Raw genomic sequence first — 576,716 nt, 5'->3', positions numbered from 1 at the left:
AATGAGGGCCATTCTGAAGTACGTGGGAACTAAACACAGAATGTAGGTGCATTTCTGTAGACCTCTGGTGGCATGTCTTACGTTGCTCTCCATAGCTAATTGCTTTCATCTATCTTCACTTGTTGTATTCATCTGTTTAAAACACATGGTGACTGCGCTTTGCACCATTCTTTGGCAGGGTTAAACAGAAAATTTTGAAGGCCAACCTATTTGATGCGCTTATTAGATGTTAAGAAAAGCAGTTGGAGATGATTCTTTGGAGAAGTCTGCTATATGCAAGTAGAAATGTCTTATAAGTTTTTGCTTTTCTGTTGAAAGTAAAGCTGTTGCCCCTTTATATCTCATGTGAAAGTGTCCTTTTATTTGCCCTGAGATTATTCTACAGCAAAGAGGCATCAGCAGGTAGTAATAAAAGCTCTTCAAGTACTGGCAGTGAGAGAGAAAATACTGCAAGCTGGAAAAGGGCAGCACTGGATGTTCCATTAATGCAGTATGCCTGTCCACATGTAAGAGAGCTTTTGAACAAGGCGTAGATGCCACTTGTTAGCAAAATTTCATGCTTTGTAGAATTGCCTCTAGATTTTGGTCAATACTGAAAATGAAATCTGCTCTCAGTCACCTTTCAGTTTGAAATTTCATAGAATTTCAAATTGAGAATATTGAGGAACCTTTCTTTTATTGCACAGCCACTAGATTCAGTGCATGGGCTCAAAAAGGAACTACCTGAAAAGTGACATTTTCCTATTTTCTACATAGCTGCAAAGAGTTTATGCAGTTAAAAACCTTACGGGCAGTCTTTGTACAGGTAGTTTAAATAATTGTGATAACTTCGTTTGCACTTTTACATCAGTGCTCCGTTAACCTTCACATTATAAAGGATAACTTTGGTACGCTTGTCACATCACTGTTACCATGTACCTGAGACCCTACAGCTTGTCCATGCCATCTTTCGGGCCTGTACACTACCAGTGACAAGCAAGTGCATCCACTTTACCATTGTATAGCTCTTCACTGACCACAGAGTGCGGTGCTTGTTTTGTGTATATTATGTACTAAAATGATCCGAGACGCCTTGCAAAAGCATAACATTAAAGTCAGATTATGCTTTTATTAACTTTTCTCATAATGACAGTTTGAAAGAAATCATTCTTAATGTGCGTTTACCTTTTTTGTTTATCACACACGATTTATTTTGGTATAAAAATGATATTCTTGCAATAATGTTTGGAGAAACATTTTGGGAAAAAAAAAGGTTACAGGAAGAGAGAACAACATTTCTTGGATTCTGGCCCCCTGTGCAGCAGAGGCTACAGGAGACAAGAATGAAGGGTTGATGATGATGGTAACAGTACGGTGAGCCCAAGGGATGGTAGGGTTTGTATTGTATGTCGTTGTTGTACATAACCTCCTGTGTACTGACAGTGCTGTTTCACTCTCTGCCTGCTGTTTATTTCCTTAATAAGTGTGCATCATGAACACTGTCTAAAGAAAGCGTTGCCGATTTGCCCAAGCTTCAGCACTTCTGTGCTCATTTTCAGAAGCCACATCCGAGTGTGATGATTGGAAACGGAAGGCCGAGAATGCAATGCAGGCACTGAATAGACTTCGTGACACGTTGCACCGTTTGGGGGACACAGCAGAAGGTCTGGAGAACAACCTCGGTGACCTCGGAACCCGACTTCGCTGCGCCGAAGCTATGGCGGCCTCGTGGCTGCACGGTCGCCAGTCAACAGCAGCAGCACGGACGAGCCGGGTCACGCATGATGACATTGTCAGCAGCAGCACCACCAGCCTGCACCTGGGAGTCTTGTACGGCACCCATACAGTGCAGCTTCCAGAAGAGGTCGAGAGCGACTCGGACCATAGCTGGAGCCTGCGCTCTGATGGTTCACACGAGTCTCTACGAGACGTGGAAGAGCTCTTCCTTGATTTGAACTGCTGAACAGCTTCATTCTAGCTGCTTAGCTTGAAGCTGAAACTAGGCCTTGTCAATTTTTCTAGTTAACCTGCAGTAACCACTTTCGTTTCCCTTATACCATTTTGTGCCTGTTACCAGGTATTGCATCTGTGTTCTTACAGGGTACAGAAAATCAAAGAAACCTTACAAGCTGCTTCTTACATTGCACAAGTGTGCTGTTTAGTTTCTGTGAGAATATTCTAATCTGGGTTCATTGAAGTATATTCTGCAGCATGTTTCTTAGCTGGTGGTTAAACATGGTGGTGCAAGTGACCTGGAAATGCCAACGGCAGCTCCTTGAGTCTAGGGCTATTGTTAGGCTTCTGGACCATGCAGCTTCTACAATATAATTTCAGAGTAACTCATATCTCAGGCAGAATCTGCACTTAGCTTGCATCAGTTTCTCAAAAGCGAGAGAGCTCTGTTTCATCATTGCTTTTCTCTGCTTAAGAGTCACTGCCCCCCCCCCTCCTTTTTTCTTTATTTTTGCAGTGCAAACAAGCAAACAAATTGCACAACTACACTAGAGAGAGCATTAGCATGGGACGAGCTCGGATTTCTTTAATCACACAAGGGGAAACCCAGAAAGGCACTTATTAGATGATGGTCAAACCGATTTGAATGAAAGTTGCTGCATTTAAGAAATAAAGCTAAAGTTCACCAATTGCAGGCAGCAGAATATCGGTTTAAATTTTATAAATAAATATTACAGAAAATCGCAAGACTGAAGCATGAAATTTGCAAATCTGTTACTGCTCGCAAATAAAAAATATCATATTCTGCGAGCTGTATCTGTTAGATATTCTAAAGCAGACAAATGTATCAAATTGCAGCCTACATGAAATTGTTGTCTGCGGTATGTCTTGCAAATGTTGTATTTGCAGATTATTTATGTACATTAAAATTACGCGTAATATATAAATTTTGTCTGTTTTTTAGAAGACCCAGCAAATGCTGTTTCAGAAATGTGAGATTTCTTTTTATTGCCAAGTTTGAACTGTAGACTTGACAGATAAATGAAATATCTGCCTACGATTGGTAGGCTTTAACTTGTTCTTTTCAGTGCAACAAATCTTATCGAATGCAATGGAGCTGTTGTCAAGCAAAATTGATTTGCCCATTTCTGTGTATATGAAAAGGTGCTCTTGAGGTGAAGCTTTTTCTTGATTAAAAACTTATTTTCTTTCATAAGTCATGTCAGTGTGACATCTATATGGTTCTGAAATTCTAATGAAGCTCAAACCATGTCAGACTGCTTAGTATTGAAAATTCAAGGTGTGAAATACCACGTCATGATGTTGTACCTCTCAACTATTTTTAACCACAAAAATTTATACTGGTGAAATGTGGTCGTAAGGCCCAAAAGGATTTTGCCGCTGAACAGTGTGCAACACAGGTCAACATGACCTGTCCCACATAATTTCGTTGTGCTAAGTCTCACAAACAAGGTGCCAGAACAACAACAACAACAAAAAAAGATATAGGGCATACTTACTCTTTAAAATAATCGTCGTCTTTCTGTGGGATATTTTAAGCAGAAAGAACTGCTCCAAAAGTGGTTTTATGATGGCTTGCACCAGTCTCAACGACACCACTGAAGTTAATGTGAGAGCACCTCTAGAGCAGCTTCGAGCACTCTTGTTTGCAGAAATGTAAAAAAATATATGTGTTGGGTACATGATGAGAATACTTGGGAACAGCGTGGAGAGACCGGACAAGAACAGACATCTGCACAGTCTGTGCTCGTGTTTTCTATTGTCCAGTCATTTCCTGTTGTTCCAAAGTATACTCCTGTTTGCTCACTAGAAGTATTATGATAAGGCAATGGGTTGTACCACAAGGTATGGAGGAAGTTTTATAAAAGAAAAAAGTTGTGTTCTGCCACAAAGAAGCAGGTCAGTTTGGGCTAACTTAGGTGGGTACCACCTTTTCCCTTTATTTCCTTTATTTTCCTTTTCTTGGTCTCCACCTGCCTGGAGACCAGGCAACCAGAGAATCGCTTCAGTGAGAGTAAGGCCTTCAGTAGATCTAGATGTGTCCCATCTGAGAAACTTCTAGCCTGCAGAAAAGCTGTATCACTTGTGTGGTGTGTAGGGAGCATTGCTTTTGTGTGTGAATGGCAGCCTATAAACAGAGCAACTTTTCTGTTGGGTTCACTGTTGCCCTAAATGTTTGTGATCATGAAAATACTCATGCGACTAGCTTGTCATGATTTGTTGGTGCTATTGCAGTCTGCACAATGAACTTTTCAACAATGTCGGTAGTGCAGTAATATATAGGGAGTGGCTGGACATCCTCAGATTTAAAAAGATTGAGCAAAGTGTAACTGGACAGATTTTGCAAACAATGGTGGTGTGGTAGTTGTTTTCTCTGCATATCATTTGAAATGTGCCTATGGAACTCTCCCGACTTTTTCATAAATTGCAGCCCATGTTCCAAGGAATTTTTCCATGAAAATTTAAATATTGTTGAAACACTAGTGGTATTTAGATGCTGGAAAATTATTGGTAGCAAGGGTATGGGTTGGCCTCAGATGTGTACATACTGTATGTAATAGCGTTGATTCACATTTTTTCTGACACTATATGTGTCGTACTTACTTGCAGTGTGCTTGCGCACAGCACAAAGGAATACCTCTATAAAAATGTGTGGGGAGCAGGACAGGAGTGTTTATAGGTACAAGGCTGGCAGACTCGAAAATTTGAGCTGCAGTAATCTGCTAATGTGTGAAATTAAACATTTTAACAGTACCTTTCTTATTTATAGTTGTTTTCCCATTCAAATATCCAGCAGAACTAGAGCTAGGCTTTTCTGATTGAATCTGTTGTTCTTGTGTTGTACTCATTTGTGTGTAGCAATACGTGCATTGGCTGTTGTGTTGCGCGAGCTGGCAACGACATTTCTGTGCAAATTTCTGCAGTGCGTTGCTGCTTGTGATAGTGGTTTCCCACCTGTTTTGAGCATTTCTAAGCCTTTGTGATATTTTTTTCTATACATTCTTTCGTGTTGCCTTTTCATTTATGAGTGCCTTCTTTGTTATTACCTTTTTTCCTCATTTTGTGGCATTAGCTGTTGTGACAACAGTAAACATGAGTTTCAGCAGGCAGTATTCATTGTGCTATACTTGATTTGACTGAAGAAGAGAACAGTGGTGACTGTGCCATCCAATTGCTGTGCCTTCATGAAGTCTGTGCACTAGTATTAATAAGTGCACATGGTCAGAGTGAAACTTCATTGAATTGTTGTGTATTGCTTTTTCTTGGCAAAGCATTAGACAGCCTAAGTATGATTTGGCCATGGTATTGGTTGCATTTTAACTACACAAAATGTACAACCTGCGAGTTGGTAGATGTGCAAAACGGTACTTGGCATCAACTGCTATATGCTCATTATTATTTGTTGTGCCCATGTAGAAATCATAGTGTGGAGAGTTGTGCGCTGCTGTTTCTTGCATTGATTTCTGGTTTGGCATTCTTTTATTTCCATAAGCTGCTTTGTGGCAAATAAATTTTTTCCGATAATTTTTGTGCGCTTGACACATTCGTTGCAAGGAAAAGCTGCATATACGGGACGGGCTCCGCCACCTTGTGTGGGATAATGGACAATTTACGAGAAGGTGCTTCCAAGTTCAAAGGCAGCAATTCATGTGAGATAAATCTTTGGATATAATGCAGGCTCTAAATGTAATCTTTGAACACTTTCTCACATAGTCGCCACAGGGATTTAGGCATTTATGACACTGGTGGCAAACTTTTGCACATTGTCTCAAGAACTTCGAGACCTTGCAGCCAAAGACATGTACTATTGTAATAACAGCCATGTAATATGTAAAGCAGATGACCGGTGGTCTATTGGGGTTGCTGAACGGTTTCCAAGGGAAGTGCAATGGAGGACGGTAGAGAGCTAGGTGGTGGGATGAAATTTGCAAGCATGGGAAGGTGTCAGCTGGCACAAGACAGGAGTAATTCGAGGTCTTTGGGAAGGGCCTTCTTGCTGTAATATACATAAAATATGCTGGTGGTGGTGACAGGCCAAGTGCATCACACCAGTCTAGACCTAGTCACTTTAAGGATACTGTGCTGATAATGCACAAGAGTCATTTGCCAAAACGGACATATGTAAAGGCATGGAAACTGTATTGGCATTTCATTAAGGTTGTGACATGCATGTGTAACGAAGTGCAAACAAGATGCCATTCATTGGTTGTAAAGTTGTGTGCCAGTGCTGTCAAACAGTTTCCCATGGCGCACATGTCAAGACTGCCTTTTATGCAAGTGACAAAAGTAAGTTGTGGATAAATGGAAGCATACTGTATTAACCCTGAGGAAACGGAAAGGCAGAACTGAGACACTTGTTGATGCACAGGTTCCTTCTCTGCTGGTTACATGGCGTTCGGAAGGAAGAGTGAAGAAGGCAGTTGCGAAGGGTTTGCACGCGCACCACGCAGTGATATCACGGGCATATCTGTACTGCACAGAAGGTTCAACAAAGATAGTCAGGCGAGAGTTCGTAATAAGGTTAGATTCAATATGCAAGATCACTGGTTGCGTCTTGGAATGAAAATGACTTTGCTTGAACCTATATGGGTTGAGCCCTTGTTCATGCACCACAGAAAAATGGAGGGGGTAGGGGTCCTGTCCGCCTAAAGGAAACAAGCCATCGGTAGCAATTTTTGAATGCAATTCGCATTCCAAGTAGTGGTCAGTGACTGCTATAGTTAAGCTTGTGGGAGGTGTATTTTGGGCTAACAGCCAGAAGTTCAAACTGCCAGAACTGCTCCAACAATTGCTATGACATGCAAGGAAATGGACCTTGGCCCTAAAATTCAAAATCTGGGTCAGCTGTCTCTATCGCCCAGCAAAACTTTTCTCGCTGCGTCTTGTTGTAAACTTTCTCGATGAGGACATCCCATGTCTTGCACCTGGAATAAAGGTTGCGTGAGTGCTTGTCTGAGTGATAACTGTGTCTTACAAATTAGCAATACAATCTTTTGATTTATTCACAGCTGCCACAATGTTGTACAGCTAGCATGATGAAAAGCTGCGCATTATCTCGGTTGATTATAGCTGCGAAAGCTGTGAATGTAAAAACAAAACGGAGACTAACATCACATGAGTACCCTAAGGCCGTTGTACCTTGAGAGTGAACTGTGTCCACTTTTGCCGATACATGTACTCTGCAGTCACAATTAATAATGAAATCTCCTATATAAACAATCAATAATGACTGCAAAAGACAGTGTTGTCTACATTGAAATCCACCAAGATTTTGTTGAGAATGAAGCAAGTGCAAGATGACCGCCATGTGACCTCATACAGTAAAAGCTCGTTAATTCGAACCGCAAGGGGAAGCCGCTTCAGTTCGAATTAACGAAAGTTCGAACTAATGAAAGTGAAGGAGAGCAACAGTACACTGCGATTTGGAAGCAGTAGGGCATGTCAGAAATTTGGCGAGTCATAAAGTGATGGCCTGTGCCGCGGGCACACGCCATCTTCAAGTCGAAGCTCTGGGTCCGACTGTGCCACACCACCGATGTCCACCGAAATGAACGTTAGTCGAGGCTTAACACCATCACAATGAATCGCGACGGCCGATACCTCCTAAGCTGAAAACAAAGGTGCACAACCGATGAAAACTGCCGAGACAAAGGCGCTGAACATGTGAAGGTGGCGAAGGTCCTGATTTGTTGGTTCTTGATTGCAAGCGCAGCTGCGACGTATTTGATTCGCTGTGTTTTGGCGCTTGGTGTGCCATCTCCGCACATTAGCAGCTGTACAAGATTTGTAAAGCCTCCGAGATTCGCAACGGGCAAGAAGTCTCGGAGGTTACGTAGAACGGAGAGGCGGCAGTCGCCGCTGCCTTCTGGCTGACCCCTCGTCGGTAAGATTATTTTCTGATTTTGCCCTCTCTCGCCGTTCTCTCCGTTTCGGAGGCAATACAGCGTTGTGTGTAGGCAGTAGGCGCGTTTCTCTGGCCGTGTGCCAGGCAAGCGTAGTTCTAATTATCCGTGAGGGAACCTTCTCGCGTTCGAATTAACAGACTTTTTTTATACATAGACTTCTGTGGAGCTTGGCCGGACCAAATCGTACAGTTCGAATTATCCATAAATTCGAATTATTGAAGTTCGAATTAACGAGCTTTCACTGTATACTGTCTCTGGGATTGGCTCACTTTACTTTGTTAAAACTCTGCCAAAGGCCAGGAGGTCAAGGCAGAGCAAAGTTTGCTTTAATGAATTATGCCCTTAAAATGTGTATTGGTTGTATTGTAGCTATTTAGGTACTGTTCGCTTTTTTTGTTTTTGTTTTGCAAAATTCCTAGAACAGAGTCGGTCACTGGCACATATTGTGCAGATGGCTATATAAGCTAATTTGTTATATGTTTATCACATCCTGTCCCTTGTAGAGACAAACAAACCGTTTCTGGATTGAAAGATTGGATCAACACAGGGAAGCTACTGTTTAAAACTACGCAGTATGTTATTCTAATTTCAATTATAAGCATTTTATTGAGAGGACAGTGAGCAGATATTGTTGACTTTTGAGGGAGGTATGTGAGAACGGTGCCATTTTTATTTCAGCATAAATGCATTTCCGCAAGCTCATCTATAATCCCAAATTCCACCATTCAAGACGTCACACTGTGATAGGAAAAGGGTGGAAGTAGCAGCTGTGAAAGCTACGTTCACTGATTTATTGCTCAACAATGAGGTGAGATATCATCATTAAATTTTAAGGCACATACAACGTGCAAAATTGACATCTTTAGGGTCCTATGATTTCGAGTTTTATATTTCTTGAAATTTGGAGGGTAAAAATCGAGCAATGTTTTAGAAGAGCAAAACCCAGAAGAAATTGGAGATTTTCTCGCCTGGTGGCCAAAAGTACGGGATTTTTTTGGTAACCTTTACAAATAAGCAACATCAGTCACAGAAACATGTAATGGCAAAAAGAGCTTCTTACAAATCAAGTGAACTCATTTCTACAGATCCTCATTATAGCATATTGGAAAAGGAGACTTGTTTGGCAATCCATTCTTTACTTTATTCTCTTAACTTTAACTCGGGAAAATGTAGTGCACAGGCTTCGCATGAGGTGTGATAGCTTTTCATCATGTAAGCCCCCTGTTGATGTAGTACATTATCACACGCATGGAAAGCATTTCTGTATCCATTTTAGACCTGTTGGGGCCTTTCGGCCTTGTCTTTTGTTGTCCTGTTTTACTGGTTTCCAATACGCCATTTTGCAACAAAGTTAATGTAATCCCAAACAGACGAATCGGCCACACTTTGAACGTAACACAGAGTTGGGTAAAGATCCCCTCAACGTTGCAGCTATGGTTACACTGTTGCCAATGCAGAACAACATCAGCGCTGCGTTAATTCGCTTTCTAGTGCATTACCCCCATTTATATGTGCGCTATGGGCGGCAAATGCGATGCAATGCACAATCGTCATGTTCATGTAAATGTGGCAAAAAAAAAATATTATTCACTCAGGGCCAGCAGATGCTGAATATATTCTACTTTCATGTATGCCAGTTTTTGCCTGTGTGTTAAGCAAAAACGAGGCATGTACCACTATCATATATAAGTAATGTTAATTGTGTGATATATCCTTACTGTGTGCTTTTTTTGACAACGATATGCAGCATTCATTAGTTTTGTAACACCTGCATTTATTTTTATATTCTACAAAAGGGCATTCTTGCATGAGAAATGGGGTTTAGTTCGATTTTCGTAAATTTTGTTCGGGGTGCAAAATTCCGGAATTATAGGGTTTTACCAAAAAACAGAAGACCCATTGCACACGCGATGTTGCCACTCTTACATTTGTTCTGTAAAGAGTTTCATTACTAATGAACTAGTAGTTCCAACTCATTATACCTCTAATGAAACGGTTGCATGTTGTTTATAAAACAATAGTATGTTTGCAAGGTAAGCATAAAATGCCATTTCTCCAAGATACCTTCTTTTAAAAAAGTGAAACATTTGAGCGCATTATAGGTTTGTAACCGTGAACAGAGCCTTCTTATATTTCATGTTCTGTTACTTTTCGCAATGCTTTATACAAAGTTGAAGGCCTGACTTGACTTTTCATTTAGTTTACTTATAAACATTATGCATTAACTATTTTCAAATCATACCCTTTTGTATAATGAAAGTTACTGAGTCCTTGTACAGTTGGTAAAGGCAGAGCTTGGGCGTTTTTAAGTCGCAGTTTCACTCGAAAGGCGAAGCATTGATAGTGATGGCAAAGTATTAGACAAATACACAACATGAGGCTCGTAGTTTTATCGGCCGCGTAAACTTCAGTAAACATTTGCTTACTAATTAAATTAGCCACCACTGTCACGCATGCACGGGTAAACATAAAGAGATCAATGACCGCAAATGCTCGCTGACTACGCTGGTGCGACGAAGGCCAATCGGGCTTTGAGGAGTAAACGTTGCATCTCGCTTTGACGCATGTGCGACACTTCAGGTTGTGCTACTTCGAGGCGTGCTCATAGTGTGGCGTCGCAGCCGATGCGAATTTAGGTGCCGTTTTGCGGCTACAGGCTCGAGACACCGGCTTTTTGGCTCAATGAGCCATTTGACGCTTTCGCATAAACACTTGAAAATGTTCTTATCCAAACAAAAGGTAGCTTTTATACATTGCAGTCTTTGGGGCTTATTTTGTCCCACAAGGATATTCACAATTGCGTGCCTTTCCGTTCGCTGCGCGCTTGGCGTACGATTCCGGGTCACGAACGGCATGCGCGTCACCAGCATCGCATGGCACACTCTTGTCGGGAAAGTAGGGAGCGCAGCGCAAGAAAGTAAACGCAAGCAAGGCAGATGACGATCATTGTTGTGTGACAAGCCCCAAAGGGTGCAATTTTTTTTTCACAGTGTATATGTGAAATGGTTACCGAAAATGTTCATAGCTGTGTATGTCAAGTGTAAAAACAGCGCAACCGCACGCATCCCAAACTTTCCGCGCATAGAAATTCGATACACGGTTCCAGAGGTGTACCCCTGTTGAAAGATAGTGACACGCATAGTTATTCTCAAGTTTCTCGAATGTTATTCGTGGTTGTACCTGTTGTCTGTGTTGTCGCCGAGCTTTGTGTAATCAAATTTTGTGCTCGACGGGAATACTGGTATACATTAATTTAGAACTTACATTAGCATCGGCGATTACAGTGGAAGATTCGATGAGTGATGTATAAAAATTCTGACGTGCTTGACTCGCAGATCATATTTTGACCATCGCCCACTGTGCTCGCCTATACCATAATGATATGAGTGCCACTTGTTTTGATGGGCACAGGCTTGTATAATAAATATTTAACGTTTTCACGTAATGCTTTTGACTGTGTTTTTCCGTCACAACTAAAGTGTCACGACAACGTGCCAATATCAGTAATCTTGGCACGTAGTACAGTGAGTAGGGCAAGTGCCCACTACAATGTACTACATGTAGGCCTATCAGGGAAAAATTTTTACCATGCAACGCTGATTCTGGGGTCGATGTAATTGAGCTTCGAGGTAACAAGGACAACATCCTTGTTCTCCTCTTTGTCCATGGCTTGAAACTCTAATTTGTCCAGCTGCACTTGGAGCTTCTGCAACTGGTTCCTTTTGCTGTTCAACCGCCTGGGTGAGACATGACGTACTTTGTGGCGATCTCATTTTGGTTCGGTTGTTTCACTTTTTTATGACGTAGCATCCTCATATTGCAGAAGATAATCAAATTATGGAGCATATGCAGTACAAGACAGGCAAGCTTGCTTGTTCAGAACACGCATGTCGTGTTCTGAGCACTATGCTATATATACTGACCGCGCACTAACATGCAAGTGCATTCTCATTGTCATCTCTACGTTTTTAATAATCATTGGGTTTAACTTGCCAAAGGCGCACCTTAACTTTGAGACACATAGATTAGAAGAGTAAAAAGCCCGTGATTTTTAAAAATATTTGACAGTCCACAAAAAGCAATCAGTACGCCATATAGAACGTAAAGTTATAGCTATGTTATAGCTGCCGTATAGTTGAGTATCTTTACAACGAAATGACTTCTGTAATGAAGGAATAATTCCGTCCTGGTTCTGTTGTAACCTTTACAACGAAGTGACGTGTATAACTAATGGTTTCGGAGGGCCCAATAAGCACTTCGTTATAAAGGTGTTCGACTGATGAAACGCTGTGGAGGACGTCCTCGGATCAGTTGTGACCAGCTGATGCTCCTTAACATCCACCAAAATTTCGCAGGTGTATTTACATCCATGCTCCTTTAGAAGGTTGTGGCAACGGCCAGATGTGCACCTCTGGTTCAACAGGAAAGTCTGCTCTGATCATCGCCTTTATCGCGACTTGTTGAGCGACGTGCTTGAATGAGGAACGAACTTATCACACTGTCATGTCAAAGCATTCGACCCATCCGACGGCTATGTGGCGCCATGTCCACAGCGGGCGCGCACGCGCTAATTTCGCCACCTCTGCTTCTGATGGCTATTCATAGTCAATGGGCAACCCATAAAGGCGATGTTGCTAGAGAATAAATACCCCACTTCCTGCATGGAGGTATGAGAAATACGGCTGGATCACTCACAGTTTTTCTTTTTTCGACTTGGATTTGCTGCAACCAGTTTCCAGCTGTTCGATTTCCAGTTCGCACTTTCGGATCTGCTCTTCTTTCTTCTCTATCTGTGTATCGGAGGACACGGACAATGCTTAGTAAGCGATACGAATGTGGATTGATCCAAGCAGTGATTACTCCATCCTTAACGTAACTAGCGAAAATACTGCATGCTATATTGAGCAGAAGAGTGCTTTCATCGACAAAAGCGGAACTACTGCTAATAACTTATTGAATTTTCTTCTTCAACAGTTAAACGTTGCAAACACGTGGTGGACTTACTAAAATTTCGGTGTTTAAAATTTTAAACTACCACCCGCCTGTACACGCTGTCGGTGGCAGATTTGTTTCTATGCATGTCTCATGCACAGAGCTTTAGATGTTAAGTGCTTTGTCCAAAGACATCTGCGCACGTTCACTTTTTAGGCTGGCTAACTGCAGCGATAGTAAGAAAAAAAGAAAAAAGAAACACTGCTTGTTGTGATTCAATTTTGTTTTCCAGCTTCAAGTAACATTTTCTATGGTACAGACTGACTATTTCTATTGCTTAGCGTATCACTGATAATTTGTCGATCTTTTTTTTCTTATTTCTTTCTTTCTTTTTTTTTTACCGTGTGCAAGTGTTCTTGTAAGTCTACTCCCTCATTACTTTGATGTTGCGAAGAACCCGCTGCACCTTTCGTATCAAGTGTTTTTCTGTTAGTGTGTGTATGTGTTCAGATGACACCCTTGCTTGTAGCACTTCATGTATCATAATTTAGTTTCACGGTATATATTTTCCAACTGTATTTTCCTATGTGTTATTAATTTATGTGTCCTTAATTGAATATAAGATGCCGCACTTATAGTATTTATATAACTTAGGTTTTGTGTTTTTATTCATTACTGTATAGGTATGTATACATTTCATGATCACCCTCTGTTCTATGCCCCAAGGGTGCTCCTTTAAGGTATTTTCGAACAAGCAAATAAGTAAATAAGTAGGTGGACATCATGTTCACCATTGTTTGGATGCTCTCCATTTGCTTGTCGAAATTTTTAGGAACTGCTCGTCGGTGGTTGCACAGAATGGCGACTGCTCTGTTGGCTCGGTTGTAGGCCAGCAGCTTCTCAGGTAGCGACATACCGCCTGACAGTATAGAGTCGGGGAGAAGTATTTAGCAGTGAGCCTTCGCGCTCAATTACGCAACAGCTTATACGGGTCTACCCACAGCAGGAAACCAGTACAACATACACAGGATGCCCGAAAAGTAAATGCCTATGTTAAGTTTTTACTAATTAACAAAATTTAAAGTCGATATTAGTAGTTTTGTTTTGTACAGTGAAGGTGGAGAATTTTTATGTCGTCTCATGGCCGCGCATGCACTAAGCATGAAGAGCAGCAAACGTTGCAATTTGCTGCTGCTGACAGAAGAATCTGCAGTTCTTGCCCCTTGCAGAAGTCTCGCTTTAGCGCAACTCAGTTTGAGTATGAAGGAACAGGGACAGGTGACAGGATCATCCTGTCACCCGCCCCTTTTCGCTAGAGCGAGACAAGAAAATGATGCACCAACTCGCTCATTGAGCAATAGTTAGCTTGCGAAAGATCGACGCTGGCCACGCGCTGTTGTGGTGAACGTGCCACAAACCGCGCGGTGCCTACAATGGCTTGCACAGCTGAATTTGGCGTGTGCCTTCTTGTCTTCATATAGTGGGTGTCTGCTGTAGATCCACAACAGTTCTGAGACTTAAGAGGAAGCTTTAGCTCGGGTGCTCTTATCTGAATTCGTTTTTCTTGGCAACCACTGCACCAAACTGGGAGAAGTTTGTTGCATTTAAAAGAAAAACTTAAAATGTAGTGACTGTTTGTTTCGAATTTCTTATTTAGGTCCTCAATTTTTATTAAAAATCGGCAAAAATCGAAAATTTTCAGAAAACGAAACTATCAGGTTTGCAACTCTGTAACTCAGCAATGAAAAATGACATCACAATTCTGTGAATTGCATCTAATAGTACATCTAAAGCGGACAAATTGATGTCATACATGAATCCCCAAAAAATTTTGTAATATGAAAATACATCTTTTGAAGAACCCTTGTACGAATTGACATAAAATATAAATTGACATATTGAATTTGTCCGCTTTAAATCATATAATGGATGCCGTTTACAGAATCGCGATATCTGTTCGTGATGCAGAGCTATTAGTTTGGAAACACCGTGCTTCTATATTTTTCAAACTTCTGAATTTTTGAAGATTCTTTTAACAAAATTCAGGCCCTAAATCGAAATTATGCTTCCAACAGTCACTAGACTTTAACTTTCTCTCTCAAATGCAACAAATGTCATTAAATCAATCCGGGGGTTATATCACAAAAACCGTTATTGCGTTTTAAATGTATTTGAATAGGCCGTATCAAAGTTGGATCCGAGCTAAAGCTTCCTCTTAACTAGCTATGATAGGGCTGAAAATCTGGCCTTTGAGAACATGTGCATGTGCGACGAAAAAACAAAAACGAAAAAAAAACAAGGCAACCGAACCAGCCTATTTAATTTTTTTTGTCGCTTAGCGATAAACGGCCTTGTGCAAGCACTTGTTCAGAAGTTATAGTCTTGCCTAGTCGACAGTCTACGTTTGTCATTGACAGTTCCCATAAAGTAGGGGTATATTTGTGACTGTTTTGTTTTTCATTCTTTTTCGCATCTCACTGTTGCCAAGACTTGGTTGTGTTTCTTCGACGCCCTTGTGCCAGGGCTTTCCTTCATATGTGCCAGATGTCGCTGCTCATTACCTTCAGTCAGGATATCCAGTTGTTTTTGGAAGGTCATAGAAGCGTTGTAAGTACGAAAGACCTTTGCAGTTAGCCCTTCCATGAGTTTGTTGAGATGTTTGTTCAGGGTAGCAGTCTGCAATGAACATTACAAATCACATTCAACGCAAGAAACCACCGACTCTGCAGAGTATATGGCGTCTATAATTATGGCTGTTCATTGTCAACGGGTATTCTGCCTCAGTGAAGGACTAATTTGCACTTAAATGTCTCACTGCATTGACTCAATGCAGTGTGGACGCTGTGTACTTGAAATAAGGTTGTGAATGAAATTTTCGTAGCCACTGGTTTGATTTCGCGGGCACCGTGGTTCACTCACAGTGAGCAAATCGAAGAGGTCGTCCTTGGGCTCTTTGTTTTCCATGAAAAGCTCCAAGTTCCTGAAGACGCGCTCGTCCACCCGAACTGTGTTCGCGTATCGGACGGAGTCCTTTCCGGGAAAGTCGAACTCCACCAGGAACTGGCCATCCTTGCTGTCTGTCTCGAGTTCACGTAGTGCGATGTGTTCCACTCGCAGGGAGCAGCAGCCGACAGTGTTGGCAGTGGTGCCCTCTTCCTGCTCGTTCCCGGCTCTCAACGCAAGCTGCATAAATGAAGAGAAAGAGCGAAAGATAAAGAGAGAGAAAAGAGAGCTATATTTAGAAAGGGTGAGAGTGAGAAATGTGAAAGAATTAAGTAGAGAAAGAAAGAAGAAAGATAAATAGAGGAAGAGTAGAGAGGAAGGAAATGAGAAAGAACAAGTGGAAAGAGAAATAAGTTTCGTATATTTTTTGTTATTTTGCGGGCGTCCAAAATACCATAAACGCAACTTCTACTTGTTGGTGATTTCATGCTGATGTCGTCCTCAAGAAATCCGCACCGAATGGAATATACTTGAACAAATTGTGGTAACAGCGCAATTACAGATAGGACAAAGCAAGCGGGAGTGCGCATGCGCCGACTATCAATTGGCACTTATTCGAATGGAATGAAATATATAAAACAGTCAATGACTTTCCCGTGGCTACCCCGACCTATCTAGAGTATTATCTAGTTACAAAATCGCTTTATTCGAAGTTTGTCGCGGTCGTGACCGTAGACCGGTGGCATACGCCGTTGGGACCCAGGGTACTCGCGGTAGCGGGCCGGTGCTGCGGCTCCTTCCTTGGGCAGCCGAAGGCCTCGATGATGATCGGCAGAGACAAAGTGAGGTATAGTCAGCAAACTGTTTAGTGAAACTTGAGAAAAACCATGAACATTTGGGAATTAATAACTATAGAGAAAATACATTGAGCGAGCTCTGACAGTCCAGAGCTTAGGTAATTGTTTACTACATGTTGTCTTTACATGTCCGATTACACTCTTCAACACTGCAGCTCCCCTTTTTGAGCAATTAGTTTCTCCCTTTCGCAGCAATTAGTTTCCCCCTTTCGCTCGTCAAGGGAATTCAGTATCCTTCTTCTCGGCCTATAGGAACTGTCTCAAAGTTTGCAAAATCCTACCCATGGTGTCGCACCACTCTGCCGGACTCCGCTTCTGGTGTACAACCTTCGACGCGCCCACGATGCAATAAAAATGGGACTTTGTGTGAAACTGGGGTCGACGCTGTTCCGACGAAGTCGTCAGCGTATAGCTCTTAGCAGGAATTAGCAGGTTGCACAAAGACGATGACCCCTTCATCATTTGGGGACCCAAAGCTCGCCTCGTTCGTCAGCCGTGGGCCATTGAACAGACGCATACGCGATACATAATCGCTTGTCAATTATCTTGATGTGACGTAGGTTTCGTCGCCAGCTCTTTGGCATTGAAAAGACGAAGCAACATGAACGGCATTCCATAGCTGCACGCTCTACGGTTTGCATCTTTTGTCAAGAAGGACCACCAGGCACAACAGGGCTAAATGCCAGTCGTAACAATGCGTGTTTAACCGCATTATTCAGCGCAGTGGCGCTGGACTTCGCTTAGTAGGAAATGCGAAGCGGCAAATTTGCAAGAGACTGCACGGTGCAGCATGCATAAAAACCGTTTGCGTATCGTCATACAAAGGAGCGCTACGAAGTTTACTCCATCATGTGACCGTAGTTGCTTGAGGCTAACAGCAACTTGTCGTGATAACTGAAACACGAAGCAAGCATCAGCTCATGGGCGTGAGCCCTCGCGCGGTTGGATTGCGCGCCGCGCATTTACAGTTTGTCCTTTTAGAGCCTTTCTGCTTTTAACGCATTTCCGCTTATAACGAAGTTAATTTTATGCCGCGACGACGACTTCGTTATTACGAGTGTTTACTGCATTTCGGCTTCAGCGTTCGAGTGAACGCCCATTTATAACGCTTGTGTCTACGGTTTGCATCTTTTGTCAAGAAGGACCACCAGGCACAACAGGGCTAAATGCCAGTCGTAACAATGCGTGTTTAACCGCATTATTCAGCGCAGTGGCGCTGGACTTCGCTTAGTAGGAAATGCGAAGCGGCAAATTTGCAAGAGACTGCACGGTGCAGCATGCATAAAAACCGTTTGCGTATCGTCATACAAAGGAGCGCTACGAAGTTTACTCCATCATGTGACCGTAGTTGCTTGAGGCTAACAGCAACTTGTCGTGATAACTGAAACACGAAGCAAGCATCAGCTCATGGGCGTGAGCCCTCGCGCGGTTGGATTGCGCGCCGCGCATTTACAGTTTGTCCTTTTAGAGCCTTTCTGCTTTTAACGCATTTCCGCTTATAACGAAGTTAATTTTATGCCGCGACGACGACTTCGTTATTACGAGTGTTTACTGCATTTCGGCTTCAGCGTTCGAGTGAACGCCCATTTATAACGCTTGTGGTGCCCTCATTGTGTTGTTAATCAGTCAGTCAGTCAATCAATCAGACTTCAAAGCTCGCTCCCACACCTACCCTGTCAATGAAGTAGAGCGCCACGGACCGCTGACGGACGCTAACGTCTCGTGACTCCCAGCCGTTTCTGTAGCTGCGCCGTATGCGGTTCACGCGGGACTTGAGCTTGCGGGCGAGTTCGAACTTGCGCACGTCCATCTCCGCCCGCAGCTTGGCGCTGGCGTTGAGCGTGACGTACTTGGTGCGGCCCAGGACATTCCACGAGGCCAACCAGGAGACGCCCTGGTCGTGGCGCACTTCTTTCCAGCTGTGTCCCCGCGGTGGCTTCGGCACCGGCGCTTCCCTGCGACATGCATGTGCAGCATTTCGCTTTCCAGCGAGCGAACCTACGGAACCACTGTATAGTTTGAAAACTGCACTTCTTTGTTTGTACGTCCACATTGCAATCTGCCGTTCGACAACGCTATTGCAGAAGTGATTCGGCTGTATTCGAAGAGCATTCGCTCCCGGTGCGGTCTGCCAAGCAGCGGCTGTGCGGCGGTCGCCACTCGAACCCCCTTTTTTTTTGTCTGCGGCTCGTAGCCGAATGCGGTGAACATCTGCGCCCGAGACAGCTGAATGGCCCCATCAAGAGAATGGGCCCAAGCAGAGAAATTCTCACGGATACAGCGTGCCCCTGCATGGTGCGAGCTTTCAAGCGCCAGGCGTAATAACGCCAGCAGCGTCGCATGAGAAGCGACGCGCAAGCCTGGGTCGCTGTTCTTTATGTGATCGTTTTGAGAACACTGAGACGGGCTGCCTATGGTAAACAAAATTATAGAGGGCGTGGGGGGGGGGGGGGGTTACAAATCAAACATTCGCGCATCTCCCACTTTCGCATGGAAGCGAGGTTGACCGTCAAATAATGTATCGTCTCCTTCAACAGGGTGTCCCAGCTAACCTTAGCCAGACATAAAAATATGCCGATGCACTTTAAGACTACGCGACCAACTGCACATTGCTGACTATTGTATGGAGTAAGCCGCACTACTTATTGTATTTCCTTAATTGCATAATTAGCCAAGATTAATTAACAATCTTCGAAAGCAACGAATTTAGTCAGAAAATTCCAATTAAATATTTGTAGAGTACTTCGTAAAACGTTCGATTCAGCAGTTTCGTAATTTCTATTTATTACGCATTAATGTTTTGCCGCTTACCGCAGACGCCCGCGAAAATAAAACAATACCACCTGACATGTCAGATTGCGCGCCGTGATTTCAAAGTTGATTTCGAGTTGATTCAAACGAACACAGCACCTAGCGGGGCCTGCTGCAAGGGAAGCACGTCGGTGGCGTAAATCGCATAGCCAACGCCTGCGTCACTGCCCTGTAAGCGGCAGCACGCCCTGCTGGATATGCTTTGCTCGTTTGTACGAGAAATGTTTGGGAGCGCGGCAATCACGACGCGCAGGTGGGTATGTCACTTGGCATTCTTTTTTTTTATTTTATTTCGCAGGCCTCAGCAGTAAGCGAGAAAACAGATACTTAATATATATATATATATATATATATATATATATATATATATATATATATATATATATATATATATATATATATATATATATAGAAACTGTTTAAGCGGACGTTTTGCAAAGCGCTCAACAATTCTAATTGGAATTTTTTTGCCTAACTTCGTTGCTTCCGAAGTTGGTTAAGTAATATTGACTAATTGTGCAATTAAGCAGAATGCAAAAATAGTGCGACTTACTCCATACAATAGTCAGCAACATGCATTTGGTCGCGTCGTCTTAGAGTGCATAGGCATATATTTAAACTCTGGCTAAAGTTAGCTGGGACACCGCGTATAGTTGTGTTTCAGCTACTCCGAAGGTGTGTTACTTCGGAAGCGCCATTTGTAGGGCTCACTTTCCAATGTTGATTATGACGTCTTCGGGCAGAACACGGCGTTTCACCATGCCCATCTTGGGATGTTGTCCGCGACCGCAAAACAATCCGGGTGGTTCTATCTTGAAGTTGGCGATCTTCTGCCTGTGGCCGTCAACGATGCAGTAGCCGTACTCTTGTGCCAATTTGTCTCTCTGAAGTTTCATCGCCTGCCGACAAAAAGGACTAGCATAATTGAAAATACGTAAACAAATAAATACTATTTATAATCATTCGTCGTAGTGGACCAGTAAAGCTTCATACAAATATTACCAAACGGTAAAATGGCGCTGCAGTTTTTGCACCATGACAAGTATCAAAAACGTTTTTTTGTTTTATTTGGTGGTCGGCTTCATCGATTACGTGCTTCTTCAATTTTTGTGTTGACTTGTGTTGCAGGCAAAGTCTGCGGTATAACTTACGGGTTACTTGTGATGCGCCTCGAAAGCTGTCCCTTCGTGCCGCAAACGACGTTCCGCAAACGTCGGCCGCAAGCGACATTTCTCGCCTGCTTTCTCCGATATCGAAGCCGAAAACCTCGTCATGTTTACCTCGCTAGACACGCGCCTCCTCTTTTCTTTTTTTCTCCTGTGGCAGTTTTGCGCGCTCTGCATTTCAGAGGAAGCTGCAATGGACGGGCTCTGTTCGCTTACGCTGCAGGTAGTGGACCTGTGGCTTCGCTTACACGAACCCAACGCGAACGGGGTTGAGTCAGAAATCGGACTGACCGGGCCCCGACACGACCACGTTTACGTGAGCTCGCTTCTGACGGGTGTGGACAGTGGCGGCAAGCGGCGTCGAGACGAAACATCAACGCGTATTTCGTGGCTCTTACCGTCACGTGGAGGAAGTTGCATTGAACAGTGCTGGTCCCTGCCTCGTCCTTTTACAATTGCCGCTGCCGGCACATAAGAGCGCTGGCGTCTCATTGGTACCGCGCAGGTTTCAGCGCTGGTTGGTCCGACCCGTACGCGCGCTGCAGATGGGTCGGGCTGCGCCAACCCACCACGTGCAGTCTGGAAGGCTCAGTCCGACTCGATGCTCGCTCAACGCGACCCGACGGTGTTTACGTGAACTCGACAGGCCGATTCCATCCCGACAAACCGACTCGACCCGCTTCTGTCGGGTTCATGTATGACGCGGTAGATGAGACTCAAAACTTGGTCGCTGCTGGCGAGGTGGTTGAGCGCTCGAAAAATAAGGGCGCGCAGGCTTTCGCTTGAATCAAGTTGTTTGCGTGGTACGCGCGTGTGCCATTATCAAGGCTGCCTTTGACTCCTCCCCCACACTCGGGCTGCAGCTGTCTTGCGGAGGAGACAGCATGCTGGGCAACAGACACGTGCGTCGTGTGTAATAAATTGAATGCACATTCGTGTAGCGTTCATACAGACATAGAGACATTTGCGTCATTGTGCTATAACTGTTGCGTGATCGCGCTACATTTGCATCGTTAGCATCGTAATTGCACGAAATTGTACTGCGTTTGCGTTATTAGAGTTCCGTTCGCGCAAACCGCCGTGGTTGCTCAGTGGCTATGGTGTTGGGCTGCTGAGCACGAGGTCGCGGGCTCGAATCCGGGACACGGCGACCGCATTTCGATGGGCGCGAAAACATTCGTGTACTTAGATTTAGGTGCACGTTAAAGAACCCCAGGTGGTCGAAATTTCCGGAGACCTCCACTACGGCGTGCCTCATAATCAGAAAGTGGTTTTGGCACGTAAAAACCCCATAATTTTAATTCCGTTCGCGCAACACTTCCCTTAACATTTTTATGAATGAAAGCTTGAGGATTTCCGAAATTCGGGAAAGGACCGTTCAAGTGGAAAAACTCATTGCGGTCTTCGGTATTCAACGGGCGACGAACTGTGATTGCGCGTCACACGACGTGCCTCTTCAGCGTGGCACACATTCGAAGGCATACGCCGATCGCGCGCGCGTATACAGCGTGCGCACACTGGCCTGTTTTTGCTGCTTCGTCATTTCCGCCTTTCTCCCGTAGTGTGCGCTGAGCTCCCCAAAGTCGCACTTCCTCAGGTCGGTGATGAGCGCCGCTTCCTTGCGATTCATGCACTTCCGCCAGTCGCGGAAGAAATTCTCGTTGAACCTCTTGTGGGACGTGTAGTCACGTTCGAGCATGCGCGCGTAGAAGCCGGCCACTTCCTCAGCCTTGGCGCTGAGTCTCACCGTGACACCTGCACGTGCACGGAATACATTTTTTTTTGTGTGTGCATATTACAGCAAACATCGTTATAACGGAGTTATCGGGACAGGAAAATTACATAGTTGTAAGCAGTATTTCGATAAAAGCGGAGCTGCTATAAAATAGTCGTAGTTCCGAGGATATGCGTGCGGCAGCAGCAGCACGGTAGCTCGTAAAAAAGTATATTGTAACAAAGTCACACTCGAGGCGGTGGCGAAATTCTGGTGATGCCCGTGGACAGCTGTCCCTTCTGCCGGTTATCACGTGATGCGGTCAGTACCCCGATACCTAAGTGCATTCGAGGCAAGTTCGAAGGGGCCCCCGTGTCCCGAAACGTCCATCCCGTCCACAACGAGGGCAGACGCAAAGCCAGAGCAGCAGCGATCCTCAATCAGATCACGCAACAAGACATCACAGCAAGCTTCGTCGACGCCGTACAGTACAGCAATGGGAAGACCTTTGCCGTCGTCGTAGTCGGCTCCAGCGGCAAGATTTCCAATAGCGCCTCAATTCGCACTTCAGACCCCGAAGTCGCCGGGCAAGCCGCCATCGCCCTCCCCTGCTATAGACGATCGTGGGTTCGAGATCTATAGCGATTCCAAAACGGCAGTTAGGGCTTTTCAGAAGGGTTACATCGCCGAGCAAGCTGGTCGTCATCTTAGCGTATTGAGTATACGTATGCTCTCACGCATCAGTCGATTCACTGGTTTCCCGCTCACGTAGGGTCGGTTGAGGGTGCTCCCCCGAACTTCAATGAGTCTGCTTACGAGGCTGAGCGCGAGCTCGCCGATCGACTGCCCTCCATCCGACCACAGGGACGCTCTCGCTACTCACAACGAAGTTATGGAATTCTTCATGTCTAGAAGGGTCTTTCCACTCCCTCACCTCAAGTTGAATAGGGTGCAAGTCGTTTCTCTTGGACTATTACAGACCGGCACATATCCGTGTCTGGCTGTTCTACATTACCCGACGTATATCGCGACGACGCCTGCCCGTCCTGCGGGTAGACCTCCACTCTAGCACATATGCTCTGGAAGTGCGGGTCGAGATTCCCCAAGTTCAGGAAGGAGGAGTGGGACTCGCTTCTGCGTAGAGCCGCTTTGCCCCTCTGTAGACAAGCAAATCCTGGCTGTCCGGCGTGCCCGCGACCGGGCCAGTTGGCTAGACCTGCCGGTCCCGACGTGGGACGGGTGCGCGACGAGTTCGCGTTCTCGCTGGACGTTCAATAAAGTTCACTCACTCACTCACTCACTCACGTGATGCAGCTAGCGCGAAGAAGCTGCCGCCACGTACCTGCAGTATTGTTAATGAACCCCAGGGGTCGAAATTAATTGGAGTCCTCGACTATACGGCGTGCCACTTGGTCGTGCTTTTGGCACGTGAAACTCCATGATTTATAATGACACACACACACACACACACACACACACACACACACACACACACACACACACACACACACATAATATATATATATATATATATATATATATATATATATATATATATATATATATATATATATATATATATATATTAGTCACATAATGAGAACCCAACAAACACTGACACCAAGTACAACATAGGGGAAATTGCATGTGCTTAATAAATGAAATAAAGTAATGATTAATTAATGGAAATTAAAGTGGATGAAAAAACAACTTGCCGCAGGTGGGAACCGAACCCACAACCTTCGCATGTCGCGTGCGATGCTCTACCAATTGAGCTACCGCGGCGGCGTTTCCCCATCCACTTTCTTGGGTATTTATGTGTACTAGTAGAACCCTGGGAGTGTTAGCCAGCGCCCCCACTCACAGACCTTGGCGGCGGACGTGGAACGTCTTTTTTGCCGCAGGCGTCACGAGAACGTGATCTTTTTGGGTGAAGGCAACTGGTCAATAAACCCTTTCTTCTCGTCTATATATATATATATATATATATATATATATATATATATATATATATATATATATATATATATATATATATATATATATATATATATATATATATAATTGCAGCAGCAAGCCGAGTGCGATGTCACTACACTTGAAGTAATTTTGCCTAAAATACATGTACTGTGGTCAGGACCATAAAGTTAGAATAAAGTGGCTTCGTTATAACGAGAGTTTACCGCATAACGAAAAAGAAATACAGAGGTCAGTCATAGAAAAGCCTTGGCGGCCGCCTATAGCAATGGTGGCTGCGCGAAAGACGACGGCGAGGACAACGAGGACCACAAGACGACAACGACGGCACGATGATAATCCATAAAGGGAAACCTGGGGGGTGAATGCTGAATATACGACAGAAATAGCAACGCGGGCACACGAAGGCGCAACGCGAAGGAATATTTCTGTGACGTGATTTGCAGCGCGAAGTACCGAAGCGGGGGAAAAAAATAACGAAAGGTTGTCGAAAGCACGACGAACACGAACATACACAGACTTGTTATTCCTCCGCTTCGGTGTTTCGCGCTGCTAATCACGCCATGAACATAAACCAACTAGCGCAGACGGCACGAAGGCGTACTGTGGCTGAATCTTGCAAGACGAATAGGTGACGAGATGATGAAGACGTCATTGCAATAAGCCATGAAATTTGGATGAAGCGCCCCTAACAGCTGGCGTACGGGAATGCCACGAGAACTTAACGCCAAAGTGCGCTCACCTTCGTAGTAGAAATGCACGTGGCGCGGTAATCGCTCGTACGGGGGCGCGAACAGCGGTCCCCTGTGCTCCAGCGTGTGCCACTTCTTGCGCCTCTTGGCATCGTTGCCGCCAGGTTCTTCGTCTTCCCACCTGGGATAGTGAGCACCAAATAACTGTACTGGCAAAACGTGTGCGAGTCAGAACTGTGCACTAAGAACTTCTCAAGGGGTCCTTTGGCCACAAAGTATCCGTTTTACAATGGCGCGTAGCACTTGCTGCCCGTTTTGTCGCTGACCGCATAACCAGTTATGTAAACACGCAGGTGCTATAGTAAGACTAGAAGACGCAGTATTAGTTCTCAAATGAATTTGACCGAGCGTTTCAGGTCGTCATGCAGGATGGAGTGATTATCAGTAGCACGTCTGCTACGCTATTTCTAGTCCCCCAGTAAAGGGCGGCTGTGGATGTACCACATGACATTTGGGCGAGGAACATCCCGGACGCCTTTCCAGGCATGCAATAGGGCATGTGTTCTCGGAAATCACTTGAATCACAATGATGTGTTTAATTTGCATGCGGTGATTCTAGCTTCACGCCACCCTGTCCCTTAACAGTTCAACCTGGTAACAAAGTGGTAACAAATGTGTGTTCAATCAATCAATCAATCAATCAATCAATCAATCAATCAATCAATCAATCAATCAATCAATCAATCAATCAATCAATCAATCAATCAATCAATCACGATTTCGCTTACGGTGTCTTCCGCTGAATTAGCCGCATTTTTCTCTAAGGGCCCGAATGAACCACTATCGTTTCCGAATTTTTCTACTGCATAGGCAATTAAAGTCGTAATTTCTCCAGATGCGAAAATGCGCCTCCCGAAGACCGTACCATCTCCACAGTGCCGCGTCGTCTTCCACCTTCTCCGTTGCTAGCTCTCTTGACGCAGCCTTTTGCAGCCCTCGGGCCGACTTTGACTTCAGCCTAGAGCATGATTCGCTTGACGGCTGTTGATGTCTTCAGTGCTGAAATATGCGGCACTTTATTAAAAACTGCGAAGCGGGGACACCCGCAGCTACAGCGTATAATCTAATGCGCATGCGAAATACTTGAAGAGTGTCGTGAACAGTCGCCGGCTGCGACGGTAATTCTCGGGATGCGCAATCTCGCAAACGAGAAGCGAGCACTCGCCGCGCCGCCGCCGTATACGCGCAGCCCACACAGCACGCCGGCGTCGGCGCGATCGCGCTGGAATAACACGAGCCCGCAGTGAGTGAGTCAACAGGCGGAGGTAATGAACCCACGACACAAAACGAAATCTACATTCAACTAAATGTTGATCTTTTAAAGGGACACTACGTGAAGAACAACACTGAGTTTGTTAACCTGCCGCTGTTCCTAAGACTTAACGTGCTTTTATGAAGCAATAAAATGGGTGGTTGTAAAAGAAAAAAAAAATAAATCAAGGGCTGAATTTCCCTTTCGAATCGTGCGCTTCACTGGTGCGGTAGTGTAACATCACGAGTTTTAATATAAGGTGTGTTCGCGCCTGCTTAGGAAGTTATCAAGACTAAGCCATTAAAAGCAATGTGATCGCTGTTTATCAATAAACTATATACAGTCACTAGCAGACGCTGCCCGACTTCTATGACGTCAGGAGGAACTTCAAGGCCTTGTTACGTTCTTGCCTCTTGCTTCCTAAGGCATGCGTTGACTATAAGACTGGCGCTTCTATAGCATTCCAGAAGAACTGCTGGCATCCGCCGCGTTTGCTTGGTGGCTGTGGTGGTGGGCTGCCAAGCACGGGGTCGCGGGATCGAATCCCGGCCATGGCGGCTGCATTTCGATGGGGGTGAAAACACCCGAGTACTTAGATTTGGATGCACGTTGAAGAACCCCGTGTGGTCAAAATTAACCCGGAGTCCCCTACTACGGCGTGCCTCATAATCAATTCGTGGTTTTGGCACGTAAAACCACATAATATAATTTTTAAGGGTAGTTTACAAATTCAGCTTATTTCTTCTTATCCATAATGGCAAAGCCTTTAGTGCAATTCAGAAAAGACAGGGACGGGACAGAGACACAGGACAGCGCTGTCCTGTATTTTTTGAATTGCGCTAAAGGCTTTTCCATTATGAGTGAACCGTACCGACTAGCCCAGGAATCAGCTTTGTTGTTCTTCTTACCGTCGCTAAACACAACAGATATCATTCATCAATACAGTACAGTAATTCATCAATACAGCGTCAATACAGTACTATATAGCTCCTGACCATATATTCATTTTTTAGCCCTCTTATGCAATTGTGTTTGTACATGTTTGGTTTCTGGCTACCGAGGGCGACTATTTATCCACGCCCATGCGTTTAGGTGACAGAAGTAACGAAAAACAGGAGGTAAAAGAAAAGAAATATAAACCCTGTAAACACGCATGCATTGATGAAAAAATAAAACAGACACTCACTACCAACTGAGATAGACGAACAAAATCTTTGTTGCCTTGTTTATTTAATATTTAATCTTCGGTTTCCGCGGTGTTCGCGCATTGCACGATATGCTTTGTTAGCCAAAAAAGTGTTGTGTGTCTGAAACCTTGAGCGGTGCTACGCAGACTGGTCTCTCGACGCTCTTATATAGCAAAGCATTAATTTGGTGCCACTGAGCCCTGCCACATAGAGCGCAGAGTAAATCAAAAGAGACGTTAACGGTGAACTATTAAATCATAATCTAGATTAGTAGATTACGTTTCTGTAACCTTGAATACTTCAGCTTTAATGTGAGCGGATGCTTGGGCAGTCCAATAAATACGCTGTGGCGAGCCCTTACAGAAATAATAGATGCTATTCAATTGCATAACAACGAAGAAAAAAGGATATTGTCCCGACATCAAGCTTCACATGAGCCATGTTTTGGGGTAACAACAGCATACGGCAACTCTCACCGAGCTCTGTCCGGCTGTGCACTGGCAGTTGATCGGCCAATATGCGTGCGGGTGTTGCTGTTCGGAATGATTGAGGCGAATACCCACAATTGGCCACTAATATGGCGCAGAAGAAGAGGTGAATTAACAAAATGGAAATTGTCAATTGCAGATAAAAATTCTGGAGCACGGGAAGGAGTAGAGTATATATGTATATATATAACGAGAAGAAAGGGGGTTAACCGAGGAGACCGATTTTTATTAATCATAAGAAGCCAACAAACAAAGATGTCAAGGACAACACAGGGGAAATTACTTGTACTTACGAATTGAAATAAAGAAATTATAAATTAATGGAGTTGAAAGCGGATGAAAAAACAACTTGCCGCCGGTGGGGGACGATCCCACGTCTTCGCATTACGCGTGCGATGCTCTTACCAATTGGGCAACCGCGGCGCCGTTTCCCCATCCATTTTCTGGGGTAATGTTTCACTGCCAGAACTAACCCTGGGTTAGTTCTGGTAGCGCCACCACTGACAAACCGTGTGAGTGGATGTGGAACAAATCTTTCCTCCGCAGGCGTCACGAGTACGCGATCTTTATTTTAGTTCTGGTATTTCAAAAAAAAAAGAAGAAAAAAACCTTATATTCCCCAGAAAGTGAATTTGAAAACGGCGCCGCGGCAGCTCTATTAGTAAGAGCATCGCACGCGTAATGCGAAGACGTGGGATCGTTCCTTACCTGCGGACAGTTGTTTTTTCATCCGTTTTCATTTCCATTAATGTATCATTTCTTTAAACCAGTTAGTTAGTGCCACTCGGTTCCCTTTCTTCTCGTGCATATATATATATATATATATATATATATATATATATATATATATATATATATGTCTTCTGATATATCTACATCTTCTGATGATACATCTTCTGATGCGACACAAGAAGGAAGTGAGGCGGGAGATTAGAGAGAGCGAGATAACACATGCTGTGGGAATGCGGGTCGAGAGACCCCAAGTTCAGCAGGGAGGGGTGCGACTCGCTTCTGCGCAGATCCACTGTGGACAAGCAAATTCTGGCTGTTAATTACACCGTCCAGCGGGCCCGCGACCGGGGCCGGTGGGCAAGACATGCCGGTCCAGACGTGGGACTAGCCGGGTGCGCGACGAGTTCGCGTCCTCGCCAGACCTCCAATAAAGTTCACTCACTCACTCACTCACTCACTCACTCACTCACTCACTCACTCACTCACTCACTCACTCACTCACTCACTCACTCACTCACTCACTCACTCACTCACTCACTCACTCACTCACTCACTCACTCACTCACTCACTCACTCCTGTGTACGATGGGTGATCGTTCTATATAAAGACAGTAAATGTATGCATGCCTTCGTGTGTGTATAGTGTAATTTTCTTCTTGCTCTTCCTTTTTTATTACCCGCCGTGGTTGCTCAGTGGATATATGGTGTTGGGCTGCTGAGCACGAGGAGGAGGAGGAATAAACATTTATTGATGAGGAAAAAAAAATGGCGGAAGGGAGCGGTGCAAGGTCGGTCCCTATTCCAAGACTCCAGTGGCCATCGCGACCCGCCCAGCTTGGTCCAGGAGGCCCTTCTGGGCCTCGAGGTCAGCAAGAGCGAGGATGGCCTCCCAGGGCTCCCTTAGTAAGGTGAGTACCAAAGGGGAATTAATGGCATGAGGTCTTTTGACGCACTCCCATGTTACGTGAGGTAATGAAGGCCGTGACCCGTACCACGGGCAAGAGTTAGTGTACAAGGTTGGGTTTATTTAATGGTACCTACCCAAATGTGGGTAGGTATGCGTCTGTATTTTTCTATATTTCTGCGCCTCCTCTACATTGAGTAGTTTGTGTGGTGGGGCGTACTGTTGCCGGGTTCTTCGCTGGTGCTCCAGTATATCGCGGACCAGTAGGCGATCGTCTTTTTCATCGTTGTACGTATCTCCAGCTCGGTTAGTAAAGCCTCGAGCTTGAGTGTGTGCCTGTTCGTTTCCCGAGATACCCTCGTGGCCAGGACACCATAAAATTGCATGATCTTCTTTCAATGTGTCGCCTATGATCTTAAGGGCGACTTGTGGTATGCTGCCTTGTAGATACATTCTGCATGCCATTTGTGAGTCGGACATTATTAAAGCTGAGCTGTTTTGCTTTTCCTTGTATGCGATAGCGAGAGCAATCGCCGCTGCTTCCGCTAGCAGTGCACCTAGTACGTATCGAGGCTGATGTGTGAAGCGTTCCGTGGCGTGTGGGTTGAGCTGCCACTATCACATGTCCTTCGCTAAATCTAGCTGCATCAGTACGTCTTGATTACTGCCGAAGGTTTTCTGAAGACATTTAGCCCTCGCTTGTCTTCTCGCTGTGTGATAAGTTTTGTTCAGGTTGCGTGGGGGGGGGGGGGGGGAGACCACTATGCGCTCGCGTATTGGATCCGGCATTGGGGTCGTTTGTTCCCTGCGGTCGCAATGGGTAGCCTAAACGCGACAGAACGTTTCTACCTGTGCTTGTAAGGCATAGTCGTTCTCTTTGTTTCATAAGAACGGCTGCTCTTAACTCTTCAAATGTGTTGTATATGCCTAGAGCTTGCACCCTCTCGTTTGCCGCATTCTTAGGAAGCCCAAGCGCTACCTTATACGCGCCACGTATTAGCAGGTCGATTTCATTGATTTCCGACGGGGTTAGCTCTTGATATGGTAGTCCGTATGTTATTTTGCTAAGAACAAAAGCCTGGACTAGTGTTATGGTTTCGTTTTCGTGGAGCCCTTTACCTTTCTTTGTAATCCTGCTTATTAGTCTAGCGATGCTCCTTGTGCTTGACTTTAGAGTCGCAATGGTGTGAGTGGCTCTTTTGTTGCTTTGTAACCATAGTCCTAGTATACTGATCATATTTCTTTCTGGTAACGTCTGGTCACCCATCGTTAGGTGGATGCTCGGTTTGTTTCTGTAGTTACGCCCGTGGATCCGGATAAACTCAGATTTTTCCAGAGCGCATTGCATACCGTTTTGTTCTGCAAAGTTCTTCGCCGAGTTGATAGCCTCCTGGGTAGTTTGTTCTTTTTTCCCTAACGAACCTTTGCACGAGGTCGCGGGATCGAATCCCGGCCACGGCGGCCGCATGTCGATGGGGGCGAAATGCGAAAACACTGGTGTACTTAGATTTAGGTGCACGTTAAAGAACCCCAGGTGGTCGAAATTTCCGGAGTCCTCCACTACGGCGTGCCTCATAATCAGAAAGTGGTTTTGTCAGGTAAAACCCCATAATTAATTTTTTATTGTTGCTTGAGTAACGAGTTTGCTATTTCGATATAGGCAGCTCTGACATTGTCTACCTTCCTGCGTTTCTACATCTAAATAAAAAGAAGGAAAATACCTTACAAATAGAATAAAGACGAGATCGACGGGCAAGATTTAATTGCCATAATTGTATTCCCAATCGTCAAATAATTTCACGTCTCTTTTTGCTTGTAATAGTTCTTGGCCAACCCCCTTTTTGGTTTGTGCGCCATGGAATCCCATACCACTACCATCACCACTAACAATATCACCAACAAGAAGAAGAACAAGAAGAAAAGAAGACATACAAAAAAAAGATGAACATCTAGTCTGTCTGCGCAAACTCTTACTGAACATTCATGATATTTTCAGGGCCGACAGAAAAAGTAAACACTTCAGGTGCTTCAGGAGAGAAGAACTGCAGGATATAAGAAGGAATTTCCCTCCCGTAGTTTCCTTTTTTCGGCAAGCGCTGTAAATGCCACGAACGTCTCCATCAAGCCCAGCTTTCAACACGCGGGCGAGTGAGTGAGTGAGTGAGTGAGTGAGTGAGTGAGTGAGTGAGTGAGTGAGTGAGTGAGTGAGTGAGTGAGTGAGTGAGTGAGTGAGTGAGTGAGTGAGTGAGTGAATAAACTTTTATTGGGTTCAGCAAAACGCGATAAAACGCGCATCCGGCTAATCCCACGACGGGACTGACAGATCTAGCCTGCCGGCCCGATCGCGGGCGCGCTGGACGGTGTAATTGTTGGGGTCGGGCATGAATAGATGGCTGGCCCATGCCGTCGTCCAACTTATCCACGCTGAGGACGTTGTTCAATGGAGAGACTTGTTCTCATCGAGAACGAGGAATATGGATTTATTTACAGTATTTACATGAGAACGTTACGGTTCATCAGTCTTACATTACTGCAAGAGGAATGCACCCTCAGCAGCCGCACAACAGCTGCTTATAAACACACTGTCCTCCCTAGATCCCTAGGTGAGGGAAAATGGCAGTTCACCGCCCACCAATTCGGGGCCTCCAGTCATCGTAGTCGATCCGCCTTTGAGGGGGAGGGTTTACGCCCTCACTTCTGCACATGTTTCACCGACCACACCAAGGTGGGAGGGTTCTCGCTGACACGGTGCTTGACCCGAGTAGGCGCCTCTTCATCCCAGTGTTGACTCCGCAGACAATGGCCACCGCATCTGTCCGTGATTTCTAAGCCCTGTGAGACTGCCGCAAGACATCTCCCAGGATTTCCACCGCTTCAAACAAGCCGTGACGGCGACGGCGAATCCACTAACAATACTTGGTCCGCCGAACGCGTTTAGTTATAGCGGCGCCGAGGGGTGCTGATGCTGCACATCGTCGCCCCTACAAAGCGAGTCGCCGCAGCAGGTAGGGAAGGGTTCCCAGGTCGCTTCTAGGAAGCTCGCCACCCCCATAGCAGCAACTGGCTGGGAGAATTTTGTAGGTCGGTACCCTTGCAGGCCGTTCGTAACAACGGCCAGGATTTGGTCCTGACGAGACTTCGCATGAGCGCGTTGGAGCAGCGCCAGCTGAGAGTGATAGTCGTTTCAGCTTTCTAGTTGAATCACGTACGAAGCTCTCTGTGCTTAAATGTAATTAGGTGAATTTTGTTGAAAGCTACAGAGAGCATATTTAAATTAGCGCACGTGCCTTTCGCCAACGAATTAATCCTGATCCTGTATAGAAAGATTTACTGCGTGTCCAGTTCCAAACGCCGCACAGAGGGCATTCAAAGATTCCTCCGAGAAAAGAAAGAAGCGTCTGACAGATGGCAGCACCTATTTTTTGAAGAGGCATCTCTCTCTCTCTCTCTCTCTTTGTAATTAGACTGTACGGTTGAGTGGAGTGGGCGGCTTGGGCGGCGCATGCTTGTCTTCTCTTCTGTCCCAGACAGTGGCGCATAACCACTATGGGGGATTGGCCAAGAAGCAGGCGGTTTTTCGTATGCTTAGAAGTAAAGCCGCAAAGCGGGGCATGCTTTGCGGTGAGGCGCGTGACGACGAAAAATACTGCGGCGGCGCTGCGATCGAAGTGGATTGGGCCGCATCAAGGTAGCGCCGTTGCAAACTGCCGGCGATACTTCTCGGAAGGGTAATTCGTGTTGTTTGCGGGCTGGTATATGCGTCCAGAGCGCTCAAACGGTGTTTATAATTGCGTATGACATACATTAATGGCTTAGGAATAGATGCATTTCTTTCTATATTTAATTTAATTTAATTTTTTTTCAGTGCCACTCGGTGATTGCGCGTGCATTGCGGCCGCAGAGTCGACTTTCATTCTACGATGTTATTGCACTGTTCCCTTTGGAGAATCAATATTTTTTCTAGTTCTTCAAGCAGCACGTATCTCTCGTGTGTATATTTGCGCGTATAGTTTTTCATCAGTAGGCCTTGCGAAACGCAGACGGAAACACATATGTAAGCTTTCTGCTTGCCGCTTCAAACAAATAAAGCGTAATAACATAAAGCAAATAAAATTGGTTGAATAAAGACACAAACACATAACCTCGTTGTTTGCTTCGTCTTTTTTTATTTTTCTACTGTTTTCTAATTCTTTTAAAACGTTTACTTTCTTTCTTCTTTTTAATTATTTGTCTTTATACATAGACGGCTATACATATTTTTTCATTCAATACGGCTCTTGCCCACGGACATATTTTCAATCAGAACCGAGCCATATACAGCCTCGCTGTAAAAATAAATAAATAAATAAATAAATAAATAAATAAATAAATAAATAAATAAATAAATAAATAAAAACTTGCCTGAATCAAGTTTGCAGATTTCCAGGCTGCCCCAAAACGGGGCGTTTATATTGAATGACAGCTATAGGAACTTGTTCAACAGAACCGATTAGCACCCGTGCTTCTCAGGAACTGGTGCGCTTCTGCGTAGCAATCACGATTCTCCAGCAGCGCACTCATTCGAAATTAGAGTCCTCACTTGCCTCACCTTGGAGTCTTCAAAAGTGCTGTTATGGGTCGCATTCGAACGCGAACGGCTATTCGATAATTTTTAATAGTGAATTCCGAAGTCGAATACGATCTGAATAGCAAATACCATTAGATCGTTAAGGCTGCATACGACGCGCACACGGAACCTATCTTTAAGGCTCTAAATCTATGCACAGTGAATGAACTTTACCCTGTAATATTAAATAAACGCTATAAATTGGAATTGAAAAATAGCAACTCATTTCTTACTGAATTATCCGGATTATGCCAGCTTGAACATGTCCGTACATTGAGAATGCGTGAACTTCGGAAGGTGCCTAGAACACGTACAAAGTACGGCACTCAGATGACAAAATATCAGACACCTGCGGTGCTTAATAATCCAGAGCTCCAACTATAACACAATGCCACACCTATTCGTCTTATTTGCTTGGCTGTGATGCTCCTATTTTCGCAGAATTTTCCTTTCGCAACACGATGTGTAATCTCATGCGGTATTCATCTACCCATGTGTACCTGTTCGTGTCTACAAGCGTTTTAGAGCGCAGCTCTTTGGCGTCCGTTCCTGGGTTTCGCGTCGTCGTCGGCGTCGGCCTCGTAACCAGCTCCGCCCCTCTTCGCTGGAGTGGGAGACGAAGGACGCGAGCCGCGAATGGCGGAGACCAATGAGAGCGGCCCCTTCATTGACGTGCGCGCGCGATGCTGGTGTCATGCGGACCCTCCTTACGGCTCGATGCGCACTCGTGTCTGGTCTCAGCCGATCCGCTCGTTTCGTACTATCGTCTGCTCGCGCCACAGCTCTCGCCCGCGCCTGTTTGGTTCTGTTGGGTCGGTCTCGTTCGCGCTTGTTTTGGTTGTTATTTCGACAACAAACGGTTACAAATATCCCTCGAGGCCAGCGCACCTTCCACAACTTAATGCGGTGAGTGTAAGACTCGTATCTCCGCGAATCCCATTCATGAAAGTGCGACGACTGATGCACGGCGGAGGCCAACATGGCATTAAGGGCCCAGTTGTGAACGTCTTTGTGAACGTCTTTGAGAATCAAACATTGGTGTACCAAGTCGAACATATATCAGTCTATTTCTCCGACCACAAAGCTTCCTTCATGACTGTCAAGAACTGTTAGTGGAGTCTTTGTTAAAGGAATACGTGTGAAAAATAAAAAAAAAATTCTGTGATAGCGCATACATGTGTTGCTCGATTTCTTTGCCTCAATCTATCGAAAAGGTGAAACAGCTTATTTGCTGCGCTCAAATTTCGCATTAGGAAGTAACGTAATCGTCGGTAATTTTTTTTACACAATGATTTGTTATCATGTTTTTTTACTAATATTTATAACAGTATCAACTGATTTAAGACCGTACAATTAATACACCTGACTTCTGTACACTGTTCGGTTTATTTCTGTTGACGTACTGTATTTTTCATGCTCCTTGTTTGCCAGTACTCGAGGTGCAGACCTTGTCAAGCCTCATAGATGGCTTTTTGTCTGTACGCACCAAGTGTCTTTGATACTGAAATGATTGCTTGATTGATTGATTGATTGACTGATTGATTGATATTGAGATTAGACTATATGTTTTTGCTTCATTTCGCCTGCTGGCACGTTGAAGGAGATCGCCAGACAAGCCACAGAGGTTACATTGGTAAAGGCTTCCGTCCCCGGCCGATTCAGTCTGAGTACTTATGCAATGTTCTTTCCCTAACACTGTTGTTCGCATTACCGTCCAATAATCGCCTTAATTCCTTTTCTCGGCCTGTCGATTGGTTGCCTGATTGGTGCCTGATTGGTCAATTGCCTGATTGGTGATGTCTGGTCTACTGGATATCCCGCGCTTCACGCAGCTTGTGATATCCCCTTTCGACCGCCCACAAAAGAAGGGAAAGAAGCCACTGCACTCAAAATTCTGTTTTGACAGGAACAGCAAGATTTAGATAATGGTGGCATTGTTCGGATTCGAAGGACTTCAGAAAGGGTCACTTTATAGTAAGGGGGGGGGGGGGGACAGAAAGACAAACGAGAGAATGTGACCAGTAAGCGAGAAGGAGGTTGGTCTCTTAGTTTTTCCTGCAGATTTTCTTACATGTTTTCTCGACAAATTCGAAGCACTGTTAACGAAGAACTCACCAGCCATCTGGGGAGAAGGAACTGGCGATGAAGTGAATCACGCATGTGCTTGGTTTAGAGTGCGAACTCTAATCCAAGCACATGGGTTTATTTGTTTAAGATACGTTTTATTTGTTTAAAGTGGCAAACAGGAAGTTTACATAAGTTTTTCCGCCTGCGTTTCGCAAGACCTACTGATGGAAAACTGTATGCGCAAAAATACACACGAGAGATACATGCTGCTTGAAGAACAAGAAAAATATTTATTCTCCAAAGGCAACCGTACAATAACATAGAATGAAAGCCGACATTGCGGCCGCTATGCACGCGCAATCACCGAGCGTCATTAAAGAAAATGAAATAAAGAAGAGGAAGAAAGCCATTTATGCCTAAGGCATAAATACATTTCACATGCAATTATAAACACCGTTTGAGCGATCTGAACGCATACAGCAACGCGCGAACTAGTACGAATTACCCTTCCGAGAAGTATCGCCAGCAGTTTCCATAGGCGCGACCTTGATGCTGCCCCACCCATTTCGATCGCAGCGCCGCCACAGTATTTTTCGTTGTCGCGCGCCTCACCGCTACTAGATGCAAGCGAGCAGTCAGGTGGAGAGAAGCAAAGATTTGCGTGTTCGCTTACTGCGTGCGGCTTGCTGAGGTGCTGCCTTCTACCATCGCGTCAGTTTGCCCGGGTACGTTCACGGCTACAGGTGAGTTACGCGCCGTTTTACAGTTCTTACATCGCGATGGCACCACGCCATTTTCTGAAATTAATTTGTTACGGGACGCTGTTGTACAAGCTGAAAATGCCATAAACTGCTTCACAGCGGTTGTGGTTTCGTCGTGTCAGCTGTGTAATTTTGCGTGGTGGCGTCTCTTGCACTCGCCCGCACCTAATTGGTCTTTGCCCTCTATGTTCGTCGAACTTTCGCTTCCAACCCAGGCGCCTTCGTTAGGCGGGCTTTTCCGTGCCTCCCGACTTCGAAGAATGGCTCGCCGCAGGTCGTCGTCCTCTGCGTCATGTAAGTGACTCTCGTCTGTCTAGCTGTATACAACAAAGATTGCCTAAAATCGACAACTGTGCGAGTTCGCAAACGTTCATGATGGATCGCGTAACGCTGAAACGACAGCGAAAAAAAGCGGAGAATACATTATAGCATCGTACTCGCGGTCAAGAAAACTTCGTGAGCGACATATTTCACTCTGGTGACGCTCGATTGTGGGGACCGTGCGCGTTTGCGATGACGCGCATAATGCAAATTTATTTAAACTGTTTTGGGCTGAAGCTTCCGTCACGCTTTTACAAGACTAAAGGTACCCGCAAATGTGCATCGTTTCGCTGGCCTTACGTCTTGGCGCGCAGCCCCTAGTAACCTCTCACCTTTCACTAAAACACGCGAGTAATGATTCGCGCTAAATTTGTTGTGTGACTAGTCGCCGGCCACCCGTGCTTTCGGTTGGCATGGCTTGCCCTTTAATAAACCTTTGTGAGCAAATTTAACCGTGCTTATCTCGCGGCTTCCACGGGATGCCCAGAATGCATGTTTCTAGCGTTAACCATTGCATACTCAACCGAATTGTTAAGTAGTTCGCACGAATTAAGCGCAGTCACCGCACATGTGGACGTTCGTCATAAATGGAGACTTCCAGCCAATATTTGATGGATAAAAGTGCAATTGTGTGAACATATGAAAAACCTCAGTCCACTGCAGTACTGACGATATATTTCGGTAATTCGCGCGAACATTTAAAAAGAAAAATTGGCTGAGTTAACGCTTGAAAATTGCATTTACACATCCCTTGGAAACCGTGACGTAAGCACTTTTAAGTTAGCTCGCAACTGTTTACAGCTTCTGCATCAAAGGGAATGTTTCATGCGCCTTGAATACATCATTCGTAAGCCGTTTTGTCTCATATTCAGCTGTATAAGAACTTTATCATAGCGTTTATGGAGTAACTGTCACGGAGAACTAAATACAGATCAAGCCAGTAAGCCTTTCCTAGCAGATGAACTTGCTTATTGTGAGCAATGTATTCTGCACATTTGTTGTTTGACTTGAATGACTGAATCTGGGGAGCAGTGGCAAGGGCGCTTCTTTGACAAGAGGAGTATTCCTGTTAGGAAATATGTCAGAGGTGTGTTTGTTATTCGACTCGCCACTCTTGTTTATTCTTCCCTGTTTTGCAGTCATGTTGCAGCATGTTAGCGTGTGTTCTATTCTGTTGGGTGGCTTAATGTAACTTTCCAAATGCTTAATTTTTTTGTCACATATTTGTTGGTTGCATTTATTGTGAGTCACTCTGATTACATTTAGTACCGTTTAAATAAAAGCAAACTTGTCTTTAGGTCCATCTTTAAAGGGACACTAAAGGCAAATACTAAATCGACTTGGAATGTTTAAATACCTATCCAGAAACCTAGGAACACTTGTGTTGTGCTAAGAAAAGACTTAGTTTATGAGAAAATTGTATCTGAATGGTCTTAATACCTTCTTTGAAATTGAAATCTCCCGCCACCCAACCGGGGGAGTGGTGACATTGCGTATGCCATCATTGCCCTTTGCTGCTGTCAGTACCGTCGGTGAGTAAAATGGCACCACCGAGCCAAGACAGAGTGGTGGATTCACTGCTGTAGCTGCTTTTTGGTCAAGTGACGTATATCGTTCAGGCAGCACGCGACATCACATGGAAGTTGAATTCTCTGCTACTTGCAGTTTGTGCAAGTTTCGTGAACTAGCAAAACCAGCACAGCACTACCCTATCAGGAAAGTACTGAAACGTGAAAGCATGGGCAGCGCAGAGTCAAGTGAAAACGAACCCTTTCGACCGCCCGCCTCATTGTTAACGGTAATTTCAGTGAGCTCTTTTTTCTAAACATGAAATGGAACTGGACAAGTAGCATTTTATTTAATCTTATAATACAATATGAGTATGTTTTTCAGAATCAGAATCGCTGTGACTAGTAGTTGAGTACTAGTGACAGAATTTGACTGAGGAGTGCTTTCGTCATCGGGCAAGTGCTTGAATGTCCCAGGGGAGTCTCTAATCATGTCCTGCATTTACCTCGATTTCTCAATTATTAAGGCTGTGTTCGCTATAATATTGACGCCTTAGAGATTCTCGAGCACTAATCTATCTCTTTAGCTTGACTTAGTATTTGCCTTTAGTGTCCCTTTAAGGGTAACGCTATAGTTGACACGGAATGAAAGAAAGATGGAATACGACAAAGTGCTGACTTTCAACTCGCTGATTTTATTAGGTAAACATTTGTATATGTCACATGCTAACTGCACGACTGACTATAACAGGGGAAAAAGGTGAAAAAGGGAAAAAAGAACAAAAATTTGTGGTATAACATAGCATTCACTGTGCTAGCTGTGGAGTGAAAACAACTACCTCTTTCGTTATGCTCAAACATATAAAAGACCTAATTCACTGTCTAAAAGGTTAACAAACAGCTGACTTGCACATTTAGGCTGAATTATATTTGTACAGAAAGCTTCCACAATTGCTCTCGCTACTATCTGTTTTCGACGCTGAAACAGCGCCTGCACTTTTTCAAATTGGGGATGGGATACCACTTGTGGTCCCAACAGTGCTGCCCTTAAGCATGAACCAGTACCAGCCTGCACACTTTACTATTCTTTTTGTCTTTAGGGCAGTGTCAATGCCTGATTCAATTTATTCTTTAGAAATTGGCTCATATTTTGTATGGTGTTTTGTGCATTCACATGTTTTTATCCTGTGCTAATGGAGATGCAGCATGTTTGTGAGTTTTCTCTTTTTCATGGGACAAGTAAATGAGAAAAGGTAGATGTGTAGAATTGGCTTTATGCAGCAACTCTTGATAAGTCTTGGTCTGTTTTCTCATTCATAGGTGTATGTGTTAGTGGTAACATTTGCTTACAAAGTGGACAATGCCAGAAATGATAGTGCTCTTCTCTCTTTTTATATTTGGTCAAATGTATGTGGAAGCTGTCAATACAGCTTCCTCAGTCTTTAGTTGCAAGGGAGCCAGAAGTAACAAAAGCCAATTTGCCTTGATGCTGTAGCAGGTGCTTCCAAGTTTGACATAACCAACCTCCTGTTCAATGAGACCACTAGGCTTTCAATAGTAATATTAGTAGAGTTCACTACTCAATTCAGTTCTGGTAGTTCAGCATTGTATGTGTCAATCATCATATAAAATGCAAAACTATAGTTTTTAGAGATGCCAATTGCAAGACTCTGTTAACAACTTGCTAACTTCGTCTCCTTTGTTTTTATGTGTACTGTGTTGCGAGTGCATATTTTCTTTGACTTCATCACGCATTAGGCACTTTGTACTATCCACTAGTCTCTATGCTCTTGCGATGCACCAAATACACAGCAAGGATATGCGGCTGAGTGAGGCTTTTTATGTACAAAGGGAGCTAATGTGTCCGTTTTTTGCTTCTGGCTAATGTCTACTAGCCATGCACTGCACAGAGCTGACGTTGGAAGACTATGACCCCAGGCCGGATGAGGAGCTGATCTGTGTCATCTGCCACTCTGTGCTGAGTGAGCCTGTTGAGTGCCACTGCCGCCACGTCTTCTGCCGCCGTTGCATCTCTGAGTGGGTCCGCAAAAACAACAGCTGCCCCGTGTGCCGCAAACGAGCCATCTCGGCCTTTATGCCTGCTTTGCCTCTGATACAGAACATGGTCAACCGTCTCAAGGTGAGCTAAACCTTGTTCCGAAAGACTGTCTGCATGCAGGATTTTCCTGTTGGATTTCTTGTGTGAGCTGCTGCCATTTAAGAAATGCCTTGAATGATGACTGCATGTTCACTCTGTGACAGTATGCATTGTATTCTGGTGTGCAATTACAGCTACTTTAGGTTGTGGGATCAAATCCCACAACCTTTACTATGCTGTCTTTATGCATATATGCAACCTGATTTTGAGTACCGGAATATTTCCAGATAAATTAAAAATTGCAAAAATCTCTGTCATACACAAGGGAGGTGATAGAAATGACATAAATAATTATAGGCCAATTTCAATCCTACCAATCCTCTCGAAAGTAGTTGAAAAAGTTACAAACACCAGGCTATTAAACTTCTGCAAGCGAAACGATATCATCGCCGAGCAGCAATACGGATTCCAGAAAGAGAAATCTACTGAAATGGCGCTAATAAACATTAAGGATAACATAATAGACAACTTTGAGCAGAAAATATATACAATAGGTGTTTTCCTAGACTTTAAAAAGGCATTCGACTCCATTAAGCACCCTGTTTTACTGTACAAGTTATATAAATATGGCATTAGACGAACGGCTCTCACATTAATAAAGAATTACCTCCTAAATAGTCACCAGTACACGAATATTACGAATGCAAAATCCAGCTTAGGTCAGATACATTATGGAGTTCCACAAGGATCAATCCTTGGACCGCTGTTATTTCTGCTCTATATAAATGATATAATTAACGTGCCCTCTACACCAGAAATAATAATGTACTCTGATGATACCAATGTATTCTTCTGCGGACAAGACCTAAAAGTCCTCCAAGTTGAAACCAATGTATGGCTGGAAAATTTGTCCACGTGGCTCTACGGTAATGAATGAGAGTTAAACACTAAAAAAAACTAAGTACATTATATTCCGCGCTTGTAACAAGTGTATAAAACAAGAAATATTTATTCAATTTCGCGATGAATTTATCGAATGTGTACCAACACATAAATTTCTTGGTGTCATCTTTCATGAGCATCTTGACTGGTCACCTCACATTGAAAAAGTTCGCACTGGTATATCTAGGTCCATTGGTATCGTGTATAAAATAAAGAGCCTTTTGCCCATCTGGCTAAAGAAACAACTATACTACACACTGGTACATTCGCGTTTCCACTATTGTCTTCTTGTCTGGGGCACAGCACCTAAAACAAGCATAGAATACATATATCTATTACAAAAGAAATTTTTGCGCCTAATAGACAATGCACCATACCTTAGCCACACTGCCCCACTGTTTAGAAAACATCAACTGCTCACACTGTGGAATGTTATAAACAAAAAGATAGCGTTAGCTAGTTACCTACAAATGCATTCCGATCCTACGGCTTTTTTTCAACAATATCTAACGAAAACACACACCTACAACACCCGGCACATATGTTACAATAAGGAAAAAATACGTACAAACTACGGCACCCAGAAACTTAGCTACAGAATTTCCAGTTTTTTAAACGATCGCCATCCTGCTGTAAACATTATCCAAGAAAGTAAATCATTCAAAGCTTTTAAAAATAACATCACTATGTATCTATTGTCACTGCAGGCATAACCACTCCTTTTTTTTTTCTGTTATCTCTTACATCAATTTTTCCCAATTGTACATAAATATTCAATATGAAATAACTCTCGTCTCAATGTTACCAACCACTCTGTATTTCCATCTTGTTTAGTGTTGATTTTATGTGCTGAATGTCTTGTGCTCTCGAATGGGAGCAAGGGCACAGACTCCTTGTCAGGCAATCACTTGCCTTTTAGTCTGCGCCCTAGGCAACTGTACCACGTTGTCTGAATAAACTCTTTGACTCTTTGAAATACCAGCTGCATTTCTAACAATCTAACAAACAATCTACACCCGTAACTATATGCATTGTGCAAAGTAGCACCAGACTTTGTTTTCCGTGAACGGCTGAAATAACAACAGTGAGGAAAGGCATTAGCAGCATTTTGCATGACACCAATGTCGCCATCTTATGTTGATCAAGTTTACTATGCTGTCTTTGTCCATTGCCTCCAAGATATGCACCTGCCGGCTTTGTCCACAGCTGGCGCGTGCATGTATCCGAGGCCATGTTTCGTCACTGAGCTGGTGGCGATGAGGTCGAAGTCAATATGCGTGGCACTATCGCTGCTTCTGCTACTCAGTGATTCGTCGCTTGCTTCATCACGTGAAGTTGGTGTTGTATGACATATGACACACGATATCTGGAGCAAATAAAGCAACAAACGGCAGTTATGCTCCGACCTCACAAGGTGCGGTGGCTGATTTTGTAGCAGACGATGGCTTGGTTGAATGCAGCTCGTGACGTCATGCATGGCTTAACAATATGGCGGTGGGTGCTGGAAGGTGAGGCTTAGAGCCGGCAAGTTCTAGCTCATATTTTGGGCAGAAATTTGCTTTTACCGCTCAGTTTTTAGACTTGTATAACCATAATAGACCTTCTACTATAATTTCTGGCGGAAAACCGCAAAATGATGGGTGACCGTGTCATGCCACCCTTAAATAAAATTTTGAGTATACATTCTCTTTTCTACTCTGATTATGCGTGCCAAAAGATATGAATGCAACTCATTTGGTTTTCCTGAAAATCAATTTTAAAGATTGTTTGCATGTTCCCGACTCGCGCCCACGAATGTATGACATATTACTGGCCACCCTGTGTTTGTGACGTCGGAGACTACACCGCCACTTCACCCAAAAACGACAAAGCTGACTCCTTTCTCTACAAAACAACGGCAGACAATCATTGTTTTGACAGACGGGATAACCTGTGCTTCTCTTCATTTTTTCGCAGCACAATGCATTGAGCTTAGGCACATCAGCTTTCTTGCACTGTGGTGGCAGGTGAAAAGCAAACAGCGGTCCATCAGTGCTCATATCATCACTGAAATCGGCACTGTTTAGTTTGAAAGAGCTGAAAAAGCTCCACGTGTCATCAGAAGACATAGTCAGCTTCAGTTTTATGGTGTTAGCACAGGTATTGCGTATTCAGCATGCATTCTGCATGTTTACATTACGGCTGTGTAGGGTCTGATGTCATGGACTCAATGTGGCATCACATGAAGCAGCTACCCGTTTCGGTTTCATTTTCTCATTTATTAAAGTTTTTGATGAGTTTCCAAGTAAATCGAACCACACTAGCGGTGACGACAGTCGATGACATTTGAAGATGACAATATCCTAATATGGTTAAAAAAATGCCGGAGTGGCCCTTTAAAGAACCCCACTTGGTTGAAATTAATTTGGAATTCCCCACTACAGCGGGCTTAATAATCAGATCCTAAATGCAGCATGTAAAACTCCAGAATTTATGGGTTGTATGTCGCAGAGGGAACGACTGCAAAAAGGACAACACAATACATGATGCGCAATTTGCCAACATAGGCTTACCTTCCAAGAGTACAGTTTTATACACTCACACAAAGCCACACATGCAAAATGATTACCCTCTAAGAAAAACAAGTTTTTTTGGAAAGGTTAACAGATGGAGTCTGATGTCAACATATTTTCAGCCTCACTGATTTCTCTTGTAAGCTTGTCATGCATGAAGCTTAAAGTGTAGCCACCTGAATTTTCAATTTTTCAATTTACTTAATTGCATCCACTGATTTGTTATATGCGTGTTCATCATGTAAACTAAATTTAGTTTCAATTTGTTGCTACTGGCCAGAGCTCATTCAGAAATGTTATCACAGCATGTAATAGCCGACAACTACCTATAAATTGATTGTAATGAGGGTTCATGTTATTGCTGCATTCTCTCTCTTCACCCCCACCCTTCCCCCCTCCTTTTTTTTGTTTTTGGGCATCACAGGTGAAATGCCGAAATTCTGGCTGTGATGCCCGTGTGCCTGCCGAAAATTTTGCGAACCATGTGAGTACCTGCGAGTTTCACGAAGTGAGCTGTCCACATGAGGCGTGCGAGCACCGGTGCCCGCGTCGTGCACTGGAGTCTCATGCGAAGCAGTGCCCACTTCGTGAAGTCACGTGCGAACAAGGCTGTGGACTTGTGCTCACGCGAGACCGTCTTAAGACCCACAGCTGCGTGGATGAACTCAAGCGTAAGCTAGATGGTAAGTAATCTTTAAGCTGTCTGTGCTTGCCCTTCTTGTGTGCCGGTGAACCAGACTAATCTGAAACTGTTGCCATGGCTGCTCTGACTTTCCTCTTTTAGTGGAATAGTAATCTTGATAGATCAGAAGTGCCACAGTCTCCTCCTGTTTGTAGCACTCGCTATGTCAATTAAATGCCACTGTAGCTAACATATTAGCATAGCTGGGCTGTCGCCTATAAGGAAACAGCACTGGCCAGGAGGCGCTATGGGAGTTGACTGTGCGACTAAAATATTGGAGCGCTGCCCAGCAGGGATGCCACGAAACTAACAATGTTTTGAATGATAACAGATGCATGCCTGTATTAACACTTGCTAACGCCTGACGTGGCCAGGTGCTTTCCGAGAAGCATGTGCACTCTTATGTTCTAGCACCCCAGTGCCCACTCAGGTCAGATGTTGGACACATGTGCCGTAAGATGAGTTGTGAACTTGTTGGCACAAAATATAGCGTATACCACTGAAATATGTTTCTTCTGCCTGCTGGCCACTGTTTCTCTGCCGATGCTGTTGGCAGGGAAAGTGCACTGGTTAGTTGTTGCTGCCCAACTTCACAGTGATTTGGTAGACTATATTAGCATTCTCCGTACAATGGATTAACTATGCTCATCACACAGCACCGTGAAATGCAATATGGCACACATTGCGAAAACATGCACACACAAGTGCTGTACTGTGCCAGTTGTAGCACTAGCAGCAAGAGTCTTTATCAATTTTCCCAATGTTTTCCCCAAGCTTATTGGAACAACCACTACTGTCCTAGCACAGCATCGGTCAAGCTTGTCCACAATTGTTTCCCTGCTGACAACTGCACCCATGATAGCTTCTGTGTCTACTAGGCATAAAGAAGCATAGAGTGGCATTTGTTCTAATTGTTGTCATCACTTGAGACAGCCTACAAACAATTTGTCAACTTAAAGAGAGTTTTAGCTTGTACACTTTTTATGGAAATACCAAGTTACGTGGACAGCATTAGCGACATTGGTAGCGAAATCTTATGACACTGTCCAACATGTGAAAAGTCTTTATGCTACATGGGTGCTTTTGGCGAAGTAATAGAAAAGGTGCTGCATGTTGTCCATTGCATTGCTCCCAATGCTTCTCATAAGCAGATGAATGAGCAGATTCATAATCAGATAACCTAGCATATGGTCAGTCACTACAATAAGTGTATGTATCCTTTGGTTAAACTCTGCCCCGCAAGATGGCACCACCAACTCAGCTGCTCGTGCTTATGCCCTTGGTAACCCAGCATTCCATGAATAGTAATCACATATACAGACAAGCTAAAACACTTAATGTTTTTGTCGACTATATTGAAAAAGAAATTTAAGAATTGAAACTATTTAACAACTTTATTTCATGGGCATTCTGTATGGTAGTTATAAGGGTTGAAAGGGATGCACTGTGGTCATTCTGCACATAGAGCTCATGGTATGTGCCTGCACATTTTCAGATGCAACATCTGAGCGTGATGATTGGAAACGGAGGGCTGAGGACACGACACAAGCCCTGAACAGGCTTCGGGACACATTGCGCCGATTGGGGGACAGTGTGGAGGGTCTGCAGAACAGTCTCGGGGACCTTGGAACGCGGCTTCGCTGTGCTGAGACTATGGCGGCATCGGGCCAGCGCGGGCACCGGTCAACAGCAGCACTGAGGACAGGCAGAACCGTACACGATGGCTTTGTTAGGAGCAGCAGCTTATATCCTGGCGTTCTCTTTGGTACACGGACAGCTCAACTCTTGGAAGAGATTGAAAGCGATTCAGACCGCAGCTGGAGTCCGCACTCAGATGGTTCGCACGAGTCTCTTGAGATTTTCGTTGATTTTAACAGTTGAGCAAGTGCAGTCTTATCAGCTTAGCTTAGAAGCTGCTTAAACTTTGTGCTTATGAGTTATAAAAATTTTGGCTTTGTTAAGCTTCCACAATTGTCCATGTCAGTTTTTCTTGCTGATTTGAAGTCACCACATTGTTCCTCTTCTTTTTTTGCCATGTTGTTTTCCTGTTAATAACTACCATAACTGCATTCTTACAGCATACTCAGAATCAACAAGTCATATAAGCAGTTGCTTGCAATGTAGAACCAGGCTTCAATTTAGTTGGAGATGTAGTCTCATGTAGGTTCGTTAAAAGGCCGTGTGTATATTTTATATTCATAATTAGTCAAGGGCAGGACAGTAGCGCCAATCGCCTTTTTCAAAGTTTGCATAAACAGTTATTTCGTGTTCAGGGTTCCGGTTCCTGTTTGACACCCTGACAATACAGCTGCCAAAAGAGATTGAAAGAAATTGCTACATCTGGGGCTTGGATTTTAGCAGTTTTATCAAATGACAAAAATGTATATGTAACTCTTTGTTTGTTTTAGTGGAAGAAGCAGGAAGCACGTAGGTGCAATTGTATTCTTCTTAATGCCTATAAAGAAAGTTGTTGGAGTGGTGCTGCAGTTTTATGATTGTTACTGAAAAAGCTGCACACAAACATCTGATAGCCTAGCATCAAAATTTTATTGGCATGAGACAGCACTGCACTTACACATCTCATCTTTTATTTTAGTGCATACATGGTTTCTTTGCCATGAAATTTGTGACTGACGGATTTTGTTACCATAGTTTCCTGTGTGGAGCTCAACATTGGTGGCCTTCAGCCACAAATGCTATGAGACTCGTCATGTATACTGGAACATGTGGTGGCAGGCAATGGGAGAGTATTGCAATCAGGTTCTCAGAACAAAATTTTTTTCCTTCTGGTCTTAATTTCGTTCCACTGAAAAACAATCTGTTCTGTTTCTGCTCCAGAACAAAAAAGCAATATTACAAAATGATCTGTAACGGTTCATAACTGTTTTGGTTTGCAAGTAAAATTTTTTGAATCAAAGTAACAATAAAAACATTATTTTTCTGAATAAGTGAATTATGAAGTCTGAGCCCAGAAGCAGCAGTTCATCAAGTGTACCGATAAAACCAACTTAAACGAACATAAATGAATGATATAAAACTTTGGTAACAGAACGTACTACCCATAGAAAATGAAACGGCAAGCTCTTGAGCACTCATGCCATGGGTACTGCTGTTTTGCCGATCTGCTGGTGCACCGAGGCTCGGAGCGACAGGCTTAGATTAGTGGAGCTGTCGCTCAGATTTCTGACTTTTCCCTTGAACCGAAAACCTATAAAAGATATTTCGGTTTCGCTGCAAAACAAAATAATAAGTAATGTTTTGTTTACGTCCTTGTTCCAAGCAAAAGTTCATTTTGTTTTTTGTTTTCGTTATTCTTCCGTTCCGACACACTGGTTGCAATTGAGGGGACAGTTGGTGCAACTCAATGTGTACATAATATGTGGGCTTGCTTTATTGGACATGCTCAAATCGTCATTCAAAGAGTTTCATGACATTCAGCTATGAACAGCACAGAGCTTTTTGTGAGAAAAACCTTTGTGAAATCTGGATATGTGTCCTTGTGCACACAATTTGAGAAGTATTGCTTTCGCCTATAAAAGGGCTGCTATGATTAAGTGAAGCGTTTCTGTGAAAGCGTAGACATTTCAATTGAGAGCAAAAATCCCTTTTGTTTTTGTTAAATCTCAGTATTGTTCAGTCTCAGTGCATCAGGAAAATACTCTTCACTTGACTGTTGTGACACTCCTTCCATGCCATGTTAGAGTTGTTAATATCGGAAAGCCGGATTGTTGTTTACTCTGGGTACTATTTAGTCAACAATAACTTTAACTTCAAGAACATTGACACTGGTATAAACTAATGCAACGCTGGATGTCACTACCTTCAGGGCTGGGGTGTGGAGGACATTTCAACTGGCTGAGTGTTGCATGTGGTAGTTGCTTTCCTTGCATAACGCTCAAGATGTTCCCAAGGTAGATTTTCTTATTGTAGTCAGTGTCAAATACTGCGACTTCTTGGCATTTATGCATCCAGTACAAAATTTATTGAGGAGTCGTGGATGACAATAACTGAGAGAACACTTGTTCAGCCTACACTTCTCAAATGTGGAGCTTACTATGCATATTTGACGAGATTATGCACGGACCACAAAGGAAAGGAGGAAAGAGAGAGAGAAATGCAAAGGAAAGAAGGGAGGAGCATTACAGCATGTGTTTATTGTAAGATGAGGATTGTGTTGCTGTATGTTAGCGGTGCCATCATAGTACGGTTGCAAGGCTGGCGTGCTTGAGGTCTTGAGCTCTGTAAATTTTGCTATAACATGAAATAATGACCAGATGCTGGAACATGTTTTTCTACCATACACCTACATATGAAGCTGGAATATATATCTCTAAGCTTTCCTGATTAAACTTTTGTTGTTTTGTGTGTTGCGGTATGCTCTGGGTGGCATTCTAGCTGTAGCTTTAAGCGGACTGGAAGCTGCTTCTTTTGTGCAGGCTTGAGTAATGCAGGTTGTTTTCAGGCTTGTCATAATGGATAGTGGTTTCTCACCTGTTTTGAGCATTTCAGTGTATTTGTGATATATTTCTTATAATAAATTATTTTACATTCATTTTTTTTTACATGTGCTTCGTTTTTCTTCTGTTTGTGGTGGTGATGTAGCTGAAAGAATGAAAGAAAAAAAAAAGAAAGTTGGCGTGTTAATCAAGTCTTTTACCTTGTTGTGGATCAAATCTGAGTATCAGAATGCACATAGTGCAGAATTGTACTGAGTGAATTGTTGTATAGCACTTCAAATTGTTTCTTGTACCTTGTTGTAGAATAAAGCCAAATATCAAGATGTGTGCAGCACAGTGTTATACTCTGAATTGTCATATAGCACTTCAAATCGTTTCTTGTCAAGGTAGTGCGCAACTGAACTGCGACATGTTGATGTGTACTAATGCATTTGACTAGTGTTAGTAGTTTATTTTAGTACTGGTTGTATTTTAAGCACTGATGAGCTGTAGTTGGTGTACAACCTCTTGTTTTACAAGATTGTTCACGAAAGCCAAACCTGGGCCGTCCAGCAGGTCTCGGCGGCTCTTGAAAGACAAAGGCCGAGCGAAACCGACGGAACGTTGCCCCCCAGGGCGACCAACCGCGGGAGTAACACGCGCTGGAGTTGAGTAGAGACCACCCATTGAGAAGACGTCAGGGCCCGCGTCACGGCGCCATTTAGTCGTGGTGTCGTTCTGCAGGCGACTACATGAAGTTGTCTCTCTCTCTCTCTCTCTCATGTCTAACCTCTTTCATGCCAACTTTGGACACTGGGTTGCCCATGGTCTAATGGGTAAAGCATCTTACTGCTGTGCTGAAGGAAATTGAGTTGAAACCAACTCTAAGGTGCCAGGACTGCTCCAGCCTCGTTAATTCCTAATGATGATAGTCAAGAGGGGAGGAGAACGTCGTTTGATACATGCATTTCAACAATGACTAATCGTCAGGCCAACTTAGGTCATTTTGTATGTGCTGCTCATCAACGAACCCTTTCAACGCCAACTTAGGTCACTGGTACTTGCTGCTCTTCAATGAACCTGTTTGATGCCAACTTGCGTCACTTGGTACTGGGTATGTGTCACTCTTCAATGGACGACGTGCATGCCATCTTGGCTCACTGGGTGTGTGAGATTGAATATGTGACATTCTTCAATTAATCACATTCATGCCAACTTGGGTCGCTAGGAATGTGATGTTGGGTAGGTAGGTGCCGTTCTTCAGTGAGGCACTTTCATGCCAATTTGGGTCACCGGGTGTGTGCCACTGGGTTCTGCCACTGTGTGCCACTGAGTTCTCGTGACGCCTGCAGCAAAAAGGACGTTCCACGTCCGCCGCCAAGGTCTGTGAGTGGTGGCGTTGGCTAACACTCCCAGGGTTCTACTAGGACACATAAATACCCAAGAAAGTAAATGGGGAAACAGCGCCGCGGTAGCTCAATTGGTAGACCATCGCACGCGAAATGCAAGTATGTGGGTTCGGTTCCCACCGGCAGCAAGTTTTTTCATCCACTTTAATTTCCATTAATTTATCGTTTCATTATTTCATTTATTAAGCACAAGTAATTTCCCCTATGTTGTCCTTGGTGTCAGTGTTTGTTGGCTTCCTATGATATGACTAATAAAAATTGGGCCCCTCGGTTAACCCCCTTTCTTTCGTTTGGGTGAGTAGTAGTGGCTTGTAAACATAGATCTGTCTAGACTTAAGGATGCAATGTTCGATATATATTGGGTTCATAGGCAATTCCCTTGGATGGCCATAAAAGTTTTAAAAATGGTATAGTATTTATTTCTAAAGAATTTCTACTCTTTTTGAAGCTGTTGCTAGTAGTTCCCCACATGAGCATCACACTGGACAAGTGGGAGTAGAACAGCACATAGCAGCACAGTTTTTTTTTCAGCCATATTGAAATGAGAGGACAATTGGAAGGATAGATAGATAGATAGATAGATAGATAGATAGATAGATAGATAGATAGATAGATAGATAGATAGATAGATAGATAGATAGATAGATAGATAGATAGATAGATAAACTTTTTATAAAGAATAATCGGAAAACCGCTAATGGTCGGGGCCCTTAGTCCAGGGCTCCGCTGGCTCTTGCCATCTCAGCTCTCTTTATCAGCTTGAGCTGGTCGTCGAGGGCCGAGCAGGACAGCAGTGCCTCCCATTGCTTCCTCGTGGTGTTCGTGTCTAGGTGGTCTATGTTTTGTAGTGTGCACTCCCACGTAATGTGGTATAGGGTTGGCGTGGCCCCACACCATGGGCATTCGTCCCTGTAGGCTGTGGGGTGTATCCGATGTAATAATGTGTAGGTTCGTGTAAGTGCCTGCCTGGAGCCTACGCCAGGCAGCGGCATCTTCTGTCTTTAGATTTCGATGGGGTGGTGGATATCGCAAGCGACGCCCTCTGTGGTAGTTAACGATGGCTGAATACTCGAGGTCGACAGGGTCCGGGTCTTCTGCAGCCGGCGTGATGAGTGCTCGGTTATGTACGAATCCTCGAGCTGCTCTGTCGGCCTGCAGGTTGCCCGTGATGCCAGTGTGGCCCGGTATCCAGATGATGGTTTGGGGTGGTGAAGTCCTCAGGGTCCTCCTTAAGTATTCGGGCTAGGATTTGTGCAGCAGGTCTTCCAATTCTTCCCTGTAGGAAGTTGCGGCAGGCCTGCTGGGAATCCGTGAGGGTCGTCAGTGGTTGGTTTGCGTGTAGGCCCTCACGGATGGCTAACGCGATGGCCATCTCTTCGGCTTCCGTGATCGTGCAGGGGCGCGTCGATGCAGCGGAGGTAACGTGGCCTCGGTGGTCGCATGCCACTGCCACTGCGCCCTTGTAGGAGTAGTGAACAACCTTAATTTCGTGAGCATTTCTATGTGTTCCATGACGTGGAATCTGACACCAAGGAACATTTGTGTGTCAGTGTATAAGTCTCCGATTGTTAAATGCAGCGTAATGTCTACATTACATTGCTTATTGATTGGCCTCAATATATTATGCACTTGCTTTTAGCAAATTTAAGTGCAAGTTTATGTCAAGGTTGCATAGATAATTGTTTACCCCAGACTCAAGTTGGACAAGCGATTTACCTGCAAAAATTATTGCTATGTGCATGAATAATTCATTTAGTGGACTTTGGTGTGTAGCAACGTGGTATGTAGCAACAATTTTAAGCCTTCTCGGACTATTCAATATTCAAATTGAAAAACGATATCAGTGGTTAAACCTGAAAGTGATGCAATTTGACTGGCACGGACCTTTATGGGCAGTGTAGTGGCCCTGCACAACGTGACAGTTTTTAAGGGCGAAAGAAATTTTGGCGCACCGCATACGTCTCATCCACATTAGTCGGACATGCGTATAGTTAGAACAGCGTGAGAGAAGTTCAAGCGGAAATCTAGATCCTTGCTATTGCAGTCAGTGGTTCACTATTCCTGGCAAAACGGGTTGACAGGGAGGCTAGTTTCGGCTAGTACACTTAGTTTCGGCGTCGAGAATACCCGCCAGAGCACGTAGCCAAAGAAAAATTCAGTAACCTGCAAATGTGGCTCTATATATTCAACCTAGATTGATGCAACTATGTGTGGAGATAAAACGTGTTTTCGGCAATTTTTTTTTCCTATATATATATATATATATATATATATATATATATATATATATATATATATATATATGTGTGTTTTCTAGTGTTTTAGTCGCTTCATTTGATGCGCCAACGAGCGGCGCTTTCACTCTTATCGTTTCGGGTGCCATTCTGCTCGTCTGCTGCTGCCGTTTACTATGCACGTGCACATTTTTTCGTATGCTCTGCAGTTAGGAAAAAAAAAAACTTTTTTCTGTGCCTGCGAACGTTCTGGCAATGCCGAGGGTAAGAACTGAAAGGCGCAAGGCGTGCTGTGCGGCTGCGTGGTGTGGCAACTCGGGGTGCAACAGCAGGGCAAAATTTTCCATTTACGAGGGGTCAAGAGGTAAACACACATTTTCTGCTGTCATTGTGAAAAAAACAAGCATTATCCTTGTAAAAACAGCTACAGGACGAAATGAAAGATCTTCCGCGGCTGTTTTCTAGTGAATATTGTTTTTGAGTTGGCGCGCCGCATTTTCTTCATTTTCTTGCGGCGTTGGAAGAACCTGAAGCTACGGAAATTTCGCTTTGGTTTGTGTTAGCAGTTGCTCTTCATTTTTTCCACTAGAAGAAAACTTGCAATTTTTATTAGCCGGAAGTATTTGCTTGCTTCACAAATTGGTTACTCTAGAGAGCATTCCACGGACCAGTTTTTTGTTGTGACATTACCGCGCGTGAATGTTCATGAACACGGCAGAAAAAAAATGAATACATACCATTTGCGTTTTTAATTACAAGAAATTTGAGTTAGCTGTGCGACGACCGCGCGCACTTAACTTTTCAAACTGTGGATAGAAGGACGGAATTTTTTCATGGCTTCTTCGCACTCTCAACTTTGGTGTTGCTTTTCATAATCATCATCGTCAGCCTGTTTTATCTCCACTGCAGGACGAAGGCAGCTCCCTGTGATCTCCAACTACACCAGTCCTGCGCCAACTTGTGCCTGCGAATTTCCTAATTTCATCAGCCCACCTAGTTTTCTGCCCTCCTCGACTGCGCTTCCCCTCTCTTGGCAACCATTCTGTAACACTAATGGTCCACCGGTTATCTACCCTACGCATTACATGGCCTGCCCAGCTCCATTATTTCCTCTTCAATTAGAATATCAGCTATCCCCGTTTGCTCTCTGATCCACACTGCTAACTTCCTGTCTCAACGTTATGTCTAACATTCTTCGCTTTTAGGTGTTCTTTAATCGTGACCATGTGGTTATGCCTATATATAATATTTGACATGTGGAGAAATTACGCTCAAGGGGGAGTTCTGATGGGGCTGAGATGGGAGCACATGTACAACGGCTACCGCTTCTGCTCGCACCCTGATCAGTGAAAGTAAGGGAAAAATAGTTATTGGTGGGTGAGAATCTGTGCTTCTGTTGTAAATTATTTTCCTACAGAAACCAATTGACACAGCGTATGTGGCGCAAGTGCCATGATCACGGCGAGCGCTGTCTTTACCTCCTCGTTTTCTGCTGCGCCGTGAGACGACGACGCTGCGCAGCGAAATTTGCTCCGCGTGCGCCAAGACGCCGCGTCGCTTGCTCATCTGCGGTGCGCCGACGCTCGCCGCGGGCGCCACAGAGATGCGCGGTGCTGTGACTGGACGTCCGAAGGTGTGGACCGTACTTTGCTCGTGGAGGAGTAAGGGAACGTGGGGATGGGCCCGATATGCAGGACGTTTTACAAGTTTATACTACATATCTACAAGGAAATTCAAAACAGTGCAGAAAAAGTTGAAGTTGTAGCAGCCGATGACTCCAGCCGTCCGTCGCTCTTTTTTATCCCCTGCGTGGTCATTGTTCAGTCGCCTTCCCCAATCCCGTGTCAGGAGACCGATGACCTCAGTTCCCACCAATCCGGAGGTTTGTTGCCCTTTGCATCCGAAGGGAGTTTTGTCGGAAACACGCACATCACTGGGCACAAACAAGGGATATGGGGACCGTACACTGACCGCGTCTCCCGCGTGGACGTGCCAATTAGGGCGGCTGACAGGTGAAGGACCGTATCCTTGCTAATTGCCGAAACCTCCCCTGACTGAGATACTCCAGTGGTGGCCATACAACATCCCATTTGAGAACGACTTTGACGAGGCAGTCGGCCCGTTTCCCATGATCACGTTATGCGTGACGGGAGGTTGTTGCGGGGTGAGTGAGTGAAATAACTTTATTAGGTCCAGAGAAGACGCAGGGGAGACCCCGCGCCACCCGGATAGTCCCACGTAGGGAGCGCCAAGCCGAGCTTGACGGCCCGATCGCGGGCACTCTGGACGGCCAGGGTTTGGTCGTGGAATTCGGGGCTGCTCAAGAGCGCAGCCCACCTATTGTCGCTGAAGGATGAGCCAATGGCTTCACAATCCCACAACACATGATCCAATGTTGCCGTTAGTCCACAGGCAGAGCAGTCCGCACTGGGATACCTTTCAGGTTATATTGCATGAAGAACCGCAAGGTTAGGATACGCACGGGCTTATAAAAGTCGAAGGGTAACCGCCCGCGCCCTGCATAAGGCGGGGTGCGGGAGGGGGAATGCACGTCTTCACGGATAGTAGTGTGTGGTAACCTCGTAGAACGTGAGGAAGGGTTCCCCGCGGGGCAGGGGCACTGCGGAGGCGGCGCGGTCAGGGAGTCCTCCGAGAGGGAGAGCCGTCAGTCGAGAGAGAACTTTTGGCGCTTTGGAGGTTGCGGAGGGCCTGAGTGGAGACCATCCCGGTTTGGTAGGCCTTAATGACTGCCTTGGAATCGCTATATATTGCCTGTCTGCCACCATCGAGCACAGCCAGCGTGATTGCAACCTGTTCGGCTACCACGGGCCTCGAAATGCGTACCGTAGCGCAGCAAGTGAGTCTGGAATTGGAGACGGCGAATGCCTGTTGTTGGACATATGCTGCGGCATCCACGAAACTACTCGAGCATGTCCGGAACAACCACATTGAGGCAAGCTTCGTGGATGTCGCGGGGTGAACGGCTGATCACAACAACGGGGACACTCGGCGAAAACCGGCAGCAGGAAACACGTCACGCCTGGTATTCACCCCATCTGTTACCTGACGCGAGTTCAAGTTAAAGTTTATTCACGTTTTCTTTTGCGTTTTCGTCTTGCGTCTTTTTCTTGCATCTGAAGAAAAAAAGTGAAATGAACCTACAATGTTTTATTATTTTTATTCTTTTCCCCTAAAACTAAAGAAGTTGTATGTATAAATGAACTTAAACTTTGCGACTTACTTTTCTTGCGTCACCTAGCAACAAGCTAACGGCACGCCAGACGCGCCAGCTGCATGCGTCATGCGCCAGACACGGCACCGAAGAGAGCGAGTCCGGCTGAGCATGCGAATAACTTGAGTTAGGCCCAGTTGGTCACTGCATGTCGTATTGGCCGCTAATAAATTCAGCAGAGACAAAGGGCAACTCCGGCGATTTTTTGATGTCCACTAAGATTAATAAAACTTTGAATATATGTTCTCTTTCGCACTCTATCTGATTATCCCACGTCTTCGCATTACGCGTGCGATGTTCCACCTTACGCGTGGGATCGTTCCCCATCTGCGGCAAGTTGTTTTTTCATCCATTTTCAATTCCATTAATTTATAACTTCTTGAATTCAATTAGTAAGTACAAGTAATTTCCCCTGTGTTTTCCTTGGTGTCTATGTTTGTTGGCTTCAATCAATACGGCCGCTGGGCTCTATGAGAGTGTCTTCTCTTGTCTTTCTCTGTGGCTGCCCTCTAAGAGTCGCGCCACGCTTGGCGCTACAGCATACGATACAGCGAAGCCAGTTCCTGGCGCGCGTTTTCGGGTTCACCCTCAGTTTGGTTGACGCTTTATCGCAGAAATCCTTCCGGAGAAAAATTCCAATGCTCAGTTGCCCAGCAGCTTTAAACCATTGGAAGTTAGTATTTCCCTTAAAGGAATGTTGCAGAGAAATGAAGCCAAAGTAATTAAAACGCCCAATTACCTAATCTCTAACATGATGAATAAAAAACTTTCATCGATCGAGAAAACTAGTTCTGAAAAACTTATGCCTAGTATTCCCAGCCAGCTATTCAGAAATAAGCAATGTTCAACATGTTACATGAATGTATAGCAGCACTAAAATTTGGAACTTTGCGTATTACATTGTGCAGGGTTATCTTTAGTTGAAATCCTGCAACCAAATATAGTAAAAACGGACCTGAATCGCTTGAAAATACTATTTTACAAAAGCAGTTCTGAGATTTGTTCGAGCAATTGTGCGATATGCAAGCATAAGTGTTACTCATTTTTTTTTCCGTATTTACCAGAAAGCGGCCTCAGCGTAGCCTGAATCATTGTCTCGTCTCTGTCATGGTAAGTGTTTGTTGTGTGATATATAGCATAACATGCAGGTTTTTTACTTATGTACATGTAAACGACGAACATTTTCTTACTGATATTTTATTGTTTTTTTTGTAATTTGGATAGTTCTTAGGGTGGTCTTCTGATTAGCCTATCATTACAAAATATTTCGGCACATTTCGATATTTGCATAAACATCGTGCAACGTATTGTCTTTCTGCAGACCATCATTGCTCCCACACTTGCACCCTCGTCTTTCAATATTATTACATACCTACCATACACAGGTATTGGGAGGCTAGAATCTTAATTCTTGAGCTTACTTCGATAAAGTTGTGCAAGTACTTATGTTTCTCGGCACTCTTCACTTCAGTGATTTCATTATGGCAAAAGTAGGGGGAGCTGTTTTTGGCAAAGCCACGAATAATGTTAATTAGCAAAAAAGTCATGCTGTGCCAGAAACGAGTGTTCTAGGACAGTTCAAATATTTTTGCCTCCTTATTATGTCGACATCGAAATTCTCATGACGGATGACCTCCAGTCAATGACTAAATTAGTAACATAGCTCTGATACCTGTCCAGTGCACAAACAGGTCGCACAAAAGTGACCCTATGGGCTCTGTTGGAAAAAAAAAGTGCATAATGTGCGTTCAGTGCATTAGAGGAAGGTACTCAAAACCATTCAAAAGATAATTGTTCTGAGCAGGTTGCTCTGATGCATTGAATGCAGCCGATTTAAGTTACATTTAAAAATACCTCTCCATGGCGCCCGCTTACTGGCCGCTGTTGGCTCGGCCCTACTTTGCTCCACGTTCTTGCACATACTCTTTCCCGCGCGCCCGCTCCCTTACCACTACTCTCTTGGCGCCTCCTCTCCTTGAACCACTCGCCGGTACCGGCGGGCTGCACTACTTTGCGCGTGGACCTCTACGTGCAGATACAACAATGGGCCCTCGAAAGTATCAGGCGGACGAGGAACGTCCGAATACAAAGGCTTCGCAGAGACTACAAATATGTGCGATGCGTAGCGGAGTGGCAAAGTAGCAGGCGAAGCGACGGGTCCACCAGTTGCGCGCGGCAGTGGAGCGCGAGCAGCAAGAGAAATGATGCGCGGTCGAAGAACAGCGGCGTGCCAAGAGAACGGTCGCTAAACAGGCCGCCTAGACCGAGCGGCGCCGATGAGGGGACGCCTCTTGCGGGATGCAGACGCGTAATTTCAAAAGCATGCAAGGATTGACTGACGGGCTAGATGATTCATTATCGGAAAAAACAGCGCTCCAAGACGGGACACAAGAAAATAACCACACATACACTGCGCTGACTAACAACTGCGTGTTTCTTATCTTGCTGAGCCTTTTATGCAGAACACTAAGGCAGTAACAACAAGACTATGAAAGGAAAACACACCAGGGTCGAAAGGAAAAGAAGCAAGAGTTGGTGTGCAAGAGTTAGCGTGTTCGGTGACGTTGACATGTGCAAAACGATGCATCGGCCAGTCAGGCCGATGTATCAACGATAGGCTTAGAGAGCATAACAGCGATGTAAAAAAAAGGCCATTTTTAGAAACCTTGCCTCGCATTGTTGGCAGTTTAGATGTGCGTCCATGTTTTCGCAAAGTAAAGGAATGCATAGACACCCTGATAAATCCATTAGAGAAATTTTAGAGTCTTTTGAGGTTAACCGTTCACTAATGTTCATTGCGTCAGAATCCCGTCTCTAAAGCTGTCCAAGAATGAGATAAATTTTCTTGATACTGCATTCTACAAGAATGCGCTGACGCAAGGTCTTTTTTCCTTCTTTTCCTTTCGACCCTTGTGTGTTCTCATGCTGTTGCGTACTCCAGGGTCGTACTGCTGCCGAGTTGTAGCGACGCCTACCTATCGAAGCTCGACCGACGTTACTATTGGGTAGCGTGGCGTTGTTGGTGGGCTGCAGGCATCCGGTAGACCATGGTGACCGGGCAAGGACGAGACGATTTCTAGTGCGAAACTTGCACTGTTTATTCAAAGGTTGGTGAAAGAAGAAAAGAGCGTGAAGTGTTCTTAAAAAAGGTACATTTCGGAGCCCCTTAAATAGGCTCTCTACAATCGTGGGAGGGATCTTGCTTCCGTCGACGTCACGTGACCGGCACAGAGTCTGATTCACGGAGGGAGGGCCCCTCATCCGGTTATACCAAGCCTCCGGTTATACCGAGCCTCTGGGTATACCGAGCCTCCGGCAATTGTAGACGATTGTCCTCTTTTGTGCGTTGCCGGTTCTTGGAAGTTCTCCTGTAGAGTTTGACAGTTCGAGGAAAGGGTCCCTCTAAAGTCGCCCGCGCGCACACAAACAAACACACACACACACACACGCACACACAAAAGAGGCCTGTAAACACTGCGGGGCTTCCGTCAGACCGGCAGACACTCGAGATGACCATGGCGAATTAGGAAGTCGCGCTTTGTTTCTACGAGGCATGGTGGGTAAAAGTCCTTTCTGCACGAGGTGCTAGACGCCAACCGTAACAATGGTTTTGTTGGTACTGCCTTTGCGCCCTGTATAAAAGGCTCAGCAAGCTAATAAGCACGCTGTAGTTAGTCAGCACAGTGTGTGTGTGTGTGTGTGTGTGTGTGTGTGTGTGTTTGTGTGTGTGTGTGTGTGTGTGTGTGTGGTTTTCCTTTTGTGCCCCGTGTTGAAGCGCTGTTTCTGACCTAAAAGTACTTTGTCAAGAGTAGGAATTTGATTCGTCGTGTAGCGTCTGCGACCGCCTCTGGCTCCGATCGCACGGCGTCAGGATGTCTCGGCCCGCGCATGTGGCGGTCCACGAGCGAGTGTTTCACCCCGAGGACACGAGTTCCTTCGGACTTTACGCCACGTGCAGGCGGAAAATGCTTCGCGCTGACTTAAATAATCATTAAGGATGGTTCCTGCCGTAATTTTTTAGTGCTCAGCTCTTTGGCGCCCGTTCCTGCGTTTCGCGTCGCCGTCGTGCCTCGCCGTAACCAGCTCCATAGCCGGGGCCAGCGCGCTGCTCTAGCTGCGCGTGCTCCTGGCGCCATCTCTCGCCCACGGCGCGAGCCTTGCTCTCTTCGCTCCTCCTTCCTTTCACCCGATCCCTTACCCCTACTTAGGCCACGGGCCATCCCTTCTAAGAAATGTTTCAATCAATCAATCAATCAATCAATCAATCAATCAATCAATCAATCAATCAATCAATCAATCAATCAATCAATCAATCAATCAATGCCACCCCTGTGCGGCGGCAATCAGAGCGCTGGCTTGGTGGCGGCTGATCTCGATGACGTGCTGCTGCCCAAGCCGAAACGCAGAGCCACCTTCAGTTGACTCGCTAGCAGCGTCAGCGGCGTCAGTCAGTCGCTGCCATCTATTCGCCTCGCAACGTTCCTATGTGCCGACGTGCTGAATTTCTCGACCTCCCAATAAGTGAGGCAGTTGCGCCAAGCTGTGCTCTGTTTGCGGCGGCTGGTGCGAAATGTTCCGCACGAGACGGATTGTCCGAGGCTCACAGACGGTTTATATTATAATATAATCCGTCTGCGTATATAAATAGCTTATTCTCAGCCAGTTCTTTCTGAGCCATGAGCGAGGCAACCGGTCAAAAGTACTTCGTCGGCCGCTTCTGCTAAACGAGCTGCCCGAGCAGAGGCCCACGCCGTCGCCGTCCGAATTCCAGAGTTGCGCTACGCCGAACCGGGCATTGGTGCAGCAGGTCGAGCGTATATCCATTTATTTCTCCGACCAAAAAGCTTCCTTCTTGACAATCAAGAACTGGGATAGGAGTGTTTCTTGAAAAAGAAATATCTGTCAAGAATAAAAAGTTGTCTGTAACTGTACAGACATGACTCGCTCGAATTCTTTGTCCCAATATATCGAAAAGCGGAAACAGCTGAAGAGCAGCGCTCAAATTTCGAATTAGGAAGTAACCTAATCGTCGGCAGTTTTTTTTTCCTTATAGAACCTTTGGTAACGTTAGATGGGACATACCGTGAAGGAAGCTTCCGTTTCCTTTGATTTTTCTTTTCTCTCTTTCAAATAACAGAGAATCGAAACAGAAACCAACACATCGTAGTATAGGAGGAGCATCATCGCTCTAGTCCGGCCAAACCCGTTCTGCGCGCCTTTCAGTGTTGAGCATTGGACGGCGCGCACTGCACCTTTAGTTATGCTTCGGCCTCGCGCCCCGCTGTTCGCGCTTCATTTGACGCCGGTATTACGTGGTGGTTCAAATAATTCAATGATTTAATGTTGATTACATCTTTATATTTTGTTTCTTTCTGTTGCTTCTTCATGTTAATTATTCACTAATTTTAAAACCTTATCCTATCGTACTTCACGCGCAATTAGATGACTTTGTATTCGTTACCGTCGGCATCAGGAGCGCCGATCCCGCAGATAGCGCAGTCTAGGGTACAGTGTGGTTAATTCTTTACTACATTGGCGCTAATTACGCCTATACTGTTAATTTTATCTACTCTGCTACTAGCTCTCGCTTCTTGTGGGTGCCGCCGCAGCCACACTTCCAGACACCATTGCCTTGCGCGAGCCTTATTTAGTCCAAGTGAGCTCGCCCAAGTCCCCAGTAGCGTGTCGTACGATGGCTTTACATTAACATGCCTATATCTACGGTGGTGCACCCTTTACAGTGGTATAGTGCAGCGTGATTATATTGACTATATTGGCCCTAATTACGCCGGTACCGTTAATTTTACCTAATGTGATACTAGCTCTCGCTTCTTGTGGGCGCCGCTGCAGCCGCACTTCCAGACACCATTGCCTTGCGCGAGCCTTATTTAGTCCAAGTGAGCTCGCCCCCATCCCCAGTAGCGTGTCGTACGATGGCTTTACCTTAACATGCCTATATCTACGGTGGTGCACCCTTTACAGTGGTATAGTGCAGCGTGATTATATTGACTATATTGGCCCTAATTACGCCCGTACCGTTAACTTTACCTAATGTGCTACTAACTCTCCCTTCTTGTTGGCGCTGCCGAAGCCACACTTCCAGATACTACTGCCTTGCGCGAGCCTTATTTAGTCCAAGCGAGCTCGCCCCAGTCCCCAGTAGCGTGTCGTACGATGGCTTTACATTAACATGCCTATATCTACGGTGGTGCACCCTTTACAGTGGTATAGTGCAGCGTGATTATATTGACTATATTGGCCCTAATTACGCCCGTAGCGTTAACTTTACCTAATGTGCTACTAACTCTCCCTTCTTGTTGGCGCTGCCGAAGCCACACTTCCAGATACTACTGCCTTGCGCGAGCCTTATTTAGTCCAAGCGAGCTCGCCCCAGTCCCCAATAGCGTGTCGTACGATGGCTTTACCTTAACATGCCTATATCTACGGTGGTGCACCCTTTACAGTGGTATAGTGCAGCGTGATTATATTGACTATATTGGCCCTAATTACGCCCGTACCGTTAATTTTACCTAATGTGCTACTAGCTCTCGCTTCTTGTGGGTGCCGCCGCAGCCACACTTCCAGACACCATTGCCTTGCGCGAGCCTTATTTAGTCCAAGTGAGCTCGCCCCAGTCCCCAGTAGCGTGTCGTACGATGGCTTTACATTAACATGCCTATATCTACGGTGGTGCACGCTTTACAGTGGTATAGTGCAGCGTGATTATATTGACTATATTGGCCCTAATTACGCCGGTACCGTTAATTTTACCTAATGTGCTACTAGCTCTCGCTTCTTGTGGGTGCCGCCGCAGCCACACTTCCAGACACCATTGCCTTGCGCGAGCCTTATTTAGTCCAAGCGAGCTCGCCCCCATCCCCAGTAGCGTGTCGTACGATGGCTTTACCTTAACATGCCTATATCTACGGTGGTGCACCCTTTACAGTGGTATAGTGCAGCGTGATTATATTGACTATATTGGCCCTAATTACGCCGGTACCGTTAATTTTACCTAATGTGATACTAACTCTCGCTTCTTGTTGGCGCTGCCGAAGCCACACTTCCAGACACCATTGCCTTGCGCGAGCCTTATTTAGTCCAAGCGAGCTCGCCCCCATCCCCAGTAGCGTGTCGTACGATGGCTTTACCTTAACATGCCTATATCTACGGTGGTGCACCCTTTACAGTGGTATAGTGCAGCGTGATTATATTGACTATATTGGCCCTAATTACGCCGGTACCGTTAATTTTACCTAATGTGCTACTAGCTCTCGCTTCTTGTGGGCGCCGCTGCAGCCGCACTTCCAGACACCATTGCCTTGCGCGAGCCTTATTTAGTCCAAGCGAGCTCGCCCCAGTCCCCAATAGCGTGTCGTACGATGGCTTTACCTTAACATGCCTATATCTACGGTGGTGCACCCTTTACAGTGGTATAGTGCAGCGTGATTATATTGACTATATTGGCCCTAATTACGCCGGTACCGTTAATTTTACCTAATGTGATACTAGCTCTCGCTTCTTGTGGGCGCCGCTGCAGCCGCACTTCCAGACACCATTGCCTTGCGCGAGCCTTATTTAGTCCAAGCGAGCTCGCCCCAGTCCCCAATAGCGTGTCGTACGATGGCTTTACCTTAACATGCCTATATCTACGGTGGTGCACCCTTTACAGTGGTATAGTGCAGCGTGATTATATTGACTATATTGGCCCTAATTACGCCGGTACCGTTAATTTTACCTAATGTGCTACTAGCTCTCGCTTCTTGTGGGCGCCGCTGCAGCCGCACTTCCAGACACCATTGCCTTGCGCGAGCCTTATTTAGTCCAAGCGAGCTCGCCCCAGTCCCCAATAGCGTGTCGTACGATGGCTTTACCTTAACATGCCTATATCTACGGTGGTGCACCCTTTACAGTGGTATAGTGCAGCGTGATTATATTGACTATATTGGCCCTAATTACGCCGGTACCGTTAATTTTACCTAATGTGATACTAACTCTCGCTTCTTGTTGGCGCTGCCGAAGCCACACTTCCAGACACCATTGCCTTGCGGGAGCCTTATTTAGTCCAAACGAGCTCGCCCCCATCCCCAGTAGCGTGTCGTACGATGGCTTTACCTTAACATGCCTATATCTACGGTGGTGCACCCTTTACAGTGGTATAGTGCAGCGTGATTATATTGACTATATTGGCCCTAATTACGCCCGTACCGTTAACTTTACCTAATGTGCTACTAACTCTCCCTTCTTGTTGGCGCTGCCGAAGCCACACTTCCAGATACTACTGCCTTGCGCGAGCCTTATTTAGTCCAAGCGAGCTCGCCCCAGTCCCCAGTAGCGTGTCGTACGATGGCTTTACATTAACATGCCTATATCTACGGTGGTGCACCCTTTACAGTGGTATAGTGCAGCGTGATTATATTGACTATATTGGCCCTAATTACGCCCGTAGCGTTAACTTTACCTAATGTGCTACTAACTCTCCCTTCTTGTTGGCGCTGCCGAAGCCACACTTCCAGATACTACTGCCTTGCGCGAGCCTTATTTAGTCCAAGCGAGCTCGCCCCAGTCCCCAATAGCGTGTCGTACGATGGCTTTACCTTAACATGCCTATATCTACGGTGGTGCACCCTTTACAGTGGTATAGTGCAGCGTGATTATATTGACTATATTGGCCCTAATTACGCCCGTACCGTTAATTTTACCTAATGTGCTACTAGCTCTCGCTTCTTGTGGGTGCCGCCGCAGCCACACTTCCAGACACCATTGCCTTGCGCGAGCCTTATTTAGTCCAAGTGAGCTCGCCCCAGTCCCCAGTAGCGTGTCGTACGATGGCTTTACATTAACATGCCTATATCTACGGTGGTGCACCCTTTACAGTGGTATAGTGCAGCGTGATTATATTGACTATATTGGCCCTAATTACGCCGGTACCGTTAATTTTACCTAATGTGCTACTAGCTCTCGCTTCTTGTGGGTGCCGCCGCAGCCACACTTCCAGACACCATTGCCTTGCGCGAGCCTTATTTAGTCCAAGCGAGCTCGCCCCCATCCCCAGTAGCGTGTCGTACGATGGCTTTACCTTAACATGCCTATATCTACGGTGGTGCACCCTTTACAGTGGTATAGTGCAGCGTGATTATATTGACTATATTGGCCCTAATTACGCCGGTACCGTTAATTTTACCTAATGTGATACTAACTCTCGCTTCTTGTTGGCGCTGCCGAAGCCACACTTCCAGACACCATTGCCTTGCGCGAGCCTTATTTAGTCCAAGCGAGCTCGCCCCCATCCCCAGTAGCGTGTCGTACGATGGCTTTACCTTAACATGCCTATATCTACGGTGGTGCACCCTTTACAGTGGTATAGTGCAGCGTGATTATATTGACTATATTGGCCCTAATTACGCCGGTACCGTTAATTTTACCTAATGTGCTACTAGCTCTCGCTTCTTGTGGGCGCCGCTGCAGCCGCACTTCCAGACACCATTGCCTTGCGCGAGCCTTATTTAGTCCAAGCGAGCTCGCCCCAGTCCCCAATAGCGTGTCGTACGATGGCTTTACCTTAACATGCCTATATCTACGGTGGTGCACCCTTTACAGTGGTATAGTGCAGCGTGATTATATTGACTATATTGGCCCTAATTACGCCGGTACCGTTAATTTTACCTAATGTGATACTAACTCTCGCTTCTTGTTGGCGCTGCCGAAGCCACACTTCCAGACACCATTGCCTTGCGCGAGCCTTATTTAGTCCAAGTGAGCTCGCCCCAGTCCCCAGTAGCGTGTCGTACGATGGCTTTACCTTAACATGCCTATATCTACGGTGGTGCACCCTTTACAGTGGTATAGTGCAGCGTGATTATATTGACTATATTGGCCCTAATTACGCCCGTACCGTTAACTTTACCTAATGTGCTACTAACTCTCCCTTCTTGTTGGCGCTGCCGAAGCCACACTTCCAGATACTACTGCCTTGCGCGAGCCTTATTTAGTCCAAGCGAGCTCGCCCCAGTCCCCAATAGCGTGTCGTACGATGGCTTTACCTTAACATGCCTATATCTACGGTGGTGCACCCTTTACAGTGGTATAGTGCAGCGTGATTATATTGACTATATTGGCCCTAATTACGCCCGTACCGTTAATCTTACTTAATGTGCTACTAACTCTCGCTTCTCGTAGGCGCCGCCGTAGCCGCACATCCAGACACCATTGCTTTGCGCTCGTCGACATACGCCTTGCGTATGTCAACCGTAACCAAAAGCTTCACTTCCAAGCGATGGCGTGTGTGTATAAGGTCCTCCGCGAGTAGTGCCAAACTGTCTTGCATTGGTGTGCCAATGGCGGAAGCCAGTTTGGCAGGCATGGAGGGCGCTGTTGCTTTCGACGTGCCAGTCAAGGCGACGCAGTGCCATTTTTTACATAAGCTTTCTGGCCTGGGAAGTCAATGATATAGGCCGAAGGTTGCTCAGAACACAGGGCGATCTTTCGGGCTTGGGAATGGGGATGACAGTTGATAGCTGCAACGAATTGGGCAGCTTCTCATTGTCCCTAACCTGATTAAAAAGAGCAAGAAGTTCCTTAGTGTATTATCGCGAAGGTTGCGGAAAGTTGCGGAGCATAGCGAATGTAATGCCGTCCGAACCTGGTGCGCTGGACGTCTTAGTGGATAGCAGTGCAGCACGAAGTTCCGCCTTTGTGAAAGTTAAGTTGATAGCATCGTCCATCTTAGGTGGGCTTGGGTTCTTAGTAATATTTGAAGGATAGTATGAGGGTGGGGGGTTCACTGGGGAGAAAGCGGTTCCGGCGATGTCTGCCACTTCTTGTGCAGTGTTCTGGAGGGAAAGAGCTAGGTCTTCTGCTGTGGGAATGTGGGTGCGTTGGTACAGTCCTCTGAAGGTGCGCCAAATACAACCGGCTCCTGTGTGGCTGTCAAACGATTCGCCATGCCGCTGCCAATTTTCGCGAGCCAGTTGCTTGGCGCATTCGGTTAAGTCGGCAGTTGCGCGATTAAGGCGAATTCTGTCGGGCACGGTTTTGCCGCGGGCAAGATAGATATCTTGGGCTTCTTGCCTGGCCGCCCAAAGGTTGAGGAGATGTTGGTCGGGGACTGGCGTGGAGTCGGTAAGCTGCAGAGTACGTGTTGCGGTTTGTCTAGCTTCTTGCAAGCGGTGAAACAATGGCCGTTCTGGGGAGAGATCTCTGAGCGCAGCTCTGAATCCGTCCCGCTTAATAATGGGAACAGGTGAGCAGGCCTTTGCGCGGCTCATGGACGTGAGTTGTATTCGGATATGGAAATGGTCGCTGCTGCTGGCGTCTGCAAGGGCATTACAGGTACCGGAAAGTTTCTGAGAGCCACGTAAGGAACGGTATGGTAGCTGATTGAGCTGCACGTAGAAGATAACGGGTGGGCCTGTCTGGCGAATTGAGCAATGACAGGTGAACTCGCTCTGCAGCTTGTAAAGTCGATGAACCGCGGGCACTATCGTGTCCATAGCTCCACGCGTGATGTGGGGCATTGAAGTCACCTCCAATTACACAGAGATGGTGAGTGAGATTTGGAATTTGGGCAAGCCATGACGCGTCCGTGTCACCGGGAGCAGCTTTCCAGTACACCGATCACACAGACAGTGGCTGGGAGCCAAGCTGCACAACCACTGTTGTGATTTTGCGAGTCATTGTGTTTTGTTGATACGTTGATACTTGCGTTGCTGGTATTGGGCCTTTCACCAGAATGTGAGAAAGACCGGGGGGAGGCAAAGTTTTTTGGCGAGCGTAGCGGGGTGGCATAGAAGGCTGGTTGAAGACGCGGGAACCCCTCAGGGTGAGGGGCGAGAAGTTAGCTTCTTGCAGGAATATAATATTCGGGACTGGGTCTTGTGTGATACAAACAGAGAATTCCGATTTTTTGTTGCGGATACCATGACAGTTCCATTGATAGTATAAGGGATTCTCTTAGGTTTTAAAGTCATGTTGTGCCGCGACGTTTAGGAGGGGAGAAATCGTGCTCATCATCCTGGCGAAGTCATTTTCCGCTGTTTGAGTGAACTGGGTGGTTAGACGAATGAGGTCGTCTTGTAGGCGACGGTTTATCCTTTCCCCAAGCGATGCCAGGGCCGCTCGGTAGGGCTCGACCATAGGGGCCATCTGTTTGGTTGCGGGACAAATGGCGTTGATGCACCGGGCGCAGAGACTGCAGGCGTCTGTGCACGCAAGTTTGGTGAGTTTCTTTATTAGCCACTTTATGGTGAGAATGAGCTGGCTGAGATTTATTGGTGCCTGTTGAAGTCGAGGCTGCTGCCTCGTCAAGGTTTGGGTGATGAGGGAGTCTTGGCCACTCCGCCGAGTCGGTGGTATGGCGGCTCAATGGAGGTGGAGACTGGGAGCTGTAGTCTCCTGGTTGAGATGTGTTAATTATTTCATTGTTATTATTAGTGGGAGCTTTGAGAACAGTGGGGCGGGTTGGTGGGGACGTCTGGCGGTATCGGGCGATGCGTACCTTGAGCTGGGAGCGACGCTATTTCGTGAGCTGTTTCTTTAAAGGGCAAGAGTTATCGGTGGCAATGTTCGGGCCTTGACAATATCTGCATATAGGAGGCTCATGGCAACCTTCTATCTCAACACGGCGAGGGGACGGCCTCATGTGGAGCAGCACTGTGTCTCCGACGGACACGCGTTGTGGGTGTGTCCGAGCAGGTGGCAACGGGTGCAGACCATCGCCTTAGGGCGAAAAGGGGTAATATGCTTAATTGTGATGTAAGCAGTAAGTGACGAAACGCGGGAGCACGCTCCGGCCTTGGTTGTCGAGCGGACGTGCGGCGACCGGCTTGTGAGTCCGACAAGCAACTTGTGCGAGGAGCATGTGGCCATTGTCTTTAACGTTGAAATCATGAAATATGCCCCTCACATGGTTTGGTGTCGTTGCTTCGTACGGACGGGATGCGAAAGTTCGAACTCCGTCTTGAATGGTTGTTAGCCCGAGAAAACGGGGTATGAGGCAGGGGTTCCGTGTGTCAATGGATATGAAATTCGCCTCGGTCTGAATGCGGATGCAATAATCTTGGGTTTGAGTGCCTCCGATGGCCATGACACCATCCTGTAGCGCTCCGTGAGGAATTTCCGACACGGCGAAACGCTCGGCAGGTAGGAGCAGGACTGTTTGGCGTGTGCGAGTCACAGGTGGCGGGGGAGTATTCAAACTCGATGCTTGAATTTTGGCGAGTTTTCGCTGCTGCTGCCATGTACGCTTGTCAGCTTCTGCTGCTCGGGAGCTCCACACTACTTGGAAGTGTGGCGTGATTGTCGGGGCAGAATTGCTGCCGCTTGTGTGGTTGTTGCCGGGGTTGAGTACATAGAATGGGTTTGGAGAACGAAATCGACTGACCACTGTGCCGTGCGTGTCCGTTGATTCGAAGGCTGCTGGTTGTAGCGATGATTGGGCGCTTGTTAGGGGTGAGGCCGTGATGTCCATCACCACCTGTGCCGCCGTGAGTTCGGGAGCATTAGATGTGGGCACCGACCGGTTGTTCGTCTGCATAGTATCCACTCTCACTTGAGTTGGCTGGATTGCCGAGTTGGGAGACTGGTCTAGGATGCGCGGAATGGTTGGTTCCATGGCGTCACAGCTAATGTTTCGGTTGAGAAGAAATTGCTGATGGCGACATGCATGCGGCTCAGCAGGTGGTGGTAGGGTGGAAGAAAATGGCTCGGGAGCAGATGACAGCGAGAGGGGCACCGGAACAGGAAGGCGCGGGGAGCCGGCGGGACTCTGTTCGCCGTTCGTCTCCGCGATCGCCACCGTCGCCGAAACGGCGGCTACGATTGCCTTTCGGCGCCTGTCAGTGTGGAGCTGGAGGTCAAACATTGTTGAAAAGTTGTCCAAGAACGCTTCAGGCAGGGTGAAGTATTTTGGCCATTCGAAGAGCCGAGTTCCGAAAGCGTTTTTGGGGAATTAGGAAAAAAAATGACGGAGCATTGCGAGCATGTAACTGTACACATATAGAGTTTCATACAAATATTGTATGAAACTCTATGCATACGACTACTCGCTTTGCGCGCTCGCAGCGCCCTCTCAAAAAAAAAAAAAAAGCGTAGCATCGCGCAAGACGGGCTATGCGGTGACGAAGGCTACGAGATGGCTCCAGAGTAGCACGCGTCGTCTGTTCACCGATGACACCACCGATACCGTATATGGAAACAAGCGCTGAATGAGCGTAGGTCTGCCCGCGGCGGCTGCTGTGAATCGCCCCTATACGCGTCACCCAAGCGCTGCCTCTCGCGATCTCCCGATTACCGAGGCAGTTGCGCCGCACTTCGTTTCGTTTGCAATGTTCCGCACGAGACAGATTGTCCGCGCCAGTCATTATATATATCGCGAAATGAAAACACGTATATAAAGCGCCGCTCTAATTTCGCATTAGTGAGCATCGTAATCGTGGGTGGATTTTTTTTGTGAGTGTGTTGCCGCCCTGCTGTCTCTGACAGCCGGTGACGCAAGCACATTTCTCACCAATCACATAAGGCCAAGTAAACCGTTCGCTTTCCGGTCCGTATATAAGACTCCACCCCGGATAATTGTTTAGTACAAACGAATTCTGGGGTTTTACGTGCCCAAACTACAATTTCATTATGAGGCACGCCATAGTGGGGGAGGGGGACACTCCGGATTAATTTTGACCACCAGTGGATCTTTAACCTGCCCACAATGCTCAGGACACACGTGTTTTTGCATTTCGCGCCCACCGAAATTCGGCCACCGCGGCCGGTAATCTATACCGCGACCTTGTTCTTAGCAGGCAACACCATAGCCGCTAAGCCACAGGGGCGGATATTGTTTACTTTAGTTGCCTTCGTGTGGCTGCGCTGACCGACAGGCTGGGCGTCTGACGATGCGACCGGCATTAAACAGCCATAGGTTTCTGCGGCCTGCGAAGCAACGATGTTTTGTACATGAGTGTGATTTCGACACCCGCGCGACACTTTGCTGCAACGGTGTGCGCGCTGAAAGCTCGAAACGGCTATCGAGTCGAGTTCCGGGGAATTGGAAAAAATACAGGTCAACTGGTAGGCCACGAAAACAATTTTACGCAAGGTAGCAATGCCGGTGGCAGTGCCTTTTCTCGGAAGTGCCACTAGATGGCTGAGCGAGTCCAGAAACGCGAGATAGGAGCACGGTGGCCACAAGACGCGTTCTTCAACGTTCGCACGAACCAGCGCGCCATGCATTTCGGAGGCCATGCGCATGCTCAGTTTGGCGGCGCCGAGTGTTGTTAGGAAAGCATAGATTAGGAGTCCCCGCTGAAGTACACGCCTCATACATAACTCGTCCAAACGGTGACGTTACGTTCTCTCGCTATATCATCTATTCCAATAACGAGTGATTCGAATAACGAATATTGATTCAATGCTAACGGAATACCGTCGATAGTCATCATAGGTGGGTTCTGCCGCAATTTTTTGGAAAGCTACTCTCATAGCAGCCATTCATTCTTGAAAAGCTTGTTTGCAAACTATAGAGTAAGCATGTTGAGCTCATCGTGCAGTTCTCTTAGTGGCAATCAGTGGTCTATAAGACGTACTGATCACAATTGCTTGTGATTTGTTTTTCACTGTCCAGTACAAGCATGATACCTAATTACACCGAAATAAATATTCCTGCTGTAAATATATGCGCATGCGTTTTAGTGTTCGAAATTTCATTCGATACTTACTGTTCGTATTCGATTGAATGATGAAACATTAACATTGTATGAGGTTACACGTTGCATAGAATGACAGTAAAGTCAACTGCACGCATCGCATTTAGTTTTGTAGAATATCCGTTTCATGAAAGTTTTGCTTCACATAGATTCCAGCATGTGTGCGTTCGATCCGCACAATTTTTCTCTGCCATTAGTGTTCTCTCGGCATGAAGCACATGTTGCGAGGTTTTCAGGCGGGAGTCAAATTGTAGACTGTGGTAGTCGGTGCACAGGTAAGATGGATGTGATCACGCATTAACGTTACCATTCAGTCATGTAGCGCATGCACGTATCGTTGAAACCTAGCAGTTTTCTTTTATTGTCTTTGCTCCACAAAACATTCAGGGTTCAGCTGTCGACACACTTGGGCCCGAGCAGCCAGCGAGCCCGGACGGACGCGAAAATGATTGCTTTGCACGACGGCGTGTTTTGCTTTTGGGAAAAATTTATTGCATCTTACCGTACTGGTACAGAAAAAAATGCAAAAAAGAACAATCAACGACGTTTTACGTCCGCAACCTTGCGAACAGAAACCAGGAGAGAATTGCACCTGGGAAAACCTGAAACAAAGGGACATCACACCCGTTGAATACCACGTAACCTTAATTGCGACCATACGTGATTCGACTGCCTCAATTTATTCCACTGAACAGCGAATCATTGCGATATCTTGATTACGTTAATTAAAGGTTGGCTAATAAAACTTAAACCTACGTACACAATGAAAAAATAAATGCCTATCACTAACATGAGCGCTAATCAGCATGAAGTGGGCGCCGTTCGCGTAAATTCCTTCGTTGTTTTTAAGAAATGTGCGCTAAAGTAGACAGAATTGCTCGTGCTCGTGGCATACGCAACCGGTATTCTGCCCTTTCGAAGAGCACGATGATGTGGCAAAATTGTCTGCGTTGTTCTCTGTCTAGAATTACCACAGTTGAGAGAACTTGAATGAGTACGTTGTATAAGCAACGGTTGTACTACTAATTATTCAAGAAAACATTGTTTGCGTCCCACAGACCAACTCACATATTACAGGGCGGCAGCTCAGACAAAGTACATCGAGGTCTGGAGCGCGCCCAGCACCCGGACGGCCTCGACGTACTGGCTGGTGGCAACGTTGTCCCCGCTGCCGCCGGAGGAGCCGCTACTGGAGCCGGGCACGCCCACCTCGCTCAGGGCGTGGTTCTTGGCCCGTAACGCGGCCAGGTGCGCGCAGCACTCGGGTGCAGGGATGCTGACACTGCGAGCGCACCGGGCGTACGTGTGGCAGAGGTAGTAGCTCAGCTTCTGCAGCTCGTCCGCCGTGAAGTTCGAGTCGTCCCAGACGATGTAGTAGTTCGTCGGGCGGCTGGTACCCTGCAAACATCGCGCGAGGCATTTCAAGGGGACTCGGCGGACCACCGAGGCTGCGTGCAGGCGCCGCTGCCTCGCACACTCGTAACGCGTGTACGTTGCTCTGTTCTACAGAGCACTTTTCCCAGAAAATTGCGCAGCGGATCAACAAATGGCGCCTACACATGCTCAGTGCTACGAATGCACGCCATCAAGCACATAATTCCTTCACTAAAGCGAATTTGGGTATGTCTCGTTTCCCGGGATTTATCTGGCGCATCTGCTCTGTCGGCTTCATGCCAAGCGGACCGATCCTGCAGATAGTGCGATAGTAAAGTGCGCTCATCCCTGATACTGCGTGATGAAGGGTCGGAACTGATCGCGGACACAGTGTAAACCGCGGTCGCGTGGTGAGGGTGTGCGTGGTTTTTGAGCAGGCACGTAATAGCTGTCCTGCAATACGCGTAGCAGATGTATTAGCAGTTGTATAGCACTTAATTAACCGCCACACAAAAAATTTGTTTGTCTCTCATAAATTCTAAAATGGGCATTGGACCTCCGTAAACTTTCGTACCAATAGCAGGTCGCGTTGGGCAAGTTTGCGCTGAAGCACTTCAGGCGTTTTATGGAAAACACGGAGAAGGTGGGAGATGGAAATTCAAGATGATGAGCAAAATGAGAACAAGGTGAAAGCAGGTGGAAGCAGGTTCCTGCTTTCACCTTAATCTCGTTTTGCCCATCATATTGAGGTGTTTTATATATATTATGGTGTGATATGGTTAGCAAATATGGTGAAGAATGTAGAAAGCAACTGGAATATGTTTTAAGATGACAATTTCTAACCTAATTCGGAAATGTTCACCTATTCGAAGAATATTCTCAAATAACGATACATCATGGCACAACAGGTACATAAACTAACTTCCTAACAAAAAGAAGAGTTTATTTCTAAGTAAAAATCTCAGAAAGCTTCTCTTTGATTGTCACCTACAAAACATTCGCTTCAACGTTTCCTAATTCCGCTTTTTAACGTAGCAAATTTTCATTTTTATACACTTGCAAACATGTAAAAACTAAGCTTTTGGAATACGGTAAAAATCAACAATTTTTATCCACCTGGCGATCCGGTGATGACACTTCTCTGCGTCTGTGTTTTCAGTGATTCTTTTCATCTGCAACCCCTTATCACCCACGCCAGAATTTCCAGAATTTCCCATGCATCCAGTAGTTTTTGATTCGGCTGAAATCGCAACACTGATCGACAAACTAAAGCCAAGTTCCACTTGTCGGGTAGGTCAGATCAACACGAAGTTCCTAAAAGCACAATAGAGTGCTGCTCAATTATTCTAGAGTATTTTTTCGCAATCATAGGGATCAGGTTCTTCACCGAAGACTGGAAAATAAACTCGTGCGAATTTTAAAACCTGGACAGTAAGTAAGCCGTCAAGCTTTAAACCTATTTCACTTATGTCAGTTTCATGTAAAATTTTTGAGCATGTTTTTACACATGTTGTCAATTTTATAGAAGGTGGCAGTGTTGGAGCGCAGCTATTAAGCGCCCGTTCCTGCGTTGATCGTCGGCGTGCCTCGGTGTCGGCGTCGTCGGCGCAGCCGAGCAAATGAGCTGAAAGAGCGAACGTGACGCGCAGCGAGGCACGAAAAGCGAAGGCAGCACGAGTGAAATTACGTGAATGAGGAGGGTACGGCATACGCGCGAGAAAAGCGTAGCGCCGCTCTGCGGCGACGACGGCTATACGAGATCGCGCCAGAGTAGTGCGCATCGTCTGTTCACCAATGGCATGCGGCGAACGCGTCCAACGATACTATATATGAAAACAAAGCGCTGCATTAACAGAGGTCTGGTTGCCGCGGCTGCTGTGAATCGCACCCACGCGCCAGCTCTGTGCTGTCTCCCGATTAGCGAGGCCCAGTCGCGCCACACTTCTCTCCGTCTGCAACGTGCCGCACGAGATGGATTGTCCGTGCCAGTCAATAAATCGCGAAATGAAAACGCGTATAGAGCTGCGCTCAAATTTCGCATTAGGGAGTATCGTAATCGTCGGTGAATTTTTGTTCTCTATGTCACATCATGGCTTCCGCAAGTTTTTATCGCGGAAACTCAACTTATATCTTTCAATGTACACATGCAAGCCATTTGCAAATCTGTCTTTATTGTGGATTGTATTTACATTTTTCCAAGACTTTCGATAATGTTAATCACTCTTTGCTGTTAAATAACCTAAGTGCATTAAATGTTGACCCACAAGTACTTGATTGGATCTGTGAAATTTTTACCTGCCGTGTCCAGTGTGTTACAGTCAACTCTCTCCGCCCACGCCTCACCACTCGGTTCTGGCGTACTTCACAGTCCTTGGATCTCTTATTTCTCAGTTGTTTATTAACGACCTGCCTAACAAGATTAATTACCGAGTTTGTTCGATGACGATTGTGTTGTTTACCGGAAAATAACTGACGAGTGGAACGTGCTGTTTCTTCAGATTGATCTAGATAACCTAATTCAGTGGTGCCGCATGTGGCAATAAATAGTCATGAATGCATGCGCGCAACTGGCGTGATGTCTCTCCGTCCTATTTCCTTAAAAATAACTCCCCGCAAACCACATCTATTGCTACCTTGGTGTTTAAATATGGGGTGATTTGTCCTGGAAGCAACATGTCGATCTCGTAATAGCGTAGAACGATAGAAAGATGAGCTAGTTGGTAAGGATTCGTTATGCAAAAAACTTTTTTTTTCATAATGAATCCTTACCAACTAGATCAGCTTTCTGTCGTTCTAAGCTTCATTTCTAGTACTCTGAGCCCTTTTCCGTGTTCCCCTACTTCTCTGCACAATCCTGCTTGATACCATTCCAGAGCTTGCGCAGATGAGTTTTGTGTCTTTTTCTTTTCGCCTCTGTGCTCCCTTCACTTGATAGGCGGCGTTCGTGTTGTCCACTGCTCTTGTGTCCTGTCTGCACGCCTCAACTTTTTTTCGTAATAGCGAAAGCGAACCAAACCTTAGGCCACTTGAAAAGTAATTTCTACCTTGACCCACTGTCACTAAAATTGTTACTTTATGCTACCTACGTTCGGCCCCAGCTAGCATACGCCTCGCCTGTATATGACCCACTTAACTATACACTAAACCGGCTACTGAAGTAGTACAAAATCATTCCGCTGGTTTCGTCTTAGCCAAATACTAGCGTCACAGAAATGAAAGCTACTCTTCCCTTCCTCTGTAGTCATCCGTAGAAAGCGGTCACTCATTTGTCTTTTTCACAAAGTGTATTTCCACAACACAGCACTTAGGTCCTTGTTATTACTTCCAGCACCATTTTCGTTCACATTGGCTTGATCGTCCGCCTAAGGCTAGCATTCCGTATTTTTCAACGAGTGCAGGCTCACACTCATTTGTACCCACAGCCCCAAGGGAGTGGAATCACCTAGCCGCCTCCATAACAAATAAGCCTGCTGTAAAAATACTTTACGAATAGTTATTTTTTGTGTGCGCTTCTTATTTGAGAGGTGCAACTTAATTCGTTTTATGCTTTTTCTGTTCTCTTTGGCTATGCATGCCTCGCCCTTCTTGTGTATTCATACCCCGAGGGTACTCCAAACAAATAAAATACGTATGTATGCCGTTGAATTGCTTTTGAAAGTCTAATCTTCGATTCGACACCGCGTCACGTAGCACCCTTTCTAGCGCTTTCTTTCCATAAGGACCGCTCTTCGAGTACGCACTGCTCGCGCTCCTCGTAACCTAGAGTTGACATACAGTGGCACTTGTTAATGTCTGTATTCTTCGCCCCGGCTACATCACGGCCCGCGGGCAAAGAGCTTCGCAAAAGCGGCAGTTAAGTACCGCAAACTGAGTGTCCAAGGTCACTCGCCCGTTCTGTTTTACGAGTGTTTTATACGCAATACAGTGGCGTTCTCAAGTAAAACTTTAGTAGGACGTTCTGGCGGGCTAGTTGGTTCATAGCTTTAGACGTTTCTTTGCGCAGTTATCAGAAACGCCTCAAGTAAAACGTTTTGCGCAAGTTGAACGTTAAACCACTCTGGTCGGGCGATTTTAAAATTTGCCCACGAGTAAATTAATGAACCCTCTGGTAGAGCGCTTCGCGCGACGTGCACCGGGAGGACTCCTCGCAGAGGCCATCGTGTTGCGCGTAGTCATTGGTTACCTGCACGACGGAGTGGCTGTCGAGGAACAAGTCCGGCGGATGCGCGACCGTGGTCGGCACGAAGCGGTGGCGCACCACGACGAAGGCGCGCGCCGGTTCGTACGACTCGTTCGGCGACAGCTCCTTGCGCGCCAGCCGGATGGCGCTCACCTGCGTCGGTATGCACGCCGTTCGAGGTCGCCATTTTTTTGTGCGGCGGGAGAGGTGAAGCCACGTTCCTTTTAACAGATCGACGAACATACCGCTAGTTGGTGCACGTTCACTGTTGTTCCGCCATGCGCACTGACGGGGACAAAATGAACACTGACTGGGAACGAAGACACGAACTGACGCGAACAAGGGCGCTTCTTCGTGTCAGCTTGTCTTTTCGTTCCCAGTCAGTGTCCATCTTGTCCCCGTCAGTGTGCATGGCGGAACAACAGTGCAACTACCTAAAATATAGTGAACTCCGGCCCTGCGATCGTTCAGCTATACTGTAGGAGTGATTTAGTATAGCAAGCGGATCAGACTAATTTCTGTGACTCGAGACGAGTTCCTGTGGCCTTATCTGCCTTCACTGCATGAAGTTCCAAGCAATCACATTTTTCTGTGCACATGCATAGTCACGGCAAATTGTTCTATTTTGAACGCAATATTGTGTTGTATGTGATCAAATCGAAAGTCACAAATCATTCCCATGCTGGCCGAGTCGCCATGCATTTCCCTCAAGTATTTTTGCAAGAGGCGCAGAGAGTGTCGATCGCTGGATATTAGATTGTGCTGCTGCAAAGTTGCAAAAGGCTGCCTTAATTTTAAAAAAAAAATCGGTTAACAATGAATCGAAGCAGCCGACATGTCATAGTAATTTTCTAGTGCAGAAAAAGGACACAGAACTGATAGAAACGACGCAGTCCTGTGTCTTTTATGTGCGCAAAAAAAAGGGACACAGGGCTGACATAGAAACGAAGTAGTCCTGTGTCCATTATGTGCGAAAAAAGAAAAGATTACTATGGTTCACCTATACATGCCCAAACATACGCTCTTTCACGATAAGTCACTATCGTCCACAATGGTAAACTTGCAATCGATTCGATCGGCAGAAAATGTAGTCCCCGTGCAGAGACGCGCTGTGTTGAGCGCCGAAGTTCGCGTAAAGCGCTAACGCCGCAATGTGCATTCGCCAACTCGGAAAGCGCAAGTGTCGGAGCGAGGCGGTTTCTGGTCTCCGTACCACAATTTCAGCATTTAGTGTGGAACTATGGAAACCGTTCATTGGCTCTCGACTAGCAAGAAAACCTTGTGCCTCTTTCCGTGTCTATACGGCGTTTTAGTCCTCTTGAAAGACACATCGACCCACCATGTTGGACGCTCTTACGTCGCGGTTTCGGACTTCGAGGAACTGTCCCTCGCTGACGCCGTCGCGGTAGAAGATGATGCGCTCCGGCTTGTGCTTCGTGGCGCCCAAGAAGGCCTTGAGCATATCCTTCATCATCTCCTTGAGATCCTTGGTGATCTCGACCCGCGCCTTGGCATCGGCATGCTCCATCTGGATGCGGACGGCGGCGTGGAACTTGGACGGCGTCGAGTCGAGTCTGCCGACGCAGGCGGCGATCGAGGGCCGGATCTTGTCGCCGGGCGATGGGTGAGACACGTCGGCGCCGATGGTGACCACGGGCTTCTGGAACAGCGCGGGCTTCTCTTGCGCCAGCAGGCTGTTGTTGGAGCCGCCCATCCTGGCGTTGATCTTCTGGCACAGGTTCTGCACGAGCGCCTCGTTGCACTTCTCGACTACGCTGTTGCCCAGCAAGCACTGAGTGCGCAGCCCGAGCTCGGTCTCGGCAACCTGCTCGACCTCGGCGTAGCTTGTCGTCTTGGCGATCACGACGACGACCATCCGGAGCTTGCTGCGCTTGTGCTGCTGCTCGCCGAGGATGGAGCGGATGGAGCGCCGGTTGTGGTCGGGCGCGGAGATCTCGAGCGCCTGGTCGATGCGCTTGCCCAGTTCCAGGCCGATGCGCATGAGCACCTTGACGAAGTTGTCAAGGTGGTCGCGCTGCGCGAACCGGCTCGGGCTGACCAACGTCCAGCGGTCCATGGTGGTTGGCTTGGAGAAGTGCTGGCCACGAAGCTCCCACGTGCCCTCGCGCGGCTCGCCGGGGGAGTCGTTCTCGAGCACCAGCGAGGGAGGCTCGAGCACTCGACCCTTGAGCTGCGTTGAATCGGTGCTGATCTTGATGTCGAACTCGCGCAGGTAATTCTCGGCGCTGTTCACCAGATCGCGCACGGACTGGCGGATTTCCTGCGAGTCAAAACAAAACTACGATGAGGCAGGAAAGCAAAAACGTATCCAGGCGAACTTGCACTCGGCGATGGGAAGAGTGACGGGTATGACCAACAGCTTCGCTCTCATGCAGCTAACAGTCTGGCCTTCGAATACAGAGTTCTTACTTTCTTAAGAGGCATACAAACAGCCGTCAGCTTATTTGTGTTTAGTTCGCACAAATTGGGAATTTCAGATGTCTCAAGCTGCATACTAATGCGATAGGTATGCGGGTCGCTTATACAAATTGACTAAGGAATATTTAAAAATAGCCGCTTTGAAATAAAAGGGCGGTTACTTCGCAGACATGCATTCAGTGGTGACGACCGTGAGATGACGGGTGATACGTGGTAATTAGTCGCTAATTAACAAAATATCGTAAATTGCCTTTTATGCGTTTAGTTTCAGCGGGCTCATTGTAATTGGGAAATTGAAACAAGCTGTCCCTACAAGCCATTATCAACTTTTGGATCTAGAAAAATGCGATTACCCGCGGAATCGGAGCACGACGAATTCAGCGCGCGAAAACGAGATTGGGAGGCTGCAGCGAGCGCAAAGCCGCAGAGGCCACCTTCTGCTCACGTCACCCAGCAGCGGGCAGCCAACGCGCTGACTGCCCACTGCTGGCTGACGTGACGAATTTCGTCGTGCCACAATTCAGCGGGTAATCGCATTTTTCCAGATCCAAAAGTTGATGATGGCTTGTACGGAGAGCTCGTTTCAATTTCCCAACTACGATGAGCCCGCTGAAACTAAAAGCATAAAAGCAAATTTATGATATGTTGTTAATTAGCGACTAATTACAGCGTATCACTCGTCATCTGACGGTCACCACCACTGACGGCATGCCTCCGAAAGAACCGTCCTTTTATTTCAAAGCGGCTATTTTTAAATATTACGCAAAGTCTTCGTCCCGAGACAGTTTTTGACAATTAATTCTCGGATATGTTAGGACTGATTTCTGTATTTCCCCCCGTCATTATGTCTTTCGTTCGCGGAATGTTGCGATGTGGAAAACAAAAATACCTGGAAGCGCTTGGCAGGCTGCTTGGCCGTGCGCTCGATCATCTCGGCGGTGTGGTTCTCGTCGAGCTTCTTGCGGCAGTGCTCGACGAGCTCGTGCACCTCGAGCGGAATGTGGACCGGCTGCTCGACGCTTCCACTCTGCACGCAGGGAAAGTGCGGATACGCGAGGCGGCTGTAGCGTTTCTCGAAGTACTCGGCCACGGAAGTTCTCTTCCCGTCCTCGTCGAAGAAGATCTCCTTGGCCGACTCCTTGGTGACGCGCACAACCGTGTACTTGCGCGGGCAGGGCAGGTGCGTGACCTTCACGCGCAGCCCCTTGTTGAGCCGCGCGTGGTGGAAGTCGCGAAGCGTCTTGAAGTCGGCGGGCGCCATCTCGCGCCGGCTATCGCCGGAGATCTTGCGCATCAGTGGAAGAGACTCGTAGAAGGCGGTCGCCGACGCACCCGCATCCGGCACGGGCTTCGACCAGGCCGGCCGCACGCTCGCGTCGTAGCCGCCGCCGTTCGGCTCGTGCGGCGGCGGTGCCCCCAAGGAGAGCCCGACGGGCGTCGGCTCCATCGACGGTCCGTGGCGCACGACGATGTCGATCGCCAGCTGCAGCAGCTCCTGGGGTGCGCTATTGACGCGATTCTGGTAAACGGCGTGCAGGGCGCCCAAGTTGACTGCGGCCGCGTGCTGGACCTTGACGAGGAACTTCTGCATCCTCTGGTCCCCGTTTAGTTCAGCGGAGAAGGTCCGCTCGCGGAAGCTGAGCTGGCGTCGCGTGTACAGGTTCTTGCGGCCGTCGAAAGCCGGGATGCAGTTGGAGAGGTCATGTCGGTACTTCCCGACGAGCAGCTCGGTTACTAGGCGGCTGACCTTGGTGCTGAGGCAGCGGTACCCCTGCTCAGGCACTTTGGCCCCCGCTGAGGTGTCGCAGTAGATCTCCACGTCATAGTGAACCACGTTGCCGTCGGGGATCTCGATGCTGAAGTGGTTGGCGACCAACTGGATCGGCCGGCCAAGCTTTCTGTGTGCGGGTCGCCGATAAAAGTGCGAAGGAAGGGACCGTTCCATCTCCTGCGACACATTTATGCAAGTTTCACCAATCCGCTGAGCTAATAGAGCTTTACTTTCACCGCAAACGTAGTGATGTTACATACCAAACTGCTGGCGCAAGGCGGTCGGTACAGAGATAATGGTTAACATAGTCCTTTTACGATTTTCCTTCGACGATCGAGACCACACGCAAAGCAACGTTTAATGCATTGTAGTTGGACAAAGCGTCACATGTCTACCATTGTCGGTACTGGCATCCACGGTAACCCTTAGGCGGTAAAACTAATACTAAAACTGCGCAAGGATGGATATGTTACAAGACAAATCGTGCGCGTTGCACATGACGTAGCGTCAGCTACGTAACCAGCCGCCGTCCTTTTGGCATTATTTTCACGCTTGCCTTGAAGCAATAATTTTGTTTGGCTTCTACAACAAGCTCATCTTGCAGTGCAAAGAAGCCTTCTCATGCAATAAATAAATTTAAAGAGAAGGTTTCGTTGACCTCGTGAGTAAAGGCACAAAAGACAACCATCCCTGTCATGAAACGTCGTCCCCCTTGCGCATTTTCGCAGAACACATTTTTGCCGCTTCAAAACGAACTTTGTCGCGACCGCCGGTGGGAGGACATCCTCGGCCCTCGGTCAAAGCATAGAGATCATCCAAAAGGAGTGCCGACGTCTGGTGTGCTGTTTCCTTCACGTCGCGAAGGTGTACGATACATCGCGCCGCGAGAACCATTCCCGCAGTATTTGAAGACACCTCGGGAAGGTTCCTCACTTAATTGGTGTATTTCCCCCGAGACCGGGCAGCGCGGTATAGTGCGCGTCGCCCCACCTCGGAAGCCATGTTGTGCTACGTTCTTCGCAGTCAGGTGCAATGCGGTGGCCAGAAGGTGCGGCGTAAGCTTACTCGTATACAAGGCTGTTTGCTCAATGTTACACGATCGGGCACTGCTTAATCATTAACATTCTCAATATGTCGGTCTATAGCTAGGTGCTTAATTTTGTTCTTACCAGGCTCTTTGGAATAAATAGGCTAGCACTCTTCATGTAACACCGTAGATGGCTTAAGCCGTACAATATCCTATAGTCTGTGACAAACTAAGAATTACAAACAAGCCCCGCCCACAAAACCGCAGCGGAGCTGCTTTTCCCATGTGAGAGAGAGCCGAGCCAGATGGACTCAGCGGCGCTCACGACTTAGCAACTTTGCTCTGCTCATGTAAGTGTCATACTAAATGGAATGTAAAACGTCGTTATTGAAAGCTGAATTGTTGAGTGCTGATGTCAGGATCTCCCACAAAATTTGCCACGTTTGCCACAAAATTTGCCACGTTCCCACAAAATTTGCCAAAAAAAAAACTTTACGGAGAAGACGTTCTAGACTGGTAAAAAGCGCAGGAAGTAACGGAAATGAACGAACATCATTAACTGGTGCATTAATGCATATTGCGTTGGAACTGGACAGCCTACATATATTTTTTTATTAGGTTGCCACCTTCTATAGGTGCCTTACATGCAGAACTTGGAGATGAGCACCTTAAATGTCTCCAAATCCGCCCCCCCCCGGTGTGTGTGTGTGTGTGTGCGTGTGTGTGTGCGTGCGTGTGTGTGTGTGTGTGTGTGTGTGTGCGTGTATGTGTGTGTGTGTGTGTGCGCGTGTGTGTGTGTGTGTGTGTGCGCGCGTGTGTGTGTGTGCGTGCGTGCGCGCGCGCGCGCGCGTGTGTGTGTGTGTGTGTGTGTGTGTGTGTGTGTGTGTGTGTGTGTGCGTGTGTGCGTGCGTGTGTGTGTGTGTGTGTGTGCAACGTGTGCCCGCGTTGAGGACAGTATGTGGCCAATTTTCATCCGACACAAAGAAATAGGAACTGCCAGCGCTGAGAAGCCAGTTCAGGCAGTTGTGATGCTCAGACAAGTGGAAGCCACGATGAGTGAGAGCCTTGAAACGCGGCCATCGCTGAGCCCCTTCACGTGGAGAAATCAACAGCCACGCTTTCTGCGCGCGATGTCAATCATTTCTCTGTGTTATGGATTGTCTTGCTCTCACAGGGACTGCGCGACACAAGAGTGGCTTGCTGTGAACATCGGCGGCCACTTGACCCTCAATGTGGCCATCGATACTTATAAACCTGCTACGCTGCTATGTATAGGCGTCGTCGTCGTTCACAGTTACAGGAACATGTCAAACAATGTAAAAAAAAATCGTTAAAGGCTGCTACTGCAGGAGCATTGCCCAACACCGACACAAACTATTTGACAAGAGCCGTCATCGGAGCCGAAATCAGTCAATAATTGAGAGTGAAGAGGAAGCTTTAGCTCGGGCCCAACTCTGATGCCGCCCATTCGAATACATGTAATAGGCAGAAATGCTTTTCTGAGATAAACCCTTGGCCGATTTTAATTAAATTTGTTGCATTTGAGAGAGAAAGTTAAACTGTAATGACTTTTGAAAGCGGAATATTAATTTAACGTCTCAATTGTTTTACAGGAATTACCGTACGTCTGCAGGTTTGAAAAGTTAGAAGCGCTAAATCGACAAATTAGTAACTGCACCAAGAACAGATATCGCAGTTCTGTAAGCAACATCCGCGAGAGCATCTAGAGGGGACCAATTCGGTACATTAATTTACAGCTTACTGTGGATTCTTCACGATGCTTACAAGAGTATTGCGAAGGTTCTCACATATTTCTGGTGTATTTAAGAGTCATGTATAATACATAAATTTTGTAAGCTTTAGATGCAATATGATATGGAGTTCACAGAATTGTGACATCGGTTTCCATTGATGAGGAAGTTGTAAACTTCGTAGTTTCGGTTTCTGAAAATTTTTGCTATAGTCAACAACTTTTATTAAATGGATGACCTAGATCATAAATCCGCTTCCAAGACTCCCTAGGTTCCACCTTGCGTTTAAATGGAACGAATCTAGTGAAATTCGGCGCAGTGGTTGCCGATAAAAACTATTTCTCCTTTCCCACACATTTAGATAGGAGCCCCCAAGCTAAAGCTTCATCTGGAGATGGTTTTATTCAATAGGCTTAGAAAACAGCGAAAAAAAAAATAGCACAAGACATTTGGAACGAACATATCGATTCTTGCCCGAAATATCGCTGCACTTCCTTAATCGAAATTGAATTATGGGTTTTTACGTGCCAAAACCGCTATATGATTATGAGGGGCGTCGTAGCGAGGAACTCCGGATTAATTCTGACCGACTGAGGCTTTCTTAACGTGCACCTAAAGCTAACTATACGAGCTCCTTTTTAGGATTTCGCCTTCCCGAAACGAGGCCGCCACGGTCGAGGTCGAACGCGCGACCTCGAGGTCAGTGGTACCACGTCATAGCCGCAAGGCTATCGCGGCGGGTTCCTGCCATTATTAGCGAGTCGCTGTAATATACGGAAGTACCCGGCGCAGCAGGTACATTGCACATGCCGCGTTCCATCGTTTTGCAGTACTTGCCCCGATTCGCGTCTCGTCGTTGGGTGACCCAGTAGGGGTCGAGGTGGTGACGTCAGCACCGGTGCGGGGTGGAGTCGTGGCCGCCGAGGCGGGGGCGGGCTGCCCGCCGCAGAGCCGCCCACCGTCGGGCAGAGGACGGTCGTCGCCGGGCTCGGTGGCCGCGTCGCAGCGGTGCCCGCCTGGGACACCGGCCGCTGATGAAGAGCCTGCGCGGACCGACGGTGTGCGGCGCCCGCCGCGGACGACGGCGCGGGAGGGGCCGCACCTGCGCCGGGCACCGCTGCGGATCACGAGAAGGGACGCGCTGTTACTGGCGGAAGAGCTCGCTGTTGTGCCAGTTCTCAGTTTGACTCGGTGAAATCTTAAGATCGCAAAATACACAAAGCGTCCATTCTTGCGTGTCTGGGTAAGCTGCGAAAGCGCTCAAGTTCGGAACCAAGTTCCGCATTAAGCTTATTTCGCTGTCAGGATAACACAGTAATAGCCATATGCATTGAACTGCTATAAAAAAGGTTATGTCGATACAACGCACATAGACAGTGTGAAACGAAGGGCTCATGAATAGGAGTTCATTTCGCTGTCATGGTGGTACTGCAATAGGCTATAACGTCTAGATGGGTTAAATAGCAATTCATCTTGGTAAGAGTATATAATTGCACAAGAACCCTCACACGAACATAACCTAACCTAACGAAGCAGCATTGAGCCGCAGTCACTGGGTAACAGCGACGGGTCGAGGCAAGCGATCGCAGAAGATATTTACACTTCCATTTACGCTGTACTTGGTTGCCAACTTTATTGATCTCTTCCTCCATTCTGTGTCCACGCTATTCAGGCACAGATAACTGTGCACTTTAGCCGCCCATTTGTTTCATTCATGTTCCCGAGTCTTTCTTCATAACTAATTTTTTTCTGCGCTTCCCAGACTTGAAAAGAGGCCTAACCCGTGTCACCTTGCGCTGCATGCCTCATTCGCGGTTTTATCAAGCGCTCCCAAAGCCAACCGGCCTGCCGTTATTTGGTTAGCTTCCTAACCCCGACAAGATTTCCGATTTTAAACACAGAATAGCATTTGCGAACGCTAGCGCTGTCACCATTACTCGTTTCTATATTCCATACGCACCACATCATATTTATTGCGGCGCAACGTGCTCTATGTGTCGTTATTGCTGCGCTCCACTCCAACTACATTTTCAGGTTAACTTGGTGGGGACTTAATCATTAAGTCTTTCCATCGTTTGTATATACGCCGTGGTATTTATATTGCTTGACTATGACTATGACTTGCTGATGAATTGACACCACGTACTTACTCGTCTCTCCATTAAATATAATAATTCCCGATTTCTCTGTGCTGAACTTAAGGCTTAGATTTGTCGCTGCGTTGCCACACATGTTCGCAAGTGTCCGTGAATATCTTGCATTGTCCGCTAGTAGCGCTACGTCGTCCGCATGCATCAGTCTGGGGACCTTCTGTTGCACCATTTGTCCATTACGCATGTATGATAAATCAAACCACATTTTACTGTTTTCCAGTCGTCTTTCTGTGCCCTTAACATACAGCGTGAACAACGATGGAGACAGAGGACATCCTTGCTTCAGTGTTTGATGAATTTCTACCACTTCATTACATTTTCGGCCTTCCAAACCATTTGTACTCTGTTGTCTATATTTCTCCCTCGGTAGCTTCACCAAATCGTTATCTCAAGCACCTTCGTGCTTGAGAATATTCCATACCAATTTCCTGCCTACGTTGTCGTAAGCTCCCTTGATAACTAAGAATGCTATCCATGAAGGTCTATTCTGAGCTACTGAAATATGTGTGCACTGAGTTTGTTCAAACATATTATCCTCTAAGCGTCGATCTGCCTGGTCTGAAACCCTCCTGTAGTTCCCCAGTACATCATTTTTCTCCACCCACTCCAACAGTTCTAATTTTATGGCTTGCATTGCCATGCTATGCAGTGTGTTTCAGCGAACACGTTCAAAATTTTCAATATATACAGAGACCCGCGCCGCCCGAAGTAGGTAGACCGCCCACCTCTTATCTCCTCCCTGCCACTCTCCCGCCGGACCTTTGCGCGCGACGGAAGACGGCGCGCTTCGTCCCCGCTTTCTTCGCTTGCGTGCGCGAGGTTGAGCCGCCATCGTTGGCTCACCCTCGCATGTTTTCACTTGCATATGCAGCACACAGCGCGCGGCGATGACATTATCGCCCTTGGACTTCATGCGGAATATCAAGGCGATGGCATAAATGCGCCTGGAGTGTCCATATAATTGCTATCACAATAAAAACAGAATATAACCGATGGAAAAAACGTTGACGGTAGCGAGTTTCGAACCTACAACTTCACGCTCGGAGGCCGAGTGTCTTGCCCACTGGGCTGAATAGGCGCCTCCTAGATAGCAGGCCTGTGCACTTTGCTTTATGACATCATGCTACTTGGACCGAAATTTCCATTGCCAAGCTCGGCGTTGCGAAAGCGGTGGCGTGAAAATCAGCGCAGCTTACTCGGGAGCATCCCCATCAGATACTATGGCAGTCGGGCAAGGCAGCATGACGTCAAAGATCGAAGGGCAACAGCCTTGTGCGACCTAGGAGGCCTTCGTCAATTGTTTCAATGCGCTTGCTTGCCCACGACGAGTTGATAACTCGAAGGACCGTCCAGCTGCGTTCAATCGCACATCTCCATCATATCATTACAGCTTCTTTCGCTCTCTCTCAATTGGACATTAATTCTTTTGCATTCACTACTCGTAAGAATTGCTTAGGTACCTGCTGTGGCAGAAGCCATGACCTCGGTTCCGCACGGTGCCAGTCATGTACTCTGGAACAGGACGACTGCTCACAGGTGCGTGAAGAGTCACGAAACTGCAGCCGGGTGTTGATGTCTTCCTGCGAAGCGAGAAATACACGAGAAAAAAAAAAGGAAGAAATCTGGGACTGCTAACGCAAAAAAAAAACCACGAAGAAAAATGTGGAGGGTGCGTCACGTGGTAATACCGAAAATGAGGAATCGTGGCAAAAGCACGCAAGCGCCTGATGACAAGCGATAGTCACTTCGCGCGTGTACGGGTGGCGAAGATGACCTCGACGACTAAGATTAATGATGGGTCAGCTTGTCTGCAATGCTCGTTATACAACAACCGCAAGCATGTTTCCCAGCACAGTTGCGTATCATGTGGTGAAGCTTTTTGTGACGACTACGCGGAATAGCAGAACGAGATGCACCAAATCAATCTAGACTTATAGAATATTTTTGCAAAACTCTACTTTCGTCAATTTAGCCGTGTCTAATTGATTATTATACGAGAAAATGAAGATCACAGTTTCATTTCTTGAATCGAGGAAAAAAACACTATGCATCTTGTTTTAAGGGCTTGCCCATGCGTGGTTCCATGTCTTTTTAAGGATGCACACTTTATTGAATTTGAACTGAATTTTCTTCTGAATAGGCGCAGGCTGCCCCGTTCCGAAAGGAATAAAAGATGGCTGCCGCCGATCGCTCAGGCACTGGCTACTCGCACCTGTCGGAGAGCATGGGTTTATTTGCATGTAATAAAGCATTTTTTGTGGCCCTGTAACGTTTTCGAGCACTTTCGGCACGTTTACGTCCTCGTTCTGCCAACTCTTCTTTGCTGAGGATCCGTATTAGCATCATTCTTAAGCTTCCGTTGCCTGCAGCTGCGATTGTCGACGAGCCACCGCAAGCTAAGAGAAAGCGGACCAATTGCACACGCCGGCACCACCCTCTTCATCCGGTTATCGATAATCAGTGCAGTGGCTCGGCCCCATCGAATCCCTCTCCGCTTGAGCATGCTGCTTGCCTCTTGTGAGCCAATTAGTAAAGACAAGCCGCTCAGTGCAGGCAATGTTATTCGTTTTTCAAGCAAAGCAAAGTGACCTCCTATGAACGAGGCGAGCATTTGATTGGTTTTTTCAGACAACCCTGCGGGTGACCGTCCCATGCTTGCGTTGGTGGTTACGCAAATTTGACGTCAAGAGATTGGAATAAAAACATATTGGAATAGTTTTACGTTATAAGGCCCCAGGACACTTAGGTTTTTCAACATAACGGTCGAGATGCAATAGTGTGCGTAAAAGGTAAGGTCTGTTTTTGCTTGCTTATTTTCTGCTAAATCGTTTTATTAGTGTTAAGCTCCATGTTACACTGACTCCCACAGGTATAATGTTATAAGTGTAAGTAAACTTAGTCGTCGCGTCATTTTTTTTTTTTTTTTAGTATTTATGTAGACCCAACGCATGCACCTTCGAAGCTCTATTAAGCTGGTTAACTATATGGGTCATTCCATGCCAACTGTCATAACCGTGGCGCTCGACCAACATCCATTTCTCTAAAAACAATTACAAAAAAATTCATGTATATAAACATTACTTCCGCAGTCTCTCTCCAAAATATTTTGAGGGGGAAAATATTTGCACCCCTGACAGCCATTTGAATTTCTCGAAACGGTGGAAAACCAGAGGCGAAACAAAAATTTACCACAAATCGGCCGTTTCGCTCATTCTTTCGAACTTTGGGTTCTTGCGTTGTCTGAAAATTTGACTTCATTATAAAACAGTTTCACAAAATACCCTTAACACCAAGGTAAAAGTGCTTAAATTATGGCGTTTCTGGGACATTTTTCACAAATATGGTCATGGAAGAAAACCTGGAATTGGTTTCATGGAACTGTGCCAAAAACATACTGTCTTCTAAAAATGTTTTTCACCTCTGTGCTGCGCACAGAATTTAAAATTAAAGCCTTAATTTTTCTTTTCACAAATGCTATTTTGGCCTATGTTTAGAAGTCGGCAACAGAGTAAGGTGGTCCATGAAAAAATACGCAGAAAATATGATATAATTGAGAAGCATAACTAATTTTGCCATGAAAATTTTAATCGAAGTAATTTGCGTTTTGACAGAGAAAAAGAATTTTTAATTGTGAGTTTCACCACTGCAATATTTTGATTCACGCTTCGGCTTCACCTCATAGCTGGTTGCCGGGAAATACAACCCAGGGTGGTGCAGATGGTGATGTACGCGGATAGAAATAAAAGCCGTGATCACCAGAAGTTCGTAAGAATTTAAAGCATCAAGGTATGCCCATTCAAGGTATCAGATCAACACTGCGCACTTGCGTGTTACTGGAAGCATACATATACGGCCACCTTCGCGGGAAGTGTTAGAGCGAGCCATAAATCGCTTTCATGAGCGCGAACTGAGAGCACCACTTGCACGACGCACGTTCAGTCACCGTGAGACCAGTGAAAAGAGACGAATAAATTTGGTGAACATCGTTGATAGGTAGCTTTATTGTGCATATTTCACTAGTTCCTTGATATTACTAATATTCCAGCTACTTGGAGCCAGATAGGCAGAGGTCGACAAAGTTTTTATTGCGATAGCAATTATATAGAACCTCCGTCAGCGTCGCCGTCGCCTTGAGGTTCCGGGGCGATAAAACCGTCGCCGCGCGCCGTTCGCTGCACGGGCGAGCGAAAGCGAGCCGGCGAACGCGGTTCAGTCTCGCGTGCGCGAGCGAGGCACGCGGGACCGGATGCGGGCTCTCTCGTGTCGCGTGCAAGGCAGGGGAGGAGGGGTGAGGGAGGAGGGGCGTTCTTCACCGGCGGCTGCTAGGGTACCTCGATGTCCTCCTCGCCCGCCGCTCCGTACAGAGTGGAGACAATCGCGGCGTCTACTACGGCGTTGCCACGCGAATCGCGGCCGCTGTAGGGACGCGTTGCCGGCGCTCGTGCGTCTTGAAAGCGATCGGCGGGCAACGTGGCCAAAGCAAAGTTGGTTCTTTATTCTATGGCCAAAGTGCGCGCCCGCGCCGGCCTCATCTTCAAAGCGATCTGCGATGTTTGCAGAGCGTGCGTAGTGCCGGTAGCTTCGTATGCGATGTGCCTTCGACGTTTCGTTCTCGTTGAAGCGAGAGACGCATGAAGGTCAATTCGCTTGCTACTGCCGCGATTTATAACTGCAGAATTTTTACAGTGAGTTTCCGCGCTCATCGAGCGAAATGTGTTCATGTTTACCTGTGCGCGCGTGACACCGTGCTGGTTGATTTAGTTAAAACACCTTGGTGGGGTAGTTGGTGCGAATCCATGAGAACGTGTAAGCGCGACTGAACAAGGACGTAAGAAGCAGACACACAAAGACAGCACTGTCTCTGTGTGTCTGTTGCTACGTCCTCGTTCAGTCACGCTTACACATGGTATCATGGTTAATTTAGTTAGCGAACATTTACAAGTCTATACGGCCGCTAAAGCTACTATCCTTACTTCGTACAGCCATCCACTAATTTGCTATCGCAATTGGTGCTTCGCCTTTCGGGCGAAACTGCGACTTTTCGTTCAGTTACGTGTCGACCACGCAAATGAAGGTTATCAGAAGTATTTGAGGAATTTAAAGCAAACCATTCCTTCCTTTCATAGAACTGTGCGAAAAACGCGGTGCCTGACTGCTTCTGAGATGGCGTCGTGAACTTGCCTTGTGTGTGGCGACGATGGAGGGCCGCCGGCAGGACGCAGACGGCGCGTTGGGTCTCTGCTCAGGACGCGTACTGTCGCCAAGGGTTGGACGTCGACGGGACGCCTGCGTGCGAAGCCACTTGACGTGTCCGGCCGCTGCTCTCGCCGTGCAAGTGTTCGAATGTGGACGCCTCCCGTGCGGCCTCTTTTTCTTTCAAGCGGGTGCCACGTGTCCTCGCGCTGTCGAACTCGTTCTCGTGCACCCGCGGCGGCGCGTGTTTCCAGGGTCGTTGATGTTTGTTGGTGATGGTGATATCGAACCAGGCGACACACCCGTTAAGACAGAATTGGCCAATAATGGAGTTTCGCAGGCCAAATGCATTAATTGAATGGACACTTCTTGCGATACCAGTTAACTGTCTGGACACTCGAAGCGCCGTCTGCGCCGCCGTGCTGTCCAGCCATCGACGGCGCATTCGCAGTACTCTCCAGAGACACGATAGACGCGCACTGCGTCTGGCTGCAAAAATGGCGAAGCCAAATGAAGGCATCCTCCCGCTCAGAAAATTTTGTTTGCAAAATGATGTAAGTTATCACTGATACCATCTCCAGACTTTCAGCATCTCGGTTTTTGCTGGAATAAACAGTGGTGTCCTTCTCGGCAAATGGAAGTTACATACATACACCAGACTACGCTGTCGCATCCCGCAATTGAATTTTTGTTTACATAGAGCTGGTATGGCGATGTCACCTCTATGCCACAATTGCAAGGAAATTGAATTAATACTTTTTATCATGTAGACGATATTCACACGATAGAAAGCTAGATATTACTTGGAGCTCCACTCTGCAAAATATGATTAGAGTTAAGTACACCAGCTATTACCATTTGGGGCCTCGACACAGAAACGTTTGTTCCGCAGTATTTGATTATTTAACTGAAACAAAACGATGGCCCTACTAATTATTATATCTTTATTCTAGAAATTAAATCTGCATTCATTTCACCTAAATTGGGTTCTTTAAATTCTTTCCTTGATTGTACCCTCTTTTAACGTTCACTTTTAAGTCAGTCTGACTGCTGGCTCGCATACTAGTCTTCTTTTTTATTTTATTTTTCTATTTTTTTTAACTTTGCGTTTATCGTCTTCTTTAGCTACTTCTTGCCGCCCGTTTCTTGGCGTATCCCCCTCAGTGAGTGCGAGCCATGACAGGGGTTCATCATCATCGCTCAATGTCGGCTCTGCAGCCGAGACATACGGCGCGTTGTGCACACACGCAAGTGCTATACGTTCCTGTTGATGAGCTGTGTGCATGCACGCGTACCGCACCGCGGTGCGTGCAACGCATGGTCCGAGCGCAACGGACAGCACACTTCAAGCCACAAACTCTGACAGGCGGAATTCTCGTACAAGAAATTTAGAGGGGTGCAGGGCAAGAGCCCGATGTGACTTGTTTTACGGTATTCTATATACACTCTTAGAAAAATTTACACCCTTTGGGGCTTATCTTGTCTCACAACAATAATCGTCATCTGTCTTGCCCGCGCTTCCTTTCTTTAACGCTGCGAGCCCGGTACTTCCCAGTCACGAACGGCACGCGCGTTATCAGTGTGACGCAGCATTCTCGACAGGAAAGTAGCGAGTGCCGAGTTTTCAAGAAAGAAAACGCAAGCAAGGCAGATGACGATTATTGTTGTGGGACAAATATACACCCCAAAGGGTGCAACCGTTTTAAGAGTGTAACCAGTCGGACTTAATTAAGCGTCACAGCCGACGGGTAAAACTTCCAAACACAAGAGTGTTTGGCACAGTGTAAGTCGAACTTCGTTATAGCGAAACGGGACATAAAGAAATTATGGATATAACGAAGTAAGTAAGGTTATCCTTAAAATTTCGGTGGAGGCCGGTTCATATTGCACTACGTGTCATAATCATTGGATATAACAAAGAACTAATTTTGGATTCCTTTTCAACTTCTTTGAAAACGCCGCGCCCGCTACTTTCCTGTCGGGAATGCTATGCCATGCTGATAACGCGCATGCCGTTCGTTACTGGAAAGTACCGGGTGAAAGGAAACGCATCAAGGCATATGACGATTATCGTTATGTGGCGGATTTACACCCCAAAGGCTGCAAACTTTTTAGAGTGTGGCAAATATACACCTCAAAGGCTGTAAACTTTTCTTAGGGTGTACGACCCAAAGGGTGTAATTTTGCTTAAGAGTGTACGTGTGTAGGCCGACACCGGGCTCCGTTACGTACAGTCGACCAAAAAAGTTTACGGACCACGAGATCTCAGAAAATTCTAAATATACACGTAGCCTTTAGAAGCAGCCAGTAAAACCGGGCATCCGAATGTTGTTCGCACATACCACTAAAGGCTGGAAATGGGAACACCAGGCTGCGTTTTGAGGCTGAGGAGATATTCAGCTTTTTGTCAGATGTCATGGTCCGTAAACTTTTTTGGTCGACTGTACGTCCGTCATTGCGACACCCTTTGGAGTGTATATTTCAAACACAACGATAATCGTCATCTGTCTTGCCCACATTTCCTTTCTTGAAAACGCTGCGCTTGTTACTTTCCTGTCGGGAATGCTATGTCATGCTGATAACGCGCATGCCGTTCGTTACTGGAAAGTACCGGGCTCGCCGTTATAAAGAAAGGAAATGCGAGCAAGACAGATGACGTTTATCGTTGTGTGGCAGAGATACACGCCAAAGGGTGCAAACTTTTCTTAGAATGTATATTATTGAGTGTAGAGTCTGAAACCATGCTGGGCGCCTTCAACGGCCGCCACTACCTATTATAGTGTTTTCAAGTGTTGTCAAGTGGACACCCGAAGCGGGAAAACCTTAACACTTTATCAGCACCGTAGCGCAGGTAAGACTTCAGTTTTCATCTCGCTTCGGCGCTTCTGAAATAGCCGACACGGCCGCTGTGTCTACACGTGATGCCTCATATTACGCCACGTCGATGGCAGCGCCAGCTTTTCCAGTAGTGGAGCCCGCCTCCACGTTCAATCATCGTTCATAGAAATGTAGGTGAGTCTGTTATGGCAGGTCTCGGCAAAAGATGTCAGGAATTCTTGAATTCAATAACGCGCGCCAATATGGCATTCCTTCGATAAAGACGGCTGGCAACGTTGTAATAGCCCGTCCCATTCCCAGAGTTCTGTAGAACGGGCTATGTGTACGTCTGTATGTGTTGAATCTAAGTTTACTTCGTGGCGACATTTGCGCTCTAATGTAGGCCCGTGGTTTTGTTGATTCTCCTGCCTCGAGTGATCCCAGCACCTCTGAGGACCACACGGTCGTTCCTGAGCGATGCTGTGCTGACCGCAAAGGTGATCCGAGTCGCTCACGTCGACGCTGCTACTCGTATCAGCTGTGCTGGCAGTTGTGTTTATTTGTGACATGAGCGCTGTTTTGATGTTGTTACACACGATGAAACGTTGTTTGATGCTGCGAGAAAATTCCACTACAATCGGCTCCAGCGTTGAATTGAGCAAGATTGCTGTTACACCATATAACGCGCGTCTTACACATGATAGTTCGTCACCGACGGTATGGATCGTTTCGTGTCGGCCCCGTATGCAACCTTGCGTAAATACAGTTTTGCAGCTAATTCTTTTATGGGTGCTGTTGTTTTCTGTGACATTACGTGCTTATCTGGCGTGCTTCTTAGTTGTAAGGAGCTCATTTCGCCAGTAGGCAATGTAGTGGCGTCAAGGAAAATATCAGTTCAAGCATTACGTTAGCTCAGGAAACGGAAGTGGACAGCTTCTTGGCTTTCTAATTTCGTTGCTGTATTAAACTTGCGCGATCGCTGAAGTATCTGCCAGTTTGTTTATTGTTGTATTCATTTCTGCCGATTATCGTTTTGCGTGGCGAAGGACATGTCAGGCGACGAATTGTTTCCCGAAATTTGCGCGGAAAACGTCCGTGAATTGCTGCTGTGCGCGCAGACAGCCGTCATCAATCGCAAGCCACTCACTTGCACTTTGTTTTTCTTTTATTTAAATAAAGTGTTCAGAGGGAAACAGCACCGCGTGAATGCTGTTACCAAAACTTGTTCGACCGTCAAAGACCAAGCTTTGAAGCATTATTTGTGATAAGTGGTTTGAAAGACCTTACTATAATGTAAAGTGACCTCGTTGCTGTTTGTCATAATCGAACTGTTTTATTGGTTATTCAAGCTACGGCATTGTTCAATGGATCTCATGGTCAAATTATCCTCTCTTCATTTGCGCTTTTTCACTGTTGCCAAAATATCGGCGATGTTGAAGTTTTCATGACATGAACTCATAACGACATAGGATTAGGACTTTTGCATTTTTGTTTTGCTATAACATAGGGTTATGTCTATTTAGTTTTTAATGGCTTTGATTTTCTCACACTTGCATTCCATTACAGGCATGGACCATGTAGCATACAAAAGAGTTCATTTATGTCAAAAGTATGCTTGTAACGTCTGTGCTGTTGGGCAAGCTGTCAGCGAAACTGATAATGCAGGCCTCATGAACGAGCATAGGATGATGAGATGAGCATGTCTTTGGGCACCTGCCATAACAACTTACCCTGCTGAGCAAGTCTCATTGAATGCAATAGGCATTGTGGATTAAAAAGGTGGGATTGTACCCCCTAGTCATGCTCGCATGCACGTAGGTTGCCATCAGTCTAATGATGTAAAACTGATAGCTAGGAGAAAGAGGGGAAAGACAATGGTTGTATGCGCTAGATATATTATTGTCAAGCTTCACTATCTAATCAAACACGAAAAGAACAATGTTGTGACAAGCTTAATAAAATTGGGAGATTGCAATACTTCTGTATAATTCAACTGCTTAATAGCGGGGAACCGAAAAGCCACATCATATGGAAGTAAAATCATAAGGAAGGCTGTATGAATCATGCTGTGCACAGAGTGTCTGTTCTGCTTCTGCAGAAAGTGGGGATTGAGAGCTGACGTCTGCCAAGTTGCTGCATCTGCTCAGCATATATCACTGGTGTAGACGATGACAAGCTGTTGACATGACTTAAACATGACAATCATTGTTGCAGTGTTCCCATGAGTTGGTTTGATACGGTGGGCATAGCCAACCTTGCCAAGTCTGCCCTCAACTCGGCCCAGAAACGGATCGACCGGGCACTTGACATCCAACCCGATGAGGCATCTGGCTTCAGCCTTCCTAATGGTATGTTTGCCAGTGTTCAAGTGATGCTAGCTTATCTGTTGATGACATGAGGTGGAGTAGGTTTTATGCAAGGAAAAATTTTCATTGATCTGGCTGCAGCAGGATGGCACAAAGGGACTTATTTCAGTGTCTTCAGAAAGCAAACGTTGCAGTTGATGCCAAATTCATCTTGGTCCATGCATAAGACTAATACATTTCCTGAGTGGGCACTCTACCATCTGAGCTAACCAAGGGACTAGAAGGTGACAATGTAAGGCCAAATTAATTGGCAGCTAGAAGTTGTAAAAGCTTGACCAAATGAATTGTATACAACTTATGCAGAAGCCCTTTGAAAGCCCTTCACGGAAGTCAATCTCTTGTTTGAGCATAAGCCACCGGCTGACATGTGTCTCAGTCTCGTATGTTTTTCATTTTCATTCTTGGCATGTTGCAGCAGTGATTCTAAGGTTATCGTTATCTTAACATCTGACTGCATTAGCACATTTATCTGGCAAAGTGTAGATCTTTTTCTTTTTGCTCGAATCACTTCAACCTATATTGCTTGTTTTATGCCTGCATTAAGTATGTCTGTCACAGTACTCCAGAAACCTATTTTCCTTTCTTTTTTTTACTTATCACCAAACTTTTAGATAGGAAGTCTCTCATTTTATTTCATATTTGTTCTCAGTTTCCTTATATTGTTGACGAGTCGGCTAGCGAATGTCTTAGAAGATGAGGGTCAGTAATAAGATCCTTGGAAAAAAGCAATCTTGGTTCTGCCACTCTTGAAAGGACACATAATTTTTAATTCTCACAAGCTTATCATTAATGCTGTGGTGGCCTCGCGGTCGTACAGCAGCAGCCAGACACCCTTTCCCCTTTTGACTTGATAAAATATTATCGCAGAGTGTGCGGGAAAGGGAAGTGGTGCGAGGGTGTGCAACCGAGCCATAGAGGCTGTACGAACACAAAAATAAAGTCAGTTGTTGCTTGTTCTTCAGGGATACATCAATCGCTTCTTTCTGCTGATTTCCAGCCGCACTCACGTCCCGCACAACAATGCCAGCTATTTGATATATGCTGATTCATTTTATTTTCATCCATCAAAAATACATTTATGTATTGCCATAAGTGGTAGTTAAAAAGGCTCTGTAAAATTGCCTTGGATGGTTATTTCCGTCATTATGTATGATCTCACTCGTTCATATATGATGTGTCGCATCAGGGACATAAGGAAAATTAAGGATAAAATAATGATGTAAATGTTTCATGGCATCATATGTGTAGTCTAAGGTATCTGTTTTCAAAGGAAGGTTGAAAACCTTCATCTGTTGGTGCATTTTACATGCTCAACTAATCCCAGCAATTAGCCCCAAAATTTCATTTACTTGTGCAGCTTATAGATAAATGTACACTCCTGTAAAGACCCTTGTAAAGTATTATATTAGTTGCAGTGAAATCTTTAGAAGTGTTTTTCATAAGTAATCTAAGTGACATGTTGCTCTTTTTTTTTTTGCTATCAGTTATCTCAGCATCAGGTACACTAAAACAACCTGCTGTGGTAGTTCAGTAGTTGCAGTGTTGTGCTGCTGAGTACAACATAATGTGTTTGATCTCAGCCATGGCGGTTGCATTGCGATTGGGGCGGAATGCAAAAACGTACGTGTGCCATGTATTGTGTGCATATTAAAGAAACCCAAGTGGTTAACATGAACCCCCCACTAAAGTGTGCCTCATAACCAGATTGTGGCAAATAAAACCTCAGAATTGACGTACCATGACACTGTCTGTTTTATCCTTCTGTAGACACGGATTCCTTCTTCCTGTCATTTGGCCTGGCCGATGATCTGTCGAAATCTGAGCAGCCAACATCCAAGCAGCCAGCACCATCTCATCGTGATCCAAGGCCTGATAGCCGACGAGATGTCGCTGACACAGAGTCGAAACTGGTGTCGGGCTGGGAGTCCTTCCTGGAGGCCACCTCATCTGCGGTGGCCAAGCCATTCACAGAGGCTTCGGCGGTCCTCTTGCAACCAACCAGAACTGTGTCAACAGGTGACATAGGTAAATGAAGTCTGCAACTAGTAACGAACAACTTTATGTACAGGCTGATCAGCTGTGGAAATAAGTTGAACCCAGAATAACCTCAAGGGAATTCTAGATAGGTGCACTCTGTTCCTCTGTTACGTTTTCTGCTGGTGCAAATGGGTGTTGTCCGCATATGACATCACTGAACATCACTGATTGCTTGGAAGTAGCTTCCAGTACCAGCTTTCACTAATTGCTTCTTTGTTATTGAAATACAGTTGACTCCCATTAATTCGACCTTGGTTAATTAGACTTCTTCACTGAATTTGATTGCTCTGAAAAGTCCTGCTTAGAAACCACACAATTGCTATGGAAGAAATTCTCGTTTAGTTTGAACTCCAAAGCATGCCACTTCAGTTAATTTGATCCTGACCTACCTGCACCAGTGCCCCCTCAGGCATGCCACGGTTACTATAAGTTTGAAAACAAGAAGTTCAGAAGACCATGCCACTGCTTCCCTAGGCGTGAAGCTGCTTTATATGGATGAATTTTGATCCTTTAGCAGCTGACGCTCCTTCCACCCGTAAGCAATCGGTTCCCGAAACAGACTTGAATAGCATGACTTAACCTATTTCTTGCCAGACTGTTATCCTGAATTCTGACATAAATTGGCCAAATTTTCTTACTGAGTAATCTTTTATGAAAGACAATGTAGATAATATTGTAAAATCCAAGCTTTTGCCATAAACACTGATCAACTGAGCAAATTGTCCATAGCATGAAAGTGATTGAAGACTGTTCTTTCTTTGATGTCGTAAGCTTTAGCAACACGTGCTGTGGTTAATTTCTTGCAGCAGTACCGCCAAACATGTCTCCTGACACAGCAGCAGCTGTTGCAAGTGGAGGGAGGGAAAGCCCACTGAACATTGACTTGCCGACATACCCATCCTTGGAACAGTCTGCAGAGTCTGACGGGTCGACCGAGACACTGCTGGGATCATCATCACTTCCTGGAAGCTCTTCGCCGCTGAGTCAGAGCAGAGAGTCATTTTTGGATTGGCAAGGATTGACCGCCAAAGAGCCAAAAGATAGTGGTGTTATCGTGCGTGAGCCGGAACATGTTGCTTGCTCTGGATACCCAGCTGTGTCGTCTGCTGCCGGGACTAGCATTCCATCTGCAGAGGGCAGCTTGACATCCAATCAGGTATTATGTACATCAACAGCTGCCAGCCAGTTGTCATCAAAGGACGAGTTGTCAATAGATCCAAAGGATTCCGGCATATTAGGTTCACCAAAGACCGAGTTGTCGGGCAGCTTTGTTGGGCAACAGTGCGACTCTCCTCAACATTCAAGCCAAATCATGCAGCCGCACGAATCCGAGACGGGGCCAGATGGCTTTCTGCCCCAGGACTTGTGGGTGGCTGTTGATGTTCCACAAGGCACCACTGATAAAAAAGCAGACCGTGCTGAAACGCATGGTGCTTGTGGTGATGTTGTTATCGCATCTGTGATTGTTGAAGCAGCTGGTGAGATTGCCACTCTCCCTGAAGCAAAGCAGATGGCAGCCGAGTCCGGTGATCAAGCAGACGGTGACGCTGGTGACACGTCAGCAGTGAAAGCGGATGCCTCTACCACTGCCACTCTGAAGGAAGAGTGTGAAACACAGTCAGTGGCCGGGAGTGCACACTCTGCAGAGACAAGTTCATCTGCTTCGTTTGTGAGAATTTCAACAGAAGAGACGGAAGACTCGCGGAAGTCGAGCAGTCCATCCGGTGATGAAGAAGGGGAAACAGTCTCTTCATCAGACATTGAGATCATCTCATCGGTTAACGGTGGGTCAAGTATCGACCAGTTTAGTGCGGTTTCACCAGCAAGGCACCTGTGGACCATACAGTCAGACAGTCATGATGAGAAACACTTTGAGGGAGCTGAAGCAGCTGGGATATCTGAGGACCCGCTAGGCCTCCCTTTAGGTAAGACTTGTAATATCCTGTTTACTGTCTGATACAGGATTTTCAGTGCTATGCATGCCTTGTTTAAGCTGTGTGCAAGTCAGCTGGATGTACTGTGCTCGGTGTTTGAAACGTGATACTCAGACGCTGGCCAGCACTTCTTGCGCCTCCATTGGACACTGAAGACATTGAACTGTTGCGCTTTTGTGTCACATGAAAACGAGAGTCATTTTTATGCATCATGACACAATTGGGCCCCCTCAGCAATCACCCAATGCTCAATGGTGGCACAAGAATCACCACCTGCCATACTGTCCGAGTATCGCGTTTCAATCGCTGAGCACTGTACAAACTGTTAACCTGCACATTCAGTGTTGTTAACAGTTCAGAGTTCTGCGCACACTTGCTCCATTTGGGGTATATTAACCCATATTCCAAGTGTAACTAGCCTGCTGACATAACCAGTGGGTAAGAAGGCAACATACAAACTATAAATGATTATGCACATTATTGTTATAGCATTTCTGACGTAGTATGTTCATTTTTATGTACAGGGAAAGTAATAGTGGCCTATCGAGCTGTTAAATCCATTGGCGACCTTATGAAACATTGAAAAGAGCCTGCAACAGATAAGTTTAATTTCTATAGAATGTTTAATCGTCGTGATACTCAAATGAAAGGTCTTAGCTGGTTGCTTGTTGCCAGGCCTTGATAGGTCTTGTCTTGTGAATAGCACATGGATGCATAGATGGATGGATAGATGGACGGACGGATGGCAGGCACACATGCATGCATGGAACGGGGTGGTGGACTATGCTACCAAGCTCTTGTTATTATATTGCCTAATGACCTACCTATCTATGTTAAAAAGACAGAAAAAAAAGGGAAATTTAAAAAAAAATTTTGAAGCATTTGCATCACTGAACTTTCTGAAGCCCTACTGGGAACACATATCAGGTTACCTGGAGGATGCTTATCAAACCTGAGCTAACCTTGCTGTTATTTTGCATGCAGATTGGCGGAAAATGCAAAGTGTCATGTACAGCATCCTTTATTCCTATTCACAGCTTCTACATTGCTGCTGAAGATAAAATGAAGATCAGTAAACTGAATTGAGGGGCAGCTTTCCATTGTGGCAGTGGTACTGCAAAATGGTGGCCACATTTCATGCAATTGCTCTTTGACAAGATTGCCCATGGAATGACAGGCCATAGTGACTAATTTGTTATTTGAGTATCATGTTTGTCCATAAACACCTGAGAGGAAAAAAATTGTCATCCACCCAACTGTAGCACTAAGTTACAAAGGAAACCCATATGAGTTTCATTTGGGGCTTTGTGCTACAGTTGGGTGGGCGACAATGTTTTCCCTTTCACTAACTTTCTTTCATCGCATAACTGATTTGCCCTATATCTATAACCACCTGTAAACAAGAGTGTGATGTTTGGCTAACTGATTCAAAATACTAGTGATTCTAGAGCAGTGTGGGTATTAGGATGGTGGAAAAAAAGCAGTTGACATAGGAAACTTGGTGCTTGTGCTATCGTAACTATGCTGTCTGCCTTCTATTATTGTTTGTGCTGATTGATAATGTCAGCATGTGTGCAGGTCATGGCAGCCCAGTGCATGTAATCCAACTTGACAAACATTATTGTTATTAAATTTACGGTGGCCATGGTAGCTAGGTTTACAGACTTTGGCCTAACAGAAGTTGATTTCCTGAGTTACTTAGCTTGGCATACAGCACAGCATTTCCACTCCTAGAAGAGTTTTAAAAGTCAGTTAATTGAAGTTGTATAAAATAATGCGCATACCCAGCAGCCAGATTTAATTGTCATAACCAATAATGCAGATTGGGAGCATTGTAGTAAGCAGTTTATTTCTCCATAGAAAACATACAAAAGTTAATTGTGCATCAGCTGCTCTTTGTTATATTCGATATATTGATCGTTATAAGTGAGCTGAACTGTACTAGCATGTGAGTTGACTGTATTTCTGCACAGGTGCACTTCTGAACCTGTGATAGCGTTCTCCGTTTCTCGACGTTTGCAGGTGGTGCTACTACTGAAAGTTTAGAAGATATGTCTGAAGTAGAAGGCCTTAGAGCAGTGAGTGCATCAATTTTATTTTATATTTTCTTGCTTTTTATTTTCATTAGTTCCATAGAATATCCTACTCAATAGTATATACTACTAATATAGCCCAAAAATTTAGCATCCAAAGTAAAATTTTGTTGGAGTTGGCCTTTAAAAAGAGGTGGTCCCTTCCCTTGACAGATAAGGGTATGTTGAGGCACACCTCACAAACAAAGAGCTCCCCCCAGCTGGTTGAGGTGTGTCTTAGCAAACCTAAGGCAAGGACATGAACACAAAGCATATTTAGGGGCACTTGCCAATGCATTATTCACCTCTCGCTGACTGTAGTGATGTTACTGCATCCTGAACGTAGTCCAGATCCTTTTCCCAGATTAAAATTTTTTTTTTTTTCTGATAGTGGCCACAATGGTGGTACCCTTTTGTTTTTCAGCGGCTGAACAAGCTACAGAGTGTCCTGGATGCCCGAGAGCGCAAGGTCTTCCTGCTCAGCAAGGAGATGGCTGAAATGGCGGATAGCAATGCTGCGCTACAGAGGTGCGAACCACCATCCGTGGCTCCTGATGTCTGTTGCCAAACATGCTCCAGTGCCCCAACTGCAGATAACTTTCCGAGCGAGCAGTACATGTTAGCAGAAAACTGAGAATCATAAGGGACAGTTGCAAAAAAAAAGGTTCAACAAGCACTGAATAAAATTTAGTTGCGAATTGGCACATTTAGGCAGGTGCTCTGTATACTCATTTAAGAACTGCACTTTTTTTCGCTATCTTGACAAGGTGTGGCTACATGGCAGCGGGCCATTGCAGTCTAATTTTTCTGGTCTTATGTAATATTTCTTGATTTCTTTGTGTAAAAAGAGCAGGCACTGTGGTTTTCGTAGTGTGTATGTTTGTTCACGCAAGCATGCCACGCAGCTAGTGCCTATCTATAGTCGTCACTGCTGTCACTTTTGCCACTGCTCAGATTAGATTTGGTAGCACCATCATGGATACAGTTGTCCTCACTTGCCCTCTGTGGCATTAGAGATGATTGTGATTTCAAAGCTTTTCACAACAATGTCCGAAGACCACACATGCTGTGTGCTCAGAATCCAAGAGCTTACACACATGCTGCGACGCTTTCTTCAATCTTCAAATTCATTACTTCAACATTTATTTATTTTTTCTTATTTATTTTTTTTATTTAGGGCTGCCAAGTTGGGGGTGCAGCCCTTGTGTGAATGTGGCCCTTAGTTGATTATATGCAGTACTTTTACTTTACCTTGAGTTCTGCACGTATGGCCCATCAATGAACTATAATCCCTGTCTATGTTTTCACAAACTATAGATATTATGGAATGCACTGAAAGACTGCCCAACCATTGCAGGCCCAATAGATCTTGTCTCCTGATACATTTTATTTCAAATAGACACAACATATTTAAATATATGGTGCTTGTCCTGTTTGCATTTCTTATTTAAGTCTATATTACAGCAGTTAAGAGGGTGGAATTGGGTTTTTTGTGTTGGTCCATTCCATCATGCCATCATCAACCAAGCCACTTTCTCACCTCACCACTTGCGTCACTTTCTCCATAAGGCAATAAAAAAGAAAGCTTGGCCCATTGCTTAAAAGGGCCGTGGCATTAAATTTTTGAGCGTGAATTATGCATTGCACGTTGAATCAATAGCAAGCTCAAAAAGTTTGAGCGCATTCAGTATGATAGAATATTTGTAATTTAATTTTTTATATCACAGTTAAATCATACAGCATCGTGGTAACACTTATGGATGGTGAAGTGAAGTTTGTTGCAGGTTGAGTGTAAGTCGTATACACGTGATTTTGTTTTTGCGCACGATTCTCAGTGGTGGGCCAGAGACAGTTTCTGCAGTAATTCTCTGGTTTGTATGGTTTTTATTATGTAAGTGAAATAATTTTGTGCACAATGCAACGGTGACACCCTTACTGCACTGTTGGATGCCAAAGCTTGCTGCCACTCCAGCATGGCATGCTGGAGTTTGGGAATTTTTCACACCAGGCGAGGGAGGGGGTATTCTGTAAGTGTCCACACAATGGGCTGTCCATTTCGGCCACTGCTCATTGGCTAGAGCTGTACGAGCGAGGAGGAGGCAGGTAGGCTAGGGTAGCATGCCTCCGAGATTCGGAGAGTGATGGCATCTGTGCATTTACTACTTCATAAATTGCGCTAGGTGGTACATACTCTAGTAGACGAAGACAATAAACCCGCCGCGGTGGCTTAGCGGCTATGCTGTTGTGCTACTAAGCACGAGGTCGCGGGATCAAATCCCAGAAGTGGCTGCCCTACATCGATGGGGGTGAAGTACAAAAATGCCTGTGTCCTATGCATTGGGCACATATTAAAGATCGCTTCACCTGCCTCATAACCAAATCGTGGTTTCTGGCACGTAAAACCCCAGAATTCAATTCAGACTAAGATAAGAGGACATTGTGTTCATTGCAAAAAAAAGGTTATTCTTATCTCTAAGCAGCAACACTATTCACTACAAAGGATTGGCTGAGAATTGGACAGTTTTAAAATGATTTTCAGTAAATAATCTAAATTGTTCGAGCTTAGACTGCATAGTTGCAAATAAAGATTTTTGATCAATAATAACTTAACAAAAGAGTTGAAGGATGCTTACGATACTGTAACATAGTAACATAGTAGTTATATTGTGTAATGGAGAAAGTTAGAAATAGCTGTAAAAGTGTTTTGCATTGAGGTTTGGTGATCCCTTCAATGCAGTCAAGGTGCAGTCATCATGCAACTTGGCCACACACAGCACAGCATGATGCAGCAATTATTCACAGCACAACTTTCAGTGCAGCAGCCATTCCCCAGCATTCATTCAAGGACTGTTCTTACGTGTCACTCAGTGAAATGTTGTCATTGTGCTGCCATCATCATTTTATTTCGTCGTCACCTCTAATCTCTTTGGGAGCATGTACAGAAACTCTAGCATGAGTCACCTAGGTGTCATTTCTACGCCTCTATCATACAATGGTAGTTTCAACACACGCCATCTAAGCTGTGCTGTTCAATGCGCAGTGCATTGCAGAAATCTGAGCAGCAGCGAGTCAAGGACAATCAGGACACATCGAGGCTGACACAAGAGTTCACTCACCGCCTCGCTCGCCTGGAAACGAAGCTTTTGGACACAGCTAGGGTAATGAATTCTCAACTCATTACACGCTCGTGCTAATGAATGCATGAAAGATGCTTTCAGCCTTGTTGTTTGCTAAACCTTTTTGTGTACAAAACAAGCTGAGTTCATCAAGCCTTTATATGCTCGGAATATCGAATATAAGCTTAGCTCATGTGAAGAAACTTTGAATGTCAATACACTTTACATAGGACTGTTTATTTGTACCATTGCCAGACACCATAAGTAAATTATTGAAAAAATTTTTCACAGAGGCATTTACTTTTGCTGTTACTCAACTTCATAACAGTGCCTTGACTACAGCATATACTTTTGCACAATGCTGTGTTTTCGTGTGTCTCCGCACATGAAAAGACAGGCTGGGAAGAGTGGCAGTGAAAGTTAGTGCACTGCCTTATGCTTTTGGCACGGTAAGCGTCTCTCTCTTGAACAAGTTGTGCACCCCTTCCCTCTGCCCCTCTTTTTTATGTCTTTAGGAAAGAGATTCTCTGAAGGCCAAACTCGAGGCTGTCCAACAGGAGGCTGTGTCCAAGTAAGTTTGTTTGGTCATAACACTAACTTTCTACAAAGCAGGGGCACCTTTAGGTATAGCAAGTGAAAATAATCTTGAAATGATGGCATAAATTGCTCAAGATATTGTTTAAATATGTCAAGGAAAGCAGCAGTGCACCGAACTGTGCTAATGAAGCCTTCACCGTGGCCCTGCTTTCAGGTTACCAACATCTGCACACTGATATAATGCTTTTCATTATAAGTAATAACTCATGAATGTTTGCACAGAAGGTGTAACATATTCAGCTGCATGTTAGCAAACTAGTCGCCTGGAATAGTTATTGTGACTTTGAGGTGTTATATGTAAAGAGAACCTCATTTATTGTTCTTTCTTTGTTGTTTAGAGTGAGCATTTCCCAGATGGATGTTCTACTCAAGGAGAAGGATGAACAGATTGCTGAGCTCATGTCAGAAGGTGAATTTTTTTTAACTTCATTTATACTATGGGGAATGTATTCTCATGAGATTGCAGGGACAGTCGCATCATTTTGATGCGCATACACCTCTTGACTTTCTCAGGAGAGAAGTTGTCTAAGCAGCATCTGCAGCAGTCAACAATCATCAAGAAACTGCGGGCCAAGGAAAAGGAGATGGAGAACCTCATCAAGACTCACAAGTAGGTTGTATCATCATGAACGGGTTCTGAAGCCATGTTGACAACAAAAGAAAGGCGCAAAAGCAACTTGTGTTTTGTCATGTCTCTACCACAAAGAGGCTACATTTTGTTTTTTAATGTGGTATCGCAATTTTGGGGGTTTGTAACCCTAGCAGAGGCATGTTGTTATACAGACGTCAGCACATGCTTACTGTTTGGAAAGACAATGTCAAGTACTAATTGGCAGCATTTTGCTTCTCTAAATTTCTTTTCTTATCTGTTCCAATGATAATGGGTTGGTAAGTCAAGGGCCTTAAGTACCGAGAAGCCCTTGCAGTAATTGTCAAATTGTATATAACACAAGGGACAATATGAAGGCCACAAAGAGTGGTTAAAGAACAAATTTATGTGTTCATTATGTGACTCAAAATTAGTTGTGTTCCTTTCCTGGGGGCGGGGCGGGGTCAAACTTGTAAACCTCTGAAAGCTCTTGTTCACAAATATGAAGGACTAACTTTACATTGTCAAACATCCAGAATCAAGTTTACACAGTGGAGATTTTATGGTACTTGCGCTGATCAATGCCAGTCATCTGATTTGTCTTGCAGTTGAAGAGGGAGAGCTTGAAAAGCTGTGGTAATGATTGTCTTCATTTTCTATGCCTGCCAGGGAGCGCCTGGAAGAGCAGAGCAAAGAACTTGACCGGCTTCGACGGTCGCTCAGTGCCAAAGATGAACAGGAGAAGAAGCACATTGGTAAACATTTTCTGTCATCTCCACGGCCAAACCTTTCTTATACCCCTGACACGCAGGCGCTCTAAAGTTCTTTAGGTAAGGGGACATCTACCGGAAAGGCGTTCAAATGCAGTGACACACAATAAAGGAGTATCTTTACAGCAAAGTTCCTTTGCGGGAAAGAAGATCACGCATCTACTTTTTGAGTACAACTCGTCAATGGAAGGAAACCTGCCACACAACTACGCTGCCCCATAAGTATTTTTTTACCTTGTGAAAAGGTTTTAATTTTTAGCAGTAGTGCGATTTGTCGAACAGTGAAGATTTACTCTAGCTACACTCTCAAACGCTCGCATCACGTCCCTAGTGCTGCCATGTTGAATTCCGGCAGTGGCATTTCCTGCATCGTCTTTGGTGTGTTAGCATCGTGAAACCATCGTTCGTTGAGCATGTAGGCCCATCTTCCGCTGTTGGCGGCTCGAAGGGGCACTGCCGAAGCAGTCAACGTGAAGCATGCTCATGATGAGTGGACGTTTGATGTTTTCCACTTTCGCCTTGGCTGCATTTATCTCGTATTCAAGAGATCCGAGCGCAACAAGCGTCAGAGCGACCTCAACTCTTGCTTCATCGCTAGCATTTCGCTGAGCCATGATGCAAATGCGCAGTTCTGTCACGCGATCCCAATTGTGCGTATAACACATTCAATAATACGCGTTACGCTTGCACGCATGAAGGAAGGAACAACAAAGACGTGGAAAAGGATGACAGAAAGGTGGCCAGCACCAGAATAAACAGCATGTACAGCTATTCTAGTACACTGTAGCATAGCAAAACACCGACTGTACATAGTTGCTGTCCCAATTTAAATTGCTGCTAAGAGCGCAAACATGCGAATAAAATAGACCAATATGCACATTCTAAGCCATCAACAACGAAAAAAGAGTTTTGGGTTCTACAGTAGCTAAGTGTAATCCAAATACGCAGCTTTTTAAGAATGTTTTCTCTCTTGCTGCTTTGACAACCAGCGCCATTTTTCTTGCGGCATTCATCTGAGGAACCACCTAAGGAAATTAGTGCGGTACCATGTGTCATCGGCGCAAATCCTTTCTGCAAAGGGTCCTTCACAGTAAGAAAAGGGGTTCACTGCAAAGGACTTCAGTTTTGCCCGTGTGTCAGGTGTATTACACAGAGTAAGGGTAAAAAACGGTAGGCATGCAAAACAGGAACACAAGCATGAAGAGCAACACAAAGCTGGAAGGTCACACAGTGGCTGAAAAGAAGGACAACACAAAACGCCATCTGCTCATGCTCAAGGGAAGGCAGTGTCGACTTGTCAATCATGCAGATGTCTGGACACTTACAAAAAATAATAGTTTAGGTGTGACAATTCCTCTTTGTGGAAAATAATTGAGGCTCGATTTATGCAGTCCGAGTACTGTCCAATTGTGGTAAATGTATGGAACAGATAGCTTGAGCACATTTTTTAGAGAAGTGTAGGTGAATGTTAGTTAATTACTCATTTTGTTGTCACAAAATGCTCTGCTTCTAACTTAGGCAGACTTACAGTGTGGCCACTTACTGTTCACTTACACTTATTCTTTATAAGTAGGAGCTTGCGATGCTGTGGTTATGTACATGCAGCATAGAGAACTGAACTTTTATTTACTGTGTTCTTTTCATCCCATGCCAGACACAATACGGCACTTGACATCATCAACACAAAAACTGGAGCGAGAAGCAACAGCACTTCAGGTGAAAGACAACAGAATTTTTTTAGCAGTGCCTGAGTCAGTGAAAAAAGGCAGAAAGAATGGATAATGAAAAGGATTTTTGTAAAATACAGCTCATAATTTTCTGCCTTTTAACTTTGCCTTTGACAACCAATTACGCTGTGTGGAATACAGTAGACTCCCTTTAATACGAACTCGAGAGGACCGTGATAATTTGTTCGTCTTATCAGAAGTTCATTATATCATAAGAATAAATAGCAACATGACCAGGTGCATCTAAATATCTTACTTCAAAACGGTAAATGAAGTAGATTTAAAGCGGGAAGAAAAACGACCTATAAAGCATTTATTTAGCTGTACTTAATAGAAAACTGTTTTTAAGTGGTGCTCTTGCTTGGTTTCATTCAGTCCTTGATGGATGTTTGGCGCTTTTGTGCAAATCGGCGAGCAGCCACAAACGATGTTATCTCACCTAATGACCTTAAAAATCCTTCTGTGCCTTCATGCTGCTGGCAAAAGTTCACTAGGGAGTTCAAGCAGGCATCTGTCGCCTTGCAGGTCATCGGTGCAAGCTCCGAGCTAGCAAAAGTACGAAGGAGCACGCTGAGCGCGCGGCAAAGCAATGCAACCTAGAAGAAAGTCTAGGTGACGTTGAGCGAAGCGGGGAAGGAGAAACGAGGCGAAGCGCCGCAGAGGAGGATGGTAGGCGAAGGCACGCTGGATTGACCTCCTCTGGCAGTTGTTTCAGGTTTAGTTTGTGATACGGACGTACTGGGTTCATCTCGTGATAACATCATCCTCGCACGCCATACAGTGTGTGTGTGTGAGAGAAAGCGCGTGACGGTGAGCCGACGATGGCGACTCAATCTCGCATGTGCAAAGGAGGAAAGGGGGGAGGGAGTGCACTGTCTTTCATCACGCGAGTGGCACTGGAGAGAGTAGGGATAGCGGTGTTGTACTTTGGCTGCGGGCGGTCGCATAGGCTTTATCTTGAACGTGATCTGCTTTGAGGACATGGTATAGGTGGCCGATGGCTCGTAGCTTTGTGTATGCTGTGTTCTACTACTCAGTTTACATTGAAGCGATAGACAGCGCGAAGGTCACTTCACTCGCTGCTGCTGCCGCGTTTCTTCACGCAAGCATTTTGACAGCGAGCGTCCACGGTCATCAAGTGTGATGTGTTCATGTTTGCCTGTGTGCGCTAACACCATGCTTGTTAATCTAGCTAGTAAGCGAATGCGTACTAGGGCGCGTTCTAGTCCGGCAGCTGCTGCATATGGCGCGGCTGCGCGAGCCCTGTCTTGAGTACAATCTGTGATGCAAACAGTCTAGGTGCACCGAGGGCCGATAGTTTCGTATGCGCTATAGCATCCGTACGCTTGCACTGCACCCGCATTCAAGAAATGAAATGTCACTGTCTCTTTTTATTTCCTCCTCTTGTTTTCATCTCTGTCCACAGGCGATGTACGCCACAGGCATCCAGTAGGGTGCCTTGATGCACGCCCCCCCCCGGGCGCGCCGCATCGAGGCACCCTAGCCTCCAGGATCGGTAGCGGGGCCGGTCGCTCCAAGTGTTTGTCTTAACTGAAGAGCACATCTGAGGCGATTTGTCTTAGGGGGACTTTTTTTTGCGTTGAGTCTATAAAAAAAAGCATACGAACGTTCTCACAGTGTTCGTTATACGTGAGGATTCGGCTGAACTGAGTTCGTCTTAATGCGAGTCTACTGTATATGTTTGTCTTCCTGTTGTACTTATACTGTCTCTTGACTGCTTTGTACGTGACCCACATCTTGTGCTCTTCTGTCATTATCCTTCATTCCTGTGCCACAAGACGTTTGCAAATCTTAAAAGCCTCATCTAGACTGCTGACTTACCTATTCATTGCACCTTGAATAAGTTAGCCTTTCAATTCTGTCATCAGAGTGGTTTGAATATGTTGGATGTTATGCTACTCTAAACAGGGACACTTGGTGCCCTGATAATTCTCTTTAACTGGAAAAAGCCAACATAAGTTGAAAGATGTCCACAAACATGCCATTAACAACTGCATATATTAAAGAATGTGATTGCTGTCAGTTAAAGCACTGGCCATGCGTAAAGTCAGAGTTGTCATCACGAGTGCTTTTTACAAAAGTAAGATCCAGCTGTTGCAAAAAAAACAAATCTAACCTTGTGCTCTAAGGCACTGAAATTCCTTTTGAAATTATGCTCCCAACAAATGCAAGTGTTGTGTGCACGTCTACTCCCTCTCTGTCTGTGTCAGTTTTGGTGGCTAAAAGAAATGTTCAGTTGTCATCCTTGTGACATTAAATCCTTGGTTTTCAACATTAGGAATCCCTTAATGAATCAACCATCAACTTGAAGGACGCCATGAGCAATCTTGACACTGCATACAGGTAAAACATTGCTCACTTTGTTACTGTGTGCTATGACACCTTATTGCTATATGACATTGTTGTTCTTGGTGCCTTGGAACAAGGTTTAGTTTTGGTATCAGCACATAGCCCACTGGTGCTGTCAGGTTTTAGCTGCAAAGTGCTGTAGCTCCTAGCATGCTGGGCCTATCAATATCCAATGTATGTAATATGCTTCATGTAGTGGTATTCTCAAATTAACTTGATAACCACTGGTTGATATGCATAATTACACCCTGCAAGTTGATAGCTAATTGCCAGCTAGTTATTAGATTGGATTGAGGTTGCTGGCACTGTTGTCATCGCTATTGCTGCTGAGTTGTGGTTTTCTTTAGTGGGCACTAGTTCACTCACTAAAGTGCTTTATGATTCTTCACTTAAGGGTTGTTGCATGCCTTCCTGCCGGTGTGCTTTTACACCTACATGACAGCATCACTGTGATATGCTGACAATTCAGTATAAATTATGATGTCAATTATGTGAGTCTAAAAAACTTGGAAGCAAATTCTCTGTCCAGATTTGTGTCTGCAGTGAACTGTCCTCCTGTAGCACTTTTTGTCACCCGTTGTCATATCTGTGCATCGTATCCACACTTGTTTGCATGTTATAAACTCATTTGATCGTAATCATGATGGTTTTAAGGAAGCACAGTGTCCAGCATGGATAATAACAGTCCTTCATACTGAGACAAGAGTTAATAGCACAGCATGTGTGAGACAGGGAGAACAGAAAACAAACACTTTGCTCATGATTATGCTACATGTTTGATCTAGAGATTGTAGTAGCTAATTTTCAGTAGATTGCTTTGATATCTCTGTTCAGCTCCTCAATATCTGTTCCTTTAATAAAATGATGTTCCGGGCCATTTAGTATTGTCTTAGAGCTTTTGTTTTGGTATGATTCTGACTGACATTTTTCGGTATGTTGGTCAGATTTTTTTCTATGTGGTGTATGCAATCTTGCCTGACTTTTCCAGCTAAACTGCACTCTCTTGTATGGTAGAGATTGCAGGCTTATAGTTCTTTTGTCCATTTTACATTCTTGCAGTGAGATAGCTCAGTTGCAGCATGCCAATGCCGAGTTTGAGAGGCAAGCAAAGGAGGCATCCCTAAGTGCCAAGATGGCTGCTGGTGAAGAGATTCGCAGGTAGGCAATACTCCTTGCCAATTTGAATGAAGTATCTGTTTGCATATTAATTTGAGCAACTGAGATCATTATATGGAAGCATACGCATCTTCTGCCTGTCTGACCTTCTACCCAATTATTGAAGAACAACAAAATGCTCATCTAGTAAGCTGGTGTTGCAGTGTGGGCATGTTGGAGCGTCTTCATGGAATACTAGTGTGGCACAAACAAGACAAGGTCATGAGAAGGGCACGTGAACACACAGGAGCTGTGTACATGTACAGGGTTTGTCTATAAAGTAATGAGACTGGGTCTGGTAAAAATACTTTATTGATCCGATCGGTATATATTGTGAGCAAAATATTCACGTATCATCTTCCTTATCTGTAAAATTGAATTAAAATTGTTCAAAATAGTCTTCTTTGGCATCGATACACCACTGCCAACGTGATTCCCACATTGCAAAGACTCCCTGAAAGTCAGCTGCTGTAACCTCATTCAGAGAGACTGTGACAGCTCGTTAGATGGTGGGAACATCGTTGAAACGGTGACCTTTGAGGCTTCTCTTGAGGTTTGGGAACAGGAAAAAGTCTGCTGGGCCCACGTCAATGCTGTACGGTGGCTGCAGCAAGGTTGCAACCCCTATCTGTGCCAGGTAGGAGGTCACTTCAAAGGCGGTGTGAGCTGGAGTGTTGTCGTGGTGGAGCTTCCAGCGATTGGCAGTCTCCAGTCACTTCCGTTTGACGGGTTTGTGAATTAGAAGGGCTTGAGCCCGAGTTAGTTGGTACTGATCTTTGTGAAGCACTCAAGGGCTTCTTTGTAGAACGTAGCATTGATGGTTCACCTCGGAGGTGCAAATTCTGTGACCACTCTGCACTTTTCAGAAAAGACAGTGAACATTGTCTTTAACTTGGACTTTGACATTCTCGCTTTCTTGAGGTGCAGGGAGTTCGTGGTATGCCACTCTGAACATTGGCGCTTGGTTTCGGGGTCGTACTGGAACACCCATGATCCGTTGCCTGTTATTAAGTCGTCTAAAAAGTCCCGTTCACTTTCTGACTACTACACCAACATCTCACAGGAAACGTGAACTTGTCGTTTTTGTTCATCACTCAACAATTCTGGCACAAAATAAACCTTCCGCATTATACAATTTTCTGAAATAATTTTGCAAACCTTTCTTTTTTTTGCATATGTTGAGGTCTTCTGCAATAAATCTGATACTCAAACGACAGTTGGTGCCCAGGAGATCTTTTACTTTGGCCACGTTTTCATCCAAATCACTCATTGAAAAGTGTCTAGATCGCTTCATGTCTTCAACGGCCTCCCATCCGTTCTTGAACTCACTGAACCACCGGAAGACCTGGGCTCTTGGCAGTGCATCGTCTTTGTGAGCGTCCTTCATCAAGGCAAGCGTCTCGGAAGTGGTTTTGCCCAGGTGAAAGGAAAATTTAATCGTGTACTGCTGCTCCAGCGAACACTTCATTTTTGACGTTTTCTACTGTGACAAAAACTCAAACAGCTTTTGCGCCACTTCAGATCCTCACTGCGTCAGAGCTTGGATGCGACTGCCGCCCGTCACATTGCTTAGCTTAGAACCCCACCACAAATCCCACCTCTGGGGAGCGGGCTACTGGCGACTGCAGCCAGTAGCTGCCCATGCAGCAGGCAGTCTCATTAGTTAGATGGACAGACCCTGTATGTGTGTCACATGCTCTTTTTGTGTGCTTGCCCGTCTGGCCAGCTGCCTGCTCCTAAAGCTCACTTACTGTGTTGCACTTGCGATTCTACGTCCACCGCCATGGCAATGAGTGGTGTTGACACTAACACTCCCCCAGGATCAGACCTTGCACACATGCGTAAATACCCGCGACGTTAGAAGAGCCATCACCATGGCTCAATTTGTAGAGCATCGCAAATGTAAAGTAGAAGATGAGGGCTTGGCACCTGCCATCGGCAAGTCGTTTTTCCACCACTTCAATTTCCCTTTATCTTAACATTCCTACATTTACATGAAAAACAAGTTCTCCTATGCTTTACTTGGTTTTCTACGTCTGTTGGCTTCATATTCTTGTAACTAATGAATATTAGGCACCTCAGTTCCCCTTCTCATTGTTCATTGCACCACACTAGTATACCAAAATATTCATTTTCATAACTTCGCAGTCACACAGCTGTGCTGCTGAAAATTCTGCGATGACAATATTTGAACAGGTCGTTTCTTACAGAGTCACTCGATCATGAAATTGTAATTTTTCTTTCCTCTTTGCACTGGCTAAACTGTGTTTGTATGACTTGTACTGATGTATTTGTTATTACCACTGCATTGCCTATAATTCCCCATGCTATACTTGCGCAAGCACATGGTGTATCATTCAGTGCAGCCCTTGAGTTCACTCTACAGATGACCATAAGAGAGAAACATTTTCATGGAACTGGAACTTGTAGGGCTATGGACCAGGCACGTTCCGAGGCATTGTCTGAGAAGTCGTCCCTGCTCCAACGTATTGAAGAGTTGCAGCTTGCCCTGGCCATGGCAGACCAGCGCAGCGAACGGCGGGAGGAACATCTGCACGCCAGCATCCGGGAGTTGCAGCAGGTAGTGCTGGCCTAGGCAGTTCATGCAAGTGTGGTCCTTCCTTGTATGGCCAATAGCTGAATGAGGGATGCTTTGTGAAGTTTACAGTCACCTGATGGACAAAATGCAAGTTCGCCACATGACCTTCTTTGAAGATTAAAGACACAAATGGGTTGTTATTGCAGCCATAGGATTTGAAGTAAAGTCCTGTGAGTCAGAATGACAGTGTTTTTAACCATTAGACAAGCCTACAAGCCAAGACAAGCCAACTTGTGCATCAAATGTAAGGCCTTGGTGTGTCAGGTATTGTGACCAGACGTGTTTTAAAAAAATTATAACAACAGATTTTTTGAAAAATGTTATTTTACTTTTAGTCACAGAATGCCTGCATCACCGTAGCGGCATTACAGCACAGTGGGGTGGGGTTGCATATACAAAGCCAACATAGTTTGGATATGTGGCTGTACAAGTTGACCGTGGGAAATCAAAATGCATAACACAATGTCTAATCATGTAAACAATACATGATAAATATGAAAAACAAATGCAGTAACAAATGGTACAACCAGTACAAAGTAAATGAAAGTAAATGTACACATGAAATAGACCGTCATAAGTTAAAATGCTGCAAAACAAAACTATTTTTGGTTACATTTTCTACAGCTTCAGGGAGTTGATTCCATTCCCTAATTGTTCTTATAAAAAAGCAGCTGGGAAAACTAGGGGTCCTAAATGAATATTCTTGCATTTTTCCGTATGCTGACAATGCATTGAAAGATATGTTGGCTCCAAAAGATATCTTGTTTTATTAATCCCTGTTTCAGTACAATAGATAATGTAAAAAAATTTTAATCGAAGTTTTTGTCTTCTAGGTTGCAGCATTTTCCTTGCAACATGGCCTCTGTTTCTGAGATACTGGTAAAAGGATTGTACTTATTGGTGACAAATCGGGCTGCCTGGTTTTGAACCTTTTCTATTTTATCTGTGAGATGCTTCTGAGCTGGGTGCCAGATAATGCATGGATAGACAACTGTTGAACATACATGTAGTGTGTAAAGCTTCTCCTTCACCTCTCCTGTTGCACACTTAAAATTTCTGCAGATAAGTTTTTCTAGCCTTGGACACTATTTGATCACTGTGCCTGTTACACTTCATAGATTCCTTGAAATAAATTCTCAGGTACTTATATTCTAGTACATTATCACTGCACCTCCGCTGATATTGTATATATGCTGAAATTTAGGGACGTTCTTTATTAAACAAACATTATTACACTTCGAGATACAGTTAAACTTCAATATAATGCAGTCGGTAAAATCTGCAGTTTGCTTCACTATATCTAAATTTCTCTATATTGAAATTAGACCTTTTATGCACATAACTACAGTCGCTGATGGCTTCATCTTGCATGTAAGGTGCCGCAAAGTTACCCGAGTTATCAAGCCATCGGAAAAAGCAAATTTGCTGGCAATCTGCTGCGGGCCCTATCTTGAAAACAATCTTAGATGGGGAGAGAGTGCTGATAGCCTCGTGTGCGCTGCGTTTTTGCCACTTAGTTCACATTGAAATTAGAGGCAGCACGAAGGTCAGTTCGCTCAATGCTGCTGCCACCCTTCCTCACTCCAGTATTTTGACAGCAAGTTTCCACAGTCATCGAGTGAAATGTGTTCATGTTTGCTTGTGCGTGCATGATACCATGCTTGTTAATTTAGTTAGTAAGCGAATCTTTACAAGTTTCTACAGCCAATAAAACTGCTATCTTTACTTCTTATAGCTGCCTACTAATTTGCTATCGCCATCGATGCTTCGCGTTTCAGGCGAAACTTCAACATTTTATTGTGACCTGAAAGCTCTTTACTTTTCTTTTTATTGGCAAGTATAATTTCACAAGATAAATGCAGCTCTCAAGGGCGCGCCAGTGAGATTGTAATGAACATGAAATTTAACTTGCACTAAGTACGTGCGTCATGTACTGTGCCCAGTGAGCTAACATCATGCATAAAAGCTCACTACACTGGTTAACAGAGCTGACCAAGAAATTTGTGTGGAGATGATTATCATTTGCACAAAAATTTAAGCAGTAACTCAAAGTACTTGCTGGAAACTTTTTTAGACACACACGCAAAATATAACTTTTATTTATAACTAACCAATTCTGATATCATCTATACAAAACATAGTTTCCATACAGTAAACACCATAGCCCATGTGTGGATAAGAAAATGTACAGATATCACTAGTGCCTTCTTCCCGAAGCCAAACATGCAATAAAAAAATGAGTGTTTTCATAAACATTCATTACTGGAAGCATCTAAAATGATATCTTTGCCATAGTGGCGTACATGCCAATGCTCGTGCTTGCACATTTTCTATCTGATGTAGGGACTATCTTTGATGCCAAGTTCCTAACAAGAATCTGAATTCTGAGTCTAGTGTAAGTGCTTATGACATCTTTCATCACATCATGGCATGCAGGGAAACAGAAAACAATCGAAATGCTTCTAGTAATTGCAGCTTGAAGTTCTGCTGACATAAAAATAATGCGAACACGAAAAAAAAAAACGAAAAAAACACTATCATGATGCAGACAGTTAGAAAAAAAAGCAACATGTTTTACACATGCTAAATGTGCAGTGCACTGCTCCACTGTGATAAATTTAACAAAGAGTCTTGCTTGCAAAGATTATAAAAACGTTTGTGCAACTTTGCCTGCAAGTATTAGAAGAAGTACAGTACTTGCCTCACAAAGAATGTCATGTTTCAGAGTCTTTTTTTTTTTTCGATGTTGTGCAGCAATTGTTTTTGCCACACGACATCGTGGTTTCCTTAGGGGATTCTAAGCGATGCTAGTCCTTTTCCTGGCCTGCTGCTGCAGTGAAAAGCGAAGCAGCCAGGCATTCTTCTGGCAAACGATGCTCACTTAACTTGGAAAACTTTGGTGCGCCGTGGCAGCATGGTCAATACGCTGGAAGGTGAATTGCGGCCACAGAAAAAGTAAAGAAGTAGCTAAAACAAGTTTCAGGACGTCTCTATAATGTGAGGGTCAGCTGGTAGTGCAATTTCACGCGCTGCAGCCAATGAGCGCGCAGGAAGCACCGGTCCGGTGACATTGAGGAAAACAGAGGTGCAGAAGAGGATACTGCGGCAAAGATCTAGAAGCGTTGCTACTTTCTAGGATAAAGGGACTTTAGGCGTGAAAGGCGCTGAGCGCTGCTGTGAGTGTGTGCACACCCCTTGAAAGCTTATCGGTATGCTTCAAGTAATCCGGCCTAAAATGCATGCGTTTTGGTTGGGACTGGGCGAAATTTTGAATGAAGCGATAAGAGTAAATTGACTTCGTTACAACAAGGGTTTGCTGTATCTTGAGCGCCGCAGCAAGCAATACTGTAGTGGACAAAGACAACATTGCGTGCATTTTGAATAAGAAATTGCCTTATTGCGATTATATGGACACTACAGGTGCATTTCTGTTGTCGACGTCGCCGTGATGTTCCATATAAAGTCCAAGGGCAATAACATTGTCGCCGCTTGCCGTATGCCGTATGTGCAACTGAAAGCATGCGAGAGTTAGCCAACGACAGTGGCTTAATCTTGCGCACGCAAGGGAGGAAGCGCGCTGTATTTCGCCCCGTGCAGGATACCTGGGGGATGGGAGGAAGGGGGGGTTCTACTCTACCGGTTGCTGTATATGGCGCGACCGTGCAAGCGCTATCTCGAAAGTAATCTGCAATGAGTACAGTCTAGGTGTGGCAAGGGCTCATAGTTTTGTGTGCTCTGTGTCCTAATTGCTTAGTTCGCATTGAAGCAAGAGGCAGCAGGAAGGTCGATTCACTTGCTGCCGCTGCCATGCCAGCATTTCGACAGCGAGTGCCCGCACCCATCGAGTGAGATGTGTTTCTGTTCGCCTGTGTACACGCGACACCACGCTTTTTAACTTATTTAGTTAGCGAATGTCTACACATTTGTACGGCCGATAAAGCTACTATCCTTACTTTGTATAGCTGTCTACTAATTTGCTATTGCAATCGATGCTTCATCTTTCAGGCTAAACTGCGACTTCTTGAATAGATGGGGACACTATCTGCTCTGTAAGCCTTCTGCATTGGAGCTTGGGGATCATTTCAATGTAATATAATGTGCTCATGCAGCAGTCATTTTCAGCATTCTTCTTGCATGACAGTTCTTCACTGTTTTGGAATTCAATCGGCTAAGTGGTGTATTCGTGCTACCATCCTCCTCATCGTTGTTGCATACAATTAGGTGGCATTTTGGGGCAGTCAAGGGAGTAGCTGCTTTCATGGTAAAAGAGTTGAAAGCTTGACAAATTACTGAATTCTCCTGGTCTTTCTTGTTCTCTCGTTTTTTTCTCAAGAAATTCTAATTTTATGCTCTTTGCTCTAGCAACTCCAAGAAGCAGAGGCACGGAACCAGGAGATCACGCAAAACCTCTCGTCTGGTAAGATTATGCAGTTGTTTTTTTGTTCACTTTTTTCTTCTTCGAATGCTGTACAACTATCATAAGTGGTGTGCAACAGGTAAGGACGACTTACAAAGACCACAGCACTGTGAACAGTCTTGTGTTCATACAGTCGTGCTGTGTTCGTCCTGAGATGTTTTCATCTGTTTGCACGCATCTTGCTATAGATCACTTCCATCTTGCCCGCTTCACTGTCCTACAATGTCGCGAAAGTTTCACTGTGATCATGCATGCTTGAGAAGGTTAACTGTTACTTGTAAAATCATTTCCTTGTGATGGTGTAAAGAATATATTCACTTCTATTGTGAACTCATGGATGTTCTGCAAATTTTTCTTAAGCATATTTTGGCCTTCCTTTGGCATTGTCATTCTGTGCATTGTAAGGAGTGATGCTTCCTTTACCACAGCCACAAGGCCCCTCCTTCGTCAGATTGAGAATCTCCAATCAATGTTCAGCGTGCAGTCTGCTTCCTGGGAGAGGGTGGAACGGAGCCTCACTGATAGGCTGAGTGAGTTTTATTTCTCTCTCTTCCTTCTTTTTTCTGTTCTCTTCTGTTCATTCTGGACAGCAGAGAAGACGGGGTGAAGTAAAGGAAATATGAGACACACATCTCTGAGTAATAACCCGTTAGTCAGCACTATGACTAACTGCTTTTATTAATCAACACAGTGTGTGTTATTCACTTCATCCCGTCTTCAGCACTGTTCATTCGAACATCAGTATGCACCACCTTGACACACTCCTGCTTTTGTTTCCACTTGCCATTTTCTGACAATAGTTAGTATCATATCACACCACATCTGCAATTATCACATGAGTTGTTTCCATGTGCTGTCCATATCACTTGCCCTGTCATCTGCACTATTTGCCATGTTAAATGTAAACAAACTATCCCAGCTTAGAACCCTCGTGCAAGCAAAAAAAGAGTGCTAAAGTGCCAACTACAACTACTGCGAGCTGCCCATAACCAGCACGCAAAAGATATAAAATAGTGTCGTCTGTATTGCTTTTAAGGGGTCGCTAACTTCTTGGTGTACTTTCTGAAACTTGAAATTTTGCCAAGAGATGGGTGGTGGGCACATGTTGGGATATTATGGTAACTAGTAGGGAAAAAAAAAAAGTCTATAGGCTTCTTTTTGCATTGCCCAGTGTATATCTTACACGCATGTTAAAGCACTTTTGTTTCAACACAGACGAGTCCCAGACTCACGCAACACTGCTAGCCGAGCGAGAGCGTGCCCTGAGCGACAAGTGCACTGACCTACAACAGCGGCTCACGACACTTGAGGCACAAAATGTGGCGCTGCGACGGGAGAAGCAGGAGCTGGCTTCTGAATGCGACACGCTTAGGGAACAGCAGAGCAGCTTGGAGGAGTATGAGCGCAGGTAGGAATTTGGATAGAATTTCATTCCTTTCTGAAACCTTGTTTTTTTTTCTTGAGTTCACATTTGGCCCTTTCAAGCCTTCGTTTTTCACACCAGTGTCAACTTCCTTATGTGGAAGTTTTGCCTCGAAGCCAATGCCACTTTTTCTTTTCAGGTTGTTGTGAGAAGAAATACTCATCAGAAAAATCATGAACTGATGAACATCAAATTTGTTTTACGATCAAGGGTTCACTAAATGTTTGTTGGATGAAGGCGTTCTTGTTTGAGCAGAAGACAATGGAGTCTTTTACTAAGGCAAAGCTTTGGTGGTACAGTAAGACCTCGTTAAACCGTACCCGCTTAAACAGTAGTTTCCTTTTAAAGGTAGTAAAGTCAGATAGATCCTGACTCAGTGCCCATTGAACATAATGCGTTTTGTATCCGCATAAACCTTACCAGCTTGTTGTGTATGTATCGGTTAACACATAGTGTTTCCATTTTTTGTCGCTAGATCACAGATGTACTTCAGCCAGGCAGAAGAACGAGCCTCCGAGATCGGAACGGTCTCCCCAAGCGCAAATGCAGAGGGCGCTTGGAAGGGTGAAGTCACACCCGGCAGAAATACAGAAAGAGAAACAACATTTTCTTTGAAAAAAAAAGAAGAAACCGAAATGCTGGTGGAACAGGGAGATATGAGAAGCAATCGCCGAACTACAGAAAGCATCCTGAGAGCACAGGCAGACAAAAGAAGCGCAATTGCTGCAGGATGAAGTAGCAAGTAAATGGGAAATATATTGGGAGAAAAAAAATCTATGGTTCAAATGCTGGTGCAAGCAAAAATAAAAGGTGAAAGTGAACATTAGTTGTTAGAAATGCATGTGAAAAAGAAGGTTGCACCTAGAATATTTTGTAACCACATAAAGTTGTTAGGCAAGAAGTACAATACAACAACATGTACAACATGAAGATGGAAACAAACTGGAAGGGGATGCGCCATTAAATTACATCCGAAAAAGAACAGCTGGATCTTTTCTAGGCAATGACGAGGTTGTATTTGAAGAAAAAAAGAGCATGAAAGAGAACCAGATGGAAAAGGAGCTGGTGCTGAGAAATTTCCACTGAAAGAAAGCCAAAAAAGAAAATTCCTAAGCGCACAGCCACAGGGCTAGACGAGGTTTCTGTTAGGCTGACCAAAAAGTAAGGAAGCGCTGGTGAAAGCACTGGAAAAGACTTTAAAAGATAGATGAATACCAGATAGTTGGTGACAAAGTAGAATCAGTTTAATTTATAAAGGTAAGGGGGAGAAAGATAGAATTTACTCGTATAGACCGTTGACCATTACATCAGTAATAAACAGGCTAGCAATGCAGGCAATCAAATTAAAGCTTCAAGCATGGGCAGAGAGTAACGGCATTTTGGGAGGACTTCCGAATGGCTTCAGGATAGGTAGGCATTTGGATGATAACTTATTTGTTCTTACTCAGTGTACTGAAATATCAAGAGTAGAAAGCAGACCGTTATATGTGGCCTTTTTAGACATTGCAGGGGCGTATTACAGCGTAGACCGCAACATTTTGCGAGATATTCTGGAAGGGGAAGGCTTAGGTGACGATTGTCTACAGCTTTTGAGAGAGATTTACCTAGAAAATAGAGTTTGCGTTGAATGGGAAGGGATGAGGAGCGAGGAGAAAGTTCATATCAACAAGGGACTGAGGCAGGGGTGCCCTTTATCCCCACTGCTTTTTATGATGTACATAGTGAGGATGCAGATAGCGCTAGAAGGAAGTAATATCGGGTTTAATCTCTCATACAAACAGGCAGGTACAGTAGTAGAGCAGCAGCTCCCAGGCTTATTTTATGCGGACGACACTGTGTTGCTAGCTTGTGTTGCATTGTGTTACATTGTGTTGTAGTGATTTGCAACATCTGGTTAATATCTGTGGACAGGAAGGCGAGAATTTAGGTTTTATATTTGGCGTTATAAAATCAGGTGTTATCGTATTCAATGAAAGCAGTGAACAGGCAGTGGCAATACAGGGCCAGAAAATACCTCGGGTAAAAGACTATAAATACCTTGGTATATGGATAAACGAAGGCAATAGATATATGGAAACACAGGAAAAAACAATAACCGTAAAAGGGAAGAGAAATGCTGTCATAAACACAGAGTGCTTTGGGGATAGAGACAGGTACGAGGTGCTTCGGGGTATGTGGAAAGGTGTAGTGGTTCCAGGACTTACATTCGGAAATGCGGTTGTTTGCTTGAAATCAGGGGTACAATCAGGACTCAATGGCAACCAAAGGTCAGTAGGACGCCTCACATTGGGCTCTCACAGGAAGACTACAAATGAAGCTGTGCAGGGTGATATGGGCTGGACAAGTTTTGAAGTGAGGGAAGCTCACAGTAAAATTGATTATGAAGAACGACTGAGGAATATGGGAGAAACTAAATGGGCTAGGAGAGTGTTGAAGTATCTGTACAGGAAAAACATTCATTCACAGTGGAGGAAAAGAACTAGAAAGCTTACTAGCAAGTATGCAGCCTGTAGGGTGGGCAACACAGCAACAAAGAAGGTCAAGCGGAAAGTCAGAGAGGCTGAAATAATCTCCTGGGTGGCGGCAATGGAAAAGAAACCTGCCATGAGTAACTACTTAAGAGGAAGAAACGAAATCAGGAAAGAAACAATTTATGATAACTCAAAGGGAAGGTCACTACTTTTCGAAGCAAGACCAGGATGCCTTAGAACATGCACTTATAAAGCGAGATATAAGAAGGAAGAAGAAGTATGTGCTTGCTGCGGTAAAGCTAGGGAAACGATGGAGCATGTTTTGATAGAATGTGAAGATATCTGCCCAGCGGTCAATTTAAGCACCACTGGCCTCCTTGAAGCCTTTGAGTTCAGCGAGAGCAGGGGCAAAATAAACATGTCCGCAATAGAGATTAGTAAAAGGCAATTGGTGGAAGACTGGTGGAAGAAAAGTAGGGAAATGACAAAAAACAGAGTCGTACAATAACGAAGTTCACAATAGAGGTTAGAAAATTTGGTTACGGGAATTCATCATGTTTTTTTTTTCCTATTGTTCTTTTTTCTTTTTTAACCTAGGTAAGACATTAGGCAGTATAATAGCAAGAGTTTGGTGGCGCAGCCCACCACCCCATTCCAAAAGGGATGCTCATAACATCCCTCCATCGATGCAACAACATCAGCATCATTTTGCCACCGTTGAAGCGTTGTGGCTCGTGTTGTGGCATAGAAGCATAGAAGAAAAATTGGACATTTTTCGTGCTGTCAAACGTGGCGTGAAGAAGTCTGTGCTGGCATGCGAGAGGGATCTGCCATTGACTATGGTGTGTGGCATTTGTAATGCGAAGGAGAAGTTGGTTGGCAATGCTGCTGCGACCACAAAAATATGTCAGCTACGAGGCTCGACTTTTCGAGGTTGGACTTTCGCCATCGTTATCTCTGTCATTGCCAAAATATCACCTAACGACAGGGATGAGGACGATACAGAAAGCGACAGCACGGGCGATTTAGGCCCGATAGTGGCAGAGGCTGCACGTTACGTCGGCCTGATGCAGGTGTTTGCCGCGAACAGAAGGCTGGCGGAAAAGCTGGCTCGTAGGTTGAGTGAGTTTGAGGCCGCCATCGTTTCTGCTAGCCCGTCGTGGCACCAAACGAAAATAACATGCTTTTGTCGCCCAAAGTGAATAAATAGTGCATGTTTTCTGCTCTTTCATCGCCCTCTCTTGTTCCATTTTCAACAGGTAAGTGGGCAATCGCATCCTTTTTTGGTTAAGCTCTACTACCGTTTAGTACATACTTTTTCCGAGCTCCAGCCAACTACGGTTTAACGAGGGTTCACTGTTAATTGATATCTCGCAACTCTAGTGCAATAGAATCAGGCATCTGTTAATGGTGTATTGAGCATTGTTTGAGTTGACTCATTATCAAGTTGTGTCATCAGGTTTTCTTGACCAATAGTAATAGTAATAGCGGTAGCATCAACTCATTTGATGATAGTTGATGAGTGTGCTTTGTCAAGCACAACTTACGCTTGAGTCCTCATGGTTGCCTGATTTTAGTGGTGGTGCTTGGGAGTTTGTGTGGATGTTCAGTGCTGGCAACATCAATTTTTGTTTCTATCAGGGAAAGCAACCTCAGGGCGACAAAAGCAAGACTCGAGCAGTCTCTGAAGACCCTCAGGACTGAAAAGGTGAGCCATGCAGACACTCATATTTACAAGTGTACATAAGCTTCGTGTTTGTCAGCAAAGGGTGTGCTGTGACGCATGGTGCAGTTTTGGAAGTTTTTAAATAGAAGTTCTTAAACATTCTTAGATATTTGGACACGTTAAAGGGCATCACGGTGTCAAAATCACTCCAGAGTCTGCCATCACAACGTGCCTCATAATCTTATTGTGGTTTTGGCACGTACAGCCCCATAATTCAACTAAAGTTTACTTCTTCTGCCACGATGCGATGTGCCATGTGAGATAATGACAATGCTCAGCCCTCTAAGAGGTTATGAAATATGGCTTAAACAATGCCTCAAGTAAACACCTCTCCCTGCGTTTTCTGTGTACAACGCAGACAGATAGCAATGGTGCTCGCAAGGTAATGTTTATCATCAACTCAATACTCTGGCGTTAGACTGAACGTTGAAGAAATTAAGATTTCGCCTTCAGCATCACCACTGATTATCGTCAATCAAAGCAAACAGCACAGAAAGCTTCGCTTACATTGATTCCCACAGTGCATGGGATCTGCACATTTTTTGTCATCTTGCTTTGATTTAATTGCATTCACTTGCCTTCTAAATGTGGAAAGTGTGGTAGTTGGGAGGATCCAGAAGTACACGACTGGTCAAGGACAGATTTTAGTAGCCTTTGTATGAGAAACACATTGCACAAGGAGCAAGTGAAGTAAACTGACGTCTCTGTCTCTGTATTTTTTTAACATGTTGTTAACACTGTGGCAGCACTTCCTTAGCTTACGCCTCACAACCTATTGGTTGGTCACATATCATATTCCTTGAGTTCATCATGACTCACTGGTGAGTCTAGCAGTATTGCATCTTTCTCAAGCTGTAGAGATGGCACCACAGCATTTGCAACCAGAAGCAACAAGGATTTTTCACAATTGCTCAGGGAGCAGCTGACACAGCTGGTGAGCCACACCACAGTGAACATGATAAAGGGACACTAAAGGCAAATACTAAGTCGACATGGACTGTTTAAATACCATTCCAGAAACCTCGCAACACTTGTTTCGTGCCAAGAAAAGGCTTAGTTTACTACAAGAAAATTGCATCTGAAGGGCCCGAATGCCTTTTTCGAAATTAAGATATCCAGCCACCAAATCGGGGGATCGGTGTCGTTGCATACGCCATCACCTCTGTTTGCTGCCGTCAGTGAGCAGCACTCGACAGACGGTGGTACTGAGCCAAGACAGAGCAGCGGACTCGCCGCTGCAGCTGCCTTTTGGTCAAGTGGCATAGACTATTAGGGCATTCCGCGACATCACACGGAAGTTGAATTCTCTACTATTTGCAGTTTGTGCGAGTTTAGAGAGTCAGGGAAATCAGCAGAGCACTATGCGATATCTACTGAAATACAAAAGCGTGGGCTGCGCGAAGTCGAGCGAAAACGAAACCTTTCGACCACCCACATCATTGTCAGGGTTATTTCAATGAGTTCTTTTTTCTAAAGTGAAATACAACCGGACAAGTAGCATTTTATTTCATATTATAATATAATACAAGGATGTTTTTTTGCAACGAGTGGTTGAGTACCAGCGACAGAATTTAACTGAGGAGTGCTTTCGTCATCGGGCAAGTAGTTAAATGTCCCAGGGGAGCCTCTAATCATGTCCTTCATTTACCTCAATTTCTCGATTATTAAGGCTCTGTTCGCGATGATATTGACACCTTAGAGATTCTCGAGCACTAATCTGTCACTTTAGCTTGACTTAATATTTGCCTTTAGTGTCCCTTTAAGCATACTATGTTGCGGCCAGCACTGCCACTCCTGGCCACTTTGAGGTTGCAGCGATAAATGTCCATGCATGACGTCGCATAACATCACCCACCAGTACTTGATCACGTATGTTGCTTTGGTGTGCAAGTACAACGGTTTGTTTTTGTTTTCCCTTGACCCCAGCCGCAGTTTTGGTGTTGAAAAGTTTGTGCAGCAGGGCAAAGTCAACCTTTGCAATGCATTTAAGCTCATAAACAAGATGTTCCACTACCCTAAGAGCAAGGGATGATGACCACAGTATGCCATAACTGTGGTCCCTGGGATTAGCATAGTGCAGACTACTTGTACGTTACCATCACAGAGACCATGCAGAACCGTTAGACTTGCAGTGCAATCACGGAATGTTGCATGTTGAAAGCCATTTGGTAGAGGCAAATGTATGTGCATTGATTACTGTTGCGATGTACTACCATGAGCACATCAATCCAGAGCTCACAGCTGCCCCTACACTTGTTTTCCATCTTTTCATTGTACGTGCTGCATGCTTGCATTGCATGAGGAAGACAGGAATTCCTTGGTGCACTTTGGACATCACATATATATATATATATATATATATATATATATATATATATATATATATATATATATATATATATATATATATATATATATATATATATATATATATATATATATATATATATATATATATATGCATTATGCTAATTCTCCAGCAATAATATTCTTGTCAATTCCTTGATAGTGTGTCTACACTGTTCTCTCCTGCTTGTTCAACCAGGATGCCTTGTCTGCACAGCTGAGCGCCCTGCAAGAGGAACTCTCCAGCGAGCACAACAAGAACGCCTTGCTTCAGGAACAGCTCCGAGCAGAGGTGAAGCCCTGTAGCGGCTCACTTTTCTCTGGAATTTTGCGCACGATTCTTAACTGTGTCTGGTGCTCCACGGGGGCTGTGTGGTGCTGTTTTGTGAGCTGTCTGTGATCTTCTTACTACTGCACTCATTTGTAGTGCATTGATCTCAACAGAAAAGTTGTGACTTGTTGTTCAGTAAGTGCTTTCACTTTGTGTTGTGCCCATCAAGTTCTTTAAGTTCATTAAGCCTGAGCTAAATGAGACATTAGAACTTAGAATTTTCTCTGAAAAACAAGCAGTTATGCATCCTTTCTTTTTAAATTCAGTATTTGATAAGGTGTGGCATAACAGCAGAAGAAAAGAAGCTCTCCAACATTGATACTGTGGCTTCGAGGACAATATGTTTTTGTGGCATGGAGGCAGGGAATGTTTAGCACAGGATTTGCATAGCATTTGTTATAATTTTGCATGCTTGTTGTTTTGGTTAATTTGTCACAACTTGTGCAACACTTGTTGCCTTTCTGCCGCTTTTACCTAATTTACATGACAGCTTGCACATGGCTCTCATAGTTCAAATAATTCATAATAGAAAATGAAACATGAAGGGCTTACAAGGGTTTAAAATGTTACATTGACTCCACCTGTCTGACATTAAACAACCAGTAACCTTTATTTGATTATATGCAAAAGAATCGTTAGGCATTTACATGAGTGAAAACTTACCTGCCTCTTTTCACTTATTTCTTGCTGTATTGGCAAAGAAAATAAAAACTGTAGTGCAGAACCCCAATAAGTAAATACTGAGGCATAAAAGTTCTCACTATTTAAAATTGATACATTTTTATGAGGGCAATGCAGTGGCATTTCTTGGAGCTTACAGCCATTCACAATGTCCTGTTCCTTGTTTTTTTTTTTTTTTTTTTCCCAGCGAGAGAAGAGGCTTGAAAATTCTAACACTCCATCACCTACAGCGTCACACTACAGTTCCGTCAGTGACACCTTCAACTGCAATCCAGTGAGTTGGAATCTTGCCCTCACACTCAGCCTGTTTAAATGTTACTGGTAGGAGGTTTGTTTTGCACTTAGACTTGCTTACTTGACCCAGTTTGCAAGTAAAATACTGTTTATGTCACTGATAAATAAATAATTGTACATGTTACTGGTTCTGGCCTTGCTCTGTCTCGGATTGCAGTGATGCTGAGTCAACTCGAGATTGAAGCCAATGGAAACCTGCCCAAGCGACACGTTTGTTGATTTGTCAGATAAATCCAATGCTGGAAGCAGAAACGTGTCAATGCTGCTTATGTCACAAACAAACTTGGCAAATGTATAAGGCTCTCGCCAAAGATGCCGCAGTTGACACTGCGAGATGCCATACCAATAAATGAAGGTGCAGCGGCCATCTGAAAAGAAATTTGTTCAAGCACAGTTGTTTTCCTAACATGAATGTGGGAGCTTCTCTGAGCATGCGCAACTGGAGCATGGCACACTGAAGATACTACTATAATTGGAATGTGAAATGCACCCTGAGGGTGCTGTGGAGCACTTGAAAGCAACTAGTCGAATTTAGCATAACTTTCAAACTCTATATGAATTGAAATTACTAATTAGGCTTGTTAGCATTTTAAAAAGGCACAAAAGAGAACAATTATTTCATGCGTATTTGTAAATGACCCTTCCACAATACCAAAAACACCTCTGCTACCGTGAGAAGAGGCATGGTTGGCTAGGAAAAATGCATGAAAGAAATAAGGGTGGCAGCAACGCCTTGAACTACCTGTACCAGCTTGCTGTGACATCATAGATTTCGATGGCATCTACTATGGCCTAGGTGGTTCATTCTCTAGCGGATAAAAATTGACTAAATTGTGTTTAAAGGAACCAAACTTTCAATATTCAATTCAATTCAATTAAATGCATTATTTACAGACGTAGAACATAGAGAAATACCAAACTGGTTGGACCCATAGCCACAGGATAGTTGCGGGTCCAATGAAAAGTAAATAATGATTACAAGTACAAAGCAAGTAAGATACATCACATGCATACACATATTTGTCGTGCACCATTAAATTGCACGAGTATACAAAAGGAAATGCGAAATAGTGAAAAGCGTGTTATAGTATTAAACACGTCTGAGCGAACAGATAAAACACTAGCTAAGAGGATTGTAGGCAAGTTCTTGCATTATTATGAATGTTCAAAATATACATTATTAATCTCGACAAAATCGAAACACTAGTTAAATATGGCTAGGTTCGTGAACTTTTACTGAGCCAACGTAACCCAAATACAAAAAAAATACTTGAAATTCATGAGCTTACACTGATGTACTGATGCTGGCATTCTGGCATGAAGTTTTATGCAAAGCATATTACGAGAGCTCAACCCAGCTCCTCAGGCGCGGCGGTGTCGCCTTGAAACCACGTGACACCGTGACGTCACGACAGAGGAGAAGTGGCTTTGGCTCAACTCTTGCAAGACGGGCTGGGTGGGAATCGAACCAGGGTCTCCGGAGTGTGGGACGGAGACGCTACCACTGAGCCACGAGTACGATGTTTCAAAGCGGTACAAAAGCGCCTCTAGTTAATGCGGTGTTGCCTTAGAAACGAGCTGTTTCTAAGGCGTGCGTCTCTTGCTCAGGCGCACATTTCGTTGCTGAGCCGAACGCTGCTTTGCTCGACGCTCACCGCGTCCAATGCGGGGCGCGTAGTCGCTGCCCTGTAGCCCATTGTCTTACACCCCTTGGCGGGTCGACGGGAACGCTGTCGCGTTCCACTCTTGAAGGCGAAGCAGTAATGCATGAGTTGTTTCTTCGTCTAGCCGAACCAAATATAGCCAAGCAACAGCAGTTCACCAGGCTAAACAGTGGTTCAACAACTAAAATAAAGGCTAGTATGCTTCGCATCCTGGGCTTAACCTTACCTAAGCCACAGCCATTTTTTTAAAAATAGCTGTTCAACCTAAATTTTCTCCTCTGATAGCCAATGTATTATTGCAAAAGCAATGTAAATGGAGTTTTCACAGAATACTGTTGCATTCTAAACAGATTCAGTGTTTCTCTTCAACCTCCCTTTGATCTTTCAAGACTAATGGTGTAATATGAACAACGCAGCTGCCTGATGACTTGAGCATGGCAAACAGCACATTCAGTGTTGGACCAGCAAGTCGTCACACTTCCTTGTACGAGAGCCTCCGTGGCGTCGGTGGCAGCTCGCTCATCGAGTCGCTCCAGGCACAGCTCAAGATGCGCGAAGGCGAAGTTGGTCAGTTGCAGGTAGGAATGGTGGTACCATCTGCACGCTGTAATCTGTGGGGGGCAACGAACTGTACTCCATTTTTGATGTTTCTCAACCCTTTTTAGGGCGGCGTATATATTTTGCAAGGCTCAAAATTTTTTGTGTGCCTATGAGTAAATGAGGCACTCATAAATAGTTTACAAGAAATTTCACATCTCTGTACCAAGCAGTTTATTTCATAAAGGTGGGACGTATTTGTCTCACTGACACTAAATAATTTTTCAAAAAGTGGGATGCGTATGTCCCATTGATTCTCTAGGGTCTCAATACAAAATTATCTCTGATTACTTTCCTCATCAAACAAAACTCTGGATATATTTTGTATGGTATGAGTAAACGATAGGCTTAGAAGTAGTTTGCAAATAATTTCACTTCTGTAAGATCAGCCGATTATTTTTTAAATGTGGGATGGATTTGTCCCGCTGACACTAAATATCTTTTTTCGAAAGGTGTAGGGTTCCAATGAAAAATTACACATAACCACTTACCTCGTACAACGAATCGAAGTAGAACAAACAAATTGTGTGCAGCAGTACCCATGCATAAAATGTGCGCACTTCTTGCCCATGCGTTGAGTACCAATGGCATCATCACCTTTCTGCACGTGCGTGTTTCTTCATGTTCATCAACAAGAGCGAGTTTTGCGGACTAGCTATCATCTAGAGATATAAAAATTGGTGCTTATTGTGAGCTAAACATGTAAATCTAAATGCAGGAAAGAGGAATAACTTACCGGGCATCTTGAGAATTTTGTTCTTGCGAGCAAATGTGGGCCAAAAAAAGGAAGCGTTCCAACAATGAAAAATTTTCTAGCTCTAGCACGCTTGTTGCCCCTTAGTACCCAGTCTTCAAACTATTCTCACATTAAGTTTTGAAAGTTTTTGATAGAAGACAGCCCCAAACTAATCAGATAAGTGCACCCATTTGCAACTGAGGAGTGTTTTTGCGCACATTACAAAATGGGAGGTACATGTCTCATTGTCCTACAGAGGGTTAAACACTAAATTCAATGAACTTTTGAAGCTTAGATCAGGGAATGTGAATATAAAGCAGCATCTATTCAAAACTGATGTGTCACAAGAAGTTCACAGAAACAGACGCTTCTGAAATCAAAATAGGAAAAATGCTGCCATTACCACTCACTGGATATGATGCAGAACCAAGAACACACGAGAACCTGCACAGCTCCTCTGCAAGACCTCGGGGATTGGGTGGTGCCTGCAGCGTGTTGGGGGGGGAAATCTCAGAGGCCCTGGGCTGCGATTTGTGTCATATCCACTGAATACCAGGTGCATTAATCGCATGCCTAGACGGTATGTAAAGGCTGTTAATAAGAAAGTTAGACAATTAATTGCCCAGCATCTTTGTTTTAATACTAGTATATGCTGCTCATCTATACCCTATTTACCCAAAGTAGAATTTCACTACAGTTGGCCTTCGCCTTCCGCTTTCCACACTGGTCTGTATTGGTGGACTTAGGTTAGACTTTCTAGTGGACACATTTTTGGTGACGTTCATGTTAACAATGCCTTGTTTTTTGTCATGTTAGTGCATTTGTCAAATGCCGGTCTCATTTTATAGACAAGCTGGTTACAAGTGGTGGTGTTTGCATATTTTAGTTGACTGTGTGTCAGGCAGTCTGAGCAGGGCAGGGTTTCAGCGTGTATCTAGTACCTCACAAATAAATTCCAACAAAGCTATTCACTAAGCTTTGCAGAGAATTGTTATCAATATAATGCTCCCACTGCCACTCTCTCGTGGCTTTCACCTTCTTTTATATTCAAACTGCACTTTAAGCTGTGCCATTTTCTGGCTGTAACATTAATTTATATTTTGAAGCCTCAAAAGCTGTCAACATCGCCTTGAAAGAGGCAAGCCCACTTGTCGAAACGTTGGCTCCCACTTTTACGTATAGCCTTCCCTACCACAAATGCATCAAGCAAGAAGAAGAACAAGCGGACGCCATACTGCGAAAGGCGTACAAAACTGCGCTTCACCTGCCGCAGCGCACATCAACCGAGAAACTGCTGGCCCTGGGACTGCACAATACCTTCAGTGAACTAAGAGAAGCACTACTATGCTCTCAGGCACGTAGGTTGATGCAGACCCCCACGGGAAGAGTGTTCCTGCGAAGATATGGCGGCGGCAACATGATCCAAGAGATCGAACGTACCGAGGCCATTCCGGACAAGTATCGCAGTACACTGCGTGTCGCACCGATACCCAAGAATATGGACCGGAACCTGCACAAGGCGCGTAGAGAGGCAAGAGCGGAGTACGTGCAGAGAACCTTGGCGAACAAGGACAACACAAGGTATACGGACGCGGCAACGTTCGTCAAAGACGGAAGACACAACAGCAGAGCAGTGGCGTCGGTGGTTAATTTGGACCTCAAGGAGATCACCAGCGCATCACTACAGGACTGCACGGTAGTCGAGGCCGAAGAGGCAGCTGTGGCTCTGGCAGCACTGGAGGGCTATCGATCTGGCAGGTCCCTAACAATAATAACAGACTCTCAAGCAGCATGCCGTAATTATACAAACGGCAGAATTGGGCGCAAAGCACGCCATATACTCTGCTCATGCGACCCGGGAAACAAAGTTCACCATACCATAATCTGGGTACCAGGGCACACTGGCATAACAGGGAACCAAGAGGCGGATAGGATAGCTCGAGGGCATACCAACCGGGCGTCCGACACATCCAGCCTTGAGGAACCCGAGTCAGTACCCATGGGCTACTCAGATATACTAAATTATTATAAAGGGGTCAGACTGAAGTACCCACCCCCGGATAATGATCTAAGCAGAGAGGATGCTGTTGCATGGCGACAACTGCAGACGGGTACTTTCCCGAATCTAAACCTTCTGAATAAAATTTTCCCTACACAATATGAGGCTAAGTGCCCATGGTGCGGAGAGAAACCAGATCTGTACCACATATCATGGGCCTGTCAAAATATTAAGTCCCCAACTATCTATAAAATTAAAAACCCGAGTGCGGAACAGTGGGAGAGTATGCTTTCCAGCGTAAGCTTGAACGGCCAAAAGCGCCTAGTAGAGCGAGCTCGCGGGTTGGCCATACTCAGTGGAGCCTTGGACTAGGGCACCAACCCTGTGATTGCAGACAGAAGAATCCATCAGAAGATGGAAGACGCCGTCTGAAGCCGTGAAGATCTCTTTTCTAGAGCCCAATAAATGTTTTCCGATCCGATCCGATACCTTTTTCTCGTTTTGCTCATTGTCTTGGAATTTCCATCTTCTGCCTTCCCCATGTTTTCCCTAAAAAGCTATCGCTGTCACTTCTCAGTGCAGGTAACCACTGTGATTATTTACAACAACCAGTTTTAGACTTCTTTCTGCACATTCTTCCTTTTCAAATCAAGTGAAGTCACCTTCCTACACATGTATGGAAACACACGGTGTAAATGTTCTGATGTGTTTGTGAGCAGCGCCGTTTATTTGGGCTCACTTTGAGTAGGCTACCTGCTTGTACCAATTCAACCATCTGACCACGGTTGTTCTTCCAGGCACAAATTGGCCAGTTGGAACGATGCAGGGAATCCTTGTCACGTGAGCTGACATTACTGTCAGCCAAGCAAGAGCTTTGGGACCAGGAGCACGAGGAGCTGCGTGAACTCAGGGTTCGTTTCGAGGCAAGTGGAGATTTTCTGTAGGTTTCACGTGCTCAACCGCTGCACACTGCAAGTTTAAGGCACACTAAAGAGAAAATAAAAAACAAATATTTGAGCTAAATATTACTGAATTATCCTATACAGTACCAAAAAAAAGCCACTCTTATCGTCAGAGGAAGCTTGACAAGTGAAAAAAGATGTAAAAAGATGTAAAAAGATGTAACAACGATAGACAGGTGGCATTGCCACACTAGCTCGCTGTGACATCATAAATTTTAAAGACATTTGTTTAAGCATGGTTCGTTTCTTATCGGTACAGAACTAAAGGTATATACAATGTTGTATTTTAGGTAATAGAGCCAAAGATTGAACTTGGCAAGTTTCAAGGACATTTACTGAACCTCAAAGGCCCAAACATAGAAAAATACTTTAAATTTCTGGCACAAAATTCAAATAATGGTACTTTGGCCTTCATTTTATCTTCCAGCAATCAAACTGAGATAGAGTTTTATAAGGATACTACAGTGAAACCTCATTAAACCGTAATTGGCTGGAGCTTGTAATAAGTACGTACAAAACAGTAGTGCTGCTTAACCAAAATAGCATGAGCTCGATCACTTACCTGTCAAAAACTTGACTCCGAGAGAGAGCGATGAAAGGGGAAAACACATGCAGTATTTATTCACTTCACGCAACAAAAGTGTTATTTTTGTTTGATGCCGCCGCGGCCTAGCAGTGGTGACAGCATCCTCAACCTTATTGAAGCTGCGAGCCAGCTTTTCAGCCAGCTTCCTCTTCTCGGCAAACACTCGCATGGCAGATTCCTTATTGACATTGCATATTCTCCATGCACGGGCGCGTTAGCGCTGCAGAAGTCACGGGGCTCCTTATTCATTGCAGGGTGCTGTTTTCGTTGCGACAATTGCATTCATGAGGCTGACGTAACGCGCATCTTCTGCCACTGTCGGGCCTGAATCGCCCATGCTGTCGCTTTCTGTGTAGTCCTCATCACTGTCACTAGGTGACACTTCGGCAACATCAGAGTCAACGATGACGAAAAGTCTAACCTTGTAGCCGACATCTCTTCGCGGTCACACCAGCGCTGCCGAGCAACTTCTTCGTATTCCAAATGCCACACACCGCAGTCAACAGTAAATCCCTGCTGCATGCCAGCGCTGACTTCATGTCACATTCAATACCAGGAACAATGTCTCATTTTTCTTCTATGCTGAGCACCTGGCGTCTTCTTTATCTGAGCTTCAGCATGACGCGAGTCCTTGCTTGCACAATGCCACAACACTCTCTGGCACGGCGCTGAAATTATGTTGATGTTGATGTTACTTCACGCGCAAACACACAGGGCACTTGGAGGCCGTTGTTCTAACCTCTGAGGCTTGTTGTTCTGCCTGGCTGCCTGATGGAGATGATGCACCGCCATGTTTGCACAATGAAAAGTGGAAACACTACGTGTTAAACGATACGTACGCAATATGCTGGTGCTGTTTATACAGATACAAAACACATTCTGTTCAATGGTTGCCGAGTTGAGGATTTGGCTTTACCACTTTTAAAATGAAACTACTGTTTAAGCAGGTACAGTTTAACGAGGTCTTACTGTACATCAGTCTCAACAGATTCAGTGTTTCTCTTTAGCGTCCCATCAAGCATAAATAGCCAAGGAGCTGTGCAGTGTGGTTGTATCTGTACAGTATTTGTGTGGCTCTAACATGGTAGTCATTTCAGTTAATTAAAGGGACACTAAAGGTTACCAGAAAGTCAAGTTAAAGTGGCAGAGCAATGTTCTAGAACGTCTAAGGCGTCAATATAATCGCGAACAGAGCTTTAGTAACCGAGAAATTGAAGTAAATGCATGACACGATTTGAGACCCCCCAGCGACATTCCGGTACTAGCCCGATGACAAAAGCACTCCTCATAATTTGTGTTACTAATACTCAACTACTTGTATTAAAAATAGCATTTCATTCGATTATAAGACGGAAGAAAATGCTACTTGTCTACGTCTATTCGATTCTAAGAAAAAATAACATTTTGGCGTTACCCTCCAGTAGTATGGGTGGTCGAAAGGTTTCGTTTTCGCTCGACTCCGCACCGCGCACACTTTGGAGTTTCAGTAGTTTTGTTATCGCGTCGTGCTGTGCAGGTTCTGCTGGCTCGCGAAACTTTCATTTGGAACAAGCAGCGAGAATGCCACGTCCATGTGATGTCATGGGAAGCCCTCGTTGCTTTCCCGCTCCGGAGAGCCGGTGTCGAGGCCGCCGTCGTAGTACGCAACGACGCCGGCAGCGCGAGCCCCCAGTAGCAGGTCGCGCTCGTCAGTGCTCAAATCGCTGAAGTTGAGCCCAGCATCGCGAGCCAATCTGTCGTTGTCAGGGTCCATTGCGACGAGCGTTGAAGTTTGTGTCATAGAATAAAGTACCAGCTTATGGTCGTGCGTTTCTCCTTCCGCTAGCCACCATACTCCCGCTTTCGCTCTGCTGTCGGCTCTGTCTTGGCTGTTTTGGCCGCGCGTTTGCGTTTTGCGCAGAAAAGCCGTAGCGCCATCTGCGGACGCCGTTCTACTCACCAATGGCTAACGTCACTATGAGACCATGATGTCAGTACTCCTCGATCGGACGGCGGGTGATTTGAACTGCGCTAGAGGTACGCGGACGCTTCAGAACGCATTTTCTCTTAAAATAAGTCTCTCCTTGGCACGAAACAAGCGTTTCGAGGTTTTTGGGATGGTATTTCAACAGTCCACATTGACTTAATAGTAACCTTTAGTGTCCCTTTAAGGTTGGCAGCTGGCGGGTTGATACCTTATGGTCAGAAAAAGAGCCAGTGCAGAAGATCACATGAGCACATTAAAGAAATGTGATGACACGAACACTCATTATTTTGTGCTCTTAAATTCTCCTCAAGTTTTTCCTTTTCCATATGCCCATAGGCTTCACATGTTTGCGAGAGTCCTCTGATTCCTTTTATTGTGATAGCTATGTATACAGACACTTTAGGCACGGTCGTGTTGCCGTCATTTGGCTGTCATGATATCGATGGCGCATGTGCAGCCAGCACGCGGAGGGCTATGACTTCTCCAGAGGTGCAAGAGATACACTGTGCGTTTCGCTGCAGAAAGAGCGAAGCCAACTGGATGCAGCGTTGTGCCCCACTCAACTAGCTGGCATGAGCATTGTTCGCACAAACACTAGTGTTCCTGATGTGCATATGTGTACGTACCTCTCCATGGCCACACTGGAAAACTAATGCTTCCATTTCAGCACATCTCTGACCCCACCGTGCTTTACACAATGGTCTGAGGGGAATGCACAGTAGGTTTGAAGCTTCGAAAATTGACTGTTCTTACAAACGACGACAGGCCGACACGTTTGTTGCAAACATTACCTTTATTACCGCACTCCATGACTCTTCCCCCACGCTGTCCACATGCTGTCCATCTGTGCACACCACACGCAACACACACTGCGCCACCCACGTTTTCCTTACTTTCTGCCGCTGCACTGATGCCACCTGGTCCTGTCCCTGGCAACTACAGGCGGCCGCGACCGCGCGGCCTTCGGGAACTGTGCCTTGCCTCACTTGGAGCTCTCGGTCTGCTTCATGCGGTTTTCCTTCACTCTCATCACGTGCACCATCGAGGTGCAGTGCCGGTGGCAGCACTCCTTTATTTCAGAGGTCTAGCGGCTGTCGGGGCATCATTTCTGCTGTAAGGAACAGTTGCTTTGTGTGCTGCGTTGCATCAGCATGTCACCCCCTCTGTATTGTTAGAACGCTGTCTGGAGAGATTCAGCACAATGCGAAACCTCGCTGTCGATGTCAGTGCTTCACCCTTTGGGTGACTCTGTTGGTTTTCTTTTTTTTAATAAACAAAATTTTCAACAACACATGCAGTGTTGGATCTGTCAACTTCTTTTCTGTTTATGTCATCTGCACTGGCTTTTTCTCTTCTTCTCTTCCTGCTGTGGTAACTCAGTAGCTCTAGTGCTTCGCTGCTGAGCACAATGTCTTAGGAATGCAAGGATACTCATACACACTACTAAGATTTTGGTGCACATTAAAGGAGCACAGAAAAGCAGAATTGGTCATTGCTCTGGCATCTCTCGTAGCATAGGGTTTCCTGAAAAATTTATTAGATGGAACTCTTGTGCTGCAACCATTCAGTTATCATGGGAATTGTGGTCAGTATACATCGGTAGTACCTAGTATACCTAATTTTTATCCTTGTGGGTTCAGACATTCTTTTAGTGTCACTACACCTCTTTTCCAAGCAATTATAGTTTTCTAAACATGGGAATGCAATGTCTCGGTATGCGCAAACGAGGGATCTGCACAGGTTCCAGCACATCAAGTTTTGTGTCTCTTGACATTGTTCAGTGACCTGTTATACTAATAGTGCTTCTCTTTGAAACTGAACTCGTCTACTCTGTTCTCTCTTGCACTTCTGGCTAGGGCAGATTATTACTCCTGCCAACATTTTTTTCCCTTGCTAAATGCCCAGTGCAGCTGGACGCACCTGTTTGGGTTTTATTTAGTTTTTTTTTTTTTTTTTCCAAGGTGAGAGGCGCATCCTCACCGACAGCATTGTAGTTGAACTGTGACCTGAATCACTCAATCATGTCTTACTTAGTTATCTGTCTCGCCTGATGCATTAGTGGGAGTCTTGTGGTTTCTTTTCTACAGGTTTAATCCCCAGCCGCACTAAGGTGGGGGCAGAATGCAAAAACACTCGTGTGCCGTGTTTCGGGCGCACATTAACAAAATCCAGGTCATAAAAATTAATCCAGGGGCCCTCCACCATGGCGTCACTCATAACCCACTGGGCAGTCTTGAAGTTTGTTCTCCCCCACGCCCCTTTGGGAGAAAAAGAATGAAGAAACTGAGACAGAAAACCTTGCACCTCACTTAGATGTCAAACCTCATAGTTTAATCTGATTGAACTTGTAAACATTTTCACGAATAACATGGGCACCTCATCCGACTTTTCTTCCTTGCATCCCATTTGAAATTTTACTAAGGCACTTATATACAAATAGGGATTGTATTTCAAAGCACCAAAGTGCCAGTGATTGAAGAATGTTCTCAAGTTCTGTAATAGCAGAATAAATAAGTCACTGGAATCATTGTCTGCAGGATGTGAACCAGAAGTACAATACGCTGCTCCAGATGTATGGCGAGAAGGTCGAGGAAGCAGAAGAGCTACGTCTCGACCTGGAAGACATCAAGTCCATGTACAAGGCTCAGGTATTTAGTTCACTTGATCTTATGCAAAAAGCGCTATCAGCATTAAAACAATGCCCACAGAGCAATGAAGTTGGAAAAATGCACACAAAGTAATCACTCAAAGCATGATGCAAATACAGCCTTTTAGACATCATGGAATAGCTCCTAGGCTAATGAGTTAAATAAGTGGCGTTTGCAAACACATAAAATGAAAAACAAAGAATAAAAGGAAAGAATTTACAGAAAGCAGCACCCCGAACTGCACTTGGCAACAAAGACTGTGCATTCTGAACCACTGTGCAGATAATTTAATACTGGAAGTGTTTGTCCTTGTAAAGGCATTCAACTGAATTTAGTACATTTACTGTGGCTTCTCGTGGCCTGTTAACTTTTATGACTGTTTTTTTCCAGTATTCATGCGCTACATGATGTGTGCTTAGCATGTGAGCGTAGGATCATTTTGAATATCGAACACAGTGCATGGCCTGTGCTTCTGTGAGTATGCAATCCAGGCTTTCTAATTATATGAAGCCAACAGGCAATTAAAACCACGAAAAGCATGAGGAATATTGACTGCTCTTTTTACTTAGTTGTTTAATTAGTTGTCCATGATAGTTAAACTTGCGATAAATTTTCTATTCCTAGTCAGTGGCACAGCCAGAAATTTCGTTTGAGGCGAGGGGCTGGAGGGGGTGCTTACGTTGCAGCTCAGCCTTCTCCTTATAAAATTTGTAGAGGGATCAAATACATGCATAATAACTGCATTGCCATTGCCAAAGATGCTGCGAACGAATTCTTGAATGCTACACACCATCAAGAGAAGCAAAATATGCTTTTCATAAAATAATATACCCGTCTGTCCCAAAAATTGTGCCCTAAATAATTGATATCAATGTTTCCACATTTTTTGTCTATTTAATAAGTAAAGAAAATATCACACAAACTTTAGAACTATATCATTTCAAAACCAGCAAAGCAGTGCATGCCGCTGATGTGAAAAATGTGAAAAAGAAAATTGAAAATGTGAAAAAATGTGATATGAAAAATATGAAAAGAACAAAACAAATAAAGGCTATGAAACAAAAAAGTTGAAAACAAATATGTTAATGAAACTTTGTCAGTCAAGAACCTTGTTTACATTTTTGTACTTATGCAATGGCCAGGGAAATATTTCAATGACACTCTCATTTGTTCCAATGTATTGCACACGAGCAACTGTCACCAGTAATGTATCGTGAGCAATCGCACCGAAATTATAGTCGCATCAGAAAGCACATAAAAAAAAGCAGGAGTTCCGCAGAATATACGAAAGCAAGTCAAATGAAAGTGCGCCAGTGCAAATATATGACAAAAGGGGTAGTTTATTTAAAAGTAGTCTCCATGAGCATTTAGACATTTGTCCCACTGACTAATGAGTCGCGTGATGTCTCATAAAACTCCTTGTGTTGCTGCTTCAGAAAGTCTGTAACCGACTCTGCCACGTCATTGTCCGACACGAATCTGGTTCCTTTGTGCCGATTTTTTTTAAATTTTCGATTGCCCCAAGCTTCAAAATGTGGAAGTCGCAAGGCAACAGGTCTGTGCTGCATGGCGGATGTTGCAGCGTTTCGCACTTGAACTTTGCCAGTTTTGTAGGTTTTTGGAGGTTTTAAACCGTTCGCTTCCAAAGCAGGCACTCCGCCGGCTGCTTCCGCCATGGCCAAAGCCGATGGTTCGCCAGCCTCCGGACAAAGCATTGCTTTTAAAAAGCCCCAGTAGAAGGTGCTTACCTCTACACTGTTGTTGGGTTGTTTTGTCTTTTTCACACCGGAATGACATAGTTGGACACTATTTTCGAGCTTGGTTGTTTGAAAAAAGAAAAATGAAGTTGGCGGCTGCGCTTTCTTTGTCGAATCGTTCACTGCGCCTGAAGCATGGGGTCACGGAAGAAGAAAGCTCTCGCGTGTGAGGAAATTCTCAAGTTGGTGTTTCAAAGTGATGATGATCCAGAAGCTATCTCGGACCAAGAAAGTAGCGGTAACGAGAGTGACGGTGAGAATGGCAGTGATTGTGAAAGCAATGTGTGTGTATCTCAGGGCGCCCATGTCTCCACCCCACCACCTAAAAAGACAGTTCACATAATGTCACCAAACTGTCTTTTAGCGAAAGTCCTGGAGTCAAGCGAGTGATCAAGCTGAAAGTAGGTGAGAAAGTGCTTTGGGTTTGTTCAACAGTCTCCTCGAAGACAATTTTTGGGACATGATTGCAAGGCACGGCAACACTTATGCAAGGGAGAAACAGTCTTCTAAGCAAGGCCCCACATGGCATGAAACGACACCGAGGGAAATGAAAGGTTATTTCGCGCTATGTGTATTAATGAGCCAGTCAAAAAAGAGCAGCAGCCAGGCATGTTGGTCACAAGAAAGTGTGAACAGCACACCATTTTTTGTGACAGTGATGCCCGGGCAATGTTTCTTGGCACTCTTCTGATATCTACATCTCTGTGACAACAACCTTACAGCAACTGATGACAGGCTAGGGAAGCTACGACCTATACTGGACTATATCATCAAGTCCCTAGGTAATGCCTACTCTCCAAAAGAAGGCCCTCCTGTGGGTGAGAGCTTGATGAAATTTCTTGGTCATCTCACATACGTTCAACCCCTCAAAATGAGCCCGTTTTGGCGTGAAGTTTTACAAGCTGTGTGAATTTGCTAGTGGCTACTGCCTGAACTTCTATACAGGAAAATGTGAGAAAACAACCGCTACCATAGGAATGTTGTGTAACGAGGTTGTCGTCATCAACCTTGTCGGCGATCATCTTGTGGACGGTCACACAGTCTACATGGACAATTAGTATTCTTCACCACTCCTCTTCCTTCACATAAACCAAGCGGGATCAAACGCTGTGGGTACTGTTAGGGTGCACCGTGAGAACATGCCCAAGGAGCTGAAAAATGGCGAGTGCAAGACCTTCTTCTCGCAAGGCATCATGGTCTTGACGTGGCAGGACAAGAAGCCTGTCAACATGCTCTCTATGTGTGACAACAAAGCCAGTGTGACTGACACCGGCAAGAAAAACCGCCAGAATGACCTGCTTGTTTCGAAGCTTCAGGTTGTGCAGGACTACAACCATGGAATAGGAGGTGTAGATCGGGAAGGTCAACAGCTCACTTCCTTTTCTATAATACAAAGGTACACAAAAAGGATACAAGGTATTTTTTACATCCTGGACATCGCTGTTTATAACAGCTACATCCTACCATCCAAGATTACAGGAAAGCGAGTAAGCCATACGGACTGGAAAGTTGACCTGGTGAAACAACTGATCGAAGAAACTGTGTTGCCTGGATACCAGCAACGAGGCAAATTGCCTGTTGGTGCCTCACCGATGCAGCTAGAGGCCTGTGAGTAGACCCACTTCCCTTGCCAGATCCCACCAAATGCAGTCAAGTAAAATCCATACAGACAACATCAGGTCTGTAAAGCCGAGGGGGAGAGTGAGAGCCGGTGGGAGTGCGAAAAAACTGAAGTGACACTTCACACGCCCGTCTGCTTCAAGACCTTCCACACTCGCAAGGTAATCAGAGTTCATTGCTTCCGGAAGACATTCCCAAACAGAATAAAGCACAATGTGTTCATGTGGGAAGTAATAGCCGGAGTTATGGCGGTTTGGTTACGATGCCGTACACGGCAGTCTGTGGTGGTGAAAGTTGCATTGTACAGCTCACGGGAACAGGCGTCGAAGCCATGGAAGCGAATGGCTTAAAAATAGCCAATGGTAGAAATTGATTTAGCCATGCCTTCATAAGAATCTGTTGCATGAGAGCTTTGGGGCATCTAAAAAAAGTGTTAAACTCACACCACAAAGATGGAGGTAATCAAATGCATCATCTCGATCTCCTTTAGCCCCTCTCCCCACCCACGGTAACATTGATGAAAAATTTGTGTGGTGCTTCAACTGAGCAAAAAGGGCCTCTTAAAGTGCTCATTGGGAAAAACATGGAAGCGTCAAAATACAATTGATCCTCGATATAATGAAGTATTTAACTTTTCATAACCTCTTGTCCATAGAACCCCATGTATTTAGAACCTCAGTACAACAAAGTGGGTTTGTATGCGATTTTAATATAACGAAATTTTGCTTTCGCCACAAAGGAATGCCGAGACAATAAACTGAAACTTCCACCAGCGCAGATGGTCAAGTGATTGAATTACAAGTGGCTACTTGCAAACGCACCTCTCAATTCGTGTGTGGCGTAACAAGAGTAGAGCCGTATCATGTTCCGTATAAAGTCCTATCGCAGCCCATGCACTTTGTGCTTTAGGTGCGAGTGAAAGTGTGCGAGGGTGAGACAAAAAAGATGGTGGTTTCATGAGTGCTGCCTTCCCACGTGAGACACGATAACACAATCAAGCGCGCCGAGGGACCGGTTGGGTGGCGGGATGTAATTTGGCATATCGCGATTTGTGCCGCGTGTCTCCACCATGGCTGCGCATGGCTGTAAGTGCGAGCTGAACGCATACACAGCTGCACACCCTGCTTTAGAGGTAATCGACCGCCTGAGTAGGCGTGCTGAGGCGGCGTGGCATCGTGTAACCTGTCTTCCTGCGCGTTTAGTATTGGAGGTTGCGTAATCTTGGATTTCGGTTACTTGTTGGAGTGACTCGCTGCCTGCGCTTTTCATGATAGCGTCATCCAAGTGGGGACGACTCGTATCAGCTGCGACGGCGGAGTGCACCTGAAAGCTTCGCTGGCTTTGCTTAATTCGTACCGCCAAGAAGAAATTGACCACGTACGGGGCACAAAACCGTATCATTTGTCGCTGACTGCCAAATTCTTCAAAATAAATTGTTTTCTCATTCAAATTTGCTTTCTTCGATTGCCCGATAATTGCCCGAGCGACTGTACTTATTTTCATAAAAGGTCAAATTTTAATACAACGAAATATCATAACGAAGCAAATTGCCGATTTTACCTTCTTTGTTATATCGAGGTTTAACTGCATCAGGAACACTAAGTGAAGATCTGTTTTTAGGAAGTGCCAGGAAAGGCTTGATCATTTAGATGTTCTGTTCATTTCAGATAAATGAGCTCATCAATGCCAAATAGTGAGCTCTTTTGGTCATCGCCAGTTGCCACCAGGGGCACCACCAGACACTCACCATCGCAGGCGAAGGCAGTCAGTGTCTTGACACATTGTGTCGTCCACACCGGAGTATTAAAGTTAGGAGAGCGGAAGCTAGGTGCAAGATCTGTACATAAACAAGATGTGCATACCAGTGTTGTGTTTGTATAGTGCTTTGTAAGGCACGGAGGGTAATCAAAGGAACTTCGCAAGTCTTGATTTTTTTTTTTAATAAAATGTTTTACCTGCGGTTGTTACAGACAGTGTTCTTGTGCATGTTTCCATTTTATTTATTTGTACACTTATGACCAGATGGAGCTGTCCAATAGATGTTAATATAATTAATAAATAAGTTAATAAAGAGGTAACCAAAAGTGTTGCTGAATTAAATAACGAAATGTTGCTAAAATTGCTGTCAAGTGTAGCTATGATACTATACGCAGTATTTCTGCATTCGTAAACCAAACCAGAAATTGAAGTATGCTATAAAGTTGAGATTTGTTGTATGTGCCAGTTTTGCCTTTCAGCGTGGCTTCATGAAAAGGTGCACATTACGTAGGACATTACGGATAAGGACAGTAGAAAGATAGAACTGCTACACACACATGTTGTTCTTGGCACAGAGTACGAAGCATGAAGCAAGGAAACAGGAAAAACACAGGGAAGCGGCAACTAGGACTAACTGTTTAGTAACAGATCCAGATACAAAAATTTACCGACTATTATGATACTCCCTAATGCAAAATTTGAGTGCAGCTCTATACGTGTTTTATTTTGCAATATATTTAAGCAAAGAACTGGAGACAGACTTGTAGCAGAGTTGGCGATAATCGAAAATTTGATCTGCAGGTCAAACGCGTCCGCTGTTATGCATGACTCATCGAAGGTTCCAGTGTAATTGCCGGTGCCGCCTGGCTTCCAGAAAGTGGTACACAATTCGCATTGCGCGTACAGTCAGATTACAAAACAATCGCAAGCCATGACAATAAAAACAAGCATGAGCGAGAGCAAACCAAGCAAACCAAACAAGGCCATGCAAGCAGACGATAGTATGATATGAGTGGTGCAGCTTGGATCAGTTGCGAGTAAGCATTGATCGGTTGGGCGTGTTGGCGTGACACCAGTTTGCCATGCACACATCACTTAACTCTTTTTCTACCGTGGGGAAAATAGGTGTTTTTTGTAGGTTACGTCAGCTTTTTTTTTTTTTCTGAAGGAACTACTGCACTAAATATTTTATGTAATACATAAACAAAAAGCAAAATGAATGCACTTTTCACAGATAAAAGTTTTATTAACGAGATATATGTAATAAAAAAGATAAATTGCCAGAATCGATTTTGGGATAAAATTGAACAAAGTTTGTAAAGACACGCTTGTATATACAAAGAGAAACATATAAGAAAAATTAGGAGATATACAAAATGTATTACCATCCAAAAAAATCATAATTTTTTATCGAACAGGTATTCCACTACGAAAATTTTACTGCAAGCACTAGAGCAGGGCCTGCCGCGCTGCGGCCGCGGATGTTCCGGGCTCGTTTTTGTCGTCGTTGCTCTCAGAGCCAAAGTCCGACACATACGCAGCATCCCGAGACTCGCTGCTGCTTGATCCATCTATAAAATCAGCTGCAGACCCACGGGAATCGCGACGTCTGCGATCTTTCAAAGCGCGCGCGCCGCTCCCGGAGGCGGCCATCTTTGCTTTCTACTTTGACGATTGCGGAACTGCGGAGTGCATTCAAAAATTGCCGCCTGGCTTGAAAAAAATCTAACTGCTTAGAAAACAAGAATGTAGTTCTGCTCCTTCACTTCCAATGACGCAGTATGTCCGTGAGCAGTGCGTAAGGTCTCTAAAGCGGCGTTTCAAACAATCGATAGCGGGCAGCCATTCTCGCTTTCTACTTTGATGATCGTGAAACATTGAAGTGCGTTAAAAAATCACCGCCTGGTCAGAAAAAAGCTAACTGCTTTGAAAACAAAAATGTAGTTCTCCTCCTTCACGTACAATAGCACAGTGTGTCCGTGAGCGGTGCGGAAGGTCTCGAAAGTGGCGTTTCAAACAATCGATAGCGGGCAGCCATTTTTGCTTTCTACTTTGATGATCGTGAAACATGGAAGCGCGTTAACAAATCACCACGTGGTCCAGAAAAAGCTAACTGCTTTGAAAACGAAAATGTAGTTCTCCTTCACGTACGATAGCACAGTGTGTCCGTGAGCGGTGTGGAAGGTCTCAAAAGTGGCGGTTCAAACTACCGTTAGTGGGCTATGTCCTATGGGCGCAGTACGGAAAGAGCTAAGGGACTGCTCTCATTGGTCTCCACCGTTCGCGGCTCGCGCCTTTCATATCCCACTCCGCGTTCGCTCAGTTCTGTCGCTGCCGCTCACCGCAGGAATGGGCGCCTAAGAGTTGCACTCTAAAATGAAGAAGATTTTCACCTATGTGCTGTACAGAGAATGCATGACATAGAAACACAACATCAGGAAAGCTTCCTACTAAAAAAAAGCACATTTGAGACGAAAACAATGTGATAGATGTGTCACTAATGCAAACCTATACTTTGTTTCACTAGTTCTGTGCAGCAGAGCCAAGCTTACTCGACCAGCGTACGCAGATTATTGTGCAGCTAGATGTAGTGCCAGTGTTCGGAACCTGTTGCTTGTCTCAACAGCCTTAACAAGTTGTCCTCTCGGAAAATTTTTACTTGAAAGCTTCTCTCCATGTTGCAGCTGCGATTTTTTATGCGATTTTACATTTATTAACGCTCTATGATACTTAAAATAGAGGTCTCGCTTGTTCAAGTGAAAACTTGAAAATCACAAAAGAATTCAATGCAGCTCTGCTATGGAGACATTAATTTTCGCTTATAAAGTACAAATAATTGATTTGACATTGCCACAATTTTTACTTGTAGTCAGCACAGCCACAGTACCGCAGAGGCTCCTGGGTAGTCATCTTTTTTTTTTTTAATGAACTACCAGTTTACTTAAGGACAAGTTCTTTTGAAATGCGGAGACTTGTGACCATTATTGCATATGACAAGGTGAGTACTGTGCATACTTCAAGATATGTAAGTTGCCTCTTAGGTCACTCGAGGGTGCTCCCCCCGAACCTCAGTGAGTCTGCTCACGAGGCTGCGCGTGCCATCACCGACCGCGCTTCCTCTGTAAGGAGCGCCAACTCCCCTCCTCCCTATGGCTACAGGGACGCTCCCGCTACTCACAACAACGTTATTAAATTCTTCTACATGTGTAGAAGGATTTTTCCACCCCCTCACCCCAAGTTGAATAGCGCACAAGCCGTTTCGCTTAGATTTCTACAGACCAGCACATATCCGTGTCTGTCCGTTCTCCACGAGGCTTATCCCAAGGTAAATCGCGACGACGCCTGCCCGTCCTGCGGCCAGACCTCCACTCTAGCGCATGTGCTCTGGCAGTGCGGGTCGACATACCTCAAGTTCATCAAGGAGGAGTGGGACTCGCTTCTGCGTAGCCCCACTCTAGACAAGCAAATACTGGCTGTCCGGCATGCCCGCGACCGGGCCGGTGGGCTAGACCTGCCGGTCCTGATGTGGTACTAGCCAGGTTTGCGACGAGTTCGCGTCCTCACCAGACCTGCAATAAAGTTTCTTCACTCACTCACGCACTCTCAGGTGGACACGCACCCTGCCTTTATTATCCATAACGCCGCAGCGTTCACAGACAATACCTATGCACAGATTTTTTTTTTCTTTTTCTTTGTCTGGATTTCATGGTGCATGTGTGGGTCCGCTACGCAAAAGAAAAATGGAGGGCACATCACAGATGACGAATTTTATTTGTGCACGGAAGGGCAATGAAATAGTGAAGTGCCGATATAACACTTTATATATTCTGTTTGCTCAATGCTGCCGGGTAGATATAGTTTCACTGTTTTTTTTATCATCTATGAAAAAATAACTTGTGCAGAAACCATCGACTATGGTTGTCAATGTAAGCAAATAGTCTGAATGAACAAGCGTTATTCTTACCGAGTCTGATCACCAACCGTCAACAAGAGACAGCCAATGAAAGAGCCACACAACACTATTCGTTTTAATGTCGGCATGACACTGACTTGATACAGCCAATCAGAATTTCACTCATGCAACTGGGCTTCACCATCTCCTTTAAACTGAAGGCGATATCTATGGTCAGGATCAGCAGCACCAATGGCTATCCAATACTCTGAGACTCGGTAGGCCAAACTACATGTACGCCGGTAAATGTACGTGTGAGCTGCACTACTTGAGCTGCACCACATGCGCAGAGGGTGTGGGACAGATTGTATGCACTGAAGCATGGCGCAAGCATGGATATTAGGCTCGTGATCTACTGAACTCCAGACCTGCACAGATGTCCTTTGCCCAGCACACTGGGGGCTATTCTGTAAGGGTCCACACTGTGGACCTGTCCATTTCATCTCTGCTGAAGTGCAGATTGGCTGGGAGCACGTGTAACCTTCCCACGTGTACCCCCCCCCCCCCCGCCCCTGCTCTCTGATCTAGTTCTACCACTGGTTCAACTGTTTTGCTGCTAGCGACAAAATGTATGGGCAGAGTGGCACTAGTTATAACCTGTTCACTGTCGTCTGCTTTTGCTATCTGTTCCAACCATAGGCGCCGACTACAGGGAGGCTCTAAGCCCAAGCCCCCTCCGGAGTTTTCCGGCGGGTGCTGATCCCCTACCCCCCTCCCCCGACACACACACATAAAGTGCCATTACCAGAGCTTTGTCATCCACATTATTTGAGGTTTCTTTGGCTTTCCTCGACCTTTTTGCTTGAAATATTACTGGGCCTAATAGTTTTCCGCATCATTCTTGGCTCGGACATGCATGGCTTTTAATTCATTGTTTTGCTTTATTTCTGCAAATCCTGACAATAGGAGGACAAGGGCATTAGAAGCACTAGCGGCAGCTGCCTCATCCGTATTTTCTTACTTCAACATTGTTTTATATTTACACTGTAAACAGCATGCACACACAAAGTATATTTAAATATACACACAGGACAAAGTTCATTACATTTTTGAAAGAGATGTAGGTAGCCAATTAAACATTTTTTCTAAAGGTATGGACAGCCTATGCCTAGAGAATGAATATGTTGCTGTATGTTCACCACTTCAAATTGCTTCGCATGCTTTTTTGACCTTGAAAAAAAGCAAAAGACTTCAGAGACCCCTTCAGCAGTCTTATCAATGGTGTGTGAAATGCATGTGAATGCTGTGTGTCTCAGTATTGCTTCTCTTTCCAGTAAATGCTATACTCATGTAAAAAAAAAAACATTTCTAATAATTTACAACATTTATTAGGGCTGGAAACATCGTCAGTAGCATGCAAAGGTCATAAATATATACAGGGTGTCTCAATTAACTGTCATGTACCAGGATTTTTAAAAAAGAGCAATGCGTTACTTGAAGGAAACCTGGTGTATATTGTTTACAGTAAAGTGGAGTAGCTGCTAGTAATTTTTTCGTTACTAAGATTTAATTAGGTAATTTATTTATTTACTTATTTCGGACAGTTTCCTGGCCCAAAGGCATTACAAAAAGGAGTGGTAAGTGAAAAAAAAAAAGAAAACTACATAATTATACAATAATAGGTATTTAAGAAACGACAGAAAATACAGCAGTCTTGAAGTTGTCAATGTCAGTAATGGCAGCGATGGAGGGAGGAAGGTCATTCCAGTCGGTGCTGGTCCTAGGAATAAAAGAACCATGACACATTTTCGTTCTAAAAAATGGAACACCAACTTTAAACATGGGATCGAAATGGGTGAAATTTATGAAGGGCGAGTAATAAGATGATCTTTTAATAGTGGGTTCTGGTGATACAGCCTGTGGAAAAGACAAAGTCTAAAAGATTTGCGGCGCAATGAAAGGTCTGGTAAAGTAAGTGTGTTTTTCATGGAAGTAATGCTGGCGTAATGGGAATAGTTAGATAAGATTAAATGTGCTGCGCGATTCTGGATGGATTCTAGTGTGTTTATTAGTGTGACTCGATAGGGATCCCATACTGTGGATGCATATTCTAGCTTTGGTCGCACAAATATTTTGTAGAGGGTAAGCTTTATCGGCATAGACGCAGCAGAGAAATTTCGACGCAAGTATCCAAAAACCCGGCTAGCGTTATTAGTGACGTGTTTGGTGTATGCACATCAAACAGATGCCATGATAAGTTACATGACATATGAACACCTAGGTATTTGTACGAGTTGACGGATTCAAGAAAGTATCGTAAAGTAAGTAAACATGCGCGTTGTCACTGTTAGTGACATGCGCGTTGTCAGTGTTAATGCGGCCCGATATATGCATTGTTTTACATTTATTAACGTTTAGTTGCATGAGCCATTTATCACACCATTTGGATATGCTTCTAAGATGGTCTTGAAGCTTATCAGCAGTGTGGTTAGTTATTTTGCGATAAATGAAGCAGTCATCTGCGAGAATGGGAAATGCATTTAGGAAGGTCATTTATGTAAATCAGGAAAAACAGAGGTCCCAGTACCGATCCCTGTGGTGCACCCAATGTTACGGAAGTGCGAGAGGATGGACATTCATTAGCCGAAACATACTGAGTTTGATTATACAGAAAGCTTTTAATCCAGTTTAGTACTTTAGGGTCAGTGTTAAGCATGCTAAGCTTAAGAATGGGGAGATCATGTGAAACAATGTGGAAAGCTTTTGCAAAGTCCAAAAACACGCAGTCTACATTGAAGCCCATGTCAGTATAGGTAAATAGGTCATTAGTAAAACATACGAGTTGCGTTTCACATGAAAAAGTTTTCCTGAAACCGTGTTGTTCAGTTGAAAAGAAGAAATTAGACTCAAGGAAATCAATCAAATAAGAATGTATAATATGCTCCAATATTTTGTATGGTGTACTTTTCAGTTATATAGGATGATAGTTATTGGGGGAATGAGTGTTACCTGATTTGGGGACCGGAACAACCTTGCCAGCCCTCCAATCACTTGGAAGTACCGAGGAACCTAGAGACTGGGAAAAGAGCATCGAAAGCTTAATGGAAGAATATGGTTCAGTAATTATCTAACTTGAGATGTACTATCTTAATTATCAAAGTGGCAATAAGGCATTTGAAGGCACAGCCAAGGGACATCTAACTGCGGTATATTCAGCGACGTACTAATTGCATACTAATTTTTTTCTGACTGATAAACCCTGTGTAAAATGGAGAATACAAAGTGACTGCGCTCCCACCCGGATAATAAAGCAGCGCCCTCGAACAGGCTCCCTCTGGGTTATCCAGAATGAAATAAAGGAAGATAAAGGAAAATATCGTGATCAAGCTGGTGCCCTGCCTGCTGTGCCCCGGTCGAAGTAACACATCATGTTTGGTGTTAGTTGGAAACAAGCTGTGATAGCTGTTATTACTGATGGCTACTCCACTATACTGGAAACAATGTGCACTAGGTTTTCTTCGAGTAACGCAACTACTCTTTCTTGAAGTCTTGGTGCATGATAGTTGAGGAACACTGTATAATTCTTTCAGTAACCGAAATGAGGCCAAACCGCATTCACTCGAAATCAGAATCAACAGCAGTCATGCGCAGCAGCGCTTTTACTCGGACTCGCAAAGAGAGAGAGAGAGAGGCTGCAGTTTCGCCGGAAAGATGAAGCAGTATTAGGGATAGCCAAGTATGCGGTAAGTACACAAAGGAAGATTACACCACCGAGAGGACTCTGGCTGTGAAATTGAACTGTCTCCTACTATGAAGTCTTGTAAAAGCTCGTATAACAATGTCACTTCAGTGCTCAATTCTTCGAGGTGACACGAAGTTTCTTCAAGTGCAAGAAATATACTATATATGGGGCTTGGACCCCCCCCCTCCCCCCGGAAAAATGAAAACTGTCCGCTTATGGTTCCAACGCTTATGCTGCCCTTTCGGCAGGCACAAAGTGCTTGTATTGGTGGTGAATAAATAAATTCATAAAAATCTGCAAGTGTGTTGCGTTTGAATATTGAGAATAGAGGAGGAGGAGCAGTGCAAGAAAGGTAAACAACAATCGCAGGTGCCAGCTGCAATGCTAGACAACATATTTTTTCCCTTCCTAGCCTCCATGTAGGTGTCTTCAAAAATTTTTTTAGGAAATCCATAGGATTAACGAAGCGTTTTTTTGAGTTGATATACTGATAGCCTAATGTCAGAGATGACATTAGGATTTGGTGCCGTGTGTGTCGTAATGAAAGGCAGAGGATCTAGTAAAAGCTTTTGCAAGTAATTCCTGCACCAGATGTGTGCAAGAAATTTATTGAGACCGTTTCAAGGAAAGGTGAGCATAGTTTTTTTTTATATATTCTTTCATGTCTAGGTGAGTTCAAAACTTGCAAAAGGGATCCCAATCGTTTAAAACGTGTTGCACTGCTGACTTTGTGTCACGTAACTCTCTCTAAACTGCAAAGCTAGCTTCTCTGCGTGGTACAGCAGCAGCATCAACGGTGGTGCGAAAGATACGTACGCATTGAAGCTGTATGCGTAATTCTCTTTAAGAGCGCAGCCGTAACCGAGCGAACAAGCACAGCGAAAGATGAACGCGAAGCGCTGCGCGGTATGAAAGACGCGAGTTGAAGGGTGCAGCGAAACCAGGAGGCGAAAGGGTGAGAAGAGAGTAGTGCGGCGACGATGGCTACGAGATAGCGCTGGAGTAGCGCGCGTCGTGAGATGCATACAAAAATGCTAGAAAAAAGCCAATTACGGTATACCTGATTAAATCAAGCAGGCTGGATGACAACTTGTCACCGTCCCGTGTCAAAGGGGACGCCATTAAATGATCATCATCATCGTCTGGGAGGTCTGTCAGCGGCGGCAGCTGTGAATCGCGTCCACGCCTATCCACGCGTCACCAAGTGCACGCGCTGGCTCTCGCGATCTCTAAGTGAGTGTCGCAGTCGCGCCACACTTCGCACCATTTGCAGCGTGCCGCATGAGACAGACAGTCCGTACCAGCCAATATATCGCGAAATGAAAACGTATAGAGCTGTGCTCAAATTTCGCGTTAGGGAGAATCGTATAATCGTCGGTGAATTTTTGCACTCATGACACACTCACGGGCAACTTTTAAAAGTTAAAATGAGTGGTAATCATTCTGTCGTCAAACGTTACGTAGTATCCAGAAGAGGGTTATAGCGCCGAAAAAACACAACACACAGCAAGCGAGACGGGACAGGCGCCTGTCCGTCTCGCTTGCTGTGTGTTGTGTTTTTTCGGCGCTATATCTCTCTTCTGGAAACATGCACCAACTATAGCCCCCCAACAAGTATTAGTACTCAGTTACGTAGTATCTAGTTCCCAAAAAGCGCAGAAACGAATTCTACAACAATGTGACTGTTGTGTATTTTACGAGCTCTATAAACAATGTGCAAGAACTGTGTGGTTTTTTGCGTGAAAAAGGCAATCGGAGTGGCTATTTGACGCTAATTTAGGGAGCAGCAAATTCCGGTGCGTGGCGCACCGACATTTTTCAGGTTCAGGCAGTCAACTTGTGGAGCCAAGGGACCGATCAAAGCCTTGTGACAATACTGTCACTGCGTTCGCAAAAATCGTCAACCATGCAAGCAGTTCTTCACAACACAACAGCCGCCGTTCTAATTACAAAGCCGCCCCAGTCAATTGTACAGTATCGGACGAACCGGTTCTGAATATTAACAACTTGTAATCTTTCTAATGATCTCAATAAAAACCAATTCTGATTCTGATTCTGATAAAAGCGATACCAACGGCTTGAGTGTAGGCGCAAGCGCAACTCTAGCGACTCCCATTGATGTCGGTTATCTGTGCGGGTACAGTGGCTAGAATAGCCACTGTAGTGCGGGCGTCTGGAGTTACTTCAGAATTCAGTATTTGTGCTGGCAACCCTGTCCAAATAAACAAAGAAATCGGGGAAATAATGCTTCCTGTACTGTTTTAGATAGTTACATTGGGGGAAAAAGGGGAGTAAAAACTAGGTTAAGAAAAAGAAGATATAAAGAAAGGAAAAAAAGAATAATAATAAAATAGGAGGGGGAGCAAAAGGCTAGGTGGCGCCAGCCGCCGCCCGTTACAAAGGGTATAGCCTCCATCCATCCATCCATGGCTTCCAGGTTTATGGCGGCTCTTTCGCTTGGTGCTGTAGTCACGTTTCTTTACTGTGGCGTGGAATCGAGGTGTTTTGTGGAAGCCGAAAGGGTCTTTGCTGCCGATCATCTTATTGAGATCGGTCTCAAGGATTTCAGCCACAAAATCGAGGAAATAGCTACGCTATGCGTGCAAACAACCGGCCTGCCCACCGAGCCGCATCAGACTTTTTTAAAGACAAAGAGCCTTTCAAGCGAGCCGGAGGTTAAAAAAAAAGAAGCGTTCCTGCGTAGCGAGCCTCTACAAAAGGTGCAAGCACTTTTTGCGGCGTTCCTGCACTGCTACAGGTACGATACTTGACTGTTTTCGACCTTCATAGGCAACTCCGCTCATCACATATTTAGCATCACGCAATATTCATCTCAGAATATCACCGATATTCTGCACTGATAGAACGAGGCTAAAAACTGTAAAGCTAGTTTCTCTGTGTGTCTTGGTGCAAAAACAAATGAGAGTTCCGTTTGTAAGTCGAGGCGCACCTTCTTTGTTAGCTTATACGTGCGTGTGATAAGGTCGTCTGCGTCCGATGACTGGCGCTTGTTCGAGCTCGCAGTACGCAGTGCTAGCTCGTAGGGCGGCCCGTGCTTGAGAATACAGCAGACACCCGGCCGCCCGGAGAAATTCTCAAATCCGGTGAAATGTGAGAAGTGCATAACAACCAATCTGCCCAAGTTAAGGTTCTTCCAACAGGTTTCCAAAAATTAGCATAGGTTATCTTTTGGCAATGTCATTTGTAACAGTGTTGATGTGTGACAATAGAATTTAGCTGTGTGCAGTGTCGGAAAGCAAACTGGTGGAGCTGTGTGCAGGTCGAACGCTACAAAGCTGGAACGAGCGCAGTTAGCAGTTGCTGCTAAATTTCTTCGCGTTGAATGAAAAAACAGCATCTTCTGCTTGCACCGCCAAACTAAAGCATGCTATGGAAACGATATGTCGCCTCGCGGCGTAACACGTCATGATCAACTTAAGACATTCCGAGATAGTTATCAATCCTGCTGCCATGCCTGCATGCACAAGTGCATTGTATTCCTGCTGCTTAAATCATTAGTAACACCAATGCTACGCAGAAAACTATAACCAAACAATACCAAATGAAGCTTAAATGTAGATCACTAATTTATCAAAACGCCTGCCTAAACAAAGCACACACTGGGATTTGAAACGCCGGCAAGATACTTAAATATAAACAAAAAGAAGGCAATGGTCTACTTGCCGGGAACAAAGAAGTCGTCCCGTACGTTATCGCGCTTGAGTTTCTTTTCAAATGGCTAGCTGGCGTTTATTTTTTGCGTGTATACCTTTCGAATTAGAAAACCACATATGCCCTTTAGGCGTATTTTTTTCTCAATCCTCTGGAGACATAATAAAATATATGTAGTCATGTTAGAGTACCGTACTCACGAATACCACGGTAACGAAACGCTCAAAACTTGCGAGAGCAGCGCGGCCAGCCCCACCAGCCGCTACAGAAGCGACCATATTGCTCAATACCTAATGATATTAGTTTTGATTTTGACAGCACCATCTTTCGGTCGTATACTTTACTTCACGACGCCACCGCTACTTGTATTTCCGTTGCACTGCGGAAGGTAAAGTTTCCCTTCTGTAGTTATAAGCGTTTTGTGGCTACAGCCCGATTATTCGCGACTGCACGTAAATGCTCGCCACCTAGTGGCCGCGCCGAGAAACAGCCGATCCAGGTTTAGGCTTGAAGCGAAATAGTGTATGCCTCGTAGTTCTCAAATCGTCGTGATGCCGCCACGCGCGCCGACACCTGCGCGGGACCGCCGATACGTCAGCGTTTTATTAGAAGACGGCTGCGGTAACCGGAAGGCCCGTTCGAACTCGGCTCGACACTGCGTGCCGCCGTTGACGGGACCCGTCAGAGGAGACTTCACGTGGAGGTGGGCACGTCGGGTTCGTCTAACCGCATACCCACAGATGTTGACGGCGTCTGTTCGCGGGCCTAGCCATTTATTTCTTTTTCGGCAGGAATCACTATACACTGTAGCAGTTGAAAAGACTGAACTGTTACTGAGCCACAACAACCCGAATGAGGGAGAAATCTGACGTCACATGCAATTGCCGGCGCATGTGGTTTTAGGCGCGAAATTTGTAAACAAATAATTTTGACCATGTTCTCTTTCAATGACCTGCTACCGCGAAATTAATACAGAGTTTTCAATGAACGCTTAGTGTACACCCTGAATACGCCAAGAGAACCTTGCAGATAAAGAGTTCGCGATGCAGTCTGACGGGAGTACGGATCGCATTTATTCAAAGCATCTAAAAATTTGAAACAATGTCACTTCTAAAATGAATGGTGTTTTGTGCAAACAATGGAACGATAATGACTAGACGTGTCAGCAGAGGTGGACATTATGGCATTGGTGGCATGATACATGGGGCAAAATTACCGCATTAATGCGAATACAGTCGCCTCTTTCCGAATCGTTGACATTATAAAAGTAAAAAAATCAGTTTGCACCGCAGTGTCCACCTCAGGAATATCTACATTTGTTTCAGCGGCGGAGAGAACATGTGTGAGGGTGAGTGAACTCGAATGAATACGACAGCGTACATGTACGCATGAACACGCAAATAGGCACGGCATTTGAAGTTCAATGAAATGAGCACGAGCAGAGACCAGGCTATGTCTCTTTGTCTAAACACTCGGGAAGGTTGCTAAAAACAGTGGCCAGAAAGGCCCAGATAGTTTCAGGCAGAGTCTAGGACGTTTCGGATCATTTCTCTTGCACCGGCCTCGTCCGTGGACGCGATTTCCTGCACTCTCTCGGTCAGCGCAGGGCTGCCAAAGATGCGCTGCAAAGCGTCGGCACAGCGCGCCACGTACGCATCGTCGGTCACAAAGTGTGCAGCGCACGCGAGAAATCCCAGGTTGCGACCAAGAACGTATTCGATGACGAATCTTTCCGCTTCCGCTTTGCCGTCGGCTACCGAAAGGTGAAAGCGCACCAAGGTGTCGTTGTGGGTCAAGAATGGAGCGACGCACCGTGCGAACACCTCGTTTTCCGATGGCGACGAGAAGACGAATTTGCACAGCGTGCGGCTATTTCTTATCGCTTCGGCGAGGAACAGGCGGTTCGCTTCGCCGAAACGAAAATGGCGCAGTCGCAATGATGCGACACCCACGTTAGCGAAGGGTGCCTCCAGAAGACCGCTGTGGGGCTGGTCTTGGACTAGGATGCAGTTGCTCAGGTCTGGATTTTGACAGCCCATCAGGTCGATTTCCCTCAGCGCGGTTGCCCTGCTCAGATACCTCTGCAGCGAATGCATCGTGGAGACGTCGCCGATGGATTCCTGCGAGAGGTACAGCTGGAGCCTCGTCACATGATAGCAGGAACACACCAGGATGACCGTGTCGCTGAATGTGTCTGCGCTGCAATCCCTGGCGGAACTGAGGGTGACCTGTCGTACCGCTTGCGGACAGTCCTCGAACGCACCGATGACCGCCGCGTCAATCGGGTACTCACCCCTGACACGGACTCGGCCGCTCATGCCGGCTTCTTGAATGGCTTGGCAAACCTCGGGAAAATCTTGCGGCTCTATGTCGCTGACCGTGATAGCCTCGAGAGATTCGACGTCAGCGGCGGCTCTGAACAGAGCTTTGCAGTCGCGTGGGGTGAAGCCCTCGAGGCTGAGCGAGAGCGACGCCAGGCTGCCCCGGCGAGCTTTGCGCAGCCCCCGAGCCAAGACGCGCGCGTGCCGAGAGACGGCAGGGCCCGGAGACTCGTCCGCCGCCGTCCAGTAGCAGCCGCCGATGTCGAGGTGTCGCAGGGAGCCGTCTGCCTGTCCCACGAGCCGAGCGAACACGTTGGCGCAGCCGGTGTCCAAGGCGAAGCCCACGAGTTCCAGCTTCGAGACGTCGCCGTGCATAATGAGCGGAGCGGCGATACACGACAGTTGTCGGCGCGTCTGTCCCGGCTCCGAATCTAAACCCTCGACGTAGAGGGAGCGCAGGGAGACGTTCTTGGCGAGGTAGTGAGTGAACGCGGACGAGCCATCCTCTTGCAGATAAAGCAAAATGCTGTGGTGCACGGACAAGTGCACAACCGTGCGGTTGCGCATCAGCGCCGACACGACATGCTCGGCTTCCTTGCCTTCCAGCGAGAGTCCGGCTATCGAGAGCGTGGACAGGCCCGTCGTGTCCACGAGCAAGCGGTGGATCGCGTCGACCAGGGTCCGAGGCACCGCGCCAATGTCGGAGACGACCAGCTCTCGCAGCTGCGTCATCGAGCCGACCGCTGCGAACAAGTCCTCCTGGATGTACCTGCAGAAGGCAAGCAGTGAACGCGCCTTGGAGTGAGTCGCCCAAGAAAAAGTGAAACAAAGTGGGTCCGCGTCTTTATCGCACACGGCGGAGAGCACGGACTAGTGTTCGCTACTTGCAGCTACAGCTCCGCGGTGGGCAGTAACGGCACCGAACGATCCCGCAGCACCTGCGCAGGCCATGGCTGGACCTTATCGGGTGCCTCGACACCAGCGCCGGAGAGACGTGGCTTCCGATATGGGACCCGTTGCCATGGTGCCATTGTTCGAAGGAAATATGCGTACGAGTAGCGGCCGCGTCTTGGTAGGGAGTGCCTAAGCCTAAATTATTTGTCGTGCACATGGGTGCACCCTGCCGTATACGGAACGCCCATTTTTGAGTGCCGTACGTGGCTGTCTGTTGTGCTGTGAACATCTGTGTTCGCGATATCTTAACAGTGTAACAGACAGGTATCCCTTAGCCCTCGCAGGGTCAATTTTATTTATTGCCGATTTCTTCCGAGTGACATGTCGAGAAAATATAAGCGAATAAGTTTTAGGCGTTTTAGGTGTTTTGTAGATTTGTACATTTATTGCCATATACTTGAACTAGCATAAATACTTCGGAAATGTATTTCGCTCAACATATTAGGTTTTAAGCAGGTTTGACAACTACGGCACGCGGTACTTTGAAGCGTTCCACTTCATTTTCCACTTTTATCACGTGTCGTTCCGAAGGCGCGACGAACCCAGCGAAGACGGCGCTGCGGTGACCCCGAGATATGCCCGAACCAAATGGCGGAGTGCCAGAAGGGTAAAATGAAGTGCATCGTTAGTTAGCGAATACGGCCGCAGGATATAGGTGCGCACCGGTCAGATAAAAGTAGCAAACAACTTGCAGAGATTCGGTTATAGCGAGTCTCAAAAAGAGATGCGCGTTGTAGTATCGCCGGCTTGCGAGCGCTCGCCTGTAAGCGAAGTAATCGCATGTTTACGGGAGAGCCATGTGGGCGAGCATCTCGCGGCATAAGGCCTTTTGAATGATAAGCGAGTTGAAACAACCTTTCCCCGACATCCTTAGCTCAAAACGACACGCGTGAGAATATCCCTTATCAAGTGCGCAGGCGTAAGGCAAGCGACAGTGAACTCGGCGAAGCGGGATTATAGCCCCAACTACCGCAGTGGGGGCATCCACCATTGAGCGAAGCGGAGTAAGCAATTTTGACGAAAGCAGAGGGGCAGCAGCACGTTTTCTTTTTCCTTAAAGTTACGGAAGGCTGCAGCGCACTCGCAGCAACGCGAGGCCCCGCTTCGTTCGAAGAAAGCACGTTATTTCAAACGTTCAGTCGCTGCCGTACACTTACGGCCGACCATTTGAGGTTTTTTTTTTTTTTTAGGATTGTAGCAGCGGAACATGGAACACGGACACAGAAAGAACGAATAGACGTGGACGCAACCTATTTGGGGTTCGAGAGTATGGCGGAAGCCCGTCTGGCCGGGATGCTGCATGCTTAAAAGGAAGATGTCCAAAATGGTTTAAAATAGGTATCTATATTAAGCCATTTTGGTTGGCGTCCAGACCTCTTCCTTTTAAGTATTTGGAGTTCGTTTCCTCTGCCGTGTACATGGACAGCGGCGTCCCAGAGGGTTAAAAGTTAGCACGTACAATCAGGAGCAGGCACACCAATATTAAATATTAAAGTAAAAATATTTTCTGCCTGCTGCGCTGTTTAACGCGAGGCATGCACTACCTGTAGTCGCCGAAAAGGCTGCCGAATCTCAGCTCGCGCAGCCTGGTGTTCTGCCGAAGCGCGTCGATGACGCGCACCCGGTACTCGCCGAGCCCGCTGCCTTGGAAGAGCAAGTCGTCCAGCTCGACGCTCACGAGGCACCGGTGGCAGGTGAGGAGGACGTGGAACAGGTGGCGCGCCTGGCGACTGGGCAACACCTGTCCACTGCCTTCGTGAGCCACGCGCACCAGGGACAGCTCTCCGGGACCCGTGAGCTCCCGCAGCTGCAGCCCGACGTGCCACAGGGCGCGGTTCCAAGTGGCCAGCCGTCCGAGAATGGGACAGCAGGACGACGCCTCCGGACATGCGCCCTCGTCTGGTGCGCTCCGCGGTTCGGGAGCGCACTGTTCCAGATTCACGAGTGGCCGGCCGAACATTCTGCGCGCTCCGAGCCACCGAAGGAGCGGCGATCGAGTGGGGGCCCCGACGGGCGGCCCTTTACATACCCCGTCGCCTTTCGAGAACGCAGACCGTATATCAGGCTTCCGACGACAACGTCCGCTTGCGGCGCTCGCCGCGTGCTCGATTGCGCGACACAGTATCGCGATTTCGTGCATTCATCGTGAGATCGTGGGAGCCAACACGTGAGCAAATTCGCCGAGGCATAACCACACTGCGGCGCGTTGTGCACGGGGCGGTATCAAAGCTGCCGATAAGGAACGCGGTGCGCTCGAAACGCTCGTGTGTCGTGCATTGGGTGCAGGTTAAGGAACCACGATCACTCGAATTCGTATACTGCTTACTTCGTAATCGGATCGTGGTTATGGCACGTAACAGCCCAGAATTAATTACTTTTTCGGCGACCTTGCTGTTGCCGATTGCGCTTGCTTCAGGGAGTTGTCCAAATGAGCTAGCTGGAGCCAGGGTACCACCTAATACAGACGAACGAAACCTTTTTCGCGAGCAAGTTTCATTTTTCGTACAACCTTACCAAACATTCGCGAAATTTGACAATTCTGAATTCGTAAACCTTACTGAAAATTCGGTAAAGTTGGCAATTACGTTGTTTCCAAATAAGACCCAAAGGGTGTAAAACACACGCACACACACAATTCGCAATTCGATAGCGCAATTCGAATCCATTCTATCAGCAAGAAGCGTTTACTTCGCCGTTACCGTGCAGCCGCGGATGCGCGAAGGCGAGCTTTCTGGTGCTTTTTTTCTTCTCCCGCATGGCAGCCACCGCCGCGGATGGATGGTTCATGGATGGATGGATGGATGCTGTATGAGCGTCCCCTTTGAAACGGGGCAGTGAGTAACGCCACCAAGCCCTTGTTCTTATTTTGCCTAATGTCCTACCTACCTAGCTTTTTGGAAAAAAATAACACACAAATAATTCCCTGCATCAAACGTTCTGAACCAAAAAGTAAATAACTTAAAAAGTAAAAAAAAAGAAAAACAAAGAGAGTGCCTTTGAGCCATCATAAATTGTTTCTTTCCTGGTTTCGTTTTTATATCGTAGGTAGTTACTCATACCAGGTTTCTTTTCCATTGCCGCCACACATGAGATTCTCTCAGGCTCTCTGACATTGCATTTTAATGTTCTTTGTTGCTGTGTTGCTCACCCTACTGGCCGCCTACTTTCTGGTAAGCTTGCTAGTTCTTTGCTACACTGTGAATCAATGTTTTTCCTGTACACATACCTGAATACTCTCCCAGCCCATTTGCTTTCTTCCATATTCCTCAGCCGTTCTTCATACTCAATTTTACTGCAAGCTTCCCATATGCAGCCCATATCACCCTGCACAGCTTCATTTGTAGTCTTCCCGTGAGCGCCCAATGCGAGGCGTCCCCCTGACCTTTGGTTCCCATCGAGTCCTGATTGTGCTTCCGACTTCAAACAAACGCACTTCCAAATGTACGTTCTGAAACCATTACACTTTTCCACATACCCCGGAGCACGATTCCAAAACTGCAATCCGCAACTACTCAAAAGGCCGAGTTCAGGAACCGGCACTGAAAATTCTCAATCATCAGAACCCCTCAGACCAATTAAGCTCATCTGGGTGCCCGCGCACGCAGGCCATCCAGGCAGTGAGATGGCCCATTCTATCGCTCGAGTAGCCGTCAACCGAGCCACGCCGCCCGATGACCTGGATAACGCCAGAGACCGATTGGTCGAATATCACGAGATCACCCTCCACTACCGCGAAATGCGGTTGAGATATCCTCCCCCAGATAAATCCTTAACAAAATTCCAACAAAGTACCTGGCGCCAGCTTCAGGCACAAACTTTTCTTTCTCCAGCTCTTCTCGCCCTGGTTCATCCAGGCCTATATCGACAGGAATGTACGCTCTGCGGCGCGCCTAGAGCCAACTTCCATCACACAATGTTCTTATGCCCTGAGCTCCAGCCACCCTCTGAGTGGCAACTCACCGACGTCGAGGAATGGGAGACCGCGGTGTCTAGCTGCAACCCAGCCGACCAAATACGGCTGGTGGACTGGGCTCCGAGGGTCTCCGAGGGCCACGAACTCCCGGACACCCTACGCGCTCCTGAGCCCCCTCACAAGTATTGTTGTAAAAAGGCTCAAGTAATAAATGTTTACCACCACCACCACCACCTCGTACCTATTGTGTCCCCATAGCGCTCGTGTGTTTTATTGTGGCCGCATTTCTTTCCCCCTCTGTTATTGTGTGTCTTTTTTTCCTGTGTTTCCATATATGCACTGCCTTTATTTATCCATTCACCAAGGTATTTATATTCTCTTTACCCGAGGTACTTGTTGGCCCTGTATCGCCACTGTCTGTTCACTGTTTTCATTGAATACATTAAAACCTGATTATAACCCTATATTCTCACATTCATGTCCACAGATATTAGTCAGACGTTGCCTATCACTGTGCTTGTTAGCAAGCAACACAATGTTGTCCGCATGAAACAAACGCGGAAGCTGCTGCTCTACTATTGTGCCCGCCTAGTTGTTTGTATGAGATTAAATTCGATATTGATTCGTTATGGCGCTCTTTCCATACAACAGCAGGCGGGTAAAAGACACCCCTGTCTCAGGCCCAGGTGTTATCAACTTTCTCCTCGCTTCTCATCCCTTCCCATTCAACGCAAACGGTGTTTTCTAGGTAAGCCTACCTCAAAAGCTGTATGCAGTCGTTGCCTACGCTCTCCTCTTCCTTAATATCCCCCCAAATGTTGCGGTCTACGTTGTCATATGCTCCGGTAATATCTAAAAAAGCCGCATATAACGGTCTGCTTTCTACTTTGGATATTTAGATATAAACTGAGTAAGAACAAGTATATCACCCAGAAGCCTACCGAATCTGGAGTTTCTCTGAAGTTCTCCCTATATGTCATTAGTTTCTGCCCCAGCTTGCAATATTAATTTAATCGCCTGCATGAATAGCCTGTATATTATCGATGCAACGCTTTTGATGCGCTGGCTGACACAAGGCGTTGACCCGTGATTGATAGACGGCCATGTCACTGGCCTTGTGCATAGCACCCCTTTATTCTCAATTCTACACCCTCGCCGCTAACACGCCTTCGCCCGTTGCCTCGCCCACCCCCCTATGCTCTCTCTCCCCTTTAGAAGAACCCCACATATGTGTGTATATATATATATATATATATATATATATATATATATATATATATATATATATATATATATATATATATATATATATATATATATATATATGTATGTATATATATATCTGGCGCCAGGAAAGCATATGTCACCTTGAAGAAGACGAGTGCACTTGACGAAGCGTTGGCTCCTGCTCACACCTTGTTCTCGTTTTGCTCATCGTCTTCACAGGGTTGAATTGAATGGCTCATGTTTTTTTTTTTTTTGCGGTGAATGGAAATGCTATAGGCTTCTGAACCCTAGAAAAATACTGGCAATTAAGCTTCAGAGCGCCCTAAATATTTTAGTAGCTTTTCTACAGCCAGTTTTGGTGTTGTTTCCCGGGGGTGGCTGTGTCGTGACGTCACGACGCGGTAGATTGCCACGTGGGAGCAGGGCATTGCGACGTTTTGACACTCGCTCCGGCTCGCCTGGTCGTCTACTGCGCTGCTGCATAGGGCACGTCGCACAGCAAAGGGGGGCGTCCGAGCGAGCCGGAACGATTGCCACAACATCGCCAGGATGTCCTGCTCCTACGTGACAACCTTCTGCGCCATGACGTTGCGAGACAGTCGCCTTCTGGGAAACGAAACTGTCTGTAGAAAATATATTAAAACATTTAGGACACCCCGAGGCCTCTCAGTATTCCTTCTGGAGTTTGAAGGTCCAGGACCTTTATGTAATGAAATAAAAAAGAAAAAGTGACCGTGTCTAAAACATATTTGTCAGTTTTTAAGCTCCCACAACGTCCGCGATCTTGAGGTACAGGCGGAGGTGCAGCCAGCAGTACTCGTTGATGTCTGCGATCTGCAGGCGGACGCCTTTCTGCTTGGTGCACACTACGCGTCTCTTGACAACGCCGGCCAGCCTCATGTACTCGTCGAGGTCGCAGCGCCGCACGCGCTTCAGGGCGCGCGCGATCCAGCCGTCGGCCTCGGCGGGGCCGAGCTCGGCCCTGCGCCGCACGTGGCGCACGAGCGACGGGTGGTCGTGGAGCAGCTCGAGCACCCGGGCGCCGTCGTCGCAGTTCCAGTCGCCCAGCACGTAGCGAGCCGCCGCCGAGACGTTGTTGTTGTTTCGCGCCGTGATCTCCTGTGTGGTCGGCGACAAAGAGAGAGAGAACGTAAATAAAGGCGTGAAAACACCTCTCGGAGCTACGGAGTTAACGGAGTACTGACACGGTATTTCCGGCTCATCATTTTTGTGCGTCAAATGAAGTTTCGGAACTTCTAAAGCCTTAAATAAGGCTCTGACAAGGCTCGGAGCGCCCTAAAGAAAAAGAAATGTAATAGCTTACGTACAGGCAGTTTCAGTTTTGTTTTTACTGCTTCGTCACGTCATGACGCCGCAGAATGTGGTCACACGGGAGCAGGACATTGCGGCGTTTGGACACTAGCTCCGGCTTGCTAGCTCGTCTGCTACGTTTCTGCATCGGACCTCACAACTAGAATGTACTAGACTATGGTCCACTCACAACGAGCACCTGCGTGGCACGTGACCGAGTGAGCGGAAGCGAGTGCCGAAATGTCGCAATGTCCTGTCCCTACGTGACCGCATTCTGCGTCATGACGTCACAGCGCAGTAACCTCCTGCGAAATGAAACCGTAACTGTCGGCAGGCAAACTACTGTAATAAATTTATTCTATGGCATTCTGAGGCAGTTCGCTTTCTTTTGCGTGGTTTCGTGGTATAGAACCTTTGTTTAACGAGCAAAAAATGAATAGTTGAAAATATCATATCAGTAGTCCTTAAACCTTGGGCCTCGTAAAAAGCCTAGTTTCAGATAGGGTAGATATAGAACTGCCTCATTGCGAAATTTTACGCATTGAATAACAGTGGATGCACCACGAAAAGCTAAAGCAGCTGTTTTTGACACCAAAGCTCAAATTTATATATATATATATATATATATATATATGTGTGTGTGTGTGTGTGTGTGTGTGTGTGTGTGTGTGTGTGTGTGTGTGTGTGTGTGTGTGTGTGTGTGTGTAGTAAGAACGCAGTCATTGCCGCTCGCCGAAGGGACGCATGACCCAGAATGCGCGGCTCCTCGGCGCGAGTTCCGAGATTAGGCGGCGCACAAGGCGCGCTGGAAAATGTCGGAGGCGACGTGCCGGGAACGTATGCCATAACCACAAGGTGCGCGCGTCGCCTGCTTAGGTGCTAGGCTGCTGAACAGAAATTTGACAATTACCAGCCCTTTAGCTTTGCTAAGAATGTCTCAGTGGCCATACACTATTTATTTTTAACCGATTTAGCCAAATTTAAATGTCGTTGCAGTTGACCTTTAAGCACGACGTCGCTGGCTCTATCCCAACGCGACAGTCATCACGGAATACCAATTGCATAGTGCCAGCGGCAAGCACTGTCGCGGAGAAATTAAACACTAACGGGCAATCGTAAAGTACGAACACCACCTACAAGTAATAACACGTGAATGCAGTTTATCCGTAAATGGTACTTGCCTCAAACTAAGCGTAGAAACCAAAATGTGCCAAAATCAAGGCATCGCGTACAGGGCTATAAGCGCAAGCAGCGTTACACGCTTTAGCGGCTGACTTAACTAAACGTAAAAAAAGATGCACAAAAAGATAGGGGACGCTTAAGCTTCGTCCTTGAAAGGGGCTCAGGACTTTAAGAGTGGAACGCGAGAGCATTCAAAGATCCCTGACTGCTTTTCACGCTTCCCGACAACTGGAGCGTATGTAACCGTAATGTTTACCGGGAAACGCTGGCCACGAACGCTGTGCACGAATGTGAGCCATCTGGTAAAAACGCGGCTACTTCCGTGGACCACGATGCGGAGGAGGCGATCGCCATCTGGAGGCATTGCAAGAAACCGGGCGCGCCGCTCCGTGGCCCCCGAGATACTCGCGCACCGGCGCGCGCAAATGGCGGACGCCGTGGCCGGTCTATGGGTTGTAGAAACGATGGAAAAGGGGTTTCTTTGAGTTTTCGCGTAACAGAATTGTGTTTTCTCGTATAATCAAATAACAATCCGACGCTATCATTTCTGTAGGTTGTGTGTAAGTCGTACTTTATGATTTCAGCTTGAGAAATTCAATTTGTTCAGTAGCTTCCTTGCGCCACAGGGAGGGCCTGAGTATGGGTGGTTCGATTTTTTTGTTGTTGTTGTTGCCTAAAGGACGACACCGGATTTTCTGCGAGACGGGGCCCTTAACGCTGTCGCGTTAAGCAACGCGGGCACCTAAGAACTTCTCATGAGTTGTGAATGCGGAAGCATTTAGTGGTCATGAACTCCTCGCGGGCACGCGAGCGCTTTGAGACGCTTGGTGCGTTTTGACGCGGCCTTACCGAGGCGCAGCTAGAACGCCGGCGAGAGCTTGCGCGGACAAGAATCCGCGCGAATAGCACGGGCTTCCGAGTGCAAGAGCAAGGGTGACGTACGTCGCGGCGACGCCCTCTCCCCGCCCGCAACACAGTGGCCGCACAGGTGCTCCCTTTCGCCCTCTCTGCTCCGTCGTCGAGGCCACTGGTCGAGACCCGAGCCAGCAAACGCGAGCCACCGCCATGAGCGCGCTTTTGACGCTTTCGCATCAATAAATGCATGAATAAGAAGGGTTTACGCGAGCGGCGCGTACTGCACTGCGATGCGCTTTGATCCCCCTGAGGCAGCCGCTTCAAACTCCGCCATGAAACACGTAGCTTATACCGGCAATGCTTTGAAACGCTTGCGATAGCATGACCCCCGGAGGCAGCAGATCCGCAGGTTAGAATGCAACTTGCACAAGGAGCACAGCCAGTGAGGCTAGTAAAATATTTTGCAGCAACATGGCAGTCCTGGGCAATGTTTAGCTGAGGTCGACAAGTTATTTTGACTGCACGTCGACCTGCATAGCGAAATAGCGAAACAAAGTGGCTAAAATTAAACCAAGCAATAATTTTATTATTGCTCAATTTTTCTACATCTGCATTCTTGTCTTAATGATATTTAACCTGTAACGATTAAATCTAATTTCTCAAGGTCAGTCAGCTGGGCGCTAAAGTTTGCTGATATAAAACTAAGTCATTCGCAGAGATTATATTTAAGATAAATGCGGTTCGTGTTATGGGTGATGTGCAGCCAAATTTTGACGTGTCTGCGTTACCTGTAGGAGCTAAATGAAAAGTGTTAAACCCTGGTTTTCTTCCTTGTGTTACATGAGACGCTGGCAAGTTTTCTCCGATGACCTGAGACAATCGACGATGACAGAAATTTTATATTTTGAGACCGTAGGGGCCATGTTATGATGACTAGCACAGAAAATGAGAAGTGTGTAGGTTGATTACAGCCTTTGACACAAATTACTCAGTCAAGCGTTCCATGCAGAGCTTCGCAAGCGTATTTTTCGAACCGCGTAGGAAGTTCGCCCATTGTCCCGAAAAAGCTCATCTATCACAAAGTTAACACTATAAGGGAATAGGGGCCATCATATGAGCGATTGGTGGGCAAAGTTTCGAGAGCGTCACTTAAATTCGGGCTTAGCCGTAAATTACGTGTGCAAGCGCTCTGGACCATTATAGGTGTCTTTTATAAACGGCGAATTTAGCCCGCTGTGTTGGGAAAGCTATAATTACCACTAAAATCAAATTTTAAGGAAAAATAAGAGAACATTACCACAAAGTGAAGGCTAATTTTAATGCGTGTGAATAAAAAATAGCCTTTTGCAAGTGCTGGAAAGTGTTATACGGCATCTCGTTTTCAACTTCTTGCGTGATCCTTAAAGGAAGTGTAGGTGGCACAGCTTCCTTGGATATGGGAGTATTGTTATGAGTGATGTGTGGGGCGCGATCACGATCGTTGCAAATAATTACTGAACCCTCAATTTTTCTTTATTTTCACGATTCTCCTCGGTGAACTAAACGAATCACCTTATTTACGAGTATATTTCGTGTAAATGTGGGGCAGGTCATGGGCGATGTGTAGGCAAAGTTCAAAGTGCGTACACTAGTTAAGGCGCACAATTTAGCCCACAGTGCCGGAGTAATTACCACAGCCATCGAGATCAAGGTTGGGGGAAATGAGGCTTGTCTAAAAAATCCGTTTATGCAAATTCTCAAATACGTTATATGCGGGCAACGTTGCAGACGGGTACCACCTAGTCATATGAGGCAGCATTTTAAAGTGTGTAATTTAAGAACAGACAAACGAATTTTTAATGCAACTGCTCGTGAAACAGCTTCGCTGGGCTGTGATTCTACAATGTCGCACAAACCTGCCGTATGTTTTACCCGATTACAGTCACGTTCTGGCGGGCGAGCCCATCTCGCTGTTTTCGTGGGTCGATCCCGGTGATAGTGCGGCCTGCAATTACGTATCTCTGGGGCTACGGTGGACGTGCCACTGGGTTTTTAGTTTGCATTCAATGTTATATCTTGACGTTACAAGCATTCTGCCTTATACTGTTACGAACGAAAGCACTCGTGGCAGTGCGTGAGGATTGCCACACACCATGCAGCTGTATACACACACCTTCTACGGGTAACCGCGTTTATATATGCCACAGCATGCACACAGCCTCACTCTGTACGAATCATACCCGTAAGGAGGCGTGTCCGCTGTTCTTGTAGTTGTAGAAGTCCACCCGCACATGCCGCGGGGGCCTGTTCACGAGGTGCGGCATGAAGAGGTTCGCGTACGTCGGGTTCATCGTGTTGGCCGGCGTGATGCGCAGGTGCGTCAGCCTTCCGCACTGGGCCGCGGCGGCGTCCGCGAGCACGGTGCAGTACTTGTTGTACAGCAGGATCCCCGTGATGTTCACTTCGATCAGGCTGGGGTTGAGGCCCACGGCGTACATCAGCTCTCTCTCGATCTTCAGGTGGGCCTCGTCTGTGCGCGCTTCCGGGATACCGGCCACGTTGACCTCGAGCTCCCTGAGCGTCGTCGCTTTGGTCACGTAATCGGTGAACGCCTTGTACGTGACGTCGCTGAAGTACCAGGTGTCCACGCGAACTGACGTCACGTGGGGGCAGCTAGCGAGCTTATCAATCATATCCTTGCACCGGGCCACGTCACCGGCGAAGTGCCTGCCGTTGAGGGTGACGCCGGTGATTTCTGGGCACCGGGGCAGCGTGTCGATGTCCAGCGGGGTCAGGTGATGGTGCCCGATGTGGACTCTGTCCATGAGCCCGCGATCCCGGATTGTTTTGCAGATGCCGTCCACTTCCACTTCGGCGGGCAGCCGTCGGACAATTACCGAGATCAGCGTGACGTTGTCGCCGACCGCGTTGAAGAATTCGCGGCACTCGTCTACGCCGAAACCGCCCAAGTCTATCTCGAGTGTGCGAAGCACGGAGTTGCTCCGCACGGCCCGGGCCAAGTGCGCCATCTTCTCGGCGGCGTCGGGGTCCGGGGGGTCGAGGTGCTCCAGGGCGTCCGCCGCCTGGGAGCAGCCGCAGGCCACCGACGGAAGCCGGAGGCGGCGCAGGGTCGGGCTTTCCGCCACCACTTGGGCGAAGAGGGCGACCCGCGCGGAACTGCGGCAGAAGGGCGTCGTGAGTGGCCTCAATCCCCCAAGTTAGCCGCAGAAATCGCATGTGTCGACTAGCTAACCAATGGTCATTACAGTAATATGACACTTCGAAAATTTTCACTTGCCTACCTAGTTACACTAGAGGAAAACAACATTCTCGAACTATTTCACCCGTTAACAACAACAAAAAAAAAACAAAACTGTTTAGGTGCTCCAATTTTGCACACATTATCACCGACTAGAATGAACTTACAAACGAAGTTCTGGGCAGAGCACCCGGAAAATCTATTGGCGCGGTGGTCGTCCGCGCTGCTCAGCTCAGGACTCGCAAGACCAACTTTGGGCCGTACAGCGAGCTGAGCCATGGAGGCCGTACGTGAGCAACAGCTCCCAGTGGCCTTCTAAGCGGCCCCAGGCCCGGGCCTCTCAATCGCTGCGTTCCGAATAAAGTTATCTCACTCACACAAGACACGTTTTCGTGCTTTCTGGCCCGCTTACAGTGATATGTGTACTTCTGCATGCAAAATGACTTGCTTCTCATGTATGCTCTTTTTGTTTTGTTGTTTACTAAATTAACCACATACTAATGAAACTCGCACCGTTAATAGTGTTTTATTGTGTCTGTAATCAACCCTTTGCACTCATAGAAAAGCGGGTTTCAGCGAACTCACACACTCATATTATGGAGCGATTTTTTTTACCCTTTTCCCCAAACTGACGGTATGTTTTATTTTTGCAACGATATATTTCATCACTACCCTAGTCATTCGCACATCCGCTGATGTAGTCCCGAAGTGCTTTTCGAGTCGTCTATAAAAAAAATAAGCGAAGGAAGAAAACGCGTAGCACTACACTTGGATTCTAACTGTGGATCTACAGAGTACCAGCCAGAAGTTATATCTGTCGGCCACACCGCTTTTTTTTCTTCCTCCGCCGACACTGCTACAGAGAATAATACAGCCTCAAAGAGTGTGGTGGCGCCTCGAGCTAGTGGTTGACGCCACGCTTTTCGGTTTGTCAATAAACTAGCACCAAGGTGAAACAACTTAGGCGAAGACAGCTGTAAAATCTAAAAAGCGCGAAGGAGAGAGGCGAACAAAAAAGTCGTGTCGCCTCACTTTACGACCGGGGATCGCCACCTTCGCAATAAATGTTGTGGTCGGTAGCAGAGTGCTCTGCATGCACGTGCTGCACATAATACTGCTCCAGCGCCGACGCTGAAAGAACATGCTCATGAAAACGATAATTGGCTGACGCGCTATTATTCGCTGAAGCTCGACAGCTGATCCATAAACCAATCCAGAGCTGCAACAATTTAAACGAAGCCAGAAATAAAAAGTGAAATACAGGTTAAGAAATAAAAGAAGAAGCTCTATCTTTCCTCTTAACCACCGTGGACTCCACATACGTGAAGTATCAGTGACCATATGACGTGCTCGAACAATGATTTGGCGCGAACCGCTGTGAAATAAGCCCGCAGGGGTTTTTATTTGCTCGAAATGTTGAAGTCCCCGAGCACCCTTAGGTGCCGTAAAGTGTGTGTCTCACAAAACACCCTTTTAGCATCCTGGATTAATGAAATGCGCAGAAGGGTGGTTCTGTAACAAACACGCCCACTTTCAAGCTTCTGAAAGGCAAGGGTGCCAAAAGGGCGTTTGGGCATCCATTCCACCCATCGAGGGTGTAATTTTTCGTAGTGCTACGCTTTTCCGAAAGGGATCTCAGTATCTATAAACAAATAAATTTCGCTTGCTCATGCACGACAGCAATTAAGGTAGTGAACCTACTTCTTCACGACTATGTACAAACTCGTCTGCAGATATTCGAGATGTCTTCCAAACGGGCCGATATGTGTACTACACTGCGCCGTTGACGTCGAGTAATCGACCAAGTCATTCTAACGTTAGCGGCTCTTCTAAATGTAATATATTGATTTTATCGATTCAGTGAGAGACTGACTGACTGATCGTGTCCTAGAGAAGCGAGTTCTGGCCAGCTGCATGGCACTCTCACATTTTTAAATTTGATGCAATTTATGTCCGTCATGGGTAGCGTCGGATCCATGTTTCACAACAGCACGTGTTTCACTTCAGTCCAATGCTATGCCTTGTTTTCCTTTCTGGTGAAAAAACAAGAGGAGCAGCCACAAAAAGCTACTACACTGAGTAGCTTGACGTGGTGGCTGCCCCTGCGAAATGACAGCAACTGGCTGTTTATCTGTATGCAGCAGCGCAGGTAAAGAAACACTGGAAGTAACATTAGGAAAAATAGCGTACTTAAACAAAATACATGGTAGGTTGTGCTTTACGCATGCAACAAAAACTTCTTATACGAGGCAGGAAAATTATCTGCTCTTGTTACTTTATCTTTTGGTGCGAGTAGCCCGGGTCGTGCCGGCTTGTTAACCTTTTACAAGGTCTTTACACCGTTGTACGATGACATCACACATGATTTACTCCTATTTTTCAATAGACTGGCTGTAAACACTTATAGTATTCTGCTGAGAGTTTCGGTATATGCTGATAATTAAAAAATATATATATCTGTACAGAAGAGGCTGTACAACACGAAAGCATCTCTAGCTCGCTTGGGTTTGTTATGTTTCCTCGGCAAGAGGGCACACCAGCTCCAGTTTGGCTTGTGCTTCTTTACATGCCAAGTAGAGATGGGCTAATATCAACATTTTTGAATACGAATAGAAAGTATCGAATAGCGAATCGAATATTCAAACGCATCTCTGTACAGCAGGAATATCTATTTCGGAATATTTAGGTGCTACTATTGTAGACTAGTGCAGAAAGAACAGCTAACTAGTAGGGGCAAAGTATCAGTCATAAACATCACTCGTTAAAAAAGCTGAATGAACAGCCTCTCAACAAATTTAGAGTCTGGTTTTACAAACAAGCTGTTCACAACAGAATGGCTGTCGTCTTTCCAAAACAAACGGATGTGGAAAGAGAAAGGGAAATAAAAAAGAGGTGGCTCTGAATAAATCGTGCACCGTGGACACATGTGAGAGGGTCCGTTGCAAGAAAAGCGTCGCGGGTTTAACGTAAGAAATTAAACTCCTACATGAATAATAATCATCATCATATTTTATATCCACTGCAAGGACGAAGGCCTCTCCCTGCGATCTCCAATTACCCCTGTCCCGCGCCAACCGATTCCAACTAACGCCCGCGAATTTTCTAATTTCATCGCCCCACCTAGTCTTCTGCCGTCCTCGACTGCGTTTCCCTTCTCTTGGTACCCATTCTGTAAACCTAATGGTCCAACGGTTATGTAACCTGCGCATTACATGACCTGCCCAGCTCCATTTTTTTCTCCTAATGTCAATTAGAATGTCGGATATACCAGTTTGCTCTCTGACCCAAATCGCCCTCCGCTCCGCTGTGGCTTAGCGGGGCAGCTCGGAGCGGAGCGTAACGTAAAGACGCTCAACTAAAACACTCTATTGCAGTGAAGCATAACAAGCGTGGGAAGGGGCTGTTGCCACAGGACACAGTATGTATTCCTTAATTATACACGCGTGCACCCGGTATTTCTTGTCACAGTACAAGCACCAATATGCCTAATACGTGTACTGACAGGCTTGCAGAGTGTTTTCGAATGTGCCTGTGGCGGATTGAGCCCTATACATTTATTTTTCCAACTGGCCCATTTTCGGATGTTTTCGGGGCCCCTGGGGTGTTTTCAGGGCCCCGGGGCCCCCGAAAAATCGGACGTGGACTTTGAAACTGACCAAGAAGATGCTTTAAATGGTCCATGTGGCGAATGAGTGGCGGAAGGCGGACAAGAACAGAAAGGACCTACATATTGGGGAATGAACGGGAAAGGAAGCGCGCTGCCGCCGTTTCGAACTAAAAAAAAAAACAGTGTTGGCTGATACCGAGATGCAGGTGTCTTTCATCCAAACCCAAAATAAACTCTTTAAAGCAGTGAAACACAACACTCAGGCGTCATTCGCGGGCTGAGAGTATTCAGGACAGTTGAGGTTGACTTACGAGCTGTTGAGAGAGAATCTCAATTGCGACAAAGTTCGGGCCTTACACCACTGAGGTTGTTATCATTTGATATAAATAGCTCATATTCGACAATATTTGCTTCTGTATGCATCTCCTTCTTATTTGTATTTGAGAATGTCCGACTCGATTTGCAATTTTTTTCGAAGGTATTTATTTGCTGTAAATTTTACTAACCCCTCCCTTCTATTCTTTTTTTAATAGCATAAACACTACTCCTCAGTATTCAAATTTCATTAAGTTGTCTTTTTTATTTTATTTTTTCATATTATTTCAAGAGAGTGACAGCATCGGACGATATGGTTTCAGCCTTTCTTGACATAAAACAGTTCTGCATCATTCAGGCAATTTTGCAAAGGAACTCAGGGAAAACCTGGAAAGCGTAGGGAATTTGGAAATGTCAACTTGGTAGACAACCTGCCCTGGAAGACGCCATCAAAATCCATGACGTCACAGCCATCAGGTGCGAGAACGTCAAGGAGGCGTCGCCACCCGTCTTTCGTTCTTGCGCTTTTTCTGGCTTTCTAAGAGTCTTATCGTAGATGAGAGTCGTGTTTTTGGTGTTGTAGAAAGGTAATTCACTGATGCAGAAGAAATAATTTTTCTCTTTGTGTCCCTTTAACGTTATGCCTAGCATTCTTCGTTCCATCGCTCTTTGCGCAGTCCTTAACTTGTTCTCAAGCTTGTTTGTCAGACTCCAAGTATCTGCCCCATATGTCAGCACCAGTAAAAGCACTGATTGCACACCTTCCTTTTCAATGATAATGGTAAGCTTCCAGTGAAGAGATGACAATGTCTGCCGTATGTGATGCAACCCATTTTTATTCTTCTGTGAATTTCCTTCTCGCGGTCAGGGTTCCCTGTGATTAGTTGACCTAGGTAAACGTACTCCTTCACAGACTCTAGAAACTGACCTGCGATCTTGAACTCTTGTTCCCTTGTCCGGTTATTTATCATTAGATAGTTTTAACTAAGGGGATGCAAGCCGCTTGCGTCTCCTAAGTTAGAACTCTCTATTATCTTTGTCTTCTGCAAATTAATCTTCAGCCCCACTCTTATACTCTCCCCCAATCATTTGTTGGAATTCGTACGCAGTGTTGCTGAATCGGCAAACCTAAAGTTGCTGAGGAATTCGCCGTCGATCCTTACTCCTAAACCTTCCCAGTTTAATAGCTGGAATAGATCTTCCAAGCACGCAGTGAATAGCGTTAGAGAGATTGTGTCTCCTTGTCTGACCCCTTTCTTTACAGGTATCTGCCTACTTTTCTTGTGTAGTATTAAGGTGGCTGTGGAATCTCTAGATATTTTCCAGGATATTTACGTAAGCGGTCTGTACTCCTTGATTACGCAATTCCTTCATGACTGCTGGTATCTCTACTGAATCAAATGCTTTTTGGTAATCTATGAAAGCCATATAGAGAGGCTTATTGTACTCTGTGGATTTCTCGATAACCTGATTAATGACATGGATCGGATCCATTGGAGAGTATCCCTTCCTAAAGCCAGCCTGTTCCCTTGGTTGGCTAAAGTCCAGTGTTGCCCTTATTCTATTGCAAATTACCTTGGTGAATATTTTGGTGAACACTGGGAGTAAGTTAATGAGCCTATAGTTTTTCAATTTTTAACGTCTCCCTTTTTGAGGATTAGTATAATGTTTGCATTCTTCCAGTTTTCTGGGACCTTTGCAGTCTATAGACATTTTGTATAGAGAGCCGCCAGTTTTCCAAGTATTATGTCTCCTCCATCTTTGATTAAATCGACTGTTATTCCATCCTCTCCTGCCGCTTTTCCCCGTTTCATGCCTTGCAAGGCCCTTCTGACCTCGTCTCTAGTTATAGGAGGAGTTATAGGAGGACATGTACAGCAAATCGAAATATATAATTCATAAGGGTGTGCGAATATTCGAAATTTCGAATACGAATCGAATATTTTCCTTATTCGAAGCGTATTCGATTCGAGAAATGCATATTCGTAAGTTCCCGAATATTCGAGGACGGCCGAATAATGGTCGAAACGGCGAATATTCGGACAGACTGTGAATAATTTAGCAATTAACGAATTATATGCTTGCTCCACATTCTCGTAAAAACATGTTTATTCACTGAGAGCTTCACATGATCCGCTCATTTTCTGTATGCTCTGCATCAAGATGGCAAGTTGGGCCAGTTTGTTGGGATTCATAGTAAGGTTCGTTACAGCGCAACACAAAACAGGGACAAAAGAAGGTACCAAACGACGACACAGCGTTACAGCACTGTGATCTTAAGTGCTGTAACGAATCTTACTATGAATGTGTACGCTCTGTTCCAGTTTATCTGCATCAGGCCTGTGAGACATGATCAGTTTCATTTTTTTTTTTTACCAAGCTTTATTCCAGGGCTCTTTCATAACGATATATGATGTACTTTCGGGCTTTGTAAGTATGCTCAATAAAATATGCACCTAGAAAATGTTACCTGGACAAATGATGTCACAGTGCATAGAGTGCCCTTACTTTCTGAACATGTTGAGCAGTCAATTTTCCTTGGCGATAATCTGTAACAAGCGTTTACCTGACAGAGCATTACCTGACAGTACCTGAGTGCATTACCTATAATGACTGCCTCTTTAACCTGAAGCAGCCTCGTAAAATGCAATATTATTTTTAAAAGGGTAATGAAGCTATTGTTACCTCGTTTTGCAATTTTTTAATACTACACATATATTCGATATTCGATTCGATATTCGAAGACAGTTTTTCGCCTTATTCGTATTCGATTCGTATTCGAAAATTTCAATATTCGCACACCCCTAATAATTCACTAACTACAAAATTTCTTGGTAATGAACTTTCTAACTCATTGGGCACATAATGAAACTTACGAGCTGAAGCTAGTGAGTTGTACCTTTTCAAGACACATCTACTGAAAACGAATTTTGAAACTAGGATCAATTTCCAGTAAGCTCCGTCAAAATTGAGGGCGAAATGCGTTGCTTCTGCACTTAGTCTTGAAATGAAACGCACTTTCATGCAATGAAAGGTAAAATTATCTGGAACACCAGTTGATTTTGTCGCAAGCTTTCGAAACGCATATTTCAAAATTAATGCCATCTGTGATTTAGTTCCGAGTCACTTCCTTGCGAACTCACCAGCTAAAGTCGTAAATTGCAATTTGTTAAAAAGATAGTGAACATTTCTGAAATAATTTGTCGATTTCGTATTTCAACCTCTCGTGCAAAGAATTCCCGCTGATTCTAGTAGTGCCAGCTACAGAGCACGTGGACGTCAGCGGGTGCTGCTGTCTACGCAACAACGCGCCTTGGCGTCATAGATCTCGATGGACTCTAGCTGGGGCTAATTTTCATCGTTAGAGACGGGACTGCCTACACTGCAATTTCAAAGAAGGCTGAGCTGGGCAACTTCCCAGAAATTTTACTGCGCACCAGCTGTCCGAATAGCGGAAAATACTATCAATTCAATGGCATCACTGATGACGTACTGGCGTGGGTGGAGGCTACGGCGGGAAACGTTAAAAAAAAGATGAGATTGTGGCTTTCTTGTTCTTTTCTGGCAATCAACCTCTAACCTCAAGAAGGAAGTTTGGAAAGAATACTTCGTCAATGTAAACTGATTTATTGCCAATTTTAGTGTACTTAAGTTGGAAGGGCTTATAAACCACTCCCGAGCTCAAAAAATTCTTATGTCGTGCAGCTGCGTATTAGTGTACAATGAACGTACAGCCTCAATATTTTTTATAGATGATACTATAATAACAAAGGTGCAGACGTTTCATTAACGACTATGCGGTTTCTTGCTCGCCTTTGCTACCTTCCCCACTGGTGCTCTTTCCTCCTCTCCACGTATTCCAACTGTGCGCAGTTTAGCAAAAGCTGCAAAAGGTTAACACCACCAGTCGTTGTGGTGTGAACCTCTCCTCTTGTCCTTTGTGTTTTTGACTGGTTTTTTTTTTCGTTCTAGCAAATGCTACGCCCCTAATCGCCTTCCGCAACACGCCGACTGAATGGAACCTTCGTAAAAGGTTTGGAAACGCCTCCATTCCAAGAACACACCTCTCCTCGTGTTGGTACTATCCTCCCTCGTCGGCCGACCACAATGTACAGCTTTCACCCCTTCGACTTCATGCGAAGCACCTTGCCGGCGTCACGACGCGCGAAGGAGAGAGCGGGAAAGCGAAGAGGGGAAGACGGGAGCGTCCTTTTTTCTTTTTTATTTTCATACTGGACCTAGCCGCAAGTGCCTTGGGGGCTAGCGTACAGTGGGTGGCTGCCACGTTGACAACGAAAGCTCGAATGCAGCTCGGGTTGAAAACTGTCCTTTACTGCCTCTTTCTTTATTATTCTACGCGGCTAGGACACGAAATGCTTATCCGTTTGGTAGAAAGGGGATGACCCAACAACGTCGACAAAAAGCATGCAACAGAAAAAAAAAAGAAAGATTCACGCGCTTTGGTTGAACAAAGCGCCACAAGATGTCCAGTATTCCGCGACAGGTGCGAACGCGTTGACGTGTACTGCAGTGCCATGATACGTATGCGAAAGCAGCAGCAGCGCAGATGGTGATGCGATTAGCAATAATGCTCTACACACGCCCTTGTTTTGCACTTGTTCCTTCGAAAAGGCAAAAAGAAAAAAGAAAAAGGAGAACGCAATATGGAAATAGTTTAGTCATGATTGTGCTGCTGCCAAAATATTTGTGCCAGTAATTAAATGGAGTATAGTCGAGGAAGAAAAAGATTAATAAACGCGAAAATGTACTTCAGATTGCATTTAAGAAACGCTGATTGAAGTAATATGAGCACAAGAAAGTTTTACAGTGACATTACAAAACATTCCTAGCGCTTTAGTCACGTCTTTCGGTACATACTGAGAGGCCTCTCTTTGGTTAAACTTGTTAATAAACTATAGACGCCGCTACGAGTGCTGCTGCTTAACCTTCCATGTACCGCTCGCGAATTAAGCAAGGAATTGCAAGTTACTCACAAGCCCACCATCTTGATGTCCAAGTCCGCTTCCAGTTCTTCCAGCGCGGTCATCTGGCACACAGCGCGAACGAGTGTCCGGATGACTCGTTCGCTCGTGAATTCGGGTTCCGAGATCAGCTTCAGTGCGCGGAGCGTGGCTGTGTTGACGAGGTAGTTGGCGAAGTTCGCACCCGACAGCTCTTTGCCGGACGTGAACACGTTCTCACCGACGACCAGGTGCGTCACAGTTCGATTCCGCGTCAGTGCCCCGATAAGTCGTTTCGCCTGTTTCGGGCTCATTTCCACGCCAGCCACGTCGAGGGCGGTGAGCTGCCTTGTGCCTCCTCGAAGCAGTTGGCCGTACAGTCGCAAGTTGCTCGTATACTTCGGAGGACAACGCTCGGTGTCAAAGAAGAGCCCTTTCAGTTGCGACATAGACTTGACCGCCTTGAAGGCGGCGACGTCTTCCGCGCTACCCTCAGGATCCATTCCGGAAATGACCACACACTCCACGTCCCTGTTTAGCCTGAGAGCTTTGAGCACCAAAGGGCAGTGCCTCATGATGCAGTTCAGTTCCACGGTCGTGATGCAGCGGTGCGTGGAGAGCAGGAACACGACGATGTCGAGCCCGTCCCTTTCGTTCGAGTCCTCGCATATGCCGTCGAATACGTACCCGCGACCACTCGCCTGGGTGATGGCAATGCGGAGGCCATTTTCGCTGTCGCATCGAGTGTCTTCGCAGATCTCCAGACCGATGTCTAGCAGCGCATGGTTGAAGGATCGCCGATGGCGCAGCAGGCCACAGCTCGAGTCACCGCGTTTGGTACACGTGACTCCCAGGTCTCTTAGTTGCTTCTCAATTTCGGCCGTCTCGTCTTTCTCAGCTTCGTCTTTCTCGGCGTCCGTTGCCTCTGGACCGGGCGGGCCGACCTCCATAATTCGCGGGCACTGCTGCGGCGGCGAGTGGTCGCAGTCCTTTCTGGCAGTGCCTGCACAGGGAGAGTCCAAACGAAGTAAAAGCCGAGAAAAACCAGTTTGCCTCGTACGCGTGGGCACACCTGCTGGTCTGTCCCCTCCCGACCAGCTCCCGAGACAAGCGCTAATTGTTTCCACACGCCTCGCAGGAAGCGGGGGATACCTGCTTAGGGCGTCGACCTCTTTGGCCCCTGCCCGTTCCATAGGCGCAGCTGACCGCAGCTAACGACGGGTGCGTCTCAATGCGCTCTCTCTCCCCAGTGGGGAAGACGGAGCGCATTCACAGCCACCCAGCCGCTTCGACGAATCCGCACGGTGTGCCCGAACACACAGCCTCACGGGAACCGGCAGCCCCGTGTATGGCAACTGCGATGGTGTGGAGACACTAGAGCACCTCCTGCACCGTTGCCTTGCCTTCGGGGCCGACAGAGGTTCTGGGCGACTCCTAATGTCGGCACGGCCTGCCATCCGACACGCTGCAGTGCCTACTATTCCCCAATGCTCACAGTTCCATCATCAAGCGTGCACTTGCGACATTGCTTGAGTTTTGTGGTACATCAAACCTCGGAGCACCGCTTTAAGCCCCGCATGCGCTTCTCTACTATATACATATAATTTTTTTTTTATTACTTGCCGCCTTCTTCCTCTCACCCCACTCGGTTATCTGTCCCTCTTTTTACTCCCCTTCCCCTGTTGCTGTTGAGGGGACCTCGCTCGAGAGTCAATTACGGCGCTGCACTTATCTCTTCATTCTTCCCCTTAAAAATCACTCGCACACACGCGCGCGAAGCGTCCGTACCGCACGGACCTGTTGCCTCAGCCTAGCTGAGCTAGCACTTTCTGTGGCTCTCTCTTTCGTGTTTGGCCCTTCACCGCCGATGCAGAGGGCACGTGGTCTCGCGCAGCTTATTTGCAGCGCGTCGGCAAACGCCAACTGTGTTACAGCTATTTGAGAGCCGAAGCACTTTGAATATTAATTATTGCTAGGAAGACATAGCGCTACCCCTACACAAAATACTTCAACCCCACCCCCCCGGAGAAGTAACCACCTGTGGTTCTTCCATGTCAACTCCATGCATGGTACATGGCCGTTTTTGCACTTCGCCTTCACCAAAATGCGCCCCCCACCCCCCGCCTAAAGAGAAAAGCCAATGCACAACGTAGCAAGCAGGGGAAGTCGCATAACGGGCAAACTAGCCGCTGCTTTATTGATCGTGCACACGGGCCTTAGCTTTGCATAAGAAACAATGGTATTGCGCATTTGCCTGCGCATTGTATATTTTGCATGTACGCACCACGGCTTTGGAGGATCAGGACTCTGAGGAGAATCGAGAATTACAGTGCCACAGAGCTGATGGAATCGTTTTATATTGCATCGAGATGGAGCGCATATGTATTAGTAAAACTTTTGTTTGTTTGTTTAGCATGCATAATCATCATCAGCATAATCATCATGCTCTTATGTTCGTGCATGCGTTGTAAGCTCCTTGTATGAATGTCCCTGACAGAAAGAAAAATTATTTGAAAGTTTGTGCTTGTCCGTGTCAACACTCTCTCGTGTTTGCCTGGCACGGTGCATACCCGATTTTTTTTTTTTTTCGTCCTAACTTTCCGTTTTTCAGCCCCCACTTGCTTCTCCTCCACGCACCCACTCGAGCCTGGTCAATGCTATGAATGAAGCGCTCAGACAGCTACAAGCTGCTGTGTCTCGCAGGCAGGGGGCAACGCGGCGGAGTCACTATTGTCCTCCTTGTCTCCCTCCGTCGCTGCCGTCCAAAGAACGCGGTCGGGCGAGGTCCAGCGGGGAAAAGTGTGGCGTTTACGCTGTTTTCTTCATTCACCCTTTCCTTTTACCCTTTCCTTCTATGCATAGCTAGCACCGACTGGGTGCAATAGACGAGCGCACGCCAAGTTTCGCCCGAGATGCCAGCGCTCGTTTCTCCCCTGGCGGCACGGTTTCCAATCCCCCGGGGGTTTGCTTCCGCCGGTTCCCTTCGCTCGCGCTGAGCCAGAGGAGGCCAGGCTGAGCGCGCGCTGCACGCGAGAAGGCTTTCTCGCGCGCGCTGCACGCGAGAAGGTGTAGGTTTCCGTCGCCGCTTCCCTTCGCGGTCGCGCCCGCGTTCAGTTCGCGCTGCGCGCGAAACGTCTCTTGCTTGCGACGGCGCCTCTTCGGATGACCGGAAATTATTATTGTGTTGTTAACTGTCACGACAGCAATGTAAACATGAAAAGGTTGATGCCACCAGTGAAATTATACCGATTCACAAGAAAATGGTACGAAAGAAGCAGACGACAGACATGGATTACTGCGGTGCGCCGAGCGAAGTAAACATCTGGCGAACGAAGCGAGATCGTTTATTGATCACTCCTGAGTGTATGACGGTTTCTATATCTAACCCACGTGAAATTAATAATTACTCGGTCCATAATCCTTTTATTCATACAAAAACTTTAAGTTCAACGAGTGCTTGTCCTGTCTTCTTTCTCGTGTTTCGTTTGTGTGTGCGCTGTCTAAGAATGGAAACCACGTCTGTTGTATGCGCTAGCAGTGGCCGAAGTTCACGCGTGCCGAGAAATTGAATATGTGCATGATGCATTGAACATGACCGGAGTTCATTCCCGCTTCACCATCGCACCGATCGATCGGGTTACTGGACGATACACACCCGCGTCTTGGTCGCGCCGGCATCGCTGAAGCAGGAATGATTAATAATACTTTCAACTTCCGTCTCTTGAGTACTGTTAAAAAATGACCAAGCTGTCTACATTGCTGCCTCTATTCCATATTGTAGGGGACGTACTAGTTAAAGTTGTGTGCGCATGTCGTACTTGTGCTATGCAGCGATATATCTTGTTTATTTCCGCACAGTGTCGATAGAAGTCCGTTGTCGCCATCAGAGACAACACGGATTTGTAGCAAACATAATGTGAGAAACTGCAAAAATGACTTTAGCTCGTAGGTGCCGTATGTATGTGCCACATCGTATGTGCTGACGATTTTTCCGGCGGCACATACGATGTCGTTTCCAATTACCTGCTCAGCGTCTCTTACATGGTTAAGCAGACGCTGCCGTTTCGCCGCATTGCAGCCATAAAAATCATCGTCAAGCGTACCGATCTTCTTAAAGGCAAATATAGCGTGTGCAGTTTGTTTCACACTAAGGGAAAACTCGGAACGTATTGCATCGCGATGCGGCAAGCAATAGAGTCGTGCGGCGGCAGCAGCTCGAGCAAGCGCACACGCTTGAGGGGCAGTGTCGTGATCTGCGTCGTCTGCTACGGCGGCGCGCGCTGGCCGCATTTTCGGGAAGCGTGGTACTGTCAGGGGCAATGCACCGATTTCATCGGTACTGCGGGAACTGAGCTGATATTCTTTACTAAACGTTGTGCGTCGCCACACTCTGATCCTTCATTGGCGATAATGGAGTTCCACAAACTTCTTTTGACAACATGGTTCAACATGGACAACACGCCGTTCAAGATCCCGCCCCTCGAGCATCTGCGCGAGCTGCTGCCGCCGCTTGACTCAAGCGCTCGCCGCATCGCGATGCAATGCGCTTCGAGTTTTCCCCTAAATGTGAGAGAGACTGTACACCGCCCTTCGAAAGAAATGTCCACGCGCACACACCGCGCGCGGCGCGAAACGTGCCCAAACACGCGCAGTGCAGGAGGCAATCAAGGCGGCGCGAACGAGAGATGGGAGAGGGGAACCACCGGCTAATAGAATTTTCTCCGCATGCGGCGCTCTCAACGCCGGAGCAGCAGCGCCGCTCTCGGTGCCGTTCTTGTCTATACCGCCTGAGTGCTTGCAGTCTTGTGGATGGATGGATGGATGGAAGGTAGGAGCGTCCCCTTTGAAACGGGGCGATGGCAGTTGCCACCATGCTCAGATTTTTATTTTGCCTTTTATTTTTATCTCTGTTGTGTGTTATTGAACTTCTCGATTTTCTTTAAATACGTCTTCTTACCCTTTTAACCTTATGTCACCTCTCTGCTTTTGAGCCACCAATCCTCCAATCACCTTTTGCTAATTTCCACCGCACATTTATTTACATGACTATCATTATCTCTGAACCCTAGGGCCTCAGGAAGGGTGACTGTGGCCGCATCGGCATCGAGATTGATACCATCACATTTTAGTATGACGTGTTCCATTGTTTCTACATATTTACCACACACAGTACATGTGTCTTCTTCTTCGTTAAATTTCTTTTTATAGCTCCGCGTTTTAAGACATCCTGATCTAGCTTCAAAGAGTAGGGCACTGCCTCTTGAGTTATCATAAAACGCTTCCTTCCTGATCTGCTGTTTCCAGTATCGATATAGTTCTACACTATGCTTCTTTTCCATTGAATTTATCCAATTTTTACCTTCCGCATTTTTAACCTGTCGTTTAATGCTCTGTCCTTTTTCGTCCTCGTGTCTGGCATACTTACTGGTTAACTTCCTAGTTCTTTTCCGCCATTGTGAGTCAACGCTCTTTCTGTATAGGTATTTAAACACCTTAGCTGCCCACCTGTTATCATCCAATTTCCTCAAACGTTTTTCGTATAGGATTTTACTCTGAGCTTCCCTTGCTTCGAATGATGCCCAGCCCATATCTACCTGTACTGCTTCGTTTGTGGTTTTCCCGTGGGCACCTAGTGCTAACCTTCCCACAGCTCTCTGGTTTACTTCTAGTCTCGACTGAACCTCTGCCCTTAAACACAGGACCGCATTCCCGAAAGTAAGCCCCGGCACCATTACTCCCTTCCAAATGCCTCTCAGTACCTCATACCTGTTGTAACCCCGCAATGCCTTATGTTTCATTATCCCGGCATCTCTTCGCCCTTTTGCTATTAGAGACTGTTCGTGCTTTTCCGTGTACATCTGCCCTTTGTTTATCCATACCCCGAGATACTTGTATTCGGCCACTCGGGGTATTTCGTGGCCTTGTATTGTAAGCTCCTGATCAGTTGTATCGTTGAAAAACATCCCACCGGACTTAGCTGCACTAAAACTGAAACCTAAACAGTCTCCTTCGTCCCCACAGTAATTAACCAGAGTTTGCAAATCTTCCTGGCTATCTGCTAACAGTACAATATCGTCCGCATACATTAAACCCGGTAGTCGTTGCTCAACAACCTTTTCGCCTAATCTGTACGACAGATTATACCCTAGATTGCTTCGTTGTAACCTTCTTTCCATGCTTATCATATAAAGCATGAACAGCAGCGGTGATAGAGGACAACCTTGCCTTAATCCTTTGTGAACCTCGACAGTTGTCGTACTCTTGATTCCTTCCCATGTTATTTCAACATTATTTTCTCGATATAGTTCCTATAGAAAATCAATTACCTCATTACCGATGCCTTCAGCTTTTAATATGTTCCACAGGAGTTCCCTGTTCACATTGTCGTATGCACCACTTATGTCCAGGAAGGCTAAATACAGAGGTCTATTTTCCGCCTTAGCTATTTCTATGCTCTGGGTAAGCACGAACAGGCTATCATCTAAGCGCCTACCACTTCTGAACCCGTTCTGAAGTTCTCCAAGTATTCCATTACTTTCTACTCATGACTGCATTTTCAATTTCACCGCCTGCATCGCCAGCCTATATATAACTGATGTTATCGTAATTGGTTGGAAAGACTTCATGTTCTTCTTATCACCTCTCCCTTTATAAATCAAATTCATTTTACTCTGTTTCCAGCTGTGCGGAATTCGCTTATTTGTTATGACTGCCTTCAATGCTTTTATCAGCGTTTCCTTGCTTCTTGGGCCAAGTTAATTAATTAACTTGATTGGAATTTCGTCTATCCCCGCGGACGTGCATTTTGGAACATTTGCTTCCGCCTTTTTCCAGTTAAGATTGGTCAATTCTAAGCTGTTTTCTATTATGCTATTCTGTGTTGCTCCCTCACTTGGAGCGATTACCCTATCGTCTTTCCTAAATGACTCTGCTATAACTGAACCAATGTAGTTCAGAGCGTCATCTCCCTCTAAACAATTTCCTTCGGCATCGTGAATCTGTTCCTCTTTTCTGTGATTAGCTTTACCCAGCCAGCTTATATGGTTCCAGAATTTTCTTGACCCCCCTTTAGTTGCATCGCGAACTTCAGCCAGCCAGCGATCAGAGGACTGCTTTATTTTTGCCTGGACGAGGACCTGCACTTGTTGTTTCTTTTGTCGATAATATTCCCATTTTTGGCCTATTTCCTCTTCAGATAACTGCGCCCTCTTTGCTTCTCTGTGTTCCCGAGATGCCCACCGTCGTTGTTCGATGGCCTCTCTAATTTCCTTATTCCACCAACTTCGTGGCTTCCCCTTTCCTCTCCAGCGGTTTACTCCTTTTACATCTTTTATTTTTGTACTAATGAGTAGTTCTAACTGATTATAATCCCACCTCTCCATGGGATATTTCTTTATTGCTTCCTTTATGCCAGCCGCTATTTGCGCTATTTGCGCGTCATTTAATTTTGCGTACTCTTTTTGGCTTCCCTGTATTTCTCTTTTGAGTAGGGCTCCCAACTGTAGACTAATACGTTTATGATCACTTCCGAGGCTGTACTTCCCCTCTTCGTCTATTTCCATTATTGCTAGCTTGCTATACAATCCCTGCGACATTAAGCAGTAGTCAATGGTCGTTTGTCTGTTACGGGACTCCCACGTGATTTGTCCCTCACACTTAGTTTCTCTATTTACTATAACTAGGTTGTGTCGTTCACAGAAGTCTAGCATCAACTTCCCATTACAATCTGTGTATCCATCCAGATCCTCGATGTGGCCATTCATGTCACCCAGCAGACAAATATCGGCACCTTCTCCAAACTGCTTTATATCGTCATCGAGACACTTCACTAGATCTTTGTTCTCTTGCCTGTATTTGTCCCCTGTCCCTAAATAAACTACTCCTAGCCATGCCTTTTTACCGGCAATTGTACCTGATACCCAGACATGTTCATTGCAAGTTAACTTTATTCTTTGCCAATTAGTTCCTTGGTGTATGAGCATACCTACTCCTCCTCCCTTCCTCTCCGTTGTTGTTCTATTGCTCCCTTCCCAGACGTAGCCTTCAATAGGCGGTGGGTCTTCTAGATCCCTGAGGTGTGTTTCCCATAGCGCGTATACACTACTTCTTCGTCCTTTAACTGCTGTTCTATTTCTAACCACTTCGCTCTCTTTCCACCGCCTTGCATGTTTATGTACCTGATCCGGGTGTTAAATTTATTTGTAGTTTTCTTCCTGGACCTCCTAGTGGCCATTTTATTGGCATCAGCCTCTATTGTTGAACTTTCTACACTGTTTCTACCTACCCCTACACCCTGAGGCGCAGCGGACCCCCTAAAAAAGCTACTGCTCGACCTGCCAGGCGCCAGCCGATCTCGGCTCCTAGCCTTCCATTAAAGTGGATGCCATCTCGTGTAAAGCCTCCGCCAAAGCCTGCTCTATGCACTTCTCTGTTTATGTCTGCCACTTCAAATCCTTTCTCCTGGCTTAGCTTTCTTATTTCACAATTTACAGCCGCAACGTCCTTGGCAATTGCTCCGTTCCTTCCTTGCACCTCCGGCACTGTGCATACCACGACCTGGACTTGCTGTGCTATCGCCCTTAAATCGTCAACTCCCTCCGCTAATCTTTCCACTACTTTTGCAGCTTCACCATTCAACACATCATTTAGCCCCGCCGCTACCACTACCAAATTGCGCTCTGCAACATTCTCAGAAAGCTCGCTTTTTGTTTCTTTCAGTACTGCATCCATTGTCCTGCCTGGGAACGTCCCGACTGCTACCCGCTTATCAACCTTTGCACGCTCCATTATAACTCTTTTGCACCTCCTCATATTTGAATCACCACCGATAAGTACTAGGGCATTCTTTCCCTCCCTCCTAACTTCTGTTCTTGTCAGCGTACTCCTATGGTGAAAAATGCTCGCTTGCGGTCGTCATTCCTCGTGTGGTCGCGCTGCTCCGCGGATTGCTTTGGTGGTGTTGGTTGTATGCCTTGACCTCTTTTGCGTCAAGGCAGTCCGAGGGTTAGTGAGGCTTGTGTCCTGTAAGACTGACATGGCTGTTTGTGTGTTGAGTGCAGTAACTCAGCTGTGCTGCGCCACAACAGCCCCCTTGTCCGGGAAGGACCGTTGGCCCGAACCAAAGCCCCCCACCCAGTCAGCCAGGGCAGAGGGCGAGTGCCGGGGTCAATGCATCGGATGATGTTGGGTTGATGAGTACACGTAAGCTCATGGACGCGGCACCTCCGGGTGCCAAGTCTTCTTCCCATCTGACAACGGCACTGTGAAGCCTACATCTTGAAATACGCAGCGAAGTGGCCACGAATTTTTGTGAGTGTTAGAATTAATATAGGCGAAACAAGTAGAAAAAAGTCGGCGCTGGTGACCACCGTCTTCGATGTGGAATGAACTCGGATGCACAGAAGCGTGGATCTTACTATGGTGAGTGCATTTGTTTTGCCCCTGTTATAAGTTTTATAAGGAGCCAGACGAAGTGAATTAGAAAAGGACGCATTAAGTTGTGTGTTTTACAAGCAAGGTTGTTTCAAAGGGCTAAATTGCAGGATACTCATGCCTTTAAAATTATGTCCAGCTGCTCAACGCATTTCTTTTTCGCTTTTTAATTCCATGAGTTGTGTGCATATTACTGAAGTTCTAACATTTCTCATGAATTCGCTGCGTCCTTAACGTTGAATTTTTTTTTTTCATTCATGCTCAGCACTGCATCTATTTTGGAAGGCCTAAAGAAGAATGTGTGGTGGCGATTACAACGTTATATTGCGTTTGCCTGCTATAAGCTTGGGGCATTGATGTCCGCATTATAAATTTAGGTTGGCTAAAATTTAAAACAGTTTTCATGTGTAGTGGTTACATTTCAAATATGATAATACATATGTTTCAGTACACTTTATTTAAATGAATACATTTTCATGTAACCGCTACATCGTTGTCGAGTTCCCTGTAGTGGGGAACGCAGTTATTTCAAAAATAAGCAGGCAATATAAAATGAAATGGTGGTCTTTTTTTTCACAGCTGGAAAATGCTGCTATCGCAGTATGTTATCGCACAACCGAAAGAATCACTGAAATATGCTTTCTTATTTTATTCATTTCATGCCTGCGGAAATTTAGGTGCTGATAAATCGCTCGTGTAGACCCATCAAACTTTTACTGAGCAGAAACGCTGTGAGCCGAATCGACAATTCTTTTGTGATGTTTTAGGATGAACGTTATAAGCGGCTGCCAACCCAAGCAATATCACGCGGTATATGTATTACTGAAACAGCCCTGGCTAATGTAGAGGGCCTGTAATTACACAGCTCTTTTTATTCTCAGCCTTTGAATAGTGTCCTGAGTAGAACACGTGTAAATCTGTTTTTCATACAAATTCTAGGACTTATGATTTTATCAAGCCATGCGCGTTTCCTGATCCTGCTAGTCATACCGAGGAACCGCGCTTCTTCTCACTGTTCTAGGTCAAGCATCATTTCTAGTCGGCAGTCTTTCCTTCTTTTCGTATAATAAATGCCTATTTTGCTAGTGTTTCCTGACGGAACTTCTCGGATTTCACATGAAAAATTTCGCACGAAGGCCGCATCGTGTCTACACTATCTGAAACTAGACTTTTTATGATGTAGCAGGTCTTGCTGCAATTTTTTTAATTATAAAGTGCTACGCTGACTAGGTGTGGGGTGTAAACAAGGCGCACACATCCTGCGCATTTCATGTTTGTGTTCTAAATATTCTCTGCTACACCTTCTACGAAATATGTCATATATGTTTAAATATCTCTTGCAAGAAAATTTCTTGATTCACCCCTTCGAACTCTCTGCTCAAGTTTACATTCTTGCGGTATGACGATTTTTCCAATGAATGCACTGCCACATACATTTGTCGTACCATCTCTGATATTTCTTTTTATTTTACAGTGCAAGCATCTCCTCCTAACAAATGTGAAGTGGCTATGGAAAGTGGTAGCAAATTCAACAAAACCACCGCGTTATCGTGGTCCTCGGTGGCCTGACCAGCCCGCCGTCATCCAAGCACTGACCAACCTGCCTAGATACGTCAGCTCCTTGCCCTGAAACCCCTGGCCAGCCCACCGTCCTCGGCACTTTGCCCAATTCCTATCCTGAAGGCACTGCCTGTAAATAAACTGTTTGAACATGACCGAGCGTCACCCATATAGGTCCACGGAAAATGCCTGTTAGTGCAAATTTATTCGTAAATAAACTGTCGTAAAAGTGAATTTCAGAATTCTTTTATTATTATTTGCAAGTATAAATGACTACTGCTTCTTGACATATCTTTTTGTCGAGCTTTCCTAGCTACTATTGAGAAAGACGGTATGGGGACAATTGCTATCAAAAATGTCGCTAGCAAAAGGTTCCCAGTAAGAATGGCTGCGTACCCTAGAGCCAACGTATCTACAATATTCGTCATGCACAGGGCATTGGCTCAAAGCTGGCATTAATAATGGCAACGATATGGCTGAACACTGATCCTACGCTGGCAGCACAATGGCTGCTGCATTGGCATAACATTGGTCCAATCTCGGCTTTAAAGGGACACTAAAGGCAAATTCTAAGTCGACGTGGACTGTTTAAGTACCAGTTCAGAAACCCCGCAGCGCTTGTGTCGTGCCAAGAAAAGACTTAGTTTACGAGAAAATTGTTCATGAAGGGTACGTATACCTTTATCTCAATTCAAATCTCCCGCCACCCAACCGGAGGAGTGGTGACGTTGCATGGACCAGCACCGCCCTTTGCTGCCGTTGGCGAGTAAGTAAGTAAGTATGTTCCTATAATCCCTTTTAACAGAGGGCAGGCATTTTAGGTGCCACAGGAAAACAAAGTTTTTTTGCTAAAGCGGCGCCCGAGAGACGGCGGCACCGAGCCAAAACAGATATATACAGGAACCCAAAGGACAGAGCGGCGGATTCGCCGCCGCAGCTGCTTTGCGGTCGAGTGGCGTGGACCGTTCGGGCATCCGGCGACATCACGTGGAAGTTGCATTCTCTGCTACTTGCAGTTTGTGCGTGTTTCGCGAGCCAGCTAATCCCGCGCAGCACTACGCGACAGGCACGTACCCAGGGGGGGGGCCGGGCCCCCCCCCCCCGAAATCAAGTGGCATACCCTCCCCCCCCCCCCCCTCCCCACCCACGCCACCACTCCTCACACATTCCTAAAGCGCCGCCAGATTAATGTTGAGACTTGGCAGCTGTTCATCGGTCAGCCTTATGCTGCCTTTTTCACTCCTTTTAGATGGCGGTAGTTATCGGCATCTCTTGTAATGTGAAGGACAGTTTTCTCATAGATTCCGCCCCCGCGCGATTAACTCGAGATGCGTTCAGTTGTCACCATCTATTCAACCGTCACGCGCATAGCTGTTGCTTTTGTTAGTTCAACCTTCTTTGTTTAGGCTGATCCTGGGACCAGGAGAGGGATGCGGCTGTTACTTAGCTGGTCTGTATACTCTCATGGAACGAGTTGCGGCCGGAGAAAACGCCAATTGCGTTTAACTTTTCCCTTTGCTTCATTATTTCCTTGAGTTACGGCTCGCCGCTACGCTGGCAGATGCCCAGAACCATATACACGTGATATGGGTTAGATAAGGTGGGAAATAAAATAATGTGAAAGAGCGTCCACCATGAAACCCTGCAATAACCCTTAAACCCATAAGCAAGATGACTGTTGCCCGTTACCTCGTCTGTTTTTCCCTAATTGTATAGCACTTTTCGTGCAATATTGGCAACTGGAAACAAAAATCGCAAGGAGTTGAGAAATTAAGCGATCTACTAAGGGAGAGAGCCAACGCTAAAACCAAAAATGTTGACCGTTGTTTGTGGGAATATTTATGGATCAACATCTTTTTATTTAAAAAGGAAGTAGAGGAAACGCCGCCGGAAGTGGAGAATAATTGCTTGCTTTGAATGACGCTTCTACAGTTATCGGTCGAACCGCCTCGCGTAGCCACTTCTCTGATGTGCTTATGTGGGTGTTTTTCTAACCTTTCTCGGTGAGCGCAGTACGTCTATAATCGCAGAGTCCTGCGCTCTACGCGGTTGTATGGGACTGGCGGCCGCACACCGTTACGCAATTCGCGGAACTGTCAAAACTGAAAAACAAGGCGAAAATAACTGATATTCAAAACTATAACATGAGAAAGACTGAAGAAGCCGTAAAAAAAATGAACGCAGCCTGAAATCAGTAAAAAAGAAAACTGGCATAGGACAAACCATGATGTATGCACTAAAAGATAAGAAGGATAATATCATAAGCAATCTCGAAGATACAGTAAAAGCAGCGGAAAAATTCTAAGCTAAACTGTATACAGTACCCAGAGGAGTCACGATACCTCACTTATAGAAACAGTAATGAACAGGATACAGAAACTCTCCTATAACTAGCGATGAGGTCAGAAGGGCCCTGCAAGACATGAAACGATGAAGAGCGGGAGGAGAAGGTGGAATAACAATCCATTTAATCGAATATGGAGGAGACATAATGCTTGGAAAACTGGCGGCTCTTTATACGAAGTGTATATCGACTGCAAGGGTCCCAGAAAACTGGAAGAATGCAGATATTATACTAATCCACAAAAAAGGAGACGTTAAAGAATTGAAAAATTATAGGACTATTAGTTTGCTCCCAGTATTATATAAGATATTTGCCAAAATAATCGCCAATAGAATAAGGGCAACGCTGGATTTTGTCAACCAAGCGAACAGGCTGGCTTCAGGAAGAGATACCTTACAATGGATCACATCCATGTCATCAGTCAGGTTATCGCGAAATCTGCAGAGTACAATAAGCCTCTCTATGTGGCTTATATAGATTACGAAAATGCATTTGATTCAGTAGAGATACCAGCAGTCTAGAGGCACTACGTAATCAAGGACAACAGAACGTTTACGTAAAAAGCTTGAAAAATATTGCTTTGTTTGTTTGAACGAGGTGCGTGGGTGCCATCACTCCAGAAAAGAGGAGGAAGAACGAACTGGGCTCGCGCTGTTAATCTAAACGGTCAGCGCTGTAACCATTGTTGTAAATATAATCTGTAAATAGTTTCTCGCCTTACTGACTCGTCCTTCGCGTAAGAATATATACAGAGGTTCTACAGCTACCTTAATTCTACACAAGAAAAGCAGGGAGATACCTATAGAGAAATGGGTCAAACAGGAAGACACAATTTCTCCAAAGCTATTCACTACGTGCTTAGAAGAATTCAATCTATTAAACTGGGAAGGCTTAGGAGTAAAGATCGACGGCAAATATCTCAGCAACCTTCGGTTTGCCGATGACATTGTTCTATTCAACAACAATGCAGACGAGTTACAACAAATGATTGGAGACCTTAACAGAGAGAGTGTAAGAGTGGGGTTGAATATTAATATGCAGAAGATGACGATAATGATAAATTGCCGGGCAAAGGAACAAGAGATCAGGATCGCCAGTCGGCCCCTAGAGACTGTGAAGGAGCACGTTTACCTAGGTCAATTAATCACAGGGAACCCTGATCATGAGAAGGATCATGAGAAGGAAAAAAAAGGATCGCGATAATATTGACGCCTTAGAGATTCTCGAGGGCTTATTTATCACTTTAGCGTGACTTAATATTTGCATTTAGTGTCCCTTTAACTCTGGGTACAGTGGCTAGAATAGTGTGCGCAAGGAGCCGCCTCTCGCGTGGGCTTCTCGGGTGTTCCGCTCAGGTGGCGGCGGTCTGCTGTAGCCACTGTGGCGTTCCAACCGCTGCACTGGGGCAGCTTGGTGTTCTACACTCCTTTATTTAAATTAGCTGCAGTCATCACGAAGTCATATCTGAGGAAACTACGATCGCATGGCCTCCGCACTTCACTTCGCGCTGTTGCGAAAGCCGGTCCAAAATGCATGCACAGCTGCCCATTCCGTTTATGCGTCTGGTGCCGTTGATTCTCCAGCGGAGGCCACGCGATCGCAGTTTCACATGTTTACCAGACTAAACACAGAGCGTATCAGTGCCGAGATCTGAGTTTATTCAGTCGACAAGCGAAGCTGATCTGTTGAACGGCGCCTTTGTTTGACCTATATCCGAAACCGTAACTTATCACGACCGCGGCATTAGCTCCTAAATAATACTGCGAAAATGACTTTATTGTAAATGCCTTCGTGCCCTCCTGCCATCTTGCTCCTCATTAGCCCGTGAGGTCTGAGTTAGCTAATCGGTTCACCTTATGAGATGACCTGCATTACTGGAGATTCAAAATTACTAGCATGCCTGTGTTGACTACTAATTCCTAACAAACAGGTACCATAGCACTGTTCATAAAAAGCAAAAATAACTGAGATCCACACAATATTCTTAATTTTTATCAATTTTATTCAGCAAGTTAAGATTAGGCGAAGTGAGCATCCGCATTGTTATGTTGATTATGTAGTGCGGCGCATCTTCAGATGTTTCTTTTTTTTTTTCTCGCGTTGATATTCTTTCTTTGTTCAAAGACGATATAGAAGTTAAGTCGTGCCAAGATAAAAAAACTTCACTATATTGCTTGGCAGTGCTTTTTTGTGGGCATCACAACCGATGGAAGGCGCGTGTTGCATACAATGCAAAATATCTGTGACGCTATCTCTTTGGCCCTTCTTCCAACTGATCCACATTGTGAAGCTATCCTCCAAAGCTTCCACGAACGAAAAAAGTTGTCTTGAGGGATACAGAAGCCCTCCTTTGTCACAAAACTGGGTGAAAGATGAGAGCGCTTCATCTGAATTCTCAGCCGATGTCAGCAGCTGCTCAAAGCAGTCCCGACATTTCGTTGTTAGTGTTTTCCGTCGGGCCACATAGCCAGCCAAATAAAATACCAGCCTTGCATAACTATGCTTCTCCGGATAAGGATGATCGGTGCACAAGGATGACGTTTCAAGCACGCTGGAGGCTTCATCAATTGTCCCCGCACCAATCAAGTTGTCCACTTGGTTGGCTGCCTCAGCTGGTCCGACAAATGACACGACTGCGCCGCCTGAGCAGTTGCCTGTGTCTAGAGCTTTTACTAAATTATTGAAGCTCAGACAAGTAACAGCAATTAGGAACTGTGCTGAGGTTGGAATATCATTACATCCCGAAAACTGGCGAATTATGGTGCAACCGTTTTTAGAGTATATGTGGTTCTGCGTTAAGTGCATCATAAGTGTACTGCCAGCGAAAGAAATCTAGGAAATTAAGCAAGCAAGCAGGCAAAAAGATGGAATATCAACTGACGATTTGAAGGAGAATACAAAGAATAGCATCTTTTTTATCTTTTCTGGCCAGAAAGGTGGTTCAAATGGGGCTCAAAAGTGGGCTCCGGAAAACAACACGTCGAGAAGTCACTGGCTGACGGCGTAGAAAAAAAGGAGTCGAGGGGCGAGAAGTGTCGTAGGACGAAAGCGCAGGCCTGCCACGCGGGCGCTCCACGATTCCAAGGAAGAGGAAACAGCATTCTCTGAAAGGAGTCATAATGGACACGGAGCAGCGCAATACGACGTGGACCAAGAATGAAGAGAGGCATACACAGCGCTAACTTCCAACTAAAACGCCTTATTTGATCGCACGTGTCACTTATACAATTACAGAGGATCGAAATAAAACCAAGGAGACAAACATATAAAGATGCAGTACACAACCGACGAGTGTCGTCTCTGTAATCACACAGCACTTGGCCATTTCAAGGCAATGGTTCGAGAAACCGTCTTTCTCCGATAAGGTGAAGAACGGAAAGCTCGCACATTTTTATTTCATTTTGTCGATTTCATGTTCTTCAATTATCTCACGTGTCGTTCTACCTAGGACCCTGGTGGTCGTGTTTTTGTAGATTGGGACCCGTGATTGGGACGCAGCCTCGATTCCGGCAGTGGATTACTAGATGGCCTGACGCCGCTTTTTCGACGTTGCGCTGGTGTTCTTTTAAGTGTCTGATTAAGGCCCCGGCCTGTTTGACCTATGTAAACGCACTTACATTATAAAGTTACAAAACATACAACGCCTTGAGTGCAATGCACGTGTTTTCCACGGTGCTTTACGGCACAATCGAGCTTCTCTCTCCAGTCCGCATTAACCTTTTTGCAAAGCCCTTGTAAACGTTCGGGAGCGGAAAAAACTACGTCCACGACGGACTTTCTCGCTATCCTTCGCACATTGTGCGAAATGGTGTGCATGTACGGAACTACGCGTCCACCTTGTTCCCTAAAGTATATTGTTGGTCCGCTCACTGGAGTTTGACCTACACTTTCCTACTCACATTTTCAGATACGGCGGTCAACAAGCTCGCAGGATAGCCCGAGTCACAGAAGTTTTGCCTGGGCCTACAAGCTTGTTTCAAACTTATGCTGACAAGAACTCATCTGCGAATTTTGTAAACACGAACTTATCACAGGGCGTTTTACCAATTTCATCATCATCATCATCATTATCATCATCAGCCTAGTTACGCCCATTGCAGGACAAAGGCCTCTCCCATAGTTCTCCAACTACCCCGGTCATGTACTAATTGTGGCCATGTCGTCCCTGCAAACTTCTTAATCTCATCCGCCCACCTGACTTTCTGCCGCCTCCTACTATGTTTCCCTTCCCTTGGAATCCAATTCGTAACCCTTTTGACCATCGTTTATCTTCCCTCCTGATTACATGTCCTGCCCATGCCCATTTCTTTTCCTTGATTTCAACTAAGATGTCATTAACTCGCGTTTGTTCTTTCACCCAATCCGCTCTTTTCTTATCCCTTAACGTTACACCCATCATTCTTCTTTCCATAGCTCGTTGCGTCGACTTCAATTCAAGTAGAACCCTTTTCGTAAGCCTCCAGGTTTCTGCCCCGTACGTGAGTACTGGTAAGACACAGCTATTATACACTTTTCTCTTGAGGGATAATGGCAACCTGCACTTCATGATCTGAGAATGCCTGCCAAACGCACCCCACCCCAGCTCATGATCCGGATCCGCGGTCACTACCTGCCCTAAGTAGATGTATTCCCATACCACTTCCAGTGCCTCGCTACCTATCGTAAACTGCGGTTCTCTTCCGAAACCGTGAAACATTACTTTAGTTTTCTGCAGATTAATTTTTAGACCCACTCTTCTGCTTTGCCTCTCCAGGTCAGTGAGCATGCATTGCAATTGGTCCCCTGAGCTACTAAGCAAGGCAATATCATTTGCGAATCGCAAGTTACTGAGGTATTCTCCAATAACTCTTGTCCCCAATTCTTCCCAATCCAGGTCTCTGAATACCTCCTGTAAACACGCTGTGAATGGAATTGGAGAGATCGTATCTCCCTGCCTGACGCCTTTCTTTATTGGGATTTTGTTGCTTTCTTTAGTTACCGATTTCGAATGGGCATAAATGAACGGAAGTACGGACTTATTGCCTCTAGGTTCGTGCCTCCAGCACGCGTCTCTTGACGAGAAATACAACCCTAAGTCTAAATATCTTTGCAGTTATCTTCAAGCACTTCATGGGAAACATTACGAGACAAAAAGCGCCATTTGTATAGTATGTTGTCGCTGTGTTTAGATTCGTAGGCGACTATCTGATTGTGACCAATAACGAAGCCAACAATTTTGACTCTGCAGTTTCAGAAACGCTACCCATGTTTATGTCGGAGTTATCTCCTCTGGCGCTGACGCATGAAGTGGTAATTTAGTAGGCAATGCTACCAACTATTCGTTCGAAAGTCGTTAAAAAAAGTGTTATGTAAACATATAATCACATCACTGTACTGACTTTGGCGGGCCTAGTCGCAGAAGTCTTCATAGACTTAGACCAGTTTCTTTGCTTTGCTTTTGGATGCGTATGGACATAATATTATTATTATTATTATTATTATTATTATTATTATTATTATTATTATTATTATTATTATTATTATTATTATTATTATTATTATTATTATTATTATTATTATTGTACCTCTTCAGTTAAGGCGTATACTTAATCTCGACCCCTGTCACCACCGTATCTCTCGGCATGACATGTGCAGGGATTTTATGACGGGTCGGCTGACGACAAATCCATTACGGGCGAACACTGGCGACTTGCGCGCATGCGGTTGGGCGCTGTCCTGGCATTTCGTTACCGCACTCTCCGGCGAAATATGGCTGCCACCTTACAGGCGTTGTGAATTCTCGTCTATGCAAAGGGTTCTTGCGCACGCAAGGCACCCGCCCGAAACGCTCTAGTACACGTCTATCTTTCAACACTCACCTTTTGGACTGACTGCAGGTGCGCGCGAAGCAGGATCTGGCTTTCAGATACGCTGCTGCATAGCTTGCGGGAGGGAAACAGAGTCGCTCGCGCTAATCCGACGTGACTGAACCGAGTAGCAAACTCCCTGCGGCCAGCGAGAGGGTATCGATGTCTGTGAAACAATGGTGGTGCGACCTTCACGAAGGGGCGGCTTCAGATTAGCAACCCCGAGCGATAGGAAGGGAAGGCGGGCGTTTGGAAGGCGCAGCTTACAACGTCTCGGAGGAGGTCATCAGCTCGAAACACGACATCTTCAAATCGCGAAGCGCAAACAGAGGGAAAACTCGAACGCAGAAATATACAAACACCACAAGGAGATTGAGTGCTCTTCCTTTCTTTCCCAAGTCCATTGCACTTTTTTGCGTGCGCTTTGCGACTGCGACTTGAATATGGGACACGGCGGCCCGAAGGACAGAGTCATCTGTGTCTGGGGGTTGAGTGACAAACTGTTAGCCGAAGTGGAATTCTAAGCGAACTATATGGTTGCACTTTGACATAGTATAACTCCTTGTACACTAGAATACACACAATATTGCCGCGCGACTGACCGCTCGAGGCCCATTACGTGCATTCGTGGGCTTCTTTAACGCTCGAAAAAACACTTTTATGTAGCAAGTACTGGGCAACAGAAAGCTGTGCCGGGAGTTTTTCATGTTGCTGTACAATTTTCTCATTGACACTTTTCCTCTAAATATAATATTGGAGAAGTTGATTAATGAATGAAGACTAATTATGTAATTACGTGGAATGCAAAAATAGAAGTTCGAGTGTAAACATTACCTTGGTTCTGTCCAGCTACGTAGCATTTGCATATATTTAAAGTGTGACCCAAGTTAAGTGAAACACCCTGTATAGCGCAGATTGATAACAGTCTCAAAAACAATCTCAAAAAGGTTGTCAGTAGGGCAGGCGTCAGGTTGCTGTTTACTGCCAAAAATAAGTTAGGTAGCCTGTGCCACCAAGTCAATAGGGTAAGCAATAACAACAAAAAAAGTTGTAAAAAACAGCACAGACAGAGGTTTGTTGGCGACTGTTGTGACTGCGTGGTTCACAAGATCCCCCTTCATGCAAGCGTTTTTATATCGGCCAAACGGGGCGTTGCATCAACGACCGCATACGCGAGCACTTCAACAAATTTCAAAAACGGGCAAAAGATAGTCAGTTGTCACTGCATTGCAATGAATGCGGCTGCAAGCCATCTTTCGAAGGTGTAACCTATCTGTCAAAATATCGTGATGACCGCGCACGCCTTATATCCGAAGCCTTTCACATTCACGTTAGTGGCGAAGCATGTGTAAGCCTTCCGTCCATTTCTCTCCTTCCGAAGGAGATTGCCTTCTTATCACATTAATTGCAATTCCCCCTGCGCATGCCCTATTCTGTAGATTCTGTGGTTTCAGATAGCGGCAGAGCATATATATGCTGAATGACGGAATAAACACACTTTGGTTGTTAGTCAGCGCCGTTGTCTGTGTCCTTTCACTCGTCCCGTCGTTTAGCGCTGTTTTTATTGCTCGTGATAACAGTTCATTCAGACCTAGGAAATGAACAAAAACAAGAAGGCAGAAAATTGTTCAAAACATGTAGTACAAATGACGAAGACAAAAAAGGAAAACAGCGAACTATGCTCGCGCTGACCAGCTTGACTGGCAATAAAATATTTTTGTCGCTAGTTTCCTCTCCACCCCCTGCGTGTTCTTTCACATTCCACTTTCCCTCACCTGTAGAAATAAAAGAAAGAAAATCCCGCCTCCACTCACCCACCCTGTGATATGCAGCGAAGCCGCTGCCGACAAGCACCACTACACCACCGCAGTCGACGCGTATACGTCACCCGCGAATGCACGTGTGCGCCAAGTACACACGTCCTCGCTCTTGGAGACCCTCCGTCGAGCGCAAGTGCCTTACTGAAGTAAATGAACGTTTAAAAGTAAATCGCGTCAGAAAATGCATAGAGTACGAGCTACACACTATAGCTGCAGATAGGATAACTTAGGAGTGTAATGACGTTAGAAGGCAAGCAAACGCTACTACTATAGACGCGACAGCGGTTGAACTGAAACTGAAGATACCGTACGGTACGTTTCAGCTATTTGTGAAAAATAAACACCATGCAAGTTTGCCAAGCGGACAAATGACGCAGGGCGTGCAGACGCAGAGCCGCATTAAATCACCGTATGGTCTAGGCGACACCACAGATATACTGGGTGTTCAAAATTAAGCTTTATGGTTTTCTTAATATCAGGCACTCGGAGGCACGCGAAGACCACCTGTGCAAATTAGTTATGCGGCAAGGGGGACACAAAGTGAGATGATAGTTATCGCTGTCAGCAGCCCAATTAACTAAAATTGAATAATTAACTTTTTGTTGACTGCAGTAAGTGGGTATCTTTGTGTTGAAAAGTTAGAGGGAGCCGCGTTTATCAGCAGTTTCACTTGGAAGAATTCTCCTATCGTGCCTGAACGAAGAAAGGGGGTTAACCGAGGCACCCGATTTTTATTAATCATATCGTAAATCCACAGTGCGATTTCCACAGTGCGTGGGATCTGCATAATTTTTTAGGCAGCAATCCGTTATTTTTGTTTCTCACGTCACGCTGGAGGTCAGCTTTCTCGTACGGCTACCATGACGGTCACGGAGCCGACGCCGTGAGGCTTGCAACGCAGCGCGCGTCGGGGACATCGCTAAATATTTGCGTTAGAACGCAACTATTCGTGATTATGAAATATACCTTGCTTATATACACCAGCGGACTGTATTGCAAGTTTTAAGCATGAAATGCTTTTAGCTCCCGTTGTCGGCGACCTTCAAGTGACCTTGAGCCAAAATCCAGAGCCGTTATCCGGGCACTCAAGACGAGAATGGGACGAGAACGAAACGAGAGCATCGTTGCGAGAGCAAAACGAGATCATCCGGGCAACCAGTCAAAAACTTTAAAATGTGGTCTCTGGCCCCCAACCGCATTACATACGCTAGTTACTGCCCAAACAAGTTACAAAAAAAATATATTGCTTCCGAGTTCTTGCTGATGTATGTTCACAATATCGCTCAAACTGTAACTTGTAGTGCGTTGAAGCTTTATTTCTCATTTCCGACAGCGACGTTCAAAAGGCAGATACAGGGCACTCGACTGTCGTCCTTTGGCACCGAGTGCTCTTTTCAACGCCAGCGGTCCGCGAGTTCCGCGGCGCGTCCGGCGTGCCGCGAATGGCCGTGTGACCGAGACGATACGCTTGCAACGAGGTTCGGTCTGCGACAGGAAGGCATTGCGTCCACGTGGACCAGTGCACCCATAGAGTTTCTCACTACATTACCTAGAGGGAAATCTGGCGCTGTTGCGCTGTTGTATGCATGGGAATGCCGGTATATTGTGACTTCGGATTGGCATCGTTCTCGGAGAGACAGGACACCTTGAAGACGCGCTTGGCTAGCACCGTTCCGTCTGTCACAATTATTCATTTTCTACTAAAACAGCACGTGAAAAGCTGTTTTAGTTTTATTATTACTCAAAAACATGTTTTGTTTAACTATGAGAACTTGTTATTGCGTGTACGGTTATATGGTACGTAAAAAAGTATCAGCGGGCCGCTAAAGTTTGAGGACAGACGGCAAGGTTCGCGCTCGCTTTGAAACAGTTTGTCGTCTGTTCTTGCTTTTCTTCGCCAAGTCATGCATCGTGGGTGAGTAAAGACGTAATATGCGTGAATGGAAACATTTTATGAAGATTTTACTTTGAGAACGCGTCTTTGCGTAGCCATATCCACGTTGTAGACGAAGCCTCTTACAACACCAGCCAACACGAGCCTCGCAGACACATATACTACAGTGTACTAGAATACTAGATCACTGTACATATACCGTCATTCCCATGACGGCATGGTGCCCCCTTACGAAACTCCCATAGACGGTGGCGCCAGATTACCCCCTAGGTGTTATAGTGAGAAACTCTATGAGTGCACCGTGTGGTGCGGTGCGATGCGGCGGGGTGCGCCGAGCATGCACTAAGCCCATTTTAAGATGCGGGCTATAGTATCATCTCCAACCAACCTGCTTTGCTGGTAGCCATTTCATGCTTTCGATTACGATTACTCTCGATTACGGGAGAGCGTGATTTTTTTTCATTTTCTTTTGTTGTTGTTGCCAGTAATCTGTAATTTTCGTTTCTCCGGTCACATTTTACCGTCTCCACGTGGGAAGCCAGCTACGAGTTTGTATGGCTGCGGCGCTGACAGCTGCTGGCGATGCTTTACCAAGGGCGGTCCTAAAAGCGGTGACGTCAGTGACCGGAGTGACCTGCTAACGTGACTCACTCGCGTCCAGTTTACGTAAACGAAATTTCATTGCGCGGCAATATGTTCCTGCGTGAACGTGCTCGGGAGCCCATGCCAGTAAATGCACAGCGCTCCTCCGGAAATGATCAGTTCCACTTCAACTTTGTTTGATCGTGCAACTGCCGTTGGGATCCGCCTTCAAGCACGCGCATACATACGCGGCCAAATCAGCTACGGCAAACCTCCGTGCACCTGGCTGTTCCTCCTCTATAGCCTGGAAATTCTACTATACGGCTGCACTTCCAAAGAGCGGAATTACGGTTCGAGAACTTTGGAACGCTTAGATAATTTCGGAATTTTAGAACTACTACTTTCAGCAATTGGCAAAACGCTCTATTGAGTCTCTCTCTCGGACCTGCACAAGTGCCACTGAAAACCCTAAGACGCCGTTTTTCAACTATAAGCGTAACTCCAAACTTCTCACGCCGTTGTCGCCCATGCACTGATATTAAATATGTATGCTAACTACAATATCGTCTGCATACATTCAGCGTTATATATTGGTTGCTCTACCAATACTCCATTCTGTTTTTGCCAAAGGTTAAACCCTGTGGCTGCTCAGTTTAGTTCCCTTTCCACTCCCCCTTTACTACAGCCGATAAAATGAAGCAGTGACAATGGACAGCTCTGTCGCAGCCTTTCGTTAACATTTTCTGTGCTCTCCACACTTAAGCCTTGCCGCGGAATGTGAACTTTACTCTCAGCGTATATTTCATTCGGCAGTTTCGTGATGACTTCGTTCACACCTTTCGCTGTCAAAGTATTCCACAAAAGATTTCTGCTATGTAAACATGTACGCCAGATATCTGGCGCAGACCTTAGTTATCGGCAGCGAAAGATCGTTGGATTTTTGCTCTGAGCACGAGCTCGCGTGGCTGCGGCGGATCACGCAAGTGCACGTGTTGTGTTCTCGGCGTATGCTAGAGAACGCACGATGGCCGCAGTTAACCCGTTGCCCTATAATTATCCACTGCGGCGTCCTTCGTAGCACGTGTGCGAATTTGAAACATGGAACTCAGCCAAACATCGCCGCGTGCGCCATGTCTAAGTGCCAGTTTATTCGACTCGCACCTGGCGACCGTACTTGTGCCAGAGCGCCAACATCGCAAATGTTCGTCAAGCAAAGACGAGTGTGAGTTGCACTTAACACTAATTCACACTCGCACGTTGAACACTTTCTCCAAGAACTCCTGCGGTCTGGCAGGGCTGGCGCTGACCACCCTGACGACGGGATCCCTGTTGGGAGAGCCTGCGGCAAAGTTCACCTGCAAGAATAAGGCACACGGCGTGTTTGTTTTGATAAAACATAGTAGACGTGGCGGTTCGTGTGCATTCTGTACCTTGAATTGGACCTTGAATCTCTCGAGCAAGAAGTTCCACTTGAGCGCGGTGAGGTCGTTTTCGGACAGGCCCTTGAACTCTTCCACCTTCGCAAGCACACAACGGGACACATGAAAAGGGAGACGAAACAAAAGAAGTTCACGTCCGCCTGATTCACCCAGTCAGGACAACAACAACGCTGGAGAAGGCAGCGCGTTTCGCAATGCGAAAGCTCGTATTCTTTTGTGGGTGCGTTGCCTCCCATTCGGCATAGATGCCCATTTCAATAAAAGGGGCCCTCCGCCTGCAGAAATTGCAGTGGTGGCTTGGGAACTTATCGGCCATAAGCTAGCGAAACCGCTCATAGAGGGCAGCTCGACAAAGCCCTCCTCCTGGGTGGGACCTAACTCTTGCCATCGAAGGCGTGGCTTATCAGCAGTAGCGAATTTCAAATAAACATGCGCTTCTAGGTAGCGCAACTAAGAATGCCTACACATATTTATACCGCTTATTACACATACCGCTTATTAATGAAGCTAACGAATCTTAACATAAACAGTAAGATTACAAATTGGGTAGCTAATTTTTTTTAACCAACCGAAGTCAATCAGTTACGTGAATGGGTACTCATCTTCACTTTCGCATGGTTCGGTCCTGGGTCCAATATTATTTCTGGTCTATATTAACGACATAGGAAACACTTTATCTTCTACTATAAGGTTATTTGCAGACGACTGTATCATCTACAGACGAATTAGTAACGCCGAAGACGAGAACTCATTACAGGTAGACCTCGACAAACTCGCATTTTGGTGTTGCCAGTGGCAAATGGAAATTAACATTTCTAAATCTAAGGCCATGACGTTCACGAGAACACATAATCCAGAATTGAGCTACTACACGATTCAAGGAATCCTTGTTGAGAAAGTATCCACATTTAAATATCTCGGAGTTCATTTATCTTCTGATTTATCTTGGAACGAGCCCACTAATACTATAACCAGTAAGGCATCCAAAATACTCGGCTTCATTAAACGTAACTTATACTTGGCGAACTCTGCTACTAAGTTATTAGCATACACTACGCTTGTTCGTTCAAAGGTAGAGTACGCATCCATTATTTGGAATCCGCATCAAACCTATCTGATCGATCAGCTCGAAGCAATGCAAATAAAGCAGCAAGATATATCACAAAAAAATACTCGCGAAACAACAGTGTTACGTATATCAAGGAATCACTTTCATTGCCCTCTCTTCAAAACCGCCGACTAATAACATTGTTATCACATTTTGACGCGCTTTATCATAGTAGATCACCGTTCCGCGAATCTTACATCAATGCAGCTCATAGTATTTTTCAGCGGTTTGATCACCCATTTAAAGTGCAACCCCTTTTTGCTCGCACTAATCTGTACCGTCATTCACCATTACTTTTGGCAATATATCATAGGAACAAACTACCGAGGGTCATTGTATCTGCCATTAACCACGATGTTTCTGTTAACAAGTTGAAGGTTTTTCTAAATGTGTGGTTATTTCTGTGTTGAGTGCTTACTTGCGTATGTTATTCTTTCTGTATATAATTATGTCACTGGATCTTTCCAATGTTCTTTTTTACACGTTTGTAATTGTAACTGTCTGCCCCCCCCCCCACCCCCCCACGTGATGCCCAAACGGGCCTTTAGGATATATGAATAAATAAATAAACACTGTGTACATGCTCGAAGCATGGCATGTGGGAGACAGTCCGCGCACGTTTCTGCGCGTTGTTCTGTCCGGCGGGATTAGCGAAGGTTAATTTTGGCTCGTTATAGAGGAAATGACCGGCACTTTCACGTATTATCCACATGCGATATGACCATCAGCCAGAGGTGGTTATTACTAAATGTAATAACAGATATACGAACCTCTCTGTGAGCCCTCGCACAACATTGACGGGAATGCCGAGGACAATGCAAGTGGTGGATTTTTTCAGCGAATTTAAGGGTTAATCTTTTTGTTCCAACCTTCCTGCCTCCTAATCTCGAGCGCTAGCAGAGCTCGTTCACGGTACAAGCACAGCATGCGCGCTTCTTCCCTCTTTCCACTACTACCGGCGCGCCTTGCGATATGCCGGTGGAGTGGCGAAACTGCCGTGAAATGGGGAACCAGCGCTGGCCAGGAGGCGCTACGACATTTCTCATGCTTTACTAAAATATGCTGAAACCGTCCGATAGGGAGGCTACGAAGATGGCACGACATATTTAGCGATAAGAAACGTGCGCCTGTATCAATGTTTGTCTAGCCCGATGCGGCCAGCCAAGTTCTGTCCATGGCCATGCGCGCTGCGTAGAGCGCATGCGCTGCTACGTCCTAGCACGTCGGTTCCCTGCCGTTTGAGGAGCCGTGAAAAGTGTGACTCAAGACAATCGGTGAATTTGCTGACACGAAATCACTGCGTGTGCTACTGGAAACTGCGTCTACCGCTCGCTAGGCTGTGTGTTACGGCGCTGCTGTCGGCACGCGAAGCTTCAGCGCTGGTTGCCCATATCGGCCCACTCTGGCCGCGATCGCGGAGTGTCCTGCCCTCACCGTGATTCCGAGGAGTCCCTCAGCCGTGCGTCCGCTCAGGCGTGACCGTTCCACTGATCCCGTGTGGTCCGCCCACATGACCGGGATGTCCAGTTCTTCCGCAGACTGCGGTTCCGCCTGGCCCATGGCCACGGGACACGTACCGTTCGTGCACAGGAGCTGGCCGGGTCTCAGTCGGAAGTTGCAGTGACCGCTGCGTGAGACCACATTGGAGAAACGCGTGAAATTCGGCCTGCGTAATGCTTTATAGGCCTCCCCCCTTTCTTCTACGTGAAACCTTGCCTTTTGGTCGGCATGGTCTCGTCCATACATCAGCAACAGTAATCTAACGTTCTTAAAGGCAATTTAGCCGGCATTCGCATCGCTTAAGCTTCGAAGGAAACGCGATCGACATTTCTATGGCCGCATATTCACAGCAATATTCTGACGACATGAAGCATAGCGGCTGCTGCACTGAGGGGATTAATCCGCTGGTCCGTACGGATGACGTGACATACAAACGAAGCTTCGCTGAAGGTAACGTGCCAGCTTGACAATACCGAAGAATCCTTTCGGCGGTTTAGACTCACTCAGACACTTACTAGGCAGCTGTTAACACAGCTGATACCGTTGGTGCTTCCCGCTGGGTGTGCTTCCTACGACGCATAAAAATATATACATATTTCAGGCCGTCACGAACTCTCGCCGAAGCTAACGTGCACTTAATTGTTTCCGACAGAATTACTCGGGAAGTATATTAACAAGTGACTGTGGCACATGCCCAAATATACTGGAAGCACAGTGGATAACCTTCGCGCAACGATCCGCCGTGTTGACTCTGCTAAGCACGAGGTCGTGGGTTCAAATCCTGGCAGCTACGGCAGCATTTCGATGAGGGCGAAATGTAAAAACGCCTGTGTACCATGTATTAGGCGCACGTTAAAACACCGGGTGATCAACGTTGATCCACAGTCTTCCGCTACGCCGTACTTCATAATCACGTCGCGGTTTTGAAACGTGAAGCATCGGGATTTCATTTCTTCTTTCTCCACCCCCCCCCTTTTTTTTTTTTGACGCAACGGAGACATTTACGAAAATATATACGAAGTCAGTCGGCTGACAACATCAGAGCTTGTGGTTCAATACACATAGTTGGGCTCACATCACGATGATGTAAATGCGCTTAAACGACGCGGGCAAAGGACGAGACACACATAGCTAAACTTTCAACCTGCTTATTCGAAAATCCAGTCGTCACCTGTGCACACGTGACTTGCGCGCTGCACTCATTGGACATGCAAAAACCGAAATTCCTTTTCTGCTGACGTCAAGCACGCGTTTTTTCCCGTTTCATCACATATCCACTTCGCCTCGATAATAATCAAGCCTCGCTCATTGATTAGGATTCCGGGCTATATAACGGTGCAGCTATCAAATTCTAGATTGCAGGTGCACTTTTTTTGCAGTGCGTGGCGAGATGCCCGTTGTCGCCGTTTCTGACATTATTGCAGTGTTTCTTCAAGCGGTTACTTGGGCAGCGACCGGTTTGCCCGACATGCAGGGTGGGCCAGCTAACTTTAGCCAGAGTTTAAATATATGCGAATGCCACGTATACCTGGACAGAACAATGGTAACGTTGTTTGCCGTCGCTTGGGGATACTCAGATTATCTTTCATTCCGACTAATTAAATAATTAGTCTTCATTAATTAATCAACTTCTCATATTATAATTACATTGTAAAGAACGGCGGGTTGCACAACAAGATTGTCACCTTGCCACCCGATTACGACAAGGGGTGCAAGACGCGCACCTCCCGCTCTCCGCCGCTGCAGCTGCGAGGCGTTCAAAGAAGCGACCTTTGCGCTGGAATCCGCCGCCTTCCTCCAGCCCGCTTCGACATTGTGACAAGACGAGTTTGGTGTGTGGACAATGATTCCAGAGTTCCTCAACGCGGCGCTGATCTGACACGCCTGAAGAAGCTACCGCGGGAACGTCTTATTTTTGCGCTCTCACGGTTCCGCATGTTGCAAAACAACGAGCGTCCCTCGAGCGGCGTCGATTTTCCGGAACGGCACCACCTTCAACGCCGTCGCTTGGGCTTCGGAATGTGTGTGCCTTTGTGTCTGTAAACTGGTCTTCAGAGCAGCTGCGAGTTGGTGGTGTGTAAAGGAACAGCCGCCGCGTCGTAGGACCAGCGGATCGAGTGTATAAAAACTGTGGTTGTGCGATTGTTGGACGCACTTCTCTTGAGCAGTCATGTTAGACTGGTTCACTTCTCTCATGCAGTCCTGTTGGACTAATACTATTTTTCTCAAACAGTCATGTTAGACTGAGTTAATTTTCTGTAAATAAACCCCTTTTTCCTCGTTCTCGATGAGAAGCAGTTCTTCACTTCATCAACGATCTCAGCGTAAATAAGTTGGACGACGGCATGGGCCAGCTACCTTCGAATTCATGCCGTACTCCAATCTTGGCAAAGGACCACGGACGAAGGGATTGAGCCCCCAATCCTGACAACTGGCTGACAGCGGTGGGATGGACTTTGCGACATGGTGCTGTATCTGTGGTGAGTGCTTGGTTTTTGCTTTGACTCTCTAGGCTTCATTTTGTGGTTGTTCTGTTTAGAACAGTAGGGAAGCTAGATTGTTGTGTGTTAGCTAGGTTGTGTTTTCCTAGCTAGATTTAGAGAGCAGAATCAAGGCAGTAAAGCAGCAGTCATGGAGTTAAGGACACTGCTGAGAGACGAGTTGTTGATTGTTGGTGAGGAACTGGGCCTAGATGTACGCAAGGAAATGCTCAAAGCGGAATTATTGGAGCTAATTTCCAATCAGGCCAGTGAGCAAGATATTGAAATGGGATTGGAACTTCTCAAAAAGAGAGAGAAACGGGAAAAAGAAAGAGAAGAACGAGACAGAGAAAAACGAGAGAGAGAGGAACGCGATAAAGATCGCGAGATAACAAAAATGCAACTTGAACTTGAAAACAGACGTTTGGAGTTGTCTCAAGGAAGTGAAGGAGCTCTGGGTCGATCAAGTGAGGCAGAATCGTACCGCATGGACAGGCTATTAAAGCCATATGAGGTCGGGACCGACATAGGCTTGTTCCTAAGCAATTTTGAAAGGACTTGCGAAAAGATGAACTTCGGTCCGAGTACATGGCCACAGCGGTTGCTGTCTATGTTGCCGTGTGAGGCGGCGGAAGTAATCGCCAGACTAAGTGTGCAGGATGCATATGATTATGCGAAAGTTAAGGCTAGTCTCCTGAAGAAATACCGCCTTTCAGCCGAAGCTTTTCGGCAAAGGTTTAGGAGCACAGGCAAGAAAGATAGCGAGGGCTATCCGGAGTTTGCATATAGCTTAAAGGCCAACCTAGTCGAGTGGCTTAAAAGCGCGGAAGCGTACGACAGCAGAGACATGATCATTGAATGCATGTGTCTAGAGCAGTTTTACAAAACCATTCCCCAAGCTGTGAAACTGTGGGTGCAAGATAGAGGTAATGTAAACACTGTGGAAAGGGCGGCTGAATTAGCCGAAGAGTACGCAACCCGTAGAAAGTTGAACGCCGAGGAGGGAAACTGGGACGGTCGAAATGGACCGCGGAAGCCATTTCCGTTCAAAAAGGGTGCGCAAGCTAGACGATCCGAGCCTGTAGACATGGCGGAAAAGCCCGCAGAAAAGAGCGAGGAGAAAGTTAACGGAGAAACCGCACAAAAAGAACAGAAAAGAAAATTCCAATCTGTCAGACCAATTCGCTGTTACAAATGCCACCAACTGGGACATATAGCTGTAAACTGCGAGAAGCCAAGCGTAGTTTTTTCCTACGTAGAGGAAAAGGATGAGAATATGGAACTTTTAAGTCCATATCTCCACGACCTGCAAGTTAATGGAAAACCATGCCGAGTGCTAAGAGACAGTGCCGCCACGCTGGACATTGTCCATCCGTCTTACGTGATGGTAGAGGACTTCACCGGAGAAGTAGCATGGATAAAACAGGTTGTAGAAGAACACAGCGTGTGTCTGCCCATGGCCAAAGTCAAAATCACTGGACCATTCGGGGAGCTAGAGACTGAGGCTGCAGTTTCCAAATTTTTGTCACTGCAGTATCCCTACATCTTTTCGAATCGTTCGAATCAGTTACTGCGTGACAGAGGGCTCAAACTGGGAGAGGGCACAGTACAGGCATTGACCAGAGGCCAAGCTCGTAAGATCGCGGCGCTTTCGGCTGAAAATGTTCAAGCTCCTCCAGCTGAAGCAGAAAAGGGGATAGCTTCAATACCCGAATCCGAGCTAGGCCCGACGGACAAAAGAACAGTTGAGGAGAGCCTGCCAGTTGACCAGCTCAATGAGAGCGTAGCACTAGAGTGTCAGAGTTCTAGCCTGCAGGAAGAGCATGCAGACGCGCTCCCAAGCGAGACAGGGTCGTTATTATCACCGGCCTCAAAGAACTTTGATCAACTCTTACGCGTGGATAGAGAGTCACTGGCAGCTGAGCAAAAGAATGATGAGAGCTTAGCTAAATTACGGGACACAGCTAAAGAAGGCATTGCTAGGCGCAACGTAACGATACATGAGAAAGGAGGATTGTTGTATCGGCATTACAGAGATCGAAAGAGTAGGATTTTAGATCAGTTAGTCATACCTACTAAGTATAGGGAGGACCTTTTGAGTCTTTGTCATGGAAATGGGTGGTCCGGCCACCTAGGCATAAACAAATCAAAGGAAAGATTGCTTATGGAATACTACTGGCCTGGCTGTTTCAAAGATGTAGAAAACTTTGTAAGATCATGCGACGCCTGCCAGCGTTCTGGTAAACCAGGAGAGACTTGGAAAGCTCCACTGAAGGTAGTGCCCTTAATAACAGAGCCTTTCAGACGGCTTGTAATAGACACGGTAGGGCCTCTTCCAAAAACAAAATCAGGCTACAGGTACTTGTTTACCATGCTGTGTCCGGCCACCAAGTTTCCAGAAGCAATCCCTTTGAAAGAGCTCAGCTCCACCGAAGTAGTAGACGCGCTTTTGACAGTGTTTGCACGAGTTGGGTTTCCAGCCGAAATTCAGGCAGATCAAGGGTCAGTATTCACGAGCGCACTGACTTCCACATTCTTGCAAAAGTGCGGGGTAAAGTTAATTCACAGTTCTGTCTATCACCCTCAGTCAAACAGTGTAGAGAGGTGGCATTCGGTGCTTAAGCGAGTTTTGCGTGCGCTCTGTTACGAGCACAAGGAGGACTGGGAGAACTGTCTGCCGGCAACTTTGTTTGCTTTGCGAACGGTTCCACATGAAGCGACAGGGTTCTCACCAGCAGAACTAGTGTATGGGAGGACACTCCGGTCTCCACTGAGAATGTTAAGAGAGATGTGGGAGGAAAGAGGGGAGAGTCCAACCGTGGTTGAATACGTGCTAAATTTACTGGAACGGCTAAGCGCAACCCGAGAACTAGTCGGAAAGGACATGGAAATAGCTCAAAGGAACGCCAAATTCTATTACGACAAGAATGCGAGGCTTCGTACGTTTAAAGTCGACTTAACGATGAAAGCGGAAAAATGTAGGTTTGGTGGTTCGCAGGTTACTTATCTGGGCCATGTTGTCGGTCAGGACATGAGACGGCCGGCTGAGCTGAAAATAGCGACGATTGGAGATTTTTCTCAGCCGCGCACGAAAACGGACGTTCGTTCATTTTTGGGACTTGTGGGGTACTATCAACGGTACATTCCGAATTACTCGCAATTGGCAAGTCCATTAACAGACGCCCTCCGAAAGGGAGCACCGAGTAACGTACTCTGGGATAAGGACAAAGAGAACGCTTTCCAAAGTTTGAAAACGCTATTGGTTTCTCGCCCTGTGCTTCGCGCGCCAGACTACACAAAGGAATTCATAGTTCAATGCGACGCAAGCGACAGAGGTATGGGCGTGGTACTTAGTCAAGTCGGCGACGATAACGAGGAGCATCCTATCCTCTACGCCAGCCGTAAACTAAATGTAAGAGAGGAAGCCTACAGCGCTTCAGAGAAGGAATGCGCTTGTTTGGTTTGGGCCGCCCAGAAGTTGTCGTGTTACTTGTACGGAGCGAAGTTCATCTTCGAGACCGACCACTGTCCTCTGACGTGGCTCAATCAAATGTCACACAAAAACGGCCGCTTGCTCCGATGGAGCCTCACTCTCCAAGAGTACAACTTCTCCGTTAGATATAAGAAGGGAAAGTTGCATAGCAATGCGGATGGTTTGAGCAGGCTAATTTGAATTCTGCGTTTGAGGGTCCCGCCTAAATTTTAGGGTTACTAGTGTTAAATTTATTAAGCGAAGAAGATCCCCTCTCATTTAGCAGGATTCCCTCCATGATTGCTGAATTTGTCAGCAGGAATTTGCTTCAGAAATTGGCATAGTGAAATGCAGCATTTTTTTTGTTTCTGCACTTATGTTGTTGTTGTTTTTTTTGAAGCCTAGCGAGTCTAAAGTGAGAGCCAATGCACGTCATCTCGGCGCAGAGCCGTGTTGTGGGGTTCATTTTGCAGTTGCCTGTCCTTGTTGGATGTTTTGGGGCGGTGACATCAATGCACAAGTGGTCGCTGCGAGCCAAGACATCAATCCCCCCCTGACCAGCAGCCGTTCTCTTCCTGCCTAGCGGTTGTCAGCGCTAGACAGTCGAGACTTTTGGGGCCATGGAGGCGCTGTAAAGAACGGCGGGTTGCACAACAAGATTGTCACCTTGCCACCCGATTACGACAAGGGGTGCAAGACGCGCACCTCCCGCTCTCCGCCGCTGCAGCTGCGAGGCGTTCAAAGAAGCGACCTTTGCGCTGGAATCCGCCGCCTTCCTCCAGCCCGCTTCGACATTGTGACAAGACGAGTTTGGTGTGTGGACAATGATTCCAGAGTTCCTCAACGCGGCGCTGATCTGACACGCCTGAAGAAGCTACCGCGGGAACGTCTTATTTTTGCGCTCTCACGGTTCCGCATGTTGCAAAACAACGAGCGTCCCTCGAGCGGCGTCGATTTTCCGGAACGGCACCACCTTCAACGCCGTCGCTTGGGCTTCGGAATGTGTGTGCCTTTGTGTCTGTAAACTGGTCTTCAGAGCAGCTGCGAGTTGGTGGTGTGTAAACGAACAGCCGCCGCGTCGTAGGACCAGCGGATCGAGTGTATAAAAACTGTGGTTGTGCGATTGTTGGACGCACTTCTCTTGAGCAGTCATGTTAGACTGGTTCACTTCTCTCATGCAGTCCTGTTGGACTAATACTATTTTTCTCAAACAGTCATGTTAGACTGAGTTAATTTTCTGTAAATAAACCCCTTTTTCCTCGTTCTCGATGAGAAGCAGTTCTTCACTTCATCAACGATCTCAGCGTAAATAAGTTGGACGACGGCATGGGCCAGCTACCTTCGAATTCATGCCGTACTCCAATCTTGGCAAAGGACCACGGACGAAGGGATTGAGCCCCCAATCCTGACAACATGAAAATTATAGATGAGAAAATTGTAGAGCGACATGAAACGCTCCCGATACAGCTTTCCTTGGCTCAATACGTGTTGCATGAAAGTGTTTTTCCGAGCGTGAAAGAAGCCCACAAATGCACGCAAAATTGCCGCGCGACTGGCCGTTCGAGGCGCTTTGCGTGTATTCGCAGGCTTAATTCTTTCACGCTTAGGAAAGCACTCTTATGTAACACGTATTGAGCAACAGAAAGCTGTATCGGGAGCGTTTCATCTCACTCTACAGTTTTCTCATCTATACTTTTCATCTAATTATAATATTTGAGAAATTGATTAATTAGGACGTATGTAATTATCTAGGAGGAAAATAATTATCTGAGTATCTCCAAGCGACGGCAAACAACATTACCTTGGTTCTGTCTAGCTACGTGGCATTCGCGTATTTTTAAAATCTGTATATATACCATTCTCCAGGAGAGCGGAATTCTATAAACGACGCCCGTTTGACACTCAACGAATTTTACTTTTTGAAAGCCGCCTGGTTGCACTGTGGACCTTAAAGTAAAATGAGTAAAAAGTAAAAAGAGCTTTCAAGCCAAACGCCGTTCTCCTCGCGAGCGTCGCGCTCCCAGACAGAGTCGACGTCAAAAGCGCACAAGTGCGCGTACACGCACATGACGGCGTTGCGACGTCACTCACAGTGACACATGATTTCGAGAACTATTCAAGGCAACGTATATCGGGTTATTGGTTTAATCTGTTGCTTTGATAGACGAATTGAAATTAAAAGAAATAATAGAACATACAAACGAGATGTATGCGTGTCCTTGTCTACTTCGTATCGTATGAGAAGCCAACAAACAAAGACACCAAGGAAAAGATAGGGGACATTACTTGCACTTACTAATTGAATTAAAGAAATAATAAATTATTGGCTCTGAAAGTAGATGAAAAAGACAACTTCCCGCAGGTGGGGAGTGATCTCGCGTCTTCGCATTGCGCGTGCGATGCTCCGGCCAATTGAGCTACCGCGGCGCGGTTTCCCCATCCACTTTCTTGGGTATTTGGGTGTTATTACTAGAACTAACCTTGGAAGTGTTAGCCAGCGCCACCACTCACAAACCTTGGCGGCGGATGTGGAACATCCTTTCTGCCGCAGGCGTCACGAGTTCGTGAACTTTCTGGCTGAAGGCAACTGGTCAATAAACCCGCACAAAAAATCGGGCCCCTCGGTTTAACCCCCTTTTTTCTCGTCCTTACATAACGAGGGTCTCGAATCCGGCAACGTTGATGCCGGAACGCGAGAGAGAAAGAAGGCGGGGCCCGTGACGTATTCGTCATGCTATCCTCCGGCTCCGGTATGGGAAAACGCAGGGAAGAAATTTCGCTTGCGGAGGCTAGACGGGGCAAGTGGAGAGTGTCCTGTTGGCGGTGACGCTCCTACGTTCCTGTAAGACACGGGGCTGTCGCGTAAATTGTGAATGTGCCGCATGGCTGCCGCTGACAGCTGTGCCTAACAGTTAACGGGTTCTGCAATCGTCTCGACCTGCTCTCTCTTCTCTTTTTTCTCTCTTTGTCCCCTCCCCAGGGCGCTGAGTCGTGCTCCCTTAAGGGCTGCAGAAAATAGCACCTCTTCTTCTTCACAATCACACTCTCTGAAATCATGGGTTCGCGGCACTCTTTCTATCTCTGCCATTATTGAACCAATTTGAAAATTCTTGCTGGAGAACAATCCTTAGAGGGCACGTAGCAACTTCCAGCGTATAGCCAAAATGTCGTACGTGGCCCGGTAAGGGACCCTTTAACGCGAACTTAGGTATTGGGGCCACTAGATATTTTCCCCTCTTGAGTAAATTTCCTTGATATCAGCGTGGGTGCCGTATGCGCGGACTTCACAGCGGCGCCGCCAGAATGCGCACCGTGTCCAGAGGGAAGAGCGAGAGAGGAGCGCAGCTGCCGCCTCAGCCGTGCTCGCGTAGTTCATCGCAGATCTTCCGAAATTCAAATGCGCTTAGCATTCCTAGGGTACTTCACGCACTTTCCGAGGACGCATGGCTGGCTCTTATCTATATATCGCCTGCATATATGTATGCCTCTAACCTCGTCAACTTCTCTACGGTTTCTGCGATATTTCCACGCGCTGTACCCACGTTCAGTCTGCTACGCGCGCCGGATTTACAGGCCACCTATAGGCGCGACTTAAAGGCCCACTTACTATAGGCCCATTTGTAGAGCGCCACTTATAGGCCACGGAACTTCGGAATGCACGCGATCGCCTTGCAGTGATTCGAGCAAGGAGATTTCCGACAGTGACTGCGTGCGGTACGGAGGGTCGAACACGTTGCACAGAGTGCTTCAACTGGAATGGATATACGCGGCACTCGGGGGGTGGCATGTACGCGACGTCACTGACCACCGCGACGCCACCAGGCGTGCGCCAGGTCCGTCAAGGTCCAACTGGTTGAGGAAGGCGAACAGGACGCCGCCGAGGGGTGTCATGTTGCCGCTCTGCATCCTGGAGGCCACTTCGCGGTTCACCTGGCTGGCCGTGTACACCGTCGTGTCCACTGCGAAGGTCATTGCAGAACAACTTCACTCTGAGGGCACCTGCTGGGTCTTTCTTTCTAATCTTGTCCCGGTGCAATAATCGTCATTCTTTAACGCTGCGCTCGCGGTACACTTCTAGGTCTCGAACGGCATTTGCGTTATAAGCGTACCACAGCATTATTAACGAGAAAATACCGAACACAAAGTTTCAAAGAAAGGAAACTCAAGCTACTTAGATGACGATTATTGTTTGGGGACGAGATACGCCCCAAAGTGTGTGACGTGCAAAGACGTGCTTTACAGGCAGCAACGAAACATGCGTTGGCTCCGCCTATCAAATTAACAGCCGCGGAATGCACGACGACGTTTGAACTGGCGTTTACTTGAAACCAGTGGCGTACTAACTATTTCTCGAGTGGTGGTGGTGGTTGAGGGGGGGGGCAAATTCTCTCCCCCCTCTCTCCCTCTCTCTCTCCCTCTCTCTCTCTCTCTCTCTCTCTATATATATATATATATATATATATATATATATATATATATATATATATATATATACGTTTGAAAACTTGCCCGTATGTAATGCTTTGGAGCACTTCCTGTTGGGAATTTTTAAAAAGCCAGTAATTCACATCAAACACACATGTTACTTTACCATAACATTTACCATGGTGCCCTCCCTCCCTTCCGCCCCCCTCTAGTTCCGCTAGTTTCGATATGGATTGAGTTCGCTGTTCTCCCAGGGCAACGGGATAAATGTTTTGCTCGCAAAACACATTCACAAAGCTCCAGATCGCTTGCATGCATAATTTACTGCAAATGTTACAATTAGTCCGCTTTATTTGAACTTTACTAAATATTGCCCATATAAGGGGGGGGGGGGGAGGACGCCCTTCATTTTCGGCAAATATAAACGAAATGTCTTGTTTAGTTTACCGAGGACATCGCTAAAACCAAGTGGGAACGTGTTATGACGCTTGAAAATAGACGGAAAAAGAGGATGGCTCAATAATTATTTGAAACGCTTCTAATTTGACATGGAACGTAAAAATATCGCACATTGCAGTTACCATGTCCCTCCTCCCCTTTCCCAAATAATATAAACCTGTTGTAACCTATAGCTATGTAGAGACACTGGAAGGCATAGCTGATAGCGGCCATTTCACACGCTCTAACACTTGAATAAGATTTCCTTCTTCTTCTTTTTTTTTTACAATGACCATGTTTCATCCCAACACATTTAACTTCGCACAGAGAGTTTTCATAGCGCACCTGCAATTCTCGCTAAATTTAGTCCTGGTGGATTTCATAGTTCTGCCAGGGCAGCGGGCTCATTTCATCTCCGCTCGTTAGACACGCTCATAACACTCTAGTGTGCTTGCATGCGTAATTTATTTGGAAAGCCCCAATTACCCACCTGTTTTGAACTTCACCTACACATCATCTATTAGCGTATTTTTAGACACCAAACATAAAAAGCTACCTCCTTTAGTTCAGTGAGGGCACCAGGCGAAACTATTATATCACGCTTGAAAAAGTAAAAAGAAAGAAGATGAGGGTTAAATAATTATTCGTAACACTTTTAAATAAGCTAGAAACGTTAAAGCTAAGGGACAAGTTTCACTTTAAATGATGCATATTCCTTCAAAGTATAAAATATCTGAAACGCAGAGCTCTCTTGGGACATTTGGAAACCTATAGCTGACAGAGGCGTGACACTTTCGAACACTTGCTTGCATTGTTTTAATGCTGCATTTGATCAACACGTATTTACCATCGCACGTAAACTTGGTGTATTGTTCCTCTTATGTTCGCAAAATTTGACCTCAGTTGTAGTTGTAACTATGCCAGCGCAGCCGTCTAAGTTTTACACCGCTCGCAAAACAGGCTATAGCGCTATGGATCACTTGCATACATATTCTACTGGAAAATACGCATTTAACCCAGCCATTTGGAGCAATTCCTACACATTGGCCATACCATGCCCATAATTTTCCCCTGATAAAAATATGGTGCCTTGTTTAACTCACCGAGAACACAGGAGAAACAAACTACGAATTTCGTATGATATACGAAAACACATGAGAAAACGGGAGTTTGCTAGTTATCTGCAACACTTGCATTTTAAGGGGCACTAAAGCGAAACAATAAATCAGGTTAGACTAATAAAGCACTGTTTGAGAACTCTGCGGGCAGTCATTTCAAAATAACAGCTTGATTATTAGATGAGAAAATGAAGGTCGAAGTACCAGTATTTGAATTTCGTGCTGAAACCTTGCCGCCGGTACGTCAGTGTGACGTCAGGGATTCCAAAGTATGTTTTCGCATTTGGGCCGCGTTGGCTGAGTAGAGGTTCCCTAAACGGGCCATGTTTAATAGTTGATCCCTATAGAACACGATGTGGTCAATCCGTACCACTACATAATTAAGTAGGCCCTAGAAGATGCCATCAAAATTTATGACGTCACAGCGACCAGGTGCGGGAACTTCAAGGAGGCGTCGCCACCCGTCTTTCGTTTTTGCGCTTTTTCTGGCTTACCAAGCGTCTTATCGTGGTAAGAGTGGTGTTTTTGGCGTTGCAGATTTACTGATGCAGAAGAAATCGTTTTTCTCTTTAGTGTCCCTTTAAGTAGGAAAGTAAAAGTTTCGCAACGCATTCCGTTTAAGGTTCTCTCTATTTTAACGGAATTTCAGTCGTCGATCTCTTGTGCTGTTATTCTAGGAGTCTGGGAAACATTTCGGTTACCGGCAGTATAAAACCCTGACGCGCTTCAATGAGTAACTTTCTACGACGACTGTAATGAACCTACACAGAATAAGCACATATCGCTCGTCACTCAGAACATTGCTTCGTACTTCAAATAAGTATAAACACCGTGCACCACATATTTTACCGAGGACACCGGGGGAAAACAACTAAATGCCGTTTATAACGCATAAAAATGGGGAGAAAGCGACCATTCAGTAACGATTTTCAGAGCATAGAAGCAACCTACACAGTGCAAACTTTTGGAACACGTTGCCAAAAAGTGGTCCTCACTTGTTCAAGATACGAAATATCTGCTATTCTTGCTCCTTTCGGCAAAAAGTAATAGTGCAGCTCTTATTTATAAACAGCCTCAAAATGAAATCGTCAGTCAGAAGTGACACATGCCTTTAGCAAAAAATTCAATTCAGGGTTCTATTGGTATTCAAATGGCTCGGCACGTTCTGCCAAGGTCATTTTCACGAGCATACCTACGATATGTCATGATTACACAATAAAATTTTACAATTATGCCTGTAAAAAGCTTGACTATATCTTGATGGTGATAAGATACTCAGACTCTAACGCTATGCAGGCTACCTCTGGACAAAAATTAAATAGATCCAGCGTTTGATAATTTAACGATTTCATGCCGTAAGGCACACCAGTCGTTGGGCTCGGCTGATTATAATACCTTATCGCAACTTTCCACCTCGTCCGAAGGTTAAAGGTAGCAAGATGATTGTGTTTTTGAATACGGATATGGAGGTCCCACAAAAAATGGGCATGATGCAAGTTGCGCAAGCTGATATTTGTAAGCGCGGGAACTGCCCAGCGCCAGGCGTCCTCCGCAACGCTAGCGTGTATGGCGAATGCCACGCGTGCTCCGCTACGGGGCGTCCCGGCAAGGCACGAAAGACGATCCTCGCTATCGAAGCAGGGGATGCGTATATTGCAGAAATGCGTTATATACTTATGCGGCCGCTCTATTAAGAAAGGAAATTTAGCTTCAGGTGTAGTTTTGTTGGACTTTCCAGCATGTAGGCGAAAGTTAAAAATTAAATTATGGGGTTTTACGTGCCAAAACCACTTTCTGATTATGAGGCACGCCGTAGTGGGGGACTCCGGAAATTTCGACCACCTGAGGTTCTTTAACGTGCACCTAAATCTAAATACACGGGTGTTTTCGCATTTCGCCCCCATCGAAATGCGGCCGCCGTGGCCGGGATTCGATCCCGCCACCTCGTGCTCAGCAGCCCAACACCATAGCCACTGAGCAACCACGGCGGGTTTAGCCGAAAGTGCCCGCTTTCAAAAGTGTGTGCGTGTGGGGGGGGATGACATACTTTGCCCCCCCCCCCTTCTGAAAGTAGGGGGGGCAAGGGAGGCACTTGCCCCCCCCCCCCGGTAGATACGCCTATGCTTGAAACTTGTTTTATTTATTATTAAGTGAAAAAAGGTGGCAGGGTATTTTTCTTTAGGGCCGGGGATCACAAAGCTCTAAGCACTACTTAGAAGAAAAAAAAAACAGACAACGGAGAAAACAAGATTAATATAACAAATAACAAGGTTGACAGATAAACTTGATCTCTGTTAAAACAGCTGCCTAAGCACATTACTTTGTCAGTGTGTCTCATGAAGTTTGTCCTCCTTGTTATTTATTTATTCCTCGGCAAGTTTGAATTCATTCACTCCCACAAGTGTAGACAGTGCTGTGGAGACTGATAAGTCCTTCGTAGCCAGGATGATAGCGAGAATTAAGAAGCTGTTCCCAAAATTGTAGATTGGGTATTTTTTCGTCACTGGCCTAATTGACAAAATTCAGGCAACTCTGAAGGGAAGCCTATAGATAAAAAAAAAAAGCACTCACCGTAGGGTTCCTCGCCGGCGTCATCGCCTACATCGACGCCCTGGATGTAGTCGAAAAGTGCCACTGCTTCGGGCATATCTTGAAGACACAAGGCAATGCAAAAAAGAAAGAAGAAGAAGAAAAAGAAATGTGCAACACGGATTAGTTGACTTCACCGGAGAGCTCTGCAGTTCTGTTCGCGACTCTCTCAAGTGAAGAGTTTCTTCAAAATTCGATTTGCATTTATTGGACAGAAGAACGTTGGTTATCAGCCGATAAAAGGAGCCAACTTTCCCCACATTGAATTTCGCACCGAACCGCAGCACCATGACGTTAACATGACGTCACCGGTTTCAAAGTAGTTCGCGTGCTTTGGCCGCTTTTGTCCGTAAATCGTTCTAGAAACTAAATTGTGCTTCTCATATATTGTTAATTATTTTGCATGATGGTTCTCGTGCAACTCAGTAAAAATTTATTTATTTATTTATTTATTTATTTATTTATTTATTTATTTATTTATTTATTTATTTATTTATTTATTTATTTATTTATTTATTTATTTATTCGCTGTCCAAGCCCAGCAAAACGTTCAGTAATACTGGCCAGGAACGCAACATAAATTTACTGTACGCGACGGCACTGGGATGACTCGTAGATACCGGATGCGTGTATCACTGCGATTGGTGATGCATTATGTTGCAGTAAAGCAGCGTGTAAGCTGGAGTATAGCTATTGGAAAAAAAAAAGCACTCGTGCAACCTACGAAATGTACAGGCGTGCAAGAAATGTTCGGGAATATAATTGTTATTCGTCATCGAGCGCCTTCATTTCATAAGCAGCGTTGCATTGGTCGTCGGCAGTATGTGTATACTGCAAGAACAGATCTCAACGGTAGCGAACACCCTTTACAAGGGTGTTTATAAACACCCTCATTTTAAGTATGCTTGAAAGGTGCGACGAGAGGTGTACACCTATAAACACTCATTTAACACTCTTACGAGCGTTTATCTGTTCACTTATTAGCGCGGGAACTTGAAGCCAGTCTTTCATTTATGACACAGCCACCGTTTACAGCGAAGCTGTTAAGGGCTAGTTCCCCCAGGATCGTGTCCGTGATAATTCCGAAGATAGTGCAATGCCGGGCCGAACCGCGGCGGAGGTGCAATTACACAGCTTCGCTGGTCATCCTTACTCACACAGTGGAAGGGCACTGAGTTTTTTTTTCATTAGAGCAGGCTTGGCAAGCCAGGAGAACCTGTCGCAGTGGCTTAGCGGCTACGGTATGGCGCTGCTGAGCACGAGGTCGCGGTATCGAACCCCGGCCGCATTTCGGTGCGGGTGAAATGCAAGAAACGTCAGCGGATTGGGGGCACATCTCCTGGTGGTCAAAATTCATCCGGAGTCCGCCACTACTGCGTGCCCCACAATCGTATCGTGATTTTGGCACGTAAGACCCCAGGATGCAATTCAATCCAAGCCAGGAGAGGCGCTCTCGAAAAACTGCTGGCGAATCCTCTCTGGGATTCCCACATTAGGTCGCCACGGCTTTTGACAGCGTCTACTGGAGTATAGTCAATTGTTTCCCGCAGACATTGCATTCTAAAGAACCCAAGGCTCAACCACGAGTGAGTTTCCAGAACTTCTCTTGCGCCACAGGCGGCCCCAGAACGAGAAAGGTATATACTCGCTGACACGTGGCGTCACACTTAAGTGCCGGCGCGGGCGCGTCTTCCGCCATATAAATGAAGGCAGACCTTTTAAATAATTATTGACCAGTCTAAACAGATTTAGTGGTATCGTCACTATTAAGGGACAGAAGAATAATTTGAGCTGTATCACTTAATTGTGCTTCAACAGTGCCAAAAATGCTGTTATTACATGCAGTGGAGGAGGCACAGTAAGCCAGAAAAGACGCAAAAGCGAAAAGCGGCTGACGCCGCCGCCGTGAAGTTTTCACATATAAGCTTGCCGAAACGTCACAGATTTTGACTGTTCAAGCCTAGTCACGAGCAGAAGCGACAGCGCGAAGAGAAGGACCACAGCACTGTGGTCGGTGGTCGTAATCATGAACCAGCCCAAATGCGTGCCCTTCTGAAGCCTATAGTTATCATCGCTATAAAGATGGGCTGCACTGCATTCTGAAGGAGCCAAGAAACTGAACTTTCGAAAACGTCTATTGTGCCACAATGGTCTAAACACAAAAAAGGTGTGCAATATGCGTGACGTCACATTGACGTGCTCTGGTGTCAACTTTAAAGTTGGCGTCTAATTAGAAAAAAAAAAAGTTCCGGCTTTATTTCCTCTTCTGGTATAACATGACCGCCTTACTGCACAATTAACGGAAATGTATAGTTCTGAAAGAGTACTTTATCCGGGAAAAGTGGCTTTAACGATTATCGACCCTTTAACACCTTTAATATTTCTCGTGCAGAGTGAAGCCGGTCGGCGTTCTCCCTCACCTGGATTGACGGTGATCACCGTTCTCCCATCGGCAGACACCGTGAGCCCGAACACGTTGCCGAGTCGCACCCGTGCGTCGGCGATGTACAGCACTGCCAGGCCCGTTCATGCGCGCGAACGAACGACTCGCTGTTATTACATCACTCGATCGGCAGCACCAAATCCGTCTCTCACCTGTCTCCTTGGCCTTCCACAAGTTCGACAGGTAGATCAGTTCGTCGTCCCACCTGAACAGTACCCAGAGCACCTCGGTCACTTGTAGGTACGTACGTACGTACGTATGCGTGCGTGCGTGCGTATGTATGTATGTATGTATGTATGTATGTATGTATGTATGTATGTATGTATGTATGTATGTATGTATGTATGTATGTATGTATGTATGTATGTATGTATGTATGTATGTATGTATGTATGTATGTATGTATGTATGTATGTATGTATGTATGTATGTATGTATGTATGTATGTATGTACGTATGCATGTACGTATGCATGTACGTATGCATGTACGTATGTATGTATGTACGTACGTACGTATGTATGTAGTCAGCGATAACAAGTCAACAGTTAATATGAAGGCAAGGAAAGCATAAGTGTATAGGGAATGAAACTTTTCAGACCGTAGGTGAGTATTAACGTAAGGATCTTCACATTCTTAATGAATGAGTGAGAAATGAAATTGTTAAGCAGTTGCGGCTCTGTTGAAAGCACCGCCCAACCTCGTAGCGACAGCTTTCCTTCGTCCACCCTCTTGGGTTATATAACAAGTCTCGGGGCACCGTGCCCAGAGGCGTTAGCCGGTGCCACTGGAAGTCACAGCGGCGGACGTTGAACGTCCACTAAACAAGCGCTGCATTAAAGCGTAGGCGTCGCATGATCGTGTTTGCTGCCCTGCTCCTAAGTACGTTAAGACGCCACGCGGTATTATATAATAGTGACGCCAAAGTGGTTGCTTACAATGTCACCTTGAAGCCGAGGTGGGATTGGTCACACACGGTGACGTCTACCTTCTGTGCCTGTCTGCCGTCCTTGGTCGATATTGGGGTGACAGGCCCAACCTGCGAATGACAGAAAAAGGAGCAGTAAGTATTTTATGCATTCTGCTTAATTCGTAGACGTGCGATATAGAACAAGCTGGAAAATAAACGCATCGACGTGTGTGTCTGTTTGTTTGTGAGATGTATATACCGTGTACATCCTACGTGTGTACATCAGACTCGTCGGGGAAAAAGAAAAAGACACTTAAAATGCCAGGTTTGTGCTGCAGTCCCCAATTTCAAGTTACTTTCGTAAGCAAGGACTGTCGGCTGGGCTTTATCGCGCAGCCGGAGGAGTATATGCACGCACTGCTTCAAATTGCGCGCGCTGAATGGCCTTGATTGGCCCAGAAAGTCGTCGCTGGGAGATGACATTTGAACATCACCTATGCTTCCGGCTCCTGCTTTCCATGTAATCTCATGCTAACGGTTGTTTTGGAGTTTGGTACCCATACCTTTAAGCATATATGCCTTTAACGCTCTGAATTCATTAAAACGCGCGGCCTTCGAGATTTGTTCTTGTCAAAGAGAATGTCACGCTTCGAAATGGATTGCAGTGTCATGAAGTTTGATGACGCTTCGTAAACACAAATGGCTTGCATATCACTTTCTGTTCGTGAGACCGCTCAGCGACCAGCAGCTGCGCTGTTGCAGCCATCGAGTGCCGAGGCCATGGCCGAGGCATTAGCCCCGAGAACGAACACGAGCGGAGCGCCGCTCGCGTGACGTCAGGGCACGGACTCGCGCCTGTCGTCTGCTACAGTTCGGGCGTTGTCTGGGCGCTTTCTGCAGTGTTTTCGTTTGTTCACCCTCGTTCTCTCTGCTTGTATACTTATGGCGGTCGTCTCAAATATATTTTTACGACGTCTTCCTTTGCGAACATTTATTCAAAGAGCTAATTTCTTAGACAACAATGCAGCTCTCGAAGGCAACGCTACAGTGCCAGCCGAAGCGACGCAGACCAGCCCATTGCGGGTTTTTCATACGCGGATAGACAATCGCAAAAGCATAGCCTATAGGAATCCAGTTATGATACCATACCTGCCGCGGTGCAACAAATATGTCACAAAGCTGGCTATATATAACTTCTACAGCAGTTACGTTGATTTTATTCCGCTAAAACAGGTTTGCTCACGACGAGTAGTTCGTGGTATAATATCGAATTTTGCATTTCCTCACAGAAACGCTCGGCAGTAGCACGGGGACTTGACTAATACTGGAGCTTAGATTCCACACGCCTCACTTGCTTCTTTAACTGCTTGTCAACATTAGGCGGTTCTTCACGTGTTCGTTTTTTTTTTAAGCGGCGGAAACTTGAAGTAAAGTTAATGAAGGCTTACAGCTATTTACAGAGTACAAATAGGAATGTACCAATATATATTCCCTTTTCCGTGCTACACGTTCAACTCACCTCTTTAGAGCGCGTTTGTTAATGAATAATAATGTATATAATGTTCCTCTTTTTTTGTCTATGTTACCTAGTGTATATCATTTATTTATTTCAATGCCGCAGTGTGTTTTGCATTGTTATTGTGGAAATATTTCACTGTTCTTTCATATATTGTATAACTGCAATGTTTTATGGCCACTATAAAAATGTAATTTATATGGCGCTTGATGTGTTACCCCATGCAGCCATATTGTACCTAAGAGGGTGAGGTTACCTCAAGCCGCGTCTGTGCGACTTTTTTCCCTCATCCACCTCCACTTACCACTCCTCTGTACATGTGTGTGTAAATGGAAATTATTAAATCAAATCAAACTCACTTGAGAAATTTACTGGTGCTTGCTGCTTGAGGAATATACATGACGAATCTTTTTGGCGAACTGACATAGGCTGCTCGGCCCAATTTTTTTAGTGAAGTATGCCTGCTGGACCGCATCGCTGCAGCCAGAAAGAAGTCGAAGCGTCAATGATTAGTAGTATGGGACATATTGAAGATATCGAAATTCCCCCGGTGGAGGGTCAGAAATCAAGTGAAAGTATATGCAAGGCTTGTGGTGCTTTCTTTATGAATGCTTGCGATTGGATTGGAGCAAACTTAATTTGCTTGCAAGGTTCTCTTTTATGTACCGAAGAAGCGAATAGTTATCCGTTTGTATAATTGAATAACGCTGGATCGAGACATGGTGAGACAGAAGGTGCTTGAATTTTCCTTTTGTATACAGGAAATCTAAGCTGCGGTGTAGTAGCTCGAGAATACTTTAGCCATTCCAGTTGGCGCTCTAAAAAACATGCTTTATGGTTTTAATTCGAAGTTGTAGTGAACTGATGGGTTTCGCGAACATAGCGTGCCTCGCCATACGGACAGTCGATTGCTACCGTTACGTGATCAGGGGTGTGCCATATTGTCGATAAAGGCTACTGAGGGCCACTATGAAACATTTCATCACTTTTAATTGAGTGGCTCTCGACCTTAACAACGAAACTTTTCTCTCAGGTGATTGCTACTATGGTGTTTGTGAATAAACTATGTAAATACTCTACATGACGCGCCGCCATGTTAGCAGCCATGAGCAATTCGTTTTTTTGGAGGCCTGTTTCAGAGGGGGATGAAAGTAGCAGCAAACTTTTTCATAAGAAATGCGCGCCTAACTATTTTTTACGCATTAATGAATGGCCATATTTGAATAGAACAACACACCAGAGTAATAGGAATCATGATGAGAGCTTCGCTGGGCAGTGTCTTTCTAAAATCAGATAACATGTTGACGCCAATTACCAAATTTTTCTTCCACGTAAAATGCAATGCCTCTCATAGCTAAATACTAAAGGAATGTTAAATGTTTAGCGAAGCATCATACACAACTTCGCGCGTTGAATTTGCAGATATTCTTTTTTTAGTCAAAATTTACCGATAGACACGGCGCATATATGCATTGCAAAACCTAGTAGACCCCTTTAACGCTACTTAGCTTGCGATATGCAAGCCGCAAAATTTCTCGACTCACACGCCTTTGAAGAGGAAACTGTGGTTAAGGTATGGCAGCTGAAAGAAGCCGACGTATTCTTCAATACGTACGGCTCGAGCCACCCATACCCCGAGCATACACGAAGGGAACGAGCGCGCGCGGCAGCCGAGCGAGCCGGAGCGAGCGGCGTCCTGGCCGTGACGTCACTCGCGAGAGGGCGCCACTCCTAATTCTCGGGGCTAGTTCCTTGACTAATCAGCGGCATCGCGAGCGGCATCAATGTCCATCGGGAGGCAAAACATGGCGGCCCCGCCGGACGCGAAGAAGCGTAAATTGAACGATGAAATCAAAGCAGGCGCAACGAGCCGAGCTGCCCACCCGGCGGATCGACCGAAGCAGCGCCGCAACTGTCCCTACCTGGACACAATCAACCGAAACGTGCTGGACTTCGACTTCGAGAAACTCTGCTCGGTGTCGCTTTCCCGGATCAACGTGTACGCGTGCCTCGTCTGCGGCAAATACTTCCAGGGCCGTGGCACCAACACGCACGCCTACACGCACAGCGTACAAGTGAGCGCGCTAGTTTTCTTGTGCGTATCCGTAAGCACCGCTGCCACGATGAGCTTCTCCAATCGTCCCTGTGTACACCGAGCTGCGTGCTCTCGCGTTCTCCTGGGGTCGATCGGTAATGCTCCAGGAGAGTTTGCTCGCCCGAATCACTTACCTTGGTGCACACACATTGACGATCGAGTGCGAGCGAGGTGTTTGTGCTCAATTTCAGATGGCCGGCTCCGCTGTTGATGACGTTTATGTCAAGCAACCGAGGAATGGACCTTTAGATAGGGTCAGAGACGCTTGAAGGGACACCTGGTTGTAACAAACCTCGCTGCACACATGTGTCTTCTGTCTACGTACACACAAGTATACACGTGCAACATACTGTGCGTATCACATCATTATGCACTGTAGTTCGATCCGTCGAGGTGTTCACTCTGACATAATTCTTTGCCTCTCTCATTTCTGCGTCATATTGTGCAGAATCAAACAGTAAACGTCGGCAGACAGCCGGCATCCTCTCTTGTGGGTTATATTTGTTCGACCCATCTTTCGCAATGGAAACCTAAACCAACTTGCCCAAATGTGTACTCTTGGTAAAGGTAGGCACATCAGCAATTCACGACTGACTAACAGTGTAGATGAAACAAATACATGGAAAGTGGCAAACAAGTGAAGAAAACAACTAATTTTACAAGAACATACTATTCGAATGACAGGCAAGATACCCATAAACCTCATTAGAAAACCCCTCTTAAAACATTTCAACATAGTTAAATCTATGCGTTCTTTTTACAAAGATTCCTTTGCCTTGCAAATCTCTGTACAAATCCTTTGGCTGGATAAAAAGCTCACTGGTCTATTCCCAACGCAGGTGAGCCACCACGTGTTCCTCAACCTGCAGACGCTGCGCTTCTACTGCCTTCCCGACAACTACGAGATCGTTGACTCATCCCTGGACGACATCACATACGTCTTGCGGCCTACATTCACGAAAGAGGACATAGTCCGATTAGACACCAGCGACCGCCTGTCGCGCGCCTATGATGGGACGACCTATTTGCCTGGCATTGTGGGCCTCAACAACATTAAAGCCAATGACTACTGCAACGTCATTCTCCAGGCGCTCTCTCATGTGCCCCCACTCCGCAACTACTTCCTCCGCGAAGAGAACTACATGGTCCTCAAGAGGCCTCCTGGTGACATCAACGTCCTCTTAGTACAGCGCTTTGGCGAGCTAATCCGCAAGCTCTGGAACCCAAGGAATTTCAAAGTGAGTTCTTGCTGTGAGCAAGTGTCGCAGGTCTTCACAGCCTCAACACTCGCACTTCTCTTTTCCTTTTTAAAATGTCATATTCTGTTAGAAATGTGTTGCATGTGTTCAAGTGTTCTGCTGACCAGGACGTCTCTATACTCCACATTCATGCCAACACATTCGTATTGTGACATACAAGTTTTCTTTCTCCTGTACATAGAATGCATTCAGAGCTTGGGGCAGAAAATATTCTATGCAGCAAAAACTGTGTGTTCATTATGTGCTTTGTTAAAGGGGCACCGAAATGATTTTTCATGGTGCCAAGAACTTGGTAAGAAAATTATAACTTCGAGTCTATATACAATGCTGCTGCAAACGTGACAGCAAAATTTTATTTTACTGCATAACGTAAGGAGCCTACAATCTCAAATAATACATTGCTTGCTGCTCTCTCCTGCGGCTCTTGCCGCCCCTGCTCTTTTTTTGCTGTGTATAACATTAGTCAGGACACTGCAGCCAGAACAATGACTCATATATCCCACCTATTTGGCAGTTGTACATGACCATGATTTACACATGAGCAAAAGCTCATGTGCACTCTTCCAGATCTTCTAGAAGGCAGTGATGTGCTGGTTGTTAATGCAACCTGCCTGTCCTTTCAATACTCCTTTGTTGCTTTCAGCCACCTTTGTCACACGCCAACCACGAAATATTGCCATAAGTTCACCACAGAAAGAAGAACATTGAAAAATGAAGCAGTGGACAGGACACCACTATTCGAGCTGCCCCACCTGAGGGAACTGATGAGTTGGGAGGGCATGGGGAAAGTAAATATTGCACTCTTTATATCGCCGTTCATGTGACATACTTTTGAAAAATTCCTTCGGGATTGTATTCATTGAACGCTATCGCTCATACAAGTGTGCTTCTCAGAAGGACATGTTGCTAGGCTAGTAGGTGCTTATTTAGTGACATGATGTAGCGCGAGGGAACAAGCACAAAGAAGAGACACAGAATGCTCATGTGTTTCTCAGGTTTTAAGAAAATTGTTTCAAGGCCCCTTTCAGCTATAGGAACTTTATTACTTGCCAGTAAGGGCACATTCACATAGACAATTGATGGAGGTCACGCAGCCAACCACGACTGGCAGCCAAGGAGCAACTCGTGGTTGCCTATGTTCACACCAGTAAGCATGACCTACTTGACACCACAATGAAATGTCTCGCAATGGTTGCTGTTCACGTCTGCTCACACCGCCATCGCCACATAAGATAGGCTTGAGCGTATACATACGTCCTGCCCTTGCGTCACTGAGTGGTTTGGTATGTTTGCAACTGCAGTCGCGGGAAAAATCGAGCAGCGAGCAGCTGGCCCAAAAATAGTCAAATTTCAAACAAAGCGACCATTTGTGACTGGTTGCATTGCGACCGACTTGAAGATGCTACTTCTGAAACTTGTCAGTGTGAATGAGCGCTTAGAGTGCATGTCAAGTTAAGAAATAGAAAATTAAAAAGAAGTTGGAACAAGTGAAATGACCTTTTCGTTGCATCTATGACATGGAAACTTTGTCTGATTATCCTCTGCATTCACCCACATACTCTGTAAAGCAAGGAGAGTGCATGTACTAGATTCTGACCCTGCTACCATTGAGATTCCAGGCACCATAGTTTTGTAGCACCTGTGACAAGATAAACTTTCTGATAATAGATGCAAAGTACATGAGTAACAAGTTTTTTTTTCCTTACAGACAACTCTTAAGTTACTACACTGCTGGCATATCCCATCTAGACATGAGGCAATTCTGTTAGCTGGAAGAGTAGTTTCACCCTATCTCTTGTACCTTCGTCAGACAACACCAGAACAAACTGGAAAGCTTTATTTTTTCAACAAGTTTTATGTCTTTAAGCTTGAGCACTATGTCAGAACTCCTTTCAGATACAGATACAATATTTCAGATACAGGAGCAAAATTCACTATTTCATATAGATCTCCTCAATTTTGTCACAAACACATTGTTTTGCTTTTGCTGGTGACCATTATTCACTGGATTATCACTGTTATCTAGTTGTGGCTCGGTGCAAGACTTAATTACTGTACTGAAATTTGTTGATATTGTTGTTAATTTCATAGCAAGAGTCTTGTTTAGTCTGATTGTGCACCATGACATAAATAGTGTCGTACGTTCTCAAACAAATGTCAGCACCAGTGATTACTCTGGAACATATGGGGATGCTTGTATAAATAGCAGATGGGCTTGACCCAACAGTTTAGATATTGACGACTATGCTTGCCACCATCATTATGCTATAACCGTTGCTGTTCTTTGTGGGCACAAGTTCACCCGAGAAAGAGTGAAATACTTGATTCACAGTTTTGCCAGTGTTCCTTGTTTCACCATCACTGCAGCACTACAGTATCAACCAGCCATTCAAGAAATTTGCCTGGTCTGAATATTGGTTGCCGAAAACAAATAGCCTACTACAAGGCCACATACTGGCTCTACCAGCAACTGCTCAAACTTTTTTTTTTTCCCATGTACTATCACACTCATTATGAGCTACAATGTGAAAGCGCTTGGCAAAGCGACCGCGTGTTGTAGCTTATGCTGAGCACTATACTATTACCTACGCTACAATCATTCTCTTAGATGTGGCATACCAACAATTCCAAATTGTCACAACTGATAGGCTAACAAATGTTTATGAGATTGTGTGCCATGCATGCCCACCTTCTACGTGTCAGTAACAGATTAGGTAATGGGCACCAATACTCACCGTTGTTACTGAGTGGCTGTAGGGTTCTGCTGCTTAACATGAGGCTGCAATTTGATTCTCAACCATTGCAGCCTCATTTCGATACAGATAGAATGGTCCAAAGCATTGGGTACACGTTAAAGAACATTGATATGTTCATTATGGCCTATTCTATCTAGTCCTGATCAGCTCAGTGTGCCCTTTGGTTTTGCTTATACATGGTGCTTTCTTTGCTATGCCCGTTCCTGCAGGCACATGTGAGCCCCCATGAAATGCTGCAGGCTGTGGTGTTGTGCAGCAAGAAGCGCTTCCAGATCACGCAACAGGGTGACCCCATCGACTTTCTCTCCTGGTTTCTCAACAGCCTGCACATGGCGCTCAATGGCACCCAGAAGACCAGCAGCAGCATTGTCTACCGCACATTTCGCGGCGGCATGAATGTCTATTCACGCAAGGTGCACTTTGCAGAATAACACATTTTCCTGCCTCTTCTGCTAGTACTGAGCAGAAGGTCTTGGGTTCGATACGTAGCTGCAGCAGCCGTGCTTTTATGGGGCGTGCAAAAGCACCTGCGCCCAGAGCATTGGACCCATGTTGAAAATGTTGAAGACGATCAAATTTAAACAGGCAGCCCTCCACTGCAGTGCCTCTTATAACATAACATAACCGTTGTGAGGCTTTGGGGCATTAGGATCAATCATTCAAGTCAATCTTAATAAAACAACCATAAATGCATGCTTTTAACATAAATGCATGCATTATCATTTAGTACCGCAAGGTGCTAAACACTATGGTAAGCAGGGTCGCCATCTGAAAACAACTGTTTTCTAGTTTTGCTGCACTCTGGTGGTGATATTGTTAATCATTTTCATTAGTACAATACAGTGGACATCTGAATATACATTTACTCCTATCTTCTTATGCCTAGCGTAACCCATTTCGAATTTCTTTTTTTGTTGTTGTATTTTTTCAATATGTATTTCTTTTTAAGTACATATTGCAGTAATGTTCAGTTATAGCAGGAGTGAACGAGAAGCACAAAAAAAAGCACATGAAGTTCAAAACTGGTGCAAAAGCAACTGCAGCTGCACAGCATACAAGGTTACCCTGATTATATATAAACTCAAGGCAACATCCGTTGCTAAAAACAATGAAATATAGGTAAAATGCATGGTTACCTATGCACTCAGCGCTGTGCTAGACACTATGCTAGAGCTTTTACAAATTCAGACAGCGACAATGGCCTAGTTGTGCCAAGTAATTAATTATTACTCTTACACCTAATGTAGATGCATTTTAAATATCCTCTTTCTTATATATTTTCTCTCACACTCTCTTTTTTCACCTTATTCAAGCAAGACATAATGTTTCCAGGTATATTGAGGTTTACAGTAATGAACAGGGGTCAAACAAGAATTGTCGTGGCTCTGATGAAGATAAGCACCCTTAGAACATTAGCTACAATGAAATTCCTTGTTAAACCACTCTTGACCACTTGACCATATTTAGTTGCATTTCGGTACAGATTATGTTTGCTATATAAGCTATGATGTTTTCAACGAATCATGGGTGTGAGTCAGTTCTCCGTGTTCATGGTTTCTTTCCATTCCTGCATTTGTAGTTCTGGTTTCCAGTGATGAACAATGATGTACTGTTTTGTCCAGGTCATTCCCGTGGAGATGACAGAGGCTGAGAGGCGGGCTGCCCTGCGCACCACCGAGTATGACGAGAAAGTCGAGAGTACTGGCTTTATGTACCTGACCGCAGACCTGCCTGCACAACCTCTGTTCAAGGATGAGCTTCGGGAGAATATCATCCCTCAGGTGAAACCAGTGTCTCAATACAAAAGCACATGCTCCTTTGTTTGTGACTTCTGCAGTTTCTGTGAAGCGTGTCAACAGCATTTCAGACACCCCATTGACCTGTGAAGTGTGTGAAGCAGCTAGACAGCATCAGCTAGGTAAAATATTATTGCCCTGTGCGTACTTGAGAGCCCGTGAAGCTATTCTAGATGTGTTATACCAGGGACACATTAAAAGAAAGCTGTCATTTAGGTCTGGGCCGTTTCTGCAGATAAGGGTAAATGTGCTAATTAACTTTTTAGTTGCTAAATTCAGGGCGCATATTGTAATTGCAGAGTTGAAGCAAAGCAGTAAAATCATGTGTGCTTGGCAGGAATCCTATGATTCACACCACTTTAGAGATACGCAACATTAAAATGCGCTATGAAATACATTTGCATTCCAGCTAAGTTTCCCATAAGCATGCCTCCAGCTCGCCGCAGCTATGGCGTAATGGTTTCGGCATTGCCCTACTTAGCCCAAGGGTGTGGGATCCAATCCCAGCCACGGCAGCCACATTTCGATGGGGGTGAAATGCAAGAACACTCATGAGTACTGTAGTCTAGGTGCACGTTAAGGAACCCTAGGTGGTCAAAATTAATGCAGTCTCCCACTGTGGCGTGCCTCATAATTGTCTCGTGGTTGTGTCACGTAATACCTCAGAATCTTTTTTTTTAAGCATGCCTCTAACCAGTTCAGAGTAATCTTAACTAGATTGCAGAGACAGTTTTTAGCAGGCTTTGGATATGGATATTCCAAAACTGCTGCTAGTCGGGATCTTCAAATTTGTAATTACAACATGTACCCTAATGTGAGAAAAGTAAAAGTTAGCACATTTCAGTTAATTAGCAAAGCTATTGTTGATATTTTTCTTGCTGATAATGTCTGCCTAGTCACGTAGTCTATCTGTGAATACATAGTAACCTAGTATGACAATGATTTTTAATGTTCTGCATAATAAAGAACATTGATGTGCATTGCATATGAATGCTTAATTGTGTGCAAACTGCTCTTATGTGGTGATGTAGAAAGCAACCCTGCCCCCCCTGTTCAAGAAATGTTCAATAAAATCATAAAATCCCAAACCATCATACAGCAGGAAATTTCGGAACTGAAAGCTTTCCAAAGTAAGCTAGATATATCTCTCAGCTCCTTAGCAACTAGACTAGATCGCATAGAACATCTATTTGGCGACTTCAAGGCTGGTATTGAACCACTTGCTCCAATCGAACAGCATATGAATTCGATAAAGCAGTCATTTTCCAAGCAACATCAAAAGCTCACTGACCTGGAGGATTGCAGTCGTCGCTCGACTTTGATTATACATGGCATAATGGAAGATACCTCTGAAACTGAAGAGGAACTTAAAAATAAGGTGATTTCTGAGATCTTTGAAAAACACCTTGGTGTCTCAACGTCATCCATTGCCCGTATACATAGAATGGGAAAAGCAAATAACAACTCAAACCGTCCTGTAATCGCATTCTTCCAAGATTTTAATTAAAAAAAAGGCCCTGTATGCAAATGTTAGTAAACTTAAAGGTTCGGCTTTTTCCATACAACATGATTATTCTAAGGAGACACTAAGAAAACGAATATTGCTCTGGGAATCTTGCAAAACTGAAAGGAAGAATGGAAAGAACGCTTATCTCGTTCATGACTAGCTCAAAATCGGCAACAGCATGTACGCTTGGAACGATTCAACTGAACAACGGATTAGCCTTTCTCCTCTCTCTTCTAGTAACTCACCTTACTCACAGACCACCTTAGATAACCCAGCTCTTTGTGACCTTGGTATCTTAAACATAAATGCCCAAAGCATAGTGAACAAGGCAACTGCCCTAGAGATCGCTCTGTTTACTCACAGCCCTGATATAGTTGTTATAACCGAGAATTGGCTTCACTGTAATATCACTAATGATTGCATCTTTCCTCCACCATACACTGTATTTAGGCGTGATAGGGGGTCACGAGGAGGTGGCGTAGCCATTTTACTAAAATTGAATTTTTCCGCAATAGTTCTAAATTCACCAGAAAACCATGAAAGCCTTGCTCTGAAAATCACGTATCTTGGCTACACTTTCATCTTATGTGCACTGTACAGGCCCCCTAATTCAGGTCTGGACTATCTGCATAAGCTGCAGGATTTTTTGTTCAACTACAGAAATAAAAAATTGATACTTGCAGGGAATTTCAATGTGCCAACCATAAACTGGCCTAACGAAAACTTTGGATGTTCTGAAAATGCTGACGCTATCTATGATATAATGTTGTCCCACAACCTTCAGCAAATAGTCACTGAACCAACTAGAATACATGGTTCTACTGAGTCAATCTTAGACTTAGTATTCATAAAACGCTCTTTTTGTGATTACACAGTATCTCTTCATGACGGGATATCTGATCACAAGTTAGTAGTCGTATCTTTACCTGTAGTCCACGGACATATAGAAAAAGCAAAGCATAAGAACGTAAAAGATTATTCAAAAGCACTGGATGAATCCATCCTTGATTACTTGGAATTGGAAAGCTTTGAGGGAACCAGTGTCACACAGTTATGGAACACGTTCAAGGAACACTGTAAATATTGTATTAATAGCTTCATTCCCAATAAAAAGAAGCGCTTAAAGAAAGCAAATCCCTGGATAAATCGGCACATTATTCGCCTAAAACGAAGGCTTAAACGGCTGAAAAAAGCTTAGAACGCCAGTTCTAGTCAGTTAGCTATTTTATCAGAAGAGCTTTCTTCTAGCATTAAATCAGCAAAAACACATTAACCTTACAGAGAGTCTTACACTATTTATACGAAATGATCCCCATAAATTTTGGGATCACCTTCGAAATTCCCACAAGCAAATAAATCAAATCAGTGTGCATAACAATGTGATTACGTGTCCTCAATCGATTGCTACGCATTTCAATGCCTACTTTCATTCTGTATTTTCTGAAGAAAGTGCCAATGAACATGTGTTTGACCTTCCACCTGAAGAATCGATCACTGTATCCTACGAAGGCGTTGTTGAATCCCTACTCCGGTTAGATACCAAAAGTTCGCATGGTCTGGATGACATACCAAATGCCTTCTTACGCCGTTATGCTGAATCATTAGCTCATTTCTTAACAAAAATTTTCTGTTTATCCTTATCGTCTTTTTCATTGCCCCCCGACAGGCTAACAGCCAGAGTTTTGCCTGCGCATAAAAAAGGGGACCGCGCATGTTTAAGCAATTACCCTCCGATTTCTTTGACGAGTACATGCTGCAAACTAATCGAACACATTATCGCTAACCACATACTTGAAATATTAAACTCTAAAGGATGCTTGTCTCCATTTCAACACGGCTTCAGGAAAGGTTTTTCAACTGTCACGCAGTTGGTTACTGCTATCCATAACTTTAGTTCCGTATTAGATAAATCTGGACAACTGGACATAATTTTTTTAGACTTCAGCAAAGCGTTCGATAAAGTTCCCAATAATAACTTCTTGAAAAACTGAAATTAATAGGCGTGCCCTTGACCTTGGTAAGCTGGATTGCTTCCTACCTACAAAATCGAACACAGTTTGTGGATATTGATGGCATCTCTTCCACGTTACTTCCAGTGACATCTGGTGTGCCCCAAGGAAGTGTACTAGGTCCACTGTTATTTTTGCTTTATATAAATGACATTGTGTGTTCCATTGATAGAAATGTTAAAATTGGTTTATTTGCTGATGACTCCATGCTGTACACCCCAATAAGTTTTGTGGCTGACCAAATATTACTGAATGATGCTTTCTGCGAAATTGTGGCCTGGTGTGACAGATCAGGAATGGTCTTCAATTCTGATAAGACTGTGCTTATGCGCATGACAAGAGAGAAACGTCCTATCCACTTTAGTTACTCTGCTTACGGCACTACTATCTCGGAAGTCGAAAAATACAAATATTTAGGCGTTTTAATAAATTCACAGCTTAACTGGGGTGACCATGTTGATTAAATCTGTTCATCTGCGTTAAAAAAAACTTGTATTTTTAAAACACAAGCTCAAAGGAGCACCCAGTCACGTTAGGCTATTAGCCTATAACTCTCTTATTCGGCTAAACTTGAGTATGCAGCTATAGTGTGGGACCTGTACACCAAAAAAGATATAGCAAAAATAGAAAACGTGCAAAGACGGGCTGTGCGCTTTATTTTCAATAAATTCAAGAGAACTGATTCCCCATCTGCTTTAATGGCCTCCAACAAAATTAAACCTCTTCATATAAGACAGAAAGTTGCTCGATTAACGTTTCTTCATTCACTCATCCAGGGAAAGTTTGGAATTTCTTCTTCACCTTATGTTACACCTTCAACTACACGAAAAACCCGTCACCAACATACCCATGCCCTAACACTATATTTTGGAGAAAACAAACTTGTTTAAATTTTCATACTCTCCGTGCACAATAAACGATTGGAATGCACTGCCTGAACAGATTGTCTCAAGTGACAGTTTTGAAAGAAATCTTAGCAATGAATTTTGATGTGCAGATTGATGTGCAATCTATTTCCTTTGACTTGTTTCGCTCATTTGTGTCATGTGTCAAACCTTTTGTCTATGTAATAACGTTATGGCGTTTGTAAGTATGCCTTGTTATCTGCCCTTCCTGCTTGGACCACATGAGGTCGGCAGTATTATGTAAATAAAAAAAAAGTACACTCAGTAAACACAAGAGCCAACATTCCATTAGGGTCTACTATGGAGGGGAGTTTTCTGTGGACACTTATTAGTACATTGAACATGACTTTAGTCAAATAACTGCCTTCACCTTTGATGAAACTACTGAAGCATTAACTTCATGGCTTTCTTATATTAGCATTATCGTTATGGCTAACTTGCTCATTAGAACTTCTCGCATGTAAGTGCACATGCTAGCCATCATTTTTCACGTGTGGGAACTCTTCATAGAAGCCCCAAAGCTCTCACGTGGCATTAGCCCTTGATCTTTCACAATGATAAATTAAATGTGTAGCAGCTGTCAGAAAATCAACTTAGCAGTTGTAGTTGTCTTAGCAACCATTGATTCCTGCTGCAAAGCCTATCTGAAGGCCTAGACTCTGAAAGAATGTACGTTTCGGCATGCTGGTGTCCCATCTTAGCATTTTAGCTCACAAAAAAAGATACAGAGGCAGCATGAGAGACTTATACAATATAACAGATAGAGCACTTTGTCTACAGGCTCATTCACACCGGCGACTGACAGTGGTCGCAAATGGTCGCTTTTCTTGAAAAGTGATCATTTTGGGCCAGCCGCTCGCTGCTCGATTTTTTAGTCGCGCGACCGTGGTCGCAAACTGATAAAACAATCTCAGTGGCACACCGGAAGTGATCTTTCATGTGTCCGCATCCGGCCTGCTCCTGCGTTGCCGCAAATTCCGCGTAGATTCCAAGAGTTCTCAGTGAGAACGATAATCTCCGGGATTGCAACTTGCGGGTCGCGCTCAGCCGGGCTTGCCGGTGTGAACATCAGTCGTCTTCATTCGCTTTTTGGTCGCGAGTCGCAAATGGTCGCGCGACCTCCTCAAGTCGCCGATGTGAATGAGCCATAAGTATTTTATACTGTGTGTGTGCGTGTGTGTGTTTCTTTCCTTTTTTTTTACTAAAAGGCTAAATCAAAGCTCATATCCTCTCTGTCTTGCCAGGTGCCACTTTTTACTATCCTCTCAAAGTTCAATGGGACCAGTGAGAAGGAATACAGGACGTACAAGGACTCGACGCTCAAACGCTTTGAGTTGACGTCACTGCCACCGTACCTCATCCTCTACATCAAGCGCTTCACAAAGAACACATTCTTTGTCGAGAAGAACCCCACTATTGTGAACTTCCCCATAAAGGACGTTGACCTGGGTGAACTGATAGCTGTGAACGTGCCAGATGCTGCTGAGGGAACCTACGTTTACGACCTCATTGCCAATGTTGTGCATGAGGGTGAACCTGGATCAGGGAAAGGAACATACAGGTTGGTGGCCTTCACATAGCTTGGTGTTTTAAAAGGACACTGAGAAGGAAATTAAGCTAAAATCAAGTAGTAAAGTACGCTTTTACAATACCAAGAAAAGATGTACTTATTCTGAAAGGTGACTTTGTCAGCCAGAAAACAAGCAAAAATGAAGATAGGTGGCATAGCTGCTTTCGGGGAAGTTCCCACACTAGGTAGCTGTGATGTCAGGGATTTTGATGGCTTCTGCTCAAGTTTAGTTGATCTTTTGTTGGTAAAAATGGACTACGTTATATTTTAAACAAGTCAGAGATCAAACCTAGGAGAATTTCAGAACATTTACTGAGATTTTTACAACAGCCTGAATACAAAAAAATACCATATTTACTCGCATAACAAATGCCTTTCTTTGCAGAAAAAATTGCACTAAGTTCAGGGGTGCATTCATTATGTGGGGTAATATTGTGGGTTATTTTTTCTCTGCGGCCATTGCTAAAAAGTAGGAGATACACAGTACGATTCATTGTCCGATACGGCAGTTAATGTACAGGAATGGAGGCTGGATCCGAGGCGTTTTGCCATGGTGTAGCGCTGGATTGGGCACATGGTGTGCAACAAAAGTAGGAGACATATGCTACGATTTGGCTGCCATTCCGGCAAGTCTAATGCTGTATTGGACGCTGAACTGTGCTGTACTGTGTGTCTCGTACTTTTGTCGCACAACAGGCATACGATCCGGCGCTACGGCACGAAAAAACGCCGTATCGGACACTGAATCGTACCATGTGTCTCCTACTTGACAGCAACTAGTTTGAGGTTTGATCATAGTGCAGGGTGAATAAAAAAATTCACACTCTTAGAAATATTTACACCCTTTGTGGCGTATCTTGTCCCACAACAATAATCGTCATCTGTCTTGCCCGCGTTTCCTTTCTTTAACGCTGCGAGCCCGGTACTTCCCAGTCACGAACGGCATGCGTGTTACCACTGTGAAGCAGCTTCTCGAAAGGAAAGTAGCGAGCGCCGAGCTTTCAAGAAAGGCAACTCGGGCAAGACAGATGGCGATTATTGTTGTGGGACAAGATAAGCCCCAAAGAGTGTAAATATTTCTAAGAGTGCACTTTTTGATTGGAAAAGTGGGGCATGCATCCATTATGCAAGTAAATATGGTACTTTGAGATCGCTGATGTCACACCAATGTGCGAGCACTGAAGTTGCTGTGTAAAACTTAAAAAAGGCTAGTTTGCTCTTTCCTTTATTTCTCCTTTTTTCTTTTGTATTAATCATACTCTTGCTGCAATATTAACAAATATAGAATTTTTCAAAATCAGCATTAACAAATTTATTGTTTCTCTTTAGGTGCCACTTTAAAGTGAAGTGTATTATGGGAAGTTCTAACTCTTTTGCATCCATGTCCATGCCAAATTGCTGCTATTAAGGTGAGCGGGTTGGAGAGTGCCCTAGTGTTTGACATGGACATGCAGCACATACCTGACATAAAAGTTGTAACAGCGCAAACACATGCAACCACAAAGTACGAAGGACGAGACACAAGCGCTGACTGTCAATTAAATTTTATGGATGGAATACGGATACCTTATATAAGGGGAAAGGCAGAAGTGAAGGGGGGAGGGAGTGATACAATCGGGGAAAATGACATTGCGCATCGATGAGCGGACGTGCCGGCAGACAACGGAATCAGGCGCAGGAAAACAAGAAAACTAGAAAAAAATAGAAAAAAATTAAAAAGTAGAGAAAAGCATTGGATAGTAAAATGCAATCAATCAGTAAACGGTCGCTTCCAAAAACTGAAGCTCTGCAGCAAAAAGTGATACAGAGGGGGTGCTTACGCGCTTGCTGCCATATTTCTGTATGTGAAACGCTTCCAAACTGACCCGTGCCGTCGTGTCTGCACTCTTACCGAGAATCTTCGTCTCTCCCAATCGAGCCTCGCAACCTGTCAGGCAATTACGTGCGCAACCAAATGTGCGTACTTGTCTTTTAAGTTACTTAAATTTCGGGCATGTTCCCCCAAGCGTTCATTAATGCAGTGGCCGGTTTGGCCGACATAAGCCTTTCCACACTTCAAGGGAATGGCGTATACCACTCCTGTGGAACACTTGATGAATGGCTTCTCATGTTTTAGCTGACAACCTCTTTTTTTCGAGTTGCAGATGCGTGGGCATAACTGTGCCAGCTTGTTGGGTGCCGAAAAAACAACGGACACCCCATGCCTGTTGGCTACCTTCTTGTGACTGTGTGAAGTCTTGTGCAGGTACGGCACAAGCAAAAGCTTGTTGGTCTTCCGACGGTCATCTTTTCTTCGTGTTCCTAGTTTTAGCTTCTGAAGGAGGGTCTCAGACACAGCAATCAAGACCGAATAGGGGAAGCCCGCCACCAAAAGTCGGCTGGCCTGATTCTCAAAACTTTTCTGCATTAGGTGCGGGCACGACTTCTGAAGAGACGATTTCAAACAGTGCGACGCTATAGCTCTCTTTACATCTTTGGAATGCGCTGAATCATACGGTAACAGATCTTTTTTTGCGCGAGGGAAATAGCCCCAGCAAACGTGCTTTTCATGAAAGGTTAGTCTAAGGTCTAAAAACTGTAAAACATCTGCGTCAGGTAGTTCAGGGGTAAAATTGAGCCCAAGACCATGCTTGTCAAATGCGTTTAAAGCTTCACCTACTGTAGAGAGGTAGGTGAAGGCCATCTGCTTTTTTAAAAGCACTAAAAAATCATCAACGTACCTAAAAACCTTTAAAACAAACCCCCCCAAAAAAGACCTATCTAAATGTTTATCTACTTTTGCTAAAAAATATATCACAATGAATTGGGGCCACGCAGGACCCAATGCAGATACTGTTGCGCTGCAAAAAAGGCAGGTTGTCATAAACAATAAAAGTAGATCTCGGATAAAACTGCAGTAACAATATAAAATTGTCTACTAACAAGCCTGTTGAGTTCCGAAATGACACTTCGCCGTTTGCTTCTGTGCATTCCCTAACAGCCAACAAAAGCTGATCTTGAGGCACAGAATAAAACAAGTGTAACAGTATATATTTTTAAAGGTTTTTAAAGGTGTTTTAAAGGTTTTTAGGTACGTCGATGATTTTTTAGTGCTTTTAAAAAAGCAGATGGCCTTCACCTACCTCTCTACAGTAGGTGAAGTTTTAAACGCATTTGACAAGCATGGTCTTGGGCTCAATTTCACCCATGAACTACCTGATGCAGATGTTTTACAGTTTTTATACCTTAGACTAACCTTTCATGAAAAGCACGTTTGCTGGGGCTATTTCCCTCGGCCAAAAAAAGATCTGTTACCGTATGATTCAGCGCATTCCAAAACTGTAAAGAGAGCTATAGCGTCGCACTGTTTGGAATCGTCTCTTCAGAAGTCGTGCCCGCACCTAATGCAGAAAAGTTTTGAGAATCAGGCCAGCCGACTTTTGGTGGCGGGCTTCCCCTATTCGGTCTTGATTGCTGTGTCTGAGACCCTCCTTCAGAAGCTAAAACTAGGAACACGAAGAAAAGATGACCGTCGGAAGACCGACAAGCTTTTGGTTGTGCCGTACCTGCACAAGACTTCACACAGTCTCAAGAAGGTAGCCAACAGGCATAGGGTGTCCGTTGTTTTTTCGGCACCCAACAAGCTGGCACAGTTATGCCCACGCATCTGCAACTCGAAAAAAAGAGGTTGTCAGCTAAAACATGAGAAGCCATTCATCAAGTGTTCCACAGGAGTGGTATACGCCATTCCCTTGAAGTGTGGAAAGGCTTATGTCGGCCAAACCGGCTGCTGCATTAATGAACGCTTGAGGGATTATGCCCGAAATTTAAGCAACTTAAAAGACAAGTACGCACATTTGGTTGCGCACGTAATTGCGTGCACAGGTTGCGAGGCTCAATTGGGAGAGACGAAGATTCTCGGTAAGAGTGCAGACGCGACAGCGCAGGTCAGTTTGGAAGCGTTTCACATACAGAAATATGGCAGCAAGTGCGTAAGCACCCCCTCTGTATTGCTTTTTGCTGCAGAGCTTCAGTTTTGGGAACCGACCGTTTACTGATTGATTGTATCTTACTATCCATCGCTTTTCTCTACTTTTTAAATTTTTTAAATTTGTTTTTCTAATTTTTTCTAGTTTTCTTGTTTTCCTGCACCTGATTCCGTTGTCTGCCGGCACGTCCATTCATTAATGCGCACTGTCATTTCCCCTGATTGTATCACTCCCTCCCCCCTTCACTTCTGCCTTTCCCCTTATATAAGGTATCCGTATTCCATCAATAAAATTTAGTTGACAGTCAGCGCTTGTGTCTCATCCTTCGTACTTTGTGGTTGCATGTGTTTGTGCTGTTACAATTTTTATGTCAAGTATGCACCAACTCGCCCAGAAAGAAGTTTTAATGAAGCGCATACCTATACGAGACACCTGCTGTTTCAGTGAGGAAATACAAGAACTGTGAGAAACAACAACAAGGCTACGAAGGCCGCAGTGGATTGGTTTCGATGAACAAATATATATTTGAATAGGGAAATCAGAGGTAGTCCCAAGCCGAAGCTTCCACATCACAACTTCGGTGCAGCTGTGAAAGTGCAGGTCTTTCCAGCCGTGTACAGTTGAACCTCAATATAACAAGCACAGATATAAGGAATTATCAGATACAACGAACTAAACATAAAGTGTTTCTCACCGATATCAGCATGTAACGAATAAATTCCTATAAGGAATATTGAATACAATTATGGTATTTTTTCACTGGGTGTGACTTCGTTATAACAAGGTTTGATGGTATGTCCTCGCGAAAAATTTTTGGTGCTTACAAATACAGTCACATCATCTCTCTGGAGTTTGAGAATGATGTAAAACTGTACAACTGGTATTTTATGACGCCCCTAGCAGTGGTGTAGCCAGGAGGGGGGGGGGGAGTTGCTATCGGGTTTCAGCTTCTCCCCCCCATTTTTCCTGCTAGTGCCTTGCTCTCTTTTATGCCTGGCACATCGCCTCTGAATAAAGGCACGTATACTTCGAACGCCCTGCCTAGACAAGTGCAGGATGGTACACGCCTTCAGGCAGACCAAGGGCTTGCTCAAGATAATAGTTGTATTATGATGCACTAATAGGGAATAATAGAACCTTAGACCGTTCAAAAAAAAATCCTAAACATGTGCCTGACCCCTAAGATACATGATGTGGGATCCACCATTGGGGTATGGAACCTCAACTGAAATCTTAAAAAGAACTGCTGCAGCAAATGTGTTAGACATGACTCCTATGTCCAGGAAATGCTAAGCAGTGTCGTGCAATTCAATCAAAATTTTTCCTATGGCCCTTTTGTGTTGAACACAGGTTCTTGTCAGGTCACCATAGCTAAGCTGCACATGACCTCAGTCAAAAGGAGGAGGACCACCGGGGAATGCTGAGCAATGATGGGTCTCTCTTCTGGTGCTGGATAGTTCAGGCATCAACCTCGATTGGGACAGTCTTACCATTCATCTAAAGTTACTTCTTCCCAGTATTATATTGTTTAGTACTTCACTTACGCAATTCTGATGCTCAATTTTTCAATTTAGATACCCACTACAGTATAATATAATGTTTGTTAGAATTGAGTACAAAGCCAAAAATGCAATGGCTTGCATCCAACTCTCACCTCCAATTTCAAATTTCACCTTCTAATCTCAAAGGCCACCCTGTGTCGTTCTTCAGGAACCAGGGTTTACTTAGAGCACCAGAAGTTTGCGGTCATGTTACGGATGGAATCAAGATGACATGTTCTGGGTGGTTCATAGTATAATAATCAGTTCTCAGAAGTGGCAATGGATGATGCCCATTCTACTATGGCTCAAGTGCAAGAAATTTGGTTTTTCCAAATTAGATACATATCATCATTTCTCTCTGTGACCATGAAAATCTGGTGAGGGAACAATCAAGGGTATCGCATTATGCGTTACTTGAAGTATGAATATCGGGGCACACGTTACAATCGAGCACATTGCATTTTCCATCCCTGACCAGAAAAAGTCAGATGCATATTTGAATCGAGGGCACGTTAAAATTGAGTAAATCTGGTTGTCTGAGTAAAATAGTTTGCTCATCTGGTTTTAAAGAAGTACTAGAATATATTTTCGAAGTTGTAGAAGCTCTTGAACACGCTTCTCGCATGTAGAAGCTTGACGCATAGCAAGTACGAAGGTTGAGACAAACTTATAGGATATTCTAGTTTAATTCACATTTTATCTCGAAAGGCCAGACCTGGCATCACTGATGTTATCTGAGTCACAATGACGTCGGTGTCATGATTCATGACATTGTGACAAACAGCTAAATTTACTTATGTCAGGAAGTGCTTAAGCTAGGCAGGTTGACGTTCATAAATATGAAGGAAGTGGGCTATAAGTATTCCTTCTGCTTGTGCTTTTGGTTTGTTGCAGTGGCAGTGATCGCAAAAATAGAGTGAGCTAGTGTGTTGTGATTACATGATGCATTCGGTGACATCACACGAATGCATCGTGTGATGCATTCATATGACTGGGCACTAAAACTGGGTACCAAAACTGAAACTGGTTCTTAGAAACAAGATTTATAGTGAATTATTTGAGGCACTTCAACTCTTGCCTGTGTAGTTTCTAGGGTTTAGCTCTTTCCCTACCGCGGGGAAAGTAACTGCATTATGTAGGTTACACTAGATTTCCTTCTTTTTTTAAAAGGAAGCATTACGCTTATAATTTTATGTAATCCATGAAAAGGAGGCAGAATAAATGTGCTTTTCAGGTATAAAAGGTTTATTAACAAGCTCTATGCAGTAACATAAAATTTTAATTGCCAATAACAAAATTGTAGAGTAAAATTGAATGAAACTTCTTCAAATAGGCTTGTACCTAAAAATAAGAAAATGCTATGAAGATATTGAAATACACAAGACATTTCGCCATTCAATAGTCATTATCTCTGAAGAAATCATAATTTTGTCTTAAACAGTACTTCCAGTACTATAAAAGATTTGCTGGAAGCCCTATAATTGTGTGTGCCATGTGGCAAATCAATTCCTTAACGTAAAACACAGGGCACAACTGAAAGTTTTGCAGCATTTTGTTGCAGCTTTTGCTCGGTTTTGCTAAGGTTGTATTCCTTAAAATTCTAGTGTGTGTTCATTTTAGCTGGCTGGTGCTGAGTGGCTTCAGCTGGTGGAAGGGCCCAAACTTGTGGTGCATCCACCGTCATTGCTCTCCGACTTAAACTCAGACAAGAGGGCAGCACCCTCTGACTTGCTGCTGCTCAGGCTGTCGAGAAAATTGGCTGCAGACCAACAGAATCACGAGAGTGGTGATATCTTGGAGTGCGCACAGGGTTTACGAGGGTGACCATTCTCACGTTCAAACTCCCGTGCCTTCCAAGCCTGTTCTAAAATTTCCACCATGCGGATAAAGTGCAAACTCATAAAAAACGAAACTGTATATCCTATACTAAAAGTTAAACGGCACAGTGGGCTTGTGTGTGCTGCGGAAGGTCTCAAAAACGGCACTTGAAACCGTCATTAGTGGGCTAAAATTGCTCAATGAGCACTGTAGGGATTGAGTTAGAGAGCGCAAACGTCAGGCAGTCGAAATTGAGTGAGAGCCCCACACTGCGGTGTGTGCCATAGCCTCAGTTGTGCTTTGGGATGTTGGATCCCAGAACTTAACTTTCAGAACTTTCTAATCTTATTGGGAAAATAGGCTTAGGCTGAAGTGCTGTATTTACTCTATTCTAATGCACCCTCAATTTTCGCATTTCGAGAAATGCATTATGCCATAGCCATGATTGTTCTCTGGCCACATTTCTACGGTATAGGTGGTGTGCAATGACGACAAACTTTCAATGTTCACACCAGTTTTGGGCACCAGCAGTACAGCTCTCAATATTGGGCCGTTGGATTGGGACACTGTTTATTGTAGTTTTGGGTTCTTACTCGATTCTAATGTGCAGGTCATAATTTAGTGAATCTTAACGAGAAAAAAGTCCGCATTAGAATCGAGTAGATACAATAATTGTTCTCATGTGCTTAGTCACTGTTTGTACATTGTTCAGCACTTTCAAATGAGCATGTTTGGATGCTGGTGAAGTGAGACATAAGCAAATTATTGTACATTCTTGGTTAAGCATGAAAGATAACTTGCAGCAGGCTCAGTCAATTGCCCGTTTGTTTTCTTGGTGTGCTTGATCATTGAATAATGCCCAGGTTGCCTTTGTAGTAACTGCATGCATTCACACCTATGCAGGGCTCACATCCTGCATCGTGGTTCTGGGAAGTGGTATGAGCTACAAGATCTCCACGTCACCGAGATCTTGCCACAGATGATCACACTGTCAGAAGCCTACATACAGATATGGGAGCGGAGGAGAAAAAAGCTGGCGGCATCAACATCTGAGTAGCCTGTTCTCAAAGTGCATCCTATATTGATGACATCTTAGTTTGCTCATCTATGAATAAATGTAAAGTTGTTCTACTTGAAGAATTGAAGCAGTGCATATTTGTGCGCATCCGCATAAGGGGTGGAATATTGACACATGTAAGGTTACGCTACGTTGGTAGATTATTCACTTTTGGAATATCAAATAAGTCTATCTTTCTGTAAAAAGAGGCTTACTGAAAATGGCACAAAGCATAAGATGGGTGGCAACACCACTTTGAAATTCCTGCATGATTCTGTGTGAAACCATGCTTTCTTTTTTGGTAAGGTTAGAGGCGTTCTCAAGGCTAAATAACTATTTACTGACAAAGCTAGATAACATTGCATTCTAATATATGCAAATGTACACCCAGTAATTTTGGGAGCCTTTCCTGCACAAGAAAACAACTGATATACTCAAAATTGCGATGAAATCTACATCTTCACATTGATATCAGAGCCACAGTTTGGGCATGCTGTCGAAGTGGAGAGGTTTGGCCTTTGCTTCCATTAATAGACTTAAGTAGTACAAGTAGAGTTTTTAACAAGTATTTTACCTGGATTGAGCAATTTAGTTTTTTTAGCATGTAAAAAAATGTGCTGTCAGAGACAACTAATCTAAAACATATACGCTAGTTTAGATAGCTGAGTAGTCTTTCATCATCAGCAGCAGCAGCAGCCTATTTTTTTTGTCCACTGCGGGACGAAGGCCTCTCCCTGTGATCTCCAATTACCCTTGTCCTGCACCAAATGATTCCAACTTGTGCCTGCAAATTTCTTAATTTCATCACCCCACCTATTTTTCCGCCATCCTTGACTGCACTTTCCTTTTCTTGGCACCCATTCTGTAACTATGATGGTCCACGCATTACACGGCCTGCACTGCTCCATTTTTTTCTCTTAATGTCAACTGGAATATCGGCTATCCCTGTTTGCTCTCTGATCCCTCTTAACGTTAGTATGCATTTAATTTCATCATGTTTCCATGTTGGTACATATAAATTAAATTTATACATTTAGGTGCGACTGTCTGGTCAAGAGGTTAGTAGTAGAATGCCTTTTTGATTGCTGCTCCGCAATTGGTTAGCTGGACTTCGATGTACTCAATGCCAGCGTAAACAGGATTGTTTGTCACTTTTGAACCAGGCAGACTTGATTTGACGTGGGGGTTGTAATATATAGCTCTTTCACTCATGTAACCCACCACTGGTCAAGACCTTTGCGTTTGGTAGCAAACCTCGCAAAGGAAAAAAATGTATGTAAAGTCACAACTAATAGTTTGGAGGCTAATCATGTCGCAAAAATTTTGTTTTTGTTTGGAGTCTGGGCTTGCCGATTGAAATTAATTGGTACAGCCTTTGTGTTCTACCAGTGCAGTGTATTGAAGTGATCCCAAGTTATGGAGCTGTGCTTGAATAAATCTGAATTTTTTGTAGAAGTCGTGGTCTCCAAACTTTTGCTTGCAACGGCCCATATAATATGCACAGCATAATGAAATGTCCAAACCTCTCACAACAACTGTCACAAAGAAATCCTGGGGGAAAAAATGTTCGTAGAGCTGTCTCCTAAAGCCCTCAAGCATTTAGTGAGCTAGTAAAGAAAATTTAACAAAATACGCTCAACCATGACCTTTTCTTTCTTAGACTAAGGTGCAACAGTGCCAGCACACACTGCAAAGGAAATCAGATGGGATGTCTCACTTAGGTGAATAGCAGTAAGGACTATAGTGGTGATTTGTTGGACAAAGCTTATAAGCAGTTGTTTATGGTGGTTTAGTATATACATAATTGTGCCCTGAGAAAGGATTTTGTAGCAGTCACCATAATGTGGGTCACAAGGAGAAGTAGGGAGCCTTGTAACAAATATTCCATGCTTAACCCCTTGAAGTTCGATTCTTTTTTACAAATGCAGGGTCCAATTTTTAATTGTGGATTTAAAATCTTCAGACTGGCCTATTTCGAAAAAAAATTACAATTATTTTATAGTGACCATAAAATGACAAAAAAAAAATACTTTCCATGGGTAAACGTCCATTGTCTATTCACGAATACAGCTGGACTTCCATAAATACTTATAATAAAAATAAAAAATTACATACACTGAAATAGGTCTATTCTGATTCGGCACATGGGTAGTAGTCCGCCTCAGAGGAATCGCCACTCGACTCACTTTCAGCGAAGCAACCAGTACGCGCGCCCATAGTGTAATCGAATCGTGTATGCGAGTGCATGCAAGAAAACTCTATGGTTGTGTACCCGTCAGTAAAACCAAACAACTCAGAAACTTGTAGTAACCTGTGTTGATTGCACTAATCCTTCGTTGCATCGCCAACGAGGGGCAATCAGTTTTCGCAAGCAGTCTCGAGAAAAGAAACGTGGGCATTACAGCATTGTTTGTATACGAAGGCATCGTTAGTACCCGCCTGTGAACAGATGTAATTACATGCCTGTGAGCAACAGACAGGCGAGCACGTAGTGGTGACCATTTGACCATTTTGGTGACCAGATTAGACATCAGTTTTTAGGGGCGCAACGAACGGAAACAGCCTGCGAGTATAAACCAAAACAAACCGCAGCACAAGTGCGGGTGCGCAAGCATTCGCTAAAATGCCAGCCTAAAGAAGCCATGGAATAAAAACCAAGAGACTAAGGAGCAAATAAATAATTGCTTCTATTCACACAGCGTGGCAGAACTTGTTGGGGAAGAACGAGTTGAAAAATTGGCGCATTTTTCAAAAATAAGGATGGCGCCGTAAGTATACGGCATCGACCATTTGGGACTTGTTTGTGGTGCCATATATTTACGGCATTGCCCATCAAAGGGTTAATTGACACCGTAAGACCAGACAGTCAAAATTGATCCGGAGCTGTGGCATCTCTCTTAGCCCCTGTGTCTCTTGATCTGCATCCATCAATTAATCAATCAATCAGCCAGTCGCTTACCTTCTGGACACCAACAAGCAGGGAGACATGCCTGTCGCTCATCTCCTGTCCAGAGTAGAGCAGGTCGGCAAGTGTAGTGACATGCGAGGCATCACGCAGAGGCACCTGCAGCAACGGTATGAGCTCGAGGAACACCTCCTCGTCAGCGATGGACACCTCACTGCGGGGCTCACGGTCAACGCTCAGCACCAAGTGGAATGGGCTGGACACATCGCATGGTGGAAAGGAGAGGGGATGACTTAAACTTGCTGTTCTCAGTAATTTTATTTCTACATTCCGTACAAGAGAAATGCGCGGAACACGGCATTATAATTATGGCAGATTAGCACAAATTAATACATGGACACAAAGAACAAAGTGGATAAGGATGGGCGTTTTGTTTTTTAATGTCAATGTATTCATTTGCACTAACCTACCATAATTATAATGCAAGGCCAACTAGCCCAACAGTCAGTCCTCCTGAATGAACTTAGCAATCTTGAACATGTTACATACAAAAAGTAACCAATTGCAATTACATTACTCAGGAATGTAATTGATTACAATGACCAATTACTGCTCCACAAAAGTTACTAAACAAATACTAAAAAGCAATTGGTTACTTTTACGTTACTTTCCTCCCAGCCTTTCCTAACGATACACAAGCAAATAAAACAAAATGAGCTGGCCTGGCTCTTTCAGTGCACCCTCTGCAGCCCTGCAGATGTTGTTTATCTGCACAATCAATTGCTTTTCAGAACTTTTGACAGCCATCTTGCCTCATTTTCTTGGGAAGACCATCCGCAGCAACAGTTAAAACTCTCTCAAGGTGTGCGCTGAAGGGAAGGGCAGTGTTGTAACATGCAAACACCAGACGAGGAAATTGCCAAACAGTGGTCAAGAACTATCCAATGACAATGGGAAAGCCGAAGTCTAAACTCACTCGTTATACACTGCAGTCCATTTATAGCCATACCACATATATCACATATATCCGTTATAACGATGAGCAGACTTTATTTTGTCAACATATACTGTTCTAGGCTTGTAGCGCAGCTCAGAAAAAGCAAAAAAGGAAGGAGGTAGGGGTAATCAAAGGGAACAGAAAACAGAGTGAACACTAACTTCCAACTGATGGTTTATTTCGTGACACAAAAGGCTACTTATACACTCGGCAAACCATATGACATAAGAGATTACAAAGAAACCAAGCAACAAAACCAATAGTAACCAAGTGACAACATAATCAGACAGCCTGCGGCTGCAGTCGGAGATACGCCAATTCATTGCTTGATAATGATATAGAAGGTGAGCTTCATTATCATTATCATCAAATTACCAAACAACGGTCAAGAACTATCCAATAACAATGGAAAAGCCGAAGTCTAAACTCACTGAATATGAGCGTTCTGACGTGGTGACTGTTATGGCCACATACAGTATAGTCCACTTGTAGCCATACCACATATAACAATATATCCGTTATAATGATGAGCCGACTTAAGAGTGTCAACTTATGCATTAGGGCTATGAGGAAAAAAAGACATATATAATGGTGCATTATTCACCACATATCTGATATAATAATCAAAATTTGACCTTCTGGATGGCATTTTCCATCACTGAACATGACACTAGGCAGCTCAATTGCTGACTTCTGACAGGCGAAACGGCTCTAAGTGTTTTTGGTCATATGTATCCTCGCTGGACAGGAAGGCGGCTGTTCCACAGATTCAGCATGAGGAAACTCGTTTGCACATCACAGGTCTTGGGAAGCACTTCATGGAGCATATGCGTAGACTATATCACCTTGGGCTTGAACAGCCTGTGCGCACCCCCAACACGACTGACGAGTTGGAGGATTATTGCTACAGTAATGAGCTTGTGAAATGGAAGGTGTCATAGATGGCCCTGGACAGGGCGCTCACACACATTGGAGTGCAGACAGCAAAGGGACTGGATGACGTACCTACAGGTCTTATTAAGTGACTGGGAGACACTGTATGGGATCACCTTGCTAATATTTTTTCTGGCATTGTGGCAGGCAACCCAATTCCTACAGACTGGCTGACTGGAAGAGAGTGCCTCATATTAAGCAAAGGTGGAGATGCTGATGTTATATGTGATCACAGATCGTTGACAGTGACAAGCATCCTACACCATATCTTTGCACAAATCCTCAAGACGTAAATGAGTGCACGGGCACAGAATGACGACGTGTTAACAGAACTACAAAATCGGTTTCGAGCTGGCAGGCGTCTAGAGGACAATCCTTTTGTGCTTACTCAAACTGTGGAAGCAGCCCACAAGGAGTTGAGAAGCCTCTATGGGTGCTTTCTGGATGTATAGAAGACCCTTAACAGTGTCCCCCATGATCACCTGTTCCACTGGATGGCAGACATTCATATGCCTGAAGTATGGATTGGTCTGTTACACCGTGTGTACACAAACAACATGGTCCTTGTTAGCTTTGTTGGAGTCCAGTCCCAACCAGTAGTCGTGATGCAGGGAGTTGGGCAAGGGTGTCCAATGTCACCGAAGCTATATATGTTGTGCATTTCTGGACTGGAGCGAGCACTTTTAGCAGCTGAAGGTGGCTTTTCCTTCGGGCACATGTGTGACGGAATCCCCATGACTTGGGAGCTGCCTAGCTTAGTCTACGTTGGCGACATAGTCCTCCTAGCAGATAGCCCAAATGACCTTCAACAGCTGGTCACACTTTCTGCGACCTGCCTACAGCGCCTCGCCCTTAGCTTTAATGCCAGAAAATCTGCCGTGTTGGTGCTCTCAGGCCCACAGCCCAATGCCAACATGCACCTGCCTGGAGGTGAGCCAATACAGTGGGCCACAGAATACCAGTATCTCGGTGTGGTGCTCAGCAGAATAATTGACCTGCTGGCTACTCACGACGCGAACCTACGCGAAACGTCACAGAGAGCAGCAAAGGTTCTACATCGGAAAAGCCTGTGGGGGTGTAACCGCTTCCTGATTGTCCGATACATGTGAAAATCTGTGCATGTCCCTGGCCTGGCTTTTGCAAATTCAGCTCTCTGCCTCACAGCAAAAACCAGGGAGTGGTTGGAGCGAGGGCAGTGAGGGGTGGGTTGTCTGGCTCTTGGCTGTTATGGGGTTATAGGAATCGAGGCCATTCAGGGTGATCAGGGTTGGTCCACATACAAGGCGCATGAAGCAAGGAGCAAGCTCTCCTACGAAGGACGTCTGCACCTAATGGACGACACACAATGGCCCAGGTATGTGTTTAGATACACCTGCATAACAGGCCAACAAACCCAGTGATGCAGGTGGGTTCAATTTCTGCGCTGCAAATATGCGTTTCTTGCGAAACTAGTATGCGAGTACCAGGAGACACACGTGTCTGAAGAGGAGACCATGAGGTGGCAGAATGGAATGGTGGCAAAATTTACTATATGGATGTACAACACTCACAAAAGCAGCATTAAAATGGAGGAGCTGTACGTTAACAGCAGTGGCAGTGTGCTCCTCTTTGAGGCACGAGCAGGAGCACTGCACACACTTGTGTACCGGCACCACTTTGACCCGTCCGTTGAACCCATATGTTGTACATTTGGCCTGGAGGAGGAAAACCTGGAACACATAGTCCTCCGGTGTGTCGGTTTGTGCTCACAACACAGAGAGGGCAGCACACTTCCGCTAGCACTGGGATTTGGGAGCGAGAATGGAGTGCGGCAACAGGGTGCGGTGGTGTCTAACACAGTGCGTGTAACGAAGGATAGGCTGGCACAGTGGTGGCATATAACTTGGCAACAGCATGAAGTGACTAACTCTGAGGGGAACAGATGAAATCCAGTGTCTCAACATCGATGTCTGTGCCCCAGGTCGGGCTGTGTGTACAAAAGAGCTGGGATCGGCCGTTTCCACCCTCCTCTCTATTTTTCTTTTTCTCCTTTCTTCTCCCCCGCTTTCTTTCTTTTTATTATTTTTTTCTTCAACAAATATATATTTTCTTCAGCTAGAGTGCTTTAAAGCAGCCCTCCCGTAACAAAGAGATTAGCCACAATGAATCATCATTATCACCACATCTTCCATGTCGCCACGATCAAGCAACACGTGAGGAGAGAGAGACAGAGAGAAAAAGAAAAAAGTGAGAAGCGAAGCAGCGCCCATCCTGTGCCTCCTTTTCAGTGAGTGCAGAAATGCTCCGCAGAAGCAGCAGCGGACAGCCCTGTTGATGGAAGACGGCACCAACAAAGCACAATGTTGTATCACTTGAGACAAAGCTGCAAATTTTGCAAGGCACAATGTGTGAGCTCACAATGGAGCACTGCGATCATGACGGCTGCAACCAGGGGTGAAAACCCTGGAACCAACACGGTGGAAGCCGCTGACATTACTGAGCTCTGGAAGCATGTCGCTACTGACGATGAAACAGGTAGTGCTTCAATGGAGGAGTTTCTGGGTGCAGATAGTGCTGCCTCGTTTTGCAAAGAGATCTCCAACGGGGTGATCGTTGTCGCGACAGACGGCGGCGTTGTGAGACTGGGGCGACAAGATTGACAGTGTAATGACCTGCCTTTGACACCGGCACCAATATTCACGCGAAGTGCACTGTCATCAATCAAGTCGCTCATTGATTTCATGCACGCTTAAGTATTGCTGCTAGTGTTCGCGTTGCAGCTGGACACCACAGTTGTGAACCTGAAAATCTTGCAAAAGCAAGTGCAGATTTGTGACTAATGGTTGATACACTCCTAACAGTTGATACACTGCTTAGAGGTATAAATAAACATTTTATTTTTCACAGGCTACATTATACAACGTCTATTTTTTATCGCAAGTGGCAAATTCAGTTTTGGAGCTACAAAAGTATGCTCGGCAGCTTTTTTAAAATTATTTTTACGCAGTCAAGACATAAAGATGATCAATTATAACGATTGGAATTTTTGTTCTTGATATTGTTATAAGTGGTCTGCACTGTATAACAAGAAACCATTGCAAGATGAAGAATGTGGTGCTGGCACTTCAGGCCGCACAACCTGCCATTAAGATGAAACAAGTACTGAGTGTTGTGTTAGCCTGTCTGAACATGCGCATCTGCGAGGCTGCCATGGGGCACCACTGCTGCTGTTCTATATAGTTGCTGCCAAATTCAAGTGTTGAAAGCTTCGTTGCCCGTTACTTCTTGTCTCTTCAATAATGTAGCTAGTGTAGTGAATGAAGCAGCGCCACATGTCACATACTCGCAGACGGGACTGTTTGCTCACTTTATTGCCGCATATTTTATATTGGCCAACAGAACAGAAAGGACAAATGATAAGTAGTATTAGTCGTTAGTGACGTTAGTAGGGTTAGAAGCAGCTTCCACGCTACGTCCCTCCTTGTCGCAAAGGTGGACTAGTTACAGTTCCAGTCTTTTTGGCGTGAAAATGCGTCGACCTGATCGACTGTACCGAGAACAGCGACTTGAAGTCCCGGTGTGCACCGTCCCCTAGCACTCTGTGTCTGGTAAGGAAGGCACGCCTTCCAGGGGCACCTCCGAAAAAACTACACCACCAAGCTTAGCACCTGAGAGTTCTCCCACACTGCCAGTTCTCTCTGGTGTCTCTGGCACTAGTGACGGGAGTTCTCCCACGCTGTCCGTTGTCTCCGCTGTCTCCTGCACTGGTGACGGTGCCCTCAAACCAGGTGACCTGCTATGACCAGCAAAAGGGAACAAGCAGACGACGGTTTTGTTGAATCACACCATTTGGCGTTTCCACCACGTAGCATCGTGGATGTTGACCACGACTAAGCTCTTGAGCAGCACATCTGGCATCTGTCACCCAGACGCTCTGGCCAGGTTGTAGACACGGTAGTGGTTGAGCACTATGATAACGGTTGTAGTTTGCGGTCTTCCCGCGCCTAGCAGCTTGGTCACGCTTTTTGAAGGTCTCATGGTCAAGCTGTTTCGGAGTTAAATTGTCATGAAGTTTTGGCAAACGGGTGTGCAGGCGCCAACCCATCAAAAGCTGAGCAGGACTGAAGCCCATTGAGCCGGGAGTGTCCCTGTACACCAGCAGAGCCATGTGACTGTCGACGTTCTTCCTCCACAGTTCCTTCACCGTTTGCACTGTACATTCCATTTCCCCATTAGACTGTGGAAAAGCGGGGCTACTTGTACAATGAATAAAGCCGTACGTCAATGCAGAGTCCATAAATTCTTTCGACGAAAACTGTGGTCTGTTGTCGCTACAAAGAATTTCGGGCACGCCAAACTGGGTGATAAACCCTTTAATGCAGTAATAATTGATTTGCTTGACATTCCACGCAGGGTTGATTTGCTTGACATTCCACGCAGTACTTCCGGAAACCTTGAATAGTAGTCAGCTACTCATAGGAAGTCCTGAGCTTCAAAACGGATGTCTGCCCCCCTTGTTGCCACGGGAGCTCTGGGGTATCCATTGGCATCCTGGGTTCTGCCTTCTGGTGTCTCACATTTGCGCATCGCTCGCAGTTTTGAACCACTTCCTTGATACTGTGGCTTATTCCAGGCCACCATACCAACTTGTGGACTCTCGCCTTAGACAGAGCTACTCTGAGATGACCTTCAATGTCCTTCATGTACCAGTTGTAAGACCTCGGCTTAAAGGGATACAGGAACCAGTCGACCCCGTTTCAGCAGAAGTGAGTTGGCAACCAAAAGTGCACCGCGGTGTTTCCAGTCCACTGCCAAGTTTACTGGTAGTCTTGTCTTAGACGGCCAATCGTAGGTGCAGAACTTGACCAAGGTAGAGCAGACACTATCAGATGCTTGATGCTTTCGCATTGTTTCGAAGTCAGTGGGCCTGCTCTTGCCAACAGTTTCCAGAACCACTTGCATGTGGCTTTCAAGAGAAGCAGTTGCATCAATTGCAGCATCCAAAGAAAGAAGCGGAGCTCTTGACATTGTGTCAATGAGCCTGGCACCCGACCAACACTGCATGGCTATGAGGAATACCACACAAGTCAAGGCGACAAGTGGAAGGTAGCCACACTAGTAGCCAGAAACATCAAAACCATACAACACAAACCCATAGAGGACGTGGACGTACTCCTTGAACTCGTCTACAAAGGCAACCAGAAACAGAGCGCTTTCATCCTAAACATCTACTGCCCCCCCCAGCAAAAGGCAGGCAAACATAGGCAAACTCTTTAGGGACACCCTCCGCCTCACGAAAGACAGGCCCCTGGTAATCATAGGCGATTTCTACGCTCAGAACATGATGTGGAGGTACCAGAGGCAGGACTGGGTTTATCAACACCAACTGCAGCAAGCAAACGTACAAGTGTGTTCAGAGCTTCCCGAGTCACCGCACGATGGAGCTGAAGATGGGGGCGATCCAGACTCCAGTGTACCACCCTCCCAACAAGGGCACACCACAAGGAGCTGTCATCTCACCCACGCTCTTCAACGTCATCATGATCAACCTCGTAAGCAAACTGCAGTTCTTTGGCACGCCATCTACGCAGACGACATAACACTTTGGACCACAGCAGGGTCCCTCAATGAAAAATAAGAACTGCTGCAAACTGCAGCTCACCTCATCCAAGAATACGTCAGCCAATGGGGACTGATATGCTCCCCCAAGAAAACAGCTTCTACAAGTCTGGCAAGGCCACGGTAACCACACAGTCCCCACATACCCAACAAGAAAGCTCGAGGTACACCTCAATGAGGGCCTCGTACCAGAGAAGCCATTGCTCAGGGTGCTGGGCATGTGGCTGCAGTCCAACCAGCAGGTCACACGCAACCTTACACTCCTCAAAACCAATGTCAAGGCGATATCACGCATTATCTCCCGCGTAATATCCAAGAACAGAGGCATGAAGGAAGGGACACCCTCCGACTAGTCGGAAGCCTGGTGATGAGCAAAATCACATACAGCCTGCCCTAGTACCATCTCACACAGTCCAAGATGAAGTAGGCCGACACGCTCTTGAGAATGGCTTTCAAGATCGCTCTGCGCCTGCCGATGAGTACATTGACTGAAAAATTACTGACGCTAGGGTTACACAACACCCTCAGCAAACTGACAGAAGCCCTTTATGTCTCACAACAACAAAGACTTGCGCGGACTCGCACGAGCCGGCAGGTCCTACAATCCTTGAGCTTCCAAACTATAACAACACAAACTCAACAAACCTGCCCAATACCTTGTCACATGCAGAACAGGTATCATGTTGCCCCTGTACCACGCAACATGGACCCTAACTTACACTCCGGCAGGAGCAGAGCAAAGGCCCAGTACATGGAGAAAACATTCAGGTTCCATACCACGGCCTGTTTTATGGACGTCGCCATGTATGGGACAAAGAACGGACAAAGAACAAGAATGCAATGGCAGTGGTATGCGACCGCCGAGGCCACGTTACCTCCACTGCATCGACCCGCCCCTGCATGATCACGGAAGCCGAGGAGCTGGCCACCGTGTTAGCCATCCACGAAGGCCAACATGCAAACAAACCACTGACGATCCTCACGGATTCCCAGCAGGCCTGCCGCAACTTCCTACAGGGAAGAATTGGAAGACCTGATGCACAAGTCCTAGCCCAGATACTCAAGGAAGACACTGAGGACATCACCACCCAAACCATCATCTGGATACCGGGCCACACTGGCATCATCGGTAACCCTCAGGCTGACAGAGCAGCTCGAGGATTCGTGCATAACCGAGCACTCATCATGCTGGCTGCAGAAGACCCGAACCCTGTTGACCTAGAGTATTCAGCCATTGTGAACCACCACAGAGGGAGTTGCTTGCTATATCCACCACCCCATTGTAATCTAGACAGAGGATGCCACTGCTTACGTAGGCTCCAGACAGGCACTTGGAAGAACCTGCACATATTACATCGCATACACCCCACAGCCTACATGGACAGATGCCTGTAGTGCGGGACACACCAATTTTATACCATATTAAGTGGGAGTGCATGCTGCACAACATAGAACACCATGACACGAACATCACGAGGGAGCAATAGGAGGCACTGCTGACCAGCTTGGCCCTCGACGACCAGCTCAAGCTGATCCAGAGAGCTGGGAAGATGGCAAGAGCCTGTGGAGCCCAGGACTAGGGGCCCTGACCATTAGCGATTATTCTGATTATTCTTTTAATAAAGTTTATCTCTCCTATCCTACAATGTGTCAGCAGTAGCTAGCAGCTTGCCTGGAACGTACAGTACCTTAAAACACTAGTGCATCTACTTGAATAGCAGGCGTTGTATCCCGGTTTTTCATGCTGGTGTTAACAGCGCAAAACGTAGAACGAGACAAGAAGACGACACCACAAGCACTGTGGTGTCTTCTCATCTTGTGTCCCTTCTACATTCTGTGCTGTTATCACCAGGATGGATAACCGACAAGCCCAACAAGGAGCCCAGGCTGCTATTCTAGTGAAATGCATTTCTTGTTGTGTCCTGAGTGATAGTAAATCCACCTCCATGTCACGCATAAGTGTTGTTAGTGGCTGATGGTCTGTCTTAATGACGAATAGGAGGCCTCAAAGAAATTCGTCAAAGCACTGTATGGCCCATGTGACAATATATATATTTATATACGTCATATATATATATATATATATGACAATATAAGCAATAGTTAGTGCATGGCATGTAACAGAGGCAGTGTGTATTACTAACAGAAAAGGCTAAGTAGAAGACTTGAAAGGAACAGCATAGTTGGCCCAGCTTTCTGTTTTTCTATGGAGCCCTTTCTGTTAGCCGTGAATGATACTTGCCGTATTGTCGTGACAAGGTACTGGTGCTAAATCAAGTGCAAGCCCTACTTGGATGTGTCAAGCCATGCAGACAGGACCTGTCGTGTGTGGAAGTGACGCCCTTTCCTGTACTGTCGTTCCTTCACATTGTACCGTGCCTTTACACTGCAACCAAATACGTACCAACTACCTTGGCAGCAAGTAATGATGCCTTAAAACAGTGACAAATGTTCACAAGAAGATTGAAGCTCCAAGTGATGAGCAGTGGTCCAACAAGGAATGTCGCTGAAGCCAACATTTGGAGAAGGGGACTTGGTCTTTGTCAGTACAGCAACTGCTTTTGTTAGTAGCATTTATGTACAGTATGCGTAACTCACTCTCTACCACACTCAATGGTAAATGAAAAGGAGAATAAGCTGATGCATAAAATCAGTGTTGCCTCAGCTACTAATTTATCAGTATGTCAGCTGGTTATTGCACATTTTTATGATCTAGTGACAAAGTTTGGAATGTAATTATTTTGGTGTCTTCCAGAAAAGCAATAGCAAAATATACTACTTCAAATTTTAAAAGTTTTTCTGCCACTTTCTACAAAATCTTATACTGTTTCAATAGATAGGTGCTAAAGCACAGTGAACCTTTTACTATGCACAAGCAATATGTGATTTTTTCTATTATTGGGCTTAAGCATAAGGTCCAAAACGCACTACACGCTTCAGATTTCACCTATCAGATGTCATCTGAGGCCCTCGTAAAACTAGTTTGAAGCTTGGAAAAGGGCGTCTTGTAAATACTTATGGTCTTCCAGATTCTTTGTTCACTATGCGGTTTTTCAAAACGCGCACAGCATTAAGAATTTAGGGGGTTATTATGTTGAGTTATTGCTCCCAGACGGCGCAAAGCAGAAGCAACAATAGTCATTAGATTCGTGCCGGCAAAAACTTCTTTTAAAATACCTCTTTTGTCAGCCCAAATAATGTTCTGATTTTTCCTGATTTTTCAAGCAAAAATCTGCCACAATTTCTTAATGACCGGTAGTAACACTGCATGGAGTAGGGTGAGGGAAGTCTGAAGTGTTTTGAGGGGGGGGGGAAGGGGGGGAGGGGGGGAGGTAGTTGTCATAGTAAGGGAACAAGTAAGGATACAGCTGTCAGTTCCTTCAAAAAGCAGGGGTGACATAAACGGAAAAGAATCTACACATGTAAGCAGGCATCATGGGCACACATGTGCACCACTTATTACGTTGTGAGCTACTTCCGACTACAAGTTTTCAGAGCACAGGATCTGCAGAAAAAATTAAATTTCATTCCAACCGTCTTGTCTGTTTCAATATCGAAAGGCACAGTGCACACTTTCCCAAGCAACTTCTCCACTGTGCCCCTCAGTTCCAAGATTATTTGCAAAGGCACTACAAAACTTAGCATTCTTGCAGCATCAATCCTTTTAAAACTTCCTGTGGTCGGTTGTACAATAATGAATGTGCATGTAGACTCACCTGGATGCGTAAGGTGAGTATAACTCTTGGGTCGATCCCATATTCCGGTTTCTGACCACAGCATTGGTCACACATACTGCACATCACACAAAAGATTATGAGGGGAGAGGTGGCAGGGATCAGTGAAATAATGCAGTTATGTTTTCAGTATTTCTTGGTGTCATATTGTCTTAAAGTCCACATCTAAAGCCAACAGTAATGCACATGTGGAAGATTTTAAAGGTGCTGCCACCACACTGCACAAGGTTTGGTGTATTTCTAGCTGAATAGCTTCTCTAGTGCAAGCTCGAGCTTTCAGATGCTTGACACGTGGGCCACATTACTGACAAAGCTGTTCCAGTGAGTGCGTCATAAACAATAATACAGCAACACCTGTGCATATAATGTTGCTTCATAGGTATCCATGAAGCACACATACCTTTTAATGTAATAGCATATGATGGTCGACAGCTTCTTTCATTTTCTTAGATTTCTTATATTAGGAGTACCCCATTCTTGGGCGATTGGGTAATGTGCCACTATATAGATACGTATCATTCCAACACAGTGGGTTTATAATTCTTAAATTCATGCCAACTGAGGGACGAGAGGTGTTACAGTTTAAATACTGGTGCTTGGTGACGAGTTGGTTGTTGAACGCCTTTGAAAATAGAGTATGAAACAGGTTAGGGAGGAAGGAAGCAGGCAACATATGAGGATTGCCCCTTGTTTAGTACATGCTGTTATAGTTTTCAGACATGTTCAAGGACTGGCCACATGAGCAGCAGAGTAATAACACTGTATGCTGCGACTCTTTCCCCACCCTTGACTGGACCATACCCGAAGCTGAATTCAGTCCAATTAAGTCAAGGCATAGTCCCCAGCAGTCACTGAAACCAGAAGTTGAAACAGTATGCAGATCGTGACTTTGGGATGTAGAACCTCATAATTTCATCTTCTATTTTAATTATTATTATTATTAAAGGCCTCCTCTTGAGCTGATATGAAAATGCCGTTTAGATACAGAAAACTCTGGTATTTACGAGGTAACCGCGAGACAAGAAACGGCAGTTTATTAAAAGCGTAATGACTCCAAATGATCCAAACGCCCGACAGTGCGCGTGCTCGTAAAATGAATACTGAAACAAATCGACGCCCGATAGCAACGGCAGCATTACAATAGCGACATTTTCTGCTGACTCCCGTGAACAACTATAGCGGCCTCCGAGATTGCCTCGGCGGCGCCCGTGCGATCTCGGAGGCCACGGCGTGATACATTCAGTCCATACTGACCACAGTCTCCGATGCGGAAGACGGCTGCCACCTGCGCCACTTGGCTCCTGTCGCCCCAGCAGGCGGCGTTCACTGTGTCGCGCAGGGAGTCGCGGAGCGTGAAGTTGAGGACGCTGCGCTCCGCGCTGCCGCTGCGGACGCCCGATGACGCTGTACGCGGGTGGGGAAAAAAAAGGGGGGTGCGGGAAACGTGACATATTCAGGTCAGGTCAGTTTATTTCCTTAAAATATTCTAGTACACTGTACTTAAAGGCCCCTTTATCAGGGGTGTTGTTGTCACAGGGATGTTGGCCAATCAGAACTGTCAAGATGGTGAATGGGAATTCGGCAGTGTCTAGACCATTTCTTTCCAAAGAACAAGTGCTCCGCTTAGGCCACAGGCCAGTTCCTTTTTTTTTTCCTAATAAATATTTGTTCCCCGCTTACCCCTACGCGACGCGCCGGGAAAAGGTCTATGCAGACTTTTAGTCATCTGATTGTATGGCGTCCATTCTTGTCAATCTTGATGAATTACTACTATCACTAATCTTCTTAAGCATGAGGACGAATACCGAGATCACAGCTTTTCCGCAATGTAAATGTGAATATAGCAAAGCTTAATTGTGCATGCACCACATTGCATGGCCCTACATCCGCCTGGCGCACAGCCATACCTTTGAGTTCGCTCAATTGCGTATATCAACTTTTTGCAGGTGACCTTTTCGGCTCTCAAGTTGGCTACGAGGACGTATGCAGTAGGCCAACAATTTGTTTCATTAAAATATATATTCCGTTTTTTAAAGGATTGTGCGCGGTGTAAGCGAGTTGAAAGTATGACTGCAGGGCCATATTTTTATGACCGGAAAGCTGTGCAGTGTCATGTGCGCTGTGCGTTAAGAGGAAAGATGGAGGAGTATCGGTCTCCTGGTCAAAGTATTAGTACCTCCAAAATGCAAGAATACGGCTTGTGGTTATGAATAAATTACATTGTTCATCCACACTGCTGGTTATCGATTTCGGCCATGCATTCGGCTCTGTCCTGTGAAGTGAAAACTATATACTGCGCCTCTCGTGATCGCGTTCCATTTGTGACGGACGGCACAATTACTGCAGCATTTATCAAACTTACCCGAGCTGACAGCGATGGATCGAACAGCCTGTTTAGCAATAACAATGCCTAAGACAGTTACTTTGGTTGCGTTAGGGTCCAACCTGTCAATCGATGTCCTGTTGAGGACAGCGTCGCGTTCCATCTGCGACAACGCGCTTGCACTGGCGTTAGATGGAAACATTACAGATCCAAGTAAATCACACTGCGATTGTTCGAAATTCAGATCAACTGCTCATGTACGTACTGCAAGTTTGCGAACCTTAAGCTTGTCCGGACTCCTAGTGTCATGTATCTTTTAGAGTTTTAAATGGTGAAGCCAGACTTCGTCTGGCATATATGGGACCTGTTAAAGTGCGGTTTCAGTTGTCTGTTCAGTAAAGCGTTTTTCTTTATTATCATTAACATTTTTAATGCAACTAAACCAACGGATGTGCTATCAAATTTGCGGTTAATGGTCTTCTGCTATGTTATAACGGCTAAAAGTTTGGTGAAGCGAAATGGAATAGGCATGGTATTTTTCGTCTGCTGCGATAAGCGCCCCAAAGCATCCGCATAGCTATCCTAGAACGTAGGTTCATGAGCGCACAATTACAGTGCTTCAAATTTCTATCTGTCTTTCTTGCTTTTAGACCAACAGGCGCGCACATCTGTCCTGAAAACTTCGAGAGCACTGCCACGCGCTCCTCTGGGTATACATGCACGTCGACACTTCGATTTAAATAATTTCAGTCGGCATTGATGGCAAGCTTGCCTTAATAATATGCATGTTGTGGACATTCCAAACTACACCATAACAGCTCTATCGAGCCTAAAGTCTATATTTTATATATTTTTTACGCACGGCACCCTGAACTAATAATTTGTTTGTCAATTTAGTAGGTGGACTGACTTTTGAATGTGTGTCCGCGAACGTCTTTCAAATGAGTATAGTTTTTAATCGCATTTCGGTCAACTAGTGTGTAACGGAATTACTGTCAAGTACTGTGTATAATTGGCGTATAAATATGGCGCCTACAAGTACTTCGGAGCAGCTTTAAGGTCAACTGTTTGAGCAATTAGCTTGAACTTGGTAATGCACGATGAAGAACGACGCGCGAGCGAGAGATACAAAGGCCGAAGTCGATCTCTTCGCGTCGTCTGCTAGTGTGCGCTTTCCACCCACAATGACCCGGTTGCATGCGTTTTCAGCCCGCAGGAGGGCCACAGGTGAAGGAAATAAAGTTATTTCCTTCCTTCATGTGGAAAAGCATATGCAGTAACTTCGCTAGTATGCAGAATGTACTTAATCATAGAAAAAAATGGCAAATGGCACCGAACCACAAAGACCCGCATTGCAGGCGCCAAAATAAAATTGGTGTCGCCGTGCGCGCAATTTTGTACATTACAGCCACCGCTTTATAGTTACGTCTATGAAAAAACTTTTGTAAATTGCCTAGAAGTTCAGCATAATTTTTTCGCCCATGGTTACAACTAATTAGAAGTGCCACAGCAGCATGCACAGCAGCCACAGTGTTAAGGGGGCGCAGCGAGCGCTGAGGCTCCTATACAAGGTCCTGTGGCCGGCTGTCAAGTCAGATGGCGTCTGGCGTCTCGACCGCGTGGGCTCTGTGCCGCCCGTCCGTTGTCGGCGGTTATTAAAAGCGCTTGCGTCTTCATGGAGTGCGGCCTCTGTGGCCCCTGCTGAAGTTCACGCAAAAACAGCGCAGGAGGCCCCTTCTGCAGTGCGTCGCGACAGCGCCAGCAACGTCAGCTTGGAAACCAGAGAGTGGCGTGGTTACGAGTGTCGTCGACGTAAGTCATGCAGCGGGGCGGCAAGCGTGGTGGCGGCCCAGGGCGAGGCCCAGCCCGGGGCAGAGGACGTGGCCGCGGTGAGAAAGGCATTTATTGTTTGTTTCTTGATGCAGCGCGCGACCGTGTCTCTTGACGATATGGACGGAGCGACCTGCCTTTCGCGTCTGTCCGCATCCGTAGCGTCTCAACGTCAGTTTGCGGCGTACGCTTATAGCTGTATGCTTGCATGCTTATATATGAAGGCATTGCCAGAACTCGCGTTCCTCTTGCGTATGGACTCCGAGCACCTATTTGTGCATGTGTTGTGATTTTCACTTAACTGGCAGGAAAAACAAAGGTTAGGCCTCGTACTAACTCTGCGTTGGGCACCTTCGCACTAGGCTAGTGTATAATGCGGCTTACTAGTATATGTTGCGGATTTGGCGCGAGGTAATACTCGTACGTGTTCGTATTTTGTGTGCGTAAGCCGCGTGCTGCAGTTTAAGGTAGTATGCTGTTTAATTCTTGACCACGGGGTCGTCCAGACTACGCTGAGCGTGGCTCGCACTCAATAAGTGCATGGTGTGCTATAAATGAAAGCACCGGCCATTCCAATGCGTTTAAACTGTCCGGATTTGGCTCCTTAGTCGCCTCTTGCATGTAGAGTGAGCTGACGACCTCCCTAGTTCATTTGAAATGTTCATCTTTGAAAGCAGAACTATAGCTTCGATGGCAGCTGTAATGGCGGCCGTTTTCAGGCACCGGAGGTTCGTGTGCATGTCGTCCGGACGTCAGAGAGATTGCTGTGTTCTCAATAGCTTTTTTTTTTCGTTTTGTTTGTTCATCTGAGCGCTCAAAGCGTAGTGCTTCGAGGCAGGGTCGTAGCCATGGGGGGGGGGGGTCTTATGGGGCTTCAGCCCCCTTCCCCCCGAAATTTTTTCGTGCTGTCCATGCACCGCCGACCAAAGCAACCCCCGGCGCCGGAAATCGTTCTGGATTTTTTCTAGAATGTCTTTTTCACGCTCGAAAAGACATTTCACCGCGAACATTGCGAACTCGGGCTGGATTTCGCGGTAACACCCATGCACCTAGAGTCGCATAATGCAAGGAGCCCCCTCCGAGCAGAAAGGGCGTTTTGATGCCGAGCGGGCTCGTCGCGGCATATCGCGGAGGACGCGGAATCTGCGGAGCGCATGGATGTCAATTCCGAAACTTCATGGGTATAAAGTTCTCTGTAACTTTTAATGTGAAAGGTGCATTGACATTTCCAAAGTTGGGCTTTAGATTTTCAATTGCGGAACTTTGTGGGTTTAATGTTGTTGTAAACATTTGGCACCAAAGGTTCATTGGCTTTTCTAAAATCTTGCATCGGAACATACGACACAAGCGCAATCAACACACTATCAGACAAGTTGGCAAAGCACGCAGCGAAGTCCAATGAGACGAAACGTTGTGGTGGTTCATTTGTGCCGTCATGTCACATAAAATAAATCTTTTTTTTTTTTGTCTACGATTAAGCATATATGTCAAGATACTAGGCCAGCCAAGGTAACTACGTTCTTATTTATTTTTTCTACTTTGACTTTTGTTTGCAAGGACACATTGAGCCTCTTCAATTTTTTTTTCTTGTTCTCGCTACCCTACCTGCGGGCTGCCAGAGCCAGGGAGAGCACATGCCTTTTTCTGGTGCTGCCCCTACCACCGCGTGGCGCACGTCGGTGCACGTTCGGTTTTCTCTGGCCGAGTGGATTTTCGCCTTCGAGTTTTGGACATTTTCTAGCTAGCAGACTAGAAAAAGAAACAATGGTCGCTCGCCGCCATCACTGTGGGGACTCGACGGATTGCAGCGCATTCACCTGAGCACAACCTCTCTGGAATATGTTGTCTCGCCGTTGTAGGATACAGAGCAGCATGCGTACATTTCTTTGTGGGCGAAGCGTCTCGCGTTTTCTTCGATATTCTTTTGGTAGCAACATTAGGTGCCCAAAGTAGGCATTCGATTGTGGCTAACAGGCTTTCATTTGCGTTGGTTCATTTCGGTGGCCCCGCCTCAAAAGGAAGAAAAAAATACATTGTTGCGACGCAGCAAATTCCTGCATGGTGAAAGTTCGATTTTGTTACTTCTTTTACGAAAAGTAATGGGCCACGGGACGCTTCAGTTGCCGGATACTCTTACGATATTATTGCGATAGCAATTCTATGGACACTCCCAGCACATTCCTGTCATCGCCGTCGCCCTTGTGTTTCGTATAAAGTCCAAGGGTGATAACATGGCACGCGCCGCATGGTGTATGTGCGAGGAAAAAAGTGGGGAGCATGCGTGCTGCCTTCCGGCGCGCGCTTTACATCGGGGGAAGTGGAAGGAGGGTGGGCGGGCCTTAGGATTCTGTGATTGCGTAACATGTTTATTTGCCTTGTTTGACACATTATAACAGTGGCTTTTTCTGAGAGAGAGAGAGTGAACTTTAATAAGCACCAGCAGTTTTGTCGGCTGGGCCTAGGCCTCCCACGATGGGACGTCGAGGTCTTGCCTCTTCGCCGCTTCGTAGGCCTGCTGGGTCGCCCAGAGTTGGTCGTCGAGGTGGGAGCTGCGCAGGGCGGCGTGCCATCTCGACGAGAGGGTCACGGGATTAAGGTCTTGGTATTGGTGTTTGCACTCCCACAGCATGTGGGGGAGTGTTGCCGATTCAGTTTTACAGACCTTGCACGTCTGGCTCGGGTAGATGTCGGGGTATATAGTGTGATAGCGTGTGAGGGAGGGGTATGTATTCGTCTGTAACAGGCGAAGGGTGGTTGCCTGTGCCCTGTTTAACTTGCAGTGAGGGGTGGGGAAGGTTCTTCTTGAGAGGTAAAGTGACTTTACAAGGTCGTTGTATCTTGTAAGGCGGTCGCGTCCTGTGGGTGCACCTGCACAGTCTCCGGCACGGTTGACTAGTCCTCGTGCTACGGAGTGTGTAACCTCGTTGAGGTTGGTGAGGTGCGGGTGGACAACGCCGGCGTGTGCTGGGATCCAGACGAGGGTGATCTGATTTTCAGACGAATGCGGGGCTTGTCGTAAGATGCGGAGTGATTGATGAGAAATGCGACCTTTGATGTAGTTGTTGACTGCTGCGCGAGAATCGCTCACTATGGTGTGGCAGGCTGGGTCAAGAGTGGCCAGGGCGATGGCCACTTCCTCGGCCGTCTCGGCATTTTTGGTAATGATGCTGGCAGCATGTCGGAGCAAGCCGGCTGCTGTGGTAACCGCCGCAAAGCGCCGTCCATCTTGGTACTCAGCTGCGTCGACGAAGGTGACGCCCGCGGTGTTGGCGTAAGCTTTGATGAGGGAAGTAGCTCGTGCCTTCCTGCGTTCTTTGTTGTAGTCTGGGTGCATGTTTCTCGGAATAGGGTCGGCGTGTATCCATTGCTGAATGTCGCGTGGTATTGGGTGTTTATCTCCATGTTGACGATGGTAGGTTATATTAAGCTTGTTTAGAATGCTGCGGCCCGTTTCCGTGAGAGTAAGCCTCTCTAGTTGAGATCGACGTTGGGCCTCGATTAACTCGTCTAGCGTGTTGTGGATACCTAATTGTAGTAGAAGTTTCGTGCTGGTGTGGTTGGGTAGTCCTAAGGCCTGCTTATAGGCTCCTCTAATGATGATGTCCAGTTTAGACTTCTCAGCTTTGTACCAGTTGAGAAAGGGCGCAACATAAGTAATCTGACAGACGATAAAAGATTGGACAAGGCGGATGAGGCTGTCTTCCTTCATACCCCCTCGCCGGTTGGTCACTCGTTTCAGCAGTCTGGATGTATTGGCGGTCTGTCGAAGGATCTTTGAGATAGCCGTAGAGTTAGCTCCGTTGGCTTCTATGGTCATACCAAGAACGCGGATGCAAGGGACCACGGGTATGGGTCTGCCATCACTCAAGTGGAGTTCGATTTCCTCGTATTGGCGTTTAGTCGTGGAGCCCCGCGAGGGGCGTCCACGGAGTGTGGGACGGTATAGGAGAAGCTCCGACTTTTCAGGGGAACAGCGGAGTCCCGTGCCTTCAAGATAATTTTCTACGACGTCAATGGAGTCTTGTAGGGCAGTTTCGATTTGGCCGTCACTGCCCTTTGCAGCCCAGATTGTAATGTCATCGGCGTATATGGTGTGTTCAATGCCGTCGAGTTTTTGTAGTTCTTGGGCTAATCCAATCATAACCAGATTAAACAGTATTGGGGAAATGACAGAGCCTTGTGGTGTGCCCGTGCTGCCGAGGGAGAGTTCCTCCGATCGAATGTCTCCGACCGACAGGAAGGCCTTCCGATTGGATAGAAAGTCACTTACGTAGTTGTAAGTGCGTTCTCCAAGGTTGAGCAAGGAGATGCGCTGAAGGATGGTGGAGTGCCTTATATTATCGAAGGCGCGCTCGAGGTCGAGGCCCAAGATCGCCTTCGTGTGACGGGATTTGCCATCTAGGATCTGATGCTGAAGTTGGAGCATAGCGTCTTGGGTGGAAAGATGCTGTCGAAAGCCGATTATCGAGTGGGGATAAGCACATGTGTCTTCGAGGTGAGTGTTTACACGGGTTAGGAGTGCGTGCTCCATGACCTTGCCTACACATGAAGTTAGTGATATGGGCCGGAGATTGGCGAGGCTAGATGGCTTACCGGGTTTGGGGATGAGAATTACTTTGGCTGTTTTCCATGTCGGGGGAATGGATCCCTGGCGCCAGCAGGTGTTGATGTATTCGGTGAGTTGTTGCACCGAGGGGTCATCTAGATTTCTTAGTGTTTTATTCGTAACACCATCTGGGCCTGGCGCCGAACGGCTGTTCAGCTTATGTAGGGCAGCATGAATCTCTGCCAAGCTGAAATCTTCATCAAGGGCAGGGTTGGAGGTCCCTGTGTATGGGCCGTGAGGTTGAATGGGCCCAGATGGGATGTACTTTCGACATAAGCTATTCTTAACGTGGTCCTGGCCATGCGTCTTGCTCTCTGTGAATAAAAGCTTGGCGAGGCGATCTTGTTGATATGAGTGGGTGGTGGTGCTGTCAATCAAATGTCTGAGGATTTTCCACGAGCGGGGTTGGTGGAGTTGCCCGTCTAGAGAGTGACATAGCTCTGTCCATTGCTGTCGACTTAGAACTCGGCAGTGTGCTTCAATTTCCTTGTTGAGAAGTGCGACCTTCCGTCTGAGTCTTCTATTGAGCCGTTGTCGCTTCCATCTAGAGAGGATGGATGATTTGGCCTCGATAAGGTGAGCGAGTCTACTGTCCATGCGCTCAGTCGGGGCGTCTGTTGTGATAATGCGGGTGGCCGATTTAGTATCGGACAGTAGATCGCATGACCATGATTCTATGTCGGTAATGGGAGTGTCCGTCGTTGCTGTTACACGGCGTTTACGGAACGCATCCCAGTCCGTCCAAGTAAAGTCCCTCGTTCTTCCCATAACGGCTGTTAGGTGTGGGAGAGTAATTTCGATGATGCAGTGATCACTCCCGAGGTCGTGTTGGGTGTTGCGCCAATGGGCGTTGTCTGCGTTTTTGGTGAACGTGAGGTCTGGCGTCGTGTCTCGTTCAGTAGAAGTGCCGAGGCGAGTGGGGAAGGCTGGGTCAGTGATGAGTGTAAGCCCGAGATCATGGGAGTCTTGCCATAAGTTACGACCTGCAGCAGAGCTGTGTCTGTAACCCCATCCTGTGTGCGGGAGATTGAAGTCACCTCCGATGATAAGGGGGCTGCTGCCTGCGATATTAAGGGCCTTTTTGAAGAGGGTTAGAAATCGGCTATGGCGTTGAGATGGAGTATTGTAGATGTTGAGGATAAATATTCCTTCCTTTCTTTTTCTGTGCGGGATGAGCTCAATGAAGAGGTGTTCGGTGCACCGATCGTTGAGATTGTGTTCGATTGCCGTAATTCTTTTTCGAACGAGTGCGGAGACTCCGTGTGGAGCGTTGTTCGCAGTGAAAGAGTGATATCCTGGAAGGCTGACCGGAGTATTGTGCGTTTCCTGGAGCAAGATTACGTCGGGTTGACATGAAGTAGTACGGAGGTGTTGACGGAGAACGGGCTGTTTATGGAGGTAGCCTCGGCAGTTCCACTGCCACAATGTTGTGTCAGTTTTAGTGTGGGCCATGATGAAGGATAGGGGATGCCACAGGTGGCAGGGTGGCGGCGACGGCTCCTGTGGTGTCCATGGCTACGGTTTGAGCGGTGGAAGCGGTTTGTGTGAAAAGGGTTTGAATATTAGCTTCCATGGCGGTGACTCTGTGCATAAGGGCGATTAGAGAATTCTGTAAAGCTTCCACCGTGCTTTGGAGCGTTACGAGCATATCCTTGACCTCGGAGCGTACTTGGCCCTGAGCTCCTTCTTGGAGGGCACGCTTTTTGGGGGCTGGTCTTGAGAGTTCTTCAGTTTGGCTGTTGTTAGCGGGTTCTGGGGTGTTAGGTGTAGGTTGGGTTTTGGGTTGTTTGAGGCTGTGAACCTCCTGGGTAAGCTTTTGGATTAAATCACGCATAACTGCGTTTTCTTTCTTAAGGTGTTCGATGTCGGTGTTGTCTGTGTTGGGTTTAGGCAGCGGGGGGGATTTTACGTGACCCTCTCGCGAGACGCCCGTCAGGGCCTCTGCGAAGCTCACCTTTTCTGAGGTATGTCTGGCTCCTGGAGTCGACGTGGATCTTGATCTGGACCGACCTCGATCCGACCTCGGTCTGGAGAGGGAGCGGGACCGGGACCGGTGCTTGGTCTCCATGGACGGGAAATCTTCTGATTGAAGGGCTGAATTCTGTGCTACTCGGCGTTCTCCGAGGCGTCTTCGTATAACATACGGCGTTTTGTATCTGGCAGTACAAGATTTGTCCGCTGTGGGGTGGGGTCCACCACACAACATGCACTTGGGTGTACACTGATGCTCTTGATCTGGGTTGCGAGCTCCGCAGCCCCGGCAGATCTTGTTATTAGGGAACGGGCAAACGTCCATGCGGTGCCCGAGACGGCCGCAGTGGTAACAGATATCGATCTGCTTGCGGTACAGGGAGCATGGGATTAGTGTTGCGCCATACCGAACCATGTATGGTACGTCAGGTCCGTCGAAGGCAATGACGATGGTCGTGGTGGAACCGATTCGCTTTGCGGCCAGGGCTAGAGGATTGCGATCATTTATGATGTTAGCATCGACTTGTCTGGCGTCATCGGTGAGAGGGATGCCTCTGATGACCCCTTTGGTGGTATTATCTGGGGCGGCTTCATACGCGCTGACCTCGTGGGTTACCCCGTTGACTTGGATGGACTTGATTCTTGCGTACCGGTCCGCATTTTGCGGGCTGGGCGTGCTGATCACCATGATGTTTTGCTGGTTGTTCGAGCATATTGTGTCGTGTTGACTGTCTTCTGAGCTAAGTTGCGCTGCTTGAAGAATAGCTGCAGTCACAGTAGGGCTGCCGACCTTGGAAATATTGAGTGCTCCTTTGGGTCTGACGATGATCTTGATCTCATTTGCTGGTAGTGGGAGCATGCGCCCGGCCTTGAGAACCTGAGTTTTAACTTGCTGCCTGGGTTTATAGCGAGAGCGAGAGTCTTGCGTCCTAGGTTGTTGTTCTTGGGATAGTTTTCGGCACCGCTGCTCGTCTGGGCGACGGGTGGTACACCGACGGGAACGGGCCGTACACCAGCCCATCTCGGTGGTTAACTCTTCTGGGGAAATATCTTTGCCACATACTTGGACTTCCATGCTTCGAAGATTTGGCCAGGGGCTTGTGCGTCGTAGCAGAGCTCGCACGGACACGCGCGGGAACGTGCCAGGTAGCCTATGTAGGCCGAGCACCTGGCGCACGCGCTTAGCCTTAGCGCGGCGACGGCGTGATCGTAACACAAAAGTGGTCGCGGTCCCGGAAAAATAAATGTCCCACCTGATAACTTGGTATCTACAGAGTCCTGGTGGTCTCACAGTTCGAATGGTACAAAATTAGGGCTGGTGTGCACAGAAAATCGCGGCGAAAACATTTCGAGAAGACGGAGCCGATGAAAACACAAGCTATGAACGCTGCACTTCTTCTTCCTCCTCTCGGCTTTTTCTGAGATGCATAGATTTATTGGACACTTATATGTATATTTAAATATCTTGTTGCGAGGTTTTGTGTATACGTGCATGAGCTTTGTTTCCAGTGACACTTTGTTGCCCTTTATCAAGCTGTATCTTTGTATATTGGCACCTGTATATTCCATTATATCTTCACATTTCTAATGTACGAGGGCGAGTCAAATGAAAGTGAACCAACCCACCCTGCGCAATAATGGTTCGGTTCATTATCTGCAAGGCATGCGCGTAGCACACAAGCATCTCCCATTTACAAAAGTGACATGCAGGTGTGAGGATAAATATTCTTTAATACTCTCATACACTCGGTTGAACATGGTTGTGTGACGTAATGGATGCTCCAGAAGTTGAGCAGCGTGGTCTTGTGAGGTTTTCGACTGCTGAAGGTATTTCGTAAAAAGAAATAAGTTGCCGAAGGGCTGCCGTGTCCGTTGAACATCCGATTTCATTGGCGACTGTGAAGCATTGGAGCGAACGGTTCGAAGGACGTGAAAGTTGCAAAGATGATCCAAGACCGGGCCAAAGTCGCCGTGCAATCACCCCCAACACAATTGCAAAGGTTGATGAGCTGATTAGACAATAACGGAGGATAAGCATTGATGAACTGGCAGAGCGTGCCAACATCAGCCACGGTTTTGCTTCCGCCATAATTCATGAACATCTCGGTTATCGGTCCTTGTGTGCGCAATGGATGCCCAAGATGTTGAACCCCCGCCAGAAGATGGAGAATTTTGGCACTGCCTTGACTCATCTGATCTGGTATGACAATGGGGATGACATCTTGTCTGCAATATTGATCTGGGGCGAACCATGATGCCACTACTAAGAACCTGAAACACGACGGCAAAGCTTACGGGGGAACATATGAATTTGCCACCCCCAAAGAAAGCATAGGCAGTCATTTCCGCCGGAAAGGTGTTGACTTTTTTTAGATCGTCGGGGCCCATTACTGATAGAATTTGCCAGATATTTAAAGAGTATCAATTTGCGATATTGTGAAACGCCGGATTGGTTGCGTGTCGCAATCAAGAACAAATGACGGGGAATATAGATGAATGGGGTCATCTTGTACCCCACGTCGCTGATGTGGTTAATACAAAACTGGCAAAGTTCAAGTGGGAAACACTTCAACATCCGCCATACAGCTCGGACCTGTCGGCTTGCCACTTCCACATTTCGGGGCACCTGAAGAAACTGCTCAAGGGAACCAGATTCGTGTCTGACAATGACGTGCAAGAGTCAGTCACAGACTTTTTGAAGCAGCAACCCAAGGAGTTTTATGAGGCGGGAATCACGCAACTTGTTAGTCAATAGGACAAATGTCTAATTGTTCATGCAGACTAATCTTAAATAAGGTACCCCATTTGTCATATGTTCGCATTGGCTCACTTTCATTTGACTGGCCCTCGTATACTTAGCAAAAATTCTGGTTTTTATATGTGCTCTGTTGTGACTATAATTTTGGGGCAATTACTCATAATACACGACCGGTGACACCTGCTCCTGCGTAATATATTGGAGCAAAGGACAGCGTTATTCAGATGTTTCATCGGCCGTTGCATATGTACAAGGATGTAAACAAGGTTCTTGAATGACTTGTTCATTGTTCATTGACTTGTTCATTTCATGGCCTTTACATTTTTCATATCAGCGGCATGCACTGCTTTGCTGGTTTTGAACTGATACAGTTCTAAAGTTCGTGTGATATTTTCTTCACTTTTTAAATAGACAAACAAATTTCAAAAATATATCAGCATCTTTGGCAATGACAATGCAGTATGTATTTGATCCATGAATTCATGTATGTGATCCCTCGACAAATTGTTTAGCAGAAAGCTTTAGCTCGGGCCCAGTTCCGACGCGGTCTATTCAAATACATGCAAAACGCAGAAATGCTTTTCTGAGATAACCCCTGGATCGCTTTTAATGAAATTTGTTGCATTTGAGAGAGAGTTAAAGTATAGTGTCTGTTGGAAACGGAATTTCTATTTAGGGTCTGAATTTAGGGTATGAAGGGTACGCCACTCCTTCGCGGCGTACCCTTCCTGTCCACTGTCCCCTAGCTGCAAGAGCTTTATTAAAGTCTATTTGCCGAAGCCACCTGACGAACTGCCGCAGGTGGTTCTACGCGCTGCATCTTTGGTAATTGATAATTAATACGAGTCATACGGCGCAGTTGTGATCGCGATCAAGCTCGATCCAGATCGAATTTCTCGGTCGTGATTGGCTCCTTTCCACAATAAGCGCGAGAAAGCCAATCGCAGTTCAGAATTTCAATTCAGATCGGTCCCCATCACGATGTGACACCGCTATAAGGGAATCTCAATGAAGCGTGCCACTACACTTCAGCAGACACTATCTAAATTAGTGTCATTTAATGCATTTTAGTGTATTTATAATAAATCCATGATTACACCATTCTAAGACTCCTTCGAGATCACTCTGGTTCCTCTCTATATATGCCCCACCAATATATCAATCGTCCCTTGCTTTTGTGTACTGCGCTAGTGAATTTACACACACACAAACACACACACATGTAATGTGTGTGTTGATAGACATGTCCATATGAGTGTAGTGTCTTGCAGAGGCTGTGACGTTGTGTGCTACTTAGCTGACTGGACCATAGCCAGTCTGCAGGCTGCGCGTTCTCAGCAGATAAGAGCCTGACATCTCACTTTGCACCCACCGGTTTGTGTATATGCCCTTGCCTGAGCTTTAAAAGCAGACATATTAGTTTCCTTTCAGCAACAGATTTAGACAAACTTCAGCTAAGTACACTACGAATGTGCAGCACATGAAACCAACTTCTCTATGCATATGATGCAGCGTGGAGTCTAATATGCACCCTGTTTGTGAATATAATTTTCTTCCTGGGATATTACCTAACTCTCCTTCCTCTACGACACACGGTCACTCCAGCACTTGTCACCACATATGCATACAGACAGTGCCAACAGTTGATGACAAAATGGTGCCACACGTTTGCAACACCAGCCTGTTTGTCTGCTGCCTACACTCAACAAAATGGCTGTATGTAAAGTAGTTACAACTATAAAAAATGCCTTCATGTATACAGCTTGACAAAGCTACACTTCTACAAAGATTAAGACTTCCTACACCAGCTACACTCGTGTAGCCAGTGCACAAAAAAAAATCCCAAATGTTTCGAAAAGGGTGCTGAGTCTAGCTAGCAGCTGTCCTCATTTTCTCCTTCCATTATGTACAAAGCACTTTTTCGTTCATATCGGATGAAAAACAGTGAGTGCTAATGCTTACCCACTCATTGTCTTAAAACCTCAAATCTGCATGGACTGCATAATTTGATATTCCAACAAGAGGTGCACAATTCTCTCTGCAGTAGTTTTGCTCGCTATGCACAAATCTCGAGTCATCTTTTCTGATTTTGCAGTCTTTGTAAGACTGCCCCTTGAGTTACTGTAGAAATTTTTGTCTTGTTCTTCCTTGCCTTAATTTCCATTCTTCTTCTTAGTCTTCCCTAGCCCCTTGCACTCCACCTGCGTAATCCAGGTGAATTTCTGTCGTCAGCGTCGCTATGATATTCCGTGTAAAGTCCAAGCACGATAACATTGTGGCCACACTTTGTACGCGTAGGTGTGAGGGGAAACTTGTTCTGCACAAGTGGCACATAACTATTGATCGGCCAAGTGGTTTGCACAAAATGAGTAAAAGAAGTTTGTCTACCGCATAAAAACTTCATTTGCAGTGTGGCTGTGATCCAACTGCGACAGCTATTATGGAAAAGAGTTAAAAAGCTTGAAAGGTAATTGCATTTTTTTTTACCACCTACACTATGATCTCAATAACTCCATAGAATGACGAAAGTTAAAGAAGTACTAACACAAAAATTTTCAATCTTGGTTTTTCCGCTGCAATAAGTACCTAATGACCCAGTCATCACGGCACGAAGCATCATTTGCTTCAGATCACGACAGATAATTATTTGGAGTCATGTTCGTAGCGACCAGGGCAAGTTTCGGTTTCACAGAGCGAGATGGCCAAAGAAGGTATGTAAACACAGCTGGGCATGTGATCACACAAAACTGACGTACATACGCACGCACGCCAGCCCGCTTGTCGGCACGCAAGCTTCGTGTTGCTAGTTCGTCTGCTTGTGCTTTGCGATGTCCTCACCATCGTCGTCGTCCTTGTTTTCGTCCTCCAGTGGCGACTATTTCCTGCAGGCAGGAGTTGCCACCGAATTACACGTGACTAACCACTTTTGATTGGTTCCACTAGAAAGCAGCGACTCTGAAAGTGCGGCCAGCGACATCTATCAGTATGCGTGCGTACACAATGCTGCAAGTAGTATGAACCATTCGTAGAGGGCGCTTTGGGAATCAAGCATATTCAGGAGCAGGACACAAGGCGGGGTAAAAGTAGGCGCAGCATCAGGCTTGGGGGTACGTAGTCTTGGAAGCTCATCAGACTGCTTTAAGCTCGGCAGGTTTTGTTTATACCAGGCACGCTCGAAATGAGCAAATCTGGCTGCTCTTCAACGGGGTCCATTCTAAGCGTCCAGTGGCGCGCACGAACTCTAACCACTTCTGCCGCTCATCGACGCTAACAGTAGCGAACGAGCAAGCCAGGCGAGCTGGCGATCGCTACGAAACGGCATAGGCTTGTTGGCCGTGGGATCCGAGGCCGACGGCACATGCGATCCGTTCGCAGCTCGTAATGAACACCTAGGGTGCGATCTTGTACGCGTTCCAAACTCGAACGGAGGCGGTCCGTTCTTTCCGTCGCGAAATTGGCGGTCCGTTCCGTTGCGTTCGTCCGATAGCAGACAACACGGAATGATTGACAGCCGATATCACTTCACAATTGACGTCATGGCGTTCTTCACCGTTCAAACTGACCAACCGTGTGCGGCTCGGTGGAACGGACCGCCTCCGTTCTATTTTGGAACGCGTACAAGATCGCACCCCTATATTCATCAATACAATCAGTCTGCACATTCAAGTCGCTTATAAGTGACAATACAGTTAGTTTTCCTGACCGCGTTTGTAGCGGTCAGAAAAAACAGCCAGGCGAGCCGCTTCACACTATTGCTGCAGCGGCTGCGCTGACCGCTTGCGAGTCAGTCACGCCAATCATTTACTATTTTAAGCAACGTTTTGTGACATGCACACTTTCGAGGTCGCTTTACTCGTGAGTTATTTTGTGTCGGAAACAAATTTTATCTGATTTTCAGCACTGTCATCAGAGCCAAAAAAAAAAAAACATTGGTGCTATCGGAGCGGCGAGAAACTTGCTCGCAGGGCTCGCCCCGATAGCAACGCAAACTCGTAATGCAGTGTTTTCTCGCTTGTTAACACCCCTTCCTTAATGTTGATGTCGTGAGGAGCTACGTTTAGGGGTTGGCTGCCAGGTGAGCTGGCGATCATTTAAGATCAATTTTGAAGCGTGCACACGCACTTTAAAATTAATCTTAAATATGTTCTAGGCTATATTCGCCGTTTATATTTTGCAGGCTGTGTGTGTTTGTGTGTGTGTGCCCACATAAATCGATATCGCACGTTAGCTCGACTTACAATTTATGTGTCAGTGCTCCTTTAAAATTGTAGGCCATAAAGTGTTGCAAATGAGTCAGTTTTGTCACATGATTATATAGTATAGTTCTCTACTTTGCTCACAAGAGCAATTACCTTTCTCAAATGCACAGAAGCAAGCTTCTATGCATATTTAGGACATTGAAAGGTTTCCTAGCCTGCATTTGCAGGCAACCACTGTTGAGGAAGCTGTCCTCGGCCCATGGCCTGACACTGCAACTTCAATGCGTGTTGAAGTGTTGTTGAAGTTTCTGCAGGACGCCAAGCTCGATGAGTGGCTCTAGCAAGGCAACTGTCTCATATACATAAGCACTCGCCACTTCTCTTGTCATCGTCCATCCCAGTACATTCACTCTGCTTCCCTCTTCCCCAGTGCAGAGTAGCAGACTAGAGCACACCAGCCCAGGTTGACCTTTCCTGTCAATAAATTCTATTCTGTTCATATTTACACTTTTATTTCTGTCATCTGTATAATCGCGAATGCATTGAGATGACTCAACTAGGGTTCAGCTGATATTATCCTCCATTATTTACAATAAAAATGAAATTCTTTTTATGCCTTTAGCGGATAGCCATCAACCCAGTAATCGTGCTATGGAGCCTCAATTTCCTAACTGCACTTCACTAATGCGACCTGTTCAAAACCTGTGCCAAGTGCAGCACGGCTTTAAACCTGAGAGGAGACTCAACATGTCAAAACCTGTTGCGTTGGCCTCCTGGTACCAGATACCATTGGCACACACTATGTTGACCAGAGGGGAGAGAATGTCCCCCTCCGTTTCCAAGAGGAGCAAGCTATTGGAAGGGCGAATTTGGCAGCTTTCTGTGATGAGGGTGTAGCCTTTAGCCACAAGACTGAGGTGATTGGTGGACTCTACAACACCACGTGACTGATGCCTCCCCTTTCACTGACGTGACGAGTCTCCTTTTTCATATTTGAGCTGCACTGTTTTCCATGTTTTGTACTGATCGCATAACAGGTTACAATTAGTGGCACTCTCAAGGAATTGAGGTGTCATACCATAATTATCTTCTGGTGCCCTGAGAAATACTGTGCGTTAGTATTTATTATATAATGCTAATAAATTCAGTGGATGGGCTTGCGTAGTCCATTTAATTAATGAATGTTTTACTTGCTTGTAGTTCAAATAGAAATCAATTATTACCCTCTGTGACGGCTTAGTGGCTATAGCATTCCTGTGCTAAGCTAGAGGACGTGGAATTAAGTTCTGGCCATGGCAGCCACATTTTGGTGGATGCAAAATGCAAGAATCCCCATGTACTGTACATAGGGTGCACGGCAAAGAGTCCCAGGTGGTCGAAATTAATCTGGAGCCCCTCACCACAGCGTGCCTCATCATATTGTTGTTTTGGCATAGAAAATGCCAGAGTTAAATTTTAATTTAGTTAATCATTATTACACGCACATGCATTCATTTTCATGTCATACATTTTCTCTTTTGTTACTTTAGATCAAGCATTTCAAACTAATGCATCATGGAACGTGAGGGAATATGGAAAGGATTTCCTCGAATCAAACTGGAAACTGGGATCAACCTCAATGCAGAAACACTTCACACAATGTGTAACAATGCCAAGCCTTCATGGAGCAGCCAGGATTACGGCATCATGCAGCACTCTTGAGGTCATCTGTTATAGGCAAGAAATTTAGTGGCTTCAGCGTTCGGGCTGCCGTACTTGTGTGGCTTAACATTTCGGCGAAGTCTGGATCACTGTCTTCATCGCAGTCTAGGTCCCCTCTCAAATGGTGAAGAGGCAAGGACAGTGGAATGTTGGCATTAAACTACTGCTCAATGCAAAGATCTATAGTATGCTCACAGCTGTTGCCAGCTTATTGCAAGCCTTAACGCATGCAAGCTGATTTGAGCACATGTAAAGGATGGTGTAGTGTCTAGTGGTACTGCAGGGTTGGTATAATGTACTTGCTTTGCTCCATTCTAATCCTTTTCCATTATCCACCACTCATGGTTGGCCAGTTTCGGTGATAATGTGGGTCGGGTGCTACTCTGACCGCTGAGGCGCAGAAAGGAATAGCATTCGAATAGAACGTCCCAAATCAACTCTCCGAAGCTAATACGCTGTGCCATCCATTGCCTTATACTTATATACTAAATGTACCCTGTTCTTTACTGTTTGACGAGAGAATGTGGTAGTTTCGCTTTATCCACGTCGACAAAATATTTAAGAAAAAGTTAACAAAAAATGAAAGGTTGCAATTGCAAGGTAGTGCCTCCGTACTAGGATCACGATTGCTGATCCAGATTAATGCAATCAATAATGAAAGATGTCTTGCAAGTAAACCAACAATCGTTGCGATTTTATCCTAAAGATTTATTTGTGCAGAAGTGACTGCTTTCACAATCAAGTCTTGCACTCCACTATCCCACAGTAGTATAGTGCCATTTGGGAAACTCGCACAGATGGTAGTAGCCAAGGTGCACCTTTGGGGCATCTGTTGAATCGAATAGCATGTACAGAGGTGAGCAGCCTTGTCTAGTCTACAGAACCCTGGTGGCATGCTCTAGACAAGGCTGCTCACCTCTACATGATTTATAATGCATGCAGAAACAGCCATGAAACTATGCCATGGCAACATTCATTTTTCAGGAGTGCCATTCTTCAGGTATGTTATGCACGTGCTTTGTAGATTAGAGCTGCAGTGGTTACACAGGGGCACGAATTGTATTTATATTATCTACAAGGTTCTACAATTGCCTTTAAGCTTTCCGTGGCAGTCTCTGTTGCTTTCACTTTGTCTTCTACAGGTTGTGTTAGTCGGCACGTTTGCTCCTTTTCCTTCATTCTGGGTCTTAGTGGAAGAAATACTCATCGTGCCTTGTGTCACATCAAGATGCACACTGATAATTGAGATTGAATGATTTCCTGGCATAGAATTTGGCCCATGTGCAGATGTCCGTTCTGTAAATGACAAAGACGTTGATGGTTTGTTCAAAAGAACACTAAAGGAAAAATATTAAGGGCAGCGGATTTGGCGAGTTGGTGTGCCATGGTAACAATAAAATTCAAACAGCACTACACGACAGGACCAGAAATAGGAGATAAATACCCCTGCCAAGCGGGCAAGTTAAGTGCACTTACTGGGAGTGCACTTCTGGATCTTGAGTCACTTTAGGCAACGCGCTTCTTAATGGGAAAACAGAGTGTACTCCCAGTAAAAAAAAATGGCGACAGACTAAGAGCGTGTTTTTAAAGATGTAAATTAACAAGAGAAAGCTGCTAAAAAGCGATTGTTTTAAGTAGAATTATATATAAAAACAAACTTCATCTATTTGTCTCAACAAAAAACCAAGACGTTTTTATTATAAATCTGTTGCAAGTCAATGCTGGCCAAGGCGAATGCCTAGCAAATCCAAAACATGGTGGCCTGCGGCGAGGCGGCAGTTGATCCTGCTAGAACAGAATACGAGCGAGTATATGTGAGCAAAGACGTCGAGTTCGATATTTAGCTACACTACAAAATGCCTCGCACACGGCTCAAAGCACGACCGGCGTGGTCAGCACGCTTTCACACCAAAATAAACAGGAACTGAATGAACATGGCGGCGCCGCAGTGCCGCGTCATTCTCGCGCCGTTAGTTGCGTACATGATAAATTCGTTTCTTTATTGTGCTGTTTTGCTTCTCGCTAAACACAAATTATATTGTTAAAAGCTGTTCACTAACTGAAATGAACTTCTGTGTCCTTTTTCTATGCATCATATTTTGCGTCGTTGAAAGCGTTGGCGGCGAGGCTACGTACTCGGCCAGCAAAGTGCGTACTCGGTCTTGAGTGCACTCATCTGAGAGTACACTCCGCTGCGACGTTAAGATTTGGGAAAGTGCACTTAAAAACCGAGTGCACTCGCCGTAAGTGCACTTAACTTGCCCGCTTGACAGGGGTAAAACACAGTGCTGTGTTTGTCTCCTCCTCTTTCTGGTCCTGTCGTCTAGCGCTGTTTGAATTTTATTGTTACCATGGCAAATATTAAGTTGGGCTGATTGAAAGGTTAGGCTTCTCTAATAACGAAACTGTCATTCATAGTGAGAACAGCTTTTGCAAGCAAGAAAAAAGAAAATTAAAGTCGTGCCACCTGTTCTGGACTATAGCACCTCTTGCGATTTCAGCACTGGCTGATTCGTAGAGCGACATCGAGGTAGGTCATGTGGATACAACATTAATTCGCCTGTCTAGGCACGGGTGGTTCAAATTGGAGCAGTAGCAAGGCCTTCATTGGGAATTTTCCACATAATGAAGCAGTGTGTTGCAGTGATGCTACTACTGCGCCAATTGCACCTAACTACGCCGAGAGGCAAACTCCGCTACATCCTGCTACATGAAGCAAAATACGAGAAATACTATGGAAAATTGCAGATGTGCTTGTGTACGAGGTATTGTACGGTATGAATTACCAGCAGTGCACAAAATATAACTCTTCAACTACAGGCATACAGGTATTTCCAACTTTACTACGCTTGAAGACCTCAATGAGAAAGAGCAAACAAGCACCTAGACAGAGTAGAATTGCAACCTGCAGCACAAATTCTTTGCCTCAAGAGCTCGGAACCTGGTCCCAAGGTCCTATGCCAGCTAGCATATGAGATGCAAAGACGACTACCCCCTTACTTCAGAAACACAACCTCAGGGACATGTGAACACAACAGGCCCATACCATGCATTATGGGGGCAAACAAATGGGTCAGGAGACTATACGCAACTGCCAAACATAGAGGAGGTTGTTAATCATGAAGATGCAAGCAATCGGGCACATCTAGTACACTGATGTGGTAATAGCAGTGTAGCAGTAGTATGACACTACATAAAATTAAACACCATATAAGTGAGTACCATTCCAGGTCATCCTTCACTTAGAAAGCTGAACTGAAAGCAATCAAAGCAGCACTTGTAGTGCAAATTTGCAGACACCCTGCACACCTGCATGGATTCACCAGAAACTGTCTTGGCTTGCACATCACACGAGATTGTCAGGAAAATCGGGAGATTGACACGTGACTTGCCAGCACATGGCCAAAAATTAAATTGCAGGATACGTTGCCATGCAGATATTCCAAAACAAAGTGGGCTTATGAGCCAGACATAAGAACTGAAAACTGGACAAGTTGGTGTGCATCCATTATTAACTAAAGTGCAACAGATAGACAATGGACAAGAACGAAGCAATCTGTGTGTTCACTTTGTTCTTGTCCATTGTATTTCTGTTGCACTATAGTTAATGAATTCAAGAGGCTGCACAGAATACCTCTGCTCTGCTCATTTCACATCCAAATCTTTGTGCACGCACACACACAAATGTTGCAAGGGTGTATAGCATGAAGCGGTTTCAACAGCATGACACGTATCAAGATGCTAACATTGTGTAGTTTGCCCTAACTACACAATGTTTGCATCTTGATACTTAAGAAAGTGTAGTTTCATTCCATGGCTGTCAATGAGAGGGAGAAAGAAAACTTGTGTTCGTGGAACAAAATCGCATGGATAAGATTGGAGATATATTCATTGCTTAACACTTTCGAAATGAATAATTATAGCTTGCTATCGACATTGAAGCAGCCTATCGACAGTAAGAAAAGGAAGCAGTTTTTCCAGCTCCGAGCACTGAATTACAGGAAATGCAAGCGGGCATGAAGTTGTGCCAATACAATCTGTTTAGGAGTACCAGATTGGAATAAATATTGAGGCTTTCATTTGTACTTTCTCTGGCCGAGCAGTCTAGTTTAAAATGACTTCCATAAGCGCGTCGTAACAATGTTGATCTAATACAGGCTAAATGCATGACTAGCTTGAGAAATCTGGATGATTGGTATAAATTGCAGTGAAAAAACTACCTAATAACGTTAATAATACACTACTTATTATCGTAAAACAGGCTAACCGTGAGCGGCGTGAGAGGCTGAGCAGAAGGGTGAAGAACCCTACGGCAAGTGTGCTGCCATAGGCCTACGATCCTGCATTATGGATAGCGCATATTGACATGGTCTTCTTTATAGAAGTTCACAGCATACTACCAGCACGAGACACAGGACAACAAAGTGGACGAGAAGCGTGTCTTTTAGAATGCTATGATACAACGTACAGGTTTTTACAAAAGTGACAATAATTGCTCGAAACATTTGATGAGTCGGCTTTTACGCCTATAGAAATATTCAGAGAAGCGTCCTATATATTTCCCGACGACTGGCATCGTCGCCTTAAATGCTAGTTTTGGTGGACGTCGCTCAATAGCTGATGGACGCACTAAAGTGCTGCTTTCGCAGAACGAACGCAACTAAAGCTCATGCAAGAGATTACCATGCGGACACATGGGTGGCACGAAAGCCACCATTCTTGGCGCAAGGGATGCATATTCCCACACGATTGTTCAATCACGGCCTGATGCGTGGCACTCCATGCTGCGACCGGCATCTCAAACGCCATAAACAATTCCATGTCTGTGGGATGTGGGTTTCCTTGTTTTTGCTGCATATTTCTCACTGAGGGGCACACTGCCGCATTCGGTGATCATTGTTCGAAACGCACATTCAGACATTCAGTTTGTGTTCAGTTTTGCCTCGTGCGATTGACCTAGGCTGTGCCAAGTCGTCATCTGCGGGGAAGGCAATCTGAACGTGCGTTTCGAACAACAATCTACGTTTTCACCTAGTAGGTGTGCAAAACAGTCGCATGTCAGTAGCAACGTGTGTACCGCTTCAAAGGGTCATCAGCAGACAAGATGGCGGCCAGGACATGTGTCCAGCGCACATGATCACTTGCGGCACTTGGTTGTTTTTGTACACGAAAATGGCGGCACCCATGCAAGTGTGGTGTGGTGGCATTTTGTGCAATTTTAGTGCAAAACAATGCATTTGAGCACATTTTGGAACCTGCTAGCCCTATGCGAATGGGTAATATCCAATTCACTGTATTTGAGTTGAGGTTATGAGCCAGCGACTTTTTCTTTCTTTGTATGGCTTGCCCACAATAAAAACCTCCATATACATAGTTTGCAAATGTCAGGAACTTGCTCCGAAAATCTATTTTACTGCACCAAAATGCATCTTTGACTGCCCCAAAAGCTGATCCGAAATGGCATGGGCCAGTAGCATCACTGATATTGGCACACTCAAAGCAATTATAGACTTCTAGACGAATAATCTATCAATCTAACTCAACTTTGCATTTTCCTTTAATGTCCCTTTAGCACATAGCTCCAAAATTGGTCATGTGCTTCGCTATATAATCAACTGGCTGTCCTATGACTTGTGCGTGCCTCATCAAATACTGAGCCCACTTCTCAACTCATGTTCATGTCCCCACTTGTTTGACTTTTCAGATGAGCAGCCGGGACAAGGACCTCGGCCTGGTGAAGGCCAGGATGTATCATTTATGCAGTCAATGCAGCAGCGTGCTGCCCAGGCTGAACAGCAGCAGCAGGCACAGCCTGCTGCCCAGGCACAACAGCAGCAGCCCCAGGCACAACAGCAGCAGCCCCAGGCACAACGTGGCGGTGCCCAACGGCGGGGTGGAAAGAGAGCACCGGCTGCTGCTCAACAAATGGAACAACCACCAGGTGAATGTACTAGCTACAAAAACAGTGAAAGGCAATTCAACTTCTAGTTGACGCTCAGGAAGACACTGCCTTTCATCACTGAGTTTGGGGTGAGAATTGGGTGTGCGAACTGTAGAATTCATTATTGTTGAATTCCAATGGCAGATCCAGATCCAAGTTTTTCTGCTCTGTATGGAGCAATCCTATTCCAATGGCGGAATGGGAGCATGAGATGTGTGTTCCATTGGCAGATTGGGACCAGCCGCTGATCCCGGATTGCTCCGTGGAGCAAAAATATTTGCACCGCCGAAATCGGCAGATTTGACCGGAAGTTCTCGTGACGTATTTCCTTCACCCGCCTCTGCTTCCTGTCACGGTCGCCGGTTTCCGGTCGCGGACATGGGAAACGTGGACGATGCTTCGCGCCGTGCGATTTTGTTCGCGTTCCTAGACAGCTCCGACTTACAATTTCCAAGTCGAGCGATGATTCTTCTGACACGCACAGTGAAATGGGGTGGTGGGTTGCGGTTCCAAGCGCTTGTTCCTCTCTCTATTCTAGTGCCCTCTCGCTCGATTTTCCTGTACGAAGTGCCCCCGTGGGAGCGCACGCATTCCCTTCGCAGATATGGTGTGAGCAGATGAGAGCGATCTCAGTCGGAGCGACGCGCTCCGTTCGTGATCCGGCTGAGCGCTCGCAATCTACCATTGGAATTCAACATATGAGGCTTCTCATGTCTCAAAACGGCTCTTCAACCAGAGGCGCAGCTTCTCAAAATGCTAGCTGTTACAAGGGAAGCAGTTGAGAAAGGTCTCCTTAGCACCGGTAGCAACAACCACGCAGTGGTAACACTAGTGAGACTGCACGGTGGTATAGTCGCCAACTGATAAATCGGACACGGATAACCTGGACATGCTCGGTCATTCGGACAGCTTGCGGCACTGCCAATGGCCCGTAGAGTTAATGTGTAAAGACAACCGATATTTCAGACAGCCGCCAGCTCTGCATTCGATTATATGGACTCTGTCCGTGGCTGTAGCGTATGCCAACTCTGCTGCTGTTATCCCCTCTGGCAACCTTGATGAGACATCAAGTATGGCCTCGAGGGTTGCACACTAGACGGTAATCTCCGAGGCCTTGCTGTGGTCGCCTTTCTGCACCTCTGAGATGTAACTGCAGCTGCCAATCTTCGAGGCTTTGCCTGAATTGGGAGGTCACATCACAATCTTTGCATCCTTTTCCGGCATCCCCGCACATGGCCTGCTATTGCCATTGTGTTCGTTGAGTTTGCCTTGTGGACAGCGTTGTGCCCATTCTGGGCTTGTCTTTCTCGTGAAACTATTGATAGGCCATGTAAAATCGCACCAACAGTGCCATCTCAGTTCTTCTGCAAATGAGTCTCGAGTTGCCGTCCGAATGAGCCCGACATCGCAACTGCAGAGGCTCAACTGCCGCCTACCACAGGGAGCTCAAATGCGGACATCATTGAGTTGCTCGGCTGTGGTGTGCAGATTCCTGCCGCCATTAGATTTGAAGACTGCAGACGTCGACAGTGCTGTTTTGTCATGTGCCGAACTTAATGATGATGGAATAATTGGGAAGTTCTCTCACCATCAAACAGCGACTGTGATTCGGATGATGTGCCGTGTGGTCCGGAGCCTTCCGCATACGGATCTGACTCGAGCCTTTGCTGTCCTTGCATCGGCGTACAGCGAAACTCGAAACTGGCAGAAGTACAGGCGAACTTGGTTGTACGTAAGAAGTGTGTGCAGCAATGTTTCAGTCACTTGTTCCGTGCACAGGGGCCTTACAACATAAAGTGATCATGTTGGGTACATTTTTTTCCCAACATTCCATTGTTCATACTTATGTACGTTCCCCGTGGAGTCCAAATTATCGGTGGAATGTACCACTGGTATCTGCCCACTTTTTAGACTGCACATACTCATGACATACCTACCAAATTTTACGCTTTTATCATAAGGTGCCCGATTTTCCGCACATTCTTACTAGTAAAGTACAGACACCTATATTTTTATGATTTTCCATGTTTTGTGCCCAAAACGTCCAAATGCAATGGGCATTGGTTTATGGAGTCATTATAACTGCTGCATCTCACCTATTCGAGGTGCTATGTTGGCAATACTGCATTTAATGGCTTGTATCCAAAACCAACCATCATTTGCAGAAACATAGGTGCTCGCCTTTGATAGCCTTATTGTTTCTATCTGATGTGTTTCCGCCAGAGCTGTGGCACGTGAACCCGTACAAGCAGCTTAAGGGGGGACGCGGCCCTCGAAAACCGAAAAATCGCGAGAGTCGATTTTTGAAAAACCATATTTTGGGGTTGTATGTGTCGTAAACTACCTGTTCTGTAATTATCAGCACCCAATTCAACCGCAAAGTAAAAAAAAAACGCTACTTTTGAGGCCACCGCAGCCCATAAAACACGCGCATATGCCGAAATGAAGTCAAACTTCGCGCGCGGCATTCCTGGCCCATGCGGCCTGCTCGCGCCATCTGGGTGTCGTTTTGACCGTGAATTCTTTGTCTGTTTTGCCGCCTTGCAAAATGGCATCGTTGGCATGGTTGAGGCGCTATTGGCATTTTCCCGCGATGCGATGTGGAGCGCTGATTGGCCGGAGCAGAGCGTTCAAATCTCGCGGGCTAAAGGCAGCCTGTTATTGGCTGCTGCGCTGGCGGCGGCGGCTGCTCCCTTTCATGCTGCGCTCGCATTGTTGTTGCCCCATGCTCCGTCTGCCTCAACATGAGCTTGTCAGCTACTCATCGCCTTGCGCTATCTTTTAGATTATTCTCTCAGCTTTTTTCCGCTAGTTCTTCGCTGCACGCGATGTCGGCAAAGCCCAAGACAGTGCAGATGTTCGGTGCATGGGAGCGCGATATGTGTCTTGTGCGAGCATCGAACTTCCGATCTTCCGCAGCGAGTGCCAACTGCGTAGATGCTTTTCAGCGGCGGAACTGTGCTGTCGGCTGTCGCCAGTCGAAAGTCCGACACACTGAGTGTGCCTGGAGCCGCAAGAGCTAATTAGAAGCTCCGCAGGAGCTTTCTAATAAAAAAACACACGTGTTCAACTTTGAGGTCTGTTTTCTCGGGATGGATTTTTTCGCTAGTAGTGGTGCTGAGGAAGGAAATACCTCAATAACCTCTACTCAGATTTGTATGCCGTTTTTTTTTATGCGAAGCATATTACGAGGGCTCAACCCAGCTCCTCAGGCGCGGCGGTGTCGCCTTGAATACCACGTGACACCGTGACGTCACGACCGAGGAGAAGTGGCTTTGGCTCAGCTCTTGCAAGATGGGCTGGGTGGGAATCGAACCAGGGTCTCCGGAGTGTGAGACGGAGACGCTACCACTGAGCCACGAGTACGATGCTTCAAAGCGGTGCAAAAGCGCCTCTAGTGAATGCAGTGTTGCCTGTTGGCTCAGGCGTGCGTCGCTTGCTCAGGCGCACATTTCGTTGCTGCGCCGAACGCTGCGTTGCTCGACGCTCACCGCGTCCAATGCGGGGGGCGTCCAAGGCGAAGCAGAGTAACGCATGAGTTGTTTCTTCGTCTAGCCGAACCAAATATAGCCAAGCAACAGCAGTTCACCAAGCTAAACAGTGGTTCAACAACTAAAATAAAGGCTAGTATGCTTCGCATCCTGGGCTTAACCTTACCTAAGCCACAGCCATTTTTTTTATTTTGTTCCTGAATGACTGCCAGGGGGTAACAGGCTTCTTTTTAAAGCTGGTGCAGTTAATTTATAACAAGCATTTAATTTTTGATGAATGTGGTCATTACTGGCTACATCAAATTCCAAGTGTTCTTAAAATTTTTTAGAGAGGAAATGAAAGAAAAGGGCTCTTCAGCCCCCTGGGATATCTATCAAGGGATCATCACAGTGATTTTCAGCTTCCTACGATGTCCTGGCATTTCTCCAGGCTCTTCCTCAGGCATATACATGAATCGCCTAGTTAGACCTCAATAACTCTGGAACTAATAAACACATCTTTATGAAACTTAGCGGTTCCTCATAGTTCGGTGGTGTGAACGTACCCTGAAAGTTTCATCTGGATATCTTAAAAAATAAGAAAGTTCAGTCTCCAGGGTAGCCTCCCCCCTTAAGCGATGTTGGAGAGAAGTACAGTAGAACCTCATTTCGTTACGTATGTTTTCCTGGCACCAGTGTGCAGTAGAGAACACAAAAAATGACCCAATAGATTTACAAATTTTTTACCGGTTCACATGTTCCTGGAAAACATGATTTTTTTGGCGCCAACATCCAGTATGTCGCCAAACTGTGATCGTATGTTTTCCGGCCGCTAGATCCCATGTGAACAAAAAAATGCGTGAGGTGCACACGATCGAAAACGGCATATACAGTATTTACTGGCATGATAGGTGCACTTTTCTTTTTCTTTAAAAAAAATCTGACTCAAAGTTCGGGCTACGCGCGTCTATTACATGGGGTAAAATTTCCGAATATTTTTCAACTCGTTCTCGCGCTTTAAATTTTAACATGTCAAGAATGTGGCTACTCTCACATTTTACCAAGAAATCAAGCACAAAGGTAAACTAAAACCTACCTACTTACCTTTTAATGAACAGGCGAGAGATGTCGACTGCACACACACACACACACACACACACACACGTAAAATTTATTTAGACATGTCATGGATGCTCCTCTCCTTCCCCTATTCGGAGTCTGAGTTGAAGTCAGTGAGAAAACTCATCACTGCCGAGTGGAGTGGAGGCTTGTGAAGTGGAGGCTTTGCAAGTGGTGGTGGAGGAGCAGGAGTTTGCTTGGCTCCTTCAAGATGAAGAAGCTGTTGCACCAATTCCTCCCTAAAAGCTAAACGGTCAAAGGAAGCATTTCTGGCCAGCTCAGGGACTTCTGGATGTAATTTGCGATATTCTTGGAATAGTATGAAACTATTCACGCATGCTATGTCGATGCAGTGGAAGAAGTCTTCCACCAGCGGTCACTGTGCATCAGTACATTGTGGTAGCGAATCATCTGATTTGTCCACTCCAAGCATTCCAGAATTGTAATCGTGAATTAGCAAAGGCTTTGGGATAGAAATTTGGGTCCAGGTACTTCCACTTCTTTGTCTTCTTTTTGCAGTGACTGTTTGGTTGGCTGTGTGCATCGTGCTCATCCTTGGTTGCGCAACCATCTAATACCCGTGTCACACGGGCGTTTGGAAGGCCTTCCAACCGATAGTCAGTTGACTCAAAGGTCAAGTTCGAGCTGCTACACGGGCGGTTTCGACGGCCGCCGAGTCAATAGTCTATCGAGTCAACGGAGCACCTTACAACTCTATCGAAATCTCGATGGCCTTTGAGCAACGGAAACGGAAACGGCGCGAACATGCCCTCTCGTTCACAGTGTGCTCCAACTCACGGTTAGAAAGAACAAACCAAACCAAAATGCTCTAAAAATACTATATATGAGTGTTATCAATTATTCAATGAAGTATTTTTGCCATTTGATATGCGCTAACTACACACACACTCTCGACAACAGCGACGTGTAGCGACGCAAACGTTGCCGCAGTTTCGCTACTCAACAACTAAAAACTAAACATACATGTAAGGCAATGTATAAACAATTGTTTTCATCTATAAACAAACATAAAAGAAATTATAGTGCTTTTAAGTGGTTTTAATGTTGTTTAACTTTTTGTGACATGAAAACGAAAATAAAGATACGCAACGCCACACAATTTGGCGAGAAACGCCGAAACCACTCAACGGCCTTTCAAAAGTGCCGTGTAGCAGCGCGACAACTCCTTTGAGTCGATAGAGTTCTGGCGTTTCGAAGGCCGTCGACTGGAAGGCCTTCCAAATGTGCCCGTGTGACACGGGTATAATTTCACTTCGTTGAGCTTTTTTTTCCCAGCGCATGTCTTTCAATTCGGCAGAGAATCCCCGGTGGTCTCTTCGCGTAGTCCCGCGAGCCAATGTTTTCCGATCGAGGAGATGACTGAACAGGTGTGTGGAGGTGTATAAATTATCCATAAAAATTTTGTAGCCCTGATCAGTGTTCTGCACACAGCTGGCAAACTAAATCGAAAGCCAAAAATAAAATAAAAATAATGACAACATATAGTGATCCCGCGCAAATACTCTAGAGAGAGCGGAAAGGGAAACTAAATACTCTCCTTCGGACACTAGTTGATGGTCCAGGTGATCGCGACGCTGGATCACTCTCTGAACTGAAATCGGGGCTTGAGAATTCATCTTCGGACTCGTCGCTACTCGTTGTACCAGAACAATCCGCAGTCGAAGCAGCTGAATCGCGTGACAGATGCTTCTTTCTTCGCGCGGCCTGATGCGACGTCAGCGCCATGCTTCTCAATCTCGGCCACCGCCGCGCCCAGGATTAAAATCTCTCCTACGTCGCCGCCTGCCACGAGAGAGGCGAATGAGACAAAAACGAAAACTACAGATGCGAAACGACCCCACTAGATGGCAACACGTGTTCCACCGCGAAAATTTCGTATTTGAGAGCGCATGCAATTTGATCGTGCGCATAACTTTTCCGGTGCCGCTCGCACCGCTATTGGCCGAGCACGAAAAATGACGTCAAATGATCCGCGCCGCTGCGAAGCCAACTTTACGGGTGCATCGCCGACTCATACGAACTTGTCGTTTCCGTCAGTGCCATTGCAATCAGAAGACCGTCGATCGTGCGTTCAGAGGAGCAGCTGCGGGTTTCAGGTACGATATTCGACGATGTGAAGTCAAGGACATTGGTGAAGTGATACGAAACACATCGTACTGGCACTTGTATTATAGTATGACGGGGTGCAGCGCACCATACTGCACAAACCGCACGGAAGGCAGTAAAGCGCTCTACGCAGTGCCAGTGGAACAAAACTTGTTGTCCAATTAAACATGCTGGAAATCTACGTTCTGCTTTGGTGAATGCTGTTTCCTGTGGGCGGGAGTGGAGTGAATGCACTGTTGAATGACTTAAAATTTCCTTGCATCTGATGCGATAGGTCACAAAGCTTTGTAACTTGGCTTTTTGGCCAAAGCCTGCTTCAGTGTTTTCATTGACTTGATACAGTGTCTTCAACTACTGGCTCTTCTCTGAGTGGTGAGAGAACAAGAAAAATGTGTTGTCATATTACAGTCTGCACTGTGTGAATAATTGCTCTGCAAGTTTGCCATCTTGATGTGATTAGTGCAATAAAAATATCCTGTTGTTACTCTTAAGGGGGGAGGCTACACTTGAAATACAACTTTTTTATTTGTGGACAGATCTGAACGAAATTTTCACACATTGTGTATTTTAATATGCAGATTCTAAAAATATAATTAATTTTGCCACAGTATAAGTAGTTTCTGATATATTCTAAAAGCATTGTATAAGCTGAGTCCTTTGTTTGGAGGAAAATTAGCATCTAAACAGAAAACCTTAACACAGTAATTTGAGTATAAAGTCCATCTAGGATGTTCAGGGAGTGCCATAAGGTATTATTCAATGTTCTAGGCTAATCTGAGCAAGAGTTAGAGCTCATCAAAGTTGTGAGAAAAAACTGCCATCTTGACATGTCAAGCATGTGACCCATTTCAAAAACTTTTTGAGAAGAGTGCTGCTTTGAAAAGGTGCATATTGCTTACTGCATACATTTATCTTTCTGGCAAAAAAAAAAATTACGTTGGTAGCTGAAATAGGACAGAAGCTATTTTACCTCCAAAATTGGAAGTCTGTCGGAATTGTTGTTTTGAGAAATCAAGGAAAAACATTCTGCAACATCTTTATTGAGAACATACCAATAAAATCTCAAGGAAATTCACCAGGGGCTTAATCTGGATACATCCAATCTTTTTGCCGCTTTTTGGCCAGCTTCCTTGCGCTCAAACAGGCTTCTCGCTTCTTGCTGGAGTTAGCACTTCGACATGCTTCGACGGTCTGGCGCTCCGGACGTTTTCCGGCGCTCGCTGCGCGCTCGCTACTTTCTTCAGTCGTAAAGGAAACGGTGCGTGCACGATCTGTGCCAACACGCGTGGCGTGGGCGGACGAAGAGTTGACGCTAGACGCGCCAGTTTGCAGCTCGAAACTCGATCCGGTAGAATGTCCAGGCAGACCAGCTACCGGCAACTCCGCGAGTATGACAGGCCTAGCCGCCTTCCGTCGCACATTGCACAGCCGCTTTACGCGTAGCAGCCTTGAGACGACAATCTTTTTCAGCCACCCGGGCAACGAAATGAGCATCTTATCAAACGGCGCGAAGCAAGCGGCTGAACAAACGTAGACAGCGGCGCGATGAAACCAGAGATAAACAAACGTAGCGAGACGCGAGAGCGGTCGAGCGCGCGCCGACGAGCACCGGACCAATAGGAGCGAGGCGCGCGGGGGTGTGCGCGCTTTGGCCAATCGGCGGCACGGACGCATCCTCCAGAAATGACACGATAGCGTCGGTTTCCCTTCACCGACGCCATTTTGAACTGGTGCAAAATGCGCACAAAGAAAACAGCTTCAAAGCAAGCGCAAGATGGCGGCCATCGGCCACCGCGTTCGCGAATGGTGACGGCGCGAAGTTTGAACATTTTTGACCAAATTTTGCTGATTTCGCGTTCACCCTGGCCCCTTTAAGCGCGATTTTTTATTATTTTCCGATTAAATTTAGCTTCTAGATTTCGCGGAGGGATTCTTGAATGTATAAACCTAGCGAAAATGCACTTTTCCGAAAATCGACTTTTTTGTGATTTTTTTGCGGTTTCAAGACCCGCGTCCCCCCTTAAGGAGAGACGTGGGTCCCAAAACCAACTTTGTTAATTTTAGCGTGAACGGGATATTTAACAGTATTCAGCTTTTTCTGCTGATTGCAAATATCTAATTAGATTTTGTGTATCTTCATTAGAACAAATGATGCAAAGTTTTTAATACAGAAATTCAATCAATTTCTTACGGGACTTTTCAAGAACTTAATTTTGTCAAAAGGAAAAACAAAGTATACGGCCAGTACGCCAGAGAGTAGGTCTAGCCGGTGATGCTATTTTTATTGTTCTCAGTGCAATTATAATGCAAAAATACCAGATGTAGACATAATTTCAATATTTTTGCTAATTTTCATTTGTATTTAGTGGCAATTAAAATTTAGCCGGCAACATTAGAAATAAATAAATAGCATCACCGGCTAGATCTATTCGACACAAATGTATTGATACCAAACATTTTGCTGGTACTTAGAAAGAACATATGAAGACCCCCGTAGGGCAGTGTGCTGTGTCCAAAAAAATAAAGCTGAGAAAAACGAGTTTGAACTTTCAGTTCACTATAACTTTTAATGGACTAACAATACGGCAATATGAATTGCACCACCATGTAGCCCTGTCTTTCAGCAACAAGTTCATGACATATATATGGCCATTTTGCAAAAATAACATTGAGATATTGGTTGCAAAATCATGCATGGTCATTGAAAGCAATGCCAGAAAGCTAGCACCACGAGCTTCACATTCCTATTTTAGTTCCTTGTTGTACAGAAGGCACACAAATGGCATCCCTATGCAAATACAGTTGCACAGAGTTCATGGCCACAACAAAATATGTCCTTTCCACAAAGTTTATGGCTGCAACAAAAAATTTGGATCAAATCCCAGTGGTGGTCGCCACATTTCAATGGAGCTGAAATCCAAAAAAGTTCCTATGCTTGTGTTGTAGCGCTTCCCAAGTGGTCAAAATTGGTCCAGGATCATATCACGGTTTTGGAACGTAAAATCCCAGAACTCAAATTAAAAAAATTATCTCTTGCACTCTCTCTAAATTGCGCATTGGGCAAAAGGTTACACCTATACCTATAAAAGCCCAGGACTGTAGGCAGAGTCTGTTGGTGGCTTGTGCCTTTTGCAAGCTTGTTTATCAAAGCATTTCTGTTTGTGTGATCCTTGTTGGACATGTGAAGCCTCCGACGATCTTTTCATTCTCCGACGATCATTTTGCGCATGCCACACCTGAAGCACTCCACCACAAGCTTGGCACAGAGCCCGTACTCCTTGGCGGGGTCCTTCGAAAGCATCAGCGTTTTCTTGGTGCACACGGGACACGGCATAAGTCCAAAAAAGTCTTGCACCACGGATAAATCCACGATCGCAAGTTCCGTTCCGCTGTTGCTGACGTCCTCTTTCGTGTCAACAGCCAGTAGCTCAAACTTTCGCTCCGTTGCAGGCTGCGACGCCAGGCGCGTTTTCGCCTCATCGGCGATCGCTGCGCGCTTGCTTCTTTCTTTGGTCGTGACGAAAACGGTATCTACAGGGTCTGCACCAACACGTGAGGCGTGGGTGGACGAAGTGTTGATGCTAGACGTACTGGGTTGCAGCTCGGAACTCGATCCGGCAGAATCTTCAGGCAGACCAGCAGCCAGCAACTCCGGGTACACGACAGGCTTATCCGTCTGCTGTCGCGCATTCCACGGCGGTCTCCTCCAGCCTTTCGGGCAGCGAAAAAGACACTTTATCGAACGTTGTCGAGAAGCGAGCGGCCGAACGTTCACAGCGGCGCGACGAAACCACACAAATACGCAGCGTGCACGAGAGCGACCAGCCTGTCGGGAACGCGGGAATCGGCACTCAAACGGCGCAGGACCAATAGGAGCGAGGTGCGCGGGGGCGTGCTTTGGCCAATCAGCGGCACGGGCGCATCCTTCAGAAATGGCACGATAGCGTCGGTTCCTCCTCACCTACACCATATTGAACCGGCGCAAAATACGCACAAAGAAAGCAGCTTCCAAACAAGCTCAACATGGCGCCCGCCGGCCAACGCGTTCGCAAATGACGACGGTGCGAATTTCGAACATTTTTGGCGATTTTTTGCTAATTCCGCGGCCACCCTGGCCCGTGTAAGTGTTTTTTATTATTTTCCGATTATATTTAGGTTCTAGATTTCGCGGAGGGATTCTTGAATGTATAAACGTAGCGAAAACGCACTTTTCCGACAACCGGCTTTTTTGCGATTTTTTGACATTTCAAGACCCGCGTCTCCCCTTAATAGCTTGTTGCCTTTCCAGTTTCTTTGAATTCTGCCCCCAAGGTTCCAAGAAGCAGCATACTTGGCCTGATAGGCCAGCAGCCGTTCATGCATTCCCTTGTATGAAATAAATTTGATCTAGAAGCTCTTGAATCTTTTCTACTTGCAGATTTGCTGCTACTAAATAGCTGATTAGTCAGTGGTATGAATTAATCGTAAAAGTAAGCTTTGCTTAAAATGTGCGCATGTGAACATTTTAAATGCGCTTGAATCTGTGTCTGCACCGCATGTATCGAAAATGTGCAGCTGTTAATGATGGTTAGTGATAAATGACTCTCTGTTACCGGTCACTGACATAACTGCAGGCACGATAGCTCTCTTGGCGATGGTCATTAATCGGCTAGTTTCGGCAGCCAAAATGCGCAAAGTGTCCACCTTACGTGTGTGAAGTTTTCTTTAGGCACTCTTTAAAACATTTCTTGCCTTCTGACCTGTGGGGATGCGTGACCCTCGCGCCTCCCCTGGTGTTTTTCCCGCATAGCGCGTCTCCTGTAGTGCGGCTTCGCCGCGCACGCGGCGGTTGGAGTGGTACAAGCGCAGTGCGAGAGATGGCGCTAGTGTTACGCTGCTGCGGGGTTACCTGGGTGCGGGAGAGGCAAGGCGCTCTCTTGGGTTCGAGACAGCGAGTGGGACGCACGTGCTGCACGTGCAGCGACCCTCTTCCCCGGCGGGTCGCCGAACAGCGCGGACATTCCGCGCGTGCGCGGCGACCGATGCATCTGCGAGACCGCCTCGTGTGGCCGCCTTCGAACACGCCACGATTCGCGTGACTATACACGCGAACGACCAAGCGTTGGGATCCAGCATGGAGCAAACATATATTCGCTCGCGAGGACGCGGTGAGTCGGACTTCTAGATTTGTCGCGCGCCCATCGGCATGTTTTGTGGATAGCAACTCGCCTAGCAGGCATTGATCTATGAAAGGTGCAATAAATGCCCTTGTGATTGTTTGCACTACTGTGTGTTGTCGTTCCTTTGTCCCAAGTGTACGGTGTGAGAATCCCACATCAGACCCCACAGACCATAAGACAACTTCGTATGCATGCTGAAAATCATTGCACCGCTTTTTGTGGCGACGTACTGCACATTTGCGAGCGAACTTTGGAGCTGTTCGAGCCACGGGAGTATTTTATTTTGGGGAATCGAAGGCGGTCCTACCCCCTATTTGTACGTTCCTGCGTGTTTGTATATGCGTTTTCACATAGGTGCATATAAAGTTTCGGTTGGTTGGAAGCCCACCCCCTCTGGCTGCACGAATGACTCGTTCGAGCGTAGCCTGTATTAAGAAGTGCCCTTTGCTAAGCGCCTGCGAACAATTGGCGCTTGTAGCTCGCGACCACTAGAGAAAAACGCGGAACCTCGCGCGGCATTTGGCTCCTGCGCGCACGAGGAGTGGCTTCGCTGCAGAGCTGGAGCACGACGGCGGACCTATGCGCAACTATGCTCCCTGCGGGAGCATATACAGGAACACTACGCAGCACTTGAAAGATGGAAATTGAAAATCTCATTCTGTCTTCATTTTTGCACTCCCGAGACCTTATTGCACCGATCTGACACTTTTAGTTTCAAAATTATGCTTATTTTACGAGTTACAAGAGATAAAAATGGCGACTGCGTGCACCTGGACCTTTAAATTGAAGTCTAAAATTGCTCTACTTCAACAGCCCGCAAACTACGTGCTCCACTGCCACCATTTTGGTCTTGTTGGAAAGCTTGCGTTTCCAGTGTTTCATATTTTTTCAGTAAGCGACTATACTCGCTGGATAAAAGTGAAAAAGGCAACGACAAAATAATGCGCAGCGTGTGCTTCTAGTTGGCTGGCGCACATGACCAATATAGCGGTTTTCAATTGGCTAGGGAAACTTGATTTCAACATTGGTGCACCTGCGCTGCCATTATGAAGAGGTATTTCGTTTTTGGAGGTGTTAACCCTAACGTGATCGTGCAGTTCACCATGCCCAGCAGTGCGAAGACGTTCTGATGTGTTCATCATTTCAGCCGTACACGAAAGAAAGACGGGCAGAAAGCGTGTTGGAGCTGCTACTGTGTTGCGGGAGCATGCGAGGAACAGTCGGGCCACAACATCTCCTGATAATGCCATTGTGACCGAGGATGGTTCCCTGGAAAGCAGGCGCGGTGTGGACTTTAGCCGCATTAGAATAAACAGTGATATTATCAGCAACTGCGAGGTGCACGAGGACGCTTTCCGTAATAGCGTGCGCAATGTAGACTTCGGCGGCGTTAGAATAGACACCACTGGTGTTACCTGTGTCGGGGAAGTGTGCGAGGCGCGTGCCCTTGAAAAGGCAGCACTTGAGGGACCGTCAGTACTGGCAACAGCACAGAAGGTTGAGCGTTTTGCAGAGGCAAGCGGTACAGCGATGGCGCTAGCATCGGATCAACCTACCGCTCATTAAATGATAGTGAACCTGGAGTCCAACTTCCTCCTTCGAGTTCTGCTATGTGAAACGTGCAGTGAACCAGTGCAACTAGTGGGGGGGTGATCGCGAGCACAGCCTCGCAGCGAAGCTGACTGCAATAATTGTGGGGACATCACAGTTGGATGGAGCTCGCCCCATGTTGATGGGCTCGCCCCAAGAAGACAACCCATTTGTCATCAACCTCATGGCTACGCAGGCGGTGATGTCTACAGGAAATGGCCAGACAGCCATGGATGATGTATTTGCGGCAATGGCATTGTCCCTCAGTGGGATGCATCGCCACTTTTCAGTGCCATTTGAAGTGAACTTTGGAACCTGCTGCCACGCAAGTGGCCGAGGTCGCTATGAGCCAGTATGAACGGAAAGCGGCCACACTGTATGACAACGTATATTTTCGCCATAGAGGAGACATAGCAGTGTGCTATGACGGCACTTGGATTACTCGCTGTCGCTCCTCACAGAGGCGCCGGTGCTGTCATAGAGCTGTCCGCAGGGTACGTGCTGGACTACGTTGTGCTCTCAAACTTTTGTTTGGGGTGCGAATTTGGACTGAAGTGAGATTCTGACGGATACAAAGCTGGTCACATTGAAGTCGAAGCTAGCCTCGCACCGTTTCAAAGGTCTTCAAGAGCAACATGGATTGAGGTACACAACCATCTTCTGCGATGGTGACAGCCGTACATCTACAGCTATCCAAGAAGCAAAAGTCCATGGATTTGCCGATGTCCACAAGGACTGTGTCAATCGCATCCAAAAGCGCATGGGGACAACACTTCGTAACTTAGTAGACAGAAGGCAAGGGGAAGCAAAGCCTTGGTGGAAGAGGCCAGCTGACAAAAGAACTTATCACTAGGCTGAGTGCGTGTTATGGATTGGCTTTAAAATCCAATGACGATGATGTGAATGCCGTGCAGAAGGCTGTGATGGCAACATGCAGCCATGTCACGTCCACTGACGAAAGTTCGGATCACGACCTGTGCCCAAATGGTGAAAGTTCATGTTGCCGTCACAGTGCTGCTAGACCAAAGGGAAAGCCTGAACCCAGGCACCACTACAACTTGCCAGAACTTTTGGCAAAAGTAATGCTGCCTGTATACTCTATCTGAAAAGACCCTGCTGCAGAGATGCCAGCAAGGAAAGATTCAAAATTCTAATGAATGCCTTCATCCTCTGATTTTGAGTTTAGTCTCAAAGGAACAGCATGCATCTCTCTTTGCCGTAAAAGCTGCTGTTGCGGAAGCTGTCCTACACTTCAACACTGGGAATCTGCATGCATCTGGTGCAATTCTACAGCAGCCACACATGAACATTTCTGGCAGGGCATCTAAGAGCAACGGAAAAAGATCTCCGTCGAAGTGCCTAGCTCCATCAAGAAGCGAGAAACTTCTTTTTTGTGTGACAAAGCTGTTCAAGAAGAGGCATAAGGATGGGATGCATTCAGAATATGCTCCGGGTGCATTTCCTTGAAGTTTTATGGGTATGTTCCCAATAAAGATGTTGCAGAATGCTTTTCCTTGACTTCTCAAAACAATTTTGACACTTCTAATTTTGAAGGCAAAATAAATAGCCTCTGTCCTATTTCAGCTATCGGTTCCTTTCTTTTTTTTTGCCAGAGATAAATGTATGCAGTAAGCAATATGCCCCGTTTCAAGGCAGTACTCTTCTAAAAGTTCATGGAATGGGTCACAGGTTTGACATGTAAAGATGGCTTTTCTTTCTACCAACTTCGCGCTCCAACTCTTGTTCTAATTGGCCTAGAACATTAATACTTTATTGCACTCCCTCAGCATTCTAGTCTTTATACTTGAACCACTGTGTTGGGATTTCTTGTTTAGATGCTAATTTTCCCCCAAACAAAGGACCCAGCTTATAGATTGATTTTGGAGTATATTGGAAACTATGTACCCTATGGCAACTTTTATTGCATTTTCAGAATCTGCACATGAAAATAGTGTGACAATTTCGTTTGGATCTGCCCACAAATTAGTTTCCATTCAAGTGTAGCCTCCCTCCTTAAACGGGTGTGCAACAGGTGCACCATTATGTCATTTTTACATAATGGCATATTCTTGCACCAAAAGCATAAAATTTGTTGGAATTGCTTTATGCTGCACCAAAATGCCTAAACTTGCTGCAAAAGCTGTCGCGCTAGTTTTAGCATAAAATAAAAGCTGCATTGGCAATCTGCAGTTTTTGGCATCGTCATTCATGTCTGATGTTGCTGATCCTACAGTGCAGTCCACTCATAACAATATCAAGAACGAAAAATTGTGATTGTTATAACTGATCATCGCTATATCTGGACTGCCATAAAAAAGAGAAAAGGCTGCTGAACATACTCTTGTAGCTCCGAAACCAAATTCGCCACTTACAATAAAAAATTGTCGTTCTAGAAAATTGGGTTTGAAAAATGAGAATATTTTTATACCTGTAAACAGTGTGTCAAGCTTTGGGAACACTGAAATACTCAAATATCTGCACTTGCTTTTGCAGGAGTTTCAGGTTCACAACTGCAGTGTGCATCGCGCCCAGCAGCTGCGCAAACAGTTGCAGCTATAATTTAGCGTGCGTGCAATCAACGAGCGACTCATTCGACGACAGTACATTTTGAATGAACATTGGGGTTTGTGTCAGACTAGCCACTGTCAATCACGTCGCCGCTGCCTGTTGCGACAATGATCGCCCTGTCGGATGCTTCACAAAACAAGGCAGTGCTATCTGCGCTCGGAACTCCTCCATCAAAGCACCACGTATTTCATCGGTAGTAGTGACATGCTCCCAGAGTTTGGTAATGTCAGCGGCTACTACCGTGTTGGTTTCACACGTGGGGGGGGTTTCACCCTGGCGCACAAAGCCTGCAATTTTTGTTGATTGGCATGGTCACTGGTTCTATGGTTGTATTACAACTCAAGTCAGCAATGAAGCCCCGACCACACCCTCATAACCGGCAGCCGCTGTTTCTCCGCAAGGCTGCATGTAGTCCCTACTCCAAACTTTCCCTGTTAGCTAAATAAGGCAGTAACCATAAAAATAAAATTGTAAGCGCGTAATTTTGTCTTCATTCGTCTATTATGGGGAACCAGCGCTGGATAGGCAGCGCGTCGAAAAGAGTGTGTTGCACGCCGCCTTGGCGACGAAACGTGGCATATCCCAGCCGCTCGACCAGACAACACGTCCGCGGCGCGGCCCTTTCATAGTGCGCATGTTTCCGTTTTCGCGCCGCTTCAAGTGGACAGTTTTCGTAAAGAAGCTAGCGCCATCAAGTGAAGAAATGACGAAAGAAGCTTTTTAAGCTTTGTATATTTTTCAGTGTCGCGGCGAGCACGTGCGTTTATTTAACGGTTCCGTCGTGTGCTGTTCCCATGCGTGTGTGTGGCAGCCTGCCTCGCCAATCTAGCAGCTACGGCATCGGTTTTGCTGTGCTATGGTTTCGGAAGTATTAGTTGGCCTGAAGACATTCCATACTTCTCTGGCTAGACATAAGAAATTCTGATGTTACTTCGCCACAGCAGTCAATGGAGAAGAAAGCTTTATCGCATTAGCTGACTCGGGCAAGCAAAGGTTTGAGTGCTCCGCTGCTTGAGCCGTAACACCCCTGGCTACATTTAGCACTAACTACACAAAATTTACCGGATGCATCTCAGCGCCAAGTCCTCATCTGCATTTTTATAAATGCATAGGCTGCATAGTCGCGCGTGTGCCGGCAGTGTGCGCTCACAACTCGTATTACGAGGCAGCTTCCTTGCCACATAATTTTTGGAAATGAATGGAAACTGTACTTATCGTATCGTTCACTTGGTGTGGTGGAATTGGAAGGAGCTTGGCGGTGGTATTGCGAAGGAAAAAAGGTTGGTACATATGCCGGATGGTGCATGCTGTTGCTCATTTTGTTTGGTACTGGCTGCCACGGCTGACCGTCTTCACTATCGAATAAACCAAGCACACACGCGAAATTCGATTTAGAAACCAGCCCGACACCGCTTGACCGGGCGACAAGACGGGAACTTACTCCACTCGCCTGACTGCTTGGATCCAACGGCGCCTCCGGTCTCGTTCGTAGGGTTTAGATGGAAAGACGCAGGATACATCCTCCCTCATTCCGACGTAGTTGTGACACTTGTATATGCAACAGTACTGTAGGCGTCCTTTTGTTTTCCTTCGACTATCGGCGCACGCAACGCGCTAGAAGTAGCAATTTATTCCGTGGGAGCAGCTGCATTGTGCACGTTCTGACCGCCAGGGCGGCGATGCAGGCGTCGTGAAAACTCCAGCGCTGGTTCCCCATAGTGCAACTGAGAAAGCCTAATCCTTTATAGAACTGAAATAAGACGCTTGCTTCACTGCAACTATTTATTGTCAAGTTTCACTTCAGTTTCATGAGGTAAGCGGAGTCAGCAGTGAAGTCGCCAGTACCGTGGACTTTTGAAGAGTGAAATGCTCAGATACCATACACTTGTCCGTGTCTGTTGCACACCTCCTTGTTTCTGCTCATGAAAAGACTCGGAAGAGCAGATGCTCTGGATGCATCAAGTACCGTATTTACACGCTTGCAAGTAGACTCGAATGCAAGTCGACCCCTCCACGTCGCGTGGCTGGAACAAAAAAAAAAGGATAGCACATCCAAGGGCACATTCGATAACGAAAATTTGTTAGCAGCTGACATAGTCACTGGACTACTCGTCTTCACTAGCGCTGCCATCGTCATCGTTGCTGCGGTCCCTCAGCGCGTCGTGGTCCAGCGAAATTTCACATTTAGCAAACATCACCAGGACATCTTGTGGAACAGCAGCCCACGCTGAATGCATCCACCCACACGCAGCCGTCGGGGAGGCTCTTTTGACAGGTCCGGTTGGCATAATTTCGCGGTCTTCTGCCGCCAGCCACTCGTACTCACGGCGGAGCAGGGCCTTAAAATTAAGGCGAAGGTCCGGGCTTGTTTCATGACCATGTCGCACTTCACTGGCAGGGACCGATCACACATTTCAGCGACATACGCCGCAAGCTTAGCCTACAGCTCCGGAAAGCGTCCAGACTTCGGCACGTGGGAAATTTCTCACTTGCCGTCACAGGTGAAAATTTCGCTTCGCTGCAGTCGTCACTCTCGCGCCACCCGTTCAGAAACATCGAAATTGTGGCCCGCTGTGCAGTGATTTGTTTCTTCGGCGTAAAGGATGGCAGCCCTCTTGAACGCTGCTGTGAACGAGTGCCGAATGATTAGTGGGCCTGAAGCACTCATGACAACTGAGGAAGCATTGAAGTAGCATGTAGCCGGCAGTCAAGTGGAATGCGTCAAACCAATGCCTTTCAACAGAGAAAGAGAAACCTGCGAGCGGTGTCTGCTGTCTTCCATGAACTACCGATACTCCCCGCAAGCACTGCCATTCTGAGGGTGCCACCGCAAATGGGAACAGCAGCGCTCCCATCAACTATCGCCTCCCCCCCCCCATGAGTGTTGCATGCACTGTAAGACTCAAAAATGTTAAACGCTTCCGGAAGCGAACAAACACGCGGGATAGCGAAAAGATACGGGTAGGGCCACAGAGCAAACATAAAATTGTAACTACGTTGTACCTCCCGTTAGTCTCGCTTTTGGGGGGGGGGCATGTTTTGGTTTCAAATGCAAGTCTAGTCCCCCAACATCACTTTCAAATTTCAAAAAAGTGGTCGACTTACAATTGTGTAAATACAGTGAGACGCCATTTTGAGGTGGTCGCATGACAATTTTGTTTCTTCTGTGATTGGCTGACAGGCTACCCTGTGCAGTCCATGTGCCTTGGCTGCCAACTGCCATTTTTTTAAAGTTGTATCCTACTATAGCCTCCATGATCGCCACGTGGCACTCGCTGTTTTTACAGTTGTCGATGTCGTCGACTGCGCGAGCTTGTGCTTTGAGTGTTGCTAAATTTGCAGCTTCGTCTCAAGCGCCAGAGCTTTGCACCTTGGCAGTGCACCGACCGCTCGTGCTCCCTGAGCAAGAGGGAGATCGTAGAAGGGGAGCGCAGGTGTGGTTGGCACCATCTTTCGGCCCGCTGCGCTAACTTGCGATGCTCTCCGTGGCTTTTGCTATTTGCACGGTGTGTTGAAGGTAGTGGCACAGCTGACATTCTGCAAGGGTTCTGGTCCACAGAGCGCAGATCTTGCATTTCTCAAAGATAATGGCAAGCTGCCAGTCATGTATTTGGTAATCTGTGCCATATGCGCTCCAACCATTTTTATTCTGTAAATTTTCTTCTGATCATGGTCCCATCAGTCTTTAGGCCATCAGTAATTGTCCTAAATAACTGCACTTGCAGATTCTAGCCTGATCTGCATCTATGGCTACATGTCGCATAACCTACAATGGGCAGGCAATTCATTAAGTCTTGCATGCACTTCATTAATGATGGTTTAATTTTCAGCAAAGTTTCAGCAAATTGAGACCAACAAGCAACAAATTATTTCTCATAAATAATTGTTACGGATTTCACGTGTTTCAGGAAACGTTTTTGTCAACATTATTCTTGCGAATTGATGCTGCATATATAAAACCATAAAATGATCCCAAATTCACAAAGTAAAACATTCTAGAGAGTTGGCAGGTATGGATGTGCGAAATACTAGCAATATACTCCATCCAAAGCCATTTGCAGCTCTGCCAAAGTATGAGGTGTACACTGGTAACATTCTTGTCTAGCTGAATGTAGTTCCAGGTGTAGCTGTAGTAAATGGCAGGATTACTGTTTTGTTCTTGCTAGGTACATTTACTTTGCAGTGATCCATGACATGTAAGGACATTTGTGCACACATTTAATGTACTGTGAATTCAGCAGCTGCTGAGCTGACGATGCTGTGTGGATGGACTCATCTTGGGAGACGTTTAAAGTAGATGTGCAACTAGGTGCACTTGTGTAATTTTGCATATTCACCATTACTTGTGCTACTATATTTATGCATGAGCACTGCATGCATTTTGTCTCCACTGTATGTATGTTTCTTGCATATTCATGGGCGTTGATGTGACACAATCTGCAGGTGCTGTGGCAGCTGGGGAGCCCCTTGACATGGGGGCTGTACAGAAGGCCTTGCCCCCTGTACCCAAGGTGGCGGTAGTTCCAAAGCGAACAGCATTTCCGCAGCGGCCAGAGCATGGCCGGTTGGGCAAAGCCATACAACTTGTGGCCAATCATTTTGAGATCGAGCTGCCACACGGCGACGTCTACCATTATGACGTCTCAATTGTCTCGTCTTCAAAGAAGGCAGAGGCCAAGGCACCGGACCAAAAGAAAATGCGATGTCTCAGCACTCGTATAAATCGTCTAGTCGTTCAGAACCTCGTGGCAAAGTACAGAGGAGAGCTGAATAGGTGCCTCCCAGTGTTCGATGGGCGGAAGAACCTTTACACACGAAAGCCACTGCCCTTTAAAGAGCGTACGTTCAATGTTCCCTTTCAGGAAGGTGACCGGGAGGAGGCGTTCATAGTCACGGTGCAGTATGCAGCAACAGTTAATCTGGATGCACTGCACGCAGTTTACAACAGGACCGTGCGCACTGTTCCACAGGAAGTGATACAGGCGCTTGACATAATAATGAGGCACGGTCCGTGCATAACCCTCACGCCCGTGGGGCGTTCCATCTTCATGCCGCCAGGACCGAATGACAATAGTGAACTTGGAGGTGGCCACGAGGTGTGGTTTGGCTACTACACCAGTGTGCGGCCTGCCCAGTGGAAGCCGATGCTCAACATTGACCGTTCGGCGACTGCCTTTTATGAGGCCATTCCGGTCATTGAATTTATGTGCAAGCTGCTGTCCGAGGGCCCTCCCGGAGCACACTGTCAAAGGCCAGAAGCCTTCAGGAGGCTCACTGCATCTCAGTGCATAAAGCTTTCTAAAGAACTGAAGGACCTGAAAGTCAGGGTTCTCCACTTGAGCTACCCTCGAAAATACAAAGTTGCAAAGGTCACTCAGCTGCCAGCAGAGGAGCTGTGCTTCAACCTGGATGAGGGCAAGAAAACTAATGTGGCAGAATACTTCCGCCAGAAGTATCCCAAATACATGTGCTTCCCGAACTTGCCCTGCATCCAGGCAGGCACGCCAAACCGCCCAGTCTACCTGCCACTGGAGGCCTGCCACATTGTGGAAGGTCAGCCGTACCGGAAGAAGCTGAGCGAGTCTATGACGACTGAGATGATCCGGCGCACCGCACAACCGCCCGTACAGCGGTTCAGGTCCATCATGAGCTCTGTGCAGGATGTTGTCAACAAGAGCCGGCCGTATCTGGATGAGTTTGGCATAAAAGTGAGCACGAATCCAACGCAGCTTAAGGGGCGTGTGCTGGACCCACCTTCCCTCACATTTGATGGCCAGACACTGCGGCCTCGTGATGGTGTGTGGGATCTGCGTTCCAGCCGGTTGCTGACTGCCAAGCCCATTGACAAGTGGGCACTGCTTGGTGTCAACTGCCGCCTGGACCAAGGGGCTATCAATAATATGGTGCGCCTGTTCAGGGAGATTGGTAGTAACCTTGGCATGGTGGTCAGCGATCCTCGTGTTATCAGGAGCGAGCAGACCGGCAGGAGACCCATTCTCCAAATTCTAAAGGAGCTCAAGGATTCCAATGTCGAACTGGTCATTGTTGTGCTTGGGCGCCAGGCATCCTATGCAGACATCAAGGAGGCGGCTGAAGTGAAGCTTGGCATTCGCACGCAGTGCATTAAGGAGCTGAACATGACACGCAAGTGCAATCCTGCACTTATTACCAACCTGTGCTTGAAAATCAATGCAAAGCTTGGCGGAACAAACAACGGGCTTCTCAGCCAGGAAAAGCCTGCCATCTTCAAGGAGCCACTAATTATCATCGGGGCTGACGTCACCCACCCAGCACCAGGCGATCGGTAAGCAGGTCGTTAATCTTCCGAACACATTACAGCAGTTGGACCAAATTGCTCTAGCATAACGTGTAGGGGTGTGTAAGTACCGTATTTACTCGCATAATGATCGCACTCGCGTATTGATCGCACCCCTAAATTTTGTCGTCAAAATTCGATTTTTTTTAATGTCCTGTGTAATGATCGCACCTCGAACTTGCCGCAGCGATATGTCGTGTGCTAAGTCTAGCTAATAATGATCGCGCTTACCATCTTAAATGCTACGCGAACGACGCTTCAAGACAAGCCAAGCGGCCTGCACGAATCAAACATTCTTAAGTAGATGCCCGATTTCATTACTTTCATTACTTTCCGCACTTCCATGACAAAAAGAGGTACAGCCAAGCTTGCCTTTATTATACGTTGGCTTTATAATGGTTGATGTCAACAAAAACAATAAAGGCGCATTTCGATTCTTTTCATCTGCACTCGTGAACACGCAACAAATCGCGCGCGGCAATGATAATAGCCACGTTTACTCTTGTACGTTAAAAGTGCACCCTATTCATACGCCGACACTTGTAACACAGCCAAGATATTCGCCCACCCTTAGCGGAAACGTGTCGTATTAGGATAGTAGTGAAGACAGATGCCGCAGTTTCCGCAGCACATCGGCCATGCATTTCTATGTCGCTGGCAGCTAAGCGCGCCCACCTGTTTTTGTCCCCTCAAACTGGACATGGCTACGTTATTGCTGCAAACTTGCCGATATTAACAATATTATTCATCACTAATACGGAAGAAACTGTTTCAATGCACGTAATGTACTCGCGAGAAAAAAAAATCGCGTTCGGCGAGTTCGGCTTGCTCTGCCAGCCGCCATTTTTGTTTTGGTGTCCCGCACCCGCAATCCCGCAGCAAATGCGGGACAAAAAATTTTTTTTTTTTTCGTGGGAAATTTAATCCGCGTAATGATCGCACCCCTGAATTTGCGTCAATTTTTCTGACAAAAGAAGTGCAATCATTATGTGAGTAAATATGGTAGTTACTAGAAATTGCATTGAAAATGAATCCATCGGTGCCAGAAGTAAATTTAATATTGAACACACATTCTTGCAATGTAAAACTAAGCCATGTTCACATCCTAGTATTCATGTTGGCAAGTTGGTCATTAAGTTGCACATTGCGAGGCATTTATTAAATATGCAAATTGAGCATTTGGAACAAATAAGCAGTTGGTGTGCACACGTGATAGCCTTTGAGTGTCAGTGAATGCGGTCCCCACACCTACCCTTGAGTGACAAAGCCTTCATAACTGGTTTATATGGCACTGTTTATGTCCAGAGTTCAGTTCAACATTTATATGTGAACTTGCTAGAGCTTTTTGTTCAGGCCAGACTGGTACAGTTGAACCACTGCAAACAATTATCGTAACAGGGTGAAGCCATCTATTGCTGCCTGTGTCGGGAGCATGGACTCCATCCCGTCACGTTACCAGGCTTCTATTCGTGTTCAGATCCAGAAGGAAGAAGCAGTTGCCCGGGTGGAAATCATTGAGGACTTAAAGGTGAGTTGAGTCTGCCAGGCTAGCATATGTAGGAAATCTGTTTCTTATGGTCACATAGCTGATATGTGCAGTTTATGTGGCTCCCATTTCTCAAGAACGACTGCCCTCGCCAGGTCGCTATTCAACGAAATGCTTCTTGCTTGATGGTTTGTACAAACTTGCTTGATGCCCTTGGGTTTATTTGCCAACTTGACAGTGAGCTTTTTGGCACCCTTAATCCTCTCATGTTCTTGTCATATGCCACGCATACTTTAATACAGTCGCATGTCTTGCATCCGGTGCAACTATTCTGCCATGGCAAAGCTGCACTTTGCTTTCCACATGTTGCCATCAACAGTGTGCCTCCCGTCTCCACAATTTGTGCGCATCACCATGTGCAATGGGTGGCACCCCTGTAGCTACAGCTTTCGAAGTAAGGTGCCTTGATTCAGATACATGAAAAGTTCATCTAATTTCGGCATACATAGGGTTCGACATAGAGATGACAGTGTTGACTCTAAAAGCCTGTAGTAAATGTTTCTTGCAATGCGAGGGAATGCGACTGTTCCTCCACCTTTGACATGAGGGACGCATTGCAGACGGTTTGCACAGGTGGGATTACAGGTGGCTCCAGTTTGAAGGAAGAAGGCATTGGGGTATGGACGAAGGAAACCTTTATTTGCAAGGATGTTTTACAATGTAGCATGAAGAATTGCAAAGTGGGTTCAGATAACATTGGGCAAACGCATCTTGGCAGAGCCGAAGAGGAAGAAGCAAGCTAACTAGAAGAAAAAGCAGATAAAACAGACTCGCCAGCATTGTCTGTGGAGCCAAGTGATTGAAATTACGGTGACTTTACCAATTAGGCATGCATTGTACTTCAAACTTTGTTGGCTATCTTTTAGATTTGCTTTTTCTCCTTTTGCCACTCTTACCATTAAGAATTAAACCAACGAAGATGCTATAAGAAGATGGCGGTGATGCCACCCCAGTTCCCACACTAAATTGCAGTGGCATGAATTTTCAGTTTCCTTGACCTTAATATGTTTAATAAACAAAGATAGACTGCATTGTATTCTTAAAGAGCTAAACTCTGCAAGATTCCGGAACCTTTATTGCGCCACAATGCCTGAAATATGAAAATAAACTGGAACCTTCGCAAATTGAGCAAGATAGTCACAACTTCTGAATAAATATCCAGAGTTACAAGCCTAGCCGTTATACTGATGTACGAATGTTGGAGTTATGCGAAATGTTAAGAATGGAACTTTGAGCTGAATATTCTTTTTAGAGCACCGCTTAAGTGCAGGAAGTGCAGATATCGCGCTGCAATCGCAATGAATAAACATGATCCTGATGCACTGATTGGTAGGTGCCCATTCCTGCGTTGAGTGTCAGCGTCCCTCGGCGTAAACGAGAGATGAGAGGGATGAGACATCGCAATAGCGAAGAGAGCACGAGGAGAAAAGCGGAGGAAGAGGGTATGGCAAAGGCGCGAGAAAAGCATAGTGCCGTGCAAAACTTGCTATGCGGCTACGATCGTTACGAGATGGTGCCAGAGTTGTGCGTGTCTGTTCACCAATGGTGCCATCGATAAGGCATGCTACAAGCATGTCCACCTACACATATATGGAAACTGAGGTATGTCTGCACCGCCTGCAGTGAATCGCGCTCACGCATCACCCACAGGCTGCCTCTTGCAATTTCCCAATTTGCGAAGCAGTCACGCCACACTTAGCTCAGTTTTCAACCTTCTGCACAAACGGATTGTCCGTGCCAGCCAATATATTGTTAGCTTGCTCTTCTTTAATACATCTCTACATTATTACAATTCGAGGGTCCCGCTGCAGTCTTTGAATTTGGGACCCTCATCTATGTATTGTCTCTTACCAATTCATTGTATTTAAAGAACAATAAACTGAAATGAAAACATGTATAGCATTGCACTGAAATTTATCATTAGGGAGTGTCGTAATCGTCAGTTAATTTTTTTCATTTGCTCAACCCATTACTGCAAAATTAATTTAAAGACTACTTCATCAACCTAAACTTCTTAGGTGTTTCTCGTTAGTGTGCTTTTGAACCCCACCATGTTAAGTTGCCCTGCGAGTTCTTTTCCTTGTTTTTCTTAAACCTCTCTGCATGTCTTTCTCGTGCTTTAAACTTGGCCAGTATGCGGCAATGGGCCAGCATTGTTGCGCATTTGCTGGAAGTGATTTAATGTCATTTGTGGTCTGTTGGATGATTCTCACTTGTAGGAAATGATCAAGGAGCTGCTCAAGGCCTTCTACCAAGAGACTCGACACAAGCCTGCAAGGATAATATTCTACCGGGATGGAGTCAGTGAAGGCCAGTTTGGCATTGTACGCGACCAGGAGCTCTCTGCAATCCGGCAAGCCTGTCTGGAGCTCTCCCCAGATGGCTCATACAAGCCCCCCGTAACTTTCATAGTTGTCCAGAAGCGTCATCACACTCGCTTCATGCCAGCACATGAACGTGATGGTGTGGGTCGTGCACGGAACATTCCACCAGGTACAACTGTGGACACTGTGGTGACACACCCTGTGGACTTTGATTTTTTTCTTTGTAGCCATGCTGGCATTCAGGGCACAAGCAAGCCAGCACATTACTACGTCGTCCACGACGATGCGAATTTTACTTCAGACGACTTGCAAAAGTTAAGCTATTACTTGTGCCACACCTACGCTCGCTGCGCCCGTAGTGTGAGCATTCCAGCACCTGTCTACTATGCCCATCTGGCAGCATTCCGTGCAAAAGAGCACATTGCTAGTGCTTGCAACGTCCCAAGCGGGAGCAGCGTTAGCTCGGGTGGTTCAGACCAGGTGTCAACTGAACAGTACGTCAGTGCTGTGAAAGTAACCCAAGAAATGCAGAAGCACATGTATTTTGTGTAACTTCTGTGTATGCAAATAGCTGCACTTATGCTGTTTTTAAAGATCAATAAATGATTTTAATGTGCTACAAGTGAGCTTGATTGATTGAATGCACCAAAGCAACATATGGTATGCAAAAACACCTGCTTTTACAAATTGCAGAGAGGAGGCAAAGGAAAGCTGCCCCCGTTTGTTTAATACGTATTGTGGCCATTTTGCACTTGTAAACGCCATAAACCTGACCCACACATTTTGCATGACCTGCAGCTTCCAGTGCAAACTCTTGCTTGACCTCTCCTTAAACGGAGGTCGTAACTTGTGCATCGCAAAAATGGCCAAGAAAACCAGTTCATTGAAATTCACATTGGCTTACGAAACATTATGGTTACGAAATATTTTCACTGAAGTGAAAATGCATGTTTGAAACAGAAAAATCGCGAAAAAAAATCAATATTTAAAAATGGTATTTTAAAAATTTCCAACTATTCCACCACTTGACCAAATTTTGCGCGCTCTAAATCAATATTTCAGCCGTAATATGTATTTTTGGCACCGGTTGTTCTGTTGCGCCAACCCGTATATCGTTTGAAAGAGCGGTCTCCCATCTTTATTTTCCCGCCACCACCAGCTCCGTCCGAACATTGGCAGTGAAGAAATTCAGCCGTAAGACCTAATGCGTGCTGTAAATGACACGTGACCCGCAGCTAGCCACGTCATCGGCTTGACTGGCGTCTGCATCGCTCCTCGGCCGTTGCGCATACGCCGTGCGTGCCCACGAGGTTTCCCACGCTGATGGCAATGCCGACCTCGGCTTAAGTTCGCTACGCAAGTACAAATTTCGAAAAAGTTGGCACACAACGTCGAGAAATGACGCTCCGCCGTGCCGCGTTCGGTCACACTGGCTGCACCAGTGTGTCGAACCATCGGTCTGACTAGATGCTGTTCTCGCCGACGTGACGTAACGCGTGTGCGCGCTCGCGCTACGTCGGACTATCGGCTCGCCCGTTCTCGCAGTCGAGCGAAGCCGGGCGTCCCGATGGCGTGTTAAGCCCCAACCAGACGTACGCGTTGGAACGCGTCCGCATGCGCCGCGCTCACTTGACGTCGCATCGCACCCGGCGGAGGAAGAGGGCGCGCACCCAAACGATGCTCGAGTTGCTGCGCGTTTTGTGGCTGTGGTGCAGTGTTGCTAGGTGCCTGTGTTCAAGGCAGCCCAGCCTTCGCTTAACGATCACGTTAAGTAATGTGCTAAAGATCGCACTAAAACAATAACGTTTAACCTAAAAGTTATGTTTAAAAATGGATACTGCAGGACACCTAGTGCTTCAGTCAGCTCAACTGCGACTTAATTTCAAGTATTGTGAACTCGGTAAAACCTGCAGTAGCGTCGGCACAGCATCACTCGCATGCTCTGTGCCTTGCGCGTGCTGCACGTTGTGTCAGGTGACATTTCGTTAATAATGCACCCATTACGGCTGAAGACTTCAGCGGCTGCCAACATAAGATAGCAAAGCCCGCGCGGAACTCCGATCACAACGCATGCAGCTTGCCCGGGCTTGTCAGAGCGCCGCGCGAAGAATCGTTCCGGAAATCACGTTAGTTGGCCGTGGTCACGTGAGGCGCTTCGGGCGGGTGACGCGAGCGGCAGCTTCTGGCACGGCCGCAGAAATCCTAGCAGTGCAAGGTCTTAACACCGCCGCGCGTCGACACGTGACGCAGCCTCCGCGCCTGACTCCGTACGAATTCACACTGCGCTGCGCGTGCGGCCGCATACCAGCGCGTACGTCTGGTTGGGGCTTTAGGCCTAGTCCCCTCCCCCATAGCGCTCCTGACAACGGCTGCGTTTCGGCGCGACGCTACTATTCTGCAGCCGGAATTTTTGCGGCATATTGACAGTGAAGCTCAAGGAAAGCAACCGCTAGCGTCAACTCCGACTACTGACCGAAAATTGGAGGACGCTCAAACTTCGCCTTCAAGAGTGGAACGCGATGGCGTTATCGCACCCCGTTCGCACCGCCAACTTGTTTGCTTGGCATGTTCTTGAGTGGCACAAAAACGAAACGTGCGCCTGAGCAAGAGGAACAAACTGAAGAACTCGGAGGGAGAAACGATCAACACGAGCCAAACGTCGTGATCGGCACGGACAACTGGGCCGCGACGAGCCATGTAGGCGGACGCGATCATGGGGCTGACGCCTCGATGGGATGGTCGTCTATCTCGCTTGGGAGCACCACGCAGATGTGTTGTGTGTTATTGAATTTCTCGATTTTCTTTAAATACGTCTTCCTACCCTTTTAACCTTATGTAGAGAGTATGGAGCCCGTGAAGAGGGAGCCACCCCATCAGACGCTTAACGCGTTTCATTTCATAAGGGACCAGTAAAGTTGTCTATCTCTCTCTTTAATAGAGAGTTTTAGAATAGGGCCCCAAAGAGCTTTGCGGGTGTTAGCGTTAGGGCACGCAGGAGTTAAGAGTTTTAGAATAGGGCTTTGCGTTTGCGGATAGCGTCTTGCGCTGACAGCGTCACTACGGCGTCAAAGGAAAGCTATTAGAAATAATTAAACCATTTTTTGAAAGGAATAGTAATTTTCACTTGCGTGTATTCGCGTTTAATTACGATTTAGAGGTTATTCTGTAAGCAGCAAACAATTAGTTGCGCTTAGTTTTGAGCAAACCAACTTTATGTGCCTTCACCAGCCAAGCTCAGCGTGTTAGGCCTACGAGCCATAAAATCCACAATCGAATTCGGAATGAGCAGCGTCTAATGAATCAAACTTCATAACACACGCTAGTTGAGAGAAAGCAATAACCGCAGTCACTTCTCCTAGCTTGCGAACTTCACGCGTTACCACGAATCGAACCCTTTGGTGCTAGGCGTGGGGCTCTTGCATTGCCCAGGGGGCGCTGCGAAAAAGGTGCTAAAAAGCGCCCTCTGCGCTAAAATGGGTCGTACCAAGCTCGGTCGTCTGCTTCGGAAAGCACGTTTACACTATGGACCCGCCACTTTCGGTTGTGTTGTTTCACGGCCTGCAGCGAATATCGGGCGCCGAAGATTTTTTCAGGGGTGGCACGCTGCGTAAAGGCAAGAAATTATGCAGTGCCGAATACGTGTACGCCGTTCAAGAATTGGGCGGCGGAGTTTTAGCACCGTGTCAATCGCAAGTGAAGCGAGTCGCGTACGAAGTGGAACTTCAGGTAAGGTTTGCACGCTAGCTGCTAGATTCAGGCGCACAAACGCGAGGAAATGCTTGCTAGAAATGAATCCACAGCGGCGATAGGCAGACATCATGTGTAAGGAACTGCTCGAGCACACGACGGTACGCGCCGCCATGTACGAACTGCTCGAGCGCACGATCGTACGCGCCGCGCCGCAGCGGTCTTTCGACATGCCGCGAAACGGCGGGCCTCCTGCAATCTTTGTTGACTGCATGCCGCTAAACAAGTAGTTATGCCTGCGTTGTAGTAGCGGCCATCTCTCCTTTTTGGTAACTGGTAATAACTGATGCAATTACATATGAGCTCGCACGTACGTGCGAATCGCGCTGCAGTGCGAGCTCGTACGCCGCTCGCTCGATGTAGATGACAGCGCTCGAACATCGATGTGTTGCAATCAATACTTCCTTGCTGCGTTGCCTCAACGTGTTGGCTTGAGATCAAGGATGAGCGCATTTAACTCTCTTAACCTGTGCTGCTCGTAGTGGAGTAGTGAAGTGTCATCGAATGAGCCCGACCATTTGTGCTCATTTGCACACACCCAGTCACTTCACCACTTCGCATCGGTCGAATTGTTAATTGTCGCTGTGGCCGGGTCTCGAATCGTGAATTACCAGCCATGCCTGCTGCTATGTCGGTCTGCTGTCGGGACTGTAGGTGCAAAAGACCGAACATTAGAACGCAGATAATCAAGCAAGCTTCAAGACAGGCGAAGCAGTCAGCATGGCGCGAAGTTTCGCTTACTCAGCGCGACGAACTGCAGCTATGCAGCGCGCCCGACGCTCCACTTCGTGAGGCCTTGAAGGAAAACGGCAGAATATGATGTTGGGATTCAGGCCTTCTTGTTCATGGCAGCCCACGACGCAGAAGTAATGACGGTGACGCCTTCTCGAGGCTGGGCTAGGTCTCTCCGGATCGGCGCCACCGATTTCGTCTGCTCCCAGCATTGCGTCCCACTGCACACGGAGAGCCCGTTTTCGTTAAACTATAGGCTGCGGCGAGCTCGCAGCGTGGTCGGCATGGTCTGCGAGAAGTGACGAGCCTTTTCGCACTCGCAACAGGGCAGAAAAAAGTGCGAATTGACGCAAAACTCGGCCTAGACACGTGCTTCGCCACAGCCAGGGCTCCATACGACCCAAGCTGGTACGACCCAGATGTCGTTTCCCGCGCCGCCACCAGGCGCCGCTACTATACCTCAAACTCCAGCGCAAGACGCCCCATCTAATAGTCGCCGTATAAATATTTGGCCGGCGCTGGGTGCACGCGCTGTAAAGAACGGCGGGTTGCACAACAAGACTGCCACCTTGCCACCTGATTACGACAAGGGGTGCAAGACGCGCACCTGCACCTCTCCGTGCTGCAGCTGCGAGGCGTTCAAAGAAGCGACCTTTGCGCTGGAACCCGCCGCCTTCCTCCAGCCCCTTCGACATGGTGACGGGACGAATTCGGTGTGTGGACAATGATTCCAGAGTTCCTCAACGCGGGGCTGATTTGACACGCCTGGAGAAGCTACCGCGGGAAGACTTATTTTTGTGCTTCTCAAGGTTTGGAGTGGCTCGGAACAATGAGCGACGCGCGATCGACAACGTCGATTTTCCGGAACGGCACCACCTTCAACACCGTCGCTTGGGCTTCGGAATGTGTGTGCCTTTGTGTCTGTAAACTGGTCTTCAGAGCAGCTGCGAGTTGGTGATGTGTAAACGAACAGCCGCCGCGTCGTGGACGGGCGGATCGAGTGTATAAAAACTGTGGTTGTGCGATTGTTGGACGCACTTCTCTTGAGCAGTCATGTTAGACTGGTTCACTTCTCTCATGCAGTCCTGTTGGACTAATACTATTTTTCTCAAGCAGTCATGTTAGACTGAGTTAATTTCTGTAAATAAACCCCTTTTTCCTCGTTCTCGATGAGAAGCAGTTCTTCACTTCATCAACGATCTCAGCGTAAATAAGTTGGACGACGGCATGGGCCAGCTACCTTTGAATTCATGCCGTACTCCAATCTTGGCAAAGGACCACGGACGAAGGGATTGAGCCCCCAATCCTGACAACTGGCTGACAGCGGTAGGATGGACTTTGCGACATGGTGCTGTATCTGCGGTGAGTGCTTGGTTTTTGCTTTGACTCTCTAGGCTTCATTTTGTGGTTGTTCTGTTTAGAACAGTAGGGAAGCTAGATTGTTGTGTGTTAGCTAGGTTGTGTTTTCCTAGCTAGATTTAGAGAGCAGAATCAAGGCAGTAAAGCAGCAGTCATGGAGTTAAGGACATTGCTGAGAGACGAGTTGTTGATTGTTGGTGAGGAACTGGGCCTAAATGTACGCAAGGAAATGCTCAAATCGGAATTATTGGAGCTAATTTCCAATCAGGCCAGTGAGCAAGATATTGAAATGGGATTGGAACTTCTCAAAAAGAGAGAGAAACGGGAAAAAGAAAGAGAAGAACGGGACAGAGAAAAACGAGAGAGAGAGGAACGGGATAGAGAGAGAGAGGAACGCGATAAAGATCGCGAGATAACAAAAATGCAACTTGAACTTGAAAACAGACGTTTGGAGTTGTCTCAAGGAAGTGAAGGAGCTCTGGGTCGATCAAGTGAGGCAGAATCGTACCGCATGGACAGGCTATTAAAGCCATATGAGGTCGGGACCGACATAGGCTTGTTCCTAAGCAATTTTGAAAGGACTTGCGAAAAGATGAACTTCGGTCCGAGTACATGGCCACAGCGGTTGCTGTCTATGTTGCCGTGTGAGGCGGCGGAAGTAATCGCCAGATTGAGTGTGCAGGATGCATATGATTATGCAAAAGTTAAGGCTAGTCTCCTGAAGAAATACCGCCTTTCAGCCGAAGCTTTTCGGCAAAGGTTTAGGAGCACAGGCAAGAAAGATAGCGAGGGCTATCCGGAGTTTGCATATAGCTTAAAGGCCAACCTAGTCGAGTGGCTTAAAAGCGCGGAAGCGTACGACAGCAGAGACATGATCATTGAATGCATGTGTCTAGAGCAGTTTTACAAAACCATCCCCCAAGCTGTGAAACTGTGGGTGCAAGATAGAGGTAATGTAAACACTGTGGAAAGGGCGGCTGAATTAGCCGAAGAGTACGCAACCCGTAGAAAGTTGAACGCCGAGGAGGGAAACTGGGACGGTCGAAATGGACCGCGGAAGCCATTTCCGTTCAAAAAGGGTGCGCAAACTAGACGATCCGAGCCTGTAGACATGGCGGAAAAGCCCGCAGAAAAGAGCGAGGAGAAAGTTAACGGAGAAACCGCACAAAAAGAACAGAAAAGAAAATTCGAATCTGTTAGACCAATTCGCTGTTACAAATGCCACAAACTGGGACATATAGCTGTAAACTGCGAGAAGCCAAGCGTAGTTTTTTCCTACGTGGAGGAAAAGGATGAGAATATGGAACTTTTAAGTCCATATCTCCACGACCTGCAAGTTAATGGAAAACCATGCCGAGTGCTAAGAGACAGTGCCGCCACGCTGGACATTGTCCATCCGTCTTACGTGATGGTAGAGGACTTCACCGGAGAAGTAGCATGGATAAAACAGGTTGTAGAAGAACACAGCGTGTGTCTGCCCATGGCCAAAGTCAAAATCAGTGGACCATTCGGGGAGCTAGAGACTGAGGCTGCAGTTTCCAAATTTTTGTCACTGCAGTATCCCTACATCTTTTCGAATCGTTCGAATCAGTTACTGCGTGACAGAGGGCTCAAACTGGGAGAGGGCATAGTACAGGCATTGACCCGAGGCCAAGCTCGTAAGATCGCGGCGCTTTCGGCTGAAAATGCTCAAGCTCCTCCAGCTGAAGCAGAAAAGGGGATAGCTTCAATACCCGAATCCGAGCTAGGCCCGAGGGACAAAAGAACAGTTGAGCAGAGCCTGCCAGTCGACCAGCTCAATGAGAGCGTAGCACTAGAGTGTCAGAGTTCTAGCCTGCAGGAAGAGCATGCAGACGCGCTCCCAAGCGAGACAGGGTCGTTGTTATCACCGGCCTCAAAGAACTTTGATCAACTCTTACGCGTGGATAGAGAGTCACTGGCAGCCGAGCAAAAGAATGATGAGAGCTTAGCTAAATTACGTGACACAGCTAAAGAAGGCATTGCTAGGCGCAACGTAACGATACATGAGAGAGGAGGATTGTTGTATCGGCATTACAGAGATCGAAAGGGTAAGATTTTAGATCAGTTAGTCATACCTACTAAGTATAGGGAGGACCTTTTGAGTCTTTGTCATGGAAATGGGTGGTCCGGCCACCTAGGCATAAACAAATCAAAGGAAAGATTGCTTATGGAATACTACTGGCCTGGCTGTTTCAAAGATGTAGAAAACTTTGTAAGATCATGCGACGCCTGCCAGCGTTCTGGTAAACCAGGAGAGACTTGGAAAGCTCCACTGAAGGTAGTGCCCTTAATAACAGAGCCTTTCAGACGGCTTGTAATAGACACGGTAGGGCCTCTTCCAAAAACAAAATCAGGCTACAGGTACTTGTTTACCATGCTGTGTCCGGCTACCAAGTTTCCAGAAGCAATCCCTTTGAAAGAGCTCAGCTCCACTGAAGTAGTAGACGCGCTTTTGACAGTGTTTGCACGAGTTGGGTTTCCAGCCGAAATTCAGGCAGATCAAGGGTCAGTATTCACGAGCGCACTGACTTCCACATTCTTGCAAAAGTGCGGGGTAAAGTTAATTCACAGTTCTGTCTATCACCCTCAGTCAAACAGTGTAGAGAGGTGGCATTCGTTGCTTAAGCGAGTTTTGCGTGCGCTCTGTTACGAGCTCAAGGAGGACTGGGAGAACTGTCTGCCGGCAACTTTGTTTGCTTTGCGAACGGTTCCACATGAAGCGACAGGGTTCTCTCCAGCAGAACTAGTGTATGGGAGGACACTCCGTTCTCCACTGAGAATGTTAAGAGAGATGTGGGAGGAAAGGGGGGAGAGTCCAACCGTGGTTGAATACGTGCTGAATTTACTGGAACGGCTAAGCGCGACCCAAGAACTAGTCGGAAAGAACATGGAAATAGCTCAAAGGAACGCCAAATTCTATTACGACAAGAATGCGAGACTTCGTACGTTTAAAGTCGACTTAACGATGAAAGCGGAAAAGTGTAGGTTTGGTTGTTCGCAGGTTACCTATCTGGGCCATGTTGTTGGTCAGGGCATGAGACGGCCGGCTGAGCTGAAAATAGCTACGATTAGAAATTTTTCTCAGCCGCGCACGAAAACGGACGTTCGTTCATTTTTGGGACTTGTGGGGTACTATCAACGGTACATTCCGAATTACTCGCAATTGGCAAGTCCATTAACAGACGCCCTCCGAAAGGGAGCACCGAGTAACGTACACTGGGATAAGGACAAAGAGAACGCTTTCCAAAGTTTGAAGACGCTATTGGTTTCTCGCCCTGTGCTTCGCGCGCCAGACTACACAAAGGAATTCATAGTTCAATGCGACGCAAGCGACAGAGGTATGGGCGTGGTACTTAGTCAAGTCGGCGACGATAACGAGGAGCATCCTATCCTCTACGCCAGCCGTAAACTAAATGTAAGAGAGGAGGCCTACAGCGCTTCGGAGAAGGAATGCGCTTGTTTGGTTTGGGCCGCCCAGAAGTTGTCGTGTTATTTGTACGGAGCGAAGTTCATCTTCGAGACCGACCACTGTCCTCTGACGTGGCTCAATCAAATGTCACACAAAAACGGCCGCTTGCTCCGATGGAGCCTCACTCTCCAAGAGTACAACTTCTCCGTTAGATATAAGAAGGGAAAGTTGCATAGCAATGCGGATGGTTTGAGCAGGCTAATTTGAATTCTGCGTTTGGGGGTCCCGCCTAAATTTTAGGGTTACTAGTGTTAATTTTATTAAGCGAAGAAGATCCCCTCTCGTTTAGCAGGATTCCCTCCATGATTGCTGAATTTGTCAGCAGGAATTTGCTTCAGAAATTGGCATAGTGAAATGCAGCATTTTTTTTGTTTCTGCACTTATGTTGTTGTTGTTTTTTTTGAAGCCTAGCGAGTCTAAAGTGAGAGCCAATGCACGTCATCTCGGCGCAGAGCCGTGTTGTGGGGTTCATTTTGCAGTTGCCTGTCCTTGTTGGATGTTTTGGGGCGGTGACATCAATGCACAGGTGGTCGCTGCGAGCCAAGACATCAATCCCCCCCTGACCAGCAGCCATTCTCTTCCTGCCTAGCGGTTGTCAGCGCTAGACAGTCGAGACTTTTGGGGCCATGGAGGCGCTGTAAAGAACGGCGGGTTGCACAACAAGACTGCCACCTTGCCACCTGATTACGACAAGGGGTGCAAGACGCGCACCTGCACCTCTCCGTGCTGCAGCTGCGAGGCGTTCAAAGAAGCGACCTTTGCGCTGGAACCCGCCGCCTTCCTCCAGCCCCTTCGACATGGTGACGGGACGAATTCGGTGTGTGGACAATGATTCCAGAGTTCCTCAACGCGGGGCTGATTTGACACGCCTGGAGAAGCTACCGCGGGAAGACTTATTTTTGTGCTTCTCAAGGTTTGGAGTGGCTCGGAACAATGAGCGACGCGCGATCGACAACGTCGATTTTCCGGAACGGCACCACCTTCAACACCGTCGCTTGGGCTTCGGAATGTGTGTGCCTTTGTGTCTGTAAACTGGTCTTCAGAGCAGCTGCGAGTTGGTGATGTGTAAACGAACAGCCGCCGCGTCGTGGACGGGCGGATCGAGTGTATAAAAACTGTGGTTGTGCGATTGTTGGACGCACTTCTCTTGAGCAGTCATGTTAGACTGGTTCACTTCTCTCATGCAGTCCTGTTGGACTAATACTATTTTTCTCAAGCAGTCATGTTAGACTGAGTTAATTTCTGTAAATAAACCCCTTTTTCCTCGTTCTCGATGAGAAGCAGTTCTTCACTTCATCAACGATCTCAGCGTAAATAAGTTGGACGACGGCATGGGCCAGCTACCTTCGAATTCATGCCGTACTCCAATCTTGGCAAAGGACCACGGACGAAGGGATTGAGCCCCCAATCCTGACAGCGCGTGGCAGCAGACGACCCCAAGTGGAGTCCGCTGCTGCCACGCATGATGACGTCACAAAAAGAAAACTTAGTAAAAAATACATGAAATGCTAACATTATCGTTTTGTTGTTAAATACACTACGCCTAAATAAATAAAGCATTTATTTTATGCTGCGTTTCAAAATCGAAAATGACTGTCGGCGCCTACACACGCGTGCACGCAATGGGAGGACCGTTGCGATTCCTTGTGGCTGTGTGGTGTGTACTGTAGTATTGAATCACTGTGTAATATCGGCGAGTACGAATAACGTTGCTGTTACGAAGCTACAGAAGCTTCGAACGAACTGTCCTGCATCCACGAAACAGCACGACATGTCGCATCATTTGGACTGTCGGTTTCGAAGAGTCGTGGTAGCACGGCGCCGACTGCATATTGGGTCACTGTGTAATATCGGCGAGTACGAATAACGTTGCCGTTACGAAGCTACAGAAGCTTCGAACGCACTGTGCTGCATCCACGAAACAGCACGACATGTCGCCTCATTTGGACTGTCGGTTTCGAAGAGTCGTGGTAGCACAGCGCCGACTGCATATGGTGCCGACACGGATCATGCATATTGCAGGGTGTGTCGTATGTAGCGGTTCTTTAAGTTGTGTGTACGCCTTCTGGCAAAGTCGGATGCCTGTTTGGCCTTGGACACCACGTCGACACACTTCTCTCGAGCTCGAAAACGCAGAAGTGGTGCGCGTCGGCATTGACGTCGATGTAGGGTGCATACACATTTCCAAATCGCTGTGCAAAGTAAGGGTGCCTTTTGTCGATGAGCAAATTGCATTCAAACATTTCGCGTCGCCTTAAGCACGCAGAAGCCTAGTAACGAAAGCCTGGACGTGAAACGTGAATCTAACAGAAAGGCCTGTTCCCGCCTGAAGGCAATGTCAGCAAGTGTCTGTGACGAGTGTCAAGTGACTCACACGAGGCTGGGCGTTGAAAAGTGTCTCTCGAGTGCCGCTGCTTCAGTCTGGCCAGGGCCCAACCCGCTTTCATGAACCATTTGAAATGCCCAGTGTATTAGTTGCTATAGATTGTGGTGCAGTGAGACAGCCATTCCATAGCAGCCATGAAAATTACCTGTGGAAGTAATAGTTATGCGATAGGCTTTCGTGGTGATTGTCATTATGTATCACATGCATCGGAGTGCGATCATTTACACCCTGTGCTCGTGTTTAGATAAATGCTTTATCTTCTGAAGCAATATCTGCAACAGCAATCCTACGAAGGATGAAACATTCGTTTTGTTTTCCGCGATCGATGCACAACACTAAGCGGCAACTGCAGCAACAAGCATTTGGAACCAGTTTAAACGTTTTTACCATAACAGCAAAAAGTTCTGCCAAACTGAGAGCCCACATATGCCCCATTCACATCAGTAAATTCAACAAACAAGAGCAACAACACTGAACAACGTAACAGGGGCTGCACAAGACCACACCACCAACCATAAACGCGCTCCAAGGCATAAAGAAACGAGCTGCTCCAGCGTTGCCCCCCCCCCCCAAAAAAAAAAAAAAAACTAAATTATGGAGTTTTACGTGCCAAAACCACTTTCTGATTATGAGGCACGCCGTAGTGGAGGACTCCGGAAATTTCGACCACCACCTGGGGTTCTTTAACGTGCACCTAAATCTAAGTACACGGGTGTTTTCGCCCCCATCGAAATGCGGCCGCCGTGGCCGGGATTCGATCCCGCGACCTCGTGCTCAGCAGCCCAACACCATAGCCACTGAGCAACCACGGCGGGTAGCGTTGCGCCCAAGTGTGGCTCGAGATCGCAAGCTCGAACACCATCCGGTTCTTCCAGCGCAACTAACTAGAACAACATTCTATCACACAACACAGTAAGAAACCGTAAAATTGTGTTTTAGCCAAGCTGAAACACTGAAGCAGCTCCAGCAGCGCGCGCAAAACTATAAACCGGAACACGCCATACTTGTTTAAACAACGTCATCATAACTGTGACGTCACTTCCGTGCGTGGCAGCAGCGTTTTGGTATGGCATTTCGCTTCTACCACGCGCGTGTCACCAGTTACCGCCTAAATAGGCCAGTGCCGCGAACCAATGTCAGGAGGCGAGCTCCACCGCCAACAAAGACACTCTCTCTACTCCCCCCTGTCTAGCCTCCGCAAGGGAAATTCCTTCCCTGCGTTCTCCCATACCGGACGCATGCGTCACGGGCCCCGCCTTCATTTTTTTTTCCTCGCTTTTTTTGCCGCGCGGCGCACTTGCGCTGACTACGTAGCGCGCGAGCTGTTGCGATTGTCTCGTTTCGCGCAGCGCACGATTTTGCGCGCTGCGCGCGAGGACACCTGACAAGCAGTGTAAGCCAGTGCTTCACGAATACTGAGGCACACAAGCGGATCACGGTGCATGATCCCGCGCTGGTGCACCGTAGAAAATGGCAGTTTCGGTGTCTGCGCGCGCGACTGCACGACGTAGGAACAAGCAGCAGAAACGCAAGTACATCTCTCTTGCTGCGGCGCGATGTAAAACAAAAACATGCAGACATTCGGTTTGTGTGTTTTGTTATTTCTCCAAGCTCTAATTCGTCTATTCAAGCAACATATTACACAAATAACAGATGTTGCCTTCAATAATTGTCGAAGTCACGTGTCACCACGAGCGAGGTCACAGTGCAAACAAACGTGCTTGTGCGCCTACGTACACGTACTTCATGTGCCGGCTTGGAGCGCGGCGGCCGCGAGGAGAAGGGAAAACAGCGCTCGGTTTGAAATTTCAGGTCTTTCCCACCACCTCGGGCTTCCTGATCGGCCACTACTTCGCTTCCATCTCTACGACCCTCTCTACCTTTCTCCATCCTACCCTCTCTCTTTTAACCTCATCCCCTCCACCCTGCTGGCGCTGAGCCGTGCTCCCGCATGGGTTGCAGAAAATAGTGCTAGCCTTTTCTCCTTCCCCACAATAACCACTTCTCTGCTGTGCGTAGCAATGCAATACTTTGCAGACGCGATCGTTATCGCGCAATGTATGCTCTGCGTTTCTCAGCTCAAGATGGCCAGACCTGGTGAGGGGTCCTTAAATGGCGAACTGCACCTTCGCCGCGGCTCGGCCCGGCATTTCACTATCTTCGGTATCGGCTCACGTGCGGGGAGCCTTCACCTCCGCCGCAGGTCGGCCCGGCATTGTGCTATCTTAGGGATAGGCCCACGTATAGGGGGCTTAACGCCTGCTTCACCTCTGTCGCGAGTCGGCCCGGTAATGGACTATCCTTGGGATCGGCCCACGTATGAAAAATGTTGGTCTATGTCCATGGAGACAAGATCCGCCAGAACCCAGCCATACGCAGCTTCGCTGTAAAAACACTGCGATGCTGGCTGGCTACGGCTGCCAGCGAATCTGCATGCGAGAGCACCTGTTCGAGGCGGCGAGATAATAAAAATGGCGGTGGTATGACTTCTAGAGCGCAGTTTCGGGTCTGCGGTCATGGCAAAAAGTCCGGAAAATCAGACGGCGAAGGTTTTCTGCATCCGATATTTCACACGTTCTTATACATTTACTCGAAGGGGTACGTGGCGCTGCCGCGAAGGCGTCCGAATTATCAGGCGTCCGGAAAATCGGTCGTTGACTGTAATAAAATGTTATTAGCTCAAGCAGTCTAGGCATTTATATGTCACGGCCCCATGTCAAAGGGGATGGCATTATAAATCATTGACAATGTAACACATGAGGTCCGCTGCAAAAAGATGAGAAATTGACAATCACTTTTACAGCATCGTTCAAGTCTTAGCTGCGTTGTGTGCGTGCAGGTGATTTCTAGCAATAATCACAGGCAGAAGAAAACGCAAATCAAGGTATCATGGAATCCTATTCCAGGAGGCTTGCTGTGTGTTGCCTGCTCCTCTGAAACCAAGTGTGGAACATGCGACAAACCACCTGGAACAGCTGCTTCCTCCAGCTGCCAAAAGCTGGTGACAAGTTTATACTAGCGCTGTCTTTGCAGAAGCTAGCTTCTCTATAGATGAAGGCAACTTCGAATTTTTTTTAAAACTAGACAACAGTGCCAAATATACATTGCATGGCCTGGACCATAATATGCGACCTTTATGCAAACAGAGCAGTGATAAGCACGAAATATTTTAAGTGAGAAATGCACATCCCTTGTTAGTACATTAAGAAATGCATAACTGCCCCTGAGTAGTCTGTCTCGCTGTTTGCCATAATGTTGCATATAGGTCCTCTGGTAGACATCTATATCAGTATGCTTAAAGTTCACTACGCTAGAGACTCGTGACATTTAGCATAGCACAGGCAGATGCATGCAAAAACGCTGGTAGCATCATCTTGCAACATGGTTAATGAGTGCGCAAAACATTGTACATTAATGACAGTAATCAAGTTGGCACTCTCGTGCCTGCCAATGCAACCTTGTGCCTCCTACAGGCAACGCACAATAAAAACACTTGCAAAAGTATGTTTAGAGAAAACTTGTTTTAATGGCCTTGTGTCAGGTTTGTGCAGTCTTGCTACATTTTTAGATGTGTTCAAACATTCTTCTTAAAATTTTTTTTTACCCCCTCAGTAATAGTGTACAGCGTTGGGCAGGTACTGCATGAAGATAGAACGATCCAGTGATATGGCAGAAATGCAAAAGTACCATGAAAGTCAAAATGTGCAAGAAAAAAAATAAGGGTGATAGAAGTGCCTTGTACAGAAAAAGAGGGGGGCGGGGGGGGGGGGGGCAAAAAAGGGCATGTTGCCTGTTGCCTCTTTTATGTAGCAGCAGTTTTGATGCTTTTTGTTTGATTAGGCAAAGGAATGCTTTAGCAATCTTAGCACGGATCAAAGACAATCCAAACCCAATTGAAGGTTTCCTTTTTTTCTTTTAACTAAAATGTTTCTTTTCTTTGCAGTTGGTGCAGTGCCTTGCCACTTTACTGTGAGACACTGCTACTATGTATCATAGTGTAGAGAATACCTCACTGAGAACAATAAGGATGCTACTATTACACATGGTAGGTGCTGGCAAGTGAAACAGCGGCATGTCCAAAGAAACAAAAAGTGCAAGTATACAGTAAAAGTCGTTAGAGCTTGACATTTGCTTGATAATTGGCTAAAACAAGGAGACCATAACAACGACCAACAAGGGGACAAGTGGTGCACAGTGGAGTGCTACATATATAATTTCAACAACTTGAACTAGAAGGAGCTATTCACATTTTTTTTTCTTCCTACACAAATGCACACTCCACTGCACCACTGTCCTGAAAGCTATGTGCAGGAGGGCACATTTAACAAAAATATAATCTCAGAGTGGCACAAGTGAATATGCAACTGCTGCAACAGCCCCACGACAAGACAAAGCAATGCATGTTCAAAGAGCAACACCTTCTGGGCAAGGAAAACAACAAACTTTTCCACTCCACTCCTGAGTTCTGTCTCTCATGTGTCTTGTTGGTATCCAGTGTGGTTGTAGACAGGCCACTATTCAAGGAGACTTTCTCCCCCTTACTTGCAAGCCCAAGAAGAAAAACCACTTATGAACACCATGGATAGGAAAATAAAGGGATGATGCACTATATACACAAAACACAGAGTAAAACGTAATTGTATTAATGAGGGTTGTACAACAAAGTATTCTGAATGGCGATGCTCACATATCCAGAGGTTGCAAGAAGGCAAGCAAGAATGTTGCATAAGTGGCTAAAGGTGTGTTGGCAGTAATGGTACAGAAAACTGTTCGAATATGCTACGACTTCCTGTGCAAAAACTATAGCTACAAAGGTAAAATTAATAGAAACCAACATGACCCAATCTTTACCATGTGGTCTGATGGCATTGCAGGCATAAAAAATAATGCCACTAGGGAGCACTCTGTTTAAACAAAACTGTCCCCTGATGAGCTTACTTCTGTTAATTGCCTCACCCACCACACACCAACCAATACAGAGGAAAGGCAACCCTTTGTCTTTCACACCAGCTTTCATCACTGGTCCCATACTTGTAACTGTTCCTTGTGTGCGAACAGGAACAACAAACTTTTCTGCAGAGAAACTCGCCACTGAGCGCTTTTGCAGTGCCAGAACATCACCACCACATTTTCAATACTCTCCCCGACAGAGCTGAAAGCTGCATGAATGATTGCTTTGCTACAGACGGCACAACATCAATGCCAAACCAGGGCACATGGCATAGCAACTGCAGGAGCTTACTCAGGTGATCTGAACGCCTCCTGCTGACCAAACAGTGACAAATAAGGTGAGCTAACTGCATTGTACATATGAGGAGCACCAGTGTGACATAACAAAATTGTCACGATCACAATGTTTATCCTAGACTGCAACTAAAAGCCAACCTTCCTAAATGAAATAAAAATACATCTATTTAAGTGAATACTACCCCTGTCAGACAGACAAATTTAGCGTCAGTTTGAGCGAATGACACTTGGTATAAGTGTCAGCTAGAAGGTATCACACAAGTGTGTGGATTGCACTGCACTGTGCACTTGATGACTTAATGCATTCAGCAAACTCGCTTCACGCAGCTCTTTCAAAGAGCTTGGCCCCTATAACAGTCGCCAAGACAACAGCATTTGGGAAAATAAACAATAGCAGCTAGAATGAGAGAGAGTAGTTTGGTATTTTTGTACAAACGTAATTTTAACTGCATTTGTATCAATCAGCTAACTGTCTTGCACTTACATTGCTAAATTTCAGTAGCTGCAGTTATTGCATGCTTGCCTTGCAAGTATCACAGTGAATTAAAGAAATTGTCCACAGGTGTGATAGGGTTTGCTGTCCAAGCACTTTTTTAGGATAACGTCTCTCATTATAAAGAAAGCAACATTAGTGGCTCATTTTTAATTAGTAATGATTATTCAAGTAGTCTTTATAGGAACTGATGCTCCTCAACACCTATTTCAATTTACACTTTGTTTTACCCTGCATCACCCAGCTTCCACAAATGGTTCTCAGTGAAGCGACGTGCACTCAAAGTGGCACTAATGGCACACTTGTATGGTCATTTTAGGCCACTCTGGCAGCACTCCAGAGGTTGTGTAAGCCAGCAACTAATGTGCGAGTGTAAATATGCTAAAGTTGTGGAAATTAAGTCTGATTCATGTTGTCTGACCCACTTATCCTCAGTGCAGAGCTTCAAAGCTTTTTTTGCACAACTCTAGTACAACTGCCAGGTTGCGTTGAAATGACCAGTCAGATATTATACCATAAGTTTGCCTGTCTGAATGGGGTGAAATTACAATATTCTGGCTAGTTTAGTTCAAACACACCTTCCACACGCGCGACACACAGTTGAAGTCACCAGTTGCAGTGATGAGAATGAATACACCTCACAGCCAAATAGGACAGTCAAAAACCGATTCGAAGAGGGATTTTCCCGACTTCCCCCCTCCTCTCTTGCTGTGTGCATAGGTGACTTCAAATCTGGGCAAATGAACTCACAAGGCTCGACCTCACCTGTTCCTCCAATGTGATTTGACTACCTCATTCTAAATCAATCTCAACTCTGAGGTTGAAATGCTTTTAGTAGACCTCAACTTTCAGCAGTTGGCAGCTATTTCACTTCAGCCTCGTTGCCAAGATCGAGTCCTTAAACTTAACTTGATGTCATGAGTTCAAGGTTGGGTGCGTGATTTACAATGTATAATTCCCACCCTCCACACTTAAACTTACATTATCATGTTAACATAGGTTAGCCACTAACAAAGGTGGCTCAAATAATACGCAAAATTACTTGCAGTAAAGTCATTTGTAAAATCGATCTCACTTAGCATTTGACTGCACTTAACTTCAAACCCATCCACAAGTTTGAGGTAAGAATTTGTGACCTCACTCACACTTTCAACTTCACCTTACTTTGCAAGGTTGAGAACAAAACGAGGTCGAGTTTGACCTCACGAGGTCAAAACCTTGTGAGGTTGCCCACCTATGCCTGCCACGGATGGCTCGGTAGATCCATTCATGTGAAGGAATACAGACAATGTTAAAGCTCTCATGGCAGGGCATGAGGACAAGGAAGCGCCTCTTGAAGCTAAAGATGGGGACACAGAGGGTAAAGGTAAGGAGTGTCGGGACAAGGTAATGTGCTGGCGCATGTATACATGTTGAGGACCTCTTGGCTCTGTACCGTTGACCTGTCATTGACTATAAATCCCTGCAGTAATAATGGCGACATATGGTGAAGCAACTCCTTTCATTTCATGGAATATTTCCAGATACACTAAAGAAAAGTATGTGGCTTATTACTGGTGCATCTCACCCTCCGATAGAGAAAACGTGGCTTGAAACTGCGCATTTCTCTGCATCAGGGCTGCTTTTTAGTGTTTTCTTTTGCAGCAAGTTGCTTGAAGCTATTGAATGTATAGCATATGTAATGTCGTACTTAAAAAACAAACCTGAAGTTTTTTTCTTTTAATATGTGAGCACCTTGGAGGGCACATAAAATTATGGATGACTACTGGTGTGTCCATTTGAGAATGGCATTTAAGGTTTAGATTAGGGGACACAAACTGCTCGCAGCCCATTTGCATCGTTTATTTTGAAGAGCTGTATTGCTGTATTAAAATTGACTGATGTTTAATCCACATCGGTGATTATTATAGTTATTTTGTGCAGTCTAGCCTATTTTCTTGCATTAAAATCTACATGTATGAAACTGTACCGATGGCATTTGGTAATGCGTTACTGAGGATATGAAAGCATGCAATTAGTATAATCGGGATAAACAAGAAAGCTGTTCCCAAATGGTAGGCCTCACAATGATCATCAAGGCATTCTTTTAAGTTTGGAAGGTTCAAGTCTAGGCAAATTGGAGAGGAACAATGCCAATAAAAGGCTATTAAGCTAAGAAAAATAAGGTTTTCGTGACTATAGACAACTGGAAACGGATGTGTGGTGCTGTGCTCGGGTGTACTTCTGGTTGTGTTTTCAAAGCAACATGTTTTGTCTTTCTTGCAGCTCGGAAAAGAACAATCAGGTCACTACATAGCCAGTAGTTCAAAAGAATGCTAAAATGATTTTGAGGTTTTGATTACATAGCTTCCTTTGCTGAAACATAAGATCATCCCTCATTGAGCAAGCAATCTATTACTGCCTTATCACTCATGAAATATTTTACTGGCAATTTAAGCTTGCAAAGTGTAAATTCCAGCACCTTTCCCTCATCGCTGCAAAACAAGTGGGAAGCATTATTGCAAAAAAGTTGGCATTGCAGCGTTGAGTACATATTTAAAATAACCTATGCTTGGTAGTTAAACTCTTTAAAAGTTGCTTCTGCTTTACCTGCAGAATACTTGATACTATTATAGCCTGTTCACAACCTTAAAATCATTTCAGCTCCTTTTATAAGATGCTATTTTAATGACGCCTGCTCTGTGCAATGGCAAGACCGCTTGAGGTAGATATGATTGCTACTACACTTATGAGGAACAAAGCCCATTTAGGAGTGCAATTTCGACACCATAGTCAGTCTCTGGAGTTTCAAGAATCATAGGGAGATGGTCAAGTCGAGGGTCATTCATAATTCGGCGAAATCCATCCAAGCCAATGTTTCCATGCCCAATGTTTTCATGCCGGTCCAAGTGGCTGCAGACTTTTCCTAAAATAAATAAAGCGATTTACCTTCAGAAGCTGTGCTGCATATTTTTTATCTCCTAGGAACTGCTGATCTAATTGATTTTTAACTGACTGCATGTGTTTTAGCCATAGCCAAAGTTCAAACAGGCATGTGCTCACAAAATGCTGTCATGAACCAACTTTGTTGCCTGCCAAACATTTTAATCATAAAGTACACGTAGGTATATAAAACACCATGATCAGTAAAGCACTGAACATCAGATGTTTTGTATTGTACATCACTGAAAACTACTGACATTTTGCTAATTATCATAGGATAGAGGTCACCAGCATAGAAATATGTCAGTGCCAATAAGTAAAATTTAATGAAGCTTTCATGAGTGATAATGTTAGGACAGCCATATTAGTGCAGCAACTAAGGGACTCCTTTGCTCTCACCCAAGACATTATGAGGTGCCAGCTAATATAGTGTGTTGGGTTACACTTCCAAGAGAGCAGTGTTTGAATCATGGTCACACATGTTAAGGTTCTAAAATAATTTAAAAGGTAAAGATAGTGAGCTAAAAAGTTCTTTGACTTATAGTTGCCTTGCCAGGTTAGCGTGCCATTGTGCACATTTGTTTCTTTATACATGCATATTTCACCCTCAAGAATTCAACTGAAAATGCTACAAGCACTGGCATCAAATGCTTTATCTCTGTTTCTGTGTGAAAGGACACAATATCATTGGATTCAAACATTGCTTACAGCAAGTAAATAGATGACAATCATGTGCCAGTAATAATAATAATAATAATAGTAGTAGTAGTAGTAGTAGTAGTAGTAGTAGTAGTAGTAGTAGTAGTAGTAGTAGTAGTAGTAGTAATAGTAGTAGTAGTAGTAGCAGCAACACTGTGTAGCCAGTACACAAAAAATGCTGCTATAGCTATGCCAGCAGTGTCCATGCTTTGGGCTAAATTAGGTGATTGAGCAAGGCACCTATGTGTACTATCGGCCTAAATTCAAATGCAAGATATCCCAAAACTACTTGAATGCATTATTCCATTTCCTAGTTAATCTGCATTTATCACGGTGGTGCAATACAGACTCCAAAATGCACACTTGGGACTATACTTCATGCATAGAAACTGCCTCGAGAGTGATTACACATCATATTTCAACATAATTATGCGTAACTGCCATTCCACCCTGTTTGAGTTTCAATCTATGCTCGTGGTGCCTACACGTGTGCAGTGTATACTGCACAAGAAACAGCCACACGACTGCTTAGCCACTCCGAATGTGAGAATATGGCCCTGATCACATAAACATGTGCTTTGCACAGGTGCTGTTTCCAATGTCTGGGAAAGTCTAGTGTGACTTATCCACAAGTCTGTTAGCATTGTCACAACCTATATTGAAACTATTGGGAAACCATAATATGATATTCATAATAAAAGGGCCTCCCAATGGGGGGTCAGGCACCAATTGCAGCAGAATATGTATTCTGCAAGTCCCGACCTCAACATGCCAGTTTCTTTAATTGACAACACCAACCAGATGTGGTCACAGGGGTACCCAAAAAGCACACTACAATCACAGTGCCTTCTAGCTGTACCTGCATGTGGCATGTCTGTATGCCTTATCTGGCCCTTTAAAGTGATTTTGCATGAGGAAACTGCAATAGCACTCTTCACCGTGCAAACTCCTGCAGTGTGGAGTAGCCTACAAATTACTTGATGTGGCAAAACATCATTGCACAAACTTTATAGTACTTATAAGTGTTGAAGTACAATTACAGCAGAGCAGGCACCTGAAAACAAACTTGCCTTTTGAGTCATTCAAGTGAAGAGCTTTCAGGTACGACAATCCAATTATAGATTCAAAGTCATTCATCATTTTCTCAAATCCTTCTTGCGTTGCCAAGTCATAGCCTAGAATTGCAAATACAATGTTCAGAGGGTCTCAAAATGAAATGTAGCATTATATTAAGAGACTAACCTGCTGCAAAGGCATGGCACGTATCCAGGCAGACGCCGATCCTTGATTTGTCCTTCACTCTGTCTATGATTCCACGCAGTTCACGGAAGTCGCCGCCAAGCGTATTGCCTTGTTTGCACATGTTTTCAATGACTAAGACAAAGAGTACACAGCATATCAGAGCTGCATGAGAGATGCGATTCAAAATGCAGAGAGATGGCTAACACCCATGTGCCCAATGAACTGATAAACCAAAACAAGCGATACAACACTGCCAAATGTTTTTTTTTTCTAGTCTAACAGAATGGACTGTCAGGCAGCTGGATCATGATCACAAAATTGCAGTGTGAAAAAACAGAACAAAGACAGACATGCAGGTATAGTTAGCCACAAAAGATTATGAAACACAGGATTTACAAAAAAGCTGAATTCCTGTAATACCAGCATTCTCAAAGTTTCTGCGTGTGCTAACTTTAGCAACCTACACAGCGATTCATTAAATTAGCGAGAACTCGTACTTGCTGTGGAACTCATGTCTCTTAAAACTTTTCATGCCTAGTGTATACACTCTACTAAATGCCTAATCTACAAGTGCCATTCTGTAGAATCTTAATACTGTAATATGGTTATGTAATGTTAATACTGGCTGATAATTAACTTACATTTGTTCAGAATCCACAGTGCAAAAAACACAATTAAATACCACCTGTGCTTTCCTTCTATCTCATAGTAAACATTTTCATAGGGCGTACCTGGTGAGAAATAATGAGTAACAGGTACGAGACATTCACATTTAAGAGGAAGCTTTAGCTCGGGGGCTCCTACGTAAATACAAGGGAAAGGAGAAATTGTTTTTCTTGGCAACCAATGCACCAAAGTTGATGAGGGTTCTTGCATTTTTAAAAAAGAAGTGAAAACCTAGTGACTGTTAGTAGCAAATTTTCAATCAAGGCCATTAATGCTTAAATAAAATTGTTAAAAATAGCAAATTTTCTGAAAATGAAATTATACAGTTAACAACTCTGTAAGTCAGCAATGACAAAAGATACACCAATTATGTAAAAGGCATTTAATAGTACATCTAAAGTGGACAAGATTGATGTATTAAACATGGCTCTCAAATTTATTACTAATATGCAAGTAGGACTTTTGCAAAACCCTTGTATATAATTTAAAAATTCACATAAGACAAAAACAGACATATCAAATTCGTCCGCTTTAAGTACTCTAATGAATGCATTTACAGAACTGTGATATCTGTTCTAGGTGCAGAGCTACGAATTTGTAAACTTTGTGCTTCTATATTCTTCAAATAGCAATTTTAGAAAATTTGTTTTTAAGAATTCAGGCCCTAAATCGAAGTACGCTCCCAACAGTCACTAGAATTTACCTTTATCTTGCAAATGCAAGAGCATTTCTGCATTTTACATGTATCTTAATAGGCGGCGTTGGAGTTGGGACCGAGCCGAAGCTTCCTCTTAGGATACTCAACCAAATACATTTGATTTACTCTTTGTTATGCTTGCAGTATTTAAGCAGGGCTTTTTGAAAAAGCTTTGAATGGAACACCAATGCACTTCGTCCCACTTCGGGGGTGGATGGCGGGCACGCAGATATTTCAGGATTTTTGCTAATCTCAGGATTTCTGCTAAGTGGACAAAACTTCGGCGGTACCTTGCTTCAACTCCAAAATTGCAACAAGTGCCTATAGGAACTATCAAAAGTTCATTTGTGGAACTGTGCAAACTTTGTCAAATGCAAATTGCAGTTTCATGTGCAGGTATTGTCCTTTTATTTTAAGCAATCCACCTGAACTGAAGCAAAATTGTGCTGCCAGCTGCGGGCAATATTTTAGAAATCTGTCAAGAAGGCAGGTTGGAAAGCACCAGTTCTCTTTAAGATCTCTTGCAAATGTTTCAGAAATTAGATCATCACAACAAAAGTTTTTGGAGCATAGAATCCACAGAAAGAGAAATAAAATTGTCACAAATGATGCATAACCTTGAATCGAAAAGGTCAGTGGATACTTTTTCCCATGACTACCACACAACATTCTAACCTATATTCCTAGTTGTACAGTGAAATTCCGAGAAAATGTAACTTTTTTGTGATTTCCACGCTCCAAGAACTTTTACAGTTGGCTGTACATAGAAATTAATTTGTTATTATGCCTCAAATGTTAGCATCACTCTCAACAAGATTTGATCGAAAGGTGTCCTCTGGAAGAGGCTGCTATAGTACCAAGTAAGTGATCAAATAATATCTCTTTCCATGTAAGGTTGAATAGTACTAATGAATTCCCCAAAATCTGAATGTCTCTGAAGTGAGCGTGGAAGTTTATTTCACTATTCAAAAATTCAAATGCAATTGTTCACACAATGCTAATGAGTTAGAAAGAAATCACTGACGTACAAATGACTGCAAGCTCCAATTGTTCCACTGATGTAACCTCTACAAGACATTGTAGCAAAGATGTTGATTTCTTTAACTGACAGTGAGAAAAGCAAAGTTATGTTTGCCCTTATGCATCACACTTTGCCGCCTCACCTGATATGACATATGTTGTCTCCTTGTGTGCTTGGTTGATGCTCTCCGCAATGAGATCCATGCATGCATCGCGGCTAATAACACCACATGTTGAACCTGCAGGATCACACTGTTTTGTCTATCCAAACTTGCTAACTTAATATATCATACTATTTTCACTGTAAAAACTGCATAAGAGTGTTAACTTGAGCTAGTTATAGTACATGTTACAGGTAGACAGAGTAACAGCGAATGGGACAGGATGAAAAGAAAGAAACAGATAAAACACTGACTGCTAAATTTTCCAATATTTCCCACAAAGTGTTCAGAAAGGATACTGGCCAACACAGCTGTGATGAAAGACACAAGAAAATCTTGTTGACTGCTGCCATAATATAGTGTGCGACATCCTCCTTTCATGCAGTTATTGCTGTATTGGGAAAAATGGGCAGTGTATCATCGACCGCCTCAGGGAACATGCCAATTGGAGTGTAGCAGCCACCTTGTAGCACATTGCTCCCAGTGTGGTTGTGAGGCATTGCTTAATCAGTGCAAGATACTAGGGCATTATCGGAACCAATGTGCATGCAGAATACTACTTGAAGCATACTGCATGAACGAATGCATCGCTGGTGTTGCTGCGTTCTGAGGAAATTGTGTTTCTTCAACCATATAATTGGTGCCTGTTTGTTGCTCTGTATCTTACCTGCTTGTCTTCTTTTCTCTCCTTTCCTGCACCTTTACACATTACCTTTTGCAAAATCAAATTTGCTTCAAAGCCAGCACTTCACCTTTTCCTTCCGTTTGTCCCGTACATTTGTTATCCCATTAAGCTATAACAAGACTACATGGTTATTGTAATGAAGTGATAGTGAACACACCTGGATGAAAGTTGTAGTAAACAAGACCAAGCATCTCACAACGCTTGAGTTCATCAACCAATGTTGCCCGGCTCTTTTCTAGAACAACAGGATCTGGGGAGCCACAGTTCAGCAGGTATGATCCATGCGGCAGAATCTGTTTTAAGTTGAAGCAGGAATAAGACGTTCTTTTTCATGACAAATTGCACACGTGCTAGCTTATTGTCTGAAGCTGCTAGCACCCCTGGAACTTTAGGTTCCATTATCAAAAACAAGTAGTTACTCAGATGCCTTTTTTGCACCTAACTTTTTCTTTTTTTTCAGATAAATCTGTTCCAACCTGGCCAGCTTGCAGTTGCTTTGCATGACTTGCATTTTTTTACACCCCCTGTACAAGGCGTTTTTTAAATTAGGCAATGAAAAGTTAGGCCTCTTTAAAGCCATCTATTAAACAAGAAAAGTGTCAACGACAAAGTATGCAATTAGGCTTTTAGTTTCAGCTAACGGCTGGGTGACTGTGTCCTACAGACAGCAGAGACTACAGACCCTACACTGAAACAACATTACAGTCAATGGCAACAAAACAATTGAACAAAACTTTCAAGAACGATGCTGAGAATGCTATAGCACAGCTGTATTCTGCCATTACTGAACTATCACTGCAATAAAATTTTTCAATCATCTTAGCATTGTGCAGACATATGGTGTGCTGCTCCCACAGTCTGCATCTGACTCAACAATCATTCCGAGATTATTTTAATTTGTACAGTGAAAGAGAAAGGCCCACATAAGGTGTAGTGGTCATATAGGATACCAACATGTCTGGAGCTTGCCATTAAGTGTCACAACTTCTTGGCTCGACTTCAAAGTAAACTTCAGCAGTAAATTCATGCTTGTTAAACACACCATTGGGATTTCACATGCCAAAACCATGATTCGATTATGAGGCTTACATAGTGGGGAACTCCGGATTAATTTTGACAACCTGGAATTTTAATGTGCACCCAATGCATGGTACATGATCGTTTTTGCATTTTGCCCTCATAAAATTGCAGCCGCCGTAGCCAGGATTCGTTTCTGCCCCCTCGGGCTTAGCAGCACTATGCCACCATGGCAGGTTATCCCACTTTCCTTGTCTGCTAAGACCTGCACTGCAAGTTATCTAAACATATGGCATAATCCACGAGATCATTCAATCCACAATGCTTGAGTATAAAAAACAAGTGGCAATTGCAGTAAAAAATTATATCACGACAACTGTTTTGCTAGTCCTGCTGCAGAATCGCCGAGAACTGAAGGCAGCTGCAAGAAATGAGCTGCAGTTTTACACTATCAATGCTCACTGAAGTGGCACTAAGGCAAGCATTAGGTTAAGATAAAGTGATCTATCTGTGCTACAAGATGTCCAAAGTATAACTTTTACTGAGAATAGAGCTCTTATAAGTGAAGAAATCATGTGAACACACACACAAACACACACACACACACATTTGTTTTTGTATGCGTGCCTGCTCTTCTTGAAATTAATTAACCACCAGATTCTCAAATACGAACATGCAAATGGTGTTAATAGTGCAAGAAGCAAATTGAATTGAATATTGAATACTGCTCGAATAGTTTTTGAATAATGTATAGTTGTTATCAGAACTAATACAAAACGATGTTCACATCCGCATATTCTTAAGGTTGGCAAGTTTCCGCATTAAAGAATTATGGGGTTTTACACGCCAAAACCACCATCTGATTATGAGGCATGGTGTAGTTAGGGACTGCGGAAATTTGGACCAATTTGTGGGGTTCTTTATAGTTCACCTAAATCTAAGTACACCGGTGTTTTCGCATTTCATCCCCATCGAAATGCAGCCGCTATGGCCGGGATTAAATCCCGCGATCTTGTGCTAAGCATCCCCAACACCATAGCCAAGTTTCTGTCATTACATGGTATGTTGTGAAGCACAGTTTCTTAAAAGCACAAACAGAGCATTAAGAGCAAACATGTAGTTTCTTCACATGGTGAGGACTTTTAAAAGAGTACAAATAATCACTGTACAGCCTGTAGAGTATGGCTGCTTAAGTAACATAGCCTGCTCCACTATGTAAGTTCTCATGTTTTATGTCTATGCTGTGGCACAGGGGTGAAAATTAACTGTATTATTGTTCCAAATTTATGTTTTTGGGATGCAGTTGATGTGAAATGTCCTAAAAGTATTTGAAATATATTTGCATTTATGAACAGTGAGTATTCGATTTAAAGTCTGAATCGAGTATGACACTATTCGATTCGCGATTCTAAAGTTTTGAATAGTCACACACTCCTACACACAGTTCCTCTTCTTGTTCTCTCTCACATACACACACAATGTATAAACAGTACGTACATAGGCAATTTGGCATGCAGTACTAAAATCTATCAATAAGCCCGCATATTCTGAAAATATGAAGCAATGAGTTTAATTCCTTCTGTGTTGAGGATGGTCTGGACCAGTGTACCAAGGTTCTTTCCTCTGAAAAGGCCAAATTGTCCAGTTTATCTAGCATTGTTGAGAACTTATTTCTAGTTGCACTGTAGTGGCAGGAGTTGCAGAGGAAATGCCTGATCCTCTTCTAGCAGCCATCATAGTCACGTGCGCAGTTGTCAGCCATTCCAATGTGGTTTGAGTAAGCATTCTTAAGCACCACGTAGGGCACCAAGCAGCACAGAAGTGTTGCTTGCTTTAACTTGTGGTATCTCAGTCAGAAGACGGAGTTACAGACACAGATCTGAGCTATGGAGTGCTGGTTAACTTTGTTGAGCTCCAATGTACCAGTGCGGGCTTGTACACCAGCGGCCAAAGCATTGTAGCTGCATTAGTTCTTGATGGTGGTTTACAGTATACTACACCATTATGGGTGGCCTCATCCACACGGTGGTTACAAGGATGCTGTAGTGGCCCTGCGTCGAGCATAGCACTCCAATGTAAATTTTTGTGGGCAGCTTGATTTGTACAACTGTGCCATCCTTTAAGCTGTCTCTTTCTCAACAACTAAGCTGTGAGAAATAAACATTGCCAGCTGCCTGAAAGTGTAGTATAACATGTGCATATCAATTTAATATTCACTTTTAGAGTCTTTAAAAACACTGATTCATAGCAGGAAGTCAACTTTGAATGATGCACATACAAATCTGCCATTTTATATGCTTTCACTGTACTATGGCTCACAATACTTTACTACAATGTGCATACAAACAACTCACTTACATTACAAGAAACATTTTGAGAGAAATTTCTGCAATGTTCAACTTCTACAAACAGTGCCCAGGAAATAAATGCAACATTTCTCTTCCCATAAATGCATGTACTCACTAGCTCTAAAGAAATTGCAACATGTTGTTGGCTCTGGGTAGGCCAGAGTAGCCTTAGCAATTAATACTGCTATCACATCGGAATGACTAAACGTCCAATGTGCACCAAGTGCATTTTCAAGAAGGCTATCGAGCAGGCGCTTTGCTACTATTCCTGATTGAATGAATAATGCTGCCTGACTGGATAATTGCTTCTTTAATGAAGCTAAGGTTCCGGGCACTTAGTCTCACCCATCATATATGCAGAAAGCCATGTGAGCATTCCTGCAGTACACAATGGCAATGAACTCGAGTACCCAACTATAAGCATGCTAAAGCTTGCCTGCATTCCATTTCATACTCAGCGCGCAATGCTGCAAAATTTATCTAAGCAGTGCACTTGCAGAAATGTATAGTTCGGCACATTTAAAGTTAATTGGCTTTCGATCTACAATTTATTTTAATACCTTCTTGATACATTAGAATGATAACACATGGAGTTATTGTGACATCACATAACATATTGTTTGTTTGTCTGTCTTGAGCTTACAGCATGTGATAAACTACCTGCCATAGAGGTGTAGTAGCTATGGCGTTGCGCTGCTAAACCTGAGGGTGCAGGATCAAGTCCCGATTGTGATGGCTGCATTTCAATGGGGCGAAATGCAAAAACATCCATCTACTGTGCATTGGGTGCATGCTAAAGACCACCAGTTGATCAAAATTGATCCAGTGTCCCCCACTACAGCGTGCCTCATAATTATATCATGGTTTTGGCATGTGAAACCTCAGAATATAAATTTTTTATGGAAGGAACGTTTTGTTTGCAAATGGAGATGATGTGGTGTGGATGCTGTGCAATAAGCATGGCCGTACAAACATGTCACTTTGTTAATCTTTCTGTGGTTATTAGGATATGTGTAATGTCATCTATGAGGCATTTGCTTCATTGTGACTGTAACTTACGTGAAATTATATAGCATGTTCCTATTGTTGTCATGTGACATACACTACATTATGGTTGCTGGTTGGTTAGTTGGGGTTTAATGGCACAAAGGCTACTGAGGCCAAGCTGCACCATGCATTATGGTTGTGAAAGCAGATGGGTGAAAAGTTGCTCTAGCCTGCACAGCATTGCACGCTATGTGTGGAACACAGTAGAACACATGTGATCAGCCTGAAGTATTGAAGTCCCCGAATGAGTAAAGTCTAACTTTCCTTCCTTCTTTCACACTGTCTTCAAGATGTGGCTAAAAGTACTGTGAACAGAGCCATCTGGGATCATTTCTCATTCACAATTTATAGAATGATACAATGAACTCACCTGGTGGGGTGCAAAATTGTGCTCACGACATGCATCACGGAAGCGGTTAGCTGCCTCCTGAGTGAGTGGTTTGGCAGTCCACTGGCGCTGTGATCTCAAGAAAAGGCCGAATGACTTGGCTCCCATTTCCACAGCTCTGCTTACTGCTAGTTCTAGTCCACCTGAAACGGCAATTTATATGCAAAACTGAAGTAACAAGATGCAGTGCTGTTCCCACAACAGGAGCTTGTGCTATTGAAAGAACAACATTAAAAAGCCAAACAGCACAAAACACACAGGACTCCAATAGGAGAATAGGTCACACGAGCACAGACTTACAATAAAAGGTTTAATTAATCTCCAACCCTGTGTACACATGCACAATGCCAGCCAAACTGCTCCCTGCACTGTCAAAGTACACAATGATAAAATAAGACAGGCAATGCTTAGTATGAGTAGGACATCAATTCCTCCGGCAGTGTCCTCAATGCAATTAAAGCAGCTAGTTGGCCGGTCAAAAGTGTGGATAACTTATGGACATGTAATTTGCAGTCTTCCAAGCAAGCAACAAGTGTCCCTATTTTTCCATGTTATGCTATTAAAAAGTGTGTAGGTGCCATGTTCAAGGAATGTAAGAAGTTATATGTAAGGTTTCAAGCTAGTTTCTTGATAGCGTGACTTTTTTTTAGCTATCTTAGGCAGTGAGAGATTTCTCTACTGTGCAAAGCAATGTTTGAAATATGTACAAGTACCCTGCGAGATTGGCAAGCAGTATGAACTAATGAGGTACCAACAAAAGATAGCATCGGTTGTGCAAGATTGTGGCCTGCATACTTAGACATCAACTTACCACTCACAGACATGTGGGCTCCAACAAACTTTGCATTCTTTGCAGTTCCTTTCTTTGACACCTTAGCCAGTGATTTTGAGCCATCTGTCTTCTTCTTCTTGGGCAAACCTGCAGCACCATCAGCTGCAACAGGTGAAGGTGAACGCTTCACTGCAACAGGTGGACAAGGCACTGTATTTGCAAGGGTTGGCAGCTTTTTTGAGGGAGAAGCCCTTGTGCTAGAAGCTTTGTCTAGACTCTTTGCCTCTTGAGGTTCTGCCTTTACAGTAACATCACTGTCAAATCCATTGCTTGGCAACTTGTTGGTGCTGGCAGGTGTCTCTTGGTTTACATTTACATCTTCCTTCGGTGGCTTTGAGCTCTTTCCAACAAATGTCTGTTGCTTGCGAGTCCTTGTCACAACTGCTTTCTTGGATGACTTTTCTTCAGCTGGCACAGCATTTGTCTTGGTGCTGTCTTGTGGCGACTTCTTGTGGCCATTCTGAGCAGATGATTTCTTTGTCAACTTTTTGCTGGGGGTTGCTTTTGGTGTCGCAGCGGCTGAAGCCTGCTGGCTTGAGGACCTCGTCTTCCGTGGAGACATTCTTTTTTTTATAATAAACCCTGCAGCAAAAAGTGACAAAAGGAAACCATGAAGAAATGCTCATAGTACATCACCTATCGTCAGGGCATATAGCTTAATTTGACAAACTAGACACTGGACACCGCATGACAAGTGTTCTGGTAGGTACATGGCGCCAGATGGCTATACAAAAGTCAGTAAATTTCGACGAACCTGCATGTCCGACACGCCCACAGCGCAAGTGTTGCGCGTTCTGGTTAGGCTACATGGCAGAGACTAGCTTTATAGCATTTGCTTAACTAGCACACTCTAATGGCTGCGCGTAGAACACCTGGAGCGGACTGCATCGTACACTCAATTACCCAGGCCATACCAGCGTGAAAAATGTGATGCCTTGACGCGCTTTGCAGATTAAAAAGCGCCGAAGAAAGCCACACACGCACACAAAATGATAAAGAGCGGCTTGGCCCTGCAACGTGCGTGGCAGTGCACCAGGGTACCACAAATCATTGTGACCGAGCGATTAAAAAAAATAATAAATAAAAAAAGGGACTGTCGCCGCCAACCGAGGTGGCGCTCTCGCACGCTGCTCGCTCGTTGCGCGGAAAACCTCGAACGAATGTCCTGCCGCCGGCACTGAAACCATCGGCCGCAAGGCCGCTCGGCGCAACGGCGTCGTGACCTTGCGCCTTTCGCCCAAAACACACAAGCCGCCCAGGCAGCCCGCGAAAATACAACAAGCGGAAAGCTGCGGTCAGGTTAGACACGCTGTGACGATAACGACCATACCAGAGGCAGCAGCGGCTACAATGTATCAGTCCGGTGCTTCAAGTTCTCAATCCACTCGTGGTTGGTCCAAAAAGCGCATGCGGCTGGGACCTGCGGCCTTCGGCCCCTTTCCGTGCGCTTTCGCACAGTACCAAACCTCAGCGCGGCAAGTTTCGTTTGTCACAACGAAACCAGATGGCGCCACCTCTCTGTGCACTTGGCGCTTCGCTTGCGCTGCAAACCCCTTGTTAGCAGTGTTCCATTCCCTCCGCTTTTCCTTTATCTGACCCTTTCTCCCGCTGTGATGGCTTGTTCCCTAATCCTGTCATCCAGTCCACTAGTTATCCATCAAGATTGAAACATGTGTCATTGCTCTTTGTTTCCTGGAAAGCATAGTATTTTGCTCGTTTCGCCCGCTGCTTCAGTTCGTACCTGGCGTTTCACATCACTGCCGTCTCTGCGAGTACGAGCAATATAACAAACAAAACTGGTACGTATATATATTGTATTGGAGAAGAACAAGCAGTATACAGTGCTTCGAGAAACACGACGAGTTGGTGGAGGCCTTTTGCCTGTATTACAAATTCCATTCCATTGATTAAAATGTTACCTTCTAGCTTGCTATCTTTTAAAAAAACACACACGTTTTCCCATTACGTTTAGGTTTAACCGCCGGCTTCTTGGCCAATCCCCCGTAGTGGGGACGCCAGAGCTGTATGACATCTCTCTACGGTACTCTACTCTCTGAGGACATCATTAGTTAAACCAACGCCTCTCGACATTTTGTGGAGTTGATGGTCTCTTTCCCGACCGGGAGCTCCGCAGGCTGACGCTCTCTTTCGTTTCTGACATGACGGAGGACGCCGGGCAGCCCGATACTGCCGATACTCCCCAGACATTGCCTGTCGTCTGCTCCGGTGCCGTACACCAACGAGATCCTCCGGTCTTCAGCGGCACCGGCGGTCATGACTTGTAGGATTGGCTCTCGTCATACGACTGCGTGAGTGCGCATAACAAATGGGATGACGCCGATAAACTGACTAACGTCATCTCCTATCTTTCTGGAGTCGCTAATCTCTGGTTCCAGAATCATGAATCCAACATCTGGACAGCATTTAAGAATGCTTTCAAAGAAGTCTTTGGTTCGCCCTGCTGTGCGCAAGCTTGACGAGGAGCAACGCTTACGTGGTCGCGCTTAGCAAAAGGATGAAAACTTCACCAGCTACGAGGGCGAATCTGAAAGTTTTTGCCCCTATTTTTTATTTGTCAAAATAGGGTACATTTGTACCAAATAAGGTAAAAATTACCTAGGTAATTATAAATATACGTACTATTCTACGTACCTCTCACTATTTTCCCACATAGTCCCCACACCGGTTCAGACATATTTGTTACATCGCAGCTAGCACCGCTGATTTGATGTGCCCCTGTGGTAGAACTCGTCCGGCTGACTGCAGTGTGCACCCGCTGTTGGACTGCTGTCTTGCCTTCATCGTTGCACGTGAATCGTTGTCCTTACAGGAACTTCTTCAGCTGACCGGAAATGTGGAAATCACTAGAGGCGAGGTCCGGACTGTAAGGTGGGTGGTCCAGACTCTCCCAATGAAATAACCGGAGCTTGTCGGTGGTTCCGATTGCCACACGTGACCTTGCATTGTCGTGGAGTCTTGCCAAGCAAGTTTTAACGGCCTTTTGCGAACTCAGAACAAACACCACCACCTCACACTTCTCAAAGCGAGACACCTTCCCCCTGTAGGGTTTGGGGGACGGGACTTCGGGATGAAAGCAGCAAACTTGGGAGGATTTATTCTACATTATGTACAAGGAGGTGAGCGTCCAGTAACAGGCGTACAGACATTACGGGCCGGCAGCAACTCGGACGCTGCGGCCCGCGGCAAGAAGTTCGAGAGAGGAGAAACAGGGAATCAGGGCACGTCCCAGAATGCTCAGGTCTCTCTGGAAGGCTTCTTATAAACCCTTCGAGCACTGCAAGTCACGTCAGGTTTGACCAATGGGAGAGTCCACTCCGATGACGCCACTTTCAGCCAATGGTAGGCGCCCGTGTCGTGGTGTCACACCTGGCGGCTTGCTGCAGTCTTGCCTCGCAGACTGGCAATGCACCTCGAACAATGAGAAGGGGAGGGCTGCACCTGCTTCATTGTTGGATGCCCACCTGCTAATCCCGGCGGCGCACGAACTTGTTGGCACGTAAACTTGTTGCCTTGAACTTGTTTGCTCGGCCGCTTCTCTGGAATGCGCTTTCCTGCTTTTGCATTCCTCAATTAGCTGTGCTGCAATCCGATGTGGTCTGGGGAACTCGAAGTGATCGCAGGCACCAGCTCCATATCTAACAGCTCGTCCTCGCCCCGGTTGTTCTGAATGGCCGGTGAAATCAATTCGCTGGCCATGAGGAACGCTGATAGAAGCTGCAGGGTACTGGGGTCGAGCCACGTTTGACGAACTTCGGGATCCTTGGCCCTGGAGAACAAACGTCAAACAAACAAAACAACACAGCGCTGCCCCACGTGTAAGCGCAGGCTCTTCGCCCCTGACTCGCCAGGCTGTTACTGCGTCAAAATGAACCCTGATCTTTTAGTTCCCCAATTTTGACAACAGTTCCAACCACCCTTCCAAACAGCTATCCATTTCTCCTCGATTGCCGACAAGACCAGAGTACTATTGTTGTTGCAAAACAAAAGGGTCGTTGACGATGCAAACAACAAATGAAAACAGCCGAACATAACTTAAGTGGCCTAACCACACGAACAGCATGTTTCCAATCTATCGCAGTGGCGTACTTATCGCACGTAATGGTGCCACTGAACAATCTGGTCAACTTCACAAGTACGTAATCACAAGTGCACCAGCCTTGTGGTCACTAAACAGAACGCGTACTTGCATTGTAGGCAAACTTTTCATTCACGCTTACTCACGTTTCTGTCCTGAAAGTCCTACAGGACACGTGACATAAACGAACAATTAAACTCGCGGGACTTACACACTCCGCAGAACTCTTAAAATGATGCGTCTTCTACTAACTCTTTCCACGCACGCTCACTAAAGAAGTCAGAATACGGCTGCCTTCAACACACACTAGCAACCCAGTCATAAAGTCTGCTTCCTTCCGTCCACACAGGACACGCGCTAATGGAACTACGAACGCTTCTCCGTGCAACTTATGCACTCACTGAAAACTACGCGCTTAACCTTACAAAATTCAAGAACACTTAAAAAGAACGAAGGTTAAATAACACACACGCGCGTTACGATAGGCCTCTCAACGATAACCTTGACCTTCAGGTTACTCACACACACACAAAAAAAAGAAAGCCTATCTACTTATTAATGAGCATCTCGCGAGACTACATGTTTACATAAACCTCATCTTTCAAATCACGGAGCTTCTCAAACGAAAACACAGACAAAGCTCAAACCTTACACATTGAAAGAAATCCTAGTCTCAAATCGCGAAAAACTTTCCGATGCTCAAAATAAAAAAAACAAGACACTCCATTTCTACGGAAGGGCTCTTCGCCTCCCTTTCCAAACGCTTACGTCTGACTCATACTTTGAGTCTAACCCGGGGTGGACGTGGTCTGAAAGCTACTCTGGCTGCCGAGAGACAACAAAAGGGCTGATTCACTATCAGCTCCCCCAAGACGTTACGGTCTCCTGCCAATTTGCGTCCCCGCGCCCCGCTTTCAACACAAGCTCGATTGACCGCGTCGCTACTCCCCACCTGGTCTCGTCCTGCCACCTTGCGTTTCTTCGAACTGCACGCTGAGCTATGAGAAGAACTACGGAACGACGAGGTGATTAACTGCCCCGTGCCCTTTGTCCGCGTCCGCGCAGAACATTCTTCGCGGTCCCCCTTTGACCGGTGGCTCGACCATTTTCGATGCGTCAACATCGTCCGAGACGACCGCATCTTTTTCCTCGCGCCCTGCCCATTTGGGTTTCTCGCCATCTTTGGCGGCGCCTCATTAGTTACCGACTTTCGGTTTTTACTGCGCTTCTTTTTACGGCGCTTTCTCTTTGCACTCGTTTTCATGTCGCCTTCTCGTGCCTCGTGCTGGCCGGTACACATTTCGTCGGCCCGGATCGGTCTCTTACCCGCACAGTCTGATTGATTCTCACTTAAATCAACACTCGCTCTGCCTCGACTGGCGGACAGCTCAACCGACTCTGGCACAATGCAGCAGGCTTTACTCGAGTAAGACAACTCGCACTCTTGCGAACTGCCCTCTACTACATTGCCCAGCGCACGCTGTGCATCGACACACAGCCCGTCGGTATCGATCGCTGTCTCACGCGCACAGTCCGAATGATTAATAACTGAATCATCCCTCTCTAGGCTACCTAGACTGGCGGAGAGCCGCACCGATCCCTGAACAATGCAGTTGTTCTCTCGTGGACTACGGAGCTCGCCATCCCGAGAACTACTCTCAACTGCATCGCTCAGTTCGCACTTCACTTCTGCACGCACAGGCTCTACATGGGTGCTCGCTTCTGTCGGGTCAGAAGTACCCTTTTCTTCGCTAGCAACTTCGCTAACATTACCAGCGACGCACACACGCGGTAACTGTGCCAATTTGTTCGCAGCTGGCCTAGCTGTCTCCACAGTCATCTGTTGGCACAGCACCTCGTCGCTCTCACTCTGGCCTTTAACGGCCTCTATTGCCACTAAGACATCGTTAGCAGCTAGCCTTTTCCCTTCACTTATGAATCGGCAGCCAATCTCACAGGCACTACTCTTTTCGTCGGCTTCTGGCGAAAACCTGCTAGATGCTTCCTCATTCTTTCGCTCTGTACTATCTACAGAATTCTCAGACAGCCGTTGTCTCTGTGCCATTAACTGATCACAATACTGTATCTCTTTGATCAGTGCTGCCTTCTCTCTCTCATACTTTTCCTCTCGCTCACGTTCGCGTTCATTCTCACGTCCGTGACGCTCACACCTAAGAGTAAGTTCCTGAAGCTCCTGCTTCCGTTCATTCTCGCGTTCTTCACGCTGACGCTCACTCCTAAGCTCACGACGCTCTCGCAAACGTACACGACGCACACGCTCCCGTGGCTCCTGTATCACTTCCCAAGCAAGCGCAATGCTTTTGTCATCATTGCCACTATCATTAATCGCCTTTATGATAGCTGGCGTTTCCATCCGTTCGTCCGCCTCAACTCCCAAATCGTCGCACACCAACAACAAGTCCAACCTCGTCAACCTTCTAAGATCCATGGCAGCTGCCCCGACAGGTGGTTAAAACTGTTTTCCTTAATTAATTTGTGCAAACACACAATGCAACAAACTCCCGATTCCCAGAACTATCAAAATTGAACACACAACCTTTGAGTCTGGCGAATCATAAGGAAAAAAACCACGCGCTCACTTACGGTTGCAGCACCCTGCCATCCGGTTCATTTGTCCGCTGTTCCCGGTTCCTTCCGGACTCCCTGGGTCGAAGGCTCGCTCCTTCTTCGATACTCCCAGTCTCTTCGGACCTCTTTCGACGAAGGCTCTCTCTTCTTCGCTCTTCCCGGTTCCTTAGGATCTCTCTCGACGAAGGTTTCTCTGTAGCGCTGCCACCAGCTGATGCATTCGGAGGCGATCCTACCGCTGCCAACCAGATGTAGGGGTTGGAGGACGGACTCCGGGATGTAAACCACAAACTTGGGAGGGATTTATTCTACATTATGTACAAGGAGGTGAGCGTCCAGTAACAGGCGTACAGACATTACGGGCCGGCAGCAACTCGGACGCTGCGGCCCGCGGCAAGAAGTTCGAGAGAGGAGAAACAGGGAATCAGGGAACGTCCCAGAATGCTCAGGTCTCTCTGGAAGGCTTCTTATAAACCCTTCGAGCACTGCAAGTCACGTCAGGTTTGACCAATGGGAGAGTCCACTCCGATGACGCCACTTTCAGCCAATGGTAGGCGCCCGTGTCGTGGTGTCACACCTGGCGGCTTGCTGCAGTCTTGCCTCGCAGACTGGCAATGCACCTCGAACAATGAGAAGGGGAGGGCTGCACCTGCTTCATTGTTGGATGCCCACCTGCTAATCCCGGCGGCGCACGAACTTGTTGGCACGTAAACTTGTTGCCTTGAACTTGTTTGCTCGGCCGCTTCTCTGGAATGCGCTTTCCTGCTTTTGCATTCCTCAATTAGCTGTGCTGCAATCCGATGTGGTCTGGGGAACTCGAAGTGATCGCAGGCACCAGCTCCATATCTAACACCCCATAAGTGGGCTGCATTTCCCTGTGGATTTCGACGGGCGTTCGTCGCTTGCTCCGTAGAAAACGAATCACACTTCGTTGCTCGTACGCCGTGTGAAACACAACTTCAACAATTGTCAGCAGCGCCGTGCCGCAGAGCTACTGAGGCCGGGCCGATCCAAGAAACGTCCACCACTGGGAACGGATATGTTGACTTCGCATTTACAGCCGTAATTCGGATAAGAAAGTAGAGGCAAAGTCTTTCTGATATCTTCAGATGTAATTGACCTTTGCAGGCGTATTAATCCCGTTATGCCCGAAACTGAGAAGATGTAATGAAAGGCATAGCAACCGGATGACGCCTTCCAAATGCTCTTGCCGAAAAATCAATTAACGGTTGACGAGGTCATTACCCTGTGCCAGAGCTACAACGAGCTTCGCAAACAACGCCTTATGACGCGCCGAGCTGTCGCGCCGGACGACACGGTTTCGGCCCTAACCGACAATTCCAGTGCTGCTACCACCTACTCACCGAACCTCGACCAATTCAAACGATTCGTTCGAGAGGAAGTCGCGAGCCAACTATCACTTCTGTCTGCTACCCAGTCGTTTGAATCCTCGTTGAGTCCGGAACTCCGAGGGCCATGGACGAACAAGTCAGTGACGCACTACCTCTCGCTAATCGGCCACCTCCAGCGCCGGCTCCGATCACGCGCACTGCCGTCGTCGCCAGTCCAAGACCTCCGCCTACATCTACGCACACAAGCTGCTTCTGCCCGCCTCCGCAGCCTCTACGCCTTGCTCAGCATTATGCACCCAAACCTTGACACCTGTTCACAATCCGTGGCGTACGCCAGACAACCGGCCCATCTGCATCACGTGTGGTCTTGCTGGCCATGTGGCGCGGTGCTGGCGCCGGCGGTGTTGGTGCTCTCCCGATATAGCGAGACCACATTTATAGATACAGAATATGAATATCGGTACGGTGTGCAAAGAAAGAACAGCATCAGATAAACACAGAGATATCCACGATGCACAAGTTGGCTACTAGGTAGCTTGGTACATCTTGAGCAGACTAGAAACAGCTGGAGCTATGTCAAGCTACAGTTTAGACATCTTCAAAATGGCTAGCACTTGATGTCTCTAAGCTATACTCACTGGCCATTGTGAAGACGTATGGTTGAAAAAAATACATGTCAAAACATTTCAAGGCCCTGGCTAGAACTTGATGTCTCCAAGCCATGCGCTTCTAGTGATTGTGAAAACAGCTAGAACTTAAAATTGACACTCACTTTAGCATACGCCAAAGGGGGTGAGGGCGAATTACTCTAATTCGAATGCGTTGTTACTTCTAATTGTTTTCTCCCCCTAAAAATCATTGGTTACATTGCCTTAATTAAAGCTACCTTAACTGAACGTTAATCAACTTCGCCCTAATTAACACCAAAGGTACAGGGTTAGACTCCCACCCAAGGTCGTGGGTTCGAGTTCTATATAATTAACTATATAGTAATTAACTGTGCCTTAACTCGCCCTAATTCACACCAAAGGTCGTGGGTTCGAGTCATTTAATTATCTATATATTAATTAACTGTGCCTTCTTTTTGGCGTGATTAGCGGCATCGATGTATCAGCGATGTGGAAGAAGCGATGTAGAAGAAGACGACGAGGAGACGGTGCGACCAGTGGCTTCGATTTTCTGTACCTCACAACGCGACCTTGAGATAAAGGTGCCTTAAAGGTGTCAAAATTTCGTAGGCATTGCCAGGGAGGATCCAGGAGAGCCTCAACCAAATACAGAAGGACAACACGGTGCGGAAGTTGCCGGCATGTTTCGGAATAGGTGAGGGTATAGCTGCGTTGACGGGGTACTCGTGAAGCCCCCTGTAGCTTAATCAGCACCACAAATGGAGCGCACGGAAATCGATTCTTCATAGGTTTCCTACGCAAATATTGAAGCGCGCACGCTCGCCGGTTCAAATCTGGCGCACATTGATAGCATGCTGCGACTTGCAGCCCGCAAAGGGGGAGCGCAACACAAAACGCAAGTAAAAATTCAATATATGTTGTTTAAAAAACATAGCTGTGCATTAGATTGCTTTCAAGTGAAAATATGTAAGCATGACAAAAGATTAGACAGTTTTATTCAAGCGCTGAGCAGGTGGAGCCTCATGCAACAGCGTCGCCATAGAGAAAGAAATTCTCTATGGCGTCGTTTCGCACTTTTTTTGCCGATTTTGAGACTTTCGATAGCCATAGCGGCTGTTTATGGCTGTTTGTACGTGCTTCGCTTGCTTAAACATTAAAGGGTCTCTTAAGAACGGCGAAAGCTTACTCTTCCTCCTCTTATCATTATCAGGTTACATCAGGTCTGATGAGGTTACAAAAACACCTACGTAAGCACAGCAGAGAAGTGGTTACGTCAGGCGGCTCGACTGATAACTGTATAAGCGTTATTCAAAATACGCATAATTATTCTCCACTTTCCGTTTTCTCTACTTCCTTTTAAACTAAACAGATGTTGATCCATAAATATTTCCACAAACAGTGGTTAAATTTGTTAATATTCGCCTTTCATACCTGTTTGGTTGTTCCTCTGCTCTCTTCCTTAGTAAATCGCTTAATTTCTCAATTCCTTGCGACTCTTGTTTCCAGCTGCCAATTTTGAACGAAAAGTACTGTACATTAGGGAAAAACCAGACAAAGCAACGTCTTACAGTCATGTTGATTATGGGTTTAACTGTTATTGCAGGGTTGGACACTGTCATGCATTATTCTATTTGCCACCTTATCTAACCCATATCACGGGTATATGGTTCCGGGATCTGCAAGCGTCGAGGCGAGCCGTCACTCGAGGAAATAATGAAGCAAAATGAAAAGTTAAACGCAACTGGCGTTTTCTCCGAGCGCAGCTCGTTCCACGAGCATACAGGCCAGCTTACTACGAACCGAATCCCTTCCCTGGTCCTTGGATTCGCCTAAATAAACAAAGTTGAACTAACGAAGCAACAGTGATGCGCGCGACTGTTGAATATATGATGACAACTGAACACATATCGAGTTAATCGCGTGGACACCGAATCGACGAGAAAACGAGCCTTCACACCCCTGGAGATGCCGATAACAACCGCCAACCAAAAGGAGTGGAAAAGGCAGCAAAATGTTGAGCGCCGAATAGCTGTCAAGTCTGCAGATTGATTTGGCAGCGCTTTAGGAGTGTGTGTGAGGAGGGGTGGCGTGGGCAGGAAGGGGGGAGGTAGACCGCTTAATTTCGGGGAGGCGGGGGCTCAGGCCCCCGAAGTGTACGTGCCCGCATAGTCATTAGTAGTCATTGCACGTCATATCAGTCATTTTAGTCATTACTGGTCATTACTAAGCATTTTTAGTCATTTCTAAATAGTTGTAGTCGTTACAAGTTGTCGTTAGACATATTGTCATTAAATAGTCATTACTAGTCATTACAAGTCATTTCAGTCATTACTAGTCATTACGTCATTACAGTCATTACTAGTCATGACTAAGCATTTTTAGTCATTTCTAATCAGTTGTAATCATTACAAGTTGTCCTAGACATATTGGTCATTTCATAGTCATTACTAGTCATCAGAATTCATTTCAGTCATTATTGGTCATTACTGTTCACTAGTAAGTATAGTCATTTGTAATCAGTTGTGGTCATTACAAGCCCTCGTTAGACATAGTGGTCTTTCGGAGTCATTCGTAGTCCTACAAGTCATTAGTAGTCATTATTGGTCGCTACTAGTCATTATTAACCTCTACCAATCTCTAGGCTAGATCTGTCAGTCGCGTCGTGGGATTAGCCGGGTGCGTGTTTTATCGCGTTTTGTTAGACCAAATAAACGTTTATTCACTCACTCACTCACTCACTCACTCACTCACTCACTCACTCACTCACTCACTCACTCACTCACTCACTCACTCACTCACTCACTCACTCACTCACTCACTCACTCACTCACTCACTCACTCACTCACTCACTCACTCACTCACTCACTCACTCACTCACTCACTCACTCACTCACTCACTCACTCACTCACTCACTCACTCACTCACTCACTCACTCACTCACTCACTCACTCACTCACTAACATGGGCTTGCAGCTGCACTGTCGGTAACGCAGCGCCAGGTTTGAATAGAGAGACCTTCAGAAGGGCTCGCCGATTCCGATGTTCAAACAACGTCAGTCAGTATCCGTCACCGTGCCACTTTTCCAACACGCCCAACTTGCGACACTCTAGAAACGGCCAATTTTTCCAGGCGAGGTGGGACAGACAGCGCCACTCCTGACTTCAAGCCGTGGTAGCGAACGTACACAAACTGCGCGCCAAGGTTGCAACTGTGTCGAACGTCAAATGACAAGCCGCAGTGCAGAAGAATACAAATGGACAGTAAAAGAGAAGACAGACAAGCACTAACCACGCCAACAAAGGTTTATCTTTACCGACCCTGCGTTTGTACTGATTAAAACTTATCGCGATCCCACATGCTGCTTGCCTTGGTTCAACAGGTGGCCCGCCACGTCCCGGAACAAGACCACTGCGTTCCTAAAGCAGGGGAGGCGTACTTTCCCGCTTCGGACAAGCCAGGACGAAGCGATTTGAGGCCTTCGTTGAGGAGCATTCCCTGGTTTTCCACCTCGCTGACGAAGAACGAGGGTTCGTCGTCCTTTTGTTTGATTAGTTGGATGCAATCTTAAGCGCACGCTTGCCGTCGCTTCTGTGTTCGATTGCCACGACCAGCTTTCAATGTCAAAGTCGAAGCTAAGAAACTTTGCAAAAGGTGAACGTTAACCAAGTTCTAAGCGGAATTTCTAGATGAGAAAATGACTGTCTGGACATGTTCCTTTAGTGCGACGACTCATAAACCATTAATGCCAATGATAGTTAATATATCTGAACGGGACACTTGACAGAAATTGATTGCATTGTATATACAAGATCATCTTAATCGCTTAGAAATCGAAGTTCCATTTTTTGTTAAAATATCGGAAGTGTTAGGTTTTTTAATATTTTAACTGTGATATATCGACGTCTGAGACACTTTTTTACTCGTTACCTCATGACGGATTACCGATTGCATTAGAAGAATGCATTTTGATAATAATAGCTGTTTAAGGTTTTCAAAACTTCTCCGGTGTCTCTGTAAGCAATCTTTTTGAGCTTCTAACATTTTACCTGAAGTATATTCAAAGGAACGGAAAGCTTTACTTTCAGAAGAACGGAATCTGTATCGGCTCGCCCCAATTGTCGGTGATGTATTTTTGGCTAAAATAGGTAGAACGGTGTCTGGTTGTTTGGAAGGCAAGAGTGTGGCAAAAATATCTAGGCACGTATACATCACTATATAATATTTCTTGATAAGCGTTCAGATACGATACAGGCGCAGCCTTTTAATGTCCTTGCCTCATTCGGTGACTGGTTCAGTCCTCTTGAACTAGCCCATAAACAGACACCCTCAAATTCCTTGATATTCAGCTACATTTCTTCATCCAGACCACAAAGGCTACGAACCATGTAGCGATCCTGCCCTGCGCTTCCGCGCACTCCAAGCTTGTAAAGCGAGGGAATGTGGACTTATGTTTTCTAAGTGCGGTTCAAAATCCTGTCCTCACCAGATGGAGTCAATCTACTTTATCAATATAAACAGTTGTCAAAGTACTCTTTACGGTGTTCCGTTGCAGAATCTCTGCTTCGAAAGGCCTGCGGCAGATGAGCTGGCATCATCTGACAGCCATGAAAATGTAGCTGTCATTGCTCTCCCATCATATCTAAACTCAAAGCCGTGTTTTCTGCACCTCAGAAGCTTATCGAGCTGTGCAGTCAGCGGAAGAATAGTCACGTGCGCGCAGAATCTGTGTAACAAAAACTACGACGCTTTTATTTCGCGGCCTGTGCTAGTGAACCTTGGTGTAGCCGGGAGGTGGCAGACCGAGTGCACTTGCTCCTCCCTTCCCCCCAATTTTTGTGTTAGTATGCGGCTTTCAAAACCTCTCTCCCCGAGCAATGAAAACAGCGCTAAACGACGGGACGAGTGAAGGGACACAGACGCTGTCGTCTGTGTCCCTTCACTCGTCCCGTCGTTTAGCGCTGTTTTTACTGCTCGTGATCATGAACCAGCCAGCCCAAATGCGTACTCTTCTGCTCTCTCCCCGTTTCCTCCCGATCCCTAGTCAAGTTAGTGCCCCCCTCCCTCCCCCCATTGCACCCCGAAAAAAAAAATTGCTGACTACACCATTATAGTGTTACGCGGTCATTTGCATTCCCCTTCCTTGTAGTAAACAATATGTAGAACAGCCGGGACGCTGCATAAATGACCGGCTAAGAGAACACTGTAACAAGAACCGACATGGTGGCGTAGCGGCTTTTGGCGCTGCGCTGCTAAGCCCGAGGGATCCCGGCTGCGGCGGCGCGGTTTCGATGGGGGGCGAAATGCAAAAAACGTCCGTGTATCGTGCATTGAGTGCACATTACAGAAACCGAGGTGGTCAAAATTAATGCAGGGTCCCCCTACAACGGTGTGCCTCATCATTATATTGTGATTTTGGCACGTAGAACCCCAGAATTTCAACCCTGCAACAATGTCAAGAGAGATGCGCGCGATGGTTGGGTTGCCCTGTACTGCAGTGCTTGTGGCGGTGAACAGCTTTTATAAGCTTGCACGTAAAATTTTGGAGGGGGAAAGGATTTCGCTGATTGGTTCTGGGTGCGTCAATACCGCATCTGTGCACCTGTCAGGTGAGGAGTTAACCTTCCTATAAGAAAGCGAACCGCGCATGTGAAGTGGCGATTAGGTAGGTTTTAGTATAAACACGTCCCGCAGAAAACAAGCCTTTGTTGATGTAGCTGGCGCCAGTCTGTATTTTCTTCTATACGTGGCCGTTTTTTGACGCCAAAGGATTTGTCACGGTGTTGAACAACAAACCCGGGCAGCCACAATTCAGTGACATGCGTTCGTTCTCCGATCATCGTCCATGCCTTGCCGTCAGAACAATTTCCGGATCCATGTGACCTTATATGAAGCGTTAACATAGCAGCACAGTTAGTCGTCGCTGCGGTTGTAGCAGTATATCTTACAGCGATAGCTGCCATATCCCCTGGTCGGCGTGATGTCCGCCAGTGCCCGCCGCCGTCCGTCGCGGGCATCCCGAAGTCGTGCGGCTGTGGAGAAAAGCGCATACCAACCAGGCCCAGAAGGCCTCTTCGTCCGCGCGAATAAAGTGCATTAAAGGGAAAGGAAAAAGAAACATGCGCTGAAAATGAAAATGCTTTCTCAGCGCTAGTTAGTCAGCGCTTCTTACGTTCGCTTTACTGATTAAAAAAAAAGCGCACATTCAAGGGCCAACGTTGGAATCTAAACGGCGCGGAGCTCGACTGAGCGAGGTAGCAGCGGATGACTGAAGCGTAGCCTCGTCCGCCGTGGCTGTTGGCTATCTGCGTCATGAAGGCGCAATGGAATCTTGATCAAAGATGTACGCACAAACAAATAGAGCGCATATCGAAATACATGTATAGCTTCGTATTCCTCTTGCCACGATGACATTCTGGGGCCAAGAATGGGCACGTGCCACCATAGTGAGCCAAGTTGTCTCTATAGGCCAGACAGCAGCCAGCAGCAAGTTCGTCCATTCGGACACCCGAGTTGCCTGCTCGACACAACAGCAGTCCGCACATAACCGATGGCCGAGGTTGTCCATACATCCACATATATGTCAAGCGAGGAAACGATGATGAACACCAAACCGCGGTGAAAAAGCAAAGAAGGATTCGCTTTAATATATCGTTCGCGGCCTAGGCCCAGGCCACGAATTTGCCGGATTTTCAATGAAGTTGTTACTATACCACCACCGCCTCACCAACGCAAATTTGCTCCTCTAGCAGGCCTATAGGATTAGCTTCACGACAAGAAAGCGCCTCGGCTGAAAACAAACGTTGCGAAGTTTACAGAGGGGAATGTAACAATGCTGATTGATTCAAAGTTCGTCTCTATAGATAGTGCGCTTTTGACGTGAACGATGTGGCGACCTGTGTGTGCTCATCCTATGACATTCATCCAGCTACATACTCCTCCTATAGCCAGTTGTTACTTCAAGATGTTCCTTTTGCGCTTACAGTAAATGTTTTTTTTTACTCATATCCTTGGTTGAAAGTATCGTAAAAAGAAACCACAAGAAAGGATCGAATCGAAGATAAGCGTTAAATCACACTGATGCATCCAGCGAAATCGGTCGCTAAATATATGCACAATACTACATGAAAAAAACAGCACATGTTCGAACATATCATATCGGACGTTAATGTGAGTGCACGTCAAGAAGGATTGTCTTCAGGGATGGCTGTCTGCTTTCAGAATTGATTACACGCCTCATCAGGGAACTGAAGACGTGTTTTCGTACGAACCTAGCGTTTTTTTTCTTCAGCTAACTGCACTCAACAAACCGCACAATTCATTTGGGCTCACTTGATGGGGAAAATTAAACGTTGTTATAATCGCCACTGTCGTCCCACCATCATCACCACAAAACATGTTTTAATCTTTTTGTGCCATTTTTCTATCAAGAAATGCTTCCCATCTACTTAACTGTTGCAAAAGGTGCAAAAGGAGCCAACCGGAGTGCCCGAATTGCAGATTTCGTAACTGGCGAAATCTCAGTTGTACGGGCTAGAAAATAATAGCGCATGGCTGACTTGGCATCTTCATTTGCTGTTGTTGAAAATAAATAAATCGATGACTCCACAGTCTTTTTTCTTCCCCTTTTATGATAACAGCTGTCAGCGCAAGTGTGTAAGTATAATAGTACTGGGATGATTTGACTCGATACGACAGTTATTAGCCCCGAGAATTAGGAGTGGCGCCCTCTCGCGAGTGACGTCACGGCAAGGACGCCGCTCGCTCCGGCTCGCTCGGCTGCCGCGCGCGCTCGTTCCCTTCCTGTATGCTTGGGGGATGGGTGGCTCGAGCCGTACGTATTGAAGAATACGTCGGCTTCTTTCAGCTGCCATACCTTAACCACAGTTTCTTCTTCAAAAGCGTGTGAGTCGAGAAACTTTGCGGCTTGGATATCGCAAGCTAAGTAGCGTTAAAGGGGTCTACTAGTTTTTGCAATGCATATATGCGCCGTGTCTATCGGTAAATTTTGACTAAAAAAAGAATATCTGCAAATTCAACGCGCGAAGTTGTGTATGATGCTTCGCTAAACATTTAACATTCCTTTAGTATTTAGCTATGAGAGGTATTGCATTTAACGTGGAAGAAAAATTTGGTAATTGGCGTCAACATGTTATCCGATGTTAGAAAGACACTGCCCACCGAAGCTGTCATCATGATTCCTATTACTCTGGTGTGTTGTTCTATTCAAATATGGCCATTCATTAATGCGCAAAAAAATAGTTAGGCGCGCATTTCTTATGAAAAAGTTTGCTGCTACTTTCATCCCCCTCTGAAACAGGCCTCCAAAAAATGAATTGCTAATGGCTGCTAACACGACGGCGCGTCATGTAGAGTATTTACATAGTTAATTCACAAACACCATAGTAGCAATCACCCGAGAGAAAAGTTTCGTTGTTAAGATCGAGAGCCACTCAATTGAAAGTGATGAAATGTTTCATAGTGGCCCTCAGTAGCCTTTATCGACAATATGGCACACCCTCGATCACGTAACGGTAGCAATCGACTGTCCGTATGGCGAGGCACGCTATGTTCGCGAAACCCATCAGTTCACTACAACTTCGAATTAAAACCATAAAGCATTTTTTTACAGCGCCAACTAGAATGGCTAAAGTATTCTCGAGCTACTACACCGCAGCTTAGATTTCCTGTATACAAAAGGAAAATTCAACCACCTTCTGTCTCACCATGTCTCGATCCAGCGTTATTCAATTATACAAACGGATAACTATTCGCTTCGTCGGTACATAAAAGAGAACCTTGCAGGCAAATTAAGTTTGCTCCAATCCAATCGCAAACATTCATAAAGAAAGCACCACAAGCCTTGCATATACTTTCACTTGATTTCTGACCTTCCACCGGGGGAATTTCGATATCTTCAATATGTCCCATACTACTAATCATTGACGCTTCGACTTCTTTCTGGCTGCAGCGATGCGGTCCAGCAGGCATACTTCACTAAAAAAATTGGGCCGAGCAGCATGTGTCAGTTCGCCAAACAGATTCGTCATGTATATTCCTCAAGCAGCAAGCACCAGTAAATTTCTCAAGTGAGTTTGATTTGATTTATTAATTTCCATTTACACACACACATGTACAGAGGAGTGGTAAGTGGAGGTGGATGAGGGAAAAAAGCCGCACAGACGCGGCTTGAGGTAACCTCACCCCCTTAGGTACAATATGGCTGCACGGGGTGACACATCAAGCGCCATATAAATTACATTTATATAGTGGCCGTAAGACATTACAGTTATACAATATATGAAAGAACAGTGAAAATTTTCCACAATAACAATGCAAAACACACTGCGGCATTGAAATACATAAATGATAAACACTTGGTAACATAGACAAAAAAAGAGGAACATAACATACATTATCAATCATTAACAAACGCGCTCTAAAGAGGTGAGCTGAACGTGTAGCACGGAAAAGGAAATACATATTGGTACATTCCTATTTGTACTCTGTAAATAGCTGTAAGCCTTCATTAACTTTACTTCAAATTTCCGCCGCTTAAAAAAAGTAAACACGGGAAGAACCGCCTAATGTTGACAAGCAGTTAAAGAAGCAAGTGAGGCGTGTAGAATCTAAGCTCCACTATTAGTCAAGTCCCCGTGCTACTGCCGAGCGTTTCTGTGAGGGAATGCAATAATACCATGAACTACTCGTCGTGAGCAAACCTATTTTAGCGTAATAAAATCAACGTAACTGCTGTAGAAGTCATATATAGCCAGCTTTGTGACATACTTGTTGCACCGCGGCAGGTATGGTATCATAACTGGATTCCTATAGGCTATGCTTTTGCGATTGTCTATCCGCGCATGAAAAACCCGCAATGGGTGGTCTGCGTCGCTTCGGCTGGCACTGTAGCGTTGCCTTCGAGAGCTGCATTGTTGTCTAAGAAATTAGCTCTTTGAATAAATGTTCGCAAAGGAAGATGTCGTAAAAATATATTTGAGACGACCACCATAAGTATACAAGCAGAGAGAACGAAGGCGAACAAACGAAAACACCGCAGAAAGCGCCCGGACAACGCCCGAACTGTAGCAGACGACAGGCGCGAGTCCGTGCCCTGACGTCACGCGAGCGGCGCTCGCAGTGCCGCCCGTGTTCGTTCTCGGGGCTAATAGCGTACTCTGTATGCGTGAATTATAAGACAAAATGCACCTTACACTCCTGTCAAGCGGGCAAGTGAACTTACTGGGAGTGCACTTCAGTACCTCGAGTAACACTTTAGGCTACGCGGTAAAGAAAAAATGGCGACAGGCTAAAATTAGGTTTTTTGAAGATGTAGAAAAAAAAATCTTCTAGAAAGCGATTGCTTCAGTTTTATTAAAAATAAAAAAAACAATCTTAATTTATATTTACTCAACAAAAAAAAAACCGCAAATATTTTTATCATAAATGTTTTACAAGTCAAGGCCGGCCAAGACGAAGGCCTAGCCAATCCAGAACAATATAACGGCGGCATTTGATCCTGCTAGAACAGAATACCAACGAGTTCTCTTCTGATTATTTTGTTAAAAGCTGTTCAACAGCTAGAATGAACTTCTGTCCTTTTGCTATGCATTACATTTTGTATCGTTGAAACCGCTGGCGGCGAGGCTATGCACTCGACCAGCAAAGTGCGTTCCGTGACCGCACTCCGACCGGAGTGCACTCTTCTACGAGTGCACTCCGCTTGCGACGTTTAGATTTGGGCAAATGCACTTAAAACCGAGTGCACTCTCCGTAAGTGCACTTAACTTGCCCGCTTGACAGGGAATGCGTATTGCATTGACCACGAAAGCGATATTTACTTCACGAATAGAAGACGGACATTTAATTTTCGTTGGACAGGTTGCTGCGTTATGCAAAAAAACGGCTGTTTGCTTACAGAAACGATTAGACGCCCCATCGGGAACCGAAGGCGTGTCTTCTTTCGAATCTCGTGCTTTTTAGAGCGTCAAGAGAAAACCACACCCCAGCCGTCCAGCGTGGTGGCTATGACCAACCCTCCATTCGCTCCCCAGAAGGCGCGCAAATCGTCGCTGTGATCTCGTCTTTCCTCGTCGGCGCGTGCGCCAGCACGAGCTCGTCCAAGCGAAAATATATGGACCACTGGGATACGTTATGCTCATCTCAGCGTAGCTCGCCGCCATCAATCAGAGGCTGTGACGTCGCGCAACGTGTTCCGCGTGGTCACCCAGAAATTTCAAGGCCGCATTAGCAGACGACGCGCAAGACCACGTTCTTTCGTCTGCCGGGACCACATGCAGGAACAGACGGCCCAGCGACCGCCTCGACTTTAAAAAAAGAAAAGGAAGAAAGAAGCTTCTACTTTGTGTAGTTTATTGTTTGTTCAAGAACCTTGACCACAAATCCCTCGTCTATGCCATGTATTTTTTTTCTTTGTATGAGTTTTAGCCGACATTTTGGGGATTTTTTTTATTGCCGTCCGGTCTCGAAGCCTCGCTCCGAATCGTCTGCTGGAACCATGAACTGCGTTTGCTGTATCCATTCGTCGCGGTCGGTGGTCTCTGGTTTTCCCTGCGCAACCAAGTTTCCTGCGGCTTCTCCGGTCTCATTTTCTTTGTCCGTTGTTTCCGAGGCATTGGCAAAGAAGCAACGCCCCCTGGCGGTGGTGTGTTACGCCCACTACTGCCGTTGATTGTCCTGTGCCACACTTGTCCCAAGATTTGGCTGGCGGAATCGGTTGCGTAACTTATTGAATAATAACATGCTTGAGTCGGTCTTGCGCCACTTGGGTCAGTAGTCCAATGTCTTGATAAAAACGTCGGCAACTGAGCTTCCGCTCGGTCTGCGTGAAAACAGAATAACCGATGCCTGTGCAAAGGTCAGAGCAGGAGAGGGAGAGAGAAGGCTCAAGAAGTGCCAGGTCTGCTTCCTGCATTATTTTCTTCACCACAGGGATACAGTGATGTTATACTAAATAAATAAATTAAAACAAAACGAACATACATAAAGGAGACAGCTCAGTAACACATTAACATATTTAACGAGGTATCTGAGTTCATAAGCTCTATGTGCTACATACGTGGCCACTGAGCTAAATATGGTGCTCGCAGATTGTCGAGCGAGAGTAATTTAATCGACAACTGGATGCTTTGGAATATTGAATGAATGACTTCGCAGGAATCCTCAAACTTTGAAAATCTTCGCAGAATTCAATTGCTTGTTCCCAGTCTCAAGAAACATGCATGTACATTTCTTTTCTTGTGCTGCTTTTTTTATAATTTGTTGTTCTACTGGTTCAGGCATATTTTGTTTCGAGTATATGTCGTATATTGCTCTGCTCACCAGTTAGCGCGCTCGGTTCTATTAGAAGTACGTGTCGGGGATAACAGTTGGTACACAGCGGGTGCAGCTAAACAGTTTGGATTCCCCAGTGGCCTGCGCTTGAAACCATCGGCCGAGAAGTGGACGCCAGCCAATCAGCAGTGCGACCCCTTTAAAGTATAGCGCAAGCTTCGATTCGATTCGCTTCGCTTCTGGCACTGTTCGATTCGTATTCGATTCGGCCTCAATATTCGCTATTCGCACACCACTATAGTTTCTCTATTTCAAGGCATCAAATTCAAATTCTTTATTTCTGCCTTGTACAAATACAGACAGCGGAGGCGCAGGAAAAGCTGTCAGAAACAGCTTGACAAAGCCGCAGCCCCCTTTCGCTTGGCAGTGGCTTCACAGCAAGGCTTTTAAAACAAAGGTAATTGCAGTCTGATAACACTTATACATAATGAACAAATGCAAAAGGAAACATAACAAAAATTATACAATATTTAGACAATATTCACCACAAAGAAACACAGAACCTACATGGTAACATACATAGTACGCAAAGCACTGTTTGACGCACTGAAAAAATCAAAATTATTATGCACATAAGCATAAGCATCCTTTGTAATAGAAACGAATATTAGTCATTTAGAATAGTAAGATCTAGAATCAAATAACAAATAATATTTTATTCACATTCGAAATTTCGTATATTCGCCTACTCGAAATTTTTGTTGATTAAATTATCACTTACTTTTAGCTTGGTGTAGCCTTAGTCTCGGTATAACGCTCGCTCCTTGCCATTAACCAACCTACGGCTTTTTGGACCTTTCACACCTGGTCATAGGACAGAAACACAAATGAGATATGCGTTAAATAACATTTTGAGTGCAGTAGTTTCAATCTGCTGTTCTCGACGAGCACGGCAGAAGGACTAGGTGGGACGATGAAATTAGGAAATTCGCGGGCGCCAGTTGGAATTGGTTGGCGCAGGACAGGGGTAATTGGAGATCGCAGGGAGAGGCCTTCGTCCTGCAGTGGACATAAGATAGGCTGATGATGATGATGATGATGATGAATTTCAATCTTCACGTAACGTAACCGTAGCTTGAGAAAGGGTTGCGCTTGTATAAGCAAATAAAGAACAAAGAGCTTTACAGACATGTGGAATAGGGCATCGAGAGAAAAATGCAGGCAAACCAGCCACGAAACGCACGTACAGAGTAGAAGCCCCTCGAACACGACCCGTGTTCCTCTGCGAAATGCACGCCCGGCCCACCGTGTCGAGCCAGTCTCACGAGAAAGCCGCGCGCCGTCCTCCATTTTTCGTGCGCAGAGTCGCGACAGCGTTCACTCACACCTCAAGCACGACAACTACTTTTGGAATGACGCTTGTTGTTGTTTTGAAGGCCTTGGGCCTGCTTTGTGCGCTCGTTTTTGCAATTTGTCACAGGTCATTTCTCGCTGCCTACAGCTATCACGTTTCGGCGCCCGCAGTGCGCGATGTCGTGCAGACGACGGCGAGACTACACGAGCAGACGACGCTCTCAATTTTACTGCGAGGCCACATCGACCTCGCAGTAGGCGGCTTCCAGTAGTGACCTAGTAGCAGTTTTGCAAAAGCGCTAGTATGTTAAGATTTCCGTGCCCGTTAAAGAACCCCAGATCGTCAGAATTAATCCGAAGGCCTCCACTACAGCGTCCCTCCTGTAGGCTACTGTGCAGTACTTATAGCGATGTTGAGCCCCGCCCTTTATTCACTAGCCACAGACTCCGCTTTCAAAAGCAACCGTCTCGAATGTGTTCACTACTATGTATCTTTGTCACGGCGTCACCTGGTGTTTCTGTGTCCATTTGGAAAGTTGCCGCGGCAATTTCGCGTGTGATCCGTCCACATTTATGAACCAACGAGGACGTCTTTAGCACGGGTTTCGTTCATGACAAAATAAATTATAGTACAACGTGAAACTGATTCGACGGTGGCGGTCGATGCCACGCCAAAAATATGCCGGAAGCACGTGCCGTGCGACCGTGTGTTATCTGCCAATCAAAGCGACAAACCCATAACATCTCTATCCACCGCAATGAGAACGTCAATATTTCGCATCGCGTTGTGGAAGTTCCTAATCCCGGCGACTCCACGTAGAAAGTATACACGCCAGAAATGCGTCCTTCATCCTGCGGCCTCAGCACATCTAAAACCGCCTCGATCATCGCAGTAAGGCAGGAATTGATTCGTGTCACATGAAGTCTTCCTTTCAGTCTTTCGTCCCCCGTACATCTCAGGAATGGAATCACCTTCCCTCAAGTATCGTAGCCACCCCCGATAACAAACTTTTCCGCGAAACAATAGCTAACATTGTATAATCAGGAGAATCATTGTATTAACAGAAGTGACTGCACTTGTTTGTTTACGTTATACACTACTGCTCTGTAACCATTCCTCTCTTTGATGCCATATGGCCCTGAGGGCATTTTAAATAAAAAATAAATAATGGTAATAATTCAGTCACTGCTCAATCAATATCCAGTTTTGTCTATTCCTTTTTTGTTTCGTTACGTCCGAGGGCTCGCTCCTGTTTATGCACTGACGCATTCAGATTTATTCAAATACAAGGCTACGTACCACGACCTCAACTATAGCTCACAAATGTCAACATGCTTACCGCACATTGCGTCACTATACGAAAAAGCCTGTGGCCGTGCGCCGAGTGTGGTCATATATGTACGAGCAAGTCTCCAGCTTGTGCATGCATCGTACACTATTACGAATTACTCACTAGTTCACACATAATGATTACTTGCGCGGCGCCGGAAGCCTGAAATAAAGCATCTAACTCGCTTTGTCTAAGGAGAATTCGTAACAGGTACGCGTTCTGATCTCAAGGATAGCTTTTTATTTTCTGATATATTTCGTAGACATTTCGCTGTTATAGACTCGCTCTGTGAGCTCGACAAATGCTGTCACACTTGTGAGAAACGAACGCTTGTGTGTCATACAGTGAGCCCTCCTACCTGCTCAATAATACGGCGCGCTCCGAAAGTCTGGGGCTGGATTTTCTTGCGTACGTCTACCGCAGCTGCTTTTGTTGAAGCGCCGGATGACGCGAAGCGGCCCCGAGCAGCTCCATCCGTAAGCCGAGCCGAACACTTGGAGCGAGGTCTCCGAAGCAACTTGACCAATACGTACTGCATCTGTATTTGGTGTTTGATTTGCAGCTCACATTCCACCCGACGCACAGAGTACGCAAAACAGTCGAAAGCACGCGTGTAGGGAGATGAAGCAAAAGAGAAAGCGAAAGTTTGCAACTTCAAGCAGACGGAGATGCAAGCACTCCGCAGAGGGGCAAAAGGAAGAAAAGGAAAAAAGAAAGCCAGGCAGCAGAAATTTCAGAGCGGCGGTTGACACAGATCCGCCGGGCAGGTGGATGGGGAGGGGATGCGCGCAGCACTCTTCTTCTTTTCTTGCACGCGGGAAGCCATGCGGACACTCGTTCACAGCGTCCTAGGGAATTGTGTGCAGTGCAGTGGAAGCGGTCGCTGTACGCGAACGTTTGAAGTACTAATTTTCAAATGTTAAATTACGGGATTTAAGAGGAAGCTTCACTTCAGGTGTACCCCAATCTAAGTACATAGGAACGGAGGAATCGTCTTACTCGTCACCCACTGCACTGAATTCGATGAGGTTTGCTTCATACAAAGTACTGATTTACAACTATGTAACTCAGCAATAAAAGACGATGGCAAGGTTCAGTAAACTGCATCTACTAAGACATCCAAAGAAAAAAACAATAAGTAGTATGTGCCACTCTGTAATATGTCAATGATTTGTGAGTAGGACGTTTGCAAAATTCTCGTAAACGTTGTGGCAGTCTCCCGTAAGGCGCCAACTGATATCTCACATTTGGCCGCTTCAGATGCTCAAACGGATGCGCTTAACAGAATTTCGATGCTTTCATTTTTTATGTAATGAGTTACGAATTTGTAAACGATGCGCCTCAATTAATTTATCGGCTCCCTATTTTCGGCAATATTAAAAAATATATATTGAGGCCAGTCAGTCAGTCAGTCAAGAACTTTATTGAGGTCCTGAGGGGTCTAAGCCGTTGGAGATCGCACGCGGCGAGCTCCTTGGGCCGAAACCGTAGGCGACGCCCAAGTCGGGACGGGAACGTGGTGACGCTCCGCCAGTTCTTGGGCCCTAAATTTTTTTTTTGTATCGTACATTTAGTAGAATTCGCTTTTCTGTCTGAAATGTAATTCAAGTCGGTTCGTCGGTTGATTCGTGAAAGCATTTCTGCGTTCTACGTGTATCTGCATATCGAAATCGGAGTTGACCCCGAGAAAAAGCTTCCTCGTAACTTAGAAAAGTGGCAGTTTGGGCTACCTGGTATTCCATAGTCTAATAATAAAAACGCAATAGAAGGCAGGACGACAGGAGACATGCACAAATGCTTACTTCCAACTGAGTTTAATGCGAAAAAAAACACCCCCCCAAAAAAACAATCGTTTTCCCGCGTTGAACTCGGTTGGAATTAAGCGCCTGTGCATGTCTCTTGTCGTCCTGTCTTCTTTTGCATTATTACTCCTATTGTTCTGGTGCTTTAAATGAAACGAGATGGTCGTCTTCTGAGTGAACAAACAACACTAGAACACCGTCCCCTCCGATCATCGGGTCAGAAGGCAGTGAAGGCACTTTTGTGCTTTCTCAGAACGTCTGGCTTGAGCGAGCGCCTTTGACTCTGTAGTACTGCCTGCGCACGTTTCTCTATCCTCCCTCCCTCACTCCCTCTTTCCCATCGCTCTCTCCTTTTTTTCTATTCCGATTCTCCCTTCCCCACACGTAGGATAGCCAACCGGGCTCTTTGACTTCTTAACGTCCCTGCCTTCCTTTTATCTTTCTCTCTTACTCCTATTCCTCATAACGTCCTATAACAACATACGGCCTGCGAGAGATGCCGTAATGGGGCGTTCCGGATTAATTTAGATCAGCTGGGGTTCTCTACCGGGCTCCACACATAGTGTTTCTGCATTCCGCCAAAATGCGGCTGGCTGCCATGGCAGGGAGATCGAAACCGCTACCTCATGGATGGATGGATGTTATGAGCGTCCCCTTTGGAACGGGGCGGTGGCTTGCGCCACCAAGCTCTTGCTACTATGCTGCCTAATATCCTACCTACGTTAACCAATGAGAAAAAAAAAACACACTATGAACTACCACGTCCAATGTCTCATGGCCAGCAGGAGAGCGCCACCTATCCACGGTCGTCGCCAACCTTGCATCCGCGTTCAGACTAGCCTCATGGTTGCACACCATTGACAGGAGACACTGAGAGAACGGCCGACACGCGGCGGTGTCCGTTGCAGCGGAACCATAAGCAATCGTGCACTGCATGCAGAAGTGGACACCGCAGGGCCGCCGGGAGAATGTCACCTCTGATAGCCATTTGTCGCGATTTCGCGACTTACCGAATTTGAGCTTCTAAATCCGAACGGAACGAGGAAGGCAATTATTTGTACGTCGTGTTTAGTCATCTAACAAAAAATATGTGAGCGTGTTAGAAAACTCTTAGAAAACAATGTGCTGCACTAGGTATTCACAACGATGGTGAACTCTCCCAAGTCGGGCGAATGCGTCCACTCAGGTGCACATATTGCAGTCGTCGTCTCTGCAGCGCCGGATGTTTTACGGGCTGCCATAATGTGCGAGATGGTTCGCCAAAAGGAACGAGAGTTTGTACAGTGATAAATTACGAATATCCAGGCATTCTTTTGTGCTAACCCCCCTACACTTTCCCCCTTTGTCGAGGATCCACGAATTTCACTCGAGTACCAAACGGTGTGAAAATAATTGAGCTAGTTCTAACCTTGCATGGAAGTATTTTTATCCGCAAATCAGATTTCTTTTTTTCAGGCTATGAAATGGGGCTGTACAAGATTAGAGGAGTATGGGCGCATATTTATGAATTTGTATAAACTTTACCGCACGTTTACGCAATATTATTACGCAATTAGCAAGCAAGCAGCGGTGTTTTTGGTTAAATATAAAGTATTCTATGGAAATAAAAAGCCGAGAGCAAGCACATGCGCTCACTGGCAGCTGCTGCCACACGGACGCACGCTTTGAGTAGTCAATGAAATCATCATTGAATGGGTGAGCCGCTGAGCCGCGTGGATCTCTGCCTCTGCCATCTTTACTTCCTTGGGCTGAAATTGGTGTCGGTGAATTTGCATATCTTCAAGAACGTTCTCACACGAGGAATTTCCAAACAAGGAAGTTGTACGTCATTGTTCGTCAATTGCGCTTCACTTTTTGTATTCTTTGCCATGGGTTCGCAAGATAAACGACACTCACTCAGACTCATTCAATATATATATATATATATATATATATATATATATATATATATATATATATATATATATATATATATATATATATATATATATATATATATATATATATATATATATATATATATATATATATATATATATATATATATATATATATATGAACTTAGGACTCACTCGGACTGGGACTCACAAGAATTCTACTCAGCCGCATTCACTCGAAATCAGACTCAAGGGTTGATCTGAGTCTGAGTGAGTCCGTGTGAGCCAACTCGTAACCCTTTTATCCGTGCTGTGGAAACACTGCGTTCATGACCCTATACAAAAGTTCCGGTCATGCATTTTGGGCAGTCAAGTTAGCCAAGGAAGAATGAGCAGTTTGTCCCGTAGTTTACTATAGGCACACGTTCTTTCTGGCTTCAGATATAAGGAGCGTGCCCCAGGCATCGAGCTCATCTATGCAGCTTTCTTGTTTTCTTAGCAGTAAGATTCACTTTTCACACGTTCGAGTTCTGCAGCAGAACTGGTGCCAGCTGGAGAGTTGTGCATATTCATAAGCTATTGCAACTTGTGTTGTTCCAGACGGCTTAGACGGGCTTAACTGAAAGTCTTTTAGTAACGATGTTTGTAAACATAAAAATGGTCTTGTCTTAACACCTCCCACAAGTGAGGCAACTTTATGCGTTTTTGAGGCGAACACAATGAAAAGTACTAAGTGTTATTTGAGCTGGCCTCAGACCTACCTTGATACCTCACTACCGTAGTGGCAAAATATGTTCCTACAATTTCCGATAGAGTTTGTTTCGCTTCCCCCTCCCCCCCCCCCCCTCTCCGCGCGCGAGATCACAAAATGATGATTGATCTTATGTGTGCACGAAATGGTCATCACGGTGCGGGCCTTGCGCTGTGCATTCCTGAGTTTAATGAGCTGAAAGGAAAATTGATTCCGCTAGATGTAGGTCTAGTAAGATCTTGATGAGGGCCAGTTGGTTCACATTTAGAACTGAGGCTGAACAGCGCGAATAAAACAGGAACACGAGGAAACAAATACCACAGACTAGCGCTGACTGCCAACTGGAAGTTTATTGGAAATTCTCCAGCCTTTGTCAGCATAAGCATGCGTACACTAGTCGCAACCACATCTGCAAATCAGCAACATCATAATCTTTCATGCAAAAGAGCTATTTTTTCCGACAAGGCAAGAGGGAGAGCGCTTACACATTTATCTCCTTCCTTTCTAATGTAATAAGCCTCTATTATTTCCCTTTCCCTCTTACCTTTTCCTTTCCCTATGAATTTTGGTTTTTCAAATATGGGAGTGCAGGGACAGTTGTTACAATGTCCTGCTAAATGACTCCCATAGCCATTCTTTAGATTACTGCTGTGCTGAGGAGCTCTTTTATTGGAACAGTGTCCCGTTTGACATGTATAAGTTTTTCCACAGCTCAGCGGTATCTGATAGATAACGTTATTTCTACGGTCAGTGAAACGAGATTTATGATTTGTGATGCACAGGGCCCTTTCGCGCGTTTTCATACGATTACATATCGAGAAAAGCTTGCACGGGGCAAGCAAATCAACGTTATGTCTATTGGAATATTTCTTTAGATTGTGTGACAGCTTGTGCAAGTATGGCACCACGTGCGCTGGTCTCTTGTCGTTATTCTTTTGTTTGTGTGCTGGTTCGGAACTTATCCTTGTTTTTCTTCCTGCAAGATGGCTTCGCAAATTCAAATGATGACGGAACGGGGAAAGCCTGCGTTCTGTAATCGTGCTATCCGATTTTTTAAAAAAAGTTTGCTCGCACTCATGCTCACACGACTTACTTGGTGCCGCTTTAATGCACGTGGTTGCCGTGCCTCTCTTAATCAACTTAGAGTGTGCGCTGTCGTAGCGCAACAAGGTTTTCTTAGATCTGGGGTGATATGCCCAGCATACATGCTAGTCCTGAGAAAACCAGAGATTAATATCGAGAAACTGAATGCGGTTGTTAACTGGCAATTCATACGTGAACTTAAGTCCTCCCGACGAGTTAATGAACAAGTCCAAAATTTCTTCGACCGCGTCATGAAAATGCATAAAGGGTTTTCATTACAATTCTTCATAACAATTAAGTAGTCGTCAACGTACCTAATTGCTCGCGTTACAGGCGTGTCCACCAACTTAGTAAAAATTACATTGTCAACCGACTATAAAAAATATGCCACACAAAATGCGGGCTAGGACTGATCCTATACAGATGCCAGTGCGTTTGATGTAGAATTGGCCATCATAATTATAGCAGTTGAATGAAGATAAAAATATAAAAGCGGTAAAGAATTGTCGCCGTCGACACGAACAGAATTCCAAAAATTGAATTCTCCCAAATCTTCCATCCTATCGCGCACAGCGCACATCAAACCATCGCGCGGCACAGAATAAGTCCTCTGCATCTATTGAAAATGCGGTTAATGCAGTCCACTGGTCTTCATTTATCGCCAAGATAACTTAGGAGCTTCTTACCAGAAAAGGGACATTTATCTGTAACTTCTTCAGATGGCCTTGTAGAACTTTTCATATACATGACATTGCCACGACGTCTTCACGTACACAATAACCCCAAAAGGGTATTCAGGCTTGTGGGATTTGCAAGTGAAGAAAACTTCAGGGAACTCTGTCTCCGCTTTGTTCACAAGCTGCCGTAACGAGTCCAGGTGCAAGTCTGAGTAGTTTCAGGGCGGCCCTCTTTTGTTTTTTCGGTTCGAAAGAAATAGCTTTGAAATTCTTTATAATAGCTTGCCTGGATTTTTGGTTCATAAGGTATTTAGGCAGAAAAACAAAACCGCCTTCTTTATCTGCCTGTAGTGCTTCAAGCGCATCATTCTTTAGGTTCATTACAATTTTCTTTATGGGTGGCATACCTGATTTTCCACGTGGTGCACGCTTTAGAACGCAGTCCACAGCTTCATCGCCAACTCGTTCACGGTCTTGATCCTCAGCTCTGTTTCCTATGCTTCTACCCATGCCTAGCTAGGAGTTGTGGAGCAATCAGCTTTGGCTCAAAATTGTATTTTAAGCCGTTTCACAAGGTCCCCCTCCCCATTCCGGGTGCGTTGCCACAGGAACTCTGTCGATTGCCCGGCAAGTCTCTCGTACTCGCGCAGCGTTCGGTCCTTTTTTGCAGGGGTCTTTTCTTTCTTCAAAAAGTACTTTCAGCCAATCTATATAGATGTTACTCACGCGTAAATTTTTCTTGCACTTTTTTTGTCCATTTAGGGAAGCACCTTGGTGTTGCGTCTAGCTTTGAGTGTCTCAAATGCGTCGCATATCGTTCCTGTTACGGTGTGAGTTGTGCGAACAAGGTACTTAGTCGCATATGTATTCGTTTTCGAGTAAACCTCGCGCGGAAGTAAAAAGGGGCGCTTTCTCGGCCTGTAGCCAGGTCACGCTCGAGGATTACGTGGCTGATGTAAATTCACTGTCGAAACTAAACTTTGCTCCAGCGGCTTCAGAGCAGCACGCCCGCGCCGTCCTCAGCAAATCGAGCAAAAGACATGCTGGCAGCGTCGCGCAGTCGTTGCTGGAAAGCTCGCTGTCCCTTACGTCCTGTATTTTCTTTTCGAAGGTGTTGGTTGATAGGATCCCGAACGCAGAAGACGCTGCCGTAACTTCCAAGGAATACGGAACGGTGCTTGAGCTGGGACCGCTGCGGGCGTTGTCGCGCGATCTTGCGGAGCGCGTGCATGGCAGGGCCGACCGTTGCGAGTCGGTACGTCTCGTGCCTTCTATAGAAACCGCTAAATAGGTCGCGCAGTAGTGCACGTAGATAAATGAATAGCCTGTATTTAATTTTAGTGCCGCATTGTTCTATTGCTACACTACCGAGTCGCAGAGTCGAATTATGCGCCATCACTTCAACGCGTTTCTACAGTTGCTATCAGCTTAAATTGAAACAAGTCGAAAATGACTCCCTGTCGTTGTTTCGTTTCCAGGTTCACCTGCATTTGTAGCAGCGGCTTTATCCAGACTCCAAAACGTATATACGCTTGGGACTATGTACTTCACGCTTATAAACCGGACACGGAGTAAGTACATGTCGCACCTACGTCTTATTACGCGCAACAGGTGTTATGACCGGTTATTTCTAGGGGAGTTCGAATACTGAAATTTCCCAGTAGAGTCAAATGCGGATATTCGAGGAAAACAACTTTCGAATATCGAATCGAATACTGAATGGTTCCCCATTACTTCACAAAGGGAAATATAAATTATGCGTCAAGGCACGCTGAAGAGCTCGGAATTCACGCATTAACTACAGGCTGTCCAGAGGGCCCGTGGCGTCGCAGAGAGTCACCACCTCCCTGTCCCGTGGTGGGCGGAGCCACCAACTTGATTGGACTCAGTCAAGTTCCCCAGGACATTCCAATAAAGTTCTTGTCACTGGAGGCCGCTTGGTAAACAAAGCCTACTTGCATGTTTGATACATGCGTGTGATTTCGCTCACAGCTGGACGTCAGGTCAACTGAGCGGCATGCAGTAAATGATAAACATCTGCTTTCGTTTATATGGTGCACTACGACAATGACAGCGCGTGGGGAAACAAGAGAACAGCACGTAACTAGGCGCGCAGAGTGGGCCTGGAGAGAGAGAGTAAACGTTTATTGTAACAGAGACTGTTTGGTTATGGTGGGTGGAGCCCCTCCTCCAGGGCCCCACTGATTACAGCGGCTCGCCGGGCCTGGTCAAGGGTCGCCAGTTGGCTTCCCAATTCCACTTCCGCGAGTCGCGCCTCCCACGACCAGTTATGTAGAGTGTTGTCTAGCAGCGGTGAGGTGGCAGCCGCCGGACGTGACGCGCACTGGAATGTTATGTGTTCCAATGTCGGTGTTCCTTCGCACCACGGGCATGTGTTGCTGTATTTGTCTGGGTACATTTTGTGTAGCCTGTATAAATGTGGGAAAGTGTTTGTTTGCAGGCGGCGCCAGTCCCGTGCTTGCCTCCTGTCTAGGTCTGGGTGAGGAAGGGCTTTGGTTCAGAGTGGGCCTGGAAGCGCGGCATTCTCAGTGTCATGACGGCAGAAGCGCGTCCACCGCTATAGCTACGCCCGCCCGGTGCATCTGCGCAACAAGCGGCCGCTCTCCCGTAACAAAAAAATTCAGAGCCCTTCCACCACGTGAAGATGGAAGACCAGCGAAGCTGTATTGCTCAATAGCCGTATTAAGTTCTATATGGTGGTTATGCTATATTGGATAAACTTAAAGGCACAAACACATAACTTCATTGTTTGTGTCGTCTTTCTTTATTTTTGTATTTTTCATGTTTTAAACTTTTTATTTCATTTCATTTTACTTTATACATATTGTAGGGGTTGGAGGACGGGCTCCGGGATGAAAACCCAAACTTGGGGGAATTTATTTACATATTATTTACAAGAGACGTGAGCGTCCAGTAACAGGCGTACACTCATTACGGGCCAGCAGCAACTCGGACGCTGCGGCCCGCGGCAAGAAGTTCGAGAGAGGTGAAACAGGGAATCAGGGCATGTCCCAGAATCCTCAGGTCTCTCTGGAAGGCTTCTTATAAACCCTTCGAGCACTGCAAGTCACGTCATGTTTGACCAATGGGAGAGTCCACTCCGATGACGCCACTTTCAGCCAATGGTAGGCGCCCGTGTCGTGGTGTCACACCTGGCGGCTTGCTGCGGTCTTGCATCGCAGACTGGCAATGCACTTCGAACAAAGAGAAGGGGAGGGCTGCACCTGCTTCATTGTCGGATGCCCACCTGCTAATCCCGGCGGCGCACGAACTTGTTGGCATGTAAACTCGTTGCCTTAAACTTGTCTGCTCGGCCGCTTCTCTGGAATGCGCTTTCCTGCTTCTGCATTCCTCAATTAGCTGTGCTGCAATCCGATGTGGTCTGGGGAACTCGAAGTAATCGCAGGAACCAGCTCCATATCTAACAGCTCGTCCTCGCCCCGGTTGTTCTGAATGGCCGGTGAAATCAATTCGCTGGCCATGAGGAACGCTGATAGAAGCTGCAGGGTACTGGGGTCGAGCCACGTTTGACAACCCTCGGGATCCTGGGCCCTAGAGAACAAACGTCAAACAAACAAAACAGCACAGCGCTGCACCACGCGTAAGCGCAGGCTCTTCACCCCTGACTCGCCAGACTATTACTGAGTCAAAATCAACCCTGATCTTTTAGTTCCCCAATTTTGACAACAGTTCCAACCACCCTTCCAAACAGCTATCCATTTCTCCTCGATTGCCGACAAGACCAGAGTACTATTGTTGTTGCAAAACAAAAGGGTCGTTGACGATGCAAACAACAAATGAAAACAGCCGAACATAACATAAGTGGCCTAACTACACGAACAGCATGTTTCCAATCTATCGCAGTGGCGTATTTATCGCACGTATTGGTGCCACTGAACAATCTGGTCAACCTCACAAGTACGTAATCACAAGTGCACCAGCCTTGTGGTCACTAAACAGAACGCGTACTTGCGTTGTAGGCAAACTTTTCATTTACGCTTACTCACGTTTCTTGCCTGAAAGTCCTACAGGACACGTGACGTAAACGAACAATTAAACTCGCGGGACTTACACACTCCGCAGATCTCTTAAAATGATGCGTCTTCTACTAACTCGTTCCACGCGTACTTATAATAGAAGTCAGAATACGGCTGCCCTCAACACACAACAGCAACCCAGTCATAAATCTGCTTCCTTCCGTCCACACAGGACACGCGCTAAAGGAACTAAGAACGCTTCTCAGTGCAACTCATGCACTCACTGAAAATCTACGCGCTTAACCTTAGAAAATTCAACACTTAAAAAGAAAGAAGGTCAAATAAAACACACGCGCGTTACGATAGGCCTCTCAACAATAACCTTGACCCTCAGGTTACTCATACACACACACAAAAAAAGCCTATCTACTTATTAATGAGCATCTCGCGAGACTACATGTTTACTTAAAACGCATCTTTCAAATCTCGAGCTTCTCGAACGAAAACATAAACAAAACTCATACCTTACACCTTGAAAACAATCCCAGTCTCAAATCGCGAAAACTTTCCGATGCTCAAAAATAAAACAAAATAACACGCTTCATTTCTACGGGAGCTCTCCTGGCATCCCGTTCCAAGCGCTTCCGTCTGACTCATACTTTGAGTCGAACGCGGGGTGGACGTGGTCTGAAAGCTACTCTGGCTGCTGAGAGACAACAAAAGGGCTGATTCATTCTCAGCTCCCCCACGACGTTACGGTCTCCTGCCAATTTGCGTCCCCGCGCCCCGCTTTCAACACGAACCCGATTGACCGCGTCGCTTCTCCCCACCTGGTCTCGTCCTGCCACCTCGCGTTTCTTCGAACTGCACGCTGAGCTATGAAAAGAACTACGGAACGACGAGGAGCTTAACTGCCTCGTGCCCTTTGTCCGCGTCCGTGCAGAACATTCTTCGCGGTCCCCCTTTGACCTGTGGCTCGAACGTTCTGGATGCGTCAACATCGTCCTAGACGACCGCATTTTTTTCCTCGCGCCCTGCCCTTTTGGGTTTCTCGCCATCTTTGGCGGCGCTACATTATTTACCGACTTTCGGTCTTTACCGCGCTTCTTTTTACGGCGCTTTCTCCTTGCACTCGCCTTCATGTCGCCTTCTCGTGCCTCGTGCTGGCCGGTACACATTTCGTCGGCCCGGATCGGTCTCTTACCCGCACAGTCTGAGTGATTCTCACTTATGGCGTTTTTCACTGGTCGATCTGGAGCGGCCGCCGAAATCCTCGAGCGAGCGCTCGGGTTTCGCGAATCCGAATCGGCCAGCGGAGCGCAAAAGCGCTCCGTGGGGGATCACACAGGAAGTCTACGTGCACGTCGCACAAACCGGTTCCGGAAACCATACCCGACTTCTGCTCTGTACGTTTCCACGGCAACCAAACTCACCGTCCCCCGTGCGTAATTTGACCACGGCAATCGCAGAGTCCGTCATTTCCATGTCGCGCCCGCAAGGATTATGCATGGACAACGTGCATAGAAGGCTTCGTACAGCACCTGCGCCACCTAGTAATCGCTGTCGTCCGAGCTCTCATCGCTAAACGCGAGATCTGCAGCAGCAACGAACGCAGCCATTTTGCGAAGCAACACAATGTTGTGCGTACCAACCGGTACCGATTTCGCTTGAAGACGGAAGTGACGCGAGCTATTTCCGCCCGAATCCACGCCTCGGCGGCGGAGCAAGTGAGAGCGATCCGGCACGGAGCGAGTTGATCCGAAACGACCAGTGGAACGCGCGAACCCGCTCCAGATCGACCAGTGAAATTCGGATTCGTTGCCACGGAGCAAGAAATCCTGCTCCGAATCGACCAGTGAAAAACGCCATTAAATCAACACTCCCTCTGCCTCGACTGGCGGACAGCTCAACCAACTCTGGCACAATGCAGCAGGCTTTACTCGAGTTAGACAACTCGCACTCTTGCGAACTGCCCTCTGCTACATTGCCCAGCTCACGCTGTGCATCGGCACACAGCCCGTCGGTATCGATCGCTGTCTCACGCGCACAGTCCGAATGATTATTAACTGAATCATCCTTATCTAGGCTATCTAGACTGGCGGAGAGCCGCACCGATCCCTGAACAATGCAGTTGTTCTCTCGTGAGCTACGGAGCTCGCCACCCCGAGAACTATTCTCAACTGCATCATCCAGCTCGCACTTCACTTCTGCACGCAGATCTGGCTCTACATGGGTGCTCGCGTCTGTCGCGTCAACAGTACCCTTTTCCTCGCTAGCAACCTCGCTAACCTTACCAGCGACGCACACACGCGGTAACTGTGCCAATTTGTTCGCAGCTGGCCTAGCTGTCTCCACAGTCATCTGTTGGCACAGCACCTCGTCGCTCTCACTCTGGCCTTTAACGGCCTCTGTTGCCACTAAGGCATCGTTAGCAGCTAGCGTTTTCCCTTCACTTAAGAATCGGCAGCCAATCTCACAGGCACTACTCTTCTCGTCGGCTTTTGGCGAAAGTCCGCTAGACACTTCCTCATTCTTTCGCTCTGTACTACCTGCCGAATTCTCAGACAGCCGTTGTCTCTGTGCCAATAACTGATCACAATGCTGTATCTCTTTGATCAGTGCTGCCTTCTCTCTCTCATACTTTTGCTCACGCTCATGCTTACGTTCCTGATAGTCGCGTTCGCGTTCCTTCTCACGTTCGTGACGCTGACACCTAAGAGTAAGTTCTTGAAGCTCCTGCTTCCGTTCATTCTCGCGTTCTTCACGCTGACGCTCACTCCTAAGCTCACGACGCTCTCGCAAACGTACACGACGCACACGCTCCCGTGGCTCCTGTATCACTTCCCAAGCAAGCTCAATGCTTTTGTCATCATTGCCACTATCATTAATCGCCTTTATGATAGCTGGCGTTTTCATCCGTTCGTCCGCCTCAATTCCCAAATCGTCGCACACCAACAACAAGTCTAACCTCGTCAACCTTCTAAGATCCATGGCAGCTGCCCCGACAGGTGGTTAAAACTGTTTTCCTTAATTAATTTGTGCAAATACACAGTGCAACAAACTCCCGATTCCCAGAACTATCAAAATTGAACACACAACCTTTGAGTCTGGCGAATCATAAGGAAAAAAACCACGCGCTCACTTACGGTTGCAGCACCCTGCCATCCGGTTCGTTCGTCCGCTGTTGCCGGTTCCTTCCGGACTCCCTGGGTCGAAGGCTCGCTCCTTCTTCGATACTCCCAGTCTCTTCGGACCTCTTTCGACGAAGGCTCTCTCTTCTTCGCTCTTCCCGGTTCTTTACGATCTCTCTCGACGAAGGTTGATTCGTAGCGCTGCCACCAGCTGATGTATTCGGAGGCGATCCTACCGCTGCCAACCAGATGTAGGGGTTGGAGGACGGGCTCCGGGATGAAAACCCAAACTTGGGGGAATTTATTTACATATTATTTACAAGAGACGTGAGCGTCCAGTAACAGGCGTACACTCATTACGGGCCAGCAGCAACTCGGACGCTGCGGCCCGCGGCAAGAAGTTCGAGAGAGGTGAAACAGGGAATCAGGGCATGTCCCAGAATCCTCAGGTCTCTCTGGAAGGCTTCTTATAAACCCTTCGAGCACTGCAAGTCACGTCATGTTTGACCAATGGGAGAGTCCACTCCGATGACGCCACTTTCAGCCAATGGTAGGCGCCCGTGTCGTGGTGTCACACCTGGCGGCTTGCTGCGGTCTTGCATCGCAGACTGGCAATGCACTTCGAACAAAGAGAAGGGGAGGGCTGCACCTGCTTCATTGTCGGATGCCCACCTGCTAATCCCGGCGGCGCACGAACTTGTTGGCATGTAAACTCGTTGCCTTAAACTTGTCTGCTCGGCCGCTTCTCTGGAATGCGCTTTCCTGCTTCTGCATTCCTCAATTAGCTGTGCTGCAATCCGATGTGGTCTGGGGAACTCGAAGTAATCGCAGGAACCAGCTCCATATCTAACAATATACACAATGACGTTTCGACATGCATCGCCATAGACTAGCGTTTGTGCAACAGCGTTCATCGCTCTGGCGCATTGTTTTTGCCAACGTCATAACTTCGCTGTTTGTTTCGTCTTTTATATATATACACACACACACACACATATATATATATATAATAATATTTGGGGTTTTACGTGCCAAAACCACTTTCTGATTATGAGGCACGCCGTAGTGGAGGACTCCGGAAATTTTGACCACCTGGGGTTCTTTAACGTGCACCTAAATCTAAGCACACGGGTGTTTTCGCATTTCGCCCCCATCGAAATGCGGCCGCCGTGGCCAGGATTCGATCCCGCGACCTCGTGCTCAGCAGCCCAACACCATAGCCACTGAGCAACCACGGCGGGTGTGTATATATATATATATATATATATATATATATATACGATACGATACGCTATACGGGTACGGGGCATTCATCGTCTTACGTGACGGACAGATTTAATTTTGAAGCACAAGGCTGTGATTGCGAAATGTAAACGCCGTCATATGCCGCCAACTTCCGAACAAGCAATGTGATATTCAACGTCTCCAGACAAAGCACTGCAAGCGGTAGAAGAGACAACATAAAACCAAGCAAATACAACATTGCGCACAAAATTAATAATAATAATAATAATAATAATAATAATAATAATAATAATAATAATAATAATAATAATAATAATAATAATAATAATAATAATAATAAAACCAATTAGATGCTTTTCATTTCATGCGAAACCTTGCTCTCATTAATGGCGCCCAGAAAAAGGGCGAAGCAGCTTGCACGCGAAAAAAAAGCATGGCAAAACACAGACAGAAACTTCACGCTCAACACACACACACACACACACACACACACACACACACACACACACACACACACACACACACACACACACACACACACACACACACGCGCACACGCACACACACACACACACACACACACACACACACGCACACGCACACGCACACACACACACACACACAGGCACTGGGAGAACCGCGAACGAAGCACTCGTAAAGCAAGCTCACCACGCAAAGCACGCGAAAGCGAATTGAGGTAAAATGGTGAAACAAAATATTTACAGTATAGACTGCTTGCGAAGTTTGACTTGCATGGTGTAACACTCGGTTTAGCTAACACAGCTTCGCTGTTCGACCATCTTCATGGCCTGGAAGGGGCAGTAACTTTTTAACAGTCCTTTTTAAAAGTTGTAGAAAATATTTTTTCAGAAACATCTGTTCTTACCCGTGTGCCTGGGACCTCTTTTGGTCCCACGTGTCACAAGTGTAGTTCAAGCGCGTGTTACAAGTCCCAGAGCCCACAAGGGTATGTGCCATTGAGCTTGGACCTTTTCTGCACTATCACCAGGATCAGCCCACATGACGATTTGTTTTTGTCAACATCACGGACAAATTTTCCCCCAGATCCCAGCTATAGGCAGCTTCGCTGTGGTAATTCGGAACCACGTTGGGAACAGTCAGGCTTGCGTCGGTCTTTCGCCTCCGAGGCTCCAATAAGTGTTGTCATCTGTCATATCCGAATGTTCGACAATTTCGAACGTTGAATTCTCAAATCCAACGCCAATCAAATAACAAGAACGATTGGGTTCGTATTCGAATTTTTTTATTACATGCGCACCCCCAGCTATTTCCTGTTGGCGTCTTAATTTATGCTATGACACTAACTACCAGCGTCGTCTGCTGTTGTTGCCCCGGACAACAGACGAAGCAGCTACGGATGTAGATAGACATGGTGGAGGAACGGTATATGCGTTCTCGGCTGCTTCAGCTTCTACAGCGCTGCGCAGTTTTCGTAGGACAGTGTGGGCGCTTATTTTCGAAGGAAGCTGTCCTGCGACAGCGGAGGGGAGGCCGCGCCCACCCAGCGACAACGGCAAGAAACGCTCCTCCTCTCTTCCTCGCGGGAAAGACAAGACGGCGCGTCTGGCGCGCGTGGCGTGCAGACGACGCGAAAGCTGTGGCGCGCGTGAAAGTGGCGGCGGTGAAAGCGACGCCGATCTCCTGCCGACGCGGCCGTACACCTCGATCGCGCACGTGCTCGACTTGGAAGTGCCACACAGCCGCGCTGGTGTGCGCGCACTACGACGGCGTTGTGGTCGCCCACGGCACGACGGATTTTACGCAACTCGAAGCATGAAGTTCGGCCTTCTCAACGACGGTGCTGGTGAGTACCCGACAGGCGAGACGCCCGTCAGGATGATCTTCGCACGTATCACAGTGCCATTACTGTATACCGACAATTATGGGTGTCGATTTCTTGGAAAATCTGTGTATGTCAAATCGTCACCCTCTGCAAACGTTATGTATACGAGGCTGAACTGGCAAAGTCATAAACCATTGTGAGACCATAAAATCAACTTACGTAAATGTCTCAAGGGAAAGGAAAATAGCAAATTCGGTAGGTTAATAGTCAGTTGCATACTTGCAGCAGCGTAAAACAACGAGTACGAAAAAAAAAAGAAGTGTACGAGCAACGCCGTGCCCAACTATTCTATGCGATCTTATGACGAAATGCGAAAACACCCGCGTGCGCTTAGGTTTAGGTACACGTTAAAGAACCCAAGGTGGTCCAAATTTGCGGCGTCCCCCACTACAGCGTGTCGCACAATCGGAACGGGGTTTGGTCACGCAAAAACACATATTTTAATTTTAATTTTTTAACAGTCTCATGGGCAAATCCACATGAGTCAGCAGACTTTAACGGACAAATTGTTGCACATGTGCGCTATCAATTTAATCTCGCTGATTTCCTATACATTCTTGTATTCCCCGACGACAACACACTCGCTGAAATCGGACACACGACAACTAAGTTTACCAAATGCGGACGGAAGTGGCTTAAGCTTGCGCATGCGCGGAACCCAAACTTTGCTTTGCCTTATTATTATCATTTTTGAAGCAGTGCCTAGAGCGTTCGCCACCTTTCCGTCCATGTTTCTATGGCTCCCTAATATCATCAGTGTAACGCGAGATGGCCTTCATATTCAGCGTTGTTATGGGGTTACGGGGTTTTACGTGCCAAAACCACGTTCTGATTATGAGGCACGCCGTAGTGGGGGACTCCGCATTGATTTTGACCACCTTGGGTTCTTTTAACGCGCACGAAAATCTAAGTACGCGCGAGTGTATTTTCGCCGCCATCGAAATTCGGCCGCCGGGACCGGGATTTCGTCCTGCCGCCTCATTTGCTTAGCAGCGCAACTCCACAGCTACTAAGCAACCACGTCAGGTAAATTCCATCGTGTATGTCTTATACATGGAACATAGGAGACCTGACCATGGCTCAAAGGTCACTTGTGCGACTGTACTTTTCGATTTTCTTTCTTCCTTGTATCGTATGCTTTCACTGCAAAGCAGAAATGAACGCATTGAGATGCGAGGAGAGCGACTGCGGGACTATGAATGAAACGCGATACAGTTTTAATGAGCGGTTGTGGTTCGTGATGCTCGTAGGGCGGTGGTCGATGCTTTGACGGCGACCGTGTGGCGGTCTCCTTTAGTGTGCGCAACCGTGCTGCTGCTGTGACCTCAAAACATGGCTCATACTGGCTCATACCCACGAGGTAGTTTGGTATGAAAAAACATGAAACAAAGAAGCTATTAAAACATGTCGAAACAAATTCAGCGCGAAAACAGATAACGACGTAGGAAAGAGAACACAGCACGATATTGCGCTACATTGTTTTCGACATTATTCAATGCCAACTTGGTCAGTTCACTCTTCTTATTAAACCATTAAAACATTTATACAGCACTGTGATGTTACTTGACTTCTAAATATATCCCCTGTATATAATTTCTCCGCGTAACTTCGGGGGAGGTGCACAGTTTTGACCCGAGTGTACCTCGGTACATCAGCGCGACCTTAGAATTAGTTTGAACGCGATGTAACGCGCACACACGCGTGCGCTAACGTAACAGGCTTTCTTTAAAAAAGAAATACGATTGTGCATAATTTTATGGCGCATTTGCCATTATTTATCTACTACGGCGCAGTCCCGCGCTTGGGTAACGTCCTCAAATGGAAACAACGACAATAGCTTGGCTGCAGCTGAAGTAAAAATAATGTGCCGGTCGAAGCGAGGGGGGAGTCCCGTTGCTGACGTACTCCGAAATATGGCAAAAACGCGCCACAACAGCACGCATTGTCGCGCCTGCCACATTCAACTGCCTTATGGACAGCTAAATGTTTTCCAGCGTGCCATCGTGTCACACGAGGACTGTAATTACAGTCCACATGCTCGCGCCCCATTCGTTGAAAGCTGGACGAGTCAACAGGGATAGTCCCTTGAGCAACCTTTCCCCCTTATTTCGCCCACAACTTTATACGAACTTGTCTACGGGAACAAACCATTATTGCGTGTCAAGTCTATCTGAATCTAGCGGCAGTGCCTTGTTCGGTTCATAATTAGCAGCTAGAAATATTTCAGTTATGTGTTAACACTGGAGATCAGAAATTACATCCACTTGTGTGGTGCTAGCCAAGCCATGGTGCGAAAATGTTTTTTTTTTTGTAATTCGTTCACATGTACATTTTCCAAGAGAACTCATTACAAAGCAACATAGAACAACATGGAAAAGCATCTGTTATATCGAGATGTATCTGACAATGCGAGCTCCATCGAAAAAAGGTCAAATACAATGATTGAGAATACTGCACGAATTGTTACTATAGTAATAAATGCAAACAGTTGCTCTGCGCAAGAACTAACTAGTAAGCAGTTACTTGTACAATATCAACAACGACGTAATAATTAGCAAAAAAGGCAACCAACTTAAGCGAAGGAAGTGCACAAATTGTATGATAAATACAAAGTATGATAAGTATAACATGTTAATGAGAGGAAGTAGCACGTACTTATTAGGTTGAAGTTTGTTACAGTTTTTATTTCCAGGGGTAAGTCATTCCATTAGCACCGTAAAATTAAATTAACCTCTCATACATTGAAGTACACAGGAAAGTTGAGATTGCCGTTGTTTGCGTGTCTTGTGTTTAGCGGTGGAGAACTGAAGATATTACGAGGCGCAGGTGCGTTATGACAGGAGATCGTGCGGTTCCGTAGAGTGGTGAATGACTCGTAGTTCTGTTACAACTTGTTCTCTGTTTGCCATGAAACTTCTTTCGTTAATGTGGAGGGACGCTTCCAAAGCAAGCCCGTATTAAGAACAATGAGCAACGTGCTCACTTCTGGACCCTTCAAGCAGTAGTGACTGCAAGAACATGGAAAACATCATTAACTTCCGCTGCACTAGTGACTTGGAGTTTTTTTTCAGAGTTGTGGAGTTGCCGCTGGTACTCAGCTACATAAATTTCATGCCGCAAGTACACTCCTAATTCAGCGTCACATCAGTGTTGGAAGCTTTGGATCAAGTTGCAGAGTCTCTGCTTCAAACACTGCGTTTTAGGCAAAGAGGTAGCTAAATTGTGATAACGATGATGAGGATTTGCTCGGAATGTTGTCTTTCGGTTTCTTGAATTGTTCACGCACGCCTTCCTTATTAATTTGCCTTCTGCGGTAACCGTGTCAGCGATAGAAATTGGAAGAGGGGAGACTACCCTCGAATTTCTAGAGCGGTATCATATCTCAAGATAGTACTTTGCCTAATTAACTTTGATGCGCGCATATTCTCGCTAACGGGCTGTTCGCCATGTTTTAAAACCAGTGACAAATGAAGGCTCATGTTATAATTAAGTAAATAATTATTTATTAATTAAATATTTTCATGGCCCGGAGACACTACAGAATGGATAGGGGGGGGGGATGGCAAGACGTGCAGCTAACAACAAAACACTGCAACGCCTTTTGTAAAGTCATCTTGAACTCATGGCCGTCAGTTATGTTTGAAATTGTGGAGTGAAGGTGGTTCCATGCGACGCTTGTTCTAGGAACCAAAGAGTCATTGCACAATCTTGTGCGACAAGACGGTAGACCCACCTTGAAGCGATGATCGGTCCTGGAAGATATATAATGAGGTGGATGAAACAGCACGTCCTTGAAATCGTTGTTGTAATAATAGGATCTGTGAAAAGAAATTAAGGCGAGATGATTTTCGACGCAGCGAAAGGCCAGGCGAGTTTAGGGTTTTCTTCATAGACGTGACACTGGAATGACGCGAGTACTTCGATAAGATGAAACGTGCTAGGCGATTCTGAATGGCTTCAAGCGTTTGAATGAGGGTGGTCTGAGTAGGGTCCCATATTGCGCATGCGTACGTACCAAGGTTTTGTAAAGTGTTAGCTTCAGGGACGATGGGATATCGAACATATTTCGGCGCAGATAACCAAGCATGCGAATCGCGTTGTTAGTTACGCATTAAGCATGCGTATTCCGGGAAAGATTATAATAAATGTGCACACCAAGGTATTTACAACTGTTAACAGATGGCAATGGAATGTCATCCAGTGAGTAAGTACACGGAGAATGAGTAGTGGTGTGGCGAGAAACTCGCATGCTTTTACGTTAAGTTGTATTAAGTGTCATGAACTGCACCATTCAGATACCCTGTCGAGATCGCGTTGCAGATTGTGATAATCGGCATGGTTAGTAATCTTATGGTAAACTACACAGTCATCTGCAAACAGTTGGATAGTCGAGGAAGAAAAGCAAGTAGGACGATCATTAATATAAATCAAGAAAAGCAGAGGGCCCAAAGCGGACCCTTGCGGGCCACCAGATGTTACGGCAGAATTAGGTGAACAAAGGTCATTAAGTGTCACATACTGACTACAGTTACAGAGAAATTCCTTAACCCATGCAAGTACATTGGGCTCTATTTAAGTTGATTAAGCCAGAAGATAAGTAGACCATGTGAGATGGAGTCAAATGCTTTAGCACAATCCAAATATGTGCAATCGGTATCAAAGCCATGATCCGCGTTACTATATATAAGTCGCTAGTAAAACATAGAAATTGGGTGTCGCACAAAGCTGCTTTATGGAACCCATGGTAATAAATGCTGAATAGGGATCGAATTGGACTCAAGCAGTTCAAGGAGGTGTGAGTATATTATATGTTCTAAGATTTTTACTGAAGTGGATGTTAATGATATGGAGCGGTAATTATTGGGGGAATGTACATCACCAGATTTATGCACAGGGACCAACTTCCCTATCTTCCAGTCAGAGGGCAGTGTATACATCTGTAATGACTGTTCAGAACTCCTTGACAATAACAACGAAGAATAAACTTGTATACACTTCAGCGTTTTTGATGAGACGCAATCTGGACCGGACGATGAAGACACTTTTAAATTGTCAGCCAGCCTTTCGTCACCAACTGCATCAATAGCGAAGGGATCCATTGGTTAGAAGCTGGTTTTTGGTATATGCGGAAATACTGTGGGGCTGCTCGTATGAAAGTGAGTACCAAACACATTGCTCAGAATATTGTAGCATTCGCTCCGAACCACTGGAACATAAGATTGGATTAATTAAATGTGTGTCCTTTTAGTACCGCTAATAATGCTCCGAGTTTTACGGCGTTTAAAACGCAGTAGCAAAGGAAGAGTTTTATTAAAAAATTTCTTTTTGGCTTTTGAAAGTGCAGTACGGAATTATCGGCTTAAATTTTTGATAGCAGGACCAGTGATCTGTTCTGGCTGTTAATTTTGCGCGTCGAAATATCTTCTTATTTCTTGTTGCGCGTGCACTTTAACATCTTAAACCACGGAGAGCGAGGACTCGATGACACTTTTCTTTTAGGTACAAAACGATCAATTAAAGACAACAGTTTGTTTTTATAAAGCAACCAGTTTTTCTCAACCGATCACTGCTCGAAACCTGCAAAAAGGCAATCAACAAAGGCCGGTTATGTAACGTATATCCCTATAGGGATAAAATGGGGATGAGACATTGAACTCAGCCGAAGTCCTTTGAGGAATTTTTCGCAGGGCAATTCACTGGCTATTTACACCACTAAAAAAACTCGCTAAAATGTCGCGCATACACTAAAAAGGTAAAGTCTTCGTTAAGAAGAGTAAAAGCTATCTGAATTTAGCGACTTTCTCACTAAATTACCAACACAGTTTCACTTTTATACACACCGTCAAAGGCACATCCACAGAGGCATTGGATAGTATCCAGAAAATCGACGGGATACGCTATTCGAGGGGTAGTATGTAAGCATGCAGTAGTATGCATGCATGGAGTATGCATCTATGCATGCATGTTAGTATGAGAATTGCAATACATGCTCACTGACCTGGAGAGGCAAAGTAGAAGAGTGGGTCTAAAAATTAATCTGCAGAAAACTAAAGTAATGTTTAACATTCTCGGAAGAGAACAGCAATTTACAATAAATAGCGAGGCGCTGGAAGTGGTAAGGGAATACATCTACTTAGGGCAGGTAGTGACGGCGGATCCGGATCATGATACGGAAATAATCAGAAGAATAAGAATGGGCTGGGGTGCGTTTGGCAGGCATTCTCAGATCATGAACAGCAGGTTGTCATTATCCCTCAAGAGTAAAGTGTATAATAGCTGTGTCTTACCAGTACTCACCTACGGGGCAGAAACCTGAAGGCTTACGAAAAGGGTTCTACTTAAATTGAGGACGACGCAACGAGCTATGGAACGAAGAACGATGGGTGTAACGTTAAGGGATAAGAAAAGAGCAGATTGGGTGAGGGAACAAACGCGAGTTAATGACATCTTAGTTGAAATGTATGGCTCCCAAATGTTGCATTTCCTGGTTGCGAACACCCTTAACACAAACAAATGGTACACAGAAAATATGAACCTAAACAGAAAAACAATTGTTCAGCAATTTTTTGAGCATGTGGTGGGTTCAAACCCAAATTAGGCTAATAGTGTTTTTTTTCATTGTATGAAAAGAAATGCTGCTATGTATTGTTTGAACTTGATATATTATATCGTAGTGTTGAAATGCAATTACGTTTTACTCTTTCTGTTTCTGCTATACCGCTGTATTATGCTTTTTTTGTTACTTCTCAGTGCATTGTATATTTGAATTTTTACTTTGTATTACATTAAGCTTAATTGAAATTCTGCATTGTGTATGGTTCCTTGATTCATGATGTATGTCAAATTGTACTTTTTTCCCTTCACTGCTGCCATATTGTAAATGGGCCCCGGACCCCGTCAAGCTGCTTCAAGGCAGCTTTTTGTCCCCGGCCTTTTTCTCTTGGAGAAATAAATGAATCTTGAATCTTGAATCTTGAAATCAAAAAAAAAAAAGAAATGGGCATGGGCAGGACATGTAATGAGGAGGAAAGATAACCGATGGTCATTAAGGGTTACAGACTGGATTCCAAGGGAAGGGAAGCGTAGCAGGGGGCGGCAGAAAGTTAGGGTGGCGGATGAGATTAAGAAGTTTGCAGAGACGACATGGCCACAATTAGTACATGACCGGGGTTGTTGGAGAAGTATGGGAGAGGCCTTTGCCCTGCAGTGGGCGTAACCAGGCAGATGATGATGATGATGATAATAATGATGATGCATGGCGATGAAGACAATGTTAAGTGTTGTTCTTCCACTGTAGTAACATCTAAGTGATATTATGATCCAAATATGAATGGCTGCATTTCTGCTCAGAACTCCTGCTGTCTTTGTTGCCTCTGCGTTTTCTTCACGATAAGTGCTTTGTTCTAGCGTATAACGGACAACCGCTATTCTATGTAAAAACTTCATGATCAACACTTCAGATGGCAGAAGGCCTGGAAATTTTGTGTGTGATAGTTAATCATTCGTCTTGCCCATTGAAGCGCGTGGGTTGCAACCCATTCAGTGTAACTTTCAATAATGAAACTTTCTTCACTTTCAACAGGGCGGGCGTTCGTAGAATGCGGGACGGGCGATATTTATTGGTAAAGTCTGAATTACGAAACCATTTTGGCGGCCGTTATGTTGCTTGTTCTTTAAACGAAGGCGAACTGCTTGCCCAGAGTGTAGCCTGTAGCCGTCAGGAGTCGCATAGGCGTTTGCAGCAAGTGACTTGGTCCCTTTTGCATTGTGCTTTGGGTAGTGCTCTGAAGACGTTGCTCGAACACATCATTTGAATGTAATTTTCGCTATCTTATTGGCACAAGCATAGCAACGTATCTCGCTGCATTTTTTTTTGTGGTAGAAGAGGAAAGAAAAGATAATAATAATATTTGGGGTTTTACGTGCCAAAACCACTTTCTGATTATGAGGCACGCCGTAGTGGAGGACTCCGGAAATTTTGACCACCCGGGGTTCTTTAACGTGCACCTAAATCTAAGCACACGGGTGTTTTCGCATTTCGCCGAAAGAAAAGATAGCGATACCTTTCAAAAACTATCGGATAAGGAAAGGCGCAAATGTTACAACGGCTGAACAGCTGCTGCACACCTAATTAGGGGGTTTAATTACCGCAGTGGTATGAACGATGGTCCTGCACATACACCTCTGACTTGCCAGCTTTTATTTTTTTTTGCAGTTTTGATTAATGCATAATAAATTTAGTCACGTGCAAGTATCCGCAGCAGATTTATCATTATACTGCAACGTGTCTACGCGAGTGAGAACTCCCGAGGGGAACGATCCACGCACAAGAGCAACAGGGAGGAAATCTTCTAATTGAGGGTTATCTGGGCGACTCAGTGGACGTAAGTGCGCCGATACAGACGATATAAGCTGCAGGGTATAAATACGCAAACACCAGTCAGGATGAAAAAAGAAAATGGAGATCGCTCTTGCGACGCTCGATTGCCGATTACGCAACGTGTGCGTGTACGTAGTAGCCAAGCCCACGAAAGTGCTTATCATTCGATCGACTCGACGTGATCATATCGACGTATAGACGCGTTCGTTCCCGGCTGAACTTGTTCTCTTTGGCGCTGACGGCAATTTCGATTTCGACGACTCCGCTCGTCCGTGCGCGAGCTGCTAGCACGCGCCCACGAGCGCCGATGGGAAGACCGAGCAAACAGAGGCAACTGTATCGCAGCTGCCATCGTCAGATGGCGCCGATATCGCTATGTAGTCTTCCCGGTTTAGCCACTGTTGGCGGTTCTCGAGAGCGGCGGGGTACGGAGGTACACGAAGAACGCACTGCATGCAAAACTCGACCCGAAGAATTAAATCCGTGCAGCGTTTCAGAAACTGCGAGGTGTCTTTAGGGGCGTGCGAGTAGTAGACCTAGAGACCGCATTGAATACGAATCGAACAGTGCCAGAAACGAACCGAAACGAATGTTGAATACTTTTCGAACGCTCTGCGAATATCCTGTAGCTTTCTCACCAATAATATGGGACATTTTACGGATCCTGGCATTCGCAACATTAATAAGTTTCTGTGATTACACTGCGCATTATAAAGCATGAAGAAATTATTAGGAATGACCAAGCTGTCCGTTCGCAAACTTAGAGCTCTTCAAAGAATACGCGGTGATGCATTGTCACATAACGTTTATAAGGAAAACTTTGTGCGACAGTTAACATCTGTGTATACTTTTGTAACCAAACCAGAAATGTGTGTCGTCTGCGGCGATGGCACCGTGGAAAGAAAAAAGAAAGAAAAATCCGAGGAAAAGACAGTACGCTTTTTTCTAGTTTTAACGGTCGCGGCAGATTGTGCCATTACTGTATCCGGTATTTTGCAACAAACATATTTAAATTTATTCCGATAAAAGGACACAGGTACGACACGTATAAATAGTATCAAAGAATGCCCACTGCCGAAGGCTATGCATCAACTAAATTTTATTACGAGTGATGGTACTTTAGCACGAAAAGTCTGGCTTCTTGAGCGACACTGCGTCTTATATTTGTTTATTTATTCACGTTACCCCTAAAGGCTCTCCAGGAGAGGGTATTACATGGTGTGTGTGTGTGGGGGGGGGGGGAGCGATACAGCTTTTAATAAACGCGATATATTTCAGTAATAAGTGCAATAAAAAATAAGGCATCACACAAAAAGAAAAAATGAACACAAACAAAAACCGCAAATTTTAGACATTTCCGTCACAGCGAAGAAACTCTTGGAATTTTATGATGTCAATTTCTCTGGCGATGGCTGATGTTAATTTATTCAATTCGATGATAGTACGGGGTATGATGATATGATGAGTATGGTATATTATGTCCAATGTGAAGTGGATGAAAATTATCGTAATTTTATGTTTTATAGCGTGCAGCCGACGACGTGAAGTACTCGAAAACTATTCGAAAAATATTCCGATTTTCGAATAGTGACTATTCGATTGTAGGACCGAATTGAATACTACAACATTCGATTCGTTATTTGAAAGTTTTCAATGTTCGCAGACGCCCTAGAGGTGTCCACAAGGAATACGACGAAGAATGTAGTGCCCCCAAGTTATTGCAGCGTTTGCGTTGTGCAATAACAATTAAACAAAATGCTTTAATCTCAACATCTCACGAAATGTTTACCTTTTGCACATTCTGCCTATTTGCAGAATGTATAGGGCATTCTTTAATATCCCTCTTGATTATTAGGTATGCGAAAGAGCAAATGTCGTGCTACTTGAGAAGCTCTTCCTTCTGTGCAATTTTTGACTGCTTGCTTGTCTCACATCGCTCTTCCCTTATGGCAGCAGACAGATGCGGTTACGTATAGCACGTAATAACAAAACACACTGACATGATCTTGTGGGCAGCAGCCGCAAAGGTCGCAGAAAACACAATCCATATAGCGACGAGTCTCGCCGACACTACCCGCCCGTCCGTCACTTTGCAGCAACGGAGGCATACGAGATTGCAAGGCTTGCGGCGTCGTCTGTTCCTGTTCAGCGGAGCAGACGGCGCAGTCGTAGATGCCTACATGCTGCGGTGGAACGCAGTGCACAACCGTGTCATAGCATACGCTTACAGCTTTTTCAGCACTGCATGGCTTTGGTAAAGCCGAGGGAGAGACCAGACGTGGGGGAAGCCGCGCGCCCACTCTTTCTCTCTCCCTCTCCCCCATCTCTCTCTCTCTCTCTCTTTCACTACCCGAGCCTTCAGTGGTTCCGATCCGATCGCGCGCTCTTCTTAGCCGCAGGGCAGACGGGCGCGAGACTCGTCTTTTCTAAACTGGGACACACTGTATCAATAAAAGAGAAGGAATACGCCGGTACCCAGCGTAGCAACCGATAGCGGGGACACTAAATCCGACCGCAGGCCACGCCGATAACGCACGGGCCGCTGCTGATGCCATCCGTGTGACGTGATCTGTGCCGCGCCGGTGTCGCGACTTGTTCCTGTAAGGGCAAGACCCAGCAGCTTAGGGTGCACAAAAAAGGAAAGAAGAAAATGGTCCGACGGAGAAGAGGAAATAAAAGCGCGGGCGTCCTGCGCGTTGGCCATACGTGAGCGAAATTGGGCTCCAGGCCGAGTGCATTTATCCTCCGGGCAGCCGCCGCTGACGAATGTCGGCCATTTTTGGGTGGGCGGCCGGTGCTGCCTTAATTAGCCGCGTCCGTTGGTTCGCTTTCTTCGCAGGCTGCTGTCGTGCGCTTAAAATCAAGTTTCGTGCGTGAGGTGGTATTCGGTCACCACTTTAACGTGCCCATCGTCATCAGTCACTACTGAGCGGGGGTGGGCGAATATTCCAAGTTTCGAATACGTATTGAATATTATGCACCAACTATTCGTATTAGAAACATAACTATTCAGTATTTTGGAATATTTGAAGCTAATCAAATATTATGCAACAACTGACTTGAACGTTAAAGCCTGGTTACTTCTGCGTGCAGAAACAAATTGGGTAATGCAAAGTTTGTAACGCAGGTTTCCGCCGCGAAACTAAAAAAAATCCCATGATTATTGCTTATGATCGGTCATTTACTGTTTTTCGCAGTCTGGTAAGTTACACCTTAAGGTAAGGCAACCCGGCTGCATATATGCTGACAGACTATTCGGGCAGTTTATTCGATGGTAATGAGTGATCTTTTGTTTAACACTGATCCTTCGCCCATGATAATTAGCCATTTTTCTTGCACTAGTCATTGCAGGCGTGATACCTAATTATACCAAAATAAATATAGCTGCTGTAAACATGTGTATCTGCGTTTTGCTATTTGATATTGGATTCGATGTTCGATACTTACTATTCGTATTCAATTCGTATTCAAAAATATTGATATTCGCCCACCTCTGCCACTGAATAACACGCCTTGAGAGCTACTATATGAAGCGAGAGAAAATACATCAGTAAGACACAATGGTCGTCATTGTAAACGAAATGAAAATAATGACAAAAATAAACTTTGAACAAAATAATCATAATAATGAAGAAAAGACATGGAGTTACAACGCACCTGTTGTAGTCTACGTGAAGCGAGACGTTTGTGACACTATTAGATGGCATACAACTTACGGCGATAGTATTGATTTATTTATTATTATTTTTTGAGGGCCGAATATTCTTTGTGTAGACGACACCAGATTTGTTTGTTTGAAGACGTTTCTGTAGTGCTACGTGAAAGTATATCCCCCCACTCTGGAATTCCTTCAGCGGGAGGTCGTATAGGAATCGGGTGTGGGTGTTGCAGGTGCGCGAACAAGGGTGGCGCAGGTGCGAGGCCGCTGTTCTGCGCTGCCTGCCACGGTGGTGGCGGGGACGCCATTCTCGGCACTGCGGTTACTTGTGTGATGAAGTAATATACAAGTATGTTAGTACGCGTTTTTGCACTTAAACAAATCATATGTGCTCGGCAACATTCGGCAGCAGGTTAATTGCTCTATTTGGCGATTGTGTGGCTGAATCGAGAACCCTCAGTACGTGTGCCACGCATCTAACGTCGCCTGTCGCTTGCACACGCCGATCATTGCGGGGCTATAAAGTTCGTTTCCTTAGCAGGCGGACCTCAGCCGCAGCAATGTGAAATGTGCAAGTGTAAAAATAATAATAATAATAAACATTAAAGTGAAGGTGTGTGTCATGTCTGCACGATGTCTGTGCTGTGACTCGCATTATTTTGTAAGAGCTGCAGCAAATGAGACAACCGCTGACAACAACTCGAGCAATACAACACAATGGCTATATACGCTGAGAACCTACATCCCGATTGTTACTTCGTGGCCCGTGTCGCTCATTACGCGCCCGTTAAGCGCACTACCAGCTAGTAGATGATTACTACGAGGGAGTGCATGAACCTCTAGCGATTATCACAACGCGAAACAAAAACACCGGCTAATTGCGCGTCTACTCGTAACTCGTGTTTCAAGGAAAAAACTACATGCGAGCTTTTTAAACCCTGTTCGCGTATTTATTTATTCATTTCCTCAAAGGTCTCTGTTGAGACATTACATGAGGGAGTGGGGAGTTAGTGACAAGGAGATACTACAAATTACAAAGGGATATTTCCGATGAGTCGCTTGAATGCAAGTGGGTCGATGATAGTGGCAACTTCGGCGGGCAGGCCATTCCAGTCTCGTGTTGTGCGCAGAAAAAATGATTGCTGAAAAGTAACGGTCTGGGCTTGTGGGGGATATACTGTATTAGAGTGACTGGTGCGGCCAATGCGATGTGCTCTTTTTATGTACGGGTTGTCAAGAGGCAAGGAATGAAAGAATTTATGAAAAAGATTAAGACGGGCTATTCTACGGCGTGAGGCTAGAGAGGGTAGGTTTATTTGGGCTTTTAGTGCCGAGATGCTTGTATGGTATGAATAAGTTGACAGGATAAATCGTGTCGCGCGGTTCTGAACCGACTCGAGGGCATTAATAAGGTTATTGTGGTGGGGGTCAAAAATAGCTTCGGCATACTCAAGCTTAGGCCGCACAAAGGTTAGAAAAGCAAGCTGTTTAATAGAGGGAGGAGCGAGGAAGAGGTTACGGCGCAGATAACCTAGAGTACGATTAGCAGAGTTTATTATATGGTTAACATGACAGGTCCAAGTTAAGTCATGCGAGATGTGCACACCAAGATATTTGAATGAATTCGTTGTTGCAATCTGCATGTTATTGATGCTATAATTAGGGATAACGTAGTTACGACGACGATGAATAGACATTAACACGGTTTTAGCTACATTTAATGACATGAGCCAAGTGGTACACCAGTTTTGTATGCGCGATAGGTCATTTTGTAACGCCAGATGGTCGCTGAGGTTAGTAACTGCTCGGTAAACCACACAATCATCAGCGAAGAGTCGGATATGAGAAGAAATGTTACAAGGTAGGTCATTGATGTATATTAAGAAAAGGAGGGGACCAAGTACGGTACCTTGAGGTACGCCTGAAAGCACGGGTGTTAAGGTTGAAGAGTGTGAGTTAGCGTATACGAATTGTTCACGGTTAGTTAAAAACCCTCGAATCCAGCTTAGAACACAAGGATGAATGTTAAGACGCGATAACTTTATTAAGAGACGACCATGAGGGACCTTATCGAATGCTTTTTCGAAATCTAAAAATATTGCGTCAGTCGGGATGTTACGATCTAGGTTTAAATGTAAATCGTGCAAGAAAAGAGCAAGTTGAGTGTCACAGGAATAATTTTTGCGGAAACCGTGTTGACTTGGGTGAAAAAAATTGACGGATGTTAGGAAGTTAGCAATATGCGAGTATAAAATATGTTCCATTATTTTACAAGACACGCTTGTTATGGAAATAGGACGGTAGTTACTCGGTGATGATCGGCTTCCTTTCTTGAAGACTGGGATGACCTTGCCCACCTGCCAGTCATGTGGAATGGAAGCGCTGTTAAGTGATTCCTGGAATATGAGTGATAAAAACAGGCTACAGACATGTTTAGTATTTTTTAGAACTTTGGCATTGATACCGTCTACTGCTGTAGATGACGAGTTCTTCAATGATTCAATTACTTTGACAATGCCGATGGGATCGAATGTGATATTTTGCATGAGCGGATATGTGAAGTACGGTGGATCGGGCAAGCCATCAAGTAATTCATTAGTAAAAACTGAACTAAATGTTCTGTTAAGAAGATCCGCAGCCTCAGTCTCAGGGATCGGAAGTCCGGAGCTATTGATAAGTGATATCTCATTTCGCTGATTAGGATTAATAGTTTTCCAAAATTGCTTCGGATTAGTTTGTAGCATAGCTGGTAAAGTGGTAGAAAGGAACTTGTGTTTAGTTTGAGAGGTTAACTTGTCATATTCTTTCTCGACTGCGTAATACTTTTGCCATGTGCAAGAAGAATTAGATTGTTTGGCTTGTCGAAACAACCGTTTTTTCTTATTGTTTAGTCGTTTGAGGGATACATTAAACCATATTGATGTTGTTCTTTCTGTTATTGTAATGGTGGGGATGTAAAGACGTATAAGGCGATGCATCTCTGATTTGAAAAGCAGCCAGTTCGACTCCAGAGAATTTAGTTGAAAGTTAGCGGCGAACGTGTCGAAGTACTCAGATAATTCTCGGTTCATGCTGACATAGTCCCCTTTATCATAGAGTGTATCATACCGAGCACCCATGCAACAACAGTACACAGAAAGCCTCAGTCGAACCGTAATCTGACTCAGACGCCCTGTTTTCAGAGCAAGTGGCAGAGGCTAGAGAAAAAATAAACGCAGGCGGCTGAGATGCAGTCGTCTCCATGAAAATTCGGTGAGCATAAAATCAGCGATGCGGATCTACCATGAGCGCGCCACCCGTTCTTTACTCTCCCGAAACTGCATCCACTTTGGTTCGCCGGCATTCGCTGAACGGTGGGAATTCACATCGCTTTTGATCTGGCTGAGTGGAACCAAACGGCGCTTTCAAGGTTTCTGCTTGCCGCGACCCTGGCGCCAGCGATGATCGCAGCTCTGCATCAAATTAAAGTAGGCTGGTAAACTACTCTTTAAACAACATGATTTTCATTGATTTCCCGGCAACATGTTCATTCATAAGAGAGTAAAGAAAAATAAAAGTTCAATGTCTTCTTTTTTTCTTGCCCCAGAACCCCAGCGCTCGTAGTCACTTCACGGATTTCAATGCTTTCTTTTGTCCGTAGTTGCCCGTTGTCTTGAATCCGAAAATTTAAGCCCTTGCTTCTTTTGGGATACAGTGCTGTACCGCTAAAGAATTAACTAGGCCCGAGCAGACGACGTCCATGCATGACGTCACGGCAAGCTGGGCTGCGCCCACGGCTGGCCGATACATACGCACTTCAAGGTGTGTGTGTAAACCTTCAGCACGGAATTTGTTGTCTTGGCGTTTACCGTTCCAGCCTGTGGGATCTGTTTCGGGAAAATTGCGAAGTAGCGAGTCTCGCGTGCAACACACATCTGCCCCCTTTGCACATGCGCGGCTTCCATCTGCGATTGTTGCGTTGCCGGGCTTTTTTATTAGCTGCTTCCGCGACGAGCTCCTTGTCTTAAACGAGAAGAGGATATGAAGAGGGCGGCATATCGGCAACGGAAGGTGCTCTGCAGTTGCCCGTCTTCTACGTTGTGGCATCTTTTCCGTGCTCAACGTGTTCGTTTATGAAAGTAGCCAACTAGCGCAACTCAACGTCTTTTCGGTACTTTTATGTTGGCAGTTGACTGTATGAGGAATATTCGCATGACGTCACTCACGCCATTTTGCAGTCCTATTCAGAACTTCCGCTGTGCTGGTGGAGATAGGCGGATCAAAATAACGCGCAGCTTTTCACCGAGCTGGCTGTGCTACAATATGGCGACCTCGATGACGTCAATGCACATCCTCTATAGCTTAGGATTATAAAGCTGCTTTTTTTGTTTCCACCACAGGTTGCCTTCTACGTACGAAGCTTACAAGGGCACTTACTTGGTACACCGCGTAGTTGATCAACTTACGCTGCTCTTGCTACGCGAAAAATATGAGTCATACCCATATTCCACTGATGGTTCAAGTGGCGTGGACAGGTAAACAGTATCAGCGATTTTTCCTGCGAAAATCATCACTGTAAAGTTCAATACATCTCACCAGACGACATCGACAGCCATGGAGTTTGCAGCTCTTCGTAGCGCACTTTGCACAATTCGTGAGGAAGCACCTCAAGAATCTAGTGTTTTCAGATACGTCGATGCATCTGTACGTTTCTTGCTTTCTGCGTTACGCCGTGGACTTCATGAACAATTAATTCTAGAAAACCGAGTGCTCATTCATTGCCTCGTTGAGAAAGGAAACGACGCCACATTTCGACTGCTCCCTATAGCCACTGGGGCTTAATATGCAAAGAACATGCCGTTGATCGGTTCAGGAAGAGGGCCTGCAGGGACCAATCCCGCTGTCAAGAACAGACTCAGAAGCGAAATTTGGAGTGCTTGCGAGTGATTCCAGGCAATTTTTGTGGAACACATCTAGTTTCCAGCACGCACGTCTGCGTCGACTGGATCCCTGTTTCCGACTTCGTTGTGGGACATCTGGACTATCCCGACCCGAGACAACAGTACTTGGCCGACTCAGGCTCGGTGTCTCCATTTACAAAAGCATTTGCTGTCCGCGTCAAAAGGGAAGGTGTTGCTGCTTGTGACCACTGCGGCAGCCAGGAAACTATTGGCCATGTCCTTTGCCGCTGTCCTCGATGCAGCGCACACAGGCAGTCACTCGCGACCGCGCTGGCCCGTCTTGACGACCGGCCGCTTTGGGGGCAGACAGTCCTGGAAAGCTGGCCTGCACAGTTGTCACACCGCAGGTCGGTCAAAGCACTCTTGAAGTTTTTGCGTTCGAGTGGCCTAATTATTGCGAAACCGGACCAGAGAACCGAAGAAAACAGTTCGCCTTAAAACGGTAGAAAGATACCAAACAAATTAATTTGGTTTATTAAAGAAATGATGCAGGGCTTGAAGGCGTCTATTTGTAACGGTGAGGATGTTTGAGTCATCATCACCGTCATCTCAAAAGAACGTGTTCTCGGGCAAGCACCTTGCGCAAAGCATGGCGTACATGAACAGACACTACAGTGCGCAAGAAGGTGCGCATTGTCACGTTTCTCAGCCTATATTTATGTCCACTGGGCCGCGACGAAGGTCTCTCTCATCTTTCTCTGATTACCAGTGTCTTGCTGTGACCTATTCATAGTAGCGCCTGATAATTTACTAATTTAATCGCCCCATCCAATTTCGTGTTTATTATAGCGCTTACTATTTCGTCGAGTCGTCCCGTAGTGAACGGAACCGGTGAATGGCACATCTGAAAGCGTAGTACAGGTGGCTATGCGTGTACGCCTACTCGGCATATGTGTGTCTGGCCCTGTCCTGTGCCGAAGACGAAGGCGCGTAGTTTCCGTGAATCGGAAGTCTGCGGGAGACCTCGAAAAGCACACCGGTCCTGCAGTAAAGACGAATCGGTATTATACGTGCACAAAGCAGTGATTCGGACAATAGCTCTAACGTATAGCCTATCTTCCCACGTTTCCGCATTCTAACGCCTCCTCCTCCTCCGACTACTACTACTACTGGTACTACTACCGCTGTTAATAATAATAATAATAATAATAATAATAATAATAATAATAATAATAATAATAATAATAATAATAATAATAATAATAATAATAATAATAATAATAATAATAATAATAATAATAATAATAATAATAATAAATCGCCGTATTGTATCTCTCGGCACCACAATAGCATTCTGCTAAAAACTTCTAGCACGAGCTTTGGGTGGGAGAAACGAGCGATTGCTTTAGAGATTGTTTACAAATGGCTTGTGCGAGCTGCGACAAGAAAAAAAAAAAAAGGTTTCTTCCGTATGACGCAATATTCGATTTGCGCGGACACACTTTTAACTTTGCGTAAAGCGATTAGCTTCCCCATCTTCTGGGTTGCTGTTCGTTCAAAGCCGCGAGCGCGATAACGATCGACCTCGTCTGCGCGATCCCGCCAGTTTGCGAGATGTCGCAGTGACGCGAAGGCTTCACGGCAGTCCATTCGGTCGTGACACGCGAGCGCCCAATTAACGACGTGACCGACGTACGCACATACACGCGCACAAAACTAAAAAAGAAGAGAAGAAGAAACCAACAGCGGCACGATGTAAGAGCGCTCGATGTTGGGCGAGTCTGACCTATAAATATAAGCACGGAAAACCGTCCTGCCGGCTCCATTATGCACGTGCGCGTTGAGCCTGGTTCGCGTGGAGTAACAGAAACACATTGCAGTGAGTTGGACTCCATGATGGTGTCGCTGGTTTTTCGCGCTTACGAAGCTCGAATTTTCCTAGTTCCCTTTCACGTTCAAGTCACGGGGAAAGTGGATGCTACCACGATGGATGTTGTACAGAGGATGCGGCTAGCGACCTCAACAGGCAGGCGCGTTTCCAGCTTTTGATTTCAGTTTCACGTCATTTCGTCATCCGACGTGCTCGCTAACAGCCACCAGGAAAGCGCGGAAACAGGTGTTACCTGCCTCAGTGCGAGAAAAAAAAATATACGAATGCGAACGTAATCGGCAATTCAAGCACCTCGCTGCAAGCATTACAGAACACTTACTGAACGAGACAAAGACGTAAGACCGAGCTTGACGGTTTACAAGGAATCCTTCCGTCGCCCTTAAGGCTATCATGACGACGAGCAAAACGAGAACAAGGTGAAAGCAGCCAACGTTTCGACAAGTGGACTTGTCTTCTTCAAGGAAGGAAGGAAGGATTTCCGGAATGCCTTGAAGAAGACAAGTCCACTTGTCGAAACGTTGGCTCTTGCTTTCACCTTGTTCTCGTTTTGCTCATCGTCTTGAATTTCAATCTCACGCCTTCCCCGTGTTTTTAAGGCTATCATTAAATTCATGCATGAGAGTAATGCGGATTTGAGACTTCGAAGAGTCTCCAGACCACACCGTTCACGTCCTCATCTTCAATTCTCTGCTCTCTTTCGCCTCTCCTTTCTCGTCAAACTGAAAAAGGAAGGGGGAAGGCAGCGCACAAAAAACGCGAAAGCAGAGAAAAGATTCTCCTTATTCTTCCTCTTCCCCCTCTTCTTCTTCTTCTTCTTCTTCTTCTTCTTCTTCTTCTTCTTCTTCTTCTTCTTCTTCTTCTTCTTCTTCTTCTTCTTCCTCTTATTATTATTATTATTATTATTATTATTATTATTATTATTATTAATTTGCATATTAAGCGTCTGCTAACTCGTGTATGCGTATACAAGCAGCAAATATCTCTGTATCAACGAAAAAGATAAATAAAAATAAACGAACGTTCTATGTTTGCGTATAGGTCACAGCTGTTTGAGGAACTAAAGCTGGGAGGGTACGCATTTTAAGAACTACGCTGTTGCAGGTGCTCACAAGGCACAAGCTGTGGGGTGAAGCACGATGTTTCCATTCAGGAAGCACGAATCAGCGCGTGTTAATAACGACGGAACGTGAATCGCGGCGGCGTTCCGAGACTGCATCGTACACCGTCCACAAGATTTCCTGCGAAGCTCACTATATAGAGGGGACTCTGGCGCTGCGACGGTTCAATTATTCAGATAGTTATGGTATACGTGGATTTTGCTCATCTTCGAGTTTGTGGCTTCCAGCGTTTTTGCGACCTCACTTGTTCCGCTTTGTTTGCATAAATTTCCGAGTAATCGTAGTTACCTCAAAGCAGCAAGGCAATTAGCATCTGCGCACGTGCATAATCCTTGCGAATCGTCGCATTTCATAACGCAACATGTTGGAGTAGAAGTGTATTGCTTCGCGCACAATACAGAGTTCGACGGGTGAGAGAAAAAAAGCTGGTTTTGGGCAGCTTGACGAAGCTTAGCTCGCACAGAACGGTCAACCTGCAAAGTCCCAAAGCCGTTCGAAGCCGGAAGAGCGAAGTTTAGGCAACTCCGTGCACCGCATACATCACTACCGCGCCGGCTGCGACACTCGCAGTTCCCATGGACACGGTTCCCTCTAGAGACTTCTATTGCAGGAAACTCTGGGCGCCGTGGCCGCGACGCGTGACAAGAGTCGGCGGCGCGCAAGGCTGTCTGGAGGACGACCGCGCGGCGGCGGCGGCTCTTGCTCGTCGCACGTCTCGCATCCTCGTAGATGGGAGCAGCCGATTGGGCGCCATTACGGGCGACCAGACGGCTCGCTCGCTCGAGCGGGTTTCGATTCTACGCGGCCGACGCCAACGGCCGCTGAATTATCTTCCTTGGGAGCTGGCGATGCAGTCTTCCTCTTTTGTTAGGTGGCACGCTTGTATTATTTATCGCGAAGGGGAACGTTATTTGTTAGTGGCGCTGCTGCTGGCGCTGGTGCTGGTTTCAGTTCTGCGCACTGAAGACATGATATTGGCTTCTAGCGCGAAGTGAAACACGGACACAGAAAGGAGCAGACAGGACGAGCGCTAACTCTCAACTAAATTTTTATTGAAACGAAGAACATATATATAGGTGATTGCAAAAACCGTAGCATCAGAACATGACAATGTAAAAGCATCAGTTAAACATGTCAGTGGGTAAGGAAGTCAAAGAACAAAAAAAATTATTTCAGATTAGTACACGTATTGCGAAGGTACTGGAATTCGCAATCTAACAGAGACAACGAAGCATGACTGACACAAGTGTCTCCTAATCTTTTTATGTGGAAAGCCTCGATAATTTCCCTCGTGGTTTGGCATCTGTGTCTAGAAAGAATTTTTGTGTCTTTAAAGACACAAAAACCAACTCGCCCAGCTGTCTATCCTTTTGCACTGAAGACGGCAAGGACCGACCGGCTAAGCGTGCTGTGGGATTACGAATGCCGGGCGATGCCGTCGGTGTAAAGGTCGGTGTTGCGAGCACCGCCGATTAGCTTCCGATTGTAACGTCGTATTCAGCTTTCACACTACAAATTTCGCCCTCTATTTCTTGCGTAATTAACCGGAGGTAATAATTAAGTAAACTAAAGGTTGTTTCCTTTCCCTACTCGAGACAATACATTTAATGACTATAAGGTCGCATTTATAAGGCCAATATTTTTAGCACCTAGAACTATGAAGAAGAAGTATTTTAATGATTGGAAATGTAGAGAGGTCGGCCGGATACCTATGAAACTATGAAAAGATAAGAAAGCTTAACGCAACGATCTTCGTCGCATTCTGCGCGAGACAATGACCAAGGGTGTGCTGGGGGCGAGGGTGTAGAATTGAAACGAAAAGTACGTAGCAGGACACCTTACTGTACGCAGTAGCAGCCACGGAGGGTTAGAATAATACATTTAGAGCGGACAAAAATGATGTATTATACACTGATCTGAAATATACTGCTAATATCTGAGTAGGGCTTCTGCAAAATAAACATTGCAGCTATTTCACGTAAGCTGTAAATTATTATATCACGTTTGTCTGCTTGAGGTGCTCTAACAAATACAGTTGACAGAATTGAGATATATGTCAACGGTGCAGAGTTCCGAAGTTGTAAACCTTATGCTACTATTTTTTTAAAGCTCACCAATTTGCGGCATTCTTAGCGAAAAATCGGAGATTATAAACGAAAACTTTCTTTCCTACAGTTGCTAGAATTTAACTCTGTCTATTTTTCTCAAATGCAAAAAAATTTAATTGAAATCGGTTCAGCGGTTGTCTACCGTCAGATCGCTTCTGCGTTTTACACGTACACGTAGAATGGGGACATATCCTAGATGGTCCCCTATAGCTAAAGCTTCCTCTTAGATGAACGAAAAATATCTCAGCGAGGCCCCTGCGCAAAGGACAACCTGTCAGCAGCACCCGGTCGTCTGGTGGACAAACCCCAGCGGGAATCCCCACAAGGCAGGTGCTCCACATGCGGGCTCCTCAAATTCACGCGGACATCCGGAAGCGAACTTGTTTAGCGACCCAGGCTGGGCGGAGCAGCCGCAATATCCGCGATTTTACCTATCGTGGTGGAGGGTGCAGCTTTACGCCGGGATTGAACTGCGTCAGACCGAAAATAGTGGCCTTCTACGCAAGAATGTATACAGGTCCGCGGCCAGTGAGCTTGCCAAGTTTGTGTCGCAGGCGGCCGCGCGCCTGTGCCGTGCGTCTGGGTTGGTCTGGGGCGCCGCTGCCTCAGTTCGGGATACTCTTTAACCTCACAACGCCTGACGCATCATGCTGGATACGCCGAGATTCATTCATCAAAATTTTGATTTATGCGCGGGAAGCTTAACGGAATGCGTACAATGTAATTACGAGAACCGTTTGGACCCGCGGCCAAAGCTCATAACGGTAGTACTGATACTATGATAGCAATGATTTCTATATACGTTGGAACGAGTTCTCAGTTGTGCATAGTTCAGCGAAACTATTACTGATGAATTACTCTATCGATTGCTTTTTTTTTTGTTCAAGTAAGATTTCATCGTTTTTTTGTCCGAATTTGCTCTCCATAATCTGAAAAATAGGTGAACAAGCCGCTTATTTTCTGTCACGTAGACTGGCGTTTGTGCTTTCGAGTGTTAATTCAGCCATTCTGAGAATGTGATAAAACTATAGAGCAACACTGTGTGCCATTATACAGCTTTTGACTTTCAACGATATGATCTGACTGCCAGCCTCAATCACCTAGACGGCAGACCGTTATCGATAGCAAAGGTCCTGGCACCATGGCCGACGCACATTGCTATGCACTGGGCCACCAAAGCGCTAACATGCTGCTTGAAATCAATTGGGATAGACGAGTGTCTGTGACTGTACCATACGTGAGTTAACATTCATCTACGTGTGTGTACACAGTGACTCTCCTTCTTATCTTCCTTTGACCTTTCCCCAAGTGGGGTAACCTTTATATGCAATGCCTCTGAGATCGGGCAATGTGGAGATTTTAAGTGAGGTCGATTTCGGAGGGAGGAGTAGTTTTATTTGTAGAAAGACAGAGAGGTCCGCATGGGCTTATGCGCTCTCTAATCTGCTACTCTGCGTTGGGGAAGGCTAACTCGAGGACGTTGTTGACAGGAATAGAGGTGCAATGAATGCTGGTCGTTAACACAGCAGCCCACTCTTCACTCCAGTCCTGTGTCGTGCGGAACGCACGTCTCGGCTGGGGCCACTGATGATCCGGCGTTGATGGGTGCCAGAGAGGAAGCTGAAATTTGCCCCTCGAGCATATATGCTGGGCATGCAGGCGCAGAGTATGTGCGCTAGTGTCCCCGGTGCGTGGCAGTGGTCGCAGTTTGAACTGCGCTGCGCATAGCGCCGTCCGAAAGCCGCACCGAGTCGCATTCTCTGCTCCAAACTTGTGTCTCGGAGGCAATGCAGCGCGTTGCGCTGTCTGCCACCGAATGGTTGGCGCTCGCGCCGCATGCAGCGATCGACCGAGAGAAGGAAGTCCGCTTTCGTTTCGGGCCCGGCTCACGGCGCGTGGTCGGCCGATAGCGGAGGCTCGTCTAAAAACGGTCCCCACCCAAAGTGGAGCACGCGAGCGCCTCCGGCTCGCGCTTAGCACTCGTCGCAGCACAAGACGCGAGGCTGCCCGGCCCGTTGTGCAGAGAGCGATAAAGAAGGGGCGCACTAATATCTCTCTTCTCCGGGGCTTCGAGCAGATGAGGAAAGCGAGCGGCTCCTTTAGCTCCCGCTAATTGCGTGCACGGGAGGGAGGGGGGGGGGGGGGAGGCGACGGACGGGGGGTTCGACGAGGTGTGGCCACTCGCACGCACGTGTAAAAAGTGTAATATTTTGTCCGTCCTTTGTTCGAGGACCGAACCGACGGGAAATGCGTTTCTTCTTGCGCCCGCGTTGCGTTCCTTGTATGCTGGCTTTTCTTGCTGCAGCGCGGTTGTTTATACTACAAACTCTTCTGCCCATTCTAAGTTTATGTGACATAGCCGTGTGCTGGCAGAGCCAGCACACGACATAGCCGGAGGGACCTGGAAGGACCTGGAAGGAGGGACCTGGAAGCGGCAGGGGCGTTTATTGTCTCAATCGTGCGAGTGTGCACGATTGTGTGCACACACGCACGCGTGTGTGCAATCGTGCGGGCCCCATTCGTGCGCTGAAAAAAACTTGTGTACCCCTGACACCTGCAGACTTTGTTTCGGCTGAAACTTTTCGTGCTGCTATATTTTCATTTAAGTATTAGCTAATGCAATAATTAATATATTGTATATATTTATCTTATATTATAACCGAGAGAAAAGGAGTAACCGTCACCAGCAAACAGTGACAACTCCCATTTTTTTCCCAATCAACAACAACACTGAAAAAAAAAGGGGTGGTGTGAGAGGATGGGGTAGGCAGGAGTTGTATGATACGTATCCAGGGGGTGCCTGAAGTGACGCGCAAGATATGTCCTTCGTGGATAATTTTAGCGCCAGCAAATATATGTTTCCGTGTCGGACTGTTCACACGGTTTCAATGTAAGAAAAGGCGGCGCAGCACCAGATCTTCTGTAAGGGATAACTCAAGATGCGCAGTGCTTCGTGAGGATGCCACTGTCGGGTGTCACACCTGAACTGCATCCATAATTGTGAGGATGGTGCTGCCTTCCGTCGTGCATGCACAGATAGCTTTTAAGGCGAATCATTCTTTGCCTCATCACAGGCACTCTGCGGCAGGTCGGTAGATAGGTACATGTATTTTCTGTCTCGCGACACTTCGGACCTCCGTAAATGAAAGAAACGCACGACAGACAGTGGAATCGGAGCTCTGCCTTCGAGCACAGCAGCCTATAATTATTCGCACACGTACTCATCTCGTGCCACAGTCGAGTAGCTCATCGAGACGCTTGGCGCGTGCGTCGCCTAGCACGTCACGTGCCAGTTTCTCGCGTTCTTCCCTCGTGACAACTCGCACTTTGAGGCGCATTGTCAGACTGCACCGTCTTCGGGATCGCCCCACATTCCGCAGTTCTTTCCTCGTAGCGGCTAAGGCAGAAACTGTGCGACGCTGACGATGTCATAATCCACGTTTCTTTCGCTTACGCTGCTCAAGTACCAATCTGGGACCCAAAAGTCTGCATGTCCTAAGTTCGCGTCAAACGACCGGAGTCAAAATCACCCCGCCGGTGTCAGACGGTGTCGTCACCATCGTCTTGCTGCTGTCGTCATCCACGCGCTCGGATCAGGCACATGGCAGTTCGTCTTACGCAGACACGTTGGTCCACCTGGTAACGCTTTGCGTAGTCCCAAACGATTCTGTGTAGCCGGCTACCAGCAATATGCTTCGAATGACATTGATTCCCACAGTACGTTGAATATGCTCCATTTCGTGTGCTTTCTTTCCTTTTCGCCACTGTGCCATATCTCGTTTGGCAGTTGGCGCTTGGGATGTCTTTCTCGTTCTTCGTGTTTTACACGGGCACAATACCGCCACCAGTCTGCGCTGCTCATCGCGTCTAATGGTCGTCTTCCAACTGTCTTATGGTCGAAGGACGACCGTAAACCACATTGGCGTGGTGGCGGAGTGATACACTGATGCGGCCGAGCGTGTTCTGTCACACCGCCGCTCCGGCCTGCATGCACAGGGACTGCACGGAACAGGGGCGACCAGCCGCTCAGCGAGGAGCGAACGTGCGACCACCACTGCGGGGCTCTTCCTGCGCCGATCTGTGTCGCGCACCGCGGACGTGATTGCGGACATCTCGAGACAGGGAAGAGGGAAACACGCTTGCGTACGGCCGCATCTGCTAGTGGTGCGCAGTTACGACGTGTATAGTAACCAAAGATACGCTGTGTAGTAACCGAGTGGTAACCGAAAGGAGATAAACGGAGTGACTGAGGCTTTTTGTGTACTGTTTCATTGATGTTCAATGTTTAAAGGTCTCGAGGTTTTCGCAGATTTCAAGGACTTAAGGCTCGAAGAGTGCATATCATTATCGCCAACGGCCGCTGATTTCGACCTTGGAGATGTACAGGCTAAATCCGAGGACATGTAGGGTTGAGCATGCTTAGACGGACGCTCTGATAAACTAAGATTGACAATTTCCTGAACGTGCTAAGTTTTGATACCATGCACTCGACATATCCTTACAATACCTCGAGTTTCGACAACAGCGCAGAAGAAAGACTTCGGCGGCCTTCTCCTTATTTACTGCGACATCATTTGCTCCATCCCCTACCCGCAACGCTCCTAACTTTGTGAATATTTCCTGTGATCCTGTGAAAACTCCTCCCTGTATGCGGCGAAGACGACAAAACGATGGAGATGGTTACCTAACTATGACTGCACGATGACTGTGAGGTGACAACCATGACGACGGTAGGCTAGTGATCTTTACGGCGGCGGTTTCGCGATGGCGATGACGATGAGACTCCGTTATAGGATATAGGGGACGTTCAGAACATGACGTCTATGTCGTCTTTCGGGCTCCGCAATTGCTTCAAGCGTACGCAGTTAGCAAAAGCATGACCTTCAGGATTGGCTTTTGTTGCGCAGAAAGAGTGGACGCTGGGACATGGATTTGGACGCCACCTATCCCAGATAGCGAATAGCTGTTCTTGCGGGAGGAACGCTGAGAATGACTTCCGAGCTGAAATCGCGTTGCAAACAGTTGCTACAGACAGACAGACAGACAAAGAACTTTTATTTTGGTCCTGGGAAGACGATGAGTGTCCCCGTTAGGGGGCAGCGTCTGCGGGCCGCACCCACGACGGAGCCGGGAGGTTGAGACTCTCGGCGATATCGCGGGCTCTCTGGACAGCCCTGAGTTGCTCTTCCTTGGCGGAGCTGGTGACGAGCCGGAGCCAGTCTTCCTCCGAAGAGGGAGACCCTGAGCCCCCGCACAAGTCGGGGCACTGCCAGAGCATGTGCTTAAGAGTGCATCTGGGATGTCCACAGCGCGGACAGCCCGGGTTGATGCCACCTAGGAACTTTGAGCAAATAAATGGAGACGGATACGTCTCCGTCTGCAGCATCCGCATGGTGATTGCCTGTGGTCTGTTTAGGTGTGGGTGTGGAAGTGGAAACTTCCGACGCCCTAGTTGATAGTGCCTGCAGACCTCGTTAAAAGTAAGGAGAGGGTCCCTGTGCCATTGCCATCCCCCAGCCTCCGATTGCCCACTTCCGGCGCGGCGGGTGAGATCTCGCGCCTGGGAGTGAGCAAGTTCGTTGGCGTTGGGGACGGCTTCATGAGCATCGCTGCCCATGTGACCGGGGAACCAGATTAAGTGTTTTTTGCCTGTCCAAGATGCTGCAGAGAGAACGCGAGCGGCTTCCTTGCATACCGAGCCTTTCATGAATGCTCGAACGGCAGCTCGCGAGTCTGTGAAAATAGTGGAACGGTTCGTGGTGGCCATGGCGATGGCTACAGCCACCTGTTCGGCTTTGTCGGCGTTCACATTTTGATGCGTAAGCGACGTCAGCAGCTCCCCCCGCAGCGATGTAGCCACCGAAACAAAATGATTGGAAGCAGCGTATTGCGCAGCGTCGACGAAGGCGACGGTGTCCTCAGTCTTAGCCGCCAGGCTAAGGAGGGCCCTGGCCCTCGCTTTACGTCTGCCGTAATTGTGCTGAGGGTGCATATTTCTAGGTATCTGGGATACCGAATACATTTCTCTGACTTTGACAGGGAGCGCGCACTCCCTCTGTTTGGTGATGCACGAACCTTGACCGATATGCGCTAGTAGCTGCCTGCCGGCTTCCGTGGAAGCCAGTCTTGCAACTTGTGACATCTGCTGCGCCTCAACTATCTCTTCAAAGGTGTTGTGGACACCTAGCTCCAACAGCCTATCAGTACTGGTGCTCTGTGGGAGACCCAGTGCCTTTTTTATGCTCTTGCGATATGATTGTTTCTACTCTAGCTGCGTCCCTTCTGCTCCATTTGTGGGCCAGGGCTATATAGTTAATGTGGCTGATTAGGAAGGCGTGGCAGAGTCGCCTTAGATTATCCTCCGATAGCCCCCCCTTTTTGTTGGCCACCCTCGTGATTAACTTTGTCATGGAATCGAAACAGTTGCTAGTTCGCTGGCAAGCTGTGCTGCGTAGCGTATCATCTGTTGTTGACTCAAAATACTCGCAAGAGGCCGCAAATCTGCGAGTCTGGGTCACTCACCCGTATCGAGTGACTGAGGTTGCGCAGCGTTAAGAACGCCAACGCAAGAGAAATGCGAACATCCTAGCGGAAGCGTGCAAGATGTGCGCTTGTGCTTCGGGATTGCTCTCAGAAAAGAAAAAAAAAAGAAACGCTGCACATCTGAAAGTGCTCTTCCGCCAACCAAATGATTCCGTGTGTGCACCAAGCGCTTGCAGTTCCACTCGAGTGCAGCTCTGGGGCCTGCTCGCATTTGCCTAAATCGGGCTTTGCATGTGTTTCCTGTGTAACTGAGTATACGAAAACGCTGTTTGTCCTTTTTTCAACTCCTCCTTAACCTCTCACCATCCGTGTTTTTCTCCCTAGCTGAGTGAAGTTGTAGCTAAGAGGAATGAAACAAATAAGCAACGAAGTTGAGAGAGCTTGACATTCTCGACTTTCGCGGCGGGAAATTTAAGCTATGCGTCTGTGCGCGTTCCGCTCCGCTTAAGTGGGGCACAAGTTGCCGAGGAGCCCAAGCTACATAGCTGCAGTTCTCTCTCCCTTAGGTTTCAACCTTCAGCACATCGTTATACAAACAAAAATCAGTAGGAGATGTGGACGAAAGCCCTAGCTTTTTTTTTTTTCATTCGAGGCCATGAGAGTGTCGACGTAGAAACGTTGGCTGCGTACTCCTCTAACATAGCATGCGCTACTGAGACACTGCCTGCCCACGTGACATTGCTCTCACGTGAGCTCGATGGCTTGCTGCTCTTAGTGATATAGGTTCATGTGATGCGGTTCAGTCTGAGCAAGTTGACACGGCGGGCCCGGAGTGAAACTGCGAAAAGAATGAAAAAATAATAATGAAACGACGAATAGTGTACAACCTCATACATAACAGGATTGGTGACAGAGACACTTAGTTGCATAAATGTGTATACACTTAATAATAAATGTGGAGTGCGAAAGTAGATGCTGCGGTGGTGAACCTCCGTCTGTATATTCGAGAGAGTTTGCATGCCCGTTGTCGATGTCGAAACTCTGTTTCGCATCGCTGAGTTCAAAAGAGCGCCTACCTCTCCAGAGCCGGGCACTTTCGCCCGTCAAGAGCCAGCGGAGCAAGCAGCCAGTAAAAACGTCCCGGAAAACTCACCCTCGCTGCAATATTTCGTCGCGTACAATGCACCCCTCTGTTCTGTTGCAATAGATGCTACAGCCGTGCGGAAGCTAAGAGGCTTGCAGAGACGGCCGCTCCAGCAAGCACTTGTGCCAGTTATTTGTCACTTTATGCGAAGTGATGAATACAGAATGACTTCAACGCGTTGCGCAACGTTTACTTAGCGGTATTTGCCTTTCGTGCCCTCTTTGCGAAAGTTTGCTTTCTGCTCCTGTACCGGAATGCAGGCGACATATCCATAGATGATGCAAGCAGGTGTGTGTAAAAAACTAGAGGGCAAGTCGACGGGGTTTGTCACTCGTCACGTCTTCGGTGTTGCTCCTGCCACGGAGCTGGTTCCCCGTTGGACAGAACCCTTCAATGTGCTCAAAGGATCACGCTTTTCGCTCGCTGATACTCAGTGCAACGGCGCTACACCCGCACACATCACCGTTAGGGTTTTCTCCGGAGACCGGGTCCACGAAGCAGTGCAACGATCTGCTGCCGCGTAAAGAACATCGGCCGAGACACTTCCGGAACCCTTCAAAGCAGCGCTTCCCCATCGCCAGGGACTCGTCAGCCAACGCAAAGCCAGCAAAGCGTATGAAAACTTCCTTGTTTCTTTTTGGATTTAGCAGTAAATTTGAAACGCATTTGTAATGTACATGCGCGCGTGCTGAGTTCATCCGCGCGTGCTAACGCTCTTTGTCCTACTTGGACTGTGAATACGTTTGACTGTTTGGGAATAGATGTTTTACATGAGAGCCGGCTTAACTTTCGCGAGTCGCCCACAATCTGCGAAGAATTGGTCGCGCGGACAATACACGTGGTGTGCTAGACTCACGGTCGGTCAAACAGGGGTCAAGAAACATATGGGTAGCAGCGCAAACAGACGAACACAAGAAGGGAGCCACGTACACACAAGCGCTTGTGTGTACTCGTGCGCTGTTACCCATATGTTTCAAGATGAAACAACTCGCCCAAGAAGAAGTATTGATGAAACAGATGTCAGCTTACGCCATGGTCAGTATCTTCCATAACGCACGAGCAAGGTGCCCACTGTACAGTTTGACTTATATCTTAACGCAAGTCAACTCACCTGCCATTTGAGTATGGACGGAAATACTTGCAACATGTCATATTTAGGGCGCGCGTCCAGATGCATGACGATATAGAAAAAAGAAAAAGAAAAATGGTGGCATCTACGTGCATTTTCGAATGGAATAGGCAGAAAATAAGATTGTTCCTTGCGCAGCAGAAGTGCAACGTACCATGAATAAAATAAAACCGTAATATTTACAAAACGAACTCTATTGATAGTGAAAAATGAGCACCTATCGCTTTTAAGATGGCAGTCAGGCCAAAGGCGGGAATGAAAACCAAAAATATGACGGGGAGGAAGAGACATGGATGGAGAGGTCATGAAATTTACTTCGCGTTTACCGTTTCTGTGCCATCGACAGCGGGAAACTTCCTTGTGTTTCTTCCCTTGTTATTCCGAACACTTTCTTTTTTGTAACTTTCATCCCTCAAGGCTGTATTGGGTTTGCAACAGAGGCTATAATTAGGCCCCCGAACGGAAACGTTTTCCAGTGCATGTGTTACAAGCTGTACAACTTTGCGAGCGACAGTCTCGTAAGCTACGCTCCAGAAAGTCCGCCCGCTTTCGAAAACCCAAGCGACGGGGGCCCTCCCGCTTTGGGCGCGCTGCGAGGGCCGGCATGCGTGTCGCGGGGCCATCCCGTTGGGACATCGCGGAGTACGCGAAGCGGGCGACGTCGCACGAAAATTGTTGCGCGGTTTGTAGTTAGCACCGCTATAGATAGACGATAATATATATCGACATTGTAGCAGGCGATCGGCAGTGCAGATAGCAGAGGACACCGACACTCCTACCAGTTTCGGAGGATATACGCAGATAAGTCCCGTTAAAAAAGCTTTTTTATTTATTTTTATGAAAAGAGGGCGCGCGGAATTGATGTTTTGATGCAAGGTTGCCGTGGCAGAGAGAGAGAGAGGGGGGGGAATATAGGAAGGCAGTGATGTTAACCAGTCAAAGGTCTGGTTGGCTACCCTATGCTGGGAGAAGGGAGAAAGGGAGAAAGAAGGTATAGATACGTGTACGGACAGTACTTGAGTTAAAGCCGCTCTCGCAAACCAGACGTTCTGAGAAAGCACAAAAGTGCCTTCATTGCCTTCTGAGCCGATGATCGGTGGGGACGGTGCCCTAGTACTGTCTGTTCACTCAAAGGACGATCATCGAATTTCCTGAATTCGTTGTACGAAGATTGTCTTTGTGTTTGAAATTGAGGACAATGGCACAATAAGTGGCAAATGTTCTCCTCGCATCCGCAAACATCACGCATAGGACTATCAGAGAATCAAAAGGATTTATGTTTTGTTCGCCCTTTACAAGAAATAAGAAATCCGTCGTAGCTGAACGGGGACTATGATGCAATGCTGAAGTAATTTGGACACAAATGCGCGGGTATCTCAGCTTGCAAAAAAAAAAACGTAATCATTCTTGTAGAATATTACTGAACTTTTCCGTGACATCATGATGCCATAGAAGAACACGAAAGAGAGAGAGAGAGAGAAAGTTAACAAAGAAAGTTCTACGTCACTGGTGATGATGATGTCACCCAGGCGGGGTTAGTCTGGCATACGTGACCAGCAACTGCCCTGCCTGGACGTCTCTTCCCCTGTCCTACATATCTAAAAACTTACGTTCCGGAGTTTTACGGCCAAAAGCGCCATTTGATTATGAGGCATGCCGCATGGTAAGAAACTTGGGATTAATATTTATTGTGCTCTAGCGTGCACGCAAATCTAAGCGCACGAGCGTTCTCGCATTCCGCCCCCGTCGAAATACGGCCGCCGCGGCCGAGATCGAGCCCGCGACATCGATCCTACAGCAGCGCAATGCCGCAGCCACTAAGTTACCGCGGCGGGTGTGCCACGAACGCCTGTCCCCGTGAGTCACCGCTCGCGCACTGTTCGCTGCCCTTGCGGGAAAGCTAGCTGTTCCGCTCGTTCGTGAGGAAACCCTTTTTCTTCTCACGCTGTCTAGAAACTTCATTCTTTCGGAACGGTATAATTATGCGCCTGCGTGACCACATCGAGTGCCCACCATTACACTCCTTTTTACACTCGGTGTAAAAGGGAAGAAGGTTATGTCACATAAATTCTGGAGCGCAGCGGCTCTCAGTGGTTCGGCAACTGCGGTTGGAGTCGTGAGGATTGAAATCTGTCTGATTAGACGAGAGCACCAAGTTCGGAGAGTTTGTTTGCGTCCAGCGTGGATAAACCGAAGGGACGAGATAACGAGCGTTTGTCTTGCATTTCGTTTTTCTACCGTTGTCTGCGACGGTTACCATGTTCGTCATTTAATTAACACCATTGTGCAAGAATATCGCTTTTTTGTTTCTTGCAGGAAACCGTGTGACTATGTTCTATATGCAGTTTGCATATACACGTAGTTTTGGCAAATACTCTGCAGTCTCATATTCTAGATTACAACAAATTTCTGTATACTTTTTAAGTACAAAAGCGGGTCAAAATCTAGAATTCGTTAAGCAGGTACTTTTTTTGCGTTTACGACGACAAAAAGCTTCAAAAACGCAGAAAGCGAATTGGAGCAACGATGGCCAATGCCAACCTCTCCATTTTTTTTTCGCCATGCCTTCGGGCCACTTTGTTCAGATAATTTCGTGTCACGAGGACAAAATTCACGCTTTTAAGAGCCAGGATTAAGGTCCCGAGAGTCCAATAACTTCTTTCAAGAACGGAGCCAATTTTCAAAAAGAAATACTTTAAAAATGAAAAAGAACACATTCCAACGGCGAACTTGTAGCGGACAGCAGGCCGTTGGAACTCGGGCGATGCGAAGATCAACGTTGTTGGCGAAGATAGCTTTGACACGCCTAGGTTGTACGCGGAAGTTTTCTTCGGCTCCAGTTTGGCGTCAAATAGTGACGATTGCGTCATTTGTAGCCGTGCCCCGCACTCAACGCCGTCAAGCAAAGCGAGGTGCGCGTCGGCGACCTAATTTCAGCGGCAATATCGAAGCGCCTGAACTGACCGTAGCGATGCCAAGGCGAGCGGCTCGGCTGTCATGTCCCCGCAGAGCAGGCGGCACGGCTAGCAGACGACAAAGATGGAGTCCTGCTGCGGCAGTGACCGTTCGGTCCAGATCGCACTTCAAGAGTTTCGAAAGATTGATTGCCGAGAGATAGAGGGCCAACAACATTAAATACAACCGCCTTTATTCTTTTTCTTCTTTCTTTCTTTCTTTCTTTCTTTCTTTCTTTCTTTCTTTCTTTCTTTCTTTCTTTCTTTCTTTCTTTCTTTCTTTCTTTCTTTCTTTCTTTCTTTCTTTCTTTCTTTCTTTCTTTCTTTCTTTCTTTCTTTCTTTCTTTCTTTTGTTCCTTCTTTTTTTTTTTGCGGACCACAGTCAGAGCTCTAAATGTGTGTTACTCTCGATGGTTTGAGAAGTCGCATGGTTCTGTTACATCCCATCGATTTTTCCGTTCCTGTTTTCAGGACCGGGTCACCTAACGATCATTTGAGACATTAAACACGGATGTTGTGACCTTGTTCGTTTTTCCTAGCGTTCTTTTGCCGGAAAAAAAGATTCTCAGACGCCGATCACTACAAGCACACACGAGTCAATGAATGAATGAATTCTTGAGTTTAACGTACGTGCCAAAACCGCGATTTGATTATGAGGCACGCCGTAGTGGGGACTCCGGATTAATTTTGACCACCAGGGGATCTTTAACGGGCCAACAATGCATGGAACACGTGCGTTCTTACATTTTGCCCCCATCGAAATGCGACATCCGTGGCCGGGATTTGATCCCGCGACCTCGTGCTTAGCTAGCAGCGCAACACCATAGCCACTAATAAGCCACCGCGGTGGGTCGCACACGCGTATCCGCTGACGAGATACATTGTATAACAAACTTGGACACTGTGATACTATTAAATGTGAGCTCTACTTGAAGCCTCGCCAGCTTATAATGCTATCGCAACGCCAAAAACAGGGGTCGTAAAGCGCTATTCAGGAGGCACAGCGGCAGGTCGTCTCTTCGATACCTGTATCGCAACTGCGACTTCTTCACTGCGCCTGGACAAAAACGCTCATACACACTCGCGGTGTCCTCTTCTTCATCGGAGTGCTGGCGCGGCGTCTCTGCAAATTGTGGTAGCGACGCATAAATCGAAATGGTAGGAGTTCGTTCGCAACGCCTTTTTGGCGCATGGCTTGCGAAATGGTATTTTCGACGTACGAAAATTCCGTGCCAGTAATTTTTAATTATAGCGATCAAAGGTCGGCTTGTGCGGTGACAGATGTTTTCAGTCTCAACAACGAAATTCTCCTTTCAGAAAGATTGTTTAATCTCTTCAATGTGTTTGTTTTATGCGCAACGAAACTCCTTAAATAGCTTGAATTGTTTTGTTTAAGATGAGCAGTTTTTAGGCAGGTGTCTGAAACAAACTTCTACCGCCTTTTCTTGCTCTGTGGTCTACAGTAGACAAACACTCATGACCACACGTAAAAAAGAAAAAGGAAAAAAGAAACATTGTAGATACTAATAATTAATAAACAGGGGCATGCGAAATAATGAGAGTTCCATAGTATTCTAACGGCAGTTTGGCACGTAATGTGCTGGTGACAGTTTTCGTGACCCACACTTCTTTCTCACGGCTTTGTGCACCCGGCAGTACCCGCATTCCGAAAATTATTTATTTATTTATTTTACAATACTGCCGCTCTCAGCCGAGAGCCTAGCAGACGGGCATGAACACTTTCTTTTCCAGACATAAATACATTGCGAGTTACACAAAGAATGAAAAAGCAACAATATTCAACAAAATACAAAGGATAAGGTAGATAAGCTATACAACAGAACACTAAACAAAGCAGAACAAAAATGAACAACAACCGGGGCATATCATAGTCAAAGCAAAAAACGTGAAGTATTGGAAACAAAGAAGTGTATACATTTTTTTTTCTAAGCACTGTTAGTTTAGCATAAAGAGAACAGGGAACAAACATGAGAAATCATTAATAATCTCTTGTGATGAGCTCCAGTTGTGAAACGAACAGGGATAAAGAATTTGTCGCTGTTAATGATGAGTTAAGTTCATTCCATTCTCTGATTACTCGAGGAAAGAATGAGTACCTGAATGCGTCATTAGAAAAGGAATATTCAGTTAGCGTATGTTCGTGTTGATGCCGTGTTATTCTAGATTGCGAATATGAAATGTACCGGGTGATATCAATTTTATACTGATGGTGCAGCATTTGAAACAGAAATTTTAATCGACCTTGTTTCGCTCTCGTCGATAATGTGTTGAGGCCTGAGGAAGCTAAGAGACGTGAAGGTGAGTCAGTAGAACGATATTTACTATGAATGAACCTTGCGGCTTTTCTTTGTACAGCTTCAAGTTTAGCTATGTTAGTTGCTGTGTAAGGAAACCAAACTGTGTTAGCGTATTCTAAAATAGGTCTCACAAATGTTTTGTAGGCCAGAAGCTTAATGTTCGTTGGAGCGATCTTTAGGCGTCTTTTTAGATAAAATAGCTTTCGTAGTGCAGTAGTTGTAATATTAGTTATGTGTGTTTCCCAATTGAGGTTTGATGTCAGCGTTATTCCTAAATATTTCTGTTGCTCAACCATGGAAAGAGGCGTGCCATTAACGACATAGGTGAAATGAGAGGGTTGCTTTTTTCTTGTTATTGTCATTGCCACTGATTTATTGACGTTAATAGACATTTGCCACTGGGAACACCACTCGGCTAGCGTGTTAAGGGAATCAGAAAGATCGAGATGGTCGTTATGGCTGTTAATTTCCTTATATATCACGCAGTCATCCGCGAAGAGTTTGATTTTGCACCCTATATTATCGGTTATATCGTTAATAAAGATTAGAAATAATAGCGGCCCGAGTACCGAGCCTTGTGGTACTCCAGATGCGACAGGAACGACATCAGATGGCATGTGGTCAAACATAACAAATTGTGAGCGGTGTGTTAGAAAAGCTGTTATCCAAGCAGAAACTTCTCCTTTCCCGATGGCATGCTCCACTTTTGCAATTAGTTTAGTGTGACTCACGCAATCAAAAGCTTTAGATAAGTCAAGTAAAATCATGTCAATTTGAGAACGATTATTAATACTAAGAGCGAGGTCATGAACTACCTCTGTTAGTTGAGTGATGGTTGATAAGCCAGATCGAAAACCATGCTGGTGAGGCGATAGGATGTTTTCACGTTCTAAAAATACTGTCATGTGTTTTAGAATGATGTGTTCTAGTATTTTGCATGAAGTGCTGGTGAGAGATATGGGTCTGAAATTGGCAACATTATTTTTGTCTCCTTTCTTGTGGATCGGTATTATTTTAGCCTTTTTCCAGTCATGTGGTAGATTAGAAGTTGCTAGTGATTTACGAAAAATCTGTCCCAGATATCTACTGCACCACTCAGCATATTTTTTTAGGAATTCGTTTGGAATTTCGTCAGGCCCGGTTGATTTCTTAGGGTCAATGTTGAGGAGAAGATTGTGGATGCCGGCATCCGTTATTATTAACCGATCAAGCACTGACGTACAGGATGGTGGAAGAGGGGGGAGTGTGCCATTGTCTTCCGTGAAGACTGATTTGAAGAAATTGTTATATTTGTTTGCCGTTGCACTTTTTTCTTCTTCAGTTAGTTTGGCTGTTGTCTGCTCGGTACTGCGCAGATGTTTCCAGAATCTTTGTGGGTTATCTTTTAGGAAGTTAGCAAGAGTGACACTGTAGTAATATTGTTTCGAATCTTTTAGTTTCTGCTTGAAATGCATAACTGCAGATTTTAACTTCAAGGTTGTAGATGGTTTTGGGTTATTCTTGTTAGCCTTACGAAGCCGATTTGCGCGCCGTTTAGCATGGATTATTTCGCGCGTGATCCATGGATTTTTAAGGTGCTGTTTTTTCTTTTGCATTGGAATATAATTAGTTATACAGTGCAGGACGATGGTTTTAAAATGTAGCCACAATGCATCTACATCAGTAGATTCCTGAGATGCTTTTTCCGAAAAGGAATCGAATTCATGCGACAGATAGGTTAGTATGCTTGCGTCATCTGCATTATGAAAGTTAAAAAAGCTTTTTACTGTTGACTGGGTAGTAATACAATGATCAAGCTGGAATGTACACATAGGTATACTATGATCAGATATTCCTTCAATAATGTCTATTTGTGGTTGACTTGTAGTAAAATGGTTGCTAAAAAATATGAGGTCGAGGATATTTTTCGTTGAGCCTTGAACGCGGGTAGGACGAGTGACAAGTTGATGTAGGTTAAAATTTAGCATTAAGTCTATTAGCACTTCAGAGGCTTCTGACGTATGATGCATTGTGGACCAGTCTATGTCAGCTAGGTTAAAGTCGCCCGCAAGAATAATCCTGGATTGATGGACATGACGCTGCATATATTTTTGAATTGCTGAAAGGCATGCACTGTCAGAGGAAGGGCTCCGATAAACGCAACCGGTTACGATTGACGTCCCGTCGCACAAAAGTTTGCAGAAAACGGCTTCAGCGTTGTCCACCTCGGGAAGAAGGACAAAGCGAAGACAGTTTTTTATCAGTAAGGCCACTCCTCCACCTCGTGAAGGTCGGTCTTTCCGGATGATTGTGTAGTTTGGCGGGGCAATCTCGTGGTCGAATATAGCGGGTGATAGCCATGTTTCCGTGATGGCCACAATATCGGGCTCGTAATCGACTAGAAGGCCTTCCAAGGCTTCTGTTTTATTTAGGACACTGCGGGCGTTTACATTTATCAATGTTAATCTTTTGATTGTGCGGCTTGTGCCGCTTGTGCGGCTCTGCGGGTTATTCGGCGGTTTGTTTCTGCGTCGTTTTTTTGCATCGGTACTTTGTCCTTCTTCTCTTCATCCCAAATATATGCGCGTTTGTTAATGTAAAGTTTGTCAAAAGAAAGTGATACTTTTTCCTTTCTTTCACGGTTTGGTTTTGCGCTATCCCAAAGTTTCTTCCGTATGTCTCTTATTCTTTTAGAGAAGTCTTCACCAATTGAGTAGTCAGTTGTTTTTAGTTTGAAACCTCGGCTTAAGATTGCCACTTTTTGTCTGTAGTCAAGTAACTTCATTATTACCGGTCGAGTTTTATCTGTGGCTCGTTTCCCCAACCTATGTATACGCTCGACGGCAACTTTTTCTAGTCCCAGGGTGTCTTCGATAATGTCTTTGTTTACAGTTTGCTCTAACGACTCGCTAGTTTCATCGTTTTTTTCCTTTAGGCCATAAATAATTAGGTTAGATCGCCTACTGCGGTTTTCAAGGTCGTCAATTTTATGTTGAAGAATGTCTATTACTTCGCTCATAGAAACAAACAAACATTATAAACAGAACAAACATTATAAACAGATCCGCGTTCAGGCGTAGTCGAATGGCTGTCGTTGTCGGCATTACGGACGTTCGTGAAAGTTTCGAAGCTTGTTGAATGATATGGCTACTCCGAAAGTGCGTTATGTTCATCGAGAGAGAGAGCTAGTAAATAAAAGGCAGGACGGGTTAACCATGATCGCGCCCGGCTGCTCACCCTACACATGGGGTAAGAAAAGGGGGGGAAATAAATATAAGAAGGTGGGGGCAATTTATTAGGGAAAAGCAGGGAGGTTAACGAGGCTGAGCCCGGTGGGGTATACCCATGCACTGCGGAAAGGGAAAAGAGGGATTGAAATGAAGAACGAAGGTATAAGAAGGAATTTCGCCGACCGCCTGTATAGTCGATTGCCTCATGCAATCATGCATCATCATGCGAATGAACTCAAGCACTGCCTCTCTCGCCATCACAAGCGGTACCCCCGGCGTTATCGGTGGAGTGGGCGCACGCGATTATTCCATTTCCGCGGCTAAAGGGAAGTGTTCTTTGACGCGCGTCGCAGGGCCAGCGCGCGTCCGAGCAGAGCCGGACCTTGTCCGGATGGCGAATATAGTACCACGAGGAAGGAGCCGCCCGTGGGGCCCATAATTTTCGGCGCCCCTCGGGCGAATTCCATTGTCTCCTGCCAATAAAGCGTGCATGTGTGGCGCGTTTTCACTGCCCGCTGTATAGCGTACGGCGTCTCGCGACAGAGGTCGTTCCATTCGGCCTACGCTCTGCCGACACCTGCGGCGCTACTGGTCCCCCTATATTTAGTTCGCGACATTCACGCGTCGAGGGCCTCCACACAACGCACCTTGCATTCCTGCAGCACTTGAAAGTATGTATCTTCCTCCGAAGCGTGCGCCACGACACGCTTCTCACGCGGCGCTTTCAGAGGTGCAGTGGAGAGAGATAAGCGAGAGACGAAAATGAAGGATGCTATATACCGCGAGTGTCACGCGCGGACGTCACTCACCGGCTCGGGGGATGTTTATTAGCGCCTCACAAGAAGTTTGTCAATTGCTGTGAAACCCTCAACGTGTCGTCACCCACTCGAAGTCGCATGTGCCTCCTCTGCGCTTATTCTTTGCTATATGGAAACTTGGGCGTGTTGGTTTTGCATAGTCAGGTAAAACGCGCAACAAATATGACGCACAGTAAGATATAAAACGCTTTGTTTGTGTGTCGGTCTTTCTGTGTGTCGTAGGTTTTGCGTCTTTTGCTTGATGAAACTGTGCTTATTCTGCTCATCGAGACCTCGTATTCACAAAAATCTTCTTGCGCTAAAACTGTTCATAAGAACATGTGCAAGCGAATCATCGTGTTGGCACAATGAAGCCTTTGTGAATTCGGACACTGATGTGTATGGATCCGTTTCTTGTCTGCCATCGAGAACGGTAAACAGAGGTCGCTGAAAACGACGCAGTACGACTCCAAGCTGCCATGTTTTTTTTTTTTTTGGAAAAGTGACAACAAAGCGTGTGCTGCTGTCAAGACGGGCACAATTGAAAGGTCTGGCTTCGCAACGATCGCAATTCCACATCGTCAATCTCCAATCATCGGGCTTCGCAGGGCCAATCGCAACAGGCGACACAGAAGCGCAGGACTCTGAGAGATCCGCTTCATCGTTCAGAACTTTGTTAAATCCATGAGCCAGATGGGCCAGCAGTGAACATTGCTTGTGAAAGAGCTTCGTCCGCACGCCACTGAAGGCCAAGATTGGCCGATGGGCATTGTCAGAAACGTCGACACATGCAGTACTTCATTTTTCTTTCTGTACACAAGGGCGTCTGATTAGGCGCATAAGGCTTGCTTCCGCAAAGCTCTGCGCTTTTGTTTCTGAGGAAAAGCCGCAACCGGCCGTACTTACGCAAAAGCGTATTCGACAGTGAAACAGCGCTATACGGGACTTTTCGTGCGAGCCACTTCGCATCATCCGGGAGACAATGACGACCTCAGCTAGCAGAAGTTACCGTCAAGGCAGGGAGTAACAGACGGAACGAAACTCGGGCCAAACGTTTCTCGCATCAACACGGCTTGTTTCCCAGGGCTGTCATTTGCGTCTGTCGTCCTATACATGACCTTGTTTGCTGTCGTCTGCTATACAAACGCGACGGAGACGGCAACCGCCTCGCCTGAAGCGTAACTGGTCCCACGACGGCGTTCATTCTGCGTGGTTAATTAACGGTACAGCCCGACGCGATATAACGCTGATTGGCCACAAGTGTAACGAGCCGTACGAAAGCATCTTTCGGGGAGCTGCAGCTATTTGATGTTCAATGTATGAAACGCCAGAGAAGTATGGAGGTCGTCGGCGAGGTCGGCGAGGTCGGTGACGTCAAGACATTATCGATGCCTCTGTGCCCTCATGATACGTGTGCTCGCGCAAATAGTGCGTAGCCCAGTCACGATGATGATCATTGCATAACTGAAGTGCCAGCTAAGCTGGTGCGCTGTCTCCGAGGTTGTCGGAGTTTGGACAGCTCAACTCTGGCAGATGAAAGCTTTAAATGATTTGCTTCAAGGTGTTTGTCTGTGGGAAAAAAAGTTGTTCAAGTCACAGAGTGCAACGCAGAAACCATGTTCTTATACAGCGGAGGCACCTGTAACGCCGACTGGTACGTACTATAGCGTCTCTTGCAGATCACGAAATCATTCCAAGGTAATGTTTCGGTCTTCCGTTCGGATGGATGAACTTGCTTCTATTGCGCAATGAAGGCGTTTATACCGTTTGTTGGTTATTTAAGATGCTTTTTTAGATGTGACATGTTACCACATGTCGGTGAGCTCATTGTTGTGTAGATGTGCGAGTAGGAGGCGCCAGACCTCCTTACGAAACATTCTCAACACATATATGCTTTGAAGCCAGTAATTTTTAAGTTAATTTGCTAATTAGGCTGTCATTCGCGCTTATCGGATATTCTCCGGTATCATCTGTACCGCTAATAACGGGCCACCGAAAAGGAAAGAAAGAACTTCAGAAATACTTTTTCCTCACTTGTGTGCTGTTTCAAAAAAAAGAAAAAGTACGCGATAAAGTCAGACAAATGTGATATTACCGACTCGCACTAGTTGCTACAGTTCCCCCCAAAAAAATTAAGAAAGAACTCGCTAAGTCAGTTATCTTATCATCTCAAGTGAAATTGGACGAGCAACGTGTGCAACAGCTTTTGCTAAAATATATCTACTGGACACACAGATTTAATCTTTCTCTTCGTAGTGATGGTGTCTTGTGCAGCTCCACTTGGATATATGGTTGGGTAAGAATGATTGCGCCAAAGTCAAAGTAGCCAAAGTAGTCAAAGCATATATTGTTACCCGCCGTGGTTGCTTACTGGCTTTTGTTGTTGCGCTACTGAGCACGAGGTCGCGGGATAAAATTCCGACCATGGCGGCTGCATTTCGATGAGGGCGAAATGCAAAATCACCGGCGTACTTAGGTTTAGGTGCACGTTAAAGAACCCCAAGTGGTCAAAACTGATGAGGAGCCCCCCACTACGGCGTGCCTCATAATCAGATCGTGCTTTTGGCACGTAAACCCCCATAATTTAAAAGCGTATATGGTTATACCACTTTGCGACACTACCGATAACTTATTAGCCCGCATTGCCACGGACACATCGTCTTATCACAGTGCTGCTCTCCTGCACACTGTTTCGAAGATAACGCAGGTATGACGTCAAAATACGGGTGCCTAACGATCGTGACATTACGATTAGACTTTCTACGTGGAGTCCAAGAAGCGACGCGTTTTTGGCAACGCGAATGAAGTTAAACAGAAGCTGATAAATAAAAAACGGAGAAAAAATGTAAATAAAAGACGAGTCAGCTCATCATGATTCGAATCTCCATATTTTCATTGTCTCTTCTTTAAGCTTTTCTTTCGTCAAAAATTACCCACTCTAAATTTTCGGCTCGGTGCGGTTGTTTGTGTCGAGAACTCACTCAGCGCTTTCTCCGGTCTGCTCATGCATGGCCTAGATTCGAAGATAGAAATATAGTGTAAGCAAACTTTCATAAAGCACAAACGCGCAAGAAATTTTAAGACGTAATGTAGAAAGCGTGTACAATATGTGCGCTTGTTGGGAGGTCCGCTGGATCTCTCTCTCGTTCTATTATTTTTTCCCTTTCTTTTGCGGCTTGCCACCTCGTATTCAACGGGGCGCTCATCTTCTAAAACATCATGAGGAAAAACACACGACAAGAAGCTGAGGCATCCATGTAACAGAGCTCCTTAGAATTCTGCTTTGTTGCGGAGAATGTGACCTGCGAATGGTCATGAGGAAACAACTTGTCGAGCTCAAAAAGAAAAGAGAGAGAGAGAGAGAGAGAGAGAGAGAGAGAGAGAGAGAGAGGGAAAGCTTTGACGCTCTCGTGAACGTGTCAGAAGAACCAGTGGTTTTTAGGTCAAAGACACTGTTATTTGCGCATATCAAGCGTAGATATTGCCGCCATCTTCGGCCGAGGCTCCCCTGGACTCTCACGGTCCCAAGCTCACTGGGACTCACTCTGACCGCGCTTTAACTTACGATCTCACGTGGTCCTATTACCTATATATATTCACCCGAGCTGACTGTGACAAACTTTGGCTGATGTTAGACCTGGTATATGTGTGATAGCTTGACGTACCGAAACAGCTTAGAGCAAGGGGTTTTTGTTGCCTAATTTTAGTTTCAAATTATATTAATTCAAACTGCCATCCGTTCGATACCGCTGATCTACAGACTAAGTCCCTAAAGTCAGAGACTGCAACGGTATAGCCTTGGTTATCAGTTGGAACAAAAAGCGCGAATGCGCGAAGAAGCTAACTGTAAAGGATTAAGTGAGTACCTTCGCGCAACGAAATTCCTTGACCGTCGGCTATTTGTTCTGTCGAGCCAGGGTTATTGTCTATATAACTCTCAATCTCGTTACACGCTGATTTCCACTAACTGGAACATACTAATCTCGTTCCTAATTGAAAGCTTCTACCAACTAAGCGGAACATACCTGCAAAAATGTTGCACATAGTGAAAGTTATGTGCAACGAGATTGAGACCGTAGAGGCGGTCACCGTTTCCTTGACAAAAAGGCAAGGATCGCTGCCGGCAGAACACGCGGGCGACTGTTCGCGCACGTATACTCGTTGCGAGCAGGAGGCGCCCGAGGCGTTTGCACGTTTACGTATGCGGGGACTCGGCGCGTACGGGTCGGTCGGCGTGGGAACGCCGAGCAGCGGGGGGCCGAACGCGGTTCCCGTGCTCGTGCCGCGGCAACAATGGGACCCCGCTCCACGCATCCGCCACGAGAGCGGCCGATCGCGAAGCCAGAGAACAACGCCCGGGCAACGCCAGAAACGGTATCTCGCGTATGCACTGCTCCAGAAATATTCCGAGGCTGTCATCAAGCATCCTCCGGGCAGGCGTACGTACAAAAATTTCTTCTCGAAGATCGGCGCCAAAACAAAAGCCGAAGCAGAAACGAGGAGCGCATGTCCAGCAGGTGCGCTGGGCTGTGAAAGTGTGTTTGTCGAGCGAGTCCTTCACGCCGAATGACCACGCTAGGTAGGGCCATTGTCTCGCCTGCATGGTGTCGGGAGTGAGCTGCGCGTACATGGGCTGGCCAGGAATATAGTAAACGTGTCTCTCCGTGCAGACATCCTCGCGTATACGCGAAGCTGTGCCGAAACAAAGGGTGGATTCGCGGCGAACGCGTGCGTGGGAGCCAGCGAAGACGTTGAGCGGAAGGGCCGGTTCGTTGAACTGGCTTCCCGTTTCAGTGTTCGTGAAATCGTCTGCTGTGTGGCACACTGTACGGTCGCATGTCTGTAGTCGCCGTCTGTTCATTTGCATATTTTAGTTTCTCTCGATATATATCCCCTAAATGCATTGCGTGCTGAACTTTTTTTTTTTTACGCATCGGTCGGCTGTTAAGAATGGCGAGCAGCAATGCAGGATTGCCACCCAATTACGACTGGGGAACAAGACGCGCATCCCCCACTCTCCGTCGCTTCAGCTAGGATGCGTTCGATGAAGCGGGCTTTGTGCTGAAAACCGCCGCCATCCTCCAGCCCCATTGCCGTTGTGACGGAACGAGTTCGGCGGGCGAACTATTGTGCTCGAGCTCCCCAGCGGGGACCTGATCTGCTACGCGTGAACAAGCTGCCGCGGGAAAGCCGTTTTTTGTTGCTTTCCACGCGCCTTCCGGGACGCAGGACAACGAGCTACCCACAATGGCTCCGAGCTTCCCGGAACGGCAACCCTCTGACGTCGGCGCCGGACATCGGAATGTGTGTGCCTATGTGTGCGTAAACTGTTCTGCGGAACGGCGCCCCTCTGACGTCGGCGCCGGACATCGGAATGTGTGCGCCTATGTGTGCGTAAACTGTTCTGCGGGGCGGCGGCAAGTCGACAATGAGTAAACGAACGTTCGCGTCACCTTGTATCGCGGGAGGACCGAGTGTTTAAAAACTGCTGTGGTGCGAATGCTGGACACACTTCTCTTGAGCAGTCATGTTGGACTGACACTTCTCTCGTGCAGTCATGTTGGACTGACACTCTTTTTCTCAAGCAGTCATGTTAGACTGATTTAAATACTGTAAATAAACCCATATTCCTCGTTCTCGATGAGAAGCAGTTCTTCCCTTCATCAACGTCCTCAGCGTGGATAAGTTGGACGACGGCATGGGCCAGCTACCTTCAAAATAATGCCGGACTCCAATCTTGACAAAGGATCACTAGCGATGGGATTGAGCCCCCAATCCTGACACGGCCTAATGTGGGGATTCTTTTCGCTCGATCCTATACCTTTCTTCTCATCCGCCGTTCATCGTCGGCCGTTAGTTTAGGCGGAGCGCCGCTCAGAATAGGTCGTGCCTAGAACATGGCGGCCATGACGTGTTCCCAGCTCCGTAAACGAAAAAAAAAATTGGAGAACGCTTAAGCTTCGCCTTTAAGAGTGGAATGTGATAGAATTCAAAGATCCCTGACTGCTTCTCACGCTTCCCGGCAACTGTAGCTCATGTAACCGTAATGTTTACCGCGAGACGCCGGCGGCGAACGCTATGCACGAAGGCGAGATTTGTGGTAAAAACGCAACCTCTTGCGTGGGCTGCGACGGATGGATGGATGGATGGATGGATGGATGGATGGATGGATGGATGGATGGATGGATGGATGGATGGATGGATGGATGGATGGATGGAATGGATGGATGGAATGGATGGACGGATGGATGGATATTATGAGCGTCCCCTTTGGAACTGGGTGGTATATATATATATATATAATATAAGCGCACCATTTGTCGAATTCGCCATTAAGCTTATTCAGACGCCGTCTACTCGAAGGATTCCATTCCGCTCGGGAACAGGATTGTCTCACTAAGTAGGCCAGTAATGGCTTGAAACAGCTTAGTTCGAACCCGGAAACCCAGCGTCCTGTCGACGGGTTTACGCGTTTCCTCGCAAGTGGACGCGATTAGTATCGTTTCCGGCTGGTTAGAATGGAGAAAGACGGCGCGCTCGCTCAAGCTCCACTAATGCTTAATCTTCGCACCTCGGCGGGTTCTGAATCTGCGCGCAAATAAACGAGAGACGCCAGGAAAAGCAGAAGCGGAACAGGTCGCCCACTTACGCGCCGGCGCACGTGGACTGCCCATACGTTTGCGGGGCCTGTCGAAGAGTGTGTGTGTGTTTATTCGGGGCCGGCTCGTGTGTAATTCTCAGCCCCGATGATTGGCACGAATGGCCGACTGCGAAGGCGTCTGAGGAGGCGGGACATGGCCGCCGCTAGGGAACACGCCTGCGGATTCCATCGGGTTCACGCGGGGGTCGCGTTGGAGGAAACGCCGTTCGGCAGATATCGCTGGCGCTCGACAGCTCCCTAAGGCGCTTGCGCCGAACTCGCTTTGGCGAGTTCTTGTATCGCTAAAATCGAAAATGTCGAACGCTTGACGCGATTATTGCTAGACTAGACGTTGAGGGCACGTGGAGTCTTGTAAGGTCGTAGCTCTGAGGTCAGGCGGGCTCGAATAAATTTTGTCGCGTGGTAAAACAGAAGAGGTGAAACCGGAAACGGGGCCGTCCTGATCTTCTAAACGTATAGGGGACACTGTTTGGTCAGCGAACTACCCTGTGTCTCGACCGAAACGCGGAAAAAAGGGGGCCGTCCGCTAGACGCGATGACACGATTTCGTCTGCAATAACGCGATTTCGGCTGCTCGTAATAGAGTGCCGTGGGCGAAGCGTTAGGACTCGAAGCTTCCAAGTGCGACTCGCTTGTAATACCGCGTTCCACAGTGAGGAGTTTTGTAAGGCTATAACTATAAGATCGCATGTCGGGGAATAAATGTCGTCGTGCAGTTGAACAGAAATAGGAAGTAGGAAACGCCATCGTCTACTATAAGTCAGCCATGTATAGGTGACACGATAGCCGCGAATTGCAGAAGTGTGGAGGAATAGGCAGAAAATAAGCCATCAGCTTTAGGCGGCGATGCCACATTGTCTGCGAAGCCGTCGTTCGAAACGCTGGAGTTTGGTGACGTGGATGATAAAATACCTGAGGCTCCGAAGTGCCGAAGCTAAGCCAAGCGTTTAAGAAGCCCGCCGCAGCAGCGCAAGCTTCCTCGACCAGAGCGTAAGGTGCGAGAAATGCGGCTGGTGTGAACAATGAAGCAAAGAGAAAATCACCGCTCCTAAGAGGAAAGAACGGGAGCGTGGATTAGCAAAAAGAAAAAAAAGTAAGAGACAACGTATAACGGGCTGACTCGACGGAGAGACATAAAAGAAACTATACGAGCACGCGGCGAGATGAATCTGAAGCGCGATTCCAAAGCGGCCGTCTGCATGTTCGCAGCTGCGGAAAGGAAGACGCATTGGAGAGAAACAGACGACGCTCGCTTCTTGTGCAGGCAAGCGGGCGCTGCTAGTCGTCTGCTACTAGGGACATTGTCGCCTGCTAAGCGGCTTTCGTGCAGGAAAGTACGCACGGCCGTCCCCGCTCGCCCATGCAGGCCCAGAAATGAGTCCAGTCGTGAAAAACGGGAATGAAGATAAAAAAAAAGGAGCCAAGCCGAGCAACCCTCTTCTTGTTCCTCTCCACATCGGGCGAACCCCCTGCTGACATTAATGAATACGCGCGCGAGGGGGGCGGCTGGGATTGCAGATGTCCGCGGGACGCCGGGCGACGCCGAAAGGCACGCGCGTGCGAGATGTTAATTTTGTTTCGTTTCCTGATCCGGCGACTAGCTTTTGGTTTCTCCCGTGTGGCGCCGCGCGCTGGACGTCGTGACTGCGGATTAGAAGACTAGAAACAGCAAGCAGGTAACATCCTTGCGTGGTCGCAATTCTGTTCCAAACGTCGATACAGAACATGCTGGCTGGTTATGACCACAATGTGCACTTCCTTGTCACGGAATGTATTTTTAAGCCCAAATTAATACAAGGCAGATGAGTTTGCTGGATCTTCAATTACGATCCACTGTTCGCCAGATCCTCACCAATCGAGCACATTACCTCTACCTTACTTTGCTTTAACTTATCTTACCTTATAGGTTACCTTCCACTTGAACATTATGTCTGCTGCATTCCGAAAATAATAAATGAACGGTTTTCACTGAGGAGCGAAAAATTACGGCGGGAACCGTCTCAGAATGGCTGTCGAGGTTAACGCGAATGGCAGTGAATCAATGTAGCGGCACACCGTGTATTGCCACCGCTGAAGTGCGCCGTGCATTGGGGCGTGTGCACTGTAGCCAGGCTTCTCTTTCACACTTTCCTCCGAACACGAAGAACCATCTGGCGGCGCCGTCACGAATTGCGCGCGCAGCGCGTGTCATGCATGTACAGGGTGTCCCATGAATTATCACGCACCGAACTTTAAAAATATGCGAATGCCACGTGGCTGGGCAGAACCAAGGTGATGTTGTTTGCCGTCGCTTGGAGATACTCATATTTTTTTTATTCCACGTAATTACATAATTAGACTGAATTAATTAATCACCTTCTCACATATTAGAATGAAGTATCAATGAGATAATTGTAGAGGAACATGAAAGACACCCGATACAGCTTCCTGTTGCTCGATGCGAGCTACGTGAAAGTGTTTTTCTGAGCCTGAAAGGAACCCGCAAATACACGCAAAGGGTCCCGAGCGGCCATTCGCGCGGCAGTTTGAGTGTGATGAGTGCAAAAATAGTAACCGATAGCAATCTTATGGCCTGATGTGGTAAGATCATTTTTAAGCACTGCCAAGGAGCTGAGAAGAATGAAGTGTCGGATATTGTGCGTGTCTTTCTAGAGGGCGAGGAAGGGCACCGATTCAGTCCCGAGCTCTTTTCGTAGCGTCAGAGGAACTGCCGATGCCGGCGCCAGAGCTAATGAGGGCGTCGTCTCTAGAAAACTTTTAGCGTCGCATGTTAGCGACCGTGGGGGCTTTCTTGAAGTTCGTTATCAAGAGTTTGAGATTGATTGATTGGTTTATTTGTACGAGGAAGAATATGCGATCTGTCTCTTCTTTACAGGCATAGGTTAAGCATATTAAATTTATTATAAAGACTAAAATTAACGCAGATGTAGTTTGTGTATGGTAGCTCATTTACAAAACAAAGTTCCAGGTTACACTACATGACATACGTAAAGCTAGTTTGTACTGGTAGTTCGTTTAGATCTAGGTACACAGCGACTTGTTACACTTTGGCTTCTCCTGTAAATAAATTAGAGCGCGAGAATGTGGATTTATTCCCCTGTGCTTATCGAGAACTCCGTATTTCATGTCTATACATAAGAAACTACTCAACTCAAGTATTTATTGTGGCCTTGTACTGAGTTTTAACTGCAGAGAGAGAGAAAGCACTTTATTTGCACCCGTCGGAGAGTATGGGTGATCGGGGTGAGACGCAGCTTCCCCTTTCACCGTCTGCCTCCTCCCTAGACGTCGGCCGGAATCAGTTGGCTTCCGGCGGCGGCCTGGGCTTGACCGATGGCTTGTTTTTGGGCTTGTTCTTCCTGGCTACGGAGGGAGGATTCCCATGACTCTTTGTTCTCAAGTAGACCGTTTAGTGCTGGGCAAGCCAGAGCATGTGATTTGGGGTCGCTATGCCTTCACAGTTATTGCATTTCGAAGAGTGCCCCTCAGGATCCATTTGTGTAGGACATACGGGTTTTGGAAGGTACCTGTCTGCAGTTTTCGCCAGACTACTTCTTCCTTCTTTGTGAGAGATCTATTGGGGAGGAGGGAGGGTTCTTCTGCCCATTCTATAGTGTTCCAGAATTTCTCTGTATGTGGTTAAGTCTCGCGTTCTGGACAGGGAGTAGTCTGCCTGCGCTGGGGCCCGGTGTATGAGTCCTCCGGTGACCTCGTTGGCGATCTCGTTCCATGCGAGTCCATTATGGGCCGGCGCCCATATTATTCTAATTAGGTCGTTGGGTACATTCTCCTTGCCTGCCTGTAGAATTTTACCGGCCTCTTTGGACACCTTGCCGGTGTCATAGGCTTTGATTGCAGTTTTAGAATCTGTGATAATTATTCTGGTTGATGGGTTTGTGATTGCCAGGGCAATCGCCGCCATCCCTGCCTCCCCTGGTGAAGAGTGTCTCACGCTACAGCTCGAGATTAGCTCGCCTTTGTCGCTCACTACTACTGCAGCGGAGTGCCCTTCTGGGTACTCTGCCGCATCGGTGTACACTACCCCTTGTTTTTGGAGGCGGGAGCTTTCGAGTCTTTGGACTCTGCTTCTCCTACGTTCTTCGTTGTGTATGGGGCGCATGTTTCTTGGGATAGAAGGGCGGGGGGGGGGAGGGGGGAGGCGAGTATTCTTAACCTGTTGGTAATTTCTTTGGGGATGGTGGTTATCCCCTCTCGTGATTCTGGGCTGTGGTAGCCCAGTTTCCTAAGGATGGATATGCCCGTTTTGCTGCCAGTTAGTCTGATATATTGCACCGTGAGCTTCGCCTCGTACGTTTCCTCTAGGGTGTTTGACACTCCTAGGTTGAGGATCGTCTCGGTTGATGTGCACAGTGGTAAAACTAGGGCTGTTTTGACACCTTTCCTGATGAGGATGCCTACCTTGTCTCTCTCTGCTTTAGTTGTCTTTAAGAACGGGATAGCGTAGGTGATTCGGCTAATGATGAAAGGGTGGACAAGCCTAAGTAGGTTCGCCTCCTTCAACCCAGCATTTTTGTTTGCTATCCTCCTGAGAAACCTGCAAGTTGGGTTGGTCGTGGCTTCTAGTCTGTTTGTCGCTTCGGTGTTTCTCCCATTTTGTTGTTTCCACATACCCAGTATCCTGATCTTGTCCCCTTTGGACCGGGGTGTTGTTGACCAGGAGCTGGATATTGACCTGCTGCTTGATCATGATTAGCATCTCCGATTTTTCCGGCGAGCATTCTAGCCCTATGGGTCTCAGATAGCTTTCCGTTTCCCAGATTGCCCTTTGTAGGGTGTCTTCTATGTGGCCATCGCTCCCGCCTCTGTCGACCCAAAGGGTGAGGTCGTCAGCGTGAAGAGTGTGGCAGAGGCCCTCTAGCTTTCTGAGTCTTTCTGGCAGCCCGATCATTGCAATGTTAAAAAGGATAGGGGATATAGCACCGATCCCTGTGGTGTTCCCATGTTGCCTAGCTTAATGTTTTCTCTTATTGTGCCCCCAATTTCTATGTTCACCGCTCGGTCCGTGAGGAAGCTTTTGATATAGTTGTATAGCTTGCTTCCTACATTTAGGTGATAGAGGTGTGACAGGATCGTTTGGTGTTTGACCTTGTCAACGCTTTGCTTACGTCCAGTCCCACTATGACTGTCGAGTCACTAGTCTTCCTTTCCAATACTTGTACTTTCAGTTGTAGCATGACGTCGTTTGTGGATAGTTTTTCCTGAATCCAACCATGCTGTCTGGGCAGAGTTCCTTACTTTCCAAGTATCCGTTGAGCCTGTTCTGTATGGCGTGCTCCATGAGCTTGCCTACGCAGGAGGTTAACGATATTGGCCTAAGGTTCTCTTGTTCGAATTTTTTGCCTGGTTTGGGGATGAGGACTAGATTTGCTTTCTTCCACTCCCCGGGTATCTCCCCCCGCTGCCAGCACTTTTGCATGAATGCCGTTAGTTGCTGGAGGGAGTTCTCATCGAGGTTTCTAAGCATCTTGTTGTTGACGCCATCTGAGCCGGCCGCAGTTTTTCCTTTGAGCTTGTCAAAGGCAGCTTGGAGCTCTCTTATGGTGATTGCTTAGTCTAGCTCCTCGTTGTTTTCGCCGCTATAGTCGGGGAATGTTTCGGTGTTTGTTTCCCCTATGTACCTCTCTATTATCTGGTTGATTATATTCTCCTCCGTCCCCTGGAAATTGTGTGTTAGTCTTTGCATTCTTCTCCTGGTCTCAGTTTTGGTGTTGTCTGGGACCAGGAGGTGTCTCAATAGTTTACAGGTGGTGACGGAGCTTAATTGCTCGTCTAGTCTATCGCAGATGTTGTTCCATTGTTGTCTGTTTAGTGTTTGGGCATGGCTCTCAATTTCCTTGTTGAGAGCTGCTATTCTCCTTCTCAGGTTACGGTTGCCCCTTTTTTGGGCGAGCTCGGTTTCTGCCTCTTTTATCTTTTACCACAGTTGTTTCATATGGCTACCAACCCAGCCTTGTTCCTCAGATCGTTGTCCAAAACGGGGTCAAAATCAAACGTGAGAGGAAAACACTCAAATCCACCAATTGGCAATCCTTCCGCGACAACGGAGGGGGTTGCGGGGAGATCACTGACATAGCTGAATGGATTAATAGCATCAAGCAGGCGTGCAATGAGGCTGACCTTTAACTACAGTTACAAAATTTAATTATGTTCAGCAATGTTTTTATCGCGATTTATCATAACTGCGTATTCAGTTGACCTGAGATAACAGCACGATATGTTGCATAGTGATTTTCTTGCTAACCCCTATCTCCCAACCCCAGTGTAGGGTAGCAAACCGGAGACTAATATCTGGTCAACATCCCTGCCTCCCCCCCACCCCTCTCTCTCTTGCTAATATCGTATGTATGCACCGTTCTGAAGTAGGTGAAGTGCTATGAATTTGGCAAATTGCTCAGACAATTTCTTTTTTCCACAGATGCAGCGGTTTATATTTCTGTGTACACGGAAAATAAAGATTGGTTTATTGATCATAGATGAACACTCTCGAAAGTCACGTCATCATCGAGCGGCTCGGAGCCAGTTCGCCTACACCCTAGGAAAACTTTACGCCCTTGGAGTCGTATCTTGCCGCACAACAATAATCATCATCTGTGTTGTCCGCATTTCCTTCCTTTAACACTGCGAGCCTGGTACTTTCCAGTAACGAACGGCATGCGCGTTATTAGCATGACATAGCATTCCCGACAGGAAAGCAGCGGGCGCGGCGTTTTCAAGAAAGGAAACACAAGCAAGGCAGATGACGATTATCGTTGTGTGGCAGAGATACGCCCCAAAGGGTGCAAACTTTCTTTAGAGTGTATGTTGTCGTGGCCGCCGCTGCCTTTCTCGCGGTGAACCGAACAGTTGTCATTGCAATTTGTTGAACTTTACGTTCCATAACACCATACGGGCTCCAAGATATGCAGAGACTCCGAATTAGTTTTGACCGCTCAGTGTTCAGAATCAGAATCAGAATCAGGGTTATTTTCCTCAAGGAAAGGAAAAATGGACCCCACACAAAAAAGCTGCTCATTGAGCAGCTTGACGAGGCCTGGGGCCCTACAGGCAGTGGCAACAGCGGCAAAACAGCAGTGTATGTCGCACATCCATACAAGGAAAAAAAAAAAAAGGCAACTCGAGAAAAAAAAAGAAGAAAGAAAGAAAGAAAGAAACTGTTCGCACCAAGCTGTGAAGAACGAGAAAAAATATCTACATATATATACATCCATAACAAACTAATATTGTACACTGACATGTTATATTCACACGTACACACGCAAACATCCGTAGAAGTGGCGCGCATATGGCCGTACATATACATATATGTACACCTACATATACATTGACATACACACGCGCACATGGCATATATACACACACCATTCAAGTGCACACATGTATAACTTCAAGTTAAATATTTTATGAAGAATGAACTGTTACAGAAACGGAGAGCGAAAAAAGAGAAATGAAATTAGACAATGCCACACACAAAAGATACACACAAAAGAAAAATCCACACAAAAGAACACACAACGCCGAATGTAAACTACATGATATAAATCTGTTGCCGATTAAGCAATTCTGTTTAAAAAGTATTCGATTAAAGCACGTTTATCTATTGCGTGGCCATCAATTAAGGTTGTATTATCGTTCAGGGTGTAAGGTATTTGTAGACCGTAATTCGTTCTAGTTTTGGGAACTTTTCTAACTGTCGAGTGTAGGCTGCCGGTACGCGTTCCTTGAGTGCTGATATTCTGAAAAGGAAGTTAGTACGAAACGTGGTTTTAGTGGTGAATAAAGGAGGAGGAGGAAAGAGAAAAGAAGAAGGCAGGGAGGTTAACCAGAATAACGTCCGGTTGGCTACCCTACACCGGGGGAATGGGAAAGGGGAAAGCAAAGATCACAGGGAGAGAGAGGAGGGAAGGAAAGAAGGAAATTGCGGCAAGTTCGCTGACGCGTGTGGTTTTCCAAAAATTGCCTTAATAGTCACAGGTGGTCGCACAAACCCGTCGTCCTTAAGAAAGGACGACGGTTTCTTAAGGTGAATAAAGAAACAATAATGTGCGGTAGCATCACACTGATGGGCAGAATTTTTAACCATTCATTTACGAAAACCCGAAACTCGGTATACAAGCGCGCGGTGTCAGTCAGAAAACTGAGGAGCCGTCTGTGTGTGTGTTTGTGACTTTGTTTACGAACTCATTGTGGTGAAACTTGCATTTATGTTTTACACTGTTAGGTTCATGGGGGTATAGGACTGTGCTGTGGATTTCTGACCGTATGAAGGGATTTCTTTTCATTTTCCTACATATTTTTATATTGTTGTTTCCGCTATGAAGTAGCCATCGCCATTACAAGGTGACTACGTCTCTTTCTTTTAGTTTCATTTCAATAAAAAAAGAAGGAATTGAATCCACGACCTCATGCTCAAAGCAGAATGTCATTGCCACTGAACCACCACAATGGATATTTTGCTAACAATTGTCGATAAATATTTACTGCTAACCCCTGGATTTATCCGCAGAGCCAGAAATATTAACGAGGGCAATATAAACTTCTCTTCGTCACGGCCACAAACGTCAACTTCGGCAGAACTTACGGATAAAATCGATGAAAGAGATGTGTGGCCGAAATGGTACGTGATGTTGAGAGAGCAACGGAAAACTTCGCTCTTCATTGGAAGATGTCAATAACGTACAGGCTAGGCTTCGTTGTTTTAGCTTTAGTGCCGTCCGCTAGTTCTAGGACGGACATCAAGAATAGAAGGAGAGAATATTGTGACGCATGTTACCACTGTTCTCTTCACGAAAGCAAGTTTACTTGTCGACATATTGACGTTTAAATGAGATCACACCTTTACGCACGTAATACCATGTCAAGCTTCCTCCTGCATTCACTGCCCTTTTCAAAAGTTATCTCGGATTGGAAGTAACGTGCTATAGAACGTCTCGTTTTTTTTCTTTCTTTCGGTAAGCACCGATAATTGCCTGTTTGGATTACTGGTCGCTCTTGTATATACTTCGAACTGGCATATTTGATGGCATCGTAACAATATTTGCCATTCATTTCGTCATCAGAAGCCATTGTTCGTTCATATTCTTACTACCAGATCTACCGGCCTCTACTCTAAAACAGCTGAGCTTACTTCTTATGCGTGAAAAGTACAGCAACCATGTGCACATCTATACCGATGGATCGACTACGTCGTGCAGTTCTGGTGGTGCGGTGGTTCTACCAACGCGAGGAATGACACTGTAGTTCAAGACATCGCATGTGACGACATCAACGGCGACGGAACTAACGGCCCTACTTCGAGCACTGGAATTCATTGATTCTGAAAGACCTAGAAAATGGGCTGTGTTCTGTGATTCAAAACCAGCATTACAGTGCACGCAGTCAGTTCTCCGACACGGATGTGATGATCAACTGACGTACGAAATCGTGAAACTTTACCATCACGTCCAACAAAAAGGTCACGAGGTCGTTTTTCAATGGGTACCTGGTCATTGTGGAATCAGAGGCAATGATTCTGCCGATAACGCTGCCACTGCACATCAATAAGAGCACAACGTTCCAATTGTGCTTTCGAGGACAAACGCAGCAAGGCAGCTTCGACACCTGGCACGCAGTCTCTCACTGACCGAGTGAAACTCGCCAAACTTACGATTTACGCGACTGCATCGACTAAACTCCTCCCTGCTACTCCGACCTCCACACGGACTTCCTCGACGTGAAGCTACGCTTCTCTATCGCCTTTGGTTAGGAGTTGCCTTCACAAAGGCATACTCTACAATAATTGGAGTTACTGACAGTGGAGCATGCGAGGTCTGTGGCATGGAAGAAAACATCGACCACCTGCTGTGCCTCTGTCCACGATATGCCCCAGAAAGACAAGAACTTGCCAAGGCTTTCCAAAAACTGGACAATCGGCCGCTTTCTGTGCAGGTGCTGCTGGAACACCGCCACCATCGCCCGTCGGCCCATAAAGCGGTGAAGGCGCTTTTGTGCTTCTTAAGGACGACGGGCTTGTGCGACCATCTGTGACTATTAATGCAATTTCTGTAAGACCACACGCGTCAGCGAACTCACCGCAATCTCCTTTTTTCCTTCCCTCCTCTCTCTCCCTGTGATCTTTGTTTTCTCTTTTCCCATTCCCCCGGTGTAGGGTAGCCAAGCTGAGGTTATTTTGGTTAACCTCCCTGCCTTCTGCTTTTCTCTTTCTTCCTCCTCCTACTCCCAGAACGGGATTAATCTCCGAAATTCCTCACTCTGACAATGCATCGCGACGCTACACGCTGTGCGAACAAAGCGGCAACGAAGCAGCGTCCCACGTTTCGTCAGCGACACCGTTTGTCCCGAAATAGAAAAAAAAAATACTCCGCAGTGTTACCGCATATCTATGCGGACCACCGCCGTGCAAGGAATTCGCCACTTGGCGCTACTCGCCGGGCTGAAATCTTGCGGGCACGCCGCTGACAATCAAGAAAGTGTGGGAGCGAAACGCGGCCGGACTCGATAATGGCCTCACCGAAATAGAAGCGCGGCGCCGTTGCACGTAGAGTGCAGTACACGGCGGACCATGAGAACAGACACAACACAGCGTCTCAGTGAACGGCCAATGCTCGCATACATTACGCACGAGCGAAGAATGGGACAGCTGTACAGCGCTCTCGGCTTTTCACGTGCATCGCCGTGCAGCCGCCGATCTGTCGAGGAACGGGTTCCGCTTGCCGCTCGGGCAAAACACGGCGGCCATTGTGCGCGCCGTTGTGTCTCGGGCGGCTGTGCGCCCCCCGCTGACGCGCACCATGACGAAAGTCGACGAGGACGTGTCGGCATTCTTGCGTCAGTGGTATTTGACAGGAATGACTAGAGGGAGGGGGGGGGGGGGAATCGGCGGGGAAAGCGTCTGCTTCCGGCTGCTTCAATTAAGTTGCGGGTGGAAGCCTGAATCCATGTTTAACTGCGTGCAATGCAGGATTTAGAGCGGCGAAATGGGGGAAGCACCGAGAGGACACGAACGATTGGAAATAAGGTGCGAGAATTAAAAAAAGAAATTGTGCAGAAACAACCGACGATGATTGTCACTGTATAAGCGATTAGCCGAATGCGTCTAGAAAGCTATATAGCTCTTCGTTTTATTATAGGAGTGACGCGCTTGAAGGCGTATATTATTTGTTGCAGTCTGAATATTCGGGCACATGTAGTGTTTGTTGTTTCGTTGCCTCGCGCCGCAGACAACAGAGCCGTTAACCGAGACATCTGTGGTGATGTATAGATGTCCGTATACATACAAGCCCATTCGTCATGAGCGTGTGGTCTCCAGCGGCGCAAGTACCGGCGTGAGAGGCGACTGCCGCCCTCCGCTGCCGAAGTCATGTCGCAGTCACCGCACAGCAACGAAACAGAGGGCGCCCGGCAGAAGAGGCGCTCGCCCGACGACATCCACGCCTCCGGGCGGCCCAAAACTGTCGCGCCACGGCACGTGTGATTTGCTTCGGCGCCTTTGCATCGGCGGCGAAAGTCCGACCACTACGCCACTACAAACCACTACACCACTGCCGACCACTACAAAAGAAAAGCGGGGAAAGAGCCAAAGAAAATTATTCGGCCCAAAGGGCAAGGCACAGACAAGGCCGAAGTAAGGGGTAACGGCTAGGGCTGCGTGTAGCTCCTCGGACATTGTTCTAATATATTAACACGCTGAGGCGACCGACTCGATGGAGTGCACTGACGGGGTTGCAGGCGTCCCACGTTGACATCCCACGTGCCCTGTTGAAGAACGCCATGTAGCCACTGAGCCATCGTTGGCAGGTACTTATAATTTCTACTCGTGCACTTCGAAGCTTGATATTACACGCACTCTGGTTGTAACGAGGTCGTATAATCTGTGTGACAACCTGCATTGAAGCATCGATACTTTATGAGCTATATCAGTGTAAGATGTGCTCTCTATACATGCAATCTGAACTAGATATATACAACACTGAGCGGTTATCACCATACCAGAACAAAATTGCTTGTACAAGGAACAAACTAATTTTTTTTGCTTTGGATGTCAACGCCGTTAGCATCAGTCTCCCTTCTAGCGCAATTAATGTGATCGAGTATGCATATCAAGTAAAATAAGAAACCAGCTCATCCTTATCTGCGCAGGTTAGAAAATCTATGCGCTCTTTATGTATGTCTGTAGGTGAAAAAAGAAAGTCTGATGCCATTCAGTGGTGGGTTCCGTGTGTGACTACTCCCATTTCGGTGCCACCACTTGAAAAATTCTTGAAAGATCTGTTGAATACCGAACGTTTCAGAAAATGTGTTCGAAATTCCTTAAAGATCAGAAGTATACTACAATTAATCGATATCCTTGGAATTTCTTCCACTAGAGAGGAATACATAATAATTGACTTGAAGTAGTAATGACATACGTATTTATAAAAATTAGACTTATCAGCATTTTTGACCGAAAGAATCAGACGACTAATCCCTATACAAGACTTCCGAGACTGAAAGAATGCAAGAATTGCGCATTGCCCGAGCAGTTTATGAGCGGTTCCAGACACTCGAAAAGTTCACGCGACTACTTTCTGCAGCGTAATGAGTTCCGGCTGATTTCACTCATAAAACGCGACTGTGACGCTCTTAGCTGACGCCCACGATATCTGGCGTGACTTTTTATGCCTCACCGTCGCATGAGCTTGAAGTGAGCCAGCCGAGGAATCATATGATTCCTTGGCTGGTTTAAGTATTAAGCCATGAAACACGGAAAATAAATATGAAACGACGATGACTTAGTCATTAAAAACATCGCTAGGCAGAAACACCTTCAACAAAACCAGTGAAAGTATACAGGATGTTTCTTTTTTATCCGCACCAAATTTTTTAAAGATTTTCTATGGCAGATAGCGCGATTCTAACCCTTTATCTAAATTACTCGATGAGGCGGCCATTACTTCTACGATAAATCATAAGGTTAAATTTTTTTTATTATTGATATGATATGAGGGGATGTTGGCGCGCAATTTAAGGCGCCGGCTACTCCTTATCTCTTGGGTGGTTCCGTCATAATGTTCAGAATGTCATAATGTTCAATTGATTAATTAACGCAATTACGCTCATTGCATTTTATAATTAATTACATTACGCTACATATTTCAATCTACGAATTATAGCCGCTAAGTTCGCATGGCGTATCCACTTGGAACGAATTCTCTGAACAGCACCCGGTCCGAGATATGAATTTTCAAAATGTCCGACGAAATGCATTGGCGTTCCAGTTACTTTTTCGAGAAACCGCTGTTTTATGCAGTGAAGCACAAAGGCGCACTCCGTAGTCTCCCACTACGGTGTGCCTCATGATAAGATCGTGGATTTGGCAAGTAAAACCCCTTAATTTAATTTTTTTAAAGGTTTTGTTCAGAAAGGAAATGAAACGACAGTGCACTTCTGCAGCAAGTTTGACGGCGCATATCTCGTAAATGTTGTCATCCCCACAATTCTTTTCAAGTGGGTATGCCTTGCAGTCTCACCCACTAGAATTTCTAAATAGCAATATGTTCCATAATGTAATTAAATAAAAGCTGCTTAATTAGTGAAAATGTTTGTCAATTAGTTGATTATGCATTAAACTTTTTTTGCGATGTAATTGGCTACCTATTCGAGAAGACCCGCTCATGGACTAGAATTGTGCTGTCTGCTACAGGCAATTTTTTAAAAATTTTTTGAAAGTGTTCGCTGAAACATCCTGCATACAAAGACAATCAATTTCCAATGCACTGTGGCGACTAGGCGATCGTCCACTGCTACTGGAACACTGTCGATCCCTACCGATAATCGGCCCAGAACGCAGTGAAGCACTTTCAGTGCATTTTGAGTCTCTCGTGCGAGCACCTTTGACTACACGCGGTGCTGTTCGCGCGCGTTCGTATTTTCGCCGCCTGTTCCCGTCTTTCGTATTCCCCTGTGTTCTTCAGCCAACATTCTAGCCCCCTGTTCTATTCCATTCTTCCGCTTTATTCTATTTATCAGTTATAATCTATTCTCCTGTTCCCGTCCCCCACGGGAGGCTTTTCTGATTAACATCCCTGCTTTCTTTCTTTCTTTCTTTCACTCACTCTCTATCCGAAATGTATTTTGAGTATGGTGCCGAAGTCGAGCATTCCTACTGTGCACGCATCTCCGCGCGGTTTGCTCTCGCTCTGGGCACAACTGACCAAGAAGGAATATAGCAACAGATCACGTGATGAGCGGGTCGGGTCTGTTTCGAGCCTGCGAAGGGGCGCGCTGTCACGCCCATGTCCCGGGAAGCCGTGGAATGTGGGTGGACTCGTCTCGTGTTCGAAGCCAGCTTACGCGAAGGACATAGCGACGAAGGAGTAGTATTCGGCAGCGTGAGAAGGCGTTGATTCCAAGCAAGGTTCCTGCTGCAGGGGAAACGTCAAGCAGCGCCATAGCGGATATCACACGCACTACGATGACGGGCAAGTGCTGGCACTGTTGGCGACTGCAGACAGTTGTTGACGCGCCTGCCACCTCACCTAATCAGTGGTTGTCGCGGCTTGCAGTCCGGTCGCCGAATTCGCGATGGATGAGAAAACGGCGAACGAACAGGTAGGCGCTAAAAAGTTGCACCAGTCTTGTTGCATTCTGTGTGCGTTCCCTTGTGGCGCTGTCTTCGCTGCGAGTTTTGTGTGGCTCGTTTCTGGGGTCTCCTTGTACGCCATGACTGTGCGTTTCCCAGCCCGAGTAGAATTGCAAAAGACAGTTGGAGTGCCTCGAATAGCCGGTGGCACAGAAATGAACCTTCTGCGATAATCTACTCGGCAGATCAAAAGTTGGCAGTCGCTTCAGCGTGTGCTGCAGAGGATGAAGGCGAAAGCCTGCTCGCTCACGAGACATTCATTACATTATTGACATTTTCATTCTAATGCGTTGTTACTTCCTATTACTTGTTTTCGCGCACCAAAGGTCGTTGGTTCGAGTGCCTTAATTAATTGTACCTGAATAACTGTATCTTAATTAACTTCACCCTAATTAACACAAAATGTCGCGGTTCGACACCCACCAAACGTCGTGAGTCCGAGTGCATTCATTAATTTTGCCTTAATTTATCATGCCTTCATAACCGTGCTTTCAATTAACTTCGCATTAATTAAAACCAAAGGTACTGGGCTCGACTCTCATTCTTCACGATGTGAATTGGAATCCAACGTAAAGATATAGCCCGCTCGCCCACATCTCCATGTTGAGTGGGGGGTTCGAGTCATTAGTTAACTTCGCCTTAATTAACACCGGAGGTCCAGCGTTCGAGTACCTTAATTAACTATATCATAATTAACTGTCTTAATTAACGTTAACACCACAGGTAGTGCTGACGCTTCTTCTTGTCGTCGGCTTCGAGTTTTCTTTTAAATTGATGGCCCAATTTGGCTAATTAACACCAAAAGTTGAGGGTTCGACCCCCTATAATCCTTGGTGCCATAACGCAGGACGGCGGAAAGCCGGACATCGGATCTTTTTGTCGCATGAGCCGTCTTAGGCTTTCGCCTTAATAAACTCTCTCGCTCTCTCTCTCTCTCTAATACAAGAGTGAATCGTCAGTCCCTGTAGCTGTAGGGTTCGACCATTCACTCTAAAAAAGGCGCTTCCGCAAGCTTCCATTGGGAGAACGCTCAGAAACGTGTCTCCGGCGCTTAATTATATATTCTCGCCTTCTTTTTCCCGCGCTCGCGTTTTGTGCGTGGCCACACCGCTACTGGCGTGGAGTGTATCCTGCGGCCACCTTCTTTACGAGCCGTCTTTGTATAGCCGGAGTTTTCGATACGCACGCGTTCGATCGTGCGCGCGATTCTTCCGGGGGAGCGCACGCTATAGGCGGGACGACCCCGAGCGAACGCCGCGAGAGACACGCCAACGTTCGCGCACGCCAACACTTTTTTCGCGCACTGCGACACGCACGCGCGAGGGGCAACGTCCCGGGCGCAGTGGCGTACGGCCCGCCGAGTTACGACGACGCTTTCCTCGCCGGCTGTGCGAAATGCTCGCGAGTCGCGTTCGCTTACGAGGCTGCTGCTGCTCGTTGCTACTGCGCACGCTTAGCGAGGCGCACGCAGCCGTAAAGCGGTGCGGTTGCCCGCCGCGGCAGCCCTACTTAGAAACCGGGAAGGACGCGAGGCGGCACTTTTAATTGGGCCGGCATAAGGCCTCTGCGAGTACCGCTATAAAACCGCGCGGAGGCTTTTTCGGCGCCCGAGTGTGGCAACACTCAATCAGGGGTGCGCCGGTATCTGGTGCACCAAGTCACCAAGCACGCCGCGTTCTCGTTGCGTTTCCAGTTCTGTGCGCGCGCTCTGGGGCCGTTCCCGAAGTATGGCTGTAGTGCCGCTCGTGATGTCTCTTTATTGGCTGGAACACAACGTAACAGCCCCTGTAGAAGCGAAGAAATAGAGAGAGAGAGAGAGAGAGAGAGAGAGAGAGAGAGAGGGAAAGAAGAAGTTAACTCGCCCATCGTTTCCCTGTCATCGCCGAATGTCCGACGCGGTGGCTTAGCGAACGTGTGGCGTTGCGTTGATGAGCACGAGGACGCGGGTTCGATTGCCCGCCTCATTCTGACGGGGTTGAAATCGAAAAGCGCTCGTGTGCCTTTCCGCGGTCGAAATTAATCCGGAGCCTTCCACTGCAACGTCCCCATCAACCCGCACTGTAGTTAATGGGGACATTAAACTTCCCAATTTATTAACTTAATTACCTAGTGTTGGCTTCATCTATAATTGACATGTTTGATCACGTCGGCTTGTGAAGATATAGCTTTCTCATTTCTGCTAGTGTTGAATGTTTTCCCATGCTTAACGATATACGCAGAGAAGAATACAAGCTTTCGTGGATTTATGAGCAAACACACTGCGTTTCTAAGCGACCGGGACATGTGTTCGGATTAACCTTTTCTGTTGTCGAGAACAAGTGGCGGTTCACTTGGATTCACCGCTCTTCTCTGCCTCTGCCGTCCCCGTAGCCTCCACAACTCTGTACATTTCTGGTGCGGCTGAGCTGCACGAGACACAATGAGAGGACCCCTTTGAGCAGAGAGAGTTGCCTTTGAACTTTCCTCAGACTCGCCGCTGTGGGCGTCAGCATGCCACCGTGGGATATGACCGCGACTGCTTATTGTCAGGATTGGGGGCTCAATCCCTTCGTCCGTGGTCCTTTGCCAAGATTGGAGTACGGCATGAATTCGAAGGTAGCTGGCCCATGCCGTCGTCCAACTTATTTACGCTGAGATCGTTGATGAAGTGAAGAACTGCTTCTCATCGAGAACGAGGAAAAAGGGGTTTATTTACAGAAAATTAACTCAGTCTAACATGACTGTTTGAGAAAAATAGTATTAGTCCAACAGGACTGCATGAGAGAAGTGAACCAGTCTAACATGACTGCTCAAGAGAAGTGTGTCCAACAATCGCACAACCACCGTTTTTATACACTCGATCCGCTGGTCCTACGACGCGGCGGCTGTTCGTTTACACACCACCAACTCGCAGCTGCTCTGAAGACCAGTTTTCAGACACAAAGGCACACACATTCCGAAGCCCAAGCGACGGCGTTGAAGGTGGTGCCGTTCCGGAAAATCGACGCCGCTCGAGGGACGCTCGTTGTTTTGCAACATGCTGAACCGTGAGAGCGCAAAAATAAGACGTTCCCGCGGTAGCTTCTTGAGGCGTGTCGGATCAGCTCCGCGTTGAGGAACTCTGGAATCATTGTCCCCACACCAAACTCGTCTTGTCACAATGTCGAAGCGGGCTGGAGGAAGGCGGCGGATTCCAGCGCAAAGGTCGCTTCTTTGAACGCCTCGCAGCTGCAGCGGCGGAGAGCGGGAGGTGCGCGTCTTGCACCCCTTGTCGTAATCGGGTGGCAAGGTGACAATCTTGTTGTGCAACCCGCCGTTCTTTACAGCGCCTCCATGGCCCCAAAAGTCTCGACTGTCTAGCGCTGACAACCGCTAGGCAGGAAGAGAACGGCTGCTGGTCAGGGGGGGATTGATGTCTTGGCTCGCAGCGACCACTTGTGCATTGATGTCACCGCCCCAAAACATCCAACAAGGACAGGCAACTGCAAAATGAACCCCACAACACGGCTCTGCGCCGAGATGACGTGCATTGGCTCTCACTTTAGACTCGCTAGGCTTCAAAAAAAACAACAACAACATAAGTGCAGAAACAAAAAAAATGCTGCATTTCACTATGCCAATTTCTGAAGCAAATTCCTGCTGACAAATTCAGCAATCATGGAGGGAATCCTGCTAAATGAGAGGGGATCTTCTTCGCTTAATAAATTTAACACTAGTAACCCTAAAATTTAGGCGGGACCCTCAAACGCAGAATTCAAATTAGCCTGCTCAAACCATCCGCATTGCTATGCAACTTTCCCTTCTTATATCTAACGGAGAAGTTGTACTCTTGGAGAGTGAGGCTCCATCGGAGCAAGCGGCCGTTTTTGTGTGACATTTGATTGAGCCACGTCAGAGGACAGTGGTCGGTCTCGAAGATGAACTTCGCTCCGTACAAATAACACGACAACTTCTGGGCGGCCCAAACCAAACAAGCGCATTCCTTCTCTGAAGCGCTGTAGGCTTCCTCTCTTACATTTAGTTTACGGCTGGCGTAGAGGGTAGGATGCTCCTCGTTATCGTCGCCGACTTGACTAAGTACCACGCCCATACCTCTGTCGCTTGCGTCGCATTGAATTATGAATTCCTTTGTGTAGTCTGGCGCGCGAAGCACAGGGCGAGAAACCAATAGCGTTTTCAAACTTTGAAAAGCGTTCTCTTTGTCCTTATCCCAGTGTACGTTACTCGGTGCTCCCTTTCGGAGGGCGTCTGTTAATGGACTTGCCAATTGTGAGTAATTCGGAATGTACCGTTGATAGTACCCCACAAGTCCCAAAAATGAACGAACGTCCGTTTTCGTGCGCGGCTGAGAAAAATCTCCAATCGTAGCTATTTTCAGCTCAGCCGGCCGTCTCATGCCCTGACCAACAACATGGCCCAGATAAGTAACCTGCGAACAACCAAACCTACACTTTTCCGCTTTCATCGTTAAGCCGGCTTCCCTCAACCGTGAGAACACCTGTTTGAGGTGCGATACGTGTTGTTCCCAGCTGTCCGAAAAAATGGCCACATCATCAAGATAAGGTAAGGCGAACTCCTGCAAGTCCTTTAGGACAATATCCATTAACTTAGAGAAGCTAAACGGCGCGTTCTTCAGCCCGAAGCTGAGTGCGAGAGGGCGAAAAGTGCCTACAGGCGAGATGAATGCGGCATAGCGGCTGGCACTTTCGGAAAGGGGAACTTGCCAGTACCCCCGCACGAGATCTATAGTTGAAATGTATTTAGCAGCGCTAACTCTTTCAATTCGTTCCTCAATGTTGGGTATCGGGTACAGCTGATCCCTAGTGATCGCATTTAACTTCCTGTAGTCAACACACGGACGAGGGTCCTTGTTAGGGGTTTCTACGAGTATTAGCGGTGACGTGTAGTCACTCTCAGCGGGCTCAATAACTCCCAACTCTAGCATGCGCTGTATCTCTGCCTCCATAATCTCTCTCTGTCTTGGAGACACCCTGTAAGGTTTTGATCTTACTGGTTCGGCAGAGGTCAGCTCAATTTCATGCGTTATCAGTTCGGTTCTACCCGGCCGATCGCTGAATCTGTCGAGATATTCCCCTAACACCCCTTTTAGCTCATCTAGCTGCTCGGGTCTTAGAGCATGCGAGCTTACCGAGTGTTCTACTACTTCTTCTAGGCCGATTTCAGAGTTGGAGGTTGCCCTATCCTCCTTAAACTTGGTACCAATGCCATCCGGCTCTTTGACAGTATAGTTAACGACTCCGCTCCGCTCTACATACGGCTTCATCAAATTACAGTGATATATCCTCACTTCCTTCCTGCGACCGGGCATTCTCAAAGCATAGTTAGTTTCTGAAAGTTTGTGCAACACTTTAACGGGCCCGTCCCAGTGAACTTCAAGCTTGTTCTTTCTTGGAGGTTTGAGGATCATTACCTGGTCTCCGGCGTTAAACGTACGAAGCCTCGCATTCCTGTCGTAATAGAATTTGGCGTTCTTTTGAGCTAGTGCCATGTTCTTTCCGACTAGTTCTTGGGTTGCGCTTAGCCGTTCCAGTAAATTTAGCACGTATTCAACCACGGTTGGACTCTCCCCTCTTTCCTCCCACATCTCTCTTAACATTCTCAGTGGAGAACGGAGTGTCCTCCCATACACTAGTTCTGCTGGTGAGAACCCTGTCGCTTCATGTGGAACCGTTCGCAAAGCAAACAAAGTTGCCGGCAGACAGTTCTCCCAGTCCTCCTTGTGCTCGTAACAGAGCGCACGCAAAACTCGCTTAAGCACCGAATGCCACCTCTCTACACTGTTTGACTGAGGGTGATAGACAGAACTGTGTATTAACTTTACCCCGCACTTTTGCAAGAATGTGGAAGTCAGTGCGCTCGTGAATACTGACCCTTGATCTGCCTGAATTTCGGCTGGAAACCCAACTCGTGCAAACACTGTCAAAAGCGCGTCTACTACTTCAGTGGAGCTGAGCTCTTTCAAAGGGATTGCTTCTGGAAACTTGGTAGCCGGACACAGCATGGTAAACAAGTACCTGTAGCCTGATTTTGTTTTTGGAAGAGGCCCTACCGTGTCTATTACAAGCCGTCTGAAAGGCTCTGTTATTAAGGGCACTACCTTCAGTGGAGCTTTCCAAGTCTCTCCTGGTTTACCAGAACGCTGGCAGGCGTCGCATGATCTTACAAAGTTTTCTACATCTTTGAAACAGCCAGGCCAGTAGTATTCCATAAGCAATCTTTCCTTTGATTTGTTTATGCCTAGGTGGCCGGACCACCCATTTCCATGACAAAGACTCAAAAGGTCCTCCCTATACTTAGTAGGTATGACTAACTGATCTAAAATCCTACCCTTTCGATCTCTGTAATGCCGATACAACAATCCTCCTTTCTCATGTATCGTTACGTTGCGCCTAGCAATGCCTTCTTTAGCTGTGTCCCGTAATTTAGCTAAGCTCTCATCATTCTTTTGCTCAGCTGCCAGTGACTCTCTATCCACGCGTAAGAGTTGATCAAAGTTCTTTGAGGCCGGTGATAATAACGACCCTGTCTCGCTTGGGAGCGCGTCTGCATGCTCTTCCTGCAGGCTAGAACTCTGACACTCTAGTGCTACGCTCTCATTGAGCTGGTCAACTGGCAGGCTCTCCTCAACTGTTCTTTTGTCCGTCGGGCCTAGCTCGGATTCGGGTATTGAAGCTATCCCCTTTTCTGCTTCAGCTGGAGGAGCTTGAGCATTTTCAGCCGAAAGCGCCGCGATCTTACGAGCTTGGCCTCTGGTCAATGCCTGTACTATGCCCTCTCCCAGTTTGAGCCCTCTGTCACGCAGTAACTGATTCGAACGATTCGAAAAGATGTAGGGATACTGCAGTGACAAAAATTTGGAAACTGCAGCCTCAGTCTCTAGCTCCCCGAATGGTCCACTGATTTTGACTTTGGCCATGGGCAGACACACGCTGTGTTCTTCTACAACCTGTTTTATCCATGCTACTTCTCCGGTGAAGTCCTCTACCATCACGTAAGACGGATGGACAATGTCCAGCGTGGCGGCACTGTCTCTTAGCACTCGGCATGGTTTTCCATTAACTTGCAGGTCGTGGAGATATGGACTTAAAAGTTCCATATTCTCATCCTTTTCCTCCACGTAGGAAAAAACTACGCTTGGCTTCTCGCAGTTTACAGCTATATGTCCCAGTTTGTGGCATTTGTAACAGCGAATTGGTCTGACAGATTCGAATTTTCTTTTCTGTTCTTTTTGTGCGGTTTCTCCGTTAACTTTCTCCTCGCTCTTTTCTGCGGGCTTTTCCGCCATGTCTACAGGCTCGGATCGTCTAGCTTGCGCACCCTTTTTGAACGGAAATGGCTTCCGCGGTCCATTTCGACCGTCCCAGTTTCCCTCCTCGGCGTTCAACTTTCTACGGGTTGCGTACTCTTCGGCTAATTCAGCCGCCCTTTCCACAGTGTTTACATTACCTCTATCTTGCACCCACAGTTTCACAGCTTGGGGAATGGTTTTGTAAAACTGCTCTAGACACATGCATTCAATGATCATGTCTCTGCTGTCGTACGCTTCCGCGCTTTTAAGCCACTCGACTAGGTTGGCCTTTAAGCTATATGCAAACTCCGGGTAGCCCTCGCTATCTTTCTTGCCTGTGCTCCTAAACCTTTGCCGAAAAGCTTCGGCTGAAAGGCGGTATTTCTTCAGGAGACTAGCCTTAACTTTCGCATAATCATATGCATCCTGCACACTCAATCTGGCGATTACTTCCGCCGCCTCACACGGCAACATAGACAGCAACCGCTGTGGCCATGTACTCGGACCGAAGTTCATCTTTTCGCAAGTCCTTTCAAAATTGCTTAGGAACAAGCCTATGTCGGTCCCGACCTCATATGGCTTTAATAGCCTGTCCATGCGGTACGATTCTGCCTCACTTGATCGACCCAGAGCTCCTTCACTTCCTTGAGACAACTCCAAACGTCTGTTTTCAAGTTCAAGTTGCATTTTTGTTATCTCGCGATCTTTATCGCGTTCCTCTCTCTCTCGTTTTTCTCTGTCTCGTTCTTCTCTTTCTTTTTCCCGTTTCTCTCTCTTTTTGAGAAGTTCCAATCCCATTTCAATATCTTGCTCACTGGCCTGATTGGAAATTAGCTCCAATAATTCCGATTTGAGCATTTCCTTGCGTACATCTAGGCCCAGTTCCTCACCAACAATCAACAACTCGTCTCTCAGCAGTGTCCTCAACTCCATGACTGCTGCTTTACTGCCTTGATTCTGCTCTCTAAATCTAGCTAGGAAAACACAACCTAGCTAACACACAACAATCTAGCTTCCCTACTGTTCTAAACAGAACAACCACAAAATGAAGCCTAGAGAGTCAAAGCAAAAACCAAGCACTCACCACAGATACAGCACCATGTCGCAAAGTCCATCTCACCGCTGTCAGCCAGTTGTCAGGATTGGGGGCTCAATCCCTTCGTCCGTGGTCCTTTGCCAAGATTGGAGTACGGCATGAATTCGAAGGTAGCTGGCCCATGCCGTCGTCCAACTTATTTACGCTGAGATCGTTGATGAAGTGAAGAACTGCTTCTCATCGAGAACGAGGAAAAAGGGGTTTATTTACAGAAAATTAACTCAGTCTAACATGACTGTTTGAGAAAAATAGTATTAGTCCAACAGGACTGCATGAGAGAAGTGAACCAGTCTAACATGACTGCTCAAGAGAAGTGTGTCCAACAATCGCACAACCACCGTTTTTATACACTCGATCCGCTGGTCCTACGACGCGGCGGCTGTTCGTTTACACACCACCAACTCGCAGCTGCTCTGAAGACCAGTTTTCAGACACAAAGGCACACACATTCCGAAGCCCAAGCGACGGCGTTGAAGGTGGTGCCGTTCCGGAAAATCGACGCCGCTCGAGGGACGCTCGTTGTTTTGCAACATGCTGAACCGTGAGAGCGCAAAAATAAGACGTTCCCGCGGTAGCTTCTTCAGGCGTGTCAGATCAGCGCCGCGTTGAGGAACTCTGGAATCATTGTCCACACACCAAACTCGTCTTGTCACAATGTCGAAGCGGGCTGGAGGAAGGCGGCGGATTCCAGCGCAAAGGTCGCTTCTTTGAACGCCTCGCAGCTGCAGCGGCGGAGAGCGGGAGGTGCGCGTCTTGCACCCCTTGTCGTAATCGGGTGGCAAGGTGACAATCTTGTTGTGCAACCCGCCGTTCTTTACATTATCTATACACGCGACGTTGCACTCTTAGCTTAGTGTGTATACGCACCACACCGCTCTTTTTCTGTTTTTTTTTCCTGAGCGTTCGTGCGAGTTCCTCTCGGGATTAGCGTGCCAGCTGAACGCGACGCGCTCATTTGGCTGCGGACTCTGTCCTGGCGCGATGCGCGATGTCCTTTTTTTCCCAGCGACGGACCCGCCAGCCTTGGCGAGGCTAGACGCATACTGCGGTATACGTATTTATACGCGGCGCGGAACCTGGCGTGGGCAAGCACTTTCCTGGTTTGATAGACGACGCCCGCGCGCAAATTAAGTTTTTTGTCAATCACGCCGCGGCTGCGTGCGATGAATGCGCTCTGTGTGGAGCGTCGCGGGGCCGCTTGGCGTATTTCAGTTGAGATGAGCGAGAGTGCTGCTTCTGGCGTTTGCGTGGTGACGGAATGACAAGACTCGTCTCCCGTCTTTTAGTTTTGTTTTCTTTCGGGATCGAGCCAGATATAACCTTGCCTGCGGTACGGTTTGACGAGAGGAAGTGGTTCCTAAGGCTGACGAATCATTTTTCTTCACCGTAAGGTGAGGTTGCACTTCCGCTTTCGACCACGGCAGTAATCTATTTTCTCTGCTGTCAGGAGGGTGGGGTAACTGAGGGAATTCTCAAGAGGAAGATTGGTAACGCGTTCTTTAAAACAGTAAAAAGAAGCTCTACTGCAACGACGATGACAAGATGTCAATCGCGAAGCTTAATGCGAAGGATGTGGGTCCGGCTGTCACGGGCGGCAAGATGTTCTTTCTTTTTTTTGTCCACTTTTATTTTCCTTTAATTTATTGTTTCTACACTACAATTAAATACAAGGAGTAACTTCCCCTGTATCTGCCTCAGCTTCACTGTCTGTTGGCTTATGTGGTTATGAATAACAAAGCCTAGAGTAAGATTAGCTCGAGAGCTCCAGACAGTGTAGGCCAGGGCACGCCACACGATTGCCGCAAAGTCTTTTAAATACGTACTTCAGGCCTGGTGCTCTGACGCGTCTGAGCAAACAAAATATTGGTAATTGTGGTCCTAAATTCGTTCGGAAATCACTCGGGCGGTACCGATGGCGTTAACTCGCACCGGCGTTTATCAGCGCAGGGTTGCTGCCGAGCGTGACGTCATGATGACACGGCGGTGCGCCTAGCCCTCGATTTTGGCGAACGACGGGTGCGTGCCCGTCCTTAGCGATCGACGTGCGGCCACGAGCTTGTCCAAACGATGACTACGATTACAAGTTCAACTGGAGTGTGTTCTGTCGGAAGACGAGAATAATACCTGGGGAAGATTTTCAAGAACTTCCTTCTGAAGAGAACACTTGAAAGCAGCGAATGCGAAGAGGGCGCTTGTCTGCTTTCTTCATTTATACACAAACCAGACGCCTTATACTGCACTGCGTGATGCGTCGCTTTCACCACCAATCTTTTCTGTAGCCATTCACCATCTTTTTCATGTTTTCATGTGTTTATCTATTCTGTTTTTTGTTTTGTTTTGTTTCCAGATTAAGTAATATCGTGAAACAATGCACAAATCAGTGTGTTGTCCGCGTACTCATGTCAACTTATGTTCATGCTCTATAGCGTTTCCTGCACAACGAATCGCTAGTACGCTCCCTTTTTGACTTGCATTTCAGACTCTTTCTTTATGTATTTATTTAATTCCTTAGATGTTCCTTAAATTTTCTTAAAATTCCTTCCTTAATTTTCTTAAATCACCTGATTTATGACCTTTTTAACTAAAACGCCTGAGTTCTGCTTGATGCTCAGTTTATTTAGCTCACGTACTGTATTATCACGCGCCCTGTTTGTCAACGTTCATGGGTGCAGGCCTTGTCAAGCCTAATAGATGCCTTTTCCTCTGTACCCACCAAGTGTCCCTGATACTGAAGTAAACTTATTTATTTATTTATTTATTTATTTATTTATTTATTTATTTATTTATTTATTTATCTATTTATTTATTTATATGAGAATGGAATGGGTGTGCAAAATCCACACGTGCTTATACGGACAGAAATCTGCGACCGAGGTGGTAGGGATTTATGAGTGTGTGGCATGGAAAGGAGGACGCGTGTACATACGTGTGAAGTGCAACAGAAGCGTGCGTTGGCTATCAACTGGAAGGTCACACGGGGGCGGGCAAGGAGGAAGGCAAACACTATCTGCGCATGCTCATGGGAAGGCAGCGTGAAGCCGTCAGTCAGGAACCCGTGTGGGCACTCCCGAAACCGAACGGTCTATGCGTGAGAATTCCTCTTCATGCAAGATAATCGAAGGCTGACTTACGCACGTGCTGCCGCTATCACTCACTGATGTGGTATGCCGTCGACGCACTCCTTCATTCGTTAGTTGTGCGGATTTCCGCAGAACTGAGAGAGAGAGAGAGAGAGAAAGAGAGAGAAACGGGGGGGGGGACAGAAAGGCGGGGAGGTCAACCAGACGAGCACCCGGTTTACTACCCTGCACTGGGGTTGCGAGAAAGGGGCATAGAAAGAGGGAGAGAGCACTGAGTGCGTGTGGGAGGATGTACAGGGACACTATAAACGGTCTCTTTAAGCGGGTGCACTTCAAGCAGTGTACTAATGTACTAATGGCTTTTCGTGCCAGTGACTGGTGTGCTCACGGTCCGAGTACCTTTGACTCGGAGAACGAATTTATTTGTGAAATTCAGTATACCTGGGCTTCGAGTCGTCGATTAATTTGGCCTGGCTCTACAATCTGCGATCCTGATAGGCTCAGGTGGTCGAGCGACCATAACACATTCTTCCCGGGCTTGATGCACTCCGACGAAGACGTATTTTTGTTCAACTGCGAAGCGTTTTTTTTTTTAATAAGAATCCTGAATGGTATTGCTTTATAGTTTCGTGCGCTACAGTCAGGTGAATGACAACTTTACCTTTCACGAGTTTTCCTTGCGGGCTTCCGCGGAACTGGTCTGACAACTTCTTCATTTCCGTGTCTGGATCGGACTGATTGTCTTCAGAACTGGGAATACACCCGAACCCTGATTATAGCGAACCCGTATGACACAAGTTATTCTCTAAATCAAATACGCGAAACTTAATGGCCGATAGTCACATGAAGCAACTCTCTCAACGAACTGGACATTTGATGCTGTCTTCTTCACTTTGGCGTCCCGGCACAGACGTGTATCACTGTGCATGCGAGCTACGCTGATGTATTTTTAAAACGCAGTGGCAGACAGCGTAACCGCGTAACCCGCACACGCTCCCGAATCCAGTCTGTCTTGGTCTCTTCGGCACAGGCCACAACGTGATAATGTGCTGCATGCGCCATAAAGACGCTCGCATGCCGCGAACTCAGTAGGAGTTATATTTAGCGTCTTGTCTTTCCTTTCCGTCATGCCTTTTTTTAAAGGATGTGCTGAACTGGTACGGTGCCCACATTAAGAAAAGTGAACTGCACAACGCAATATCGTGCGCATCGAAAACACCTTTCTTAGTAATGCGCTGAGAAAGAGTTCGTGGCACCGGCAGAAATTACCGCCTACAACGCGTACTTTGTTTCAGTAGACGGATTTCTTCTTTGCTTTTGTTTTCCCACTAGAAATGACAAATCCGCATATGACGACAGCATCACAAACGTTCGTTTAAGTTCGTTATGAGTGAGTCTGAGCATATCGAATTACCCGATATATCGAACTTATTTTAGTACATAAGCCTGTTCGTTATGACCAGGATCGAATGCTTTCTCGACGGTGCAACAAAAGGTTAGACGACTTTCTATCGGTCGACGGTCATTTGGGTAACTTAATCTCTGATTAGTGCAACGGCCTGTACGCTTTACATAACAGCGGAGTGTTCCACATCATCGATCTCACCACGTGAGGAACAAAGCGGGTAACATGATCGTCCCGTCTTCAATCACCAAGCTTGTTTGATTCATCTGTTTGTGCCCACAGTTTGACGTGGAAAGATAAGCGTTGCTTCAAGGCCAACGAGTGATGGGTCTTCCGCATAAGAATTTTCAGAACGCCTGTAGTGTTCCCTGATGGTTTCAAAGTAAATAGGAAAATATTTTTGCGCGTTTTGATTGCCGTCCTCCGAGACACCGAGTTGATCAATGGTTGGTGACACACCCGTGTTAACAACCAAAGGAGACCAAAGTTCACCGGAAGATGGGTGTTTGAAGCGATGAACAGTATAGTTGAACAAGCAGTGTCGTTGGAGCCAACGTTTTGATCTCCTTGCTGAAATGTTTGCTTCAATGACATTTATTGTTCGACCACTGTTCACACTGTTAACAGCGTGTGAGTTGTTCAGATGGAACAATTGCCAGCCGAGTATGCCAAACCAACGCCGCGTGTTGGCTCTGTCGTAAGCAGCGGCAGGTACGAGTTGTGCCAGCTTCATGAATACGCAACGTGCACCACTACGACTTGGTGCACGCATAACCACCACTGGAAGAATGAGACAAGACAGTTGCAGCCTTATTAATTTGTGCGGAGCGCAATCTTTCATTCGCCTAAAGTTTTAACAGTCTTCCTTTAAGTAAATTACGTTTGTATGCGCTTGCGTTTCTTATTTACGGGTATATTTAGTGCAAGAAACGAACTTATAGCGGAATCGACCGAGCTAAGTATTCAGCATTAAAGCAGGCTTAATTTGTGGGTTTTAACTGAAGCAAGACCTTAGATCCTTGTTAACGAGCCCTCCGCCAAGTGCTCATGGTTAGTTTAACACGCTTCTTGGAGAACGCCGCTAATTCAGGGGTGACTATATGCATTTCATCTTGTAATGTGGAAAATAGCAAACACAAAAACGCAGAATGTTTATCGACCACTGTATACGTGAGTAATGACGAAGTGGGATCGAATGAGCCACCTTTTGTCGTTTGATTTTTGTCGTTACATTTGCACTTACTGGAAGGAAAAACATTTTATATTGCTATTTGTTATGATAACCGTAACCTACGCGAAATGATTTTGAAGAGTAGGTAACGTTTAACGTTACAGGCTTAGAAGCGTGGAGCTTGAATGATAACACGGACTCGTTTGATTTCGTATTGCACGTTCATTGTGGTGAGGTGCATGGAAAGTCACGATCATAAGGTCGCTGCGCATTCTTTAGAACGAGAAAGACGCGCCTATTTCAGGCACCTATTCTTCTTTATCTCAGAAACTGCTGACGTCGCTAGAGGACTTTCTGACATCTGCTGCTTATGCTGGACAAGAAAGCGGGGGAGTGAGATGGGAGCATCGGGATGAGTGCGTCCTCTCCATCCGCCGGCGGTGCGGCACAGAAAGAGAACGGCGCGCGCCTCGAGGGGTTTCCTCGCACGACGTCATCATTTTCTCGGCTCCCCCAAAACGAGCGCAACACGTACGTACGCGCGTCCAGGAATCCGACTCGCCGCTCGCCCTCGCTGCAGCACCCCCGAAATCGAGGCCAAACCGAAAACGTGGCTTCGCCGTGAGGCCGGGCGCCCTCTATTTGGGAAGCCCACCCTCGCCGTTCCACACCGGCCCAACTAAAAAACAGTTGCGGCGTCGTCTGCTCGCCGAGCAGGTAGCAGCAGATGAGAAACACGTTGGGTCGTCTGCTCCGTCGTCTGTCCGTCTGCTCCGCATCGACGTCGTCGTTTGCTCCGAGGAGCGGCTGCGTTCCGCGCGCCGCGGTGATCATCATGTGTCTACGCCGGCAGCGTGCGCCGGCTTCGGCGGTGTGACAGCAGTGATTCTCGAGTGATTAATGTGGTGCGTCCCCGTGGAGCCGTGGAATTGTACAGAACACGAGTGCCGGTGGGCGGCCACCTAGAAACGCCGGCGCTTTTTTCGCACACTAAACCTCCGACATGAGGTCCAATCACAACAGGTGTCCCCGGCCACCCGAATTCTATGGTGAGTCCATGTGCGCTCTCTTCAACGTACGCCTTTCTTTGTTCTTTCTCGGCCATCAAAACTGTGTAAGAAATTAACAGGATCATAATTGCTGAGCTCGTCTCGGGATGCGCACAGAAACAACTGATGGTGACGCGGCACGATGTGTTAGAGCTATTCTGTGGCTGTCTAGCCGCGTGTTTACTTTTGCCGTGAAATTACTCACTTTACGACGGCGAAAAGGCTTGTTCCAACGTATGCTTAAGACTACTTCTAGGTGGCTCAGTTATTTTTGAAACGACTGATCTTTGCGTCACTGTGTGACGTCGTCATAATGTGAGTAGAGATACCGACTGAGACAGAATATTAATGTGTCTGGTTTTTCGTTAAATGGTAGAACTTATTTTCCCTTGTCGTATATTTTTCGCGCTGCTCAGTGGCTCGTATATATATATATTTAAATAGGCAGGGAAAGCATACGTTAATGCGTGTAATGCGGCCAGAATGTCACGCTGGTGGTGCTCACATATGTCGCTTCGGGTGCCTATAAACAGTACAGAGAACGTATACATCAGTCAGCTGCATTGTGGATAACTCCTTACTTAATTTAAAATGCCCAGTTATAACCCACGTGCACATCGAAGGAAGTACACACAGTGCTACACACTACCACACAGTGCGACATAATATATCAGAGGATCACTTGCCGTCCAAGTCACAAAAAGTTAAATCAATCCTGGCACATATACGTGCCAAAACCGCGATCTGATTACGAGGCACGCCGTACAGTGGACACCAGAGTGGGACACCAGGATCGAACCAGCGTCCTCTAACGCAGCAGCGCGATGCCATAGACACTGAGCTGCCAACCCTTATCTTCGTTGATCCCTCATTGGATTGGATTACGTCATTTAACGGGCTTAAGCAAGCTAGATACTGAAATACCCCCCCCCCCCCCAAGAGAGAGGAAAGACAACAACAATAAAACAAAGATAAAGGTGATACCGAGCCCATACTCACAAAAAAGCTTTTATGCAATTCATGTTCGTAGTAGTAAATGCCGGGCAATCCTGGTGCTTTATATATTGCCACGCACACATTATTTAGCATTTTGCTGGTGACTGTTTTTCACCGGCTGTTGTCACTGTTAATCAATTATCGCTCTTGCAAGGCGCGTTACTATATCCGAAGTTTTTGGCGACAATGGACGACCAATGGAAAACAGCGCATGCGAAAAGCTTTGCGCATTATCTTATTTGTGAATTTGTATTGAGGACTACATATGCCAGTAAGAATTGTTTTGCACGTTACCTACTGTTCAGAAATTGTTTTAACGTCTCTTAAATTTGTTACATTCATTAAATTATCTTTGCTTATGTTTTACTTTCTTTAACAATGCCGACTGCTGGTTTGTCATTCATTTGTTTGAACGTGGTATCCGTAGCTAGCCTTTCGCAAAGGATGCTGCATCTTCGTGTTTAGAATGTGTATACGCCAGCAGCAACAAATTCAACAAATAAAGAAGAAAAAGATTGTGCTCTGGTGTTTTGGGGCCGAGGCACACGTTTACTTCATTTTTATCTTAACAATCTTCCGTGCCTTTGCGCTCGTGCTGCGGAGGGCTTCACGGTCGTGAAAAGCACCGTTCGCTCCGGCCTAAACGCTCGCCTTTAGCTATGGTGTCTCCTGTCTTTCAAACATCCCGGAATTTTACGCCGTAAATCTACCGCACAAATTTTACATTCACGCACGCATTTCTAACCGGAGTACCTCGCTGTCATTCCTCGGTTGGACACAATAGTCGGAATACTCTCAGCGTCGTGTTCTTCTTCTTCTTCTTCTTCTTATTTTTTTATGGTATTACCAAGGAAGACACAGTTGTGAAAAACAACACTTGACTCGTATCTGGCTTACCGCTTGACACAATCAAGTCCTTTCAAGTGCTTCTCGGTATATTTCGCCCGAATAAACACGAGCAATTAGCTTTAGGTACATGTCAACGAGCACAATTAAAACCAGCACGGTTGAACAGCGTTGCACCCAAATACATGCGAGTTAGTTTCGAGCTGGACAAAGCTGACAGACTGTTCTTACTGAACCCAACCCCTTTCTCTCTGACGGTGATGGACGCCCTGCATTAATATTTTCAGAGCAAGGGTAGACACGTAAACAGTATGCACAAAGTTTACTGCAATGGGGTGCCCTTATGTGGCAGTAAAGAGCTCTATTTGTTCATTTCAGGCAGAAAAAATGGGCAAAGCGTGAGTGATAATGCTGCGTTAATGCAAATGAATGCGTAACGCGGCTGCTACGTGGTTAGATCAGTTATGTGTGAAATCACGCAATTAAGTTGTCCCTTGTGGACTTAACGTGAACTGAGCTGTGCGTGTGGACCTGCCATTTATTATAATGTTATTCTTGAATTTACCCCTTTCCCCAGCACAGGGTAGCCAGCCGGTATTTACACCGGCTAACCTCCCTGTATTTCCTTCCCTTTTCTCTCTCTCTCTCTCGAATTTGTAAATTTCAATTGATATGTCAAATTTACAGACAAATATCAAGATACATAGTCACAGTAATATACGGGAGAATGTCTAGAAATGTATGTGTATAAACTAGATGTATGTACAAACGACAAAATATGCGCGGAAAGAAATACCACGTGTAGATATATGTTAAATGCGAGTTACAGGAAGAAAAGGAGAAAGAATAGAATGTCGGCACAAACGTTAGTCCGCGATCGATGCAGTAACGTTGTAGAAATTATATCGTGATGAAAATAAGTAAAATATTCAGAGAACACTAAAAAAGCTGTATCTAAGCGACGAACATTAATAAAACGCGAAATGTGTACATTGTGCAGTTGACTATAGTTTTGTCATTTCTTACTTTTATAAAGGTAATCCTTCATTGAAGCTTAAAATTTGTAGGTGAATGGCATTGGTTCAAACCAAGTGGCTGGTATAGATGCCGGTGCATTAAGGTTTCCTGCACCAACGACTAAAGACTTCAAGGTGTTATTCGGGTAGTGGCCCTGACATACCTTAGATGTCGAGTGAGCTATCCGTGGCAGCATAGTAATCTTCATTATGAATATCTTCATTACCTTTTTTCATTTGTTTATCGTTTACTGTTATCATTAATTTATTTCCTTAGATTTTGCTGCACAACATCGAGAAACGGAGTAATCGATGTACTCCACCTAAATTTGTCCACAACAAGCGACTTATAACTGAAGAGGCACATTTGTATATGGAGGTATACCTGACGATGCGGCCCACGCGTTCATTAATTTATGCAAAGGAACAGTGCAGAATAGATGCATAATAAAGTTATAATCGGTCACAAGGCGCGCACAGTCTAAGTTGACAGCTTTGGGGTCATGGGCGAAGATTTTTCACACCAAAGTACTGGAAACGCCATATGTAGAAACACTGTCTATAATCATATACAACGGTGCTGTTAGTACAAAAATGGCTCAAATGCATCTGCTAATCCCGTTTTACAACACGCAATCACGACCCGCAAGTAGACATTTGCTTTTTTTTTTTGCGTCTCCCTGAAACTCATTTTTTTTTTCTTTTCATGATCCTTGCACCAGAGTACCCTCGCAACCCCGTCACCTCAAGCCGAAGCCGCCTTTGAATGCATCCGCCGCTTTGCTGATACCCGCATATTGCTACTAAATAAGATATAGGAATTTGTTCTTGAAAATTTGAGGTCCGTGCGGATCCTGAATGTTTGAGTAATGCAACATAAGCATCGTCGAGACGTTTTTTGTTTTCCAAACTACATAGACGCCAAGGAAAAGCGTTTTTTTTTATTTGACCTACTATGCCGTGTATAAATTTACAATGCACCGCAGTGGCTCAGTGAGTGTGACGTTCTTACGAGCTCGAGGTCGTGAGCTCGAACTCCGATGGAAGCGCCATACAAATACGAGTGCATATTAATGATTTGGTGTACGTGAAATTGCCATAGACATCAACAGTTATTCCGGAGCGCTCCCTTACTCCGTACCCCGTATTCCACAGTGAAAATTTGCAACGTCAGTGTTTTCATATCATCTATTCTTTTATGTTCTGTTTTCTTTACTGCAGTGAGAAATGCCCTCAGTGCAGAATAGCCAACTGGACAGGAAGAGAGAGGGAAAACTTAATTGCACCGGGAGAGGTTAGCTTGCCCAGAGGCGTGGAACGATACTACAGGAGAAACGGGGAGGGATGAAAGAAAGGGCGCGAGACAAGCGCGCATGCACTCGCACCAACACGTACACCAGCACAAGTACACCGCCACAAAAGTTCTTTACAGACTCTCGCCGAGGTCTGGGTCCGGCAGGAATACTACAAGTGCTCTACAGTAGAGTGGAGTCCAGATCTCGAACATTATCACGGTCAAAGAACGTCCAGTAGCTGAAGCTCACGTGTTGTGTCGCGCGTGGAAAGCGTTCCATAAGTCAGCCATTCGGCTTGTAAAGCGTACTCAAGAACAACACGTATGGTCCAACTCCTCGTCAACAGAGCAGGTGGGACACATTGGCGAGCTAGAGAAAATTATTCGCGATTTTAAATACGTAATGCCTCGTGTGAGCGACATTCACGTTCGACAACGGCTATCAAAACCACGTTTGCTGTAGTGTAACCGGACAGTGTGTCTGGTAAACACCTCTGGTTTTCGTCTTCGATGTTTCTCCCTGGAATGCGACATGAAATTCAATCACTTATTGCGTCGCGAACTGCAAGACACCGAGCGCCCTCATAGCGACGTGCCAAGCACAGGTGGTGGGTGACCCGCAACCAACACCAGCATCGGTTTCAAGGGTGCGCAATAGCGAAGAGGCGCTCGCGGACGTGTTCTAAAAACGGCCCGCCGCGGGATCTGGCCCGAGAGCGAGGCTCCGAAACAGGTTGCGATAGGTTTGCTGCGACCGGCGCGAACGACGCACTACGGCGGCCGGCGCCGCGGCCGAGGAAAACCGTGCTAACGACCGAGAAACCCGAAATTTCCGCCTCTCGCAGGGCGTGGCCACGTTGCTCGCGCTGTCGGCTACGGCGCCTCCGTGGCCCGAGCGCTGACCGCACTTGAGAGGATCAGCCGCCGCGCTTGTCGGGCTGGGGGGGGGGGGGGGGGAGACCTGCAAGGATCGCGCGAACAATGCTGGTGTGTGCTTTAGTCCGTGCTCTTGACGTTTCCTCGAGCGGTGATGCCTTGAAGCCGAGGGATTAAGAACCGGCTGACGTCGAGGTATATTATTAGGCTCTAACTAAGACCGTCGACGAGGATGATAGAGAACTAGCTGGCGTGATGAAAATAGGAAATGTGCAGGCACGGGGTGGAATCGGCTGTCGCCAGAGCGGGGTAATTGGAAATCGCCGCTGGAAAGGCCTTCTTCCTGCAGTGAACATAAAATAAGCTGTCGATCACAACGAGGATGGTGGTGGTGATGAATAATAATACAAATACCGTAGTTCTATTTACTATGCCTATTATGTTGCTTTCGATGTACCACGCCAACAGCTTGTGAAGCCACCCTTCAAAGAGAGGGAGAGAAGTAAAGGCAAAGGAAAGACAGGGGGATTAACCAAAGAGATCTCCGGTTAGCTACCTTGTACCTGGGAAGGGGACGACAAAGATGAGAGAAAAAGAAAACAGTACAGAACTGTCTCTCTGGACGTTGTAACACAGTCTGCGAAGGCGTTACCTGGTGATACAGTCTGAACGTCATACGCTGTTACATTCAACGTCACACAGTGCACAGTCACAACTTCTCACAAGTATCGCCTAAATAACGCAGCAGCGCCTTCATAGCGGCACGCGCTAATGTTCGTGCCGGCCAGTTTCCAAGAATGTTAATTTCAGCGAGTGGGTGCCTGTCCAGTCGGTCTAACGTGGCCGAGGGCAGCTGCTCTTTGCTGGTTCAAACGAGGGCACTCGCAAAGAAGGTGCTCGATCGCTTCGCCTCACTTTCAGAAGTCAAAGCACACCCTTCAAAGCATCATGCTGGAATATCTGTCACAGCCCAAGCATTTCAGAGGGTGTGTGTTTTTATTGCCTCGAAGCCACACATGATCGAATGATATGTACAGTCTCGAGGATTCCTGAGAGGAAGAATCGAGAATTTCCTACACCTAGATTTAACTTTCAATATCTATTTACCAAGTAGTCTTGTCTTAAATTTAACAAAGGTAGCTTTCTTATTCCGGCAGAAGGCGCATTTATATCGACGAAAGTCTATGTTATCACGGATTCTTGTTGATCATTCGTATTTTCGTAGGAGAAAAATAAGGGAGGTGGTCTTTTTGTCGAAGAGACATACGAAAGAGGTGTACGGATATTCCCACAGGCTTTCTAAATTTCACTTCGGCATAATTAACATGCCGTCGCGGCCATGCACAACTGGCGAAGATCGGAGCGGGATAAGAGCTCTCGGCCTCCCCATATACACTCACACGTAACGCTTACTTCAACTTGGCATGCATAACACGCTAGAGGAAATAGCGGAAGCACAGCAGAGGGCCCAGTTCGTCAGGCTATCTACCACACAAGCTGGAAGACACAACTTACAGGAGCTGGGCCTTCCCACCACAGTAACCAAAACAAAGTTCTGTAGCATCCCTCGAGAGCAGCGGTACCGCATCACTGTCGCCCCGATCCCACGAAACGTCCATCCAGAACACAACGTGGGAAGACGTCGGGCGCGCGCGAAGGCTCTCCTGGAAAAGGCTCGTGAATGGGCTTCGGAGAACAGTTTCGTAGACGCAGCGCGGTATACGCCGACGGACAGGCCTTCGCTGTAGTTAGCGTAGATCATGAAAGGAAAATAACGAACGCAATCCCGATTCGGAAGACATCCTTTGAGATCGCAGAGCAAGCTGCAATAGCGATGGCCTTATTGGACGACAAGAGGACATCAATCTACAGTGACTCGATATCAGCTGTTAGGGCATTCGCCAAAGGAACCATATCCGAGCTGGCCCTAGGGGTACTAGGAAGCAAGGAGATCAAGTCACACACATTGATCTGGTTTCCAACCCACACGGGACAAATCGAGGGTGCCCCACCCAACCTCAATGAGTCGGCACACGGAGCTGCGCGAGGGATCACCAACCGCGTATACCAGGCAGCGTGACGCTGGGGGTACTGACAATCGGGACTCTCCTTCCTCGTACACCGAAATTACTAAGCACTTTTACTTGGCTCGGAGGATCTACCCCCTCCCAAATTGCAAACTCAATAGACCTCAGGCTTTGACACTAAGGCTTCCACAGACGGGGGCATACCCAAACCCCCTACTTCTTCACAAGATGTACCCCGAAATTCGGACAACAAATACATGTGCACTATGCAAATGCTTAGCGAACTTACCTCACATGCTCTGGCGATGTCCCGCGTTACGCGGCGATGAAAGCAACACTTCTTCACGCTGGGATGCGGTCCTACACAGCCACAACTTCGAAGAACAGTTATGGGCTGCCCAACGGGCCCGCGACGTGGCGAAGAGCCTCGGCCTCTGTGTCCCGACGTGGGAGCGGCCCGCTGGGCGCTAGTGCGCGCCCTAAAGGACCCTAATAAAGTTTTGCATCCATCCATAATTAACATGCAGCACTTATGCTCAATGACGGGCGAAGTTGCATAGCGAATATTGATCAATGTTATCATCAGCGCCATAATAACTGTGCGTTTCGAGCGACTACTAGCCTTTGTCCTCCTATTATAGGGCAATCCGGATGTTTACCAACATCAACACTATGAACGAATCAACCAGAAAGCCCCTTTATGTCCAAAAATGTAATATGTTTCTCTATTCACAACGCCAATGAATATATACGCCAACATATATATTTACAATAGTTTTATTCGTTTACTAATGAAATGCGGCGGGATGGGCCAGGGTGGAGGGTCAAGCTGTTCGTTGTTCTTACGTGGCGCAGCTCCGTCGTGTCGATTTCGGTGCATTAAATAATGGGGTTTTACGTGCAAAACCACTTTCTGATTATGAGGCACGCCGTAGTGGTGGACCTCGAAAATTTAGGCCACCTGGGGATCTTTAACATGCACCTAAATCTAAGCACACGGGTGTCCTGGCATTTCGCCTCCATCGAAATGTGGCCGCCGTGGCCGGGATTCGATCCCGCGACCTCGTGCTTAGCAGCTCAACACCATAGCCACTAAGCAACCACGGTGGGTGATTTCGGTACATTCACGAACTGAAATACGGCTCGTAATTATGGAATTCAAACACAAAAGGTGACGGAAGAACGACTAAGTATGAGACACTTCAAGTGCACATGACGACGCTTAGCGATTGCGTGTACAACTAGAGCACTAATAGAATTAATTCTGCGCGCTTAATGGTTTAAATGACTTGAGTTAAACGTGGGAAGTTCACTCCTCTATGTTACTTGCTTCTAATGTGTGGTAGTTGCTTGAGGGAACAGCGAGAAGCTTAGTTCGACCGATTTCAACATTGTGGATTTCTCCGCACATGTTGTGGTTTATAAGCACCCGGAGCTAAAAAATTTAGCACTGTAGTGGGTTATCTAGCTCCACCTGTATTTATTCTCGTAATAATAATTCGCTATAAGTTGCTGGGCCTATTGGCTAGCAATACAGAGCGTCCTACTACAGCTTCAAAGAGTTCGTAGTTCTACTCAAATACTGCAGGGATAAAACAACGAGAGTGTTTGTACACACTGTGTGCAATGGTGAGAGATGCCGAGTTCCGTGTTGAATGCGTTGGAAATGCTCCATGGAAAAACAAGTGCTTTTCTGGTTAACATCGGTCCTCTCTTTTAATCTCCATTTTTCGCGTAACCTATATATTGAAAGCAAGTCGATTGACGTTACTCTGATGCTTTCTTTCTCTAATCCAACGTTGAGAAAAGGATACTCCTTTAATAAAATCTTAGTTCTGCTTCAAGCTTCGGCCGTTTTGCTATTCGGAGGCATTACAAAAGACGTCCGGTTATGTTGCAACATGTCACTGGTCGTTGCAGTGCACAAACAGGTTTTTACAGCGAAAGCTGTATATGGCTAACCTTCCGTTGTTTTTTCGGCGTCCGGCAACAGAAACGGACTTAGCGATTTCTAACAAATCCATACAAGTGCAGTGTGGCGACGCAGATGTCAAAATGCCGAGCAGGTTAGGACGATCGCCGTGAACAACAGCGTGACGTCAAGGTTATCGCAGTATATAAGCAAGAGAGGTATCAGCGCTAAAAAAGGCTGCGTTATCGGTCGGGGGGACACGTATATTTCGTACACCCGAAGAGCAACATGAGTACGAGGAGCGCCGGAGGGAACAGCAGCGAGAACGTAAACGGTGCCTGCGCGAAACAACGACCGACGAAGAACGTTCCCGCGATGCTGAACGAAAACGACAATCGCGAGCCCGGGCACCTCCGAACGAGCAACGACGCCAGACTCGCAACGCAAAAGATAACAACCATTCCAATCTGTGTACATGGAATGACAGCGAAAACACTTTGCATTTCGTTTGATAGCTTTGAATGTCGTCGGCTTTCGCTGCCATTCTATTTTCACAGAGTGGAATGGCCATCATTTTTTAAAAATTGAACTACCATATGTTTCATACACCAACACTCATTTTATAACTCGGTACGTTCATGACACCACCACTGCAGAGTTCAAGACACAGCGAACGTTGAAATGGTGCGCAGCAACTTGTATAAGTTGAAATTAAATCCTAGGGTCTTCCGTGCCAAAATCCCGATCCGATAACGAGGCACGCCTCCGGACTAACTTTGGTTAACGTGCACCCATGCAGTGCACCAGCGCACGAGCGTTATCGCATTCCGGTCCCCCATCCGAATGCTGCTGTAGTCGAACCTGGGACCTCGTGCTCGGCAGCGGAACGCGATAGCCACTGAGCTACCCGTATAAAACGAGGTTCTCCCGTAAAAATGAAGAACCCACGGAAGCTGCGGAACACTTTAGAAGGCGACGTCGCAAAAGCCAAATAACAAGGACGCGGAAAAAACCGCACCGCGATGGTGGGAGCCAAGTGCCAAGAGCAGAAAGAGCGGCGCCCTAAAACGATTAAAGTAAGAAGAACGCGGAGGTCAACGGAGAATACGGAATCCGCGCTGCTTCAGAGTCGGTCCGTACTCGTCGGGCCGCTAACGGCCCTTACGTCCTTGAACAGTTCCTCGCTCCTGACCTTCTTTCTTGAGCAAACAATGCGACCGGCTCTTCCTCGCACTGTCGAAGCATCTCCCGCCAGGCCTCGCTCGCAGACAGGCGCGCATTGTGAGGCATCCGACGGCCACCTCTGTTAGGCAGCCCGCGGTGACTCGGCTCTGACCAACGAGCTCCCTAAACTGAACGCAACGTGTCCGCACTGCTTCGCCCCTGTCTTCTGCGAGGGCGTAGCCTCGCGCATAGATGGACACCGCGGCTATTTCGAATTTTGATAGGTGTATATTTGGCTCCAGCGCTCTGCGCTTACGCACTAGGAAGCATGGGCACATATTTGTTGTCTCGTTGCAAGCAAGCCGGATGTACGGTGGCGCCCGGCTGCTAATATTGAGAATGAACACATTCTCGTTCCAGTACCAGTAAATATGACAGCTCAGATTGGATGTGAACACGCACAAAATAACATTTTTTTAAAGAACAAACATGCCAAACTGGTGCTTAATTTGGCAAAACATCGCACTCACGGAGAGAAAATAAGAGACGAAAGTCAGGGTGATTATAACCAGTGTAATTGTCCCGTTGGCTACTCTGCACCGTGGGGAAGGGTAGAAAATATCGGAAGAAAAGAATATATGAAAATAATCTGTCTGCACAAACACCACGAAGACGTCTGGAAATGATTACAGCCTTTCGTACAGTCGCACTCAGATGTGCGGAGTCATTATGGGTGTCACTAAGATGCACCCAAGCGCTGGTGCCGCAAGGTTACAAGCGAGATGGAGCGTTCTCGGTAAGGTGTCCCCACGATGTCACTTGTTTAGGTAAGACGTTCTGGGACGCACCAAGATAAGCTTCAGACAGCAGAATGACGGCAGTCTAACCTATCGGCGGGGCACTTGCTTTGATTTGACTGATTTCAAGGCGCTTAGCTGCGTGCACACATAGTGTTCCCTCTATCCCGCTTTCCTCTTTCTGTTCCCCCTTTTCCTTCCCCCAGTGTAGGGTAGCGAACCGGACGCTTGTTTGGTTGACCTCCCTCCCTCCCTCCCTCCCTCCCTCCCTCCCTCCCTCCCTCCCTCCCTCCCTCCCTCCCTCCCTCCCTCCCCTCTCTCTCTTGTTGCTACTGCTGTACTTACATTACAGGGTCTCTGGAAAGTTAAGAGCTCTTCACCTTAATACAGACTCCCCATCACTCTGCACTCTTTGTGAAGCAGCCGGTGTTCTATCTTTTGTGATTTCAAGCTCGTGAATCTTTCCTAAACGAAATATGTCTCTGTCTCAGCGAATTTTTTTAAAGAGTTTACGCATGTCGCAGTTTTAGGAATATATAGTACATGTACTTTAACGAGCGCAACGCTTTCTTGCAACAAACATCAAAGTCCAGAAGAAGCATGAAATGTATACTGCTGGGAAGCCGATCGTACTTGCTACCATCGCAGATGTTATCCGATCTAAAGAGCCCCAGAATATGATCGTAAATAACCAGAGACGTGCAAATTTTGATATTTCGAATACGAGTCGAATAGTCCTTGCTATTCGGTTTGTATTCGGTTGGCTAATTCACTATGCAAAGTTGTGGAATGTTCATTTCTGTGTGAACATCATTTATTGGAGCTTCGGTAAAGAAAACACCCAGGCAAGGCGGAGGTTTTTTCGAATTATTCTGTTGCAGGACGTTTGCGGGTGCTGCAGCGAGGCGTTAGGGCCCGTATTCACACACATGCACACACACAAAAAAAGAAGTTCTTCCGCTGCAATTGTTCGTAACACATAAGTTCAGCCAATCCTGATGCTGGTATCAAAGACGACAGTCTAATGGAAAAAAGATGGCTATGAACGAGAAGTTTCGTGAATAATGCACTGGAAAGGCCAAGAAGTTCTTATCACATAGGTACAAGTTTCTCTTATCGCAGTTCTTTAACGTGTAAATGGCGTAACATGCACATACCAAACAATGTAGATAAACCTTTTCTTATCAAATAGACTCCACGCAGACATTATAAAATATTCGATATTTGGAGGTCCTTTTTCGCGAACACTCGTATTCAATTATATTCGGAAATGTTACAATTGAAACACTTCATCAATTACTCAAAATGATGCGGCAAGCGCCGGTCATCCATTATGTTAGTTCAAGGCCGCTTCTAAAAAGTGTCAAAGTGCATGGTCGCATTGACAAGTGCACTCTATGACAAGTGCACAAGTGCACTCGGGCGCTATTCTGATAAAGGACTATATATATATATATATATATATATATATATATATATATATATATATATATATATATATATATATATATATATATATATATGCATTATTACGATGATTTCGTGAACTTTCTGTGGGCTTAGTTGGTCGATACTTGACAAATGCCTAAAACGCAAAAAAGGCGCGACACATAAGAAAGGTCAAACACCGGACAGGCGTCTGTCCTGTGTTTGACTTTTCGTGCTGTCTCTTTCTTGCGCCTTAAAAGTTTGTCAAGATGCTTTGATAATTTCTAATACCACCACTTTTGAAACCGGGGTGGTGACGAATAGTCACCTGCCTTCTTGAGTGAGTCAGGTTTTACTACATCTGCTGCAGTCTAGCATTATGACTGTCTCTACTTTATACTCCCCCCCCCCCAACTCTCTCTCACACACACAGACACCATAAAACTAAATTTCAAGTTTGTAATGTACAAGTGGCTGTAACTTCATTCGTTCCCTGCTTACATTTTTTTGTTTCATCCAATACTGTTTTCCGATAATCCCACATCTGCGAGATGGGCTGACAAGCGATAACACGGACACCGCCATGCGGCTGGCCTATAAACTGTGCAGAGGCCCGCTGCAGATCTCGGTCATCGCATATGCAGGGCCTCTAGTTCTGGTAAAAACGTATGAACCTTCATAGTTGATTCCACCTACCACGTGCCAAGTGCACGCTTGGTGCCATCGAAGGGAAGCCAGCTGCATGGAAACTGCGCAGATCGCAGAGGATGTTGTGCATTTGTGTAGCGTAGTCTCGGCGCGTAGCACACGTGTATGTTTGGCTTTAGGTTTTTAGGTTTCTTCGCAATTAAGCATTGACATATCGTTCTGATTTTCATTCCTCCGCTTTGCTCTGTATGCACAATCATTGCAAATACGCAAAGCTTCTTCAATAAACTCTTGCAAGCGTCTTGTCCAGCGGTCGTTCCTCTGGATATCGTCTTTTTATTGCGTTTTCAATGTTCCGACGATGAATGTAAACCAGCTTAGCCCGCGTATCCACCTTGGTGCTCTAGACTTGAAGTGTGACAAGTTGGGAAGGTTGGTGCTCTTTGATGAAGACCTTTGGTTGACTTGATTACAGCTGGTGCGGGGACGTGAGCGCTTTCGCATTTCGCTCGCAGCAATCATCTTCACCGAGATGATCAGAGACGGCGACATTGGCGACGAGAGGAGCGTCGATCGTATATAACGCAATCGCGCCGCGTTACGGGCGACACTCCTCTCGTCGCAATCAAGTTCGGGCTGCGCCGCGTTCGCCGCTTCGTTCGCGATCCGATACCGTTTCGCCGATTCGTCGGTCGAGAACAGGAAGACGGCATTCAGGTCGTACTTAGTCAGCGGCGGCTTTTTAGCGGCCTAAAGCGCGACGGTGACCCAATTCGCGAGCACATAGTAGCTCTGACGCTATTTCGGTCAGGCGTCCGACTTGTTTTCTCTTCTGGACGGGTAAACAACTCTGGAACACGCTGGCTAGAGATATATACACGTCCCGATTTCACGGGCTCGCCCTTCGCTTACCAACCGAAGCGAGTCTACTCGAAGCGAGGTGTTACGCGGTCTTGAAACTGGGTTCCACACCGTGGCGCTTCGGCTCTGCGTTGAGAATTCGAGTTCACATAAGTAAACACCGAGGTATACACCACGAGCGTCGTCATTGGAAGACGGTGGCCTGCTTTAGCCACATAACGCCAATGGTGAAAAAGAAGCATTAGCTTCAGAAGCAGGTCGTACTTACAAGGACATGTTCACCACTTTATACCGGGCGAAACACATTCCCTTGAGGCAACCGTGCATTGAATTGCGCGATCAAATTATACGAAGCTTCAATTTAAGTGTGTGTGTGTGAGGGCTATTACAGTTACGGGGCATCTTGAGAGCTCGGGTGTGGCAGGCATAAGCAGATTGCACTGCACCACACCGTGTTGAAATCCTCATACATTGAGCCACGAACGAAAGCTTAACAACAAAATCGCGAGAGTTTGTGCTATAAATGCTGGCAAGGTAAAGGTCTCTCACTTTACTATACAATGCAGGCATTGAGTGTAAAGTGAGTTCTCGATCTCATCTTGGGACGAGCAAATTCCATCGCTCATTATGAAACAAGGTAGAGCAGCAAGAAAAGCACACTCGCTGCTGAGTGAACTTTGTAGGACAGTGCTAAGTGGCCCATCGAGCCTTCATACGTACGCGCTTGCTCAGGAAGGACAGAGCGGCCGACATCTTTGCCCGTGTGCTGAGTAGCCCTACAAAATGTTATGAGGTGCGGTGGCGCCTTCTCCGTGTGAAATAAAATCCAAAATGAGCGCATTTGAGCTTTTCCTCAATCATCACCATAATTTCCATGTCAAATGCAGGACGAAGCCCTTTCCCAGCGACCTCCACTGACATTACCTTTTCCCGAGTGGTGATTGCTAAATGCCGATGACGTCACTGAACTCCGTTGGAAGAAACCGCATACCCGTCCTGTTTGGCGCTAGTTTGCCATGCGCTCACTGGCGCGTTACACGGGCGCTTTGTCGTGTTCGTAGCAGAGAATTTTCATGAATTAAATTGAATGCTGGGCTTTTACGTGCCAAAACCACGATTTGGTTTTGAGGCACGCCGTAGTAAGGGGTTCTGGATTAATTTGGACCGCCAGGGAATGTTTAACGTGCCCCCAATTAACGGGACACGGTCGTTCTTGCATTTCGTCGCCAGGGAAATGCGGTCTCCGAGGCCGGGATTTGATCCCACGACCTCGTGCTTAGCAGCGCAACACCATAGCAGCCAAGCCGAATTCTCGTGACAGTCATTCTTTATGTATACTGGCGAACATCTACAGACATACGCGGGCATGTGAGCTCGAAGCCCACTCTATATAGAAATAGTGCTTGAGCGGCTGTGTGAAGACGAGAGCTTTTCTTTCTGGATGCTTGCAGCTACCAGCTTCTTTCTTTTTCTGTGTTTGCCAATAGCACTATTACCGTAGAGTTTTATGCAAAAGATCAGTGGAAGGAAATGCGGCGTTAGTGTCTTTACTGCAACTGCAAGGTCACCGGTTCAGGCAGCGTGGGAGTGACGGGTGCAGTACACATACGCTCATAGATTTGCCTTAACTTCGTCATTATGGCTTCAAACGACTTCCTAGCTTTTAAAAGTGACCACATTCAACGAATCATAGGTTTATAAATTCAGCAATTCGCAATGAATGTTCAATCTTTCCTCTTTCACTTTTTTTTTCAAGTTATCTTTGTTTAACATCTGCCAGGTGTTTGATGCACTGGCAAAGAAGCCTGAACATACTCGATTGGGTCCGTACACCAGAGCATGGCATGCTGTGGTACCCCCTCCACACATATACGAGAGAAAATTAATATGCATGAAATGCGAGAAACTACAGAAACTAGAAAACTATGAAAACAAAAGGTAATTATATGCTTGAAGGAAATGCATAAAAATAATATTTATGTGCGAGGAGATTTATTGCCTTCATACGTTTAGAAAACTATGAATGCTCAGAAATTAATGAAAATTAAACGTTATAAATAATGGTACAAGTATGTCTGAAGCGAGAACACACGAATATTACAAAAATCCCCGTGCACTCTCCATCGTTCCCATTGTAGCTGAACAATCACTGGGCCAGAATATATTTCATTAATTTTAGCAAAAACTCTATGGTTATTACCATGCCACATGCGATTAAGAATATAGCTGTAGTGTCTAACAGGATCAATCGCCAAAGTAAACACTGTCTAACAGAATCAATCGAGGAAAATAAACGCTTAATTTTGCTGCAATATAGCGCCACCGCCGACGCACCTTACACAACTGGAGAAAGGTGCCGGAACTCATTCGGTGCATGTGGGACAAGCTGCACGCGTTCCTGAATGGGCCCACCACCCGCTGTGGCACACCAAGCACCCTTCAGCGGCGAGCGTCTGCGCCACCCGCGCGGGAGACGAATGGAGCAGGAAAGCCGAAACAGACCGGGCGCAACTCATTTTCCCAAATGACGTTTGTGACCACTGGAGTGCGACGGGAGGCCTGTTACGAGTGGGCGTTTTCGCGCGACGGCAGCTAAAGTCCCAAAGTGGAATGGGCTCGCCGCACGCGCGCACTTTTACACGGGGCTAAGTGGAGGGAACGCGGAGCGCGACACGTCGGGCTTGCTCCCGCCACGCCCTGCAGGGTGCAACGCCGTTCGCATTCGCGTTTTGATTTCCTTTGCTCGCAGCCTGTATACGTACGTTGCCTAAAAAGAAAATGCGGCAGTGTGTATGCTGCGAAAGCTCGCGCCCACCATTCAGTAGAGCCAACGTAGAGCGCTTCCGTCAGGCTTAAGAAGAACGGCTCCTCACCCGCAGTGCGGGAGCAGCGAGGCAGTGAAACTTTCGGTCGCGTCCTTGCAGTCGACTGTGCAGTAGACGAAGCACGTTCGCGGAAACCAGGTTTCGGTGTCTTCTGGTCCAATACGAGGCCCTGGCTTGTCTTTGGCAAGTCAGAGGGAAATGAGCCCCCTTTCGAATGCCCGCTCCTTGGCGAACTATACGTGCCTTTGAGACATTCAGCTAGGTTGGGGTCAGCTCCAAAAATGGAGCAATAACTAGGCCTTTAATGTAAACAATTACCTTTTAGATACGCGTGCATAAGCGCAAACAGGAGGCGGTCAGCTTTCGATTGCGACGCTCTTCTTTCTTTAACTAGAATACTAACAACAAGAACGAAATCTACGAAAGAATAAAAATGGGTTGGAGCGCATACGGCAGGCACGCATTAAAAAATACTGACTGAGAACCTACCGCTGTCGTTGAAAAGAAAAGAGTACAATCATTGGATTCTACGGGTGCCAACATATGAAGCGGATTCTTGGAATTAACAAAGAAGCCGAGAAAAAGTTAAGAATCGCGCAAAGAGCGGTGGAAAGAAAAGCGTTAGACGTAAAGCTAAGAGGCAGGACGAGAGTTCTTACAAAAGAAATCAACAATACACACCTCAAAGACTAAATACATTGTGTTCTCTAGTCCATATAAAAATTCACATAGCTTAAATGAGTTACGAATAGGCGCAAACCCCCTCGAACGAGTCGATCAACAGGTATATCTTGATATAACTCTAGATTCAGCTTTCAATTTTAATCCTCACATAATTAGAGTAAGCAGCAAATTGAGACGGGCTTGCTTTATCCTAATAAAAGCTAGAAAGGTCTTCCCGCTTCGCACATTAAAAATTTTGTATTATTGCCTTTTCCAAAACAATATGACTTACTGCGTGGAATCCTGGGGACTTATGTATAATACGTACTTAAATCAAATGGTAATTTTACAAAAAAGAGCACTTCGAATAATAACACATAGTAAACACACAGATAGTTCCGCTCCGCTCTTTCGTCACTTAGACATTACACCTTTCTTTGCTATGCGGGATTTCAAACTAGCTTGTGTGGTTATACATATACTAAACCATAACATCCCACTATCATCATCTGTTTTTGTATATCCATCTCGTCCAACTAGAAATTTTTTCAGTTGTCGTTTTAACCTTCCAGCTGTTAATGATGTGTACGGTAAAAGAACAATCGCTTATGCCACTGCTAAAATTTGGAACCAACTGCCTGCTAACTTAAAAGTAGGTCAATTCTCAATCGCCGATATAAAAAAATTTTTCCGAAGCCAGCAATATTCCACTCCACTATCAGTCTGTGTTTTTTCTTTGATGCATTCTTCCTTTTCTTTTTTTCTTTTTTTTTCTTTTTTTTATTTTTTTATGTTGTCCTCCGAACTATTGTATAATTTCTTGAGCATTTCACCTGTCTTTGTGTATAACTGTAGTATAACTGCTGTTATATGAATCCTGTGTGAAATACTGAGTTGTCTCGCTATAATTATTTTTTCGCACTTCCTGCATGGGCCCTTGCAAGTCTAGCCGAGAAGGCTAAGGGCCCAGATGATTCACATGTATTTCTTATTAGTCGTTTGAAGAAACTGATTTTTGAATTTTTTTTTTGAAATTGCTCCATTGTAGCTAAGTATCAAGTAGTAATCACAATGCGAATCAATTAAACACCGTCGATTTTCTTGCCTGCTAGTAACTCGATTTCGGAATAACTATACCTGGGCGCTTTTAAAGCACAAAGTTCGTATACTGTACAACCTTGCAGCAACAATAAATAAATAAATAGTCAATAAATAAAGCCAATAAATGAAGTCGTGGAGCCATTTCGTTCGGAGAGCTTTTCTTTTTTTCTTTATTTTTCTTTCTTTTCTCTCAACAGGATGCTGTAGACAGAATGATAATCACACTTCATAACCTAGCAATATGTGGTCGTCTTGCTGAAAATACTGCGATCACGCAACCACTGTTGCCGCTGTGAATCGACGTCGACATCCACCGTTTCCTCGCCCACAAATCAACCGCTCTTCTGGTCGGTGGAATTTTCAAAAAAGCGGAATGGCAGTTTATGGCGACACCATCTGGCAGATGTACAACGGGGAACGCGACATTACTCGCAAGATTCTTTTTTTTTTTCGTTTTCGATATCAATCACACTTTTACGAGTCCTCCGCGCTACGCAGTGGATGTTGTCGTTTCGAAATTACGGACGATCTGCTTCGCGGCGAATTCGTCGTATGGTTTTTCGTTTCGCGAATATTGCGAATAAGTTGGGCGCTAAGATTGAACGAGAGACACGTAGGAAATGACGTTCCACTTGCTTGTTTTTGAACTCAGCTATTACAGAGTAATGAAAGGCTAACTATTCTCGCAACAACTCACGCGCTGGCTCAAACTTACGCTTGATATTTCTGATTCAGGGCCATGCTTTTAGTGTAAAGCTGTGTTCTTGCTTTTCACTCTTTCTTTTGCCATTGTCAAAGCTTTTCTTCCTTTCATTACTTCCACATGCTTCTCTTGTTTAGAGCGTTCTTATAGCTACGATATTCTTTGGTTGGGAAGGGTTGGGGGACGGGGGATTAGTCCCAATTCTGTCGCAGTTAATGAGCAACAGTGAAGTAGAAAATACGTGAGATGAGCATGACGTGCTCGCTGTTGTTGATGAGTGAGATGAAGTAACAGCTCAATTGAAGTCACATTTCACATTTGAATACACAATATGAGGTATTTACGTGTATTTCATGAAAAATTTTTTAGTATAGCCGTACAAAGTACACATTTTTACAAAAGAAATGCATACGAGTCCATCGCACACGCACACAGCTAACCAACGACGCGCAGTACTTGCAGAAACGCGCAGTTGTCGTGCGCATATTAGGGTACAGCAGGCACTATAAGGAATGCACGCCTGCCTGAGTATACATAGTCCACCTGAAACAACCTCACACACGTGTAGTTCGCAGCATGACCCGAGTTTTACCAGCGTTGCACAACATACATTTCCCGTTCCACGTGCCCGCAAGCTCCGCCCGAGATGTCAAATGTTGACTCATTTTAGAACTACCGCGTTTACCGTCTCGGTCTACGGCTGTGGAAGTACGTTGGAGTTCTTCACGTGGTCGCCGCCCCGATAGTTGGCACTATAGTGGTTGCGTTCGGCCAAGGTGAGCACAGACTGCCGTCGAGACCAAACCTGCAATCAAAGACCGCCGCCGTTCAAACAACCGCACGCTCCGCGTAAGGAAAATGGCGACATTTGCGCACGTGGAGTGACCGTCCAGCGCTCACCACTAAAATAAGAACAGCTCTGTGAGAGTAGGAAATGTGCGCCCAACCCACTTGCGCTCGCAAATACTGTTCAGTGTCGTGGAAGCTACGGACGTATATTTAGGGCACGCTTTCACAAACCCACCGTGGTGGCGCAGTGGCTACGGCGTTGCGCTGCTAAGCCCAAGAACACGGGACCAAATCCGGGACACGGTTGCCGCATTTCGATGGGGGGCGAAATGCAAAAATTCCAGTGTACCGTGCATTGCGTGCACGTTGAAGAACCCCAGATGGATCCGGAACCCCTGACTACGGCGTGCTTCAAAATAATAGCGCGGTTTTTGTCCGTAAAACTCAAGCATGTATTTTTTGAAAGACACGCTTTCACTTTCACCTAGAATTATTGGCGCAGGAACTCGACAACATTTGCGTACTGCACGCATGGCTACCATGGACCAGCAATTCCTGGTCACTAAAAGCGCACTGTCCAAGCTCCGTCTGGTACTCTAACGTCTTTCAAACGAACAAATGTCAGCAGGCTATATCAGACCATAGATATCTTTGTAGGCAGCATGCTATCTTGATTTCATTTGTAGATTCTTACAGTCTACGTAAATTAAGCGTTTCATCTCAGGGCCACTTGAACAAGGACATTTGTCTTTCTTGCTTATATGTATTTTCATATGCTTAATATGTTTGTGGCATGTGAGTGCGTGTTATATAGGAAAAAAGCTTTACATTTCTTTACTGTGTGTTGAGATGGCCGACTCTAACGTAGCCTACGTTCAAATTTATCTACACTTATTAAACAACAACAAATAAAGTGTCAGACCATGAAGGGTCACAACTGTGCAAAGTACGAGATCGTCTTCGAAGCTTCTGGAATTATTGAAATGAAGTAGCGGGATGGATATAGCCGGCTTTCGCCAACTTGTTGTTCTTGATTTCACACATGCGGTGGTTGGAGCACTATAGTGTGGTCTCAGCGCTGAAGCAGCTCGCTCTGCGTAGTGCTTCCCGTTACTAGTGAGGCAAGGTGGGTGCGCCGGTAATGGCGCACGCAAGCAAACTTTCGCCCACGTTTGGACTGTGCCTTTTTTTTTTTAACAAAAGACAGCGTTGCGGCTGTTTCAAATATTGTAGCTTTTTTCGTTTTAATGCCTCGTGCTTCTCGACATTTATGAATCAAACAGTTCTTGCCGTATGCAGACATTGGCACTTCTAAATGCACGTGAGCGCGCGGTTGCTGGAAGTTCCGACCTGCATCATGTGCACTTTGCTTTGTGAACTCTGCTGCCGATGGTAGAGGACAGTAATTCCCAAAGCTGGAGTCAAGTACCTAATAGAACGAAGCGGCGTGCAGTGTTCAGAACTGCTAACAGAGCGAGAGAGAGAGAGATAGAGATAGAGATAGAGAGAGAGAGAGAGAGAGAGAGAGAGAGAGAGAGAGAGAGAGAGAGAGAGAGAGAGAGAGAGACATTAATGAATGTTGTAGCTTGTTGCTTGGCCTGCTGTAATTCCAGACCGCCGAAATGGAGCGCTTGATCGTCTGTACTCTGTACACTTGTACTCACAACGAAATTGAATTCCCAGAGCTTCCGTGTCAGCGTGATGACGCTCGTCTGCTGATTCACGGGTACCTCCTCGTGCAGCAGCCAGATCAGCATGTCGCCACTGGGCCGTCCCTTCCTCGTGCATGTAACCGAGACCAGCCTCGCCACGCTCGGCCACTCGCATACTCAAGCTAAGAGTTGGTTGTGTTCTTGTGTCCGAGAGTTTAAACCGACAAAGATATGTAGACAGTGCGCTCTGCGCGACCTGTGGATACTGTGTTAGTCTTGAGAAAGTGATGGCGAAGTGCCCTGCTTTCCTTGTACAGAGCGCGTCCCTGTCGTCTGCTTCGTGTTGCCCTATCTTTGAATACTCGCCGTGGTGGCGCGGTGGCTGTTGCTATTTGCTACTGAGTATGCGAGGTCGTGGGTTCGAATCCCAGTCTCGGCGGCCGCATGCATTTTCGGTCGAGGCGAAATGCCAAAACACGCATGCACTTGGATTCGGGTGCGCGTTGCGGAACCCCAGGTGGTCGAAAATAACCCGGAGGCCTCCATTACGGCGTCCCTCATGAGTCGTATAACCAACTGTGCTGTTTCTGTATGTTACATCCCATGACTTAATTTAATTTGCATCCTAGGGGAATAACTGTATGCCAATATCCATGCGTCTCAATGTCGCCATGTACATCGTGTTCTTATCGTGGGTTTTTTTTTTTCGTATTTATGCTGTCTGTTTTGTGAGGGACGAGACCTCAATTTTTTTGTTCTGTCGTTATGTGCATCTTTTTTTCTCTTTCCTTTTTTTGCATCTTCATTTAAAACGACTCGCAGTGAATTTCTTACTTCTTTCTGCTCCCGATACCGTGACTGTTTGTTGTGGTAGTTTTAGTTTTGTCTTCTTTTCGCTTCTTTTCTTTCCTCCATCCATGTATACTGAAAAGCAGGAAGGCGTGTTGTGCCTTTCGGTGGCGGTTGCCGGCCTGTTTCTTTCCCTCCGTTTTTATGCTTCCAAATAACAACTAAATAATATTAATAAATATTAAAACAGGGGTTACGAAATATATCTGAGCGCTGTCTGAAAAGTGGTCAGTTGTTTGTGAAATGCATCAGTAAGTATACGCCAATTTCGTGTGAACGTTCTATGGAAGTCTGCAGCAGGATTTTGGCCAAGGTATTTTTTGAGACGCCAAGTTGGTATATGCCTACACGCTCTATAAATTCCGCGGCATCCTTAAACAAACACTACTTAATATTGCCGTGCTAAATCAACAAGACCATTAGGAATCATGAACAAGAATGTTAAGTCAGCTTTGGTGTGCCTGCAGTCCATGTATTCGAAACCAACCTATGAAGTTAAACACAAAACCTACACCGCATTAGGGCGAAATGCTGGCATCACCATATATGTATGCTAACAGTTATGAGACCTGCGACTGCTTGTCACCGGCAAAGTGCAGTACTCACTGCCCTTTGTAGTCGTCGAACAAGCACTAAACGAGAACTGCGTACCAAAATGAACACGCAAGGCGTTCATAGCATCTAATAAAGATACTGGCGGCATTATACCACACGCACACACACAGAAAAAAAGAGAGAACGATAAGAAAGAAGGAGGAAGCTTCTACCCTTTTAAATCTATAGAGAGTAAATGGCCCTTGTCTGAAGCACAATTAACGAAAACGTACTGCACGTGTTTAGCACGTTAGCTTTTCCACTACTGGAAAAGCTAGCGCCACCTTCGGTGTGACGTGACATGAGGGATCACGTGGACACAGCGGCCGCGTCGGCTGCTTCGGATGCGCCGAAGCGAGCTGAATACGAAAGCTTAAAGTCTCTCCTGCGCCGCGGTTCTGATTAAGTGGTGAGGATTTACCGGCTTGGGTGTCTGCTTGACAACACGTGAAAGTACTATAATAGGTAGTGGCTGCCTTTGGAGGCATGCAGCATGGTAGGCTAGTGCTCGGTGCCGCAGTGCCGGACGTACGCAGCGGAACCCGGTGTCAGCCTTATGCGGGAGACACATGGTGCGATTTTCCGTGCGATCTGTCGTACGGCGCGTCGTGTGCGACTTGCCGCATGCGGCGATTTGGGACACATGGTATGAATGAGCGAGCGGCGGTTAGCTCCGCCCAGAACCGGCGCCCCTGCGTAGTAGTTCGGAATGCTGCACAACTTCGAACAGACAGTGCAAGCAAACGTATTTGCACAGCTCTCTTGTTTGACACAAACGATGACAATATAAACACGCCTATGGAAGCACTGTAGACGTGTTTCCGCAAGGCCGCGTTAGCAGTAACGGCTTCGTTGACAGCCGCCGATGGCTATAGGAGCCGCCAGGCATAGCTCGCTCGGCCATCGAAACCAACACCGGTGGCGCTTGTGACGCGATCGCTTGCAGCTCGTATAACGAAGCGCCACAACATGTACACAGTTATCTCAAGCTTAAATTGCAGCACATTTGATTTAATTGGCGCCGACGGAAGCGAACGAGCTGCCAGGCGAGCTTGCGATCGCTCGGAGACTGTGTAGGCCTAGCTAGCCGGCCGTCTATCCGAGGCCGAGGGCTCATGCCGATGCGTCCGCAGCTCGTAATAAAGCGCCTAAATTGATCAGCACAATCAATGCCTGAACATTTATGTTTCTCTTAAGTGAAAATACGGTTAGTTTTCTCGGTGCCGTTAGTAGCGATGAGTAAACACGCCAGTCAGGCGAGCCGCTTCGTATAGACGATTGCTGGCGCGTCTGCGCTGACCGCGTCCGATTAGAAATCACGCCAACGATTTACTATATCGCACAACGTTTTATAACATGCACTCTTTCGAGACTGCTTAATTCGATAAGTTACTTCGTGTCAGAAACAAATTGCTGCTTATTTATGTGCCGCCGTCAGCGGCGAAAGAGGCCCTCATTTCGACCAGGGAGAAAAAAAAAAAACAGACATGATCGGAGCGGCGAGGCGCTCGCTCGCCGTCTCCGCCCCGTCGGGTCTATGACGTGCCGTGACGTTCACACTACCTGCGCTGTCATTGGCTGCGGTCGCCCGACCGATGCGGCGGTCGCACGAGAATATTCAGCAAGTTGGTCGCATGCGCGGCGTGCGATTCGGCGCCGCGTGCGGCGCATTTGGTTGAGAAACCTGTTGAGTGCGGCTGCCGACGCGAATAGTCGTACGACCGATCGCACCCAAAATCGCACCATGTGTCTCCCGCATTATTCACGCGTAGCCGCGGGCAAGGAGCTGCGTGAAGCTTGGCTGGCGCAACTTGTAACCGGCAGACAGCCATCGGCTACCAACTCGGGTGTGCAGCAAACACAGACGCGAAGAATATTTCTGCTACGGCGTCGGGACTGCGCGATGTTCGGTGCGTACGTAGCAGAAAACGTGCACTGAGACGCTCGCCCGCGCCCGCTGCCCGGCTAATGTCATGACGCTTTAATATGTCTATGAACTTATTGATACAAGATTCTGGCAAGTTCACTAGAATAGAAAGGGGGCGGTAAGAAGCGCATTAAAAAAGAGGCATGGCATATATGGTCATGCCTGTGTTATCGATTAATGCACTGGATTACGAGAAAGAAGCAGAGGGAACTCGCACGCTGAAAAGACCGATAAACATACAGTGCGACGCAACTTGAGAAATAATATTGAGATTTCCAAGAATTTAGAAGACAAGAAAAGATTGAGTCGTCACGACGGCACATGACAGTCGCCGTTGGCGTCGAAGTCTTTACAACGAAATTATTTTCGTATAGTTCTGATAGCGTCCACGCAACAATAGTTGCTAGTGTGCTGTCAAATGCTCATATGCTGTGGCCTGAAGATCACGGCACGGTGCGAAAACGCGCTCACAGCGAAAGCAAACATTGTGCACGGTCATGCATGCAGACGCGCACTCGGTTGCCGCGAACCCGTGCGATCGCTGCATTGAGACTTCATTCTGTTATGCTCCATTTGGTTATACAGACTGCCCACTATAAGAACATATTTCACATAGTTTACTTTCAGCGTGTGCCTACCTTTCATGCAAGAAGTCGGTTCGGGAGACTCCATCGCGGCAACCGCGCGCAGTGGCGTTCACTGTACGTATTGGGTAAAGAGATAGCGTCTGTAAATGATTCTATGCTTTCAGCTTGCTCAAAATTACTATATGGACAGTCAAAAACTTCCCTAGTTTTGAGGGTACCTACATAAATGTCCAGGAGGGCTGCCCGTGGTGTTTTTATTGAGTGCCGTAAGCGAAACCTATGAGGAGCGCGCCACGTGATCCCTCATACTACGCATGGGAGGCGCTTCCGACAGATGGCGACTCCGTAACTCCTCGCCGCCAAGAGCGCGCCAGGTGTTGCGTGAGAAGAGAGGGCATCGCCGCGACGCCACGTCACCCTCGCTCTCAGATTAAGCCTGTGCTATCCGCGCGTCCCATAGCCGCGCAAGCTCTGGCCTGCGTTCTAACTGGGCCAAATCAAAACGCGGCAAGCGTCTAAACGCGCTCGCTTTCCCGTCAAGAGTCCATAACTCGAAGGACAGCTCGGCCGCGTTCAATTGGACATTAATGCTTTCGCATTCACAATTCATAAGAAGTGCTTAGGTGTCCTCCAATTTATTACTTTGTCTCTGTAGCTTAATTGCCTAGCAGTCTACGAGATGATACAATGTGGATCATGGTATGAGGTGTAGTAGCACGGAGACCGGATAACCTGGCGTAAGGATTGCCATCGAAGAAGAAAGCTTGCCTTCCGAGGTTTGGTGGTTCGGTAATGCACGACGGAATAATTTTCGTGTGATTTGTTTCGATGTAGATAAATTCGATACATGCGAAACCTCGTGATGTGTGTGGCACATGCGAAGGATTCTGTTAACATATGACACAAGTGGATTTAGAGAGATTCATTTAAGTTAAACGAGCGCATAACTGATCACTTTAACTAAACGGGCGCTGTAATTCCTGTGTTGCATGCCGGTGTTAGAAGACGGAACGTTGTTTGGAATCGATGTGATGGAGCACAAAGTGGAAGACGATCCAACCTCTACTTGAAGTCGATCAGAGACAATGGCTTCCTGAGCGAGCGGGGGGTCAGATCATTGTATCGGGGGGTCAGATCAGCGGTATCATTGCGCACGGCACTCTATCGCGCCACCGCTAGCGTGAGAAGAGTAGGGGGAGCATCGGACTGCTTAAATATTTTGCCGCACTATCACCGGGATCGGCCCACATTTTTAGACTGCACATACCCACAGGAAAGGCCCATAATTTTTTACTGCAACACCTTCGGGACTAGCCGACATTTTTAGACTGCGCTGTCTTCGGGATCGACCCGCAAAGAAAAAGGCTAGAAACCCAAATACCCGATGCATAAAAGTGGGGGTAAATCGCTAATAAAGACATTACCTTCAAGATCCCGTTTAACTCGCGTCAATAGCTGTTTTAGATACTTCTCACTGACCGCAAATGGTGCGGGCGTATGAGTGGCGTTGCAACCGTTCGAGTTTTGAATGCACCGCGCCGTCAGGTGCAGTTCAAAAGTGTCATCGAGAGAGGTTCCGCGCCTCGCGCGCCTCGATGTTCTGCGTTGTCTTCTTGCCTGTCTTAAGCGACAGCTCGTGCGGAGAAGGCACGCGCGCACGCGACAGAAGACGCAGATATTCGAGGCTTACTTCGCAAATAACGGCCTTACACGTACGCCACGAGGTGCTTTCTATCTATAGGCCTGCAGATCATGGCTTCCCGGTGGCTTCGGCATATACTCTATCATCGAAGGGCAGCGCGCGCGCGTCGCGCTCGGCGACTGACAGCCTCGCGGTCGCAGAACGACCTACATATCGCACTCTCAACTTTCCTCTGCTCTGGCTGTCTCCGGTCTTTCTTTAGCACGCAGAACAGACCCGGGTTTTATAGTGGAGCCATTGTACCGCCTTCAAACTACTGCTACACCGCGATGATGTCCCGTCACGCACACTGATATTGCACCGAACGGCAAGGGACATTACTGGGATTACGGCCGATCGAAAACTTACACATCAAAGCGTGGTTGTGACGCGCGCACGGATATCGGACGTATGTATTAAGGCCGGAGATGTTCGTTATGTTGTAGTACGATTTCATGGAAGGGGGGAGCGGGGGGGTAAGCGTTGCCGTTTCTTTGTATATTTGTTTTGTTTGTTTTATACACGAAGCATTTCTCGGCGAACATTTTCCACTTTCACAGTGTCTATCTATCTAGCCGCCTACGTCTTGGTGCTCTCGTGGTTGATTCGTGAACTTAGTATGTACTAAAATTGGCATAGTATGACAAGAGGGTATGACGAACATGTATGATAGGTGATGACATGAATGTCGTGGCTTGCGTGTCATGTAGGTCGTGAAACAGCCGCCTACGTCTTGGTGCCCTCATTGTCATTTCTTTAATTTGATGGGCTCCCCGCACACTGCTTCGCGTAACACCGACTCCCATAGGGCCGGCTTTTTAAAATTCTGAAGTGGAAGCAACGCCTGACCTGAGAAGGAGAGATAATGCATTTTTGTAAGCAGTTGAAAATGTGATGCCGACCATAAAAATAGAAATAAGAAGAAAACGTCTTTTTATGTTTAATTTTTATTGTCAATACCCAACTTTCAACAACTTGCAACGTCTCTTGCGAACCATCCGGGTTACCATCAAACTCTTGATTTCAATACATTTTTTAATGACTGCTGAAAGAGCTTGTCTGGCCGTACGCTATAGTGTGCTACTCCAGATGGCAAGGATGTTGCTTGAAATGACACACTCATACATAGGATGCACAGCATGTACAAGTAATAAGCACAAGCACACAAGGTAACGAACGGGTAGCTATTGTCCGGTTCAGGTCGCGGTCCCGGAGGAACGCTAATATTGTGTCTTTGTTGCGCCGAAAGGACTATGTTAGCTAGTAGCTGTTGACAACGTGTGGTGACGAAGCGCTGTATGTTTATTTTACTTTGAGTAATAAAAAGGGGGAGGATAAAGTGGGAAAGGGAGTGAATCAGTGGCGGAGGTAGCTTTATAGGCGGGGATATATTCTGTCGACACGGAAGCGTAGTGTTATATACCGGCTACCCGGGAAATCCGGGGCCGTCTCAGTTCGACGGCGCTGGCTGGTAAGGAAAGAACTGGACCCGACAACTGAATGAGTTAGCTAGCAAACGAAATGAGCGGAAGGCGGAAAAACCAAGCGAAATCTCGTGGAATGCGTAAGCAGATGAAACAGGCGGCATGCATGTCAGGCGCAAGCAACAGACGACCAGGGACGAGACAATGCCGGCGAGGGCCAGAAACTGATAGAGCAGACGACGAGAAAAGAACGCGAGGGAAGCAGACGCTAAAAAAGAGGGAAAAGCAACCCGGTATAACCGCAGACAGCAGTCAGGAAGGCCGAGAGCAGACAATTGCTTACAACGGACCAGGGCTACGGCAGCCGTCATTATACCGGGGGGAGCACTTATGTCTATAAATACGTACCGCATGTCCGCGAAGGATTACTGCTCGCTTGCCGACTTGCTCAGCATGGAGAGGAGAAGGCCGGGTTAGGTCTGAGGTCAAGGGATTCAAGGTTTTACACAGCGCTTTTGTTCGGGTACCGGAGGGCATTCGTCCGCGATGCGCAGCCGTGGAGGCATTAAGTAATGCAGACTGGACTAATTTTTAACGAAGCGTCAATAACGCTACTTGAAAGTGTCCGCTCTTGTGTGTCGACATAGAGCCACGTCTGTATATATGTAATACATTTAGTACCGGTGTTGCGGCTCAGTCTTAAGTGCCGCGATCGCGGACATTTGTCTTTCCTCTTCCTTCTACGTGGGCGTCCGCGTGTTTTACACTCAAGGAAAAAGCTATACGTGCATACTACTTAAAATCTTCGAGGAAAGGTGCACGAATGTTCCGAAATTCTTTGACGCTAATGCTCTTTGCACGCTCGAACTATCTCTCTCTCTCTCTCTCTCTCTCAAAATTGAGAGAGAACGAAAAGAAACAGAAATAGCGACTGCGTGTGCTTTTATTGCGCATGATGCTTTAGGCGTTACTACTCAGTGTTACTATACTGAGCCAGCGCAATACTGACAGTTTTCACTCACGCGAAACTGTTGGCCCGTAGGCGGTGCAGAAAACAGAGCTTTGTACAGTTATATTCGTACCACTTCGGCTCTAGCGTGTAACGATAATAAAGATGCCAGTACACGTGCGGCTGTTTATTCAAGTTTCCTTTAAACATTTCAGTCGCACAGCTCAGCAATGAAGGAATCAATAAAAGCTCGTTGAAACAACGTTACATAGCCTACATAGGTTATGACGCGATCCGCGCAAACATCTGGTTTGAATACAAATGTGGAGGTTCAGGCAAGTTGAATGAGATGGAGAAAGTTTAATAGTATTTGGAAAGGTTAGCAGAATAAGAGACTTGGGATGTTTGCATTTCGCAGCAATGAATGGGCACATCAAGGAAGACAAGGGCACGTGAGAAGGAACCACAAGCACGACATGGGCTTGCAAGAATGTTTATTCGCGTACCACAGGTCACATATGGACATATATATAAGCGAAACAAGAGAACTAAGAAACAACACGTCAATTCAGTGGAGGGACGTGTTGCTGTCCAAAGAAGACAGGCTTGCTCATCTACAAGGCGTCGCACACATGAGAAAGTCGATTTTCAAACCGATATATATATGCTATCTCCCTTGACAAAAGAGCAACAGAAGGAACACTAACAGACACAGTGTTTATGTCTCCTTCCCCCATGCCTTTCAGTCTTCCGTGCGGTGCCACTTTGTTTCCTACACAAATATGCCTGTACCATTTCATTTTAAACAATCACCTAATAAATCCACGTAACTCGGAGAAATGAAATTGGAATGTGTTTCTGCAAATTATCCGAAAAAGAGTTAAACTGTGCTGCGAAAACACGCTTCTATCTCCCCGAGCTATGCATCGCAAAAACTTTACGTGCTGAATAGAAGGCTACCGGGAGTGCGTAAGTGCGTATGGTAATGTAATGAATTTTCACACAGAGAAGAAAGCAAGTATATTATAGTTGCACGTTGTTGTCAGTCATGTCACGCGGAAAAGATAGAAGACGCTGCAAGACGTGACGGAAACCGAACTGCGATTTCGACAAACTCACCATTGTGTAACACTCAAGAAAACCATTGACAAGCACGCCGTGCATCTGAAGCTCAAGTTAACGTATAAAAAAAAAAGAAAGGAAAGGAAACGAGGACTGAGGAAGATATTCTGCATTCGTTAGAAAGACCATTGTTGTCCGTTGCCCTCTGCACTGTCGATGCGCGGACACTGTACTATGCAATGGTAGCGCACTGTGCCCACAGTGAATGTGTTGCAATAGAGAAATCGTATTGATTCTACCGGCACTAGCTTACATGAGAATTAAATTTGGAAGGTAAAAAAAAAAGTTGATAGGATGCTGAGAATCATGCAACGAGTGATGGAACGACAAATTATAGAATCAATATCAACAAACCGAAAGACTCAATCGATATTTTAGATAAAACACGTGTAGCTAATATTCTAGGTACCCGCTGTGGTTGCTTAGTGGCTAAGGCGTGCCGCTGCTAAGCACGAGGTTTCGGGACCAAGTCTCGGCCGCGGCGGCCGCATTTCGATGGGGGTGAAATGCAAAAGATGCTGGCTCTCCCGTAAACGAGAGTAGCAGTAAGCACGAAATGGCTACCAGCAAAGCAGATTGGTTGGAGTGATTACGGCGATTGCTCACAACCATCCAACAACCATCCGCGGCGCGCCGGACGCTGCCAGCCTGGCCACGCAGGGCGGCGCCATCTCTCGAAGGAAGCGGCGCAAAACCCGCGCCGCGGAACTCACGGACCGCTGCCTTTGATAAGAGCACAGGCAACCCTGTCTCAGGGCCAAAAGATGACGATCAAGTGTATGGTGTACTGTACCTGCCTTTTGGACGTCGCCCTATTGGAAATGACAAACAAAACTTCAGCGTATCTGCAAGTTACAGCTTGAGTGATATTGTGAACAAACATTAGGACGAAATCGGAAGCGATGTTATTTTTGTGTGTGACTTGTTTGGGCTGTAACTAGCCTATGCAATGCGGTACTGTACGAGGGGTTGGGGGCCAGAGACCGCATTTTTTAATGTTTTGATTGGTTGCCCGGATGATCTCGTTTTGCTCTAGCAACGATGCCCTGATGCTCTCGTTTCATTCTCGCCCCATTCTCGTCTCATTTTCGTCTTGAGTGCCCGGATAACGGCTCTGGATTTTGGCTCAAGGTCTCTTGAAGGTCGCCGACAACGGGAGCTAAATGCATTTCACGCTTAAGACGTTCGTGTACCACGCATTGGGTGCCCCTAAAGAACCCTGGTGGTCAAATTCATTCCAGAGTTCTCCAACAGTTGGCACAACTTAAGTTTGGCAGGTTACATAACATGTAGGTCATATCATATCAATAAAAAAAAAAAAGGTCAGATAATCGGCGATTTGGTAGGGTAACACAATGGTTGCCGAGGACAAGGAAATGCACACGTCGGCAGTTTATATCTGGTGTGATGAGATCAGGGTATGCAGGCATAAGATGCAGAGAGAGAGAGCGTTTATTTGAAAGAATGCAGGGAGGTCAGCTTGAGCCAACGCTCTTTAACCAGCTACCCTAGCTGCCATGTGGAAGGAGTGAGGGGACGTAAAAGAGTGGTGAGGGATGATGATGACATACTAAACACATATGATGGCGTCAGCTGATGAAAAACAGCACGAAATCGGTGGCAGTGACCATCGTCCTGCAGTGATCGCAAGATATAGGCATATGATGATGATTGATAACGGCACTGATTTCGATCGAGGTCGCGGGAAGGACTGACGGACAGGTCACAACGCTCTGTTTTGCAGGATTAGGTAATTGTGTATCAGCGCATTAGGCAGCCATCCCGCTGTCGAGAACAGATGCAACAATAAAGCTTCGCGTGGTCGGTCAATGAAAAAGCAACAAAACTTTGCAGCGCAATTCATGTGAAACGGGCCAAATTCTCAGCACACCAGTATGCCATCGTCTGGACTCTTCTAAAATTCCGCCTCATATCTCGAACCAAGATTATGGTTTTTTCCCCTCACTGTGGTGACTTGGACTAGCTTCCACAAAATCATTTGCCTACCGCATCGGCATTGCTGCCTGTAACGATTGCGGCAGCGGGGAAGCCATCTAGCACGTCCGTTGTCGTCGTCGTCGTTACGGCAGACAAATAATTTCATGGCTGGGAAACGCTCTCTGGAGGACCGTTTCGCTTAAAATTCGACTGAAGGATTCAAATGTGTCCCAAGGAGAACTGAAGCTTCGTTACAGATTCTCCCAGGAAGTTGGTAGCAAGCGGGCCCATAAAGTGCTGTCACGTTAAACAAATTAAAAAGAAAAGCTAATAATATCTCTCTTCGGGATTAGTATTGCTTTAAGTGTGGGATAACGTCATTAAATAATGTTAGTATGTTTTGTACTGATCCGTGTTTATTCATCATTGCGGCTTTCGTAATAATATAGCCGTCATCGGTGTCGTGCAACATCGTGGTATTTCATTCTATTCATTTCCCAGCTCTTAACGGCAGTGGTACTAAAGATACACAGAAGCTATGATCCATCGGTAACTCAGTCTGGTGCATCATGTGCTTTTCTTGCAGAAGTCGACAAAATGGCACCGTACCAAGGTGAATGAAACTTCACTCGAGCCTTTCTCTTATATGCTGCGCTTTCGTCGCCATACATGTCGTTATTAACGTATCTCAGTATCGCATTAAATTGACAAAGTATGACCTAGCTCTATGTGGCATATAGTAAATAGTTTATTTCTTTTAATTTTCCAGCGTGATCACAGCTCATGTCTTGATATTGTCATAGTATTTTGTGCCTCGTCTAAATCTCTAATCTTTCTATATATTATCACTATCTGATAAAGATGGCACCCTATGGCCATAGTGTTGAAGCGCTCAATCTATTATCGCTTTATCGGCAGCTCCAGAGATGCTGGCAACGGCCGCAAAAGCCAGCAAAATGTCTGTCCCTCCTGTTCAGAATAGAATGAAAACGGCCAGAAAGCGGAAATCGGGCTCATCGTTTCTGAAGAGTTCCCGGATATGCACGGCAAACCTACGTTGTCGAACGCTTCCTGAGCGAAGCAGCCAACCACATTTAGTTTGCGCGAAGTAAAATGGATTCGCTGGAGTTTCCGTTATCAGATCGCGCGTGGTTTCATTCCCCCGTCGTACAGTGAAGTTGTACACGGAAATCGCTCCTACTCAGACACCCGGATGTGGCACCAGTGTCTTACGAGATACAATGTATGGTACAGGAAGGTTTTTCCAAGCAGCTGCAGCAGCGTAAAAGGTATCCTCACATTCCTCTGGGAAAGGTTATAGTTGAAGCAGGAACCGCTTGTACGAAGCCTACGGTGACTTGGCATTAATCTCTGTCCCGATTGCCGTGTATATACGGGCTATCCTGGTTTGCTCTCCACGCGAGGAAGCTGTCCTTCCCTCCTCGAGGCTTCTGCGTCACATTAAAAAAAAATTCTGTTCTACATGTAGTAGTGTTTTATGAACAGAACTGCAAAGAATAAAACAAGCACGGTCTTAAAATCGAACCGTCGTTATACCCATCACGAGGCGAGCTTGGAAGGTTGGCTGTCCTCCCCTTACCGCTGCCGACGAGAATGGCAGTTCAAGAGAGGTCATCCGCTTTCCTTTCTGACAGAGTCACTAAAAGCCAAACGAACCCTGACATTTGTGCGCACGAAGCCACCCACACGTCCCAGAAGATGTGTATGCACACATCGCGAGCTGTGCCACCTGCGACTCGCTGCCGCAGCAAGCGACAAAGCAAGCGCGGTTTGCGTGCATTCGTATCGTTTGCCCTGCATGCTCACGTGCCTTTGCCATACAAGACGCGTGCGACACACGGAATAGAAGTGATGCGACAGGCATTTAGACGCAAAAGCCACAGCGCACTATATCTAACTGCCCCTCTGGCAGGTTCGGGTCAGCTGCGCAAAAAAGAAGAGTGCCTAATTTGTGCAGATGACCGCGAAGAAAGCAGAAGTGCCGAATTGAGGGGCAGACGACCCCGCTGCCCGCGGGAACGTCGAAATAATCAACCAGACGAACAAGCAGAAGAAGAAGCAGAACGGTGCAGACGGTCTTAGCGGGATCTGGCTTTTAGTTCGCCGTCGCGTCCCGCACTCTCGCCGAAGTTTCATATCGACCGTTGCTCATCCCGCAACCTGCTCGCCCACCTGACGAGATGTTTCTCTCAATGGCCGTCTCGTGTGTGTGTGCCTTGTGTTGCTTGTTGGTGGAACGCCTTCAGAGGCAACCTACGAGACGATGCGGGTGAAGCCAGAAAGCGGGTGAGGGCGCAGGCAGGAGAGACTCACCTACCCGCCGGGTTTGTTTGTGTATTTATGCCGCCGGACCGAACGCGTCGGAGAGCTTCTTAAGAGGGCTTTCACCTGTTGCAGCCGCGCACGCCAAGGCATGCTTTGTCCCCGATTCGAACTCGGCTGGGCTTTTCGTACGAGGAACCAAGGAGCGCTAGGCACCTTTTCTTGTCCACTGCGCGCGCGCGCGGCGTGGCGATGCGATGAAAGAAATAGAAACAAAACGAAACAAGTTGCACGGCAGGGAGAGCGAAAAGAAGAGAGAATACCACTCACACTATGTCTAACCCCCTACCCCCTCCCCTCAGCTGGCTCCCGCATCGAATCGGCGGGCAGCCGGGCTTTCACTTTTATAACGGGAACTGAGATTTTCGGCTGGCTGGTGAGAGCACCCCGTCCCCGCTGCGCGTCGTCTGCTTCTCTCTGTGAGCTGGAGTCGCTTGGCCTTATCGTTCCGTCGTGAGTTACCTGTTGTGCGTTCAGGACAGTAAGGGGCTTATTCCCCTTGGCACTCGTTTGGGCTTGGTGCATCGTGACGCTGACCGGAGACACAACTCTGCATTCCCGGCAGCACTGGGATGATAGCGACTCGAAGTGGCAGCCTTGGTTGCACGTGGTGATCGTCTGTAATTCATCAGTTGCGTCTGTGGTGCCGTGACTCCGTACAAGTCCACTGTGGCTGGAAAACCATCTGCGTCATCTGGTGAGGATATACGCGCCCTTTCACTACAGGGTTCTAATTTCCTTTGCGTGACGATGACAATGATGTTGGTCATGAAGTCAGTCTCAGAAATGGAGCGTTCTTGCTTTCCTTTTAGTTTTGGTTGTCACAGAATGCTGTCGATAACGTCAGCTCGAGTATGAATTCCAGTTATCGAGTCTGTGAACTTGCCCCCTTTTATTTAATTATGGCATAAACCAATACTCAGACCGAGTTGCGTTGTATCGCTTTGGATCTATGGCAACGAAACGGCACGCTTGAAGTGGAGCTCGCGTCAGACAATTCTGGTTCGACGCTACGAACACAATATTTCATTTTTCAGTTGTATAAAACGGTTGTGCTTTTAAGGAACTTTTGGGGCTGGTGTTCGTTCCAAGTACACAAAGTTATTTTGTTTCGCAGTTGTACTCTAAATTACGCGTATCGCTTGAAACTTGACACGGGAGAAAACGCAACTTATGTAAAGAAATATAGACAGGCATTACATTAACTGGCGGTATGTTGGTGAACACCAACATACCGGATTTGCACCAAACAGGATTTGCACCAAATAAATTTATTTCTACTACATAATAATTGGAAGATGTCGATAACTTTAAGCGGAGCCGACTGCTGTTTTTCACATAGGATACAGATACATATTAAAAATGAAATAGATGAATAAAAGTTACGGGGCGTCACTAAACAAATTAAAGGTCAAAAGAACGAAAATATCAGACTTGAAGTATTAGCTGTTGCCGTCCCAAGTTAGTATCGTCCATTGCCATTGACATTTTGAACTTTTCTTCTACTGTTACTTGAGCATTACTTTGGTTTATTCTGCTTATACTTTCATCTACCGGGACCTAATTCACAAAGTTTGATCGGTGGCCTTCGCTAATAATGCGACCTGCATAATGATTGGCTGGAATTCGCTCTTACGAACAATTCTAGCGCAAGCGCTTCTTTTGCAAATATGGGCCCTGGTTATTACACTTAGGCTGTCCGAGCTATGCTTTCCGAATACAGCTCGCATTTTTTATATATTTTTTTTTCACTGCGCATGGATGACCTTTTGAATATTGGTGCCTGAGAACGAACGACACAGCGAACGAAGCATTAGCTTATATTTGTACCCGTTCTCTTATGTTGACGTCTGTTATCATCTACTTGACCGGGGAAAAGAAAAGAGGGTGGTTAGACAGCATAGGTATGGACAGCGCCTAGTCTCACTAAATCTGAAAGAACGGACGACCTTCATTTTTTTTTTATGCCGTAGATTGGCTATCCGAAGTTATCCAACGCACTAAGCATGCATGAATTAAAAAACCGTTACCATAATTGCTACCCGCCGCGGTCGCTTAGCCGCTATGGTGTTGCGCTGCTAAGCACGAGGTCGCGGGATCAAATCCCGGCCCCGGCGGCTGCATTTCGAAGGGGGAGAAACGCGAAAACGCGTGCCTCATAATGAAATCGTGGATTTGGCACGTACGTAAAACCCACAATTAAATTCAACCATAATTGCTGTTGATCCCGCAGTATAATGTCACAGCCATGTTGGGGGCGCCGAATGTTCTGCTACCGCTAAACGCTATCTACTGCGACATGGATGGTGTGGCCTGGTGCCTAAAGGGAAGACACTGCCAAGAAAGAGAGAAAAACAAAGCAAAGGCTGAGAGGGTAAGCAGAAAAAATCTTACTTTGCTACGCTGATTGCGGAAAAAGAAAATTGATTTAGAGAGTGAAGAAGGGGCGAGGATTACCGAAACGGAAATGGGCACGCAAAATCCTAAGGTGGCGCACGCTACCATCGCAGCATGTCTCGCAGGGGTCGAACTAGCTATAGGGCTCCGGCTGCCCCTGTAGCGCACACGTCTGTGCACTGTCCCGGTATCTCCGACAGTCGCCGGCAGTCTAACGCGGGCCAGATGCACGCAAAACGCGGGAGCGTTTCGCAGCAGCCGCAAGTGTCGCAGGTGGAGCGGTCGGCCCGTGTGAACACAGGGGAAGAAGAACGAGCGCATTCCACAGAAATGGCGGATCTGCATGTACGGTTGATTCACCGCCTAATACACAGACTGTGTAACTGCAATTTTCCCTATGTCCAGACCAGACCGTACATGATGTCTCGAGGTAATAAATTTGCAACGCGCCCGTTTTCAGCGTGAAGCACCGTTGGGGCGAACGATTCCGTAAAAATGGCAGTTTGAGCTATTTCGAAACAGCGGGGGGCTCCAAAAATAGTCGTGCCGTTAGATCTACGGGATCGTTATTCCAAGGTTGCGAAGAAAGAAGGATCGGCAGTCTCGACGGAATCCACCTATTCTCGCTGCTAAATGTGAGCCTAAGCGGCAGACGTTCGCTTTATTCGGACGAAGAGACGCGGTTTGAAAAAGTGCGCGCGAGCGCGGATATTGGGGGAGGGAGGGCGAACGGCCATCTGCGTCCTGTTTCTCCGCGCTCGCTGCAGCAGTGCGGCGCGTATCATGTTACGGGCGACTAATGTCCCAGTGCGCGAGTCCCAAAACTAGCGCACTGATACGCTGCCGACACTGCAGGTCCTGGCGCCGGCGAATGCGCACCAAAGTAAGACCGCCGCTTGCTACATCCGCAGTGACCAAACGTATTTGGGTAACAAATAGCTGAGCGATGTTAGTTCGAGTAGACCGCTACGGCATTCTTTTTATAGAAAATAAAACGCTGCATGACGCCTTCATAAAAGGGAGGAACGAACAAAACTTGGGAAGAAACAAATAATGTTCTTCGGTGCATGTATAGGTTTTCCACGTAAGCGATCGACACACTTAAGTTAGATTCAAGTATAGTATTTATGTACAGGGTGTCCCAGCTAACGTTAGCCAAGCTGCTCAACGAAGAAAATTATTTAAGAAACGTGGTGCGAAATACAATATTAAGACCTGTGGTTTTCGGTTGTCAGAACGCTGATGGCTGAACACCGTAGGTTTCACACTTGTATCTTTCACTGTGTTTTCTAAATCTTTTAAACTCAAGCAGACGACAACTTGGTCTGCTTGACTGTTCTCGGACAAGACTCTTATCTCTTGAAGATGCAGAAATTTTCTTGGTTAATTAAACCTATATATAGCGAGAAGGTGCCTGACTTAAAAAAGCAGAACAACAGCTGATACAACGGCCGATTGTGTGAGATGACACACATAGACTTGAAGGCCATTATATACAGTGTCTTGTCGGGACAGCTCTGTGTGTCTACTAGAAACTTGTGGCACGAGCAGAATAAAAAAAAAACTGTTCAGATCCAACCCACTTGTTGGAATCTATGTGACATGAAGCTTTCATGAAGTGGTTAATTAAACGGCGATGCATACGATTTTGCTTTCTTTCATTCTATGCAACATGAAACCTCGCGCAATGCTTACGTTTATTCATCATAAAGGTCAGGCACAACTCTGTACTTGTGCAATTTTTGTGTTTATGCACTACACCGCTCACGAGCTGTTCCGAAATGCAAACACCAAATCAGGCAGATGTACACTGCATCTAAGGAGCGATCTCGCGAGGAAGAAGGCGATGCACGGCGCCTCTCTCGCTCTCTCTTGTCTAGATAAGAATCGTGATGGCAGAAAAGTGTGCACAGAGAAGTACGGCGAATGTGTTGCTACATTTAAGGACTGTGTACTTCTTGCGCCATATTGGCACGCGCTCGCTCAGGAGAATCGGCCAAGAATAGGCACACGCCGAGTGGCGCGTACCGAAATGGCTCAATCAAGGAAGCCGTTGGATATTTTCAATGCGATACTGCATTAAGAAGTGAATGTCTTATAGATATACTTATTAGCTGACATTTTACGTTCACGTTTTATATAGGAATTTATTCTTCATTGCGCAGAACAAGTGTATGCTTACTATAAGTATTTGTCGGTCAGCATGAAGGGTTATGTAAGCCCCTTTATTGGTATTTGCACTCGGCGCCCATATAATCTTCGAGTATATGCATGTACACGAACATATATATATAGTCATATCATAAGACGCCAACAAACACTGACAACAAGGACAACATAGGGGAAATTACTTGTGCTTAATAAATGAAATAAAGAAACGATAAATGAATAGAAATAAAGTGGATGAAAAAACAACTTGCCGCAGGTGGGAACCGAACCCGTTTCTTTATTTCAGTTATTAAGCACAAGTAATTTCCCCTATGTTGTCCTTGGTGTCAGTGTGTGTTGGCTTCTTATGATATGACTAATCAAAATCGGGACCCTCGGTTAAGCCACCTCTCTTCTCGTTTATATATATATATATATATATATATATATATATATATATATATATATATATATATATATATATATATATATATATATATATATATATATATGCATGCACCGACGAGATACGAAGCAGCAGCAGCCGCACCGAACCCGTGAGAATAGCAAGCGGATAAAGGCAGATAAAGGTGCGCTTTAATAAAGACCAAATATGAAGATGACGGGGCCAGTGTGCCTCTTCGTGCTGCCTTCATCATCGGTCTTTAATTGGCCCACCCCATATTTTCCGAGCACTATGAACTTAACCAGCCCAACGGCGTGGTTCATTATATAGGCTGAATCACGTAGATCACTTAACCTAATGTGAGGAAAACTAACATTTCCGCAGGAGCAAGTGAGCTATAATGTTTCCTAATTGGTACTAACAAGAGCGGGTTGATACTCGACTAATGATGGTGCGGCACTGTGAACAGCTGAAGGTGCTTTATTTTCTTACCTGTTAACGAAACAGAGACGCGAAAGTTTCGCGCTTTTCTAATTATTTTATTGAGTAAAAGACTAGCAATTTCAGTAATACTATTATGGGATTTTAGTTACTATGCAATCTGGTGTACACTTCACTCTTTGGTGAACGTGCTTCAAAACAGAAGATTCCTCAAACCAATCAGACGACACATCTTTCAAAAATATCTTTCATAATAAGCGTAACAAACTTTCACTCATAAAAGTAAAAAGAAAATACTGGTACGATAGCCGTGTTTGCTTCCGCGCGAGACTTCTTTTGCTCCACCTCAGTTTGTTGAATTTAAAGAAAGCTTGGCATACACCTAATCAATTTCGATTAGGTTTGTTGCAGTTAAAAAAAAATGTTCGATATCCACCGACTGTCGGAAAGATGTGAGTGGTTCAGCGAAGTGTGACGCTGGGCCAGTCGATGTACAACTTTCGATGTTTGTGGCTCAAAAGGTGACTGGAATAAAAATAAAATAAACGGTCAGAAACAGCGCCAAATCAACAGTTTGTCTCTGCGGCTCTTTTCAGATACTGAGAGCTGTCAAACTACGAACGCATCGGAGATATAGCTACAGCTAGGCGTCGACTTGGCACAATAAGTTCGCTAAGTCACTGCTGCAATTTCTACACGTGGAAGGCCGCCACCATTTTATTTATATACACATCTATGCCACAGGGCAAGCTTTACAAATAAATTGCTAAGGCAGTTAAATATTATGATGTACTAGACAAGTGTAGTACCCTTGGGTCATTGTTTCTGAAGACAACTTATTGATAGGAAAGCGGCGACGTCGACATGATCGTTACCAAAAGTTTCGTAATGACAGTTCTATTCCCGGCTGGAACTTCTGGTCCTGATGACCTGTGCAGCCCACTGGAAGCGAGCGCAAACGACTATTATTTGTTCTTTTTTCTCGAGTGTCTCGCATTTCGCCTTGTTTGAGTGGCACGCCCACTCGTTCGATAAGCGCCCGCTGTACTGTCGACCTTGGATATCGTTAAGGTCATCCTCCAACACACGTGCTCCACCCTCTCAATTGTGGTCGCCGGATACTTTTTTGAGCATCGTAAAAAGATTACAGAGGTCGGCATAACGCTGCAATCGCTTGACTATACAGTTTGAATTTTGCTCGATGTAGCCTTAGACTTCGTTGTTTTTAGTATATCTTCTTGTAGTTATATAGAGTAACCTTCGATGATTCTTAGAGCGAAGCTTAGCGTTCGTGGTCTATCTTCTCCTAGCAGACGACAACTTGGTATACTTGTTCTGTGCATCTGGGTACGTGCCCTAACAGACAACTCGGGTCACCTGGTGCCTGCCCATTCTTCGCCAATATCCCAGGATGAGTATGTGTCACTGTGATACGAGTGTTATAAAAACCTTAAATGCATTTGCATATCGGTCGTGTTCCTGCGCGCAAACACCTCTCATCAGCATTCTACCCTCGACAAGTATCATATGCGACCTTCGTCCTCGTGACACATAGAGTTAACAGTTACAGGCGAAGGGGCCGTGCTCCTGTCAGCCACTCGCCAACTCACGCAAGCTCCGCTTTACTTAGATTTGAAACATTTCGTTGTATCTGCGGCATTTCCTGCTGTAATGCTAATAATATATTAGTAGCCATGTATTTGACTCTGAACATACTTCTCATATGTTTGCTACTGTCTCCGGGTTGCGTTCATCATTGCTGATTACTACATTGCAGCTTTCATTTGCGGAAATTGAATGTCTGAATTTGGGAACTAATCGCTTACGGGGCTTTCCTTTGGATTAATTAACTCGCGGTTATTTCAGAGCGTGTTTCCTTCCGAATGCGCGTTACAGTTTGATAGTAATCTCCGCGACGCGTTAATCCTGCGTCTCGCTCTCTGTTCCAGTAGTTCCGAAATTTATTTGCCGTCACGTACCCCTCGATCCATCGGCAGGTCCTTGAGCGCCGCCTTCAATGTATACTTCGGTGATTCTCTGAGAAGAAACGGCGAGTGGTCGCGCAAATGAAACATCTTAATCGCTGCCCTCACCTGAGCCGACGCCACTTTCGCCTGCCGCGTGCAGGGAAAGCGACTCGGCGCGACTCTTCGCGCGCGACTCGAGGAAAGTGGCGGTGCTGCTCTTTGAGCCGTGGCTGCCCGAATTCGCGTGCGTCTTTCGTGCGCGTCTCCTCCGCTGCGCACCCGCGATAACGGCTGCGTGGGCGCGCAGCTCCTTGGCGCCACGTGGCGATGAATGGGGAGAACCGAGGCTCGCAGTCGGTTGCCATGGCCCGATTAAAACTGTGCAGCTTTGCTCAAGCGTCAGTCAGTTGCTGAAACCGCGCGCGGGTTTCCTCTCGGGCGTTTTGCCTGTGCGACCGGACAGTTTACTATAAAACTTTCCAGAGGGAACTTCACGTCTGAAATTCAACTACCACGGAAACGACGGTTACGGACAATGGATTTAGCGATGAAGCCGATTTTCTTCTCCGCCTAATTGAATGTCACCTACAATTGAGGACTGCAGTTCAAACTTCACTTTGCTAGCCTTTCCAGTGCACTCGTGAATTTCAGTTTGTGCATCTAAATTACGAATAAACAGTTTTCTTTCGGGTCTTACATGGATTTCTAAAGTCATCGTGTTTGCACTTTAAGCATAGTTGTAGAACCTTCTATAATGTTTTATGTTTCTATACTTCCAAGTACTCTTAGTTTTCCAAACACAACGAGGTAATTAGTCTCGGCGCCCACGTGCATAATTGTTGCGAATCGTTGCACTGATAATGCGATATTTCGTTGAAATCTGTATATTTGCGTTGTCACAAAAAATGTGAAGCCACAAGTCAAGGCGAATCCGTGTGCTGTCCATGATTGCCATGCTGGCTGAACTGCCATTTTTGCAGCTACCGTGAACGTAGCGCCACATTTCCCTCTGGATAGTTTTGTGGAAAACTATGCGTGCTACCGGCAGCCTGAAACGCAGCCTGAAACGCAGCCTGTGTATGTGTGGAGACGCCAAAACAGCTTGCCAGAGCTTAATAATCGCCTGTGTAGACACACTTGTATGGGAAAGAGAACAAGGCCCCCGAATTGGTGTCCTGGTTGCACTGACCAACACTTGCCTTAAGCTTTTGTCAAGGAGAACAGGACGCTGCAAACGCGTAGGGGCTGTTTCATTATCTGGTGTAAAATTCGAATGTGTACTGAAGGCATTGGAAGCCGCCGATAAAGAGAGTGATCAAGGAGAAGACAAGGATGATCCAGTTAGGTGGCCGTGTGTCCTTTGTTTTGTAGCACAAGCAGTAAAAATGAACAATCAAATATAGGCCCCATTCGTGACCTCGCTGAAGACTTGGTCAGCGAATATGCTTTGTGTGTATTTGGTTCTGAGAGTACACGTGCTGCAAGCCCTTTTCGTCTTTTGCGAACGCAAACGGACCGCGTTGCAGGCGACATTACGTGATGAGCTCTTAAGCCATGCCTGCCTCGTGCTTTGCTCCCAGCCCCTTCGTGCCTTCGCTGTGTGCTTTTGAGCTGCGACTTGTCTAACGACCAACAACAAGTTCGGGTCGCGCACTCATTCAGTCTGGGTCGTGTCAAGCTGCTTACCATGTAGATTTTAGTCCAGAATCACCATCCAATGCGTAAACTGGAAAATGAAATCGATTTTTTTTTAGTGATTGATTAATTGGCAAATTGATCTTTAATGAACGCTACCAGAGCTGGTCGTCAAATATGGCTACAAAATGGTGACACTATGTGAGTTCCCCGTGAAGCTTCCCGATCGCTGCACACACTTTGCTCAGACGGAACGCGCGATTCCACCGAGGGGATTCACCTCCTCGCTCTCCGCTGCTCTGAGGAGGAGGGTAAACGTGGACAGCGGAGCAGCGCGCCGAGGGGCTGGAGAGTGTTTCGGCCGCGCACCGAGGCGCGTGCAGGCGCGTTTTGCTTGCACACACGCCCTGTCGTGCGAGAAGCAGTCGTCACGCAGCGGTGAGCTCGCGCGTTCGCAGCTTTCGTGATCGCGCAAGCGTCGTCGCCCCTTGTGTGGCTGCACACCGCCTCTCCCGACAACCCTTTCCTCCACCAGAAGTCTCTGGCGGACGGCTTTTATCTCGACGAAAAGTTCCTCTTGTAGAAGCTGCCGAACTGTATCGCCACTGTAAGATTCCCGCTGGGCTGAGGAAAAAAAAAGAGGCGAAACGAGCACGTCGAATTGGCGTTTTATTTTGTCTTTTTTTTTACCTTCTCGATCCTGCTTGGCACCGAAAAAATAAGGAAATCGACCGCTATCTGATGAGCAGTGCGCGAAGAAGGCTTCTGTTCCCCTCGTCGGCGCAGTTTCGTCGTGACATTTCTTCTGCAGGTCAGGGTTAGCTCGGCGGTTGATCTTCCTTGAAGTATTTGAGCGCCTCGATGTAATCCCTTCGCCGAGACCTTTCGACATCGCAGCATGCTCCGTTCACAGCACATTGGGCAGCCCCCAGAGGTTGCTACTGACATCCTTACACTGGCTATACTTCAAATGGGTCACCAGTGGCTTGCTTCCTTGCGTGCAAACAGCCTCTGGCATTTCTTGACATTTTCTAGCGTCTGTTATCCTCTATCTTTCGACAGCACAGCATGTTCCGTCCACATTACTATAGCCAGACCCCACAGGTCGTTGGTGACGCCCTTCGGCTGACTAATCCCAAGAGGCCGCTGTGGCTCATGTCTTTGGAGAAACAGCTACTGGCATTCCTTGACATCTTCTTGTGTCTACATGTTTTCCTCCGGCTTTCGTGTTCTGAATTTCTGGCTATTTCAAGATACCGTCAGTTCCTCGAGCATGTTGCAAATCAGCAGTGCTTTATACGATTTCGCTGTATTGTCCTTCTCCTGCTGAATCTACCACTTGTCGATAACGATTACGGTGCTAGTGACGTGGCCGCACTTTTCGTAGCAGGCGGACGTGAATATTGCGTCCTGTGGGCATTATACGATGCGTCATCTATCCCTATTTGCATGGACATTGTGCTCCCGAATGGCGTCTCCGCGATATATATATATAGCTGTCGGAGTCAAACGAAACCGTGAGTTTTCAACGGAGTGGCCGAGCCAGTTCTCAGACGCACCGGCCAAACAGGACAGCGATACATGAGTATTGTGGTCGTAGTAGGCGCTTCAATGAGCCCATTCGAACGCGGTTACGATTACCAGATAACTGAAGAGGCCAGTTTGGCGGGCGATGTTCAGCTTGGATTGGTGGTTGAATTAGCAATCCCGCGTGACTTTAGCAGTCTGACCCAAAGACGAGGGCAAGTCACTGGACAAGACGGTATGAGAACCACTCACGTTCCGTGCAAGTTTTGATGTCATTTGAGATGGCACTAGGCAGGGGAAATTTCAGCAGCAGTTTTTGTATATGCAGCTACTGTGTTTTTCCAGGGACTAGGCCCTTGTCAACGCACTTTATCGCAAGTGGCACGTACACAGAGGATGAGGAAGTGGAGACGGGGCGAGAAACTCGGTCAGTTTTTATATGGTGGGCACTACAATTGGCGTACACTAGCAAAGTGGAAAGTGACGAAAGCTTCAGGATTTCCGTCATCTGTAGCCCATCGTAGATCGCATCGCGGCCTTCCGTATGCGTTCGGAATTCACTGCACGTGTGTGTGTCAGCACTCCATATGGTGTATCGTGCAACTTGCCCCCGCCTTTTGTCCATATGTTGCAACTTGTCCATAGGACTATATGTGGGCTTCATTTACTGCAAACTTTGTAAATATATCTCTACGGTATAAATGTGTATGTGACTGTATGTTCTGTTTAAGTGTTTATCACTGTATATCATAATTATCACCCAGCATCTGCAGTGGCTTGTCAGGCGATCAGCCAGGTTGACATCGCCAGCATATCATTAAAGCTCGTACCTCTCTCTCTCTCTCTTACCTAACTACTCCGATTTTCTGGACCTGTGATGATACTGCTTATCTTAAATGCGTTTCTTATTATTATTACTCTTACGTGAAAAGGAGTTGCCGTCGGTATTGTTGGTGACGGAATCCCTTTCTTTTGTATTTATTTGAGAAAAAGAAAAAGAAAAACAAAGCGAAATATTCTAGCTAGCTACTTCAATTAGGTAGCTAATACTTCGGGAAGTATAACTGGCATTCCGGACTATAGTTGGTACAGCGAAGCTCAACATTACAAGGTATTGCAGGGCAAAGAGAGAACAGTGAGTTATAAACAAGAGGAAAGCAGTGAAATAAAGATTGATCCAATGAATAAGCAGCAATTTCGCAAGGCCTCTTGCTGGGCGAGTTGGTTTCTGATTTTGCGAAAAAAGCGTTGAAAAAGAAAAACAGCACGTGCACATGGAATTGAGAAGCGAGCGAGGAAAAGCGCCGGTTATATGGCTCCTATAAATTCTCAGGTTTGTCACATCCTTCCCGCAAGGATTAACAGGTAACTGCAAATTCATTTTAATTTAATCTTTACTTCACTAGCTTCATATACACTACTAGCTGTAACATAGCAACGCACGCGTTGGCGCTCCGTAATGTTCGGCGAGGAACCAAGGAGGAGGCCTTTGTCGCAAGTGGACGTCCTCTGTCGGTTGGCAGCCGATCCAGCAAGCTCATCAGTGCAGCGACTTTCTTGTGGCCTCTACTTTGTTTTCCACAAAAACAGAATAATAGTGTAATTAATTACTTAATTAATTAATTAATTAATTAATTGCTTGATTGATTGATTGATTGATTGAATGATTGATTGATTGATTGGTTGATTGATTGATTGATTGATTGATTGATTGATTGATTGATTGATTGATTGATTGATTGATTTTTACATCGTTATTCATGCCTTCCTACGCTTTCTTCGCTCTTTTATATATTCAGAACGCGTACCAGTGGCGCATAGAAAATGGTAATTGTTTATGACAAACTCGAGTCGCAGCCTTTACAGCAGCGAGCAACACTACTCCTCGTATTACGGCCCATGTCGACCAGCCGGAATTACACTAAGAGTTTCAGTGTTTATATATAATGTATTGATATTGTTAAATGTCGCAATGAATGCAACACGGAGCACTTTTCTGCCCACACGAATACACGCTCACTTGTCTTCATTATGGTGTCCACATTCCCTGCATTTCAATGACAGCGTTGGTAGCGCCCCCGACAGTTTGAGTAAAGTATAAAATTTATTTCTCTTTAAAAATACACCGTAATTGATCTCACTCTACTGTTAACTGCAACTCGCGCGATGGCGTTCGTGCTTTAAAACTTGTCCAACCCAGCTGCCCCCTTCTGACTGGTTGTTAAGAACCTGGACCTAATATATTTGGGAAAAAAGGTTACTCTCTATACACCATGAGTCTGAAAGCATTTTAACTGTGTTAGCATTAGGATAGTAAAAGTGGAAAATAGTGTATGTGTGTGAAGTACTCACAGCTGACGGCGGCTACTCGAAGAAGCAGGACGTTTGTCGAGTGAGCTCCTGAGAAACACTTCGCAATGCGGTGAGCGCGATTTAAATCGCGGATCCGGGACAACAAAGAGGTGCGACGCAATGCTAACGCATTTCTCTCGCATTTGCCGCTAAATCCCCCATTGATTTTTTTGTTTATGCTTTTTATTGAGAGCAATTTAACGAAGACATTCTTGCAGCAAATTAATAATCACTTCACGCTACTCGCTATTTGCCTTTTGCATTAGCTGCGAAAGCTATGAAAATGTCATCAAGTGTCACTTATTCTTATAATTAGGCAGTTAACCGTAGAAGACTATACCATTACTTTTGCTTGCGTCGTAAGACAAATCAAGTCATCAGTAGAAGTTCCTTGGCTGAAACTCATGAAACGCGGATCTGATTACGCCAAACTCCTGGTTACATTTCACAGGAATGTTTGCGTGCCTTGCAGTTCGTCATAACGGGATTCGACTTTGCGCTATGTTGAAACGGAGTAAGGTGGCACGTAATTAACGTACGCGTACAAGGCTCTAGAAAGGTTGAATTCGACGTAGTTAAAATGCGGGCAAACGACGCACATAGTAGCGCGTAAAGTTGGCATAAGTGGGACGTACTCCATGCGCCTATAACAATTTAGTTTAATATGCACGCATCTAGAGACGGCCGATCTCTTAAGCGCACAAGGCGGCACGTAAGACGAACGCCCTGCCTCTTGCGTCCTCTTGTCCTCACAAATTGCGTCCTGAGGTGATCGCACGTTTCTCGCTATTGCAAGGTAGGCAGCTTTTGCTGAAAATCAGTGTTAAGCCGGCGTACCGATACGTGCGCATTTTCCTGCACATCGTAAAAATAGTACTTCGTGCTTAGCGCTGCTTTGTCTTCTCTAAAGTTTTGTAGCAAGATTTCATACTCGAGATCGTTCATTACAAACACTAGGCACTATTAGTTATAGTTAAAAGTTAAATAATAGCTATATTCCGAACTTGTTTTCGTTTGTGCCCTTCGTGATGCACCCTCCAGTGAGTAGTAGAAACCAATATGGAAGGTCCTGCTCTGTTGACAAGTTGACGTTATAGTCGCCATATTTCGGACATCACTTACGCCGAAATGTCTAGGCGAAGGCAACTACCAATATTTTTCTTGTAAATCTGGGCAATTGTAACAGTGCGAAGTGTTGTATTGAAAGCTCTGGACCGTAAAATGTGACATTGCTATACGAAACTTGAACTAGAACACTGCTGAGCAGCGGTAAACGTAAAATGTTTTTGTTTCAATTGCGTTCAATTGCGCATATTCGCCTGCGTGATATTCTGGGACGGAGGGCAAGGAAGATGATGGTGGGCAGAAATAGAAGAGAGAGAGAGAGAGGTACGAAGGTGTTGGACAGGTTGGTCGCGCGCTTCCCGTTCCGTTCGAGTGACGTCCGCGTGCCTCTACTCGCAGACCGGGCTTACGTGAGCGGCCGGCCTCAGCCCAGCCGGCACCCGTCGCAGCAGCAGCACCACCACCACCACGCGCACCACCTGGTGGGCCACCCGGCCTCCGTGGCCCACTCGCACCACCACCAGCCCTCGGTGGTGCACCACCAGCAGGCCAGCTGCTCGTCGAGCGGGGGCTCCGGCTCGAGCAGCGTGCACAGCGCCGCCTACCGGCCACAGGCGCCCCTGGTCAAGGGCCCGGCTCCGGGCAGCGCGGCCAGCGCGGCGCGGGCGCGCAGGCGGAGGATGAAGTGCCTCATCTCGCTCGGGCTCATCCTGCCCGCGCTCGCGGGGGTCATCGGTGAGTCTCTCCTGCTTGCGTGCGCCCGAAGGGACGGTCACCGGCACGAGGTGACCGACTTCGGATGTCGCGATCCTCACTCTCTGGGAAAAAGACTCGTATACCGTGAACGAGAAAAAAGGGAACCGAGGGGCCCGACTTTTATTACACGTATCGTAAGAAGGCTTCTTGCGACATGATTGACAGCCGGACCCTTCGGTTCCTTTTCTTCTCGTTCATTACATCACGAGGGTCTCGAATCCGGCAGCATTGATGCCTTCAGGTAGCATGTGTGGGTTTATTGACCGGTTGCCTTCGCCCAAACAAGATCACGTACTTGTGACGCCTGCGGCAAAAAGGATGTTCCGGATCCCCCACCAAGGTTTGTTAGTGGTGGCGCTGGCTAACACTCCCAGGGTTAGTTCTGGTAGTAAAACATAAATACCCCAGAAAGTGGATGGTAAAATGGCGCCGCAGTAGCTGCATTGGTAGGAGCACCGCACGGACAAGGCGAAGACGAGGGTTCGTATCTCACCATTTCCATTAATTTATTATTTATTTAATTCAATTAGTAAATACAAGTAATTTCCCTTACGTATATACCATACTCACATAGGATCATATCGGTTCATATGGAAACACACAGATTTTATTACAGGATGCTATATAATTATACAGAATATGGATACAGGGCATATGAGGGCATGGTGCATGTTCGAATGAGGAATGCTCGCCACTTGATTAAATCGGAGGTAAAGTGGACAAGGTGGCTCGGACGACATTCAGGCAGCATATGATTCGGTCTATCATACAGCGATACTTGACGCTTTGGAAACTCTTGGTCTTGGAGGACGGCTCTACGCATGGATTGCAGACTATCTTCAAGGACGCCAACTTTTCATGTGTACCCCGGATGGCCCCACAGCGCTTTATGCCGTCGAGAAGGGAGTGCCACAAGGAGATGTGTTAAGCCCGATATTATTTAATTTAGTCCTCATCCATCTGAAAAGAAACCTGCCCCCTGGCGTCAAAATCACACTGTATGCGGACGACATCTGCATTTGGAGTGCGGCGCGTTCCCGCAGTACCACCCAACAACGCCTCCAGAGAGCGCTAGCAAATATATCGGCCTACCTAAATCCAAGGGGTCTGAAATTGTCCCCCGACAAAAGCGTTGCCATGGCTTTCACGCGGAGGCGTATGGAAAAATACCCACTAGTGTTGGGTGGTCGCGCCCTTCCATACGTCAAGACGCAAAGGTTTCTTGGAGTGACGATCGATAGGAACCTCACATGGTCGCCCCAAGTGAAAAAATTGAGTGAGAAGATTTCCTCGGCGTCGCACGTATTCCGATTTTTAGCCGGATCACAGTGGGGCAGCAACTGTCGATCAATGGTGCTCCTCCATAAGGCCTACGTCGACGGAACACTACGATATTACCTCCCGATCCTGCACAAAGTGTCTCCCACAAGCAAGAGAAAACTCGAGGCAGCACGAAACAACTGCCTTCGCGTATGTCTTGGCCTTCCGAAGGGGTCGTCCCGCTCAGGGACTGTAGCAGAAGCCGGATGCCTGCCTCTGGAAGTGCTATGTTCGCAGGAGACACTTCGGATACACCTCCGCCACGTCATTCATACGAAGAATCACTTTTTAAAGGATATTTCCAGAACCCGTGCTACATCCAGCTTTGGGCAGGCCGTCGGAAGCATATCTATTTCGATTCCTGCTCAGGCGTCACAAATTATGCCGCGAAACATTTCACCATGGACACTGTCCCCACTGGAAATCGTGCCATACATACCTGGAATCGGTTCGAAAAAGAAAATGCCTCAAGCAGCGACTTATCAGATAGCTTTAGAATATATGCACAAAGAATACGCAGCCGCAACGCACATTTTCACAGATGGCTCTACAACTCCACATCGTTCATCATGCGGACTTTTTGTTCCCTCTACAGGACAACGATTCTCGTTTCGTCTTGAGCGAGCGACATCATCTACTTCAGCGGAGCTCTATGGCATTAAGGAGGCCCTTGTGTATATACTTCGACAGCAGCCGACAAAGACATGGGTGATATTCACAGACTCAAAAGCAGCCCTACAAAGTATATGGAACAGGCACAAGCGTTGCAATAATCAACCAGCAGCATTTGACATTGCTTATCTTCACCACAGGGCTAAGATTGCTGGGCATTGCATAAAGTTCCAGTGGATACCTGGCCATGCCGGCATTTCGGGAAATGAAAGAGCGGACGAAGCTGCCAGAAATGGACTCCAATACCGCAAATTCAGAAGAACATATTTTACAAAAGCCGACGCTTCAACCATGGCAAAAAAATATGCCTATCAAGAAAAAGACCGCATCTTGAATCTGCCGCTTCACCAAGACAACTTCCTACGTTACATTGACCCAGAAATGAGACCGAAAATTCCACGACCACTTCCTCGACACTTAGAGACATTGTACCATCGTCTTCGACTGAACGTGGCATACACGAACAATTATCTGTACCGCATAGGACTTACCACTAGCCCATACTGTGATAACTGTCACAACTTAGAGACAATTGAGCACGTATTACTAGAATGCCCCGCGTACCGCGACGAGAGACAATTTTTTGAGCACCAAATGGACATGATTTGCCCCGGACCGTTAACGTTACCGACCATCTTAGATCCAATGCCCGGCCCTTCGAAACAGCGACGGGTTTTGGATTTATTGTTCAAATACCTGACAGAAATTGGTCAAATAGGAAAGCTTTAAGAATTGCATCCTTCCTATACAAAAGCCTAAATTTACCCGCCATGTCACCTGTAAAAATCAGTATCAGGTCCAGTCGGACATTTCATATTTATTTTTATCCTTTTTTTTTTCTCCCACTCTTATCTGGAATCTTTCAATCCAATTCCCCATCCCTATACAGAGTAGCATGCCAGCGGTTATATACGCGCCGGCAAAATTCTCTGTTTTTCTAATAAAGAGCCCTCTCTCTCTCTCTCTGGCTCGGACGCGAGTGTACTGATATTCAGAGTTCGTCTCGTATTTGTCGTGTCTTTCCAAATGCAAACAGAAAACTGGATGCCGTCATGCGGCAGCAACCACTAGGCAAGGGTTAATGAACTCGGCGGTGCACTCTTCGCCACCTTCTCCGCCTTGTCACCACTTTGATTCGCTTTGTTACTTTCACTCGCGACCTCTCGCCCGCAAGGCCGCAGCTCTGACCACTTCGGGTTTCGCCAACTTATTTTTGTTTTTGTTTCGAAGCTACGAATCTAGTTATATAGACGACATGCATCGATGTAAAGAGCCAATTCAACGCGTCGTTTTGGCTCCATCGTTTTTTCTTTGCTAAATATACATTTACGTTATTTCTGCGTTGTCCCAAACGTACATGTAGACCAAGTTCGTGTCACTTGTACCGAATCGCACACAGCTCACAAGTTGCACGTTATCTCATACTCTTTCCCGGTGAACGGTTTCTGTAGACTGTTTCATATGTGCGCCTAAGAAACCATCATGCACGCCGCAAAAACCGTAACAGTACAGCATGCTTATTGTAATGACGTTGATGCCTCTACGCCTGCGGCATATTGTTTCTGGGCCTTTTTCTGGACTACGCGGACGGCTTAAAAGGCACGGCATACATCATGCTTTGGCTCCGAAGTTTCCAATGTACGCACTATCACAGTTTTGCACAAGCGAACAATGTCGATTGCGCCCACACCTCCATGTTATGAAGCCGCCCACTCGCGCAAGCGCCAATGGCGTACTCTTTTTTCTAAATTTTGATTGTTCCACGCTTCGACCCACAGTTCTAGCCATCGAAGCAATTCTTCCCGAGTATTAATAATCAACAGGAGACCCCGCAAGACACTAAGAATTTAACCAACAACTTCATACTCTCATACTTTCATACTCTCAACAAAAACTCTGCGCTTTGAATCTTTCGGCGTAAAATGCAAAGCCTAATTTGCTGGGTATTTTGTCAACGGCGCGTCCGGACTGCGTAGCTATCGTCTATGAGTCAGACCTCATTATAACGAAACAGGCTTTAATGAACTAATCGACATAGCGAAGTAATCGTCATTTCCTTTGAGTACTTCCCATAGAAACCCAGGCATCTAAAATCTTGTTTTAACGAAAAAAAAATTTTGTTTAAGCTAATATAAGGAAGTAATTGTGGCTCCCTCTTCAACTTCGTTATAACGAGGTTTTACTCATGTGACTGGTATCGAAGTCTTAAACGATCTATCTCCTTAAACCTTATCTATAAACCTTATAAACCTTAAACGTATCTCCTTAAACCACTTGCGTTGGAGGGTCCAAGAACACCACCGTAGCGCTATTTGCTCTTTGCCCTTCCAAATACCTTTTACAAGCCTGTACTCCGTCTCCTCGGAAAAATGCCTGATCAGTTCCCGACTACGCGTAAAGCCGACCTCTGCGCTTTTCACTGGGAGCAAACTCTCCTTTCTTGACCCCGTGAAACGGCGACCGCCAACGAGCGGGCCGGGCTGGCCGCTCAAGCGGAGCGAATGGCACGGGGAACCTGGCGGTACAGCAAAAGTAATGCCTCGCGCCATCGGCGGCGTCCATATGGAGTAGCTGTATACGTTTATTCATTCATTTCTCGGCTCTTTGCGGCGTCTTCTCGGGGGCTTTGCCGCCTAGATTGCGACAACGCCAGAAGTCGTTGACCTTCCCCAGCCCTGGCGTAGAGAAGAGGAAAGGTCGCATACATACGTGTGAGGAGTATTCACTCAAATATTCCCATACGGCAGTCTGGCACTGCCGTCGTTACAGCGATCGTTCAACCGCGGAGGGATGTTTGACGATCTTATTTCACCGCACCTGGCTGATGCGGCAGTTGTGCCCACTGTATGTCTTTTTCTTTTTTTTTTAATGCGAAGCGCTCTTTACCTCATTCCAGGCACATTGGGGTATAGTAGGTAGGTAGATAGGAAGGTAGATTCCTGTCTCACTTCATTTCGGACCTCTGTGCTAAAAAGAAATGCATCACCGACAGTGGAATCGAAGCACTGACTTCGAGCACAGCAGTTAAATGCTCTAACAACTAAGCCACGGTAGCGTGCATACTCTTCTCGTGCCGAAGCCGTCCTTGGGGACCTTTCGCGCATGCGTCACTTGCCGGTTCCTAGTGTTCTTTCCGCGTGGCAGCTGGCGCTTTGAGAAGACTGTACCGCATTCGCGATCGGCCGACATTACCCAATACTTTTCTTGTAGCATCTAAAGCTACGTAGTAACTGTGCGACGTTGTAGCACTTTCATGACCCAGGTTGATAACGTGTTAACAGTTCTTTGCCGAAGCACTGATGTCATCGTTGTTCTAACGTGGACCACATGTCACAGACGTAGGTATAGGAACGATTGTACAACACTTAGTCGCAGGTTAAGTAAAAATTCGTGCATCTCCCCCTTACGCACGTTAAATACCTCTGCAGAGGGCAACAATCGACCTGTCGTATAATTTCGCGTCGAACGGACGCAGTAAGAATCATGCCGTGACGATCATCGTCACCACCGTCGTCGTCTTGCTGATTTCGCAACACAAACGTATGCTGGCGTCACACACACACACACACCGCTACTCGATTTATACGGACGCGTTGGTCCACTTCGTGAAGCTCTGCCGAACCCCAAACAATCCCGGATGATTAGCAAAATGATTCGCATAACACAGACTGCCACAGTGCGGGGAATCTGTGCCACTTTTTTCGTACGTAGTACCTTTGTTTTCATGCATTTCCGCTTGCTTTTTACACAGGCTGAAAGAAATAATATCCGGTTTAGGTATAGTACTGCTACGCGTGCGTTGATTGTTTTCTATTTGGTTAGCGATCGCTTTCGACAGAATTGTCGATGTCGTTATGCTACCACTTTCGAAAGTGCAACACCATCTTGCCGCATGCGAATGCCACTCAGTTAATAAGGATTAGCCTCAGCTGTGTGGCGTGATGCTGAATGCTTCAATGCCAGAATTCGTTGACCTTATACGACGGCGTGACGGTGCGGGTACTAGCGAAGGTCAAGAAAATAGTAAACGGTTCTGGGAGCGGCTTCACCTTGGCGAAGCCGCGGTGACATCACTGGCGTCGCCCGTAAACGAAGCGGACACGCGGGGACGCCACCGGCGGGGAGGCGTGGGTAAACAAGTAAATAGAACGCGGAAAGAGCCGAGCGAACGCGATCCGCTGCGACCCGTGTCGCGCTCGGGGTCTCCGCGGAAAGTGTGTCGTTGGCATCGAAGGTGAAGCGACGCTGCGAAGCACCCAGAAACGGGGGCGGGGGATATTTGCATGCCGCACGTCTCCCCGAGACATCGACTCGGATTGCACTGACGCTCGAGGGTGGTCCCGACGCCAACTTTCTGCGAGGAAATTTGCTTCCAAGTTGACGTCGACGAAAACAGACCCGGCCCCCCGAATAACGCTCGGCGTGTTTCGGCGGTGAAGCTCTCGCATTGTAAGCAAGATGCGTTTCGAGACAACGTGATTTTTCGCTGGTCAAGTTACCCAAATGGCCACGGGCGTCAGCCGGCCTAACACTCGCCTTTCTTCCGCGGTGAACTGTCCTCGGCAAGTAGCCCGCACCATGAAAACCCCGACGAACCCTGTGCGCAACACCAAACCATGTAAAAGAGGGGATTGGGCCGCTCCCATGGCGGCAATTTCCTGTTTGACAGTTCCATAGTCCTTTAATGGAACGTGATGTGGTGGTAAAGAAAGTGGCGAATGGATATTGCAACAACTAGCTCCATGCGTACCAAACACTCAGAAGAAGGGGAAGAGGCTGCAATAGCTTTAGCACACGCATCAAGCACTGCATCGTGCGTCGTCACCGACTCCAGAGCAGCCGCAATTAAGTACACCGAGGGACTTAATGACAGGTCGTAAAAATTGAAGCAAAAAGTACAATTGTATCATTTTGGCGCTGCGTCCCTGTGACATCGACAAAGTGGAAGCGGTGTGAAGGACACTGTGTCTCACGAGCGTTGGGGTGTGCGCCGCACTGCTCACGAAACACTCATTGAACAAACGTGAAGGAGCTGAAAAGAAACTGACTGCTCAGCACGAAACACGCAGTGGTCGCAAACGTGGAGGTATAGATAACTATACTAAGTAAGAAAGAATGAAGCGATAAAACAGATGTCGTTGATTAAAGGCGCAGTAACGACAACAGAAGATGTGTTTATTCGAGGAAGAAGAAACAGCAGGATGTCTGACATGTGTTGGCGCACTGCTGTGGTTGCGAGATTGAAACGAAGAGCTCGAGAGTGTGATGTCACAGCTAGCACTGCCCACTTGTTTGTGTCGCACACTATTTCGACGCTTCGCGCTGACATAAGAGGGAGAGATGGCTAGATGAGAGAGAGAGAGAGAGAGAGAGTGAGATAAGGAAGAATTAAAGGCATGAAGGTTAACCAAGACTGAGCCCGGTTGGCAACCATTCATTGGAGAACGAAAGGCGAAGAGGAAATACAGTCTTGATACCGCCAACATAATGAAATCGAATTGCTCTTTATAACAGACGGTAGCTCACTGCGGTAGTGCTGAGAGCAAAGGAAAGCAGAAGGGCAGAGAGGCAACCTAGAACAGTAAGTCCGGTTTGCTACCCTACACTGAAGGAGGGAGGAAGCAGAGTTAGAAAGCTAAGAAGGTTGGAGAGAGAATCACTCACTATCGCAGTAAATAATGATCACCACACACTACCACAGCACTCTGTCACGTGCAGCCCAACGAACATCATTTAAGGCTCAAGCCGTTTTTGCAGCCGCCTTGTTTTCCTTCAAAATTGTAGCGGTGCTTTCGGCGCCCTCTTCTGCGATGAATTATAAAGTCGGCATTCCAAAATGGTTCGTTCCGACAATGGTGGTAGATAAACGCGAGCTAGAGCAGTCTTTGCCCTCTGTAGTGGGGACAGCCACACAGAAGGTGTTGACGGGTATCCCGACGACCAGATTCATCGCACACTGCGTTGGAGGCCATTCCAATTCGAAAAGAAAAGAAATAAGAATGTAAGCCTGGAGCGTCTTCGAGCAATTCAGTCTCCTTTAAATTCGGGCTCATGACACTGTGTCGTATTTTAAGTGAAACTGCGATTTTTTCTTAAAATTCATCTCCTGCCCTTTCTGTATCAGTTTTATCATAGTTTCTTTTTTCTTTTTTTTTCGTCTGCGCTTATTATTACCGAGACGTCTTCGTTGGGCATTTGCGTTGTCCTTTAGGTCGGGCTCCATGGTGCTCGATCAGGTCTAAGCAGTAGTCGTCTCGAGTCAAAATTGTTTTACGTTCATCGATTATTAACTGGCTGCCGTAGAAACAACTTTAACAAATCTTTCTATTCTAAACGGGGCGCGTATTCAAACTCGGCGCCCTATATAGTTGAGTTTGTCCACTCCGATAACCCGTATACTTTTTCGCAAAGATTACTCGCGGAAACTATGGAACTCTACCGGAGCTGCAAATCGAGTTATCACGGGAGTAAAGGTTAGCACGTGGATTTGCCTAAACTTCGTTCTTCGCGCTTCAAACGGATTGCGTGGCTTTGCAAATCGATCGCTTTCGCCAAAATGTTCCGTTATAGATACAGTTCGCAACGAATGCACATCTTCGCGGGGACCGATTGCCGTGCTGTGTTGAGGAAACTAGGAGTGCTTGGAAGTTTAGAAGGATAAAAGGGTAATGGATAGCGTCACAAGAACGTTTGAAGTCGCGAGCACGAAGCGTATGCAAATCCATCTGTACTTAACCATCATTCCCGCGGTACCTGAGGGAATGCAGCGCCAGAGTTCCTTCTATTGAATTTAGTAGGAAACTGTGAATGCTTGCTATTCGCGGCCACTAACTGTATAGCAAAAGTCAACACGGGGGCGTCTTGCGTGATCGGGACGTGCGGTGTCTCGGCTTTATAAGTATTCGATGCATGCGCCAACTTGGCCCACTTTATGTGTGCACACACTCGCCTATTCGCGGTCATCCATCAAAGCAGGAAACAAAGCGCTTTCCGGGTTTCCCGCTTTTTTGTGCTGCTGGTTTCTCGTTCTGCCGTAACAGGGGCTGGCGTTGCGCGCTCCAGTTTTATTCCGAGTCGCCACTTTCAGCAACACTCCGAAAAAGATTGGAATACGAAAGTAAGGAAACTGGCGAGAATAAAGCAGTGGCTCGGCGAGCGGCGTTTAAATGCATCTGGGTGCACTGGACTGCGTATGAAAAGAAAAATGTAACTGCACAAATTAAACGTGGTATGGTTTCGAGGATTCGGGATATAAATACAACATCCACCTCCCTTCCTTTCTTCTTCTTTTTTTTTTTGCATACAAGGCCATTTGAAGCAAACCGAATGGTTACGAAGACTTCTCCCTATTTTCATTCTTCTTTAGTAAATTTGGTCTATCGCTATTTTCTGTCAGCTGAATTTCGCAGTTAACACTCATATATATACACGTAGAATACACGAATATACACGTAGAATCAATCGAAATAAGAATCTTCTTAAAAATTCGGTTACTGCGAAATAAAAATACGTATTGCATGTTGACTATATTTCCATGTTTCCGTATATAAGTTTCTTACTAGCTCTGAGGACAAACAGCGAAAAAAGAAGTGACCGTGATCATTGATTAATATTATACCTTGCTCCAAGCTGTAAAACGAGAAGAAAATATGTATTTTTTAATGAAGCTAAATAAAAGGCAGCGTCCTCCCTCTAAGTTGCCTGATGAAGTCCATTGTTTTGCTTCTTCGTAAGTATAAAAGCAAGATGTCGTAGATGGCTTTCCGGAGTGAAGAGTGGGGGGGTGGGGGGGTTGATCTAGAAAGTATTCAGTAAACAACTGATCTCTATGTGCTCTCTCTCTCTCTCTTTTCCCCTTCCCCATCTTTCATCGCCCCCATCCCTCTCGCAGGTGTAGGGTAGCAAACCGGTTAAGCTAAACTGGTCCCTGCCTTTCCTTCTCCACTTTTTCCTTCCTTCTGTAGCCCACAATAGCAAATACCTCGCAGAGCGGATTGGCCCGGACACGTCCATTGCAGATGGCGTGCTGTGGCTGGTTCGCCCATGCCGCAAGTGCCACAAGTTGAACCTAGTGAACAGTATTGGGCTCTGAAATCAGGCGTGACACTCGTGCCGGTGGGCAGCTTGCGGAGCGCCACGCGTTCCCGGCATGTAAGCCCAGGAGAGAGCGGGTTGTAACCTTCGGGCAAACGCGATTGCAGGGTAAGCTTTCTAAGGGAGAGAAAGAGAAATGAGACGTGCAGAGGGTGTTGACCGGAAGAGAAGCTTCTGATTTTCTAGCCCACACGTGGGGTTGGCCAAGTAGAAAAATAAAGCTGGAAAGAATAAGGGAGAAAGAAAGCAATCGCGCGAGATTAAGAAATGGAGGTGGGGCGGGGGTTACACCTGCATGAATCAGTCTCTCTAATCGCATGGAGATATGATTGGGATTGGTATTGGGCTACTACTCTTTTCTTTGCCAACGACAAATGTGCATCTAAATGAAGGTGTCAGGCCAGACCACGTACCTGGAACTTGCAGCATGATGCGGAACTCATGCAATAAATTACCGTAATATTTTTTTTTTCAAATTTCCACGATTTCACTAATTCACCGATTCATGCTTCAATAACAAGATATACCTCATGCAGCACATCCTGTGCGACCAACGTTTGTTTATGGCCTCATCTTTTTCAGCCCATGAATAACCGTGGTTATGTAGACATCATTTTTTCTTTGCTTTCTACCCTTCGATCTACCCGCTCGACATCTTCGAAAATCAAAGAAAATAGAGACAAAATTACAGCCGCCCGCATGCTGACCTTACGGGGGAACAGGCAAATCTTGCCTACATCACGTGGACGTGTAAACTACGCCCTCCAAATTCAAGTGAGCCCCTTACGGCGCCAATGCCGAGTACCACGCAGTGGGGGTTTGGCTTGCTAGCGAAGATCTGAAGAGCCAGAGAGCTTTCTCGATCAAGCCAAGCGAACCGCAGAGACCAGTGGAGGCATGGACCGAGGGACCCATCCACCGCCCCAGACCCCTAACATAAATAAAGTTTACACTCTTACTACTACTTTCTAACTTGCATTATTGTGTTGTGCAGCGGAACACGAAGCTTAAAATTTAGTTGCGCTTTCTTTCCTGTTTTCTTTACAGTTAAAGCGATAGCAGAATGACTATCAGAACCCTGGCATTGTTTATTAGCAATGTCTTTGCAAGCACTCAAATAACGCTGGTCCCAACAAGTGTCACTACTGAACACCCCTTTGAAGCGAAGCGATAACAACGGAAACGCAAAAAAAAAGAGAAAAAAGAAAAAGCCGGCATACCCCACGCATTGCGGGAATCGATGTTATGCGGAGGAGTGTCCAGGGAGCCTACCAAGTTTACGAGACGACCATCAGAGCACCAAGACATAGGCGGCTATTTCGTGACCTTCACGACACGCACGTCATGACATTCATGTTGTGACCTGTCATTTATGTTCGTCATAAGCTCTTGTCATACCATGCCAGTTTTGGTCCCTACCAAGTTGACGAAACGACCATGAGAGCACCAAGATTCAGGTGGCTGTTTCATGAACTACATGACACACATGTCATGATATTCATGTCACGACCAATCATTTAAGTTCGCGATACACTCTTGTCATACTATGCCAATTTTGGTACATACCAAGTTAACACAATGACCATGAGAGCACCAAGACGTAGCCGGCTACATAGATAGATAGATGCTGTCAAAGCGTCAAATTTTCGTAAAGAAATGCTTCGCATTTAAATGAAAAAATATAAAAAAGTAGTAACGACTTGCAGCGTGGCGTAGTATGCCGTCTTACGTGACTGTGCGTATTACGCTGCTGAACAAGCACAAAGCTTCACCGCGATTACGTCGTAGTGCTTGAGACTTTAAAAGCTGAAGGTAGAAGAAAATTTTTCTTTTAACGCGAGTAGCTTTCTTTGGCTCTTTCAGACGTTTTCGTGGTTGGTCGATGGTCTGACTCGGCAAGGAAATCGTTCTTTTGTTCGCTTGCTCGTTCCTTCGTTCCCTCGCACTCGTTCTTTCTTTATTTCGTTCGTTCGTTCGTTCGTTCGTTCGTTCGTTCGTTCGTTCGTTCGTTCGTTCGTTCGTTCGTTCGTTCGTTCGTTCGTTCGTTCGTTCGTTCGTTCGTTCGTTCGTTCGTTCTTTTCGCCTACGGATAATAGTCCTCGATGGTTTCTGCACAATTTTTTCTTACACCGCGTCTTTTTGGCTCTTCCTTGTTACCCTCACCACTCTAAAAGCCGCCCCGCTCTCTAATCTGGCTCACTCCTGTCTATCTCTCTCCCTCTAATACGGCATTCTCCCTCGCGTGACCTTTTCACGTGAGGTACTCTCCGCCGTACAGTGCGGCGCAGCCCGCGGCAAGTGGACCCCGCAGGCAGCTACGCAAGGGCGCGTCAAACGCGAGGACGCGTTGTTGCATTGCGACGGCGCTGCTCTGCGCAACTTGAGGCGAAAACACGGAGGTGCCGCCCCCTTTCCCCGAATTTCCCTCCTCCCCGCGAAATAAAAACGAAGCTCTAAATGTGAAACTGGAACGCAGAGTCGTCGGCCGGTTTTAGGATGTAGGTGAGCAGCGGCTCCGAGAGCGTCGTCTGCTATCTATCGCGCCCGGTGGTGACCGCTCTCCAGATCGTCTGCTACCGAACGGCTATAGAGAGGAGCATGGCGATGCGCTCCGACGGGCCGGCCGGGCACCAAATCCGTGCACCGCTGTGGAAACAGCTATATCTTGCGCAGCTGGAGGCTGCTGTGGACATTGTCAAATTCCGCGATCTTTTCTGTCGAATGTGCTATCCTGTCAGTTCTGATTGGCCGACAAGGCTGCGATGGCCTCTTTGATTGGCTCAAAACGCCAATGTGGAGGAATTTGACAACATGACGGAATTTAACGGTGCTTCGAATAGCAACCTCTCGTCATAAGCAATAGCAGCTACCTATGCTCTGGCGCATTTTTGATGGCGGGGCTATATTTACTCTCCTGGCCGTCTGCTATTGAACACATGAACTGGAACGCTGTCGAACTGATCAACCGTGCTCCGATGTGTGCTTAGCTGATTACTTTTGTGCAGAGTAGGTCATGACGATGCTGCTGCTGCGATATATTACCAACTCGGCCAAGTATTTGCTTTACCAGCAGGTATTATCGTGATAAAATTCAATAAGCCAAAGGTGTGAAAAGCTTACGTTATAGATCACAGCGTTGATATATCTCACTGGTCTTATGTTTAGATCATGGGAGCAGCCATTTCGGAAGTACTACTTGGCTTCTAAATATGAACACTTTCTGGTACGTTGACGGGGTGACAATATTAGTTAACAAGCTCGACACAATCACTCTCGCAAACATTTTTTTCACTGTGTGTGGCGAAGGACAACTTATCACCAAATTGAGGAAAGGACTGCAACACTTCGGCACGTTTTCCAGCGTCATCTGCGTATGCCTTACCCCGACAGCAGACGACGTAAAGGCAGGTACACTTCCTCAGCAGATGATTAAGGTGCACTGTGGTATGCGCGCGTCTCCGAACGACTGACGCTACCCGCGCCCCTGCAGCACTGCGCGCATTTAGCGGGGCACGGTGTAAAGAGTGAGGGAGAACGTAGAAAGAGAGATAAAGAACGATGGTTGGCAAAGTGGTCGGGAGTCTCGGTTTTCGGGAAAGGTCTCACTCGCGCGCAGGCAACCACTATCAATCAACGAATCAAGGTTGCGGGTCGATCAACTCAATTGGGAGCGCTTTTCGGGCTCCTTCGTGCCGAAAGCAGAGTGCAAGTGAGAACCGCGCACCGGTGACGCGCTTGAGGCATACCTTATATCAACGTCGTCGACCTACAACTGCAAGGCGCGACTAAGGATTACGACGCGACCTTCAGTAAACTCGCCACGGCGCCCCGAAGCGAGGCACTCGTACGCGCGTTCGGACGGCTCGCGAAATCGAAAACACGAAGGATCGAGCTGACGGAGAACGATTTGATGTCATTCGCGAGTGGGGGCCCCGGCGATGCGAGCGCCTGCTGCCGAAAATAGAAGCTCGCGGAATGGCGCCGGCCGTCTCCACGAAAGCGTTGTCCAGCTGTCTGCCTGATTCGTCGCTGTGCGAATAATGAGCCTTCGAGACGTTGATCGCGTACTCTTGTGCGTGTCGGAATACGCTTCTTTTTTTACGACATAAGCGCTTATGCAGAAGTTAATCATAACTGGCGAGATAAATATGGTTGAGTGAAATAATTAGAAGGCTTGACTTCACTTGGGGCATCAATCACGTTGACAGCCGACGTCTTGCGAAAAATGAACGCCGCTTCGGCAGTGAGCTTTTGCAGAAAATGAGAAACTGTAGGCCGTTCCACTCTAAATGTGACTGAAGAAAAGAAACAAAAATAAGATTGCTAAATTGCTGCATATACATATAGTTACAGGCGTTAGAGATAAGGCTATTGATGTCTGAAAGGAATGAATTGTGCGTGCATGTTCTGATAACGTGCATTAAACAATAAACGTCAGTGAAAGACTGGTCATATCCCGGACTGCGTGCATATGACTGCAGTGCCAGTGCTCATGGACGGGAAAGTTAACTGTGTCGCCAATCGAGATACACAATGTATTCATACGTAAACTGGTGTTCACACACATTGCAGTCATATATGTCAAATACACAGATGAGAAACCACCAGGGAAAGTTTTTATATGTTGGGAAACAGCTCTAACATTACTATGGTACAGAGACACAAAAAGACAGGTATAGCCAACACGTCTCCACTCAAAACCTGATGGAGCATGCGCTTGTCCAAAATGAAACTTACTCTTTCTAGGTCCCCCAAAATGAAGAATGGGGCTGACAGATGGAGTAGCACACTGTGGTATAAAGCTTATAAACAGGATAAGGTACCTCAGAAAGGCTGGCCAACTTTACGATAGGAGGACCTATCCTCGTCAAAGGCCTAGGACCTAGAACCGTCAAGGATTCTAGGTGCTGGACGTTACGCCACGTCGTCCTCAATTTCAACGCAGTTTTGATGCCCGAGAAGTTATTCGTGTTTAGAAAAAAGAGACAGTATATAAGCCGGATCACGAATGTGTCGCCATGTATAGTGTGGGCTGGTGCGTGAAAAGTAAGTCACGGGGAATCGAGAGAGTCTGTCAAACAAAGCGGCGAGCATGGTTGGCATGACGCTGACATTTCCAGTAACGTCGTCCGACAAAATCGCACGTTGCGCGTATGAAGTGCAAACCAAAGGCACCCGAAAACTGCGTGAAAACTCTTTTGAACCAGTGACGACTAGTGGACAATTTCTCTGTGACTACGAGGCAGACGACATGCCTGTCTGCGTTTGTCAAGAGATACCTGTCACAAGCTTGCTCTGTCTACCCCGCAGAATGATTTTAAGCGCAGGTGTACAGAAATGCAGATGAGTGACAGATAATGTCAGCCGTCTGTCTCCGCGTTCTGTGAAATTGGACGAGCACTAGACCGGCAATGTGCTGTCAAAAAAGTGTCCGCGGACGCGACAGCTCGCAAAATCCAATCTGAAAACTGTCGTGAATCTGAGAAAAAAAAAAAACTAAGCGGCTTTTCAGTTTGCGCGCGCGTGTGGACAGGTCCAGAAGTCACGAGACGACAGGCTGGCCACCGCCTTCCGTCGCCGGTCCGACACAGGCGCTTAAACTGCAAACGTCACAGTCCAAAAAGCTCTAATTTATTCACCGCGAGCCGTCGCTTTGCTTTGCGCACACGCGTGGAGCGACGGTGCTGTGCACTTTCTAGCACGCGATTCAATCGTCGCGGAGCGAGCCACTATAGCATCACCGTCGTCATAGTGCACACCGCGCTGCGTGAGGCTTAAGAAACGCACCGGCGCGTTCGAAAACACAAAGGCGGCGGCTTGGCTGGCTGGGCGTCGTCGCTGTTCATCATAATGTCTTTCGTGAAGTACGTAAACCCGGTTTCCGCATCGCCTGGGATGCGTCAAGTGCGCCCGACAAAAGAGGGAAAGAAAAAAAAAAGCGAGTCGCATTCTTTGGGAACTTGCATGTAAATGTATGCGCGCAGAACAGAGAAGGGGAGAAGCACACGACGTCCTTCAAATAACCGGCGCAGACGACAGGCCGTCGAGAAGAAGGGGAAAGATTCACTTCGCCTATGCTGGATTAATGTGAATGGGATTTAGTCTCTAATTTCATTGCCGCGATTATTATTAGGTGACTAAAGTGGGCTTACCACAAACATATGAGAAAACAGGCAGCGAAGCCAAATATCCTTCCAGACCTTCGGATTCCCTTATTCCTCACGCTGAAAGTTTGAGAAGATATAGACTATGGAACAACAAGCTATCTCTACATAAATAACGAAACCTCCCTAAAAGAAAACGTGGATCAAAAAAAGAAGAAAAAAAAAAGAAAGCGGGGTGCAGGGACGCATAGTAATGTAAAATACTGGCCAACGGGAAAGCTTAAATATGCTTGAAGTAAACAAAATGTATAGATGTATTATAAAGAGAGAGAGAGAGAGAGAGAGAGAGAGAGAATGGCTATAGCAATAGACGGGAGATATATGTTAGCCTGACTGATCGCCTGGCACGTGTGGGGTGAGGAATGCGACGCACAAAGTGAGATCATACAGCCCCGAATATGCACGCACCATCCGCGCTAAAGCTGCTTACAGGCAAAGACTTATTCCCGCCGTGACGCGCGTCGCATGTAGCGACGAGCCTCGTGTTGCTCGCAGTGTTCTCACACTCTGCGGATTCCGAAGCATTTCACAGCCGCGTCTCGTAGGTCCAAGTGCACGTTCGAGACGTTATACGGCAGTAACTGTCCTGATTTTGCCGCTTAGCTTTTGCCTTCGCGCCGCTGTAATATGCGGATTGACGGTTCAGTAGCTTTACAAACCAATCCGTTCCAAGTCGCCGTGCTGTTACTCAAACACTATGCTCAAGTTCACGCGGCTCTCAAGTGGACGTTCTTTTCTGTTGTTATTCGCCTGAGTTGCCACGCGGCATAGTGTAGGAATAAAGTTATATGTAAGCCTGGAGGCCCGTTTGATGAAGATAATGCGACAACGGCTTACGAAATGTGTTGGTCACGAACCATCGCTCTTAATTTTACATCTCTCCCGACTGCACTTTACCGGACTGCCTTTGTTTGGGGGCATGTCCATAGTAGATGACGGACATCCGCGGTACACGCAGCGGCAGATCACCTCTGACGCTGGACATTGTGTTCAAATGGTTCTATTGTTGCATTCGATGCTGCGTGTTTACTTTCGTTGCAGATGCATTTATTGAATGCGTACGTGTAACTCCACAGTCATCTTTCGGACCTGCACCATCAGTCTAGTTCAAGCAAGACGTTGGTTTCGGCTAGATGGTAATCCATTTTTCCTGCAGATAAGGACGAACGACAAAACGCAAAACGACAGGCAAAGGCGCTAGCTTTCAGCTAACGTTTATTGCCAGACACTTTGAATTTATTTATTTATTTATTTATTTATTTATTTATTTATTTATTTATTTATTTATTTATTTATTTATTTCAAATACTCTCAAGGCCAGTTGGCGTTACAGAGAGGAGTGGAAGGTGGGGGGGGGGGGGATACATATGCAATTGGTTCAAGAAAAATCACTGTAAACGGCAGATTTGAATTTTCCAGAGTCTGGGATAAGAGCGATGGTAGTAGGAAGGTGGATCCAGTCGGACCTTGTCGTAGGGATGAAGAAATCGCTAAAGATATTCGACAGGAACTTCTACTTTATACTTGTGATCCAACCTGGATGGGTGTAGGTGGAGAAAAGATAGCTTTTTTCAAACCAGGGTTATAATGGTAAACTTTGTGGAAGTGACAAAGACCCTCACTAAATAAATACTCGCAGGAACAAGAAAAAGAGAAGAAAACAACAGCATAGGAAGACGGAATCGATAAAATGAAGCGGGAGCAGATGTGCACGTGTGTCTGCGAACTTTTTTCGTGTGGAGGAAGCCTTTCCCCGGAGACTTCGGGCCGTGACCTTTGCACATACGCTTGCAGTATCTGCATGGAGCGGGCCTAGATGCTTATATGTAATTTCACTCCCACATTATTCGGCATGACAACGCAGGCGAATTATAAACATTCAGAAAGGGGGAAAACAATAATCCTTTACCAGCTGCCATCCTCAAAACATAAAGCTACCGTGTAGAAATCGCACCGCGGTCGTTTTGGGTTTTGGCCTCTGTCCTACTCCGAGCTAAACATCTAACAGCCACGCTACCTAAGCTGGAAGATGCTTCGAGAGAGGGCCTCTGGTCTGCTGCCTGGCTGCGAGCCTGCTCCGGGCGTGCGCACAGGCAAACCAGAGTTTTTCTCGCGAGCCGTTTCCGAAGCTGTCCTCGCACAGAATCTCAACGGCGCCTTTAGCGCGGCGAGCAAACTGTCCCGTCAAATACGACAGGCGTTAAAAGAAAAAAAATGAAAGGGGGAGGGGGCAGGGGAGCGGAAACGGTGTCGCGCAGCGTCGTCCTCTAGACGGCGTGTCGGTACAACCAAGGTCGTCAGGGCTGAACCCTGACCCTGACCGCTGCCGCCGAGGCCGAAGTGTGTCACTGTTCGAGGCTGCCGCTGTGCGCGCTTCCCTCGGCGGCGCAGTCGAGCGTTTCGCCATCGAAGCCGCGGACACGGCTGTAGGGCGAGAGAACGTGATTCCCAGGGAAGCCTCCCTTAGCAGTTCCCAGCCGTCTCCACATTTATTTGTTTGTTTGTTTACTTATTTACCTACTCATGTATTTACGCGACAACGTGGCGGCCGCTTGGGAGGGAAACTTTAGCAATGCTTGTACGTTTCGTCGCGTCTGCGTTAGGATTACACGTTTATTCTCGGTGTTGCTCATTTTTACTACGCTTAACGGAAGTGCGAAGTTACATGAGTAAGACACAAGAGTACACATCGCACCTTTATAATTCACAGGGACGATTCCAGAGGCGGTGGATATAAGCGTGGACGCTGCATTGTTTGCCTGGGGAAGCGCGGCGCGCTCGCGCGTTGTGCGGAGCGATGTGTCACTCTCGAGATGCACGGGATTAACTGAGACTCTGTGAATAGTGTGCGTGCGTACGAGTGGACGCGTATGTACTGTTCATGAATTTGTATGACCACTGGGTGTAACATATTTCTGACGGAATATTTGTGGTCGCGTTCCAGGTCGTCGGACGTGCAAAGATCTACAGCTTCTCATTAATGCCGGCATCTATACAGTGATGAAAAAAAGAGGCTATGGGGCAATGAGAGAACAGAAAGCTTGCACATTTTCCGGTATGTGCTGTTATGACAGAGATGTGCGCATCTGCGATATCCTTTCCGGCGTCTTGTTAAGCGAAGTAAGGCGCATCCTGACGACGAAATATGTTCTACGAGAGTGTTGCGTTGTATTCATCATAAACCTAGCTATCCGAACTTCTTTTTTTTATAGTTTAGCCAGGGCGCGCGTCGCTTGTGGGATACGTGGGCCTTTTATTATAATGATTTACCTTTAGATACACAATCAGCAACAAGCTTCTAACAGAATTAAAACGACGATCTTGGAGCAAGTTTTATTTAGATAACAGTAACGTTTACATCGACTTTGATGTAGCTATTTTTATCTGCTATAAGAACTTGTATGACTAAACCTGCGCGAAGCAAGTATCCCTCTGCTGTCCTTTAACACTTCGAAGATTTCCGAGATCATGTTCGAAAGCGGAAGCGCAAAGATTTTCACGAACAGAATTATTCGTAAAATTTGGCACAACTTTCGTAAAATCGTAAAGGAAACCCAATTTCGTAGACATTACGAAAAAAATTCCACAGAGATGGCAGGTATGGTAACGCGAACATCAACACGGGACGGGGAAAAAAACGCACAGAACGACAGGAAAGCTGAAAGTCAACGCTTATCACCTGTCTTTTCGTGTCTTTCTTTCATCTTGAGTAAATTATCGCGCTACCTTTCAAGCATTAACTCTTGTAAAGCCCTTCACGACCATCTTCACGACCAGGCTCGAAACACTGGGATTCCATGCGCTCAGTTTGCTTTTTTTGAAGAGGCACGGTTCCTCTTTGCAATTCAAACTTTCTTCGGCCAAGTGGCACCACTGGCAAGACACGCATCCCCGAGGAAAACGCATCGTGCCACGCAGTCATTGCGAGAAAAACGAAAACGAATAGAGAGAGAGAGAGAGAAACAGCGCGCACGGCAGGTTTGGCGAAGAGGTCGCGCTCCGTGAATTATGCCCACGGCATCACGGTGATTCGCCTCATGCGGAGATCAAACGGGAAGAGCGGCTCGCTCGAGGCAGCGGTGGCCTCGGCAGCTATTCGTGGCCACGTTTCCCACCGCCGCTGGCCGCAAGGGAGCAGAACCGATGCACGTGCGTCTACGCAGCCAGGGGGGTTATGGGCGCGAACACGCGATCGAGGCGCGGCTGCGGTGCGGGCGGTTGGGGGCTCGTAACCTGGCAGCCACCCGAAGAGCCGTGCGAGGCACTATAAGCGCTGAGCCCCGCGGCCGCCCTGCGGGTGCTTATTCGTCGGGCACCCCCGGCTTCGTTCGCGGCGAAGTCAACCACCGATCCGCGCGACGCAATCGCGGACACACGCGTCCGCGGCTGCCTTCGGGCAGGGCCTGCACAGCGCGCGTGGCACTCGCAGCTCGCCAAGTGCATCGCGGCCTCTCTGGTCGCCGAGATAGACTGCGTGGCTCGCAATTTTGGAAGGCGCGGTAGCATGTTGTAGCACATTAGAAGAGGTGCTCGCGCAATTACTTGCTTGTGGAATGTATCGTTTCTGGTTGTTCGCTTTTGAGCGCCTTTTGTCTTTTGTTGGGTGCACTGTTCATTACCTCCAGTGAGGCCAATCGCTCTCGTGGGATTGAGCCATTTTTGAGACGACAGCAGCGACGACGATGACAAGGTGGCGTCGTAGAAAGCGTAGATGGAAAGCCTGAAAGCTAGTGGCGCATTCCGTGCTAGTACACCGAGAGCTCATCCTCCCTTCTCTTCTTCGTGCGTTTTTCTTTTCTTTTTTTCTTTTTTCAGCACTGAAGCTTTCCTTGGCACCAAGCTATCGTACTTGAGAAACTGTGACAAAGCTTACGGCACCTCTGACGCGCATTCCAGTCAGTGGGGAAGATATAAATTAAAGCAGTATGCGCCCCTCAAATTAGTTGTAGCTTACACTGCGGTTCCGGAGCGCGAAATTTCTCCAACGGCTCCGCCCTTGCGCTTACTTTTCTAGTATCCCTCGCTTTGCGTATCGTACGAATGTACTAGCCGTTATTTCATTGCTTACAGCCTGAGATCAGATTGGGCGCCTGCTCTACCACCAATGCGGTGTCAAACTATAGGCAGCAGGAGTTACTCCTTCGCCGACGCGCAATCAATAATTCCGCTTATTTCGGCACAGTGAAACAGAACGAAGGTGTTCCAAGAATGTCATCTTGGAAATTCCTCCGCGATACAGAGCTCTAGTGTGAATGGGGACTCGCGCGTAGCACAGTGCGGAGTATGCGGGCAAAGCATGACGCGCGGCATGCTGCGCCCCCGTTTTGAACTCCGTCCTCGCAGTCAGTCTCTCCTGTAAGCGTTTTGACTGGCTCTAACTCGATTTACGAGGGGCGCTCGGCGTAGTAGTTGCGGACAGCTTTTGCGACGCTATGTGCGCCTACAGCTAGCAAGGCTCCCCCTGGAGGAGAGAGAGAACCGACGGAAAGCGAGGTGACTCCACGAACGTGATGTCGCAGCTTTCGTTCAGCTCATTATAAACTTTTTTAATGAGCCAATGCCTCGCGCGGTATGCACGATATACGGAAGTCACCTTAGTAGACGTCTATATTCCGGGCCCTATTTACCAAATTCGCCTACCACATTGCACCTGAATTCGCGTAATAGCTATCGCGGAACAAATTCACTATCTTTTTCCTCCTTTATGCTGAATTTAAAACCATCGCAAAATTAGCTAATAACTGTGCATGAACGCATCGCAAGTGAGGACGCACAGGAACACGTCCAGGAATCATGAACGATCTTCGCATATTCACTTTTAAAGAAATAACTTTTTTTTTCTGTGAAAATACATTTTCCTCTCAATGGTTTCGTTTTTTCCTCAAGTCAAGGTGGCTTGCTTACTCTCGCTTGTGCTCTATATGTGTGTCTTCTTGTTGCCGATCATTTCCGGCTATAGATCATCTCGGGTGTATTGAATTTCGGCACCACTCAAGGTCAGGTCCGCGTGCCGGGGGCCAATTTCAACTTTGAAGTTCGTTCCAGCGGTGTGCACTCGACGCTAATTCGCGGCGACCAGCCACTGCACTTTCTCTCGTCTCCAGGAGAACCGCAAGAACTGCACCCTCGCGTCCCTTCCAGGGGCCCCGCGCATTTGTCATGCCCCGGAGAAAGACTTCGCGTGCGCGCCAGGACGCCCTATATAGAGGCGGCTTCGTTCCGAAGAAAAAAGAAATGTAACAAGCCGACCGCCCCTGTGCGCCCCTCTATTCGCCCTCCTGTATCCTGTACTTACCCCTGAGCCTATGCGCGTGCTCACTAAAACCGTACAGCATGGCCGGAAGCTACGCAACAACATACTGAAATAGTCGTTGGTTCGCTTGAAAAGGCAACGCCGAATTCGAACGTCTCTTGTGCTGTTGTGCACTGACTGTACAAACCGCCGCGATATGACGGCGATCGGCCAAGCAGTGACTGAAAGGAAGGGATACATGTCCCGTGCATAGGTAACTCATCCTCATCGCACGGGGGCAACCGGTACGAAAACATTTTCGAGCAGTGTTAATGCAGCATTATCGACGTTAAGGTCAGTTGTGTCGCGTGCGACCTCGCCATGTTAATGAACTGCGCTACGCCAGATGCATTTGTACGATCATCTGAGTATAGGCAAAGCCGCTCTAACAATGAGCCTTGGTAGTGTGTTCAGATTATAACCTGATACTATAGCGACCGTTTCTTCATCGCTGCTAAAGTTCTCTTGAAAACGAACGCTTAGTTCTGGTAATGCGAAGCTGAAAACCGAGGCTAATCCGGGTTATTGTCTCATTTGCTCGCGATAGTCGGTTGCGCAGCAGCCGTGGTCCTGTGCAGAATTAGCCATAAAAGGAAACACTTTCATACTTCATTGCAACGCGAGATGGCGTGAACGGAGAAAGAACACAACACGTCTTCTTTTGTTGTCTGCTTCTTTCCGTGCTGCAATGAAGTGCGATACCATTTCCAACCTATACCTCAACTATCCCATCCTGCTAAAGCACGTTAAGATCGCCTCATACTGTACAGTGCGATACATTACGAAAAAAAAAGCAACCTAATTTTTCGGCTCTCTATATTTGGCGGTGTTCTAACTGCAAGTGCCGTCTTAAGCTATGTTAATGTGCTGAACAGGGTGGTAGAAAATGCCAGCACCGCCAACCACAAGTCATCTACAAAGCCGGAGATACCACACAATCTCCAGAGGGAAAATTCCGAATCTGCTCTGCACTTACCCGTTCCCATTAAAAGTGAACTACACTGTGCAAACGGCACGCTCATCTAATTGTTTTGATGTGTTCCGTGTGCGCGAAGCCGTTTCCGATCTCGAACAAGCTACCTATCACTAAAAACAGTTGAACCCTTTGGGGCGTACATTTGCCACACAACGATAATGGTCATCTGTCTTGCTCGCATTTCCTTTCTTTAACGCTGCGAGCCCGGTACTTCCAAGTCACGAACGGCATGTGCGTTAACAGCATGACAGAGCATTCTCGACAGGAAAGTAGCGAGCGCCGAGTTTTCAAGAAAGGAAGTGCGGGCAAGGCAGATGACGATTATCGTTGTGTGGCAAATATACACCCCAAAGGGTGTAAACTTTTTCTTATAAAGTGTAGTTATTCGGCGAGACGCTGTCCGGTTAGCTCTCAAACTATAGTGACTCTGTTTCCAGGGCACTGCACTGTTTTGTCGATGCTTCGCGATGTTCGATAGCCGTCCCGCGCAGTGCCCGACATCGGGCCCCGTTAGGGCGGGTACAGGCTGCAGCTGCAACGCTATTTGGGTCAAGTGCGCGTCCCCCCGCCGCGTAAAACGCGCAACTTCGGCATTCGCCGCTCGAAGCGCGGCGCGAATCACCGCACCGAAGCGACGACGGACGAGGCGCATTAGCCGATGCGGGATGCCGACGGCACGGTGCCCCTCTGGCTGCTTGCGTTTTCTTCTTCTTTCCCCTGTATCTTTTGCCATCGCTTGCAGAGCCTTGTCGCGCATGCCCCGCAGTGTCTGCGGATGCGGGCTCGCGTGCACGTCTGCCTCGATGGCTCGGCTGCTCGGCGCCACTGCGTGGATAATTGGCGAGAGAATGGAAAGGACATGCTTGATCGAAAGAGAATACACATATATACATTTATACGCACGCGTCGAGGAGTACTTTCTTCACAGCCGCAAAGAACAAGAGTTCTCCTCGTGTGAGCGCGGTTATCACAGGTGCGAGATCCCCGGAATGGGCTGCAGAGCGCTTTCGGTTTCTTCATGCGAGACATGTCTTCGAGAACGCCCATTGACCGCTGCTGAGCGCTTTCACTTACATCGTGAGTGAACTTTATTCTCGGGTGGCCTTTGCGAAGTCTCTTGTTGCGAAGACATCGAAAAAGAGGGCGACGAAAGTTAGTGACTTCGAGAACCCGGCTCTTTATATAGTATACGTTCTTGTAGCTGATACAGAGCGAGAAATTATGCAATTGCACAAGAAGACGCCTTTTACTAGCAGAAGCAATGCACAAATAAATCGTCCAAACACAACAACAAGAAATAAATGAGAGCAAGAGACAGCGATCGCACTATTTGTGTATTATTGTGGAACGTTCATTTGCGCACTATTTGCTAATTAAAAAAATGAACCGACTAGCACAACAGTAGCCCTGCGGTAGAAAAACGGCTGGTTTACCGCCTTCTAGACAGGAGCGCAGCTGTGTTTGAGGATGCTGCACAGCGACGTTAACTCTGGCACTGTCGCAGCAGCTATGAGAAACACGTCGTTTCCGTTAAAGCTCAGAGATCCAGTGACAAGTTTCGCGCGTAATATTATCCTCGATTATCGTTTCACGTGCAAGAAAAGATTCATAGCATTCTGTTTGGATGGTCATGCAGGGCAAAAATTATGTATTTAAAGAAAATCATATTGACGCCCGTAAAATTTGCCGTAAATGCTGGCGAGGAAGGCAGAATCACTAAACGTCGTTGCCAGCAAGCGGGCATTCCTTCCAAAACAGCATCATCGTCGCGATCTTTCACAGTGCTGTCTCCCTGCTCCTTTCACGTAGTCACTCTCCATCTCGTCTAGCGCGCCGGCATCTTAATGGCGAGTCTTCGAGAAGAGGCAGAGTGGCGACAGGGCTTCGCTGACCTTTTCGCTCCGCCCGGGGCAGTAAAAATCAAAACTTTCTTCCGAGCCTCGCAACGCCACGGAAGAAGCCGCGCGGAACGGCGCACCCTTAATTGAGAGATGAACGCGCGCATGTGCACTCCTCGCCGTGCGCTCAAGAATAGAGGTTGATGCGCCCGCCTTCCTCTTCAAGTTCTTGGACTGCGAGCTCAGGCCGAGAACGCCGCCTATCGTGGATGATTGATCGAGGGACCACCTCCTGTCAAGCGGAACGCGAGCAATCTGGAGCACCGGCTTCTGTGGGCCGCAGCCGAAAGCGGCACGACACTTGTCCATCTAACAAGGATCGGAGTGCGCATTCAAGACGTCGCAATCCGCCACACAGTTTTGTGATTTTTTTTTAATCACCTCGATTCGGGGGACACGGCTCGCGTCAGGCACAGAGATCAGACGAACGTTGCGTTCTCGATGCATCGATCGCCTGGCTGCAGGCGTCCACACGACAACGACAGAAATGATAAGACTTCGCGTTTGTATCCGGAAGCACGTGCTTGCCTTAAGCGTTGATGCACTCCCACGTTCCACGCACTGAAGGTTGTCGAATGAGCAACACGTTACGAGGAACTTTCGAGCTCGAGCTGGCCCAGCAGCGCCTACAAGTTTAAGAGCTTCGTGTGGCGAACTGCTCCACTCGAAGGGCAGCCGCCACGGAACAAAAGAGTCGTTCCCGATCGACACTGCGCTTCCACAGGCGGCTCCGGTCGCTCTCTGCATCAGCATTAGGAGCTATAGATGTGGAAAGTGGCGCGGCCATCGCGACGTGGCAGTTTGGGAAGGCATGACGCTGACACGTCGTCGCATGTCCGCATGCATCACACGTGCAGCTAGAGATGTTTGTGTCGAGGACAGTGTGTAGCTCCTGAATCAGCGCAGGCACCTTCGCATAAGAGCCATCGCTCATGCAAACGAAGTGTTTCCTCTTCTTTTCTTTTAATAATGTTTAAGGAGTAGTTGGCGCCTGTCTAGGCGACTACTTCCCTATGCTCTGATGTGATAAATGCGCAGAATGTGATTAAAATTCTACAAGCAGAGGGGACACAAATCTGAAGGATGTTTGCCTTGTCACCTGTTTCACAAACGCAAGTTTTTTCATTCACTACGTGAGAGGTTGTAGTGATAACAAAGATGAAGAACCCTCAGATATATAGTGATATAGTCGTAAATCGTATGACAGATGCATGGGTGACTTCTCGCACAGATTATAAAGTTCGAGTCATTACTCAAGGGCTAGATATAGCTCGTGGCGGAGTACCTGCGTGCCGCGTCATCCTCGACTGCGCACAGTTCAGCGCGTGGCGGGAGTAATTTGGTGTAACCGTCCGATGTTTACTCTCAGGCTTCACTCTGCTGAAGTGACTGTATACGTTGTAGATTTTCTAACATTCTCGCCCCAGCTGCCTTCCCTCCGTACACTTCGGCATAAAATAATGAAGATCTGCAGATATTTACTGCATGAGTTGTGCGATTGTGAGGCCGTCAGCAGCGTGCTGCGGCAAAAAGGCGTGCACATAAACGTCCGTTTGTAAATTCTAATCCGTCATGGTTGCTGTTTGAAGGGCAGGCTCGAGAGAGCACTCCGCATGGCGGAGTGTCCACAACTTTCGACGTAGACGATGTGGCCACTGCGAAAGGCCGTGCGATGCGCTAGACTGACGCAGTTCTTGCCCTCACGGTGTTGCAGGCTTTCATCTCGGACAGCCTATATACAGTGCTACCGCGGCGGCCGTCGTAACGGTTCTGCGAGCGACGTGCGCGTCTCGGCAGGCGAACGCGGTTCCACACGGCGGTACCATTAAGTGCATCTGTACGTGCCCACGTATACAGTGCATAGCGATATCAACACGGGGCGGCGCGCTAGTCCGGGGCCGCTTCGTCCGCATCCATACGCATGTGGCGTGCGCGAGCATCTCTCTCCTCGTGGATCGCACCTTCGCGTATGTACAGTGTACACGCTCGAGCTAACGCGATACGCACGCGGCGCCGTATCGGCTCCTCGAAGGCCGGTCAGCGCGTTTGTGAACGACGCCTCACCCGTGCGTATACTCTCTTGAAAGAAAATCCCGAATCCAAATGCCGCTCCTATTTTCTCGCAGTGCTTCCACATGCAACCGGTGCTAAATTTCATGCAGAGATCGCATGTGAATGTTGGCATGTTTTTCGGCCTTCCTCTTTTGATGAAGTCGTGTGTCTCCTATATCGGCTACCAGCGGTGTGGAAAGTTGTGCAACGTAATAGTGTTGAAGAAACTGTTTGAAGAATGCGTTTTCCCATTCATTAACATTTACTCTGCGAAATCTGGATTCCTTAGCTAAAGCGGCCACTTTAGTTGTATTTGTTCATACATGGGAAAGAAGAGAAAGGCGACGAAAGCGTCAGATAGAGGAAAAATTAATAAATTAAGCCAGTAGGCACTTCATTTATGCGGATAATCGTGGTCCTAATTGTGCGATAAATAGCGTATCAACAACAACCGACAGCAGCAACCATGACGGCGACAGAAACAACATCGGCAAACACGTTTCGAAAATTGCACTTCTTTCTCGGGTGTTGTGATTTCGCCGCAGCTTTACGCCCAGTCTCAAACGATTATCGCAGAAGTCGCGGAGCCACATACGCGCGAGTTTCGCGGTGGTCTGCGGGAGCGCGCGCCGCCCTCGCAGTGAGTGAGCGGCGCCGCGCGTATGTTGCTGCCATCTGGATCGCCGAGCCCGAAAAGGAGGAAATGGACGCGCCGGTGGCCCGCTTGTGTCTTTGCCTCGGTTGGCCGGAGCACGCGCATGCGGGCAGTGGCGGAACCAGATCTCGCCGCTGCGATACAACGGCCTCCTCGCGACCTGCGGGTGGTGGGGGGATGATTCGAGCACGCGTCGCCCACGTGCGCACACACTCTTCAGACAGTGCGCGCGCGTGCCTCTTGGTGTCGGCGTTAAAGATACGCGTTGTCCAAGCATACGCGTAACGCCAAAACTGTACCGAACGGGCGTAAACGATAGATGTCAAGCGTCGCTCTCGACAGTTCGAAGTCAGAATATGGGCCTGTGTAACCCCAGGAATCTCAACCAAGACTCCGCACGAAGGAAAGCTAGAAGAACTTCCCCATCTGTATTTCTGGCCACGGAGAATATATTCTCGGAATAAAAGCAATGAAATGCAATTTAAGCGAAAATATAAATTAGCGAGGTAATTATTTATTAGTAATATAACTGGAATTTCTCTCGAGAGTGTCAGAAGCGCTACTACTGGCTTTCTGTTAAGTCTATTGCGCTTAAGTGTGAAAATTTAGGCATCAAACTCGGCGCCTCAAAAATAATTCGACCCGCCGTAGTGGCTTAGCGCCGGTGGCGTGTCGCTGCTAAGCTCGAGGTCGCGGGTTCGATTCCAGCCGCGGCGGCCGCACTTCGGTGGGGGCAGAATGCAAGAGCACTCGTGTACCGTGAATTTGGTCCACGTCAAGGAATCGCAGGTGTTCAAAATTAATCCGAAGTCCTCCGCGAAGGCGTCCCTCATAATCATGTCGATGTTCTGGCGTGTAAAACCCAGAATATAATTCACTAATGAAATTCGAAACTTTAGGATCCATACAGCATGCTTCTTTGATTTTAAGGCTTTTTTCAAGCAGCATATGTTATGGTAATTTGACTTATTTCATCCTTACCGTAAGTGAAAAAGCAAATAGAAAAAATAAGAACGACAGAACACGTAAGTCATTGCTAGCCATCGCCGGAAGTAGATTGCTGTGACGCCCCTCAGTGCCTCTGGCGGAGCTAATGATGGTTTTTAGTTCACGAGGATGCCACAGGTCGCACTAGTGCATTAAGCGTTTCCTGACGAACTACTTTTCAAAAGTTCGAACATGCAAAGTACGGACCATCGAAAGTGCTGCGTAGTACTCGAAAAAGAGTGAACACGACAACGTAAACGAGCTTAAAGGATCGACTTTTCATCTCCTGTTTTGTTCGGAATGCACTTCTCTTTCTTGCTTTCTTGTTTTTCTTTTCGGTTTAGCACCTTTCTTTTTTTCGTTTTATTGAGAAAGCGCTCAGCTCCATGGACTTTACCGGATCGTCTGCCGAGCTGCGCGCCGTCTGCTAAAGGCGTCTGCTCGGGCGTCACTAATGGAACGCCTGCACCATTGTGAAGGGCGCTATTGGGCGCCAACCGAGCGTGGCAGTTAACGAGTAAGACACCGAGGCAGAAGGAAAGAAAAAGCAAGAAGTCTATCAACAGCAACGACAAGTGAAACTATCATCAAACGAAAAACAACAAAGCTTCAAAAGGGGAAGACAAGACACTACCTGTCTTTTGACAGGTTTCTAAAAGCGACGGCGGCGTCGACGTTCTCCGGGGCAAGCAGCTAGCGACAACAGCGGCGCAATTGTAAAGCGCTGGCGCGTAACGCCGCCTATTACCGCCCGCCACGAAGTGCGCCAGGCACACTGCTCCCGAATTACGCACGTTTCCCAGCGGCTTAACTGGGCGTTTCGCAATGCCTGCGCTTTGTGCCTCGTTTCGGTTTGTGCCGGAACAGCAACAGGCCAACGTCCATGTATTTCAGATCCAGTTATTTGAATAGCGCTGACTAGTTATACTGGAATTTGGTTTGGCTAAAGGAGACCAACGCTGTCAGGGCACTTCTGAAAAGACTTTCAACAGGTATATTTAGTTTTTTTTTTCTTTTTGCCGACATGGTCTGCTTTTGTTCGTTTTCTTTCCTCTAATGCGAGCTTTGGTGTTGTTGTTTTGCAATTTTATGGTCCTTTTCCTAATTATCTAGTGCGCATGTCTCTGCATTGCGCCTTCGCCCCGAATAATGACACCGATCGTAGTTCGAATGAAGAGAGAGACAAAAGGGGAGGAAATACACGGAGGTTAGCCAGTGTAAGTACCGGCTGGCTACCCTGGGAAAGGGATAAGCGGAATAAAAGGAGAAAGAAGAAAAAAAAGGTGAGGAAAGTTCACACAATAACCCGATGCTAGCGCTACAACATTCAAAGACAGACGCAAAATTCACAAGCCCTTAAAACCTTGAGCACAGCCCTTGAGGCGCTGTGCATGGTTTCACCACGAGATCCACGTCTACATTTTCCATGACATAAGAGAAGCCAACTGTGTTCGTATAGTATTGTATGCAAAAATGACCAAGCCGCCATTAGTTTGTCAAAATGCCTCGCGAGAAACCTAGCTTTAAAATGACCAAATAGGTTCGTACAACAGCCGGAACGGAAGTAGTACAAAGCTTCAAAAACTGAAGTGTTCCACATGAGCAACTCGCTCGTGACTCGCTCCTGACCCATATTCGTGCTTCTCCAAAACGGAAGCAATAAAGTGCCACAATGCTCTTCCGACTTTCTTTTTTTGTTCCGGGGCGTCCTTATAGAATAAGTGACTGTCGGGTGTTGCGCTATATTTACGCATACCCTAGTACCCAATCTCGTTTGCCCACGTGCACATTTGAATGCACAACCGCCCACAAACCTAAACCGAACGTGCGAAGCGAAGCTTCAGCGACCTCTGTCCTTCATATTGAGTTTGTAGCAAACTTTGGCGCTCACCGTCGTTTCGGAGAGGTAATGTGCTAAAGTTAGGGGATGGAGTGGTAGCGAAACGTTATTAAACGTTTTGCCAAGGTACACTAAACTGAATTTCGCAAAGCAACACCAGTTTTTTTTAAAAGAAGGAATCACCATCAAATAACCGGGAAGTATCCTATGGTCAACTCGGTGTAATCGAATCCGCATAATTCGTAACTTCGGTTTGTTCGAAGGGATCTCTCAACGTACTGTGCAAGTAGTGCCTTCTTCAACTCGCTTTATAGTGTTGTCTGAAAACGAAGCTGTGTGATTTTGTACAAATTTTGCTCTCAGAGCAGTACCAAAAGAACTCGGCTTGTAGAGGATTTGAAGTCATTTTGACCACCATTTCTTCTGCTGCTGAAGTTCTGATTGGCTGGGCTGGGATATGCGTCAGAAGGAAACAGGCACGCCCAGCCAATCGGCACTTCAGCAGCAGATGAAATGGACATGTCCCCTAAGTGCACTCTTAGAGAATACACCCCCTCCCCCCCACCCCACCCTGGTGTACTTTAAAACGTGATCCCGAAGCGCGGCAAAGAAGCGTTTTTTGCACTGCGGCCGCTTCCGTGAATCGAACCCGCTAGCTCCAGGCAGAAGGCCACAGCCACAGCGGCAGTTTCCCCCGCGCTTCAGTGCGACGCCTTGCGGCCCCTACAAGTAAGATGACTTAATGCGGCATTATACAGGCGCACTTCACCCGCTTCGGAGGTATCAGCGTCTGGCCTGAAAAATGTAGGCCGATTCCGAGGGCAGTGCGGTCTAACGAAGCGTTTCAGAACGCTGCTTGTTGCGAAGGACGAATGCGAGAAGCTGCTATACGTGACGCACGGGCCAGACGTTTCACGTAGCGACTTTTGCGCGAGAGAAGCACTAATGGTTAGAGGGCTGCTGCCCCTGGTGGGCAGCGATTCCATCCCAACATCGGTGACGCATTTCTTTCTGGCACCGTAGGCGGTCTTCACCCACTTTGGACGTATCTAACGGAAAACTCGAGGTGCGTTGAGCGTAGGCAGGCGCGTCGCGATGAAGAGACGGGCTAGTTGGTTGCTGGCCTGATGGATTCATGGCTACAACGGCGCCGCCTTTTGAGGACGGGACGCGGAAAGAATGCCCCGAGGACAGTTGCCGAACCAGGTTCCATCGAGGGCGTCGTGGTGTGCACGAAATCGGAAGCCTTTTAGAGGTGCGAAGTATACAGACTTCAATTTGATAAACGAGCATGCGAGGTCGCCCTTGACGCACGCACGCGCAGCTGCCGATGCTTTAGAATCATCACAATATAAGTATGATCTCGCACACTTAGAGAGCAACAGCGGTGCTAAGTTCTGGAGTAGTATTTTTGTGTGTGTGTGTCCGCGGTACACTTAGCGTCAGTGGCTCTTATGTGCTTCCGTGCTTGTGTCGCTGAACCCAATAGCTTAATTCCATCGGTCGTTTCTTGAAATATCTGACTGGTATGTGCGAAAGCCTATGACTGCATGGCGTCCACGCTCGTGCAGGCATTCACTGCTGTCTTCCCTTCCCTTCTCTCTCTCTCTGTCTCTCTCTCCCTCCGCGGTGGATCAGTGATTGACGTTGTGCTGCTGAGCATGAGGTCGCGGGCTGCATTCCCATGTTGCCGGAATGCAAAATATCTAGTGCGCAGTGCTCAAGGTACATGTTTTGGAACGTTAAACTCCGTAATTCTTCTTCTGTGTCCCTCTTCCACTCCCACAGCATAGGGCAGTCAACCAGACGCCTCTTACGGTTGATTGGCATCCCTGTTTTCTCTTTTCCATTTCCGTTTCTCCAGCGATATGTTAGGGACGGTTATACGGCGGACAGCAAAACAAACGACACCATGTGAAGCGCCAGGGCTGAAAACGGTCCGGCCGAGCGGCTCAGCCTCCACGCCGCCTCCCTTTCCCTCTAGTTCCTCCCTTTCCCTTTGCGGCGTCAATGGAGAGTCTGCGTGTGTGCGCGCTGCCAGCGCAGCGGCGCACGGATCGCGCATATTTCGAGTTCGGACGACTGCCCGCGGGGTAGGCCGTTTATTCGGCGGCGGCCGGGAGCTTCTGCCCGCTTTTCTTTCGTTTTTCTCTCTCCCTCTCCCGAGTCTGCGCGGCAGCCAGGCAGCCTCGCCGGGTCCACTGACCCACATAGCCGACTGCCCGCCTCCGCTGCCGAACGGTCAGCTGCCGCGGCAAACACTGCTCGCGCCGGCCTGCCGCCTCGACGATTGCGAGCAGCGCCATCTCCGTACACCCGACAGAACGATTCTTGCATCCGCGCTGATGGATGCGTAAGAGAAGCACATTCGAGAAATAGAATTTTTTCAAACAAATGGAAGTAAAAAAAACAGCTAGAGTAGTCAGCATATACCTAGAAAGTGGCACCGGCTATTCCGTTCCCTAAATTCTTGAGTGCGAGGGCCTGGTGGAAAGGTACGGAAGGCGAGGCGTTCAGTAAGTGGAAGAGCCGTAAAATGAGGTCCTCTATTTAGTTTTTTTTGCGCTGTGCATACAAGAATATTGCGTGCTAGTAGATATGCATAATATTCATGCATACAGACAAGAGTCGCTACAAGTCTACGCGTTTAAGCGTGCTCGTTGGTGCATTACCACATACAGAATATAATTTTATACGAATATTAGATATAAAAATAACCATGCCATGGGGTGAGTGCATGAAAGATTTAGGTGTACACAGATACGCCTAGAAATTAACAATTTGTGTGCTTTAAAAAAAGAAAAAGAATACACTGGAAGTTTCCGGAACTTCCAGTGTATTGCGCACAATCATGTCATGAGTGCCCTCGGGGTGGTGGTCGTACACAACAGGGAAAAGAGCCACAAGAACATGCGCTGAAAGCGAGAGAGAGATATCTACTGACAATAATCAGAAGCTAGGGATGTTAGCCTTGCGGACGGTACGGCATGCTGTGTTGCGAGAGAAATACGATATGTAAACCTATGCGGAGGGTGTGGGCTTCATATGGTTGTCAACTAACAAAAATGCGCCGCCTTTTTTCTCGTTCATTACGTATATAGTGATCACACAAACGAAAAAAAGCGGCACATGCACCCACGGACGCGGAAACACGACTAAATATATCCGGCAGGTCTCGATAAGACCTGCGATTCTCGGAAAAACCAGGAGCGCTTCCTTAGTGGGTAACGCGCACGTGACCGAGAATGTCCCGCAGGGATATGTGGCGCAGCAAGCGTAGTGCGCTGTTCAACGTTTCGGCGATGGCATCGTACAAGGTAAAGGCGGCAGCGTCTGACGAAGAGATTGTGTCTTCGGCTAAAAAAAAAATGTGATTCAGATTCTAGGTCCTTGCACGCTAAGCTCTGTACCCCGTAGGATCTGTTGGTCATTGTCAGCGCTTTTCTTCGTTCTAATCGTCACGATTGATCGGGGCCCTTTCTCGTACCCTTTTCATACTGGTCATTTACAAGCTCATTCAAGTCGATTTGCCATGGGTGGCCAGAAAGAACCACCCGAAAAGCCACAAAGGAGTTCATCTTGTGCAAGAGCGGGAGCCAAACACGGAATTTTTACACCTTAATCTCAATGGTTGCTTTTTGCCTATTTGTCTCCTCATTAAGCAACACTAGTCCAGTTTTGTGAAACGGCACTAGCATCGCTCCATGAAAACTGCCCAGTTAAGCAAAATATTTCTTAACTAAAGTCGGAGTAGGCACCGACAGTCCGTCAGGGTAGCCAGAATAGACTATATGCAAAACGCACGAGTGCGTTTCTCCGCACACCACAGCAGACCTAACCAAGGATGGTGGACCTGAGGCTGTAATCACAAATAAGGCGTCCCTGTGGTCCTCGTTTCCTCGCGGCACGCACCAGGCAAACTTCTGGAACGCGTCTTTTAGCTTCAGCAGCGCTTATCAGCCGGATGACGGCCATCTTTGCGAAGGCGAGTTAGGTGAGTGGGAAAGCCTGCTTACGGAATTTTACATATCGTCTGTTGTAACCCGCAAGGAGACACGTGGGGTTCGCAAAGCTTCCTTACGATACGCTATCAAGCGAGCACGATCGAAACACGAATTTCGAAGCAGAATTGCAGGGTCCAGCACATGCGCAATTGACCTTTCAAGCACCGTCAACGTTGACGCTGCATAGGTTTTCGCGTATAATGTGCTGCATCTGCTCTAAGTTTGATTTACATTTAGTCATTAACGAACAAAACAGCTCTTGTTACCGTTGTATCAATGACTCTGGTACGAAATGTTTTGTGTATCAGGCTATTAAGGGACGCAGAAAGCTGTTGTTAAACTCTTTGGTTGGTGGCACCGCACGCTGGTCGACCGCGATAGCTAACTGCACCGAAATGGCTGACGGTCGATATTAGTAACTTTGATACGCGATCGCAAAAGCATTGCGGACGCCATAGCCAACTTTCCGCGATACAATTCATTCGATAAATTGTTTTTGAATACACCGATACCGAAAGTTCAAATGAGCATGGTGTTAGGATTGGGGGGGGGGGGGGGGGCTCAATCCCATCGCTCGTAATCAGTTGTCAAGATTGGAGTCGGGCATGAATTAGAAGGTAGCTGGCCCGTCCAATTTATCCACGCTGAGGACGTTGTTGAAGGGAATTAAGGTCTGCTTCTCATCGAGAACGAGGAATATGGGTTTATTTACAGTATCTACATAAGGACATAGCAGTTCATCAGTCTGGAATTACTGCGAGAGAAAGTGCATCAGTCTAACATGACTACTTGAGAAAGGGCACTCAGCAGCCGTACAACAGCGGTTTATAAACACTCGGTCCTCCCTCGATCCCAAGGTGAGGGAAACGTTCGTCCAGACATCGTAAACAAGCCGCCTCTCTGCGGGACGGCTTACACACACACACTTCCGCACAGGTTCACGGTCCGGAGCCGACGTCAGACGGACTTCGTAGAACTCGGGGCTTGTGTTAGGAAAGGCGCCTTTTATTCCCCGAGCTGACCCCCGCAGCGCGCCGCAAGGTGCCCATTGTCTTGCGTCTCGAACGGCACGTGGGAAGGAGCCTCGAATACGTTCCCTCGGGGACTCCCTCGTTCACAGCAGACCAGGTTGGCGGTGGCGGGTTCAGGCACAAAGCCTGCTTCGTCGCACTCATCTTGGCTCCAGCGACGGAGAGTCGAGGACGCGCGTATTGTTCTTCACACACAGTCGACTTAGTGGCGCCGTGGCTAGAGGTTTGCGGTGGCGTTCCAGGAAAGTTGACGCCGCTGTCGCAACTGGCTGGCAAAATTTGAACCTCAGCAATATAAGAAATTAAAGAAAGTAAAAAAAGCCGTTGAATATCGTGCGCTATTCCGTTAACAGGCAAATAAATGTTTCGCCACACCACGGGCCGGCACAGTGAAGCTTTGCGTTTAGCTGGCCGTCATAACGGACGACAGGAACTGCTCACTGAAAGGCGTTACAGTGATGAGGCACACGTTCTTGTTGTTGGACGCTTGGTGCTTGCATTGAACGCATAGTTTCGTTTCTTGTTTTACTAGCAAAACAAGAGCACGGTGTAGCCGGCATCTCCCACGACTACAATTTCTCCTCCACTTAACCAAGAACGATAATGCTTATCTTTAAATACATTTTCGAAGAAGTCTCGCTCGCTCTCACGCTCACTGACTCTCTCGCTCTCCGATTCCACGAACCGCGCTTCCGAGAGGCGCTGCCGGGCAGGAAATATACGAGGCCAGACCGTGTGTCGGTTCGGGGCGGCCTCTCCTCGCCCCCTAATATAGGAAGCGGTTCCGTCGTCCGGGCCCAGTAGACCACGCGGGACCATCGACGGCGCCGCTGCCGCGATATCCGCGCCCAGGTCGTGACTGGACACTCGGCCAAGGGAGCAGCTATATTACGTTCCACAGCAGCAGCGATACGATCGTTTGCGAACGCCGCTATTTTTTTTTTTCCGGTTCCTGTTTTTGGGCATGTTTCCCGCTGCATATTCGGAACTCGTCGGGGCTGTATACTGCGCTCTTATGGATTTTTTTTTTCTTTCTGTAACCATGCTGTTCCCGTAGTCGTGATAGAACGGCGTTAGGTTAAACGAGAGGCAGCCTGGCTTTCTCGGGTGTCCTCGTTGTGCGTTGTGGGTGTCGGGCACTCTCGATTCCCGGACGTGCGGTCATCTCGAGCCGTCGGTGCGGTTTCGGGTATTTATGGCCCCCAAGAAACGCACGCGGCTTTTCACCAGAAGTGTCGCCTTTAGACGAGAGCTCCCCTGTTTTTGCTCCCTCTCGGTGTTCCAGATTTCGTACGCCATATATAGTCGTGAGCCAGTTCACTCTCCCGCATTCTTCCTCCTCCTGCCACCTTACATTTTGCGCGTATGCGCCATGTGCACCTTACGTCTTGAATATTTTTCTCAATTTCAATGCTTCCGCCCTTTCCTTTGTAGTGTAACCATGTCGGCTCTTCCTGCTGTCAATCTTTAGTCTTATAATCTTTTTGGCATCCGTTCTACTCACTTGATCGCTCGCGTGATTGATCGCTCGCATGATTGATCGCTCGCGTGATTGATTGATTGATTGATTGATTGGTTGGTTGATTGATTGATTGGTTGATTGATATGAGGAGATGTCCACAAACATCTGTCATCGGCCTCACAAAATGAAAGTCCGGCGAGTAAATTTCGCCAGGATTTGCAGCGACAGCAGCGCTGGATTACTTAGAGAGCATTTTGCTGAATATTACGTAATGCACACCCTCGGCCAATATGAAGGGGAACACCGGATTTGTGTTCAAATTCGGTAATTTTCCTTGTATGGGGTTCTCGTAATGACGATGCGTTATATGAGCAAGATTCTTCAACAGGAGAACAACATAACAAGTAGCAGTGTGTAATCTTCGGATGAGGTTTTCCATGCATATTGAATGAGGATGTACATAGCGTTCGTCGCAATATACAACACCCCGAATTTACAAGGGTAACGCGCGATCATCGACCGCACGGCACGTCAGCGCCTTCTAACCACGATGGTTCGCACAAGGGCACATAGCACTCCGCTTGAGGAGGACGCGCACCCTCCCGGAGCTATCTGCGTGATTGTGTTCACAGAAGAGCGATTCGAAGCAGAGCACGGCGACATGCGTCGTCTGCGCTGGCCTTCCCGTTACTCTTTCGTGTTACTAGACCCGCGCATGCGCTATAGGGAATTAGGATGAAAAAGAAAGAATGGGAATTTATCACTAGGCGAGATGTGTTGCACGGAATTCGTGGGGGCTCACGGATAACGACAGCAGGGCGTGCGCACTGCTGAGGTAAAGAACACTGCTGGAGAGTGCTTTGCAGGCTTGCGCGCCATCTCGCTATTTTCTGTGTGTGTGTGAGAGAGTGAGTAAGGTAAGGAGGAGATACAGCGCGTAGGATGCGATATTTGTTTTTATTATAAATTATTTTTGCTAGTTGACCAAGTATTCCTTTATTGTATGGTTTTTCCTTACTTGGGCAGCGTTTAAAGTACATCTCTCTCTCTTCATGACCACACCAAATGACGCGCAGGTCACCACTATGTCGTGCTTAGAGCTATAATCGGCAATCGTTCGTGGCGGCCATTCTTTACTCGTCTCGCCACTGTCTGAATGATCGAGAGGTCACAACAGTGTTCGTGCAGTTCTTCGCAGTCTCACTCTCTTATTTTCCACTTAACGGTAAAGTGAGAAGAGCGCCAGCACCACGCCCAGACAAGTTCATTATAACACCTGAAGCAAGCGGTAATTACAATAAAGTTTCGTCACCACCCTGCAGGCACAGTCAGCGCAGAAGCGTCGATGGACGCCAAAGTTGCCGAGGTGCATGCGCCTTATATATGCCAGCTCGAAACACCGTAAGCCACGTGGAGGAACGTCTCCAATTAGAACTCTTATTTTTCCCTCACGTTTTCTTCGGTGCCCGCAAAGGGAAGCGTACAGTCAACCACGCTGCTTATCTGATCGGCCCAATCGAGGCAGCCCGAAAGCGTTTCCTCTTTCACAAGCCGCGCCACATCGTCTCTGGAGCCACTGCTGCTGTTTTCTTTTATTTTTCCTCGAGCCGTAAGAGACGAGGCCTCCTCGAGAGGTGAACGCACGTGCACTTTTAGCACAAAGACAAATCGGTGAGGACCAGAGATGCGGGGAAAAAAAGAAGAAAGAAACGAGACAATGAGAAAGGGGCGACGAGTCGCGCTAATCAGTTTCCCACATCGGAAGAAGTTGGCGCGTCCCAGTTCGCGCGCAGGAAAACGTCTTCTGTTTAATCTACTTCCGTTTTGTTTCACCAAGAGACTGTCGCCAACCCGCATTGCCCCGCGAACGCGCCTCGTTTGGGCGAGTTTATACGCGGGCTGCGCCGCTGAACGCCGTCGCCGAGAATCGGTATGCATGCGCGCGTCGTGTTCAAGCTGTGCCTACGGGGCGCTGCATTCTTGAACGTCTGAAATTTGCCGCTTCTGTTGGTGCGCTTGGAAGCTGCTTTTGCGCTGTTCCTGGGGCTTCTTGGCTGCCGAGAGAGAGGAGGAAGGGCAGAGGGAAAGGTCCTTATCCGGCGAGCGGTTTCGGGCGAGTTGAAACGTCGCGAGCGCGACGAACGAGGAAAACACGAGAATGCATAAGGGAGAGACTTCGCGCGCGCAACTCTGGTGCAAGTATGCACGCGAAAGGGAGCGGGACATTTGCTGGGGAGCTAGTGAAAAAAAAAAAAACAGGAAAAATGACCACTAAGGCAAAAGGAAGATAAAGCCTCATAAGAAACTAGTGGCGAGAGTACAGTCCTTTCCCGATTTCCTTGTTCCAGAAATAAGCGCGGCTGGCGGATAAGTGTACCGTGCTCGCAGGCGCTGCGCTCTCATACTCGAGTCACGACTCCCGCATATACGTGTGCGTGCGACGAAGCTGGGAAACACTCGGGAAATGCTTCTCGGAAACGCGGCGTCGGCGGGGCTGCCATCACGGCGCTTCGCGATATTCCGGCGCGCGCTGCCCGGACGCAGCGGCGGCGATCGCTTCTTCAGAAGCGCCGTCATTAACGCGGCATGCGTGTACCCCGGGGAAGGCTGTTATTCCGGAATGTGCGCGAAAGATGGAAAGGTATTTTATTTTAGGTTACACATTAATCGCGTCAGTGGACACCAGGGATGGCGCGGCAATAAATTATTAACAATCCATTAAACCAAGTTTAGTCATTACATTTTAGTTAACCACTTAATACGTTGCAATCGCGGAGTCGCCAATCAGTACTCAAGACACGGCCATGGCTTAAAGAAGTATTGATATGACATTTACTGCTTCTCATTTCTTTGAGTGGAGCTCGAACATCGTAGAAAAAATACAGGCAACCCTCAAAGGGCCACAAATGTTCTACGATATATTTTCTACGAAGCAATTTCGGTTTCGTTTCCCGTGAGGTGTATATCATGACGCAGAAGATGGTCACGTGGGAGCAGGACATCGCTACGTTTTGGCATTCGCACCGGCTCGGTCGGTCTCCTGCGTTGTGCTGCCCCTCATTGCGCGACCCGCAGTGTAGCAGCATAACAGTAATAACGTAACAATAGCAAGAATAACCGTCAATTAACTTTTGACTTTGTCGGTGAAACCGCCGTATAATTGCTTAGTGGCGATGGTGTTTGGCTGCTAAGGACGAGGTCGCGGGATCAAATACGGGCCCGGCGGCCGCATTTCGATGGGGCGAAATGCGAAAACACACGTGTACTTAGGTTTAGGTGCACGTTAAAGAACTCGGCCAAGTGGTCCAAAATATTCCGGAGTCCCCCGCTACGGCGTGCCTCATTATCAGATCATGGTTTTGGCACGTAGAAACTCATAATTTAACTTTGTCAGTGACCATTAGCCTTTGTGCTTTTCCTATTCTATCATACTATCTATTCTTTGTCTGAAGTTTCTGCATCGATTTTAGTTTGCAAGACATCCGTCAATCATGTAATTAAGAAAATAGGAGTAGCCGGCGCCGTCTGCAGGCACAAACATTTCCTTGAACAGAGATTAAATAAAAATAAAAAATACGTACAACTGTGGTTAAATACCTTCCTTTTCTCTTGCCACAGAATATCTGGCCAGAGGAACACACACCATGCCGACTTTCTGTCCTTTCTTATAAATAAATTATTCCTGATCGCAAAGAAAACAGCAAGAAGACGAAACAAATGCAGCCTTCGAGAGCATAACATTAACTCATGGAAGTCAGCAGAGGTGAAGATGGCGTAAAAGACTACCTTATGTTTAAACACTAACTGCAGCTAGCGCGATCTGAGTGGCGCAACCATGTGGTATGCAGTGGCCGCGTTAGTATTCGAGAGAGCGCATTGCATCCACCCCGGGCGCATCTGCACTTCTTTGAACGATTCGAACTCCTAATCCGGACCTCCGCATCCTCTCTTTTGTCCTCATCTTTTCTTCGCTTCACCCAGTGAAGAGTAGCCAACCGGACAGTTACACTGGCTGACCTATCTGCCTTTAATCCCTTATGCTCTCTCTCTCTCTCTCTTGGCCACGGCGGCCGCATTTCGATGGGGACGAAATGCGAAAACACCCGTGTACTTAGCTTTATGTGCACGTTAAAGAACCCCAGGTGGTCGAAATTTGGGGAGTCGTCCACTACGGCGTGCCTCATAATCAGAAAGTGGTTTTGGCCCGTGAAACACCATAATTTAACTTTCTCTCTCTCTCTCTCTCTCTCTCTCTCTCTCTGCGCACGGTGAAGTCAGAAAGCGCTGTCGCGTGGTTACAGCGGGACGAAGCGTTTGCTGGCGACGAGACCGCTGCAACCGAGTTCGGGGCCACCGGCCACCTCCGGAACGAGGAAACGAGCCGTGGTTGCGCACCTGGCATACTCGATCACTGTCCACCGCGCGAAAGCCCCAAAGGAGCGCAGGGGGGAAACCGACGAGGGTGCGTTTCGGAGGTTGGCCGCGCAGCAGTCGGGCGGGCAGCGCCTGCACATGCGAAGCCAGCGGCGATCGCCGGCGCGCCTCTCGCGATTGACAGCTCCGGCGCTCGACCGTGCACGTCTTGAGCGGAGAAACCGCAACCGACTCGCCCCGGCTCTATTCATAGGCCTTCGAGCACGCCCGCGACGGGCGCACGCGAGTGGGGGCCCCCTGCGCTGTACGCCACACGAAAACGGTGCACCGCGGTGGAAGCCGTGGGCCGCCGCCGCCGTCGCGAGGCGACCGTGCAGCTGAATGCGGGTGCACGGTTTCGCTCGGGCTTCTCGTGCGAAATATTTCAATATGAGAACATTCTCTCCTCGCCGAGTTGAGTGGCTTAGTAAGCTTTCTCGAGGAACGTCAAATGGCTCTGCACGGATATTCTGCCATTCGGGTCCCTCAGCGCGATAGAAAGTATACGTGCAAGAAAGCCCTTGCATTAGTTGACGTCTACGAGAGGTGCGCATGCGTTTCCGTTCGAAGTGACCAGCCACGCGTTGTTGTACCTCAGTGAGACGCCGTCTGCTGACAGTAGCTCCTCTCGACAGCTGACGGCATTCTGGTAGCCCACGTTGCTAGGCTACTCGTCTTTCCGAAGCAGCCGGTATTCTCTTTAGTATGACCACAGACGATCACACCCATTTAGTTATCGTACTTGCGTTTATGACTGGTTAAAGCTAGCCCCAGCTCTTCTAGCTATGCACGGTTTTATAGTGACAACACATCCTCACTCGACTGACGCACTCTGGCTGGGCGGTGAGGCGAAAAATAGAACGGTATCGCTGCGAAAGAAGGCGTGCATACGAGCAAGAACAAATGATTCCGCGTGGTCTTCCCACTCTCGCCACCGCCTCTTGGAAGGCATAAAACCACATCTCTTGTGTACGCGAGTAGTCAGTCACTCCTGCCACCGCATCGCCGGTTCCGCATATTCATAGAGCGGTCGCCGTATTTCATACAGACCGCATTGGAGAGCACGGATGTAGGTACGCGCCAGTCACGTGTATCTTTATCTACTTAAAAGGATCGACGACCGTGCAGCGGCTGGTCACAAAAAAATAAAAAAGAAAGACTCAGGGACATTTGACGGGAATCGGGTGATGCGAGAAGCGGCGGGAATGCGAGGTTGTGTACACGCGTGTATACCACCACCCAGAAGCGGCGAGCTCGGAAGGCTGACTGGCGTTTTCACGGTTGGGGAGCTGGAAAACAATGGCATCCCTCCCGCCTCTTTCTCACGGACGCGGCAGAAAACGGAGCGCGATACTTGAGCGAGACGCGAGCAGTCATTGCTTCTCGCGCACTTGTCGTCTATGGTCTGTTTTTCTTTTCCTTTTTCATTTTCCGTCGGCGCTTCGCGCGCCGTCGCTTGTCCGGTCGAACGCAGTCGTCTCCTACCAGAACAAAGCCGCTCAAGTGATTAGAACGAGCGGGTTTGAAATGAAAGCTACGGTCTTTCTTTTTTTGTATTTTAGGCTGTCCCTAATTCACGCAATTTGCTGCCTTGGCTTTCGGCCGACCGCTTTCTTTGTTTCCTATGGCCTTTCTATAGATATAGTCGCGGTAGTATTTCTGCTTCGTACGAATAGCCGTATTATACGAGCGGTGCGTGAGATCCGTGGTCCTGTCTCACTGCATGAAAGGGGGGTACGGTGAAGTTTCCGGGAAGAGGGACAGCCTGCTTCACACGCTATAAAAAGAGTTGCTCCACATCATGTCACGTTACGTGCATACTTACGCGTTTTTCGTCATACCCGATTAGTGCGAGGCAAGAACTTAGTGGAAAGCATGCGAAAACGCTTGCCCAGCGTAATCCACAAAATAAAATGATATAGAAAGCCACTGTTTTTGTTGTGTTCATAGGACATTGCGGTGTATTTATTTATTTATTTATTTATTTATTTATTTATTTATTTATTCAAACGAACGGTTTCTGATGGCAATTTGGTATCAACCATACGGAATCTATCTGAATGTGGAACACTGAAAATAGCAAAGACATTTTGCAAAGCAAATAGCAAAGCCAGATTCCAGGAGACGTCATGGGCAACCATCTCTCGGTTTTCTGCTTGCTGCCTTCCAAAGGAAGACTTCTCCACGTTGACGGGTGAAAAATACAGACCCATGAAACTACAGCGGGTTAGCACATGCTTGAGTGCTTAGCAGAAACAAATCGTCGGGCGCACTAGCCAGAAAGGTGCTCGCTGCAACTCAATTCAGTTCACTTCACTTCAATTCAGCGCATATACATTAGTGGTTAACGTGGAGCGTTCGCGGCAGTGGCGTAGCAACGGGGATGTCTGAAGACACCCGGAAATTGTCGATATCCTCGCCTTCCTCGACTACACTCGTGGGCGGGGGGGTGACAGAAGACCTATAGGCCCCGGATGCCAGACGACCTAGCTACGCCACTGGTTCGCGGTAAGCCCTCCGAACACTAGCACGCATGTCAGGGGGAAAAGCATTAAATACACTGTTGGTGTTAGGTGCATATGGAATGCCATGAAATGGAAATGCCTTCCGGTACACAAGTGGCAGTAAAATGACAGCAGTGCCAGCTGGCAATAGTCTGTAACTTGGTAACACCTGGTGAAGACCATATCACAATAGGGTTTTGTAACAATGCATTCAGTAACACCGGTGCATATGCTACAAAATTCATAACTTGCTGCAGGCGTGTACTATTATGGGAAGAAGTTTGACGGAGATGAATGCATGTCAGTACTTGCTGTCTAGATGTCTCTATGCGGGACTGTAGCTCTTGTCCTCTCCTCTTCCTCGCAGGGGTTGTTGCGTGGGCAGTGAGTGCTGAGACAGTCATGGCGTCCGCCATGGAGAGGACAGAGTCTCCCATCCGAATTCAGGTGAGCAACGTGAGTATCCAGCGAACAGTTTTATTCGTCTTCTCTTTTTATTTTATTTTTTTATATTTTAGCTCTTTTGAAACGTTGTCTTATTGCATCACGACAGGCGAATTTGTACTTGTATATCGAGAGCTGATGCCTGAATTGAGCACGAATTCCGAAACGTGTAGCTCAGAAATCCCGTGTTTGCAGTTGCTTACGGTCTCATACATTCTCGGCGCCCTATACCATAGCCTCAATGTGCGTGATAAATGTTTTGGTGGCCGCTGTCGATACATGACGTGTTAAAACGGCTTTGAAACAACGTCCTGCTGTTCTCATGCTAAGCTAAACAGAGAGTGGTTGTGGTCAGTTAAGCACAAAAGGTATACGCAGGCCGGTTATCTAGCCACGGAGTAGCTGTAATGGCTGGAGCGAATATCTTGTACTGCTTAAGGTTTGAAGGTGTTTGCTTCGCACCCAGATACATACTGAGCGCTTAACACTGGCACCGGAACTGGTTCCCAACGTAGCGCTCACTACTTGTGAGACATGGGCGGATACGAATGTTTTCTTTCTTTTGCATTCCTTATAAGTTGTGATCCTTCTCTTGTTTTGGTCCGCTTCTTTAGTTTCTCATATTTAATTTACTCTTTCATAACACACCAGCCCTTGCCACCAGTGGTAGTTAGCGCAAGAGAGGGAGAGATAGAATATAGGAAATATATGTAGGTTAACCAGATGTACGTATGGTTTGCTACTTTGCGCTGGTGGAGAGGGGATAGAGGGACGAAAAAGAGGAAGATGGAAGTGAAAGATCACTAAAAGAACGTGAAGATGCTTAAGATGTGTACTCTTCGTGGATTATTCTGCTCTTCGTGCTTGTGGTTTCAAATGTTCTTGTTGCGTTATGTGTTATCCTTATATTTCCCAATACCCAAGCAATCATAATCTTCTAAACCAAGCAAGGCAATAAAAAGTATCTGCGCGCATGAATAATCATTGGAAAATGTTGTACTTATAACGTCATATTACGATGAAAATGTGCAGTTTAGCAAAGAAAGTCACGAAGCCGTTTGAACTCGGAAGGACAAAGTTTAGGCTAACCAATCAATTCTTTGCAGACTGAACCGTCCTATTCGCAAACACGGTAGTGTTTACACTTCCTTCTGGTAATTTCTGTAGGAAACTATGGTTTTATTCGATTCACCCCGCACTTTCCGAACTAGTTCCCGCCAGTTCAGTGCCAGTTCTTGCTCGTTCGGAACCGGCACGGCACCTGCCGCGCGAACGCTGCACTCGACGCTTCTGACGAGTGCGGGAGACGCTGTCGAACTACTATACCCGCACGGAGCGTGCAGTGAGTGAAACAAATGGCCCCGCGCAGCAGCACCTCGTGAATTAGTTCAGAAACTCGAATAGACCTGATGCCTTAGGCTATCTAGGAGCAAATCGAGCCGATAAAACAAGACGCCTATTTTTGTGTGACACAAACACATGACGCGTGAGAACCGTGAAAGAAATTAGATATGCAGGTGCCGAGGAAATGCATAATGGCGAAGAAACTTAAATGAGCTCTAAAGACAAACACTAAATCAGTTTAAATTGATTTTTAAAACGTACTTTAAATATCCTATTTTCGTTAATTTCTCGATGAGGGGTAATTACTATAATTTATAAGAAGAGGCAAAACTTTCCATTTTTGAATTTCTCAACGAAACTGCAGCGCCGGTATACGACAGTGGGACGTCACGAGTTCCAAAGTATATTCAAGGAATTGGGCCGCTGTGGAGCAGCAATAGTTCTCGGAAATTGCTCGATCCGGCCTTCGGCTCCATTGGAACGCAATGTAGTCCATCCTTAGGGATAGCAAAAATAGCTACAGGCTTTCACGGCTGGCTGGTGCGGGAACTTGAAGGCGATGTCGCCACCAGGCTTTCGTTTACGCGTCCTTTCTCGCTTATCCAGCGTCCTTGCGTAGTGACAGTGGCTCCCGCGAAGGTAACCCAATGCATTCTACAAAGGTAACCCAATATAACTCAAGTTAAGTTTCTCTCTGGAGTCCCTTTAAAATAAAGGAAGACACATCAGTCTATGTGTAAGGTGAACAGCATACTCTAACAATTAACAGTCTACATCCAGTGGAGAGAGCGCAGAGTTTTCAAAAAAAGAAAACGCAAACAAGACAAATCACGATTATTGTTTCAGGACAAAGATACTCCCCAAAGGGTGCAAACGGTGTACACACTCTTAAAAAACTTTACACCCTTCGGGCCGTATCTTCTGTGCGTAAGGGGAATAGTATAGTAAAAAAACAGTTTACATCCATTGGGGCGAGCGCAGAGTTTTCAACAACAGAAATGCAAGCACGGCAGATGACGGTTATTCTTGTGGGACAAATATACACCCCAAATGCTGCGAAAGTTTTAATAATGTTCGCAACAAACGTTTCTGTGCTCTCTATCCGGGACCTGAGCGTCGCGCACGCATTGAACTGCCCGTTGCCGATGCCGCAGGATCGGTCTTCGTACGACGACCGCCTCGACGAGCCTCCATCGTACGCGAAGCTCCCTCCGGCCAAGGCGATCCCTCCGCCGTCGCCGCCCGAGGAGAGCAGCAGCGGCAGCGCCGAGACGTCGATGGACTACGCGTCCAACTCGTTGCCCGTGCTCCCAGCACAAGCCAAGCCGGGCGCCATCGTCGAAGCCACGACCACGGGCGCCGTCGACGGCGAGAAGCCCGTGTACGTGGTGCATTTCGTGCTGGGCGACAAGGACGCCAAGGGCCGCGACAGGGTCACCACCACGACCCACAGGTCAGTGTGCAACCGTCGCGCGCGTTGCATGCTTTTACAGCGAAGTTGTTAAGGAGTACTTTTCCCGCTATCGTGTCCGCGTGTAGAAAAAAAAAAAAATCCCGAAGATAGTGCAATGCCGGACCGACCCGCGGCGGAGATGCAGTTCGCCATTAAGGGGCCCACATACACAGCTTCGCTGGTCATCCTTCTTCAAAGAGTGGATAAGGATGAGCTGAAGGATGAAAAACAACTTGCCGCAGGTGGGGAACGATGGTTGCGATGGATGCGAAGGTTGCAGGATCGTTGTCCACCTGCGGCAAGTTGTTTTTTCATCCACTTTCATTTCTATTAATTTATTGTTTCTTTATTTCATTTATTAGGCACAAGTAATTTCCGCTATGTTGTCCTTGGTGTCAGTGTCTGTTGGCTTCGTACTAATTAACGGTGTTATGCAATTAACTACCTTCTCTGCAGTATTACTACTGACGTCATACAAGACGCTGACGACGTCACATTGATTTTTGGTACCACTCGTTGCGGACAACGCCGACTTTTCTGCCTCATGGGACGTATAATGCTTTCGCATTAAAATTGACAGACAAGGAGAAAGCTGCTGACCACACCGTAACTGTCTAGCGCGTGGCTAACACCTAGGGTTCGAGCTTATAAAGACTCACTCGCACTAGGCCGACCCGACACCGATTTCGGTCTGCCGAGTGTCGGCGACAGCATTTTTTCCTTCGTGTCGGCGCCTGTACCGACGCCGACAATCTGCCGACGGTCGGCGGAGAGCTCGGCGTCGGTACAGTGTGACAGAGGCGTTGACACGAAGTTAAAAAACGCTCTCGCCGACAGATGGCAGACCGAAATCGGTGTCGGGTCGGCCTAGTGTGAGTGAGTCGTAACTGTTCGGAAAGCGAACCGGCTCATTGGCCCTCCAGTGAGTGGTCAGAATCGCATATGTGGTGACAAAAGCGCGATGCTGACCAGTAACGTAAGGGCAAGAGAACGGTTCGCTTTTTAAACCGTTATAAGCTCGCGCCCCTGAACATCGGTCAGCATTGTGGGGAAGGAGGAGAAGAGAGAGAGATTCTGGAAAGATGACAGTGATAGGAAGGGAAAGAGTGCTGCTCGCTTTGGCATAAGTCTTTGGCAGTTTCCCTCCTGTTAGTTCGCCTTTCGGCGTTGTCTAGGGAACCGGTGTCTTATCACCGGGATCGGTCACTCAGCATAACTAGTGTTGAGAACGGACAATAGATCGTTACAAAATGCAGCCCCTGTTTTCTTCTTTGTTCCTTCTCTGTTGCTTCTTCGTAAGGATAACCCTGCTTTCCGCGGTATAGCACGCAAGTCCTGAAGTCGCCGATTTGCTGTATAGTGGAACCTCCTCCATGTTTGCGTAAATACCCCCACCTTTCTCTTCCATGCGCCTGCAGCTTGCCGGCCTCGAGCGCGGCCCCCAGCACCCAAAGCACGCCGCCGAGCACCACAAAGCGGCGCACCACACCGAGCACCACGACCACGACGACGACGACGACGAGCACGACGACCACGACGCGGCGACCGCGGCCGACGACGAGCCAGGCGTCGAGCGAGCCGCCTCCGGCGACGTCGACGCTGAACCCGCACTCGCCCGAATTCGCCGACATGCTGAACCACATCCTGAACGCCTCGAGAAACGGGTTCGGCCGCTCTCCGCAGTTCGTCGTGTTCGCGCCCATGCCCACGGAGCACAACAAGCAGCACCTGGAGCACTTGTCCAAGGTGAGTCTCGCGGAGAACATTGCTTGGGGACTGCGACAGAAAGATGCTGTTTTCTTTTTCTTTTTGGATGCTAACGAAGAAGGCGGAAAGGAGACGAGGTTAACGAGGGGTTTCCGCCGGTTTGAAAGAGAAGTAAAACAAGGATAGAAAAGGTATTTTTTTAATCGTGCTGGGGATCAAGCACGCTACTCCAGATGACGCAGACGATGCATCAAAGGCCCGGGCCCATACAGTTAACTCATACTCAGTACAAACGCACATAACATGCACGAGTAAGGAGAACAATCACACACGGTAAGAAGCCTCTAGACGTTCTATAGTTCAGGCCAGAGAAGTTCAGGCCAGTGTTCAGGAGGAAGACTAGCCTTCATAGCGCAAAATACTATGTAGAGCACTGCTTCAAGGTCCAAAATCTGCCGCGTAAATTTAAAGTGGATTTGAATACTCCTATTGCGATGTCCAGACTCCTAGCAGGTGTTCCCTTTCGCTCGTGATGTGGCGTCGAAGCATGTGTGTAATCAGGGGCCGTCTCGCTCCTACAGACGACTGACGCCGCCTTTGTCGCTCGGTGGGGCATTTGATGAGTTCGCATCAAAGGGTGAAAACGAGCACAGCGCGCGAAGGAGTGTATGCACGGGAGGGCTACATTAAACGGACACTCAGCCTCGCGTGCTTCAAGAACTGCTCTAGTGCGCGAATAGCCTTTTGCGCCAGCGTCAGATGTGGCCACACGCAGACCCAGTATTTCTCACTCAGAAAATGAAGACGGCAAATAATGCACGCGCAACCTCAGCATGGTGCGCATTTGAACGGCAACTGATTGCAGAAGAAGAAGGAGTGATGAAAATTGCGCGCGAAGAGATAGAAGACGATCCACGACTTCATCGAATTCCAGGATTCACTGTGCGCCAGCTAAAATGAAAAGAAAAGAGCTGACTGTGGCGGGACACCTGTATATTCGTAGAACAGATAGCCGTCGGTCTTTTAGGTTACTATTGGCATCTGGCAGCATGCTTCCCAAAATCAAACCAACATTCTGATCGGCTGTTGATAACGTGTCGATCAAGTTTTGTGTCGCCAGACATCCTGTGCGGAACGAAAACGAGCTATAGAAGTTCTAGTTAACATGTGAGGTCGAGTTCTTGGCATATCTTTTTCCATCGAGCACCTTGCGGCGCGCGCTGGTTATTTATTTATTTATTTATTTATTTATTTATTTATTTATTTATTTATTTATTTTGTGTGTGTCTCTGCACCTTCCTCTGGGGAGGGGACAGTCCTCGCAGCGTGAAGTACAAAGACGTAATTCACTTTCTTTCGCTCTGCTACTTCCAAAGAGTGCTCCTACATAATTTGCTCCATTTTTGCCGATGCTGCGTATGCGCAAAGATATCTACATTTATGATAGTGATGGCAGTGGAACGCCGCTTCATGTGAGACGTGAAAGATCGAGCGCCGACTCTTTTGTGCGACAAGTGCTTTGCAGGGTGTCTACCAACTGGGAAACCCGGGAAAACGGGGAAAACAGGGAATTCTCGGGTATCTTGAGTAGTCGGAAAATTTAGGGAAAACTCAGGGAATTTGTGCTTCAATCAGGGAAAGTTAGCTGACATTTTATTTAGAGACAACGAAAATCGCTCTACTGCTGGCTCGAGTAAAAGAGAGGAATCGTAAGGAATTGTCTTTGACGCCGAGTCTTCGGCTGGAGCAGTTGCTAGTGTGCAGTCAACGACCGATTTTCCGGACGCCCGATTTTTGTGAAATGCCCGATAATGCGGACGATTTCGCGGCACCACCACGTGCCCCAAAGAGTCAATGTATAAGAACGTCTGCAATCTCAGACGGAAGAACCCTTCGCTGTCCAATTTTCCGGACTTTTTGCCGCGACCGCAGGTCCGAAACGGCGTTAATCAAAGCCACAACACCGCCGTTTTTATTATCTCGCCGCTTGGAACCAGCGCTCTCGCACGCAGATCCGCTGGCAGCCGTAGCTACCACCACGGCAACGTTAGGCTTAGCTGCTTCGACGTTCGCTATTAGGGTTCTTGCCGTTAGGTGCAGTGTTTTTCATTGAAAGAATTCACCACTGTCAGTAATGGCACCGACTCCGCCTCTGTAATCCTCGCGATTGGCTTCGAAGCTTAGCATAACGTGTTGCATAATGCCCGTTTTTGAAAGGCAGCTTCGCCTCAGCACAGTAATGTTACGCAGTGAAACATACGTGTAGTATTGCGGTGAAGCTTAACAAGGGTGGGAAGGGGGCAATTGTCACGGGACGCAGTACGTATTCCATAGTTATACATGCGTGCACCCACCGTCTCCTGTCACAGTACGAGCACCGATATGCCTAAGTGCACTAGCAGGCCCTCAGAGCTTTTTCGGACGTGCCTGTGAGGATTTGAGCCCTGAAGGGTAGTAAAAGACATGCATTCTTTTTCGGACTGCCCGATTAAATTTTTCGGACGTTCTCGCTGCCCCTAGGGAGTCCGAATAGTCGGACGTTGGCTGTACAACTGGCCCAGAGGATGCTTCGAATGATCCGTGGGGCGAACGCGCGGCGGAACGATAACAACAACAGAAATGGCCGTCGAATTGAGGAATGAGCGTGAAAGGAGCTGTGCCACCTCTTCTTTGAAGGAGCTTGAGCTCAAAAAGCAAAGTGTTGGCTGACGCAAGTATGCAGGCGACCCTCGTCCAAACCAAAATAAACTCTTGAAAGCAGTGAAACACAAAACGGAGGCATTGTGCGTGGGCTAAGAGTATGTGAGGACAGTTGAGGTTGACTTTCCAACTGCTTAGAAAATCTCGCTTGTAACAAAGTTCGGACCTAATACCAATGATCTTGCTTTCACTTGATAGAAATAGCTCATTTTTGAAATATTTACTTCTGTATCTATCTCTTTTTATTCCTATTTGGAAATGTTCGAATCGCTTGTGACAAAGTTCGGACCTAATACCAATGATCTTGCCATCACCTGACAGAAATAGCTCATTTCTGAAACATTTACTTCTGTATGTATCTCTTTTTATTCCTATTTAGAAATGTCTGACTCAATTTACAGTAGGCTTTATTATTTTTATTTCTCGAGGATATTTTATTTGTTCTGAGTTTTACTATCCCCTACCTTCAGTTTTTTTTTATTTTGAGTAAATTAAACACTGCTCCTTACTATTCAAACTGGCTCAAGTTGGGGCTTTTTTATGCTTACTTGAGAGTGACAGCATCGGGCGACGTGGTGTCCAGCCTGTCTTGACATAAAATAAAGTTCTGTGTCGCTCAGGGAAAGCCTGGAAAACTCAGGGAATTTGAAAATGTGGACTTGGTAGACACCCTGGTTTTGGTGTTGCGTGACGATGCGGAACCGTTGGACACAAAATATAGTTGGCGCCTGTTGAGGAGGTTTACTAAGATCTTTTGGTCGCCCAGCGCATCGCGGCTACGGGCAATATGGTTGTCATGCGGTTTCAGACAGTGTCGGCCGAACTATTTCGCAGAGGAAAAGAAAAAGAAGGAAAGGCAGGTAGGTCTAGCAGCGTATCATATTGACCGCAAATAAAGACGGGATCAGCGGAAGAGTGCATAAAGGCAGCACGGGCGTGTGTTCTCTTTTGTGTTCTCTTCCGCTGTACCATGTCTTTACTTGCGGTCAGTACGATATGCAGTAAACACCAACTAGGCCAAACTGTAGTTCTTCTGGAGGTTAAGCAGGTTTCACATGGTTTGCTACCCTACAATGGGGGAAGCGCAAAGAAAGGGAAAAGGAAAGGGACAGGAAGTGATGCTTGAGCACGAACGGTAGCTTTCACCCCGTAATTAAAGGTGGTCGCGCACAGCCCAGTCGTCTTTAAATAATGCAGCAGTGCTCTGGCAGGTTTTCTACAAGGATGACTATATAATCAGGGTATACCAGAGTGAATTGCGAGGAATGTGGATTAATGGCGTATGACATAGAATGAGATTAACGATGAAGTCGAGCATTCAGCTGAGGTTGGCGCTGGGCCGCGGCAGGACGACTGCGTCTAGAGGTGTCTTCCTGTTGCAACGGGCGTGTTTCGGACGGTGACGATGCTCGGGGCGTGTGCCGCAGGCGACCCGCTACCACCCTGTGGGCGCACCGGTGAGCCAGGAGGTGATTTCCGCGCCGATGCAGCACCCGCACCAGTCGCACCTTCCTCCTCCTCCACCGGTGCCGTTGAGGGTGCCGATCCGGCCGCGCGACGAGTACCACCCTCTGGCGTCGCACCACCACCCGCACCAGCACGAGGCGGCGCTGCCACCCAGGCAGCAGTACCTGCTGCCGGCGCCGCAGGTGCTCAGCCGGAGGAACGGCAGCAACCCGAACCCGTTCCAGGCGCCGCCGCCGCCGCCTGGCTTCCAGGTACACGCCTAGCGACTGCTCTCTTGCTTTTACTCGAAATACGCATGCGCAAACAACGCTGTTTAAGTGTCCTGCGCAGATAACCGTCAAGTGATCTGAAAAGAGTAGGAAAAAGGTTATACGGAAACAAGTAACGCATTTTTCGTTCTCGCATGCAGCGTATTTCTGCACGAAATGCTCCCTCCCAAGTTGGCGAGATCTTGTAGCGTTATGCTGAAGGACGCAGAATTTCGATCCCCGTGGTTTCGACGTACAAGTCCACTAACCCGGCCAACTCCGGCATGCGTCATGTCTTGGTGCGACGACCTTCAATATGTTCCTACAAAAGTCTATGGGATTACGAAACGACGGATCCCAACTACCGCGTGGTCGTGGAAGTGAAAGAATCGTCACGAGTCAATGTGATTATGAGCACGATTATCAACAAGGCGACGTTGATAGCCCGGCAAGACTGCCTGCTACTAGTTGCAATTTATATTTTCAAGCAGATCATTCGGTTTAATACTGAAATAACCCAAAGTATATTAAACCGGACCTCAGGAACACTGCCAACGGCTTCGTGCGGACTACCTGTCGCTGTACGACTTCTGCCCGTCCGCTTCGACCCAGCCGAGCAACACTGCTGTAAAGCGTTTGCGTTGTTTATTGACGAATGACGATGTTTGATAGATAGGTTGCATGGCACGCGGAACTTGAGAAACTGCGCCCTCCTGCGCTGCCCGATAACGTAGTAGTAGTCAACGTTTGTATGGAAGCTCTTCTTCACAAACGACTCTTTTATTTATAGTGAGCGCATAAAGTTTCTCCCGACTCACAATCACTCAAAATTCGGTACATGTCGGCACCATCTTCCGGTTCGTGTAGCCACACACTGCCTATCAAAGCGCCCGCCTCAGGGCATTTCTCCGCGCCCTTCTTCGCGTGGCGTTATCCAGCCGCCGGCTACGTGACCGAGCGATTGACACGATCCGATTTCTCGATCGCACGAGTGGGCAGCGTCGTTCGAGCCCCGTTCTGTCCTTTGGCGCAGGCGAACCCGGCTCCGCCTCCGCCCGAGCCGGAGCCCCTGGCGCCGGGTTTCCAGTCCGTGGGCGGCTACAGCGCATCGCAGAACCACGACATGTACGCGCCTGCGGCCCAGTCCCAGTCGCCGTACAACCCGCCGCCGCCGCCGCCGCCGCCGCCGCCGGTGTCCCACCACCACTCGCGCTACGGCTCGCCGTCGCGCTACAACGACGCCGTCGACTCTCAGCGGGGACTGCTGCACCCTGCCTCGGAGTCGGCCTTCCCCAACAAGGTAATCGACGAACCAGTTCCAGTCAGTGTGCCACCTTATGGAGTGAAATCGGGTGCTCAGAATTTCCGGCATAGATCCGAGACCTTCCTTTATCCGTTATATTTATTTATTTTATTCGCTTAATAATGTAGACACTGCAGGGTCCAAGCAGTAATGGCGCACCATGGTACAAAATTAAAACATATGTAAACATAAATCATAACTTAACGAACAAAAACAATGGTCAAAATGCAGAAAAAATGTCGTTATTAGTAATTAGGCAAGTAATGCTCGGTATAATTATTGCAGTTAGTTACTGTGCGAAGATAAATGGGAACCATAAGCATCCCTATTAGCATGAAAAATGTTGTTAGTGCTTGATCCTGATAATTTTGTGTATGTCATATGGTCAAGCGTGTTGAATATGCGCAGTATACCTTGAATAAGAAATCTATAAGGCAAAAAGCTACCGCCAATCAGTACGCCGTATGAAGATGTGGAACGTGTCTTTTCAAGCGCCGAGCCATTTTAAACACGGAGTCAGAAACATGAAATTTGGCACGTAAAACCCCATAACTTTATAAGAAACATGAAAATACGTGTACGTAGCCTCTAGCCACAGTTTTTCTTTGATGACAACTTTCTCTGAATCAACGGTGTTTCGCGAGACACAAAATTACACAAAGAACGAGCAAAATCTATTCTTCATCAGTTGTGAAATGATGATGAGTTTGGTGACAAAATGGCCTGCCATCAGAAAACCTTAGCTAAGAAAAACAACGTTAAGAAATGGTAATGAAATTACAAAACATTGTCAAAAGTCTATAACGATATTACAAAACACTAAGAAAGCAAGTCCGTGGATCACGGCCAGAATAGACACGAAAAAAAGAATGAACAGGTCAGGTTGATCATAGAGAAAATTTTAAATGTGCAAAGATTACTTTTCACATAGAATTTATCTGGCCACCGTCCACGAGAAGATCCAGTAGAACCTCGAGAGCTGATCTCTGTTGCGGCACAGCCAAGCGTATTTCGCGCACACAAAAGGCGGATCCCCACCTCCGCATGCTTCGTTGTGCTTTTCGGTGGTTTCATCGGCGATCCCTGCCATGGGAACTTGCCTGAAGCGCCTGACGAATCTGCCGCTTATTCCAGGACCGGAGCGGGTTCGAGATCCACGCGGGCGACTCGTACGCCAGCCACGGCAGCAGCAGCGGCGGCCACGGAGGAGGCCACGGCAAGGGCATCACGTTCACCATCGGCGGCGGGGACCACCAGTCGCCGCACCACGACTACGGCGTCAGTCCGATGGGCGTCATCAAGAACCTGTTCCTGCCATTCCTGCCTAAGCCAAAGGTGAGCACGGTGGCGTGTCTGTCGACGCGCGCCTCCATCCCACAGAACTGCCCGGCACGATGTCGCTGGTGGGAGCTGCATGGGCAGGCCGCGTTTCGATGAGCGTGGAATGCAGGATGCGCCTTTGCTGAGATTTCGGCTCGCCTCAGGCGGTCGAAAACTATACGGATCGAGCCATTCACTCCGCCGTTTTGCAGTGAACTTATAACTTCGGGATGATCAAACCAATCGGCCGCTGGCAACGCGTACTCTCTATCGATCACATCATTCGGCGAAGCCGTGTAACACCCACCAATTTAAATCGCGTCAGGTATATGTTGACTTCATACATCTCTTGCTTATTGTTGCCAGTGCACTCGATCTGGATCTACTTTCGCATGTATATAGAGCCGATTCGCCCACGTGGCCATTAAGATGACGCCTAACCATCACTGTGAACCGGTCAGCCCGTTGTCTCGGGCCATGGCCAAGCTCAAGCGCACTGTGCTTCAAAATGGCAAGGTGGTAGCTGGATTCTGTACGCTGCTCCTGCAGTTTTTTTAACGTTCACCTAAGTATACGAGCACATTTCCATTTCGCCCCCATCAAGATGCGGCCGTCGCGGCCCGGAACCGTCGTCGAAAATTCGTGCTTAGCAGCTTACCACCACGTAGCCGCTAAGGCCAAACTGCGACGGCCTGGGCGGGGTTGCTTCTTTTAATGTTATAGCGCTGTACAGGCGGACCCCACTCACTTCGTTAATAACCTGGTGGCGAAGAATGTGGGCCAATCCCGAAGGCAGTGCGGTCTTTTTTAAAAATGTGGGCCGGCGCCGAAGGTGGTGCAGTCTCTTTTAAAAGTGAGGGCTGATGCCAGTGCAGTCTAAAAGCGCTTCTCAAAGTCCTAGCTGTCAGGAGTAAAAAAGCGAGGAGCTGGCACATGTTGCACGCGTCAGTCGTTTGGTAGAGCGACTGTGGCACGAGAGAAGCAAGCATGTGAGTGGGCCCCAACTTGGCACCTGATGGCTGTTGCACCGGTGAGCTAGAAGACGGAGCCTCCGTCCCACCATCGGTTGCGCATTTCCTTACAGCATCATAGGCACAAACTTCACCTACGCTGGAGGTGCATGTCAGAAAATTCGAGGTTTGTTGAGCCTACGGGACCGTGTCACAGTGTGCACGAAATTGCGAAAGAGGTGCGAAATATAAATGAGAGTATGCAAGGCTGCCCTCGACGCGCGCGCGCAGCTGTCGAGACATCACAATCTAAGTATGCTGTCCCATATACTTAGTGAGTTTGCGGTGCTAAGCTTTACCTAGCTTTTTTTTTTTCGTGTTCCAAGGACTCCTGGCCGTCGTCTAAGTGGGAAGACTTAAAGCCTTCCCTACATCTGTTGGACAAATAAAGTTTTACAATCCAATCCAATCGTGTTCACCAGAAAGCTGAAAGGGCTACTTCGAGAGTATCGTGGCCGGCGTCGGTTTGTTGACGCTGTGGGCATCTCTTAGCCACTGTGAGAGGTGGTTCCACGGGTGCTGTGCGTGCGTTCTCAAGGTCAGCGCACCAAATTCGAATTTAGAAAACGCGAGATTAGTGTCCGCCTTATCAATTGGACGCGGGTGGTCCGACGGCGACCCGAGAAATTCCATACACACGTGTTTTGGCGGTGCCAGCATGCGCGACCAGCAAGCGCGTCAGATTCTCGCCTTGCTGCAGTGGTGACACTTTACGAAAGCTCCGAGTTCCTTCCCTTTTGTGGTAAAGATCCCTCGCCGGGGCAACGTACGCACCTCGGCATCCCTGTTCTTTGTCATCTGAATACATGATTCTGGAAATAATGACACAGTAGAGCGATAACGCAGACAAAGGGATCAAATGAAGTCTACCATTTGTAAGTACCAAACAGACGACACGGGAAGAAGAGACACAGACGAGCGCTTTCGAAGCGCTCGTCTGTGTCTCTTCTTCCCGTGTCGTCTGTTTGGCGCTATAGTACTTCAGTAATGCACCAACTAAAAGTATAGCCCAACAAAAAGTTTTGCTACCATTTGTAAGCCCACGTTCTGATACCTGTACAGTCTGCTGGGCTCACGATTTTTCCGCTTTGTAATCTTCTTAGGATCTGTTACTAATATTCTTAACAAACAGCCTCTTCGGCAGCCACACAAGATTATTGGTAGTGGTGCGCTTAGAGCTCATCGGCACGTAAGAAACCGGGTATACAAAGGACAATAGCGCGAACGGAAAATGGCAAATAGAAAAGCGATGAAACACGGTGATGCGGCGTGTCTCGATTCTGTCCGTTACCGTAATTTTAGCAGTGAACATTCAAAACAAAGAACGGTCCACGGGCTCTCATGAATTCGCGGCCTTTGGTCAAACTGCAAAGTCCAGCGGTCGTGCAACACCACTCGATCAACCGTCAGTTCTTTAACGCACGACATTCTTCCTAGCGTTGCGTTGCGAAATCCGAATGGAAAGCATGAGATATTGCGAGCAGCAGCACAGTATTATGTAGTGCTATAACAGTGCTAGGTTCTATTAAGGAACTAGCAGATAATAGCAAGCGCCTAAATTCCGACGCTGCCGCACACAACGTCATGCCAAGAAGCAACAACGGGTCACGGCGCTGCTAAAAGGCGTGCGTGGTGAACAAGATCTTATTAGCCGGCATTGAATCCGAACCATCTTAATTCACAGATGAGTGTCGAACGATTTCACTGCCAGCAGTAGTACGCTCTAAGAATATATGCCTTGCAACGAAGCAAGCGATAAGCTAATCACATGCTGAGCGTAAAATTGCACATAATAGTTGATCGATATCGCGCTAAGGATAAAAGGAGGCAAGGAGGAAGAGTCTCTTCGATGACTTGCACAATTTCGCCTGGTGGCATACGTATAGCATGTGCTAAGTATGTGCGGCGCGCGGTGGCAGTCGTAAAAGAGAACATATTATATATGCAAAAGCATTCGGATGCCGCGATCGCGTGTATAATATGTGTGCGTATGTTCTTTAATAAGCCGAAAGCCGTAAGTGGCTCGTACCCCCGTCGATCTGAAAAATGCGGCATGTGGTACAGAACGTCAGGTGAGCTCGCGCTCGCGCCACTGCTGGCACGTTCGTCTTCGTCTTCCACAGCTGGCTCCCCCACCCCACCCCCCCCACCCCCCAAAAAAAGGCAAAGTTAAGAGAAAGCTTTAGCTTGAGCCCAACTCCGACGTGATCTATTCAAATGCATGTAAAACGCAAAAACGCTTTTCTGAAATAATCCCTGGACCGAGTTTAATGAAATGTGTTGCATTTGAGAGAGAAAGTTAAATTCTAGTGACAGTTTGTAGCGTAATTTCGATTTGTGGCTTGAATTTCGTTGCAAGAATTTCAAAAATTTTGAAGTTAAGAAATATAAGAGCACCAAGTTTACAAACTAACAACTCTGTATCAAGAGCAGATATCGCGGTTCTGTAAACGGCATCCATTAGATCATTGAAAGCAGACAAATTTGATGTGTCATTTTATATCTTGCGTGAATTTGTTACGTTGCTTACAAGGCTTCGGAAAAAGTTGTATTTCCATATTACTAAATTTTTGGAGAATCATGTGTGACATATCAACTTTCTCCGCTTTAGATGTACTATTGGGTGCTATTGACAGAATCGTGATATCGTTTTTTACTGCTGAGTTACAGAGTTGTAAACTTGATAGTTTCGGTTTCAGAAAATTTGCGATTTCTGCCAATTTTTAATAAAAAATTGACGATCTAAATCAAGCACAGGAAACCAACAGTCACTAGATTTTAAGGTGTTGTTTTGAATGCAACAAACGTCGTCAAATTTGGCGCTGTGGTTGTCGAAAAAAAGAAATTCTCGTTTTACATGTATTTAGATAGGAGCATCCAAGCTAAAGCTTCCTCTTAATTAAGATGGAGTTTATGCAGGCACTCGAACCCACGACCTCCGGTGGGAGTCAAACCCTTGAGCTTATGTAGAAGTCGAGCCCACGACCTTTCGTGTTAAGGCGAAGTTAATTAAAGCACAGTTAATTAAGGTAGCGTAAATTAAGGTACTAGAACCCACGACCTTTGGTGGGAGAAAACAAGTAATAAGAAGTAACAGCGCATTCGCATGAGAATGTGAAGTTATTTAATGGACGTCTCTCGAGCGCGCAGGCTTCCGCCTTCAGCCTCTTTGGCATATGTTAAAGTGACTCATTTTTTCCCAATTTTACATATCCTTTCTGTGTACTCATTGGATAATTACAAGTTGTCGAAAAGGCAGGGACAGAAAATTTGCTTTCATTTTCAGTACTATCAAATAAATTAAATCAGTCGTCGGTGTCGCTTCCCGTACAGGTAACCGTGATTAACGTTTGGCTGACATAAACAAAACTTTTTTGGCAATTTTTGCTTGAACAAGTAAAGGTCGAATGCAGAACGAACTGGTGTTCTTCTTTTCAGGTGAACCTCAATGGAAGGGTCGTCTTCGGCGTCGTGCTCGAGAAGGGCGTGGGCCTGGGTCACAACCAGCACGGACAGCAGCACCACCACGCAGTCGCATACCACCACTGAGTCACCGACAAACCTGTCTGCTTCCATGACGTCACTCACTTGCACCCACTACGTATCGCACCACCTGGACAAGCGACTGGACACAGCACCGTCCTCCCTCGCTGGTCGTGATGCCAGCGCGCGGTAGGGCCTCCCGAGTGAGACCACGGAGGAGGCCCTCAACGCAAGGCTGGCCATGGACGAGGGCCGAAACTGACCGAGTTATGCACAAAATGAACGTCTTCCCTGGCGCCTTGCCGACAAACAAGTGCTTCGCCCAGAAGCTTTGCTGTCACATTATGTGGTGTTGGGCCATTCCTTTCGGTGTCAGGCAGCGTTATATAAAACGTCAGGTCGACTGCTCGAGCTAATTAATAGCCATTCACTAGGCACGACCCTTAAATAACCCGTACATAACAATGTCTGTCGACACCGGTTGGGCAGGAACTCACTACTATGCAAATATTGTATATAATAGAATATTAAGACAAAAGCTATCTTACTGCCAGTATTGATACATTTATTTAAAGCGGCACTTTTGGCCACGATTCAAAGGGTTAAATAGCAAATGCACATCATCTGTCAAGGGCACATCACAGGCTGGAAATAACCACGCCTAATGAAGAAAACAGCCCCACTGAACTGGAAACAAAAGCGTGGTGAATCTTGTCTTATAGGAAAATGGGAATACGTCGCGACCAGCCAAGGATGGTTTCCGTCGAGGTGCTCGTCTGCTTAAGCTGTCTGCCGTTCGGTCTAGAGCGCACCAGCGTAAGCTCCAGTTGTGTCGCAAGTGGGTCCAGCTGAAGCATCACGGTGATATCCTGCTCTTCCAAAGTGCAGGTTGAGATGCCACAACTCTCCTCTTGAACATATAGCCGAGAATTCACGTCACAAGCGAGCCGCGATCACTCTTAACCAGGAAATACACCGCGGCTTACGACATCACAAGCCACACGCTAACCCGCAAGGTTTCTCTGTTCGCTATGCTGACTCGCCATTGTGTGTATATGCACAAGAAGCCGGGCGTGTACTTAACTCCTGAAAACGCGTGCTCACCCGAGTTGGGAAAGTCACTTTACTAAACAAGCACTCATCAGTCACATGCATCCGTCATCGTCGTTTCATTGACAGGGTATAGGAGAAGGCTGGAAGGCAAGCAGAAGGAATTGAACCAAACACAGTATTGCTTTGATATGAATTTACCAGGCTTACCATTAAAATTTAAAAAAGAATAATCTAAGGTTACCTTTTACCATGCAGCTTGCGCATTTTGGTTTTCTTCATCCTGTGTAGGACTTCTGGAGGAAGTGAGATCGTTTTGCTGTGTGGTTAAATTCATATTTTCGTCACATTCCATTACTTGTCTGAAGTGCTGGGCTGAAACGCGGTGATCGCATTGCTGTTCAGTTACCCTGTTATGATCCTTGTTACGCAATGGATGACCGCTGTCAGTCAAATCAGTTGACGCACAAGCACACGAAGTTAAAGAACGCGCACCAAGTTATGTGACGGCTGAGCGCAAAAAAAACTTTCACATTAAATGTGCAAGATTTTTTTGTAGTTGCACTTCAGCTAGATGGAATTAGCTGTAGATAGTAATTCAGTAATCGCATTTTTAATGTGTCACAACCAAGCAATACTGCAGAAGATATGTCTCGTAGTCTTGCCCATTCTTAATCGTCTATAGCGTTATATCATCTCATTTAACATTTCATTTCCTCTTTTCCACTGCAAGCAGAACATGGTTAATGTAAGACTGTCGTTATGTTCAGTTTTGAATGAGAACAACGCAACGGTAATGCAGCAGAAAGGCGCGACTACTTATAAGTTTCTTGTTGTTGCTTTTTTTTCTTCTTTAGCGCACAATGTCAGGCTCAGCCTTAAGAGGAAGCTTTAGCTCGGGCCCAACTCCGACGCGGCCTATTCAAATACATGTAAAAACGCAAAAAAGTTTTTCTGAGATAACCCCTGGACCGATTTTAATAAAATTTGTTGCATTTGAGAGAAAAAGTTAAATTCTAGTGACTGCTGGAAGTGGAATTTTGATTTAGGGCTTGAATTTTGTTAAAAGGATTTTCAAAAATTCAGACGTTTGAAAAAAAATAGAAGCACAATTTTAAAAAATTGATAGCTCTGTATCAAAAACAGATATCGCGGTTCTGTGAACGGCATCCATTA

At 46.4% G+C, this 576,716-nt stretch overlaps 12 protein-coding genes and 1 pseudogene across 32 annotated transcripts in view; 7 read left to right on the top strand and 6 right to left on the bottom strand.

The window, feature by feature from the left end:
• LOC135898273 (RING finger protein 151-like) overlaps nucleotides 1-3,537 on the top strand; it is a 14,944-nt gene extending 11,407 nt beyond the window's left edge. The window contains exon 5 of the mRNA XM_065427136.2: nucleotides 1,539-3,537. Within this exon, the coding sequence (XP_065283208.2) occupies nucleotides 1,539-1,942 (404 nt within the window). The 3' untranslated portion in view covers nucleotides 1,943-3,537. The remainder of the gene's footprint in view (nucleotides 1-1,538) is intronic.
• A 175-nt stretch (nucleotides 3,538-3,712) lies between these two features.
• LOC135898271 (DNA topoisomerase 1-like) lies at nucleotides 3,713-27,990 on the bottom strand. Of its 3 annotated transcripts, XM_065427134.2 has the most exons (11): nucleotides 25,877-26,004; nucleotides 25,002-25,132; nucleotides 22,091-22,323; nucleotides 20,114-20,301; nucleotides 18,264-18,546; nucleotides 15,711-15,974; nucleotides 15,353-15,467; nucleotides 13,583-13,710; nucleotides 12,555-12,649; nucleotides 11,447-11,596; nucleotides 3,713-6,878 (listed from the first exon to the last, which is right to left on the bottom strand). In XM_065427134.2, the coding sequence occupies exons 3-11, from the start codon at nucleotides 22,265-22,267 to the stop codon at nucleotides 6,776-6,778; spliced, it is 1,503 nt and encodes a 500-aa protein (XP_065283206.2). In that variant the 5' UTR covers nucleotides 22,268-22,323; nucleotides 25,002-25,132; nucleotides 25,877-26,004; the 3' UTR covers nucleotides 3,713-6,775. The 3 variants fall into 3 exon arrangements, with proteins under 3 accessions (XP_065283206.2, XP_070380563.1, XP_070380562.1); XM_070524462.1 differs by lacking the exons at nucleotides 20,114-20,301; nucleotides 22,091-22,323 and adding an exon at nucleotides 27,927-27,990 and having other exon boundaries at nucleotides 25,877-26,010; XM_070524461.1 differs by lacking the exons at nucleotides 11,447-11,596; nucleotides 25,877-26,004 and having other exon boundaries at nucleotides 25,002-25,126.
• An 8,850-nt stretch (nucleotides 27,991-36,840) lies between these two features.
• LOC135898276 (RING finger protein 151-like) lies at nucleotides 36,841-49,899 on the top strand. Its single transcript, XM_065427138.2, has 5 exons — nucleotides 36,841-36,990; nucleotides 37,224-37,302; nucleotides 40,733-40,977; nucleotides 44,854-45,112; nucleotides 46,607-49,899. Exons 2-5 carry the CDS (start codon nucleotides 37,269-37,271, stop codon nucleotides 46,990-46,992), a joined length of 924 nt encoding a protein of 307 aa, XP_065283210.2. The 5' UTR covers nucleotides 36,841-36,990; nucleotides 37,224-37,268; the 3' UTR covers nucleotides 46,993-49,899.
• A 22,682-nt stretch (nucleotides 49,900-72,581) lies between these two features.
• LOC135898277 (protein argonaute-2-like) lies at nucleotides 72,582-92,592 on the bottom strand. Of its 5 annotated transcripts, none has more exons than XM_070524457.1 (8): nucleotides 91,987-92,592; nucleotides 88,270-88,385; nucleotides 85,494-85,758; nucleotides 80,997-82,055; nucleotides 79,008-79,949; nucleotides 77,672-77,821; nucleotides 73,183-73,512; nucleotides 72,582-72,716 (listed from the first exon to the last, which is right to left on the bottom strand). In XM_070524457.1, exons 2-7 carry the CDS (start codon nucleotides 88,314-88,316, stop codon nucleotides 73,201-73,203), a joined length of 2,775 nt encoding a protein of 924 aa, XP_070380558.1. In that variant the 5' UTR covers nucleotides 88,317-88,385; nucleotides 91,987-92,592; the 3' UTR covers nucleotides 72,582-72,716; nucleotides 73,183-73,200. The 5 variants fall into 5 exon arrangements, with proteins under 5 accessions (XP_070380558.1, XP_070380557.1, XP_070380559.1 ...); XM_070524456.1 differs by having other exon boundaries at nucleotides 85,494-85,773; nucleotides 91,987-92,591; XM_070524458.1 differs by having other exon boundaries at nucleotides 79,026-79,949; nucleotides 85,494-85,773; nucleotides 91,987-92,589.
• Nucleotides 92,593-94,987: 2,395 nt separating this feature from the next.
• On the top strand, nucleotides 94,988-146,348 carry LOC135919085 (TATA element modulatory factor-like). The gene is made up of 25 exons (XM_070524455.1): nucleotides 94,988-95,010; nucleotides 97,034-97,167; nucleotides 98,953-99,210; nucleotides 100,029-101,147; nucleotides 103,179-103,234; nucleotides 103,653-103,756; nucleotides 106,269-106,386; nucleotides 106,860-106,915; nucleotides 107,280-107,350; nucleotides 107,455-107,551; nucleotides 108,200-108,285; nucleotides 109,955-110,016; nucleotides 112,327-112,391; nucleotides 113,457-113,555; nucleotides 115,983-116,133; nucleotides 120,514-120,568; nucleotides 120,997-121,098; nucleotides 121,784-121,976; nucleotides 126,104-126,170; nucleotides 128,734-128,826; nucleotides 129,734-129,820; nucleotides 131,921-132,082; nucleotides 135,634-135,759; nucleotides 140,888-140,998; nucleotides 146,043-146,348. Exons 2-25 carry the CDS (start codon nucleotides 97,041-97,043, stop codon nucleotides 146,067-146,069), a joined length of 3,492 nt encoding a protein of 1,163 aa, XP_070380556.1. The 5' UTR covers nucleotides 94,988-95,010; nucleotides 97,034-97,040; the 3' UTR covers nucleotides 146,070-146,348.
• LOC135919092 (piggyBac transposable element-derived protein 4-like) lies at nucleotides 142,790-145,369 on the top strand (annotated as a pseudogene).
• Nucleotides 146,349-158,490: 12,142 nt separating the features above from the next.
• On the bottom strand, nucleotides 158,491-162,846 carry LOC135919088 (uncharacterized). The gene is made up of 2 exons (XM_065452810.2): nucleotides 162,259-162,846; nucleotides 158,491-160,529 (listed from the first exon to the last, which is right to left on the bottom strand). The coding sequence occupies exons 1-2, from the start codon at nucleotides 162,672-162,674 to the stop codon at nucleotides 158,957-158,959; spliced, it is 1,989 nt and encodes a 662-aa protein (XP_065308882.2). The 5' UTR covers nucleotides 162,675-162,846; the 3' UTR covers nucleotides 158,491-158,956.
• A 3,721-nt stretch (nucleotides 162,847-166,567) lies between these two features.
• Nucleotides 166,568-182,615, bottom strand: LOC135919087 (uncharacterized). Of its 3 annotated transcripts, XM_070523015.1 has the most exons (4): nucleotides 182,476-182,615; nucleotides 181,357-182,326; nucleotides 171,422-172,358; nucleotides 166,568-166,973 (listed from the first exon to the last, which is right to left on the bottom strand). In XM_070523015.1, the coding sequence occupies exons 2-4, from the start codon at nucleotides 182,271-182,273 to the stop codon at nucleotides 166,614-166,616; spliced, it is 2,214 nt and encodes a 737-aa protein (XP_070379116.1). In that variant the 5' UTR covers nucleotides 182,274-182,326; nucleotides 182,476-182,615; the 3' UTR covers nucleotides 166,568-166,613. The 3 variants fall into 3 exon arrangements, with proteins under 3 accessions (XP_070379116.1, XP_065308880.2, XP_065308881.2); XM_065452808.2 differs by having other exon boundaries at nucleotides 181,357-182,552; XM_065452809.2 differs by lacking the exon at nucleotides 166,568-166,973 and adding an exon at nucleotides 168,647-168,793 and having other exon boundaries at nucleotides 181,357-182,554.
• A 23,310-nt stretch (nucleotides 182,616-205,925) lies between these two features.
• On the bottom strand, nucleotides 205,926-267,368 carry hdm (meiosis specific with OB domains hold'em). Of its 3 annotated transcripts, XM_065452805.2 has the most exons (13): nucleotides 267,275-267,368; nucleotides 267,049-267,172; nucleotides 265,941-266,090; nucleotides 264,669-264,744; nucleotides 253,479-253,680; nucleotides 226,751-226,851; nucleotides 225,966-226,018; nucleotides 225,791-225,883; nucleotides 223,353-223,430; nucleotides 218,606-218,759; nucleotides 208,783-208,975; nucleotides 206,232-206,318; nucleotides 205,926-206,156 (listed from the first exon to the last, which is right to left on the bottom strand). In XM_065452805.2, the coding sequence occupies exons 2-13, from the start codon at nucleotides 267,170-267,172 to the stop codon at nucleotides 206,046-206,048; spliced, it is 1,422 nt and encodes a 473-aa protein (XP_065308877.2). In that variant the 5' UTR covers nucleotides 267,275-267,368; the 3' UTR covers nucleotides 205,926-206,045. The 3 variants fall into 3 exon arrangements, with proteins under 3 accessions (XP_065308877.2, XP_065308876.2, XP_070380555.1); XM_065452804.2 differs by having other exon boundaries at nucleotides 267,049-267,366; XM_070524454.1 differs by lacking the exons at nucleotides 267,049-267,172; nucleotides 267,275-267,368 and adding an exon at nucleotides 266,367-266,427.
• Usp39 (ubiquitin specific protease 39) lies at nucleotides 229,997-251,356 on the top strand. The gene is made up of 6 exons (XM_065452803.2): nucleotides 229,997-230,313; nucleotides 231,173-231,571; nucleotides 234,558-234,761; nucleotides 235,971-236,129; nucleotides 241,810-242,126; nucleotides 250,366-251,356. Exons 1-6 carry the CDS (start codon nucleotides 230,023-230,025, stop codon nucleotides 250,517-250,519), a joined length of 1,524 nt encoding a protein of 507 aa, XP_065308875.1. The 5' UTR covers nucleotides 229,997-230,022; the 3' UTR covers nucleotides 250,520-251,356.
• A 1,200-nt stretch (nucleotides 267,369-268,568) lies between the features above and the next one.
• LOC135919096 (protein argonaute-2-like) lies at nucleotides 268,569-316,856 on the top strand. 2 transcript variants are annotated; one of them, XM_065452825.2, is made up of 6 exons: nucleotides 268,569-268,898; nucleotides 283,903-284,089; nucleotides 289,779-290,015; nucleotides 310,492-312,352; nucleotides 313,763-313,892; nucleotides 316,130-316,856. In XM_065452825.2, the coding sequence occupies exons 2-6, from the start codon at nucleotides 284,035-284,037 to the stop codon at nucleotides 316,784-316,786; spliced, it is 2,940 nt and encodes a 979-aa protein (XP_065308897.2). In that variant the 5' UTR covers nucleotides 268,569-268,898; nucleotides 283,903-284,034; the 3' UTR covers nucleotides 316,787-316,856. The 2 variants fall into 2 exon arrangements, with proteins under 2 accessions (XP_065308897.2, XP_065308896.2); XM_065452824.2 differs by lacking the exon at nucleotides 283,903-284,089 and having other exon boundaries at nucleotides 268,570-268,898.
• Nucleotides 316,857-331,449: 14,593 nt separating this feature from the next.
• On the bottom strand, nucleotides 331,450-357,595 carry LOC135919095 (probable endonuclease 4). Of its 7 annotated transcripts, none has more exons than XM_070524450.1 (8): nucleotides 357,510-357,595; nucleotides 347,392-347,994; nucleotides 346,563-346,723; nucleotides 341,938-342,073; nucleotides 341,078-341,173; nucleotides 338,552-338,683; nucleotides 338,380-338,484; nucleotides 331,450-336,593 (listed from the first exon to the last, which is right to left on the bottom strand). In XM_070524450.1, the coding sequence occupies exons 2-8, from the start codon at nucleotides 347,972-347,974 to the stop codon at nucleotides 336,415-336,417; spliced, it is 1,392 nt and encodes a 463-aa protein (XP_070380551.1). In that variant the 5' UTR covers nucleotides 347,975-347,994; nucleotides 357,510-357,595; the 3' UTR covers nucleotides 331,450-336,414. The 7 variants fall into 7 exon arrangements, with proteins under 7 accessions (XP_070380551.1, XP_065308890.2, XP_065308889.2 ...); XM_065452818.2 differs by lacking the exon at nucleotides 357,510-357,595 and adding an exon at nucleotides 348,743-348,892; XM_065452817.2 differs by lacking the exon at nucleotides 357,510-357,595 and adding an exon at nucleotides 348,520-348,682.
• A 21,176-nt stretch (nucleotides 357,596-378,771) lies between these two features.
• LOC135919093 (uncharacterized) lies at nucleotides 378,772-576,433 on the top strand. Of its 4 annotated transcripts, none has more exons than XM_070524449.1 (9): nucleotides 378,772-378,817; nucleotides 513,291-513,626; nucleotides 558,379-558,467; nucleotides 560,954-561,252; nucleotides 562,671-562,998; nucleotides 567,087-567,377; nucleotides 568,408-568,674; nucleotides 569,812-570,012; nucleotides 574,446-576,433. In XM_070524449.1, the coding sequence occupies exons 1-9, from the start codon at nucleotides 378,787-378,789 to the stop codon at nucleotides 574,554-574,556; spliced, it is 1,953 nt and encodes a 650-aa protein (XP_070380550.1). In that variant the 5' UTR covers nucleotides 378,772-378,786; the 3' UTR covers nucleotides 574,557-576,433. The 4 variants fall into 4 exon arrangements, with proteins under 4 accessions (XP_070380550.1, XP_065308887.2, XP_065308886.2 ...); XM_065452815.2 differs by lacking the exon at nucleotides 378,772-378,817 and adding an exon at nucleotides 387,207-387,445 and having other exon boundaries at nucleotides 574,446-576,432; XM_065452814.2 differs by lacking the exon at nucleotides 378,772-378,817 and adding an exon at nucleotides 463,596-463,941 and having other exon boundaries at nucleotides 558,379-558,458.
• Nucleotides 576,434-576,716: the final 283 nt, after the last annotated feature.

The sequence above is a fragment of the Dermacentor albipictus genome, chromosome 8 (assembly GCF_038994185.2).
Source record: "Dermacentor albipictus isolate Rhodes 1998 colony chromosome 8, USDA_Dalb.pri_finalv2, whole genome shotgun sequence".
NCBI classification, from domain to species: Eukaryota; Metazoa; Arthropoda; class Arachnida; order Ixodida; family Ixodidae; genus Dermacentor; species Dermacentor albipictus.
The sequence above is the reverse complement of the archived record's forward strand: the minus strand, read 5'-3'. Positions and strand labels throughout refer to the sequence as shown.

What these genes read in the sequence shown, in the direction of transcription:
- LOC135898271 (XM_065427134.2), bottom strand. Translation starts at nt 22,267, where the DNA reads ATGCTCGAACGTGACTACACGTCCCACAAGAGGTTCAACGAGAATTTC. An exon ending in GTCATAATCAACATTGGAAA is followed by an intron (nt 18,547 to 20,113) that starts GTGAGCCCTACA and finishes TGCATGTCGCAG; the next exon opens with GGAAGCGCCGGTGCCGAAGC. An exon ending in AAGTCGAAAAAAGAAAAACT is followed by an intron (nt 11,597 to 12,554) that starts GTGAGTGATCCA and finishes TGTCTCACCCAG; the next exon opens with GCGGTTGAACAGCAAAAGGA.
- LOC135898276 (XM_065427138.2), top strand. Translation starts at nt 37,269, where the DNA reads ATGGCTCGCCGCAGGTCGTCGTCCTCTGCGTCAT. An exon ending in GTCGTCGTCCTCTGCGTCAT is followed by an intron (nt 37,303 to 40,732) that starts GTAAGTGACTCT and finishes AATGTCTACTAG; the next exon opens with CCATGCACTGCACAGAGCTG. An exon ending in ACATGGTCAACCGTCTCAAG is followed by an intron (nt 40,978 to 44,853) that starts GTGAGCTAAACC and finishes TGGGCATCACAG; the next exon opens with GTGAAATGCCGAAATTCTGG.
- LOC135898277 (XM_070524456.1), bottom strand. Translation starts at nt 88,316, where the DNA reads ATGACTGGCACCGTGCGGAACCGAGGTCATGGCTTCTGCCACAGCAG. An exon ending in ACGACGAGACGCGAATCGGG is followed by an intron (nt 82,056 to 85,493) that starts GCAAGTACTGCA and finishes AATGTGTCGCAG; the next exon opens with GAGATGGAACGGTCCCTTCC. An exon ending in ACGTAAGAGCGTCCAACATG is followed by an intron (nt 77,822 to 79,007) that starts GTGGGTCGATGT and finishes ATACCGACGCAG; the next exon opens with GTGAGCGCCATCCGGCTGGC.
- LOC135919085 (XM_070524455.1), top strand. Translation starts at nt 97,041, where the DNA reads ATGAGTTGGTTTGATACGGTGGGCATAGCCAACCTTGCCAAGTCTGCC. An exon ending in TGCTGAGCTCATGTCAGAAG is followed by an intron (nt 107,351 to 107,454) that starts GTGAATTTTTTT and finishes TGACTTTCTCAG; the next exon opens with GAGAGAAGTTGTCTAAGCAG. An exon ending in AGACCCTCAGGACTGAAAAG is followed by an intron (nt 126,171 to 128,733) that starts GTGAGCCATGCA and finishes TTGTTCAACCAG; the next exon opens with GATGCCTTGTCTGCACAGCT.
- LOC135919088 (XM_065452810.2), bottom strand. Translation starts at nt 162,674, where the DNA reads ATGTTCGGCCGGCCACTCGTGAATCTGGAACAGTGCGCTCCCGAACCG. An exon ending in AGCCTTTTCGGCGACTACAG is followed by an intron (nt 160,530 to 162,258) that starts GTAGTGCATGCC and finishes TGCCTTCTGCAG; the next exon opens with GTACATCCAGGAGGACTTGT.
- LOC135919087 (XM_065452808.2), bottom strand. Translation starts at nt 182,516, where the DNA reads ATGGAACGGGCAGGGGCCAAAGAGGTCGACGCCCTAAGCAGGTATCCC. An exon ending in GACATCAAGATGGTGGGCTT is followed by an intron (nt 172,359 to 181,356) that starts GTGAGTAACTTG and finishes CTTCTGCCGCAG; the next exon opens with TTCCGCGCGGGTCGCCCTCT. An exon ending in GCGGACACGCCTCCTTACGG is followed by an intron (nt 166,974 to 171,421) that starts GTATGATTCGTA and finishes CCGACCACACAG; the next exon opens with GAGATCACGGCGCGAAACAA.
- Usp39 (XM_065452803.2), top strand. Translation starts at nt 230,023, where the DNA reads ATGTCCATCGGGAGGCAAAACATGGCGGCCCCGCCGGACGCGAAGAAG. An exon ending in GGAACCCAAGGAATTTCAAA is followed by an intron (nt 231,572 to 234,557) that starts GTGAGTTCTTGC and finishes CCGTTCCTGCAG; the next exon opens with GCACATGTGAGCCCCCATGA. An exon ending in TGAATGTCTATTCACGCAAG is followed by an intron (nt 234,762 to 235,970) that starts GTGCACTTTGCA and finishes TGTTTTGTCCAG; the next exon opens with GTCATTCCCGTGGAGATGAC.
- hdm (XM_065452804.2), bottom strand. Translation starts at nt 267,211, where the DNA reads ATGTTTCCATCTAACGCCAGTGCAAGCGCGTTGTCGCAGATGGAACGC. An exon ending in CGCCTGGTGGCGTCGCGGTG is followed by an intron (nt 208,976 to 218,605) that starts GTCAGTGACGTC and finishes GGTCTCACGCAG; the next exon opens with CGGTCACTGCAACTTCCGAC. An exon ending in AGGGACTCCTCGGAATCACG is followed by an intron (nt 206,319 to 208,782) that starts GTGAGGGCAGGA and finishes GTGCTTGCGAAG; the next exon opens with GTGGAAGAGTTCAAGGGCCT.
- LOC135919096 (XM_065452824.2), top strand. Translation starts at nt 268,829, where the DNA reads ATGCAGCGGGGCGGCAAGCGTGGTGGCGGCCCAGGGCGAGGCCCAGCC. An exon ending in CACCCAGCACCAGGCGATCG is followed by an intron (nt 312,353 to 313,762) that starts GTAAGCAGGTCG and finishes TTATCGTAACAG; the next exon opens with GGTGAAGCCATCTATTGCTG. An exon ending in AAATCATTGAGGACTTAAAG is followed by an intron (nt 313,893 to 316,129) that starts GTGAGTTGAGTC and finishes TCTCACTTGTAG; the next exon opens with GAAATGATCAAGGAGCTGCT.
- LOC135919095 (XM_065452823.2), bottom strand. Translation starts at nt 348,463, where the DNA reads ATGATTTGTGGTACCCTGGTGCACTGCCACGCACGTTGCAGGGCCAAG. An exon ending in AGCCCACATGTCTGTGAGTG is followed by an intron (nt 346,724 to 347,391) that starts GTAAGTTGATGT and finishes TTGCCGTTTCAG; the next exon opens with GTGGACTAGAACTAGCAGTA. An exon ending in GACAACATATGTCATATCAG is followed by an intron (nt 338,684 to 341,077) that starts GTGAGGCGGCAA and finishes TCTTTGTCTTAG; the next exon opens with TCATTGAAAACATGTGCAAA.
- LOC135919093 (XM_065452813.2), top strand. Translation starts at nt 463,896, where the DNA reads ATGAGGTCCAATCACAACAGGTGTCCCCGGCCACCCGAATTCTATG. An exon ending in CGCGCTCGCGGGGGTCATCG is followed by an intron (nt 513,627 to 558,378) that starts GTGAGTCTCTCC and finishes TCTTCCTCGCAG; the next exon opens with GGGTTGTTGCGTGGGCAGTG. An exon ending in ACCTGGAGCACTTGTCCAAG is followed by an intron (nt 562,999 to 567,086) that starts GTGAGTCTCGCG and finishes CGTGTGCCGCAG; the next exon opens with GCGACCCGCTACCACCCTGT.